This window comes from Oncorhynchus mykiss, chromosome 10 (genome assembly GCF_057628025.1).
Source record: "Oncorhynchus mykiss isolate SJ-2025 chromosome 10, ASM5762802v1, whole genome shotgun sequence".
Lineage (NCBI taxonomy): Eukaryota > Metazoa > Chordata > Actinopteri > Salmoniformes > Salmonidae > Oncorhynchus > Oncorhynchus mykiss.
The window spans coordinates 30,868,593-31,445,308 of NC_143031.1; the positions used below are offsets into that span (position 1 = coordinate 30,868,593).

General features: G+C 43.0%; 11 protein-coding genes, 1 long non-coding RNA gene, 1 other non-coding gene and 1 pseudogene across 34 annotated transcripts in view; 7 read left to right on the forward strand and 7 right to left on the reverse strand.

Moving 5' to 3' along the window:
* The window catches only part of LOC110533635 (active breakpoint cluster region-related protein), a 244,852-nt gene extending 209,901 nt beyond the window's left edge, over positions 1 to 34,951 (reverse strand). For both annotated transcript variants that reach the window (XM_036990050.2, XM_036990049.2), the window contains exon 1: positions 33,867 to 34,951. In XM_036990050.2, the coding sequence (XP_036845945.1) occupies positions 33,867 to 34,803 (937 nt within the window). In that variant the 5' untranslated portion in view covers positions 34,804 to 34,951. The remainder of the gene's footprint in view (positions 1 to 33,866) is intronic.
* Positions 34,952 to 46,589: 11,638 nt separating this feature from the next.
* Positions 46,590 to 58,472, reverse strand: aspa (aspartoacylase). Its single transcript, XM_021618049.3, has 6 exons — positions 57,936 to 58,472; positions 52,373 to 52,568; positions 51,626 to 51,719; positions 51,301 to 51,408; positions 48,525 to 48,634; positions 46,590 to 48,231 (listed from the first exon to the last, which is right to left on the reverse strand). Exons 1-6 carry the CDS (start codon positions 58,175 to 58,177, stop codon positions 48,040 to 48,042), a joined length of 942 nt encoding a protein of 313 aa, XP_021473724.1. The 5' UTR covers positions 58,178 to 58,472; the 3' UTR covers positions 46,590 to 48,039.
* A 239-nt stretch (positions 58,473 to 58,711) lies between these two features.
* LOC110533638 (uncharacterized) lies at positions 58,712 to 63,676 on the reverse strand. 4 transcript variants are annotated; one of them, XM_021618044.3, is made up of 5 exons: positions 62,988 to 63,676; positions 62,429 to 62,762; positions 62,100 to 62,230; positions 61,901 to 61,946; positions 58,712 to 61,795 (listed from the first exon to the last, which is right to left on the reverse strand). In XM_021618044.3, exons 1-5 carry the CDS (start codon positions 63,224 to 63,226, stop codon positions 59,450 to 59,452), a joined length of 3,096 nt encoding a protein of 1,031 aa, XP_021473719.3. In that variant the 5' UTR covers positions 63,227 to 63,676; the 3' UTR covers positions 58,712 to 59,449. The 4 variants fall into 4 exon arrangements, with proteins under 4 accessions (XP_021473719.3, XP_021473722.3, XP_021473721.3 ...); XM_021618047.3 differs by having other exon boundaries at positions 62,122 to 62,230; positions 62,988 to 63,552; XM_021618046.3 differs by having other exon boundaries at positions 62,429 to 62,759; positions 62,988 to 63,335.
* An 8,595-nt stretch (positions 63,677 to 72,271) lies between these two features.
* Positions 72,272 to 95,145, forward strand: LOC110533640 (A-kinase anchor protein 10, mitochondrial). Its single transcript, XM_021618050.3, has 15 exons — positions 72,272 to 72,560; positions 75,447 to 75,494; positions 76,181 to 76,375; positions 79,239 to 79,772; positions 80,217 to 80,315; positions 80,598 to 80,682; positions 80,872 to 80,995; positions 81,246 to 81,382; positions 85,668 to 85,812; positions 87,895 to 88,059; positions 88,322 to 88,434; positions 89,077 to 89,159; positions 92,999 to 93,051; positions 93,158 to 93,250; positions 93,403 to 95,145. Exons 1-15 carry the CDS (start codon positions 72,539 to 72,541, stop codon positions 93,406 to 93,408), a joined length of 1,902 nt encoding a protein of 633 aa, XP_021473725.3. The 5' UTR covers positions 72,272 to 72,538; the 3' UTR covers positions 93,409 to 95,145.
* A 397-nt stretch (positions 95,146 to 95,542) lies between these two features.
* On the forward strand, positions 95,543 to 267,357 carry LOC110533641 (LHFPL tetraspan subfamily member 7 protein-like). Its single transcript, XM_021618051.3, has 3 exons — positions 95,543 to 96,395; positions 129,560 to 129,698; positions 262,338 to 267,357. Exons 1-3 carry the CDS (start codon positions 96,078 to 96,080, stop codon positions 262,562 to 262,564), a joined length of 684 nt encoding a protein of 227 aa, XP_021473726.1. The 5' UTR covers positions 95,543 to 96,077; the 3' UTR covers positions 262,565 to 267,357.
* Positions 225,399 to 225,452, forward strand: LOC118937065 (U7 small nuclear RNA). The gene has a single exon (XR_005034462.2). It is a non-coding gene; the product is annotated as a U7 small nuclear RNA (small nuclear RNA).
* On the reverse strand, positions 267,345 to 272,267 carry LOC110533642 (spermatogenesis-associated protein 22). 3 transcript variants are annotated; one of them, XM_021618052.3, is made up of 8 exons: positions 272,178 to 272,267; positions 271,799 to 271,864; positions 271,576 to 271,729; positions 271,173 to 271,365; positions 270,541 to 270,952; positions 270,157 to 270,283; positions 269,956 to 270,053; positions 267,345 to 269,563 (listed from the first exon to the last, which is right to left on the reverse strand). In XM_021618052.3, exons 2-8 carry the CDS (start codon positions 271,826 to 271,828, stop codon positions 269,372 to 269,374), a joined length of 1,206 nt encoding a protein of 401 aa, XP_021473727.1. In that variant the 5' UTR covers positions 271,829 to 271,864; positions 272,178 to 272,267; the 3' UTR covers positions 267,345 to 269,371. The 3 variants fall into 3 exon arrangements, with proteins under 3 accessions (XP_021473727.1, XP_090042473.1, XP_021473728.1); XM_021618053.3 differs by having other exon boundaries at positions 269,179 to 269,563; positions 271,576 to 271,713; XM_090186347.1 differs by lacking the exons at positions 271,799 to 271,864; positions 272,178 to 272,267 and having other exon boundaries at positions 271,226 to 271,365; positions 271,576 to 271,713.
* Positions 272,268 to 286,621: 14,354 nt separating this feature from the next.
* On the forward strand, positions 286,622 to 334,430 carry LOC110533644 (clathrin heavy chain 1). Of its 4 annotated transcripts, XM_036990060.2 has the most exons (32): positions 286,622 to 287,478; positions 301,628 to 301,835; positions 305,854 to 306,122; positions 307,289 to 307,450; positions 307,703 to 307,816; positions 310,865 to 311,038; positions 314,294 to 314,491; positions 315,139 to 315,339; positions 315,902 to 316,054; positions 316,375 to 316,497; positions 317,331 to 317,468; positions 317,622 to 317,786; positions 318,617 to 318,797; positions 319,303 to 319,466; positions 321,415 to 321,540; positions 321,725 to 321,867; positions 322,065 to 322,299; positions 322,540 to 322,662; positions 322,890 to 323,035; positions 323,364 to 323,547; positions 323,740 to 323,932; positions 324,177 to 324,334; positions 324,518 to 324,790; positions 324,985 to 325,302; positions 325,494 to 325,625; positions 325,796 to 325,906; positions 326,106 to 326,276; positions 326,585 to 326,806; positions 330,166 to 330,186; positions 332,132 to 332,207; positions 332,515 to 332,535; positions 332,998 to 334,430. In XM_036990060.2, exons 1-32 carry the CDS (start codon positions 287,437 to 287,439, stop codon positions 333,132 to 333,134), a joined length of 5,082 nt encoding a protein of 1,693 aa, XP_036845955.1. In that variant the 5' UTR covers positions 286,622 to 287,436; the 3' UTR covers positions 333,135 to 334,430. The 4 variants fall into 4 exon arrangements, with proteins under 4 accessions (XP_036845955.1, XP_090042474.1, XP_036845958.1 ...); XM_090186348.1 differs by lacking the exon at positions 332,515 to 332,535; XM_036990063.2 differs by lacking the exon at positions 330,166 to 330,186.
* Positions 334,431 to 335,848: 1,418 nt separating this feature from the next.
* On the reverse strand, positions 335,849 to 336,587 carry LOC110534882 (peptidyl-tRNA hydrolase 2, mitochondrial-like; annotated as a pseudogene).
* LOC110533645 (vacuole membrane protein 1) lies at positions 336,524 to 443,358 on the forward strand. 8 transcript variants are annotated; one of them, XM_021618056.3, is made up of 12 exons: positions 336,524 to 336,686; positions 343,437 to 343,546; positions 343,787 to 343,922; positions 355,342 to 355,432; positions 356,739 to 356,849; positions 398,306 to 398,539; positions 402,015 to 402,146; positions 409,986 to 410,066; positions 410,526 to 410,642; positions 413,409 to 413,470; positions 438,996 to 439,098; positions 440,443 to 443,358. In XM_021618056.3, the coding sequence occupies exons 2-12, from the start codon at positions 343,468 to 343,470 to the stop codon at positions 440,584 to 440,586; spliced, it is 1,290 nt and encodes a 429-aa protein (XP_021473731.2). In that variant the 5' UTR covers positions 336,524 to 336,686; positions 343,437 to 343,467; the 3' UTR covers positions 440,587 to 443,358. The 8 variants fall into 8 exon arrangements, with proteins under 8 accessions (XP_021473731.2, XP_090042475.1, XP_090042477.1 ...); XM_021618055.3 differs by lacking the exon at positions 336,524 to 336,686 and adding an exon at positions 341,173 to 341,311; XM_021618057.3 differs by lacking the exon at positions 336,524 to 336,686 and adding an exon at positions 341,181 to 341,741.
* LOC149979987 (uncharacterized) lies at positions 404,120 to 408,673 on the reverse strand. Of its 2 annotated transcripts, none has more exons than XR_016483652.1 (2): positions 408,547 to 408,673; positions 404,120 to 404,264 (listed from the first exon to the last, which is right to left on the reverse strand). It is a non-coding gene; the product is annotated as an uncharacterized LOC149979987 (long non-coding RNA). The 2 variants fall into 2 exon arrangements; XR_016483651.1 differs by lacking the exon at positions 404,120 to 404,264 and adding an exon at positions 405,357 to 405,489 and having other exon boundaries at positions 408,547 to 408,672.
* An 8,367-nt stretch (positions 443,359 to 451,725) lies between the features above and the next one.
* LOC110533646 (ribosomal protein S6 kinase beta-1) lies at positions 451,726 to 472,153 on the forward strand. Of its 3 annotated transcripts, none has more exons than XM_021618061.3 (14): positions 451,726 to 452,803; positions 456,359 to 456,402; positions 456,773 to 456,893; positions 457,020 to 457,088; positions 460,993 to 461,140; positions 461,251 to 461,308; positions 465,533 to 465,724; positions 465,885 to 465,975; positions 466,135 to 466,242; positions 467,170 to 467,232; positions 467,355 to 467,432; positions 467,552 to 467,659; positions 467,954 to 468,066; positions 468,295 to 472,153. In XM_021618061.3, the coding sequence occupies exons 1-14, from the start codon at positions 452,663 to 452,665 to the stop codon at positions 468,548 to 468,550; spliced, it is 1,590 nt and encodes a 529-aa protein (XP_021473736.3). In that variant the 5' UTR covers positions 451,726 to 452,662; the 3' UTR covers positions 468,551 to 472,153. The 3 variants fall into 3 exon arrangements, with proteins under 3 accessions (XP_021473736.3, XP_021473738.2, XP_021473737.3); XM_021618062.3 differs by having other exon boundaries at positions 452,669 to 452,803; positions 456,320 to 456,402; XM_021618063.3 differs by lacking the exon at positions 456,359 to 456,402.
* Positions 472,154 to 472,754: 601 nt separating this feature from the next.
* Positions 472,755 to 479,262, reverse strand: LOC110533647 (E3 ubiquitin-protein ligase RNFT1). Of its 2 annotated transcripts, XM_021618064.3 has the most exons (10): positions 479,009 to 479,262; positions 478,766 to 478,858; positions 477,813 to 478,276; positions 477,636 to 477,712; positions 477,446 to 477,546; positions 476,727 to 476,880; positions 474,818 to 474,976; positions 474,601 to 474,666; positions 474,317 to 474,418; positions 472,755 to 474,142 (listed from the first exon to the last, which is right to left on the reverse strand). In XM_021618064.3, exons 2-10 carry the CDS (start codon positions 478,792 to 478,794, stop codon positions 474,008 to 474,010), a joined length of 1,287 nt encoding a protein of 428 aa, XP_021473739.2. In that variant the 5' UTR covers positions 478,795 to 478,858; positions 479,009 to 479,262; the 3' UTR covers positions 472,755 to 474,007. The 2 variants fall into 2 exon arrangements, with proteins under 2 accessions (XP_021473739.2, XP_021473740.2); XM_021618065.3 differs by lacking the exon at positions 478,766 to 478,858 and having other exon boundaries at positions 479,009 to 479,246.
* A 90,170-nt stretch (positions 479,263 to 569,432) lies between these two features.
* Positions 569,433 to 576,716, forward strand: part of LOC110534883 (mediator of RNA polymerase II transcription subunit 13-like) — a 142,421-nt gene continuing 135,137 nt past the window's right edge. For both annotated transcript variants that reach the window (XM_090186353.1, XM_090186354.1), the window contains exons 1-2: positions 569,433 to 570,114; positions 576,242 to 576,476. In XM_090186353.1, coding sequence (XP_090042479.1) covers positions 570,049 to 570,114; positions 576,242 to 576,476 — 301 coding nt within the window. In that variant the 5' untranslated portion in view covers positions 569,433 to 570,048. The remainder of the gene's footprint in view (positions 570,115 to 576,241; positions 576,477 to 576,716) is intronic.

Genomic DNA, 576,716 nt, shown 5'->3' on the forward strand with positions numbered 1-576,716 from the left:
ATGCCCTTCGATCGGGTGAAATGGGACTACTTGCTTATAGTGCTCCAAAAAGGTCTGGTCCAAAATGTATTGAAATTATTAAACTGCTGTACTCTTCTCCAACAGCTAGTGTGTTAAATCTCCATTCCCAATACTTCCCACTGCACCGCGGAACAAGACACGGCTGCCCGGCATCATCTTCGCTCTTTTCCCTGTCAATAGAGCCTCTTGCTATTGCGTTACGGAACAGCCAACAAGTGTCAAGAGCGATGAGAGGGGGTACTGAGCATAAGGTTCCGTTATACGCCAAAAAATAATCTCAGTTTCAAACATGTCCACCTCTCTCCCTGCAGCTCTCTTGTTGCTATCAAGATTCAGACAGTTTCCCGGTTACAAATTAAGTCTGCAAAGAGCGAACACTTTCCAATCAGCAGGCTCCTCGCCTCCAATACACAAATATAACATTCGAAATTGTTAGGGACACATTTGCATACCTTGGAATGTCACGAGAGAGTACTCAACCTTTCTAAGCAAAACTTTTCTAAGCTATTAGACAAGGTGAAACAGGATCTGTCAAGATAGACAGCCCTCCCTCTGTGCCTAATAGGACTTTAACTCTGTTAAGGAAGAATACCTGGTAATTGCGGGTAGGGAGGGTGGTTGGCAGGTAGGAGGAGAGAGGGTGAGCGGTGGGACTGGTGTGACAGCTAGGAGGGATCTCAGTATCAGCCTGGTGGGTGGGACTGGTGTGACAGCTAGGAGGGATCTCAGTATCAGCCTGGTGGGAGGGACTGGTGTGACAGCTAGGAGGGATCTCAGTATCAGCCTGGAGGGTGGGACTGGTGTGACAGCTAGGAGGGATCTCAGTATCAGCCTGGTGGGTGGGAGCAGTGGGACTGGTGTGACAGCTAGGAGGGATCTCAGTATCAGCCTGGTGGGTGGGACTGGTGTGACAGCTAGGAGGGATCTCAGTATCAGCCTGGTGGGTGGGACTGGTGTGACAGCTAGGAGGGATCTCAGTATCAGCCTGGTGGGTGGGACTGGTGTGACAGCTAGGAGGGATCTCAGTATCAGCCTGGTGGGTGGGAGCGGGGGGGTTCGGCTGTATGGGGACCTGGGAAAGTGGGAGGCAGGAGGGAAAGGGGTTCTTATGGTCTTCAACAATCTACCATTTTCCACTCATGCTATGATTACAATTGCAGCATTTGTAAACTTTTAAAAATGTAACAAACTGTGCCATTGTATACTCTGATGTTTCTCATGATTGGCATCAATAAAACATTTTAAACATATTCTAATCGCGGAGTGAATATGTTGTGAGTCAAGGAAGTATGTATTCCTTGTATGGCGTATGTCAAGTGAGAATATATACCTCTTCTATAAACTCCCTTAAAGAGATACAGTGAGGGAAAAAAGTATTTGATCCCCTGCTGATTTTGTACATTTTCCCACTGACAAAGAAATTATCAGTCTATAATTTTAATGGTAGGTTTAATCTCAGTTTGTTACCTGTATAAAAGACACCTGTCCACAGAAGCAATCAATCAATCAGATTCCAAACTCTCCACCATGGCCAAGACCAAAGAGCTCTCGAAGGATGTCAGGGACACAAGGCTGGTATGGGCTACAAGACCATCGCCAAGCAGCTTGGTGAGAAGGTGACAACAGTTGGTGTGATTATTCGCAAATGGAAGAAACACAAAAGAACTGTCAATCTCCCTCGGCCTGGGGCTCCATGCAAGATCTCACCTCGTGGAGTTGCAATGATCATGAGAACGGTGAGGAATCAGCACAGAACTACACGGGAGGATATTGTCAATGATCTCAAGGCAGCTGGTACCATAGTCACCAAGAAAACAATTGGTAACACACTACACCGTGAAGGACTGTAATCCTGCAGCGCCCGCAAGGTCCCCCTGCTGAAGAAAGCACATATACATGCCCGTCTGAAGTAGAGGTCGACCGATTAATTAGGGTCGATTTCAAGTTTTCATAACAATCGGAAATCTGTATTTTTGGGCGTCAATTTCCGATTTTTATACCTTTTATTTAACTAGGCAAGTCAGTTAAGAACACATTCTTATTTTCAATGACTGCCTAGGAACTGTGGGTTAACTGCCTTGTTCAGGGGCAGAACAACAGATTTTCACCTTGTCAGCTCAGGGGTTCCAATCTTGCAACCGCACAGTTAACTGGTCCAACACTAACCATTGCACTCCGTGAGTAGCCTGCCTGTTACACGAATGCAGTAGAAGCCAAGGTAAATTGCTAGCTAGAATTAAACTTATCTTATAAAAAACAATCAATCATAGCTACTAATACAGTTTAGCAGGCAATATTAACCAGGTGAAATTGTGTCATTTCTCTTGTGTTCATTGTACGCAGAGTCAGGGTATATGCAACAGTTTGGGCTGCCTGGCTCATTGCGAACTAATTTGCCAGAATTGTACGTAATTATGACATACATTCAAGGTTGTGCAATGTAACAAGAATATTTAGACTTAGGAATGCCTCCGTATTTCACTGAAATAATAAACGTTTTGTTTTCGAAATGATAGTTTCCGGATTCGATCATATTAATGACCAAAGGCTCACATTTGTGTGTTATTATGTTATAATTAAGTCTGATTTGACAGAGCAGTCTGACTGAGCAGCAGCAGGCCCGTAATCATTCATTCAAACAGCACCTTCGTGCGTTTTGCCAGAAGCTCTTCGCAAGCACAGCGCTGTTTATGACTTCAAGCCTATCAGCCTAATGGCTGGTGTAACCAATGTGAAATGGCTAGCTAGTTAGCTGGGTGTGCGCTAATACTGTTTCAAACGTCACTCGCTTTTAGATTTGGAGTAGTTATTCCCCTTGCGCTGCAAGGGCCGCCCGCGGCTTTTGTGGAGCGATGGGTAACGATGCTTCGAGTGTGGCTGTTGTCGATGTGTTCCTGGTTCGAGCCGAGGTAGGGGTGAGGAGGGGGACGGAAGCTATACTGTTACACTGGCAATACTATAGTGCCTATAAGTACATCCAATAGTCAAAGGTATATGAAATACAAATGGTATAGAGAGAAATAGTCCTATAAATACTATACTAACTACAACCTAAAACCTCTTACCTTGGAATATTGAAGTCTCATGTTAAAAGGCACCACCAACTTTAATATGTTCTCATGTTCTGAGCAAGGAACTTAAACGTTAGCTTTTTTACATGGCAGATTTTACTTTCTTCTCCAACACTTTGTTTTTGCATTATTTAAACCAAATTGAACATGTTTCATTATTTGAGGCTAAATTGATTTTATTGATGTTTTATATTAAGTTAAAATAAGTGTTAATTCAGTATTGTTGTAATTGTCATTATTACAAATAAATACAAAATCGGCCGATTAATCGGCATCGGCTTTTTTGGTCCTCCAATAATCGGTATCGGCGTTGAAAAATCAAAATCGGTCGACCTCTAGTCTGAAGTTAGCCAATGAACATCTGAATGATTCAGAGAACAACTGGGTGATGTTGTGGTCAGATGAGACCAAAATGGAGCTCTTTGGCATCAACTCAACTCGCCGTGTTTGGAGGAGGAGGAATGCTGCCTATGACCCCAAGAACCTCATCCCCACCGTCAAACAGAGGTGGGGGTGCTTTGGGGGTGTTTTTCCTGCTAAGGGGACAGGACAACTTCACCGCATCAAAAGGGACATGTGGAAATTTAAAATGTAAAATAAATTGACTTTGTTGTTTGATTCACTCAGATAGCATAAGAACAAGGCATAATGTCAAAATGTGTATAATTGAATTGAATTGCAGCAAACTAGCTTTGCAATTGCAATTGTTGTCTTAGCTCCATGAGAAATGTGTAGAATTACAGGACATTAGATTCAAATAAGCCAGATTGTCTCTGCGGCAAAGAACGTCTGTAAAACCGTGCCATTGGCAAAGAATCCAAGAGGAAACACTGTATAGTCTGTGCTGAGTATGACTTCTGACTGGTGAGCTGTAGGTTATTACGCAAGACCAAAACCTTTGTTCGTCGCTCTGTTTCCCTCTCACCTGACTAAGGGGGAACTGAGAATAACAAGCAGTGCAAAGAGACAGAGTACTGGACAAAGGAAACAATGTAAGACAACACAGACACAAAGACAAGAGAATAAGGGAACTGAAAGTCTCATGTTCTAAACACAGATGCTGTTTTATAATGACAAACTGAAAATTAGCTAGGTATTTCGTAAGTGCTTCAAAATGGAATGGGATCCTGAGAGAAGCATTATAAAAAGGTGGTAGGCTTAGGTCTAAGTGACTGCCATACTGCTAACCAATGTTTCTTAAAAAATAATTTTAAAAACTTTTTTAAATCACTAAGAAAATGTCATGTCTGCTGACAGCAAACTTGAACTTTGAAATTCTGTGCAACTTTTGCTGTGACTACTGAGGCTCTGTAGACCCTTTAAGTTAGTTTCAGACAGTGGTCAAGTAGCCTACTGTGGCTATTTGATCATAATGTAGGACTACGAGTGATCTACCATTAAAAACCATGGAAATAAAGGCATCCCATAACATTTTAATATAGACATACAGTGGGGAGAACAAGTATTTGATACACTGCCGATTTTGCAGGTTTTCCTACTTAAAAAGCATGTAGAGGTCTGTAATTTTTATCATAAGTACACTTTAACTGTGAGAGACGGAATCCAGAAAATCACATTGTATGATTTTTAAGTAATTAATTAGCATTTTATTGCATGACATAAGTATTTGATCACCTACCAACCAGTAAGAATTCCCGGCTCTCACAGACCTTTCAGTTTCTCTTTAAGAAGCCCTCCTGTTCTCCACTCATTACCTGTATTAACTGCACCTGTTTGAACTCGTTACCTGTATAAAAAGACACCTGTCCACACACTCAATCAAACAGACTCCAACCTCTCCACTATGGCCAAGACCAGAGAGCTGTATAAGGACACCAGGGATAAAATTGTAGACCTGCACAAGGCTGGGATGGGCTACAGAACAATAGGCAAGCAGCTTGGTGAGAAGGCAACAACTGTTGGCTCAATTATTAGAAAATGGAAGAAGTTCAAGATGACGGTCAATCATCATCGGTCTGGGGCTCCATGCAAGATCTCACCTCGTGGGGCATCAATGATCATGAGGAAGGTGAAGGATCAGCCCAGACCTACATGGCAGGGCCTGGTCAATGACCTGAAGAGAGCTGGGACCACAGTCTCAAAGAAAACCATTAGTAACACACTACGCCGTTATGGATTAAAATCCTGCAGCGCACGCAAGGTCCCCCTGCTCAAGCCAGCGCATGTCCAGGCCCATCGGAAGTTTGCCAATGACCATATGGATGATCCAGAGGAGGAATGGGAGAAGGTCATGTGGTCTGATGAGACACAAATAGAGCTTTTTGGTCTAAACTCCACTCGTCATGTTTGGAGGAAGAAGAAGGATGAGTACAACCCCAAAAATACCATCCCAACCGTGAAGCATGGAGGTGGAAACATCATTCTTTGGGGATGCTTTTCTGCAAAGGGGACAGGACCACTGCACCGTATTGAGGGGAGGATGGATGGGGCCATGTATCGCGAGATCTTGGCCAACAACCTCCTTCCCTCAGTAAGAGCATTGAAGATGGGTCGTGGCTGGGTCTTCCAGCATGACAACGACCCGAAACACACAGCCAGGGCAACTAAGGAGTGGCTCCGTAAGAATCTTCTTAAGGTCCTGGAGTGGCATAGCCAGTCTCCAGACCTGAACCCAATAGAAAATCTTTGGAGGGAGCTGAAAGTCCTTATTGCCCAGAGACAGCCCCGAAACCTGGAGAAGGTCTGTATGGAGGAGTGGGCCAAAATCCCTGCTGCAGTGTGTGCAAACCTGGTCAAGAACTACAGGAAACATGATCTCTGTAATTGCAAACAAAGGTTTCTGTACCAAATATTAAGTTCTGCTTTTCTGATTTATCAAATACTCATGTCATGCAATAAAATCCAAATTATTACTTAAATGATTTTCTGGATTTTTGTTTTAGATTCCGTCTCTCACAGTTGAAGTGTACCTATGATAAAAAATTACAGACCTCTACATGCTTTGTAAGTAGGAAAACCTGCAAAATCAGCAGTGTATCATATACTTGTTCTCCCCACTGTAGCTGTTCTATCATTCTGCCTACAGTAGCAGCATATGTGTGGTGTTTAATGTAGGCCTACAGTACGTTACATGAGACGTCAAGCCCTTCATGTTTTTTTGATAATAACCTGAAAATGTTGTGTTTGATGCAAGAAACCACTTCACAAAATAAAATGCATTATTGTTCCCATACCATTATGACAGAGAATCAGACACATTATGCTACCCTCTGCCTATTGGCTACTTAGCTTATTCAAGTTTGTCTCAAAATACAACACTGCCCCTTTAAAAACAAAATAAAGCTCTTTAGCTGATTCGCTTTTCAAAGATGTCTAGAAATGTACATGTTTTGTAATCTTGTAAGAAGCAATTATTCCCCCATTATGGACTACAAATTAGCTAATAACTCTTGATTTGATCTCAAAACAAGCTCATCTACTCACTCCCGCTCACGCTGTAAACAGGGTCAGACTCCAGTTCAAAAAGTGAACAGCACAGATCCATATATGGCAATGATCTACAGTATTTAGTCAATGTGCAGGGTCACCGGTGTCGAGGTAATATGTACATGTAGGTAGAGTTATTACAGTGACGATGCATAGATAATAAGAGAGTAGCAGCAGCATAGAAAAGGGGGGGGGGGGGGCAATGCAAAAAGTTAGCCATTTGATTAGATGTTCAGGAGTTTAGAAGCCTTTGGGGACGTACGCACTACCCTCTGTAGTGCCTTGCGGTCAGAGGCTGAGCAGTTGCCATACCAGGCAGTGATGCAACCAGTCAGGATGCTCTCGATGGTGCAGCTGTAGAACTTTGAGGATCTGAGGACCCATGCCAAATCTTTTCAGTCTCCGAGGGGGAATAGGTATTGGCATGCCCTCTTCACGACTGTCTTGGTGTGCTTGGACCATGTTAGTTTGTTGGTGATGTGGACACAAAGGAACTTGAAGCTCTCAACCTGCTCCACTACAGCCCCGTTGATGAGAAATGGTGCGTGCTTGCTTCTCCTTTTCCTCTAGTCCACAACCATCTCCGATCTCTTTATCACATTGAGGGAGAGGTTGCTGTTCTTGTACCACATGGTCAGATCTCTGACCTCCTCCCTAGGCTGTCTCATCGTTGTCAGTGTCATCGTCAAACTTAAAGATGGTGTGGGAGTCGTGCCTGGCCATGCAGTCATGAGTGAACAGGGAGTACAGGAGGGGACTGAGCACGCACCCGTGAAGGGCCCTCATGTTGAGGATCAGCGTGACGGCTGTGTTGTTAACCTCTCTGCGCACCAAACCAGATAGCAGGATGAAATATCGACAACATACGGTGATCGCTATATAAATAGTCATATTAAACATTCATGAAAATACAGGTGTCTCACATGTTTAGATAGCCTAGAATCTTGCTAATCCAACTGCGTTGTCAGATTTAAAAAAGGATTTACTGCGAAAGAAAACGATGCGATTATCTGAGGATAAAAAAAAACTATTTCAACCAGCACAGGCATAACAAAATCACAAACTGCATTAAAATAAATTGTTTACCTTTGACGATCTTCCTCTGTTTGCAATCCCAATGCTCAAAGTTACACAATGAATGGTCTTTTGTTTGATGAAATCCATTTTTATAGCCTAACACAAAACATTTTGTGAACCGCTTGTGTAGTGAATTGTCTCATTCCATTTGACGACACATTCGAGGTAAATACACACACAAAACGTGACTTTTCCAGTCATCTTTGGTTTCATTGCAATCAACTGGTTTGTTTGTAACACAACCAAACCTGATTGGTCATTTCGCGGGACGTATTGACTGAAAGAAACCGATTTGAAGACAACAAGTAATGACATCATTATGCACCAATGATTTGCCTGCTGTTTCGTTGATTGACTGTATTTTAACCCAATGACCACTGATCATCTTGAAATCTAGTTGGGTAGATAGCCAATGAGCTGAGGTGAACGGCAATATGTAATGTTTGTGTTGGAAGACCAACCCATGTAGTAAACTCCGGCGTAAAGGGGTTCATTCGCCATTGACGATTCATACCGGAAGGAGCCACGCATGTTGCGCACAGCATTGTTTTGGTAAAGCACATATTCAGCTGTTTATATATCAATCAGTATGGCGACTAAGTCAGGGAAAGCTAAATCTAAGTCTAGATATACAGATGTACACACAATTTTAGAAGAAATTGATCGAGGACGATTCATTTAGCGATTCCCAAATGGAGGAATATTTTTTGAATGGAGAGGACATCGTTTTGGACTGGTAAGTTCTTCTCATGCTAATGCCGTTGTTTGAAATTAATAATACAGTATAAAATATTGTTTGAAATGAAAGCCTATTTGAGGCTGTTGAGGGGAGGGCAGGCCCACAACAATGGCCAAAGTGAAATGGAGACAGTAGATACAGCTGGTCTGTTGTAATATAATAGAGACAGTAGATCTAGCTGAAATGTCATAATATAAATGAGACAGATCTAGCAGGTCTATAAAAATATATTCAACCTTATATTCCCTGTCCTCTATACATATCTGTTTATTATACCTGTTGAAACAGGTACATATGTGAAATATTCTAACTGAACATTTTCTTTCACAGTGACACTGACTCTGAATGGGAGCCCCCAGTTCCAAGGTGTCCATCCCCCACTGAAGCTGGTTCATCCAGCTCCTGCCACAAGTGGTGTTCATCTGCCCAAATGTATTTCTGCAGGCATGGATGTGCTATGGCACCTGGCATCAGCAGCACAATATTGTAGAGGACTGAGGGTCTTCCAAATATTGAAAGTGTTATTTTGTAAATGGTATTTTTTCATGTTTTTTCAGGGGGGGGGGGTATGTGTGTTAGAATACCATTTTGGTATTCTGTATATAGTTATTCCATTCAAAATGTATAACTTCACCAATTTGGCCACTTGGGTACATTTGGGCTACTTGTGTGGGACACCTGGGTGACTTCATGATAAATGTCATGTAGCACAATCATTTTGGAAGTTATCATTCTGAAACTTTGCACAAGTACTGTTGCCCTCATTTTTCACTGAAATTGTCCCCATCATCCTATCTGAATGTTTGTTTTATCTTGTTCATTTTAAAGATGATATAAAAAAACATATGTTTTTTTTCCATTGTTTTATCTAAACCAGATCTATTGTGTTATATTATTCTACATTCAATTCACATTTACACAAACTTCAGAGTGTTTTCTTTCAAATGGTACCAGGAATATGCATATCCTTGGTTCTGTGCCTGAGCTACAGGCAGTTAGATTTGGGTATGTCTTCAGGCGGAAATTGAAAAAAGTAGGGGGGTAGTAGCTCTACCCTTACAACCTTGGGGCGGCACGCCTGGAAGTCCAGGATCCAGTTGCAGATGGGGGTGTTTAGTCCCAGGGTCCTTAGCTTAGTGATGCGTTTTGAGGGCACTATGGTGTTGAACACTGAGCTGTAGTCGATTAATAGCATTCTCACGTAGATGTTCCTTTTGTCCAGGTGGGAAAGGGCAGTGTGGAGTGCAATAGAGATTGCGTCATCTGTGGATCTGTTGGGGCAGTATGCAAATTGGAGAGGGTCTAGGGTTTCTGGGATGATGGTGTTGATGTGAGCCATGACCAGCATTTAAAAGCATGTCATGGCTACAGATGTGAGTGCTACGGGTCAGTAGTCATTTAGACAGGTTACCTTAAGTGTTCTTGGGCACAGGCACTATGGTGGTCTGCTTGAAACATGTTGGTATTATAGACTCCGACAGAGAGAGGTTGAAAATGTCAGTGAAGACACTTGCCAGTTGGTCAGCACATGCTCTGAGTACACGTCCTGGTAAGCCGTCTGGCCCTGCGGCCTTGTGAATGTTGACCTGGTTATTAAAAAGCTTACTCACATCGGCTGCGGAGAGAGTGATCACACAGTCGTACGGAACATCTGATGCTCTCATGCATGTTTCAGTATTACTTGCCTCAAAGCGAGCATAGAAGTTATTTTGCTCATCTGGTAGGCTCATGTTACTGGGCGGCTCTCGGCTGTGCTTCCCTTTGTAGTCTGTAATAGTTTGCATGCCCTGCAACCTCTGATGAGCTTCAGATCCGGTGTAGTACGATTTGATCTTAGTCCTGTATTGACACTTTGCCTGTTTGATGGTTCGTCAGAGGGCATAGCAGGATTTCTTAAGTGTCTGGGTTAGAGTCCTGCTCCTTGAAAGCAGCAGCTCTAGCATTTAGCTCAGTGTGAATGTTGCCTGTAATCCAAGGCTTCTGGTATGTACGTACGGTCACTGTGGGGACGATGTCCTCGATGCACTTATTGATAAAGCCAGTGACTGATGTGGTATACTCCTCAATGCCATCGGAAGAATCACGGAACATATTCCAGTCTGTGCTAGCAAAACAGTCCTGTAGTTTAGCATCTGCTTCATCTGACCACTTTTTTTATAGACCGAGTCACTGGTGCTTCCTGCTTTAATTTTTGGTTGTAAGCAGGAACCAGGATAGAATTATGGTCAGATTTGCCAAATGAGGGTCAGGGAGAGCTTTGTACGAGTCTTCGTGTGTGAATAAAGGTGGTCTAGAGATTTTTCCCTTCTGGTTGCACATTTAACATGATGATAGAAATTAGGTCAAATGGATTTAAGTTTCCCTGCATTAGAGTCCCCGGCCACTAGGAGCGCCGCCTCTGGATGAGCGTTTTCCTGTTTGCTTATGGCGGTACACAGCTCATTGAGCCCGGTTTTATTGCCAGCATCGGTCTGTGGTGGTATGTAGACAGCTACGAAAAATACAGCTTATCATGAGATACTCTACCTCAGGCGAGAAAAACTGAGACTTCCTTAGATATTGTGCACCAGCTGTTGTTTACAAATATACATAGGCCGACCGCCCCGTGTCTCACCAGAGGCTGCCATTCTATCCTGCCGATAGTGTATAATCCACCAGCTGTATGTTATTAATGTCGGTGAAACATAAGATAAAGTTTAATATCCCATTGGTAGTATATATGTGCTTTCAGTTCATCCCATTTATTTTCCAGCAATTGAACGTTGGCTAACAGTACGGATGGCAAAGGCAGATTAGTCACTCGTCGCCTGATCCTCACAAGGCATTCCGGTCTCTTTCCGCAAAATCTCAAGTTTCTTTCTCCAGTGAATGACGGGGATGAGGGCCTGTTCGGGTGTTTGGAGTATATCCTTCCCATCCGACTCACAAAATAAAGATTATACGTCCAATTCAAGGTGAGTAATCGTTGTTCTGATGTCCAGAAGCTCTTTTCGGTCATATGAGAAGGTAGCAGCAACATTGTGGGGGGAAAAAAATAGTGTGGTTGGTTAAGAACCAATAAAACAGCAGCCAACCTCTCCGGCGCCATCATGTTAATCCAATGCATAGTTAGTTTTGTTTCGGTATGTTGCATTGAAAGTGGCTAATATTGCATTGATTCAGGCACAATTGCACAGTAGAGGGAAATGTTGATAGTATTAACTAAGCAGGAAAACTCTAGAAAGTTGAGTGATGTTCAATCTCATGCTTCTTTGCGCGGGCTGATATTTCTTCTGTGGCAGTCCCAGGGAGCTGCACGCCATAGCGCAACTTTGAGGGAACATTGCTGGTAACGACTGGGTTTAATAAAGACCTGTGATACACTCAAGAAAACTGTTCCCTCTTGACTATATGGTAAATGGGTGCCAGCTGACATTTAATATGGTGACCATGGTAACCTAAAAACCTAGCTGTGGTTGGTGGGGGAGTTGAGAGAGAGAGAACACTGTATAAATAAATACAAGATGTAGCTCTCTGTCCATATTCATTGCTGCCATGTCATTATACTGGTATTGTAGATCCTTATGAAAAGTATAATTATGGTCATTTCACCAACACTAATATATCAGCAGACATTATCATTGTTACTGTCAGCATCACAGTCATGGTCAGCATGATAATGATGGCAAATGCTCTAAGAACAATCATTTCAAGGGGAAGTGTAGTGTTTAAATGCATTTCAAATCACCTTTGATGTTGTTTAAAACCTCTCTGGGACGGTAGCGTCGCACCTCGCCAACGGCCAGTTATTAAAGTGCAGGGCGCCAAATTCAAAACAACAAAAACCTCATAATTAAAATTCCTCCAGCATACAAGTATTTTACACCATTTTAAAAGATAAAATTCTCGTTAATCCAGCCACAGTGTCTGAGTTCAAAAATGCTTTACAGCAAAAGCACCACAAAGTCACAGAAAAACCCAGCCATTTTTCCAGCCAAAGAGAGGAGTCACAAAAAGCACAAATAGGGGTAAAATGAATCACTAACCTTTGATCTTCATCAGATGACACTCATAGGACTTCATGTTACACAATACATGTATGTTGTTTAATCAAGTTCATATTTATATCAAAAAATCTAATTTTACATTGGCACGTCACATTCAGTAGTTCTAAAACATGCAGTGATTGTGCAGAGCCACATCTATTTACAGAAATACTCATTATAAATGATAAATACAACTGTTATACATGGAATTAGAGATATACTTCTCCTTAAAACTTCTTATGGCTGGGGGGCAGTATTGAGTAGCTTGGATGAATAAGTTGCCCAAAGTAAACAGCCTGCTCCTCTGTCTCAGTTTCTAAGATATGCATATTATTGTTGGTTTTGGATAGAAAACAATCAAGTTTCTAAAACGGTTTGAATGATGTCTGTGAGTATAACAGAACTCATATGGCAGGGAAAATCCTGAGGAGAAATCAAAACAGGAAGTGAGAAATCTGAGCTTCGTATGTATTCACCACAGTTCCCAATGAAATCCCCTTGAGATATTAATGATGTTCCACTAGATGTCAACAATCTATAGAAATTTGAATGAGACTTCTACTGTGTTGTGGGACTGAATGAGAGCAGAATCTATCAGGTGACTGGCAGTCAGCCATTTTCTGATCACGCTCATTCCTCATGGTATCCACTTGCGTTCCATTGCTCATCAAGACACAAAGGAATACTCCGGTTGGAACTTTATTTAAGCTATTTCTTAAAAACATCCTAATGATTGATTCTGTACTTAGTTTGAAATGTTTCTTCGACCTGTAATATAACTTTTTGAAGTTTTTGGCCGACGTAACACTGACCAGAATGAGCGTTTGGATATGTATACCAAACACCCTAACAAACGGAGGTATTTGGACATAAATAACGGACATTATCGAACAAAACAAACATTTATTGTGGACCTATATTGTATTTACTTTGCCACCATGGCCTTTTTACCTTTACCTCCCTTATCTCACCTCATTTGCTCACATCGTATATAGACTTGTTTATACTGTATTATTGACTGTATGTTTGTTTTATTCCATGTGTAACTCTGTGTCATTGTATGTGTCGAACTGCTTTGCTTTATCTTGGCCAGGTCGCAATTGTAAATGAGAACTTGTTCTCAACTTGCCTCCCTGGTTAAATAAAGGTGAAATAAAAAACATTTAAAAAATAAATATACAGAATCTTGTGCATTCTAAATTACCGCCCATCATAATTTCTAAACGGTTCACCTGATATGATTGAAAATACCCTCGAATTAAAGCTGTCTGTCTGCACTTTAACCTCCATAGTCATAATATCATTTAAAATCCAAGGTGCTGGAGTACAGAGCCAAATGTATTACTCTACTCATTTCTTCTTAAAATGACTCAAAGACAATTCTCACTGAGATGGTTATGAACTTGGTTCTGCATAGAGAATTAGTTTTATATTGGAATTGCAGCTATGCAACTAAGATACTATGCAGATCATTCCACCAATTCGGTGCCTTTTGAGATGTGTAACTTGGTTGAAAAATACATTAGATTTTACCTAATTTTAACATTGTCATAAAGAGCAGATGTTCAACTGAATAAAAAAATGTAAACGATTCCCATCTCAAGAGGTTAAATATAAAAAAGGACAATAGTAAGTGGCTGTTAAGTTACACGGTTTTGACCGTTACGGGTGTTGACAATTTTATCAGAGGGACATGTCAAAATGTGGAATTTTGGCACTTTTTAGCAAGTATTGATTCATATAAAAATCAGATGTATTCTCCTTGTGGCCTATATTAAAGACCTCTTCACTGGATATAACAGACTTTTAAAATGCAATATTGGTGCACAAATTCTACTTAAAATATCAGAGACTCAAAAGGCACTCATTTTGTGGAACAAACCATGCAACTATGAGGAAGCACTCAGTCAGAACAGCATTGCATCACTTGTTGTGTATAAAAGTGAAATGCACTTCAATATCATTATGTCAATACATTAGGAAATGTTGAATAAAGGAGCTCCTGCCCCCTGTGCCTGCGAAGTATCACTTGTTTGTTTTGTCAACATTTCAGCCTCTCGAGTCACAACTTTTTATTGTTGGTTGTGGTGTAAAGCAGGTTGCAACAAATACAATGGGTAACCATGCAACACAATGGGTAACCATGTGCATAGACTTCAGGAAGCATACAACACCTGCATCTGCAACATCTATCAGAAGTCAGAACAGAGATTGTAAAGGAATATAAATATATGGGTGTCCTCTAGGACAATAACCTTCAGTGGAATAAATGTACAGACCTGATCTACAAAAAGAGTCAAGACTGTACTTTCTCAGAAAGCTGGGATCTTTAATGTTAATAGTACTATACTGACTGTTTTACATATCTTTCATTGAGATTATTTTAACTTTTTGTATTGTTTGTCAATTCCCCTGTCAGCCAGGAAAACCAGAACTAGGCAATAATTTGTGCCAGGTGTGATATCCCTCCTAAATAGCTCGGGCTAATGTTCCTATCCACCCAGTAAGGCCAGCAGGCTAGTCTCTTTTTATTGGTATGTAACTTATGAAAGTTGTATGTCTATTTGTTTTCATATTTAAATGCCACTTTTTAAACGTGTACATGACACTGCAACAGAATTTCCCCATGGGGACAAAGTCAGTAAAGTAAAGGGTGGTGTAGCAATAGTCAACCACAAATGTCAGTGCCACCTTAGTTCACACGAGGTGTTTAGGCTTCAGATGTGTCTACTGGTTTGAGAAGTTAATGTCATGTCCACAAGTACAATGCAATGCCTTTCTTGCAAGTTCTAAACCCAACAATGCAGTAATCAATATCAGTGTAATACTTAAAAACATAAGGTACAACAAAAATACACGAGAAATAGAAATAAGAACACAAGAAGAATGTTAGTCAGAAAGAACACAAAAAGAAAGTCCGTTCCAATACCATTGTCATGACGCTGGCCTGGGGGTAGGTTTATGACGGTCCTAAATACCTCTCCCCTCTTTTTTCCCTCTCTCTACCCTACTGATGTGACTATTGAAAATCCCTTGGTTAACATAGAGATTCTGGGAACATCAGTAGGTGGGGGGAAATGAACCATATTTTGGTAATCCAACCAGTTGAACATATGCGTTGGTACTTAATGAATATGAAGTCAGTTCGGTTGTCATCTGAGACATTCTCATCAATGATAGGATGACAAACTCTACAGTGGAAAGTCTACACATCAGAGTTATCAGATTCACATGGAATTGTTGTACAATTTAAATGTTTGAATATGAAATTATTTGGGAGGGGATGAAATGTGATTTTAGCTTCTAAAATGTGAGAATTGGGTTTTCATGAGTGAATTAGGCCCGACTACGTGAAGAGACATTGGTTATAAACTATGAAACACGCCCTCCTCTCCCTTCCTATATAAAGCCGACAATATAACTTGACGACAATATAACTTCCTGTTCCGGGTACATTAGGATGACGATCCGATGTCAGAAGGGTTCAGATAATAACTACAGAACGAAGCCAACCTCGGCGTGAGCTTTGGTTGCGAATGGTATGAATGAGTGAGTGAGTGTGTGGGAGGGAGGGAGTGTTTGGAACAGTCTGAATTTGATTGGCTCAGGGACTTGAGCAAATCAGTTGGCTGACTATAAACCACACTTTTTTCCTTTCAAAGAGGAAGTGTCTGACTGCTTCTGCTGTGACACAATATAAGAGTAAAGAAATCAATCTTAATAAAAATATATTAAATCTCATTGAGGCATGGTTATGAAATACAGATATATAATAACTTTTACTATAGGAATTGTCTTTTCTCCATACTCCAAGTCTACAAATATGTAGTCTAAAGGTTTAGACCATAGGCCAGGACTCATGTACGTTCACTCCAACTCTAAATCTAGCACACCTGATCCTAATAATTAGCTGGTTGATACGATGAATCAGGTTAATTACAACTGGGGTTGGAGCAAAAATCTACAGGAAGGTAGTACTCCAGGAACAGAGTTGGAGAGCCCTGGCCTAAACAGTAGCACAGACAGCTTGGATGTTTGTCCTTTAGTAGTTTGTTAATGACTCAAGCAGAGATGGCTGAGGATTCTGACCTTTGAAACCTCTTCACTCAGAGTAGATGAGAAGACAAACAATAGAAGATGTGGTGTTTGGCCGAATTCCTGATCCCCCCAGGAACTCTGCCTTCCCCCACCCCCAATACCACTAATGAGCCTGTGGTTCCCATAGAAATCAGGAACCCCCCCCCCCCCCCACCCCCCCTAACATAACTAAACTGTACCATAACAAAGGTAGTCGTTTTTATTAACTTTATTAACTCACCAGGGGGAAATTCACTTGGTCATGTGCTTAAAAAGACTGTACATAAAACAGGAAAACACCGAATAATTCAAAGTGCTATAGCTACACATTTAAAGTGAAAGTACAATATGCTGTATACTCGAGGGACCAACATAATATTGTTTATAAAAAGAGACCCCATATCTATCAGTTTTTCTTCTGAAGTCTCTTTCCCCTTGTCCACAGCTGCTGCTGTGACTGGATTTTGAGTGAAGGGGATGAGCTGACTCCAGTGTTGCCAACCCGAGTCAATGAAGGAACTGAGAGGACAAGCAGGGGCACAGCATGATCTGAATGACCCACAGACATGATGACATCGTCACATGTCACAAAGAGTAGCCCACTAAACCCTAGGGATCCTAAGAGAGTGATTGAGAGGCAGGTGGATGACTAGTCTAGACCTACATGGTGGAAATAACAAGTGTGGCAGTGACATCATATAGGCCTGGGAACAGACATATAGGCCTATAAAAAGACTACACCTTTAAAAGTGAGTGTAGCCAGCTTCTCTCCACACTGCCTTCACTTGAGCTCAGCTGCTTAGAGAGTAAGCCTGGGCTTAGAGTTCACACCTTCGGCGCAGGCTATGGTGTGTGGTGGGCTACTGCCCATCTTCTGCTCATATTGACAAAGGCAGACGAGGTACTGCAAGAAGCAGCCGAGCTGCCACGATGACACACTGATCACCAAGGTAACGCCACAGACAGGCCATTGAGAACTGGCAGTAACAGCCAGCAGCTTGACATCCATATATAAGCACATTCTCTAAATGCCTATAATAATTGAAAATGTCTCAACTGTCTCCTTACAAAGTAACTAAATAATGACATAAGCCACATCAATTATCATATGATGTGTAGCCTACGTTTGTATGGAAAGAGAAACTCAAACTTGAAAATAGTGATACCAGTATCACAATAGGTCAAAAATGAAAACACGAAGCAGACGTAAATCTTCGGTCCTTTAAAAACCTGCTGTATGTAAAATATGATGTGCTTCAGCTTGGAAAATCACTGACTCTGGATGACAACAAATGTTTTCCTAAAGTAGTCAAATCCGCTTGGTGTTTTGTTTGCTTGCCACGACAGTAACAAGTATGGATACTGGTATCGTCCCAGCACTACCATATAGTTTACTGTACTGTAATAAGCAGTCAGTGTTTGACACACACACACACGGGGTGTGCGGTATACCGGTATGAACGTGAATACCGGTATGGTGTTGTGCCATGATATGGATTTTGCCATATCGTGCATATCATGATAAATTAATCAAATGTATGAAATAAGGTGTTTTTGTTTCGTTCAACATTTCAGTCGAGTGATACAGGCTAGTGGGCTAGTTCAAAATGTTTCTCTTTCACTAAAAACATACAACAAACAAGCATGCGCAACTGCAGAGTAAGCAAACATTTAGTGAAGTAAACTCCTTTAATTAGCAAGTGTCCGAAAATCAAGCATTGAGGACGACTGAAAACAAGTAAAATGACGCTATTGAGGGTGATTTGCGTTGGGCCAGTAACCGAAAAGTTGCTGGATCGAATCCCCAAGCTAACAAGGTAAAAAATAAAATAAAATCTGTTGTTCTGCCCCTGAACAAGGCAGTTAACCCACTGTTCACCGGTAGGTGGTCATTGTAAATAAGAATTTGTTCTTAACTGACTTGCCTAATTAAAAGGTTAAATTTTAAATTTGCAGGATGACAAAGAATTAGTTGGAAACTGGTTTGGCTTTAAGACCTCGACCAACAAACAGCACTGTGTAAGTTGTGTCAACGCATTGTGCTAGCCAAAGGTGGAAACACCAGCAATCTTTGTCACTGCCTGAAAACCCTGCATGTGCGAGAATTTGAAGCATCTACCAGAATCCATGCAACAAATCCCCGGAGCAAGTCCCAAGACATCTTCAAGCCAGACCCGCACTCAGCTATCACTCAACGCATCATTCATTAGTGGTACTCCCTATGACGAGAAGAGTAACAAGTGGAATGAGATAAAGAGTGCAATTATGTATCACATAGCAAAAGACATGGAATCAATTCAAACTGTGGAGAAAGACTGTTTCAGAAAGTTCATTTGAACTCTAGACCCAAGATACGAGATCCCTAGCTGTAAATACTTCAACAAAACATGTCTGCCAAAACTCTACACAGAATGTCTGGACAGAGTTGCCAACGAAATCCATGACGCTGCATTCTTCTCTGTCACTGCAAACGTATGGTCAAGCCAGACCACAGAGCCATACATTAGCCTCACGATTCATTACATTGACGACAACTGGAAGCTGTGAAGCGAATGCCTTCTGACCTCTCATTTCCCAGACGACCACATGGGAGAAATAACTGTAGCTGGGATGAGGGAGGCACTTTCATCCTGGGGCTTGAAAGAGTTGTGTCAAGTATGTATGACTACCGACAGAGGATCGAACATGGTCATTGGCATTGGAGCTGAACAAATGGACAAGACTAGGGTGTTTCGGACACAGGCTACACATTGCTACTGGTAAGTTTCAACGTCCAAAACACAGCTAGGTAGAAAAATAACCTAACTTAAAAACAACTTAGAATGCAGAATAACTATAGCATTCCTTATCTCCGTCTAAGGTTATAGCTGACTACACTGCCTGATCGTTCTTAAACATTAACTTCATATGGCTGCAGGGGCAGTATTGAGTAGCTTGGATGAAAAGGTGCCCATTGTAAATGGCCAGCTCCTCAGTCTCAGTTGCTAATATATGCATATTATTATTAGTATTGGACAGAAAACACTAACGTTTCCAAAACTGTCAAATATTGTCTGAGAGTATAACAAAACTGATATTGCAGGCGAAACCCTGAGGAAAATCAAAGCAGGAAGTAGCTTCTATTTTGAAAACTCCATGTTCCATAGCCTCCCTTTGCTCCATTTAAAGGGATATCAACCAGATTCCTTTTCCTATCGCTTCCTCAAGGTGTCAGTCTTCAGACATAGTTTCAGGCTTTTATTTTGAAAAATGAGCCAGAGCGATAACATCGCGTCAAGTGGTCACATGAGTTTTGCTTGCGCAACAGAATTTGGACAGCCATTGTTTTCCCCTCTCATACTGTGAAAGACATTTGCGGTTGATATATTATCGATTATATATTTTAAAAACAACCTGAGGATTGATTATAAAAAAACGTTTGACATGTTTCTGTGGACATTACAGATACTATTTGGAATTTGTCTGCGTTGTCGTGACCGCTCTTTCCTGTGGATTTCTGAACATAACGCGACAAATGGAGGTATATTCTAATACTTAGCCTAATTTCAGTTTGTGACAAAACAAGAAAGTATAGTGTAGAGAATCATAGTGAAATCTAAATCGCTGTAACATATTTTCCATAACTAAAAATAATATATTTTCAGCTGGTGTACAAAACCCAAAAGTAAAACTTTTAAACTTAAACACAGGAAGCATAGAAATAGCGCACATAGAACAAATCGACCGCTTCATAGACATGATTTCAATGAGATCTATAACTAATACCTACTTGAATTGAGTCAAGTCACCCCAAAAAGTAACATAATGCAGCTTTAGAAGTTGTCCTTGTGCAGAGAGTTGTATGGTTGTAGAAATTGTTTAATTGTTTATCTTCCCAATGTATTGTATGCATTGTTTTGCAATCATTGGTTTTGTTTGGCATACATTTTAAAGTAAAAGATTTGTCTGAGGAAGCACATGATGCCAGACGTGCTGAGCAGACGTTGACAAACCGAGCTCTTCAAAGGCTCTTGCGAGCCCGCCGACATGCTGGCTACTCTCCTCTGGGAAATTCAGGATGGTAACAAAGGTCTTTCTCTGAAAATTGACAAGAAATCGGCTGAACTCCATTCTTCCATTGACGACCTGAAATCCTCCATGAATGATCTCCTTTTGAGAACGACTGAGGCAGAGTTGTGCATTTGCACAGTTGAAGATACCGTCGCTCAACATGACCAGGTTCTGATACAACTGCAGAAGGACAATGCCTACCTCAAAAACAAGGTAGACCAGATGGAGAACCAGAACAGACGTAGTAATATCCGTGTGGTTTGGATTGAAAGAGGACAGCGAGGGCCGTGACCCGGTCCGTTTCTTCACTCAATGGATCCCAGATGTCCTAGGCATAAATCAACTTCACCAAGCCGTTGGAAATCGAACGCGCCCACAGAACTTCAGCACCGAAACGCCGGCCAGATGAGCCCCCACGGGCCATCCTGATCAGGTTCCTCCATTTCTAGGACAGAGAGAAGATACTGCAACTCGCAAGAGCCATAAGGGACATCACCATCGAAGGCAAGAGTCAGCCTTTTCCCGGATCTCGCCAGACGTCGCAAACAGTTCAGATCTGCCGCCAAAGCACTGAAGGAGAAGAACGTCACTGGCTACCTCATCCACCCTGCGTGGATGAATGAAAGTTCAGTACAAAGGCCGAAGCCATCTCTTCAACACAGCGGGAGAAGTGTTCACTTTTCTCAAAGAACTGAACCACGTCTGAACCAGGATGGTCTCTCTGTTTTTTTCTTATTCGTGCTGTCCTGGAACTGAACTGTTGATATGGTTTTGTAATTTGGATCCGTTTACCCCCGCTATTCGGTCGCTGTTATTGATTTGTCCATTTTCAACTAACCGTTTTTTCCCCGGGGTGAGTTCTATTACATTTACAGGAGAGTATATTTTGGTATAGTCAATATCCACTGGGCAAAGCAAATTAGTGGGCTTAGGCCCACTGCTCCCCCCCATTTATGTTTCTCCTCTCCTGAAAAGAGACTCAAGCAGCCCTTAGTGTGGGCAGTAAATATTCAGCCATAAATGTCTATTCACAACATTTGTTTTCAACTTCGAGAGCTCGCTGGTTTTAGTTTACGCCAAGGTTTAGCTAGTAAGAGCAAGATGGAAAGCCAGCATCAACGTATCTCTACAAGTGTATTCATGTTTGATTGTTGGGATTGTTGTTTCAGACCGACAATCGGGGTGGGATTTCAAATTATTTTTTTTCTATGTTTATTGTTGTTTCCTCCCTAAAGAGACACATAGGTCACTTTAGTGTTCAAACTAAAGTTGAAACATTTCCTGACTATTTACATATGAGATTTTTCCATCCGGTTACATATTTGAAACCCAACATATGTTTAATCCACTAAAATACGTCACATTCAACGTAAAAGGTCTTAACAGCCCGATTATGAGGAAGAGAGTATACATTCATACCTTAAGAAATTAAAGGCCGACTTGTGTTTTTACAAGAAATACATCTTACAGCCAGTGAACACAAGAAATTGAAGAGGGAATGGGTAGGACAGGTTTTTGCATCCTCTTTTAACTCCAAAGCAAGAGGAACTGAAATGTTGCTAAGTAGACACATCCCCTTCTGCGTCAACAACACCATCCCTGATCCCTCGGGCAGGTTTGTTTTGGTGCGGGGGCATATGTTTTCAGTCTTGGACCCTATTTATGCACCTAACTTCGATGACCATATGTTTTTTCAGAATGTCTTCCTTCAGGTTGCTCAAGCACCACCAGGATGGCTACTGGTTGGAGGATATTTTAATTTTTGTTTAGATACAGTTCTTGATAGGTCCTCTGATAAACCCTCACTTCTTACCAAACCCGGCAAGCTCACCATGTCATTCATGAAAGATCTTCATTTGTTAGACATCTGGAGACAGTTGCACCCACAGGATAGGGACTACTCTTTTTATTCACACCCACACAACACACACACACACACACAGATAACTTTTTACTATCGACCCAACTGTTTCATAGAGTGTTAGATATCGAGTATCTCCCCAGATTGCTTAGTGACCATTCTCCTCTGGTATTATCAATCTCCATTCCTACCAAGGTAAATGGAGCATATAGATGGAGACTAAATTCTACACTCCTAAAGCAACCTGAATTTTGTGCATTCATCAAAGAGCAGATCTATATTTTTACTTTGACAAACAAACCCTCCGCTCCTGACAGTTTCATTCTTTGGGACACATTGAAAGCCTATCTGGGGGGACAGATCATTTCCTATACTAAAGGGCTGAAGAGAAAACACGGTGCGGAACTGAGTGTCCTTGAATCTGAGATCTCCGAGCTAGAGAAAACCTACCAAAGAGGCCCGACTAAAGATCTATACAGGCTTTTGGTAAATAAAAAACTGAAATATAATATTCTAAACACATAGTAAGCTGAGAAGGCCATCACTAAATCAAAACAGCGTTATTACGAGCTTGGAGAGAAAGCTCACAAAGTATTGGCATGGCAACTGAAAGCAGAGGAAAGTAAGAGGACAATTAATGCTATAGAAACTCTTACTAATGAGATATCTTTCGACCCAACTGAAATTAATGATACTTTTAAGAAATACAACGAAGACCTCTACACTTCCCAATCAAGCGATGATCTATCAGAGATCGACTCCTTTCTCTCCAATCTCAACCTCCAAAGCCTGTCAGAGGAAGACAGAGAGCGCCTGAGTGAACATTTCTCAGTTCCTGAATTGTTGGAGGCCATTAAATCCTTACCTTCTAATAAATCTCCTGGGGAGGATGGCTTCCCTCCAGAGTTCTATAAAGAATTTAGGGAGCTGTTGGTCCCCTACCTTATGGAGGTACTTTAAAAAGCCAGGGAAGACAACTGCTTTCCAGAGTCTTTCTCTCAAGCAGTGATTACTGTAATCCACAAGAAAGGGAAAAACCCACTAAAGTGCGCCTCCTATAGACCAATCTCTCTCCTTAACACATTGTAAACTGGTCACCAAGACTGGAGTCATGTCTTCCCCTGTTGGTCAACCCAGATCAGACTGGCTTCATAATTAATAGATTGTCCTCCAATAATCTCAGAAGGTTCTTTGATATAATTCACCTTGCTAACAAAAACAAAATACCTAGTGTCGCAGTCTCCCTCGATGCTGAAAAGGCCTGGTTTAGGTATCGTGTTTGTAAATTTGATAAAATCACTCTACAAATCTCCTAAAGCTAGGATTGCTACCAATGGGATTACTTCCTCCTCTTTCTCTCTCTATAGGGGGAACAGACAAGGTTGCCCAATTAACCCCCAACTCTTTGCCCTCACCATCAAACCATTGGCTGAGGCTATTAGAACGTGCCCAGACATACATGGCTTTGAGGTGGGCCCCCATACCCATAAGTTATCACTCTTTGCGGACGACCTTACCTTATTTCTAACAAACCCAGAACACCCCCTCTCTCACTTGCAGATCCTACAACAGTGTTATAGTTCTTTCTATAGATATAAGGTCAATTTTGATAAAAGTGAAATCTTACCGTTGTCTGTCTTTGACCACCATAGCATCAAACACAAGTTTCCTTTTAGATGGTTGCCTATGGGCTTCACATATTTGGGCATAATGGTGGATGATAACCTGAACAACCAATATAAACTCAATCTGGCCAGCTTGTTGCAAAAGGTGGAGGGTGACCTTTGTAAATGGATGGATTTTCCTCACTCTACTGGATAGAATCAATGTAATTAAAATGAATGTCCTGCTCAGATTTCTATTTGTTTCTCTCTCTCCCTATCCCTGTGCCCGCAGCATTCTTTTCCTCTCTCGACAAGCTGACCAGACGGTTTATATGGCATGGAAAAACCCCTAGTGTTGGCCTGGAAAAACTGACCCTTGATTACGGTCAAGGGGGCTTAATCTTCCAATTTTAGACTGTACTACTGGGCTGCACAGTCTAGGTTTCTGGCTCAGAGGTTTGACAATGGTCCCTCTCCCTCAAGGTTGAACATTGAAAAGTTTGAGGTAAATGATGACACTAGGGCAGAATTATTTTACTTTATTGACCCTAAACTTTATTAGGGTGACTCTCAAGGGACAATGGAACCTACCTAAGATGTCACCTATTGAACAACTGCCACGCAGACCAACCACTATTCAAGACCATTTCCAGGGTTTACAATGCTCTTATTTCAGGACAAACACCGCCTGAGCTAGATAAACCCCGATTTAGAAAAGATCTGGGTATTTATCTTGATGGGGGTCTATGGAGTGACCTATGCAGGGATGGTGTTACATCCACATTGAACTCCAGATACAGACTGATCCAGTTTAATTTCCTCCATCACCCTGATATCTCCCCCCTATGTTTTAGATGTGGGTCAGATGAAGGAACATTCCTCCATTCCACTTGGCAGTGTTCAAAACTACACGGTTTCTGGCAGGGGGTCTGCGATACCATATCCTCAATTCACAGGGTTGCATTCCCTTTAGACCCGGAGGTCTGTCTACTGGGCAACTTTACTAACACCAATCTTTGGCAAAGCCATACTATAAAGCTAACATAAATATTGCTAGCGATTGCCAATGTATTGCCTTGAAATGGAAATCGGATTCCCCCCTGCCAGTTGCAATATGGCTATCGGAAGTTAATAGTTGAATCCCACTGGAGAAAATCACTTACTGCTTGAGGAATAAGTTAGACACATTTTACAGAACTTGGCAAACTTTTGACTATATAGAGAATCTCCCCCCACATAACATTGATTGAATCTCTATATAACCCTTATATATTGTTTCACAATTAATGTATAATATATGTAGCTTACGGCAGATCCAATGTCTCATTATTATTATTAATTGTACTCTTTATTATGACTTATTGAATGTTTGTATATACAATTATTATTATTTATTTACGCTTGTCTGTTACTGTCACTTTGTCCTATTGCTGTCTAATATATTTTCACTTTTGTTTTGAATGTTCTTAATTGGAAAATGCAAAAAATAATAATAATGATTAAATGTTTAAAAAAATTGTCTTAGCATCACTGTTACCGAGGAATTGCCCCTAAGTATACTAAAATAAGCCATGGGTGGGCAGGCACGCACACAACTGAGTTAGATCTGGCTGTTTTGTGAGCAGACAGGCAGAGCAGGATGGGCCTCGACAGGCCCTGCATTTCTGAGAGGGAGACGTGGAAAAGGAGGGGATAAATACAGTTTGTATTATGAACAAGATATAAAAGGAATCTCCAGCAACGTAACAAACACAGGTTTTTTCACTCTTCCAAAGGAACACTTGTGAAAAGTACAGCAGTCATGTTGTTCAGTTTAACCCAGTTCCAATAGCATTAGGCTAACCAAAACAGAATGCCTTGTCAGTTGTTTGGTGGATAGAGTAGAAATATACACTACCGTTCAAACGTTTGGGGTCACTTAGAAATGTACTTGTTGTTGAAATAAAAGCACATTTGTTGTCCATTAAAATAACATCAAATTGATCAGTAATACAGTGTAGACATTGTTAATGTTGTAAATTACTATTGTAGCTGGAAACTTAGATATTCCATTTTTTTTTAAATTCCATAGACCCATTATTAGCAACCATCACTCCTGTGTTCCAATGGCACATTGTGTTAGCTAATCCAAGTTGATCATTTTAAAAGGCTAATTGATCATTAGAAAACCCTTTTCCAATTATGTTAGCACAACTGAAAACTGTTGTTCTGATTAAAGAAGCAATAAAACTGGCCTTCATCAGCATTTGTGGGTTATTCCGTGCGAGAAATTGCCAAGAAACTGTTGATCTTGTACAACGCTGTGTACTGCTCCCTTCACAGAACAGAGCAAACTGGCTCTAACCAGAATAGAAAGAGGAGTGAGAGGCCCCAGTGCAAAACTAAGCAAGAGGACAAGTACGTACATTAGAGTGTCTAGTTTGAGAAACAGACACCTCACAAGTCTGCAACTGGCAGCATCATTAAATCGAACCTGAAAATCACAAATCTCAACGTCAACAGTGAAGAGGCGACTCCAGGATGCTGGCCTTCTAGGCAGAGTTCCTTTGTCCAGTGTCTGTGTTCCTTTGCCCATCTTAATCTTTTCTTTTTATTGGCCAGTCTGAGATGTCTTTTTTCTTTGCAACTCTGCTTAGAAGGCCAGCGTCCCAGGTTCGTCTGCCTCACCTAATGCCCATTCTGGTGGGAAGCTGCAAAAGACTACCAAGTGCTAAAAGTCAGTATCTGGATAATGTGTGAAATGCATGTGATATCAAAAGAGAAGTATATTTTCTTGGTGATTGAAATATTGACTGGCTCTCATCAAGCTGCCCACTCAAGAAAAAGCTTCAAACTGTAACCAGTGCCTGCAACCTGGTTCAGGACTAGAGGTCGACCGATTAATCGGAATGGCCGAGTTCAGGTTTTCATAACAATCGGAAATCGGTATTTTTGGACACCGATTTTGCCTCTTTTTTTTTTTCAACCTTTATTTACTCTATTTAACTAGGCAAGTCAGTTAAGAACACATTCTTATTTTCAATGATGTCAGTTAACCCACTGTTCCTAGACCTTGTTCAGGGGCAGAACAATAGATTTTTACCTTGTCAGCTTGGGGGATTCAATCTTGCAACCTTACAGTTAACTAGTCCAACGCTCTAACCACCTGCCTCTCATTGCACTCCATGAGGAGACTGCCTGTTACGCCAAGGTAAGTTGCTAGCTAAGATTAAACTTATCTTATAATAAACAATCAATCATAATCACTAGTTAACTACACATGGTTGATGATATTACTAGTTTATCTAGCGTGTCCTGCATTGCATATAATTGATGTGGTGCGTATCGTTGCTCCAATGTGTACCTAACCATGAAGATCAATGCCTTTCTTAAAATCAATACACAGAAGTATATATTTTTAAACCTGCATATTTAGCTAAAAGAAATCCAGGTTAGCAGTCAATATTAACCAGGTGAAATTGTGTCACTTCTCTTGCGTTCATTGCACGCAGAGTCAGTGTATATGCAACAGTTTGGGCCGCCTAATTTGCCAGAATTTTACGTAATTATGACATAACATTGAAGGTTGTGCAATGTATCAGGAATATTTAGACTAATGGATGCCACCCCTTAGATCAAATACGGAACGGTTCCTTCCGTATTTCACTGAAATAATTGTTTGCGAGATGATATTTTCCGGATTTGACCATATTAATGACCTACGGCTCGTATTTGTGTGTTATTATGTTATAACTAAGTCTGATTTGATAGAGCTCGTAAATAGATTTTATTTATGTATTACATTAAGTTAAAATAAGTGTTCAATCAGTATTGTTGTAATTGTCATTATTACAAATAAATAATTGTCCGATTAATCGGTATCAGCTTTTTTCTGGTCCTCCAATAATCGGTATCGGCGTTGAAAAATCAGAATCAGTCGACCTCTATTCAGGACGTCAGTCAACCTACCAGTGAAGTTACAAACAGAACAGGAATGAAATCATCAACATGTATTGATCACATCTTTACTAATGCTGCAGAAATGTGCTTTAAAATGCTATCCAAATCCATAGGATGTAGTGATTACAATATAATAGCCATATCAGTTCCAAAGGCTGGGCCTAATATAGTGTATAAGAGGTCATACAACAAGTTTTGCAGTGATTCATATGTTGATATTTGCTGGTCTATGGTGTGTAAACGAGGAGCAACCAAATGCTACACTTGACATTTATGAAATTGCTTATTCCAGTTACTAATAAGCACACACTCATTTAGAAAATGACTGTAAAAACGTAAATCCCCTTGGATTGATGAGGAATTGAAAAATTTTATGGTTGAGGGATGAGGAAAAAGGTATGGCAAAGTTTGGCAGCCCAACTGATTGGCAAATGTACTGCAAATTAACAAATCATGTGACTAAGCTAAATAAAAATCAGCTATACTATGAAAAAAAGAAATTATATAAAGAATGATAGTAAAAAGCTTTAGAACACCTTAAAATACAGCTCCATTCATTGAATTCATTGAATCAGATGGATTCATTGAATCAGATGGATCAGTTATCACAAAACTGACTGATATAGTCAACTACTTTAATTACTTTTTCCATTGGCAAGATGAACAAATTTAGGGATGACATGCCAGCAACAAACATTGACACTACACATCCAAGTATATCTGACCAAACTTTTGAATTCCGTAAAGTCCGTGTGGAAGAGGTGAAGAAATTATTGTTGTCTATCAACAATGTCAAGACACCGGGGTCTGACATTCTGGATGGAAAATTACTGAGGATAATAGTGGACGATGTTGCCACTCCTATTCGCCAGATCTTCAATTTCAGCTTACTAGAAAGTGTGGGCCCTCAGGCCTGGAGGGAAGCTAAAGTCATTCCACTACCTGGCTCAAATAGCCGACCAAACAGCCTGTTACCAACCCTTAGTAAACTTCTGGGAAAAATTGTGTTTGACCAGATACAATGCTATTTCACAGTAAACAAATTGACAACAGACTTTCAGCACACTTATAGGCAAGGACACTCAACTCAAACAATCCAGGTAGAATCAGGAATTCCCCAGGGTATCTGTTTAGGCTCCTTGATTTTTTCTATCTTTACTAACAACATGCCACTGGCTTTGAGTAAGGCCAGTGTGTCTATGTATGCGGATGACTTAACACTATAAACTTCAGCTACTACAGCGACAAATGACTAAAACACTTAAAGAGCTGCAGTTAGTTTCGGAATTGGAAGCAAGGAATAAGTTAGTCCTAATAATTGCCTTGGCAGCAGCTAATGGGAAGCCATAATAGATACAAATACAAAACAGTATTGCACCACGACATACAGTGCATTCGGAAAGCATTCAGACCCCTCCACTTTTTCCACATTTTGTTATGTTACAGCCTCATTATAAAATTGATTAAATACATATTGTTCCTCAATCCACACAATACCCCATAATAACTAAGCTAAAACAGTTTTTTAGAAATGTTTGCAAATGTATTGTAAATAAGGTATTTCAGTTTATTTTTAAGTATTCAGACCCTTTGCTATTAGACTCGAAACTGAGCTCAGGTGCATCCGGTTTCCATTGATCATCCTTGAGATGTTTCTACAATTTGATTGGAGTCCACCTGTGGTAAATTCAATTGATTGGACATGATTTGGAAAGGCACACACCTGTCTATATAAGGTTCCACAGTTGACAACGCATGTCAGAGCAAAAACCAAGCCATGAGGTCGAAGGAATTGTCTGTAGAGCTCCGGGAGAGGATTGTGGCGAGGCACAGATCTGGGGAAGGGTACCAAAACATTTCTGCAGCATTGAAGGTCCCCAAGAACACAGTGTCCTCCATCATTCTGAACAATCAGGGGAGAAGTGCCTTGGACAGGGAGGTGACCAAGAAAACAATGGTCACTCTGACAGAGCGCCAGAGTTCCACTGTGGAGATGAGAACCTTCCAAAAGGACAACAACCCTAAACACACACAGGCAAGACAAAGCAGGAGAGGCTTCGGGACAAGTCTCTGAATGTCCTTGAGTGGCCCAGCCTGAGCCCAGACTTTAACCCGATCGAACATCTCTGGAGAGACCTGAAAAAAAGCTGTGCAGCGACACTCCCCATCCAACCTGACAGAGCTTGAGAAGGATGGAAGTAACTCCAAATAAAGGTGTGCCGAGCTTGTAGCGTCATACCCAAGAAGACTGTAATCACTGCCAAAGGTGCTTCATCAAATTACCAAGTAAAAAGTCTGAATACTTACAGTAGCAGTCAAAAGTTTGGACACGCCTACTCATTCAAGGGGGTTTCTTTATTTTTACTATTTTCTACATTGTAGAATAATAGTGAAGACATCAAAACTATAAAATATCACATGGAATCATATAGTAACCAAAAAAAATGTTAAACAAATCAAAATACATTTTAGATTCTTCAAAGTAGCCACCCTTTGCCTTGATGACAGCTTTGCACACTCCTGGCATTCTCTCAAGCACCTTCATGAGGTAGTCACCTGGAATGCATTTCAATTAACAGGTGTGCCCTGTTAAGAAAGGATTTTCACAAATGCGTTTCTTCTTAATGCATTTGAGACAATCAGTTGTGACAAGGTAGGGGTGGTATACAGAAGATAACCCTATTTGGTAATAGACCAAGTCCGTATTATGCAAGAACAGCGCAAATAAGCAAAGAGAAACAACAGTCCATCCGGAACATTTCAAGAACTTTGAATGTTTCTTCAAGTGCAGTCGCAAAAACCATCAAGCACTATGATGAAACTGGCTCTCATGAGGACCGCCACAGGAAAGGAAGACCCAGAGTTACCTCTGCCGCAGAGGAGAAGTTCATTCGAGTTATCAGCCTCAGGAATCTGCAATTAACTGCACCTCAGATTGCAGCCCAAACCTTTTTGGTACTACATGATTCTATGTATGTTATTTCATAGTTTTTGATGTCTTATAAAATGTAGAAAATAGTCAAAATAATGAAAAATCCTTGAATAAGTAGGCGTCCAAACTTTTGACTGGTACTGTATGTAAATGTGATTTAAAAAATTATAATTGTGCATGTTTTTATAAAAACCTGTTTTTGCCTTGTCATTATGGGGTAGTGTGTAGATTAATGAGAGGAAAATGTTAATCAATTTTAGAATAATGCTGTAACAAAATGTGGAAAAGGTCCAGGGGTCTGAAAACTTTCCGAATGCACTGTAAGTGCCAGGCACACCAGTTTGAGTGTCAAGAAATGCTGGGTTTTTCACGCTCAACAGATTCCTGTGCGTATCAAGAATGGTCAATCACCCAAAGGTCATCCAGCCAACTTGACAACTGTGGGAAACATTGAAGTCAACATGGGCCAGCATCCCTGTGGAACACTTTCGACATCTTGTAGAGTCCATGCCCCGACGAATTGAGGCTGTTCTGAGGATGTTCTGAAAGTGTTCCTAATGTTTTGTACACTCAAGATGCAGTACAAATTTGCAAACACTCATCTCTAACTGGCTAACATTTATGCCTTCTTTTGGGAGCACACTCGGTCTTTCACTCAGTGTACACAAAGACAGGCCTTGTGAGGTAACCTGCTCTCAGAATGACTCATTTGCAAGTTTCTTTTAGAACTGTTTCCTGCTGAGCACTCTCAACAACACAACTGACTCCAACAGCTCATTGAAGGAAATGGTCTGCATCTGTCACATTCAGAGCCGTTTACCACCAACTGACATAACACAGAGGGGAGGGGGGGGGGGGGGGGGGACCACATTTAAAATACTCAAATGCAGGACATAATGATGACTTACTCTGCGGGACATTCTAGCATACATGAATAAAAACATTTGTCAGAACCCCCCGGTGAGTTTTGGCCACATGAGATAAATGTCCTAAAATCTCTGTTTTTGGTGTAAGAGTAACGTTATACTATAGCATTACATTTTGGTTATGTTATGTAAAATACTAATTAATCATTCTGATCTTCCAAGACATTGATTCAGCTATGATCTAACTTCACTAAATGAGCAACATTGTAAGAAGTGTTGGAGTTAAGCTCTGTGCACTCCGGACTGAACCAAAGAGGACCTACCCATTTCTTCTTGCCTCTGCAAAATGTGACTGTGCACAAACGAGAGACCACGTGCAGCCTTTTTACAAAAATCTGGTCATATTTGGCCAAGGAAATATTTCTGGTTGATCTCAGGGAATGTAAAACAGTTAAGGAAACTGTTAAAAACAGGATTGTGTGAAGTAGAACCAAATATGTTGAGTGAGCAACTAATAAGCATGGAGAGCCTCAAGTTTGACGAAATGACCTTATATATCTTTCAGTCTAACAGGCTGACTACACCGCTCGCGTCGCAAAATACATTTTTACATCTATATTATTCAATAATTGCACCCACACTGCTCCCGCACGTCAGCGAGCGTCTGCGTTGCCACGGGCTAAATAGAAGTCGGTTCTATTTGTGACGCAGATCGCACTGCAAGTCCTGCCTCTCCCATCTCCTCATTGGTTTATAGAAGCAGGTACTCACGTGCCATCTCCTCATTGGTTATACCCACGTGGGTGACTGAAAGACAAACGAGCTCAGTGGCGGTAATGCACCTAATTTATGAAAGTTGCCAATCGCAATATAAAGTCAGAAGAAAAAGCCTGGAAGGAGGAGAAATGACTAGAAATGATTCGGTTGACCATTTTGTGTGCGGATTAATTGATGGAGTAGAGGACCTTGTGCAGTTCAGGTCAAATAACAACTCAATGTTTATATCCCAGGACAAATTAGCAAGCAAGTTAGCTAAATTGCCATAAATATTTAATGCTTTTCGACCTGTCCCCAAATTAATATAATTGGTTCAGAGTTTGTTTTGATATTTTAACCTGCGTGTCATGATCGCGTTTGGTGTGGGGGGACAAAATACAATGCACGATGGCGCACGATGGCGCACAATGGCGCACAATGGCGCACAATGGCGCACAATGGCGCACGCGCACAGTCGGTTTGGGTTCCATGTCATACTGTCATTTACTTACTTTAGTAGACCATCAGACCACCACATTTCACTGCACCTAACATTTCAATTTTTTTTTAACATTATTTTTGTAAGTAGTTAGACCTACTGTCCTCTTCAAGTTTAGCTGGAGCAAAGATTATGGATATACTGACAAGATACACGTCTCTCCTCTCTAACAATGTAGCCCTCGCTACAGATAACACAGGACTAGTAATGGCCCAGTGCACTTCTTTATGAAACAAGTAAATGTTCTAACAAATATGTTTTTGCCCGCGCTAGACCGCTACATTGGTTATAACAATTCCCTCAGCACCCCGACTTCCAGAGGCTAAGTGCTGATGTTGTCTGAGTGCCAGACTGGATTGTGTCACAGGCATTTAGATTGTCATCGCTATGGCACTAGGTCATTAGCGTGAGGAGGAAGCTCTGCTCTCTCCACTGTCCTTAATGAACCACTCATCCATTTCAAGTCCCACTCCTACATATTTCCCCAAATACATGTGCATCACAGAACTATATAGATACTTTTGACACAGATGACAGCAGAGGGATGTGTCACAAAATGAGTGTCAAATGTTTCCAAGACATTTTCCTTCCTCTCACCTAGTCATGTGTGAACTGTCAAGTTATTAACTACTTTAAAACTATTTCGCTGTGGAATATGGTTTTACCTGCCATTGTGGAACCTGATGGAAAGTATTTAACACATTTTTCAACACTACACAGCCACGATCTCTTTCAATGTTGCTGCCATGCAGTGCAATACATCGATAGCATTCTCTCATCATTGTCTTATTGGTGCCCATGCCATTAAACAATTACTTTACAAATAGCTCTTTCCGGTTTACATGCATGATAAAGGGCTGTGTAAACCTCAACTGATGTGGCCAAACAAATAGATATCTTACCTGAAGAGGAGTCTTCATGGTCGGAACTCAAGTTGCCATCACTGCGTCTGTCTGGAGTGCTGCGCCCGGACCCACCTGTACGGGATGCCCTGAAGTGCGCAGGAATGCAGGAAGGAGACAACCTCCCATCATCACTGGAGTCAAAGTCCCTGCTGTGGCGCAACGGGCGCAGGGTGTCCCGGTGGGTGTTCGACCTCTGGCTGTCGCTGACGGTCGTTTTGGGGGTCACCATGTTGCCCTTTACGAAATTCTCATTGAGCTCCGCATCCTCGTATTCGTGATCACTGGCCTCTCTGCTGTTGCTTTCGCTCACGGAATTCAATTTCCCTATGCGGCCGATGCAGTTTCCATCCGCTTGAGAGAGCTCGGATGAGATCGTATTCACTTGTTTCTGGAAGCTGGACTTGCGCGGGGGCGCGGGGGGTATAGGTTTACTTGTCCTGCTACTGATCCTGATCGGCGGCTCTGGTTTGGTACCTCTGCTGCCTGGCGTCTGCAGTTTCATGCTTCCATTACCAAGAACCTTCATACATTCCCTGTCTAGCTTTTCGTTTGTCATCAACGATTTTCTTTCCGTTTCTGTCCTTGATAATAAATGTTCAAGATTCAAGTTTTCGTCTTTACCGTCTTCCCACATCACCTTGTCATAACTTTTCTTCTGTCGAGCGATGGTGGTCTGGAAATATATCACCTTGAATTTCTCCTCCAACAGCGCCTGCTGCAGCGTTTTGAGATTCGATTTACATTTCTCCAGCTCTGACTCGACATCTTCCACCGAGGTTAAATCCAATTTAGGTGCTTCTCCGTCAGGAAATTCATTCTTCCAATGTTTTTCGAATTCATCTTGCTCCCACATTATCTCCCCCGCGAAGATCAGCGATTCGATGTAACCACCCTTGAGGAAATTATACTGTTTATATTGTTGTTTCTGTCGCATGTGGAACCTCTTCCTCTGCAAAAGAATCCTACAAACTCATTCCAAACTTGACACTTCGTCGTACTGGTGCACTACACACACTTGTTACATCTCACACGCAGGCATATGATACAGTGTTCCTTTACCCAGATAAAAAAAAAAAACTTTCGGCTTCCGGTATTCAGATAGGTGGTGACGTAAAACCAATTAAATGCAACAGTCAAAGTGATTTTGTTGGGGCGTTCCTTTTTGGAATGAGGGGATTCGATCTGCCCCGAGTTAACCCGCTGGAAGGAGTTTAACCCGGATAAAATGTGATTGCATTCGTTTTGGAACCGGGCGTGATCCAGGAGCCCGGTTCAAAGCCCACAGCGAAGTCGGATCAAAACAAAAGTGACGCAGCCGAGGCTAGTTTAAGCACGTGGAGTAATGAGTCGGATTCGGTGTTTTTATTTTTGTTATTTAACCTTTATTTAACTAGGGAAGTTTTCCAGCTATGAATGGTGTTGTCACATGCAAAAGTGATTGATTTTGATAAAAACGCGTTAACTGTCTTCCCAATTAAAACATTTTAGAATATTCGAACATTTATTTTATGGAAAATATATGTTATGTTTCTGGATGTTGCACCATGCTGCCTTGTTGACAACATCACCGAGCAGAGCAGAAGATTACTTGTTGTTGTTTTTTTTAGGATGGGCTCCTTCCTTCCCGTTCACGTCAACGGTCATAGAATGATGCACCGCGGCTCAGGTTAATAGAACTCCCTCATGGAATGACATGATTGTTCAAGCGTTGAACATTCAAGCATGAATGACCTATTCTGACAATAGGAAAACCCCTGTTGATGTGAATGTATTATCTTACATAATTATAATATTTTAGAATAGGATCTATGATTTGTTAGATTATATTAATGAATAATGTAATAAGACCACCTCCATTCCTGTCATTATTGAAAGAGATCATGATACCTCACATCTCAAAATAGGGCTACTTAATGTTAGATCCCTTACTTCAAAGGCAATTATAGTCAATGAACTAATCACTGATCATAATCTTGATGTGATTGGCCTGACTGAAACACGGCTTAAGCCTGATGAATTTACTGTGTTAAATGAGGCCTCACCTCCTGGCTACACTAGTGACCATATCCCCCTTGCATCCCGCAAAGGCGGAGGTGTTGCTAACATTTACGATAGCAAATTTCAATTTACAAAAAAAAAAAATGATGACGTTTTCGTCTTTTGAGCTTCTAGTCATGAAATCTATGCAGCCTACTCAGACACTTTTTATAGCTACTGTTTACAGGCCTCCTGGGCCATATACAGCGTTCCTCACTGAGTTCCCTGAATTCCTATCGGACCTTGTAGTCATAGCAGATAATATTCTAATCTTTGGTGACTTTAATATTCACATGGAAAAGTCCACAGACTCACTCCAAAAGGCTTTCGGAGCCATCATCGACTCAGTGGGTTTTGTCCAACATGTCTCTGGACCCACTCACTGTCACAGTCATACGCTGGACCTAGTTTTGTCCCATGGAATAAATGTTGTGGATCTTAATGTTTTTCCTCATAATCCTGGACTATCGGACCACCATTTTATTACGTTTGCAATTGCAACAAATAATCTGCTCAGACCCCAACCAAGGATCATCAAAAGTCGTGCTATAAATTCACAGACACCACAAAGATTCCTTGATGTCCTTCCAGATTCCCTCTGTCTACCCAAGGACGCAAGGACCCAAGGACGTGCTTCTTCACCTGCATTGCTTGCTGTTTGGGGTTTTAGGCTGGGTTTCTGTACAGCACTTTGAGATATCAGCTGATGTACGAAGGGCTATATAAAATAAATTTGATTGATTGATTGATTGACGCCAGAGGACAAAAATCAGTTAACCACTTAACTGAGGAACTCAATTTAACCTTGCGCAATACCCTAGATGCAGTTGCACCCCTAAAAACTAAAAACATTTCTCATAAGAAACTAGCTCCCTGGTACACAGAAAATACCCGAGCTCTGAAGCAAGCTTCCAGAAAATTGGAACGGAAATGGCGCCACACCAAACTGGAAGTCTTCCGACTAGCTTGGAAAGACAGTACTGTGCAGTACCGAAGAGCCCTTACTGCTGCTCGATCATCCTATTTTTCTAACTTAATTGAGGAAAATAAGAACAATCCGAAATTCCTTTTTGATACTGTCGCAAAGCTAACTAAAAAGCAGCATTCCCCAAGAGAGGATGACTTTCACTTTAGCAGTGATACATTCATGAACTTCTTTGAGGAAAAGATTATGATTATTAGAAAGCAAATTACGGACTCCTCCTTAAATCTGCGTATTCCTTCAAAGCTCAGTTGTCCTGAGTCTGCACAACTCTGCCAAGACCTAGGATCAAGAGAGACGCTCAAGTGTTTTAGTACTATATCTCTTGACACAATGATGAAAATAATCATGGCCTCTAAACCTTCAAGCTGCATACTGGACCCTATTCCAACTAAACTACTGAAAGAGCTGCTTCCTGTGCTTGGCCCTCCTATGTTGAACATAATAAACGGCGCTCTATCCACCGGATGTGTACCAAACTCACTAAAAGTGGCAGTAATAAAGCCTCTCTTGAAAAAGCCAAACCTTGACCCAGAAAATATAAAAAACTATCGGCCTATATCGAATCTTCCATTCCTCTCAAAAATTTTAGAAAAGGCTGTTGCGCAACAACTCACTGCCTTCCTGAAGACAAACAATGTATACAAAATGCTTCAGTCTGGTTTTAGACCCCATCATAGCACTGAGACGGCACTTGTGAAGGTGGTAAATGACATTTTAATGGCATCGGACCGAGGCTCTGCATCTGTACTCGTGCTCCTAGACATTAGCGCTGCCTTTGATACCATCGATCACCACATTCTTTTGGAGAGATTGGAAACCCAAATTGGTCTACACGGAAAAGTTCTGGCCTGGTTTAGATCTTATCTGTCAGAAAGATATCAGTTTGTCTCTGTGAATGGTTTGTCCTCTGACAAATCAACTGTAAATTTCGGTGTTCCTCAAGGTTCCGTTTTGGGACCACTATTGTTTTCACTATATATTTTACCTCTTGGGGATGTTATTCGAAAACATAATGTTAACTTTCACTGCTATGCGGATGACACACAGCTGTACATTTCAATGAAACATGGTGAAGCCCCAAAATTGCCCTTGCTAGAAGCATGTGTTTCAGACATAAGGAAGTGGATGGCTGCAAACGTTCTACTTTTAAACTCATACAAAACAGAGATGCTTGTTCTAGGTCCCAAGAAACAAAGAGATCTTCTGTTGAATCTGACAATTAATCTTAATGGTTGTACAGTCGTCTCAAATAAAACTGTGAAGGACCTCGGCGTTACTCTGGACCCTGATCTCTCTTTTGAAGAACATATCAAGACCATTTCAAGGACAGCTTTTTTCCATCTACGTAACATTGCAAAAATCAGAAACTTTCTATCCAAAAATGATGCAGAAAAATTAAACCATGCTTTTGTCACTTCTAGATTAGACTACTGCAATGCTCTACTTTCCGGCTGTTTGCTTAGAAATTCTAGGGACAATTAGGAGGCCCCCCCCCCCTTGGGTTGTGCCGTGGCGGAGGTCTTTGTGGGCTATACTCAGCCTTGTCTCAGGATGGTAAGTTGGTGGTTGAAGATATCCCTCTAGTGGTGTGGGGGCTGTGCTTTGGCAAAGTGGGTGGGGTTATATCCTTCCTCTTTGGCCCTGTCCGGGGGTGTCCTCGGATGGGGCCACAGTGTCTCCTGACCCATCCTGTCTCAGCCTCCAGTATTTATGCTGCAGCAGTTTATGTGTCGGGGGGCTAGGGTCAGTTTGTTAAATCTGGAGTACTTCGCCTAGGTGTCCTGTGTGAATCTAAGTGTGCGTTCTCTAATTCTCTCCTTCTCTCTTTCTCTCTCTCGGAGGACCTGAGCCATAGGACCATGCCCCAGGACTACCTGACATGATGACTCCTTGCTGTCCCCAGTCCACCTGGCCGTGCTGCTGCTCCAGTTTCAACTGTTCTGCCTTATTATTATTCGACCATGCTGGTCATTTATGAACATTTGAACATCTTGGCCATGTTCTGTTATAATCTCCACCCGGCACAGCCAGAAGAGAACTGGCCATCCCACATATGCTCTCTCTAATTCTCTCTTTCTTTCTCTCTCCCGGAGGACCTGAGCCCTAGGACCATGCCCCAGGAATACCTGACATGATGACTCCTTGCTGTCCCCAGTCCACCTGGCCGTGCTGCTGCTCCAGTTTCAACTGTTCTGCCTGTGATTATTATTATTTGACCATGCTGGTCATTTATGAACATTTGAACATCTTGGCCATGTTCTGTTATAATCTCCACCCGGCACAGCCAGAAGAGGACTGGCCACCCCACATAGCCTGGTTCCTCTCTAGGTTTCTTCCTAGGTTTTGGCCTTTCTAGGGAGTTTTTCCTAGCCACCGTGCTTCTACACCTGCATTGCTTGCTGTTTGGGGTTTTAGGCTGGGTTTCTGTACAGCACTTTGAGATATCAGTTGATGTACGAAGGGCTATATAAATACATTTTATTTTATTTGATTTAATGTCCTCATGTGTCTGCTTCAGAGAGTGTTTTATATTATCTTATGTTAACATTTACATTGGTTCTTGTGTTAATCATACATGTCGCCAGTCCATATAATAGAGGCATGTCTTTTTCTGTTTTAAGGCACATTCCATTGCTATCCTGCTGTCAACACCATTAGGAGGCCCAGTACACATTTTACATGTGTATCATGCTGTCCAGGCTGAGCTGTATTGGCTGCAGGGACAGCTATGACAGAATGGTTAAGAACTATGTGTCTACTGTGGCAGAAGAGGGGGTTTGGTCAAGACGTTTACAAGAAACAGACAGACTTGTATTAGTTTAAGGGTGTTGATTTAAATCATAAAAAATAAATAATAGGTCTCCACTCCGGGATACCATCTTGTGGGCTCCGGAGTCTTGCTGTATCCTGTGGGAAGCGCAGGTTACCGTCTGGTTTGGGAACCGACACGATGGAGCTGCACCATGCGCTGTGGGACTCTTCGATGACCCCCATCCTCAGCATAGCCTCCACGTCCTGCTTCACAGCCTTCCTTTGGACCTCGGGGATCCAGTATGGCCTCTTTCGTACCGTTTCCCCGGGCAGGGTGCAGACGTGGTGTTCAATGAGGGTCATGCAGCCCAGCTTCTCGGAGAACACTGCCGTGTTCCGATCGACGAGCTCCCGGAGCGTTTGCTTCTGGGCCGGGTCGAGGTCCTCATGGCTTGGGACCACCACAGGTACCATTGACGTTCCAGATTTTGACCACAACACGGCCAAGGCTGTCCTCTCGTGCCACCTCTTCAATGGATTCACATAGTAAATCTGTTGGGGTTTCCGTCTCCCCGGCTACTGTACGCGGTAATTGACAGGTCCCAGCTTCTCTATCACCTCGTATGGCCCATGCCATGTTGCCAAGAACTTACTTTCTGCCACGGGGATTAAGACCAGCACCTTGTCTCCCACTTGGAATTCTCTGGATTCGGTTCCCCGATTGTAGACCTGAGCTTGGGTGCTTTGGGCATTCCCTTACCACTGGCCATATGGCTGTCATCCACTTCCTCATCGTCTCCATGTGCCCTACCATGCTGCATAAGGGGGTCGGCTGGGCTTCCCCCACCTCCTCTGCAAGGTCCACTAGGCCACAGGGCCTCCTACCGTAGAGGAGTTTGAAAGGGGAAAACCCGGTGGATGACTAGGGCACTTCTCGGACCGAGAACATTAAGTGGGGTAGTAGCTGGCCCAGTTCCTTCAGTCCTGCTCAATGACCTTCCGCAGCATTTGTTTGAGTATTTTATTCCAGGTGCACCCCCAACAGATGGGTGTGAGCCAGCTGAAGAACAGTTCCCACTTACTGTTGGGACAGCAACAGTACCTCTCAAAGTTACCCTGTTGGTGAGACACTTGATACAAAAGGTTATTCTTGACTGGGAAATGGGGGTATCGCCAGTCACTCACCCTCTGAAGTAACTGGCCTTCCACTGCAATAACTTGGGCTGCGGCGGCTTTCAATTTTGGATCCTCCCACTTGGCAGTCCCGAACTGTCCCCTCAGTTAGCCCATGGTGGGTATCTCTGCTGGTCCCTCTGAACTGATAGGGGTAGGATGGGCTCCTCCTCCAGTTGTTCACCAGGGGGTTCGGGTTCTGGCGCCCCCTCGGACTCCCGACTCCGGACCTGTAGAAACGGGTTTGTCAACCACTTGCTTCCGGGTCGCGCAGGCAATGGGTCCCGCCGGCTCGTACTTTTTTCCTCAGCTCGTGCCTCCAAAGTGCTGCGAACAGTGGACAATCTCGTCCCACGAGGAGGTGTACTGGCAACTCCGTCACCTGGCAGCTCCCTTGTGGCGTGTATGGCATGTACGGTCGGATACCGCTTGCTTTCACCGTAGACACAGGAAACGGACATCTCCCCGCCACGTTCAGTCCCCTGGGCCAGCAGGCGTAACCACACTCCCAGAGTCCAATAGAGCTTCAGTGTTGTGTCTGTCGACTTTCACCGGGACCATGGGTGCCAGTAGTTCGTGGTGCGCCCAACAGGAGGTGACGTAGTTCACTGCGTGGTCCACCTCGCCTATGGGGCTCGCTGATGGCATTGGCTCCTCTCGAGCCAGGCAATTCCATGCAAGGTGCCCCGGGGCGCCGCACTCAAAACTCCTCCTTTGGTCTCCATCTACCTGGGTGGTCGGCGGCGGGTTGGCCGACTCTCCGCAGGTCTGCGGCCCTCTGGCCCCGATGACTGTCGGTTCGGGCTATACGGCGTTGGGGGTATCCTTCCGTCCCCTTGGACGAGTCCCCTAGTTGACTGCTGTAGGCTAGTATACAATTTATTATTATCATATGATAGAAATGAGTTTAATGAAAATATAGTTATACTCTACTGTAAAACATGGAGGAATTGGAAGCTGTTTTTTGCTGTATTTTTGTGACAATCCAGGCCTTTTTGTCTGATTGGTGGATGGAGATGTTTGTCATTATACAGAGGAAGAGGCTCTGAGTGCGAGATGTTTATTAGACAAGTCAGTATCAGGACTAGAAGGAAACAGCCAGCACAACAGCAGACATTACTCTCACACATACACATGTGCGCTTGCAAGCACACACACATAGGAACAGGACAGCGCATGCACTGAACACATATCAACCAGTTTTTCTACTATATATGAGTGTTGGTTGCCAACATGCAAATGTTATGCAATTGTGCTTTGTTTATCTTATGACATTTTATGCAAATGAGAAATCCCGGCACATTGCTGAATGTGCAATGTTTTTCCATTGCTTACTGGTTTATTGAATCATATTATTTATGAAAATAAATGTATCACAAAGACATATCACAGACTTACACAGTCCAAGAATGTTAATCTTGCGATATGAAAAATGTCTTCTTTCAAGAAGAGAAACCCAAAACTTGATTAGATTATCTCAAATCTGATACACATGGCTGCATCCACCCAACTAAACACTTGAACACCAGCCAAGATATACATTTCCAGTAAATCTGAGCTGTAATGCTATTCAATAAAAACCAGAACAATTGTATCACTCATGAGAGAGAAGGGGGGATACATAACCAGCTGGATTTGAGTGTCCTTGCCCAGAACTGAAAAAGAATGATCCTAAAAGCTTTATTTTGCCTGTGGGAATCATAGATCACCAATCAATAGTTTGAGAGTTTGGTTGGATTACCATAATAATGAAAAGGGTAGAAGTGACCGTAACTGGCTGATATTCTTTAAATAGGGAGACAATTAGACAAATCAGAGTGCTCCCTGGTGCCGGGTGAGGTAACCTTACAGGAAATATGGGAACTTTCTGCTAATGTGTTACTACTGCTGGTATGTAGAAATACAGCAATCAGATATGCAGGGAAGTTAAAACTCTTATCTATGAACTGGAGAGACTTCCTGCTTGTTGAGCTCAGTTAAAGTGACACATTGAAGGATATAGTTGTAACTTATTAAAATAATTTATTATTAGACTAATCAGTGGTTGAAAAAGGCACAATTAAATTAGATTATCTATTGACCACAAGACCAAGAGGCCTTTATTATTGCAATGATGTCAACGTAACAGTGGTTTGTTAACCTAGGGACAATACCTCTCTCATCGTCACTCAATGCCTAGGTCTACCGCCACTGTATTCACATCCTACCATACCCTTGTCTGTACATTATGCCTTGAATCTATTATTCCGTGCCCAGAAACCCGCTCCTTTTACTCTCTGAATGCACTAGACGACCAGTTCTTATAGCCTTTAGCCATACCCTTATCCTACTCCTCCTCTGTTCCTCTGGAGATGTGGAGGTTAATCCAGGCCCTGCAGTGTCTAGCTCCACTCCCATTCCCCAGGCGCTCTCATTTGTTGACTTCTGTAACCGTAAAAGCCTTGGTTTCATGCATGTTAACATTAGAAGCCTCCTCCCTAAGTTTGTTTTATTCACTGCTTTAGCACACTCTGCCAACCCGGATGTCCTAGCCGTGTCTGAATCCTGGCTTAGGAAGGCCACCAAAAATCCTAACTATAACATTTTCCGACAAGATAGAACTGCCAAAGGGAGCGGAGTTGCAATCTACTGCAGAGATAGTCTGCAGAGTTCTGTCTTACTATCCTAGTCTGTACCCAAACAATTTGAGCTTCTACATTTAAAAATCCAACTTTCCATAAACAGGTCTCTCATCGTTGCCGCTTGCTATAGACCACCTTCTGCTTGATTGCCTTCCATCTATCATCCTAGCTCGTACTGGGACATGCTTAACACCTCGGCCATCCTACAATCTAAGCTAGATGCCCTCAATCTCACACAAATTATCAATGAACCTACCAGGTACAACACCAAATCCGTAAACACGGGCACCCACGGGCACCCTCATAGATATCATCATAATCAATCTTCCCTCCAAATACACCTCTGCTGTCTTCAACCAGGATCTTAGTGATCACTGCCTCATTGACAGCGTCCGTAATGGGTCCGAGGTCAAACGACCACCCCTCATCACTGCCAAACGTTCCCTAAAACACTTCAGCGAACAGGCCTTGCTAATCGACCTGGCCTGGGTATCCTGGAAGGATATTGACCTCATTCCATCAGTCCAGGATGCCTGGTTATTCTTTAAAAGTGCTTTCCTCACCATCTTAAATAAGCATGCCCCATTCAAAAAATGTAGAACCAGGAAAAGATATAGTCCTTGGTTCACTCCAGACCAGACTGCCCTTGACCAGCACAAAAACATCCTGTGGCGTACTGCACTAGCATCGAATAGCCTCCGCGATATGCAACTTTTCAGGGAAGATAGGAACCAATATACACAGACAGTTAGGAAAGCAAAGGCTAGCTTTTTCAAACAGAAATTTGCATCATGTAGCACAAACTTCAAAAAGTTCTGGGACAAAGTCCATGGAGAATAAGAGCACCTCTTCCCAGCTGCCCACTGTACTGAGGCTAAGAAACACTGTCACCACCGATAAATCCACTATAATTGAGAATTTCAACAAGCATTTTTCTACGGCTGGCCATTCTGTCCACCTGGCTACCCCTACCCCAGGCCAACATCCCTGCACCCCCACAGCAACTTGCCCAAGCCTACCCCATTTCTCCTTCACCCAAATCCAGATAGCTGATGTTCTGAAAGAGCTGCAAAATCTGGACCCTTATAAATCAGCCGGGCTAGACAATCTGGACCCTCTCTTTCTAAAAATTATCTGCTGCAATTGTTGCAACCCCTATTACTAGCCTTTTCAACCTCTCTTTCGTATTGTCTGTGATCCCCAAAGAGTGGAAAGCTGCCGTGGTCATCCCCCTCTTCAGAGGGGAAGATACTCTAGACCCAAACTGTTACAGACCTATATCTATCCTGCACTGCTTTTCTAAGGTCTTCGAAAGCCAAGTTAACAAACAGATCACCAACCATTTTCGAATCCCACCGTACCTTCTGATTTCCGAGCTGCTCATGGGTGCACCTAAGCCACGCTCAAGGTCCTACATGATATCATAACCGCCATCGATAAGAGACAATACTGTGCAGCTGTATTCTTCGGCCTGGCCAAGGCTTTTGACTCTGTCAATCACCACATTCTTATCAGCAGACTCAACAGCCTTGGCTTCTCAAATGACTGCCTCACCTGGTTCACCAACTACTTCTCAGACAGAGTTCAGTGTGTCAAATTGGAGGGCCTGTTGTCCGGACCTCTGGCAGTCTCTATGGGGGTGCCACAGAGTTCAATTCTCGGGCCGACTCTTTTCTCTGTATACATCAGTGATGTCGCTCTTGCTGCTGGTGATTCTCTGATCCACCTCTACGCAGACAACACCATTCTGTATACATCTGGCCCTTCTTTGGACACTGTGTTAACTAACCTCCAGACGAGCTTCAATGCCATTACAACTCTCCTTCCGTGGCCTCACACTGCTCTTAAATGCAAGTAAAACTAAATGCATGCTCTTCAAACGATCGCCGACCGCACCTGCCCGCCCATCCAGCATCACTATTCAGGACGGTTCTGACTTACAATATGTGGACAACTACAAATACCTAGGTGTCTGGTTAGATTGTAAACTCTCCTTCCAGACTCACATTAAGCATCTCCAATCCAAAATTAAATCTAGAATCGGCTTCCTATTTCGCAACCAAGCATCCTTCACTCATGCTGCCAAACATACCCTCGTAAAACTGACTATCCTACCGATCCTTGACTTCGGCGATGTCATTTACAAAATAGCCTCCAACACTCTACTCAGCATATTGGATGCAGTCTATCACATTGCCATCCGTTTTGTCAACAAAGCCCCATATACTACCAACCACTGCGACCTGTATGCTCTCGTTGGCTGGCCCTCGCTTCATATTCATCGCCAAATCCACTGGGTCCAGGTCATCTATAAGTCTTTGCTAGGTAAAGTCCCCCCTTATCTCAGCTCACTGGTCACCATAGCAGCACTCACCACGCGCTCCAGCAGGTATAGTTCACTGGTCACCCCCAAAGCCAATTCCCCCTTTGGCCGCCTTTCCTTCCAGTTCTCTGCTGCCAATGACTGGAACAAATTTCAAAAATCACTGAAGCTGGAGACTCATATCTCCCTCTCTAACTTTAAACACCAGCTGTGAGAGCAGCTCACAGATCACTGCACCTGTACATAGCCCATCTGTAAACAGCACCTCATTCCCATAATGTTATTTATTTTTTGCTCCTTTGCACCCCAGTATCTCTACTTGCACATTCATCTTCTGCACATCTATCACTCTTGTGTTTAATTGCTAAATTGTAATTATTTTTCCACTATGGCCTATTTATTGCCTTACCTCCCTTATCTTACCTCATTTGCACACACTGTATTTCAACTTTTCTATTGTGCTATTGACTGTATGTTTGTTTATTCCATGTGTAACTCTGTGTTGTTGTTTGTGTCGCACTGCTTTGCTTTATCTTGGCCAGGTCGCAGTTGTAAATGAGAACTTCTTCTCAACTGGCCTACCTGGTTAAATAAAGGTGAAATAAAATGACATATCAAAAAATAGAGTTGCGCTGCTCTCTTGTGTTCGTATAGCATAATGACATTGCAGAGATGGCACATTCTGAAAACAAATACTGTACATAGATACATACTGTATATCTATTTCTGTTTGTTTTTGATTCCAATTATCAGAAGATATAAGAGTGCATGTACAACTTTCTTCTTAATTTAAAAAAATTGTATGATAAAAGCCACTATGATCAATTTACTGATGGTATAATGCAAATGACATATTTATTGATTATGTCACTTTTACAAAAAAGGCATGGCATATACCACAATTGAACTGTTCTGAGGGATTGGAATGAAATCTTTAAATCAGATCACTATTGCTATAACTATATAACATTTCAACAAAGAACAAATGCGTAGGACATTATTGGAAAGGAAATTATTGCACAATATACATACAGTATATTTTGAACAGATTTCATATGTCCACTCCTATGTTATTTTCGAAATGTACATCACACATTAAAACCCACTTACAGCACATCAAAATGACACCAAACACATGTAAATTTACTTTTGAAACACATCACACCTCGTCACATGAAAATAAATCCCCTTTACATATCCAACTTCGTATCAAAATAGCATCTGTATTTATTCTACATCTGGGATTACAAATGAAACGTTCCCTCACAAATGTCATGCAATTATCATAGAAATCACTTTTTTTAAGGCAATAGTAGGACAATAGTAGCAGCACCATAATAGTGACCATTGTAGAAAGGTTAGGTGGCATTGATTGTATACATATGTAGGATCTTAATTTAATCCTGCAGCAACAAGAAATGTGAATTATTATGTGGATTATAACTAATGGACATTTTTGTAGGAGTTGATACATTTTTCATTAGGGCAAATCAAGTCTGACATTTTTCAGTGGAAATTACAAACTTTATAAGCCTTTTAAAAACTCAAATACACTACAAGTTTGCATTTTCTGCTGTGCAGGAACATTCTCAGCAACAAAAGAGTCCTCAAATTAAGATCCAACATCTGTAGAGAGGTTAGGTAGCATCAAGAGGTTCTGTTATTGTATTTTAAGGCCAAGCTCACTAGCTTATTGATTGTAACAACTTGATTATAAGTATAATAGATACAACATAAATATTCTCAGGTTGTAGGCTATCCTTTTGATATAATATAAAATTGCCCAACTTCCTGAGCGGTTATATAGAATACAGTATTAAGAACAGTGCTTAAGTGTTGTGGTTCTTCTTGGGATTGCGGTACTTTGTATTTGTCATAGATATGCTTACTTTCACTCCACAAAACTTTATAAGTTTGCTTAATAAAATCTTTTTAAAAATAACAGAAAATGTATTCATCACAACAATTCTTAGGATAGAAAAAGTTCAAAGCTTCATTAAAAACCTAGCAGTGCCTCGAGTCACAGTGACTGTACTTTGCATAGTTAGTTGATCTTAGAACAACATATCAATAAGACATCTAAAAAAGTACAGAGTGTATAAAACATTACTCTCTAATTAGCAATGTGAAAGATATGATGTTCTTTTTAAGTGGTGTCATTGGGAAAACTATAAAGAATATTGTATATAGATCTAATATAATAAAGATGAACTGTAAAGAATGTAGAATATTGCTGGGGCTTACAACAAACTGAAGTAAACGATACACTGTAACTTTGTCCTATGTTTTTTTGATAGCACCAGCTGCTAAGGTCTCTCGTCTGGTAGTTACGAACGCCTGCTGCTTCTCATAATAAGCAGCTTCGTTAATAAAAGTGGGATAGACGGTGCCAGCACCTTCGTAGCGGAGGGTTGTCCCGTCAAACGTTTGGAACATAGGGTCACCAGGGTTCAACGGCTCCCAGTCACAGTCCTAAAGGAGGAATGAACAACAACAAGGAAATTCAAAGCTCAAGAGTTAGAGTTCTGCTTTTTTGAAGAAAAGTATCAAACTACTGCATCCCCACAGTTAAAGAAAACAGTCTGGGATTCTGACTGTCATTGGATACACCATCACAGGCTATTGAAATTCACTACTAATTCAATATTTGTTACCCAAGACATTAGGCCAAAAACAGACGTAACTGAAAGGAACAAAAAGTTAGAATAAGCAAATAACAATAGACATTTAAAAGTATCATAGCATTTAATCGCCCGGTTTTGTACCTGTAGATTGGGGTGCACCATGGCAATGATGTTGCCATTGGTGTCTCTGGGATAGTCCATCTTCTCTGAAACTCTGAACACATCCACTGTGCAGGGGGGAAACTCCAAGCCTACACAATATAACCAACACACCACATCGTCCTCACTTGTTACTGTGCATGCAAAATAAAGTAAAGGACAAAACAAATAGCACTGAAGTAGTTTCCTTGCACACAAATAAAATAATCCTCAACAGTTATGAGAAATATCAATAATAATGTAGCCTATGTACAGTATGTATTTGTGTTATTTTGTAAATAAGTTTGACTATGATTGTGTGCATTACTTTTTCTTCCCTCATTGATTAATCGCCAATCATGTACAAAATATCCCGTAGTTCCAACTGTTGTTTTGGAGGACCTCACACACAGTTTAATTTCTCAGAGCAGAAAACACAACTCAGCACCAAGGCACACAGCATTCATCAGGCCCCCACTGTGGACCCTGGAGCCAGGCCCCTGGACACCAGATTACAAAACCCTGCTGGCTCCTAATCACATGGAAACTAACCAACTTCCAACAAGTATGCCATTCAGCAGCCTAGCGGGCCTAGTGAGGGGAATGAACATGCAGACTTCAAACTTCAATTCACTCTTGAGAACTACTGCTTGTTTACAGAACATTTTGAGGAAAACTTGTTGCAGTGGTTGCAGTTTTGAGGTATCATGCAGCTTTTTTCCCCATTCATATTTCCAATAGTTGTCAAGCATACTTGTACATATTTTACAGCTATATACAGATGTATGATCTTAATTTGATCACTGTTGTTGCAGGACATTTGCCCTAACTAAAAATGTATTAACCGCTACAAAAATTTCCATTAATTATAATCCACAAAATAATTCACATTTCCTGTTGCTACAGAATAATTTTTTGCTTTGAAAGATCCTACATCTGTACAAGTTACATGATACCTCAAAGAGGCAAACACTGTCTGTCTGAAGGAACTGGAAGGGGATCTTATGAAATAGTTGAAGTGGAAGGATTACTTAAAAAAGGTTTTCATGTAAGGAGAACACGACTTGCTCACCCATGGGCAATGTCACAAAAACTGAGTCATTACAGTGATGCTGATAATGCCAGATAGGCTGAAGGGGGAGCAGAGAAGGCTTTTATACAAAACTAAAAGAGATACAAAACGACTTAGCCTATTAGACATCTCTCGAAGATAAAAGTTTATGTTGTTGATGTTAGATTTGTATTTCTGTTTTATTATTAAAGTGTTGGTAGAGTAGAAACCACAATATGTTCTGCAAAAAGCTTTCTCTTACAACAATTGTTTTCTTAACAAAACAAGACGGTTGGTGTCACGGATTCCCCTGGTACTGCTGCTCATTCCGTGCCAGAGTTCCGGAGGTCTACGTCACCGGCCTCTAGGCATTATTGAACTGTTTCATTACGCACACCTGGTTCCCATTTCCCCTGATTAGTAATTGTATGTATGTGCCCTTTGTTTACCATTGTCTTGTGGGTTAATGTTCCCATGTCTGTTGGTCTTGTGAGTACCTGTGCTTTGTTATTTCAGCTTTCGTGCATTGTGTACTCATTATTACGGGTCTCATCCCATGTACAGTGAGGGGAAAAAGTATTTGATCCCCTGCTGATTCAATATCCTGGCTGAGGGAAGGAGGTTCTCACCCAAGATTTGACGGTACATGGCCCCGTCCATCATCCCTTTGATGCGGTGAAGTTGTCCTGTCCCCTTAGCAGAAAAACACCCCCAAAGCATAATGTTTCCACCTCCATGTTTGACGGTGGGGATGAGATTCTTGGAGTCATAGGCAGCATTCCTCCCCCTCCAAACACGGCGAGTTGAGTTGATGCCAAAGAGCTCCATTTTGGTCTCATCTGACCACAACATCACCCAGTTGTCCTCTGAATCATTCAGATGTTCATTGGCAAACTTCAGACATGCATGTATATGTGCTTTCTTGAGCAGGGGGACCTTGCGGGCGCTGCAGGATTTCAGTCCTTCACGGCGTAGTGTGTTACCAATTGTTTTCTTGGTGACTATGGTCCCAGCTGCTTGAGATCATTGACAAGATCCTCCCGTGTAGTTCTGTGCTGATTCCTCACCGTTCAGTGTGACAAAATCCCTCCTGAGATGTGTGCAAACCTGGTGGCCAACTACAAGAAACGTCTGACCTCTGTGATTGCCAACAAGGGTTTTGCCACCAAGTACTAAGTCATGTTTTGCAGAGGGGTCAAATATTATTTCCCTTATTAAAATGCAAATCAATTTATAACATTTTTGACATGCGTTTGTCTGGATTTTTGTTGTTATTCTGTCTCTCACTGTTCAAATAAACCTACCATTAAAATTATAGACTGATAATTTCTTTGTCAGTGGGTAAACGTACAAAATCAGCAGGGGATCAAATACTTTTTTCCCTCACTGTATTGCTATTACAGGTCTCGTCCCTTGTATTTATTAGACGTTCAACCTCGCTCTTTTGTTTGGGTTACATCCCTGTGTTTTTGTTTACGTGTTTTGGGCTTCGTCCCCGTGCCTTTCATGGCATGTTGTATTTTTGGGTGGAGTATTAAACCCCCTATTGTGTATTCCTGCACCTGTCTCCAATCCTTTATACAACGTGACAGTGGGACATTCAAACTACCGCGTAGGTATTTTGTTTTTAATACCTTATAACCATATTAATTTACCGTCAGCTGATGTGTGCTGTACAAAATCTATGGAATGCTTATCTTTTATACATTTTACACAAATGTTGCACACCTTCGTTGAAGAGCTCAATGAAGTCCAGGGCATGTTTCAGTACCACCCTCATAGACTCAAAGATGTTGCTCCTCAAAACCCCCTGAGGTTGTGGGCCAACCTCTAGACCTGAAATAAACACATTCAAAACCTTTAAATATATCCTTTAAATATGTTGTCTTCTTTAGGGACAAATTCAATTTCAATCTATTTAAACTTGGCTTATTTTTGACTTGTTTAATAATTACTATTACATTATATAGTTTTTAAAAAGTGAATAAATGCCCCCAACGTACTGCAACATCTCAAATTCTTCATAGGCTGTAAGGCTGGAATTTGCACTCACCGATGGGGTGCTTGGCCACAGAGCGTGAAGTTGAATACTTGAGTAGCGGGTGTTCAGTCAGCAGAACTGGACAACTGTCAGGAGCTATGGCTTTCTGCATGACATAATTAAAGATGTCTCAGCATGTGAACAAACACACAACCTCAACACAGAAAACATTATTTCCATTACAATATGGCTGCTAATAACACATTAGTCAGAAATATAACAATAAAAGGCTAAGTATGACCAATTTTCACTTAAAAGACCATAGTCAAACCAGTGTTTAATAAGTGGTTTTAACCCTCCTCTTTATACAATAGCTAACTTCCTATAGGTTCCCTATAGTTAACTCACATGTACCATTAAAGAGCACTAATAGGTAACCTTGTGATTCAATCAATGAAATTATTCATTATTCATACAACTAACCCATAATGGGTTAGTGAGTGAGAAAGGTTATGCAAAGTGCACTAAGAGGAAACACAGAACGGCGGTTTCCTGGACCAGGGTTGGGCTCAATTCGAATTGACGGCTGTCAATTCAGGAAGTGATTTGAATTTAAACTTCAGACATGTTAAAACTTCTGAAATAAATAGCTTCTACTTTTCAGTTTATTGAGAAGTTAGAGAAAATAAATGCAATTTTTTCAGTTACTGAATTGTAATTTTGTTTATTTCCTGAATTGACTGCCTGAAATTCTAACTGAGCCCAAAAAGCATGTTTTATTTGAGAAAGTGAGAGGGAGAAAACACTTTCTAAGTTCACCTTGATGTAATGCATCATCTGGAGGTTGAAGTGATCCTTGGAGCTCTCCAGTATGAGCGTACAACCCATGTTGGAGGTAGTGTTGTGGAGGTCGAAGATGACATCGTAGGCCTCAGGGCTTCCTTTAGGTCCAAATATCTCATTGATCTGCTGGGCCCTCTGGACCTCGTAGGGCAGGTCATCTCCACTAGGGGCGCTGTGGATACACCACTGACAGGTTAACCACTTGTTTTATTGTCACACACACCGGATAGGTGCAGTGAAATGTGTTGTTTTACAGGGTCAGACATAGTAGTATGGTGCCCCTGGAGAAAATGAGGGTTTAGCGCCTTGTTCAAGGGCACATCGACAGATTGTCACCTTGTCGACTCGGATATTCGAACCAGCGACCTTTCGGTTACTGGCCTAACGCGCTAACCGCTAGGCCTGGTAATCACCAGGTAGTTCAGGAGCACTTTACTTTTAGTAGTTCTAACACCTGTGTAGTAACAGTGTAATTACTATAGGAGCAACATTGTATTAACAATGTGAAATCCATATGTGTAATAACTATAGTGATGAACTATACTGAACAAAAATATAAATGCAACATGCAACAATTTAAAAGATTTTACTGAGTTACAGTTCATATAAGGAAATCAGTCAATTGAAATACATTCATTAGGCCCCTAGGATTTTACATGACTGGGTAGGAGTGCATCACTGGGGAGCCAGCCAATCATAATGAGTTTTCCCCAGAATGGGGCTTTATTACAGACAGAAATTCTCCTCATCCACCTGACAGGTGCTGGGGACAATAAAAGGCCCCCTCAGACAATCCCACAGGTAAAGAAGCCGGAAGTGGAGGTCCTGGGCTGGTGTGGTTACACGTGGTCTGCGGTTGAAAGGCCGGTTGGAGGCAACTTATGGTAGTCATGAACATTCAGTTCTCTGGTATCAGCTCTGGTGGTCATTCCTGCAGTCAGCATGCCAATTGCAAGCTCCCTTAAAATTTGATCAATCTGTGGCATTGTGTTGTGTGACAAAACTGCACATTTTAAAGAGGCCTTTTATTGTCCCAGCACAAGGTGCACCTGTGTAATGATAATTTAATCAGCTTCTTGATATGCCACACCTGTCAGGTGGATGGATTATCTTGGCAAAGGAGAAAAGCTCACTAACAGGGACGTAAACAAATTTGTGCACAAAATTTGAGATAAATAAGCTTTTTGTGCATATGGAAAATGTCTGGGATTTTTTATTTCAGCTCATGAAACATGGGACCAACAGTTTACATCTTGCGTTTATATTTTTGTTTAGTGTACAATACTGTTCACCTCCTGTCTAGTAAACAGTGGTCTTATATACCCCACATACTAGGCCTTTATACTAAACAGCCATTTATAAGCTAGCGATTATCCCTAGTAAATATGTAATTCAGAACACAGCACATGCCTTACAATAAATGAGGCTGTTAATGATTGACAGTGGAGTCCGCTACAATAAACAAATGGTGATATAAGACTTACACTTTAACCCTGATGTAAGAAGACCAACAAAACTTTCACCAGACAGCGGTAAGTTGTAGCCCACAAATATTGAAAATGCCTACTCTGCTACAGGCAGGATGGGAAAGCATTTGTTACATACATACAGTGCCTTGCGAAAGTATTCGGCCCCCTTGAACTTTGCGACCTTTTGCCACATTTCAGGCTTCAAACATAAAGATATAAAACTGTATTTTTTTGTGAAGAATCAACAACAAGTGGGACACAATCATGAAGTGGAACGACATTTATTGGATATTTCAAACTTTTTTAACAAATCAAAAACTGAAAAATTGGGCATGCAAAATTATTCAGAACTCTCTCCAGAAGTTCAGGGAGGATCTCTGAATTATCCAATGTTGACCTAAATGACTAATGATGATAAATACAATCCACCTGTGTGTAATCAAGTCTCTGTATAAATGCACCTGCACTGTGATAGTCTCAGAGGTCCGTCAAAAGCGCAGAGAGGATCATGAAGAACAAGGAACACACCAGGCAGGTCCGAGATACTGTTGTGAAGAAGTTTAAAGCCGGATTTTGATACAAAAAAAAATCCCAAGCTTTAAACATCCCAAGGAGCACTGTGCAAGCGATAATATTGAAATGGAAGGAGTATCAGACCACTGCAAATCTACCAAGACCTGGCCGTCCCTCTAAACTTTCAGCTCATACAAGGAGAAGACTGATCAGAGACGCAGCCAAGAGGCCCATGATCACTCTGGATGAACTGCAGAGATCTACAGCTGAGGTGGGAGACTCTGCCCATAGGACAACAATCAGTTGTATATTGCACAAATCTGGCCTTTATGGAAGAGTGGCAAGAAGAAAGCCATTTCTTAAAGATATCCATAAAAAGTGTAGTTTAAAGTTTGCCACAAGCCACCTGGGAGACACACCAAACATGTGGAAGAAGGTGCTCTGGTCAGATGAAACCAAAATTGAACTTTTTGGCAACAATGCAAAACGTTATGTTTGGCGTAAAAGCAACACAGCTCATCACTCTGAACACACCATCCCCACTGTCAAACATGGTGGTGGCAGCATCATGGTTTGGGCCTGCTTTTCTTCAGCAGGGACAGGGAAGATGGTTAAAATTGATGGGAAGATGGATGGAGCCAAATACAGGACCATTCTGGAAGAAAACCTGATGGAGTCTGCAAAAGACCTGATACTGGGACGGAGATTTGTCTTCCAACAAGACAATGATCCAAAACATAAAGCAAAATCTACAATGGAATGGTTCAAAAATAAACATATCCAGGTGTTAGAATGGCCAAGTCAAAGTCCAGACCTGAATCCAATCGAGAATCTGTGGAAAGAACTGAAAACTGCTGTTCACAAATGCTCTCCATCCAACCTCACTGAGCTCGAGCTGTTTTGCAAGGAGGAATGGGAAAAAATGTCAGTCTCTCGATGTGCAAAACTGATAGAGACATACCCCAAGCGACTTGCAGCTGTAATCGCAGCAAAAGGTGGCGCTACAAAGTATTAACTTAAGGGGGCTGAATAATTTTGCACGCCCAATTTTTCAGTTTTTGATTTGTTAAAAAAGTTTGAAATATCCAATAAATGTCGTTCCACTTCATGATTGTGTCCCACTTGTTGTTGATTCTTCACAAAAAAATACAGTTTTGTATCTTTATGTTTGAAGCCTGAAATGTGGCAAAAGGTCGCAAAGTTCAAGGGGGCCGAATACTTTCGCAAGGCACTGTAAGTGCATTATAATAATTTTCACAATTTCAGAGTGTTATTTCCAACTCATAATGTGGAAATATATTTTTTATTTGACAGAAAAATCACGTTTTTAACTGCGCTATCCCTTTAAGAGTATGATCAGGCTCATGCATATTCATGCTCACATTCAAAGGGTACGTTTCTAAATTTTGGTTAACTAATGTAGCAGGCGTAAAAGAAACGCCTGAAACTAGATCCCCTACATACTGGTCTTGACGAGAAGAAAAAAAAATTGGGGGGGAAGTTCTCTTCTGCACTGTTGAACCAATCCAGTAAATGTGGGGGAAGAGATAAGATGGAGTGTCGCCTTGTTAACGTCCAAAAGCAGTAGTGTCACAGGCTCTCTTTCTATTTCCCCTGAAAACCGGAACATCCTGTTGTTGGGGAGTCAGAAAAAGCTAACATTTTGGAGAACAACAATATCACAAAGCATGTTCTTTTTCTGACCCTCAAAAGCAGCACATTTATTTGGACCATATTCTCACAGCCTTGCAGTTCTGTTGCCTGGCTACCCAAACTCCTTGCTCCAGCCAAACACTACACCACAGCCATGGATGTTAGTTTCTTCTCCGCAGTGAGTCTGGATCTGATTACCCCCCCAATGATGTCTAGAACGCAAACACATTCTAACTGTTCTGATTGGTCCCAGAAACTGATGTGTTGGGTCAGAGCCAGAACACATGTGGGTAAAGTGGCATTTGGAAAATGTATCATTGGCATTGATACTCTGATTGGTTATCGATGATCCAATCGCTGATGACGTTGTTTTGTACAACACACCTCATTTTGTTGTCACCACAAACTCCTTCAATTATGACAGTCTCAGACTGAAGTATGTAGCGAACATAGAGCAGAGGAAGTCTCAACTGGCAAGCATTTCTGAGCAATTATTACAACATTTCTGAACTTCTTATGAACTAATGACTAAGCTAATCTTCAGTGATTCTTATCATGCTGCAACCTATGCTCACAAAATTGATTCACAATACCATTGGATAGCTGAAATGTTTCCTTCCTCTCCTATGCCTTTTTTTTAAAACAATTCTAAAACAACAAATGCTCTAATGCTGAACCAGCATGTTCTCCAAGCTGCCCCAATAGCATAATGGCACCTGTGCTACCCATTTTTTGTCTCTTTCTCTCCCCCCGCCCAACTCCCTTTTCACTGCATATCTAGCAATGTCCGGATAGTTAGGACTATCATGTAGCACAATAGAGACAGGTAGGTCTGTCAAATGCAGTTATTCTCCACCCTCAGTAGGCTATAAAAGAAAAACTATGCCAGATAGATTATGAAAAATGTGTGGTTGATTGGTTAAAAGACAACTATAGGCCTACCAACCAGCTTACACCAAACACCAAAATGCCAGTATGAAACCACAAAAACATTACAGGAATGTATCTTGGAATCAAGAGTGCAGTCCATCGGCCTGATATAAATAGAAATGCTATAATTAGAATGTCTTCAAGGAGGTAATCAGCTTAGCCTGCCTAAATGATGTGTCAACAACATGGTAGTGTGACTAGAGAGGAGTCTGCTGAGTAGATGCAATACTCAAGTGAAAAATGAGTTTATAATCTATTTGACTACATCTACAGACACTGAAGAGAAGCATTATTTCTACATTTAGACTATATGTTGAAGGTTCAAAATGTGGATTCAAGCCTACCTATATCATGATAGCAAGGAGATGGAAGGTGCTTGCTTCCCATGCATACACACTGAAGTTTTCAAACTAGGCCTATTTGGCCATTGGGGCATAATGCCAAGTTAGAAGCTAAATAAATCATTACACATGTAATTTAATGAATAGGCTACTGTATTATAAAACATGAACTTCTGTCAGTCCAATCCTTCTGCTGTCATGCACTTGGACCAACTCCAAGCTCATTTGTAACTCAGTCACATTCTGCTCAGGTTTTGCCCAGAGGCAGGCTGAAAATCAGCTGTGAGTCTGTGTGAGCATGAATACAGTAACTTTGCTGTAATTGGGGCAGTTCAACTTTTTTTTTTCATTTTTTTTTTCTTCAGAAAATCACAAACTTCAGGATTTCCATAATAAGCTGTTCGGCAATTGCTTATAATAAGCCATAATAAACATACATCCTTAGCACCATGGATCCACAATATATATATATATATATATATATATATATATAAAATAAGAACATATATAATATGGCAATTCCAGAGTTGTCTCTAGACAATATAGACTTTAAGTGTATTTGGGTACTGTGAACTAAATAACACTGGACAGACAGATAAACACGACTCAACGTCAAAGGTCCCCACTATTTACCTGAGATTCTCGGTCGTGAACGCTCTGTTAAGATCTGTGTCCACATATCTAGTGCATTTCTCCACGGCTCTTGGGTTCGTTATGAAGGGTTTCGTCTCAACTCCCTTTCTATGTATTTCTTTTCCATTCTGTATCCACAGATTTACAAGCGTTACGCCTGACATTTCATTTCCGTGCGTGCCTCCAAAAATAGCAACTCTTCGAGCCTCGTGAAAACAAGAGACATTGGTACTTGAAGTCATAGCGGTAGTGAAGGCTGGAATATTGAACAGTTGATACAAGCCCTCAGATGAAAGCACGAGCTTGAGGACTCGGATAGCAGCCGCTGAAAGTTGCCAGGCAATAAAAACCACGGTTGACGTTTCTTAACCAATTGTGATATGAATGCTGTTCGGGTAGTACACTTACATAATATCGCCGCTGGACTACTGTGACAACTCACCACCGAACATAACTCCGTCGTGTTGTACATTACTTGAGAAGGTTGGGTTAAGATCCTCCCACAACAGCCTACACATACTAGGCTATCCCCATTATGGATTGGTTGTGATATGGTTTTACAATTTTATAAATATGATTTTCACAGTTAATCTTAAAGTTGCAACCACAATATTAATTATTCTGTTCCAACCAGATTATCAATTCATATTACATAATTATATATGAACGTTACGTTTTATAGGCCTATATATCTCTCTAGACATTATTTGCCTGAACTGATCTAATTCTATGAATACAGTGCTGCTAATCAATAACACATTAGTCTTACAATAAAACATTGATAAACTGTACATTTATTGTATCTTTCAATAGACAGTCATACTTACAACTACACTTGTATGGAGCCAATATAAAAATTATTACTATAGCTATAATGATTGTGGAGACAATGTTTAGACTAGGCCTTCATATGATGCACTGCACACAAAGGATATTGCATCAATGTCCCTTACTGGAGGGAATTACATTAGAAATGTAATCTATTTCAAAACTGAACAAGAAACAAATCTTATCAAATGTACAAAACCACTTTCTCATGCGTCACTGGCATACATTATATGGAGGACTAATGAAACGTCATGACAGTAGAATCCAAGTTATAAACATGTCACTAACACTGCAATAAAACCAGTTTGAGTAAAACCAGTGTGTTTTGTCTTAATTTGTCCACTAGGTGACAGGGTAGGATAAAAAAATATTCTTTACAAAACACCATTCAGTGGTAACTTAACACTGAAAACGTTCAGTTTATCTGACTAGCCTATGCATGCACATTTATCATCTGAATTTGTTAATTGATCATCTGAATTAGCAAACAAGTGTCTCTAAAGAGTGGAAGAACAACCATCATAGAGGTGGTGTACAATGAATCTACTCATTTAAAAATCTGTTCCCTTATAACCAAAGGCCACCCATCAAAAATCCTCTCCAAGCTATGGGTTTATTCAGATGGCATGCTTCATGACATCACCACTGTGTCAATGTGTTCGGTTGCGAGGTAATCCTGATATGCATCATACATACATCATCCTCTTGTCTTTTCCATGCTTATTTTTCTTCTTTTTCTTCTCTGCTGATGAAACAAATTCATGGGAGATTGATACAGGATCAGGATTAATCTGTGGTAAAGGCAGACAGCCTGACGTCGCCTCTGACATCTCCCCGGTCTGTCTTCCATCTGTGCACTTCGGGGCAACTGATTCCTTGTTTGTTTTTCTATTTATTTTCTTCTTCTTCTTCTTCTGTGACTCTGTTTCTGTGTATTGGGTCATAGAACTCCGGGTCGTTTCAATTAGCATTGCAGTGTTATCATTTATTTTATTTTTCTTCTTCTTCTGTGACTCTGTTTCTTTGTATTGGGTCATAGAACTCTGGGTCGTTTCAATTAGTATTGCAGTGTTATCATTATCTTGATGTCCTACCGCTGGTACTTCGTAATCAGTGGATTTCCTCCTCTTTGTCTTTTTCCTCTTTCTCTCTGAGGATATAAAGGCACTTTCAGCTTCAAGTCTTACTTCAGCAGAATTTTTTACAGTTGCGTTCATCCTCTGAGATATTTTAGTTGCATAATTTTTCAGTCTTCCCTCAGGATCATGTTTGGTGAGGGAATTCTTATTTTTCTTAGTTTTTCTCTGAGAAACTGTGTCATCTGGAGTCAAAGCAGAACTCTCACACCCCTCCAAAGATATGCCAATACTGTCTTTTTCCAGTGGAGCTGCTGTATCCTGGTGTATGACAGAACAAGTGTCTTTAGACTCATCTCGCTTTTTCTTCTTCTTTCTTGGGCTAGTGATCTCATCTGTTTCAGGTGGTATGCTGTCCTTTTGACGTCTCTCCTCTGTGCTCAAAGGAGTTACTACATCCCCATCTTTCTTCCGCTTTTTTCTTGGTGGCACAGTGTCAATGGATTCAGACACAGAACTCTTGAGGGTGATTTGGAATTTTTGAATACTATCCTCTTGTTGTTGAACAATGGCGCCATCTTCAGTTGAAGATTTCCTCCTCTTCTTCCGCTTCTTCTCCGTAACCTTGTCTTCAGACCTCTCATGGGTCACAACATTCTCTTTGGGACTGGCCAAAGAATCTTCATGAATGTCAGAATTCTGTTTCTTATCTCGTTTGCGGTTTTTCTTCTCCAGTGTATTGATTTCACCAGATTGAGATGAAGTACTTGTAATCAGAGGAATTTGAGTATAATTTCCCACCATTTCATTGCTGCAGGAATCCCCATTTTTCTTTGCCTTTTTCTTTTTCCTAAAATAGATTGTGCCGTCACTCTGTGCCAAAGAATTGTCTATTGGTGCCATGGTTTTATGCTTCTTTCTCTGGGCTACCAATTTAGTAAGTTGGACTATAGAGCACTCAATTGTTTTCGGTCTTATATCCTTTTTTCTCTTTTTTTTCTGTGGCATAATCATTTCACCAGACACGGACACAGAATGCTCTGCCTTGTTATCCTGGGTTATCTCAGTAGCCTCTCCTCCCTGTATGGTGCTTGTACTCACACAGGTGACTAGTTCCTGATAATCTGGAGCTTCTTGGCATGGAGGCTGCCCAACTCGGTCCTCTATACTTTCATCATCTCCTCCCTCTCTTTTCCTGTTCTTTTTCTTCCTCTTCTTTCCCTTCTGTTCATAGTCTCCCCCAGCATCAACATTTGTACAGTCAATTGTGAGCGCTGGATCTGTTGAAGCGGGGTTGTGACCTTTAATTCCAGGATCAGCCTCTGTTTCTCTTGTCTGTTTCTGATGGTCACGATCAGGGCGCTGCCCAGTCACACTGGGGGTCATGGCTCTGCCTTGGGTCCTCTCCAAACAGCTTCCTTCACTTTCCTGCACTTCACTAATAGGTGAACTCGTTATGTCCACTGCCTGGTCTATTCTACTCCCCTCTACTTCCTCACTGACAAATCCGATATTCAGCATTGTCTTCCATTCTGTCAATGAAATGTCCATGTTGTCGTTCTCTTCCTGTCCGTCTGTATTTTCAGCTAAATGTATACCAGGTTCTTCTGTTTCATTGCGGACTAAACTCCTACCAGATGAACATCTCCTAACGCAACTGACTGACTCTGGGTTAGTCTCTTCTTCTGCCATGTTACATTTCTCAGGTACGATTCGCCGTGACCCAGTAGAACTCCGCTTTGATGGTGTGTCTTTAATCATTTTGGAAACCAAGGAAAGAGTTTCTTTAACATGAGGGAGGTATTGTGTTTTCTTTGTGCTCCGTTTCTTTGTCTTGGCGGTGGAGTCTTTGCTTACAGATGAAAACTTTCTGCATTGCTTTTCAGCTTCAGATGATGGATAACGCCAAGTTCGCCTATTTTTCTTTTTCAGGAATGGCATTAAAAGTGTATTTTCCTGTAACAAAGAAATGTTGATAAAATGAAATAGCAAATCATTTGACTCATGATGCAATGAGAAAAAGAGCCTAGATAAAATGTAAGATTATTTGATCATACTCACCACCACTCTGATGTCATCATCACTACCTTCAGATTCCACCTCCTGTCTGTCGGTCCATAGAAAAAAATACAGCTTTATACACCTCAGAAATATACAATCATTATAAATTTCATAGCTCAAATCTACCTTAAGAGCACTGACCATCTCCAGCAATTACAACCTTTTCTTATTTCAAAATGTAGAGCTGTAGAAACCTTACTCTGACAGTGGAGACAGTTCACCTTCCTTATCCAGATATCTGTTTGGTAAAGCTGAAGCTAAAGTCGCTTTTCCTTTAGAGAACTTCTTCAGTGTTTTGACACATCTAAAAAAGCCTCCAATTGCCTTACTCTATTGGAAACAAAAGGGATTTAATGTCAGTGAGACTGAGAAGACATTTAGAAGCATATGACACATTAGTTACCCACAAATACATTAGGCCTATATATGATCCAAATGATAAGTATCAGAAGCTGCACTTTGTTATATTTTATGAAGGATCTTTTTTTTTACAATACGAATTTGACACAAGAAGTGCTGCCTACTTACCGAGAAGGTCACACTATTTAATAGTGGTAGGTGTGTGTTTCTGTAAGCCCACTCTCGACTAGATAGGGGTTTACTTCTGTAAACGCTCCCCAGAAAGGGAAAGGAGTACTTTTTCAGGCCATGCTTCTCTGCTTTCCTCTTGTGATGTTTCATTGCCTGTGAGACCTGCTGCTTCCTTTGGGGAGTGGCAGGTCCATCTTCGTCCCCACTCTCCTCCTCTGATTCTATGGTACATGTGAACTCTGACCTCTCCTTTGAGTGACATCTTCTCACAGACCTCACCACCTCAGACACTGGCACTTGAGTTATGAACAGGCTGTCCCCTGAATCCCTACTGATATATGTGTGAGAAAAGGGAAAAACAAGCATTGCAATGTTCACACTTTTGGTTGTGTTAATTGTAATGTTAATTCAAATACATTTTTCTTGACATTGTTGTAATAAGCTAGCTATAGGAATCTATTCTGAATGCTTCACACATTTATGTAGAAGCATTGCTGAGGGCACAACACTGACTTTTAACCAATTTATCTGGGTTCATCTTTCCACGTGTGCTTACCTGTCTGCTGAAGACTCAGTGCCATGGTCTGTGACGGGATGGGATAACACATATTTCTGCCCACTGAGAGCAACATCGAAATAATGTGAGATTGTTTTAACGATATCAGGATCGGGGTTCTCCAGAATGATCTGGGATGAATTATCTTCTGCTGCTTCATAAACGCCTTCTGAGTTCAACAGAGTGCGTGTATTATTATTTTCAACTCGTCGAGCTTGCAGGTCACTGACAGAAGCCATGAGGTACAAAAAAAGGTATACCTTTTATCTATTCTACCTGTACACAGCACACGCGGTCATGTTTGGACAAATTCACACAGTCAACCAGGAAGTGAAGCGAGCAGACGTCGTTATATAACGTCAGAGAATATTTGTGGGCCAACCAATGTTTTTCTAGGAGTTCTTCATTGACTCGCGCTGCACGGCTCGTGTACTCTAGCACGCGGCGCCGCGCGGCGAAACACCCCTTCCCATTCATTATCGAGGCTTGTGAAAGCGGTGAGAAAGAGAGTGGGCGGGGGTCCGTTGGGCGCGCGAACTTGGCGTGGTAGGCGGTGAAAAAGACCAGCATTTCCCAATGTTTTATGCAGATCACAAACGCGACCGCTGGGCGATGACCAATCTGTGATCTTCAGTCGCTTGAGGCTTGAAGATGATACATGATACAGAATAGCAGACGTCAGCAAGACTGAACAGTTACTGTTACATGTCCCGAAATTGAAGGAATTGTGTGACGGTAAAAACATATTTAGGAAATTGCGACTTAGTGTATGCATGGATTTGCCGGACACTTGGTTTTAAATGATATTGAACTGTCTGTTTATTTTTTTTTATTTTTTTATTTATTTCACCTTTATTTAACCAGGTAGGCTAGTTGAGAACAAGTTCTCATTTGCAACTGCGACCTGGCCAAGATAAGGCATAGCAGTGTGAACAGACAACACAGAGTTACACATGGAGTAAACAATTAACAAGTCAATAACACAGTAGAAAAAAGGGGAGTCTATATATACATTGTGTGCAAAAGGCATGAGAAGGTAGGCAAATAATTACAATTATGCAGATTAACACTGGAGTGATAAATGATCAGATGGTTATGTAAAGGTAGAGATAGAGATATTGGTGTGCAAAAGAGCTGAAAAATAAATAAATAAAAACAGTATGGGGATGAGGTAGGTGAAAATGGGTGGGCTATTTACCAATAGACTATGTACAGCTGCAGCGATCGGTTAGCTGCTCAGATAGCAGATGTTTGAAGTTGGTGAGGGAGATAAAAGTCTCCAACTTCAGCGATTTTTGCAATTCGTTCCAATCACAGGCAGCAGAGAACTGGAACGAAAGGCGGCCAAATGAGGTGTTGGCTTTAGGGATGATCAGTGAGATACACCTGCTGGAGCGCGTGCTACGGATGGGTGTTGCCATCGTAACCAGTGAACTGAGATAAGGCGGAGCTTTACCTAGCATGGACTTGTAGATGACCTGGAGCCAGTGGGTCTGGCGACGAATATGTAGCGAGGGCCAGCCGACTAGAGCATACAAGTCGCAGTGGTGGGTGGTATAAGGTGCTTTAGTGACAAAACGGATGGCACTGTGATAAACTGCATCCAGTTTGCTGAGTAGAGTGTTGGAAGCAATTTTGTAGATGACATCGCCGAAGTCGAGGATCGGTAGGATAGTCAGTTTTACTAGGGTAAGTTTGGCGGCGTGAGTGAAGGAGGCTTTGTTGCGGAATAGAAAGCCGACTCTTGATTTGATTTTCGATTGGAGATGTTTGATATGGGTCTGGAAGGAGAGTTTAGAGTCTAGCCAGACACCTAGGTACTTATAGCTGTCCACATATTCAAGGTCGGAACCATCCAGGGTGGTGATGCTGGTCAGGCGTGCGGGTGCAGGCAGCGAACGGTTGAAAAGCATGCATTTGGTTTTACTAGCGTTTAAGAGCAGTTGGAGGCCACGGAAGGAGTGCTGTATGGCATTGAAGCTCGTTTGGAGGTTAGATAGCACAGTGTCCAAGGACGGGCCGGAAGTATATAGAATGGTGTCGTCTGCGTAGAGGTGGATCAGGGAATCGCCCGCAGCATGAGAAACATCATTGATATATACAGAGAAAAGAGTCGGCCCGAGAATTGAACCCTGTGGCACCCCCATAGAGACTGCCAGAGGACCGGACAGCATGCCCTCCGATTTGACACACTGAACTCTGTCTGCAAAGTAATTGGTGAACCAGGCAAGGCAGTCATCCGAAAAACCGAGGCTACTGAGTCTGCCGATAAGAATACGGTGATTGACAGAGTCGAAAGCCTTGGCAAGGTCTATGAAGACGGCTGCACAGTACTGTCTTTTATCGATGGCGGTTATGATATAGTTTAGTACCTTGAGCGTGGCTGAGGTACACCCGTGACCGGCTCGGAAACCAGATTGCACAGCGGAGAAGGTACGGTGGGATTCAAGATGGTCAGTGATCTGTTTGTTGACTTGGCTTTCGAAGACCTTAGATAGGCAGGGCAGGATGGATATTGGTCTGTAACAGTTTGGGTCCAGGGTGTCGCCCCCTTTGAAGAGGGGGATGACTGCGGCAGCTTTCCAATCCTTGGGGATCTCAGACGATATGAAAGAGAGGTTGAACAGGCTGGTAATAGGGGTTGCGACAATGGCGGCGGATAGTTTCAGGAATAGAGGGTCCAGATTGTCAAGCCCAGCTGATTTGTACGGGTCCAGGTTTTGCAGCTCTTTCAGAACATCTGCTATCTGGATTTGGGTAAAGGAGAACCTGGAGAGGCTTGGGCGAGTAGCTGCGGGGGGGGGGGAGCTGTTGGACGAGGTTGGAGTAGCCAGGCGGAAGGCATGGCCAGCCGTTGAGAAATGCTTGTTGAAGTTTTCGATAATCATGGATTTATCGGTGGTGACCGTGTTACCTAGCCTCAGTGCAGTGGGCAGCTGGGAGGAGGTGCTCTTGTTCTCCATGGACTTCACAGTGTCCCAGAACTTTTTGGAGTTGGAGCTACAGGATGCAAACTTCTGCCTGAAGAAGTTGGCTTTAGCTTTCCTGACTGACTGACTGACTTTCCTGACTGACTGTGTCTGTCTGAGGAAACGCAACCATTCTAAAATATAGAAATAGACAGGGCTATGGGTGCAAGCCAGGACTGACCATCCAAGATACCAAAATGATATACTGAACAAAAATATAAAAGCAACATTTAAAGTGTTGGTCACATGTTTCATGAGCTGAGGTGCATTTCTGTCTGTAATAAAGCACTTTTGTGGGGAAAAACTAATTCTGATTGGCTGGACCTGGCTACCAAGTGGGTGGGCCTGTGCCCTCCAAGGCCCACCCATGGCTGCAAAAATCAAATCCATTTTTATTTGTCACATACACATTGTTAGCAGATGTTAATGTGAGTGTAGAGAAATGCTTGTGCTTCGAGTTCCTACAATGCAGTAATAACCAACGAGTAATCAAACCTAACAATTCCACAACAACTACCTTATACACACAAGTGCAAAGGGATGAAGAATATGTACATCAAAATATATGAATGAGGGATGGTACAGAACAGCATAGGCAAGATGCAGTAGATGGTATAGGGTACAGTATATACATATGAGATGAGTAATGTAGGGTATGTAAACATTATATAAAGTGGCATTGTTTAAAGTGGCTAGTGATACATTTTTACATCAATTGTTCCATTATTAAAGTGGCTGGAGTTGAGTCAGTGTGTTGGCAGCAGCCACTCAATGTTAGTGGTGGCTGTTTAACAGTCTGCTGGCCTTGAGATAGAAGCTGTTTTTCAGTCTCTCGGTCCCTGCTTTGATGCACCTGTACTGACCTCGCCTTCTGGATGATAGCGGGGTGAACAGGCAGTGGCTCGGGTGGTTGTTGGCCTTGATGATCTTTATGGCCTTCCTGTGACATCGGGTGGTGTAGGTGTCCTGGAGGGCAGATAGTTTGCCCCCGGTGATGCGTTGTGCAGACCTCACTACCCTCTGGAGAGCCTTACGGTTGTGGGCGGAGCAGTTGCCGTACCAGGCGGTGATACAGCCCGACAGGATGCTCTCGATTGTGCATCTGTAAAAGTTTGTGAGTGCTTTTGGTGACAAGCCAAATTTCTTCAGCCTCCTGTGGTTGAAGAGGCGCCCCTGCGCCTTTTTCACCATGCTGTCTGTGTGGGTGGACCAATTCAGTTTGTCCGTGATGTGTACGCTGAGGAACTTAAAACTTACTACCCTCTCCACTACTGTCCCATCGATGTGGATAGGTGGGTGCTCCCTCTGCTGTTTCCTGAAGTCCATGTTCATCTCCTTTATTTTGTTGACGTTGAGTGTGAGGTTATTTTCCTGACACCACACTCCGAGGGCCCTTACCACCTCCCTGTAGGCCGTCTCGTTGTTGGTAATCAAGCCTACCACTGTAGTGTCACAAACTTGATGATTGAGTTGAAGGCGTGCATGGCCACGCAGTCGTGGGTGAACAGGGAGTACAGGAGAGGGCTCAGAACGCACCCTTGTGGGGCCCCAGTGCTGAGGATCAGCGGGGTGGTGTTGTTGTTACCTACCCTCACCACCTGAGGGTGGCCCGTCAGGAAGTCCAGTACCCAGTTGCACAGGGTGGGGTCGAGACCCAGGGTCTCTTGATGATGAGTTTGGAGGGTACTATGGTGTTAAATGCTGAGCTGTAGTCGATGAACAGCATTCTCACATAGGTATTCCTCTTATCCAGATGGGTTAGGGCAGTGTGGTTGCGATTGCGTCGTCTGTGGACCTATTGGGGCGGTAAGCAAATTGGAGTGGGTCTAGGGTGTCAGGTAGGGTGGAGGTGATATGGTCCTTGACTAGTCTCTCAAAGCACTTCATGATGACGGAAGTGAGTGCTACGGGTCGGTAGTCGTTTAGCTCATTTACCTTAGCTTTCTTGGGAACAGGAACAATGGTGGCCCTCTTGAAGCATGTGGGAACAGCAGACTGGGATAAGGATTGATTGAATATGTCTGTAAACACACCAGCCAGCTGGTCTGCCATGTTCTGAGGACGAGGCTGGGGATGCTGTCTGGGCATGCAGCCTTGCGAGGGTTAACACGTTTAATTGTTTTACTCACGTCGGCTGCACTGAAGGTGAGTCCACAGGTTTTGGTAGCGGGCCGTGTCAGTGGCACTGTATTGTCCTCAAAGCGAGCAAAGAAGTTGTTTAGTCTGTCTGGGAGCAAGTCATCCTGGTCCGCGACGGGGCTGGTTTTCCTTTTGCAATCTGTGATTGACTGTAGACCCTGCCACATACCTCTTGTGTCTGATCTGCTGAATTGCGACTCTACTTTGTCTCTATACTGACGCTTAGCTTGTTTGATTGCCTTGCGGAGGGAATAGCTACACAGTTTGTATTTGGTCATGTTTCTGGTCACCTTGCCCTGGTTAAAAGCAGTGGTTCGCACTTTCAGTTTCGCGTGAATGCTGCGAATCCACGGCTTCTGGTTTGGGAATGTTTTAATAGTTGCTGTGGGTACTTCATCGCTGATGCACTTGCTAATAAACTCGCTCATCGAATCAGCGTATTCGTCAATGTTGTTGTTTGACGCAGTGCGGAACATATCCCAATCCACGTGATTGAAGCAATCTTGAAGCGTGGAATCTGATTGGTCGGGACCAGCGTTGAACAGACCTGAGTGCGGGTGCTTCCTGTTTTAGTCTCTGTCTATAGGCTGGGAGCAACAAAAGGTAGTCGTGGTCAGCTTTTCCAAAAGGAGGGCGGGGGAGGGCCTTATATGTGTCGCGGAAGTTAGAATAACAATGATCCAGGGTTTTTACCAGCCCTGGTAGCACAATCAATATGCTGATAGAATTTAGGGAGTCTTGTTTTCAGATTAGCCTTGTTAAAATCCCCAGCCACAATGAATGCAGCCTCAGGGTATGTGGTTTAGAGTTTACATAGAGTCAAATAAAGTTTGTTCAGGGCCATCGATGTGTCTGCTTGGGGGGGAATATATGCGGCTGTGATTATAATCGGAGAATTCTCTTGGTAGATAATGCGGTCGACATTTGATTGTGAGGAATTCTAAGTCAGGTGAACAGAAGGACTTGAGTTCCTGTATGTTGTTATGATCACACCCTGCCCAGACATGTGAAATTCATAGATTAGGGCCTAATTTATTTAAATGTAATGATTTCCTTATATGAACTGTAACTCAGTAAATTCTTTGAAATTGCTGCATGTAGCTTTTATATTTTTGTTCAGTGCATTCAGAAAGTATTCAGACCCCATTGACTTTTTCCATATTTTATTAAGTTACAGCCTTATTCTGTAAGTCTTGGGGATTCCAGTCTTGGGGGTTTTTCTCTGGCAGGCACTTCTTCTTCTTTTATGGTATATTGGCGATCACACAATTGAATGTGCACCCGCCATCTACTATGCGGGATGGAAAGAGGATTCCCCAAAATCTGAACTACCAAAATACTGCCAAAAAATAAATCAAACAACTTCTATTAAAAAAATTAATTAACAGATCTGATCCCTACACAGGCTCAAGGGGAGCCTGGGAGGGCGGGTCTTCCGGCACCAGTACCCCTTGCAAGTCTTTCAATGTCAAATCCTTGAGTCCCAAAAACGTTTCTGCTGCAGCCACAATAATCTAGTCTAGTTTCTTCTACTTTTTTTTAGACTTGTACTGTACAGTTTATAACTTTGGCAATGAACACAACAAAATCCACCTTTTTAACACACAGGGTATCTTTTGTCTGGCAGAAAACATTTACTACAGGCTGTGGTGCGTCCACTTCCATCTCTTCACAAGCTTCACTGTTTTCTCAATTCTTTAAATCACCTCAGCATAGGAGAGTCAATTGACTGCCCTAACTTTTTCCACCTCAATTTCCTTCATGCTTACAGGGCACTCCAGAAACTCAGGATCATGATCCCCACCACAATTGCAACACCGTCGTCTTTCTACACAACTTTCTTCAGTATACTCTGTTTGTCTGCACTCACTTGAAACATGGCCAAATCCTTTACAATTCTTACACTGCAGTGGTTTGGGGACAAAAGCTCTTATGGCGTATCTTACATAACCAAGCTTTACATGCATAGGTATTTGCTCTTTATCAAAAAACAACAGGACTGACAGACTTTCTTCTTTCTCTCCATTCACCCAGCGTGTCAGACACTGGGAACCAACCACACCAGGAATTATCTTCAGTTATTCAACCGGAACATCCGTCGTCACCCCTGAGATGACTCCTTTGAAAGGTGCTCTACCCCGAAGTTCAAAACACAAAACTTCTGTTGTCTGGATTCTTATAAGGCCCACTGCAATCTTCCTCTGCTCTTCAGAAATACAATCAGAAATAAGACCACTCCTGGTCACTTTGATAGACTCCACTTTTCCAAGCGCATACTTCACAATTTTTGACACTTCAAACGGGTTTCCCACATACGCATCCTTACTCAACAAATGCATCCCAACAAGAAGCGATTAATTATCATTTACACACGTATCCTTCACTCCAATTTTAGACAATTTCCTTTTTGTTCCAATTTTTGATATTACTGTTGTCCATTCAGAACATTCGTCTTCACCAAATTTACTCAACGCGCTGCTTAATTCAAACTCAGCATCCACTTCCACCATCTTCCTCGGCTTTCTTCCCAACGCATCTGACAGGCACTGTCAACTGTGGCACCTTATATAGACAGATGTGTGCCTTTCCAATTCATGTCCAATCAATTGAATTTACCACAGGTGGACTCCAATCAAGTTGTAAAAACATCTCAAGGATGATCAATGGAAACAGGATCCACCTGAGCTCAATTTCGAGTCTCATAGCAAAGGGTCTGAATTCTTACGTAAATACAGTATTTCTGTTTTTTTAGTTTTAATACATTTGCAAAGAAATTCTAAAAACCTGTTTTCACTTTGTTATTATGGAGTATTGTGTGTAGATTGATCAGGAACATGTTTTATTTAATCCATTTTAGACTAAGACTGTAATGCAACACAATGTGGAAAAAGTCAAAAGGTCTGAATACTTTCCGAATGCACTGTAGTTTTAACCATGTTTCAGTTTGTTTACAAACATTGCAGTAAAACAAGTTGTAGTGGGCTGTAGTGGAGCGGGTCGATAGCTTTAAGTTCCTCTGTGACCCCATCCCTAAGGAATTATCATGGTCCACACACACCAACACAGCCGTGAAGAAGGCACGACAATACCGCTTCCCCCCCAGGAGGCTGAAAAGATTTGGTATGGGTCCCCAGATCCTCAGAAAGTTCTACAACTGTACCATTGAGAGCATCTTGACCGGCTGCATCCCTGCTTGGTATGGCAACTGCTTGGCATCCGACTGCAAGGCGCCCGACTGCACTAACTCTTGACTCATCACATACGCTGCTGCTACTGTTTATTATCTATACTGTTGCCTAGTCACTTTACCCTTACATACATGTACATAATCTACCTCAATTACCTTGTACCCATGCACATGGACTCTGTACTGGTACCCCGGGTATATAGCCAAGTTATTGCGACTCATTGTGTATTTATTCTTTGTGTTATTGTTTCTATTATTTATATTTTTTCACTCTGCCTTGTTGGGAAGGGCCTGTAAGTATAATTTCACTGTTAGTCTTCACCTGTTGCTTACAAAACATGTGACAAATAAAATGTGATTTGATCTCTTTTTTTGGTTCTGATGGGGTACTACAGTTGAACTAAGCTCATGATGCATTTATAGGTTATATTCTTCAAGAATCAATGGGTAGCCTACATATTATAATTCCAAAAATGAATGTAGCGACTGCTGATTGCCCCTTTAACCAAGCACAATATGTTGTATTCCCATTGCGATTGATTTAGACTTTTAGAAATTTGAAAATGTTTAAAAGTCTACTTTTGTTTTTCTTTCTGTAAGACCCTGAAGTGCCGAATTGCGTTGGTTTTACTATTATTATCAACATCCACTGTTAACCAAGAGTTGCTGAATATCCTCTTCACTTGAGTTCGCACCTCATGCACGTTGGAGAGCTAGGTTGCGCAGTGTTCCTTTCTATTCCCTTTCGCAGAGGGGTGTAATCATTACTCCAAACAGTTGGACCCGTCCTGTTGCTGAACCTGTCCAATTGAAACGCTAGTTTTCGTTAACTGTTTGGAGTAACGATTACACCCATGGGGCGCAAAACGAACGAAACTGGGCGGGACATACCTGAATTTGTCCAATAGAAACTCTCGTTTTGGGACCATGACTAGGGTTTGGACTAATGATTACACCCCTAGTATAGTGTTCTACAGTAAAATAGTCCCACTGTGGATCCTGCCCTCTACTGTCACTAACAAATAATGCAAGTTTCCCACAACGCTGCCGCGTCATCATGTCCGGAAGTGAGACAATATTGACAATATGGCCACTGGTCGCAGAAGGGGGAAGTTTTGGATTTGACAGCCCATTCTCCTCGGTCGCAAATAAACCCATTACCATCGTCAAGAATCGACGTATATGAATGAAGGGACTCGGGAATCCACGGGATGTTGTCATTGAGCTGAGGATACATTCAGAGCGTGAAAATCGTCATGTCGTTTTTCAGAAGGAAAGGTAAGGAAGTATGATAGCCGGCTAGCGCGAGCCAAAGGGCGTAAAGAGGCTCGCGGGAGAGGTTGAGGAATGCGCGATGGCTAGTAATGACAGATGAGAATGCGCTTGACAGGTCTGTGTCAAGTCCACGCCGACAAAATATCCGCTGGATAATGTAGCAAATACCAATTTGTTTCTGTAGTTATGTGTTTCAAATCTGAAGAGCTAAAACTGGCAGCCACACGATCTAGCTAATGCAGCTTTCCTTCTCAATAGTTTTTGCTACTGCTAACGTTAAGTAGCTAACGTTAGCTAGCTGATGCTGTGGTGCTAATACTTAGCTAGCTACTAGTATGCCTGACCATGATCGATAGCAATGAATTCTTGGAGAATGTAGATTATGTTGGTTATTACCTAGATACTAATTAACCTGAAAGCCTTACATTTGGTGATTTCCTAATAATTTCACGGTAATGTTTCTTTAGTTTAGGTCACAGGCTGTCTTCCATGTCAGTCAACTATGCCATGGTGGTTGGATGGATAGCTCCCCATGCAAGTAACGTTATAAGTAGGTTTAGGGCTAGGCATTCTTCATTGGCATGTTGGAAATTTTGGTGGCGTTTAGTTTAATGGCTATTGGTTAGTTGTCACCAACCGGTCGATCTCCAAGACATTCCTAGTCTATCATCAAACATGTATGTAAAAAAACAACGATAAAATCAAGCCTTCGCATTCTTATTTTTATTCGTTTCGCGCTGTTGAGTGTAGGTGCACTTGATTCAGCTGCCCTAGCGCCGGCAAGTCAAAGTGGTTCCTTTTTTTTAACAGTTTCATGTGTCTGGAGGTAGAACTCCGCCTACCCGGCAGGCCTTGAGAGCAAATCAAGTGCAACTGTATTACCACCGCTGGCCAATCAGATAGCTCAGATCACGGTGTCTGCACAGTTTCTTCGCACTCTAGGACTGTAAAAAGAAACCTCAAACGCACACCAAAGTTGATAATGTGACATTTAAAAACTTTTAAAACCAACGAATACAGCAAAGAACTGCAGTTTTATGAGTAAATTCATGTTTAAGTTGTTATGCAGCACTGTCTATAAGCCATACAATGCGCATGTTATGATTATCTATCTTTGTTATTATTTGCGCTTTTATCTTTTTTAACATCGAGGAATAATGCACTTTCTCTGATCATAGGGAGTAAGGAGATCATAGAACCTCTGCTCCCTCCCTCCCCTCAGGCCGCCAGTCCAGTAAAAAAAAGAGAAAATTCAGCTGTGCCTCACAAGTAATCAAATAAATAGTATTTTACCAGTGATCATACAAATACAAATACAACTTCAAAATGGTTTGAGAAGAACAACATTGGCTGGGAAATTCAAGCATAGCCAATATGCAGTGATAATGTATTAGGCCAATAGCCTACGGCACAAACCTCATTGTTACATAACTGTTTTTGATTGGTTAGTGTTGCATAGGTTTGTGCTTTTAAGTCATGATTTTTCAATCTGAGCGGTAGATCTTGTCTTGCATTTTGACCCAGAATGGGATTTTGATTCAGAAAGGGATTTTGACTCAGAAAATGATTTTGACTCAGAAAAGGTTGGTGACCACTGCTCCAGGCTAACTCCGTATTTACCTTGGAATTGTGGTCCGAAGACATAAAAGCAAAAATGATTGCATGTAAATCACTAGCCCAAACTATAGACCTCCATTCCTGGGGCTAGTAAAACACACACAACACACATTTGTCTTGACAGCTACTGTAAAGTATTTGGCCAACAGTGCAAACCATGGATAATATGAAATGATGATGATAACAATCAGTCATATGCAGAGACCTATTTATATACAGATTGAAATTATAAAGCTCTTTGAGGTGGGTAGACATAACCATGTGCTAACCATCTGATGCCTCTAATGAAAAAGAGCCTTCCATCTTTCCCCTACTTCTCTACCGAACACTGAAAGCGCCTCAGGAAAACTATTTATGTCATGCGCAAAAGGTTCACTTTCACCACACAATTGTAACCAGGCATATTCTGTTACTTTATGTAATGGAGGAGGACTGAAATGTGTAGAAAAACAGGACTTTGGTTCCAGACTGTTCTTTATGGTGATGATGAGGGTTCTTTGCAGTAACACCATGACAATGAAGTGACATCGAGCTGATAGACCAACACCACTCTAGTCAATAAACACACCTTGTAAGATAGCAGCCATGCTTCAATGTGAAGAATAACTCTGTTCTATTCCAATTAGGAGTCTCACACAAGTAGTTTGCTCCTCTCTCCTGGTCTTATCTGTGCATGACAGTGAGGGAAATAGTTATAATTATTTGTTTGCTTAACAGTCAAGGTTATCCCACTGTCACAGGCATATCTGTTTCCCGACCAGGCCTAGGCCATTATGTAACTGTATAGTTAAAGGTACTTCGGGATTTTGACTATGAGGCCCTTTATCTACTTCCACAGAGTCAGACGAACTTGTGGATACCATGTTTAGATCTCTGCCCGGTATGAAGGAAGTTAAAGTTAATTTGGCAAGCCAATGCTAACTAGCATTAGCACAATGACTGGAGGTCTATGGGTATCTGCTACAATGACTGGAGGTCTATGGGTATCTGCTACAATGACTGGAGGTCTATGGGTATCTGCTAGTTAGCATCTTCCTTCAAACTGCACGCAGAGACATACAAATGATATCCACGAGTTCAGGACCGTGTTGCCAAAATCCCAAATTATCCCTTTAAGTTTTCAGTGACACTGCATCATCATCATCCAAATGGCTTTACCCTACAATGAAACTCAGGCACAGTATTCCGGTCACTGATCTCACCCTGCATTGTGAATCAAATGTTAGAGCATGCTCTAATTACAATGCTATGTAATTCCTTTTTGACCCATAGCAAAAGGCAAGGAACCCGAGCAACCAGTTGATGCAAAAGTCAATAGAGGTGGGTACCGAACTACTACTACTTTGAAATTATGAATTATAATACTGTGCTGCTGCCGTCTGATGTTTCATTTTTTTAGCAGCCCTGAAAATAGAGAGGAAATAAGGTCCTTGTGTGAAGTTCTTTGAAAGCAGTCAAGTGTCTCTTTAGTTGAAGTGTTATGTTCACTCACTTTTTTGAAGGTAGCGGTATTTCCCTCTGAGCTTTCTCTTTTTGTAGGTGTTTATATTTGTCTTTGTAAATGTACTGAGAGAGAATGTATCGATTTAGGTAATAACACACATATATCAGCTAGTAGGCCTAATTTATGTCCAAAGTTCAGACTTTAAATGATTGGGTTTATGAGTTTTTAGAGAGATGCCAGTGAAGTATTTTATATTCTTAGACAGGCTCAAAGGGCTAAGTTAACATTTACACAGAGCACACTGTCTCGCAATCCCCACACCCCAGCGTTAAAGAAAACAAGTGTCCCAGCACCCACTGAGCTCTAACTGGGCACAGTTATGTACTAGATCACTACACCATTCAGTTAAAGAAGTAGGCCTTTTTCAGAACCCATAACCTCGTACATAACATACTTTGTTGGTGTTTTGGGTTTCTCTCTAGAAAGCGAAGCCTACATTCTGTATTGATCAAAGGAAATAAGATACCTATGTTTCCACCCTCCTCCTCCCCTGTAACCCCAGCCCTGGTAGCCCCAGCAAGCCCCCACTCCCCCTCCCATAGCCTCCGTAACCACCATGCCATCCTGGAGGTGGCGGGGCCCAGCCATGTGGCCATCAACGCCATCTCTGCAAACATGGACTCCTTTGCCCACGGACGCACGGCCATCCTCAAGAAACAGCCCAGCCACATGGAGGCTGCACACTTTGGGGATCTGGGTATGTGCCTCCAGTATTCTTCTGATTTGTCTCATAGTTTTCAGGAAACGTATTCACAAGCGTTTCAGAGAAGAAGTGCTGATCAGGATTAAGTGACCGCTCTTATTTATTATAATTTAAAAGGCTAAACTCTCTAGGGCACTGCACCGCAGTGCTAGCTGTGCCACCAGAGACTCCGGGTTCGAGCTCAGGCTCTGTCACAGCCAGCCGCGAACGGGAGGTCCATGGGGTGACGCACAATTGGCCTAGCGTCGTCTGGGTTAGGGAGGGTTTGGCCGGTAGGGATATGCTTGTCTCATCGCGCACTAGCGACTCCCGTGGCAGGCCGGGCGCAGTGCGCGCTAACCAGGTCGCCAGGTGCACGGTGTTTCCTCCGACACATTGGTGCACCTGGCTTCCGGGTTGGATGCGCGCTGTGTTAAGAAGCAGTGCGGCTTGGTTTGGTTGTGTTTCGGAGGACGCATGGCTTTCGACCTTCGTCTCTCCCGAGCCCATACGGGAGTTGTAGCGATGAGACAAGATAGTAACTACTAACAATTGGATACCACGAAATTGGGGAGAAAAGGGGGTGGAAAAATTAAATTAAAATAAATAAAAGGCTAAACTCATCCTAGATCTAAGAAAGAAAAAAAAAAGTTATTTAGTGATTTTTAACGGATGATCTTTCTCTTTTAAGTTCTCCTTCTGACTGGACCGTGTGTGCCAATGCTTCAGCGAGTTGATACAATGTGATAATAGTAGATGGTGGATATGGTGCTGGTTGAATTGGTTTAAATACCAACAGGCCTGGCCTTTCCACAAGCGATTGGTTCAAGGCCAATCCTGCAACGCACTCCTGCATGAGTTAGCCTTTTGACCAACCAGCACACTACCAGCAAAGATTTTTAGTATGACTCATAACTAGGGCCCAGAGTTTTTCCTGAGGGACCACATGACCTGATCAGGAAAACTCCTTATATCTCATGCATCATACTGCAGGTATTTTTCTGCTGCCGTTGTAATCATTGGGTTGGCCGCCTAAGTATTTTTCTGTGTCACCAAAGTCCAAACAGTGTAAATAATACATTGTAAATACATTTTCAGGCTGGAAAAAACCCTAAGTGTAAACTTAAACAACTATGACCAAATTTTAAGTATGTAGAAAATTGAATGGACCTTTATATATTTTTTTATAATATAATCTTTAAGAACTAACAATAACTCAAATAAAAGCTAGACAGTCAGGGATAACTAATAAAATGAATACTACTAAATTCATTGTTTTGCGTATTTTATTTTTTATTTTAGAGCAAAATAAGCCATGGGAAATGCATAGAATTGCAGGAAACTATTTAAAACTGAAAAATAAATGATCCACTACACATTTTTTAAATTAGTGCAATGACTGGAAGTCTATTCTAGCAGATACCCATAGATTTCCAGTCATTGTGCTAATGCTAGTTACCATTGGCTCGCAAAACTACATCTAACTTTCTTCATACTAGACACAGAGACCTACAAATGGTATCCACTAGTTCATCTGCATTTTGGGAAGTAGATGAAGGGCCTCATTGCCAAAATCCCAAAGTATTCCTTTATAAAAATGCTAATATTTCTCAACACCTCCAAGATGGGGGCCTCAAATATTTTTTCTAAAATGTATCCACCCCGACGGACTGACTGTGCTCATTGCCATGTCCTCTGCCATGCCCACCACCTAAGCCCCTTTTTATCCAGAAAAAACCCTGTACTGAAGTTTTCTGGGTTAATTAAATGGCGACCTGTACATAGTACTTAAATCAATCAACTAACCTAACCAAACCTACATGTACATATTACCTCAATCGATCACCCCAACTACCTCGTATCCCAGTAAACTGACCTTGTTACCGGAATTCCTTGTATATAGCCTTTGTATAGCCTCATCATTGTTATTTTGTGTTATTATATTGTGTTACTATTTTATTTTTATCCATTTGTCAAATTTTCTTAACTTTTAACTGCATTGTTGGGAAAGGGCTTGTAAGTAAGCATTTCATGGTAAAGTTACTACAACACTTGTATTCAGCGCATGTGACAAATACTTTATTTGATTATGATACATAAGAACTCCCTAAATCTTATTTTCTCTGATGTAGGCTATTTAAATGAACCATTTCATAAATAGGTAGATATCAGGCACTAAATGTATATGTATAGTGCCACAGCAGCCAGCTACACCAGTAATGTTTATGATAGTGCTGGGACAGGTCTTTACTTACCGGTGTTGGGGGAGGGGGGGGCCTTGAAATGCAGTAGGGTAGCGTGACTATACTGTGCTACAGTGACTAGACCCCAGACAGTGCTCTGAGGGTGTGAACTCTTGTACAGGAGCGAGAGAGAGAAAGGGAGGGGTGGAGGGAGAGAGGAGTGAAGGGGTGGGAGAGGGGGCTGAGCTGCCGGTTATCAGTCATACGTGGCAGCCTGCCCACTCTCTGGAGCTGATACTAGGAGCACACAACACTCATCACAAAACACCAGATCACTGTTTAGTGCTCCTACTCTAGTCCATTATGTAATGGAGGCCTCCAGCCAGGCTTCAGTCATACATTCACATGGCCTCCCTGATCATATGACCCGGGAACAGTGCCATAGTTGAATAGGTTTTAGATAAGTATTATTTTTTTATTGTGGATGATCGTGTGTGGTTTCATTCAGTATGCTGTGGTCCGCTGTGTCTGTTTAGGCTGGGTTAGACTTTGTAAGAACGGATTGTGTAGAAAGGGCTTTCTAAAGACGTTTGATTGATGTTTTGATTGGTTCATTGTGTGTTTCAGAACGGTCCAGTGTGATCATACTGTATGGTTGTACAGTGGTTTTATTCAGTATTATGGTGTGTTTTCAGGGCACTCTAGTGTGAACTACCTGGCCTCTGAGACGCGTTCACGCCTGTCTAAGACAGTGGACCAGATCCTGCGGGACAATGTGGCTATGCCCTACTACATCCAGTTCCAGGAGGCCCGTGGGTCCGACCACTTGGTCCGCTTTTGGCTGGAGGCAGAGAGCTTCCGCTCAACCAGCTGGTGCCGGGTCCGGGCCAACAGTCTCAACTCCATCAAACACAGCTCCCTTGCCGAGCCTGCCTCCACCCCTGTCTCCCCCGACCCCTCCTCCCCCCCAGACATGGACCTACCCTCTGTCCCCAGGCCCCCCTCATCTCACCCCCTTACCCCCAGCCCCCAGGAGATAAACAGTAACAGTAGTGAAGGCCCCACTGTGCAGCTCGTCCACAGGGACTCCTTTAGCTCCTTAGTGGACCAGAGGCCAGGCACCCCCAGCAGGGAAGATACCCCCCCCAGGCAGAATTCCAGGACAGGGACCCCCTTCAAGCTGCAGTCCACCCACGCCCTCAAGGAGCTCTCAGACAAGCTCATGAAGAGTACGTTTGACTGGTCTTCATAAATAAATATGTAAATCAAAATCTGTTCTTAATTTACCTGTACAAATAATGGTTAAGTAAGTAGCCTGGAGTCTGTCTGAGCCGGCTGGTGGTGAATGTTACAGAGAGACGCTATGGCTGTTCTCACAATCCTTTTTTATGAGTTGGGCTATAATTTGTGTTTTTATGCATGTTTGGGTTGGGCCATAATGTCTGTACCATAATTTCTCTATATTCCTACCTTACTGTTATGACTGCACAACACTCTGACTAGGTAAGGGTAGTGTATTAGCTATATTTGTTCTAATCTCCACCATGTGAAACAACTGGCTGTGAGAATAAGTTTCATTTATTTGAATTGCACGTTGAAGGTAACAATATCTGAGTTGTACACAATTTGACACCTGTGACAGACTGTTAACCATTTTCACCTGTGTGTTGTAGGTATAGAGAGAGATGCAGTGAACATCTTCACCAAGTACATCTCTCCAGACGCTGCTAGGCCCATCCCCATCACAGAACAGATTAGAAACGACATAGTCGGTAAGAAATGAGTACCCCCACCTGTTTGCCATTAGTATTGACTTTAACTGTAAGACAGTGCAGACTCTGTGTGTGTGTGTACTGTACGAGTATTTTATCAGAACTGTATGAGTACTGTATGCATTCCTATGAAGGTTAGACCTAGTTAAAGATCAAATCTGCCCTAATCCTCTCTCGTCTGTGAAGTACATTTAACAAAGTTTCAGGATAACTAACTTGTGGATGAATTGATAATCCGTTGTGTGATTGTGACTGTTTTAGTCCCTTTCTCCACTTTGCCAGCTAAAATCTGTGGCGAGGATGGAATGGTGGACCCAAACTGCTTTGTCATTGCACAGTCAGTCGTCTTCTCCATCATGGAGCAACAGTACGTTTTAGATTCTCCAGTCTTCATGTTCTAGTATCCATTGAAAGATTGACAATTTCTCATATGAATGTTGAATGCCAGTGTTTTCTGTATGGTTCATGATTTGTCTCCTATGATTAAAGTGTAACCACTCGTATATCCACTCTTATATCATAAATGTAAATGTGATCACATATTTATATTTCCCAGGCACTTTAGTGAATTCTTGCGCAGCCATCATTTCTGTAAGTACCAGATGGAAGTGTTGACCAGTGGCTCAGTGTTTCTGGCAGACATCTTGTTCTGTGAGTCGGCCCTATTCTACTTCTCTGAGGTGAGCACAACAACTGGACCCCACAATTGATGTTGTTTAAACACAACCACAGTATGTTATCAAGTTAATTCATATGAATTGCTGTTTTATTCATTGGTGTTATTGCTGTTAGTGCTACTGGTGTTTCTAATCTATTTGTTTCTATTCTATTCTTCTCTATTCTACTTGACATTAGTGCCATATGGTAGGTGTTAATAGAAGAGTCATTGGTAATGAAGCTAACATGGTGTGTGTCTGTGTGTCTCCCCAGTACATGGAGAAGGAGGACGCTGTGAATATCCTGCAGTTCTGGCTGGCAGCAGATAACTTCCAGGACCAGCTGGCTGCAATGGCGGGACAATACGACGGCCAGGAGGCCCAGAATGACGCCATGATCCTCTATGACAAGTAAGCCATCCGTTTCTTTATATACACTGCTCAAAAAACATAAAGGGAACACTTAAACAACACAATGTAACTCCAAGTCAATCACACTTCTGTGAAATCAAACTGTCCACTTAGGAAGCAACACTGATTGACAATAAATGTCACATGCTGTTGTGCAAATGGAATAGACAACAGGTGGAAATTATAGGCAATTAGCAAGACACCCCCAATAAAGGAGTGGTTCTGCAGGTGGTGACCACAGACCACTTCTCAGTTCCTATGCTTCCTGGCTGATGTTTTGGTCACTTTTGAATGCTGGCGGTGCTTTCACTCTAGTGGTAGCATGAGACGGAGTCTACAACCCACACACGTGGCTCAGGTAGTGCAGCTCATCCAGGATGGCACATCAATGCGAGCTGTGGCAAAAAGGTTTGCTGTGTCTGTCAGCGTAGTGTCCAGAGCATGGAGGCGCTACAAGGAGACAGGCCAGTACATCAGGAGACGTGGAGGAGGCCGTAGGAGGGCAACAACCCAGCAGCAGGACCGCTACCTCCGCCTTTGTGCAAGGAGGAGTAGGAGAAGCACTGCCAGAGCCCTGCAAATTGACCTCCAGCAGGCCACAAATGTGCATGTGTCTGCTCAAACGGTCAGAAACAGACTCCATGAGGGTGGTATATGAGGGCCTGACGTCCACAGGTGGGGGTTGTGCTTACAGCCCAACACCGTGCAGGACGTTTGGCATTTGCCAGAGAACACCAAGATTGGCAAATTCGCCACTGGTGCCCTGTGCTCTTCACAGATGAAAGCAGGTTCACACTGAGCACATGTGACAGTCGTGACAGTCTGGAGACGCCGTGGAGAACGTTCTGCTGCCTGCAACATCCTCCAGCATGACCGGTTTCGTGGTGGGTCAGTCATGGTGTGGGGTGGCATTTCTTTGGGGGGCCGCACAGCCCTCCATGTGCTCGCCAGAGGTAGCCTGACTGCCATTGGGTACCGAGATGAGATCCTCAGACCCCTTGTGAGACCATATGCTGGTGCGGTTGGCCCTGGGTTCCTCCTAATGCAAGACAATGCTAAACCTCATGTGGCTGGAGAGTGTCAGCAGTTCCTGCAAGAGGAAGGCCTTGATGCTATGGACCGCCCGTTCCCCAGGCCTGAATCCAATTGAGCACATCTGGGACATCATGTCTCGCTCCATCCACCAACACCACGTTGCACCACAGACTGTCCAGGAGTTGGCGGATGCTTTAGTCCAGGTCTGGGAGGAGATCCCTCAGGAGACCATCCGCCACCTCATCAGGAGCATGCCCAGGCGTTGTAGGGAGGTCATACAGGCACGTGGAGGCCACACACACTACTGAGCCTCATTTTGACTTGTTTTAAAGACATTACATCAAAGTTGGAACAGCCTGTAGTGTGGTTTTCCACTTTAATTTTGAGTGTGACTCCAAATCCAGACCTCCATGGGTTGATAAATTTGATTTCCATTGATCATTTTTGTGTGATTTTGTTGTCAGCACATTCAACTATGTAAAGAAAAAAATATTTAATAAGAATTTTTCATTCATTCAGATCTAGGATGTGTTATTTTAGTGTTCCCTTTATTTTTTGGAGCAGTGTATAAACTGGGGCCAGTTTATTAGGTTATACCAACCCGTTCATGAAAATGGTTTGCTCCTACAGACAGTGAGCCACGTGACCATGGCTTGCTATATAAAGAAGGCAGACCGGCATCGATGCATTCAGTTACTGTTCGATTGAACATTAGAATGGGCAAAACTAAGCGACTTTGAGTGGTATGGTTGTCGGTGCCAGGCGTGCCGGATTCAGTATTTCAGAAACGTCCGTCCTCCTGGGCTTTTCACGCACGACACTGTCTAGGGTTTACTGAGAATGGTGTGATAAGCAAAAACATCCAGTCAGTGGCAGTCTTGTGGGTGAAAACAACTTGTTGATGAGAGAGGTCGCAGAAGAATGGCAAGAATCTTGCAAGCTAACAGGCGGGCCACAAACAGACCAATTACGGCACAGTACAACGGTGTGCAGAACGGAATCTCAGAACGCACAACTCCTTGTCACGGATGGGCTATTGCAGCAGACGATCACATCGTGTTCCACTTCTATCATCTAAAAACAAGAAGAAGCAGCTTCAGTGGTCACGTAATCACCAACACTGAACAATTGAGAAAAACATTCCCTAGTCTGATGAGTCAGTCAGAATTTGGCAGAAGCAGCATGAGTCCATGGCCCCATCCTGCCTGGTGTCAATGGTACAGGCTAGTGGCGGGGATGTAATGGTGTGAGGAATGTTTTCCTGGCACATGTTAGGTCCCTTGAGACCAATTGAGCAATGATTGAACACCACAGCGTATCTGAACATTGTTGCTGACCAAACCCATTGGAGCAGTGGTCTCCAAGGCATTCATAGTCAATCACCAAACATTTTGGTTTAAAAAAACAAAAACAATAAAGCCTTGTGTTCCTATTTTGATATATTTTGCACTTTTGGTGGTAGGTGCATTTATTTAGTAGCCCTATTGCCAGGAAGGCAAAGTGTTCCTATTTTGAATCATTTCATGTGTCTGATGGTAGAACTCTGCCTACCCAGCAGGCTCAGAGAGCAAAGCAAGTGCAATTATAGGACTATCACTGGCCATTGAGAGGTCAGATCACTGTGCCTGCAAAGTTTCCTCGAGCCGTAGACTGTAAAAATAAGCCTCGAACGCATAGCAAATGTGATACTGTGAGATTTCTAAACGTTTAAAACCATGACTGGAGAGACTCAACGAATACAGCAAAGAGCTGCTGTTTTTGAGTAACACTTATAAGCCATAAAATGTGTGTTTTCCCTACTTCCATTCACACTGCAAACAGCACTGCAACAGCTGCAATGAATGAGTATAGCAACGTTTTCCGATAAGCTAACATTGTTATTATTAGCGGCTTGTCTTTTCGAATATCAAAGAATATTTAACTTTCTCTGATCATAGAGTAACAACATGAATTGGTGCATAAGGCAGAAATAATGCAGTGCGACTTAAGTTTTGCCATCAGCTGGAAGACTGTCTGTCCCCTTTTCTCAGCGGAGAAAAAAAGATTGAGCTCACTCAGCTGTGCCTCACAAGTAATACAACAAATGATCTATTACCAGTGTGATCATATACCTAAAATGTTAAAATATAATTTCAAAATGGTCTGAGAAGAACAACATTGGCAGGGCAATTGAAGCAGAGCCAATATACAGTGATAATTTATTGGGCCTATAGCCTACTGCACAAACCTTATTGCTACAGAACTGTTTTCAATTGGTTAATGTTGCATGGGTTTATATATTTTTTTAAGTCCTGTTTGGAGAGAAAAAAATCTGAGTAGTAAATCTTGGCTTGCATTTTGACTCAAAGTGATCTTGACTCAAAAGGTTGGTGACCACTGCAATAGAGCATCTTCGGGATGAGATGGAACAGGCTGTTCACAACATGAATGTACTGCCTTCAAAATCTGCAGCAACTGCATGATGCCATTGTGTCAGCATGGACAAACATCCCTGTGGAAAATTTCCGACACCTTGTAGAATCCATTCCCCAGAGAATTCGGCTGTTTTGGAGGAAAAGTGGGTCCGAGCCGGTACTAGATGGGTGTACCTAATAAACTGGCCACTGAGTGTATTTGCTTAATATTTTTGGTTTCACACCATCATTGTCTTTACACTGTATTTGTCTTTACACTATATTTGTCTTTATTATATATTTGCCTTTACTATATATTTGCCTTTACTATATACAGTGCATTGCGAAAGTATTCGGCCCCCTTGAACTTTGCGAACTTTTGCCACATTTCAGGCTTCAAACATAAAGATATAAAACTGTATTTTTTTGTGAAGAATCAACAACAAGTGGGACACAATCATGAAGTGGAATGACATTTATTGGATATTTCAAACTTTTTTAACAAATCAAAAACTGAAAAATTGGGCGTGCAAAATTATTCAGCCCCTTTACTTTCAGTGCAGCAAACTCTCTCCAGAAGTTCAGTGAGGATCTCTGAATGATCCAATGTTGACCTAAATGACTAATGATGATAAATACAATCCACCTGTGTGTAATCAAGTCTTTATGTTTGAAGCCTGAAATGTGGCAAAAGGTTGCAAAGTTCAAGGGGGCTGAATACTTTCGCAATGCACTGTATTTGCCTTTACTATATATTTGCCTTCACAAAATCTTTGCCTAAACCCCACAGCATTACTCAGTCTGGCTTGTTTATTAGGACACCAGTTTAATAGTGGTGGGATATGTTCCCTCCCCAGGTATTTCTCACTCCAAGCCACCAAACCGCTGGGTTTCGATGACTCTGTGCGGATGGAGATAGAGTCTAATATATGCCGGGAAGGAGGGCCTCTACCAGACTGCTTCACCACTCCTCTCAGACAGGCCTGGACCACCATGGAAAAGGTGAGGGGTTGAAAGTCACACAGTAACATTTTACTTAAAAACAAAAATAAATTGTCATTTAGCAGACACTCATATTCAGAGTGACTTACAGGAGCGATTAGAGGTAAGGGCCTTGCTGAAGGGCACAGACAGATGTTTCACCTAGTCGGCTCGGGGATTCAAACCAGAGACCTTCCGGTTACTGGCCCAACTCTCTTAACCTGGGTCAAATACATTTGTTGATACGGGACACACAGGGGTCACTCTGAAAACTCTCAACTGTAAAATCACTAGGAAATTAGATTAAAAAACAACATTATTAGATTGAACCATAAGGTTTAGATTACCAGGGGTTATGGGGTTATTGTCCTTTGGAGTTATTGAAGGTAGTGGTACCAGAGCAATAAATATACTGTTGAAGTCGGAAGTTTACATACACCTTAGCCAAATACATTTAAACTCAGTTTTTCACTATTCCTGACATTTAATCCTAGTAAAAATTCCCTGTCTTAGGCCAGTTAGGATCACCACTTTATTTTAAGAATGTGAAATGTCAGAATAATAGTAGAGAGTGATTTATTTCAGCTTGTATTTCTTTCATCACATTCCCAGTGGGTCAGAAGTTTACATACACTCAATTAGTATTTGGTAGCATTGCCTTTAAATTGTTTAACTTGGGTCAAACGTTTTGGGTAGCCTTCCACAAGCTTCCCACAATGAGTTGGGTGAATTATGGCCCATTCCTCCTGACAGAGCTGGTGTAAGTGGGTCAGGTTTGTATGCCTTTACTTTGTTGTCTTTAAGCCATTTTGCCACAACTTTGGAAGCATGATTGGGGTCATTGTCCATTTGGAAGACCCATTTGTTACCAAGCTTGACCTTCCTGACTGATGTCTTGAGATGTTGCTTCAATATATCCACACCATTTTCCTACCTCATGATGCCATCTATTTTGTGAAGTACACCAGTCCCTCCTGCAACAAAGCACCCACACGACATGATGCTGCCACCCCCGTGCTTCACGGTTGGGATGGTGTTTTTCAGTTTGCAAGCCTCCCCCAATTGTCATTATAGCCAAACAGTTCAATTTTCGTTTCATCAGACCAGAGGACATTTCTCCAAAAAGTACGATATTTGTCCCCATGTGCAGTTGCAAATCGTAGTCTGGCTTTTTTATGGTGGTTTTGGAGCAGTGGCTTCTTCCTTGCTGAGCGGCCTTTCAGGTTATGTTGATATAGGACTCGTTTTACTGTGGATATAGATACTTTTGTACATGTTTCCTCCAGCATCTTCACAAGGTCCTTTGCTGTTGTTCTGGGATTGACTTGCACTTTTTGCACCAAAGTTCGTTCATCTCTAGGAGACCGAACGCGTCTCCTTCCTGAGCGGTCTGACGGCTGCGTGGTCCTATGGTGTTTATACTTGCGTACTATTGTTTGTACAGATGAACGTGGTACCTTCAGGCGTTTGGAAATTGCTCCCAAGGATGAACCAGACTTGTTGAGGTCTATTTTTTTTTCTGAGGTCTTGGCTGATTTCTTTTGATTTTCCCATGATGTCAAGCAAAGAGGCACTGAGTTTGAAGGTAGGCCTTGAAATATATCCACAGGTCCACCTCCGATAGGCTAATTGACATAATTTGAGTCAATCAGAAGCTTCTAAAAGCATGACATAATTTTCTGGAATTTCCCAAGCTGTTTAAAGGCACAGTCAACTTAGTGTATGTAAACCTCTGACCCACTGGAATTGTGAAACAGTGAATTATAAGTGAAATAATCTGTCTGTAAACAATTGTTGGAAAAATAACTTGTGTCATGCACAAAGTAGATGTTCTAACCAACTTGCCAAAACTACAGTCAACAAGAAATTTGTGGAGGGGTTGAAAAAAACGAGTTTTAATGACTACAAACTACGTGTATGTAAACTTCCGACTTCAACTGGCTTTGAGTTACTATGTTGTTGCCAAAGGCTAGGGATGATGCTGAAACACTTTGCCATTCTCTGAAGAAAACGGAAGACCTTTATGACTGAAAGGCATGTCCCTCTTGCATTTTCAAGTTCAAGTTTGCTAATTTGAAGTTCATGTCATTTTTCTTCCCTCAGGTCTACATGCCAGGCTTCCTGTCGAGTAACCTTTACTACAAGTATCTGAGTGACCTTATCAACTCTGTCCGAGCGGATGAGTTTGTCCTGGCCAGCGCTCCCGGTCAAGGCGTGGCCCCAGATGGTGACCGCAGCACCAATGCTACCGAGGGTTCTCAAACCCAGGTAGATAACCCCACACTTGACCTACTCACACCCTGACATTTTCCTAATTTCATGAGACATTTTGAAAAGTTTGTCTATGTGCACTCGAATGAATGAATGATTGTTCAACAGCAGTAGCACTTGTACCTTTGTCTGTTAGTCATTTTCCCTCCTGAACCGTTTAGGAGATAATGAACTTTGAGTAAATAGCTTCGTATGTGGAATATTATTCCCTCTAGTTCTTCTCTAACTGTGCAAAGTATTATATTTGTTCTCATTACAGCAAGCTACCAAAAAGGTGGCAGCAGTGAAAATCCTGAAAAATTTTGACGAGGCGATAACGGTGGACATAGCCAGTTTGGATCCAGAGTCCCTGTACCAGCGCCCCTACGCTGGGTAAATCTGCATAACCTCCTCTGGCCTTCTCAGATATACATTTTCAGCATTCTCTAAGTATTGTCGTTTGTAAACAACATTTATTATTTCAACTATTTGATCTGGTGTTTTTTTACCCATATGTTTCTCTACTGGATGATATTTTAGAAAATAGTCAAATAATGGTGCTAAATTTCCCCCATTTCTACCCCTGAACTAGCCTGATTTTACTAATGTAATATTCCCAAAAGGGTTCTTTTGATGCAAGCTAAGTAAAGCCAGTGTAATGGCCACTGATGTGTTACCTAAACCACTCCAAATACAAACATGTTATGAATGAATATATGATGTTAAAAAGCATATTTTCAAAGACTCCACCATGCGGTCCTCAGTGTGACCGCAGATTTGTAGGTTATCCCCATTACCTTATAGCAGTCTAATAGGCCAAACACACAGGCTGATATAGTGCAGCCCCAGTAGTGTCCTAGTTGCAGTAAGAGATTAGCCTGGTCCCAGATCTGTTTGTGCTGGGACCAAATGACAACGCCGATAGGAGTTGGCTGTACAGCACAAACTAATGTGGGACCAGTCTAGTAACAGGGTGCTGTCTCCATAGATATCTGGTATCTATGACATCATTGGCTATGTCCCCTCTCTATTCAGAAGAATGACGTTTGGGAAAGTGAACGAGCTGGGCCAGTTCATCAGGGAGGCCGAACCAGAGCCGGATGTGAAGAAATCCAAGGGTAATTTACATTGACAATCTATACCTTTCTTTCTCTACTTCTCTTTTCTCTTATTTTCTCTCTTTGCCCTCTCTCTTCTCTCCTTTTTTTCTCTCTCTACTGTTCATTGTTGCCTGTATAATTTGTGTCATGTCTCTCAAGCATGCATGGTGTGGGTATTGTCTTTTATTCTAATCCTAACCGCAAAAAGAAAGTAGGTTTAAATATGTGGGGCACCCCAAATACAACGCAAGGCGCTTTTAGTTCTTATAAAAGACTATACAGTATAACATGAATATAATATTTAGGACTTCTTAGAAGAGAATGTTCTCTGAGAACAGAAGAAATCCATATAAAAGTCCTGGACTAAACCTGTATATGTTGAATGCATTTTCTTAGTAGATTTCATTGCTCTAATCATAAACCAACTTTTCCAGCCCTCAGTTTCTTCCAAATGCATCGATCGCATTCCAAGAGAATTCTGTGCTGTGATAAATGTACCTCATATGTCTAGTATCTTTCAGAGCAGTGGTTCCCAAACTTTTATAGTCCCGTACCCCTTCAAACATTCAATATCCAGCTGCGTACCCCCTCTAGCACCAGGGTCAGCGCACTCTCAAATGTTGTTTTTTGCAATCGTAAGCCCGCCACACACACACACACACTATACGATACATTTCTTAAACATAAGAATGAGTGGAGCGTCCCGAGTGGCGCAGTGATCTAAGGCATTGCATCGCAGTGCTAGCTGTGCCACTAGAGATTCTGGGTTTGAGTCCAGGCTCTGTCACAGCCGGCCGCGCCCGGGAGACACATGGGGCGGCGCACAATTTTCCCAGCATCATATTGGTTAGGGGAGGGTTTGGCCGGCAGGGATGTCCTTGTCCCATCACGCTCTAGAGGCTCTTGTGGCGGGCCGGGCCCAGTGCACGCTGACACGGTTGCCAGGTGTACGGTGTTTCCTCCGACACATTGGTGCGGCTGGCTTCCGGGTTAAGTGGGCATTGTGTCAAGAAGCAGTGCGGCTTGGTTGGGTTGTGTTTCGGAGGACGCACGGCTCTCGACCTTTGCCTCTCCTGAGTCCGTACGGGAGTTGCAGTGATGGGACAAGACTGTAACTACTAATTGGATACCACGAAATTAGGGAGAAAAAGGGGTAATTTAAAAAATAATAACAAGAATGAGTGTGAGTTTTTGTCCCAACCTGGCTCGTGGGAAGTGACAAAGAGCTCTTATAGGACCAGGGAACAAATAATAAAATTATAATAATCAATCATTTAGCCCTTTTATTTAGCCATCTTACATATAAAACTTTATTTGTTCATTGAAAATTGTGAATAACTCACCACAGGTTGAGAAGGGTGTGCTTGAAAGGATGCACATAACTCTGCAATGTTGGGTTGTATTGGAGAGAGTCTCAGTCAAATAATTTTCCACACACAGTCTGTGCCTGTATTTCATTTTCATGCTAGTGAGGGCTGAGAATCCACTCTCACATAGGTACAGTGGGGCAAAAAAGTATTTAGTCAGCCACCAATTCTCCCACTTGAAAATTACAGGCCTCTCTCATCATTTTAAGTGGGAGAACTTGCACAATTGGTGGCTGACTAAATACTTTTTTTGCCCCACTGTATGTGGATGCAAAGGGCATCAGTGTCTTAACAGTGTGATTTGCCAAGGCAGGATACTCTGAGCGCAGCCCAATCCAGAAATCTGGCAGTGGCTTCCGATTTTAAATAAGATTTTCACAGAACCGCTTGTTGCAATTTTGATGAGGCTCTCTTGTTCAGATATCGGTAAGTGGACTGGAGGCAGGGCATGAAAGGGATAACGAATCCAGTTGTTAGTGTCATCCGTTTCGGGAAAGTACCTGGGTAATTGCTCACCCAACCCACTCAGGTGCTTTGCTATGTCACATTTTACATTGTCCATAAGCCTGAGTTAATTTGTACACAAACAAATTATACAATGATGGAAAGACCTGTGTGTTGTCCTTGTTAATGCAGACAGAGAAGAGCTCCAACTTCTTAATCATAGGCTCAGTTTTGTCCCGCACATTGAATGTAGTTGAGGAGAGTCCCTGTAATCCTAGATTCAGATCATTCAGGTGAGGAAAAAACATCACCCAGATAGGCCAGACGTGTGAGAAATCAGTGGTCAGACAAGTGAAAATGATGGTCAGTAAAGAACTTTAAGCTCGTCTCCCAATAAAAAAAATTAAAAACGTGTTAATACTTTGCCCCTTTGATAATCAACTCATTTCTGTGTGTTGTAAAAGCTGTACATGGTCGCTGCCCACATCATTGCATAGTGCAGAAAATACACAAGTGTATTTCAAACTGTCAGGCATTCCCTTGGCAGCTTAAGTCTCTCGGTGGATGCTGCAGTGTACCCAAGTGGCGTTGGGAGCAACTGCACTCCACTATGTCTCCCTGTCATGGCTTTTGCGCCATCAGTACAGATACCAACACATCTTGACCAACCAAAGTAATTTGATGTCACAAAGCTGTCCAGAACTTTAAAAATGTAATTTCCGGTTGTCCTGGTTTCCAGTGGTTTGCAGAAGAGGATGTCTTCCTTAATTGACCCCTCATAAACGTAACAGACATATACCAGGAGCTGTGCCAGGACCACCACGTCTGTTGACTCATCCAGCTGTAATGCATAGAATTCACTGGCTTGTATGCGAAGCAGTAATTGTTTCAAAATATCTCCTGACATGTCACCAATTTGTCGTGAAACAGTGTTGTTTCCCCCAGCAATGCCGTTTCCCCCAGCATTGCCCCAGCCATATCTGCGGCAGCAGGAAGAATGAAGTCCTCCACAATAGTATGGCTCTAGCCTATCCTAGCCAATCGGAAGCTCACCATATAAGATGCTTCTAGCCCCTTCTTATTAATGGTATCTGTTGCTTTTATACATATATATGTCTTACTACTTGAAAGTAGTCTTAATTCTCGCTCCAAACACTCTTGTGGCTTATTTTTCATATTGGCATGTTTTGTTTCTAAATGTCTGCACAAGAGTGAAGGATTCATCAAGTTGTGAGATAGTACTTTTGCACATATTACACACTGTGGCTGAGGAAAGGCACTACTCCCAATCTAAGTGAACCCCAAGTCAATGTAGATCTCATCCTATTTGAGCCTCTTCGATGGTCCAACGTCCCTCCCTGTCTGTTGAGCGGTGCTTTCCCGGGTAAGGGGGCAGTAGCTCTTCAGCTGCATCAGATTCACAACTGTCATAGTCCATGCTAGCTGGGCTAACAACAAATGTAGAATTACTGATACTAGCATTGGATGTGCTTGTGGAAGCAGAACAACTTGTCGTCGACAGGTGCAGGTGTAGTACTGCTGGTAGTAGCAGTACTACCAGTAGAGCTGGTATGTGTCTTTATGGACGTGGGCCTTACTTTTTTTAACCATTTATACATTTTCGAGCAAATGCAATGAGCAACAGCTACGTTTGGCTACATACGGAACGTTAGTGGAATACCCACGAGAGAGTAACAGTTAATGTGATTAGATGTTCATTATTTGACTAGGCTACCTGTATTTGACATTGTGTTGTTGTTTCGTTAAACACTAGATGGTGTCATTTTATTTTTGGCAGTGAAACGAGGCTACTCAGGTGAGAAAAAAATCTCACCCAAATGTATAGCCCCGTTGGAAAACATAAATGGGCTGTTTGAAAATGTTATTATTATTTAACTTTATGTGAATCACATTTTTATTTGCTGTACCCCCAATGGCATTGCTTACCCCAGTTTGGGAATACCTGTTTCAGAGGAACAATAGATGAGAGGCTTGTCCTCTGAATATTTACATCTTCTTCACTCACTCTTCTCTCTCTCCTCACAGGTTCCATACTTTCTCTAGCCATGAAGAAACTTGTTCAAGGCAACTCAGACGAGGTGTGTACACCAACAAAACAAGCTCCTCTTGTGTTCAATCCGTTTGAACTAATGAATAATAGGAATGATGAACATATTGAATTGTAACTTTTCTATGTGTGTTTAGGCCCAGGAGGAAATGGCCTGGAAGATCGCTAAGATGATCGTCAATGACGTAGTACACCAGGCGCACCACAACAGTCCTGACAAATCCACTAAAGTATGTCAAATTGTTCCGGATATCTGTATGCCCCAAGCCATTGCATTTATCTAATACAGTAGTCAACTATATCAAATAAAATGACTTCAGTCATGACAAGTTTACTGTTGTATGATGATTGTCCATGTTTCATTATCCATCTCTCTCCCTAGTTATGACCCTCCAGTAGAGAACCAAAAGATTGTCACTCCCTTCATCCTATAGAGACAGACCGTGACAGACGGATGTCACCTAGTCCAGTGATGAACTGCACACTGGATTCACCTTATGGTGAAACACATCAATGAAAGTAGAAGAACAAAAGCATTCCATCATCTCCTGCATCAACTTGTACTGGTTTGTGTGTGAATATATGTGCGTGAGCGAAAGACTTGAAGTATATCGTCGTAACACTATGAAGGTATCTATGAAGCCAACAAGGCGGATGCACAAAGAGCACCCGACTTCCTTCCTTCCAGAACAAAAAGGAGGGATGACAAACAAGGACGCAAAATGGTGCTGAACGGGAGCTGTCAGAAAGAGCAGCACTTCAGAAAGCAATGGTGCTGCCGTGGTTACTTCTGTTACCATGCCATCTAAGAGGGAGCCTGCAGGGGCCTGAAGCATCCTTCACTAAGCAATCACTAAGAAGACTAGGTTGTCCTCGCCATCTTCTCTCCGTAACCCAACCACCACTACCGCCTTTGCCCATTCCTCATTCTTTGTTTTTAGATTAAATCAATTTGAAAGTGGTCAGACTAATGCCCCACAAATTCCAGCTGGAAATAGGGGCAGATGCGTATCCTGCTTATATTCCTTGGCAGTCCTGGTGTATTTTGTCAGTGGGGTGGGTTACTATGATGAGATGGTGAGTCAGAGTTTTCCTTTCCTACCCTCCTGGCTGTGCCCAAATGTACTTTCTAGAGCAGGTCAGACATGTTACAGTCAAACTGGAATGGACCTTCTTGATTTCCTGGTCTTACCATCTACCTGTAGCTCTGGCGACCCCTGGCACCTTGTCCATATCATTAGAGAGCATAGGCTAATGAATAGATATGTCGTATTATGGCCTGAAGAAGACATGCTACGGTTGCAATGAAAGAAGAACTCCAGGCTACTCCATGTATTGTTATAAATATGTAGATTTCTGGTTTACCCCCATATATTAATGTTAGTTATTTTTTATGGTGATTGTTGCAGTTTTCTTTTTTGTATGTACTGTCGAAAGCAATGTTTAAGCAAATCTCATTGAAGTGTACTCAGTAATGTTAAGATTATTATGACTTTGCTTGAACCTCATTGAGATGTGTGGAAAAGAACCAGAAAATACTATTTTGGTACTATGTACCGCTAATATTGTTTCTCTGACCTATGTGTTCTTAATCTATAATATATTTAAATTGTGTTTGATTTAAATATATATATATATTATTGAAATGTTTGCCTTGTGTTTGTCTATTTAGTTTTTTATACAGAAGGGACAGAAATGCTACTAATGATGGAAAGTTACAGACTTCTTTCTCTTTGCACTGATTATGTATGAAATCTTGTCTGCTGCCAAACAGGGATGGATTTGGCTCTATTTCAGTCGTCATTAGCTTGTTGGCTGGTCATAGTTTGTGGCCATCACGTTGTTAATTGCACTTGGGTATTTAACCTCTAGTATTGCCAGATGGTAATGCAACCTGTAATTCAGCAAATTAATGCTCATCCCAGTGCAGTTTCAAGTGTGTGGTAAGCTTTTGCATAAGCTCTATTGGTGTTGTTGCTGCAGTTTTGCTCATCCAAATTGTTTTATCCTCATTTTATGTTGTACAGTATGATATACTTTATTGTAAGTATTTTATGGCATTCATGTAATTAAACTTTTCTGCCTATATTGTAGCTAAAGTAGGCAACGTTATCAAATAGCAAAATCTGATTTTTCTTGTTGCAATGCCATTTGCCCCCCACTGGTTAATGTGGACTGTATTGAAACATAAATGAGAAAGATAAATGTCTAACTACAAATGATTAGCAATAAGTATATAATATTCAGTGATTTGGATGTTTGTTTAAACGACAAAAATAGCGTTTTGTCCAATAATAATTAGGACTAGGTTATTTCACTGTAAATATTAGTTCCTCTTGTTTCCCACAGACAATTGTAGTAAAACATGGGCACTTTAGCATATGTTTAGCCAAATGGGCAATCTTTGTGGTTTAGTATCACTTTGCTCTAAACATGTATTTACCTACCGTAAGTAACATGAGGACACAAGTGAAGGTGTTCAACATTTCTCTTGATGGGGATACGCCCACTTGAGTATTCCCTGTGCGCAATGACGCGCGCGCTAACGTGGACACCTTTGTTGTGTTGCCCACTGGTTACCACGCGTAACCAAAACCACTGCTTCTCCTGCTGAACAAAGCGCGGCGACTCAAATACCCGGACCTATACACAGCAACACTAACATATGTTTTATTTTGCATCTCGTGAGTAAAATAAATTCGATTAAGATAATTTGATAGTTCCATATTTCCATGCGGCGACCATCTACGGAATGACAGTTGCGCAACTCTGTTTCGGGTGTGACAAACAGCATTTGTGACTCATATTTCTAGATTCTCAAGTATAGTCGCGGATAGCCTATTTAAAGGAGACATTACTTCTTGTTGAGGTGGCAGCTTGTTTACCTAGAAGTGCTCATGTTTGACTCTTTTATGAAATCACGAGCCGATGTTTGGGTCACTGGAATATCCTTTTAAATCATCACGGATAACAAATTGTTAACTAGTTCTGTTGCTGCTGGTGTAAAATTTGTTGGGGAGAGCTTCAGTTGATCTCTTCTGGGTGTGTGAGCTCCAAATGCATTCATTGCTGGATCGGAAGAAGAAAGAAGCCGGGGTTGGGATCGATCTGTCTCTGAGCTACTCGTTGCCCCAAGCTGCGAGGATGTTCAGCTGTGTGGGCTGCTTTTGGGTCTTCCTGTCCTCCGCTCTGGTCGCTATTTGTAGTTTCAGTTTTATATCATCTGCGTGGATTGTCAAGGACCATCTGAAAAACAAGGACTCGGTGAGCTTCGGCTTACTTTGGCACTGCTCCGAGTCCCTGGACCATATGTACAGATGCTACACCTTCGGAGGACTCGGGAAATTCGCTGAGATTCCATCCAGCTCGTGGCAGGTACATGATCATACATGGATCATACATGCAATACTTGAATGAATGTGTTATGGTAACAAATTAGTAAACAGTGTTGCGTACAATGGCAACAATGTTTATTACATTGTTATTACATCTCAATAACTTAGCAACTACATTATCATGCAGTGGCTTCCAGAATCCACAAAGGATAGTGTTCATTATGTTGTCTGTGATGAGCAAACATACCCCTTTGTCTTATAAGACCAGCTGAGAGAGGACTTTGAGCCATTGCTGCTCCTGCATCACTATCTTGAGTGTATTCAGGACTCCAATATAGTGACTTTAGTGTTGTTGATGATGGACATCGCAGCATGCACAATCAATGAGATTGAACTAAATCCAACCAAAACCATAAACAGAACACTTGCTGAACACTGATCTCCCAAAGGAGTAGGTATAGATTTCCATTAGGTGTTGTTCAAGCTCATAGTCAACAGGTGTTATTGAATTAGTTATGTCACAATGAAAGGTCCTTGCCCTCAGGTGAGACCTGTTGACAAGGCTGGGGTTGTGGATTAACCTTCACAGCAACAGGCTCTCTGGTGGATGGATGGAGAGGGGCCGTGTGCCATCAGTGTCTATTTTGGCTAATCTCTCACCAGCAGAGGGCAAGTGTTTGGCACCTTATCTGGCCGATATATGGGTTTCTATTCTACCACTACTAGGAATTAGGTACCATTAATAGGTAGTAAAGTACACTCAGGGAGGCGTAGCTACAGTAGTAATGAACTGTAAAACTAGCAATAAGGACCTGACATTTCTTATGTTACTATTCATTCTGAGCTAAATTGTTTGTTGAAGCTAAGGAGCTGGGCCATGGTTTGCATGGCAGTTGAGTGAGATGACAGTATTGTAGTGCCATAGGGAATCTCTCACATCACACACTTCCACCTTCAGTCAGTGGTCTTGTTTCTTTAATTCTCAGAGGATAACTGGTTACATAATTACCTCCAGCCACAGACCCAGACACTGGTTACAGTTCCCTAGGATTTCAGGTTTTCCTATTCAGAATACGAATGCTTTGCTTTGACAAAGCATAGCATAGTGCTTAATTTAGTTACGGTCATTAATGGGTCACAAACTATGAGGGAGAGATGCTCTTGCTCCTCTTGTTAAATAGTTTATGGTTTTTAACAATCAATGGTCTTAATGTAGTAGCAGTGATCCAGTTTTGAAAAGCATTAGAATTCAACATTTTGAAGTCCATTCAAAACAGAATGAGGGCATGTGCTAAGAAAAGACTGGGGTAAAGCTATGGGACCTTGTGCTAAGTGACTATGTTGGCTAACTTCAAATGAAATGTGTGATTGTGTAAGTTATCTTATTTGCATCTCTGGGGCAGCCAGAAGCATGGGGCCCCCCGGGAGTCCAGTTGCATTGCACCATGGGTATTCCCGTAGAGCTGTTCAGTGCATTCCAGTCCTTTTCATTCTAGATTATAAAAAGCAGGCCAGTTGGACCCACGACCATGCTGTAAAAAAAAAACTGCAATATCGCACCAGCTTCCTCAGGAGTTATGATTATGTATGAGCAGGATAAATTAACATATATAATTAAGTGGCAGTTCAGATGTTGTAGCTAGGGGCTGTGTGCAGGAAAGAATCAAATGCGTAGCTACTATAGTTTTCCCACACAGGTAGAAGATGGGGTTTATACTGGATCAGGCAAACAGGTCTGAACAGAGTACACAAAGCAGAGCAGAATGGGTGAATAATTCTAGTACTTTTAGCCCTTCATGTTTTCAAATGATGGAGATTCAGGTGTTTGTGGATAGGAGGTACTGTATTGCTGACGGGGAATTCCATGTATTTGTGCTGGCAACTAATGTTCCAGGGACCTTTTGAAGAGTGTTATCACTTTATTTGAAAGGTTTCATCTCTGGGTTTTGACACATTTCGGAGTAGTCTCACCTGTTCAGACAGCCAGGCAATACAGTACCTTTAGTACCCAGAGAGTTGATAACTGAGCGAAGTCCTTCTTGTACAGTGCCTAGTAGAAGTATACACACCCAAAACACAATTACAGAAATTTTAATGCCAACGACACACCAGAATGGCTTTCTAAGAGGGGTTGTTGAGTGGTCTAGTCTCAATTCTGACATAAATTTACTTGAACATCAGCGATAAGGTTTGAATATTGCTGTCTATCAATGATTCCCAACCATATTTACAGAGCATGAGCAATTTTGACAAAAAGTGAGTGTACAAAACACTAGGAACACCTGCTCTTTCCGTGAGATAGCATTCACCTGGATAGTCTATGATCCCTTATTGATGTCACCTATTAAATCCACTTCAATCAGTGTAGGGGAGGAGACGGGTTAAAGAAGGATTTTTAAGCCTTGAGACAATTGAGACATGGATTGAGTATGTGTGCCATTCATAGGGTAAATGGGCAAGACAAAATGTTTAAGTGCATTTGAACGGGGAATGGTACTAGGTGCCAGGCACAACGGTTTAAGTGTGTCAAGAACTGCATTTTCCCACTCAACAGTTTCCCGTGTTTATCAAGATTGGTCCACCACCCAAAGGTCATCCAGTCAACTGGACACAACTGTGGGAAGCATTGGAGTCAACATGGGCCAGCATCACTGTGGAACGCTTTTGACACCTTGTAGAGTCCATGCCCTGATGAGGCTGTTCTGAGGACAAAAGGAGGTGCAACTCAATATTAGGATGATGTTCCTAATGCTTTGTACACACGGTGTATGTTGCCCTAAGAGTTGTGCAAAGTTGGTAGAATCTTATTCAGGTGCTGCCACCAATTATTTACTCTGGGGTATGAAGACGTACAGCTTTTTATTTTTTTATTTTTTCATTTTGAAAGTTTTCCATAATTTTCTTTCACTTTGAAAATATTGACTATGCTTTGTAGATCTGTAGGAAAAACATGAATCCTTTTTAGACTGACATTTAAGGCAGCAAAAATTAAAGACTGAATGGGGTGTGCAGACTTTCACTAGGCACTGTATAATTCTGTGATCAGGTTGGCCCAAGCACAGCATCATAGTATTCCATGCTGCGTCATAATAGCATCCCAGCATCACGCCCCCATGGCCATTAATAAGTTACGGCCCCCGCCTCACCCCCTCCAGGCCAACACCCCTCATTGGTGTACAAATTATTCCGCTGATGCTCTTGTCCTCCTTTTTAAAACAACTCCACCTCTCTCACCCACACACATTTACAAACACACACTCACTTACACAAAAACACACACAATATGCATCCCGAAACACACAAAACACATACACATGCGCACACAAATATGCACACCCACACCTACAAACACACATACAGTGGGGCCAAAAAGTATTTAGTCAGCCACCGAATGTGCAAGTTCTCCCACTTAAAAAGATGAGAGAGGCCTGTAATTTTCATCATAGGTACACTTCAACTATGACAGACAAAATGAGAAAAAAAATCCAGAAAATCACATTGTAGGATTTTTAATGAATTTATTTGCAAATTATGGTGGAAAGTAAAACTTTTGTTATTGACCAAATACTATCTCAATAATTTGTTAGAGAAGGTCAGAGGTCAAACGTTTTCTGTAAGTCTTCAAAAGGTTTTCACACACTGTTTCTGGTATTTTGGCCCATTCCTCCATGCAGATCTCCTGTAGAGCAGTGATGTTTTGGGGCTGTTGCTGGGCAACAGACTTTCAAATCCCTCCAAAGATTTTCTATGGGGTTGAGATCTGGAGACTGGCTAGGCCACTGCAGGACCTTGAAATGCTTCTTACGAAGCCACTCCTTCGTTGCCCGGGCGGTGTGTTTGGGATCATTGTCATGCTGAAAGACCCAGCCACGTTTAATCTTCAATGCCGTTGCTGATGGAAGGAGGTTTTCACTCAAAATCTCACGATACATTGCCCCATTCATTCTTTCCTTAACACGGATCAGTCGTCCTGGTCCCTTTGCAGAAAAACAGCCCCTAAGCATGATGTTTCCACCCCCATGCTTCACAGTAGGTATAGTGTTCTTTGGATGCAACTCAGCATTCTTTGTCCTCCAAACACGACGAGTTGAGTTTTTACCAAAAAGTTCTAATTTGGTTTCATCTGGCCATATGCCATTCTCCCAATCATCTTCTGGATCATCCAAATGCTCTCTAGCAAACTTCAGACGGGCCTGGACATGTACTGGCTTAAGCAGGGGGACACGTCTGGCACTGCAGGATTTGAGTCCCTGGCGGCGTAGTGTGTTACTGATGGTAGGCTTTGTTACTTTGGTCCCAGCTCTGTGCAGGTCATTCACTAGGTCCCCCCGTGTGGTTCTGGGATTTTTGCTCACCGTTCTTGTGATCATTTTGACCCCACGGGGCGAGAGATCTTGCGTGGAGCCCCAGGTCGAGGGAGATTATCAGTGGGCTTGTATGTCTTCCATTTCCTAATAATTGCTCCCACAGTTGATTTCTTCAAACAAAGCTGCTTACCTATTGCAGATTCAGTCTTCCCAGCCTGGTGCAGGTCTACAATTTTGTTTCTAGTGTCCTTTGACAGCTCTTTGGTCTTGGCCATAGTGGAGTTTTTAGTGTGCTTGTTTGAGGTTGTGGACAGGTGTCTTTTATACTGATAACAAGTTCAAACAGGTGCCATTAATACAGGTAACGAGTGGAGGACAGAGGAGCCTCTTAAAGAAGAAGTTACAGGTCTGTGAGAGCCAGAAATCTTGCTTGTTTTTAGGTGACCAAATACTTATTTTCCACCATAATTTGCAAATAAATTCATAAAAAATCCTACAATGTGATTTTCTGGATTTTTTTCTCTAATTTTGTCTGTCATAGTTGAAGTGTACCTATGATGAAAGTTACAGGCCTCTCATCTTTTTAAGTGGGAGAACTTGCAAAATTGGTGGCTGACTAAATACTTTTTTGCCCCACTGTACATATGCATGCATGTACACACCAAGCGCACATACACACTCACACACTAACTGCCCCCCCCCCCTCCAACATTTACATTACCACCCACAACCATCACCTTCTGTTCTCCTTTGTATATGACAGGTTAAAAGGCCCCCTATCTCAGAAAGGATGGGGTCTGTGGAGTCCATCAGTGAGGGGCTGTGTTCAGCTGGCCTACAATGAGAGCTCACACTGATTTGTGTGTGTACAGAGCCCAGTAAAGGGGACAGAACAAGAAGGAGGGCTTTGGCTTTCTCACACTCCCTCTGTGGCTGGCCTAGATGTGCTCTGGTTCTGTGGTCAATTTCTGTCCTCCCTCCATGTTTTAAAGCCCTGGTTGACCTGCACTGCCATCCAGCCTTGGCACTGAGGAGCCAGCCAAGAGATGTGCCAGGCTGCAGCCCTGACTGGCAAGCCTGATAGTGTCTTATACAGTGGCAACTAGCTCTGGGATGGAATGAGTGTGTTAAACAAACAGGTTGAAAACACATGCACAGATGTCAGACCTGATCTCGCAGAATAGAACACAAACGTGATGCAATGGAATTATACAGTAATTATACTCTATTACAAAGTTATATAAGCAGTCAATATAATACATTTTATAAACAGAATTGCATAGTTTAATATAATATTAAGGAATGAACTGAAACAGAGGGGATTATTAGAATCAACCCTGATTATATCAAATAATTTTTCCACCTCTCTCATAAGACTGACTGAGTTGTGTTGATGTTATTGTCCTCAAAGCAGCCTGAGTCCTGCCTGCGTGTTCTGGGGCAGCGGTTGACAGGTTGGTAGATGTCAGTCAGTCCAGGTGTTAGAGGTTGCCAGGTTGGAGGAAGTGTTAGCTAGGGGTTTGTACTCACCTGCCAGAAGAATTTCACTTAAATTGTTAGTAGTTTAGTGTGCTTCCAGCAGCTGAAGGCTGGTATCGTCTGGCTCCACCCACAGCTGTAAACACTGGCACTGTTGGATTAACCTGGCCCTATAGCATGCTGGATTAACCTGGCCCTGTAGCATGCTGGATTAACCTGGCCCTGTAGCATGCTGGATTAACCTGGCCCTGTAGCATGCTGGATTAACCTGGCCCTGTAGCATGCTGGATTAACCTGGCCCTGTAGCATGCTGGATTAACCTGGCCCTGTAGCATGCTGGATTAACCTGGCCCTGTAGCATGCTGGATTAACCTGGCCCCGTAGCATGCTGGATTAACCTGGCCCCGTAGCATGCTGGATTAACCTGGCCCCGTAGCATGCTGGATTAACCTGGCCCCGTAGCATGCTGGATTAACCTGGCCCCGTAGCATGCTGGATTAACCTGGCCCTGTAGCATTCTGGATTAACCTGGCCCTGTAGCATGCTGGATTAACCTGGCCCCGTAGCATGCTGGATTAACCTGGCCCCGTAGCATGCTGGATTAACCTGGCCCCGTAGCATGCTGGATTAACCTGGCCCCGTAGCATGCTGGATTAACCTGGCCTCGTAGCATGCTGGATTAGTGCTCCGTCTTGACACATCCAACTGCTGTGTGAAGGGTGTGTGCGTGTGTCATCTATGTGTGAGTGTATCTGTGTGTGTGCGTGCGTGTGTACTTCTACAAAGATTGTCATGGTTGCAATGTAGATGAGTCATGGCCAGTCTCCAGAAACAGTGATTGGAAAATGTAGAAGTTCATCCTCATCTTTTGTTTTTCTTCAGAAAATGGCAGGTTAATAAGCATGAGATTCCCAGGGTTTAGAGGGGCCAGTTGTCAAGCAATCAACTCAACAATGCAATACACAACACAATCCTCTCCTCAGACTTCCATTCAGAGCTGCCAAAATTATGAGTCACATATTGTCCTTTCAGGCATCTTGTTTTAAATACTTAATTTAAGTCTGTGAAAAACACTTCCTTCCTTATATACAGTTGAAGTCGGAAGTTTACATACACCTTAGCCAAATACATTTAAACTCAGTTTTTCACAATTCCTGACAATTAATCAAAGTAAAAATTCCCTTTCTTAGGTCAGTTAGGATCACCACTTTATTTTAAGAATGTGAAATGTCAGAATAATAGTAGAGAGAGTGATTTATTTCAGCTTTTATTTCTTTCATCACATTCCCAGTGGGTCAGAAGTTTACATACACTCAATTAGTATTTGGTAGCATTGCCTTTAAATTGTTTAACTTGGGTCAAACGTTTTGGGTAGCCTTCCACAAGCTTCCCACAATGAGTTGGGTGAATTTTGGCCCATTCCTCCTGACAGCTGCTGTAACTGAGTCAGGTTGGTAGGCCTCCTTGCTCGCACAAGCTTTTTCAGTTCTGCCCACACATTTTCTATGGGATTGAGGTCAGGGATTTGTGAGGGCCACTCCAATACCTTGACTTTGTTGTCCTTAAGCCATTTTGCCACAACGTTGGAAGTATGCTTGGGGTCATTGTCCATTTGGAAGACCCATTTGCGACCAAGCTTTAACTTCCTGACTGATGTCTTGAGATGTTGCTTCAATATATCCACCTAATTTTCCTGCCTCATGATGCCATCTATTTTGTGAAGTGCACCAGTCCCTCCTGCAGCAAAGCACCCCCACAACATGATGCTGCCACTTCTAGGAGACAGAACGCGTCTCCTTCCTGAGTGGTATGACGGTTGCGTGGTCCCATGGTGTTTATACTTGCGTACTATTGTTTGTACAGATGAACGTGGTACCTTCAGACGTTTGGACATTGCTCCCAATGATGAGCCAGACTTGTGGAGGTCTACAAATGTTTTTTCTGATTTATTTTGATTTTCTCATTATGTCAAGCAAAGAGTTTGAAGGTAGGCCTTGAAATACATCCACAGGTACACCTCCAATTGACTCAAATGATGTCAATTAGCCTATCAGAAGCTTCTAAAGCCATGACATAATTTTCTGGAATTTTCCTAGCTGTTTAAAGGCACAGTCAACTTAGTGTATATAAACTTCTGACCCACTGAAATTGTGATGCAGTGAATTATAAGTGAAATAATCTGTCTGTAAACAATTGTTGGAAAAATTACTTGTGTCATGCACAAAGTAGATGTCCTAACCGACTTGCCAAATCTATAGTTTGTTAACAAGACACTCGTGGAGTGGTTGAAAAACAAGTTTTAATGACTCCAACCTAAGTGTATGTAAACTTCCGACTTCAACTGTAAAAACCCCCCTAAACATTCATAGTCCATAGCGACAGAACAAAGCTGGCTCTGAGTGGAAGTGGAATGCTCTTCAAATGGAATTAACTGAACTTTGGGGTGGGGTTGGACAGTCCAGGCAATTCTTATGTCTTTCTGCACTGTACCTATATGGCATCAGGGGAAGGAAGCAATGATGTCCTCCGCTTGAATCTGTTAGGGCCCTCTGCCTGCCCAACAAAATGGGGAGTCCAGCCCCAGGGTGTTATCAGAGGCTGCTGCTGCTACTGTAGGTAATAAAATGATGGACGAGGCCTGTGTGTGTGTGAGTGTGTGTGTGTGTGTGTTGGTCTCTACTCTCGAGGTCCTGGAACCTATCCTTGTTTTGAAATGAGAAGCATGGCAACTTGCAGGTTGGGCCAAGCCAGGAGCCAAGGTCCCAGAAGGGCCCACATATTACAATGGCACGGGAGTTAATGGATTCCCTGTCACTCCACAAGATATATACCAGTTACGCCCATGCACTTTCACAATGAAGAGTTTCAAAATCTCTCCAAATCGAAAGCACTCTGTCTGTCCTTTTCCTGGTGCAGCCTGGGGCTAAGGTTTTACTCCCTGTAGATTTACTGTTTGCGCTCACCAATGTCTCTGTGTAATGTCTCCTCTCCTCCCCTCCACTCTTTCAGTAGGAGTAGGCCTCCGATTCATGGCTAATGGGATAGCTAGCTAATGGGATAGCTAGCTATGAGCTAATCCCATTAGTGGTGAAAGGTATTTGTCCAGGAATGTGTATCTCTACTATAGATTATGTTTTTTGGCCTAATGATAGTAAGTGTGTCCCCAGCAAACCGGAAACATTCTCAGAACATTAACCATTAAGTTCTGGTTAGGGTTTTATCTAAAATTAGGATGATAACATCCCAAAAACAGTCAGAGAAGGTTTTAGATTAAAACATTTTTATTTTTTTATTAAATATCCTTGGAATGTTCTTTTAACATTCACTAAAATCTGTACATCTGTAACAACTGCCACAAAACATTACCCAAAAGTTCTCATTAGGTTTCCAGGTAATGTAATAACACAATGTACCAGTAATGTTTTCCCAGCAAACCAAAATTGGTTCTGTTGAAGTTTACAGAACATTAGTTAGGTGGCGGCAAATGTTCACATAACACAAAAACTGTCCATTCGTTTTGAAGATTATAATATGTTTGTATAAAACATTCTCCTAATGTTGCAAGAATTGTGGGGACATCATGGCTGTAACTACATATGAGGGCATTAGGAAGCAGAGGAGACCGAGAGAGGGAAGCAAGCAGAGAGAGGTTAGTGCAGTGGTTTCCAAATTTGGGGTCGGGACCCTGAGCTGGTCCCCTGAGAAAATCTGTACTAATCTTATCATCTCCACATGACCTATATCTTCCCTATAGGCCTACAACAAAATACAATCAAAATGCAAACCATTTTTTTTCTCATCATACTGTTTCGTTTTGTCGCTGATACTACGTTTCGGTGTGAATCATTTCTCATATTTCCCTCCTTTCAGGGGTATACCATTACAATTGTTTAGCTAATAGGCTGTGTGTTTGTAGATCGACTGAGGTGAATGAATCTACAGCAGCCAAGGTGATTTTTGCTGTTCTCCAAATAGCATTTTTTAATTATATTTTTTATGTAGAAATGTGGTAAATACATTTTTATTTTATTTAGTGATAAAATAAAACCTCTCTAAAACTCAAACCCTGTTTACGGACCTGGTGACATCACAAAATATATGTTCCCAGAACACGAAAACTGTGCGGATGATTCTACAATGTTTCTTTTAGGGTGAAAAAAACATTCACCTGATGTTACAATAACGTTCCCCGAATGTATTTAGTCTGTTCTTTAAAGGTCCCCAGAATGTTTCAATAGGTTGTGGTAACATTGTGGGGACATGATATGCTCAGTCCTCACAATTGTGATGACATTCATACAGTCGTGGCCAAAAGTTTTGAGAATGACACAATCAAATATTCATTTTCACAAAGACTGCTGCCTTAGTTTGTATGATGGCAATTTGCATGTACTCCAGAATGTTATGAATAGCAATCAGATGAATTGCAATTAATTGCAAAGTCCCTCTTTGCCATGCAAATAAACTGAATCCCAAAAAACATTTCCGCTGCATTTCAGCTCTGCCACAAAAGGACCAGCTGAAATCATGTCAGTGTTTCTCTTGTTAACACAGGTGTGAGTGTTGACGAGGACAAGGCTGGAGATCACTCTGTCATGCTGATTGAGTTCGAATAACAGACTGAAAGCTTCAAAAGGAGGGTGGTGCTTGGAATCATTGTTCTTCCTCTGTCAACCATGGTTACCTGCAAGGAAACAAGTGCCATCATCATTGCTTTGCACAAAAAGGGCTTCACAGGCAAGGATATTGCTGCCAGTAAGATTGCACCTAAATTAACCATTTCTTCACCATTTAAATCAACCATTCATCAAGAACTTCAAAGGAGAGCGGTTCAATTGTTGTGAAGAAGGCTTCAGGGCACCCAAGAATGCCCAGCAAGCACCAGGACTGTCTCCCAAAGTTGATCCAGCTGCGGGATCGGGGCAACATCAGTACAGAGCTTGCTCAGGAATGGCAGCAGGCAGGTGTGAGTTCATCTGCACGTACAGTAAGGCAAAGACTTTTGGAGAATGGCCTGGTGTCAAGAAGGGCAGCAAAGAAGCCACTTCTCTCCAGGAAAAACATCAACTTGCATCAACTTCATGCAATTGTCAATAAAAGCCTTTGACACTTGCTTGTAATAATCCTTCAGTATTCCATAATAACATCTGACAGAAATATTTAAAGACACTGAAGCAGCAAACTTTGTGGAAATTAATATTTGTGTCATTCTCAAAACTTTTGGCCACAACTGTACACTGTTTAAGTTAGGTAACACAGGACATTCCATTAATGTTACTGTATAAGAACGTAATAAGTCAATTGTTATGACGTTCATAGCACATTTATTTTAGGTTTAACATAATATTCCATTGATGTTCACACAATATATATTTGACCTTGTCTTGGAGGACCTCTGGGAACATTTCAAGAACATTTAGAAAATTGTATATTTGAGTTTGACCTAATATTACTACAACATTCTCAGAATGCAAATTTAAAAAACATGCCCATTATCTTTCTCTCCAGGTTTGATGGCAAGTGTCATTAGAGAACTGTACTGTAGGTGATATAGAGATAAATGGCTTTTTAATTTAATTCATAGGACATTTGAACAGCATTTAGTCACACAAACATATTTTTTACACTTCATAAGTTGACAGTCTGCTCATGTGGGGTTTGAACATGCAAGGTTTGGTTCCAACACCAGGTCTTTTATCCTCTGCACCACCAGGGAATCTTGCTTACATCTTATTTTTTCACTATATAGCCATGGCAGTATGGTCAATCAGAAATTAATTGTAATATTGTAAAATCATCCGCACAACTGGACAGTTTTTGTGTTTGGTAACATACAGTGGGGCAAAAAAGTATTTAGTCAGCCACCAATTGTGCAAGTTCTCCCACTTTAAAAAGATGAGAGAGGCCTGTAATTTTCATCATAGGTACACTTCAACTGTGACAGACAAAATGAGAGAAAAAAATCCAGAAAATCACATTGTAGCATTGTTAATGAATTTATTTGCAAATTATGGTGAAAAGTAAGTATTTGGTCAATAACAAAAGTTTATCTCAATACTTTTTATACAGTGCCTTGCGAAAGTATTTGGCCCCCTTGAACTTTGCGACCTTTTGTCACATTTCAGGCTTCAAACATAAAGATATAAAACTGTATTTTTTTGTGAAGAATCAACAACAAGTGGGACACAATCATGAAGTGGAACGACATTTATTGGATATTTCAAACTTTTTTAACAAATCAAAAACTGAAAAATTAGGCGTGCAAAATTATTCAGCCCCTTTACTTTCATTGCAGCAAACTCTCTCCAGAAGTTCAGTGAGGATCTCTGAATGATCCAATGTTGACCTAAATGACTAATGATGATAAATACAATCCACCTGTGTGTAATCAAGTCTCCGTATAAATGCACCTGCACTGTGATAGTCTCAGAGGTCCGTTAAAAGCGCAAAGAGCATCATGAAGAACAAGGAACACACCAGGCAGGTCCGAGATACTGTTGTGAAGAAGTTTAAAGCCGGATTTGGATACAAAAAGATTTCCCAAGCTTTAAACATCCCAAGGAGCACTGTGCAAGCGATAATATTGAAATGGAAGGAGTATCAGACCACTGCAAATCTACCAAGACCTGGCCGTCCCTCTAAACTTTCAGCTCATACAAGGAGAAGACTGATCAGAGATGCAGCCAAGAGGCCCATGATCACTCTGGATGAACTGCAGAGATCTACAGCTGAGGTGGGAGACTCTGTCCATAGGACAACAATCAGTCGTATATTGCACAAATCTGGCCTTTATGGAAGAGTGGCAAGAAGAAAGCCATTTCTTAAAGATATCCATAAAAAGTGTTGTTTAAAGTTTGCCACAAGCCACCTGGGAGACACACCAAACATGTGGAAGAAGGTGCTCTGGTCAGATGAAACCAAAATTGAACTTTTTGGCAACAATGCAAAACGTTATGTTTGGCGTAAAAGCAACACAGCTGAACACACCATCCCCACTGTCAAACATGGTGGTGGCAGCATCATGGTTTGGGCCTGCTTTTCTTCAGCAGGGACAGGGAAGATGGTTAAAATTGATGGGAAGATGGATGGAGCCAAATACAGGACCATTCTGGAAGAAAACCTGATGGAGTCTGCAAAAGACCTGAGATTGGGATGGAGATTTGTCTTCCAACAAGACAATGATCCAAAACATAAAGCAAAATCTACAATGGAATGGTTCAAAAATAAACATATCCAGGTGTTAGAATTGCCAAGTCAAAGTCCAGACCTGAATCCAATCGAGAATCTGTGGAAAGAACTGAAAACTGCTGTTCACAAATGCTCTCCATCCAACCTCACTGAGCTCGAGCTGTTTTGCAAGGAGGAATGGGAAAAAATGTCAGTCTCTCGATGTGCAAAACTGATAGAGACATACCCCAAGCGACTTACAGCTGTAATCGCAGCAAAAGGTGGCACTACAAAGTATTAACTTAAGGGGGCTGAATAATTTTGCACGCCCAATTTTTCAGTTTTTGATTTGTTAAAAAAGTTTGAAATATCCAATAAATGTCGTTCCACTTCATGATTATGTCCCACTTGTTGTTGATTCTTCACAAAAAAATACAGTTTTATATCTTTATGTTTGAAGCCTGAAATGTGGCAAAAGGTCGCAAAGTTCAAGGGGGCCGAATACTTTCACAAGGCACTGTATACCCTTTGTTGGCAATGACAGAGGTCAAACGTTTTCTGTAAGTCTTCACAAGGTTTTCACACACTGTTGCTGGTATTTTGGCCCATTCCTCCATGCAGATCTCCTCTAGAGCAGTGATGTTTTGGGGCTGTTGCTGGGCAACATGGACTTTCAACTCCCGCCAAAGAGTTTCTATGGGGTTGAGATCTGGAGACTGGCTAGGCCACTCCAGGACCTTGAAATTCTTCCTCTGAAGCCACTCCTTCGTTGCCCGGGCGGTGTGTTTGGGATCATTGTCATGCTGAAAGACCCAGCCACGTTTCATCTTCAATGCCCTTGCTGATGGAAGGAGGTTTTCACTCAAAATCTCACGATACATGGCCCCATTCATTCTTTCCTTTACACGGATCAGTCGTCCTGGTCCCTTTGCAGAAAAACAGCCCCAAAGCATGATGTTTCCACCCCCCATGCTTCACAGTAGGTATGGTGTTCATTGGATGCAACTCAGCATTCTTCGTCCTCCAAACACGACGAGTTGAGTTTTTACCAAAAAGTTCTAATTTGGTTTCATCTGACCATATGACATTCTCCAAATCTTCTTCTGGATCATCCAAATGCTCTCTAGCAAACTTCAGACGGGCCTGGACATGTACTGGCTTAAGCAGGGGGACATGTCTGGCACTGCAGGATTTGAGTCCCTGGCGGTGTAGTGTGTTACTGATGGTAGGCTTTGTTACTTTGGTCCCAGCTCTCTGCAGGTCATTCACTAGGTCCCCCCGTGTGGTTCTGTGATTTTTGCTCACCGTTCTTGTGATCATTTTGACCCCACGGGGTGAGATCTTACGTGGAGCCCCAGATCGAGGGAGATTATCAGTGGTCTTCCTAATAATTGATTTCTTCAAACCAAGCTGCTTACCTATTGCAGATTCAGTCTTCCCAGCCTGGTGCAGGTCTACAATTTTGTTTCTGGTGTTCTTTGACAGCTCTTTGGTCTTGGCCAGAGTGGAGTTTGGAGTGTGACTGTTTGAGGTTGTGGATAGGTGTCTTTTATACTGATAACAAGTTCAAACAGGTGCCATTAATACAGGTAACGAGTGGAGGACAGAGGAGCCTCTTAAAGAAGAAGTTACAGGTTACAGAAGTTACAGAGAGCCAGAAATCTTGCTTGTTTGTAGGTGACCAAATACTTATTTTCCACCATAATTTGCAAATAAATTCATAAAAAATCCTACAATGTGATTTTCTGGATTTTTTTTCTCATTTTGTCTGTCATAGTTGAAGTGTAACTATGATGAAAGTTACAGGCCTCTCTCATCTTTTTAAGTGGAAGAACTTGCACAATTGGTGGCTGAGTAAATACTTTTTTGCCCCACTGTATATATTGTGATATCCCCACAGTGTTTTCACCAAACTGTTCCTACAACCTAATGAAATATTCTGTGAACCTTTAAAGAACAAATCAAATTTGTTCTAAGAACATTCTTGCAACATCAAGAAAATGTTTTACACAAACATTCTATAATCATCGCCACGACTGGACAGTTTTTGTGTTGTGAGAACATTTGTCGCGACGTAACGAATGTTCTGGGGACTTTCACAGAATTTTTTGGGGTGTGCTGGGTCGTATCTCTGTGGCCCTGGAGAGAGGACTAGAACGGAACGGAGCTGAGTGTCGTTGAGAGACAAAAGCATATTGCTGCATTACAGAAAACGGCAGAGAGCTTTGTCTGGGTGGATTCTCCTGACCTGATTCTATTTCTTACACAGAGAGACATCACAGAATGGATTGTCATGCATACACACACACACACACACACACACACACACACACACACACACACACACACACACACACACACACACACACACACACACACACACACACACACACACACCAGTGGCGGTCGCTGCCATTTAAGATGAGGGAGGACAATAATGTTTTTAATGAGCATGGCCTTATTTCTATTACATCTTGGAAGACTGTCATTCATATTCCATTCACCCAGCTCAATGTAACATGGATAGGTTTAGGCTACTACATGATACTCTAATTTCCCCTATACCCATCATGAGGTTGATACAACCTAGCCTATGAAGGAAAGTTTAAAACGTTGGTGCACAGGTCGAGAGAATTTTGAGTAATCAAATTGAAAGACAGTGCCACATTCAATACCGTCTTGTACACTCTTGCCTGCATCAAGCTGATCTAGGATGTAATCATTAGTCCAACAGTTGCAAACAAGAGGTTCTATTGGACAAATTCAGGTATATTTATCCCCGTTTTGTTCCGTTTGCGTCCATTTAAGAAACGTTTTTCAACAGAATCAGCTGAATGAATACACCCCTAATTACATGCAAATACAGGTCACTTTCATAGCAGCCACATAAAAACAGCATGATCACTTTGCTCATTAATTCATTCTTGCATCTATGCGCTCTCCTCCTCTCACCTGTTCCCTTCGCTTGTGGTTTTCAGTGCAGCTGTCTATGACCAGGCAAAACAACTTTCCAAGCCAAACGTTCATATCATAACCGCTACACACAGCCAACATTGATGTCACCATATTAGCTAATGTCCTAGTCAACATAGCTTTTTATTTTTTTTATCCCTTTTTCATGATATCCAATTGGTAGTTACAGTTTTGTCCCATCGCTGCAACTTCCATACGTACTCGGGAGAGGCGAATGTCGAGAACCATGCGTCTCGTCTTCCGAAATACGACCCTGCCGAGCCGCACTGCTTCTTGACACACTGCTCGCTTAACCCGGAAGGCAGCCGTGCTAATGTCGGAGGAAACACTGTGCAACTGGCGACTGCATCTGCGTGCACTGCGCCCGGCCCGCCACAGGATTCACTAGTGCGCGATGGGACAAGGACATCCCTGCAGGCCAAATCCTCCCCTTTTTTGTGGTCGGTCACCCTCTCTAAGCACGGATGGAAGTGCACCATCCCAAAATGCACTGGATGTGTAATACAGCGATCTAGGAGGAGATGGAGAAGGGTCTGGAAATGATTTAGACAACAGATGATGAGGTGTCCTTTGACAGCTCACGTTATGAGAAATCAGGTGTGTGTGGTAAGATGCTTATGTAAGCAGGTTGCTGGATCAAGTCCCTGAGCTGACAAGGTAAAAATCTGTCATTCTACCCCTGAACAAGGCATTTAACCCACTGGTGCCAAAACTAATGGCTATAATTGACATCCATCCTGTTGTGGCACTTCTGAATGAATTAAATTCTCTATAGGCTTGACACCATTTCGCTCCACCCTTTCTATGTGTATGTGTGTCTTTTAGTAGGGTTGGGATAAAGCAGAACTCAACCTTCCCTTGTACATTTGTGGACATAGGAGAATAAAATAATCTTATTTTGCTGTCAAGGTCCATTTGATCATAGTAGTGCATGGTGAACAGGTTTACCTGTAAGCAAAGCCCCAGTTCCCCAGAGCCCATTCATTCCCAACTGAAATCTCATCTATTGCCGGTTTGGTCGTCAGTCAGTCAGTGGTCTGGGTCTGGCTGATGTTGAGCCAGTTCAGAGGGCAATCCAATTTCAAACCAATTCAGCTCATGTGATTGGGAGAAGCTCAGGCATTTGTCAGTGGGGTCAAATTGTTATAGGCCTGGGATTTAGGATTCGGGGTCAGGATTTGTGGCTTTGAGTGAGTTTGGTGGTGAAGGAAGACATATGGGGTTGCAGGGGGTCAGTAGGCTTTGGGGGGGTGTGATGATAGAGGCAGACACAGGGGGGTCAGTAGGCTTTGGGTGAGTGTGATGATAGAGGCAGACACAGGGGGGTTAGTAGGCTTTGGGTGGGTGTGAAGATAGAGGCAGACACAGGAGGGTCAGTAGGCTTTGGGTGGGTGTGATGATAGAGGCAGACATATGAGGTTTCAGGGGGTCAGGTGGCTTTGGGTGGGTGTGATGATAGAGGCAGACACATGGGGGGTGCAGGGGGGTCAGGTGGCTTTGGGTGAGTGTGATGATAGAGCTAGACACAGGGGAGTTTAGGGGGGTCAGGTGGCTTTGGGTGAGTGTGATGATAGAGCCAGACAGAGGGGGGTGCAGGGGGGGTCAGGTGACTTTGAGTGAGTGTGATGATAGAGGCAGACACATAGGGGTGCAGGGGGGTCAGGTGGCTTTGGGTGAGTGTGATGATAGAGGCAGACACAGGGGGGGTCAGGTGGCTTTGGGTGAATGTGATGATAGAGGCAGACACAGGGGGATGCAGGGGGGTCAGGAGGAGTAACACAGGGGGACTGAGATTTAACCTGATGCCTATAGTGTGATGGATGAAACAGATGGGCCTGAAGGAGATACAGAAGGATGGAGAGATGGAAAGAGAAAGAGAGAGAGAGAGAGAGAGAGAGACATAGAAACGGATGCAGGTGTTCTCTTATTAGACATACCACCTGTCGCGACTCGACCTGGTTTTCATTTCCCAATCAATCCATATGTATTTATTCCTCTGTTCCCCCTCATGTCTTTGTGTAAGATTGTTTGTGTTACTTGTATTTTGGAATTGTGGATATTGTTATGCGCATTACTTTTTGTGTTTGGGCACATTTATGTTACTTTGTGCTGTCATTTTGGACCAGAAATAAAAAGTGCGCCTGTTCACTACACTCTGCTCTCCTGCACCTGACCTCCCATACACACTCCTAACACCACCAGGGGACCAATCCTTTGTATGTATCCCTATGTGGCTGTTACGTCATATACTGTATAGGCAAATCTCACTCACTTCTTATTTCAAAACTAGAATGAGTATTGTGGCAAAATAAATAGCTTTATGTAACTTGTATTTTGCTTGCTGAATTCAACCCACTGCAGAAATTGCATCAACTCTGTCTCTCGCATCCTCAAATTAGTATCTTCCTCTGCTGAGTTTTTACTCTTTGCTTTTGTTATATTTAAGACCATCTGGTCAGCAATTCCCAGGTAGAAACAGATCTGTGGCTTACTAATCAAGAACAGGGATGGGGGGATGGAGGAGGTAGAGAATAAATGGAGAGAAACAGAGAGATTGCGAGAGAGAGAAAGAGACAGAGAGAGAAATAGGAGAGACCGACAGAGAAGGATGGAGAGGGAGAGAGAGAGAGAGCGATGTAGAGAGTGACTCAGGAAGCTGCTGAGTCAGGCTGTTCTGCGTGTCTGCTGTCCATTTGTCTACCAGCATGTCATCCCACCGCCTGCCTCCATTGTAGACCCAGAGGGTAGTTTATGTATTGATTTAACAGGCAACGCTCAAACATTTCTTTTTCCATAAATGAAAGATAGCTCACTTGACTTGATGCATGGAGCCAGGTTCAGGTTGTAGCCGTGAGCTAGTCTCCGTCAGTAGTCACTGCACAGAGGCCAGGGATAATGGAGGAAAGCAAGAGGGGAAAAGAACACTTCAGCACTAATGCTGTAAATCACCCAACAAATGTTGTACAAGGTTGATGTACTGTAGCCAGCGTCTAAAAGAGGGAGAACAGCATTTCTTTTTTGATTATATCATCTTGAATTATAGATGATTTAGGGAGGCCCATGTGGGCCCTCCATGGCTGTCTCTATAGAAATTGGATCTAGCTCTCTCGCTTTCTCTCTACCCAATGAAAATTATCAAACATGATTTTCGGGGTACTCTTCTAAAGCGCTCAAACACAAAGTGCTTCAAAGCCTTTTTAAACATCTTTAAGAGTCAGACGATTCCTGCAGCTTGAGAATATTTTTTAAAAATTCTTTAGGAGTAGAATTCTGTAGAGTTAAATAAACCCTACATGTAGGTAGAGGGGACACAACCTGTTTAGCTGATATTTGAAATATATACAGCTAAATGTCCAGTATATCTACCTGTTGTTGTCAGAGCAACCTAGGAAGCCTGGCAAATTAAGCTTTTGAAAATATGATTTGCTGGAGGCGTTTCTGTAATCCATCCTTGCTCGTTTGTTATCATGCCACGTTCAGGTAATAACCACAAGTGTAGAGCTGACTCTGGTCGTTTCTGAGGTAATCTACAGCAAGGAGTTTGTTTGTAATCTATTCCATTTTTTATACCAAAACAAAAACTTTGACAACAACTTAAACAAGACAGCCACTAATTATTAACTCTTTAACACAATGGCCTAAAATAAAATGAGTGTTCCCAATTATTTTGATTTCAAACTACAAAAAAGCAAGTAGTTAATCCACTACCAATTCGCTCATATTCTGTGTAGATCACAGTAGGGAATAGTGCAGTGGTTATAGTCTGCTAGTAACGGCTGGATAAGATTAGTTTATTCCCAATTTATCCCAGGCCTCTGAACACAACAAGTTAACTCTGATTAATTAAGCACCCAGCACATAGTGACAAACCCCTCCTTTACGGCTGAGGTTCCACAGCGTATTGTTGTTCAGTTGCATCATTTCCAATCAAAATGATGAGAAGATTCTCTCTCTCTCTCTCTCTCTCTGCATCTTCTCTCTCCTCCTCTCATCTCTCTCTCCTACTCTCATCTCTCTCTCCTAATCTCTCTCTCCTCCTCTCACCGCTCTCTCTGCATCTTCTCTCTCCTCCTCTCATCTCTCTCTCTGCATCTTCTCTCTCCTCCTCTCTCTCTCTCTCCTAATCTCATCTCTCTCTCCTCCTCTCATCTCTCTCTCCTACTCTCACCGCTCTCTCTGCATCTTCTCTCTCCTCCTCTCATCTCTCTCTCCTCCTCTCACCGCTCTCTCCTCATCTCTCTCTCCTCCTCTCACCGCTCTCTCCTCATCTCTCTCTCCTCCTATCACCGCTCTCTCCTCATCTCTCTCTCCTACTCTCACCGCTCTCTCCTCATCTCTCTCTTCCCCTCTCACCGCTCTCTCCTCTCCTCATCTCTCTCTCTCTCTCTCTCTCTCTCTCTCTCTCTCTCTCTCTCTCTCTCTCTCTCTCTCTCTCATAAGGAAATTATGTTACAAGCTGATGCAACTTTGTTTCAAACCCAGCAATTCAGTTAATTTACCTCTGTGTAGAGCATCTAACCTCGAAACGTAATGATTTTTGAAAGTATGACGGACTCCAAGGTTCCTCTTTGTAATGATTTTGAAAGTATGACGGACTTCAAGGTTCCTCTTTGTAATGATTTTGAAAGTATGACGGACTCCAAGGTTCCTCTTTGTAATGATTTTGAAAGTATGACGGACTTCAAGGTTCCTCTTTGTAATGATTTTGAAAGTATGACGGACTCCAAGGTTCCTCTTTGTAATGATTTTGAAAGTATGACGGACTCCAAGGTTCCTCTTTGTAATGATTTTGAAAGTATGACGGACTCCAAGGTTCCTCTTTGTAATGATTTTGAAAGTATGACGGACTCCAAGGTTCCTCTTTGTAATGATTTTTGATTTTTGATTTATTTTGAAAAAAGCAAGCAGGTGTCTGAAACTTTCTTCTTTACTATCCTGGACTTATAGGAAGGATCCTTACATTGATTTGGATTAGAGAGTTGATTGCCGTTGAACATGTTGCTAACTGCCAAAATCAGGGAAACACTTAAGTAAATGAGGCATACAAAGTATATTGAAAGCAGGTGCTTCCACACAGGTGTGGTTCCTGAGTTAATTAAGCAATTAACATCCCATCATGCTTAGGGTCATGTATAAAAAATGGCCAGTTACCCATTATTTTTTCTACCATGGCTAGAATAGGAGATCTCAGTGACTTTGACAGAGGGCTCTCAAAGAAGCATAGGGGGTTTAAAAAGTGTGTGTGTGTGTCTGTCTGTCTGTCTGTCTGTCTCTCTGTCTCAGTCACCAGATCTCAACCCAATTGAACACTTATAAGATGTTCTGGAGCAGCGCCTGAGACAGAGTTTTCCACCACCATCAACACAACACCAAGTGATTGAATTTCTCATGGAAGAATGATGTCGCATCCATCCAATAGAGTTTCAGACACTTGTAGAATCTATGCCAAAGTGGATTGAAGCTGTTCTGGCTCTTGGTGCCCAACGCCCTATTAAGACACTATGTTGGTGTTTCCTTTATTTTGGCAGTTACCTGTAGATGGATGATAGTTTTATCCCAACTAGTCTGTTAGCTGCTTTAATAAGCAGTAGTTAAGCAGTAGTGTTGGGGGCCAAGGCTGATAACGTACCGTTTCCAGTTGCTATGGTATTGTACCATGTACTTGAATTCTGAAATGTGCATTGGGGACCAGTGGTAGGCCAGGTCACACAGCAGCTGCCTGGCAGTGTGAGTCTGGGTGGACAGAACATGAGAGGTACGCTCAGTGACAGCCTCAATCACACACTCTCTAACCATGTCTGCATACTAGGCTGACAAATCTCTGATCCTTTTTGACTGGTTGACAATATTCTCATATAGTTTTCTCTCATAAACTGAACATTTTCTCCAGAGTTTTGTTCCAACTTACTCAAAAGAGCTGTTTGATGTTTGACTCTTGTACCTCAGAACCCAGAACACTCCTGTCAGATGACTTATTTTCCTACATTCTGCCTTTCGAAGGCTTTGTAGTGATTATTATAAAGTTCTGTTAATCAGAGAGAAAATACTACGTTTTAGTGTGTATGGATGGAGAAGGAGCCTTTTATCATGTTTTTGATAATCAATTTAATTCATTTTTAAAGAAAGGGCTGTTTACCATAACTAACAGGGGTGGGTACAGTATGGTGAGATTATGCATATCTAATCATGCTGTTGGTAAATATAACACCCACGGTGAAAACAAATGTTGTTACTATCAGACCTTCCAGAGTAAGGGAACATTGTATTTATAAGTGTGTGGGTTTGTACAGTATTACAGAAACAACTGATGTGGATTGGAAAATAATTAGAATACAGTATCTTCCATTCCTTTCCTAACTCACCGCTCTCGCTGCATCTTCTCTCTCCTCCTCTCATATCTCTCTCTGCATCTTCTCTCTCCTCCTCTCATCTCTCTCTCCTACTCTCATCTCTCTCTCCTAATCTCTCTTTCCTCCTCTCACCGCTCTCTCTGCATCTTCTCTCTCCTCCTCTCATCTCTCTCTCTGCATCTTCTCTCTCCTCCTCTCACCGCTCTGCATCCCTTTCTTCCTGTATCTGTCTCCTACTCTCACCGCTCTCTCTGCATCTTCTCTCTCCTCCTCTCACCGCTCTCTCTGCATCTTCTCTCTCCTACTCTCACTGCTCTCTCTACATCCCTTTCTTCATTTTCCCTTTTTCTCCTCTCTGCTCTCTTTCCTCCCCTCTGCTCTCTTTTCTCCTCTCTGCTTTCTTTCCTCCCCTCTGCTCTCTTTCCTCCTCTCTGCTCTCTCTCCTCCTCTCATATCTCTCTCTCCCCTCTGCTCTCTTATCTCTCTCTCTTCCCCTCTGCTCTCTTTTCTCCTCTCTGCTTTCTTTCCTCCCCTCTGCTCTCTTTCCTCCTCTCTGCTCTCTCTCCTCCTCTTATATCTCTCTCTCCCCTCTGCTATCCTATCTCTCTCTCCTCTCTGCTCTCTTTTCTCCTCTCTGCTCTCTTTCCTCCCCTCTGCTCTCTCTCCTCCTCTCAACTCTATCCTCCTCTCAACTCTCTCTCCTCCTCTCATCTCTCTCTCCTCCTCTCATCTCTCTTTCCTCCCCTCTTCTCTCTTTCCTCCCCTCATCTCTCTCTTTCCCCTCTGCTCTCTTATCTCTCTCTCCTCCTCTCAACTCTCTCTCCTCCTCTCATCTCATGCCCTCCCCTCTGCTCTCTTCTTCGTACAGCTCAGAGTGCTGCTTAGTCAAATAAATAAATCTAACATAATTGTAGGATTCTGCCTCTGTATTCTACCTGCTGTTTGTAAGTGTGCCAGACATACATGCACAGCTACAAAGGGTTTACTATAATTAGCACAATCAGACATAGTTGACTTGGATTTATTTGGCTTGTTTATCAGGCAGATTTCTATAATTTCCACCCTCAACTTCATGCAAACATGCCATTCTGAATGACTACTGTTCATATATCTGCTTGATTTTTCTGGACTTCTATATTCCCATGTGTTTTTCTCCGTTCTCTGTTTAGCATGAGCCTCAAAGCAAAAAGCAAATGCTATGTTTGTTTGTTATCAAGAGAATTAGGGGAGAAAAATAAAGTATCAATGAAATTAGTCCTCTATTGAAAGAGAAGAAGAAAAAGGAAGAAAGTGAGCCTGCGGTTCCTCTTTTCTCTCTCTTTGACAGCCCCCCACTAACCTGTTATTAAAAGAAGCCTTTTCAGAGGCTCTCGCCCAATCCCTTGGCTAGTCTGAGACTGGGACTGGGATGTCCTCATTAACACAGCTCTGTGAAGACAGTTCGCACCATCCATTTTTCTTAGATCGGATCTGACTGCCGTGTGATGTATTATTTGCCACAATCCAATGGAGTGGGTAGGAAGGGAGGAAACGAGTTAGAAGGAATGAGGGAGGGAGTTTGGGAGCCAGTCAGGTGAGGGAAGAGGTGGTTATTTTATCCGTTGTACCTGACCCTGTGCCTGCCTCCCCCTGGGACAATAACATCCATTTAATTGAGAGTGGGGGGAGATGGGTGGGGGAGAAGGGGCTTTGTGTGTGATGAGGTGGCTGTCTGCTAATGGGGTGTAAGCCCTCGGGTGGAGGATCACTCCTCCTTTAGAGAGCAGGCTTCAGAGGTTTGGGAGAGAGGGAGGGAGGAAGGGGGAGATGGAGGGAGGGAGAGAGAGAAGGTCACATTGTCCTTGATTAGCCTTATGTATAATGTGGGGATGCTATTTTATTACTCCTTATGGACCAATGAGAATTGGCCAAAAATGTAGTCCAATTTCTTAGCGTTTTATCTTAGCAGTGTATATGTGACGATGTGTCTAAGGAAATCTAGCTCTTGATCTATTAAAAACGAAATGTAATTGATCGAATAAAGACTGCATGGGCTGCAATGCTTCCTGATTTTAAGGGGATGCTGAGGAGACAAAAGAGCTGTTTTGAAGAATAATATGGCTCTAAAATAGCAGCTGAAGTTAGCTCTGTACTGTGGCCCATAGCCATCCTCTTCACAGCCTTATGCAACAGCCATTCAATAGGTTTCTATAGCTCTGGCATCTGCATAAAGACATCACGTCTCCTGTGGGATGATGGTGCTGTTTGCACACTCAGTTCCTGCTGCTGCTGCTTCTACCACCCACAACAACAGATATTATGGAAATGTTCAGAATTGCAGAGGGAATCGAATACATTATTTCCACATTTGTCTTGATCAGACATTGGCCAAGTTGTGCGGTACCTTCAGCTTCCTGCTGAGGTGGTTTTGTTCCTGACCTTGCATTTAGGCCTGTAGACTCAGAGAAGGTACTGAATAGCAGTCTGGAGTTACATTTCTGTGATTTGCTTAAAGAAGTAAAAAACTGCAATAATGCATCAACATTAGGGGAGACAGTATGGAGAGCAACTAGACCCACTCACCTGCAGTAGGAGGCCATCAAGAGGCCGTGTCGGTCCTTCAGTCATTCCAAAGCACACAGACCGTGGCGTCCATTGGGGTTCCAGGCAGCAGGTGGTAAGTGACCCTGACAAGAAGATAGCTGCCTGTGGCTGAGGCCAGAATGGAGCCAGGCCAGGGAAACTGGGACGACAAGGGGGAAGAGGGGGCTGAGTTGTGGAATGCACTCCTCAGGCTGTGTGGATGCAGTCCTAAAGAGGGCCTCTGTCCATCGGTCAGTGGCTCTGCACTCCTTCTTTTATGTCCTGTATAGCTGTAGAAAGGATTAGGCAGCCTGTAGGGGAGGCTCTGAGAGGCCACTCCACATGTCTGACTGGGGTATACATGCATAGACACACGCACACACACACACACACACGGGGGTCTGGGTTCGAGAGTGGCTCTGCTCTGTGGGTTGAACTTGACTTTTTGCCCCCCCACCAGCACCAACACCCCCACCTGGTTCTGGCTCTTACTGCCTGCTGAAGGGAGGGACTGACCGGGGGCAAACTGCTGGGAAAACAATGAGGAGAGAGAGCGAGTTCACCCCAGTTCATTCAGCCAGTGAGAAAGTTGAATGGCTGACTTTAGATTCCCGCTGTGTGTTTTGATTAAAGCGTGTCACCTTACCAGCAGGGCCTTATTTCAGCGACGAATATAGTGTATTCCTTATGACAATGATAGGCAGTTTAGTATTACCCCCACTGACTTGCCCAGAATGGGATGGTTACTTTCCCCCTTATGGGGGAGATTATGGGAAACTCCACTCCACTTGGCTCTATGGGAACCCAACCCCTACTGCTAAACTAGGCCTGGAAATACATGTCACAGATTGGCATTCCAATCAGCATTCACCTTCAGCATGTTATTGAAGAGGGTAATTACTGTGGAACAGGATCTGAGGGAATAGGAACACCGTAAATCAAATTAATGACCGGTTACATTTCGTAACCGTCGACCATCCTATGTTATAACATGTTAACTTCACCAGTTATTATTCAATGAGGACAATAAACATTTACAGGCGCACCCATTTGCAGAGGTTAATTTGAGGAATTTGCCTGTTGTATCCGTGTCTGGTTTCAAGGGAAACTGAAGAACATTCCCACATTCCCATGTCCTCTTCATAAGTGCCTTCTGAATGTCATGTTCTGTCTGGGGCCTGGCTGTCCTCAACATATAAATGAACACTCCCTCCACTTGTCAGGTCATTAATCTCCTCCGCCCTATCCCTCATTTTCTCTCCATCTTGTATTCTCTCAGCATGGGCCCTTGGTGTTGGCTTTTGTCAGTCATTCAGGGGACAGTCTGACACGACACACACAGATGCACACAAACCTCTCCTCTCTACTAGGCGACTCTCCCCAAGTAAAGATCAATGAGGAGATAGATGTATTATTCAGCACGTTCATTTAGGGGTCTAGCGGCATTTGTGTGACCATTTTGGCAGGGTTATAAGGATTGTCCGGAAAATGATGAAGTTACAAGACAAGTACAGAGTATCAGGGAGGAGGAACAACTGATTAAAAGAGAGAAAAAGAGAGAGAGAAAGTGTGGTAGAGGGAGATGAGGGAGTAGGGGCCCGTCCCAGCTGTGTGTGTACGCGTCAGCTACAGAGCCATAAACAAGCCTCACTCAGCCTCTCTGAGGGTAAAGTGATCTTTGTGTAAGTGTGTGTGGGTTAGTAGGTGTGTGTGTGTGATGTGACAGTGTAAAGTTGTGTTTTTGGAGGTGTGTGATGTAACAGTGTAAAGTTGTGTTTTTGGAGGTGTGTGATGTTACAGTGTAAAGTTGTGTTTTTGGAGGTGTGTGTGTGTGATGTTACAGTGTAAAGTTGTGTTTTTGGAGGTGTGTGTGTGTGATGTTACAGTGTAAAGTTGTGTTTTTGGAGGTGTGTGATGTGACAGTGTAAAGTTGTGTTTTTGGAGATGTGTGATGTGACAGTGTAAAGTTGTGTTTTTGGAGGTGTGTGATGTTACAGTGTAAAGTTGTGTTTTTGGAGGTGTGTGTGTGTGATGTTACAGTGTAAAGTTGTGTTTTTGGAGGTGTGTGTGTGTGATGTTACAGTGTAAAGTTGTGTTTTTGGAGGTGTGTGTGTGTGATGTTACAGTGTAAAGTTGTGTTTTTGGAGGTGTGTGTGTGTGATGTTACAGTGTAAAGTTCTGTTTTTGGAGGTGTGTGTGTGTGATGTTACAGTGTAAAGTTCTGTTTTTGGAGGTGTGACAGAGCGAATGGGCAACAGAACATTATAGCACCGCCGAGGCTCGGCAGACACCGCCGAGGCTCGGCAGACACCGCCGAGGCTCGGCAGACACCGCCGAGGCTCGGCAGACACCGCCGAGGCTCTGCAGACACAGAGAGATGTCAAGGCTGACACTTACTGTGGTCGCCAGCTACGCTGTTTCTTCACCGAATGCTGATGTGCCCCGGGTCGAGCTAGCCAAGTGGAAGGACGGAACTAAAAGGAAGGTGTGGAGAGAGAGACGACAGAGAGAGAGAGAATATCGCCCAGCATAGCTGCTGTGCTTTGGGTCTGTGTCATCCCTTACAGTATGCAAAACAATAACAGTTTACATACAACAGCACCCACACGTCAGTTGAGTACCATAACAAATACATCACGTCTTCATGATTATCAGTTAGGCTGCAGCGGGTATGGACTCACTTTACCCAGAGTCCTTTATACAGGTGATGCTTTAGAATGTCAAGAGGCTGGGTTGTTTATGTCAAGGGTATGTATGTACAGTGCCTTGCGAAAGTATTCGGCCCCCTTAAACTTTGCGACCTTTTGCCACATTTCAGGCTTCAAACATAAAGATATAAAACTGTATTTTTTTGTGAAGAATCAAAAACAAGTGGGACACAATCATGAAGTGGAACGACATTTATTGGATATTTCAAACTTTTTTAACAAATCAAAAACTGAAAAATTGGGCATGCAAAATTATTCAGCCCCCTTTAGTTAATACTTTGTAGCGCCACCTTTTGCTGCGATTATAGCTGTAAGTCGCTTGGGGTATGTCTCTATCAGTTTTGCACATCGAGAGACTGAATTTTTTTCCCATTCCTCCTTGCAAAACAGCTCGAGCTCAGTGAGGTTGGATGGAGAGCATTTGTGAACAGCAGTTTTCAGTTCTTTCCACAGATTCTCGATTGGATTCAGGTCTGGACTTTGACTTGGCCATTCTAACACCTGGATATGTTTATTTTTGAACCATTCCATTGTAGATTTTGCTTTATGTTTTGGATCATTGTCTTGTTGGAAGACAAATCTCCGTCCCAGTCTCAGGTCTTTTGCAGACTCCATCAGGTTTTCTTCCAGAATGGTCCTGTATTTGGCTCCATCCATCTTCCCATCAATTTTAACCATCTTCCCTGTCCCTGCTGAAGAAAAGCAGGCCCAAACCATGATGCTGCCACCACCATGTTTGACAGTGGGGATGGTGTGTTCAGGGTGATGCGCTGTGTTGCTTTTACGCCAAACATAACGTTTTGCATTGTTGCCAAAAAGTTCAATTTTGGTTTCATCTGACCAGAGCACCTTCTTCCACATGTTTGGTGTGTCTCCCAGGTGGCTTGTGGCAAACTTTAAACAACACTTTTTATGGATATCTTTAAGAAATGGCTTTCTTCTTGCCACTCTTCCATAAAGGCCAGATTTGTGCAATATACGACTGATTGTTGTCCTATGGACAGAGTCTCCCACCTCAGCTGTAGATCTCTGCAGTTCATCCAGAGTGATCATGGGCCTCTTGGCTGCATCTTTGATCAGTCTTCTCCTTGTATGAGCTGAAAGTTTAGAGGGACGGCCAGGTCTTGGTAGATTTGCAGTGGTCTGATACTCCTTCATTTCAATATTATCGCTTGCACAGTGCTCCTTGGGATGTTTAAAGCTTGGGAAATCTTTTTGTATCCAAATCCGGCTTTAAACTTCTTCACAACAGTATCTCGGACCTGCCTGGTGTGTTCCTTGTTCTTCATGATGCTCTCTGCGCTTTTAACGGACCTCTGAGACTATCACAGTGCAGGTGCATATATACGGAGACTTGATTACACACAGGTGGATTGTATTTATCATCATTAGTCATTTAGGTCAACATTGGATCATTCAGAGATCCTCACTGAACTTCTGGAGAGAGTTTGCTGCACTGAAAGTAAAGGGGCTGAATAATTTTGCATGCCCAATATTTCAGTTTTTGATTTGTTAAAAAAGTTTGAAATATCCAATAAATGTCGTTCCACTTCATGATTGTGTCCCACTTGTTGTTGATTCTTCACAAAAAAATACAGTTTTATATCTTTATGTTTGAAGCCTGAAATGTGGCAAAAGGTCGCAAAGTTCAAGGGGGCCGAATACTTTCGCAAGGCATTGTATGTATGTATGTATGTGTGTATGTGTGTGTGTGTGTGTGTGTGTGTGTATGTGTGTGTCTGTGTATATATGTATGTATGTATGTATGTATGTATGCATGCATGCATGCAGAGAGCACGAATGGATTGGTCTTTATGCTGCTGTTATAACAGCAATAAGAGGTTAGGATGTGCACTTTCACAAGCTCCATGGAAATACTATTGTGATTCTTTCTTTGGAGAGAGGACAGGTTGTTTTATGGCTGCAACAGCACTTATGCTCAGCTCCTTCCAAACCACCAATTGTATAACTCCCAATTATACAATGAAATGTTATTAGCCTTTAGTGTGTAATCCTTGGCTTCCTTGACTTCATTTGAAAAGGTTACCCATGGAGCCTCCACCTGAATGATACCTTATTACTCAAGTCCCTTGGTTTATTTAGGTCTGCAGCAGTTCTGTAACTAGTATTACTCTCCAGTACAGGCCTTGGATGTGATATTGGATTTGTTAGGAGTAGGAAACCAATAAAACAGTCTTTATGACTGAGCCCCAGCCCTGACCATCGGGATGTGTGGGGCCGTGTGCTTTTGTGTTAGTGTTTTAGGATGTGTGCGAGTGACTGTGTGTGGTTTAACATTTCTGTAGTCTTATGCCACAGGGCTGACCACCCTGGGTCAGTGTTTCCTATATATCTACTTTAGATGCGGAACAGCCACAGTGATAATAATGTCCTCATATAACAGGATAGGGCTGTTCTCCACTGTCTATTCATTCTCCTCATGTTCTCCACTGTCTATTCATTCTCCTCATGTTCTCCACTGTCTATTCATTCTCCTCATGTTCTCCACTGTCTATTCATTCTCCTCATGTTCTCCACTGTCTATTCATTCTCCTCATGTTCTCCACTGTCTATTCATTCTCCTCATGTTCTCCACTGTCTATTCTTTCTCCTCATGTTCTCCACAGTCTATTCATTCTCCTCATGTTCTCCACTGTCTATTCATTCTCCTCATGTTCTCCACTGTCTATTCATTCTCCTCATGTTCTCCACCAAAATCAGAATGGACATTTTTGTTTTTACAATTTCCCTCTTCAGTGTGACTTCAAATTGACTTTCTCCATCTCCATCTTGTTGTGCTGTTTCAGTGCTCTGCGTAGTTATTCACATATAATTACAATCTATTTAGAAAGCATCACTGAAAATGTCAGCGCTATTAGAACCCAATTTTCTACTAAGTAACTGTGCTCTAAGCAGTGTGTAGGCCTCTCATGTCTTTCTGTCTTGTCTGTAAGTAAACGATGTGATGATAATGAGGTCATTATAACGTGTTTGTATCATCAACAGCTGAACACTTCCGACACATGCTCGCAGAGAAACACACATGTGAAGACTTGATTGATGTTGGCCGCGTAGATTGAAATTTAGGTTTTGTTTTATAGACGCCAACGGGGCAACAACTGTGATAGGCTTTATTAGTCTCGGGAGTTCCTTTACATGGCAAGTGTACAATGCCATGTGAATAAATCTATTACTGCTTCCCAGTTAATTTGCTGAATGAAACAAGATAGCCACAGAAACACACCAACAACTCTTCTGGTAGTGGAGAAATATGCTGTAACCTGTAGCTCCATACAGTAAATGACTGCTTCTGCTAAGTGGGTATGTATTTTGGGGACTATAATACTGTGGTGAATAGATGACCTTCCCCACTCCAGCCTTGCCCCCCCCTCCCTCCCCTCTCCTCTGCTCTATGAGGCCCAGCATATTTTTTTATGTGTCACTATGAATGTAAAAGAGCCCGGCAGGGAGGCAACTAGGCTCTACACTAGGAGGCTGTGAGCCAAGCAGGATCCAGCAACGGGGGAAAGAACTAGACATTCCCATGCATACATAAATATCATTTTAGTGAGAGAGGAAAAGAGAATAAAGAACATAATATTGAATGGCTTTTCTATATCCGTTAGCCTAGTCTGCATATCTTCCTCTCACCTCTCATAATATCAGCAATGCAGCACCAGCACCTTTGTCATTACCATCATCGTCATCATCACCATCATCGTAAATCAATATTGTTCACTGTTGATTATTGCTTGGATTATGATCCATTAATAAACGTTGATTTAACCCAGTGTAACAGCACATATCTCCTCCCTCCTCACTCCTTCGTAATGATGGAGCTATTCAGCTGCACAATTCTTTTTCTTGGAAGATAATGACACAATTCTAAAAAGGTTGCATTCTGAATTTCTTTCCACAATCACCAGGCACACTTGTAAAGGACACTCACTATTGTGACTGTGAGTGCTTTGAGTGCAATGTAAGAGCTTTATAAATTACAGTGTTTGAGAGGGAAGGCATTGACTGATACTCTATGTATGATAGATAAAGATAACTCATTTAATCTTAACCAAGTTATTATGTTGTAGTTATTGCATCTCTGCTCTAAATAGAGTATAGAGTAACTTATCTCAGAACAGCAGGGGTTGCTGCTTTTTCATATCTCTCCTTTTTTTTCTTACCTTCATCAAAAAATGAAGGCAACCGTCCCCATTTTCTCCGGGGGTAGGAATAGATGTATGAAGGAGGACGTGCAGCAGCTTTATCAAAGCCAGAGACAGTCAGTGTGAGACAGAGTTAAGGCCTAATGAATGAAGAGACTCCTTGCTCACACACACTTTTTCAGTTCTGCCCACACATTTTCTATGTGATTGAGGTCAGGGCTTTGTGATGGCCATTCTAATACCTTAACATTATTGTCCTTAAGCCATTTTGCCACAATTTTGGAAGCATGCTTGGGGTCATTGTCCATTTGGAAGAACCATTTGCGACCAAGCTTGAACTTCCTGAATGATGTCTTGAGATGTTGCTTCAATATATCCACAGAATTTTCCTGCGTCATGATGCCATCTATTTTGTGAAGTGCGCCAGTCCCTCCTGCAGCAAAGCACCCCCACAACATGATGCTGCCACCCCCATGCTTCACGGTTGGGATGGTGTTCTTCGGCTTGCAAGCCTCCCCCTTTTTCCTCGAAACATAACGATGGTCATTATGGCCAAACAGTTATATTTTTGTTTCATCAGACCAGAGGACATTTCTCCAAAAAGTACAATCTTTGTCCCCATGTGCAGTTGCAAACTGTAGTCCGGCTTTATGGCGGTTTTGGAGCAGTGGCTTCTTCCTTGCTGAGTGGCCTTTCAGGTTATATCGATATATGACTCGTTTTTACTGTGGATATAGATACTTTTGTACCTGTTTCCTCCAGCATCTTCACAAGGTCCTTTGCTGTTGTTCTGGGATTGATTTGCACTTTTCGCATCAAAGTACGTTAATCTCTAGAAGACAGAACACGTCTCCTTCCTGATCGGTATGACGGCTGCCTGGTCCCATGGTGTTTATACTTGCGTACTATTGTTTGTACAGATGAACGTGGTACCTTCAGGCGTTTAGAAATTGCTCCCAAGGATGAACCAAGCTTGTGGAGGTCTACAATTCTTTTGGCGGATTTCTTTAGATTTTCCCATGATGTCAAGCAAGGAGGCACTGAGTTTGAAATAGGCCTTGAAATACATCCACAGGTACACCTCCAATTGACTAAAATGTAATGTAATTTAACCTATCAGCTTTTAAAGCCATGATATAATTTTCTGGAATTTTCCAAGCTGTTTGAAGGTACAGTCAACTTAGTGTATGCAAACCTCTGACCCACTGGAATTGTGATACAGTGAATTATAAGTGAAATAATCTGTCTGTAAACAATTGTTGTAAAAATTACTTGTGTCATGCACAAAGTAGATCTCCTAACCGATTTGCCAAAACTATAGTTTGTTATCAAGAAATTTGTGGAGTGGTTGAAAAACGAGTTTTAATGACTCCAACCTAAGTGTATGTAAACTTCCCGACTTCAACTGTATACCTACTACACGTATATGTGTCACAGTCACTATTGACAATGTCTTTGGATAAAAGCATCTGATTAAATGTTCTGTGTGTTTCAGACGAGTGTAGTGCTCTGTTCTGGAGGATGTGCTGTACTGGCAGTCAGCTCCCTGTTGGCCATCATCACCATCTTCTTGCCCAGCGGAGGCTGTGAGAGGAGGATTTGTACACTGGCTGGATACATGCAGATGACTGCGGGTGAGTACAGATCAAACACTTCACAAACAACACACACACTTTCTATTACCTAGACGATAGATTGATTTGTTTAATCAACGGCTGACATACAAGTTCAAGGTGAATCATAAGAAGGCATTAGTTATGAATGAAGTCCCTTGGTCACATTTCTCTGCTTGGACCTTCTTTAGTGATCTAGATAGGCTACATGTTCATCCTCAGTGTTCTCTATAGGTAAGAGACAGCTCAGTGTACAGATACTTACGAGCGACACACAGATAAAGCTGCCTATCATCTGAAGTGAAGAGGAGCTCACTTTGTTGCCAAGGCACATCACTCACACCAAACCAAACGGAAGCTGCTGCTCTTCAGGCCTCCAGCGGGCCGTTGCTAGGTTACGGGCTGCGGTGCGGTGGTGGAGTGAAGTGTTATGCTGGCGTAGAGCGATATGAGGAGGGCACTGGGGAGATTTAGAGGAGGCAGGAAAAAGACAATTACAGACCCTTAACACGGGTCATTGGTTCAGGAGGACGTGTGTCTTATCAAGGCCCTGCTTTCATTCAAACAGAGAAGTAGCCCCATAAACTAAGCATGGTTACTGGTGATGAGATGTTCAGGGTTTAATGTGATGTACACACGACACCAGCCAAGTAAACTAAGTATGGTTACTGGTGATGAGATGTTCAGGGTTTAATGTGATGTACACACGACACCAGCCAAGTAAACTAAGTATGGTTACTGGTGATGAGAGGGTCAGGGTTTAATGTGATGTACACACGACACCAGCCAAGTAAACTAAGCAGCCCTAGCCGCTGCCCACCACCCTGGTGCATAGGCCTTCCACTCACTGTATAGAGTGTGTGTGCACGTTTGTCCGTTCATGTGTGTTTGTCTGTAGTTACGTGTTTATCACATTGTGTGAGGTTAGGATATCTGAAGGACACACATTACTGTCGTGTCTTTGGCTATGCCGGATTAAGTGATATGACATGCTATTCTATAAAATCTTTTCTCTGTAATTAATATTACCTGATTGAGCTAATCATGTAAATGTAATTAACTAGAAAGTCGGGCACCACAAAATAATATTTATAGAGCTGTTATCTTCCGAATAAACTCTTAAAGACCTAGTAATATTTTACATCAATGGCAGTCAATATCAATCGTCACCTTATTTCAGTCTCATCTGAAAGTTGTAAATTCTTGGTTATCTTCACGAACCCCGACTAACAAGTTGAATCAGCAATACAAAATTGGGTTGAATTATTTATTTACTAAATACCTAACTAATCACACAGAATTACATATACACAGAATGAACCATACATTGATTACAAATTATGTCATAAAGGAAAACGTCCCTAGAGTACGGAGCAGATATGAAAGCTGGTTACCCAAAGAAAAGGGGGATGGGTTTGAGTGAAAGAGCGGGAAGACTGAAGAACAAAGGGAGAAGCGATGTCTCTATCGGGCCGTAGGCAGCTACTCTATTGTAAATACAGAATCTTGTGCATTCTAAATTACCGCCCATTTGGAAAAGGAAAATGCAATAAATATTTACTCTGAGCTGCACTTCGGTAGGTTGGTCGTAGATGCTGGTCGTGTTGGCCAACAGAGATCTTCCTGTCCTCTGAAGAATGTCTCTGGTGGTAAATTGGATACGTTATAGTAATGTCGTTGTGTGGTAGATGGGATATTCTGTCTGTTCTTTCCGAGCCCACGTTTGCAGCTGCTGTTGCTAACTGAACGGCTAGGAGGTATCACCTCTGTAGTGAATAAGAGTTCAAAATTCATACCATTCGCAACCGAAGCTCACACTGAGGTTGGCTTCGTTCTGTAGTTATTATCTGAACCCTTCTGACATCGGATCGTCATCTTAATGTACCCGGAACAGCAAGTTATATTGTCGTCAAGGCTTTATATAGGAAGGGAGAGGAGGGCGTGTTTCATAGTTTAACCAATGTCTCTTCACATGGGCGGGACACTGAGTCGGGCCTAATTCACTCATGAAATTCCAATTCTTACATTTTAGAAGCTAAAATCACATTTCATCCCCTCCCAAATAATTTCATATTCAAACATTTAAATTGCACAACAATTCCATGTGAATCTGATAACTATAATGTGTAGACTTTCCACTGTACAGTTTATGTCATCCTATCATTGATGAGAATGTCTCAGATGACAACCGAACTGACATCATATTCATTAAGTACCAACGCATATGTTCAACTGGTTGGATTACCAAAATATGGTTTATTTCCCCCCACCTTCTGATGTTCCCAGTATCATACAGTAAACTATAACAGAGAGGAGGAGAGTGGAGAAAGGACTGGCTAATAAAGTACTGCTTTATTTCCTAGATTGAAAACTGTACTATCCTGAAATATGTCCAGTCTGAGAAAAAAATCCCCTCGAACACTTTTGCAGACTTGGCTTTTCAGACACTTTCTTTGGAAACATTCCTGGATTTCCTGTCGACAGCCCTTTTGAAAACCTTTGGTATTTTTTGCCGCACCTTGTAGTTTAGAAATTAACAAGTCTCACAACTCTCACAGTTTTAGCACTCAGTCAGTTCCCCCCTGATTCTCTCACTACACAGCAAAATCTTCAGTGTTCATATCCTGGTGTAAGCAGTTTTGGTGTTGATGTGGTATTACTTTGTCATACTTTGAACTGACTGAATGCCAGTTGGTGTTGTTTCTATATTGTGGAGCTCTGCCCCATAGGATAGCTCTGCTCCTAGTGGTTTACCCTGCTGCCTAGGCAGCGAACAGCCTGAGAGAAAATTATGCACACACCTGCAGCCAATAGGAGTACAGGTGTACTTATATAAGGGGATGCTTCCCCACAATCAGCCTCCCATTATCTTCAGTGACAGGACTGGACTGAAGAATCCTAGAAGAGAAGAGAGAAGACTCAGGATGAACACGCTGTCGATATCATGGTCTCGACGTCATCCTTCATGAGCACGCCTTTTCTACCCCCAAAATATATTTTAATTAAGAGCACAGTGTCGCTGCTCCACTATGGCGTCTATGGACCCACACAACTTATGTTTCGTGTGTTTGGATTCGCAGCACGCTAGGGGCGACCTCACAGATCCCCCGGAATGCCCAAGCTGCACCCTCCTTTCTTTAAAGGAGAGGAAACAGCTGTGGGGTTTTTGCAGGGTAGATCTCCCTCTGGAAGACGCCATGTCTGTGCTAGCCTCAGGTTCTGAGGTGTCATATGACGACGGCGCCTCCGGAGATGGCGAAGATGTTGGGAAGTGTCTGGGTTTTTCTCTGGGAAAAATCCAGTCTACCGACCGAGGCTGACATGGCCCCCTCCCTAGGGAGAGTGAGGGGAATTTCACATCCTTGGGTGAGGAAGAGAGCCCCCTCCTACGCAATGGCCTCTTTGCGCTCTGACTTTACAGGGCTCAATGAGCGGGCCGCGAGCCGTCTAAATACACTGCCCCCCGTTCCCCCCAACCCAGAGGTGGATATGATACTCTACACTGAAACGGTCGGCACGCTTTGGGTAGCTAGAGGAGGAGAAGATGCAGCTCGCTAGACACCTGCCATTGACAGGAGGGTCTAGAGCAGGTTCAAAAGAGTCTCCTCACTCCACCTTCTCTAGTAGACCTGGGTCTACAGCCAGACGGAGAGCCCGTCGAGCAGCAGCACCCGGTGCACCAGGAGCGGGCTGCGCCCCTCCGGCAGCATCAGAGATGGCAGAGGCTCCACTGGTGAGAGAGATTTTCATTTCCTCGCCCTGATGGCCTGGGTGCAGCCAGAAGAGACGACGGCCATGACGGGACGAGGGGGAGAGGACGGGAGAGAGCGCAGCACTTTGTGTGACAGCGCCCACTGCTCTTCCCCCACCCCTGCAAAGGGCCAGTGTCAGTTGTTAATAAAGAATGTATTCCATCTACCTTTGTCACAAGAGAACCTCTTTTCCATAACAAACTTCAGGTTCAGACCATTCAGGTTCCTTCTCTCTCTATCTCTCTCTCTCTTCCTCTCACCACTCTGTGTGTAGCACAGCCCATCATGAGTGCATAGCTGAGCACACACGAGGATGTTGTGGAAATGACATGAGGGCAGCAAAGCGGACACTCTTGATGAGCCGCTATGCTATACCTCATAAAAACCCTGTACCCCCAGGAGTAATGTGGTTAAGGTCTTAAAGAGCAGCTTGCGTACACAGCCCCATGTTGGGCCGATGACGCAATCGCTGTTGGGGGACGGCACACTAACTCAGGCAGGCGTCTCAGTTAGTGCAGCTCAGACCCGTGCTGCGTTCACGGAGGGCTGGAACCACAAGGTTACGCATATAACCAAAGTGTCGGCACTCCCGGTTCTCACAGAAAGCGCCACAATTTCCTCCCCCTTTCGAGGGGGCCCACCCTGGGCTGTCCCACCACATCAGTGTCGAGGGACAGCGGCGACTTGGGCCGTAGAGGAATACAGGTCCTTTCTATTGTCTGTACCACAGCTTTGGGCTCTCCCGCTCTCAGAGCATTACTCAGTGTGGCAGCGAAGCTGCACCCTTTCCCCCTGGCTAAGCCGGAAGCTGGAGAAGGGTTATGCCATCCAATTCCACCGAACTCCTCCCGTTTTTCAGGCGTGGTGGAGACTGTGATGAAAACGCCAGAGAAAGTAGCCGCTCTTGTGAAAAAGATTACGAAACTTTTGGTGAAGGAAGCAGTCACAGTTGTTCCCCAAGAGCAAAGGAACAGCAGGCTATATTCACCCTACTTCCTAGTGCCAAAAAAGCAGGGGGAATGAGGCCAATATTGGATTTACGCACTCTCAATGAGAGCGTAGCCAAACTGCCCTTTCGAATGCTTATGACAAAACGTCTTCTGGAATGTATCCACAACAAAGACTTGGCACCTCGCACCTTTTCCAAATGCGTGGAGGCGGCATTGGAACTTTTGCGTTGTCAAGGGATAAGGCTACTAACCTACCTAGATAACCTACTGGTTCTCGCCATGTCAGCAGAGCTGGCGATCGCACACACAACACAGACAGTGATTCATCTCACACGTCTGAGGTTCGCTGTGAATTGGGAAAAGATTGCGCCCTGGCAAAGTCATTGGATTGTCTACCTGGGATTACAGCTAGACACTGTGACTATGAAGGCTCGAATTTCAGATCCTCAACTGGCTGCCTTGTTGCTAGCCCTACGAAGGTTTTATCCGAATCACACGGTGACGGCGCATTCCATCATAACACTCTTGGGTCTGCCCACTCCATGGTTCCGCTGGGACTTCTACACATGCACAGAACACAGCGATGGTTTGCCCAACTATGACTGGACCCAGTGAGGAACCGTCGTCGGTTGTTGGTAGTTCCCCTCTCACTCAGAGCGGACCTGAACTATTGGAGAGACTTGTGTAGTGTCCTCCAACATTCTGGTGCTTACAGACGCTTTTCTGACATGTCAGGCTCGGGCGGTTGGAGGTGTGTGGCCTCCCATGGGACGCCACATGGTTGGAAAACCGAACCACAGTAGCCTACATAAATTGCCAAGGATGAGTCAGGTCTCCTGCACTCCACCGGGTGGTGGAGGAATTGTGGCTGTGGGCTCATGAGCACCTTCGTTCATTGACAGCAGCACACATTCCAGGCTATCAGAACATTGGAGTATACCTCATGTCTCGAGGGGGTCCCCGAGACGATGAGTGGCAGCTGCACCCCGACATTGTTCTCCAAATATGGGAACGGTTCGGGAGAGGCGAGGTGGACCTATTCGCGTCATGTGTGAATGCGCAGTGTCCCCTATGGTTCTCGCTACGAGGTCAGGACGACGCTTCTGCGCACCAACCGTGGCCAGATGTTTTCCTGTACGCATTTCCACCGCTGTACTGCATTCTCCCACTGCTAGCCTGCGTGAGAACAGGAGGACTGTCAATCATATTGATAGCCCCCGATCACCCACTAGGAGCAGAGCTCCCCTATGGGGCGGAGCTCCACGATATAGAACGATTACCGGAGTTGTAACTCCAGTTCTATGAGTGGAGCAGAGCCCCATTAGGACTTAAGGACCTGCCGGAAGGATTAGGGATATCGTTTCTGTAACTATTAGACAAATCTTTAATACTGACGGAGTTTGAGTTCATATATCTGCTTGTACAGATTAGTATGGCTCATATTCTGTTTTATCTGCCCACTAGTCATTGCCTATGCCTCTAGACTGAGTAGGGCGGATTAGACTGAGGACGCAGTACATTGTGACACGGTCTGTTTTCATAGTGTGTTACAGTACTGCGGGATTTGGCTGCAGCCATTGCTGTGCCCGACTTTTTCATTAAGTGGGAAGTGTTAGGCTCGGCATGGTGTACATTTTGGAGCATTGCGCTCCGCCTTAAACCACTAGGAGCAGAGCTCCCCTATGGGGCGGAGCTCCACGATATAGAACAATAGTTACCGGAGTTGTAACTCCAGTTCTATGCGTGGAGCGGAGCCCCATAAAGACTTAAGGCCCTGCCAGTCTCGCTGAAGATAATTTTTCGGGAGGCTGATTGTGGGGAAGCATCCCCTTATATAGGGAGACCTGTACTCCTATTGGCTGCAGGTGTGTGCATAATTTTCTCTCTGGCTGTTCACTGCCTAGGCAGTGAGGTAACTATAGTTACCGCTCCACTCATAGAACTGGAGCTACAACTCCGGTAACTATAGTTTTTTAAGCTGTCGTTAAAAAATACTGTTGTTCAATCAGGGTGTCAAATTGGCCAGTGTTACCTGGTGTTGATTTTTCAGTTTAACTTTCTTGAGTTGATTCAAGTGTTAAATCAACACTCATTGGTGTAAAAGAACCCCAGTGTTTGTGTTAACCTCTCTGGGATATGTGGTACGCTAGCGTCCCACCTGGCCAAAAGCCAGAGAAAATGCATAGCGCCAAATTCAAATAAATTACTATAAAAATCAAACTTTCATGAAATCACACATGCAAGACAGCAAATTAAAGCTACACTTGTTGTGAATCCAGCCAACATGTCAGATTTCAAAAAGCAAACTATGCTATTATCTGAGGATAGCACCATAGTAAACAAAGAGAGAAAAGCATATTTCAATATAATTCACGCCTTACCTTAGACAAGCTTCTTTTGTTGGCACTCCAATATGTCCCATAAACATCACAAATGGTCCTTTTGTTCGATTAATTCCGTCGATATATATCCAAAATGGCCATTTATTTGGCGAGTTTGATCCAGAAAAACACCAGTTCCAACTTACCTGTAAACTTTGCCAAAACATTTCAAACTACTTTTTTAATACAACTTTAGGTATTTTTTTAACGTAAATCTATAAATCTATAATCTATAAAATTGAAGACTGGGTTATCTGTGTTCAATACAGGAGGAAAACAAACTGTTGCATGCTTTCTGGTCAAGCGCCTCTATCTAACAGTACACTTCAAGTTACCCTCGTTCAAGATGGCCGTACTTCTTCATTACACAAAGGAATAACCTCAACCAATTTCTAAAGACTGTTGACATCTAGTGGAAGTGATAGGAATGGCAAGAAGGTCCCTTAGAAATATGGATTCCCAATGAAAACCCATTGGAAAGAGAGTGACCTCAAAAAAGAAATCTGAATGGTTTGTCCTCGGGGTTTCACCTGCTAAATAAGTTCTGTTATACTCACAGACATGATTCAAACAGTTTTAGAAACTTCAGGGTGTTTTCTATCCAAATCTACTAATAATATGCATATTGTATATTCTGAGGATGAGTAGCAGGCAGTTGAATTTGGGCATGCATTTCATCCGGATGTGAAAATACTGCCCCCCTGTCACCAAGAAGTTTTAATAACCAGTGTTAAACCAAAACCACGCCCATCATTATCATATTTCCCAGCATGCTCTATTGCAGTTTGATTTTTAGAATTGTTTCTTTCTATGTCTATGTTTTTGCATTGATTGATTAATTAATCTTGTGCTACTAATTAACATACAATTTTCTTAGCTAATCCAATCTGTTATATGGATTTATTACATCCGTTACTGAAATGGTTGTTCCAGTTTAGATGCTTAAGGTAGTCTCATATCTTAGTTTTCCCAACCCGGCAGACATTCTGAATGCAGGTTGTGGTTGAATAAAAATTCCAAATGTTGGATATTCCCACTCTGGCTGGATTCCAACAGGAATTTACACATCACTTTGCAAACCAGCATAATGTGACTTGCAGGCCTGATTTTTCCTGTAAACTATGAGTTTTAGATCACTGTATTAGGGTAAAGCTAGGCCCTCAAAATAAGGCCCTATGAATTATGTGTTGCATTGTGATAAATAATTGAATAACATATTCACTTAGGATCTCACTTGGTGAGGGCCACAGCACTGAAAATGGATGAATGCAACAAACATGTCTCTGTCACTAACAAATACAGTCATGGGTGATAACTCTACAATTCACTCGAAAGGCAAGGCACATTGGGAAATATGTAAACAAGGCTTTTAACTTAGCAGTGTGTTAATTTAACACTGACAATTGTGGATTTGTATAAGCACTGAATGCGTGTTAAATGTAACACTCTCAGTGTTGAACTAACACTGGAGAATTTGCTGTGAAGTTATCACTGAACACCATACCAGTGTAAATGTAACATTGACCTAGTGTGAAAATTGAATTCCAAAGCGTTCAATACAAGTATCAGTGAACACCATAACAGTGTACATTTAACACTGACCTAGTGTAAACATTGAATTCTAAAGTGTTATATACAAGGTATTAACACTGAGTTAGTATAACATTTGAATGTCACTGGTGTTGGAAAGTATCGGTGTTAAAAGTTCAACATTTTAAAAAGTGTAAATTCAACACTTTCTGGTGGTTCTCATGTAAACACTTCAAAAGTGTGAAATTGAACACCCACAATTTAAAAATATTTTTTATATTTTTATTTCACCTTTATTTAACCAGGTAGACTGGTTGAGAACAAGTTCTCAGTTACAACTGCGACCTGGCCAAGATAAAGCATAGCAGTGTGAACAGACAGCAACACAGAGTTACACATGGAGTAAACAATAAACAAGTCAATAACATAGTAGAAAAAAAATTATCTATATACATTGTGTGCAAAGGGCATGAGGAGGTAGGCAATAAATAGGCCATAGGAGTGAATAATTGCAATTTAGCAGATTAACACTGGAGTGATAAATGATCAGGCGAACATGTGCAAGTAGAGATACTGGTGTGCAAAAGAGCAGAAAAGTAAATAAAATAAAAACAGTATGGGGATGAGGTAGGTAAATTGGGTGGGTTATTTACCGATGGACTATATACAGTTGCAGCGATCGGTTAGCTGCTCAGATAGCAGATGTTTAAAAATGGTGAGGGAGATAAAAGTCTCCAACTTCAACGATTTTTGCAATTCGTTCCAGTCACAGGCAACAGAGAACTGGAAGGAAAGGCGGCCGAATGAGGTGTTGGCTTTAGGGATGATCAGTGAGATACACCTGCTGGAGCGCATGCTACAGGTGGGTGTTGCCATCGTGACCAGTGAACTGAGATAAGGCGGAGCTTTACCTAGCATGGACTTGTAGATGACCTGGAGCCAGTGGGTCTGGCGATGAATATGTAGCGAGGGCCAGCCGACTAGAGCATACAGGTCGCAGTGGTGGGTGGTATAAGGTGCTTTAGTAACAAAGCGGATGGCACTGTGATAAACTGCATCCAGTTTGCTGAGTAGAGTATTGGAAGCCATTTTGTAGATGACATCGCCGAAGTCGAGGATCGGTAGGATAGTCAGTTTTACTAGGGTAAGTTTGGCGGCGTGAGTGAAGGAGGCTTTGTTGCTAAATAGAAAGCCGATTCTAGATTTGATTTTGGATTGGAGATGTTTGATATGAGTCTGGAAGAAGAGTTTACAGTCTAGCCAGACACCTAGGTACTTATAGATGTCCACATATTCTAGGTCGGAACCATCCAGGGTGGTGATGCTAGTCGGGCGTGCGGGTGCAGGCAGCGAATGGTTGAAAAGCATGCATTTGGTTTTACTAGCGTTTAAGAGCAGTTGGAGGCCACGGAAGGAGTGTTGTATGGCATTGAAGCTCGTTTGGAGGTTAGATAGCACAGTGTCCAAGGAAGGGCCAGAAGTATACATAAGTATACAGAACAGTCTGCGTAGAGGTGGATCAGGGAATCGCCCGCAGCAAGAGCAACATCATTGATATATACAGAGAAAAGAGTCAGCCCGAGAATTGAACTCTGTGGCACCCCCATAGAGACTGCCAGAGGACCGGACAACATGCCCTCCGATTTGACACACTGAACTAGTTGTTGGAGAACCAGGCAAGGCAGTCATTAGAAAAACCGAGGCTACTGAGTCTGCCGATAAGAATATATGGTGATTGACAGAGTCGAAAGCCTTGGCCAGGTTGATGAAGACGGCTGCACAGTACTGTCTTTTATCGATGGCGGTTATGATATCGTTTAGTACCTTTAGCGTGGCTGAGGTGCAACCGTGACCGGCTCGGAAACCAGATTGCACAGCGGAGAAGGTACGGTGGGATTCGAGATGGTCAGTGATCTGTTTGTTGACTTGGCTTTCGAAGACCTTAGATAGGCAGGGCAGGATGGATATAGGTCTGTAACAGTTTGGGTCCAAGGTGTCTCCCCCTTTGAAGAGGGGGATGACCGCGGCAGCTTTCCAGTCCTTGGGGATCTCAGACGATATGAAAGAGAGGTTGAACAGGCTGGTAATAGGGGTTGCGACAATGGCGGCAGATAGTTTCAGAAATAGAGGGTCCAGATTGTCAAGCCCAGCTGATTTGTACGGGTCCAGGTTTTGCAGCTCTTTCAGAACATCTGCTATCTGGATTTGGGTAAAGGAGAAGCTGGGGAGGCTTGGGCGAGTAGCTGTGGGGGGAGGGGGGGTGGAGCTGTTGGCCGAGGTTGGAGTAGCCAGGAGGAAGGCATGGCCAGCCGTTGAGAAATGCTTGTTGAAGTTTTCGATTATCATGGATTTATCGGTGGTGACCGTGTTACCTAGCCTCAGTGCAGTGGGCAGCTGGGAGGAGGTGCTCTTGTTCTCCATGGACTTTACAGTGTCCCAGAACTTTTTGGAGTTAGAGCTACAGGGTGCAAATTTCTGCTTGAAAAAGCTGGCATTTGCTTTCCTGACTGACTGCGTGTATTGGTTCCTGACTTCCCTGAACAGTTGCATATCGCGGGGACTATTCAATGCTATTGCAGTCCGCCACAGAATGTTTTTGTGCTGGTCGAGGCCAGTCAGGTCTGGAGTGAACCTGGGAGTGAACCATCTGTTCTTAGTTCTGCATTTTTTGAACGGAGCATGCTTATCTAAGATGGTTAGGAAGTTACTTTTAAAGAATGACCAGGCATCCTCAACTGACGGGATGAGGTCAATATCCTTCCAAGATTTCTGGGCGTGGTAGAATATATTCAGGGCATAATGCACAGACAGGTCGGGTGCGGGTACAGCGGAGGTAAGCCCAGGCACTGGGTTGAGAGGTTGTATCTCTGGACATGCTGGTTGTAATGGGTGAGGTCACCGCATGTGTGGGAGGTGGGACAAAGGAGGTATCAGAGGTATGAAGAGTGGAACTAGGGGGTCCATTGTAAACTACAACAATGATAACTAACCTGAACAACAGTATACAAGGCATATTGACATTTGAGAGAGACATACAGCGAGGTATAAAGTAATCACAGGTGTTGATTGGGAGAGCTAGCTAAAACAACAGGTGAGACAATAACAGCTAATCAGCTAACACAACAACAGCAGGTAAAATGGTGATGACTAGGCAGAGAGGGTCGGATTAACTACACACAGAGCCTGAGTTTGCGGCTGGGGCCGACAGATAAAAAATAAATAAACAGAATGGAGTACCGTGATTAATGGACAGTCCAGTAGGCATCAGCTATGTAGCCAAGTGATCATAGTGTCCAGGGGGCAACAGTAGATGGAACAGGGGAGCCCCACCACGCTAGCGACACGGCGTTTAAAGTTAGTAGCATCTGCTCCGACGGAGGCCGGATGAAGGCACAGCGGATGGAGTATTCGTCGGCAGACCAGTCGTGGTGGTGCGGCGGGGCGCCGTGTTGACAGAGAATCCAAGCCAGATGGCGAAAGAGGTATTGTGGAATTTAGTTTGCTAGCCGGGAGATGTGCCTGGCTCACGGCTAACTGGTGCTAGCTTCGTGTTATATTAACCGATCAAATTTAGCTGTGTAAGATTAGATCTGCTTCTAGTTTGAAATGATGAGAAAATGTTTATTTACTTTTCCCTTCTCATTTATTTAGTGTCAGCTCAACAGCAGTGATTCTCGTTCGTATAGCTTGACGTATAGCTTGACGTATAGCCAGGGAAGTACTATTTACCACAGGCTAATTAGTAGCTATATTCATTAGTTAGGTTGGATTGCAACCTAAACCTATTGACAAAATCGAGAGCTTAGTTCCTGTGCTTTGGCAAATGGCCTTTTAAAAGACCTGCCGCCAACCTCTTTGAACACTTCATACCTCTCCAGCCTCGACATGGGCTGTGTCCACCCAGACTGCAGGTCAGATCGATGCTGATTTGGATTAAGAAGACTCAGCTCTCTGAAGAGCGCTTGACAAAGAGCCCAGGCAGTGCTGATGTGGGATCTTAACTTGAGCCACTTTGCTACAACAGCAACATAATCTTGCAGCAACGGGAAATGTGAATTGGATTATAGTTAATGGACATTTTTGTAGGGTTTGATACATTTTTCATAAGGGAAAATCAAGTATGACATTTCAAAGTGGAAATTACAAACTTCAGATGCCTTATTAAAGCTCAAATACACTACAAGTTAAAAAATGTCTCCATTGCAGGAACGTTCTCTTGTAACAGGGCGATCAATTTAAGATCCCACATCTGTACGCAGCCAGTCTAGGCCAGACAGCATCTGCCTGTGTAATATACACTGTATAGCTCTCACTGTTAGGGTCTAGTCGGCGTATACATACAATACTTTGTAACAATGCAGAAGCTTTGGCTTCTTTGTTCAGTTTCGAGGTTGTGTCTCGTCTTGATAAAACGTTTTTTTTTGGAGAGCGCACAAAGCCCCAGAACAACTGAGATCAGAAGAGTGTGTGTATGTTTGTTTTCCCAGGCCCTACTGTGTGTGTGTGTGTGTGTGTGTGTGTGTGTGTGTGTGTGTGTGTGTGTGTGTGTGTGTGTGTGTGTGTGTGTGTGTGTGTGTGTGTGTGTGTGATATCAAAAGGACTGATAACACTAGAGTGGCAACAATGGCTTCATTATGCTGTGCATATTATCACTATTTTATAAAGGTGTGTTTTCTGTTTTGTTTACCGAGTGTGATAGTGGTGTCGTGTCTGGACTATCATTAAATGTGAAGACTGTTATTTTATCAAATCAATTCTCTTTGTGTAATTATTATTATTACGTGGTTAAACTAATCATGTAAACTTTAATTAACTCGGAAGTCGGGGCACCACAGGAAAATGTTTATTGAGTATTTCGAGAAATCGACTCTTCAGATATTTTTATATCTTATCAAAACAGTCTCTTATAAAAAAATGTATTTTACCTTTATTAAACTAGGCAAGTCAGTTAAGAACAAATTCTTATTTTCAATGACGGCCTAGGAACAGTGGGTTAACTGCCTGTTCAGGGGCAGAACGACATATTTGTACTTTGTCAGCTCGGGGGTTTGAACTTCCGCCCCAAATGAATTATTATGAATTAATGAATTATTATTTGTTACATCATCAGTGCTCATTACTGAATGTCGCAAACCCTCGGATATATGCACACACCCTAGTTTCCATAATGAATCAGCAATATACAAATTGGCTTAATTATTTATTTACTAACTAACTAAATAATCACAGAAATGCATAACAAACAAACAGTATATACAGTGGGGCAAAAAAGTATTTAGTCAGCCACCAATTGTGCAAGTTCTCCCACGTAAAAAGATGAGAGAGGCCAGACAAAATGAGAAGAAAAAAGATCTGGAGACTGGCTAGGCCACTCCAGGACCTTGAAATGCTTCTTACGAAGCCACTCCTTCATTGCCCGGGCGGTGTGTTTGGGATCATTGTCATGCTGAAAGACCCAGCCACGTTTCATCTTCAATGCCCTTGCTGATGGACGGAGGTTTTCACTCAAAATTTCACGATACATGGCCCCATTCCTTCTTTCCTTTACACGGATCAGTCGTCCTAGTCCCTTTGCAGAAAAACAGCCCCAAAGCATGATGTTTCCACCCCCATGCTTCACAGTAGGTATGGTGTTCTTTGGATGCAACTCAGCATTCTTTGTCCTCCAAACACGACGAGTTGAGTTTTTAACAAGAAGTTATATTTTGGTTTCATCTGACCATGTGACATTCTCCCAATCTTCTTCTGGATCATCCAAATGCTCTCTAGCAAACTTCAGACGGGCCTGGACATGTTCTGCCTTAAGCAGGGGGACACGCCTGGCACTGCAGGATTTGAGTCCCTGGTGGCGTAGTGTGTTACTGATGGTAGGCTTTGTTACTTTGGTCCCAGCTCTCTGCAGGTCATTTACTAGGTCCCCCCGTGTGGTTCTGGGATTTTTGCTCACCGTTCTTGTGATCATTTTGACCCCACGAGGTGAGATCTTGCGTGGAGCCCCAGATCGAGGGAGATTATCAGTGGTCTTGTATGTCTTCCATTTCCTAATAATTGCTCCCACAGTTGATTTCTTCAAACCAAGCTGCTTACCTATTGCAGATTCAGTCTTCCCAGCCTGGTGCAGGTCTACAATTTTGTTTCTGGTGTCCTTTGACAGCTCTTTGGTCTTGGCCATAGTGGAGTTTGGAGTGTGACTGTTTGAGGTTGTGGACAGGTGTCTTTTATACTGATAACAAGTTCAAACAGGTGTCATTAATACAGGTAACGAGTGGAGGACAGAGGAGCCTCTTAAAGAAGAAGTTACAGGTCTGTGAGAGCCAGAAATCTTGCTTGTTTGTAGGTGACCAAATACTTATTTTCCACCATAATTTGCAAATAAATTCATAAAAAATCCTACAATGTGATTTTCTGGATTTTTTTTCTCATTTTGTCTGTCATAGTTTGTCTGTCATGATGAAAATTACAGGCCTCTCTCATCTTTTTAAGTGGGAGAACTTGCACAATTGGTGGCTGACTAAATACTTTTTTGCCCCACTGTATTGGTAACTAACAATGATAGAAAAGCCCATAGTGGTCTAAGCCGATATCTCGGCTTGGTAGACAAAAGAAAGAGGTTGGGACTGAGAAAGAGCGGGAAAGATTAAATGGATTCACTACACACAGTCTATAATGATATTAATTGAAATGCTAATCCTTTGCACATTTGCCACTCATTTATATATTTACGCCCGTATGTTGTTGTTGTCGTATCTGTTGGAATGCTCGATCGTCCTGTAGAGTTCATCAGAGTCTCTGGTTAACTTTCCCAGAAGTCACGTCTCTCATGGTTGTAGGTGGTTAGAATGGATACTGCAGAGTATTATTCGTAAATGTTAGAATAGATGCTTCGGAGGTTGTCTGTATTCTCGTTCAAGACTAACGTAATTTCTAGCTGCAGACTAGTAATTATATGTCAAAAATGTACTCTTATTCTGTAGTGATCGATAGTCTCAGAGTTTAACCATTTCCAGCCGTGTAGCCAAACTACAGCTGTATGGTCTCCGTGGCCTATGGAATTGTAGACATTCCAACATGGGGACGACGTCCCGGCATTCTCTGACTTCTTAACCATTCGGGACTTCCGGCTTACCGTGGGTCTCTTGGCATTAAAATATACATTTCGTCATGGGTGGGTTTCATATTCTGGAATAGAAAAGGGCGGTTCCATGACGCCGACGTAATGTTTATGCTCATGTGGGCCATTGATTTGATGAACTTTATATGAAAACTCATACTCTCATTTAGAAGATTAACGCCACATTACATCTTTTCACAAATAGTTTCATGTTTAATCACATACGTTTCACAATATTTAGATATCAACCTGACAGCTGGGAAATGTACACTTTAGGGATTGGTTGGAGAAAATAGTACATTAGGTCTACTTACCACTACTGTATGTTTGACCAACTGTACACAGTTTCTACCGGTAGCTTGCAAAGTAAACATTATCAGCTAACAGTACATCTGCTAATATGCCTTTTTGCTGCTTGACAAGCAGAGTCCATAAAGGATGGAAAATTAACCTAAACCACTCATACTTGTCACGTACAGTTCACTTTTATATCACTCAAATATCCAATTAATGGTAGCTAATATTGAGAGATATTGTGAGGCTTTAGCTCTCCTCACAGCTAAAGCCTAAAGTCCTTCAGGGTGTGAGCTCCCATCCTCACACACACACACACACACACACACACACACACACACACACACACACACACACACACACACACACACACACACACACACACACATACACACACACACACACACACACACACACACACACACACACATACACACACACACACACACAGCAGATCCAGAAAAAGCATTTTAGAGGTAAAAACGTCCCTGCTCTTTCCTTTCCCAGCTATGAATTCCCATGGGTGAAGTCCAGGATTAGACTGTGAACTCGCTCAACCTTCACTGGCTCAAAGCAGCACAACGCTTCCATTTGGTGCTGATGGGGTTCAGGATCCTGGTATATATAGTGTAGCACGTGGTAAGCATTCTCTATGAATGTTTTAACGTAACAGGGAGGGGCCATATTTTATTTGCGAGGGTGGTGAGATTTTTCTTCTCCCTCCATACATATTTTATTGGACTGTTTTTGTTAGTGGGCTAGGTCCACTGGAGGACGGCTCTGTGACTTGTGTGCATGTGTGTGCCGGAACCGTATGATATTCTTCACAGAAAGGCAGTGGAGAGCTGGGAAAACTGAGGATGCCACCCACCCTTAAACATGCACTCACACATTCTCGGGAATGTTTTTTCACAACTGCAATAGAGGCGACTGATCTTTGCCTGTCATGCTCCAGCTTCAAACCTCCTCGTTATTCTAATCAGTCATTTGAATTCAGTTTCATGGGAAAGGCAATCTCATGTCTCATAAAGAGAGGTCTATAAGACAGAGTATTGTGACAGAACAGTGACTCTGTGTGATTCTCATTGTGTGGTTCTTCTGTTCAACACTGAAGACACGTCACACTCTGATGGAGCCTCAGGCAGTCACTGCACATGCTCCGTATTAATCTCAACTGGTTTAGGGGATACAGGCATGATGTAATTCCATTTGCCTCGGTTAGCATGTTTACCACAAAGCTTATACCAAACAACAATACAATATCATATAATTGAATGAAAATCTTCAAGCTTTCAGTTAATTTATCTTGTTTGTTCTTGACTCAGACAAGCACCCAACCAAAAATTGTCATAACAGAATCCAAGAGCATTTTGATTAACCAGTTGGAGCATCATTCTCAACTGTATTACAAATTGCAATCAAGCTAACTTCCACCCAACTACAGCTATTAGATAAATATGTTGAGGCGTTTCTCCTCTTTGAAGACTCCGAGTCCCACCCTGGCCCCAGTGATACAGTATAGCAGTGTGTCCTGCAGTGCTTGTTATCCAAACGGATCAGATGAAATCCCTCGGTGAGTTACTGTACTGTCTTTAACAACTCTCTCTCTCGCTCTTTTCACTGAGGGAATTAGCAGAGGTTTGCACACACTCTCACACACTGTGTTCTTGTCTTCCAGTGTGATAGTGCTGAAGAGGCAGCAGCCTGCTGTGTCAACCCTCCCCTGGGCAGAGCTGCTATGCAGATGTCCTCTCTCCTCCCAAACATGAAAATGAAACTATCACTACTACTCTTACTAAACTCTGCATTACAGCAACACGACTATGGAGTGTGTGTGTGAGTGTTTGAGCGTGTGTGTGTGGGAGTGTGTGCACCCATGCATGCAAGGCCCCTGTGGTTTAAAGTTGAGCTGCACCTGTGCTTGATGATGCTGTCATTACTGACATCTGACATCAGTGCTAATGTGTATAATGTACATGTGCCAGCTGTCAGTCATCATCACAGTGGTGCTTCAGTTAGAATGTTTTACAGAAGGGATGGAATGCGCTGTTCACCACCATAAGGAGGACTTGGAGCAGAAATAACTATAGCACCCATAATATCTGTTGAGGACCTTTCTGTTGAGAATCTGTCAATTTGACCTAATTTTTGGTATCTCTTTGGAGCATACCATACTGTTTTCAGCATGTCTTTGGGGTACTACTGTTTATTAGATGGAAGCCTAGGGGTGGTGACAGAGATCCGAATGCTGTTCTCCTTCTTTTTGAACACTCTCTTTCCCACATCCTCTCATCATAAGGAGAACACAGCATTCACTACATCCTTACTAGAGGAGAGAGGGAGAGAAGCTTCTGTTTCTTGGCTCCTGTTCAGGCGATGACAGATATTTATCTCATTCATCTGCTTGCCAAAAGCCTTAACAACATAGCTGCAATTTTAGAGACTAACAACTTTCTTTACTCTGAAACTCTGAAACCAAGAAGTCCGCAAGCAAGATGTTTAGTTAAGCAGTCTAACTTTTTACATTATATTGATATATAGTAATAACTTCAGAGTGCATATCGAACCAGTTAGCGCACGGTCCAAAGTTCATTCCCACAAGCAAAGCTATTTTCTTTTTTAGCTGTAGCTAGTATTGGGGCTTGGAGTTTTCTGGACCACGTGACCTGACCAGGAAAAACTCAGGGAGCCAAGTTATAGGTTATAATAACTGCCCAAGTTATAGGTTATAATAACTGACCCAAGTTATAGGTTATAATAACAGACCCAAGTTATAGGTTATAATAACTGCCCAAGTTATAGGTTATAATAACTGACCCAAGTTATAGGTTATAATAACTGACCCAAGTTATAGGTTATAATAACTGCCCAAGTTATAGGTTATAATAACTGACCCAAGTTATAGGTTATAATAACTGACCCAACTTATAGGTTATAATAATGTTATAGGTTATAATAACTGACCCAAGTTATAGGTTATAATAGGTTATAATAACTGCCCAAGTTCTAGGTTATAATAACTGACCCAAGTTATAGGTTATAATAACTGCCCAAGTTATAGGTTATAATAACCGACCCAAGTTATAGGTTACAATAACTGACCCAAGTTCTAGGTTATAATAACTGCCCAAGTTATAGGTTATGATAACTGACCCAAGTTATAGGTTATAATAACTGACCCAAGTTATAGGTTATAATAACTGCCCAAGTTATAGGTTATAATAACTGACCCAAGTTATAGGTTATAATAACTGACCCAACTTATAGGTTATAATAACTGCCCAAGTTATAGGTTATAATAACAGACCCAAGTTATATGTTATAATAACTGACCCAAGTTATAGGTTATAATAACTGACCCAAGTTATAGGTTATAATAGCAGACCCAAGTTATAGGTTATAATAACTGCCCAAGTTATAGGTTATAATAACTGACCCAAGTTATAGGTTATAATAACTGCCCAAGTTCTAGGTTATAATAACTGCCCAAGTTATAGGTTATAATAACTGACCCAAGTTATAGGTTATAATAACTGACCCAACTTATAGGTTATAATAACTGCCCAAGTTATAGGTTATAATAACAGACCCAAGTTATATGTTATAATAACTGACCCAAGTTATAGGTTATAATAACTGACCCAAGTTATAGGTTATAATAGCAGACCCAAGTTATAGGTTATAATAACTGCCCAAGTTATAGGTTATAATAACTGACCCAAGTTATAGGTTATAATAACTGCCCAAGTTCTAGGTTATAATAACTGACCCAAGTAATAGGTTATGATAACTGACCCAAGTTATAGGTTATAACAACAGACCCAAGTTATAGGTTATAATAACTGCCCAAGTTATAGGTTATAATAACTGAACCCAAGTTATAGGTTATAAAAACAGACCCAAGCTATAGGTTATAATAACTTCCCAAGTTATAGGTTATAATAACTGACCCAAGTTATAGGTTATAATAACTGACCCAAGTTATAGGTTATAATAACTGCCCAAGTTATAGGTTATAATAACTGACCCAAGTTATAGGTTATAATAACTGACCCAACTTATAGGTTATAATAACTGCCCAAGTTATAGGTTATAATAACTGACCCAAGTTATAGGTTACAATAACTGACCCAAGTTCTAGGTTATAATAACTGACCCAAGTTATAGGTTATAATAACTGACCCAACTTATAGGTTATAATAACTGCCCAAGTTATAGGTTATAATAACTGCCCAAGTTATAGGTTATAATAACTGACCCAAGCTATAGGTTATAATAACTGACCCAACTTATAGGTTATAATAACTGCCCAAGTTATAGGTTATAATAACTGACCCAAGTTATAGGTTATAATAACTGACCCAACTTATAGGTTATAATAACTGCCCAAGTTATAGGTTATAATAACTGACCCAAGTTATAGGTTATAATAATTGCCCAAATTATAGGTTATAATAACTGCTTAAGTTATAGGTTATAATAACTGACTGAAGTTATAGGTTATAATAACTGACCCAAATTATAGGTTATAATAACTAAATAAATCAACTCAACTCCCTCCAATGCTGGGCACACTGCTTTTCAAATCAAACACACTTCTGAAAGTGCAATGTGGAGACACTGCTATCTGAATTGACTGAACTGCAGCCCCAGTCAGATACTGTAGTGATACATCTGTGGTACATCTGTGGTAATCTGCGCTCTGCAGGCTGGCAGAACGTGACCCAGTTTAGCTGCAGTGTGTGATGCTTGACCTTTCACCTGTGACTCACAGCCCACTGTGACAGTGGACATCAATCATGGATGTGTGTCCTCCTGAGTTATGAGGGTGTGTTTGTGTGGGTGTGTGCGTGTGTGTGTGTACAGTATGTGTTTGATCTCCCTGGTGTTTGATGTGGGGAATTGATGGACAATGGTACGTTCCACATACATAGATACATTAACAACACTACTAATTTGTCTTCCAGCCAATTAAAGCTGCACTGTCATTAAGAAGGCACTTTCATGCCTCCTGATTTATCTGTGTTTAATCCACTCGAGAACACTCTACATTGGCATTGTGAAGAGATCAAGGCAAATGGTGGCTACTTTGAAGAAACTCAAATATAAAATATATTTAGATTTGTTTAATACTTTTTTGGTTACTACATGATTCCATGTGTTATTTCATAGTTTTGATGTCTTCACTATTATTCTACAATGTAGAAACTAGTAAAAATAAAGACAAACCCTGGAATGAGTAGGTGTCCAAACTTTTGACTGGTACTGTATATATTTTTTAGATATACAGTACCATCATTTTCTCTTTATTGTTGACTGTTGACTGACCATGTGGAGTCATTCTAGTCACTCTGTTTCTATAAGCAGCTCTATGTGCTCCAAATGAAACACACACTATCAAATTTGAGGTCATGTCATGTCAAAAGTCATGTCAAAAGGGGAGATGGGAGGGAGAGAGAGGAAGAAAGAGGGGAGATGGGAGGGGGAGAGAGGAAGAAGGAGGGGAGATGGGAGGGGGAAAGAGGAAGAAAGAGGGGAGATGGGAGGGGGAGAGAGAGAGAAGAGAGAGAGAGAGAGAGAGAGAGAGACAGAGGGGCGATGGGAGAGAGAGAGAGAAATAGGAAGCCAATTCTAGATTGGAGATTTTTGATGTGGGTCTGGAAGGAGAGTTTACAGTCTAACCAGACACCTAGGTATTTGTAGTTGTCCACGTATTCTAAGTCAGAGCCGTCAGAACATCACAGAGTAGTGATGTTGGACAGGCGGGCAGGTGCAGGCAACGATCGGTTGAAGAGCATGCATTTAGTTTTACTTGTATTTAAGAGCAATTGGAGGCCACGGAAGGAGAGTTGTATGGCATTGAAGCTTGCCTGGAGGGTTGTTAACACAGTGTCCAAAGAAGGGCCAGAAGTATACAGAATGGTGTCGTCTGCGTAGAGGTGGATCAGAGACTCACCAGCAGCAAGAGCGACATCATTGATGTATACAGAGAAGAGAGTCAGTCCAAGAATTGAATCCTGTGGCACCCCCATAGAGACTGCCAGAGGTCCGGACAGCAGACCCTCCGATTTGACACACTGAACTCTATCAGAGAAGTAGTTGGTGAACCAGGCGAGGCAATCATTTGAGAAACCAAGGCTGTCGAGTCTGCCGATGAGGATGTGGTGATTGACAGAGTCGAAAGCCTTGGTCAGATCAATGAATACGGCTGCACAGTTATGTTTCTTATCGATGGCGGTTAAGATATCGTTTAGGACCTTGAGCGTGGCTGAGGTGCACCCATGACCAGCTCTGAAACCAGATTGCATAGCAGAGAGGGTATGGTGAGATTCGAAATGGTCGATAATCTGTTTGTTAACTTGGCTTTCGAAGACCTTAGAAAGCCAGGGTAGGATAGATATAGGTCTGTAGCAGTTTGGGTCAAGAGTGACCCCCCTTTGAAGAGGGGGATGACCGCAGCTGCTTTCCAATCTTTGGAAATCTCAGACGACACGAAAGAGAGGTTGAACAGGCTAGTAATTGGGGTGGCAACAATTTCGGCAGATAATTTTAGAAAGAAAGGGTCCAGATTGTCTAGCCCGGCTGATTTGTAAGTGTCCAGATTTTGCAGCTCTTTCAGAACATCAGCTGACTGGATTTGGGAGAAGGAGAAATGGGGAAGGCTTGGGCAAGTTGCTGTGGGGGGTGCAGTGCTGTTGACCGGGGTAGGCGTAGCCAGGTGGAAAGCATGGCCAGCCGTATAAAAATGCTTATTGAAATTCTCAATTATAGTGGTTTTATCAGTGGTGACAGTGTTTCCTATCTTCAGTGCAGTGGGCAACTGGGAGGAGGTGTTCTTATTCTCCATAGACTTTACAGTGTCCCAGACCTTTTTTGAGTTAGTGTTCCAGGAAGCTAATTTCTGCTTGAAAAAGCTAGCCTTGGCTTTACTAACTGCCTGTGTATAATGGCTTCTAGCTTCCCCGAAAAGCTGCATATATCACGGGGGCTGTTCGATGCTAATGCAGAACGCCATAGAATGTTTTTGTGTTGGTTAAGGGCAGTCAGGTCTGGGGAGAACCAAGGGCTCTACATTTCTTGAATGGGGCATGCTTATTTAAGATGGTTAGGAAGGCATTTAAAAAAAATAACCAGGCATCCTCTACTGACGGGATGAGATCAATATCCTTCCAGGATACCCCGGCCAGGTCGATTAGAAAGGCCTGCTCGCTGAAGTGTTTCAGGGAGCGTTTGACAGTGATGAGTGGAGGTCATTTGACCGCTGACCCATTACGGATGCAGACAATGAGGCAGTGATCGCTGAGATCTTGGTTGAAGACAGCAGAGGTGTATTTAGAGGGCAAGTTGGTTAGGATGATATCTATGAGGGTGCCCGTGTTTGCGGCTTTGGGGAGGTACCTGGTAGGTTCATTGATAATTTGTGTGAGATTGAGGGCATCAAGCTGAGATTGTAGGATGGCTGGGGTGTTAAGCATGTTCCAGTTTAGGTTGCCTAGCAGCACGAGCTCTGAAGATAGATGGGGGGCAATCAGTTCACATATGGTGTCCAGAGCACAGATGGGGGCAGAGGGTGGTCTATAGCAGGCGGCAACGGTGAGAGACTGGTTTTTAGAGAGGTGGATTTTTAAAAGTAGAAGTTCAAATTGTTTGGGTACAGACCTGGATAGTAGGACAGAACTCTGCAGGCTATCTTTGCATTCGATTGCAACACCGCCCCCTTTGGCAGTTCTATCTTGTCTGAAAATGTTGTAGTTTGGGATGAACATTTCAGAATTTTTGGTGGTCTTCCTAAACCAGGATTGAGACACAGCTAGAACATCCGGGTTGGCAGAGTGTGCTAAAGCAGTGAATAAAGCAAACTTAGGGAGGAGGCCTCTAATGTTAACATGCATGAAACCAAGGCTATTACGGTTACAGAAGTAATCAAAATAGAGTGCCTGGGGAATAGGAGTGGAGCTAGACACTGCAGGGCCTGGATTAACCTCTACATCACCAGAGGAAAAGAGGAGGAGTAGGATAAGGGTACGGCTAAAAGCAATGAGAATTGGTCATCTAGAACGTCTGGAACAGAGAGTAAAAGGAGGTTTCTGGGGGCGATAAAATAGCTTCAAGGTATAATGTACAGACAAAGGTATGGTAGGATGTGAATACAGTGGAAGTAAACCTAGGTATTGAGTGATGATGAGAGAGATATTGTCTCTAGAATCATCATTGAAACCAGGAGATGTCATCGCATGTGTGGGTGGTGGAACTAATAGGTTGGATAAGGTATAGTGAGCAGGACTAGAGGCTCTACAGTTAAATAAGCCAATAAACACTAACCAGAACAGCAATGGACAAGGCATATTGACATTAAGGAGAGGCATGCTTAGTCGAGTGATCAAAAGGGTCCAGTGAGTAGTGAGGTTGGTTGGGGTCACGGCGATTCAGACCGCTAGCCGGGCCATCGGTAGCAAGCTAGCATAGGATGGAGGTCTGTTTTTAGCCACCTCGTGCGTTTCCCTCGGTAGGATTAGTGGGGTTCCGTGTGGTAGAGGGGATCAATCGCAAAAAAAAACAAAAAACAGATATAGTTATAGAGGCCCACGAAAAACAAAAAAATAGTCTGATAGGTCTATTCAGATAGCAGCCGATAAGACAGCTAACGATTAGCGGACCGCAGATAGGCGTTCAGGTAACGTCGCGACGGAGGAGCCAGTTGGATAACTTCAGGCAGATAACGTCGGTAGTCCAGTTGTGAAGGCCCGGTGGGGCTCCGCGTTGGCAGTAAAACGGGTCCGGATAGGTGATTGTAGCCCAGGAGTGACTGATGGAACTCTTCAGCTGGCTAGCTCCGGAATAATTGATGTTTCCTCCGGAATCGACGTAAGCCGATAGTCACACGGATAGCAGCTAGCTAGCTGCGAGATCCAGGTATAAATGTCCAGAGCTTGCGGTTGAAATTCGGGGACATGGAGAGAAAAATAGGTCCGGTATGTTCCGGTCCGAGCCGCGCCGTATAAAACTGCCGATAGATTTTTGAGCTAAAGGATAGCTGATGACCACAAACCGTGGTTAGCTGAATACTAACGATTAGCCAGTAAATAAGCTAACTAGCTTCTGATTAGCTTCTGGTTAGCTTCAGGCTAGCTTCTGGTTAGCTTCTGGCTAGCTTCTGGTTAGCTTCTGGCTAGCTTCTGGTTAGCTTCTATGGAGGATTACAGAATTGAGGTAAATAATACTTTCTTTTTTATATGTATAAATTGGTGAAGCGGGTTGCAGGAGAGTGTTTTGAAGATGAGTTTATGGAAAATAAAAAAGATATATATAAAAAGGTATGCGAAGAAAGTTGTAAATATATATATATACGGGACACGACAAGACGAGGACAAAAGACGTCTGACTGCTATGCCATCTTGGTGACAATGCGTCCATAAAAGCCCTCTTACACACATGCACGGACCGACGCACGCACACACAGCCTGTTACCCATACATATTACATGAGTGTTCCAACTCTGAGGGCCTTTCTGCGTTTTCATTTTGCCAAGCTACAATGCTGATTGGCTGGAGTCAGTGTCCACCCACTCAACGGCTGCTCTCAAACATGACATAGACAAACCCTGCCTCCTACAATGTAGTCCCGCCCCATGAGGCCTGTCAGTCATCGTGATTGTCTTCCATCTGCATCATCGTAATATCTGATTTTGTTTGTGTGTGTGTGTGTGTGTGTGTGTGTGTGTGTGTGTGTGTGTGTGTGTGTGTGTGTGTGTGTGTGTGTGTTTGTGTGTGTGTGTGTGTGTGTGTGTGTGAGTGATGAATTGTCCAGGCTCTCTCCATCAGTGCCAATTGGTAGGCTTCCTGAGCATCTCATTAACATGAGCTAATGGATGTGTTCTCTCTGCTAAGCGAATTAAAAACAGTGCTCTAGGAAGACAGCCCAGGGGAAGGCAGTCAGACTGACTGGACTGACTGTCTGACTGACTGATTGACTGGACTGTCTGACTGTACTGTCGGTCTGTCTGACTGAGTCTGTGTAGTCAGTTTATGTCACATACTTAAAGGAGCTTTGGCCCTGCTAACCCCAACACCCCACCTGTTGTCAGTTTAGTGTGTAGCAGAGTGTCAAAGAGGTGTATTATGGGATTCTGGTGGTTCTGACAGCAACTAGACAGACATGTTTTCTGGAGACAATATTAATTACTGCACTGAAAGAGGTCTGGCAGGTCATGGGGGTTATAGATAAAAGCTACAGTATGTGGTGGAGGCTGTGTGTCTGTGTGTGTGTGTGTGTGCGCGCCTGTTACCAACAGAATGGTTAGACTTATGTGTGTTTGTGTCCAAGGTTTTCTAATGGGGTGTTTTTGTGTGCGTATGAATGTGTGTGTGAGAGAGAGCGAGAGAGAGGGTAAGCTCGTGTGTGTCCCTGCGGAGATATTGTTTTGATGCACTGCTCCGCTGTGCTCTGAGACACAGACTCAGAGATACAGCTCTGTCTTTGAAAATATAAAGACTGTACACACACACAGGTGCATGCTACCCCCCCTGCCACTACACATCCCTGTCTCATTCTCCCCTGAGCACAACACATTGTGCACATATCAGTGTGTGTGTTATAATGTGAAGGCAGAGGCCCCATACGGAGTGTATGGGGCCTCTGCCTTCACATTATAACACACACACTGATATGTTCACATTCTGTACTCTCACACACACAAACACGCAAGCACACCAGTGTACACACATGTACCATTATGAACAATAAACACATGCTCTCACACAAGTGCAGCTTCTTTGTTTCAAGCCACAGTGGTATCTCTCCATCTATCTACAGCAGAGACTATGAATGATCTTGAGGTTGCTGGCATCGCTCAAGTACAGCAGCTCTTATGTAAACCCACTCAACTGTGGACGACACCTCAGTTCCACAGCACAACGCGACTAGCATTTTATCCTAGCTACTGTAAGTCATCCAACAACACACGCCTCCTCGCAGTGGGATGATGCCATAGTTTAATCAATCTTCTACTATGGTCTCTTTCATCAACTTGGAAATGGAATCTGTCTTCAGACGATTGATGCCTTTACTGGGGAACCCTTTTCTCCCGTGCCACTTGAACCAACATGGACATAATGTGCAATATGTGTGTTCTGTTGAAGGGTTGGTTTGTTTTGTGAAGGTGAGTGTTAGTGTTGTGTGTGTGTAAACTAAAACATTATAGCTGAGGAGCAGTTTATATGGAACCCAACCAGTTCTGCAATGTCTTATCATGGTCTACGATGTTCTTAATGGTCATACAGTGGACAGATTGTGGACTATGTTTGTACGTCTTAATGTGGCATACTCCCCTATCCACTCTATCTCTTGCTCTCTCACACACACTAACATGCTGGGAGTAATCAGACACCACAGTGTCATCAGATACCACACTGTTACAAGCTGCAGCCACACACACACACACACATGCATGCACGCACGCACACACGCACGCACGCACGCACGCACGCACGCACACACACACACACACACACACACACACACACACACACACACACACACACACACACACACACACACACACACACACACACACACACACACACACACATCCACAGTGTGCTGGTGCTCATGCTGTTCATACTGATAGATCTGCTGATGGGGTGGAGGCTTTCCTGATGCCTGTGATCAGGTGTAATCAGCTGCCAGTAGCCTGTGAGGAGGACCTCACTGAACACACTGAACACACACTGAACACACACTGAACAAACACTGAACACACACTGAACACACACTGAACACACACTGAACAAACACTGAACATACACTGAACATACACTCAACACACTGAACACACACTGAACACATACTGAACACACACTCTCTATTTATGTGTACAACGCGCTCTATGACAGCACCACATACAGTACTGTACCGTTCCTGCTTGGTTCATACCTGTCAGAACCGATCAGGATACTGCCTGAAACGTCTACCACAGGTCAAACATGGTGAGAGAGAGGGGGAGGAGAGAAGGAGGGAGAGTGAGGGGGGTGAGGGGAGAAAGCAGGAGGATATGAGAGAGAGAGAGAGAGAGAGAGAGAGAGAGAGAGAGGTACAGTATAAGAAAATACCTCTGAGATTAAACTGCTCGGTGCGCCTGCTCCCCCTGTACCATCTATCCTGTCCCCTGACCCCTGTTCCCCTGCTTCCCTCACCCAGTCTGCTCCTCCTCCGAGAGAGGTCACACCCAGGTCAAAATGATTCTGGGGGTAGGGAATTTTGGGGAAGACAGGATTCCCAAGACAACCACATTCCTAGACCACAACGTTCAAAATGTATATTATCACAGTTGTGTCTTGTCTTGTAAATGTTGTTAGTTATGTTAGGAGAGTGAAATAGGTCATTTTAGGAGATAGCAAAAGTATTTTAACACAAACACACTGCACTCATTCACACACTTTTGTTATACTCTTGTTTACATTCCTACAGTGAAATCGGGGTTGCTAGTTGGTGACAGAGTGGTGACCGAGCTGGTAAATTACTAATCTGTACTCACTGACTTTAAAAAAAACTTGAACATTAGTCAGTGAAGTACAGATGAGTAATCTTGTGCTGTGAAATACAGATGAGTAATCTTATCATGTGAAATACAGATGAGTAATCTTGTCCTGTGAAGTACAGATGACTGATCTTGTTCTGTGAAGTACAGATGAGTAATCTTATCCTGTGAAGTACAGATTAGTAATCTTGTGCTGTGAAGTATAGATGAGTAATCTTGTCCTGTGAAGTACAGATTAGTAATCTTGTCCTGTGAAGTACAGATGAGTTATTTGTCCTGTGAAATACAGATGAGTAATCTTATCCTGTGAAGTACAGATGAGTAATCTCTTCCTGTGAAGTACAGATGACTGATTTTGTGCTGTGAAGTACAGATGAGTGATCTTGTCCTGTGAAATACAGACGAGTAATCTTGTCCTGTGAAGTACAGATGAGTAATCTCTTCCTGTGAAGTACAGATGACTGATTTTGTGCTGTGAAGTACAGATGAGTGATCTTGTCCTGTGAAATACAGATGAGTAATCCTGTCCTGTGAAGTACAGATGAGTAATCCTGTCCTGTGAAGTACAGATGAATAATCAATGCTTCACCAGGACATGTGTTTGTTATTGTTATGTTGTTATTATGCGTCTCCTGTTGGGTGAGTCACTGACTGCCTTGTGCGATGTACGGGCTTGAGTGAGTGTGTGTGTGTGTGTGTGCACATTTATGTCTATTCCTCTTCTAGAAAACATGACAAGATGTGGTTGAGACGTGAATGAGATGGAGTGTGATATATGGCGGGTTAGTGCTGTGATTGCTGTCACTGGGGACCAATGTGGGACCCAGTCAGTCAGTGTTGTAAAAATGAACCGGTTAAGACAATGATTTATATATACATAATTGGGTGATCACTGCTCATCGTGTAGGAGATGAACAACCTGCCACTGGGAACGTGATGAGACATGGTCACACTTTTGTTGATGGTGGTGGTGATGATGATGAATGTGATGAAGATGGTGATGTATTGGGATGGGTGGGAGGCAGAGTAGGTTTACAGGTTCACAGTCACTACCGTAACATTTCTTATTTCTTATTTTTATTTCTCATGTGTTTTTTTTCTACTTTATGTTATTTTTAGAACTGCATTGATTACTGCATTGTTTGGCTTTGAGCTAGCAAGAAAGGCATTTCACTGTACTTGTGCACGTGGCATTAAACTTGAAATGACCAAATCCAACATGCTTTTCCCCATCCCTCAGAGCTTATGAGACTCTAATGTTCAGGTTAAAATATTAAGTTCACTACCAATTAGGGCTAATGGTGTATCAAGCTTGCTGGAACATCAGTTCTGGTGTGCTTACCTTAGCCAGTGTTGAAGATGCCTTTGATTCCCTGTGCTTTTGACAACCCTTGATACAGTAATGATTTACTTTAGTCTCTTGAGTTTGGTTCATTCCATGTTGTTTACAGAAGTTTAGCTGTGGTTGCTAGCCTCTTTCGTCATGGCTGGAGAAATTGAATGGTGTTAGAATCAGGGGCAGTTGCAGACTATTATGATTGGAATAAAGAGAACAATAATGTCTCGCTAGCTTAGCTAACAGAATTACACATCTCTGGGAGACTTTATGCTTTCTTTAAAGTCTTATTGTCCTTGAGTTCAGTCGTCCCAATAGAGGGATGTGGTTAGTCTGCTGAAATTGGCTTTAAATTACTTTCTCTCTGTCACACTAATTTAAGAGTTGAAGTTTTGCAGACAGAGAATGTCTATTTAATACAAATCCTCTATTGTACCAAGACATGAAAACAAACAGGTAAAACCAGAAAGTGTGTGTTTGATATTGCCTGGAGCTTTGTGTGCAGTGTGTGTTTGTGTATGCTGTCTGATGCTGGTGTGTGTGTGTGTGTGTGTGTGTGTGTGTGTGTGTGTGTGTGTGTGTGTGTGTGTGTGTGTGTGTGTGTGTGTGTGTGTGTGTGTGTGTGTGTGTGTGTGTGTGGTTTAATGCTGGAGTGGGGGGCTCTAATAGCCTAGCTGTTAAAGACAACCTTGATTGGCCATTGCTGGGGTTAAGAGAGCCTTGATGTAATCTGTTAGAGGTTCCTTCAGAAATGATTCATACCCCTTGACTTATTCCACATTTTGTTGTGTTACAGCCTGAATTCAAAATGGATGATTTGTTTGTTTTGTATCACCCATCTACACACAATACCCCATAATGACAAAGTGAAAACATGTTTTTAGAATTTTTGCAAATGTATTGAAAATGAAATACAGAAATATCTAATTTACCTGAATCAACACTTTGTAGAAGCAGCTTTGGTGTCAATTACAGCTGTGAGTCTTTCTGGGTAAGTCTCTAAGAGCTTTCCACACCTGGATTGTGCAACATTTGCCCCTTATTCTTAAAAATGATTCAAGCTCTGTCAAATTTGTTGTTTATCATTGCTAGACAATCATTTTCAGGTCTTGCCATAGGTTTTTAAGTAGATTTAAGTCAAAACTGTCACTCAAGAACATTCACTGTCTTCTTGGTAAGAAACTCCAATGTAGATTTGGCCTTGTGATTTATGTTATTGTCCTGCTGAAAGGTGAATTCATCTTCCAATGTCTGGTAGAAAGCAGACTGAACCTGGTTTTGCCTGTGCTTAGCTCCATTCCGTCTCTTTTTATCCGGAAAAACTCCCCAGTCCTTATCGATTTAAAGCATACCCATAACATACCCACCACTCTTCTTGAAAATATGGAGAGTGGTACTCAGTAATGTGTTGTATGGGATTTGCCCCTAACAAAACACTTTGTATTCAGGACATAAAGGGAATTGCTTGCAGTATTACTTTAGTACCTTGTTGCAAACAGGATGCATGTTTTGGAATATTTTTATTCTGTACAGACTTTCTTCTTTTCACTCTGTTAATTTGGTTAATATTGTGGAGTAACTACAATCTTGTTGATCCATCCTCAGTTTTCTCCTATCACAGCCATTAAACTCTGTTTTAACTGTTTAACTGTAACTGTTTTAAAGTTACCATTGGCCTCATGGTGAAATCCCTGAGCGGTTTCCTTCCTCTCCGGCAACTGAGTTAGGAAGGACGCCTGTATCTTTGTAGTGACTGGGTGTATTGATACACCATCCAAAGTGTAATTAATAACTTCCGTCGCTTCCGAGTTAAGCGATCAGTGTGTCAAGAAGCAGGGTGGCTTTGCAGGACGCATGGCGTGTTTCGGAGGACGCATGGCTTTCGACCTTCGCCTCTCCCAAGTCCTTAGGGGAGTTGCAGCGATGGGACAAGACTGTAACTACCAATTGGATATCACGAAACTGGGGAGAAAAAGTTAAAAGTAAAATCTAATATTTAAAAAAATTAACGTTATTTTTTCACCTCAGAGTGAGTCTATGCAAAAGCGCTTTGCTGTGGCTTCAAAACAGCGCCCCCAGTCAGTCTAGGGTTAATACTTATCATTTGCCCCACATCCCACAGACAAATGATCTGAAAAAAACGTTTGATATATTATACATGTATTATTTTTAGGCATATACTGTACATTACACTGCTTTATTACTACACATTACATTGGTTTTCCAAAGCAAAATCAAAACCAAAAAGATGAGTAGCAAAAGGTTTTGTTTTTGTTTAAATGTTTCTTGTTTGGTGGGCTGGGGGTTGTGGTTGAAAAATAACTGGGTTATGAAATGAGTGAGCCATTTTTATTTCACGTAATTTTAACATTCTGTCATGAAGAGCACATGTTTAACTTAGTAAGAAACATGTTTTCCTATCTCAAGAGTTTAAATAAATTTTTTTACTATAGTAAGTGCCTATTAAGTGTCAAATAAAGTGACAGGGTTGACCGAAACAGGGTTGATGATTTTAAATCAGCCATAAATCCCATTGCGACAGAGGGAATGGAAGCTTGTCGTGTGCAACAGGGAGGGGCAATTGAATGGAATTATTTATTTTTTACATTGTTTCTAGCCTGTCTATGGGTAACAGTGTTGAAGTGTTATGCTCGACTCACACCGTTTCCCACCACAAAACAGCAAAGAATTGCCAAAAAGAGAAGATCCAGCTCACCTGCTTTAACACTAAAACTTGACTATTAGATGTTCAATGTCTCTTTCGAAAAAAAGAAAAGGAACAGTTTCACCATATTAAAACAACAGTTTATTTCACCTTAAAATGAGAGACAGGTCTTTTTTTCTCCCTGAAATGAATCTCTAATCACAATAAATAATAAACTTCAGAAATGACATTGTCAAAGCAACAAAATAACTAGGGCTTTGCAATGATGTTGAATAACGGGATACATTTGTGGGTTAAGTGGGTTAAAATGTTCATAGAAGTCACAGAGGGTGCACAGAGGAATTTTGGCACTTTAGCAAGTCTTTATTTATTGTATAAAGATTTATAGAATTTTCTATGTGGTCTATACTAAATGGCACTTTATTTTATATAACAGGCTTTTGCAGTACTAGGCTGATTACAGGTACAGTTGAAGTCGGAAGTTTACATACACCTTAGCCAAATATATTTAAACTCAGATTTTCACAATATTCCTGACGTTTAATCCTAGTAAAAAAAAAATCTTAGGTCAGATCACCACTTGTGAATTGTCAAAATAATAGTAGAGGGAATGATTTATTTCAGTTTTTATTTCTTTCATCATATTCCCAGTGGGTCAGAAGTTTACATACACTCAATTAGTATTTTGTAGTATTGCCTTTAAATTGTTTAACTTGGGTCAAACATTTCGGGTAGCCTTCCACAATCTTCCCACAATAAGTTGGGTGAATTTTGGCCCATTCCTCCTGACAGAGCTGGTGTAACGGAGTCAGGTTTGTAGGCCTCCTTGCTCGCACATGCTTTTTCAGTTCTGCCCACAAATTTTCTACGGGATTGAGGTCGGGGCTTTGTGATGGCCACTCCAATACCTTGACTTTGTTGTCCTTAAGTCATTTTGCCACAACTTTGGAAGTATGCTTGGGGTCATTGTCAATTTGGAAGACCCATTTGTGACCAAGCTTTAACTTCCTGACTGATGTCTTGAGATGTTGCTTCAATATATCCACCTAATTTTCCTTCCTCATGATGCCATCTATTTTGTGAAGTGCACCAGTGCCTCCTGCAGCAAAGCACCTCCACAACATGATGCTGCCACCCCCGTGCTTCACGGTTGGGATGGTGTTCCTCGGCTTGCAAGCCTCCCACTTTTTCCTCCAAAAATAACGATGGTAATTATGGCCAAACAGTTCTATTTTTGTTTCATCAGACCAGAGGACATTTCTCCAAAAAGTACGATCTTTGTCCCCATGTGCAGTTGCGAACCGTAGTCCGTTTTTTTATATGGCGGTTTTGGAGCAGTGGCTTCTTCCTTGCTGAGCGGCCTTTCAGGTTATGTCGATATAGGACTTGTTTTACTGTGGATATAGATACTTTTGTACATGTTCCCTCCAGCATCTTCACAACGTCCTTTGCTGTTGTTCTGGGATTGATTTGCACTTTTTGCAAGTACATTCATCTCTAGGAGATAGAACGTGTCTCCTTCCTGAGTCGTATGACTGCTGTGTGGTCCCATGGTGTTTATACTTGCATACTATTGTTTGTACAGATGAACGTGGTACTTTCAGGAGTTTGGAAATTGCTCCCAAGGATGAATCAGACTTGTGGAGGTATACATTTTTTTTCTGAGGTCTTGGCTGATTTCGTTTGATTTTCTCATGATGTCAAGTTTGAATGTAGGCCTTGAAATTCATCCACAGGTACACCTCCAATGGACTCAAATTATGTCAATTTGCCTATCAGAAGCTTCTAAAGCCATGACATCATTTCTGGAATTTTGCAAGCTGTTTAAAGGCACAGTCAACTTAGTGTATGTAACTTCTGACCCACTGGAATTGTGATACAGTGAATTATAAGTGAAATAATCTGTCTCTAAACAATATTTGGAAAAATTGCTTCTGTCATGCACAAAGTAGATGTCCTAACCGACTTGCCAATTATTATAGTTTGTTAACAAGTTTCATGACTTCCGCCGAAGTCGGCCCTTCTCCTTGTTCGGGTGGTGTTCGGCGGTCGACATCACCGGCTTTCTAGTCACCATCGATCCATGTTTCAGTTTCGTTTTGTTTTGTCTGTATTACACACACACCTGGTTTCAATTACATATCACGTTCCTTATTTAACCCTCTGGCATACATTCCTGTTCTGTCCGTGATTGTTTATGTTGTTAGTGGTTGTGTTATGTGCTAGTGTTTTTGTATGTTCCTATTTGGAATTTTGCTTGATATTTTGAGTAAACTCCGTTATGTTACTCAATACCTGTGTCCTCCGCCTGACTCCGCTATAACTCTGCACCCAATCGCTGACAACAAGAAATGTGTGTAGTGGTTGAAAAACTAGTTTTAATGACTACAACCTAAGTGTATGTACACTTTTGACTTCAACTGTACATGGAAAAAGCCTGCAGCTCTGGCCGTGGTGGTGGCTTAGCCGTCATACACCAAGCTGAACTGAAACTGTCACCCCTGCCTGAACTATGCTATTATGAATGTCTCGCTGTAAAATCCAAACCCCCCTACACCATGACTGTGCTTCTGGTTTATCAGCCTCCTTAGCCTATCCCATCCTTTCTCCCTCAAATCTCTGATCTGCTCACTCTGCTCCACCTCAACCAACATTGTGATTCTAGGAGATTTCAATATCCACGTTGACTCTCCCTCGTGTCACTCTGCTGCTGAGTTTCTGAGTTTGTTTGACTGTCTTGACCTGAGACAACTTGTTGATGTCCCCACACACACCCGTGAGCACATACTTGACCTGGTCATCACTGACTCCGCCCCCCTCAACAACATGCAGGTCTATGAGGTTGTCGCACTGGAATTCCCCATCTAAGTCCAAGTGTTGCATGTGTTTCTGGAACTGGAAAAACATTGACCCAGCTAGCCTGACATCTTGAATCTGTTTCCACTAGCTTTTTTTGTCATTTGATTAAACTCGAGTTCTACAACCAATCCCTGAGGTGTTCGCTCCATAAAAACATGGGACGTCATATTTTCTCACTCAGCTCCCTGGTTTACTCCAGAACGGAGAAACATAAAATACATTGGACGCATCCTGGAGCAGCGCCTTAGAATCTCAGTCCTCACCCTCCACAAACTGGCCTTTCAAGAGCACCAACGGTCTTAATCCAAGGCCCTGAAAGAGTCACGGTCGACGTTCTACTCAATAAAAATCCTGGAAAATCAATGCCCCTGTTTTCCACCATAAACCATCTTCTGAAACCCTGGTCCCAGTTCCCCATCGAGACAATGGAAGAGACAGTGTAACAGCTTCATTTACTTTTTTATAATAAAGGTCAGATCTCTCATCTACTACTCTGTCTCTTCCCGCCCTCAACCCCCCACCTCAACCACCCACCAACGCCACCTCAGCCTTTTTCCTGCTTCCTTGAAGTCACCAAGGGAGGTATTGAGAAGACAATCTCCAAAATGAAAACCTCTTCTTGTACCTTGGATCCTATTCCAACAGCCCTGCTCAAATTGTGCACCCCTGCACTCATCCCTCTGGTAACCCAGATTGTTAACCACTCCCTCCAATCTGGCAGTCTCCCACCTGCGTTTAAGACTGCTGTCATCAGTCCCCTGCTGAAGAAGCCCACCCTGGATCCGAAGTGCTGGCCAATAACAGGCCAATATCCAACCTCCGCTTCCTCTCCAAGGTGTTGGAAAAGTGGTTGCTGTACAGCTCCAGGACCGTCTCAATCAGAACAACCTATTTGAGAAGTTTCAGTCAGGTTTCCGGCCTGCCCACAGCACTGAAATCACCAACGACCTGCTGATGCAGGCTCCCCCTGTCTCTTGATTCTCCTGGGCTTAAGTACAGCGTTTGACACTGTTAACCACCCCATCCTTCTGGAACGCCTCCGGGACACCATCGGACCGTCTGGACTAGCTCTGAGCTGGTTCCACTACTACCTCTCAGACAGGACTAAGTACAGTGCCTTGCGAAAGTATTCGGCCCCCTTGAACTTTGCGACCTTTTGCCACATTTCAGGCTTCAAACATAAAGATATAAAACTGTATTTTTTTGTGAAGAATCAACAACAAGTGGGACACAATCATGAAGTGGAACGACATTTATTGGATATTTCAAACTTTTTTAACAAATCAAAAACTGAAAAATTGGGCGTAAAAAATTATTCAGCCCCTTTACTTTCAGTGCAGCAAACTCTCTCCAGAAGTTCAGTGAGGATCTCTGAATGATACAATGTTGACCTAAATGACTAATGATGATAAATACAATCCACCTGTGTGTAATCAAGTCTCCGTATAAATGCACCTGCACTGTGATAGTCTCAGAGGTCCGTTAAAAGCGCAGAGAGCATCGTGAAGAACAAGGAACACACCAGGCAGGTCCGAGATACTGTTGTGAAGAAGTTTAAAGCCGGATTTGGATACAAAAAGTATTCCCAAGCTTTAAACATCCCAAGGAGCACTGTGCAAGCGATAATATTGAAATGGAAGTAGTATCAGACCACTGCAAATCTACCAAGACCTGGCCGTCCCTCTAAACTTTCAGCTCATACAAGGAGAAGACTGATCAGAGATGCAGCCAAGAGGCCCATGATCACTCTGGATGAACTGCAGAGATCTACAGCTGAGGTGGGAGACTCTGTCCATAGGACAACAATCAGTCGTATATTGCACAAATCTGGCCTTTATGGAAGAGTGACAAGAAGAAAGCCATTTCTTAAAGATATCCATAAAAAGTGTCGTTTAAAGTTTGCCACAAGCCACCTGGGAGACACACCAAACATGTGGAAGAAGGTGCTCTGGTCAGATGAAACCAAAATTGAACTTTTTGGCAACAATGCAAAACGTTATGTTTGGCGTAAAAGCAACACAGCTGAACACACCATCCCCACTGTCAAACATGGTGGTGGCAGCATCATGGTTTGGGCCTGCTTTTCTTCAGCAGGGACAGGGAAGATGGTTAAAATTGATGGGAAGATGGATGGAGCCAAATACAGGACCATTCTGGAAGAAAACCTGATGGAGTCTGCAAAAGACCTGAGACTGGGACGGAGATTTGTCTTCCAACAAGACAATGATCCAAAACATAAAGCAAAATCTACAATGGAATGGTTCAAAAATAAACATATCCAGGTGTTAGAATGGCCAAGTCAAAGTCCAGACCTGAATCCAATCGAGAATCTGTGGAAAGAACTGAAAACTGCTGTTCACAAATGCTCTCCATCCAACCTCACTGAGCTCGAGCTGTTTTGCAAGGAGGAATGGGAAAAAATGTCAGTCTCTCGATGTGCAAAACTGATAGAGACATACCCCAAGCGACTTACAGCTGTAATCGCAGCAAAAGGTGGCGCTACAAAGTATTAACTTAAGGGGGCTGAATAATTTTGCACGCCCAATTTTTCAGTTTTTGATTTGTTAAAAAAGTTTGAAATATCCAATAAATGTCGTTCCACTTCATGATTGTGTCCCACTTGTTGTTGATTCTTCACAAAAAAATACAGTTTTATATCTTTATGTTTGAAGCCTGAAATGTGGCAAAAGGTCGCAAAGTTCAAGGGGGCCGAATACTTTCGCAAGGCACTGTATGTGTCGCTAGGTTGGTCTGGGTCCCAGGTCCACCACATCACCTGCAGTGTCCCACAAGGAACTATTCTTGGACCCATCCTGTTTGTATTGTACATGCTTGGTTGCGTCATCAGCCGACATGGCATCTCATTCCACTGCAATGCTGATGACTCCCATAAGGGCATGGATGAAGGAAAACTTCCTTCAACCGAACAGCAGCAAAACCGAGGCCCTATATGTGAGCATATGTGAGAGCTACCTCCCATTAATCTTCTGTCCCATAGGGAGGCTGTTTTTGTCTGGTTAATGAGCTCCATATATGAACGCATGCTTTTCTACTTCCTTTGGTGCAGTGTGACTATTGGTAGGATCCACTTTAATTACGCTTTCCTCCACTGTGTGTCTGTGTGTGTGTTCCTATCAACCATGCCATTTGGAAGGGAAACAAGAAGGGGGTGTATGTAGTGAGTGAGGCAGCCAAGACAATACCGCCATCACATACGGTATCTAATTGTACAATGGGCTGCTGATCATGGAGTAAAGACACCCCGCCATAGTAACGTTTAATTGAAAGCAATGTGTTGGTCAGTAGAAACAGAATAATGACTTGTCTTTGTTAATGTCATGGTTTGTAGCTACAGTATAATTGTTATGAAATGTATCACCTAATATGTCATAGTGTATTAATAGTTTGCTGCTTTTTTTAGACCTATGTACATACTTTGAGATGGCCTACCTGTCCTTAACAGAATTTACTACCATACCTGTTTGTGCGTGTGCATCCATGCATACGTGCTTCTCTGTATGTGTTTGTGTGTGTCTGTGTTTTTATGTGCGCATGCATGTGTGTTTATGTATGTATGTATGTATGTATGTATGTATGTATGTATGGTATGTGTCCGTGTGTGGTGAGCTACATTGTTATTCCTGGCTATTGCAGGGCAGTTTGACCTCTACAATCTTTCCAGTAGGAACTCAGGTATGTGAGAGGGGCCTTCAGTGGTTCAGACATAATAATGCTTCATAGCCTCCCACATATTAAATTAAACTTCTTAACCGTAGCTCTTTCTGCCACCCAGGCCCAGGCTATTTGTCTGCTTGTCAATATGCGGGCACCCTGTGAATGGGCCATAGCAGGAGGAGTGTTAAAGTAATGTATTGGCCTCTATTGTGGCTCAAACTCTTGCACTAGTAAACAAGGTCATTGCCAAGATTGGAGAAATGAATAGACCAATAGGATATTTTCAACATTACTGAGCTATATACAGGTGTAGGATCTTAATTTTATCACTTTTTCTGCTTCAAATTTTCCTGCACCTGCAGGAAATGTAGATGAGCTTTGTGATTTACGTAAATTCACTGAAAACCCACACCAAGACTGTTATATTAACAGTTTTGCACTTTTCATGTAGCTTACTTTTGGTCAGCTAATAGCCTGTCACGATCGTCATAAGGAGTGGACTATAATGCAGCGTGGTATGTTTCCATCCTTTTTATTAGGAAGAGAACTCAAATAACAAAAACAATAAACCGGACAAACGAACCGTGCCGCTCAGAGTAGTGCTCACGGACAACTATACCTAGACAAGATCCCACAAAGCACAATGGGAAAATGGCTGCCTAAATATGATCCCGAATCAGAGACAACGATAAGCAGCTGCCTCTGATTGGGAACCATACTAGGCCAACATAGAAATACAATTCACCTAGATAACCCACCCTTAAATCACACCCCGACCTAACCAACATAGAGAATAAAAGCTCTCTATGGTCAGGGCGTGACATAGCCTAACCACTGATCAAGCAGAATTATGGACTAAACATTAAAATCCTTTTGCTGCAGGATTCTTTTTCTGTGACAATATAGGTTAAATTAAGATCCTTCATCTGTACTTATGCTACTACTGTGTGAAAGTTGATTGTAACAATATAATGTGCTGGATATCTGTTGTCTGTCCAAAATGGAATCTAGTTTGAGATTACAGTTTAGAATGTCAGTACAACACTTGACCTTACTTGACCCACTTTCTGGGGGAGTCAAATGACAGGGCTCGGCATGATGTTCAACTGTAGAGAAGAGCCAGAGGAAGATCCGCTCCTTTCCTGTCTTGAAAGTGGACAGGGTCACAGAGAATTATAGCTCTAGTATTTTGGGTGGCAGGTAGCCTAGTGGTTAGAGCATTGGGCCAGTAACTGAAAGGTTGCTGGATCGAATCCCTGACTTGACAAAATAAAAATCTGTTTTTCTGTCCCTGAACAAGGCAGTTAACCCACTGTTCCCCAGTAGGCTGACATTGTAAAATAAGATTTGGTGAACAAATGTGTCCTTGAGCAAGGCACTTAACCCTAAACACTCCTGTAAGTTGCTCTTGATAAGAGCGTCTGCTAAATAACTCAAATGTGAACATTTAAAATGTGTGTTATAGGCTGCCAGCACCTCTCCAGCCTGCATGATAGAGCTGTCAGTGTGAGACTGGCATGGTTGGAGTAGTGTACTGCTTGTTCAGAGACACCTGCTCCAACAAAGGCTCATGCTGTGGTGTGTCTCACACAAACTTATACTCAGCTGTATTAAAGTATCACGCAGAGCTACAGGGTACCCTGTATCATATCTCTCTGTGATGATCATGTGAACAACAAGGCTAGCACAGTTATGCCAATGATGTCACCCCAGAGTGGGTCTTATCATGCCACCAGCCTGGAACTTAAACCTCCCTGCTCTGCCGTACTTTACCCTGGGGGAAGGAAGGAGAGACCGGGAAAGAAAAAGAGAGGCAGGAAGAAAAGTACAGAGGGAGAGAAAGGCAGAGTAAGAAAGAGGGCAAGGAGAGAGGGAGGGAGAAAGACTGTGAGAGGGAAGGAGAGAGGGAGGGAGAAAGACTGTGAGAAGAAGGTAGAGAGGGAGGGAGAAAGACTGTGAGAAGAAGGTAGAGAGGGAGGGAGAAAGACATAGAGGGAAGAATAGAGGGAGTGAGGAGGAGGACAGAGTTATGAACCCTCTCCTAGATGGATGCCACTGGATATCCCACCTGAGGAATGTCTGCCTGCCGTGCCTTTTACAGCAGACGATAAGTCATTCAGATGACTTTTATTTTGTTTTAATGTTATCATCAATTACCCTCATCCAGGGAGACTTAGATTGATCTGTCCCCTTTACTCTCACAATAGAGGATCTAGTTACTTTAAGAAGAGGACTCCTGGCGTTACCTGGGGTTGGAGATGTTATTGACTTACATGCTTAGCTATCATGGCAGCTTAGCAGCTCTGAAGCCTCTGCAGGTTTAAAATATTGATCAAAATGTGGTTTTATTGATGTTTTGGAGTCATCTATTCATCTCAACATATTTTTGCTAGCTATGGATGACCTGTTTGACATAATACACAGCCACCAAAAACATTCAGATTCAGCTGTATGTCTATCTGAGGAAACATACACACACACATCAGCAAATTTCGATGCAGGACAAGATCAGGTCGTACTTGTTGATGTGGGCCTAGTGTTTGCCTGATTGGTGTTTACCTTGCCCTTTTGCTAAGAAATCAAACATAATGTTAATTCATAAGTGTGTACTGTATTTGTCAGGTATTCTATCTCCCACTCTCATCAACCCTGCACCTCCCTCTGTTGAATCAAACCTGAACCTCCCTTTGTTGAATCAACCCTGAACCTCCCTCTGTCCTTTGTTGAATCACCCCTGAACCTCCCTCTGTCAAATCAACCCTGAACCTCCCTCTGTCCTCTGTTGAATCAACCCTGAACCCCCCTCTGTCCTCCCAGCCAAACCCTAAGCCAGACAACACTGGGCCAATTGGGGGGTGCCCAATTACAGTTGGTTGTGATACAGCTTGGAATTGAACCAGGATCTGTATTGACACCTCTAGCACTGAGAGGCAGTGCCTTAGACCACTGCGCCCTTGTTTCTTTCCCTCTTAACTACATTCTACGCTCTGTAAAAGAGACAGGGAGGTCTACTGCCTTTGCACAAACATAATGAGATGCACACACACCAACAAACAGTCTGTCAAGTTAACCCACATTACACACAACACATATACTGTGACAAGCTCACCCACATCCACCAAACACATCAAACAACCAAACTTGTCACCCCTGCCAATATCACACACACACACACACACACAGACCCTGTCACCCTAAATATCCCCTCCTAACACACCCTGTACAGTTTGATCTTCATTTTTACAAACACTTTTAGTGACATACACACCTGTCATGTATTGTCACTAATCAGACCAAGTCATACTTTTTCCTATGATATTTTGCACTGAGGCTATAAACCTATATACAACATCTCCTGTATCTGAGAGATACAGTTGAAGTCAGAAGTTTACATACACTTAGGTTGGAGTCATTAAAACTCATTTTTCAACCACTGCACAAATTTCTTGTTGACAAACTATAGTTTTGGCAAGTCGGTTAGAACATCTACTTTGTGCATGACATAAGTAATTTTTCCAAGAATTGTTTATAAATAAGATTATTTCACTTATAATTCACTGCATCACAATGCCAGTGGGTCAGAGGTTTACATACACTATGTTGACTGTGCCTTTAAACAGCTTGGAACATTCCAGAAAATGATGTCATGGCTTTAGAAGCTTCTGATAGGCTAAGTGACATCATTTGAGTCAGTTGGGGGTGTACCCGTGGATGAATTTCAAGGTCTACCTTCAAACTCAGTGGTTCTTTGCTTGACATGATGGGAAAATCAAAAGAAATCAGAAAATAATTGTAGACCTCCACAAGTCTGGTTCATCCTTGGGAGCAATTTCCAAATGCCTGAAGGTACCACGTTCATCTGTACAAACAATAAATAGTACGCAAGTATAAACACCATGGGACCACGCAGCCGTCATACCGCTCAGGAAGGAGATGCGTTCTGTCTCCTAGAGGTGAACGTACTTTGGTGCAAAAAGTGCAAATAAATCCCAGAACAACAGCAAAGGACGTTGTGAAGATGCTGGAGGGTCAGGTACAAAAATATCTATATCCACAGTAAAACAAGTCCTATATCGACATAACCTGAAAGGCAGCTCAGCAAGGAAGAAGCCACTGCTCCAAAACCGCCATAAAAAAGCCAGACTACTGTTTGCAACTGCACATGGGGACAAAGATCGTACTTTTTGGAGAAATGTCCTCTGGTCTGATGAAACAAACATAGAACTGTCTGGCCATAATGACCATCGTTATGTTTGGAGGAAAAAGGGGGTGGCTTGCAAGCCGAAGAACACCATCCCAACCGTGAAGCACGGGGGTGGCAGCATCATGTTGTGGGTGTGCTTTGCTGCAGGAGGGACTGGTGCACTTCACAAAATAGATGGCATCATGAGGCAGGAAAATTAGGTGGATATATTGAAGCAGCATCTCAAGACATCATTCAGAAAATTAAAGCTTGGTCGCAAATGGGTCTTCCAAATGGACAATGACCCCAAGCATACTTCCAAAGTTGTGGCAAAATGACTAAAGGACAACAAAGTCAAGGTATTGGAGTGGCCATCACAAAGCCCTGACCTCAATCCTATAGAACATTTGTGGGCAGAACTGGAAAAGCGTGTGTGAGCAAGGAGGCCTATAACCTGACTCAGTTACACCAGCTCTGTCTGGAGGAATGGGACAAAATTCACCCAACTTATTGTGGGAAGCTTGTGGAAGGCTACCCGCAATGTTTGACCCAAGTTAAACAATTTAAAGGCAATACTACCAAATACTAATTGAATTTTTGTAAACTTCTGACCCACTGGGAATATGATGAAAGAAATAATAGCTGAAATAAATCATTCTCTCTGCTATTATTCTGACATTTCACATTCTTAAAATAAAGTGGTGATCCTAACTGACCTATGACAGTGGATTTTTATTAGAATTAAATGTCAGGAATTGTGAAAAATGTGGTTGAAATATATTTGGCTAAGGTGTATAGAAGACGGAGTCATCTATGATTCTCCGAATGATATTTTAAAAAAGGAAGCTAATTATTTTAGGCAGATGGTCTCTTTTCCGTCTCATCCTCTCCCACTGAATGAAGATTATGGTAAGGAATTATTTCCAAATAATATAAACAATTTAAAATTAACAAATGGACAGAAAGATCAGTGCGAAGGCCAAATTACAGAGGAATAACTTTTTGAGGCTATTCAATTCTTTCAGTCTGGAAAAACCCCAGGGCTTGATGGCATACCGGTAGAGGTATATCAAGTGTTTTTTGATATTCTAAAAGCTCCATTGTTAGATTGTTTTAACTACTCCTATAGAAATGGTAGTCTGTCAGGTACTCAGCAGTCGGATTTCTCTATTATTAAAACAAGACCCAGATGGCAAATACAAAGATCCAGTCTATCTTAAAAACTGGAGGCCTCTTACACTTCAATGTTGTGATGCAAAAATACTAGCAAAATGCATAGCACTCAGAATTAAAAGGGTTTTACCAGGTGTTGTTCATCCTGATCAGACAGGTTTTTTACATGGACGATACATTGGAGATAATATACGACAACTACTAGAAATAATAGAACATGATGAAACATATAAGAAGCCAGGAATGGTATTTAAAGCAGATTTTGAAAAGGAATTTGATAAAGTAAGACTGGATTTTATTTCTAAATGCCTGGATTTTTTCCATTTCGGTAATTCTCTTATAAAATGGGTAAAAATAATGTATAGCAACCCCAGGTGTAAAATGGTAAATAACGGCTACGTCTCAGAGAGTTTTGAATTGTCAAGAGGAGTTGAACAAGGGTGGCCGCTGTCGCCATATCTTTTTGTTATGGCCATTGAAATGCTAGCTATTAAAATGTGATCCAATAACAACATTAGAGGATTAGAAGTACAAGGCTTAAAAAGAAAGGTGTCCATGTATGCCGATGACTCAAGTTTTATATTAAGTCCACAAGCTAGATCCCTGCAATGTCTCATTAAATATCTAGATAACTTTTCTGAACTCTCTGGACTAAAATCGAATTATGATGTGTACAATATTATGTATTGGATCCTTAAAAAATACAACTTTTACATTACCTTGCAGCTTACCTATAAAATGGGCTGATGGTGAAGTAGGCATACTTGGTATTCATATCACAAAAGATATAAATCGATTTTTATGTAAACTTCTAACCCACTGGGAATGTGATGAAAGAAATAAAAGCTGAAATAAATCATTCTCTCTACTATTATTCTGACATGTCACATTCTTAAAATAAAGTGGTGATCCTAACTGACCTAAGACAGTGAATTTTTATTAGAATTAAATGTCAGGAATTGTGAAAAATATAGTTTAAATGTATTTGGCTAAGGTGTATGTAAACCTACGACTTCAACTGTATATAGACATATACAGTGCCTTCAGAAAGTATTCAGACCCCTTGACTTTTTTTTTCAGACCCCTTACGTTACAGCCTTATTCAAAAAATGATTTAAAAAAAACATTTCCCTCATTTTCTTTCCTACACACAATAAATACCCCATAATGACAAAGCAAAAACAGGTTTTAAAAAAATGAATCTGAAATATCACATTTGCATAAGTATTCAGACCCTTTTCTCAGTACTTTGTTGAAGCACCTTTGGCAGCGATTACAGCCTCGAGTCTTCTTGGGCATGGCACTACAAGCTTGGCACACCTGTATTTGGGGAGTTTCTCCCATTATACTCTGGAAATCCTCTCAAGCTCTGTCAGGTTGGATGGGGAGCATCGCTGCACAGCTATTTTCAGGTCTCACCAGAAATGTTTGATCGGGTTCAAGTCCAGGCTCTGGGTGGGCCACTGAAGGACATTCAGAGACTTGTCCCGAATCCACTCCTGTGTGCTTAGGGTTGTTGTCCTGTTGGAAGGTGAACCTTCACCCCAGTCTGAGGTCCTGAGCACTCTGGAGCAGATTTTCATCAAGGATCTCTCTGTACTTTGCGCCGTTCATCTTTGTCTCGATCCTGACTAGTCTCCCATTCTCTGATGCTGAAAAACATCCCCACAGCATGATGCTGCCACCAACATGCTTCACCATAGGGATGGTGCCATGTTTCCTCCAAACATGACACTTGGCATTCAGGCCAAAGAGTTCAATCTTGGTTTCCTCAGACCAGAGAATCTTGTTTCTCATGGTCTGAGAGTCTTTAGGTGCCTTTTGGCAAACTCCAAGCATGCTGTTATGTGCCTTTTACTGAGGAGGGGCTTCCGTCTGGCCACTCTACCATAAAGGCCTGATTGGTGGAGTGCTGCAGAGATGGCTGTCCTTCTGGAAGGTTCTCCCATCTCCACAGAGGAACTCTTGAGCTCTGTCAGAGTGACCATCGGGTTCTTTGTCACCTCCCTGACCAAGGCCCTTCTCCCATGATTGCTCAGTTTGGCCGGGCGGTTCCAAACTTCTCTCATTTAAGAATGATGGATGCCACTGTGTTCTTATGGATCTTCAATGCTGCAGAAATGTTTTGGTACCCTGGTACCTTTTTTATAGACAGTTGTGTGCCTTTCCAAACCATGTCCAATCAATTAAATTTACCACAAGTGGATTCCATTGAAGTTGTAGAAAAATCACAAGGATGATCAATGAAACAGGATGCACCTGATCTCAGTTTTGAGTCTCATAGTAAAGGGTCTGAATAATTATGTAATTAAGGTATATCTGTTTTCAATTTTTTATAAATGTGCAAAAATGTCTAAAAACCTTTTTTCGTTTTGTCATTACGGGATATTGTGTGTAGATTGCTGAGGATTTTTTTTTTATTCAATACATTTTAGAATGATGCTGCAACGTTAAAAAATATGTAAAAAGTAAAGGAGTCTGAATACTTTCCAAAGGCACTGTATATATACATATACAGTGCCTTGCGAAAGTATTCGCCCCCCTTGAACTTTGCGACCTTTTGCCATATTTCAGGCTTCAAACATAAAGATATAAAACTGTATTTTTTTGTGAAGAATCAACAACAAGTGGGACACAATCAGGAAGTGGAACGACATTTATTGGATATTTCAAACTTTTTTTAACAAGTCAAAAAATGAAATGAAAATTGGGCGTGCAAAATTATTCAGCCCCTTTACTTTCAGTGCAGCAAACTCTCTCCAGACGTTCAGTGAGGATCTCTGAATGATCCAATGTTGACCTAAATGACTAATGATGATAAATACAATCCACCTGTGTGTAATCAAGTCTCCGTATAAATGCACCTGCACTGTGATAGTCTCAGAGGTCTGTTAAAAGCGCAGAGAGCATCATGAAGAACAAGGAACACACCAGGCAGGTCCGAGATACTGTTGTGAAGAAGTTTAAAGCCGGATTTGGATACAAAAAGATTTCCCAAGCTTTAAACATCCCAAGGAGCACTGTGCAAGCGATAATATTGAAATGGAAGGAGTATCAGACCACTGCAAATCTACCAAGACCTGGCCGTCCCTCTAAACTTTCAGCTCATACAAGGAGAAGACTGATCAGAGATGCAGCCAAGAGGCCCATGATCACTCTGGATGAACTGCAGAGATCTACAGCTGAGGTGGGAGACTCTGTCCATAGGACAACAATCAGTCGTATATTGCACAAATCTGGCCTTTATGGAAGAGTGGCAAGAAGAAAGCCATTTCTTAAAGATATCCATAAAAAGTGTTGTTTAAAGTTTGCCACAAGCCACCTGGGAGACACACCAAACATGTGGAAGAAGGTGCTCTGGTCAGATGAAACCAAAATTGAACTTTTTGGCAACAATGCAAAACGTTATGTTGGGCGTAAAAGCAACACAGCTCATCACCCTGAACACACCATCCCCACTGTCAAACATGGTGGTGGCAGCATCATGGTTTGGGCCTGCTTTTCTTCAGCAGGGACAGGGAAGATGGTTAAAATTGATGGGAAGATGGATGGAGCCAAATACAGGACCATTCTGGAAGAAAACCTGATGGAGTCTGCAAAAGACCTGAGACTGGGACGGAGATTTGTCTTCCATCAAGACAATGATCCAAAACATAAAGCAAAATCTACAATGGAATGGTTCAAAAATAAACATATCCAGGTGTTAGAATGGCCAAGTCAAAGTCCAGACCTGAATCCAATCGAGAATCTGTGGAAAGAACTGAAAACTGCTGTTCACAAATGCTCTCCATCCAACCTCACTGAGCTCAAGCTGTTTTGCAAGGAAGAATGGGAAAAAAAATCAGTCTCTCTATGTGCAAAACTGATAGAGACATACCCCAAGCGACTTACAGCTGTAATCGCAGCAAAAGGTGGCGCTACAAAGTATTAACTTAAGGGGGCTGAATAATTTTGCACGCCCAATTTTTCAGTTTTTGATTTGTTAAAAAAGTTTGAAATATCCAATAAATGTCGTTCCACTTCATGATTGTGTCCCACTTGTTGTTGATTCTTCACAAAAAAATACAGTTTTATATCTTTATGTTTGAAGCCTGAAATGTGGCAAAAGGTCGCAAAGTTCAAGGGGGCCGAATACTTTCGCAAGGCACTGTATGTATTGTAACACATACATATGAACCTACATACTGGGCATATTGTTTTGTAAAAACATTGCTAGGTATTATTATTACACTGTTTGAGCTAGAAACACAAGTATTTCGCTGCATCTGCAAATCTGTGTTTACGCGACCAATAAACTTACATTATATTTGATTTAACACAGCAGCATCAGTAATGTTATTCACGGGGGGCTTCACTCTCTTTCTATAAATCTCGCTCAATAATGGGTTTCCTATAGAGCCCTCAAATTTAAATCTGGACCTCAAAGCCAGTTCCACTGCTTTTTTAAATTCTTCCCCTCTTATCAGCGACTGGTTTAAGTGGGTGCAAATGAATCCATTTCCAGTAGAACCTGGTAATATAAGATGCGAATACCCTGCTACAGTATGCTATAGAGCATTTCTTCCATGGTGTCCCTTTGTGTGGCAGAGTGACAATCAATCTGTTAGGGATTAACAGCTCTGCTTTGTTTGGCCGATGTTTCAGCAGCACAACATCCACCCTGTCTCTCTCACACACACACACACACACACACACACACACACACACACACGCACACACGCACACACACACACACACCAGAGGAGGCTGGTGGGAGAAGCTATAGGAAGTGCTTTACAGAAACCCAGCCTAAAACCCCAAACAGCAAGCAATGCAGGTGTAGAAGCACGGTGTGCAGGTGTAGAAGCACGGTGTGCAGGTGTAGAAGCAGATGTGTAAGTCTCCTCATCATCTAGTCAGTATAAATGTGCAGGCCTGATAGGCTGATGACTTGTGATGAATCTATTAACAGAAAATAAGCAGTGGTCCTCAGAGCATGGCCAGCCAGCTATTCCCATCCTAGCTATACAACTACTGGTTGAGCTGCTGTGTAGACAACTTCACTAATTACTGGGTTGGGGGGATATGGTTGTATGTGTGCGGGGAGGTGTGTGTGGCACTTGGCTATTTATCATACAATCTGCATGTAAATCAACACATGCAAATGAAAGGAATGTATCCCGGGGTTTGCAGGATTGTCATTGATTATGTGCCAAATGGGATGTTGTGTCCAGGGGATTGCCAAGCCATCCTATTAGGGAAATATCTCATTGTTGTACAACCACTGTGTATGTCCACACCTGACACTATGAGTAATGCAGTCATCTGTAACAGAAAGTTTTGGTCCAGGATATGTCACGTGTAAGACATCTCTATGACACACTGCTTCTCACTGAGCCCCTCTTCCTTAGTGTGTCCTCCTCTCTGTACTATATAATAGTAGTGACCCTCTTCAGGACCAACAGATAAAAGGGGAAAGCAGGAACTCTACCACTCACACACTTGTGTGTGAGTGTTGAATCATAATCCAGATGGGGTACTGTGAGGTGGACGTGCATTTTAGATAACATGCTGTATAAGTACCAACATGGGGGACACATATGGTCCGGATAGAAAAACAAATAACTGCAGGCTGTAGCATGTGTCTGTCTGTGTGGATTCAGCTGGGTCCCTGTGTGCTAACTCCTCCACCATACACAAAGGGAGAGAGGAGAGAAGAGAACCAACAAGGCCGGGGTGGTGGAGAATCATGTCTCATTATTCAGTCCTCTAGCTTAGCAGCCAGGGACTAACACACTGTGTGTGTGTGTGTGTGTGTGTGTGTGTGTGTGTGTGTGTGTGTGTGTGTGTGTGTGTGTGTGTGTGTGTGTGTGTGTGTGTGTGTGTGTGTGTATGTAGTGGCATACAATGTAATTAGCCAACTTGCTTCCAAGAAACGGCTTGAGATTGTGTTTCTTTGTATAACAAAAATCACATTGATTTACTCACAGAATGTCCAGGTATGTCACACAGTTCCTATGAAGGGGAATGATAAAGCAAGCATGTTTTCCAGGTAAGTATAGACAGACGGCCTACCCCGGCCAAACCCGGACGACGCTTGGCCAGTTGTGTGCCGCCTTATGGGACTCCCAATCACGGCTGAATGTGATGCAGCCTGGATACGAACCAGGTACTGCAGTGATGCCTCTTGCACTGAGATGCAGTGTCTTAGACCACTGCGCCACAAGAAAAGGAGTGACGTTTAGGCATTCATTCTGAACGGTTAAGGTAAGGGTTAAGGTTTGGGATAGGGTAAAAAAAAACACAAAAACTAGTGTCTACCACTGGGATTGAACCACATGACTTTTGGATCCGGAGTCATCAGATTACTACTTGATGGCAGCAGTGCTCACTGTTGCCCCTAGTGGCCAGTTATGAAGGCATTTCCCAACTTCCTCAGGACATGGATAGACGTCCAATTTCGAAATCAGACTTGAGCGGTCTGGCTGCTCTGTGTGCGTGCCTACGTGAGGTGCATTAGGAGTCTACACACGTCTTCCCTTCAGATGGGCAAGAACGTCCATACTGAAAGAATGGGGGGATGGCGGGAGTGGTGTGGAGGTATAAATCAATGGGTCCATGTTAGCAGAGTGATTGCAAGTCAATACCAGTATTGAGGTCTCAGTGAGTGAGACCAGGCACATTATGTTGTCACAGACTGAGGCTCTGCCCCAGAGGACACAAGGTGATATTCCCCTCATGTACACCTCAACCTAGCTCTCTAAAACCCTGCTCAACCTTGGCTTTGGGACGTGGTGGAAACAAGAAACAAGAGCCCAAACTGGAGTCTCCTTCTATAGGCTAAAGGTGTTCTCTCTGTTGTTGGTCCTTATTGGTTTTGACAATTCATTATCATGTTCTAAGTTAAAGTTCAAGCTTGAGTTTAGGAAGTGATGTTTCTCCTAAACTAAATAACAAGAACACTGTTCTGCATGTTGTTGTTTTTTACTGGCCACTGATCAGTGTTTCCTAATCTCAAGTATGCCTAGCTAGAGGGACAGGGGTGGTGTGCAGGACTGCATCGAGTCCTCTCCTCTCTCTCTTCCTGTGATGATATTGGGGCATGGAAGTGGGCAGTGGTAGGCAGGCATGCAGCCATGACCATGCATTCTGTGGCCTGAAGGGACAGTTGAGTCAATAGGACTTCCACTGCTCACCCCGCTAATGAAAGGCTCAGTGATAGGGAGAGAGCGAGAGGGGAGGAGAGGATGTCCAGTCACGCTAACCTGGCTCTCTCCTCTCCTAGCTGTGTGCTTCTTATTAACATGACAAAAGGTCTTAATATCAGAGGCCATAGTACATTAGCACTCTATGCCGCTAACATGCTATCTGAGTAAGACCGTAGTGTTATTCAGCATAGCCAGCTTTGTTCTGTTCTTTAGCCACGTTCTACAAATAGTACAGTACATATCCTTCCTTGGCCTTGCCTTCCCATCCCATGTTAAGGTATATGTATTCTGGCAGCAAGGATTTTCTCTGCAGCATGACTGTTATCGACAAGTTAACAGCTGAAGCGTGGAAGGTTAGGGGATTGCAGAGTGGTTTGTGCAAACTGGAAACCGCAAATCCTGGGGCAACATTTATTGTAGCTGGGGACTTTAACAGAGGAAATCTACAGAGGAAAACGCTACAGAAGTGTTATCAACACATCTCCTGTACTACTTGCTCATCGAGAACTCTTGACCATTACTACTCCCCCTTCCAGGACGGCTAAAAGGCTTTCCCCTGCCCTCCCTTCGGGAAATCAGATCACGCCTCCATTCTCCTATGCCCTTAGTAAGGCAATCAAACAGGCAAAACAACAGTACAGGGAGTCACAATTCAACGGCTCAGAAATGCGACATATGTGGCAGGGACTCCAGACAATCACGGATTATACAGGGAAAACTAGCCACCTCGCGGAAACCTATACCTTGCTCCCGGACAAGCCAAACACCTTCTTCACCTGCTTTGAGGAAAACACAGTGCCACGGAAGTGGGCAACCACCACTCACGAGGACTGTGAGCTCTTGTTCTCAATGGCCGATGTGAGTAAGACACTTAAGCGTGATAACTCTCGCAAGACTGCCGACCCAGAAGGCACCCCAAGCTGCTTCCTCAGAGCATGTGCAGACTAGCTGGCTGGCGTGTTGACGGAAATATTCAATCTCTCCCAATCCCAGTCTGTTGTCCCCACTTCCTTCAAGATGTCCACTTGTACCCAAGAAAGCGAAGGTAACTGAGCTAAATGACTATCGCCCCGTAGCTCTCACTTCTGTCATCATGAAGTGCTTTGAGAGGATAGTTAAGGATCATATCACCTCCACCTTACCCGACACCCTAGACCCACTACAATTTCCATACCGCCCCAACAGATCCACGGATGGCGCAATTGCACTGCACACTGCCCTAGCCCATCTGGACAAGAGGAATACCTATGCAATAATGTTGTTCATCGACTACAGCTCAGCATTCAACACCATAGTGCCCTCCAAGCTCATCACTAAGCTCGGGGCCCTGGGTCTGAACCCCGCCCTGTGCAACTGGTTCCTGGACTTCCTGGCGGGCCGACCCTAAGTGGTGAAGGTAGGCAACAACACCTCCACTACACTTATCCTTAACACTGGGGCCCCACAAAGGTGCGTGCTCATGTACTCCCTGTTCACCCATGACTGCGTGGCAACACAACAACGATGAGATAGCCTACAGAGAGGAGGAGAGAGCCCTTTAGGAGTCGTGGCAGGAAAATAACCTCACCCTCAAGGTCAACAAAATGAAGGAGATGACTGTGGACTTCAGGAGACAGCAGAGAGAGCACTCCCCCATCCACATCGACGGGGTCGCAGTGGAGAATGTGAAAAGCTTCAAGTTCCTCGGCGTGCACAACACCGCCTCTTCAACCTCAAGAGGCTAAAGAAATTTGGCTTGAGAGTATATTGTTGGGCTGTATCACTGCCTGGTACGGCAATTGCACTGTTCGCAACCGCAGGTCTCTCCAGAGGGTGGTGGGGTTAGCCCAACGCATCACCGGGGGCACACTGCCTTCACTCAAGGACATCTACAGCACCCTGTGTCACAGGAAGGCCAAGAAGTTCATCAAGTACCTCAGCCACGCAGCCATGGCCTCTTCACCCCGATACCAATTAGAGGGTGGTGAAAGTACAGGTGCATCAAAGCTGAGACCGATATAAGCTGTTTTTCAATCTCCAGGCCATCAGACTGTTAAATTGTCACCACTAGCCGGCCTCTGCCCAGTACCTTGCCCTGAACTTAGTCACTGTTACTAGCCGGTTTCCATCCCGTAACATACCATGTACCGTAGAGACTGCTGCTGTATTTACATAGTCATTGAATACTGGTCACTTTCACTTTAATAATGTTTACATACTGTCTTACCCATTTCATTAGTATATGCTGTATTCTAGTCCAGGCTCATCCTATAACTACTGCAGTACACAACGCATTTATTCATATACTGTCCATAATGTCCATACACATCATCATATACATATACACTGAGCGTACAAAACATTAGAAACACCTGCTCTTTCGATGACATAGACTGGCCAGGTGAATTGAGGTAAAAGCTATGATACCTTATTGATGTCACTTGTTAAATCCACTTCAATCAGTGTAGATGAAGGGGAGGAGACAGGTTAAAGAAGGATTTTGAGACACGGAATGAATGGGGGAATGGGCAAGACAAAATATTTAAGTCTCTTTGAACGGGGTATGGTAGCAAGTGGCAGGCGCACCGGCTTGAAAGCGTCAAAACCTGGGTTTTTCACACTCAACAGTTAACAGTGTGGATCAAGAATGGTCCACCACCCAAAGGACATGCAGCCAACTTGACACTGTGGGAAGAATTGGAGTCAACATGGGCCAGCACACGCACACACCCTCACACACGCACGCACGCACGCACACACACACACACACACACACACACACACACACACACACACACACACACGCACACACACGCACACACACGCACACACACACACACACACGCACACACACGCACACACACAGATCTATTTCAATCATAACAGTGTCTTCGCTCCTGCCCCTGACTGAGCCAGGCGGGCTTGCTCTCCTCTGGTGCTTCTAGTCAGAGGTCAATGTGGGTTCACCCCCACACACAGTGCAGCAGCCTGGGCTAACTCATCATTCTCAGGCAGCCAGAGCCCTAATCTGTGATAATGTGTCAAACAGGTGGCCATTTATTCCAGATGAATGTATTCATTCTTCCTAATGGCTTCCTGATGTAGGGGATTGATGGTGCAATATATCTGCCGAGGAAAAGAAAGAGAGAGATAGATATCAACCACTGACTTCCATCCTCAGTTCAGAGCAAGGTATGAATCTTAGTGACTTCTTAAGTTATTTTCAGAGGCTTGTAGCCCCTAACTCCTTCAAGACACACAGATACACACACTTGCACACGCATGCATGCATGCACGCACGCACACACACACACACACACACACACACACACACACACACACACACACACACACACACACACACACACACACACACACACACTCTCCCCCCACTGCCCCCAGCAAGGCTATGTTATGACAGACAATTAACTCAGCCAATTAAGTAACAACTGTCATATGATAATTCGACGTCCATTCCCCTATACTATATCTTAATAATCTGTCTACTTGGCCTTAATTCTGCCTGCCAGGACAGGACATGATTCATTTGCTCGTAATTTAATATTTGTTCATATATTGTATTATATATTCTATAGATTGCAACTTCAATACTTTGCCCTGGGGATTCAGCCGGATGAGGAGGTCTCCTATCCAATCCATGTGTCCTCAACTCTCTTCTTCTGCAATCAAGATGATAAGCCATTCACCAGGACTTACTGTTGCCACTCCTCCATATCCACTCAGAGCAAAGAGGAAATCACATCTCCATGGCCATGCTCCCTCACAGTGGTTTAGGGGGCAGTAAGCAGTCAGCCTCTTCTAGTAATGTTCAGAGACGGCTAAGCACAGAGACATTGTTTAAGTGAATACTGGGCTGGGCTGGGCTGTGTTGTTTTGTGTTAGGTGATAACAGTGGTGGAAAAAGTACACAATTGTTATACTTGAGTAAAAGTAAAGATACCTTAATAGAAAATGGGAAAGTCACCCAGTAAAATACTGCTTGAGTAAAAGTTTGAAAGTATTTGGTTTTAAATATACTTTAGTATCAAAAGTAAAAGTACAAATATAAATAATAAAAAATTCATTATATTAAGCGAACTAGACAGAATAGTTTTCTTGTTTTTACATTTTTTTTACGGATAGCCAGGGGCACGCTCCAACACTCAGACATAATTTACAAATAAAGCATGTGTTTAGTGAGTCTGCCAGATCAGAGGCAGTAAGTGATAAGTGTGTGACCATTTTCTTGTCCTACTAAGCATTAAAAATGTACTTTTGGGTGTCAGGGAAAATGTATTGAGTAAAAAGTACATACTTTTCTTTAGGAATGTTGTGAAGTGAAAGTAAAAGACTTCATAGTACTTTGAAGTATTTTTACTTACAGTGCCTTGCAAAAGTATTCACACCCTTGGCGTTTTTCCTATTTGGTTTCATTACAACCTGTAATTTAAATTTATTTTTATTTGGATTTCGTGTAACGGAAATACAGAAAATAGTCCAAATTGGTGAAGTGAAATTGAAAAAATAACTTGTTTAAATTTGTTTTAAAAATAAATAACGAAAAAGTGGTGTGTGCATATGTACTCACCACTTTTGCTATGAAGCCCCTAAATATGGTGGTGCAACCAATTACCTTCAGAAGTCACATAATTTGTGAAATAAAGTCTACCTGTGCGCAATCTAAGTGGCACATGATCTGTCACATGATCTCAGTATATGTACACCTGTTCTGAAAGGCCCCAAAGTCTGCAACACCACTAAGCAAAGGGCAACACCAAGCAAGCGGCACTATGAAGACGAAAGATCTCTCCAAACAGGTCAGGGACGAAGTTGTGGAGAAGTACAGATCAGGGTTGGGTTATAAAAAATATCTCAAACTTTGAACATCCCACGGATCACCATTAAATCCATTATTAAGAAATTGAAAGAATATGGCACCACAACAAACCTGCCAAGAGAGGGCCGCCCACCAAAACTCACGGACCATTCAAGGAGGGCATTAATCAGAGAGGCAACAAATAGACCAAATATAACCCTGAAGGAGCTGCAAAGCTCCACAGCGGAGATTGGATTATCTGTCCATAGGACCACTTTAAGTCGTACACTCCACAGAGCTGGGCTTTACGGAAGAGTGGCCCAAAAAAAGCCATTGCTTAAAGGAAAAAATAAGCAAACACATTTGGTGTTCGCCAAAAGGCATGTGGGAGACTCCTCAAACATATGCAAGAAGATACTCTGGTCAGATGAGACTAAAATTGAGCTTTTTGGCCATCAAGGAGAACGCTATGTTTGGCGCAAACCCAACACATCTCAACACCATCCCCACAGTGAAGCATGGTGGTGGCAGCATCATGCTGTGGGGATGTTTTTCATCGGCAGGGACTGGGAAACTGGTCAGAATTGAAGGAATGATGGATGGCCCCAAATACAGGGAAATTCTTGAGGTAAACCTGTTTCAGTCTTCCAGAGATTTGAGACTGGGACGGAGGTTCACCTTCCAGCAGGACAATGAGCCTAAGCATATTGCTAAAGCAACACTCGAGTGGTTTAAGGGGAAACATTTAAATGTCTTGGAATAACCTAGCCAAAGCCCAGACCTCAATCCAATTGAGAATCTGTGGTATGACTTAAAGATTGCTGTACACCAGCGGAACTCATCCAACTTGAAGGAGCTGGAGCACTTTTGCCTTGAAGAATGGGCAAAAATCCCAGTGGCTAGATGTGCCATGCTCATAGAGACATACCCCAAGAGACTTGCAGCTGTAATTGCTGCAAAAGGTGGCTTTACAATGTATTGACTTTGGGGGGGTGAATAGTTATGCACGTTCAAGTTTTCTGGTTTTTTTTTGTCTTATATCTTGTTTGTTTCCCAATAAAAAATATTTTGCATCTTCAATGTGGTAGGTGAATACTTTCGCAAGCCACTGTAAGTACTTGACTTAATTGTGGTGGTGGGATCCACAAGTCCCCATAACAGACATGCAAGCAGCTATGTCTTTGAACACATCCACCCAGAGCCTTTACACACACACATGGAAAGGGTGTGTGGCCTTGAAGATTGAGAGAAGGGAAGGAAAGGAAAGCTGCCCAAGCTGGTACAGAAGATTTATCAACTTTACTCCTTAAAGAACCGCAATGCTATTACCAAATCTATTACCAATGCTATTTGAAGAACTCTCTCCCTCTCTCTCTCGCTCTCTCACTCACTCCCTCTCTCTGTCTCCCCCCTCTCTCTCTCCCCCTCTCTCTCTCTCTTTCTTTCTCTCTTTTCCCTGTCACACTTTCTCAGGTCTGTCTCCTTTCTCCCAATGTGCCATAATAATTCCACAGCTGCTCTCCTTATTGATGTTCACCGTCACAGCTTGCACACCCTCATCTCTCCTCTCCTCTCCTGTGTGTGTGCACGTGTGTGTTTAAAAGAGCATCTGTACGAGAGCCTATGCACAAGAGTGTGTGTGTGCTCATAGCGTTGGTACGTGTGTATGTGTATGAGTGCATACTTATATCGGTGTGTCTGAGATGGAGAAAATATGGTTGAAATGGTGTCAGGACGAGATATTGCTGAATTACTCAGTCATGGAGGTGTCATCAGTGTCTCCTCTCATGCTTGGCTGTGCCCTCTCCCCCAGCCCACTACCACTCCCCTACTCCCTTTCCAAGTTTAAGCAACCCACCCCGCCTGAGAAGATTTCAATAATCTACTCTCTACAGTGGGGTGGTTTTCCAGCACAGTGCACAGGCAAGCTCCCCCCCCCCCCCTCCCCAATAGGCCCAGGGAGGGTAGAGCCCCTGCCTGCCCAGGCTCACCGAGGCTTTCCTGGGAAGAGGGCGCTCAGTGCTCCCTTATCTCTGGACCAAAGGGGGGTCTCCACCAAACCTACACCACACTGCATCTCCAATATGAATCCAATTTGAAATCTGCATTGATGGAATGGATGTGATTTTCATCTGACATAACGTATACAGATCATACATTATTCATTTGTTTATTTTACAGCTGAGGCTGTTGTATTATAATGATATATTTGTTGTTAATATATACGTGGGGCATAATGTGTATTTATGTTCTGTTCATTACTGTAAGCGCTGTGAATATTAATGCACTGGAATATTAATGCACTAGGTAATGTGATTTACGCCCGTCGTACATCAACCGAGCACAGTTTATCTCTTTCCCTCTCCCCCTCTCTGTCTCTCTCGCTCTTAATGTGTCTGTGATGGAGAGGATGTGAAGGTCATACCTTTGTGTGTTTTTCTGCGTAACTTAATGAAGGCGGAGGAGAGACAATCTGGAGGCAAACAGCCTTGCACGCTCACACACACACACACACACACACACACACACACACACACACACACACACACACACACACACACACACACACACACACACAGCCTCATGTCACACTGGTGGGTGATAACATAATTAGAGCTAGCACACTCTGCCATGCTATTGTGGTTCTGCTTGGCTGTGAGATTTTGGCATTGGAGGCAGGAAGGACATTGCCACCCAATCTTTCTGTGTGTGATGTTATGTAGACTGTATCAGTCATTAGTCCTTTGATTTCATGCATCCTGCCTGTGTTGTCAGACAGACATTGTAAGTCAGACTTACACTACATGTTCTCTTTAGGGGCAAGTCCACAGCTGATTGTGTCCTATTCAGTGTGGGTCCTTTCCTCATGAGAATAAAGCACAGCTTGCACACTTAGATACCTCAAGTACACCTTCATTCATTCTCAATCCAAATGGACCAGTTCTTTCCCCTCAGCAAAAATACCCTTTATCTCTGTACTATATTATACAGTTGGAGCATGTACTCCTATAGAGCAGCCAGTAACAGTACTGCTGAGGCTCCCTAAGGCTAATGGCAGTCACATGTCACACCGCTGCCTACTATTCCATCTGAGGCCTTTCATGCATGCACGCACACACACACACACACACACACACACACACACACACACACACACACACACACACACACACACCGTTGCCATATTACTGTCACTTCTGAGGATTACTGCACTGGAGGGTTTATCCTCAGACTCAGAGAACCACAGACAGACACAAACAAAAACAACCAGAGATGGAGGGTTGGAGATGGAGAGGGGGGACAGTGAAGAAGGCAGCCTGGCAGAAAAAGGCCTCTCTGAGGCTGTGGACAGAGAGAGATGGAGGGGGACTGGGAGAGACGGTCTAAATCTGGAGCCGTGGCCGAGTGCGGCCTGCCTCACCCGATAACAGAATTACTGCAAATGTAAGTTTTGAGATGCTGCTTCCACCATCACTCTGCTCTCTCTGGGATTTATGGCTTCTGGTGAAATTATTCTCTCTGAGAAAGGGAGGAAGAGATGGAGAGAGAGGGACAGTGGAGAGGTGGAGAGAGAAAGAGGGATAGAGAGGGAAGGAAGTGGAAAGGTGGAGAGAGAGCGATGGAGAGAGAGCTGGGTAGAGAGGGAGAGTTGAGACGTAGATGGAGGGAGGGAACCCAGCAACAGTGTGGATACATTATACTACTACAACACAAGCTAGCTAACATAGTTTACCACAGTATGAGTAATATTACCCATAAAAGGTAGCAGTCAAACACAGAAATAATTTTTCATTTTATCCATTGTTGATTTTAGAAACGCTTCAAATAAGGGCTGTGTTTCGTGTAGTCTTACCATAGCATGATGTTTTGATAGCTGTGTAAATCTCTCTTGGACACGGTGACTTTTATCAATATATTAACCTTTCTTTGCGGCTGCTAATGTGGCTATCATACAGAACTACAAATGCCTGTCTCAAGCTTCATGTCACGGACCATAACAATGATGATCTGGACAAAACTGCCGAATCGAGGCAAAGGTAAGAATCTCTGGATTAACTACTTAATGTTAGCCAAATTTAGTAATTAATAAATAGGATAAAGTTGTTGAATTGGACAATTCTGTGAACTGTCTTGGGCACGTTTTGAATTGAATATGCCTGTTATCTAGCTAGCTAGCTCACGGTTAGCTAATTAGCAATTAGCCTGGCTAGATGGCTACATTTGTTTAGCCATTTCAATGCATGACATATTCATTAAAACGAGTTTAGTTTTCTTTGGATTTCATAAACAAACAGTTTAGCTTGCTCGCTAACTTAGATGGTGAAACTAAGGCTAGGCGTTTTTGATCATGTTTGTTTGTGTCTGTGAGTGAGGGGTGGGTAGCCTACTTCAAGTACAACTTGACTTGTAACTACCCTAGCTAGCTGTATTATTTTAGTCTGGCTTTTTGAGAGGTTTCAGAGATGGACCCACTAGCATCCTTTTTTCGGTCAACAGTGTGCTTACTTTACTGCGGGAGAACATTGATATGTGTGCTGTTACCCTCTGGATAGCAGATTATTAGTATAGCTAGTAGGCAAGGTTATGTAACCCAGGCCTACCTGCTATGGTGGGCTTTAAATGAATTGGTATTCACACATTTGTTTTTGAGGTAGAATTACTTTAATGTTAATTGTGCCAAATTGAAAACCTTATTTGCACATTCTCTATTCCAGAACCATTGGGTGTGCTTGAGACTTATCACCTCTCAACTAGGTCAGCTGTTTCAACCTGGAACCTGGTCTGTTTTAGTCATTGCAGGAAGTCCTGAAGAGTAGGAGTGTGTGAAGGGTTTTGTCCCAGCCCAGCTCTAACACCTGACTTAAATAATCAACATACCGAATCATGGGCTGGAACAAAAGCTTATACACAGTCCTGCCATTCAGATCTGGAGCTGTCCACCCGTTTAAGTCAATATTCTGTACTATGAATACAACTGGGGGCGGGGTTATTGATGCTCCACTATCACGTTGAAGTTTGAACTTGTTTACTGATGTCATGGCAGTGGCTGCTAAAAGGAATGGAGTGAGTAGTGTTGGTTGGTATTGTATGTGCCTAGGTTCCACTACATATGTAGGCTATTGTACTGGCCTGTATGGCCTGTACAGTCTTTCATATGCGTAGTAGTTTGTTGTTTCATCGTATTGCTTAGTTTATCATTTGTGTCAACTTTCAATCTAAGCCACAGATTAATTTACTCTATTTTGTACTTGACGTTTATTGACACAGACCTGAAAACATTCAAGCAGCACTTTGATAGCAAGCATCCCAAGTCTCCAATGGTCCCAATGCAGGCCTAAGGGACCACATACACTCAAATGGACCTACAGCTGGGGTAAGATTCTTCCATCATTCACACACAGTAGAAACAGTGGAAACCATGTTGTCAACAAAATGCTGTTCTCAATGCTTAAGTTGTATTGTCTATGGCTCAATTTGTGGAAATACTGTGATCACTCGTTTTTAATGTTGTGTTTAACAGACACACAATGGCCACGATTTGAATGCTACAACTGAGACAGAATGATGTCGAAGGACACGTCGAGGCCCCGAGTATGACTGGACATGGGCCGGATATTTGTGACAACAACCGAAAAGGGCTGCAGAAGTACACCAGCACCACATTTTATATTTATTCCATGGCCAACCACCTCTCTAGCTCCACCTTACTCCACGCTATGCCTTTTATGCCTCATGGTTCCTCAAATTCAGACACTCCATCTTATAAACCCACCCTACCTTCACCCATTATCCTATGCTGCTTCCTTCACTTGTTCTTCTCTTGATTTGATAACATCTAGACTCAGTAACACGTTTAATAGTGTTGTGGTGTTTTTGCTACCTTTTTTTCAGCTGTGTAATGCTGTCCTCCTTATTCTGGGGTTCAGGCTGAATGCAGTGGTAAATGTGCTGCTCAGAATTGACAGCAGCAACATGGACCTGTTAAAGTGACCAGAAGGGTGTTGATATAGCTGGTTTTAGACATGGCTTCCTTGTTTTCAGTCTGTTAAAGTGACCAGAAGGGTGTTGATATAGCTGGTTTTAGACATGGCTTCCTTGTTTTCAGTCTGTTAAAGTGACCAGAAGGGTGTTGATATAGCTGGTTTTAGACATGGCTTCCTTGTTTTCAGTCTGTTAAAGTGACCAGAAGGGTGTTGATATAGCTGGTTTTAGACATGGCTTCCTTGTTTTCAGTCTGTTAAAGTGACCAGAAGGGTGTTGATATAGCTGGTTTTAGACATGGCTTCCTTGTTTTCAGTCTGTTAAAGTGACCAGAAGGGTGTTGATATAGCTGGTTTTAGACATGGCTTCCTTGTTTTCAGTCTGTTAAAGTGACCAGAAGGGTGTTGATATAGCTGGTTTTAGACATGGCTTCCTTGTTTTCAGTCTGTTAAAGTGACCAGAAGGGTTTTGATATAGCTGGTTTTAGACATGGCTTCCTTGTTTTCAGTCTGTTAAAGTGACCAGAAGGGTGTTGATATAGCTGGTTTTAGACATGGCTTCCTTGTTTTCAGTCTGTTAAAGTGACCAGAAGGGTGTTGATATAGCTGGTTTTAGACATGGCTTCCTTGTTTTCAGTCTGTTAAAGTGACCAGAAGGGTGTTGATATAGCTGGTTTTAGACATGGCTTCCTTGTTTTCAGTCTGTTAAAGTGACCAGAAGGGTGTTGATATAGCTGGTTTTAGACACGGCTTCCTTGTTTTCAGTCTGTTAAAGTGACCAGAAGGGTGTTGATATAGCTGGTTTTAGACATGGCTTCCTTGTTTTCAGTCTGTTAAGTGTGTTTCTCATTCTGCTGGAGTTGACCTAGTATTTTATATAAAACCTACCTCACGCATCCAGTTTTTCCATTTGTAACTAGCCCACCAAAATCACAATATGCTGTTGTGTTATTTATGCTGGTCTAATTCCTAAACTGGAAAAGCAGAAGAATATTTGCACTGTTGGATAGTAATAATAGTTTATATGGTGCTCTTCGATGTTCCAGGTTTGTGATATTGATGATTAAATCATTGAAAGTTTACTTAAATTCAGATGTTTATGTGTTATGTATAAAAGGCATTGTTTACTATATTTTATTTCTTTAAAACAATGTAATTGTTGGAGTTCAGGTGTTTGACATGATTGATGGATGCCTAGGTGCCTTTTTGTCAAATAAATATGCTTTTCATTCATGATTATGGATACATTCTGCAATGGGTTAATCTGGCTTTTAATCTGCAAAAGAACACGTCAACAAGTGAGTTCTGAATTGGTTTAGTACAGTAGTGCATTCTGATACCATGAATATAAATAGATTTCACCTTGTTCATATAGTTGGCAGAAAAAATAAGGGATTAAATAAAGACTTCCACCGGATGAAGGAGAAGAGGATCTGGTAAAATAAGGGTATGTTGCAAATATCATCACGGTACAGTTGAAGTCAGAAGTTTACAGACACTTAGGTTGGAGTCATTAAAACTCATTTTTCAACCACTCCACAAATTTCTTGTTGACAAACTATAGTTTTGGCAAGTCAGTTAGGACATCTACTTTGTGAATGACACAAGTAATTTTTCCAACAATTGTTTACAGACAGATTATTTCACTTAATTCACTGTATCACAATTCCAGTGGGTCAGAAGTTTACATACACGAAGTTGACTGTGCCTTAAACAGCTTGGAAAATTCCAGAAAATTCTGTGATGGCTTTAGAAGCTTCTGATATTCTAATTTACATAATTTGAGTCAATTGGAGGTGTACCTGTGGATGAATTTCAAGGCCTACCTTCAAACTCAGTGCCTCTTTGCTTGACATCATGGGAAAATCAAAAGAAATCAGCCAAGACCTCAGAAAATAATTGTAGACCTCAACAAGTCTGGTTCATCCTTGGGAACAATTTCCAAACGCCTGAAGATACCACGTTCATCTGTACAAACAATAGTACACAAGTATAAACACCATGGGACCACGAGGCGTCATACCGCTCAGGAAGGAGACGCGTTCTGTCTCCTAGAGATGAACATACTGTGGTGCGAAAAGTGCAAATCAATCCCAGAACAACAGCAAAGGATCTTGTAAAGATGCTGGAGGAAACAGGTACAAAAGTATCTATATGCACAGTAAAACGAGTCCTATATCGACATAACCTGAAAGGCCGCTAAGCAAGGAAGAAGCCACTAATCCAAAACCGTCATAGAAAAGCCAGACAACGGATTGAAACTGCACATGGGGACAAAGATTGTACTTTTTGGAGAAATGTCCTCTGGTCTGATGAAACAAACATAGAATTGTTTGGCCATAATGACCATCGTTATGTTTGGAGGAAAAAGGGGGAGGCTTGCAAGCCGAAGAACACCATCCCAACCGTGAAGCACGGGGGTGGCAGCATCATGCTGTAGGGGTGCTTTGCTGCAGGAGGGACTGGTGCACTTCACAAAATAGATGGCATCATCAGGAAAGGAAATTATGTGGATATGTTGAAGCAACATCTCAAGACATCAGTCAGAAAGTTAAAGCTTGGTCGCAAATGGTCTTCCAAATGGACAATGACCCCAAGCATACTTCCAAAGTTGTGGCAAAATGGCTTAAGGACAACACAGTCAAGGTATTGGAGTGGCCATCACAAAGACCTGACCTCAATCCTATAGAAAATTTGTGGGCAGAATTGAAAAAGCTTTTGCAAGCAAGGAGGCCAACAAACCTGACTCAGTTACACCAGCTCTGTCAAGAGGAATGGGCCAAAAATCATCCAACTTATTGTGGGAAGCATGTGGAAGGCTACCCGAAATGTTTGACCCAAATTAAACAATTTAAAGGCAATGCTACCTAATACTAATTGAGTGTATGTAAACTTCTGACCCACTGGGAATGTGATGAAAGATATAAAAGCTGAAATAAATCGTTCTCTCTACTATTATTCAGAAATTTCACATTCTTAAAATAAAGTGGTGATCCTAACTGACCTAAGACAGGGAATGTTTATTAGGATTAATTGTCAGGAATTGTGAAAGACTGAGTTTAAATGTATTTGGCTAAGGCTATGTCAACTTCCGACGTCAACTGTAGGTCTGTAACAGTTTTGGTAGCCCAGCTGATTTGTACGAGTCCAGGTTTTCCAGCTCTTTCAGAACATCTGCTATCGGGATTTGGGTGAAGGAGAAGCTGGGAAGCTTGGGCAAGTAGCTGTGGGGGGTGCGGATCTGTTTGCCCGGGTTGGGGTAGCCAGGAGGAAAGCATGACCAGCCATAGAGAAATGCTTCTTGAAATTCTCGATTATTGTGGATTTATCAGTGGTGTCAGTGTTTCCTAGCCTCAGTGCAGTCGGCAGCTGTGAGGAGGAGCTCTTATTCTCTATGGACTTTACAGTGTCCCAAAAGTTTTTGGAGTTAGAGCTACAGGATGCAAATTTCTGTTTGAAAAAGCTAGCCTTTGCTTTCCTAAATGACTGCGTGTCTTGGTTCCTGACTTCCCTGAAAAGTTGCATATCGAGACTCTGGGTTCGAGTCCAGGGTCTGTCGCAGCCGGCCGTGACCGGGAGGTCCATGGGTCGACGCACAATTGGCCTAGCGTCGTCCGGGTTAGGGAGGGTTTGGCCGGTAGGGATATCCTTGTCTCATCGCAAACTAGCGACTCCTGTGGCGGGCCGGGCGCAGTGCATGCCAACCAGGTCGCCAGGTGCACGGTGTTTCCTCTGGCACATTGGTGCGGCTGGCTTCCGGGTTGGATGCGCGCTGTGTTAAGAAGCAGTGTGGCTTGGTTGGGTTGTGTTTCGGAGGACACATGGCTTTCGACCTTCGTCTCTCCCGAGCTTGTACGGGAGTTGTAGCGATGAGACAAGCTAGAGACAAGCTAGTAGACAAGCTAGTAACTACTTTTAACTACTTTTTTTTTTTAAAACACACAAAAAAAAAGTTGCATATCGATGCTGGTGCAGTGGCTAGCAATAGCATCTACACAACTCTGTGTTGTTGTTTTTGTCGCACTGCTTTGCTTTATCTTGGCCAGGTCGCAGTTGTAAATGAGAACTTGTTCTCAACGGCCTGCGTATATATATAATAAGAAGAAGAATTTACCACTGGTTGACTTCAATCAAACTGTAGAAGCATCTTAAGGATGAAACAGGGTGCACCTGAGCTCAATGTTGAGTCTCATAGCAAAGGATATTAATATACAGTGGGGCAAAAAAGTATTTAATCAGCCACCAATTGTGCAAGTTCTCCCACTTAAAAAGATGAGAGAGGCCTGTAATTTTCATCATGGGTACACTTCAACTATGACAGACAAAATGAGAAAAAAAATCCATAAAATCACATTGTAGGATTTTTAATGAATTTATTTGCAAATTATGGTGGAAAATAAGGCTGGGAAGACTGAATCTGCAAAAGGTAAGCAGCTTGGTTTGAAGAAATCAACTGTGGGAGCAATTATTAGGAAATGGAAGACATACAAGACCACTGATAATCTCCCTCGATCTGGGGCTCCACGCAAGATCCCACCCCGTGGGGTCAAAATTATCACAAGAACGGTGAGCAAAAATCCCAGAACCACACGGGGGCACCTAGTGAATGACCTGCAGAGAGCTGGGACCAAAGTAACAAAGCCTACCATCAGTAACACACTATGCCGCCAGGGACTCAAATCCTGCAGTGCCAGACATGTCCCCCTGCTTAAGCCAGCACATGTCCAGGCCCGTCTGAAGTTTGCTAGAGAACATTTGGATGATCCAGAAGAAGATTGGGAGAATGTCACATGGTCAGATGAAACCAAAATGTAACTTTTTGGTAAAAACTCAACTTGTCGTGTTTGGAGGACAAAGAATGCTGAATTGCATCCAAAGAACACCATACCTACTGTGAAGCATGGGGGTGGAAACATCATGCTTTGGGGCTGTTTTTCTGCAAAGGGACCAGGACGACTGATCCGTGTAAAGGAAAGAATGAATGGGACCATGTATTGTGAGATTTTGAGTGAAAACCGCTAGCCAGTCTCCAGATCTCAACCCCATAGAAAATCTTTGGAGGGAGTTGAAAGTCTGTGTTGCCCAGCAACAGCCCCAAAACATCACTGCTCTAGAGGATATCTGCATGGAGGAATGGGCCAAAATACCAACAACAGTGTGTGAAAACCTTGTGAAGACTTACAGAAAACATTTGACCTCTGTCATTGCCAACAAAGGGTATATAACAAAGTATTGAGATAAACTTTTGTTATTGACCAAATACTTATTTTCCACCATAATTTGCAAATAAATTCATTAAAAATCCTACAATGTGATTTTCTGGATTTTTTTTCTTTCTCTGTCATAGTTGAAGTGTACCTATGATGAAAATTACAGGCCTCTCATCTTTTTAAGTGGGAGAACTTGCACAATTGGCTGACTAAATACTTTTTTGCCCCACTGTATATGTAAATAAGGTATTGTTGTTTTTTATGTTTAAATCTTTAAACCTGTATTTTCACTTTGTAATTATGGGGTATTGTGTGTAGATTGATGAGGGATTTTTTTTTAATGAATTTTAGAATAAGGCAGTAATGTAATAAAATGTGGAAAATGTCAAGGGATCTGAATACTTGGGATCCCGAGTGTCGCAGCGGTCTAAGGCACTGCAGTCCCTTCGAATCCAGGCTGCATTATATCTGACCGTGATTGGGAGTCCAATAGAGCGGTGCATAATTGGCGTCGTCCGGGTTTGGCTGGAGCAGGCCGTCATTGTAAATAATAATTTGTTCTTAACTGATTAGCCTTGTTAAAATCCCCAGCAACAATAAATGCAGCCTCAGGATATGTGGTTTCCAAGAACTTAATTTGACTCTATGTAAACTGGAAACCACATATCCTGAGGCTGCATTTATTGTAGCTGGGGATTTTAACAAGGCTAATCTGAAAACAAGGCTCCCTAAATTGTATCAGCATATCAAATGCGCGACCCTGGCTGGCAAAACCCTGGATCATTGTTATTCTAACTTCTGCGATGCATATAAAGCCCTCCCCAGCCCTCCTTTCGGAAAATCTGACCACGACTCCATTTTGTTGCTCCCAGCCTATATACAGAAGCTAAAACAGGAAGCGCCAGTGCTCAGGTCTGTTCAACGCTGGTTCAACCAATCGTATTCCACGCTTCAAGATTGCTTCGATCACGTGGACTGGGATATGTTCCGTACTGCGTCAAAAATAACAAGGATGAATACGGTGATTTGGTGAGCGAGTTTATTAGCAAGTGCATCAGTGATGTTGTACCCACAGCCTCTATTAAAACATTCCCCAACCAGAAACCGTGGATTGATGGCAGCATTCGTGCAAAACTGAAAGAGTGAACCACTGCTTTAAATCAGGGCAAGGTGACCGGAAATATGACCGAATACAAACTGTGTAGCTATTCCCTCCGCAAGGCAATCAAACAAGCTAAGCGTCAGTATAGAGACAAAGTAGAGTCGCAAATCAACGGCTCAGACACGAGAGGTATGTGGCAGGGTCTACAGTCAATCACGGACTACAAAAGGAAAACCAGCCCCGTCTCGGACCACGATGTCTCTACCAGACAAACTAAACAACTTCTTTGCTTGCTTTGAGGACAGTACAGTGCCACTGACATGGCCCGCTACCAAAACCTGCGGGCTCTCCTTCACTGCAGCCAAAGTGAGTAAAACATTTAAACGTGTTAACCCTCGCAAGGCTGCCGGCCCAGACGGCATCCCCAGCCTCGTCCTCAGAGCATGCGCAGACCAGTTAGTTGGTGTGTTTACGGACATATTCAATCAATCCTTATCCCAGTCTGCTGTTCCCACATGCTTCAAGAGGGCCACCATTGTTCCTGTTTCCAAGAAAACCAAGGTAACTAAGCTAAATGACTATCGCCCTGTAGCACTCACTTCCGTCATCATGAAGTGCTTTGAGAGACTAGAGGAATACCTATGGACGTCATAAAAATCTGACTGTGGAACATTGTGCAACATCGTGGGAATGTTCTTTGCAACCTACGTGTATAGCAAAATAATATTATTGCAACATCCCAGACAATTCCCATAACGTAATAAACATTTCTGGGAACCTTTAAAGAACTTAGACCAGGTGTTCTGTCAACATTGTAACAACTTTATAAGAATGTCCAGTGCAACCTAACTTAAACATTGTATGAATCTAATCACAACTGAGCATATTTTGTGTTTTGGGAACCTATCTCTTGTAATGTACCCACACTGTTCCCACAGCCTAATTAACTGTTCCGAGAACCTTTCAAGAACAAACTAAATGTGTTCTGGGAACGTTCTTGTAACATCAGGTGAATGTTTTTTTAACCCCAAAAGACACATAGAATCATCCGCACAACTGGACAGATTTTGTGTTTTGGGAATATATATTTTGTGATGTCCACACAATGTTCCCACAACTTAATGAAATGTTCTAGGAACGTTCTTGCAACATCAGGCAAATGTTTTATACAAACACGTTATAATCATCAGCACGACTGGACAGTTGTTGTGTTCTGCTAACATTTGCCCTGACCGAACAAATGTTCTTGGAACTCTCACACACAGAACCAATTTTGGTTTGCTGGGAAAGAGAGATGGATGTGAGGAGAGGTGGAGATGGAGAGAGGTGGGGAGACAGACATATAGACACAAAGAGAGAAATCGACGGATGGGTTTGGGACTAAGACTGAGAGACAGAGAGATAAAGAGTAGGACAGAGACAAATAGAGAATCCTAAAAGGAAGGGTTAGGGAGAGGGATGTGGTTGAAATGAAACCTAAAGAGGGGTAGAGATTGGGATGGAGACAGAGACATAGAAAGAGTGTGGGGTTAAGAGCGAGGGATGGGGTGGAAGTGGGAAAGAGTGATGGAGTGGGAGAGATATTAAGGTAATAAGACTCCGGAGAACACTGCTCACACCTCTGACTTTCCTAATAAGGAGCACAACATTAACTGTGGTTAGAAGTGGATCACACTGCAGATAATGATTTAACCTACTGACACTGGAATTATAAGATTAATATATTACCAAAGATCTGTCCGTCATTCCTAAGCGGTACCCATAATAAGAAATGCTATCTGGGAAGATGCTTTGTAGTGAATAGATAAAATGTTGATCCTTAGAAAATAAAAGGTTGGAAATCTCGGCTGTATGTATTCAGTTCAGGCACAGTTTACAGAGTCCAATAAGGAATAGCTCTAATAATTATGCCATTGCATTGTTTAAAAAACATTTTTTTCTGCAGTGATTGCTTTCAGTATTTATAGCATTTAGTCTCTTCCTGCAGAGTGCACTCTGTTGAATATCTTAGTGTGACTCTCTGGTGTCTTTCGGGCTGAAGTGCAAAGACAGACCAAGTGACAAATTGTCCAACGTTTTGTGGATTTCTCTGTGGGTGCTGAGAAACAAAGAGGAGAGTAGCCATTTTCCTTGTCTCTGTCAATACCATGTATTTCTAATCGTCACTAGGTTTAACTCACTCATTCCTGTGCTAGTAACTTTACCAACAACTGAGTTATTTGAGGGCTTGTATTTGCATTCCTTTTGTCCGGCATCCACTGGCTCTCACTGTTTTGTGTCTGTTCCATTTCCTTTTGTTTTCATCCTCTCCAAAGAGGGAAGCAGTTGTCATCGTGCCTCTTTCTGTGTGTGTGTCTGGTCTTCAAGGTGATGTGATAAATATTTATTTCCACACCAGTAGAGGGAGTGGAGGTGTTGGAGAGCTCCGAAGGAGCACACTGGGGGAATTGCCCACTGTTGCTACTCTGGTAGAAACACACACACACACACACACACACACACACACACACACACACACACACACACACACACACACACACACACACACACACACATACACACACACACACACACACACACTCGTCAATGGATCAGGATTGATTGTGCAGGGAGTCTCCTGCTTTACTGCCCTTCTCATTCAGTATGTCTGAGTGAAACCTGAGCCTGCCTCCCAAGGGGGCCCTCAATATCTGTTATGGGAGGGTGTGTATGCCGCTTCTATGTGCCAGTCAATTTTAATCATATAAAGCTGTCTCCATCCTCTTTCAAGGCATGCAGGCTCCATTGATATAACCTTCCTCTTTTTACAATTTACTCAAATGTTGAATCATGTAAAAAGCTGTATGTGAGAACAAAGGAAGGCCTGAGAAATGTATCCTGCCAGGGGTGTAAAGTGTCCATCCAGCACGTGTTTTCTTATACAGTTATACAGTATACATAAAAACCTTCTACATTATTCATGCATTACTAAACCTAGTAACATAGCAAATCGTTTCCTTCCTGTAATGACTTATATGTGTAGCTTTCTTACCGTAATATTGACCAGGATTTAAATACAAATCCCACTGCAGCAATGCAAAGCTGTTTGATATGAGAATCTTGACTCTGAATGATTAGTTACTCAGGATATTCTCACTTGAAAATGAAGTCTGGAAGAGTGATCACTTACAGGATAGGAACCATTAAATATTGTTGTGTATTGTTGCTGTGGTTGGTTTTTCCATTTTTCCATTTAAAAAGGTCCACAAAAACTTAAGCCCTCCTATTCCAAGTCTCTCCAATCCTTTTTTCTCACAGTTTGTTTCCCTGTGGGACATTCACAATGACACATCTCCCCAGTGCCATATGGGCCAAATCCTATCGTGGAGGAAGAAAAGGTGATTTTTACAAATGACACGCATTAGTTGCTGTTGGACAAAAATACGGCTAAAGAGGGGGACTTCTTAAAGCTGGAGGGCTGGAGGCTGGTCCTGGATGAGGCTGTGGCTGGGCCAGGCATGGCCAGCCCATGGTCCATGGATAATTGTGTTTGGAGAGAGAATGGCCAGGCCAGCCTGTCCTCATCCATTAAAGGAGGGAGGCACTGTTTAGAATCCATTCAGCCAGAGGCAGATTGACAATGGTCCCTGAATGGAACCTTCCAGAATATGGAAAAAGAAAGTCTGAAAGAAAAAAGGGAAGGAGGAATTTAGTTATTGGATTCCAGCTTTTCCCAGAGAGAGAGTGTGACGAGGATGCCAAACACTTTGTTCATTAATGAGTGGTATTGAGTCCACTGCTACTATTGAGGAACATTGATCCCATAGGGCGGCGCAACATTGGCCCAGCATCGTCCGGGTTATGGTTTGGCCAGGGTAGGCCGTCATTGTTAAATAAATGTTAAATAAAAAAAATACAACGTGACATTAGCTTTTTGGGGTTAGCTTTTTTATTACCACCTATTGATTCCCAATAGACTCCATGTTTACCGCTTGGTCTTTATTGCCCTCTTATCCAATAGGGTTCAGACTCAGTCTAGCAGGGTGTTTCTAATGGCCATGTCCCTACTGCTCATATTAAATTAGCAGGTTTTAATTAACCTACTCTGGTCACTATAACCCTTTCTCCTGACCTCAAATCTAGTTGGTTAAAGGGCAATTCCAGCCATTTTCAACCTCATTTTTATTATCTCCAGCACAATACCCGTGTCTACATGTATGAAAATTTAGCATTTCTATGTTTTGTACAAAAAAATATAAAGTTAAAACATTTTAAAAACAGTTATTCACAAAGACTGTGATTCACGGTGATATGGGGAGCAAGGTTTTGAAAATCATTTTTTAAAACTTTTTAACCTACCCTGTGATGTCACAGAGAAGCATTTTTTAGGACCTTTCTTCTGATCTTTTTAACCACAGATCTTAGAAACGTGCTGTTTTCACATATGTAGACACTGGTTTGGTGCTGGAGATAATGAATATGATCCTGAAAAGTGGGGTAAAAGCCCTTTATTGTCACAGCTACATATGACTCGGGGCTAAATCAATGGCAATTCTTCGAAAACACCTAACCTTTTCTTTTATCTCTCTCTCTCTCTCTCTCTCCCTCCCCTTCTCTCTCTTTCTGGTAATGATTTAAAGTGACAAGAGGACTATTGAAAAATACTAGAATATTTGAAATGCTGTGAAAGTCAAATAAAATGTTATTGGTCACATACACATGGTTAGCAAATGTTAATGCAAGTGTAACAAAATTCTTGTGCTTCTAGCTCTGACAGTGCAGTAATATCTAACAAATTCACAACGACTACCTTATACACACAATGTAAGCAGATGGAATAAGAATATGTACATATAAATATATGTGTAACTACGTACGCTGACACTTGGGTAGTGAATACATTTAATTAATAAATGGACAAAACAAGAAACACGAACAGCGCATCGACATGAGCCAGATACAGGAAACAATGACGACTGGGGAAGAAACCAAATGGAGTGACATATAAAGGGCAGGTAATCAAGGAGGTGATGGAGTCCAGGTGAGTGTCATTATGCGCATAAGGCTGGTGACAGGTGTGCACCATAATGAGCAACCTGGTGACCTAGAGGCCGGAGAGGGAGCACAAGTGACAACATGGATGCGCGTTGACCATGCGGCATAGGCAAGATGCAATAGATGGTTTAAAATACAGTATGGACATACGGAAAGAGTAATGTAGGATATGTAAACATTATTAAAGTGGCATAGTTTAAAGTGACTAGTGATACCTTTATTAAATCAATTTATTAAAGTGGCCAGTGATTTGAGTCTGTATGTTGGCAGCAGCCTCTCAATGTCAGTGATGGCTGTTTAACAGTCTGATGGCCTTGAGATAGAAGTTGTTTTTCAGACTCTCGGTCCCAGCTTTGATGCACCCATACTGACCTCGCCTTCTGGATGATAGCGGGGTGAGCAGGCAGTGGCTCAGGTGGTTGTTGTCCTTGATGATATTTTTGGCCTTCCTGTGACATCGGGTGATGTAGGTGTCCTGGAGGGCAGGTAGTTTGCCCTCGGTGATAGGTTGTGCAGACTGCACCACCCTCTGGAGAGCCTTGCGGTTGAGGGCGTTGCAGTTGCAGTACCAGGCGGGGATACAGCCCGACGGGATGCTCTTGATTGTGCATCTGTAAAAGTTTGTGATGGTTTTAGGTGACAAGCCAAATTTCTTCAGCCTCCTGAGTTTGAAGGGGCGCTGTTGCGCCTTGTTCACCACGCTGTCTGTGTGGGTGGACCATTTCAGTTTGTCCGTGATGTGTACGCCGAGGAACTTACACAGTCTCTCAGTGCCTCAGGGTGATGATGAGGTACAGTACCTTCAGAAAGTATTCACACCCCTGGACATTTTCCACATTTTTGTGTTACAGCCTGAATTTAGACTTTATTAAATTGAGATTTTGTGTCGCTGGCCTACACACAATACCCCATAATGTTAAAGTGGAATTATGTTTTAGAAATGTTTACAAATTCATTTTGAAATGTCTTGAGTCAATAAGTATTCAATCACTTTGTTATAGGAAGCCTAAATAAGTGCAGGTGTAAAAATGTGCTTAACAAGTCACATAACAAGTTGCATGGACTCACTCTGTGTAATAATAGTGTTTAACATTCTTTTTTTTATGACTTCCTCATCTCTGTACCCCACACATATAATTATCTGTAAGGTCCCTCAATCGAGCAGATTCAACCACAAAGACCAAGGAGGTTTTCCAATGCCTTGCAGAGAAGGTCACCTATTGGTAAAAAAAACAGACATTGAATATCCCTTTGAGCATGGTGAAGTTATTATTTACAATTTGGATGGTGTATCAATACATCCAGTCGCTACAAAGATACAGGCATCCTTCCTTAGTCAGTTGCCGGAAAGGAAGGTAACCATTCAGGGATTTCACCATGAGGCCAATGGTGAATTTAAAACAGTTACAGAGTTAAATGGCCATGATAGGAGAAAACTGAGGACAGATCAACAACATTGTAGTTACTCCACAATACTAACCTAAATACTAACCTAAAAATATTCCAAAACATGCATCCTGTTTGCAATATGGCACTAAAGTAAAACTGAAAAAAATGTGGCAAAGAAATTAACTTTATGTCCTGAATACAAAGTGTTATGTTTGGGGAAAATCCAACACAACACATCACTGAGTACCACTCTTCATATTTTCAAGCACTGTGGTGGCTACATAATGTTATGGGTATGCATGTCACAGCAAGGACTAGGGAGTTTTTTAGGATGAAAAGAAACAGAATAGAGCTAAGCACAGGCAAAATCCTAGAGGAAAACCTGGTTCAGTATGCTTTCCAACAGACACTGGGAGACAAGTTCACATTTCAGCAGACTAATAACATAAAACACAAGACCAAATATTCACTACATGACCAAAAGTCTGTAGGTCAGGGCTCTGTGCAGGCCAGTCAAGTTCCTCCACATCAATCTCGACAAACCTTTTCTGTATAGACCTCGCTTTGTGCACTGGGGCATTGTCATGCTGAAACAGGAAAGGGCTTTCCCCAAACTGTTGCCACAAAGTTGGAAGCACAGAATTGCCTAGAATGTCATTGTATGCTGTAGCGTTAAGATTTCCCTTGACTGGAACTAAGGGGCCAAGCTCGAATCATGAAAAACAGTCCCATACTATTATTCCCCTTCCACCAAATTTTACAGTTGGCACTATGCATTCAGGCAGGTACTATTATCCTGGGATCCGGAGTGTGTGTTGCAACCAAGGACAGACAATATTTACGGGCTAAGCTCTTCAGCACTCGGCGGTCCCGTTCTGTGTGCTTGTGTTGCCTTCCACTTCGTGACTTGTTGGAAAGGTGACATCCTATGACGGTGCCACGTTGAAAGTCACTGAGCTCCTCGGTTAAGGCCATTCTACTGCCAATGTTTGTCTATAGACATTGCATGGCTGTGTGCTCAATTCTATACACCTGTCAGCAACGAGTGTGGTTGAAATAGCCGAAACCGCTAATTTGAAGGGGCGTCCACATACTTTTGTATATATAGTGTATACTGGAGTTGCTTACCAAGACGACATTGAATGTTCTTGAGGCAAGACTTGAAAATAGCTTTCTAGCAATGATAAACAACCAACTTGACAGAGCTTGAAGAATTTGTAAGAATAATGCAAATATTGTACAATCCAGGTGTGTGCAAAGCTCTCAGAGACTCTCCCAGAAAGACTCCCAGCTGTAATTGTTGCCAGGGGTGTGAATACTTATGTAAATGAGATATTTCTGTATTTCATTTTCAATACATTAGCAAAAATGTCTACAAACATCTTTTCACTTTGTCATTATGGGGTATTGTGTGTAGATGGTTGAAAAAAAATTTGAATTCAGGCTGTAACACAACATGTGGAATAAGTCAAGGGGTATGAATACTTTCTGAAGGCACTGTATGTCACAGGATAAAGGGCCAATCACCTTGCCCTTCACTCCTCATATCTCTGCCTTGTTTCTGAATCCCATGTCCTTGAGTGTCGTAATATATAACAGTGACTTTTCTCCCTCACAGTTTTCATGTCTTTCCTAACCTTTAAACAATATGTCCGGGCTCGTCCCTAAGTCTATGATCTCCATCTATCTATGTCAAGTCGGCCAACGCATCAAGAAAGAAATGATCGTATTTCAGTGACTTTAAAATGTCTTTGGGCTAGGCACCTTTTTTCTCCTCTTCCTGTCTGAATGACGTGCCCAAAGTAAACTGCCTGTTGCTCAGGCACTGAAGCCAGGATATGCATATATAGTGCCTTGCGAAAGTATTCGCCCCCCTTGAACTTTGCGACCTTTTGCCACATTTCAGGCTTCAAACATAAAGATATAAAACTGTATTTTTTTGTGAAGAATCAACAACAAGTGGGACACAATCATGAAGTGGAATGACATTTATTGGATATTTCAAACTTTTTTAACAAATCAAAAACTGAAAAATTGGGCGTGCAAAATTATTCAGCCCCTTTACTTTCAGTGCAGCAAACTCTCTCCAGAAGTTCAGTGAGGATCTCTGAATGATCCAATGTTGACCTAAATGACTAATGATGATAAATACAATCCACCTGTGTGTAATCAAGTCTCCGTATAAATGCACCTGCACTGTGATAGTCTCAGAGGTCCGTTAAAAGCGCAGAGAGCATCGTGAAGAACAAGGAACACACCAGGCAGGTCCGAGATACTGTTGTGAAGAAGTTTAAAGCCGGATTTGAGATTTCCCAAGCTTTAAACATCCCAAGGAGCACTGTGCAAGTGATAATATTGAAATGGAAGGAGTATCAGACCACTGCAAATCTACCAAGACCTGGCCGTCCCTCTAAACTTTCAGCTCATACAAGGAGAAGACTGTTCAGAGATGCAGCCAAGAGGCCCATGATCACTCTGGATGAACTGCAGAGATCTACAGCTGAGGTGGGAGACTCTGTCCATAGGACAACAATCAGTCGTATATTGCACAAATCTGGCCTTTATGGAAGAGTGGCAAGAAGAAAGCCATTTCTTAAAGATATCCATGAAAAGTGTTGTTTAAAGTTTGCCACAAGCCACCTGAGAGACACACCAAACATGTGGAAGAAGGTGCTCTGGTCAGATGAAACCAAAATTGAACTTTTTGGCAACAATGCAAAACGTTATGTTTGGCGTAAAAGCAACACAGCTGAACACACCATCCCCACTGTCAAACATGGTGGTGGCAGCATCATGGTTTGGGCCTGCTTTTCTTCAGCAGGGACAGGGAAGATTGTTAAAATTGATGGGAAGATGGATGGAGCCAAATACAGGACCATTCTGGAAGAAAACCTGATGGAGTCTGCAAAAGACCTGAGACTGGGACGGAGATTTGTCTTCCAACAAGACAATGATCCAAAACATAAAGCAAAATCTACAATGGAATGGTTCAAAAATAAACATATCCAGGTGTTAGAATGGCCGAGTCAAAGTCCAGACCTGAATCCAATCGAGAATCTGTGGAAAGAACTGAAAACTGCTGTTCACAAATGCTCTCCATCCAACCTCACTGAGCTCGAGCTGTTTTGCAAGGAGGAATGGGAAAAAATGTCAGTCTCTCGATGTGCAAAACTGATAGAGACATACCCCAAGCGACTTACAGCTGTAATCGCAGCAAAAGGTGGCGCTACAAAGTATTAACTTAAGGGGGCTGAATAATTTTGCACGCCCAATTTTTCAGTTTTTGATTTGTTAAAAAAGTTTGAAATATCCAATAAATGTCGTTCCACTTCATGATTGTGTCCCACTTGTTGTTGATTCTTCACAAAAAAATACAGTTTTATATCTTTATGTTTGAAGCCTGAAATGTGGCAAAAGGTCGCAAAGTTCAAGGGGGCCGAATACTTTCGCAAGGCACTGTAATTGGTACCATTGGAAAGACTTTAAAGTTTGTAGAAATGTTAAAATAATGTAGGAGAATATAACACAATAGATATGGTAGGAGAAAATCCAAAGAAAAACCAACCAGAATTGTTTTTTTTGAGAGACCATCCTCTTAGAAATTCAAGAGAAAGGTCATATTGAAAATGAGCTCCACAGGGTGTCAGCAGTCTATGTTCAAGGTTTCAGGCTTGTAACTTCAGAAACGAATTTAGCAGGACACAGTCTTGGAAATTCGTGTTTGCTCACGCTATGAAGACATTACGCACCTGCTAAAATCGGTTTCCTATTGAACATACTTCTTTCCGTAAGAAATATTATAGTTTGATTACTTTTTAGGGTATCTGAGGAGTAGATAGAAACATATTTTGACTTGTTGAAGCAAAGTTTAGGGGTAGATTTTCGGATTCCTTCCTCTGCGTGTTGAACAAGTGGAACTCTTATCTACAAAACGACACTACATGTTATAGCTGAGACCCTTTGGATGACAAATCAGAGGAAGATATTCAAAAACTAAGTGAATATTTAATTGTTATTTGTTAATGTATGAAACCTGTGCAAAAATATTTTGATGTTCGGCGCTGTCCTCAATGGCATGGCATGTTTTCGCTGTAATTGTAAATCGGACAGTGCAGTTAGATTAACAAGAATTTAAGCTTTCAGCTGATATAAGACACTTACTTATATGTACATAAATGTTTCAAATCCATATTATATTACCAGCGGGACCCCTAGCCCTAAGAAGTTCAGCAAATAGCCCCTATCATTGGAAGAACTCGGAATAACCAGGTTAGGAGTGCAGTTGCACATTCATCAACTGTCAGGCCAGACACCAGATATGTACTTCCTGGTCTGACTGCGCTCGTCCTGGCTCTATACAGATATGGTATCCACGATGGCGTAGCAGTGAAGACGTGTTTTTGTTCATCATCTCGTGTCCTTTTGTATTTTTTGTATATATTAAAATTTTATTTTCAATCTCTTTTCGATTTTTAATTTGATTATACCTTCCGGTAACCTGCCTCACCCAATGTGATACGGAATCGCTATTATTTTAAATTTTAGAACACATTCAAGAACCACCAGAAGCTAACCAGCTAATTAGCTACAAGCTATTTAGTCATTGTTAGCCATTGCTAGCGGCTTTTACCTTCTGCACAGATACCAGCCCTGTTTTTAGCCTGGATAATACTCGTCAGTCTACCAGTATCGGACTGTCTCTCCACAACAACGCCGGATTCCTGCCGTAATCCCTGGACCACTACATCTGATCTTCACAGCTAGCTTGCACCCACCGTGGCACCCAGTACCGAAGCTATCCCTGAGGCCCACCTCCCGGCCTACTCTGCTGTTTATCCGAACCCCACTCATACATGGCTAGAGCCCAAAACTCCACCGGATCCTTGCTGTAAGCTCTGGACCTTGGCACCGGATCGCCACTGCTACCGATTGGCTATAGTGGCTAACGCCACTGCCACGAAGCTAGCACCAGTTAGCCGTGAGCCAGGCGCATCTTCTGGCTAGCAAACAAAATTCTACAATACCTCTTTCGCCATCTGGCTTGGATTCTCTGTCTACATGGCGCCCTGCCGTACCACCACGACTGGTCTGCCGACGAATACTCCATCCGCTGTAACTTCAATCGGTCTCCGTCGAATCAGACCATTAATCACGGTACTCCATTCTGTTTATATATATATATATATATTATCTGTCGGCCCCAGCCCCGAACTCAGGTCATCGCCATTTTACCTGCTTTTGTTGTGTTAGCTGATTAGCTGATGTTTTAGCTAGCTCTCCCAATCAACACCTGTGATTACTTTATGCCTCGCTGTATGTCTCTCTCAAATGTCAACATGCCTTGTATACTGTTGTTCAGGTTAGTTATTATTGTTTTAGTTTACAATGGAGCCCCTAGTTCCACTCTTCATACCTCTGATACCTCCTTTGTCCCACCTCCCACACATGCGGTGACCTCACCCATTATAACCAGCATGTCCAGAGATACAATGTCATACTTTCCAGTTCCATACCCAAACAGTTTGAACTTCTAATTTTAAAAATGAATCTCTCCATAAATAAGTCTCTCACTGTTGCCGTCTGCTATCGACCCCCCTCCGCTCCCAGCTGTGCCCTGTGAATTGATCGCCCCCCCATCTAGCTTCAGAATTCGTTCTGTTAGGTGACCTAAACTGGGATATGCTTAACACCCCGGCAGTCCTACAATCTAAGCTAGATGCCCTCAATCTCATACAAATCATCAAGGAACCCACCAGGTACAACCCTAAATCCGTAAACATGGGCACCCTCATAGACATTATCCTGACATACCTGCCCTCCAAATACACCTCCGCTGTCTTCAATCAGGATCTCAGCATTCACTGCCTCATTGCCTGTATCCGCTATGGGTCCGCGGTCAAACGACCACCACTCATCACTAAAACACTTCTGCGAGCAGGCCTTTCTAATCGACCTGGCCCGGGTAGCCTGGAAGGATGTTGACCTCATCCCGTCAGTTGAGGATGCCTGGTCATTCTTTAAAAGTAACTTCCTCACCATCTTAGATAAGCATGCTCTGTTCAAAAAATGCAGAACTAAGAACAGATATAGCCCTTGGTTCACTTCAGAACTGACTGCCCTCGACCAGCACAAAAACATCCTGTGGCGGACTGCAATAGCATCGAATAGTCCCCGTGATATGCAACTGTTCAGGGAAGTCAGGAACCAATACACGCAGTCAGTCAGGAAAGCAAAGGCCAGCTTTTTCAAGCAGAAATTTGCATCCTGCAGCTCTAACTCCAAAAAGTTCTGGGACACTGTAAAGTCCATAGAGAACAAGAGCACCTCCTCCCAGCTGCCCACTGCACTGAGGCTAGGTAACACAGTCACCACCGATAAATCCATGATAATCGAAAACTTCAACAAGCATTTCTCAACAGCTGGCCATGCCTTCCTCCTGGCTACTCCAACCTCGGCCAACAGCTCCGCCCCCACTGCAGCTACTCGCCCAAGCCTCCCCAGCTTCTTCTTTACCCAAATCCAGATAGCAGATGTTCTGAAAGAGCTGCAAAACCTGGACCCATACAAATCAGCTGGGCTTGACAATCTGGACCCTCTATTTCTGAAACTATCCGCCGCCATTGTCGCAACCCCTATTACCAGCCTGTTCAACCTCTCTTTCGTATCGTCTGAGATCCCCAAGGATTGGAAAGCTGCCGCGGTCATCCCCCTCTTCAAAGGGGGAGACACCCTGGACCCAAACTGTTACAAACCTATATCCATCCTATCTAAGGTCTTCGAAAGCCAAGTTAACAAACAGATCACTGACCATCTCGAATCCCACCGTACCTTCTCCGCTGTGCAATCCGGTTTCCGAGCCAGTCACGGGTGCACCTCAGCCACGCTCAAGGTACTAAACGATATCATAACCGCCATCGATAAAAGACAGTATTGTGCAGCCGTCTTCATCGACCTGGCCAAGGCTTTCGACTCTGTCAATCACCATATTCTTATCAGCAGACTCAGTAGCCTCGGTTTTTCTAATGACTGCCTTGCCTGGTTCACCAACTACTTTGCAGACAGAGTTCAGTGTGTCAAATCGGAAGGCATGTTGTCCGGTCCTCTGGCAGTCTCTATGGGGGTACCACAGGGTTTAATTCTCGGGCCGACTCTTTTCTCTGTATATATCAATGATGTTGCTCTTGCTGCAGGCGATTCCCTGAATCACCTCTACGCAGACGACACCATTCTGTATTCTTCTGGCCCAACCTTGGACACTGTGCTATCTAACCTCCAAACGAGCTTCAATGCCATACAACACTCCTTCCATGGCCTCCAACTGCTCTTAAACGCTAGTAAAACCAAATGCATGCTTTTCAACCGTTTGCTGCCTGCACCCGCACGCCCGACTAGCATCACCACCATGGATGGTTCCGACCTAGAATATGTGGACATCTATAAGTACCTAGGTGTCTGGCTAGACTGTAAACTCTCCTTCCAGACTCATATCAAACATCTCCAATCCAAAATCAATCTAGAGTCGGCTTTCTATTTCGCATCAAAGCCTCCTTCATTCACGCCGCCAAACTTACCCTAGTAAAACTAACTATCCTACCGATCCTCGATTTCAGCAATGTCATCTACAAAATAGCTTCCAATACTCTACTCAGCAAACTAGATGCAGTTTATCACAGTGCCATCCATTTTGTTACTAAAGCACCTTATACCACCCACTATTGCGACCTGTATGCTCTAGTCGGCTGGCCCTCGCTACATATTCGTCGCCAGACCCACTGGCTCCAGGTCATCTACGAGTCCATGCTAGGTAAAGCTCCGCCTTATCTCAGTTCACTGGTCACGATGGCAACACCCACCCGTAGCACACGCTCCAGCAGGTGCATCTCACTGATCATCCCTAAGGCCAACACCTCATTTGGCCGCCTTTCCTTCCAGTTCTCTGCTGCCTGTGACTGGAACGAATTGCAAAAATCGCTGAAGTTGGAGACTTTTATTTCCCTCACCAACTTCAAACATCTGCTATCTGAGCAGCTAACTGATCGCTGCAACTGTACATAGTCCATCTGAAAATAGCCCACCCAATTTACCTACCTCATCCCCATACTGTTTTTTTGCACACCAGTATCTCTACCTGCACATGTTCATCTGATCATTTATCACTCCAGTGTTAATCTGCTAAATTGTAATTATTCACTCCTATGGCCTATTTATTGCTTACCTCCTCAAGCCTTTTGCACACAATGTATATAGATGATTTTTTTTATACTATGTTATTGACTTGTTTATTGTTTACTCCATGTGTAACTCTGTGTTGTTCTCTGTTCACACTGCTATGCTTTATCTTGGCCAGGTCGCAGTTGTAAATGAGAACTTGTTCTCAACTAGCCTACCTGGTTAAATAAAGGTGAAATAAAATTTTAAAAAATATGGAATGACAGAAAGGGGGTAGAAGCATGATATGTTTCATTCAACATAGTGACACACTGGACATTTGAGTTAATTTGGTTCTTTAAGCCGAGATGAAGCCTATATGAGGAATGATCTTTGGATAAGGGCCGATAAGGGATGTGTAACCCTTTAAGCCCTTAGAAGTGTATTATGCTAGAATTATGGATTTTTAGTTACCTACCTTCCTCTCCTCCCAGATAGAAATATCTACATTTCCCTCACAGTATCTAAGAATGGTCTAATGAGATTGTGTTATTTCCCTGAGTGTCACCTGGCTGTTTCCTCTGACCATATTCATTTGAGATGTCTGTATTGTTTGTCCTGGAGAAGAGAAACATGTATCAGCTTCAGTCAACGTTTCATCTGTCATTTTCTCTAACTGTCCCAGTGTCTCTGGGTAGAAGACAGATAAATGAGGCTGAGTATTGTCTCTGGCTGGCACTGTTGTTGTCAGACCTGGCTATTATGAATGGGAACTGATGAAGCAGCCTGGGCCTTTCTGAATTTAGGTCTCGTTTCCACCTGAGATGTAAGTATCTGATAATATGAGTCATGAAAATACAGGAGTTATGTGTTTTCCCCCTTTGTAGCTTGTCTACGAACTTGTTTGGACAATTCGGGAGATGGAGATAAGGGGTGTGTGTGTACGTGCATGCGTGCCTGCGTGCATGTATGTAGATAGTGATCGCAAATCATTTGGTACGGGAAATGAGCCTCCTCATCAATCAAGTGGCAGTTCGTTAAAGGCTACATCATCTCCACGGTTACGTCTGTCAGACGGAGGGAATTTATTCTGTGGAAGCGGAGGAATAAATTAAATTGGGTTCACTTAGAAATGTCCTTGTTTTTGAAAGAAAAGCTAATTTTCTGTCCATTAAAATAACATAAAATTAATCAGAAATACAGTGTAGACATTGTTAATGTTGTAAATTACTATTGTAGCTGGAAACGGCAGATTTTGTATGGAATATAGGCGTACAGAGGCCCAATATCAGCAACCATCACTCCTGTGTTCCAATGGCACGTTGTGTTAGCTAATCCAAGTTTATAATTTTAAAAGGCTAATTGAACATTAGAAAACCCTTTTGCAATTATGTTAGCACAGCTGAAAACGGTTGTTCTGATTAAAGAAGCAATAAAACTGGCCTTCTTTAGACTAGTTCAGTATCTGGAGCATAAGCATTTGTGGATTCGATTACAGGCTCAAAATGGCTAGAAACAAAGGACTTTCTTCTGAAACTCGTCAGTCTATTCTTGTTCTGAGAAATGAAGGCTATTCCATGCGAGAAATTGCCAAGACACTGAAGATCTCATACAAAGCTGTGTACAACTCCCTTCACAGAACAGCGCAAACTGGCTCTACAACTGAGCAAGAGGAAAAGTACATTAGAGAGTCTAGTTTGTGAAACAGACGCCTCACAAGTCCTCAACTGGCAGCTTCATTAAATAGTACCCGCAAAACACCTGTCTCAACGTCAACAGTAAAGAGGCGACTCAGGGATGCTGGCCTTCTAGGCAGAGTTGCAAAGAAAAAGCCAAATCTCAGACTACTTTGCTGCAGGAGGGACTGGTGCACTTCACAAAATAGATGGCATCATCAGGAAAGGAAATTATGTGGATATATTGAAGCAACATCTCAAGACATCAGTCAGAAAGTTAAAGCTTGGTCGCAAATGGTCTTCCAAATGGACAATGACCCCAAGCATACTTCCAAATTTGTGGCAAAATGGCTTAAGGACAACATAGTCAAGGTATTGGAGTGGCCATCACAAAGCCCTGACCTCAACCCTATAGAAAATTTGTGGGCAGAATTGAAAAAGCTTGTGCGAGCAAGGAGGCCTACAAACCTGACTCAGTTACACCAACTCTGTCAGGAGGAATGGGCCAAAAATCATCCAACTTATTGTGGGAAGCATGTGGAAGGCTACCCGAAATGTTTGACCCAAGGTAAACAATTTAAAGGCAATGCTACCTAATACTAATTTAGTGTATGTAAACTTCTGACCCACTGGGAATGTGATGAAAGATATAAAAGCTGAAATAAATCATTCTCTCTACTATTATTCAGAAATTTCACATTCTTAAAATAAAGTGGTGATCCTAACTGACCTAAGACAGCGAATGTTTATTAGGATTAATTGTCAGGAATTGTGAAAGACTGAGTTTAAATATATTTGGCTAAGGCTATGTCAACTTCCAACATCAAGTGTAGGTCTGTAACAGTTTTGGTCTAGAGTGTCACCTCCTTCGTAGAGGGGGATGACTGCGGCAGTTTTCCAATCTTTAGGAATCTCGGCCGATACAAAAAAGAGGTTGAACAGACTGGTAATACGGGTTGCAACAATGGCGGCAGATAATTTTAGAGGGTCCAGATTGTGTAGCCCAGCTGATTTGTACGTGTCCAGGTTTTCCAGCTCTTTCAGAACATCTGCTATCGGGATTTGGGTGAAGGAGAAGCTGGGAGGCTTGGGTAAGTAGCTGTGGGGGGTGCGGATTTGTTGGCCGGGGTTGGGGTAGCCAGGAGAAAAGCATGGCCAGCCATAGAGAAATGCTTCTTGAAATTCTCGATTATTGTGGATTTATCAGTGGTGACAGTGTTTCCTAGCCTCAGTGCAGTCGGCAGCTGTGAGGAGGAGCTCTTATTCTCTATGGACTTTACAGTGTCCCAGGAAGACTAGGAGATCCTGCTCTGCCCCACTGTAGCCCCCCAGGAAGACTAGGAGATCCTGCTCTGCCCCACTGTAGCCCCCCAGGAAGACTAGGAGATCCTGCTCTGCCCCACTGTAGCCCCCCAGGAAGACTAGGAGATCCTGCTCTGCCCCACTGTAGCCCCCCAGGAAGACTAAGAGATCCTGCTCTGCCCCACTGTAGCCCCCCAGGAAGACTAGGAGATCCTGCTCTGTCCCACTGTAGCCCCACAGGAAGACTAAGAGATCATGCGCTGGCCCACTGTAGCCCCCCAGGAAGACTAGGAGATCATGCGCTGGCCCATCTTACCATAATCAGACCCTCACTCTTCTCCCAAAGAGAGAGGGGGAGAGAGAGAGTGAGAGAGAGAGGTGGGGGGAGAAGTAGAAATCAATATACATGATTTATACAAGTGCGGCTGCGTGGTGTGTGTGGTCAAGGGACTGGAGTTCTTTTTTATTTATGAAGGCTTCAATAGCGATGCGGCCAGATGTTAAGCTGTGCGGGGATCTCATCTCACCACAGTCACTCTCTACTGGCTATAAAGCCAGGGGGGAGGGGAGGGGGTCTGTGAGATATCTCTAATACAAGGGAGGAGACATGCTTGAGCTCTCTCTACTTAGATAGATAGAGAGAGAGAGGAGAGAGAGAGAGAGAGGAGAGAGAGAGGGGCGAGAGAGAGAGAGAGAGGTCGTGGGTTTGGGGGCGGTTAGCGGCAAGGCTTCTGTTATGTCATAATTTTATGGTTCATCAAAAGAAAATACAGAGCAGGCATAATTTGCTTGGGTCGCGTTTCCGTCTGCCATATCTTGTTCATCATGGAAATGCTCTTTGTTTTCTCTTCAAATCAAAATCTAATCCAATCAAATGTTTTTTGTCGCATGCTTCGTAAACAACAGGTGTGGACCAACAGTGTAATGCTTACTAACGGGCCCGTCCCAACAATGCAGAGTAATTTTTTGTTGTTGAAATAATAGAAAAGTAAAACACGTAAAATGTAAAATAATCAAGGATACACAATGAGTAACGATAACTTGCCATTATACAAGGGGTACCAGTACAGAGTCGATATGCAGTGGTAAGAGGTAATTGAGTTATATATGTACATATAACTAGGAATAAAGTGACAGATAGTAAACAGTAGCAGCAGTGTATGTGATGAGTCAAAAAAGTTTGTGCGAAAAGGGTCAATGCAGATAGTCCTTGTAGCTTTTTGGTTAACGATTTAACTAACTATAACTTATGGCTTGGGGGGAAAAGCTGTTCCGGCTCCTGTTGGTTCCAGACTTGGCGCATTGGTACCACTTGCCGTTCGGTAGCGGAGAGAACAGTCTATGACTGATGGCTGGAGTCTTTGACAATTTTTAGGGCCTTCCTCTGCCCTGGATGGCAGGAAGCTCAGCCCCCCTTGCGGTTGGATGATAAGCAGTTGCCATACCAAGCGGTGATGCAACCAGTCAAGATACTCTCAATGGTGCAGCTGTAGAACCTTTTGAGGATCTGAGGGCCCATGCCAATTTTCAGGCTCCTGAGGGGGAAAAGACAAGTCGACTTTGTATTTGTAGTCAACTTTGTTCTGAAGTTATCGGTGGTCGGAGACAGATAATCCATGTGATTGTATGTTTAGTGGAGTTCTTCTGTGTAAAAGGGCAAAAAAGCATCTAACGACGCACTTAGCTGTTCTACGAGTGGTCTGAAGCAGGTGTTAGATTACAAGTGTTTTCAAGTTCTACGTTAATAAGGATGTATTTGGGAAACAGCTTGAAGATTTAATGATGCTCCTACTGAAGGTTCTAACGAAGAACTTAGCCTTATTTTGGGACTCTGGGCCCTCGTAAATAGTATGGTCTACAGATTATCATGAGGTATTCTAAATCAGGCGAGCAGAACCTCAATTAGAGATTGCGCTCCAGCTGTTGTTAGCAAAGAGACACACACAACCCCCTTTGAGCTTACCCAACGCTGCTGTTCTGTCCTGCCCATGCGTAGAATAAACAGATAGAATATTATGTTTGTTCAGCCAAGATTTCGAGAAACATAGAATATTACCGTTCTTCAGGTCCCGTTGATAGGATAGTCTCGAACGGAGCTAGTCCAGGTTGTTCTCTAGTGATTGTACATTCACCTATAGAACAGAGTGTAAAGGCTCCTTATTTCCAACCGCCACAGTTTCATCAGGGTACCCGCACGTCGGCCTCTATATGGACATCTCTTTAGGGCCTGGTCCGGGGTGAGTAGTATGTTCTGTGCAGCCAAGTTATTGAAATGTACATTAGTGATCGCTGTTCTGATGTCCAGAAGCTCTTTTCGGTCATAGGAAACAATGCCGGAAACATTATGTACAAGAAAAGTTAAGATTAACAGAAAAAAACCAGAAAATAGCAGAATTGGTCAGGAGCCCGTAAAACGGCCGTTATACATTCCAGCGCTGTTCTCGGAACCTCTCATCTAGAGAAGCTCAAGACACATTTTGACAATGAACTATGTCAACCTCTGGTGATCAGAGCCACACATTACCATGATCTCAAATTGACATGGAAGAGATTTGAAACACATATTTTATAATAGCACCAATAAAGATGCTAGTGTAATGATATTGAAAATATGAGTCATCACAGAGGGGAGAAAGTCTCTCAGTTCATGTTACACTGGGGTTTAGTGTGGCTGGTCTGTTATCCCTCACATTCCAATACTCCTCTAACACTGGCTTCATCACAAAATGGCAATCTTGTTGACAAATCTTTTAGCCCTAGGCTAAGGGTGGTGTGTGTGTGTGTGTGTGTGTGTGTGTGTGTGTGTGTGTGTGTGTGTGTGTGTGTGTGTGTGTGTGTGTGTGTGTGTGTGTGTGTGTGTGTGTGTGTGTGTGTGTGTGTGTGTGTGTGTGTGCGTGTGTGCATGTGTGCGTGCATGCTTGTGTGTGTAAGTGTCTGTGTATGCACGTGTGTGTGCATACGTATATGTTTATGTGTGAGAGAGTGTTATGGATAGATGTGTGAACTGTAAAAGGAGGAGAAGGTTATGCCATGACCAGGTCACTGGAGCCCCCAGGCAACGAGAACTTATTTTACAGCCCGGTTTAATCTAGTCTAACCTTTATCAGTGGTGGAAAAAGTACTCATTTGTAAAGATACCTTAATAGAAAATGACTTAAGTAAAAGTGAAAGTCACCCAGCAAAATGCCACTTGAGTAAAAGTCTAAAAGGTAGTTTTAAATATACTTACTTATCAAAGTAAATGTTATTGCTCAAATATAAGTAGAACTATATAAGTATATATAAGTAGAAATATATAAGTATATATAAGTATACATCATTTCAAATTCCTTATATTAAGCAAACCAGACAGCACCATTTTCTTGTTTTTTTAATTTACGGATAGCCAGGGGCACACTCCAACACTCAGACATCTTTACAAACAAAGCATTTGTGTTTAGTGAGTCCTCCAGATCAGAGGCAGTAGGGATGACTAAGGATGTTCTCTTGATAAGTGCGTGAATTTTACAATTTTCCTGTCCTGCTAAGAATTCTAAATGTAACGAGTGTTTTTGGGTGTCAAGGATGGAGTAAAAGGTACATTATTTTAGGAATGTAGTAAAGTAAAAGTAAAAGTTGTCAGAAATATAAATAGTAAACTACAGATACCCCAAAAAAGTATTTTTACTTAAGTACTTTACGCCACTGTCCTTTGTTGCTCAGTTGCTAGAGCATAGCGCTTGTAAAGCCAGCGTAGTGGGTTTGATTCCTGGGACCACGCATATGTAAAATGTATGCACGCGTGACTGTAAAGCATCTGCTAAATGGCATATATAGTGCCTTGCGAAAGTATTCGGCCCCCTTGAACTTTGCGACCTTTTGCCACATTTCAGGCTTCAAACATAAAGATATAAAACTTTATTTTTTGTGAAGAATCAACAACAAGTGGGACACAATCATGAAGTGGAACGACATTTATTGGATATTTCAAACTTTTTTAACAAATCAAAAACTGAAAAATTGGGCGTGCAAAATGATTCAGCCCCTTTAATTTCAGTGCAGCAAACTCTCTCCAGAAGTTCAGTGAGGATCTCTGAATGATCCAATGTTGACCTAAATGACTAATGAGGATAAATACAATCCACCTGTGTGTAATCAAGTCTCCGTATGAATGCACCTGCACTGTGATAGTCTCAGAGGTCCGTTAAAAGCGCAGAGAGCATCATGAAGAACAAGGAACACACCAGGCAGGTCCGAGATACTGTTGTGAAGAAGTTTAAAGCCGGATTTGGATACAAAAAGATTTCCCAAGCTTTAAACATCCCAAGGAGCACTGTGCAAGCGATAATATTGAAATGGAAGGAGTATCAGACCACTGCAAATCTACCAAGACCTGGCCGTCCCTCTAAACTTTCAGCTCATACAAGGAGAAGACTGATCAGAGATGCAGCCAAGAGGCCCATGATCACTCTGGATGAACTGCAGAGATCTACAGCTGAGGTGGGAGACTCTGTCCATAGGACAACAATCAGTCGTATATTGCACAAATCTGGCCTTTATGGAAGAGTGGCAAGAAGAAAGCCATTTCTTAAAGATATCCATAAAAAGTGTTGTTTAAAGTTTGCCACAAGCCACCTGGGAGACACACCAAACATGTGGAAGAAGGTGCTCTGGTCAGATGAAACCAAAATTGAACTTTTTGGCAACAATGCAAAACGTTATGTTTGGCGTAAAAGCAACACAGCTGGACACACCATCCCCACTGTCAAACATGGTGGTGGCAGCATCATGGTTTGGGCCTGCTTTTCTTCAGCAGGGACAGGGAAGATGGTTAAAATTGATGGGAAGATGGATGGAGCCAAATACAGGACCATTCTGGAAGAAAACCTGATGGAGTCTGCAAAAGACCTGAGACTGGGACGGAGATTTGTCTTCCAACAAGACAATGATCCAAAACATAAAGCAAAATCTACAATGGAATGGTTCAAAAATAAACATATCCAGGTGTTAGAATGGCCAAGTCAAAGTCCAGACCTGAATCCAATCGAGAATCTGTGGAAAGAACTGAAAACTGCTGTTCACAAATGCTCTCCATCCAACCTCACTGAGCTCGAGCTGTTTTGCAAGGAGGAATGGGAAAAAATGTCAGTCTCTCGATGTGCAAAACTGATAGAGACATACCCCAAGCGACTTACAGCTGTAATCGCAGCAAAAGGTGGCGCTACAAAGTATTAACTTAAGGGGGCTGAATAATTTTGCACGCCCAATTTTTCAGTTTTTGATTTGTTAAAAAAGTTTGAAATATCCAATAAATGTCGTTCCACTTCATGATTGTGTCCCACTTGTTGTTGATTCTTCACAAAAAAATACAGTTTTATATCTTTATATTTGAAGCCTGAAATGTGGCAAAAGGTCGCAAAGTTCAAGGGGGCCGAATACTTTCGCAAGGCACTGTATTATTAATCTGAACAGTTAACGGAGGCTGGCTGGCATAGCAGCAGAACCACATTTCAAGCGTCATATAACCAGAGCTTGTTCCATCTCAGGCCGTGTGATCATTCCTCTCTAAGCCTACATCCTGCTTCTGCCTCTCTTCCTCGTTCTCTCCCTCTCTCTTGCTCTGTTTATGTGGTACAGATCCTCTGTAATTCTATGTGTCTCAGTTGGTAGCGCATGGTGCTTGCAACACCAAGGTTGTAGGTTTGATTCCCACAGGGGATGAAAATATGGTAATATATGCATTCACTACTGCAAGTTGCTCTGGATAAGAGCTAAATTACTAAAATGTAATCCTTGTAGATGCCTGCTATGTATTGTTTTTAAATCGGTGAGCTCTACAAGGTCAATTAAGATTTAATCAGTGAGCTAGCGATCACACAGGCAGTAAAAAGAGAGAGAAGACAGTGGAAATGAGCTCAGGGAATCATTGAGGCAAAGCAATAAGAAGGCGATGAGAGTATTGCTTAAATGTTTATAAAGGGCTTGAGAAAACAAGTTTGACATTTCTCTGGAACGCAGGCTGATATAACCGACATGACACTCAGCGTTTATTATTCTCCCACGGCAAGCTCATTATCTAAATTGAAGCAATAAGTCAAATGAAGGCTGTATACTTGACATTTGGCTGCAGCAGACACTTAAAGTAGAGAAGGGTATTGACATTTCTACTGGCACAACCTACAGTAAGAAGGGAACGGTGCTGGTAGTTGATTCTCTATCACGACCTACAGTAAGAAGGGAACAGTGCTGGTAGTTTATTCTCTATCACGACCTACAGTAAGAAGGGAACGGTGCTGGTAGTTGATTCTCTATCACGACCTACAGTAAGAAGTGAACGGTGCTGGTAGTTGATTCTCTATCACGACCTACAGTAAGAAGGGAACGGTGCTGGTAGTTGATTCTCTATCACGACCTACAGTAAGAAGGGAACGGTGCTGGTAGTTGATTCTCTATCACGACCTACTTATGTTGCTTTTTTAGCCAAATAAAATAAGAATGAAATGTGATTAGAGTGGTTTAGTTCATAAATGTGGTTCTAACTTGGTGCTTACTAAGAGCCCATATGTGATATTAAGGATCAAGGGAGAAAACATCTCTTCCTCCTGACTATTTATATGCAAATAACTCAAGAAAGACGTCCTGACCCGTTTCGGGCTCTGATAAGGAAAAATCCATATTGTTTTTAGATAAGCCTTGTGATGAAATACTCAATACCTAGTTGTGACATTCTGACAGACAGACAGACAGACAGACAGACAGGCAGGCAGGCAGGCAGGCAGGCAGGCAGGCAGGCAGACAGACAGAGAGGCTGTTATGGTGGTATTTCTCTGTTATGCCATAAATTAGCACACTCACTCACTCAAAGAGAATTCACCACTTTACCTGCTGCTTAACCATACATCCAGCTACTGTTTTGAGGTTGACATGGCAGCACAAGGTTCCTTAACCTCTACCCCTGGGGCAGTGGGGATACAGCAGAGTCTAGTGGGGTTAACCTGGGCTATGTAATGGGGGGAGACAATATACTTTTTTCCTCAGGGTAAGAGTCAGCTTTATGGATCTGAGATATTGGATTTGTGATTCCCCTGCCTGAATTGTCTCTTCTGAGTATTTTACTGTGCATTAAACAGGTGTGAAGGGACTATATAGAGGACCTTATGCTGGCTGTTGTCTTACTATACCACCTCCTGCTACAGTACAGGCCATGTAGGCATTGAGGAGCCCTTGCTCTCCCTGCTCTACAACTGGGCCCATGTTTCTGCTCACCTAATGTATGGATAGAAAGAGGGAGGTTGATACACGGATCAACATACAAGGACAGTTACAGATGAACGTGGATGAACTATAGATCAGCAACAAGACGTAACTAAGTCTAGGCCTGTTTCCTTGTGGTTTCTAACACTGCCATTCAGCTCTGGGCCCGTATCTACAAAACAAAGTGTCCCAGAGTAGGAGTGCTGATCTAGCATCAGCTTTGACTTATGGATCATGATGAAAAATATTGTATGGAAAGATCCTAGATCAACAGTACTACTCAGAGACGTTGTGTGGATATGGGCCCTGATCTCACGTAGCAGCTAATCACTCTGCTTGTCATTTACTCGCCATACCTTTTCCATTATCATAATATCCCTGGCTTACGATCCCATCTAAGAGGCCAATAGCGTCTCCATTTCAGATTACTAATAATGCAAAGTGAGCCCACAGAGAGAGAGAGGGATAGCGGGAAGGAAAGGCTTTAGGTAAAAGCCTGTTTAGTTGGGGACCCATTAGAAAAATTGTGAGGAGGTGGGCGTGACCTGTCTGTCTGTCTGTCTGTCTGTCTGTCTGTCTGTCTGTCTGTCTGTCTTGTCTGTCTGTGTGTCTGTCTGTGTGTGTGCTGCTGCTGCCTGCCTGCCTGCCTGCCTGCCTGCCTGTCTGCCTGCCTGCCTGTCTGCCTGCCTGTCTGCCTGTCTGCCTGCCTGCCCATTTACCACAGCCACCCACAGCAAATTAATTATTAAACAGCCTTGGATTCCTTATTTATGTAATGCTGTGTTACAATGGAACAGGCAAACAAAGACTTGGATTATCAAACAGACAGACGAAGGAAAGGAGGGTCAGAAAGGAGAGAGGAGAGGAAAGGAGGGGCAGAAAGGAGAGAGGAAAGGAGGGCAGAAAGGAGAGAGGAAAGGAAAGGAGGGGCAGAAAGGAGAGAGGAGAGGAAAGGAGGGCAGAAAGGAGAGAGGAAAGGAAAGGAGGGGCAGAAAGGAGAGAGGAAAGGAAAGGAGGGGCAGAAAGGAGAGAGGAGAGGAAAGGAGGGGCAGAAAGGAGAGAGGAAAGGAGGGGAGAAAGGAGAGAGGAGAGGAAAGGAGGGGCAGAAAGGAGAGAGGAGAGGAAAGGAGGGTCAGAAAGGAGAGAGGAGAGGAAAGGAGGGTCAGAAAGGAGAGAGGAAAGGAAAGGAGGGTCAGAAAGGAGAGAGGAGAGGAAAGGAGGGGCAGAAAGGAGAGAGGAAAGGAGGGGCAGAATGGAGAGAGGAGAGGAAAGGAGGGTCAGAAAGGAGATAGGAGAGGAAAGGAGGGTCAGAAAGGAGAGAGGAGAGGAAAGGAGGGCAGAAAGGAGAGAGGAGAGGAAAGGAGGGGAGAAAGGAAAGAGGAGAGGAAAGGAGGGGAGAAAGGAAAGAGGAGAGGAAACGAGGGGCAGAAAGGAGAGAGGAGAGGAAAGGAGGGGCAGAAAGGAGAGAGGAGAGGAAAGGAGGGGAGAAAGGAAAGAGGAGAGGAAAGGAGGGGCAGAAAGGAGAGAGGAGAGGAAAGGAGGGGAGAAAGGAAAGAAGAGTGTTTCCCTATTCACATAGAGCCTCCATTTAATATCCTACTGTTTGCTCTGAGATTAGACAAGGTCATTTGCATTTGCAGTCTGATTATTTTACACACTGTTGCCGAGCCCACAGAGGGAAGGCAGAAGGAGATGCAGACGAGCAATTGATCTTTAAATGAGAAAATGTGTGTGTGTGTGTCTGTGTGTGTGTGTGTGTGTGTGTGTGTGTGTGGGGGGGGGGGGGCATTTGTGTTTGGTAAGTGTCTGTATACATTTCTGTATGTATATGAGTTCCCTTCGCAAGCCAGCCCACATAAACAAAAACTACAGTTTACTATAGAATTTGGTAGTAAACTGTAGCATACTGTAGAATACTAGACTACACATTGTAGTGTCACTCGATCATGTGTAGTACTTAGTTTAGAATATTGTAGTATACTGTAGAATACTATAGTAAATACTATGGTATTATCCACATAAAAACACAGTGGTAAATACTACAGTATTTCATTTGCACAAACCCTGCCAATTCTCTCCCGTATCGCAATTTGTACCACCCGTCAGTGAGAAATTTACATGCCAAGTATAGACCATATATTGTATTCCCTACAGGTTATAGAAAAGACCAGGAGTGTCTGAACTCCGTTCAGAACCCAGTCCTACCTACCTCAGGTTATGTAAATTTGCTATTTTAGTATTTCTCCAGTAGGTTTCTTCAAGGATAAAGCCCCCCACTTTTATGTCAAAGATTATAAAACAAAAACACTTAGGTAGATACTAGGGTTGCACATTTTGGGGAATATTCAGAGGTGGAAACTTTCTGTGGGAATTAAAGGGAATATATGGGAATTAAAGGAAATATATGCAAATTAATATTAATACCATTTAAATGTAGATGTTTTTTGCATTGGCTATATTTACCATATCATATGGAGACATAAACATAAACCTTATCATACGTGGACATAATTGCAAATTATTAAATCCTTCCAATATAAATTTTTAAAACAATTTAGTTACGAATTGAAATGTAATAAAATGAGTTGACTCTTCACATGGGATGATTTCACTGAACCACAAAAGAAAGGGAATATTGAATGTTCCCCAATGATCCATCGCATCTCCCAAAAACGTTTTCAACATAGATCTGTAAAATGATAGTCTGGAAACTAAAGCTTTGGTTGTCTTCCTCTCAGGCTTCCATGTCTTCTCCCTGGAACTCCTGAACATCAGACTCTGAGGCCTCATCTTCACTGTGACTTTCCAACATTATTGAGGATGGCTCGTTGTCAGGCATAAAAAGCCTCAAATTTGCCTGGATGGCCACCAATTTTTCAACCATTGTACTGGTTAGCCTGTTGCGTGCTTTGGTGTGTGTGTTTCCAAACAAGGACCAGTTGCGCTCTGAGGAGGCTGATGTTGGTGGGATTTGGAGCAGGATGGAGGCAACTGGGGAAAGAACCTCGGATATATGTTGGCACGACTGCCATATTGCATCTCCATCCCAAAGCCCTTGCTTGGAAGTGTACTTCACCAGACTGCCAAGAACCTTGCCCTTATCCAGGCCAAGGTGGCGAGACACGGTAGTGATGACACCATAGTCCTCGTTGATCTCTGCACCCAACAGGATGCTCTTGCCAACATACTTGGGGTCCAGCATGTACGCTGCTGTGTGTGGGCTTCAGGCAGAAGTCTTCATGCTTTTTGATGTGTTTCAGAACTGCAGTTTCCTCTGCTTGGAGCAACAGTGAAATAGGCAGGGCAGTATGGATTTCTTCTCTTACATCTGCAAGCAGAGTCTGAACATCAGACAGGATGGCATTGTCTCCCTCAATCCGTGCAATGGCTACTGCTATAGGTTTCAGGCTGCTTACCCCTCTCTCCCAAAATACATCATCCAGGAGGATCCTCTTGATGGGGCTGTCCATGTCGGCAGACTGATATGGCCATTTCTTGGAGAGACTCCTTACCCTCCAGGAGACTGTCAAACATGATGACAACACTACCCAACGGGTGTTGCTGGGCAGCTTCATTGTGGTGCTCTTATTCTTCTCACTTTTCTTGGTGAGGTAGATGGCTGCTATAACTTGATGACCCTTCACATACCTAACCATTTCCTTAGTTCTCTTTTAGAGTACACCCATTGTTTTCATTGCCATGATGTCCTTGAGGAGCAGATTCAATGCATGAGCAGCACAGCCAATGGGTGTGATGTGAGGGTAGGACTCCTCCACTTTAAACCAAGCAGCGTTCGCAGCGTTGTCTGTCACTAGTGCAAATACCTTCTGTGGTCCAAGGTCATTGACTGCCTTCAGCTCATCTGCAATGTAGAGACCAGTGTGTCTGTTGTCACTTGTGTCTGTGCTCTTGTGGAATAGTGGTTGAAGGGTGGAGATGATGTAGTTAATTATTCCTTGCCCACGAACATTCGACCACCCATCAGAGATGATTGCGATACAGTCTGCTTTCTCTATGATTTGCTTGACTTTCACTTGAACTCTGTTGAATTCTGCATCCAGCAAATGAGTAGATTAGCATGTCTGGTTGGAGGGGTGTATGCTGGGCGAAGAACATTCAGAAATCTCTTCCAATACACATTGCTGTGATCATCAGAGGTGAACCAGTTGCAAACACAGCTCGAGCAGGACATTCATCAGCATTTCTCTGACTACGTTCCTCCACTGAGTCAAAAAAACGTCTTATTCCAGGAGGACCATGAGCTGTTGCTGTCGATAAGGTGTCTGATTCATCATTTTCACCTCAAATAGAAGTAGAGGGACTTTTGTCAGAGTTTGCTTGGTGTGAGCGCTGAGAGAACTTTATGCACTCGGCCAGATGATTCTGCATCTTTGTTGCATTCTTCAGATATGATTCAGCACAATATTTGCAAATGTACACAGATTTTCCTTCATCATTAGCTGCAGTGAAATGTCTCCATGGCATTTTCCTGTAAAGATGAGAAAAAAATGAGTAAAAAAAACCAAATACAAATCCATGTACAGATAAATAAGCTTTGTAAGATAAAGGTTTTAAAATTAAACATGTATGAAAACAGGGTAATTAACACTCAGTTAACAGGCTCAAGCAAGCTAAAAACCCACATTGTAGCAAAAACTAACTAACTAACTAACTAGCAGAAATGGTTAACAAGTTATAAATGATTTAAACACACTTTGCTGTTTACTAGTTAACAAAAAATTATGTAAGTCATAGAAAATATATTCACTCCACCCAGTATTGTAATCAAAACTTACCAGAAAGCATGTAGTCCTTTGCTCAGACAGTGTAGTAGTGTGGGCTCAATAGCATCTCATTAGTGTGCAAGATCTTGAGAATCAGCTGTACATGTGATGGAAGAATGTACTGTGCATGCAGAGGGTTGAAATTCCATTGAATTTAGGATAGTTTAACCAAAATATGCCACAAGACCTAGAATTGCATTATTGTATCGCACAAAAAAGGTTCACTGTTATAAGCTAACTTTTTAATGAGTTTAAGGAAAATTCCCAAAATTCCCGGGCTTAACCTCCCATGGAAAATTTCCGGAAGAATTCCAGAAATGTTCCGGAAAGTTTCCGACCCTTTGCAACCCTAGTAGATACTACAGTAATGTTCCCTAAATACTACAGTATACTACAGTCTGCAAAAACAGTTTGCAAAAACACTACAGTGAATACTATAGTATTCCTACCGTAGAATACTGTACACTATAGTATTTTTTCATGTGGCTGTTAAATGTATGTGTGTGACCATATATCGGTCTGTATTTGTGTGTGTTTGCATATATTTCCTTCAGGGGTGTAGGAGTGTAAAAGTGAGCAGGCAATTGCCATTTAAAGAAACTCTCCTGCCAGTCTTCTCAGTGTGATTGGCTGGGTGGGTGGAATCGATGGGCCTTGGCCTGCAGGCCAGGAGCATGCACGTCCGCACGCACACACACCTGTCTGCAGACCAGGTACTAAAATCCATATGGAGCATGGTCAGACAGGACACATATACACACACACTGAGATGGGACGAGAGCAGGGAGCGAGGGGAGGAGAGAGGGGAGCAGGGAGCGGAGCAGGGAGCGGGGAGAGGGGAGTGGAGAAGGGAGCGAGGAGAGGAGAGAGGGGAGGAGGGAGCGGAGAAGGGAGCGAGGAGAGAGGGGAGGAGGGAGCGGAGCAGGGAGCGAGGAGAGGAGAGAGGGGAGGAGGGAGCGGAGCAGGGAGCGGGGAGAGGAGAGAAGGGAGGAGGGAGCGGAGAAGGGAGCAGGGAGTGAGGAGAGGAGAGGAGAGGAGAGGAGAGGAGAGGAGAGGAGAAGAGAGGAGAGGAGAGGAGAGAGAAGTGTAGAGCAGGCAATGGGCTGTCTGTTTGATACTGCCTCTCCTCCATGGGGAACAGAGCGTCTCCCCACTGTTTAAGGCCCCATCAAGCAAGAATTGCTCACTAACAGGGGGAAGGAGGAGTTCATCAGTCCAGTGGTATAGGATAGTACTGCCAGCGGACTGCAGCATCTGGAGCGCCCCCCTTTGGCTCTGAGTTGGAGTGGTGGTCTGGTGGGCATGGTTGGAGGTTGGTGATAACATGATGGGGATGTTCAGTATGCAGTCACAGCAGCATAGTGTGTTTGTTGGTGCATGGTGTTCAGATCTACACACCACCAGAGTACATGTATCTCTTTATTAGATTCGTCAGAGACAAGGGAAGTGTTTCTTTCACCACCAGTACTGGAACACATTTGTCTACTTCTGGTCCTACTAACACACACTCAATACAGACTATTTTATTTTATAGTTGACCTTTATTTAACTAGGCAAGTCAGTTAAGAACAAATTCTTATTTACAATGACGGCCTACCAAAAGGCAAATGGCCTCCTGCAGGGACAGGTTCTGGGATTAAAACAAATTAATAAATACAATATAAAAATAGTACAAAACACACATCACAACAAGAGAGACAACACAACATAAAGAGTCAAGAACATAGCAAGGCAGCAACACAACATTTATTTTATCAGGAAAGTCAGTTAAGAACAAATTCTTATTTTCAATGATGGACTAGAAACAGTGGGTTAAACTCCCTTGTTCATGGGCAGAATACAGTGCCTTGCGAAAGTATTTGGCCCCCTTGAACTTTGCGACCTTTTGCCACATTTCAGGCTTCAAACATAAAGATATAAAACTGTATTTTTTTGTGAAGAATCAACAACAAGTGGGACACAATCATGAAGTGGAACGACATTTATTGGATATTTCAAACTTTTTTAACAAATCAAAAACTGAAAAATTGGGCGTGCAAAATTATTCAGCCCCCTTAAGTTAATACTTTGTAGCACCACCTTTTGCTGCGATTACAGCTGTAAGTCGCTTGGGGTATGTCTCTATCAGTTTTGCACATCGTGAGACTGAAATTTTTTCCCATTCCTCCTTGCAAAACAGCTCGAGCTCAGTGAGGTTGGATGGAGAGCATTTGTGAACAGCAGTTTTCAGTTCTTTCCACAGATTCTCGATTGGATTCAGGTCTGGACTTTGACTTGGCCATTCTAACACCTGGATATGTTTATTTTTGAACCATTCCATTGTAGATTTTGCTTTATGTTTTGGATCATTGTCTTGTTGGAAGACAAATCTCCGTCCCAGTCTCAGGTCTTTTGCAGACTCCATCAGGTTTTCTTCCAGAATGGTCCTGTATTTGGCTCCATCCATCTTCCCATCAATTTTAACCATCTTCCCTGTCCCTGCTGAAGAAAAGCAGGCCCAAACCATGATGCTGCCACCACCATGTTTGACAGTGGGCATGGTGTGTTCAGGGTGATGAGCTGTGTTGCTTTTACGCCAAACATAACGTTTTGCATTGTTGAAAGTTTAGAGGGACGGCCAGGTCTTGGTAGATTTGCAGTGGTCTGATACTCCATCCATTTCAATATTATCGCTTGCCCAGTGCTCCTTGGGATGTTTAAAGCTTGGGAAATCTTTTTGTATCCAAATCCGGCTTTAAACTTCTTCACAACAGTATCTCGGACCTGCCTGGTGTGTTCCTTGTTCTTCATGATGCTCTCTGCGCTTTTAACGGACCTCTGAGACTATCACAGTGCAGGTGCATTTATACGGAGACTTGATTACACACAGGTGGATTGTATTTATCATCATTAGTCATTTAGGTCAACATTGGATCATTCAGAGATCCTCACTGAACGTCTGGAGAGAGTTTGCTGCACTGAAAGTAAAGGGGCTGAATAATTTTGCACGCCCAATTTTTCAGTTTTTGATTTGTTAAAAAAGTTTGAAATATCCAATAAATGTCGTTCCACTTCATGATTGTGTCCCACTTGTTGTTGATTCTTCACAAAAAAATACAGTTTTATATCTTTATGTTTGAAGCCTGAAATGTGGCAAAAGGTCGCAAAGTTCAAGGGGGCCGAATACTTTCGCAAGGCCCTGTAACTGAGTTTTACCTTGTCAGCTCAGAGATTTGATCTTGCAACCTCTCAGTTACTAGTCCAACGCTCTAAACACTGTCCCCCCCAACATAAAAACAATATAGTAGCAAGAAAACATGATAGCAGCACAAAACATGATACTAACATTATTGGGCACAGACAACAGCACAAAGGCCAAGAAGGTAGAGACAACAATACATCACACAAAGCAGCCACAACTGTCAGTAAGAGTGTCCATGATTGAGTCTTTGAATGAAGAGATTGAGATTAAACTGTCCAGTTTGAGTGTTTGTTGCAGCTCGTTCCAGTCGCTAGCTGCAGCAAACTGAAAAGAGGAGCAACCCAGGAATGTGTGTGCTTTGGGGACCTTTAACAGAATGTGACTGGCAGAACCGGTGTTGTATGTAGAGGATGAAGGCTGCAGTAGATTTCTCAGATAGGGGGGAGTGAGGCCTAAGAGGGTTTTATAAATAAGCATCAACTAGTGGTCAACTAGAGTATACAGAGATGACCAGTTTACAGAGGATTATAGAGAATAAACCCTCCTCCTCACAGCTGTCCATGTCCCTTAACTTTTTATTGACGGAGCTTTATTCTGAAATTCGGATGAATGATGTGCCCAAAGTAATTGCCTGTTACTCAAGCCCAGAAGGATATGCATATATTTGGTAGTATTGGATAGAAAACACTCTGAAGTTTCTAAAACTGTCAAAATAATGTCTGTGAGTATAACAGAACTCATATGGCAGGCAAAAACTTGTGGAAAATCCATCCAGGAAGTGGGATGTTTTTGATGTGAGTGGTTTTCCATTGAATGCCTATTGACTATGTAATTGGTTAGGGCCCAGATCGCAGTTCCTATGACTTTCACTAGATGTCAACCATCTTTAGACATGGTTTCAGGCTTGTTTTCTGAAAAACGAAGAAGAAAAATACATTTTGGTTAGGGGACTGGGGAAACATGCAGTACCGGTTTGCGTGCGTGATTTCACACCTTTCGTGATTTTTCCTTTCTATTGCATACGCTATTGTCCGGATGAAATATTATCGATTATTTAGATAATTGACACCCTGAGGATTAGTTATAAACATCGTTTGACATGTTTTGACAAACTTTACCGGTACTATTAGGATGTATTCGTCTGCATCTTTTGACCGCCTTTGAGCCAGTGGATTACTGAACAAAACGCGCCAACAAAACTGAGTTTTTGGGATATAAAAAAGGACTTTATCGAACAAAACAACCATTTATTGTGTTCCTGGGACCCTTGTGATTGCAACCAGATGAAGATCTTCAAAGGTAAGTGATTTATTTTATTGCTATTTCTGACTTTTGTGACTCCTCTACTTGGTTGGAAAATGTTTGTATGCTTTTGTGTGCGGGGAGCTGTCCTCAGATAATCGCATGGTATGCTTTCCCGTAAAGCCCTTTTGAAATATAACAAAGTGGCTGGATTAACAAGAAGTTAATATTTTAACCGATGTATAACACTTGTATTTTCATGAATGTTTATTATTACTATTTCTGTAATTTGAATTTGGCGCTCTGCAATTTCACCGGATGTTGTCGAGGTGGGTTGCTAGCGGTACGCCTGCGCCAAAGAAGTTTTAAAGTTGATGATGTGGTTGTTACTGACAAGAAGCACATGGCTGAGCTCTTTAATCACCACTTCATTAAGTAAGAATTCCTATTTGACTCAGACATGCCTCCTTGCCTGTCCAACATTTCCTCATCTCCCACCCCTTCTAATGCGACTATCCCCAATGCTTCTCCCTCTTTTTCCCCTGCCCACCCTACAAAGTTTCTCCCTCCAGGCAGTCACTGAGTCTGAGGTGCTAAAGGAGCTCCTTAAACTTGACCCCCAAAAAACATCTGGGTCAGATGGTTTAGACCCTTTCTTCTTTAAGGTTGCTGCCCCTATCATCGTCAAGCCTATCTCCAACTTTTTAAAATTATTTTTAACCCTTCTCTGCTTTCTGGGGTGGTTCCCATTGCTTGGAAGGCAGCCACGGTCCGTCCTTTATTTAAAGGGGGACAAATCCATAACCTGAGTGAAAACCAGATTGCATACCCGAGAGAATACTATAGACATGAAGAAAGCCAGTCAGTTGATTATTGACAAGTTTTTCCAACACTTTTGATAAGGGACATGGGCAGCTGTGATGAGAAGGGTTTATTCCTCAGGTCTTTAACCACTTTCCAGAACTTCTTGGGGTTAGACCCACAGAGAGAGAACTGCCTGAGTGCATGTATTTCTCATTTGCCTGATCGATAGTCAGCCTCAGCCTAAACACACACTCAATACAGACAAAACACCCACTCAATACAGACTAAACACACACTCAATACAGACTAAACACACACTCGATACAGACTAAACACACACTCAATACAGACTAAACACCCACTCGATACAGACTAAACACCCACTCAATACAGACTAAACACCCACTCAATACAGACTAAACACCCATTCGATATAAGCCAAACACAGACATCAATACACACCAAATCCTGTCATCAACTTTAAAACCCCCGCTCATACGCAAGCATGCACACCAAACACACACACATAAACATACACACGCACACACACACATACACACCCACCCATCAGTTGAACTGTGTGTGATTGTGAGTGATGAATATGACATAGGCTAATGGGTTTGTTGTGTTGTCCTTATAAATCAGCCCAGCCTGGTTCACACATGCTCAGTCTCAGCGCTTCACCCCTCATCATCAACACCCAAAGATCAAGACCAAATTGAGCTGCTACTTAACCTATAATCATCATGACATGACAGAGAAAATCACAAATGACACATGACACCAATGACCATAATCCACATTCCCTTATAGATGTGTATGAGCAATAGCCTATTAATCAATAGCCTATTATCTGTGGATCCCTTAAAGACAAATCCCCTGTAGAAATGAATGTCTGTTGGATAGCAGAGCAGAGAGAAGATAGTAACAGCCCATGCTAAGGCTAATTAGGCTCCTTATGCTTGGAGTTGAATGGCTAATATCATCATTACATGTTGCACAGTACTCTCTGAGTGTCTGCATTAAGGTGAAGAGAGGAAGCACTTATACAGCACAAAGTGGAAGTCCCTACTCCTCCCTCTCCCCTATAATATGGCGGGGGGGGGGGGGGGGGGGGGGTGTAGATCAGCATTAATATTGCATATAGATTGTGGCTTCATTGTTATCTTAGTCTTTGCTGTGTACACTCACCCAGGGAGTCTTCACCCTTCCAGTCTTCACTGTATTTATGCCCCCCGCTAAAGTGTTGTTTAAGTCTAGGCTTGGCTAGATCTCCTCTCAGACAAGGTTCCAGTGAACCCAGCACTCCATCACCTCAGTGCTGATTTATTCATCTCTCTCATTAGTACTCCTTTAAGTGCCAGTATCTGAGACCACAAGTGTGAGGGAGTGTGCAGGTTTGTAATCAATAACCTCTGTGCACTCTGCATGTATGTGTTTAGATTTTATGCCTAATACCTATGCAGTTATATCAGTTGTTTGTCATTGACAGGCTGTGTGTGTGTGTGTGTGTGTGTGTGTGTGTGTACTGCTGAAACCTGCAACAACTCTCAGGGAGATAACAGCCACATTTAGCCCTGCCTTCTCCTCCACCTCCCTCTCTGCTGATTCTTAGCTCTTAATAGTGAGTCCCCTGGTAGCTAGACACTCCGCTCTGCGCCGCACCACTAGCCAGGCCAGAGTGGGACAGGGGCCAGTGAGAGCACAGCTGTTTGTGCTCCGACCACAAGCAGGGAAAACTAACAATGTATATTCGCCAATTTATGCCAGGTCACGGTCAGAGAGATCCAGCCTGCAAGCACACATAAAATGTTAAAGAGCCATACATGCACATAAGTTAAATCATGGATAACAGACAATAAAGTCTGGGACTTATTTCCATTGTGATCCTCTTGAAACAAGATGGCTAGGCAACATCCAACACGGTTGAACACAGTATGACAGTGAGATAGTAAAACATAAAAACAAAGAAGAAGTACATCTATCTCATCATTGTGTTATCTAGAACCTGAAAGGGTTCTTCGGGTGTCCCCATAGGAGAAACATTTTTGGTTCCAGGTAGAACACTCTAGTCATTTAGCAGATACTGATATCCAGAGTGACTAACAGGAGCAATTAGTCACATCGTGCCTGGGCTTACCTCCGCTGTACCCGCACCCCACCATACCCCTGTTTGCGCATTATGCCCTGAATATATTCTACCATGCCCAGAAACCTGCTCCTCTTATTCTCTGTCCCCAACGCCCTAGGCGACCAGTTTTGATAGCCTTCAGCCGCACCCTCATACTACTCCTTCTCTGTTCCGCGGGTGATGTGGAGGTAAACCCAGGCCCTGCATGTCCCCAGGCACCCTCATTTGTTGACTTCTGTGATCGAAAAAGCCTTGGTTTCATGCATGTCAACATCAGAAGCCTCCTCCCTAAGTGTGTCTTACTCACTGCTCTAGCACACTCTGCTAACCCTGATGTCCTTGCCGTGTCTGAATCCTGGCTCAGGAAGGCCACCAAAAATTCTGAGATTTCCATACCCAACTATAACATCTTCCGTCAAGATAGAACTGCCAAAGGGGGAGGAGTTGCAGTCTACTGCAGAGATAGCCTGCAAAGTAATGTCATACTCTCCAGGTCCATACCCAAACAGTTCGAACTACTAATTTTGAAAATTACTCTCTCCAGAAATAAGTCTCTCACTGTTGCCGCCTGCTACCGACCCCCCTCAGCTCCCAGCTGTGCCCTGGACACCATTTGTGAATTGATCGCCCCCCATCTAGCTTCAGAGTTTGTTCTGTTAGGTGACCTAAACTGGGATATGCTTAACACCCCGGCAGTCCTACAATCTAAGCTAGATGCCCTCAATCTCACTCAAATCATCAAGGAACCCACCAGGTACAACCCTAACTCTGTAAACAAGGGCACCCTCATTGACGTCATCCTGACCAACTGGCCCTCCAAATACACCTCCGCTGTCTACAACCAGGATCTCAGCGATCACTGCCTCATTGCCTGTATCCGCTACGGAGCCGCAGTCAAACGACCACCCCTCATCACTGTCAAACGCTCCCTAAAACACTTCTGTGAGCAGGCCTTTCTAATCGACCTGGCCCGGGTATCCTGGAAGGACATTGACCTCATCCCGTCAGTTGAGGATGCCTGGTCTTTCTTTAAAAGTAACTTCCTCACCATTTTAGATAAGCATGCTCCGTTCAAAAAATGCAGAACTAAGAACAGATATAGCCCCTGGTTCACTCCAGACCTGACTGCCCTCGACCAGCACAAAAACATCCTGTGGCGGACTGCGCTAACATCGAATAGTCCCCGCGATATGCAACTGTTCAGGGAAGTCAGGAACCAATACACACAGTCAGTCAGGAAAGCTAAAGCCAACTTCTTCAGGCAGAAGTTTGCATCCTGTAGCTCCAACTCCAAAAAGTTCTGGGACACTGTGAAGTCCATGGAGAACAAGAGCACCTCCTCCCAGCTGCCCACTGCACTGAGACTAGGTAACATGGTCACCACCGATAAATCCATGATTATCGAAAACTTCAACAAGCATTTCTCAACGGCTGGCCATGCCTTCCGCCTGGCTACTCCAACCTCGGACAACAGCTCCCCCCCCCCCGCAGCTACTCGCCCAAGCCTCTCCAGGTTCTCCTTTACCCAAATCCAGATAGCAGATGTCCTGAAAGAGCTGCAAAACCTGGACCCGTACAAATCAGCTGGGCTGGACAATCTGGACCCTCTATTCCTGAAACTATCCGCCGCCATTGTCGCAACCCCTATTACCAGCCTGTTCAACCTCTCTTTCATATCGTCTGAGATCCCCAAGGATTGGAAAGCTGCCGCAGTCATCCCCCTCTTCAAAGGGGGCGACACCCTGGACCCAAACTGTTACAGACCTATATCCATCCTGCCCTGCCTATCTAAGGTCTTCGAAAGCCAAGTCAACAAACAGGTCACTGACCATCTTGAATCCCACTGTACCTTCTCCGCTGTGCAATCTGGTTTCCGAGCCGGTCACGGGTGTACCTCAGCCACGCTCAAGGTACTAAACGATATCATAACCGCCATCGATAAAAGACAGTACTGTGCAGCCGTCTTCATAGACCTTGCCAAGGCTTTCGACTCTGTCAATCACCGTATTCTTATCGGCAGACTCAGTAGCCTCGGTTTTTCGGATGACTGCCTTGCCTGGTTTACCAATTACTTTGCAGACAGAGTTCAGTGTGTCAAATCGGAGGGCATGCTGTCCGGTCCTCTGGCAGTCTCTATGGGGGTGCCACAGGGTTCAATTCTCGGGCCGACTCTTTTCTCTGTATATATCAATGATGTTTCTCATGCTGCGGGCGATTCCCTGATCCACCTCTACGCAGACGACACCATTCTATATACTTCCGGCCCGTCCTTGGACACTGTGCTATCTAACCTTCAAACGAGCTTCAATGCCATACAGCACTCCTTCCGTGGCCTCCAACTGCTCTTAAACGCTAGTAAAACCAAATGCATGCTTTTCAACCGTTCGCTGCCTGCACCCGCACGCCTGACCAGCATCACCACCCTGGATGGTTCCGACCTTGAATATGTGGACATCTATAAGTACCTAGGTGTCTGGCTAGACTCTAAACTCTCCTTCCAGACCCATATCAAACATCTCCAATCGAAAATCAAATCAAGAGTCGGCTTTCTATTCCGCAACAAAGCCTCCTTCACTCACGCCGCCAAACTTACCCTAGTAAAACTGACTATCCTACCGATCCTCGACTTCGGCGACGTCATCTACAAAATTGCTTCCAACACTCTACTCAGCAAACTGGATGCAGTTTATCACAGTGCCATCCGTTTTGTCACTAAAGCACCTTATACCACCCACCACTGCGACTTGTATGCTCTAGTCGGCTGGCCCTCGCTACATATTCGTCGCCAGACCCACTGGCTCCAGGTCATCTACAAGTCCATGCTAGGTAAAGCTCCGCCTTATCTCAGTTCACTGGTTACGATGGCAACACCCATCCGTAGCACGCGCTCCAGCAGGTGTATCTCACTGATCATCCCTAAAGCCAACACCTCATTTGGCCGCCTTTCGTTCCAGTTCTCTGCTGCCTGTGACTGGAACGAATTGCAAAAATCGCTGAAGTTGGAGACTTTTATCTCCCTCACCAACTTCAAACATCTGCTATCCGAGCAGCTAACCGATCGCTGCAGCTGTACATAGTCTATTGGTAAATAGCCCACCCATTTTCACCTACCTCATCCCCATACTGTTTTTATTTATTTATTTTTATTTTTCTGCTCTTTTGCACACCAATCTCTACCTGTACATAACCATCTGATCATTTATCACTCCAGTGTTAATCTGCATAATTGTAATTATTTGCCTACCTTCTCATGCCTTTTGCACACAATGTATATATAGACTCCCCTTTTTTCTACTGTGTTATTGACTTGTTAATTGTTTACTCCATGTGTAACTCTGTGTTGTCTGTTCACACTGCTATGCCTTATCTTGGCCAGGTCGCAGTTGCAAATGAGAACTTGTTCTCAACTAGCCTACCTGGTTAAATAAAGGTGAAATAAAAAAAAAAAAAAAAAAAAAAAAAAAATCGACAGATTTGCTCAAAGGCACATTGGCAGATTTTTTCACCTAGTTGGCTCAGGGATTCGAACCAGCGACCTTTCGGTTACCTACCACCCTAAAAAAAGAGAACCCTTTTGAAATCCATGTAGAACCCTTTACAGAGAGGGTTCTTCATGGAACCCAAAGAACCCTTTTGGAACCCTTTTTTCTAAGAGTGTGGAACATTGACATTGACTGCTGAGCAAACGCCCCTTTGGGCTCGCCTCGTTCTCCAGGAAATGGAGGGTGTTTTTTCTGTTTGTTCCTCACCATTACCTCCATGTTACCCCCGTATCCCCCCATCCACCCACCTCACCTCTCTGACCTCATCTCCCTGGGCTGGAGGGGTATTTTTCTCTCCTTGTGACAAATCACTCATTTTAGGAGGATCCGCAAGGAGAGAGGGGATGATGGGAAATGATCAAATATAAGCTGTCTCCTACACACACCACACCACCATGGATACAAATGATATAAAGATGATTATATGGCAGCGCTGATCTTCTACATATAGCTTCCACAATCATCCCATCACCAAAACCACTGTTTTAGAATGCCATGGCTGTGAAAAGAGAGCATGCTTTCAGGCCCTCCCAGGTCCTTCCCAGTGTTGTTGTTCTTGAGTGATCTGTCACCACTGCCGTAGAACTGTGATTTCAGTGATTAAGGCAGAATCAATGAGCAGGGAATTCAATCAGGGCCCAACCCAGTCTAACCACTGTGCACAGGCTGTCAGTGTTGCTGTAATGGATGAAGAGATGGAGGGACACATTTAAACACATCACTGTGTTTCATTAAAGGGTCAGTTTCCCACTGTGAATGGACAGAGTTCAACCTAAGCTGTCCTGGGTGTTGATCAGTGTGGGTGGAAGGGGACATAGCTATATTGGGGCCAGTCCCTGGTTATAAAGAGGTCGTTACCAAGGAGGGGTCAGAGGTTAGAGGTCATCATGCCACACAGTGTGTGAGAACCACCTGATTAGACCTGATCAGAGCTGATCTCATGTCAGCAGCTAACAGGTCACAGGTCGTAGCTTTCATCCATGGCGATGTTAACAGGGAACGAGGCTACTCTGATTATTTGATTATTTAATTCCTTTGTGTCTCAATAGACCTCAATAGCTTCCTTTCTTTCTGCGCTCTCTTGATCAGGTCGTTATTGTAAAAGAGAATGTGTTCTCATTCTCAATGTCTTTCCTGGTTAAATAAAGGCAATTTATTTTCCTCTCCTCCCCTTCATTATCACTGATCTGAAAGAACATGGCAGGTGAAAGCCAAATGCTGGTAACCTGTCCAGAAAAAGAAAGGAGCCATTTCATAGTATTGTGACATACTGTAGCCTAGGTGGGGGGGGGTCTCTTTAATGTTCTGTTGTTGCCGCAGATGACCAGGTGCCTGTCGCTATGGCAGGGTTCTCATCGACCTGTTTGTCCAATGACAGGAGAGGGTGAAGGCGGGAGGGTGGAGTCTCTTGAGACTCCATAAGCGCAGGCAGCCCTTAAGAGCTGTCATTAGACCCAGGTGTGTGTCCGTGTCTGTGTGTGTGTCACCATGCTCATCAGAGCACAGGCCACCATATGCAGAGGTGGTGGGCAGGTGATGGAAGGAGGGAGAGTAGGAGGAGGAGGGGAGAATCGCTCATCAAAACCATACCATTTTTCCTGTTCACTTACAGCTGTGGTTAACCAGGGGAGAAGAAGAGAGCCGGAGAGGAGGATGTCTGCAGGGATGATCTCTCTCTGTCTTTAGTATAGTTGAAGCCATTGCACCTGTATTATAATGAGATTTGACTGGAACCAGAGATGTAGTGGTTAAGTAAACACAATCCAGGGTGTGTCCAATTTGTGAGACCAGTGAACAGGAGCAGGGAGGAGAGGGCTTGGATAGGTACTGTATCTGTCTATATATCCTCCTTTATGAACATACTGTAGCTTTTAGAACCTCTTATGCACTGAGTCAAGTCAGAAGTCTCCCTTTGTTCGCTTTCTCCATATAAACTGTGTATAAAGACTTCTGAACAATGGCCTTGTATTCCCTCATAGTCCTTCTGTGTAGAAAATGATACAAAGCAGACCACAGAGAAGGCTGTGTGTACACACACACACACACACACACATACACACACACATACACACACACACCAGAGAAGTGGAGCTTGTTTACTCTGTTGGAAACCTAGAACAAAGGAAGATGCTCCACTCTTGTCCACAGCATGCATAAATGTGGAGAGGAGGCATTATGACACAATGTCTACACACACACACACACACACACACACACACACACACACACACACACACACACACTTTTATGTAAAAAGCCTGTTTGTATCTCAGAGGGGTTTTAAAGTCCTCATCCGAAACGTGACAGAGAGGAAACATCAAATCTCCTCAAAAATTCCCACTCCTCTGGTTTCCATAGCAGTGTGTGTGTCTGTATGTGTGTGCATGTTTAGATTAGTTTAGTTTATTTGGATACCCATTAGCTGTGAATAAGCCACAGATATTCTTCCTGGGGTCCACAAGTGTATTTTGTGCATGCAGTGTCTGCAGTGTGGCTGTCAGTGACCTGTCATTTACATTTTTTATTATTTGCATTTTTTTATCCCTTTTTCTCCCTAATTTTGATCTTGTCCCGTCCACTTAAAATGGAAGCCAGCCGCACCAATGTATCGGAGGAAACATCGTTCAACTGACGACCGCAGTCAGCTTGCAGGCGCGTGGCCCACCAAAAGGAGTCGCTAGAGCGCGATGAGCCAAGTAAAGCCCCCTGGCCAAACCCTCCCCTAACAATGGGCAAATTGTGCGAGGCCCTATGGGACTCCTGATCACGGCCGGTTGTGATACAGCCCTGGATCAAACCCGGGTCTGTAGTGACACCTCTAGCACTGCGGTGCTTTAGACCTCCCATTTGGGAGGCCGGGAGATGTTATTTTTGTTGGGTTTAGCTTAATGTTACCGCTCCAGACCCTGGCCCCCTCCGCAGATGCTTAGCTCTTAATAGTGAGTCCCCTGGTAGCTAGACACTCCGCTCTGCGCCGCACCACTAGCCAGGCCAGAGTGGGACAGGGGCCAGTGAGAGCACAGCTGTTTGTGCTCCGACCACAAGCAGGGAAAACTAACAATGTATATTCGCCAATTTATGCCAGGTCACGGTCAGAGAGATCCAGCCTGCAAGCACACATAAAATGTTAAAGAGCCATACATGCACATAAGTTAAATCATGGATAACAGACAATAAAGTCTGGGACTTATTTCCATTGTGATCCTCTTGAAACAAGATGGCTAGGCAACATCCAACACGGTTGAACACAGTATGACAGTGAGATAGTAAAACATAAAAACAAAGAAGAAGTACATCTATCTCATCATTGTGTTATCTAGAACCTGAAATGGTTCTTCGGGTGTCCCCATAGGAGAAACATTTTTGGTTCCAGGTAGAACACTCTAGTCATTTAGCAGATACTGATATCCAGAGCGACTAACAGGAGCAATTAGTCACATCGACAGATTTGCTCAAAGGCACATTGGCAGATTTTTTCACCTAGTTGGCTCAGGGATTCGAACCAATCAATCAATCAATCAAATTTATTTTATATAGCCCTTCGTACATCAGCTGATATCTCAAAGTGCTGTACAGAAACCCAGCCTAAAACCCCAAACAGCAAGCAATGCAGGTGAAGAAGCAGGTGAAGAACCAGCGACCTTTCGGTTACCTACCACCCTAAAAAAAGAGAACCCTTTTGAAATCCATGTAGAACCCTTTACAGAGAGGGTTCTTCATGGAACCCAAAGAACCCTTTTGGAACCCTTTTTTCTAAGAGTGTGGAACATTGACATTGACTGCTGAGCAAACGCCCCTTTGGGCTCGCCTCGTTCTCCAGGAAATGGAGGGTGTTTTTTCTGTTTGTTCCTCACCATTACCCCCATGTTACCCCCTTATCCCCCCATCCACCCACCTCACCTCTCTGACATCTCCCTGGGCTGGAGGGGTATTTTTCTCTCCTTGTGACAAATCACTCATTTTAAGAGGATCCTCAAGGAGAGAGGGGATGATGGGAAATGATCAAATATAAGCTGTCTCCTACACACACCACACCACCATGGATACTAAAGATATAGAGTTGATTATATGGCAGCGCTGATCTTCTACATACAGTATAGCTTCCACAATCATCCCATCACCAAAACCACTGTTTTAGAATGCCATGGCTGTGAAAAGAGAGCATGCTTTCAGGCCCTCCCAGGTCCTTCCCAGTGCTGTAGTCTTGAGTGATCTGTTTCCACTGTAGGGAAACAATGTTACAGCTCCAACACCCTCAACTCCCCTCCCCCTCCAGCCCCCATCCTTCCCCTTATCAAACCCCCTTCCAGCACCCCCTCCAGCCCCCCTTCCTTCCCCTTATCAAACCCCCTTCCAGCACCCCAGGCCCCACCTCTAGGCGTGGTGGTGAGGTGAAGCCTGAAGGGAATGTTTTTTATTTCACTTTAATGCCAGCAGGTCAGGAGTCACCTCGGGTCCCTGCTTCATTACAGCAGCGCAGTGGGGCCCCGTGTCTTCTGGAGGAATTTATTACGCTGCCCCCGGCTAGGGCTACACCCTGGATGCTACATACTATCACGCACACACATGTAGGCAGAGACACACACACACACACACACACACACACACACACACTTCTTGCAGCAGACTGATTAATGGGAGCTCACAACTAGTTACTGCGCTCAGGTGCCTCTCCTGATCTTTCTCTTTTGTCTCCCTCTGGATGTAATACTGTGACCTTTGTTCTTCACACCTTAATACAGGGTGGGATGTAATACTGGGACCTTTGTTCTTCACACCTTAATACAGGATGGGATGTAATACTGGGACCTTTGTTCTTCACACCTTAATACAGGATGGGATGTAATACTGGGACCTTTGTTCTTCACACCTTAATACAGGATGGGATGTAATACTGGGACCTTTGTTCTTCACACCTTAATACAGGGTGGGATGTAATACTGGGACCTTTGTTCTTCACACCTTAATACAGGATGGGATGTAATACTGGGACCTTTGTTCTTCACACCTTAATACAGGGTGGGATGTAATACTGGGACCTTTGTTCTTCACACCTTAATACAGGATGGGATGTAATACTGGGACCTTTGTTCTTCACACCTTAATACAGGGTGGGATGTAATACTGGGACCTTTGTTCTTCACACCTTAATACAGGATGGGATGTAATACTGGGACCTTTGTTCTTCACACCTTAATACAGGGTGGGATGTAATACTGGGACCCTTGTTCTTCACACCTTAATACAGGATGGGATGTAATACTGGGACCTTTGTTCTTCACACCTTAATACAGGATGGGATGTAATACTGGGACCTTTGTTCTTCACACCTTAATACAGGATGGGATGTAATACTGGGACCTTTGTTCTTCACACCTTAATACAGGATGGGATGTAATACTGGGACCCTTGTTCTTCACACCTTAATACAGGATGGGATGTAATACTGGGACCTTTGTTCTTCACACCTTAATACAGGATGGGATGTAATACTGGGACCTTTGTTCTTCACACCTTAATACAGGGTGGGATGTAATACTGGGACCTTTGTTCTTCACACCTTAATACAGGATGGGATGTAATACTGGGACCTTTGTTCTTCACACCTTAATACAGGGTGGGATGTAATACTGGGACCTTTGTTCTTCACACCTTAATACAGGATGGGATGTAATACTGGGACCCTTGTTCTTCACACCTTAATACAGGATGGGATGTAATACTGGGACCTTTGTTCTTCACACCTTAATACAGGATGGGATGTAATACTGGAACCTTTGTTCTTCACACCTTAATACAGGGTGGGATGTAATACTGGGACCCTTGTTCTTCACACCTTAATACAGGATGGGATGTAATACTGGGACCTTTGTTCTTCACACCTTAATACAGGATGGGATGTAATACTGGGACCCTTGTTCTTCACACCTTAATACAGGATGGGATGTAATACTGGGACCTTTGTTCTTCACACCTTAATACAGGGTGGGATGTAATACTGGCACCTTTGTTCTTCACACCTTAATACAGGATGGGATGTAATACTGGGACCTTTGTTCTTCACACCTTAATACAGGGTGAGATGTAATACTGGGACCTTTGTTCTTCACACCTTAATAAAGACCCCAGCCACCACAGTCATAGACTGTTCTCTCTACTACTGCATGGCAAGCGGTACCGAAGTGCCAAGTCTAGGACAAAAAGGCTTCTCAACAGTTTTTACCCCCAAGCCATAAGACTCCTGAACGGGTAACAAAATGGTTACCCAGACTATTTGCATTGTGTTCCCCCCCCCCAACCCCTCTTTTACGCTGCTGCTACTCTCTGTTTATCTTATATGCATAGTCACTTTAACTATACATTCATGCACTGTCACGCCCTGACCTTAGAGAGCTTTTTATGTCTCTATTTTGGTTTGCTCAGGGTGTGATTTGGGTGGGCATTCTGTTCTGTATTCTATGTTCTTTAGTTCCTTGTTTTGGCCGGGTATGGTTCTCAATCAGGGACAGCTGTCTATCATTGTCTCTGATTGGGAATCATACTTAGGCAGCCTTATTTCCCTGTTATTTTGTGGGTAGTTAACTTTGTTAGAGGCGTCATAGCTCTGTTAAGCTTCACAGTCGTTTCCTTGGCTATATTTTCTATAAATAAAAAGGAATATGTACGCTGCACCTTGGTCCACTTCTTACGACGGCCGTGACAGAACTACCCACCACCAAAGGACCAAGCAGTCAGGAGGAGGGGACACGACGGAAAACTGAGAGGCAGCCACAGATGACTTGGGTGTCGGTGCTGAGGGGTGAGTCTGAGACCGAGGAGGAATTCTTGGACCGTTTGAGCGAGGAGTGGTTGGCAGTGGAGAGGGACGAAAGAGTTTGGAGGGGTTGGAGTCTGGAGCAAGACAGTCGCTTTGAGGAGCGTGTGACCCTTCAGGCACTGTGCTTTGCAGTTACATGTACTGTGTTGCCGGTGCGCATTCACAGCCCAGTGCGTCCTGTGCCAGCGCCCCACAGTTGCCGGGCTAGGGTGAGCATCCAGACAGGATGGGTTGTGCCAGCTCTGCGCTCCAGACCTCCGGTGCATCTCCACAGCCCATTAAGCCCTGTGCCAGCTCTATGCACTAGGCCTCCATTGCATCTCCCCAGCCCGTTAAGCCCTGTGCCAGCTTTATGCACTAGGCCTCCATTGCATCTCCCCAGCCCGTTAAGCCCTGTGCCAGCTCTATGCACTAGGCCTCCATTGCATCTCCCCAGCCCGTTAAGCCCTGTGCTAACTCTACGCACCAGGCCTCCAGTGCGTCTCTTCAGCCCGGTGCGTCCTGTGGCAGCTCTACACACCCGGCCTCCAGTGAGGATCCATGGCCCGAAGCCTCCAGTGGCGATCCATGGCACGAAGCCTCCAGTGATGATCCATGGCGAGAAGCCTCCAGTGATGATGCATGCCGAGAAGCCTCCAGTGATGATGCATGGCACGAAGCCTCCAGTGATGATCCTTGGCACGAAGCCTCCAGTGATGATCCATGGTGAGAAGCCTCCAGTGATGATCCATGGCACGAAGCCTCCAGTGATGATGCATGGCGAGAAGCCTCCAGTGAGGATCCATGGCGAGAAGCCTCCAGTGAGGATCCATGGCACGAAGCCTCCAGTGAGGATCCATGGCACGAAGCCTCCAGTGATGATGCATGGCACGAAGCCTCCAGTGAGGATCCATGGCACGAAGCCTCCAGTGAGGATCCAATGCACGAAGCCTCCAGTGAGGATCCATGGCCCGAAGCCTCCAGTGAGGATCCATGGCACGAAGCCTCCAGTGAGGATCCATGGCACGAAGCCTCCAGTGAGGATCCATGGCACGAAGCCTCCAGTGAGGATCCATGGCACGAAGCCTCCAGTGAGGGTCCATGGCACGAAGCCTCCAGTGAGAGTCCATGGCACGAAGCCTCCAGTGAGGGTCCATGGCACGAAGCCTCCAGTGAGGGTCCATGGCACGAAGCCTCCAGTGACGGCCTCCAGTCCGAAGCCTCCAGCGACGGCCTCCAGTTCGGAGCCTCCAGCGACGGCCTCCAGCGACGGCCTCCAGTACGGAGCCTCCAGCGACGGCCTCCAGTACGGAGCCTCCAGCGACGCCCTCCAGTACGGAGCCTCCAGCAACGGCCTCCAGTACGGGGCCCGCAACGAGGTTGCCCAGTCCGGAGCCCGCAGCAAGGGTGTCCCCAGTCCGGGGTCGGCGACGAGGGTCCCCGCACCAGAGGCGCTACCAAAGTGGGGTGAGCCAGAGGTGGCGCGGGGTCTACATCCCGCACCAGAGCCGCCACCCCAGATAGATGCCCACCCAGACCCTCCCCTATAGGTTCAGGTTTTGGGTCCGGAGTCCGCACCTTTGGGGGGGGTTGTTTTGGCCGGGTATGGTTCTCAATCAGGGACAGCTGTCTATCGTTGTCTCTGATTGGGAATCATTCTTAGGCAGCCTTCTTTCCCTGTTGTTTTGTGGGTAGTTAACTTTGTTAGAGGCGTCATAGCTCTGTTAAGCTTCACGGTCGTTTCCTTGTTTTGTTGGCTAAATTTTCTATAAATAAAAGGAATATGTACGCTTACCACGCTGCACCTTGGTCCACTTCTTACGACGGCCGTGACATGTACATACTACCTCAATTTGCCCGAACAACCAGTGCTCCCGCACATTGGCTATCTGCATTGTGTACCACCACCCGCCATCCCTTCTTTTTACACTACTGCTACTCTCTGTTCATCATAGTCACTTTAACCATACCCACATGTGCATACTACCTCAATATGCCTGACTAACAGGTGTCTGTATATAGCCTTGCTACTCTTATTTTCAAATGTATTTTTACTGTTGTTTTATTTCTTTACTTACCTACCTACACACACACACACACACACACATACTTTTTTTTGGTTAGAGCCTGTAAAGTAATCATTTCACTGTAAGGTTGTATTTTGCGCACGTGACAAATAAACTTTGATTTGAGGATGGGATGTAATACTGGGATTCCTGATGATATTACTGATTTTCAATCCCACATTTTCTATAGAGCTTTGTCATACAGTTTTAAATTGAGCCAGTGAATAATACTGAAAGTCTATTTGAAAATACATTTTTTGCTATCAAGAATGTATACTGTATACCAGTTCCATAGTGCCAACAGGGAATATCACTGAAAGTATTCAAACACAAAAAGGACAAAGTCAACCTTTATATATTTTAGAACAATGTCCTTTTCCCCCCCGCTCTCTATACACCAGGAGGTCCATAGTGCAGATAAACACATTTGATGAAACAAAAGCAGACACCTGTTTTGGCCCTGTGCCATAACAAAATTCTGCTCACAATATGAGCATGTTTCATGTTGAGTGCCTGGCAGTGTGATTTTACCTCACATTGAGTTTACCTGTGAAGAGCCAGGGTATGGCTGAGTGCATATGCAGCTTAGCATGACTGTTTTGTGAATGGGAGGGGAAGCAATGTGATGTCCTGTTCACATCTGACACATTCTTCACACTCACGTCCCCCTGGGACCACAGGAGACCCACTAAGCTCAGGCGACAGCTACCATGATTGTTCAGCCTCAAGACCAACCAGGTCCCCAAAGACACACTGTCACTGTCACATTGGTAGGCTACACACGCACGCACATGCACGCACACACTGTCACTGGGCACAAATCCCTCCTAGTGCAGCCAGCCAAACCCAACACAGACAAAGGCTCAGTTCTGAACATATCATCTGGCCACCTTCTCAGATTATGCTCAGCTGGGGTGAAGTCCAGAGTACACAGTAGAACTCTAAAATTAGGAATGTGAAGTCCACAATGTGAATTTCCAGGGAAAATATGGGTCAGGGGGAAAAAATGTATTCCGTTTTTCATCTCGGTTTCTTCTCATGTACACTGCATTTTGTCATTGATTTGTATACTATGCAAATTCAATCTAGCAAGTAGGCTACATGGGATAGATGGATTTATTGACTCATTCATTTGGGTTTTGGTGAACGTCGCTATCTGTAACATTGAGCTAAACCTTCACGTGTTTTCAAGGACAACCAATTTGTCTGATAAGTAAATCAATTTGTGACATTAAAACATGAACAGAGATATAGAAATGAAAGTAATTAAGATGATAGATTGGTTGCGGCACAGAGATTCACGTGTCTTCGGTAGGACATGACTAAGACAGAGATTTACATGTCTTTGGTAGGACATGACTAAGACAGAGATTCACGTGTCTTCGGTAGGACATGACTAAGACAGGTTCACGTGTCTTCGGTAGGACATGACTAAGACAGAGATTCTCTTATCTTCGGTAGGACATGACTAAGACAGAGATCCACGTGTCTTCGGTAGGTCATGACTAAGACAGAGATTCTCGTGTCTTCCGTAGTACATGACTAGGACAGAGATTCTCGTGTCTTCGGTAGGACATGACTAGGACAGAGATTCTCCTGTCTTCGGTAGGACATGACTAAGACAGATTCACGTGTCTTCGGTTGGACATGACTAAGACAGATTCACGTGTCTTCGGTAGGACATGACTAAGACAGATTCATGTGTCTTCGGTAGGACATGACTAAGACAGATTCACGTGTCTTCGGTAGGACATGACTAAGACAGATTCACATGTCTTCGATAGGACATGACTAAGACAGAGATTCACGTGTCTTCGGTAGGACATGACTAAGACAGATTCACGTGTCTTCGGTAGGACATGACTAAGACAGAGATTCTCGTGTCTTCGGTAGGACATGACTAGGACAGAGATTCTCGTGTCTTCGGTAGGACAAGACTAAGACAGATTCACGTGTCTTCGGTAGGACATGACTAAGACAGAGATTCTCCTGTTTTCGGTAGGACATGACTAAGACAGATTCACGTGTCTTCGGTAGGACAAGACTAAGACAGATTCACGTGTCTTTGGTAGGACATGACTAAGACAGAGATTCACATGTCTTCGGTAGGTCATGACTAAGACAGAGATTCACGTGTCTTCGGTAGGACATGACTAAGACAGAGATTTACGTGTCTTCGGCAGGACATGACTAAGACAGAGATTCACATGTCTTCGGTAGAACATGACTAAGACAGAGATTCCCGTGTCTTCGGTAGGTCATGACTAAGACAGATTCACGTGTCTTCAGTAGGACATGACTAAGACAGATTCACGTGTCTTCAGTAGGACATGACTAAGACAGATTCACGTGTCTTCAGTAGGACATGACTAAGACAGATTCACGTGTCTTCAGTAGGACATGACTAAGACAGATTCACGTGTCTTCAGTAGGACATGACTAAGACAGATTCACGTGTCTTCGGTAGGACATGACTAAGACAGATTCACGTGTCTTCGGTAGGACATGACTAAGACAGATATTCCGTAAACTTCTTCTTTGGAAGTGCAGTACAAGCATGTACATGTTGTACACTGAAAGATTGTAATTGTTTGTCCTTTCTTTGTGTCTTTCATTTATAGGATGTAGGTTAAGTTTTGTTTTCACCTTTCATGTGATATATGATTGTTGTCATACATGTATGAAGAGCTGCTTGAGTAATGAACAAAGTGTTACTTTGTCCTCTTGTCAGTTATTGCTATAGTTATATAGACCAGTGAGTGAGTCTATAAGCAATCATCTATACCATCATCCTTATTGTTCTGGAGCCTTCCTGGAACATATGGTAATAGTATTGTAATCTTCTTTATTTCATTCTTACTTACTTTCTTTCTTCCTTCATATCGCTCTCTTTTTCTTTCTCCCCCTTTCTTTCTCACTCCTTTCTCATTTGTTCATGAGGTAGAAGAGGCACTGGTACAAGTCTGACGTGTGTCACGGTTGTCTTGACCACATACAAGCTGAACTAATCACGGTGCTAACACAGGGCTATTAGTCCATGGTTCTCTGCTCTCTGATTGACCACTGCTGTTGTGCCCCAGATTGCCATGCCCACTCTGTAGATGGGTAGTGATTCTACTGGGCATTTTTATAGCCCTTCTAATCTCTTCCCTCTCAATGTATTTTCAAGTGCTCTCTTTCTCTCTTTTATGCCTTCCCTTTTCTCCTCTATTATTTTCTCTCTCTCTGTTACCCCTCTCTATCTCTCTTACTCTTTTGCCTCCCAAGGTCAACAGGTTTTTCCCATTTCAGAGAGAGAGAGAGAAAGAGAGAGAGAGAGAGAAGCAATCCATAGAATCACCTGTGTGATCACCCTTTTTGCCAACCTATTTCATACAGTCTTAGACATGCAATTTCATCCAGTTAAAAGCATATTTTATCCATTCCGAGCACGCTTCCGTTCTCTGTGTAACCTCTTTGTGCTGCTTAAACAGCAGGACAAATTGATTTTTTTCTGAAATCGTATTTAATCTTTTGGATCTTTTTAGTGAATAGTTGTTTCACTCGGTCTCATTGAATCAGAATTCTAGTACTGTCCTCTCATCTACTTTCTAAGTCACCACTACTGACTCTCCTCTTTCTATCTTTTTCTTTCTTTCCTTGTCTTTCTCTCCATCCATTCTCACTCTCCCTCCCATCTCTCTCAATGTGATGACATTGAATCAACGTGGAAAACTGATTGGGTTTGCAAAAAGTCATCAACATAAGGGAATTTGGTCTCTTTTTCACCCAACTTTTAACCTCAATCCAATGACATTGTCATTTTTTGCTGTTGATTTGACATTGAATTCACGTTAGTTGACAACGCAACCAAATGTAAATCCAAACTAGACCCACTGGCTCCAGGTCATCTATAAGTCTATGTTAGGTAAAGCTCCGCCTTATCTCAATTCAATGGTCACGATAACAACACCCACCCGTAGCACACATTCCAGCAGGTGTATCTCACGGATCATTCCCAAAGCCAACACCTCATTTGGCGGCCTTTCCTTCCAGTTCTCTGCGGCCAGTGACTGGAACGAATTGCAAAAATCACTGAAGTTGGAGACTTTTATTTTCCTCACCAACTTTAAACATCAGCTATCTGAGCAGCTAACCGATTGCTGCAGCTGTACATAGTCCATCTGTAAATGGCCCACCCAATCTACCTACCTCATCCCCATACTGTTTTTATTTTATTTACTTTTCTGCTGTTTTGCACACTAGTATCTCTACTTGCACATCATCATCTGCTCATTTATCACTCCAGTGTTAATCTTCTAAATTGTAATTATTCGCTCCAATGGCCTATTTATTGCCTACCTCCTCATGCCTTTTGCACACACTGTATATAGACTTTCTTTTTTCTACTGTGTCATTGACTTGTTTATTGTGTTATTGGCTTGTTTATTGTTTATTCCATGTGTAACTCTGTGTTGTTGTCTGTGTCACACTGCTTTGCTTTATCTTGGCCAGGTCGCAGTTGTAAATGAGAACTTGTTCTCAACTAGCCTACCTGGTTAAATAAAGGTGAAATAAAAATACAAACAAATTTAACTGACATCTGTGCCCAGTAGGTTCTGTGTGGTACCAGAGATTTCCTGCTATTGTTTTCCCTCTAAAGAGCCTTGGCCTAAAAACATATTTATCTCTCTTCCCTTTTGGTGCGTGCGTGCGTGCGTGCGTGCGTGCGTGTGTGCGTGTGTGTGTGTGTGTGTGTGTGTGTGAGAGTGAGTGTGTGTGTGTGTGTGTGTGTGAGTGTTTGTTCTTGGTTGCATGATCATCTCCAGCCAAATGTTTATAGGTACTAAGGTGATTCAAGAAGAAGCAACCGTTAGCATAATTTCCCAGAGGCACACTGTTCCTAAATTTATCATCATGGCTTGTGCAGACTGCTGCTATTGCACAGCTCATCACATTAAGATGTGATCCCTCCCTGCTGTTTTATTCCCCACTACCCCACTATGTTCCACTCTTTGCTACAGTCCCATTTGAATACCTGAAACACACCATACCACATCCTATAGGTGAATTTTACTGCGCTGCAGGAAATGCAGATAAGCTTTGTGATTTACATAAATTCTTTGAAAACGTTCACTAACACACAGGTAGGTATATTAACAGTATCACACTTTTTATGTAGCCTACTTTTGTCCAGCTAATAGCCTAACCACCGATCAAGCAACATTGTGGACTAAACGTTCGAATATGTCACGCCCTGACCTGAGAGAGCCTTTTTTATTTCTCTATTTGGTTAGGTCAGGGTGTGATTTGGGTGGGCATTCTAGTTTGTCTATTTCTTTGTTGACCGGGTATGGTTCCCAATCAGAGGCAGCTGTCTGTCATTGTCTCTGATTGAGAATCATACTTAGGCAGCTTGTTATACACCCTAGTTTGTGGGATCTTGCCTTTGTATAGTTGCTGTTTAGTGCCACAGAGCTTTACGTTCGTTTGTTGTTTTTTGGTGTCATTTGAAAATAAAGTAAAATGTACGCCTACCACGCTGCACCTTGGTCTTCATCTATCAACGAGTGTAACAGAATACTGTTGCTGCATGATTATTTTGCTCCGACAATACTGGTCAAATTAAGATCCTACATCTGTAGCTGCAAGCAATAAAGTTTAATCTTCATTCCAGAATATTTATCTTCCTGAGCACATTGTGACATGTTTATAGAGGAATATAGATGTGGATAAAAACAGGTGATTCTTTCTTGAATCAGTAGGCATATCTGCAACACATATTCCTTTAAACTTTTCCTCACTCCATGCAATCGAGATTAGTACATTTTGCCATGTTATTTGATATCCACATCACCCTTGCCTCTATCTGTGGCACCCCAGTAGCACATAGACATATTCATGGAAGGCATGGTAGATTGGCATATGAGATGAGAATCCTCCTGTCGTCTCCACAGTCCCTGTTTAATTCCCTGCATGGTCAGACTCAGACAGCATGGTCCGACATGCCTGTAGCTTTAATGTGATGGTGGGCCGTCAGGAACACTCTCCTCTCCTCCATCTCCTTCAGACCAGGGGGAGAGGAGAGGTCGCCTATACCTATCATCTACCTGCCTGGAAAAGAAGACGGAAATGGAAATAGGTTCCGCATGCGAGCGATGAAAAACAATTTCCAAGAGACACCCGTATCCCAACTGCCACCCCTTCTGCTTTCATTATAGAGCTTTATGGTAGGAAATGATAGGAAATGACTTGACTGAAACACACACACAACCACACTCACACATACAACACACAGACACAACCACACTCACAGCACACAAACACAACCACACTCGCACATACAACACACAAACACAACCACACTCACAGCACACAATCACATCCACACTCACACATGCAGCACACACACACACACACATTGATTTAAGAACAAATCTTAAACCGCAAACTTATTTTGTTTATAAAAATAGATACATAGATCTAACAACTGTCAACACTAACCTTTTTGCCACAGAACGCCAGTTGCAGTTCTATTGGTGAAAAAATAGATATGCAAATAGTAGGCAGGATCAAAACACCTGTCCTGTTGTGTATGTGAAGCATCTGTTAATCAAATCCAGGGGAAAGGTAGACAACAGGAAAAATAATCACTAGAAGGAAAGCACGTCAGAAAAACTGGTTTGATGTATGGCTATGAGGCTGCAACTGTAATTAAAGAATATTTCTTGGTATTTCCAGGGCCTACAGCATGTTTCATGTCACAGAGTTTCATCACTGACAAACAGCGCTGGCAACACAAACAAATGAGTGCTGTGCTGGCAAATAGAGATTTATTATACATCATTCTTTTTACACACACTCCCAAATATTTGCAAGGAAACACTGCAAGAACACATCTCTGACAGAGGAGTAAAAATAACAATGTGTTTCTCATTGTAAAGAGGAACAGTCTTTGTTTAGTTACTGTGACACTAGCGCTCAGATACGTGGTTAGGTAAGGTAAGTTCAGGTAACATATGTTTATGTCATGGAGAGAACAACATATTGTTCTGTATGTGGGTGACTGTACTGCCCCTAGTTGTTTCAGTGCACAGTAGCAGGCAGGTAGAATCCCAATTGGGACAGCAGCCAAATGGAAAGTTCCTTTCAGGGCTGAGAGCAGTCACCTGTGGATAGACACTCTGTAGCATCCTGTACCTGGTCTCTGTGGTTGTTATCTGGGCCTGTGGTGGCTGACTTGTTCCAGGGCTGGGAGTGTCACAGATGTGCTTGTGGGTCATAGGAGATAAGCAGCCCACGGGACAACATTAGCCCTCATATTCATCGACCATATTTGCTGCAAGGCTGGAATGCAGATATAGGAGTAGAGGGGACGAGGAGAAGAGGAGCCACTGTCAATCCATTAAATCTCCTCTCTCCCTGTCTAAAGGATTATCATACTTAACTCTGTGGTCTTGTAACTTGTCAAGTCAAGTGTCAAAGCTCCCCCTCTTGAATAAGTGAGAGTTGCTGTCAACGCTCTCTGTTGTTCCCTTGACCTTAGCTTACCCTCAGATTCGAACCAGTGTTTCTAACCATGGGGTAAAACTCTATTGTAGAGATTTGTGTGTTCAGCCATTTGTGGTACTGACACAGTTGAACCCAGATCTGTTACTGAGTGGCAGTAATCAGTGCGGGGCGGTAGTTGTAGTCGTTAACAAACAGAGCCAGTGGGAACAGACAGAACAGACAAATGACTGCCTCCAGCCAGCCATGTCTGGCTACAACCATGGGTTAGACATGGGTTACGTCCCAAATGGCAGGCACTAGTAGTGCACTACATAGAGAATAGGGTGCCATTTGGGATGTATCCATGGACATACAGGCCAGGACCGGGAGGGAGCCATCCCATCAATCTCTAATTCAATCCCACGGGCAACTGTCCTCAGTGCTAACTGAGTTAACACAGTCAGTGTTGGGAGGTAATAAAGTTTGATCCAAAGTAGAAATCTTAGCGTTATAATGAATGGCCCTCAAGGCCCACAGCAGCAGCAGGAGAATGGCTTGTAATTAAGCCCTCTGATGGTACGTGGAGGAAATACAGGATGACCAACAAAGAAATAGAATTACTAGCATGGGTACACTCAACTTGTGTAGGTACAGTCGACATAATGCCCATTCAAGTCATCCATTTCTATGATGACCACATCATCCTCTAAGACTGGGCCACACTCCACTTCACTACTCACTGGTAGAGCGAGATCACTGTATAACCCTCAGCCCCACAGGGCATTGGACTGACTAGACAACTAAAAGGTCATGTGTCACAACCTAACGTTTTCATTTAATGATTCATCAACAGGGAACAATTTCATTTGAATATGCCAAAAGTATTTGTACTAATAGATTAGTACTATAGAGAGTGTAAGGTTCACAGTGTTTAATTTTAATGGGTGATGGATGATCCACATCACTAACCTACAGTATCAGAGTGAATGCACACACCACCCAAAGATATTGGTATGAAGTCTGTACCGTACCCATGAGATAGTGGTATCATATACTCTCAGTAAGACCTCCCAGTCCCTGTGTATAGCCCTCCAGAGCCTGACCCAGAGAGTGAATCAGGACCTCAGTCCATCCTGTGTGATTGGTACTATACAGAGTTACCACGGTGTTACCGTGGTACCCAGCCGAGAGTTAATGCACTGTCACGCATGGACGCTACCTCATCACACACCTCACTCCGGGGACAGGTCAAGAAGCCAAGAAGTTCTCCTCAAATACCTTCATGAAATGTACTCAATATTTTTCTCATTCTCACAGCTGTGCAATTCAGTATCATCTTCAAGGGCGATGTGGCATGTCTCACTAGTTCAGTCAAGGGATGAGAGAGAGAGAGAGAGAGAGAGAGAGAGAGAGAGAGAGAGAGAGAGAGAGAGAGAGAGAGAGAGAGAGAGAGAGTCAAGGCTGAGCTCTCCTATCTTCTCCTCTCCTTCTAACACTGCTTCTTTCCTGTCATATTCTCAATGACGAGTCCAGGGAAAAGATAGAGGAGAGTCAAGGCTGCAGTACACCTCGACTGAGCTTTGCCAGTCTTCTCATCACATCTCCTCTCTTCTTCTCTTGTCCTTTACTCTCTTCTCTTCCTGAATCTGATTGAAGAATAAACACACTGTTACAGAAGTATTGATATTTATTTTAGAGGATTGACTACGCTAAAGGTTCAGTGATAATCACAGACCCTTGGCCTGCTGACTTCCACAGCTACCTGTGGAAATGAACAATGAAACATAGTGCTTCTGCACTTGTCAACAACATCTGGAGAGCATGATGTTACCATCTGCAGAGCATCTCTCTGCATCTCTCTCACAAGTTGTTCTCCACAAGCAATTATCCCCATTGCGAAACATTCCAAAAAATCCAGGATTTCAAACTTCAAGGATAACCCTGCCAGTGGTGTAACCACAGAGGACGGATGAGCCTGAGCAATAACAAGTCAAACCCATATGGATGAACTCATAGAATATTCCCAAGCAGCATATGTTGCTGAACAGAGAGGCAGGCATCTGTTTTGGCTGGTGATTTACTATCATTAGCATCACGTCGGCTCTGCTGTTGTATTCAGCCAGACAGGCTGCAGTAAAGAAGCATTAGCAGTGATGTGGGTGCTGCAATGTCTCTTCACCATTTGTCTGTGTTAGGCCTCCAAGTGATCCCAATTACTTTATCTATGTTTAGGGGCTGCAGGGAAAGCATCATCAGTGATTCTTTACTGTTTCTACATGCTAATTTCTCACTTGCTCTGCTGTACATTTTCATCAGGATCTAGAGTGACACGTGTTGTTATAACAATACAGGTGGAGTTTGGCAGGTGATGGTAGTCATCTCCATAGGTGTCACTGCTCCATAGGAAGTGTCCGTCTGTGTGTGTATCTGCATGTCTGTATGGGAGTGGGGTGTATCTGTAAATGAGACACATTAGCCCCTGTGTGACCTACACTATCCTTTCCCCATTGTTACCTCTGTCTGTCTCTTCCCCATTATTTGTTCTGATGGACTCCGTCGCTCCTTCCTTCCCTCCCTCCCTGCAGTCCCACCTGATTGCCATTGGATAATCTCCCTCTCTCCACATCATGCCATTGCCAGCAACCTTCCCATCTCCCAGAATGTACATGGTTTGTGTGAATGTGTGTGTGTGTTTGTGTGTGTGAGTGCATATGTGCACATGGGTGTGGTGTGTGTGTGTGAATGGTGCAGGAAGCACAGTAAACGGTACCTAATAGGAACAGGAAGGAAGAAGAAGCTGCATGTTTTAGAGTGCTGTGCTAAATGCTTTTTACTGCTCTGCAGCTATTGAGGAGATGGCTCTTTAAACTCCTGTAATTACATTTTAACGGCTCTTCCTCATGGCTAACTGCCTTCATTACTGCTGTACCTGCCGCCCAACTGGCCAAGTGGACCGTTAAGAATCCCCCCCGCCCACTCCCGATGGATACTCATTGTGTGTGTGACCAGTTCCGAGACGCCCATCCAAATGACCACTGTTGTTTTAGGATTTAGATCATGCTTGGTGCTCTATGTGCAGTTTACAGTATATAAGTCAGTTCAACGGTTGCTACATTGTTTACTTTTTATGCTGTGAGGTTACCATGAGCAGTTTCACAGCATCACATCATTTTACACCGCTCCCTTCGTCTCTGTACGTCCCCATAGGATTATACCAGTGGAGGCTGCTGAACGGCTCATAATAATGGCTGGAACAGAGCAAATGGAATGGGATCAAACACCTGACATCCATGTGTTTGATGTATTTGATACCATTCCAATGATTCTTCTACAGTCAATAACACAAGCCCGTTCTCCCCAATTAAGGTGCCACCAACATCCTGTGGATTACACTGCTATGGAAGCTTCTATCGTCATGAGATTGAGTTTCCATTGTGGGCTGCTACCATGTGCTCTCCAATACAGTTTTCACCTTTTACTCAAGATTGAACACGAGTCAAATCAGGAAATGTTATGTATATACATGTATGCATACAGTACATCCTCAACAGCTAATCCATCATATATACAGTATATACGTGTATCATATCATAGACTACACATTTGAATCATTGCCATGCAAGAAGAATCAAAGGCAAACGATTTAGTTGAATATCTCCAGTAGTCCCATACAATAACACAGTTGCTAGTCTCTAAACTGAATCCAGGTGGAGTGTGTGTGCAGCAGCCCTCAGCTCCCGATACTGAGTCCAGGGTCATCAGGCTTGTACGTCTGTTCCATTAACAGAGCTATGCAGCCTGGAGAGACCATATCGACCTGAGGCACAGGGCTTATCTGATGCAGACAAACATTGCTCCCTACCTCCACATACCTACCTTCCAGCTTCTGTCGATGAAATCCAATGATGCTCAAGGCTCTCGTGCCACTTGGTTCAAGTCTGTGGGGTTTGATTTCATTCCTGCATCGATTATTTGGTGGCCTGGCGAGTTTCTTCATTATTTATTTGGATTTTGGTGGCTGGGGTGCAGGCAGGCTGTGTGTGACTGCTGTCATATCTCTGTGTGGGAGGGAACAGCGAGGGAAGGGCCTTGAAAAGGAAACCCTGCCTGTGTCTTTGTTCACTTTCCACAAAGCCAATGAGAGAGAAGGCCCTTAAAGTGTTATTAGCCGGGCTGCTTTGAGGAGCCAGGCACCGACAGATAAACAGGTGGCCATTCTGAGCAGGACAGAGACAGAACTCTGGGTGGGTTGGGGGATATTTAGCAGCCTCAGCTTCCACTCTGGGTTGGGGCTCCAGCAGCCTCATCCTCCACCTCAGAGATAAATGTAATGAGCTGACGACTACCCACTCACACAACCTTCTCCCCATTCCTTTTGTCTTTCTCCCTTTTCCCCCCTCCATCTCTCTCTTTCTCTTCCTTACCAGCATGATCCTCAGCAGTCACTCTCAGGGGGATTTTTTATTTATCTACCTACTCTCTGAGATATGCATGGGAATTTTCTAAATGTACAGCCCCCCTTACCAAAAAATCCATTTACACTACCGTTCAAAAGTTTGGGGTCACTTAGAAATGTCCTTGATTTCCATAAAAAAACATAAATTAAATTAGTTGCAAAATGAATAGGAAATATAGTCAAGGTGTTGACAAGGTTATAAATAATGATTTTGATTTGAAATAATAATTGTGTCCTTCAAACTTTGCTTTTGTCAAATAATCCTCCATTTACAGCAATGATGACTTGATGATTACCTTTGGCATTCTAGTTGTCAATTTGTTGAGGTAATCTGAAGAGATTTCACCCCATACCTCCCAGAAGTAGGATTGGCTTGATGGGCACTTCTTACGTGCCATACGGTCAAGCTGCTCCCACAACAGCTCAATAGGGTTGAGATCCGGTGACTGTGCTGGCCACTCCATTATAGACAGAATACCAGCTGACTGCTTCTTCCCTAAATAGTTCTTGCAGAGTTTGGAGCTGTGGTTTGGGTCATTGTCCTGTTGTAGTAGGAAATTGGCTCCAATTAAGATCCGTCCACAGGGTATGGCATGGCTTTGCAAAATGGAGTGATAGCCTTCCTTCTTCAAGATCCCTTTTACCCTGTACAAATCTCCCACTTTACCACCACCAAAGCACCCCCAGACCATCACATTGCCTCCACCGTGCTTGACAGATGGCATCAAGCACTCCTCCAGCATCTTTTCATTTTTTTCTGCGTCTCACAAATGTTCTTCTTTGTGATCTGAACACCTCAAACTTCGTCTGTCCATAACACTTTTTTTCCAATCTTCCTCTGTTCAGTGTCTGTGTTCTTTTGCCCATCTTAATCTTTTATTTTTATTGGCCAGTCTGAGATATGGCTTTTTCTTTGCAACTCTGCCTAGAAGGCCAGCATCCCGGAGTCGCCTCTTCACTGTTGACGTTGAGACTGGTGTTTTGCAGGTACTATTTAATGAAGCTGCTAGTTGACTTGTGAGGTGTCTGTTTCTCAAACTAGACACTCTAATGTACTTGTCATCTTGCTCAGTTGTGCACCGGGGCCTCCCACGATGCACAACACAGTGTTTTACGAGATCTTCAGTTTCTTGGCAATTTCTCACGTGGAATGGCCTTCATTTCTCAGAACAAGAATAGACTGATGAGTTTCAGAATAAAGTTCTTTGTTTCTGGCCATTTTGAGCCTGTAATCGAAGTCACAAATGCTGATGCTCCAGATACTCAAATAGTCTAAAGAAGGCCAGTTTCATTGCTCTTTAAACAGAACAACAGTTTTCAGCTGTGCTAACATAATTGAAAAAGGGTTTTCTAATGATCAATTAGCTTTTTAAAATTATACAACGTGCCATTGGAACACAGGAGTGATGGTTGCTGGTAATGGGCCTCTGTACGCCTATGTAGATATTCCGTTAAAAAAATCTGCCGTTTCCAGCCACAATAGTCATTTACAACATTAACAATGTCCACACTGTATTTCTGATCAATTTTATGTTATTTCAATGGACAAAAAATGTGCTTTTCTTTCAAAAACAAGGACATTTCTTAGTGACCCCAAACTTTTGAACGGTAGTGTACATTACAGCACAAAACAATTTCATATTTGACATCCCCATTACCTTCTCTCATGAATTCCCTATTACACTCCCATCAACCCTGCTGCATCACTGTCCTTGAAGATCTGAAATCAATACATGAACAAAAGATGATACGTGTTTAATGCGTTCTATAGACAGACAGTTATGGATAACTGCTCATTGTCCAAATCCATACTCTATTTATTATCTCCTTTTATCTTAAAAGACACACAATGACATTCCAATATAATGGAAATCTAACCTTTTATGTTTTTCCTGAAATGAGTAGTAATGATGATACTCAGCAGTCGATAGATGCTTCTTGGCAGCACTGGCTGGCAGACCTGACTCCATTTTTAAACTGAGCCACTCTCTCGCCATCGCTACATTGAGCACTGAGGATGTGATACTGTCTGTGAAAGTTGATCGATGTGTATTAAAGTGCTGGGCTCTTTTCTTGTGGTCGTCAGTTTGGCATGAGAAGTGCTAATGGATTTTGGGAGACATGATTCACTTTTCATTAGCCAGACCTGTCAATCAAAAGCCATCAGGGGTCTTTTTTAATATATAAAAGCCCCATACCCCCTCTCCTCTATCAGTCCTTCCTCCATCACTCCCTGGCTGAGTTTACAGACTCAATCTCAATAGTGATTTATATTCCTACTTGGGCTATTCAGGGTACAATTGGAGATAAGGCAGATGGCGAAGCTCCTACATTACACTGTTGACTGTATCTGTGGGCTATCTTTGCGCTGTCAACTCATAATGCAGAACCTCTAGTTCCACCAAGTGGCCAGGAGTCAGCATTACCAGGATGTTCCAGGAACACTTCCCAATCTCAAAGTAATGAGCCAGGATGGACACTTTTACAGCTGGATTTAGTTCAGTTGGAGAAAGAGGGACATTAGAAATGTTTTTTGGAAGCTGAACAAGAAGGGATGTTCAGTGCTCTCTCAAGATATACTCAACAATGAAATCCATGACCAAACACAACACTATGACATGTCTTACATATTTGAGTGTATCCCTGGTTGTAACCAAAGCCTCTTTCATCTCTCCTTTCTCTTCCAGTGTTCATCATGGGGTCTGGGCTGCTGGTCTATCCCTTTGGGCTGAACTCCACCCTGGTGAGGTCCTTTTGCGGGGACTCAGACATCTACTATGCCGGGGACTGCCAAATCGGCTGGGGATACATGTTGGCCATCGTCGCCGTCATGCTCACACTCTTCCTACCCTTTTTCGCCAAATACGCACCAAAGGAGCATCTGTCCCCAACCCCACTGCCCACTCTCTTATAGGACAACAACTGACCCCACCTTCCCCAACCTCATCCTGTCAGTTTGCTACAGTACTTCCTACTTCCCTGTATGATGGAGATGGGAGAAACCCCTGCATCCACTTCTTCAGTAGGATGCCATTTTAAAAAGCCCTGCCTCTGACATACAACTAGGCTATACCCAACTGTGAACAACATTTATGTACTGTCTTCCTTCATACAAAAGCTATTTCTTTGATCTAATAATTGACCTAATTGAATGGAACTATGTTCTGTTAAAAAAAAATCTCCCAATAATGTCAAACGTTAACTCATATTGTTATGACTATTAATTCACATTTACTGTCAATTTGTGACTGCATTTCTGGTTAGACTTATTTCATATTCAGTATCTTTTCTGGAAAAAAAATACATTTGAAAGAAACACAAGGATTGACAACAACTCCCTCTGTTCAGATGGACAGAAGTATACAGCGCATAAACATTCCTATCATGTTATACATACAACATTGGTTTAATATTACTGTAACCAGACAGAGGGTGATGGTCAGGACTAGAACCATAATATGAATCCATGGTGACATTAAGTGGGCAATAAGAGTGGTCATTAAATATATCATTCCAGAATAATCAGGGAGTTGTTTGCAAAAGAGAAGGTGTGAAAATAAGGAGAATCTTAAAGAGAAGGTAAAGTATGGCCTGAGATTAACAGACAATATGAGACATTTCTACAGTTATCAAAAAACATGGACATGCTTCTATCTCCAATGGATCAATGCGGATTTGGCGAACAGTAAAGACAATGAGAGACCCGTTTGACATCAAGACAAAGCGAGGATTAGAAAGGATATGAACACGGACTCAGGTCTCAACAGTGAGCGCATCAAGGATTCTGTCCAGTGGAGTTTGAGGAGAGTGGATTGTATAAAGGTTTAGATCCAGATGACGTTTTTATCCAGCATTGAACACTGACTGAATGGATGTCATTAGATGGACATGTAGCACAGTGAAAAATGACCCTTGGGGACTCACCATCTGACTTAGCCTACATCTTCAACATGGTTTTAAATGGACTATTGGACAGTAAAAATTCTAAAGAAAGAGTTGAATAAATATGTTTCAGTGAAGGAGCTGTACCAAACAATATAGAAGCGTCTGACCTGCCTTTAAGACAAATTAATATAGATAGGTGTGCATAGTAATAATATAATACTTATACTTACATCTGATAGTTAACTTTTGAAGACATATGAAAAGCATTTGTTATACATTTTATGTTGGGATGACATGACATCCTTCTACCAACCTTTTCCCAGAGTTCCTAGTGTTAATATGGTTGTCTTGTTAACCCAAGTCATTATTGTTTCAGTTTTTACACCACACAATACCAGGGTTGGGGTTAATTCAACAAATTCTAATTAAATTCCCTTTCCCTGTAAATTCTATTTGATTACATTTAAAGTCCAGGTCGTTGATTCCAGTCCTTGAATTTAGAGAATTCAATTCCTTTCAATTCCAATGTTAATGATTCAATTCCCTATCCAATAGGATCCTCAACAATTCCACAAATTCTAATTCAATTCCCTCAGGCTGATCATGTCACAGTTCAGACCGCCCAGCTAAACTGGAAATATAGAAATACAAGTTGAAATGATTTAAAACAAATAATGCAGTCAATGTTTGATACTATGTGCATTCATTCCATTAACTGGGAAATGTACAAATATTGAATTCCAATTTATTTCAATTCCAAAGATTAAATGTTTTTACAATTTGAATTCAATTCCAATTCAAGCAGTCCAACAGTCTAATTCCAATTCCATAACTTGAAGATAGTTGAAATTCAAATTAAATTAAATGTAAATTCTCCACTTCATGAGTGAATTCAAGAACTGAATTCGAATTTCACATTAAATTGGAATTGACCCCAACACTACGCAATATTAGCTATACACTATAATTCAGGACTACATTAAATCAGGCTAAAGGCAATTAGATAAGACAGCATTGTCTAGAAATGATTGACTAGAGTGCAGATGAAGTTGTGGTTAGTTAATAGTAAAACAGTTTATCTAGATTAGATGATCTGCTCTGACCATACCAACGTGTGCCTTTATAACAGAACCAAGACAAGTTACTTCAATACTATTAATATCAGGTTACCATCTACATCTGCTTAAACTGTGGATATTGTAGTGTAAAACAGTTGTAATTTTGTTATTTTCTCTATGTGTGCTGTACTTGTCTTGTATGTGTTTCAAGATGTGCTTCTGAACATTAAAATATTCTCTAGAAGAAAAAAAACGTATGTCTTCTAAAAGCTTGAAGATAATGACAGATAGAACAAACTGTACTTGTGTTGAATTATGCTGCTGACACTTTGCCAGTTTATTCATAAGAGGTAAATAACTGTAATCACTAAATTAAAAGGTTGCGACATATACAGTGGGGCAAAAAGTATTTAGTCAGCCACCAATTGTGCAAGTTCTCCCACTTAAAAAGATGAGAGGCCTGTAATTTCCATCATAGGTACACTTCAACTATGACAGACAAAATGAGAAGAAAAGAAATCCAGAAAATCACATTGTAGGATTTTTAATGAATTTATTTGCAAATTATGATGGAAAATAAGTATTTGGTCACCTACAAACAAGCAAGATTTCTGGCTCTCACAAACCTGTAACTTCTTTAAGAGGCTCCTCTGTCCTCCACTCGTTACCTGTATTAATGGCACCTGTTTGAACTTGTTATCAGTATAAAAGACACCTGTCCACAACCTCCAACAGTCACACTCCAAACTCCACTATGGCCAAGACCAAAGAGCTGTCAAAGGACACCAGAAACAAAATTTAGACCTGCACCAGGCTGGGAAGTCTGAATCTGCAATAGGTAAGCAGCTTGGTTTGAAGAAATAAACTGTGGGAGCAATTATTAGGAAATGGAAGACATACAAGACCACTGATAAATCTCCCTCGATCTGGGGCTCCACGCAAGATCTCACCCCGTGGGGTCAAAATGATCACAAGAACGGTGAGCAAAAATCCCAGAACCACACGGGGGGACCTAGTGAAAGACCTGCAGAGAGCTGGCACCAAAGTAACAAAGCCTACCATCAGTAACACACTACGCCACCAGGGACTCAAATCCTGCAGTGCCAGACGTGTTCCCCTGCTTAAGCCAGTACATGTCCAGGCCCGTCTGAAGTTTGCTAGAGAGCATTTGGATGATCAAGAAGATTGGGAGAATGTCATATGAAACCAAAATATAACTTTTTGGTAAAAACTCAACTCGTCGTGTTAGGAGGACAAAGAATGCTGAGTTGCATCCAAAGAACACCATACCTACTGTGAAGCATGGGGTGGAAACATCATGCTTTGGGGCTGTTTTTCTGCAAAGGGACCAGGACGACTGATCCGTGTAAAGGAAAGAATGAATGGGGCCATGAATCGTGAGATTTTGAGTGAAAACCTCCTTCCATCAGCAAGGGCATTGAAGATGAAACGTGGCTGGGTCTTTCAGCATGACAATGATCCCAAACACACTGCCCGGGCAACGAAGGAGTGGCTTCGTAAGAAGCATTTTAAGATCCTGGAGTGGCCTAGCCAGTCTCCAGATCTCAACCCCATAGAAAATCTTTGGAGGGAGTTGAAAGTCCGTGTTGCCCAGCAACAGCCCCAAAACATCACTGCTCTAGAGGAGATCTGCATGGAGGAATGGGCCAAAATACCAGCAACAGTGTGTGAAAACCTTGTGAAGACTTACAGAAAACATTTGATCTCTGTCATTGCCAACAAAGGGCATATAACAAAGTATTGAGATAAACTTTTGTTTTTGACCAAATACTTATTTTCCACCATAATTTGCAAATCAATTCATTAAAAAAATCCTACAATGTGATTTTCTGGATTTTTTTTCTCATTTTGTCTGTCATAGTTGAAGTGTACCTATGATGAAAATTACAGACCTCTCTCATCTTTTTAAGTGGGAGAACTTGCACAATTGGTGGCTGACTAAATACTTTTTTGCCCCACTGTACCATGTTATTTAGAATTAGAGTGGTAGAGCTTGAGAGCTATACAAATTTAACTTAGCTCAATGTTATCAGTGTTCAATTGACACATTAACCACGTAATGTGTGAAGCACGACTTAAAATAATTACATTCTGAGATAAGGTAATGGACTAGTGTTTTTGCCATCCCATTCCTCCTAATATAATGATTTTATTCTAGTCATGTTTCAAGGACAAATTGTATAATTTCCTCCACTACACAGCCAATGTAACAAATATTTTACATACATACTGTATTCCAAAGTGTGTGTGTGTGTGTGCATAATGCTGGTGTGAACTTTGGAAATTGCCAAATTACTTACAAAGAGGGAAAAGTCTTGATAAAAAAAAATTGTAATTGTGTTGCCATGTTTTGAAAAGAAGACCAGGAAAGAAATGTTGGTATTTGTATAGGACCTCGTACTGTGCTTGATATTGGGAAAGACTGGGATTCACTTGCTGCACAGGATTTGTTACCCGATATGTTGAAACTTGTGTGTCAAGTCTCAGCACTGGTGAAAGTGTTTTTTTTTGTAGAGAGTAGTATTGGGTTTTCCATTGTGATATTGTATGTTGATTGTAAATAAACTAATAACTGTATGTGGGTTCACTTTTCATCCAAAATGGCCCCCCATTTTTGAAATACATATTTTGAGATATTACCTCATCAATGTGTTTGTTTAACCTGAAACTAGTCTCTTGACAAAGTTTGCTGTTCTGTGAATATTCTTTATAATAAAATGTTTCTATAAATGAGGAAGAGAAAGGGGTTTTATTTGTGTCCCAAAACTGAATGATACATACGAAACACTGGAAATATGTGTATAATACTATATAAAAATGGGAAGAAAAATAATTTAATATATAATCTGCTAATATATAGATGCAATTATATAATTTAACATTATGAAATTAATAAACACAATCTTCATTTGTTGCTGGTCATAAACAGATAACATGCAGATTAAATTGTACACTTGAACAACACAGTTCTGACTATTTTTCAAAAATAATGGGGAATCATGTGCTACTCATCCCTGGAAGAATCTTCCAACATGTCAAGTATCAACAGTGCCTTCGGATAGTATTCAGACCTCTTGACTTTTTCCACATTTTGTTCCGTTACAGCCTTATTCTAAAATGGAATAAATTCTTTCTTGTTTTTATAAATCACATAATACCCTATAGTGACGAAGCGAAAACATGTTTTTAGAAATGTTTGCAAATTAAAAACAGAAATACCTTATTTACACAAGTAGTCAGACCCTTTGCTGTGAGATTCAAAATTGAGCTCCAGATGCATCCTGTCTCCATTGATCATCCTTGAGATGTTTCTACAACTTCATTGGAGTCCACCTGTGGTAAATTCAATTGATGGTACATGATTTGGAAACGCACACACCTGTCTATATAAGGTCCCACAGTTGACAGTGCATGTCAGAGCAAAAACCAAACCATGAGGTCGAAGGAACTGTCCATAGAGCTAAGAGACAGGATTGGGTCAAGGCACAAAAAAATTATTCAGCATTGAAGGTCCCCAAGAACACAGTGGCCTCCATCATTCTTACAATGGAAGAAATTTGGAATCACCAAGACTCTTCCTAGAGCTGGCCGCCTGGCCAAACTGAGCAATTGGGGGAGAAGGGTCTTGGTCAGGGAGGTGACCAAGAACCCAATGGAGCTCTAGAGTTCCTCTGTGGCGATGGGAGAACCTTCCAGAAGGACAACCATCTCTGCAGCACTCCACCAATCAGGCCTTTATGGTAGAGTGGCCTCAGTAAAAGGCACATGACAGCCCACTTGGAGTTTGCCAAAAGGCACCTAAAGACTCTCAGACCATGAGAAACAAGATTCTTTGGTCTGAAGAAACCAAGATTGAACTCTTTGGCCTGAATGCCAAGCGTCACATCTGGAGGAAACCAGGCACCATCCCTGCATGGTGGTGGCAGCATCATGCTGTTGGGATGTTTTTCAGCGGCAAGGACTGGGAGACTAGTCAGGATCTAAGCAAAAATGAACAGAGCAAAGTACAGACAGATCCTTGATGAAAACCTTCTCCAGAGCGCTCAGGTCCTAGGACTGAGTGACGGTTCACCTTCCAACAGGACAACAACCCTAAGCACACAGCCAAGACAACGCAGGAGTGGCTTCGGGAACAAGTCTCTGAATGTCCTTGAGTGGCCCAGCCAGAGCCCGGACTTGGAACCCGATCGAACATTTCTGGAGAGACCTGAAACTAGCTGTGCAACAACGCCCCCCCCCCCCCTCATCCAACCTGACAGAGCTTGAGGTTCTGCAGAGAAGAATGGGAGAAACTCTCCAAATACAGGTGTGCCAAGCTTTTAGTGTCAAACCCAAGAAGACTTGATGCTGTAATCGCTGCCAAAGGTGCTTCAACAAATACTGAGTAAAAGGTCTGAATAATATTTCAGTTTTTTATAAATTAGCAAACATTTCTAAAAACCTGTTTTTGCTTAGTCATTATGGGGTATTGTGTGTGTAGATTGACAAGGGGGGAAACTATTTCATCAATTTTAGAATAAGGCGAACGTAACAAAATTTAGAAAAGGTCAAGGGGTCGGAGTACTTTTCGAAGGCACTGTATATACACAGCAGGACATTATATAGAATCCTTCAGTTTCTAATAAAGATGAAAACGCTTGAAATATAGGATCCCGCAGTTTCTAATGAAAAGGAGAACACTTGCCATATAGTGATACTCCCAAGGAACCATGGACAAAAACAATTGTATTGCCCTTTACGTGTTTCTGTGCCTCTGATCAGACTTCACTGAGTGATTTCACCAGGCCCCTCATCTCAGCATCCGATGCTTTGACAGACTCCTGTGCATTCCTCTGCTCGGATTGCAGGGCAGCCCTGACAGACATGCAGGTGAGTGTGTTCCTGGTGCGGTCGTAGTTTCCCACACAGCGGTGCACCTGTCCTCGGATCAGCCTGGGAAGGTCCAGCTCCTGGTGGGGATGGAGCAGAGATGGGTCAGACACAAAGGGTATACATCCTCCACAACACTGTAAACGTAACATAATGGGTATCCACCCTGGAGCTACAGTATGATTTGAGAATCCATATCCTCCAGCCATATCAAAACAAACTACTGCTTTATAATGCTGATGATCAGTAGCAGCTGGTAAGAATCCTGTGGAAAGAAAATTCTAATCTACAAAGTTCTTTATGTTTAAAATAACTGCCTTTTTAAGATTACATTTTTTATCGCCTTAAACACTCCAATTCATTTGGTGAACATGAAGTAATATAATGTTGTCCTCTGACTAACTCGACAGCCCTTGGCCTGCTATTGTATGTCTCCCTTTCCTATTAAAGAGGAAGTGTTTTTCTTACTCACATTTTCATAGAAGACACACTGCACCACCTCTTTCCCATCTCTCATGAGGAAGTTCTTAGCTCCATGAGACCCGGCGGTGACTGCAGAGTCAAGAGTAGCTGTGGGACGAACATAGAATAGAATAAAATACAAACATTTTGTAAATACAGTACAGGTAATGGTAAATACAATGTTAGTGAAGAGACAAAACTGAAAACTAACCGAAAATCTCAAATAGGTACGGAGCACTGTCCTTGAACTGGCTCCAGTGTCTCATGCCATCAATGACAGCAGTCAGGATCCTCAAAGAGTTCTCAGTTGCTGGTTTGATCTGGAACACAGGTGGTGTCTTCCCAACATAGGAAACATGAATGCTTTAATACCTGCTCTAGCATTGAACAACAACATTTACAAGGCTCGCATAATAAAATATATTAAGGATGCAACGTTACTGTATGAGCTGTCATTTTTAACTAGATTAAAGATTTACAATTGGGTTAAATATGAAAGCTATATCAAAGTTATTTTATGGTAAGTAATCAATGAAAACCTGAGTTTTCCTGCAGTATGTTACACTATAAGTTACAATTAGAACAGATTACTTACATGTTGTACCTGAGACTGAGAGGTATTTTGAGTTTGATATATGTCTCTACTGTCCATCAGCTGTTTCTGTAGCCCAGTGTTGGTGGTCATTTTAAACTTCCAGGATGTGTTCTGCTTCTGCTGCTGTGGTCCAGGACTAGGAGTTTGTCTGTTTGGAGGGCCAGGAGTTTGTCTGCTTGTTGTGGTAATGGGTGTAGACTGCTGGGAGCAGAGAGGAGGCTCTGGTGGGTTGGCCTGTCCCTGTCTGTAGCCAGACTGCTGCTGCTGACCCATATGAGAGTAGCTACCTGGGGGTACTGGCTTGCTCTGTGTGTTCCCACTGCTGCAAGGGCCGTTGTAGTTGCTCTGTCTGGGGTTTATAGGGGCTCTGGAGTCCTGCCTCACTGGTGGCTGTTGCTGTCCCATCTGCGGACTAAACATATGCAATATAAGTGATACGACTGGTTTATGTGTTGCATAACCACCAGACAACCCAAAAAAAACATCTCTCTAAAACTGTACTTACTATACAATATATAGACCCTGTTTATCTGCAGGTTAACTTTTAAATGTGCACTGCAAACATTTTTGAATTATGCATCTATAATAACTGCCTCTACAGAGAGCTCCAGAGACCTATCAACTGACCATACCCTGTATTCACAGCTTTATATGGGTGTGGTAGAGGTGCAAAGTTTCTTCTCACGGGTTCAGGTGCAAGTCGACTGTTTGGATACTGAAACTGTGGTTGAGACTGATGCTGGTTTCCTTGTCTGTTCCACTGACTGTTCTGAGCAGCAGGTGCAGGACAGCCTGGGTCTTGACCTTGGAAATATTCTGTGTTACCTGAGCAGAGGTAGAAAGTATTATAAAAAATGTTCTGTTAAAGCATTGATATGGGCAGCAAAATTGCATTTTTCCTCGTGTAGTGCCATCTAGTGACTTGGATATCTCTCTCGCTTTGAACATCCAGAATAAATTGATAACAGCCACATTTATGAATCGCACATGATTATAGCTACTACTGAAAAACACGAAGTAGCCTATTTATCTTACCAGATATGTTGTTGGATGAAACAGCACTGTGTGTGGACATGTATTCATTGTTGGAGCAGAATTCATTCTCAGAGGGATTGGATGTCAAAGGCAGCCTGCTCCTTTTCTTCTGGGTAAACAGAGGCACAGAGAGGCAGCCTGGAAAGGAAACAACCTATACCTGACAATCAGTTTATTTCATGAATGCAGCCATCAGCCCAACTCACATTTGAATTTCACAAACCTGCAGTAGGTCTGGCCTGCTGCATTTCATATCTTCTCATCTTATTGCAGTGTCCACTCAGAGAATCTAATGAATTCATAAAATGTAAAATAGTTAGAACTAGCTTGCCAGCCACCTGTAGCCACAAAACATCAGACCACTTCTTGCTAATGTTAGCTAAGGTTAACAGGGCCTAACTTAGCTAGCTAACGTCACTGACCTTAGCTAAAACAATTGTTATCAATAGCTATTTCAGTTTTAGTAGCTAACTTAGCTAGATAGATAAGCAACAACTAAAGCATCGTCCTCAAACAATTATTAGTTTTAATGAAGTTACATTTAATGAAAGTATGTATTTTCAGTGTACACCTGTGGTTGCTATTCCAATGTAACTAAATACCTGACTAGCTGGTGAGCCAGGTCTCCTCCTAGCCAGTCAGATGGTCACGCGCTAATGCCCGCGATTTCTCTGGTAATGACGTCTTGGCTAGATAGCACCCACCTAGGACAGGGAGGCTGCACATTAGCTATATAAATATGGTAGAAAGAGAATGTGGCCTTTTCTGTAGCTTAAAAGCTGGAGATAAAATGTAATGAGAGGGACACTTTTTACATCATGCCGGATTCTCCAATCAAATAGCCTAACCTAAATGACGCTCAATCAAATAAAAAAAATACCCTGTTATGTTAACAAACAACATATCCTAAAAACAGGACATGTCAAATTAAAATGGACAATATGGAATGGACGATAACGACTGTTGTCCAGGAATTTCACCCCATTGTCATGATCAGTGGTTTGTATCCTTCAATTTTTTGACAAGCCGATTAATTGGGGCGGCAGGTAGCCTAGTGGTTAGAGCGTTGGACTCGAATCTCCGAGCTGACAAGGTAAAAATATGTCGTTCTACCCCTGAACAAGGCAGTTGATCCGCTGTCATTGAAAATAAGGATCTCTTCTTAAATGACTTGCCTAGTTAAAATTCGGAATTTCCCGCTGTGTAAACACATTGCAAATAGGCTCGCGAATACTCCTGATAAAGTTGGGTAGCCTAGTTGATTAGTCACAGGAATCAGGACTGATAATGCCATGCCCTGTTTTACAGACGATGGGCATTCATTCATAAAATTCCATTGTGGTCTACACACCAGTAAGCACAAGCACGTCTTTTTTTGGTCCTTTCCGGGTGTCGTTTTTTGGTGGTAATGTAGGCTTACCACATATAATTCAATTTCAGCCAATACTGTTAGGATACACCTCAATAAGCATGGATCGATGCCTACGCCTTTTGGAGGGTTTTTTTTTGTGTGTGTGAAGTTCCGGACCGGCCTTGATTTCCACGTCCATGGACATTGGTTTTTGGTCCGGACCAAATCTGAACGAATCATAGACGTCTATGTTTGGTTCAGATTTAGTGCAGTCCAGACCGGCCTCTTGCTTCCATTCAGCCACAAGAGCATTATTAGTGAGGTCGGGCATTTATGCCTGGCTCGCAGTCGGCGTTTCAATTATTCTCAAAGGCGTTTGATGGGGTTGAGGTCCGGCTCAATGCGATACGCAACATCCAGGACTATCATTAGCCTGGTAGTGGGAAATGGTGTTTCATAATGAACATATGGATATTTCCCCGTGTTTTTCACCTTCTCTTCATTAAATCGAGTTAAGGGGGACATCAACGCCTTTGCTGCCTGAATTGAGAATGTTTTATGTACGAACCTGCATAAACAATTCATGTTACTCCTCTTGTGTGTATGTGTAGGTAATATGAAACACTTTGATTCATTTGCCCTCCTATGTCAAACAGGGCTTGCCACAGATCTACTAGCTGAGAACTGGCTCATCTCACATTTCATCAGGACCTTTCTGTTAAATTATATTTTATTTTATTAGTCAACACAGCTCCATCCTGTCCATTTCCCAAGCACTGTAGTAGTACCTCTTCTGACACAATGACAAACCAGCTGCTTACTCAGCTAAATCTTGAGATGAGAATGTATTGTTCATTGTAAATAAGTAGGGGGGAAATTACCCATTTTTAAGTGGTTGAACGGTTTCTACCAAGAGTATTTGCACAATTGATCATCCAACTCAATAACAATCCAAATCCTGGATCAATATGTCTGTCTACTGATGTCCTTATCATACCATACTGCTTTGTAAATGGTGGACTAAACATCCAAGTGACCATTTCCTCTTTTACTTGGCCACAATCTGCATAGTAACTGGGTGTAGTAGACTATAATTGCACAATAAAATAACTAGGGTTAGGAAAGATTTCCTTGGAACTTGAGTGTGAAGCGAGTGCTGCAATTTCATCAGGAAGATGCTGCAGGCCAGGCAGCTGAGCCTGCAGGAATTGATCAGTCTGCAGTATAAATTGAGGCAGATGCTAACTAATTAGTGCTCAGGAATAAGATAATGAAAAAATATATAGAAGTTTATTAAAGAAGTTGAATTGGTTATAATTAATTTCACAATATATCCTACCGATCCCTGACTTTGGCGATGTAATTTACAAATTAGCCTCCAACACTCTACTCAGCAAATTGGATGCAGTCTATCACAGTGCCATCTCTTTTGTCACCAAAGCCCCATATACTACCCATCACTGCGACCTGTATGCTCTCGTTGGCTGGTCCACGCTACATATTCGTCGCCAAACCCACTGGCTCCAGGTCATCTATAAGTCTTTGCTAGGTATAGCTCCGCCTTATCTCAGCTCACTGGTCGCCATAGCAGCACTCACCTGTAGCACGCTCCAGAAGGTATAGTTCACTGGTCACCTCCAAAGCCAATTCCCCCTTTGGCCGCCTTTCCTTCCAGTTCTCTGCAGCCAATGACTGGAGCGTGACTGGAACGAGTTAGTGAGGGAGACATTTCTCCCTCACTAACTTTAAGGTCAGCTGTCAGAGGAGCTTATAGCTGCTGTATAGCTGATCGCTGCAGCTATACACAGCCCATCTGTAAATAGCCCATCCAACCAACTACCTACCTCATCCCCATATTTGTTTTTGTTTTTCTGCTCTTTTGCACACCAGTATTTCTACTTGCACATCCTCATCTGCACATATCACTCCAGTGTAAATTGCTAAATTGTAACTACTTCGCCACTATTGGCCTATTTATTGCCTTTACCTCCTTACTGCACACACTGTATAGAGATGTTTTCTTTTTTGTTATTGACTGTATGTTTGTTTATCCCATGTGTGCCCCTGTGTTGTTGTTTTTGTCACACTGCTTTGCTTTATCTTGGCCAGGTTGCAGTTGTAAATGAGAACTTGTTCTCAACTGGCCTACCTAGTTAAATAAAGGTGAAATATATATAAATATAAAATAAATCATAAAAAATGGGTATTTCAGAGTATGAGCTTTTGTGAACCTCACTTCCTAAACATATACAGTGGGGCAAAAAAGTATTTAGTCAGCCACATTGAAGGATTTTTAATTAATTAATTTGCAAATTATGGTGGAAAATAAGTATTTGCTCAATAACAAAAGTTTATCTCAATATTTTGTTATAGACCCTTTGTTGGCAATGACAGAGGTCAAATGTTTTCTGTAAGTCTTCACAAGGTTTTCACACACTGTTGCTGGTATTTTGTCCCTATGATGAAAATTACAGGCCTCTCTCATCTTTTTAAGTGGGAGAACTTGCACAATTGGTGGCTGACTAAATACTTTTTTGCTCCACTGTATATTGTCTGGATCCACCAGTAGGCAGTTAGAGTTTGTACTTTAGAAGAGTTGTTTACAACTGGCCAGTTAACTGCAGATGTCTGGCAGGAAGTGCCTGGTGTCACCTGCTTTGACTCTAAAGAGCATGAGAGGTGTCTCTGAGGCTTAAAAGTTGTGTTCCAGCAGCACTGAAAATACTGATCTCATCTCAGCAAAGTGTTTGCAGCACAACTGGTCCAACACATCTGGAAAACCACTGCCTGACACAGGCCTCTTTCAGCCGTGTTCTCACAGAACAAGCCTTTATCATTTACAGTTCTTTCCCATAAGGCTTAAACCCAATGCAAACCCATGCATGGGCTGTTTCCTGACTGAAGCTGCAAGCACATGTAACACAAAAGAAACTTATTGCAAATCATGGAATTGAAAACCATGTAAAATGTAAGTGAATGACTCATGCGATAATTTGCCCCCAATGCATAAGCCAGTGTCAGTACAGCAGAAAACTCTCTCTCCCTTCATGAGTTTTATTGACTCTTACGATAATGGACGCCATGGAAATGCAAATGAAACTTCACTTTCAACTTTCTTGGTATGAATACACAATGTGACACTCTTGCTCGGAGCCTGATGTGTTGTGATATAGAATTCATGTACGGTCTCCTTTGCACAAAACATTCTGCTAAACTTTACGGAAGAAAATGATCAAAGTCAAGTTGAGGAAATGACAGGAAGTCATGGGTAATAAATGGACGAGAATTCAGTATGTTAATTACCTTACAATGGTCTTATCTCTAAAGCAGCTTACCCTGCACATGGACATCCTCAATAATAGAGCTGTAAAAAAATAAAAATATTAAATGACATGCAGAATAGCGTGATCAAAATCCTAAAGCTAATTGAAGAAGTGTATTTCTATAACTGTATTTACTTGAAGATGTCTCATTGTAATTCGTATTTACTGCATGTTAGGCAATATGGCCCTCATCATCTTCACATACACATTCACAAGACTTTTATAACTGCTCTCTAACAAGCATCGCTAGAACAATGCAACTATTATGAGTGCAAACAATTAAATGTCCTTCATTGTATAGTGCCGTTGCAATGTTGTTATTATTTCAATAATATCTTTCTGTATTTATAGTACCACAGAAAAATGGTATGATTCATTGGGTTGATGATATTTCTTGTCAGAGATAACAATGGTGGTGCATTTCTCATACCAAGTGGTTATGGAGCCAGTCAAGATGCTCTCGATGGTGCAGCTGTAGAACTTTTCGAGGATCCGAGGGCCCATGTCAAATCTTTTCAGCCTCCTGAGGGGGAAGAGGGGTCCTCTTCACGACTGTGGGGAACATTTTAAGTCCATAGGGATGTGGACGCTAAGACAGTAGAAGCTCTCAACCTGCTCCACTACAGCGCTGTCGATGTGGATGGGGGTGTGCTTTCCCCTCTTTCTCCTGTAGTCCACAAACAGATCCTTGGTCTTATTGACATTGAGGCAGAGGTTGTTGTCATGGCACAACAGGGCCAAGTCTCTGACCTCATCCCTGTAGGCTGTCTCATTGCTGTCGGTGATCAGGCCTACCACTCTAGTGTTGTCAGCAAACTTGATGATGGTGTTGGAGTCGTGTGTGGTCATGCAGTCGTGGGTGAACAGGGAGTACAGGATGGGACTAAAAACACACCCTTTGAGGGGCCCCAGTGTTGAGGGTTGGCGTGGCAGAGGTGATGTTGCCTACCCTCACCAGCTGGGGCTGTTGCGTCAGGAAGTCCAAGATCCAGCTACAGAGGGAGGTGTTCAATCCCGGGGTCTCCAGCTTGGTTATGAGTTTGGAGGGGACTATGGTGTTGAACGCTGAGCTATTGTCTATGAAAAGCATTCTCTCATAGTTATTTCCCCTCTTGTCCAGGTGGGAGAGGGCAGTGTGAAGTGCATTTGAGATTGCGCCATCTGTGGATCTGTTGGGGCGGTATGCAAATTGGAGTTGGTGCAGGGTGTCTGGGATGATGTTGATGTGTGTCAGGATGACCAGCCTTTCAAAGCACTTCATCATTACAGACAGTGGCGACCCGTCATTCAAGGTTTTGATTCCCACCTTTCTAGCTAAAAAAATAAATATATACTTTTTAAAATATTTTTTTTGTTTTTGTTTTGGGATTCCTGTTTTGCATGTTATTTTGGCATTAATACATGTCACATATCAATTTGCAAACAATGTAAAAAAATAAAAAATAATCTGTGAGTTAATAAAGCTGCATGCAAACATGGTCTCTTTTTTTGCTTTCTTGAGGAAGGCAGCTCCAAAATGCAGGTGTTACAGCCTAGCTCAGTGCTTTATGTGGTGATGGGCAAGGAAGCAGAAAATACGGAGCGTAGGGGTTGGTAATGTTTTCTAGTTGCGCTGTGATTAGCTCAGTGTTCTGTCACTCATTGGAACACTACGTCACTGCCAAATCTATGTGGAGAGCTTGAAAATTCAAGCTTTTTTGGTGCTGCCATAGAGTTACATTAGAAGTGCCCTTCCAAGAAGGCTCAAGGTCATTGGCCATAGATAAAATTACGTCAATTCACGTTATATCTACAGCAGCTTTCATTGGACTGATCACGTCAACATCATACTTTCAAAATTTTAGTTAGCACGCTAGCAGTCATCATCATAATGAATAAAGTCGCCAATTTACTGGAAAATCCTTTTAATTTCTTGTCATATAAGGAGAAATAATGAAGAGAAATTATAGATATAATGTATAGGTAGGTGCTCATCGGCCATGGACATAAACATTACACAACAAGTTGAAAATCGCAAATTCAACAATGAGTGGTTTGGAAGGAATCAGTGGCTAACTGCAAGCATCGCAAAGCAATCTTTAGCCTGCTATTCAGTGGAGTGGGTATGTGGTCCCAAGTCTGGGTTTAAGGGTCTCTTTTCCAGGCTTAAAATGATAAACATTCAACATTGGCCATGATGTCAATCCAGCATGACTTCTGCTGCGCTCAAAACAACTGGAAACTCAGAACTGGGAAATCTGATTTCAGTGAGTTCAAGACAACTGGGAACTCGTAAAAAAAACGAGATCCAACTGGGAAATACGTTTTGAACGATAATCCAACTCAGAGTTGCAAGTCTGGAACTCGGGCCTCTTTCTAGAGCTCCGACCTGAAGATCACTGACGTCATCATGATTTAACCTTGTTTTTTCCAGTTCCCAGTTGTCTTGAAAACACCATACATCCAGAGAATTCCAGACTTTGATGACAAAGTTTGATGTCAAAATTTGCCCAGCAAAGACCACCGTACCACCTTCCTGTTCAAGTGAGCACAGCACAACAAGGCGAGTCCAAAAATGTCTTGTATGCTGCTGCATCAATGATGTGATATGCCAGGGAGATATGTATACTGTAGTTAAGAAAGTAATACTAAGTGTATGTTGTGTATAGTGTTGCACATTTTGAGGAATATTCAGAGATGGAAAATTTCCGTGGGAGTTAACGGGAATATATGGGAATTAACAGAAATATATGCAAATTAATATTAATATCATTTAAAATGAATGTTTTTTGCATCGGATATATTTACCATATTATATTGAGACAGAAACATAAACCTTTTACCTCAACCTTGTTGAGGATGGCTCGATGTCAGGCTCAAAAAGCCTCAAATTTGCCCGGATGGCCACCAATTATTCAACCCTTGTATTGGTAAGCCTGTTGCGTGCTTTGGTGTGTGTGTTCCCAAACAATGACCAGTTGTGCTCTGAGGCGGCTGTTGGTGGGATTTGGATTTGAAGGATGATGGAGGCAACAGGGGAAAGAGCCTCAGATCCACAAAGTCCCTTCCACCAGGTGGTTGATGAGATATGTTGGCACGACTGCCATATTGCATCTCCATCCCAAAGCCCTTGCTTGGAAGTGTACTTCGCCAGACTGCCATGAACCTTGCCCTCATCCAGGCCAAAGTGGCAAGACATGGTAGTGATGACACCATAGGTGTTGTTGATCTCTGCACCAGACAGGATGCTCTTGCCAACATACTTAGGGTCCAACATGTACGCTGCGGTGTGTATGGGCTTCAGGCAGAAGTCTTCACACTTTTTAATGTATTTCAGAACTGCAGTTTCCTCAGCTTTGAGAAACAGTGAAGTGGGCAGGGCAGTACGGATTTCTTCTCTTACATCTGCTAGCAGAGTCTGAACATCAGACAGGATGGCATCGTCTCCCTCAATCCGTGCAATGGCTACTGCTATAGGTTTCAGGAGTTTCAGGCTGCTTACCACTCTCTCCCAAAATACATCATCCAGGAGGATCCTCTTGATGGGGCTGTCCATATTGGCAGACTGTGATATGGCCATTTCTTGGAGAGACTCCTTCCCCTCCAGGAGATTGTCAAACATGATAACACCACCACCAGGGTGTTGCTGGGCAGCTTCATTGTGGTGCTCTTATTCTTCTTACTTTGCTTGGTGAGGTAGATTGCTGCTATAACTTGATGACTCTTCACATACCTAACCATTTCCTTGGCTCTCTTGTAGAGTGTATCCATTGTTTTCAGTGCCTTGATGTCCTTGAGGAGCAGATTCAATGCATGAGCAACACAGCCAATGGGTGTGATGTGAGGGTAGGACTCCTCCACTTTAGTCTAAGCAGCCTTCAAGTTCGCAGCATTGTCTGTCACTAGTGCAAATACCTTCTGTGGTCAAAGGTCATTGACTGCCTTCAGCTCATCTGCAATGTAGAGACCGGTGTGTCTGTTGTCACTTGTGTCTGTGCTCTTGTGGAATACTGGTTGAGGGGTGGAGATAATTTAGTTAATTATTCTTTGCCCACGAACATTCGACCAATCGAGATGATTGCAATACAGTCTGCTTTCTCTATGATTTGCTTGACCTTCACTTGAACTCTGTTGAATTCTGCATCCAGCAAATGAGTAGATTAAGCATGTCTGGTTGGAGTGGTGTATGCTGGGCGAAGAACATTCAGAAATCTCTTCCAATGCACATTGCCTGTGAGCATCAGAGGTGAACCAGTTGCAAACACAGCTTGAGCAAGACATTCATCAGCATTTCTCTTACTACGTTCCTCCACTGAGTCAAACAAATGTCTTATTCCAGGAGGACCATGAGCTGTTGCTGTCGATAAGGTGTCTGATTCATCATTTTCACCTCAAATAGAAGTAGAGGGACTTTTGTCAGAGTTTGCTTGGTGTGAGCGCTGAGAGAACTTTATGCACTCGGCCAGATGATTCTGCGTCTTTGTTGCCTTTTTCACATATGATTTGGCACAGAATTTTCAAATGTGCACAGCTTTCCCTTCTACATTAGCTGCAGTGAAATGTTTCCACACATCAGATACTGCCGGTGGCATTTTTCTGTAAAGATTATAATTATTTTTTTTATATAAAAACAAATACAATTCCATGTACAGAAAAATAGTTAATCAGTTAGATTAAACAACTCCTTTGTAAGAATGTTTTAAAATGAAACATGTATGGAAACAGGTGAATTAACGCTCGAGCAACATGACCAAGCCCTGAAAGCCCTTTTGGAGCACATCAAGGAGTTTTCACGAAGCCTGTCTGACCTACAGGGCTGAACCTTCGCCCAGAGCCATTTGTCCTGACTCCCAAGAGCTACGATGGAGAACTCGGAGCTTGCAGAGCCTTGTTAGTACAATGTTCACTAGTATTTGAGCAACAGCCCTACTCTTATGTTAGAGAACTGGCCAAGATTTCCTTCCTGATTGGCTGCCTCCGTGGAGCAGTGCTTACCTGGGCCACGGCAGTATGGGAGAGACAGTCCCCCATCTGCTTCTTCTACTCCCGATTCACGGAGGAGATGAGGAATGTCTTTGACCACCCGGTCTGTGGTAAGGATGCCACTAAACGACTCCTGTCCCTCCACCAAGGCCCCCATAGTGTTGTTGAGGTGGCATGTGAGTTTCGCACCCTCGCCGCTGAGAGCATTCCAGAACGCGCTCACTGAGACTATTAAGGACAAGTTGGTGTCCAGGGATGAGTCTGATGGACTCGCTGAGCACATCTCTCTCGCCATCCACATTGACAACCGTCTCCGTGAACGTCAGAGGGTGAGTAGGTAGGGTTGCATGCGCCATAACATCTGCTTCCGCGCCTTGTCCTCCTCCTGCATCCCTTTCCAAGGCTCTTCCTGATCCTGAACCCATGCAGCTCGGCCGGACCCGTCTGTATACAGAGGCGAGGCAGCGGCGAATTGGCGCTAGGAGCTGCCTATACTGTGGCCAGGTTGGTCACTTTGTCTCCAATTGTTCCCTACGTCCAGCAAAAGAGGAGGCTCGGCAGTAGTGGGGGATATACTGTTGAGCCAAATCGCCTGCCCATCTTCCCCAGACCCCTGCTTGAGGCAACCTTGTGTGGCAGAGCCAGGGTTTTCCTGTCTGCTCTCATCGATTCGGACGCCAATGAGAGCTTCCTGGACGGAGGTGTCGTTACCCGGTTGGGCCTGGACACTGTCCAACTCGATTCACCCCTCGATGCCAACGCTCTCAATGGACAGCTCCCGTGTCTGTGGAAAAAAAAACGTCCCTGTCTCTCTGGAAACCCCCAGGAAAAGATCAGTTTCCACATAATCGTCTGTCCTTACTCCCATCGGTTCTTGGCCATCCATGGTTAAAGCTACACAACCCACAGATTGACTGGACCGCCGGAAAGGTAACCACTTGGAGATAATTTTGTCACTCATTGTCTACATTCTGCCTTTTCCCTGCCTTGTCTGAACCGCCGCACCTGTCATCAGTTCCTCCAGAGTATCACAACCTAGCGCCTGTCTTCAGCAAGCACCTGCCGCCTCTCCCTGAGTACCCCCCCCCCCCCTCTCTCTCTGTGATTGTGTGGGCGGAGACAGGTGTGCTGGAGTCAGAGCAGCTGCAACCTGTTTCTTAATCAAGACCTCTACAAATATTCAGCCCTGCCACTTCCACACTGCCAGATCGTAATCTCTGCTCAGACAGTATGGTTCTAGCTGTTTTTACTATTCAGAGCCTTTGTGCCGGTTTTTCTTGCCTAACGCTGTTTTCCCCTCCGCTACAGTTCTGCCTGCTCTGACTCTGGTCCCTGTCTCCAGTGACACGTCTCGTCATCCTGCTACTGTCCTGGATTCCACTCTACTACTCCCTTGGATTCCCCTCCGGACCTGCTTACCCTGTTGTCCCAACCCCTCTCGCTCCAGCCTCAGCCTCCTCACATGGTTTCCTGCAACCCACCTGAGCTTCCCCTGACCTGCACTCCATCTCCCCCTGTGCTGCAATAAATACCTTGGTTACTTCATTCCAGTTTCCTCGTCTGAGTCTGCTCTTGAGTTCCACTCCGCGTAACACACATACCACAATTGATGCAGTCTGAATCAGCTATATGAATAGTAGGCTACACATAATGCATTTCCAATGCCATGACTAGAGCATCACTGATTTTCAAGGGTTTTTGTATGTTTTTGCCAGGCTGATGTTTTCAGGTGATGTTATAGACAGCATACTGATATCCACCTACTGCAGCCTCCCTCAGAGTCAGGGTATTTCAACAACTGTGTCCACTGCCCTTTAATTCTTTAATGGGAGGGACAGGGAGCAAAGAACATCTACATTGACATATCCACACAGTCAATTAGTGACTTCCGCTCAGCTCCAGACCATAGGGTGCATGTTACTGCAGAGCAAACAATGGGACACTTAAAATTGGTATAACGTTAAGAAACGGAGACTGTGCCGAAGTAGATTAGATTGGTGTGTTCTGTAATGTCATTCAGAGGAGAGAATTTTTGGGGGGCCTGTTTCCAATCACTTAGCTGCCAGTGAAGGGTGCTTGACATGCTGGTAATCAGACAAGGGGAAGGATTGTTATGCCAAATACATTCTTTTTGATGGGGCTGTCACTGCATTCTAATTTTATAAATAAAAGGTGGTGATGCTTTTGGATCACAAATGGTCAAATTGATTAAGGTTAGGGTTAAAGAGGTATATTATTGTCCCTTGTTCATCTGGGATAGAACAGCTGTAGTGGGATCTGCACATAGTGGAGCACATGACTGAAGTGAAGGGACACTGACAGTCTCACATGGTCACAATCAAGCGATCAAGGGTGGAGCTCCAGGAGTATGAGATGACTATATTATATTACAAGCTGGGCTATTATCTTAGGAGGGGGTTATTTATTAATGTTCTATATCAAGGTGGGACAAACAGTGTATGAAGGGTGTAGTGCCAGGTCATGGCCAATAGTAGGCGTACACATGAATTATTCACAGTGGATTAAATGCCAGAGTGAAGGAGAGAGAAAGAGGGGAGGGAGAGAGAGAGAGAGAGAGAATGTCAATGAATGTGTGTATGTGCGTGTGTGTGAGCATGCGTGTTCATATTCCTGCATTAATTTGTGTGTGTTTGTGAGAGCATCTGTCCGTACGTGTGTGTGTGTGTGTGCGTGCGAGCGTGTGTGGGCAATCAAATCAAATCAAATGTATTTATATAGCCCTTCGTACATCAGCTGATATCTCAAAGTGCTGTACAGAAACCCAGCCTAAAACCCCAAACAGCAAGCAATGCAGGTGTAGAAGCACGGTGGCTAGGAAAAACTCCCTAGAAAGGAGTAGCAATGAGCCACAGACCATCTATAGGACTTACTGTGCGAGCTCCAGCTCCCTGCACCGGATCCTAGTGTCAGTCCAGTCCATTCTTTATAACTGGGGGAATCCTTCAGCCCATTAATCTAGCCACAGAAGGACACAGAGCTCACATCTGCTGCTAGAGCCCTGCCAAAGAGCCAACGGTTACTCTTACATAATGTCTGTGTAAGACCAGAGAGACAGCTATTTTTCTGTTTACATCTTTTCTTCAGCACATATTCCTTACAATTTTAGGAAGGCTTAGATGTTTAGAGAATCAATGGCAAAAATCTAAGCGGTGGATCTGAGCCTCTTTGGATCCCTTACTCTGCACTGGAATAGGAGGCATTGTCATGTGCATGGTAGTGGTGTAGTGAAAATAAGAAATGACCAGGGTCAGGGCTGTGTGCGTGTGTGTGTGTGTGTGTGTGTGTGTGTGTGCGTGCGTGCGTGCATGCATGCGTTTGCTCTGCAGTATCATGCACCCAGTGTTTCTCTGGATTAGCTCTGGGCCAGAGGGTATATGCTGACTCCTCAGTGTACCTGGGACATACCCACAGTGAGTCCGAAGGCCATGCTTTTATGACACACATGGCTTCTCTATTTGAGCGTCTGTGTCTCGTGTTTCCAGGGTCCCTGCCTCTATGGCAACAGAGATTTGCATTATTTTTCAGTGGCGACCCGTCATTCAGGGCAGGTGGGGCAGAGCCCCAACTGTTTAGCTAAAAAAATATATGGAGACACTTTTATGTATATGTTGTTTTTTTCCGGTTTTGCAGGTTGTTTTGGATTAATACATGTCACATATCAGTTTGCAACTGCATACAGCTGCATACAAACATGGTCTCTTTTTGCTTTCTTGAGTAAGGCAGCTCCAAAATGCAGGTGTTTCAGCCTAGCTCAAAGCTTTCTGTGGTGGTGGGGAAGCCAGCGGAAAATAGTAGGGGTTGGTAATACTCTCTTGTTGCTCCGTGATTGGCTCTGCGTTCTGTCACTCATTGGGACACAACTTCACTGCAAAATCTATGGGGAGAGCTCGAAAATTCAAGGACCTTGGGTGCTACCATAGAGTTACATTAGAAGTGCCCATCCAAGAAAGCTCAAGGTCATTGGCCACAGATCGAATTGCGTCAAATCACCTTATATCTACAGTATCATTGATTGGACTGGTCATGTCAATATCATATTTCCAAAACCTTAGCTAGAAAGCTACATGTAGCAGTCATCATCATGAATCAAGTCGACAATCTACTGGCAAATCCTAGCATCTACAAAACAGAACAGAGAAACAAGCCCGCACAAAAGCAGGTGGGCATAACAGGCTTAAATAGCCCTAAACCAAACCCCAAACGAGAAACAGGTGAAACCAATAAGACATAGCCAACAGAAAAGGAAAAGGGAATCGGTGGCAGCTAGTAGACCGGTGACAATGACCACCGAGCGCCGCCCGAACAGGAAGGGAGCCACCTTTGGTGGAAGTCATGACAAGCTGTTTTTAAACTGGGTGGTTCGAGCACTGAATGCTTATTGGCTGACAGCTGTGGTATATCAGACCATATACCACAGGTATGACAAAACATTTATTTTTACTGCTCTAATTACGTTGGTAACCAGTTTCTAATAGCAATAAGGTACCATGAGGTTTGTGGTAGATCAAATACAATTTGATTAGTCACATGGGCCGAATACAACAGACCTTACAGTGAAATGCTTACTTATGTGCCCCTAACCAACAATGCAGTTAAAAATATATATGAGTAAGAATAAGAAATAAAAGTAACAAGTAATTAAAGAGCTGCAGTAAAATAACAATAGCAAGACTATACACAGGGGGGCACCGTTTAGTTGCGGTAATATATGCATGTAGGCAGAGTTATTAAAGTGACTATGCACGTGCCTAAGAACAGCCCTTAGCTGTGGTATATTGGCCATATGCCACACCTCCTCGTAACTTATTGGTTAAGTATAGCCAGCTGCATAGATTCCCTTTGGACTGTAAGATTAAATAACTCAATATCGCCATCTGCCGACTTTTGGGCTAGCATCAAGTCTAGTTGAGGAATAAAGTCTAGTTATAGAAAGTGAGTGGTTTGAAGATAAAGCAAATACACACAATATCGACCAGATAAACAAGTGAATTCAAGAGGCGTACAAAACTCTAATATCATGCTTTTATTATAAGGGCTACAACCCTTTCAAAGCCTTCAACGGTGGGGAACCGGCAGTGGTGGGAAAAGTACCCAATTGTCATACTTGAGTAAAAGTAAAGATACCTTAATAGAAAATGACATGTAAAAGTGAACGTTATCCAGTAAAACACTACTTGTGTAAAAGTCTAAAAGTATTTGGTTTTAAATATACCTAAGTATCAGAAGTAAATGCAATTGCAAAAGTATAAATAATTTTAAATTCCTAGTATTAAGCAAACCAGACGGCACAATTTTCTAGTTTTTTTTCCCAATTTACGGATAGCCAGGGACACTCTCAAACACTCAGACATAATTTACAAATGAAGCATTTGTGTTTCGTGAATCCTCCAGATCAGAGGCGGGGGATGACCAGGGATGTTCTCTTGATAAGTGCATGAATTGGACCATTTTCCTGTCCTGTTTGAGCATTCAAAATGTAATTAGTTATTTTGGGTGTCAGGAAAAATGTATAGAGTAAAAAGTACATCATTGTGTTTAGGAATGTAGTGAAGTAAAAGTAAAATAAGTCAATATGAATAGTAAAGTACAGATACCACCCAAAACGATTTAAGTAGAACTTGAAAGTATTTTTACTTAAGTACTTTACGCCATTGGGAACCGTAGCACGCAAGTAGGAACTGACGTTCATTCACGAAGACGAATGATGTGGCAAAAATCAAAGGGCGAATCGCAAAGAAATAGTACCAATGCATCCTTAATCGCCGAAATTGTATGCGCCCTTTGCACTACATTTTAGTAATTTTTCTTGGATTGTATGAAAATGAATAGTTTTCAATTGTGAATATTATACATAAAATGCTAATCGTGATTGGAAATTACACTTTTTGAAACATAAATATGTGTATTCCTCCGCCCCACTGAAGTACACTGCCATTTCCGGATTGTTTCTCTCCCGAGCAGCCTCCACCACCGCCATTGAAGGTCCAGTGTGTTCAGTGCAGCGGTATCAGACCGTCATCACTGGGGAAGCAAGTAAACAGCAAAAGGACAATTACAATCACCAGTATATTGACAACACATTGTCATACAAGTCTAACCAATTGGACTTTAAACTAGCCTTTTCCTGGCTGTCCGGCTAGGATCTGAGAAGAAGCCGTAGTGTGTTAGCATTAGGAGAATCGGGAGCAGAGCAAAGGAACCGCCATGGCTCAGATCCTGCCTATTCGCTTTCAGGAGCACCTGCAGGTAACGTTATGTTGAATGAATGGTGATATTTCTGAAAAATTATAATGTATTACTTTCCTCATTCATTGTTCATTAGGATACTAACATAACCGACGAGTTACAAGCATCGCTTATCTCTGAATGAAAATGACCTCAACATAATGTTGGCTGAGTTAGCTAGTTAGCTAATCATGACATCGTCGCCCAGCTCGGTGGGACGCTGACGATGGATGACATTAGTTAACTAGATACAGTAACTATATAGATATCGTTTCTAACTAGCGAGCAAGTTGTCTTACCCATTGGTATGGACGGCGAAGTCGTTAGTAGGCCAATAACTTGTTATAGTTGGCTAACGTTAGCTACAATATAGGTAGTTTGCCAACTAACCAGTATGAGCCCAGCTAACGTTAGCTTAGCCTAAATCTACTAGCCAGCTGCTCACGAATGTGTTCTAGCTCGCTACATGAAGGAAATAAATTAATACCAATTCAGCAATAAACCATCTGTCGTTAATTATGATTCCGGGTGTTTATCCGCACGTTATAGCTATCTAAATGTGATGACCATTCAACCCGGATCAAATATTAGTAAGCTAACATTTCCATTTACACCTGTACTTGCCTTAGTTTTGAATAAGCAGGTCTAGCTCAGCCGGCGGTGTGAGGTCACTAGTTAACACCAAGCCTGATAGTCATTTCCCTCAATGTCAGTACTGAAGAATAGGCAACGTTTCATTCTTTCCTTCCCTAACAGTATCATGAATATCCTTTCATTCATGCAGATTAGGTTTAAGTGGGCTGCCTGCCTCATGATTCTTAATGTACTTTCCTAGTTAAATAAAGCATGTCATCAGCAGGTGTATGACACATCTTCACACATAATTAGATAAGGCTTTTTCATGTACTTTTGTATGAATGCATACTGACTAATGATTTTCCATCACAGATACGTTTTATTACTGTTCTGTTAATGAAATAAGTTTAAACTCTTGGGCAGTTTGGCTGTAGTTTATTTTCAGTGGACAATTTATTTATTTTGAACCTTTATTTAACTAGGAAAGTCAATTAAGAACATTCTTATTTACAACGACGACCAAACCCGGACGACGCTGGGCCAATTGTGTGCTCCTCTATGGGACTCTCAATCACGGCCGGTTGTGATACATCCTGGATTTGAACCAGTGTTTCTGTAGTGATGCCTCAAGCACTGAGATGCAGTACCTTAGACCGCTGCACCTCTCGAGAGCCCAAAACATTTACCTCAAGCACTAAAAAGCTACACAAATGACATCTGACCAATGAAAAAGCCTTCCTCTATTAGGCAATATATGTGACTGGGAGTGTTTGTGGTTTTGAATGACCACACCTTAGCCTGACATAGGCTACATCACGTCATGGTGACTATTATACTCACAGTAGGTCAAGTTGAGGAAGTGGAAAACATTTATGCTCCTTGGAGTGCATGTATTGTGTCAAGACTGCTGGCTTGAAAGATCTCTAAGTGAGCTAGCTAATGAATAAATCAGTCTCAGATCCAGAACGAGACATGCGATCTGCCTACATCTTGGTTTCTGAAAAATAATTGGTTTTACATTGTGTTGCTAGACACAATGCAAAGTTGGTTTGTTTTAAAGCATGACTCATAAACAAAACCGTTAGGAGAGGTGGAAATATGTAGTATTTATTTTTCAGTCAGAGTAATAGCTTTACTACAATACTTATAGACAAAGCGCTGCATGTGACAGACTCACTTTTGCTGTTAAATTGTGCAGTTTTGCCTCTACATCTGGAGTAGTGCTGTTTTTGCTATTACATTGATTCTAGTTTCTCTTCTCTTTTCTCATGGATATTGTATGGTGTCTGAGGGGAATCGCAACTGTACTTTCTCAGTATTTCAATCTGTGGTGTAAAATGATAGGATATTCTCCAGAGGATTATGGCTAACCACAGATGTTGGAGAGGTGAAGGGATGTCACTGTGAGCCAATGTTGTTGGACTGTCCTGTTTTTTTTTTTTTTTTTTCTGCAGACGGGAATGGTGATAACACAAATGAGCCCTGCAGGCGTAGTCCCCAAACACTAGCCCTAGTATCCACTCCAGCCTTTACTGCTGCACAGTGCATTCACAGCAATAGCCCTTAGTGCCAGGATGATACCAGTATCGTTAGATTTTTTTTCCATGGCTAAAATGAAAACACAAAGCAGACCAAACTCTTTGCTCCTTTAATAACCTGCTGTATGTAATATATGATAAAATCAATTGTGACTGGATGACAACATAATGATGTTTGTTTCCAATGTTGGGGCTGTTTTCCTAAAGAAGTTAAATCTGTTTTGTTTTTCTTTGCCACGATACTAACAATTATCAAGATATTGGTAGCGTCCCGGCCCTAATAGCACTCCATATCACTAATGTACCTGTATGAAGAACTAAAGCTATATTTAGATCAATTTGATTAGTCAACTTTATCTTCAGTACATCACGTCTGAGGTTGACAAGCCCTTGTAAAGGCCTTTAGTTTGTGGAATTATAATGTACAGTTTATGGTGAGTTTTATGCCCTTGAAGGGTCTCTAATTGCAGGAGTGGGTGTTTCAAAAGATAGAGGAAGGTGGGACTGTTTAGATAATGTACTGGCTATTCTGTGAATTGAGATTGAGATAAGCTGGCACTGTAGTTTGTAGCTGTAGGGTGTGAGGCAGGGGTGTTGTGCACCACATCCACCATCTTTCTCCTGCATCTTGAGTGAGACTTAATACTAGTACTCCGTCTATGAATTATAGATTTTGACTGAAATTACCAACACTGTGTGTGTAGAATTCACATTGACCTCTGGTGCATTCTCCCGTTTTTTAAGGCTGTGTCAAGTTATTCTAGACATGAAAGCATTTTCAGCGCAAAGCTAGAGAAGGATATTGTGCTCTCACTATGCATTGCATTTATTTACTAGTTTCTGTTGCCTAACAGCGCCCGCAGCGCACAAATTTAGTGTAATAAGTATCCTCTGATTTCTGTGTCATTGGCACGTCAGTCATTGTATGTGACTGATGTATATACCCTGGGGAGTCCAGCTGCCATCACATTCTTTACTTGCATATGCTGTTTCATGCGTGTTTCACGGATGGTGTAGAGCGAGGTATGAGCAGTGGATCATGCAGAATATTTCCCACACATTGTCCTTCAACTGGGCCTTTCATGGTGGGCTGTAATTGGAAATGAGGACCCAAAGGTTCCCTTAGGTGTAGGTCACCCATTTACATGATGAAATGCAAAGCAGAGGCCTATGGGGCAACAGGTAGGCTAGTGGTTAGTGTTGGGCCAGTAACTGAAAGGTTGCTGGATCAAATCCTCGAGCTGACAAGGTAAAAATCTGTTATTCCCCCCTGAGCGAGGCAGTTGACCCACTGTTCTCCGGCCGCCGAAGACGTGGATGTCGATTAAGGCAGCCACCCGCACTTCTCTGATTCAGAGGGGTTGGGTTAAATGTGGAAGACACATTTCAGTTGAAGGTATTCAGTTGTACAACTGACTAGGTATCCCCATTTCCTTTCTATTGTGATCATCTGTCATCCTCCCTGTTGGGTTTATGTCCACACTCCCTCTGGAGTGTCATAAATCTCTGCTGGGCTGTCAGGTATCTGGGCCGGTAGGTATACGGCTCCATACACGCAGGAGAGCTAACTAGCTCCCAGGAAACTACCAGGGCCTCACTTTGAGCCAATTGGTGCAGTATGGTCACATGATGTGAGTCAGTCACTGACTCCTTTAAGGTCAGCCTCTCGTATCTGCTTCTGTGACATCACGGTGCTCCAGTGGGCAGGCGATGGATGTCTTCTCACACACATCCAGCCCAGTACTGCTGTTCTAATACAGTACAGAGATCGAGCCAGCCAAACTCAGTCAGGTCCATTACTTTTTATTTTATATTTAACAAGGCAAGTCGGTTAAGAACAAATTCTTATTTACAATGACGGCCTACACCAGATAAACGCTATTTGTTCAGCCAGCAGCAGCAGTCCGATCTGCTTTAAAGCACACTTCTGTTCACCCAGACTGACCCCAGAGGCTGAGGGAACCTCATGGTGAGCTGCACCACTGGGCCTATACGTTGAAGCCTCCCATCCACTTTATTTGCTCTCCCTCTGACGGTGTCCTCTGTCCTCACTCATCCGAGGCCACTTGCATAGCTTGCATTTTTATAAATCAACCATTTATACAGCTGGCTGTATATAACTGGACTTTTCCTCTCTCTGAGGTACAAGGGCCCTGACTGTTTTTCCAGGCATTGTTTTTTTACTCACCACACACACTTGGTTTTCCTGGGAGTTGGAGCTAGTGTCTTGAACATAATGCATGTTGGACTCCTATTCACTGAGTGAAGACATTGTTCCTGGCCCTGTGTTGACAAAGGTTTCCCTTGCTATTAGTATTCTGTAACAGAGGGTGTGATGAGTCAAGTTTCCTCACCTGTGCCAAATGTTTGTTTATATTGAGAGGAAAAAAACTGGATATGTCAATAAATATCTTAGTGCTTAACAATATCATATCTCGGCAAGGTTTCACTTCAATAAGGCCACTCATTATCTTTATATTCCTTCCCACTTTATTCAAGAGATGGCTAGTTGTCTCTTGATAAAATGTTTTTGATTACATGGCAGAACAAGAAAGAACATCTATCTGCTTGATGTGACCCTACATGTAGTCGTCTAGTATTATCCTACTAGGGCTGCTAGCACAGAACATGCATCTCATTCTCTCTATTTATGCAGCTTGCACAAGTTACAACAATGTAACCAGTTCAGCTGAAAATGAGATGCCCTACTCAAGGTCACATATTGTACATTTCGCCTCCTCCTCCTACATGACTGCTCACTGCTTGAAAGTCTTTATGCATTTTACCACAGCAATAACTGTTGTCGAATGGCATTTAAATGGAAGACACTACATTTTACCCCACCACTAAACTCTGTTTAGTGCGTAATAGGTGTTAAGAAACTTTTTATGCCTGCGTTCTTTAAAACCTCACCTTCAAAGGTTTGTGTGGGGAACTTTGAACTCTCACCTGGTAAGCAGCTGATATCTCGTGACATGCTTGTGAGGATATGGATTTGCTGAACACTTGACATTCCTCAGTGTAGGACACCTGAACATAAAATAAAGCTGCACAGCATTTCACAAAAAGGAAAAGCCACTAAACTATCTGGAAACCAACCCTCAGTCAGCAGAACTGGCTTGACCAGTGGCTGGACTCTACTCTGAATTCATCTTTTTATCTCTCCTTTTCCTCCCCTCTTCCCTTATATCTGTCAGACCAGAGGACCCGTCTTCCTTACCCCTGGGTTGGTGCTGGTCACATGTCCCCCGACCCGTGGTCAATCTGTGAGACAATGGGCTCCTGCTTCCTGTTGTGGAGTAATAGAGCAGTTTGGAGCTGGACCCCCTGCAAGCCTCAGCACATCCTGCCCTTCCTTGAATCCCTGCAGGACGCAGGGGCTTTTGTGCTGAGCAAGGTGCCCTTGTTCCCTTGAAGGAAGAGAGGAAAAGCAAACCTCTTGTTAAATCAGCAGATGGATGCATGGGTCTGCGGCTTGCTCAGGTTGAGAACGCTTCACATGGGGTTCGAGGGAAGTGTCTGATTTGCATTTTAGCCTATTCATCTTAACATAAGCTTTGATTCTAGCCAGGGACAGAGAGTACAGTTGCATCTTTCCTTGGAATGTCATTCGTTCCACACAGTGCATCACTACTGAACCACTTTCTGCCAGTGAGGCTGTAGTGTATTGGGTATCCATTTGATCCAGCCACTCCAGTGCACCTGGAACCAGGAGCTGCTAATCTATTATAGAGCTGCATCTAGATTTCCTGTCTGCTTCCCAGTGTTACGTAACAGAAGTATGCAGAGCATGCTCCACTGTAGTGCCATTTTAAGATCTAGTTAGGGGTTTTCATGTGATTTGTGACAATGATAAGAGTGACATGGTTTGTAAAGGTAGTGGTGATGGTAATGGATGATGAGAGGTCTGATGGCTGAGGAGTGACTCACTGCGGCCTTGTGGCAGTCTGTCTGTTTCTTCCCGCAGCACAGAGTCAATTGCCTGGCTGGTGTCATTACTCCTTTTAGGAGGGGAGACTATCATGCTCCCTTCACTCTGTAAACCTCTTTCGTCCCTCTTTTTGTATCCCCAATCTCGCCTCTTTCTCTCATCGTGCTGCCGTGGCAAAGTGAACTCGGATGAGGACACCCGCCAGATAAATAAGCGCAACACTTTGCGGCAGCCTTGGCGCTGACAATCATTCCCTTTCTTACATCTCTCTTCTGTCAAGTGTTGCTCATGCTCCCCTGCTGTCAGTTTACATGTCATAGTTAATGCAGTGTTTCAATAGCATCTGGAATAAAAGGCCTTGAACTGGAATGTCCCCAAACCCACCAGTCCAGCTATTGCAATGGGGTAGTTAACCCAACACCAGGTCTGTGAGGGCAGAGGACACAACCTCATGACTAAATTAGTGAGTTTCCAGCCTCCATGTTGGTGTGTATGGTGTTAATTTGACTTGGTTTCTCACACATTCCTTCTCAGTGATGTCATGCATGCCTATGTGGGGCGGCTATGTTAGTGCCTGCTTAGTGTGTGCTCATAATGTTAGCCAAGGAAATTCGTTGTGGACAGACAAATCATTTTGCTCTAGTTCAACATCTGTCTGACTCTGAGCTGAATTATTTGGGTTCCGGTCAGTGTAACACATTCATTGTGCAGTGGAGATGGAGGGCGCACTGGGGGCATGCCTGCTGGACTTTAAGTTCCTGTTTTATGGCTGTTTTCATGTTGAATCAAAAGCTTTTCCTCCAGCCACCAGCATAGAGGGACCTCATGGAGGATGAAGAGCATGTAAATATGTCTAGACCATTGTGGAATGACTGTTATAGGACAGAAGAACACTCCCATTGAGGGATTTCTGTCCAGTGTCCACTCTGAGTAATATCGGTCAGATACACGACTTCCTCAAATGCTTTGGCATAGGCATCATGTCTAGAGGTTCAAATGCGAATCCAGTATACATACATTGCCTTTGATTTGTCAGCCTTGAGTTTATTTTTTGTAGAGTGATATGCACTGTTCATTTTGAAGAACATTGGTGAACTTCTCCAGGGCCTTGTCTGACAAGGCATCAGTGTGTCTTCATTTTTACAAATGTCACCACAAATGTCCAAGCCTCCAACCAGGTTTGTTTCAAACACAAATCATCAAAGTCCTGTCATCAGTCAGGTTTTATAACTGGGATCTCTTCAATAATGGCCTTGCATATCTTGAAAAGTAGTGGTAGTATGTGTTCTGTTGTGGGCTTGGATAAGGCCAAGCTTATCTTTAGGGAGATAGTAACATTTGTAGTGTGTTTCTGTGTGAGTCACCCACAGTGGCCAGGCAGCTCTAAATGTAACGGAGTGTCTTTCCTGAGTGATGGATCGTGTTTGTCTGTAGGGCTGCATCTGCAGCAGAGCTCCATTGTTTACTGTTCAATTCAGTTGTGGGTCGTTACTTCTTACGCACTGCCTACAGAGTTCCCTTCCACCGACCAATGGCAGCAAGGTCAGGGCATCCCTCCAGCCAATGAGTGATGGTTATGCTGCAGTGATGTCATCAGTGCTATACTAAATGCCGCCCTAAACTGGAGTGTACAGCTATCTGTGTAATAGAATTGCGACCATATAATTAGATGGGTAGCTAGCTCTTTTTTTTGTCACTTCTGTAATAATGATACAGGAGAGTTCCTGCTTATTAACTCCAATAGCCCTTTAAACTTATCTGGGATATGTGGGACGCTAACCAGCAGCCAGTGAAATTGCAGGGCGCCAAATTCAAAACAACAGAAATCTCATAATTAAAAGTCACAGAAACACACAGCCATTTTCCAAAGAAGGAGAGGTGTCACAACTCAGAAATAGCGTTATAAATATTCACTTACCTTTGATCTTCGTCGGAATGCATTCCCAGGAATCCCAGTTCCAGTAGAAAAGCAATGGAACGCGAGCTACCTCACTTGAATGAGTGTCACAAGCTTGTGGCACTCTGCCATACCACTGACTCAAAGAGCCCTTATGAGCCCCCCCTTTACAGTAGAAGCCTCAAACAAGTTTCTAAAGACTTTTGACATCTAGTGGAAGCCTTAGGAAGTGCAATTTGACCCCATAGATACTGTATTCAATAGGCCAAGCGTTGAAAAACTACAAACCTCAGATTTCCCACTTCCTGGTCTGATTTTTCTCAGGTTTCCGCCTGCCATATGAGTTCTGTTATACTCACAGACATCATTCAAACAAACTTCAGTGTTTTCTATCCAAATCTACTAATAACATGCATAAATTAGCAACTAGTAGCATGCAGTTTACTCTAGGCATGCTTTTCATCCAAACGGGAAAATGCCGCCCCCTATCCCAAATGGGTTGAATGAATAACTGTATGCTATTATATTTCTGTGTGTGCAGTGGTTCTCCTTTTAAAAATTGAGCTGGTTTGTGACAGATTGTGGTAAATTGCATCATTCTGTCATTGCTCCACACTATCACAAGGGGGAGATAGAATGCTGATCTATCGGTAGTATAAACGGTGCACAAGTTGACTATCTTTTCATAAATTAAATGGAGGTGTGAATGTTTCAGTCCGAGAGTCTCTTATCTGGCACTAGAGTCCTGCATCAGGCAAAAACAACAGATTCTGGCGGTGTTCCTGGAATTGTTAGGGAACTTGGGTAAATGCAATGCCGAATTACACTTGACATATGGACTGACGATTTTGTAAAAATAGGCACGGTGGGCTTTTGGTTTCTCTCCCTCTAAAAACCCAAATAAATCATTGTAAATAACAAATGGTCTTTATTTACCACAGTGTGAAAGGGTGATAGCCCCTCTATAGAAAGTGAGTTTCTGAAAAACCGAGTCCAGCGATGATTTGTCAGCATAAAGCTTAGTGACTCACTCATTTGTGGCTTTGGATCAAAAATAAATAAGTACCAACATTCTTTGATTGGCAAAACATTTATTAACGACTAAGTTAATCTGCTCATGTGTGTTCAATTATTTGTGACATTGTGGTTACAATGAAGAATGTAAATTAAATAAATCCTGTTCATAATGAATAATCAGATGTTGCAAGCTTGTCATTGTTCCTTATTTTATTTGATATTTTTAGGCCATACAAAATATACAAACAACAACTACTTCACACCTGCCCAGACCCACCTGCTCACACCCCCATCTGACTCTCCTCTTCAAACTGCACCATTTTGTTTCTCTCCATCGCCCACACTCACTTTCAACATTTGGATAATAAAGCATGTAAAGGCTGACATTGGTTGATTTTTAATACTTCTTACAGCCAAATGTCTAACTCCTCCTGTAACTTTTGGACTTTTTAACATTCCCACAAGGCATTGATTATGATAACATAATGATAATGTACCAGGTAATTTAAATTACTGCAGACCTATGGGTTTAACCTTCTGAATGAATGATTATATTGAAGGACTGAAACATAAGCACCGCCATTAATTTACAAAAGGATAGTCTAATAGCTTGGCTAGGTGTGACAAATTCCCCAATTTGTACCACAGTTTAGACTACTGATTAATGCTGCAGTCAGAGTTGAGTCCTTTTGTAAAGTGTAGCCTAATGGCCAAAAAATGGCAAACTTACAATGTATTCGATGCTTAAATCTAAAGTTTTACATTTCCTCATTCAACCGCAAAATGGATAAAGCATATACTGTACAGTATTTGTTCATCAACATCTTTTATGCTTTTGTTAATAAAATAATGATAAACATCTGCATTTTGAAAGTCTTTTTCAGCCACTGTACATCTCAGTTCAATTTTAGTTGCGCTTCCACCCCCAGCTTCACGACCATGGGTAAAACCTTGCTGAGATGGCCTCCCGAGTGGCGCAGCGGTCTAAGGCACTACAGTGCTTGAGGTGTCGTTACAGACCCGGGCTCGGTCCCGGGCTGTGTTGTAGCCGGCTGCGACCGGGAGACGGGGAGAGGCAACGCACAATTGACCCAGCGTCGTCCGGCCCATGTGTCTTACTAGTGAACCTCTGAGTGTTCATTAATACTGTATCTCAGAGGTTTCTGTCCGTGACCGACGCAACCTGAAAAGCGTTAATTAAAGACAGAGTTAATGTGTACTTGAGGTCACTGAGAAAGTCTGGTCATGTCCTGCTCTCCCTTGTGTGAGGAATTAGGCACTTTACTATGTAGGCTACAGAGAACATTGTCCTGTTGGTTTTTGTCAGACTGCACAGTAGCCTAATAAACATATGTTTACAAAAAAATCTAATTCAATAATACAGTATATTTGCACCACTGCAGATGCTGTGTATTTATTTTTATAATACTGTTGTCGGTTTACAGTAGTGATGGACAGTTGGAGGCATTTTGAAAATAACATTTTAAAACACTTGTTTTTCACAAGTGTAGCAGGTTGTGAACTCTGCAACAATGTTTTCACTTTGAGAATGGCAAATCACTAATGAATACATTCATTCAATACATTGGAATACAAAATAATCCATCCACCCATGATGGACTAGCAGGACAATACTCTTGCCAAGAAGGACATCAAGTAGGAGGACCATTGTATTAAAAGACACTGCACAGTAGCCTAATAAACGTGTTTGATTTCGAAGAAAGAAAATGTAATCATTTCAATTCGTCACATGCGCTGAATACAAGTGTAGATCTTACTGTGAAATGCTTACTTACAAGCCCTTAATCGACAGTGCAGTTCAAGAAAGAGTTAAGAAAATATTTACCAAATAAACTAAAGTAAAAAAAAAAGATTGAAAAAATAACAATAACGAGGCTATATAGGGGTACCGAGTCAATGAGTCAAATGCATTTGAATTTTTCTTGGAATAGAAACACCATAAATCCCATAGTCTTAACAAAAAAAGGTTTTAAAGTCTCCTAGTAAAGCCAATATTATACTGTCAAATGCATTCCTGAATTAAATCGCTTTAGCCGACATGTTGCGGTTTATTCATTGTTTAATTGTTCAAGGCTCCCTTTTGTTGTTTCGTTTTTTATAACAAGTGATTGACTGTATTTAAAGACATGGATGACTTGTATGCTTTGCCAATAGGAAAGTTAAACAGCTACAGCAAGCAGTACTCTTAGGCCTACAGCTCCATGTCATTTCAATAACTTAGCTTCCCAAAGATGCCCCCTGGTGGTCACACTAGCACTAAATAGCATTAATGGCAACAATGGTTGACAGTTAAATAACTTAAGAATTCTGCGGCAAGTCGTTCTGCAGTATGACAACTTTTAAAGGAAGAACCACTCTGTCATTGAAAGGCACCTAGGCTGCTACACATGAGTGAAAGAATGCGGTGCTGGCCGGTTGGGGTTGTGGAGGGTGTGTCTCACCATTGATAAAGATGTAGGCCCTTCTTGGAAATGTGGTTTGTGTTAGCTGATTAGCAGTGGGCCAAAGTGTTTCAAATTGTCTGGCCTAGGCTACATTGTTTGAGTAGGCTACATTAATTCAATCAACAAGTTTTATTTGTTTTAATTTTTTTATCAAATGTTATGCATTTTGGCCAGTAACCTGTAAAGCAGGCCACTGGTTTTGATTTGAATAGATTAGGTCTCCCTGTTTGTGCTTCTTCATGTGCACTTTTATAGAATCAAGGGCATTATCTAGGGGAATTCCAGTATTAAAAAGCCTGGAATGACATGTCCTCCAAGATTTGCTTTGTGAGGAGGAATAAAATACAATCTGCTTACATTCCCAAATTCTATGTTTGGCCTTTGTGTAATACAGATTTATTTAAAGAAACTAAGGAATATGCCATCTGATATTAGTTGAAATGTCTTAGATGTGGTGAGGCATGAGGGGTTGTGCCAAACAGCTGCGTACAGAATAGTTCTGTAGCAGTGTGTTTAAGCTTGGGGCAGCAATTAAAACTCTTCACCCCCTACCCTGTCCCCTGCCCCTCTCTCTGTCAGACTCTATTCCTGTCACTTGCCACCTCTTCTCCTGCAGCTGGAATGGTAGCTCAGCCCTGTGTCTGTCTTAAGGGCAGTCCCTGTTTTTTATCTTCAGTTTAAATTCAACTCCCCTCAGTGTCATGTATGTGATCTGAAAGAACTCAGTTTTGGCTGAGGAGCTAGATAGAGCGATAGATGGATGGAGGATTCTCCCTCAGCCCCTAGTAGCTGTGGAGGGAGAAGGAGCTCCCTGGCCTGCATCATTAATGAGCCTCAGCCTAAACAAATACCTGCAGGTTGTAGTCTAGCCATTACTCTCATAATCACAGACACGTTATGCCTGGCAGCCCTAGTCCAGTAAATACATTTACAGCCCCACATTACACAACTAGAATATGGTGAGAAAGTAAAACGAGGTGAGGAAAAACCTGTCCGACTTATCCTCAGAAACGCAGTGCCACCAAATGTTACCATGACCCTTCTCAGTGATAAATGGGTCCATGGGCACAGTATGCAGACAGCTGGTTGTTGCTGTGTCAGGGTTTAAGAGTCAGTATGAGTTTGAGGCTGGTCTATAGGTACTGTGCCAGCCAGGCCTGGCAAACAGACTGGGTGACAGAGTGGTGCTGTTAATCTAGCGTCCCGCAGGTCTTTATTGGAACACCGGTTAACCCCTTGTGTTCCTCCTCATGCAGGTTGACTATACAGTCTCTGTGTTGTCATTGTGAGTTCAACAACCGGTCAGAACAGGATAGGGAGTCTACTGAATTCCGGTGCTTTTAGGGTGGTATAGTCTGTTCCCCTGCGGGAACTTTCTGGAACATCTATTTAAAGCGTCCCAGAAATGGGGTGTGTTAGCATCACCACAATGCCTTGTCATTGCATAACTTAGTGGAATTAAATTGGCGCGTGTGTATTTTATTTGTTACACACGCACAGTGTGCAGAGCCTAGTTTGAGGAGCGGAATAGACTGCGAGAGCACCTCGAAGCTGGTACTGGAGTGAAACGAGAGCACCTCGAAGCTGGTACTGGAGTGAAACGAGAGCACCTCGAAGCTGGTACTGGAGTGAAACGAGAGCACCTCGAAGCTGGTACTGGAGTGAAACGAGAGCACCTCGAAGCTGGTACTGGAGTGAAACGAGAGCACCTCGAAGCTGGTACTGGAGTGAAACGAGAGCACCTCGAAGCTGGTACTGGAGTGAAACGAGAGCACCTCGAAGCTGGTACTGGAGTGAAACGAGAGCACCTCGAAGCTGGTACTGGAGTGAAACGAAACAATTCTAAATGCAATCGTGTGTTAAACTGTTTTGATGGCCACGATTCAAGAGCTACAACACTGAACAAAAATATTAACGCAACATGTAAAGTGTTGGTCCCATGTTTCATGAGATGAAATAAAAGATCCCAGAAATGTTCCATTCACACAAAGCTTATTTCTCTCAAATTATGTGCACAAATTTGTTTACATCCCTGTTAGTGAGCATTTCTCCTTGACCAAGATAATCCATCCACCTAACAGGTGTGGCATATCAAGAAGCTGATTAAACAGCATTATCATTACACACTTTGCTATGTTTTACTTTGGCCAAAGATCACCTCCCAGCCCCACTCCCTACTCCAGGTCCTGCCCCCCCAGTCCAAGAAACCATGCAGCTCTGCTCTGGTCCATCTCTCTGGAGTGCTACTCGGTGTCAAGCTCAATGACATCACCAGTCAGTCACACAGCAGCACACTCCTGAGCTGATGTTAAACCCCTGACATAACACTAGTTTAGCCATGGCCTTTCATTCATCCCATCTAATGGTGCAGATAGGCCTACTGTAGAACCTGCAGTTTTGTCAACCTTATTACCTTCTTGTAACTGAGTTACAAAATGTAGAAGTTATGACCCATTGACAAATATGTTGCTGTGTTGTATTTTTTGAATTGAATTTGCCCTTTTCCCATGTTATCTTCCCATCTGCCATTCTGTCTGGCACCAGTTGATGGTGAAGTCCAATAAAAATGTTGATCTTCCTATAATAGCAGTTTGAGAGAGAGGCCTACTAAGGGTTTACCTTATTGCTATTTATTGGCTTATTTTAGAGCCCCTCAAAGTGTTTCTGTTTCAGCTGGTTTCTTCTACTTCCCAGGTTATTGAACGCTAAATAGCACCTAACTTTTCTCCTCTCTCCCTTCTCTCAGCTCCAGAACTTGGGCATTAACCCAGCCAACATTGGGTTCAGCACCCTGACGATGGAGTCTGATAAGTTCATCTGTATCCGGGAGAAGGTGGGCGAGCAGGCACAGGTGGTGATCATCGACATGGCCGACCCCAACACTCCCATCCGCAGACCAATCTCTGCTGACAGCGCCATCATGAACCCTGCCTCCAAAGTCATTGCACTTAAAGGTACGCCAATTGGAACTGACAGCCTGAATTTCGTTTAGCCTTCATTAAACCAGGCTAAAATCCCTTTGAGGTTAACCTCTGCAGGGAGTTATTTGTACGTACAAGAGTTATCATACGTAGGCTTACATTCCATCCGCTTAAGGTTGTGTTGATGTTTTTATGGATGGAGTATAGCAGCATTTAACCCTTAATGGGCCTGCCTATCTTCATGATTCAGTTTTTACACGTTTGTGTAATGTAGTCAGCAGATTTCTGTCAACATCCATTCAGTGTAGTCAACATCTGTTTAAGTCCACATACAGCTATTTATATTTAGTTTTGTAAAGTCATTTTGATTGGCCCAGCCGGACTCTTGCCAGACATTCGGTTTACTGACCTGTGACCCAACAGAAGTGTGATTTTTACGGTCTTGTTCAGCAGCCATAATTGCTTTGTCTGTTTGTTTTGTTTTTGTTTCTCTGTTTTGTTTGTTCTTTTTGTTTGTTTACTGCTTTCTTATGTGTACGCAGACGGTGAGTTAAAATTTCAGTACACCTGAGTTGTGCAAGTTTTAAATCCTGTTTTTAAATCCGGATATTAGGGTCAATAGAAAACACCCACACCAGTCTCTTCTTTCATATTAGACCATTAACCAAGCTGTTAGCACCATGTTATCATCCAGCTGGAGACTGATTCCCATTGTGCCAGTCCCATTGTACTCTATTTTCCAAACCCTGTCTGCATATAGGTGAACATCAATTTGGCAAAATACACTGATTTTACATTTTAATATGGAATCAGGACAAATCCATACACATTTTTTAAAATACATATTATATTTTGTACATGTATTTTTCAGCTATTGTCTAACTAGTAGGCCATCTAAACAGGATTTGGCTTTCACAACCATCTAGCTTGAATGTTGGCATTACATCAATTTTCTTAGATGTACCAGTGATTTAGTATCTGTTTTGGGGGTGGAAATATTGTGAGTCAAATTATTAATTTGAGTCAAATTGTGATTTTAGCTGCATTTCTGTTTACACAAATTTGTGTGCCATTCGGATTCCCTGCCCCAGTTCCTCTGTGTTCAAGAGTAATGTTGACCAACCCCATGGGTGCCTACAGGTTTCACTATCGTTGTCATAAGAGCTGTGTAATTTATCATTGCTCTAAGCTTAGGTTATTTAATCCTGAAACAAGGCCACATAAGTTTGAGGTAAAGCAGTAAATAGACGTGAGCTAGGTTACTCGGTGTTGTTTCATCTTTTATTAAAACGTTTAGAATTCCTTCATAGCTAGCCAACTCATGGTAGATCCAAAGTTGTAGGCAGTGAACGTGCCCTGGGTGATGTTGAATCAGTGTTCATACTCTGATGGTTGCTCTGCTCCTATACTATTGATTAGATGATACACAGTGCAATCTGAAAGTATTCAGACCTCTTGACTTATTCCACATTTTGTTACATTACTGCCTTATTCTAAAATTGATTCAATAGTCCCCCCCCCCCCCCTCCCCTCATCTAAAAAAATATCACCTTTACAAAGTACTCAGTAGTTTGTTGAAGCACCTTTGGCAGTGATTACAGCCTCCAGTGTTCTTGGGTATGACACTACAAGCTTGGCACGCATGTATTTGGGGAGTTTCTCCCATTCTTCCCTGAAGTTCTTTTTTAGCTCTGTCGGGTTGGATGGGGAGTGTCGCTGCACAGCTATTTCCAGCAATGTTAGATCGGGTTCAAGTCCAGGCTCTGGCTGGGCCACTCAAGGACATTGAGACTTGTCCCGAAGCCACTCCTGCATTGTCTTGGCTGTGTGCTTAGTGTCATTGTCCAGTTGGAAGGTGAACCGTCGCCCCAGTCTGAGAACCTGCTCCAGAACGCTCAGGGCTTCATCAAGGATCTCTCTGTACTTTGCTCCATTCATCTTTCCCTCGATCCTGACTAGTCTCCCAGTACCTTCCGCTGAAAAACATCCCAACAGCATGATGCTGCCACCATCATGCTTCACCGTAGGGATGGTGCCAGGTTTCCTCCAGACATGACGCTTGACATTCAGGCAGAAGAGTTAGAGAATCTAGAGTTGTTTTTCATGATCTGAGAGTCTCGGTGTCTTTTGGCAAACTCCAAGCAGGCTGTCATGCCTTTTACTGAGGAGTGGCTTTTGTCTGGCCACTCTACAATAAAGGCCTGATTGGTGGAGTGTTGCAGAGATGGTTGTCCTTCTGGATGGTTCTCCCATCTCTAGAGGAGCTCTGTCAGAGGGACCATCGGGTTCTTGGTCACCTCCTTGACCAAGGCTCTTCTCCCCCGATTGCTTAGTTTGGCCGGGCAGCCAGTTCTAGGAAGAGTCTTGGTGGTTCTACACTTCTTCCATTTAAGGTTGATGGAGGCCACTGTGTTATTGGGGACCTTCAATGCTGCAAAAACATTTTGGTGCCCTTCCCCAGATCTGTGCCTTGACGCAATCCTGTCTGAGCTTTACAGACAATTCCTTTGACCTCATGGCATGGTTTTTGCTCTGACATGCACTGTCACCTGTGGGACCTTATATAGACAGGTGTGTGCCTTTCCAAATCATGTCCAATCTATTGAATTTACCACAGGTGGACTCGAATCAAGTTGTAGGAACTTCTCAAGAATGATCAATGGAAACCAGATGCACCTGAGCTCAATTTCGAGTCCCATAGCAAAGGGGTCTGAATAATTTTGTAGATAAGTTTAAAAAAAAATAAAAAAAATATGCATTTGCAAACAATTCTTAACCTGTTTTGTCGTTATGGGGGTATTTGTGTGTAGATTGAGGAAAACCATTTTAGAATAAGGCTGTAATTTAACTAAATGTGGAACGAGTTAAGGGTTCTGAATACTTTCCAAATGCACTGTACGTGTCCAGTAAGACTATCCTATCAGATGGTAGTGGCTGTAGTAAGTGTACATTTCAGGACAGGAGTATAGAGATGTTGAATAGGGCCATCATGACTTTTGTCATTCCCAATCATCTGTGTTGTAGCTACTGTTGGACAGAACTAGTGGGAAACGCAGGGCCGTGGTCACTAGCATAGTAGCATTGCTAGCTACCTTCTTCCTATTCCCTAATATGGATTCAGACAAGGCTTCCCCTCCCTCTCAACCACTTTGCTAAGTCTGTCATGTGATGGTTTAGTCACCCTGTGGGATGGGAACATCAGAATACACACTGTGTGCAGATTCTCACCATGTACACTTTCAATTGCTTAATCTGTTCCAATCAAAATTCACCTTGTTGAATTTAAAATTTGGCTGCTGACGCTATTATTGGTCCACTGCAAACTGGTCTGATGCTGTGATTATGAATCAGCGGCTGTCACTAACACAGCAAAAATAATTCTGCAGCTTTTGGAAGTTAATTGCTTTTTGTGATTTACAATTAGCTTTCGATATGGTAAATGAACAGGAAATACATTAATGCTTCTTAAGGCTTTAGCTTACCTAGTTAATGTTTATTCACCCAAAACTAATCAAACAAAACACAGGTGAGTAACCTTTTTTAACCTATCATTGATATATTAACACTATTAAATAACATGTAGCAACGCGCAGTCTTAATCACTATTGAGAACCCCTCTTCTCCATTAGTTTAAGTGGTTTTATTTGCCAGTCCCCAAACATTCTGCAACACACTCTTTCCTCTCCCTTTAATACTGTCCATAAGTATTAATTAGTCCTCTCCTTTTCTTATATTTGACCTTGATGCACATATGCAAGACTTTAGTGGTTATCTGTAAACATTTTGCTTTTCTTTTCTTAAACTCTGACTGGTGTTTTAGTAAGTCATGGTGATGCTCTCTGAGCCATGACTACCAACATTTCGAGCTTGACTCTCGTTACTCAAGTGGAATTTGGTATTTACTTTACCTTTCCCTCAGTCCGGTGTGTGTGTGTGTGTGGCTCTCTATAACTCTGACCTGTGTGTGTGTGTTGATTTAGCTCTCAGATTAGCCACAACGGGTTGTTCTCCCATGCGATGCCCCTCTCTCTCCTCCCTCTGCCCCTCTCAGCCGCCAAAACCCTTCAGATCTTTAACATTGAGATGAAGAGCAAGATGAAGGCCCACACCATGACTGATGACGTCACCTTCTGGAAGTGGATCTCCCTGAACACAGTGGCACTTGTGACTGACAATGCCGTCTACCATTGGAGCATGGAGGGGGACTCCCAGCCAATCAAAGTCTTTGACCGGCACTCCAGCCTGGCGGGCTGTCAAATCATCAACTACCGCACTGACGCCAAGCAGAGATGGCTGCTGCTCATTGGCATCTCCGCACAGGTTACTGTCTTAAACACACACTCATGCATATTCATGCGAGCGCACTCACTATATTATGGTTGTAAATGTGGGGAAGAGGTCTGTCGGTGGTAGAGATGCTCTGATTTTTTGATACCACACTCCACAAAGCAAGCTAGTTTGCAGGGACTTGTGCTCTTGCATGATGTCTACTTTGATGCTAGTTAGCATTTTTGGATCTGAGAATAGGGCCAAATAAAATGATCACCTTGTCTGAGAGATTTACATGGTTATCAAAACGTCACGCCAGGGTAAACCTTCACGAAACACAGCCCTTATTTCAAGTGTTTCTAAAATCCCTTATGGTGAAAAATGAATGGTGGAATAATGTTTGGAACCATTTCCCTATTTGTCTGCTAGGTTTTATAGGTATTATGACACCTCCACTGTGGGGCTTTATGGTCTGGTGCTGCTTTGAAGGACCTAGTTAAGCTGCAGCAGGCCCAGAACACAACGGCACATCTTGCTCTTCACTGTAATCAGAGGGCTAATATCAAAACTATGCTTTATAGTATCTCTTAGCTAAGAGTTGAGAGACTGAATGCATGACTTCTTATTTTTATAAGAAACAATGTTGAAAATCCCAAATTGTTTTCATAGTCAACTTGCACACAGCTCTGACACACACCCACACCCACCAGACTTGCCACCAGGGATCTTTTCACAGTCCCCAAATCCAGAACAAATTCAAGTTGACGTCCAGTATTATATAGAGCCATTATTGCATTGAACTCCCTTCATCTCATGTTTAAATTAACAACAAACCTGGTTTCAAAAACCGATAAAAGCAACATCACTGCACAACGCCTGTCCCCTTTTTGACCTAGATATTGTGTGTATGTTCTGATATGTAGACTGTGACATTTTAAGTATATGAAGGTCAGGCCTTGAGCTGTTGTCTATTAATGTCCTGTATTATGTCATGTTTTGTGTGGACCCCAGGAAGAGTAGCTGCTGCTTTCGCAACAGCTAATGGGGATCCAAATCAAATACAAAAAAAAAACCTCCTCCATGATAGTGAATATCCCTGATCACACACGTGGCGTGGCCTTAGTATGCATCATCAAACTCCATCGACTGACTGCCAAGCAGAACATTGCATACCCTGTTGCTCTGTAGTTAACGTGTTTCTGTTTTCTCTGCTGCAGCAAAACCGTGTGGTGGGTGCCATGCAGCTGTACTCTGTGGACAGGAAGGTGTCACAGCCCATCGAGGGCCATGCCGCAGGCTTCGCACAGTTTAAGATGGAGGGCAACACAGAGGAGTCCACACTGTTCTGCTTTGCTGTGAGAGGACAGGCTGGGGGAAAGGTAGGACAGGGGAGGAGAAGAGGGAGAAAGGGCTGGCAGGTTAAAGTCTATTGTGGTTGGTAGATATATTGTTTTCACTTGACAATACTCAGCGGACAAATCTGGTTTTAAATAACGTAATTATAACCAGATTACCACTAAGTGGTTGAAATCTTGTTGTATTGACGTCATTGCAACCAGTTTTGCCCGTTGGCTAAGAACTTTGTAGATGACCGTAAATTACATTGTTCTCAATGATCCTCTCTAATGTAGTTGCACATCATTGAGGTGGGCACCCCAGCCACAGGGAACCAGCCTTTTCCAAAGAAAGCAGTGGATGTGTTCTTCCCTCCAGAGGCTCAGAATGACTTCCCAGTGGCCATGCAGGTACATAATAGCTATGTACTGTACGTATAACTGTTATACCCATTTCACACTACTGAGCCATGCCAAGCTGTGCTGCAGTGGCCTGGTTACGGATTCACCATAATTGCATGCTAGAAAGGAGAATGTGAAAAAATATCAGATTCGGCACAATATTGTGAAAAGGACATTCGTGTTGGCCAATGATGGCCTGTTAGGAACCATGGACTGTACTTTTCACTGTTTGCCCCTGTTAGACCAGGGCAGCCTGACATTGTGACTGACTGCACATAGTGAAGAGGGGCCTGTACATCACTGATGACCTGAAATGGTCCATTTACACAGTGTGGTGAAGAAGGTGCAAAAAGTGCCACTTCAACCTCAGGAGGCTGAAGAAATTTGTCTTGACCCCTCTACAGATGCACTATTGAGAGTATCTTGTCAGGCTGTATCACTGTCTGGTGCAGCAATTGCACCGTTTGCAACCGCAGGGCTCTCCAGAGGGTGGTGGGGTCAGCCCAGTGCATCATTGGGGGCACACTTCCTGCCCTCCAGGACATTTACAGCAACTGGTGTCACAGGAAGGCCAAGAGGATCATCATGGACCTCAGCCACTGCATGTACACCCCACTACCATCTAGAAGGCCAAGACTGTATAGGTGCATCAAAGCTGGGACCTAGAGACAAAAAAAAAACAGCTTCCATCTCCAGGCCATGAGACTGTTAGTCACCACTAGCTGGCCTCCGCTCAGCACCCTGCCCTGAACTTTGGTGACTGTTACTAGCCGGCTACCACCCGTTAATCTACCCTGCACCTTAGACACTGCTGCCCTATGTACATAGTCATTGAACACTCGTCATTTTAATAATGTTTACGTACTGTTTTAGCCACTTCATATGTACAGTGCCTTTGGGAAAGTTCAGACCCCTTGACTTTTTCCACATTTTGTTACGTTACAGCCTTATTCTAATATTCATCAATAAAAACAATTCCTCAGCAATCTACACACAATTCCCCATAATGACATAGCAAAAACAACAGGTTTTTAGACATTTAAAAACAAAATAAACTAGCGGATATCACATTAACATAAGTATTCAGACTCTACTCAGTACCTTGTTGTAGCAGCTTTGGCAGCGATTACAGCCTTGAGTCTTCTTGGGTATGACGTTACAAGCTTGCCACACCTGTATTTGGGGAGTTTCTCCCATTCTTCTCTGCACCGCTATTTTCAGGTCTCTCCAGAGATGTTCAATCGGGTTCAAGTCCGGGGTCTGCTTGGGCCACTCAAGAACATTCGGAGACGTGTCCCGAAGCCACTCCTGTGTTGTCTTGGCTGTGTGCTTAGGGTCGTTGTCCTGTTGAAAGGTGAACCTTCACCCCAGTCTGAGGTCCAGTGCTCTGGAGCAGGTTTTCATCTGCTCCGTTCCTCTTTCCCTCAAACCTTACTAGTCTCCCAGTCCCTGCCTTGGAAAAACATCCCGACAGCATGATGTTGCCACCACCATGCAGGGATGGTGCCTGGTTTCCTCCAGACGTGACGCTTGGCATTCAGGCCAAAGAGTTCAATCTTGGTTTCATCAGAGTATCTTGTTTCTCATGGCTCTGAAAGTCCTTTGGGTGCCTTTTGGCAAATTCCAAGCGGGCTGTCATGTGCCTTTTACTGAGAAGTGGCTTTAGTCTGGCCACTCTACCATAAAGGCCTGATTGGTGGAGTGCTGCAGAGATGGTTGCCTTCTGGAAGGTTCTCCCATCTCCACAGAGGAACTCTAGAGCTCTTCCAGAGTGTCTATTGGGTTCTTGGTTACCTCCCTGACCAAGGCCCTTCTCCCCTGATTGCTCAGCTTGGCCAGGTGACCAGATCTAGGAAGAGTCTTGGTGGTTCCAAACTTCTTCCATTTAAGAATGGAGGCCACTGTGTTCTTGGACCTTCAATGCTGCAGAAGTTTTTTTGATACCCTCTACCAGATCTGTGCCTTGACGCAATCCTGTCTTGGAGCTCTACGAACAATTCCTTCGACGTCATGTCTTGGTTTTTGCTCTGACATGCACTGTCAACTGTGGGACCTTTATATAGACAGGTGTGTGCCTTTCCAAATCATGTCCAATCAATTGAATTTACCACAGGTGGACTCCAATCATGTTGGAGAAACATCTCAAAGATCAATGGTAACAGGATGCACCTGAGCTCAATTTCGAGTCTCATAGCAAAGGGTGTGAATACTTATGTAAATAAGGTACTTATGGTTTTTGTTTAATACATTTGCAAAAATGTCTAAACCTGTTTTTACCTTGGTATTGTGTGTAGATTGAGGAGTTTATTTAATCACTTTTAGAATAAGGCTTAAACGTAATAAAATGTGGAATAAGGGAATGGGTCTAAATACTTGAATGCACTGTATATCCACTGAGTACAAAACATCTATCAATGACATACACTGACCAGGTGAATCCAGTTGAACGCTATGATGCCTTACTGATAATCCACTTCAGTCAGTGTAGATGAAGGGGAGGAGACCGGTTAGAGAATGTTTTTTAAGCCTTGTGACATGGAATGTGTATGTGTGCCATTCGGAGGGTGAATGGGCAATGTGAAGATGTAGATGCCAGGCGCACCGGTTTGTGTAAAGAACAATGCTGTTTTTTTCACACTGAACAGTTTCCTGTGTGTATCAAGATTGGTCCACCACCCAATGGACATCCAGCCAACTTGACACAACTGTGGGAAGCATTGGAGTCAACATGGGCCAGCATACCTGTGGAATGCTTTCGACACCTTGTAGAGGCACCTGGTGTATTGTTTTGTATTACTTGACTGTTGAAACTAGAAACACTTTCCTTCACTTGCGATAACGTCTAAAAATGTGTACGCAACCGATTTTGTTTTGAGGTGTCTGTTGATTAGGACAGGGATGTATTGGCACAGGAAGAGGGGAGCTCTATATATCCTTTCTTTCATTCATCAATGAATGATAGAAACCTGTACAGCCCTTGAAGGATTCTTTTTTCAACCTTGGAGAATACTTGGCATTACATTTCTATACATTGGTTTTTCCACCTTTTCCTCTCAGATAAGCTCCAAGCAGGATGTGGTGTTCCTCATCACCAAATATGGCTACATCCACCTGTATGACCTGGAGACTGGCACCTGCATCTACATGAACAGGATCAGCGGAGAGACCATCTTTGTTACGGCCCCTCACGAAGCCACTGCCGGCATCATTGGGGTCAACAGGAAAGGACAGGTACAGATACCACCTCTCCCAACCTCCTCTATTCCAAACCTACCTCCTTTATCCACACCTCTACCCCCAGTGGTCTGGGGTAAAAATAAGTTGGGATAGAAATATGGCCTGATTGACTTCACAATGTTTGAGTTTCGAGTTGAACAATGTAAAGAGAACCTTCACCTCATCCTCCAATAATGATTAGATTATTTTCCACCACCTCTACTGTGTATCATGTAATATACAGCCTAATACATTGAAATCCATTCAGCTAGTTGAAACCCTAGTGGTATTTCTGTTGTTGTGCTCCACTGTAACCCAGCCCAGTGTGTTTCGTCCTCATTACTGTACCACTGCTGGGCTGATACTGCTCTGTATTCCATACATTATACAGCCTATAATGTAGTGTCTCTGGGGATGCCAGAAACATCCACCGCCATGAGCTGATTACTCAAGCGGTACCATGGAACATGCCACCACCGCATTGAAGACCCAATAAGACAATCATCACCACATTCCACCTGCTTTCATATTTAATCATGTTTTAATGAGCAACACAGGGAAGTGGATAAATGCTAGGTGGACAAGTGGCGTTGAGCGAACAGGAAAAATAAACAATTCCCCCGGCCTGCCGTTGTCAGGGGGCTCAATCTAAGCCAGGAGCTGTGCGTTCATTATAAATAATCCAAGGTGTCACTGGTGAACCAGCGAGAGAGCCCCCCCCCCCCCCACACACACACACACCCTCCACTGTGAAGGTATTACAGCAGGATAATGGGATCCATCTAGCTGATGAATAATGTTCCAGCCAGGCCACAGACCCCATGCATTATTGAGTGGAGGAGGGAAAGTTGATCTGAGAGAGACACAACACACAGCACTAGACATTGACTGGGGGTTTCCATAGAGCAGTGAGCACAGACTGGCTGTGGTTTGTGTAGATAATGGCATAGAGACACTGGCAGGGTGTGGCTTCTAAACAGTACAGTGGTTGGGCTACAGCCTCCACTTGACTAGGGCTCAGGTGAATGAATGGCATTGGACATATTTAGGCTTAATCCTCTTCTTGTCAGTGGAATGTTTGATAAGTGAATGAATTTGCTTCCCTTTGGCTGCTGAAGATGTAGCCAAGCTAACTGGAGTTGTAATGGAGCAACATAGTAGTCTTGTGTAGTTTGATTGCTCATTAGTTGGAATGAATTGGAATGTCTTAATTAAGAGCATATTGCTTTGGTAATAGGGATGCCTGCTGGTTAAGCAGGTCCCTACAGTGCTTTTCTTCTCCGTCGAGTCCCACACAGGGAGCTGTAGGGCTCACATCTCCTCTGTGTGTAGCGTGCGCCGTCCGTCCGTGTCCAAGATGCTGCATCTGCAGCCTGGCGCTGGCTGACCTTGATGGAGGAATCCCTGCAAAAAGCTGCACAAAGCTGCCCTTCATAAATTGGAGAGATAAAATAGTAAAGTGAGAGTGAAAGAGGGAGAAAAAAAGCCACTACCCCTCTCAGCAGGACATGATGTTGAGTGGGAGGCACCAATCCTCTTACTGCTGACTGGCTGGGAGGAGAGGCTCTCTGTCAGCCAATAACAGCCCCTAGAGTCACCCCGCATCACAGGACTCTGATGTCAGCTTTGTCGTCAGTCACAACTGTGTGTGTTTGATTCAAGGCCACTGTAACACCGATACTACGGCTCGTCTCATTCATTGGCAGCTCAGTGTCTGAGGTCTATTTTTTAGATGTGGTTGTCCTAATGATATAAAAAGGGTTTTCTTGGTTGAGGGCCAAGATGTGGTGACTTCCACTCTGTCAGAACCAGTTGTGGATGGTAGTGGATGATGTCAGAGCTCTCTGTAGTCTAAGGGTTTGACTCACAGCTCATCCCCTCCTGCCCCTAGGTCGCTTTCTCTGCAACCTCTCCCTCCTCCCCTACACACACACTCTCTCTGTGGTAGAGAGGGCATATCTACACTAAGAGCGCCATTGTATTTTTTCTTTCCCTCCATCCCACCCACCCTTTATTGGCCCACCCATATTATTTGGGGATGTGGTCTCTGACCCCTCCTCTCTGAGTGAAGGGGAGAATGGGGTGCAGTCATGCCTGTTAACAGCTGTGGCCTGCTGGGCTTATCGCAGGGCCCCTCTCCTCTCCCCTAGTCCCCCCTATAGAGCCTATCCCACCAGAGGCACACCATACACTGACACACTAATGATGTATTTATTACCATACCAGCCCCTACCCACAACCTGCCTCAATGCCTCCGCAACAAATTATAGTGTTTAGCCCAATATGCCCTGATTGCCCTCGACGTATTTCAATTCTGTTTTATCTCCATGCTCAAATAAGTAAAACGGTGTGTGCTTCAATGTGCTTGCCGGAATATATGTGACGCAGCTGAGTCTATGGTGCACTATGCAGCGTCTGTCATAGATGGTTGTCACTGAGTGCACTCACGCTGTGACGCTGATGGCGTTTGACAGGCCCTGAATCATCTGCCTGTTAGTGAGACTACTACAGACTGAGGCCATTTCAAAGTGGTCCATTCAGGGCTCTTGTTATATATTTGCCCCCCACCTCCCCCCCTCTGACCTCACTGTCCCTCTCCCCTCTGATTGGTTGCTTGTCATTTAGAGTATTCTTTGAACAATGTGGCCAGCTGGTGCCTAACTTGGTTGGTGCAGGAGAAGTACAAAAAGTGAACAAATGAACGGTTAGCTAGCGCCATCTCTCCAGCAGAAAGCAGACAACCCTCTCTCTCCCTCCCTCGTTCCCCTCCACACATGTCTGTGTCCTTTGTTTACTTGTCAAGTTTTAGCTTGGATTGCCTCTGGCCTGCCATTCACTGTCCTGTCTGTCAGTTACCTGATCTGGAGTATATACTTTCGTCTGTCAATGGGAACAGTGTGTAGGAACAGAGGCCATTGTAGCTAGTTAGTAGATACAGCCCCCTGTCAACAAGTTAGAGCAGTAAACACTAGTGAGATGGTAGAGCGCAATGTTGTTGATTTAATTTCTCCAGTCATGTGACAGTAGTTCTCAAGCTTTTTTGTGACCCTATAAATACTTCAGATTTTTCCTTAATTCAAAGGCCACAATCCACTCTTAATCTGCAACCCACAAGTAGAGACTTGCTATGACCCAAAGATCCAACCTACCATTTGAAAAATGATACTAAGCAATACCTTTGACATCTGTGAAATGTCCCCTCAGGTTCCCCCTGTGCTGTGTCTAGGATAATGTCCAGAGACTCTTCTCTCTGTGTGTCTCTGTCTCCAGGTTCTGTCAGTGTGTGTGGAGGAGGAGAACATCATCCCTTACATCACCAATGTGCTGCAGAACCCAGACCTTGCCCTGCGCATGGCCGTCCGTAACAACCTGGCCGGGGCCGAGGAGCTGTTCGCGCGCAAGTTCAACAACCTGTTTGCCGGCGGAAACTACTCTGAAGCTGCCAAGGTGGCCGCCAACGCACCAAAGGTAACGAACACATCAACGGTACAAGGTCTCCCTCCAGGGGTGAGCTGATCACATCACTGTGATGTAATTTAAGTCAAAGTAACTGTCTAGTTTTTCCTGATTACTATGAATATGACCCTTAATGAATTACATTATGAGTGAAATGGTTTTCCTTCCAATAAATATTAATGACAAGTAAACAGCTGCTCAGCCAATGAGCCAGCGTGACGTCACATGAGGTAGTGGCAAGCCTTTTTGAAACGGTCTGTTTGAGATACAAGTTTGAGGTAGGTTTTTGAAGTGTTTTATAAAAAATAAAATGCTTTGGCCACATGAGTGTATTTTAAAAGTGAGATTTTCACTGGACAGTTTAAAGTTTTGATATCTACATCTTTACAACCAAAGTGCATTTCCTTCCATTTGTTCTTGTCTTGTAATGTCAATACACTACAAAAGTGAATAATGGGTCATTTGATCACTGGAGTCTATAGTGTAGATATGCAAATCAGACTGTTCTAATGAGCGTGTCCCCAGCATGTACAATATGTCGCTATGTGCAGTATGTTTTTTTTTTAGCAAAACCCTCACCAAAACATATCAGCAGTATCTCTGTGTGTGTATAAACTGCAGCTGACCCCTCCACACGTCTTGTTCCCTCTCTCCTCCAGGGCATCCTGCGTACTCCAGACACCATCCGTAAGTTCCAGAGTGTGCCAGCCCAGCCGGGCCAGACCTCTCCCCTGCTGCAGTACTTTGGCATCCTGCTGGACCAGGGCCAGCTCAATAAGTTTGAGTCTCTGGAGCTGTGCAGGCCCGTCCTACAGCAGGGACGCAAGCAGCTGCTGGAGAAGTGGCTCAAAGAGGACAAGGTGTGACTGTGTGTCAGACAAAGGGGGGAGAGATGGGTATCTGACCTTCTATAGGAAGAGGTCTTTCCTAAGCTGTGTGTCTGTCGATGTTGATAACAACCCAGATGACTGGGAAGATAATCCTTTCTAAGATGAGCCAATCTGTTTGTTTTGCTGAGCATTTAAATCCTTTTTTGCCCCTCCTTCAAAGCATGCTTGGCAATATTAGCATCTCCTTTGTCAGTCTCAATGTTTCCCCCCAGAGCTTTCTGCTTCACACTAATTGTGAATATTAAAATGTGTTAACCCAACACCTGATGGTAATTACGCACATTCCAAACATAACGTTTCAGCAGTGTTTTCTCATTCGGGTCGTTTACTTGTCGGGCACAGGAGGTTGGTGGCACCTTAATTGGGGAGGACGAGCTTGTGGTAATGGCTGGAGCAGAATATGTGGAATGGTATTAAACATGGTTTGATGCCATTCCATTGACTCTGTTCCAGCCATTATGAGCCGTCCTCCCCTCAGGAGCCTCCACTGCTCTAGGGTAGTTGTGGTGAAACCTACTTTGTCCCTTATTAGCTGGAGTGTTCTGAGGAGCTGGGGGACCTGGTGAAGTCAGTGGACCCCACCCTGGCTCTCTCCGTCTACCTGAGGGCCAATGTACCCAACAAGGTCATCCAGTGCTTCGCTGAGACCGGACAGTTCCCCAAGATAGTCCTGTACGCCAAGAAGGTACGTTGTCACTCTGAGACAGAGCTTCGTTGCTGTTCTTGTTTCCTTTCCTTGGTTTGGTTTCCTCATGACACAGTTGAGGAAGTGGATGAGCTGTGTCTTAGTATCCAGAGGGGTGCTTTAGAAAGGGGCTGGGGCCAAATGGGGTTTGCAAGGAGGGTTTTTGCTTTTGTTAGCTAGATACTTTTCATTCACACATCAAGCATGTCATATGACAATTTAAAAACATTTGGTGGGGGTATGTAATATTACAAATATGCATGTTGAGGAGCGGGATGGTGTATTGGTGGTTGTAACTGTTGCTCTTCCTGTGTCTGTAGGTGGGCTACACTCCAGACTGGATCTTCCTGCTGAGGAACGTGATGAGGATCAGTCCAGAACAGGGCCTGCAGTTCTCCCAGATGCTGGTCCAGGACGAGGAGCCTCTGGCTGACATCACACAGGTTGGTAGGAGGGATGGATGGAGGGGGAGGAGGAACAGGGGAGGGAGAGATGAGAGGTGGAGGAAGGTTTAGGATAGAGGGGATGAGGCCCCTCGACTAGAGCATACTATCTCATCTATGTCATTTACGCTCCACTATTATGTTCCTCCTGTGTGGACTTGACAGGACTGTCTGCTCTGAACTCTCATTGCTCTGAGAGTTCAGTTTGCCTGGTACAATGGAACCAATCGATTAGTCCCAATATTGCAAGCACAGAGCTCAACCACACGTGTGTCTAAATACCGGGGTCACGTTAATACAGAGTTTAACGCAGAAAAATAAGATGGAAAACATAAGAGATATCTTGCTGCGTTTTGTAAAGCAGATCTAATCTGCCAGGTAATGTAATTTCTGTTTGGCGTCAGACAAATGTTTTGCTTCAGGTGCACTTTTCCACTCAGATGAGAATTGTCTATCAGCATACAGCGCTCTGACTCTATAGCTTTTCTCCAGTACTTTTCCCAGTGTTTCTCCTGTAAAATGCAAGATTAACTTCAAGCAAAACATTAGGTAATGCAGCTGGCTACATTCTTCCTATGATAAACATTAGAAATGTGATGGCCATGCACTGTTTTTGCAAAAAATGCATTGCTTTTTTCATTCTAAGCTCATTAACTTGTGTGGCTGCTAGCCAAATAGCATTGCATAGAAAACACAGGTGAAATGGTTTAAAACGTAGATATTTAACGTTTTGAAAAGGCAGATTTCTGAACTGTAATGCAACCCCTGAACACTGTGTAGTGGCTGTCTTATGTTGACCGTTGTTCCTTTCTCTCTGTCCCCTGTCTGTTCAGATCGTGGATGTCTTTATGGAGTATAACCTGATCCAGCAGTGTACCTCTTTCCTATTGGATGCCCTGAAAAACAACAGGCCTTCTGAGGGGCCGCTGCAGACACGCCTTCTGGAGATGAACCTCATGCACGCCCCACAGGTTCTCTCACACACACACACACACACACACACACACAGAGGGGGTGCTTACATTTTGAGAATATGCCAATTTAATATTTGTTTGCGCTCAAAGCAAACGTGACTAAGTGACATTCACATGTTAACACTGTTCTATTCTTATCCTTCTCTGTAGGTTGCTGATGCCATCCTGGGCAACCAGATGTTCACCAACTACGACCGTGCCCACATAGCCCAGCTGTGTGAGAAGGCTGGTCTGCTGCAGAGAGCTTTAGAGCACTACACTGACTTGTACGACATCAAACGGGCCGTGGTGCACACACACCTTCTCAACCCAGAGGTAGTAACCCTACAAATTCTACAGGCACCCCCCTCAAAGCCCTCTATGACAGTGGTACTCAGGCCACTCCCCTCTTATATGTGCCAGCTTGTGTGTGAAAAAACAACCCGATTACATTAGTTTCAATTCTAAATCATTAATTTGATTTAGACTTTTAGGACCCTTGTATGTATAAATAAACAAATCTGTAAAAATGTATTTGAAGGATTGAATTTGGCCTTACCTGCTAAAAAAATGTATAAAAATGAGGCATGTTTGAAAGTGTCCTATATCTGAAGCTCTGGAAATTATTATTTTTGTTACCCATATTTAACCCCCTTTTTGAGGGGCACTTAAGTATTTCCATATACTGTACTTCCATAAAATCTTTTAACTGGTACTGGCCTACCTTCAGATGAGTCCCGTGCTGCTCGTGTGGGTCGTAGAGCAGAACTGATTAAAAGTGGGGTCATATTAGTGTGTAGGCCAAACCGTACAGACCGTTCTGAACCCTGGCTAGATGAACATGACTGTCATGCATTTCCTCATGACATTATCTAGCTCTGCTGCTGCTTCTACCTCTGTGCCTCCTGTCTTTTTCTCCTGTCTTTTTCTCCTGTCTTAATTCAAAGGGGCTTTGTTTTTGATTAGCCAGTAATCAGACATTACCAGTAAATATTAAATACACTAAAGTTTTAAAAGAATAACATGTTATATTATAAACCTTTTATAAAATGTTATGTAACGATTATAATGTTTTATAATTAGCTGTGTACAAGGTTGTGACAGCGTGCAAATAGTAGAAGGTGTGAATGGCAAAGGGAAAATAAATTATTTCTCTCTCTCCTTAGTGGCTGGTGAACTTCTTTGGCTCCCTCTCAGTGGAGGACTCTCTGGAGTGCCTGAGGGCCATGTTGTCTGCCAACATCCGTCAGAACCTGCAGATCTGTGTCCAGGTGGCTTCCAAGTACCACGAGCAGCTCTCCACCAACTCTCTAACGGAGCTCTTCGAGTCCTTCAAGAGTTTCGAGGGTGAGACACAGCCACACTATTTCACACTTATGCTTCATAGATCACTCTCTCTTCCAGCAATCAGCTAAGTAGGCCTGAGGCAACAGGGTCTGTCCATAGGCTCTGTAGAATGTCCTGGAGTGGAGGGGTGACCACTAGGACAGGCTGCTGGACCTCTTTAAGCCCAGGGTAGACTAGATAGGAGGTAGCCAATCATAATGGAGGTATAGCTCAATAAACTAGATGAGACCCTGTTTTCAATTGTCCAAATAACTTTACAAACATGGAGCCTGAAGTGTGATGTACATTTAATTCAACCAGGGGTGATGAGATGGCAACAGTAGCCATCCGCTCCGGTCTCTTGGGGTACAGTTGCCAGCCACCTTATTGTAATCACTGTTCTATATTTCAGCCAATGGCTCACAATTGAACTTGACTGGATGTCCTGACATGTCAGACTGGCATGGTGTCTGGTACTGTATTTCCTCTTGACTGACATTGTCTCCATGGTGATGCTTTGTCCCAGGTCTGTTCTACTTCCTGGGTTCCATTGTTAACTTCAGCCAGGACCTAGAGGTCCACTTCAAGTACATCCAGGCAGCCTGCAAGACGGGACAGATCAAAGAGGTGGAGAGGATCTGCAGAGAGAGCAACTGCTACGACCCCGAACGAGTCAAGAACTTCCTCAAGGTAAAAGATGGAGGGAGAAGGTATCTAGAGGGAGATGAAATGCAATGGACTAAACATACTCTTGTTTTTTTCCCCCTCCTATCTTTCTTTAGTTGAACTTTATTCTATTATTTCATTCTCACACTCTCGTCTGTCCTTATCATTTATTTTGAAATTGTATTGAATTTAAATGACAATCTGACCTTCTGTCCGTCCTATGAATACGTAGATGTGCCTGCTAACACTAGCATTCGTGAAAAGCTTTCATTTAGCCTTCATTGGTAAGAAGTTCCTGATGGCAGTTCTCTTGTGCTTTTCCCTGTTGTCTGTGGAATGGCAGGACATGTACCAGGTAAATCTATCCCCAAGTACAGGACTCCCTCCCTATTTTAGTTTCACCGCCACCCCTGACTTACTTCTAGAGATACAGGATTAAACCTGGGATTTGTATGACGAGTACAATGACACAACCCGTTAATGTACCCAAAAACCATTCATCCATGATGGGGTGCACCAAACTCTGTCTGTCCAAACAAGTCCAAAACCTGCAGTTTTACAGTTAGCTGAGCTACTAGCAACAGGGTGTTGTGAGTGTACTTCTTTTTGGATTCGTAACTGTGCATATACAGTGGGGCGGCAGGTAGCCTGGTGGTTAGAGCTTTGGACTTGTAACCAGAAGGTTGCAAGATCGAATCCCCGAGCTGACAAGGTAAAAATCTGTCGTTCTGCCCCCGAAGAAGGCACTGTTCCTAGGCCGTCAATGAAAATAAGAATTTGTTCTTGCCTAGTTAAATAAAGGTAAAATACAAATATATATATACCTAGCTGTTATCTGAGCTGTAGTCAAGTTAGGTTTTGGTGTTGCAGTTCTGTTATCCGTATGTAAGGTCTAGCCGGCACAAATTAACTCAAGTAAGCATGGCTATTGTGGTGCATTTACATTTGTTTTCCTATGTGAATGGATTCAGAAACTAAATTAAAGTCTTCCAGATAACCTGGTATGCCCACATACTGTAACAGTCTTCCTGGCTGTGCAAGAGGAGTCAATGGGCCTCATCATATACTGAGTCCCAAATAGCACCTCATGCCCTATATAGTGCATGGGCCCTGGTCAACAGTAGTGCACTCTGTGGGGAATAGCGTGACATTTGGGATGGAACCATATAGTTTCAACAACATGCTAAAGCTAGATGTCTTTTTGGTGGCAGACCCTTGGAGTGCTCTACAGGGCTGTGAGGTACTCAATCCCAGTGTATTAATCCTGTAGGAGTGTTGATGGCAGTCAGCCAGTGATCACACACACACACAACACGCACAGGAAACACAACCGCAAAATACGCACTGTGTTGAGGGTCTACTGTTGTGGGCTCCAGTAGTGGGAGTGTGTGGCAGTACCTCAATAGTACCTGCAGAGGGAGACTTACGTCGGTGTACATGTGTGAGTGAGCTGTACTTGGCTTAGATCATTTTCTTGTTTCTTTCCTTTTTTGCCTCTCTGTCCATACTAGTAAACAATGTTTTCAATACCTAACCATCTTCTAATATCTCAAAACGTGACTCTTTCCATTTGTCGTCGTAGTTGAAACATTTTTGTTTTCCTCGATTGTGGCATTTTTCAAATCACATGAGCAGGATCATTTTAAACTGGAAAATGAAATCCCAATTTCATATTCAGTGATTCTAATATTTATTTTGTCATTGTACATTAGTGGTTGTATGAGCCCAACAAGATTACAGTCAAACCTCTAGCTTTTTTTAACTACTTGCTTAACTTTGAGCTACTTAAACGTCTACACATTCAGGTAGTAACAACAAAAAACACTCAACTTTAACACTTGCCATTACGATCCGTGGTTAAACCCAACCCTTACATGTCAGGTTTGGCTGTGGTCATTGGTGAGCTCTGATCAGATGTTCCGTCTCATAACGATGTCATGCTAACCTTGGCCCCTGCTCTGTGATTGGACAGGAGGCCAAGCTGACCGACCAGCTCCCACTCATCATTGTGTGTGACCGCTTCGACTTTGTCCATGACCTGGTCCTCTACCTGTACCGTAACAACCTGCAGAAATACATTGAGATCTATGTGCAGAAAGTAAGTGAACGTGGTCACACACTTTTGCTCAAACACACACTGTCAAGCATTCTAGTTGTCAAAATGCTGAAACTTTTAAGCAAGATATCACTAAATTTCATGTTCACCTAAACTAGTGCAGACTCAAGATAATTGCCCCACAGTGAAAATGCACAGTGTCCAATAATATTGACGTGTGTGTTAGGTGAACCCCAGCCGTCTACCAGTGGTGATTGGAGGGCTTCTGGACGTGGACTGTTCTGAGGACGTCATTAAGAGTCTGATCCTGGTGGTCAGAGGACAGTTCTCCACTGATGAACTGGTGGCTGAGGTGGAGAAGAGAAACCGGTACAACGCAACCCTTTTTCATCAGATGGCAGAAAGAAACTACTAGTTAGAAGGGTTAATTGTAGCTGTTATAGCACCCCAACCTAATTTAAACACTGTGGGATCATGAAATAAAGTATTACTTACTTAGTCTTTTTTTATACTAGCTGTGATATCAGCATCCGTAGTTGTCAGCAGGCTCATCTCCCTCTCCTCAGACTGAAGCTTCTCCTCCCCTGGCTGGAGGCCCGTATCCATGAGGGCTGTGAGGAGCCCGCTACCCACAATGCCCTGGCCAAGATCTACATCGACAGCAACAACAACCCCGAGCGCTTCCTGCGTGAGAACCCCTACTACGACAGCCGCGTGGTGGGCAAGTACTGCGAGAAGAGGGACCCCCACCTGGCTTGCGTTGCCTACGAGAGAGGACAGTGTGACCAGGAACTCATCAACGTCAGTAGCTTCTCCCTTCCTCTTCTTATAGGAAGTAGTTTCATATAGGTTAGAATGTAGGTCTAACTAAAAACATATGAGTGTACATTTTAATTCTCTGCATTGCTATGCATTAATATTAACTGACATTCTTTGTTTACAACAGCAATACTGGGAATAGCCTACATATGCAAGTACTGTTTCAGAATGTGAGGTGAGAGCCTAGTGGACGAACAGTGTGCGCGCTCTGTTTCCTGTCAGGTGTGCAATGAGAACTCCCTGTTCAAGAGTCTGTCTCGCTACCTGGTCCGTCGCAGAGACCCGGACCTGTGGGCCAGCGTGCTGCTGGAGAGCAACCCCTTCAGAAGACCACTCATTGACCAGGTAGGTAGTTCCCATACACAACAGTCTGGACCAGCTCTGAACCAGTATTGGGATCAATTCCATTCTCAATTCAGTCAATCTTCAATAAAGGTTTTTCAATTTAAGAACAAACTCATTGAGCTACTGGAGAAGATTGTACTGTATAACTCAGCATTCAGTGAACCTTCTGAATTGACCCAAACATCTACTCATGACCATATCGAAATCTATTTTCCCCTCCCTGTCAGGTGGTGCAGACAGCCCTGTCTGAGACCCAGGACCCAGAGGAGGTGTCAGTCACAGTAAAGGCCTTCATGACTGCAGACTTGCCCAACGAACTCATTGAGCTGTTGGAGAAGATCGTACTGGATAACTCTGTCTTCAGTGAACACAGGTAACAGAGCTACTAGAGCTCTGATACCTGTGCTCACTGTAGGCTGGGCTGTCCATTGTGTGTTTTCTCTCTAGTTCACTTCCGCCATCTTTTTTTATACTTTTCCAAATCAATCAAATCAAACTTTATTGAAAATGCATTTAAAATCGCAACACACTCTACAGTAAATGTAAAGTGAACTTTACAAGATCGTAACTTGACACATACAATTGTAAACTTAACAAAGCTTTACATATACAATTGCTCATCTTTACAGCTTGATTTCCGGGATGATTTGTGATTATTTGGTGTTTTAAGTGTTGATTCTGGGGGTTGTTTATTTATTCAGAAACCTGCAGAACCTGCTGATCCTGACGGCCATCAAGGCAGACCGGACCCGTGTGATGGAGTACATCAACCGCCTGGACAACTATGATGCCCCAGACATTGCCAACATTGCCATCAGCAACGAGCTCTTCGAGGAGGCCTTTGCTATCTTCAGGAAGTTTGACGTCAACACTTCTGCCGTGCAGGTTAGATGAACCCTGACCCTCCCCCCAACACCATGTGGTATTCATATCACCCTAACACCATTTCAATCTCTTGAATATGGAGGTCTCAATGCCAGTAGACTTGTAGAGCTTCCATTCCCCTTCTCCTTACCTTCAACATGATTGATAGTGTCTGACTTCCTGTCATGGTATAATGTTGTCTCTTCTCGCCAGGTTCTCATTGAGCACATTGGGAATCTGGATCGAGCCTATGAGTTTGCCGAGCGCTGCAACGAGCCAGCTGTGTGGAGCCAGCTGGCCAAGGCTCAGCTGCAGAAGGGCCTGGTCAAGGAGGCTATCGACTCCTACATCAAGGCTGACGACCCCTCTGCCTACATGGAGGTGGTACAGGCCGCCGACCAGAGTGGTAAAGATGGTGGGGCCGGCTTTAGCTGGGATAGGGGGTGGCAGGATGGGCTGATGGGCATTATAATGTGTAAAATCTCCCAATGTCAGCGAATACATGTCCTCAGTGTGGGATTTGTCCAGCTGTTTTTGGTGACTTTCTGTAATCATCAGCGGCTCACTGACTGACCTTAGGATTTAAAGTAGTGTAACCTCCCAGATGCTCTTAGCTGACTGTAATGGTTGTTCTGGTGTGTGTGTGTCAGGTAACTGGGAGGACCTGGTGAAGTTCCTTCAGATGGCCCGTAAGAAGGCTCGGGAGTCCTACGTGGAGACAGAGCTCATCTTCGCCCTGGCCAAGACCAACCGCCTGGCTGAGCTGGAGGAGTTCATCAATGGACCCAACAACGCCCACATCCAACAGGTACTGTTACTGTAATCCAGACTGATGTATTTAACAGTACAGGTTATTGTATTCCAAGTCAATGAGAAATAAACAGTGATGTTCCGTCCTAGTTCACCAGGAACTGATTTTCTATGTTGTCGCAGACAACTCCCTATGTAAGACATTGATTGACATTCCTACTCTTTCCTGCTCACAACGAAGGTCGGCGACCGCTGTTACGACGAGAAAATGTACGATGCGGCCAAGTTACTGTACAACAACGTGTCCAACTTTGGCCGTCTGGCGTCCACCCTGGTGCACCTCGGGGAGTACCAAGCGGCTGTGGACGGGGCCCGCAAGGCCAACAGCACTAGGACCTGGAAGGAGGTGTGCTTTGCCTGCGTGGATGGAAAGGAGTTCCGGCTGGCACAGATGTGTGGCCTCCACATCGTGGTGCATGCTGATGAACTGGAGGAGCTTATCAACTACTACCAGGTAAGACACCCACACACAGCCCACTTTGTCTCGATGTACCTTATCCTCCTTGCTGCTAGATGCTGGCACAGTTTGTATGAAATTTGTATTTTCTCTAGTCAACATGAAAAGTTCTTATTTAGTCCAACTTTCAAACCTCTCAATGCTTTACCCCCCCCCCCCCCCCCCCCTCTCCTCTCTCTCTCTGTGTTCAGGACCGTGCTTACTTTGAGGAGCTGATCACCATGCTGGAGGCAGCCCTGGGGCTGGAACGGGCTCACATGGGTATGTTCACAGAGCTGGCCATCCTCTACTCCAAATTCAAACCCCAGAAGATGAGGGAGCACCTGGAGCTCTTCTGGTCCAGAGTCAACATTCCAAAGGTTCTGCGGGCGGCGGAGGAGGCCCACCTGTGGGCGGAGCTGGTGTTCCTGTACGATAAGTACGAGGAGTTTGACAATGCCATCATCACCATGATGAACCACCCCACCGACGCCTGGAAGGAGGGCCAGTTCAAAGACATCATCACCAAGGTAACCCAATCAGTAATGTTTGTCTATAATGACATCAAGGTAGCAGTCATTGCTGTATATGATCTATTATGACAAAGCTCGATTTGATGTGATATTGGTAAGTGTATATTTTAAATTACATTGAAACATCTCAATACACTTGTAATACATGACAATATATCTCCTTTTATCCCTTTCCTGTGACTGTGTAGGTGGCCAACGTGGAGCTGTATTACAAAGCAACTCAGTTCTATTTGGAGTTCAAGCCGTTGTTACTGAATGACCTGCTCATAGTGCTGTCCCCCAGACTGGACCACTCCCGTGCTGTCAACTTCTTCAGCAAGGTGAGACGAGCTCTCTGTCCCCTCCGATCTGCCAACACAGGAAATTGAAGCGGTGTGACACCTGTTGTAGTTGTTAATCAAAGACTGTGACGTGTATTTCTATGTACAGTGCACTCTGCTTATAGTGAATGCAGTTCTAGTAATCAACGGTGTGTGTGTGTGTGGCCCAGGTGAAACAGCTGCCCCTGGTCAAGCCCTACCTGCGCTCTGTACAGAACCACAACAACAAGTCTGTCAATGAAGCACTTACCAACCTCTTCATCACAGAGGAGGACTATCAGGTTTGTGGTCACATTGTCAAACAATGAAGACACACATTTGTTTTACCCTGACTAGGTTTAATATGGGTTTGGGAAGCTGGCCCTATGACCGTTCTAGTACCTTGTTTACTTGAAAACAAAGTTGTTTTTTTTACACCTCATTGAACAACAGTTACTCATCCACCCATCCTTTCTTCCTTCCCTCTCTCTGTGGACTCAGGCTCTGAGGACCTCTATAGATGCCTATGACAACTTTGACAACATCTCGCTTGCCCAGCGCTTGGAGAAACACGAGCTGATTGAGTTCAGGAGGATCGCTGCCTACCTCTTCAAGGGAAACAACCGCTGGAAACAGAGTGTGGAGCTCTGCAAGAAGGACAAACTCTACAAGGTACTCATTCATTCTCTTCTCCTTACCCAGGCCTGTTTCTCCTCTGACTGCCATTATATTGTCATTGAACCTATTTGGTTAGTAGAGAGAGGAGGATAATGGGAAATGTAGTAGATTGCCGTTTTGTCTGGTAAGACTAGTGTTTATGGGTAGGGTTAGTGGTCAAAATCCCATTGTGGAGTGAAGGCTTTCTCGCATGACCAGGATACATACCAGACAGTAGCTTGGTGCCAAGTTCCTAACAAACACACAGCATCAAGTCACCGCTCCTGATCTTGAACCTCCATCTTGTTTCCATCTTCCTCCAGGATGCCATGCAGTACGCGTCAGAGTCCAAGGATACAGAGTTGGCTGAGGAGCTACTGGGCTGGTTCCTGACCGAGGACAAAAAGGAGTGCTTTGCCGCCTGCCTCTTCACCTGTTATGACCTGCTGAGGCCAGACGTGGTGCTGGAGACGGCCTGGAAGCACAACATCATGGACTTCTCCATGCCCTACTTCATCCAGGTCATGAGAGAGTATCTCTTCAAGGTGGGTTGGCTGTCTGGACATGGCTATGTCATGTTGAGTGGGCTAAAACAAACCAAGCATGGTGGTTCTATTCTACACGTCCAAGGATGTTGTTCATTAGGGCATCCAACAGAATTTCAGTTGTGGCTAATGAACACAACCCAGGTCTGCTTTCAGTGGGAGTAGAGTGAACTATCCCCTAGACATTGATCTAGGGTCAGTTTGACATTTCTAGCCCCAAATGGTTAGGATTGGGTGAAAGTAAGCTCATCCTAAATGCCACTTTTACACAGCCCTTTCCAAACACGTCGTGCAGTGATCTTCTGTTGCTCAGTCAAATGCTTTTAGCAGTTACCCACTTTTGAAAAGGCATTTAACTATTCAGTAGCACAATGCCTTATTTTTAAATGGCAAGTTGCTACCAGAGATTCATCAATGATCATATTAGAACTCAGTCCAGCAGTCTTGACTTTGCAGCAGAGTGTGTGGCATCATAAATAGATTTACTAGAATCAGTATAATAGAATAATTGTATTTATGTGGAGTGCCAATAGTCCTCATACTCTATACAGAAAGACAGTTATTTATTTTGTTTCTATCAACTTGCCTTTTCTTTTGTGCCTTGTTTCTTCTGAGTTTGATAGAAGCTAAACAAACCTCTCAGCTGCTTTTCCTTATACTCATGTCATGTTTGTTTCCCCTCTTTTGTTCACCATTTTACAGCTTTTTGTTAACCTTTTTCCATATAAGACAGTAATTGCTCTTTTGTTTAATGCTCTGACTAAATGTTACTGTACTCAACAGATTACAGACAATGGGTACAGTACAAGTGTTGTGTTAATGCATTGTTTCAAGGTGGTGGACCCTCTGAATATCAATGACAAGAAAACAAACTATTGGACTCTATAGAGAGGAACTCAAGATGTTTAGTTCCTCTCTCTAGTGTCCAGTAGTTTGTTTTCTTGTCATTGATATTCAGTGCCAAGTAAGTGGAGCTCGTCATTGGATGCTGCGTGACTGCATGTGGGACTGCTGTGACTGAACGAGTCAGCATGTGCCTGTCTGCTCTGCACACCTCACATACATACATACATACATACATACGTATGTAAAGCTCTGTTTACATATGAATCTTAATGTTAATATATTATAACATGAATGAAAATTACATATGGATGTTAACAAAAAAAGATTGGTAAATGTTGAATTAATATGGAAATGACTAAAAGTAACTCCACTACATGTAACTGTTATTCTTACATACATACAGTTGAAGTCGGAGGTTTACATACACCGTAGCCAAATACATTTAAACTCAGTTTTTCACAATTCCTGACATTTTAATCCTAGTAAAAATTCCCTGTCTTAGATCAGTTAGGATCACCTTCATTTTAAGAATGTGAAATGTCAGAAAAATAGCAGAGAATGATTTCTTTGAGCTTTTATTTCTTTCATCACATTCCCAGTGGGTCAGAAGTTTACATACTCTCACTTATTATTTTGGTAGCATTGCCTTTAAATTGTTTAACTTGGGTCAAACGTTTCAGGTAGCCTTCCACAAGCGTCCCACAATAAGTTGGGTGAATTTTGGCCCATTCCTCCTGACAGAGCTGGTGTAACTGAGTCAGGTTTGTAGGCCTCCTTGCTCGTACACGCTTTCTCAGTTCTGCCCACAAATTTTACGGGATTGAGGTCAGGGCTTTGTGATGGCCACTCCAATGCCTTGACTTTATTGTCCTTAAGCCATTTTGCCACAACTTTGGTAGTATGCTTGGGGTCATTGTCCATTTGGAAGACCCATTTGTGACCAAGCTTTAACTTCCTGACTGATGTCTTGATATGTTGCCTCAATATATCCACATCATTTTCCTTTCTAATGATGCTATCTATTTTGTGAAGTGCACCAATCCCTCATGCAGCTAAGCACCCCCACAACATGATGCTGCCACCCCCATGCTTCACGGTTGGAATGGTGTTCTTTGGCTTGCAAGCATCCCCCCTTTTCCTCCAAACATAACGATGGCCATTATGGCCAAACAGTTCAATTTTTATTTTATCAGACCAGATAACATTTCTCAAATGTACGATCTTTGTCCCCATGTGCAGTTGCAAAACCGTAGTCTGGCTTTTTTATGGCGGTTTTGGAGCAGTGTCTTTCTTCCGTGCTGAGCGGCCTTTCAGGTTATGTCGATATAGGACTCGTTTTACTCTGGATATAGATATTTTGTACCCGTTTCCTCCAGCATCTTCACAAGGTCCTTTGTTGTTCTGTGATTGATTTACACTTTTCGCACCAAAGTACGTTCATCTCTAGGAGACAGAACGTGTCTCCTTCCTGAGCGATATGAAGGCTGCGTGGTCCTATGGTGTTTATACTTGTGTACTATTGTTTGTACAGATGAACGTGGTACCTTCAGGCATTTAGTTAATCCTTGGAAGCAATTTCCAGACTTGTGGAGGTCTACAATTTTTTTTCCTGAGGTCTTGGCTGATTTCTTTTGATTTTCCCATGATGTCAAGCAAAGAGGCACTGAGTTTGAAGGTAGGCCTTCAAATACATCCACAGGTACACCTCCGATTGACTCAATGTCAATTAGCCTATCAGAAGCTTCTAAAGCCATGACATCATTTTCTGGAATTTTCCAAGCTGTTTAAAGGCACAGTCAATTTAGTGTATGTAAACTTCTGACCCACTGGAATTGTGATTAAGTGAAATCTGTCTGAACAATTACTTGTCATGCACAATGTAGATGTCCTAACCAGCTTGCCAAAACTGTAGTTTGTTAACAAGAAATGTGTGGAGTGGTTGAAAAATGAGGTTTAATGACTCCAACCTAAGTGTATGTAAACTTCCGACTTCAACTATACATACACACACACACACATATTATATGGCTTTGAACGGAATAGTAGTCCAGCAGCTCTCTAGTCTAGCCAATGACATAGAGAACACAAGTTCTACCATATGTCTATCAATAGATCAGGACTAATGCAGTCTATACTGCTCTGCTCTCAATAGTAGTTTAGTGACTCAGAGTTGAGTTGACCGGAACCTGTAGCCTACTAAATGGAAAACAGTTAAATATTTTACTAGCAGCTGTATTTTTATGCATGCAAATGTGGTAGGTTAATCATTGTAGCGAGGTCTCGCTATCTTCAAAACAATAGTTCAACAATTAAACTAGAGAAATTCAAGGCATTTCAGAGGAATGCCAGACTACCTTTTTGACAGGAGTGTGTTAGTTTTTTATTTTCTTCTACTATGTGGATATTTGGTTGCCCATCTTTGTATTCTGTCTCAGCCTGCTCTCTCTCGGTCTCTGCACTATGGTAAACTGATTTCTTATTTTCTAAGCTGCGCTTCTTGAATTCCCTTCCAGGTTGATGCAATTAAGGAAAAGGTGAAAGTCTATTCCTATATTCCATCTCTCTCTTGCTGTTTCGTTCATTAATTTAGCCTGGAGCACTGCTACCTATAGGAATCTGCATGCGTTTTATTTTAATTCTCCCATATGTCAGTTACACTGCTGCTTTTCCACACACACACACACACACACACACACACACACACAGTAGTGCCTTCTCAACTGAACTCTCTCCGACTGGGCAGCAGAGCACTCTAGTAGATCTGTAGTTACTCACCAATGACAACCCTTAGTCTGAGGAAGTCTGTCAATGATGCCAGTCTGCCATTGGTTCCCAGTCCTGACCCTTGAACCCACAATGACCTTAAAGTGCTTTTGATGCCCCAAGAGTGTTAATTTTGTAGAATAAATAACACCCATTAATGAACTCAATCTTGAAGCTTCTGATTGCTGGCATATAGCTAAGACCCCCTCTCAAAATAGACTGCAAACCAGTTGTAGACTGCATTTAACCATAGTACTAAAACTGTAAGCCAAGAAATGCATTGTATGATCAAAATTTGTGAAGCGAATGCACTTTAAGGTGGAAAAGTAGCACAGTGCTTAGAGCGTTTGGCCAAGCCGACAAGGTGAGAAATGAAATGTCTGCCCTTGAACAAGGCACTTAACGTAATTATTTTCAGGGGCACCGTACTACTTTGGCTGCACCTATCTGGTGGGGGGTTTTCTTCTCCAGAAATGTTTAAGTAGTGATGAAATTATATATTTCTCATGAGTTCATTCTCATATTGAAGTCTTGACAGTGAAATACAACTTGTGCTGCAGCACTAGAAGCAGAGAAAATAAAATATTTGTTAATTCATGTTGCACGGGCAGTAGCTGAAAAGTGCATTCCTTCACAGACCTTTACACTGTATCCGAGAGGGTATGTATGTTTTGTATGAAAAACGGGTAATGGTACCTGCACTTTGGGAAATATTCTCTGGTTTTAATATATGCATGTGATTGAGCACCTGCCAATGAGAATCTAGCGTCACTGAGAGTCTCTAGGAGACATTGATGTTGTCGGCTGTGCCTTGCTGTTGGTTGATGGGCCTTGAGTGGCTGGACTACGAATCATCCCGGGCTTTGACTCCCTCTGCGCTTCAGTACTTTTGCCTCTTTTTCATGCACATTAATTTAACCAATTGTAACACCACTACTGTAGCATGTTCTCCTTTTAATGATGCCTCTGTTGGAAGAGATTTACTCATTATTTTTTATTTTCTTTACAATTAGTATGGAGGGAACTGGACCCACTTTCAGCACTGAGAACAAAATTGTGAAAAGTTGTTTTTTAATAGCGCAAAATGCATCTTGCCTCTTACTGCAACTTTTAAACGCAATTACGTTTTCTTCCTAACAACTTTTGGAAATCTGCTTCTGCTATGCTTAAGGTCACTCATTGGAGTTACAGTAGACTGATATTGCTGAGCTAAAACTAAGCATGTTTGATTTAAGGGAAAGGGTGAAAAAGTCCTAGATAAATCCTAGAAAAAAATACAGCCTGGCAGTTAACATCGCTACATTAAAATAGCTCAGAGATGAAAGGTCAAGTGTTGATCATGAAATGTTGTACTCCTGTTGCATACTTGATATGGGTTTGGTTCTCTGCACACATAGCAATGTTAATCTATACTGAAAACATCACTTCAAGACTGGCTGAATGGAGGGACCAAATTTCATTGAAAGTATTTTTCCTCACATCTTAATGGTCATCTCATATTTCTTCACTAGTTTTAAATGTGTGACGAAGGGGCAGCTCACAGCAGCCTTGTATGTGTTGCAAAGAATAATCACCTAGAACAGTCCTATCCATCAATCACTTAACATATTAAATGACTAAAGGAAAGAACAGTTAATGAATGCTTTTCCAGCATGTCTTCTTCTGGCCTGCCTGCTTGTAGCTGTTTATCATCGTGTTCTTTCTGACCTCTTCCAGGTGGACAAGCTGGAGACCTCGGAGTCCCTAAGGAAAGAGGAGGAGCAGGCGACAGAGACACAACCCATCGTCTATGGTAAGTGCCTCATGCATCATTCACAGCCAAGAATCTGACACGGCCAATGAGAACAGCCATTCACGCCAACTCAAACAGTGAAGATGACTCGTAACCCAGCCTTTTGTGCTCTAAGTAAAGATAGGAAATAAGATGTAAAGAGATTGATAAGCTGTGTAAAGGTTTTTAATAGTGACAAGTTTGTTGATATTGGTGACATGCATGTGGCTGTCCCTGTTTTGATATTCGTATCAGATATCATTTCTAACTAATATTCGTATAGTCTGCTGTACCTGCGCCAAAACTCTGGTATTTCTCATCCTAATAGGTCCTGATAACTTAGTAAATGGTGAGCAAACATGTTTTCAGCACTTATGTCCATAACTGATCAACACTCGCTTTCTCGTGGCTCTCTTTTCCCTCTGCAGCAGACAGGCTGTAGTCTTGTGAACAATGCATCTAGGCTTCCGTGTGGGCCAGTGGCTACTGCCTCTGACCTCGGAACACTTATGGCAGACGGCATGGGTTTGAATCCGGCCCGCTGCCCTTTGACTCAATCTCCTCAACCTGTCTTCACTCTACAGTCTGCTGTTCAAAAGAAAAATCATTCAAATAAAAAATAACAGTTGAGCTTCCTTGGCACTCTGGAATGTTAGAGTTGAGCTGTGGCTTGTGTTCCATGTTAAAAGATCCGTTTAAATATTCAAATCAATCGGCATCAAATGATTTGAATCAGTAAATTAATCGAATCCGAATAGATTCTAATCTTTGGTGTCAGCCCAAAAATGTGAAATGCCTCTCTTTCCTCCAGGCACACCCCAGCTTATGCTGACTGCTGGCCCAAGCGTGCCCGTGCCCCCCCAGCAGGCCTATGGCTACGGTTACCAGGCTCCTGCAGGCTACCCCCAGGCACCTCAGGCCCAACCAGGCTTTGGCTACGGCATGTAAAGGTCTCCTGGCAAGCCCTGGAGCCCATCCATCTCTCTCAGCTCAGTCCTTCACTAGGCTTTTACCATCTTCTCACAACATTTAGTGGATTCAAACAAGCAGTTTTTTTTATGTTTTTGTTTTCCTTTAAAAAAAAACTCATGAAGGACATTTCTGTTGTCAAAGAAAAAGATTGGATCACAATTATTATAATTTTTCACATTCCATTATATTTACTAGATGCCATTTTTTTTTAATGGGGAATGGTTTATGTACAATGAGGGGGCTTGTGGGAAGAGTGAGTCCTCTTCTTAATTAAAAAAGGTATGTTTTGAAGCATCTGATTTGCACTCTGTAGTGAAGAAACTAATGTAGAATCTCTTCATTTTGATATGTGTGAGCAGCTTGTTCTATCAGTCTGTAAAATGCATTTAATTATTGTATATTCAGAAAGGGAAAAAAGCTACAATGTTCTTCTATATTTGAACATGACTGCCGCTTCCATGACCCACAAACTAGTAACACTATGTACAAATACCAGTAATGACCTACACAGGGTTAAAGGGGTTGTGTAGCGCTAGAGATTATTTTAAGATGCATTCAGACATGATTTCCAAAAGTGAGTTTCATCCTTCCCAAGCCTATGCAGGCTCTCCAGTTAGTCATTGAGTCAGACCGTGCTTAGAGAGATGAAATCGATGGTGTCTTTGCGTCTCACTCAGCTGCGTGTAAGACACTTTACTTTCCTCATGCTGTAAAGTGCTCTTGTGGGGCTATTCTATTTGGAGGGATTGATTACGAGAATTAAAGAAGCTCTGTTCTTCAGTTCAGTCAGACATGTGTTACTTTCCCCCCTCCCCTCCCCTTGTGCTGCGGTTGGTATATGCTGGTATCGTGGTGTTCTAGGTCACTGTTCTTGATTGTACAGAAGAGGATATAAAACCTAATAGCCTTGATGTCCTGCCAGGTTTTCTTTGTGTGGCCAAAATGGTACCCTATTCCCTATATAGTGCACTACTTTTGACCAGGGCCCATAAAAATTATACTGCACTATGCAGGAAATAGGGTGCCATTTGGGACTCAGAACCTATATTTGTCTGATCTAATTGAAGAAACTGGTAATTGTGTTTTTATCAAAGGCTTGTGTGTGTGTATACAAAGAATCATTAACTCTCCCTCTACCCTATACTCTCAAAACAAATGCCTAGATTTAAGCGTGCACTCAAATAGTTGATTGTGCAGGATCTGGATCATGATGATGAATGAAACAGCAGTTCTTTTCCACATAAAATAAAGGCTTCTTGTTTGTCAAGAAAAGTCTGGTCGGGTCTCTTGTTCCCTTCTCAACCTTGTTTTATCGTCATGCTTGTAAGGATGATAGACTAACACGTCGGCCATGCACAGGTGTCAATGATTTGTGGCGATTCAACATTTAGAATGGCCAGGGAATTCATTGAAAATGACAGCAGTCTTATTGCGTCGGCCGTGCACGGCCAACATTTTGTTGGTCTACCTTCACTCTTATGAACCTTTTATCAAGGCATCCTTTAGGGAAAATCCATATCACTATGGATTTTTGCCTTTCAAATGAGGGATGTATTAGTGTTTTAATTGCAAGCTCAGGTGGGTTTGGGGGTAGTTTAAGTACAAGTGCACATTCTAAACACAGATGTAGGCCAAAGATTGGGTCTGGGTATCAGTTATGCTAGGATGACATGGTTGGACACTGCTCAAAAAAAAGGGAACACTTAAACAACACAATGTAACTCCAAGTCAATCACACTTCTGTGAAATGAAACTGTCCATTTAGGAAGCAACACTGACACATTTCACATTCTGTTGTGCAAATGGAATAGACAACAGGTGGAAATTATAGGCAATTAGCAAGACACCCCCAATAAAGGAGTGGTTCTGCAGGTGGTGACCACAGACCACTTCACAGTTCCTATGCTTCCTGGCTGTTTTGGTCACTTTTGAATGCTGGCGGTGCTTTCACTCTAGTGGTAGCATGAGACGGAGTCTACAACCCACACAAGTGGCTCAGGTAGTGCAGCTCATCCAGGATGACACATCAATGCGAGCTGTGGCAAGAAGGTTTGCTGTGTCTGTCAGCGTAGTGTCCAGAGCATGGAGGCACTACCAGGAGACAGGCCAGTACATCAAGAGACGTTCTGCTGCCTGCAACATCCTTCGGTTTGGCGGTGGGTCAGTCATGGTGTGGGGTGGCATTTCTTTGGGGGGCCGCACAGCCCTCCATGTGCTCGCCAGAGGTAGCCTGACTGCCATTAGGTACCGAGATGAGATCCTCAGACCCCTTGTGAGACCATATGCTGGTGCGGTTGGCCCTGGGTTCCTCCTAATGATAGACCTCATGTGTCTGGAGTGTGTCAGCAGTTCCTGCAAGAGGAAGGCATTGATGCTATGAACTGGCCCGCCCGTTCCCCAAACCTGAATCCAATTGAGGACATGTCTCGCTCCATCCACCAACACCACGTTGCACCACAAACTGTCAGGAGCATGCCCAGGCGTTCTAGGGAGGTCATACAGGCACGTGGAGGCCACACACACTACTGAGCCTCATTTTGACTTGTTTTAAGGACGTTGGATCAGCCTGTAGTGTGGTTTTCCACTTTAATTTTGAGTGCGACTCCAAATCCAGACCTCCATGGGTTGATAATTTGTGTGATTTTGTTGTCAGCACATTCAACTATGTAAAGAAAAGTATTTCATTCATTCAGATCTAGGATGTTATTTTAGTGTTCCCTTTATTTTTTTGAGCAGTGTATATACATAGTTCCCAGATGACCACTTCTCTGAACCAGGATTATCCTACTTCCAATACAGTCAAGTGTCCACGAGATCAGCTGATTCAGGGCCTACTCCCAGCACAGTAAGGGACCCTGGTGCTATCTGTGTTCTCCCTGCATCTTGGAGCAGAAAGACCTACTTTGGCATGGGTTAGCAGTTCTATCAACTGTCCTCATACGGGGCTTTAACAACGATTTCGGCTGTCCACAGTACTCCCATTGCATCAGTAGCTCGGGGTTTCTACGCTGGACCTGCTTGTAGGCTGACAGCGGCTTGTGAGCACTGGGCTGCCACTTTCCCCATATCCATTTTCAGTTCTGATCGGACCACCAGAATCATTTTGAACTCCTCTCCCATGAAGCTGTCGTCTGCTTCGCCCCCACTGCCGTTCCCCATCGCTGCTCCGATTCCGTAAGTGCATGCCTAGGCGAAGTCCACAGCCCACTCCTTCCAATATTCAAATGACTACCTGGCCGTACAGGGAATATATTTTGATACTAGAAAAACCCGTCGATATTCACTTATAATTAGTGAATATCGACGGAGTATTTGAGTTGTGTCGTTTCGCGCGTATCTACCCTCTCATTGGCTAGAATGGTCCCACCTGATCTGGCTTCCATCTTTAAAGGACACGTCTTTCCCTTGTTAGAGAGGTCACTCGACCATCTTGTCAATATAATAAATAATCTTTGATCAAATAAAATACAGGTCTGTTTCCTGTGCGTCAGGCTGCGGCTTTTGACAGTTCGAGTGAAAAAGGAGAAGGTAAGGGGACTATGTTCGGTTGATGTCTTTTCATTGTCGTGGTGTTTAACAGTAGTAGCATAACATTAGGCCAAATAGTCTATCCACATTTGACATTAGGCTATCCTCTATCAGCATGTATTTGTAAAATGCTAGTTTACTGACGCGTTCCAGGTTTTGTCAAGCATATAAGGTTAATGATATTGCTATAACCTAATAATATTTTATTTTGAGCCGCTGTAATTTTGACCGAGTCCTTGATGAATGAAAATGGTCTAGTGTCTGGTGGAAAAACATGCTTTCGTAACAGTAGGATCTGATTAATTAATGCCATCGTGTATGAATGAAGCTAGGTTAGTGTGAATTAAAGGTGATGTTTTGTTTTCCCCAAACCAGCAAATCCACGAATCTATTCTATTGCATATTTGTATTCTCTATAATCCACCTTGCATCTACTTACTGGTCTGTTTTGTTCAGGGTTAATTTCTTGACTTTTCCTTGAGGATCTTTTGCTGGATATCTGAATAATTTATTCTCTAGAGGTGCTAGCTGCCAAATAAAAAGTGATCTATGGTGCGATTGAGGCTATAAAAATGTACTCTTTAAAAAGGGGTAGCAACTCCTGTCCTGACAGAATGTTGGGTTATAGCTTGAGAGCAAGGTCACATTCTTGGTGCTTTGAAAAAACCTTTATCAAGCTTCAATCATACAACAGGTCATTGATATTGTCACACATTAGTTTTATTTTTGTCCTTCTGTACAGAGCTTGTCTGACAGCTGCTCTCAATTCAGAGTTACATTCAATAGCTTTAGAGCTCAATGGGTGTCATGTTTTTACAGAGTTAACAGTTGTCATTGATTTAGATTATGGATGTAGGCCTATTACAATGGCATGCAATGCATTAGTATTGCATTATAATACAATTGTAGAAACCCCCCTGCCTTATCACTTATTGGGTGCCTCACTCCTACAGGTCTTCCCTTTAGTCATTATATGGTTTGTTTATGTAACGTTTTGTTTAATATAGATTTATTAAGTGAGAAGTAAGCTTTGATCTGAAGCTAAAAAATAAAGTCCACATGAGCATCAAAATGCCTACTTCACCCATGCTCTGCCAAGGTTTTCCAGCACACAGCTTTTACATACTACAGTAGCTGTTTAGGATTAAAATCTTCACAAACAGCCTAATTCATACTTAGAGGTGCTGCTCCCACAATGTGATTTGTACTGCATACAAGGTAAAGTATTGGATTCCTTACAGAATAAACTAAGACATTATCCCTTTCCATGCTCTCTTTAATTATATGAAAGCAAACTTAGTTTTTATACTTACAAGACCACCGGCTTGATTGAGTGAACTGGTTTGTCTTGTAGTAATGTGGTGCCTGCCTGTATTTCCTTAAACCTTTATTTTAGCTATACATGTCATTGTGAAATGATATATTTCGGAATTCCATTTGTCAACATAACAGGTGTTGGACACAGTCACTCAGATCTATAGAGCTGGTCTGTGTTCCCGATTTCTGTAACCGTTAGCTTACCCGTGTAAAATGGAAATAAGCTTAGAACCACTTGTTTTGCAAACAGTCCTGATTTATCAATTGCTGTGCTGATCAATGGACAGTTCATTACATATTCATTTGACAGAGGTTGTCTAAAGTTATGTTTGTATTTATTTTTGCAATAAAGATGGTGACGCTACAATAATATACACGTACAATAGGCTGGGCATGGAAGCGAGCGCACCCAGGACCAGCAGACACACAGCTCACAGCCTGAAACTACCCATAACCACCAGACACACGGCTCACAGCCTGAAACTACCCATAACCACCAGGACCAGCAGACACACTGCTCACAGCCTGAAACTACCCATAACCACCAGGACCAGCAGACACACGGCTCACAGCCTGAAACTACCCATAACCACCAGGACCAGCAGACACACTGCTCACAGCCTGAAACTACCCATAACCACCAGGACCAGCAGACACACGGCTCACAGCCTGAAACTACCCATAACCATCAGGACCAGCAGACACACGGCTCACAGCCTGAAACTACCCATAACCACCAGACACACGGCTCACAGCCTGAAACTACCCATAACCACCAGACACACGGCTCACAGCCTGAAACTACCCATAACCACCAGGACCAGCAGACACACGGCTCACAGCCTGAAACTACCCATAACCATCAGACACACGGCTCACAGCCTGAAACTACCCATAACCACCAGGACCAGCAGACACACGGCTCACAGCCTGAAACTACCCATAACCACCAGACACACGGCTCACAGCCTGAAACTACCCATAACCACCAGGACCAGCAGACACACGGCTCACAGCCTGAAACTACCCATAACCACCAGACACACGGCTCACAGCCTGAAACTACCCATAACCACCAGGACCAGCAGACACACGGCTCACAGCCTGAAACTACCCATAACCACCAGACACACCGCTCACAGCCTGAAACTACCCATAACCACCAGACACACCGCTCACAGCCTGAAACTACCCATAACCACCAGGACCAGCAGACACACCGCTCACAGCCTGAAACTACCCATAACCACCAGACACACCGCTCACAGCCTGAAACTACCCATAACCACCAGACACACCGCTCACAGCCTGAAACTACCCATAACCATCAGGACCAGCAGACACACCGCTCACAGCCTGAAACCAAAACACACACACAACATAACTAAACACAAAACATACAATAATCACATTCCCATCCTCCCCCCTGATTGGATGACCTCAAACGTGTGTGTGTGTGTGTGATATATATATATTTTCCAACCTTCAGACAGCCACAGATCAACCCATTCTACCATTTTATCTTGCAATACATTCCTCCATTCTACCATGGCGTCTCACTAGGGGGCTTGAACCTTCCCATCTGCAACATTGCCCCTGGACCTTCAAATCCCCCAACAATACAGTTTGCAGAGCCAATATAATTAATTTATTTAGCTAGACAAGTCAGTTAAGAACATATTCTTATTTACAAAGACGGCCTAGGAACAGTGGGTTAGAACAGGGATTCGAACTGGTTACTGGCCCAACGCTCTAACCACTAGGCTACCTGCCGGTTACTGGCCCAACGCTCTAACCACTAGGCTACCTGCCGGTTACTGGCCCAACGCTCTAACCACTAGGCTACCTGCCGGTTACTGGCCCAACGCTCTAACCACTAGGCTACCTGCCGCCTCTATTATGACAACCATTCCTGGACCTGACTCCAATGGACAGTACCAAAAGAGATGCCCTAATGAGTCGGTTTCCGCATGGCAGTCTGCACAGGTCTGACTGTCCAATGCCCCACATACTGAGCATTCTTTTTGTAGCAAGAATTTAATATAATAGATTTAATTGAAAGTAACAGACTGTGTCAATTGTGGTTTTGTATAGCAGTTCATGAAAATCTGTTCCTAACTATCTTGAATTGTATGCGGTTGTCAACCCTCTTGACTGCAAGTGAAACTGATACATTTTAACAATTTAGAATTGCTCATTTTAAGCTATTTCTGATTTTTAAATTGGTGGCAGACAAAATAACTAATTTCTTTCATTTAAGTAATTTCCTCGTCCATTTGTGGCAAGAGGTGCAATGGGTTGGTTATAAATTTTTTTTTATAGAGAATACATCAATACAATTTGATTAATTGCTTGTGACAATTTTACCATCGTTGTTTGCAATGTCATTCATAAACATAAAATAAACTTCCTTATGCATTCTCTCCAATAAAAGTGGTGTATCCTCTATCAGTACTATCAGTACATTGGAGTTTAAACATTATTTGTAATAAATGTTCTTCCTCTTCTGGGGGAAGAGTGGGCTACAAATTGGAATTGTAGCCCACTCAGTATGGCTTTATTTAAAAAGACTTGTGCCATTAAACCCCTGAAACTTATCCAGAACGCAGTAGCCCATCTGGTTTTCAACCTTCCCAAGTTCTCTCATGTCATCCCAATCCTCCACTGACTTCCAGTTGAAGCTTACATCCACTACAAGACCATGGTGCTTACCTACAGAACAGCAAGAGGAACTGCCCCTCCCGACTGTCAGGCTATGCTCAAACCCTACACCCCAACCCAAGCACTCCGTTCTGCCACCTCAGGTCTCTTGGTCCTCCCACACCCATGGGAGGGCAGCTCCCGCTCAGCCCAGTCCAAGCTCTTCTGTCCTGGCACCCCAACGGTGGAACCAGCTTCCACCTGAAGCTAGGACAGGAGTCCCTGCCCATCTTCCCGAAAACCCTGCCTCTTCCAACAGTATCTTAAATAATCCTCCTCCCCCGCCCTACTAAAAAAAAAAAAAAAAAAAAAAAGATATATATATAAAAACTAAATTGTACTTGTGTTCAAGGAAAGTGATCTGAATATATTTTTGGAGCTTTAAATTAGTTAACTCTTGGGGTAGTTACTGCAAATGGTGAAATGTCTCATTTACTTGCCACCACCCCCTCCGCGGCCCCCGACTATCCTTCTAGTGCGTTATCCCTTTCTGTGCCCCCACCACACCCCGCACTAGACTATAGTCGTGTAGGTTGTATAATTAATTATATTGCCACTTGAAACGGTGGTTTTTGGCACATTGCTAGCACTCAAGACATCTCAGTATGGTAAGTTGCTCTGCCTGCCTCGAACATTGTGCATTACTTGTTGCGTACCAAGAGATTTATATGACTTTTTGGTACTGTTGATAGGCTACTTTAAAAACCAGTGCGCACTGCGGGGAGAGGGAGTGATGCTAGAACTGCTTGTCAAAAATAAATCACATTTAATTCGACGCGATTGTTTAACATGTAACTTTAATTATAATTTATCCCCTGGTGAAGTTTCACAACCATAGTTTAGCTTTCGAAGCGTAACGGCACAAGTGGGTTCACAATAGGTCTCAAACACGCAGTCTGTTTATTGAAGGAAGTTATTGCGCAATCGAGTCCTTGGCTCTGGCGGGTTTTGTGCGCGCTGCTGGATCTAGGACACGCGCTGTTTTGTTCTTTTCAGGCATTAGCCTTGAATTTGCAGATTGTGAGATCAACATTACAGGTAAATAAAAGATTCCGCTCTTTAAATGATGAAGCGTAGTGGGGGTTCCAACTCCCGTGTACTGACAAGCTGTGATGCTGCTTATTTGTCAAATTTTTGCACCAAGTTACGTCACACAGCCAAACAACAGTCTTGTTGACGTACAAGAGTAGACAAGACACTATATTAAAGGGTCAATCCGGAGTTCAAACAATAACAAAAAGGCACACCCTGCCTCTTGTTTTGGTAAACAGCTGAGGGATGGGGCTTGAGAAATATGAACACTCAAATTCCTAGAGCTGTGGCTGCAAGGACTGACCATCCATGAGATCAAAATTGTAATGTTAACCATGTTTTGAAGCTATACAGTGTTTGTTTACATTGTTTACAAACATTGGAGTAAAACAAGCTTATTTTGTGGGATCTTATGGGGTATGACAGTAACTCATGAAGCATTTATAAAAGTTATTTTCTTCAAGAATCAATGGCTATTAATTTAACTGACAAAATGTATGTAGCAATTCCAGATTGGCCCTTTAAAGGTGCTTGACTAGCTCTGCAATGCAGCTGGCTTTGATGCATGATGCTTATTGCTCTCCTTTTTGGATAGCTGTCAATACACGGTATATCCAAGCTGTTTTGTCTCAGCCAAAGGGACTTCTCTCACAGAAAACATTCATGGTATGATTAGAGGCAGCAGTTGAAGTTGATATGGGGCATCCACTACCTTTACTCCCCCTAAACTTTACATGACTGGCTTAACTGGTAGGTGTAGGAACCAGTCTGTGCATTTTGTGCTTGTGTTGCACCAACACTCTGACACTGCATTATTGAGCATGTAGATGTAGTAGGCTATTATCTCCTACTACACTGAATATTATAGCCTAAACTCAACACTGACTGAGTGATGATTTTAATGCTACAGTATTTTCAGCCCAATAAATAATTTTCCCATGCATCTTTTCTAGCCCAGTATTTGTATTCGAAGGAACAGGTAACTTTTTGTAAAACATCTGTTTGGCTACTTTTTTGTAGTGTTGATTGTAGTAAATAACTTGCTCATTCACTTACTAGGAGGTTTGAATGAGCAGTGATGAACCTCTGCATTTAGACCTATGAGCCACCCTATACCATTCAGTAGTAGGTTGTCACTGTCCATGTGTGTTCCAGAGGCTCGCAGCTAATATTTCTCACAACAAAAACAACCCTACTCGGGCCTCAGTCAGCATGTGTCCATAGAATTCCTATTTGTAATAGAAAAGAGCCATCATGGGCCCCTGTAAAATCCAACGCTGTACTGTGTCTGCAGTCTGTCAGCCCAGTTAATGTGTACATTTGTAAACTGAATACAGGGGCCCTCCTGTAGCAGAGCCAAGGGTGCTGGATAGAGGGATTATCAGGCTGTGTGACACTGAAACTTCCACCAGAGCTGAGCAGCCTGCGTGCCTGTATGTCAGAGTCCCAACTCTCAGCTGTCTCTCACACACTGTTCTGTGTCCTGCAGATTAGTGGTAACCCGATAAAGGTCATGCATAGGGCTAATGATACCATCACCTTCTGCACTCTGATCATCACTCCGCCATGACTAGACCTGCCAACACTACACAGTCTGTCCCATATCTTGCTGCACTTTGCTCACCACTCAGTCTGGACTGACAGTCCCCTAGGTCTGCTCTAACCAGTCTGTCCTCTCTGTTTTTTGTCATTCCTCTTCAGGTGTCCCCCGGTCCAACCACTACTCAATGAGATGGCAAAAAATGGGGCAGACTGCGAGCTACCTCAGAGGCGCCTATCAGCCAGAGAAAAGCACAACGGGCAGTCTGCAGGTAGCGACCGCTGAATGAACCACGAAATGACCATGACCAGTTAATGAAGTTAATGATTGTTATTGTTGACGTAACATACAGTGATGTAGGCCAAAGTATTTGTTCACCCTTACTGAAGAAAATAAAAACCAGCACAGTATAATTTGAGTTGATTTAAGCTACAGCCTAGTAGTTCATTGACTGACATGTCTTTAGAGGTGGTAAAGGTAAAACCCACTGTGTGTGTGTGTGTTTTTGAAGACTCCTTGTCGCTGAGTGAGAGGAAGCAGAGGGACCGCGAGGAGCGTGTGTCTCTGGTGTTATGGAAGAAACCGCTCGTCACGCTACACTACTTCCTGCGGGAGCTGCTCACAACCCTGAAGGACTGGATGTGGAGGTGAGACACACACTTCAGTCCTCATCTCCTCCATCGTGGAAGTGTTGAATATAAAAAGTGTTGACTACAAAGTGTTAAAATATAAAGTATTTCTGTTTCTCAGTGTGGAAACAGAGGTTATGTATTCATGAATCTCCCCAATACTGGGATCCATTGCACTATGACAGACTAAGCAAGTATACAGTTGAGCTGGTGGTGTGGAATAAGACAAAGGTCTGAGCCCACACACACACTCCCTACTGCTGTGGCCATGTTATGGCAGCCCAGCCACAGACCGACGTGGAGGCAGCAGGGTCAGAGTCTACAGTAGAAGATATAGGCTCTTTCTCAATTAGTCTTTCCTCGCTGCCTCTGTCCTGACCTTCTCTAACTGCATTGGGGGAGAAGAGCCAATGTCCCTCCCTTCGGGCCTTCTCCTTCAAAGTGTTTTGAGAAGGATGCGAGGAGAAAGGACGTGCAGACAGGAGACCTTGAAACTACCTGCTGCCCTCCTGGCTCGCTCCCCTGTAATTCATCCTGTGTGCCTGGCTCTACAGTCAGACCAAACAAACACAGGACCATTTATTAAAACAACTATGTAAGCAGGGAGTCGTTTTTGCCATTAATCTTCATTGATGTTGCTATGAAGGAAGCTAATTAGATGCACAGCCCAAATTATATTTTTACCAGCCCAGTTTAAAAAGTGTTTATAAAAATTGTATTATGAGTTCAGTTGAATAATACTCCCACACACTCCGTATCATTGCAGGCTCAATGTTGATGGTAATATAGAACCGGTTTCTGATATGAATACCTTGTCTCAAGGGTGATCCCCATGATGTTTTCACTGTTTTTAGTCACCTAATTGTCTGTTGACATGTACACGATGACATGAAGTCAATGTGCACATTGAGCCTCTTGTGGTTGTGCATGAGGACATAATGTTTATTTTCTAAATGACAAGAGGATGTGGTAAACCATAAGACAAGTAGCTTGCTGCCAGAGTAAGAGGCTGCTTAGTTCAGGATAGCACAAGTTGTTTTCATAGCAAGTGGATTGCATGGGCTCCTGAATGGCGCAGCGGTCTAAGGTACTGCCTCAGTGCTTGAGGCGTCACTACAGACACCCTGGTTTGATTCCAGACTGTATCACACCCGGCCGTGATTGGGAGTCCCATAGGGCAGCGCACAATTGGCCCAGCATCGTTTGGGTTTGGCCGGTGTAGGCCGTCATTGTAAATAAGATTTTGTTCTTATTTGACTTGCCTAGTTAAATAAAATGTAAATGGTGAGCGAGAAGTGAATATATATATATATATATATAAACAGCTAGTGTGATAAGTTATAGCACAGATAATTATTTGTAGTATCAAAAGCTTTATAAGCAGACATGAAGTTAGTGTTAGGGTAATGGTTAGGGTTGAGCTAACATGTGGACATGAAGCTAGGTGTAGGAATATGGTTAGGGTTGAGCTAACATGTGGACATGAAGCTAGGTGTAGGAATATGGTTAGGGTTGAGCTAACATGTGGACATGAAGCTAGGTGTAGGAATATGGTTAGGGTTGAGCTAACATGTGGACATGAAGCTAGGTGTAGGAATATGGTTAGGGTTGAGCTAACATGTGGACATGAAGCTAGGTGTAGGAATATGGTTAGGGTTGAGCTAACATGTGGACATGAAGCTAGGTGTAGGAATATGGTTAGGGTTGAGCTAACATGTGGACATGAAGCTTATATGTAGGAATATGGTTAGGGTTGAGCTAACATGTGGACATGAAGCTTAGATGTAGGAATATGGTTAGGGTTGAGCTAACATGTGGACATGAAGCTAGGTGTAGGAATATGGTTAGGGTTGAGCTAACATGTGGACATGAAGCTAGGTGTAGGAATATGGTTAGGGTTGAGCTAACATGTGGACATGAAGCTAGGTGTGGGAATATGGTTAGGGTTGAGCTAACATGTGGACATGAAGCTAGGTGTAGGAATATGGTTAGGGTTGAGCTAACATGTGGACATGAAGCTAGGTGTAGGAATATGGTTGGGGTTGAGTCCGCATGTTGACATGAACTCAGGGCTACTGTTAGGGTTTGCTTTATAATCTCATATCTGATTGAATTGACTTTCAAATTATTAACAGAAAACCCTCAATAGGGTCAAAAGTAGTGCACTATGTAGAGAATAAGGTGCCATTTGCTTTCCAAATGGCACCTTCCTGCAATGCAGGAAATTTAACTTGTGAATTTCCACTTTGAAATTTCAGACTTTTTATTAATCAACCCCTACAATAAAGCCATTATCCACATTTACTGTTGCTGCAGGATTATTTTCCTGCTGTAGCAAACTGGCTCAAATTAAGATATCTGTAATATCCTGTGACACAGATTAATAAGTGGGTGAAGACAGGAGAGGAAGTGAGTGTAAGTCCTTTAATATGGTTACCAAGGATCAGGGCCTTAAGTCCTCCAACAGCCCTCAGCCTCAGATGCCCACTTAAATACATTGGGATGGGATCAGCCTGTGTGCCTGCGCTACTCCAGCCACCACCTGATCTGAAATATCTTCCTCTCCTCCCTCATCCCTCCTTATCCATCCCCTTCCACTTGTTACAAAACCAATTAGCTAGCTTTCTGATTTGGCTACACTTGCTATGTCTAGGGTTCCCAGGTCTAGGTACATTGTCTGTAACCTGATTTAATATGTGCATCTATATGAGAAATCAGTGTATGCTGTTGTGTGCATGTGCCCAGGAGACGGCAACCTTACCTAGATCCAGGGCCGGCTCCACTCTCACTCGCATGGGTCGGCAGCCAAAGCAGATTATTAGTTCCAAAGTAGATAATATACACACAAAAGGAAACTACAGACAGGAATACCCAAACCAAATAGGTAACACAAAACAAACCAAGGCAGATTTCTTGCCACCTCTCTCACAGATTGACAAGCACCAATAATTGCCCACACCTGTTTGCTTATCAAGGCTTCCTGGCAGAGCACCTGACCCGTTGCTGCTGTGTGGAAGTGGTAGTGTTTACTAATGCTCCTAACACCAAGTGAGAGAGCTGGCCTTTACTCTGACACTTAAAAAGGACAGAATAAAAACGGTTCAGAAGTACTTAATTTAAAACTGCAGTAACAGAGCAAGTTAAAAACATACAAAACTGGCAGCTAAAAGACACGTGACTCACCATAGTTAGACATTCCACTCCAAACTGCTTCTTTGGCGTTATGGCAGACCGCAAACAAGCTATGGAGGTGCATGCCGCCACCTACTGTATGGGTGGCCAACTATAGAAAAAATAAAATTATTGTAGGAAGGGGGGGATCATAAAATAGCACAAACAAAAACAACATTCCAATTCAAGTCACATCGCTACACAGGCTCAAGGGCCTGTGACGGCAGAACATCCTTTGACCGGACTTCTTACAAGGCCTCGGCTATAAACTCAAAATTATTTCAATTTTCTGATTTCTTCTCTGTTTGTGCTGTACTGTTTATGACCATTGCAATAAAAGCTACAAAGTCCACCTTTTTCACATGTAATATATCAGGATCCCTTGATTGCCAGGAAACATTCACTGGTGCAGTCTCAATTACCATTGCGTCTTCAACACTACTCGCTCCTTCCACTTCTCACCGCCTCTCCGGTATCGCTTGTCGTGCAGTAGCAGAGAGGTCTATAACTTGGGTGGCTGGAGTCTTTGACAAATTTGAGTTCCTTTCTCTGACTCCACCTAGTATATAGGTCCTGGATAGCAGGAAACTTGGCCCCAGTGATGTACTGGGCCGTTCACACTACCCTCTGTGCCTTGCGGTCAGTGGCCGAGCAGTTGCCATTCCAGTCAGTGAAGCAGTCCATCAGGATGCTCTCGACGGTGCAGCTGTAGAACCTTTTGAGGATCTGAGGACCCATACCAAATCTTTTCAGTCTCCTGAGGGGGGAATAGGTTTTGTCGTGCCATCTCCCTGTCTTCATACACTTGATACAAGCCCATTTATAACTCTGGGGGGGCTTGTGCCAAGGCTCTAACTGGGTATCTCATAAAGCCTAGCTTTCCATGAAAGGGAAAGACTTATGGAAAGAAAACTATAGTACGAACAAAGTGGGTTTCCTTACTCCATCCAGGTCAGTCGACGTACAAAAGAAAATGTCCTCTCACGATCAACTGTTTATTTTCAGCAAACTTAACATGTGTAAATATTTGTATGAACATAACAAGATTCAACAACTGAGACAAACTGAACAAGTTCCACAGACATGTGACGAACAGAAATTGAATAATGTGTCCCTGAACAAAGAGGGAGTCAAAATCAAAAGTAACAGTCAGTATCTGGTGTGGCCACCAGCTGCATTAAGTACTGTAGTGCATCTCCTCCTCATGGACTGCACCAGATTTGCCAGTTCTTGCTGTGAGATGTTACCCCACTCTTCCACCAAGGCACCTGCAAGTTCCCGGACATTTCTGGGGGGAATGGCCCTAGCCCTCACCTGCCGATCCAATAGGTACCAGATGTGCTCAATGGGATTGAGATCCGGGCTTTTTGCTGGCCATGGCAGAACACTGACATTCCTGTCTTGCAGGAAATCTGGCACAGAACGAGCAGTATGGTACCCTTCCTGCAGGCTCATCCTGACATGACCCTCCAGCATGACAATGCCAGACAATGTCTTCCCTGTAACTCACAGCGTTGAGATTGCCTGCAATGACAACAAGCTCAGTCTGATGATGCTGTGATAACACCGCCCCAGACCATGACGGACCCTCCACCTCGATCCCTCTCCAGATTACAGGCCTCGGTGTAACGCTCATTCCTTTGACGATAAGCGCAAATCCGACCATTACCCCTGGTGAGACAAAACCGCGACTCGTCAGTGAAGAGCACTTTTTGCCAGTCCTGTCTGGTCCAGCGATGGTGGGTTTGTGCCCATAGGCGACATTGTTGCCGGTGATGTCTGGCGAGGACCTGCCTTACAACAGGCCTACAAGCCCTCAGTCCAGCCTCGTTCAGCCTATTGCGGACAGTCTGAGCACTGATGGAGGGATTGTGCGTTTCTGGTGTAACTCGGGCAGTTTTTGTTGCCATCCTGTACCTGTCCCGCAGGTGTGATGTTCGGATGTACCGATCCTGTGCAGGTGTTGTTACATGTGGTCTGCCACTGCGAGGATGATCAGCTGTCCGTCCTGTCTCCCTGTAACGCTGTCTTAGGCATCTCACAGTACGGCCATTACAATTTATTGCCCTGGCCACATCTGCAGTCCTCATGCCTAAGACGCGTTCAAGCAGATGAGCAGGGACCTTGGGCATCTTTCTTTTGGTGTTTTTCCAGAGTCAGTGGAAAGGCCTCTTTAGTTTCCTAAGTTTTCATAACTGTGACCTTAATTCATTGCCGACCGTCTGTCTGTAAGCTGTTAGTGTCTTAACGACCATTCCACAGGTGCATGTTCATTAATTGTTTATGGTTCATGAACAAGCATGGGAAACAGTGTTTAAACCCTTTACAATGAAGATCTGTGAAGTTATTTGGATTTTTACAATTTTAAAAATATTTTGATTATTATCTTTTAAAGACAGGGTCCTGAAAAAGGGACGTTTCTTTTTTTGCTGAGTTTATAATCTGCATCCACTTCATGCTCAACCCCAGAGAGAACTCCATTGACAGGCTTCCTGCTTCGGAAATCCATACACAAAACATTCCATTCAAAAATCTTAAAGGCACAAAGCACACTTTTCTGCAGACACAATTTTATAAAGTAATAATTTCAATAAGACCAGCTCTTTTGACTCTTACCGACGTCACCTCACCCATGATATTCCTTGTGATTTCAAACAGATCCCCCTGGTAACATTGAGCCAAAACCCTCACTCAGACTATAAAATAATCTAGGGATTTCTTAGCTTCCATCACAACTTTACTTCTTTTGTTTCCTTTCTTTTACAGAACTGTAGCCCACTAACTCATATCATCACCCAACATCAGCTTCAAATAGAAAATATGTTTCCTCCATCTTTTCCACACTTGCTTCAAGGAGCTGACTTCCTTCCACTCCAAACATTCTGGCACACCCATTTTAAAATGCCAGGTGACCTAGTTACTGAGCTGAAACACCTGCGTCAATTAACCACTTAATTAGCTGGACCTATGGAAAACAAGAAATACTTGACAATGAACACCAGCCTGCAATTGGTTGAAAATTAGGGGACAGGTCTTGAAACTGAAATGTTTGGTAAACCCACATACTATAGTTAACTGTAGAATACTATAGTACGTACTAGTATCCCTCGATCGTGTAGTGCTTACTATAGACTTTTGTAGTATACTGTAGAATACTATACTACACACTGTACTATCCCTTGATCATGATTCATGTGTAGTACTTACTTTTGAAATTTGTAGTATATTGTAGAATTCTACACGACACACTGTACTATCCCTTGATCATGATTCATGTGTAGTGCTTACTTTATAATTTTGTAATATAATGGAAATACCATACTACACACTGTAGTATCCCTTTATCATGTAGTGCTTACTTTAGAATGTTGTAGAATACTATACTACATACCCATTGTAGCATTCCTTGATCACGTAGTGCTTACTTTAGAATTGTCTGATCGATTGGACTGCTAGCTAACTTTTCGCTAGCTTTGTCGATGCTGTTTTGATTTGAACATGCTGTCCTTGGGGAGCTCATGCAGGGGATCTCCTCTGAGTTTCCCTCTCGATCGTGTAGTGCTTAGTATAGAACGTTGTAGAATACTATACTCCATACTGTAGTATCCCTTGATTGATTTTATATGACTATATGAAAACAATAAAAACACAAATGTGGATACAATGCATTTAGAAATTTGTCGAGAATAACACAAAGAAAGTTACACGTATTTCCTTTGTGGTCCAAGTTCAAACATGTTACACATTGACAGCTAACCCACATGAAAATACTATAGTATACTATGGTCTAAATAAATGACTACACTCACTGTATTGTTTTTTCAGACTTTACTGTAGCATACTGCAGTATTAACTGTAGTGTTTTTGCAGTATGCTGCACCTCTCTGATTCAGAGGGGATGGATTAAATGCAGAAGATGCATTCCGTTGTACAACTGACCAGGTATCCCCCTTTCCCTGGTGCAATGTGATATGCAAGCAATAATGCTTGGTTACAGAGAAATTGTAAATCGTATAGCGTTCTTGTGTAGAGCAATCGATATGGGTCAGAAGAGGAGCAGGACTGCACGAATAATGGAAGTAGTGAAGAATTGCAGCTCAAGAATTACTGAACGTTACTTCAGTACCATTGATGCATCAGATGTTGAGTCATAATCCGGATGATGACCAGAATAAGTTTGATGTGTTATACTTTTTATCATCCTTTAATGGAGTACTAGAAGCCTTATTGCAAATGGTCAAGAGTTTAAGAAATATGTGATTGATTTAGAGATTAGAGAGACGTGGCTTAGACCACATGTTGATTTTCTTATTCCTGTTTATTGTTCAGTCAGATCTGACAGAACAGCTGGTCAGGGTGGAGGATGCGCTACATTCATAAAGGAAGGGCTTGCACATTGTAGTATTTCTGTTCCACCTGAATATAAATGTGATGGTTGAAATCTACGGTAGGGCTAGTAATATTAAGCTGTTCAAGTTGTACAATTCTTGTCATGAACTATCTGTAGTGATGTTTGAAATATCAGGAGAATTGGGCTCTAGAGAGATGGTGCAGCGACTTTATTACACATAATAGTTTATGGGGATGCACACATACTGATGCTAATGGTATGATTGTCAAGGACATGATGGAAGCAAGAGCATTAGTGTATCTTAATGATGGATGTGGTACAAGAGTTGATGATGTTAGAGGAGTTACATCCTGCCTGGACCTCACAATGGCTTCTAATGCTGTTGCAGCCATGTGTGAATGGAAGGTAATGGATGATTCTGCTATTTGGAGTGATCATTTCCCAATTGTTTTTGTACCATGACTGGTGATGTCACTATTCCAGACAGGATAGCATTCAGAAGATGGTGCTTTCCTAAAGCGGACTGGGAAAAGTTTGGAGAACTTTGTTAAAAGTCTGTTGGATAGTTGTGTTTAGAGATTCCTGTTGATGTTTGTGCTGCCTCTTGTCACTTCTCTAATTTTGAGTGCAGGGAAGTGGGTGAGAAAATAAAGGTGGTTCCTTGGTGGACTGAAGATTGTACTTTGTCTATTCAAGAAATAAATAGGACCTATAGAGTATTACGTAGGACTTTAACTTCTGAGAATCTACTTGATTTCCAAAGGATGAGAGCTTTAGTACGTAGGGTCATTAAGTCTGTCAAGAGAAATGCATGGACACAGTTCTGCTCTACAATAGGCAGGGGTACTGAGCTGGGGAATGTTGAAGAAGATGACGACTGGAAGAAGCAAGAACACTCGGATTCCAGTTTTGGTTGATGGTGATAATCTGGCTGTATTAGATAAAGAAAAAGATGACATTTTGGGGAAGTCATTTGCTAATAAACATAGTGGGGTTACTTTGAACAAAGTGTACAAGCAACGCAGGCATGCGATTTTAAATAAGAAGAGGGATATTGTTGACTTGTCATTGGATGCTGATGTTACATTGCATGAGGTTCGATTAGCCCTTATAGACTGTGGATGTGTACAGTGTATTTGGAAAGTATTCAGGCCCCTTTACTCCACTTTTTGTTATGTCACTGCCTTATTCTAAAATGGATTAAATAGTTGTTCCCCCCTCATCAATCTACACACAGTACCCCACATTTACATAAATATTCAGAGCCTTTACTCAGTACTTTTTTGAAGCACCTTTGGCAGCGATTACAGCCTGGAGTCTTCTTGGGTATGACGCTACAAGCTTATATTTGGGGAGTTTCTCCCATTCTTCTCTGGAGATCCACTTAAGTTCTGTCAGGTTGGATGGGGAGCGTTGCTGCTCAGCTATTTTCAAGTATCTCCAGAGATGTTCGATAGGGTTCAAGTCCGGGCTCTGACTGTGCCACTCAAGGACATTCAGAGACTTGTCCCGAAGACACTCCTGCATTGTCTTGCTTAGGGTCGTTGTCCTGTTGGATGGTGAACCTTCAACCCAGTCTAAGGTCCTGTGCGCTCTGGAACGGGTTTTCGTCAAGGATCTCTCTGTACTTTGCTCCGTTCATCTTTCCCTTGATCCTGACTAGTCTCACAATCCCTGCCTCAGAAAAACATCCCCACAGAATGATGCTGGCACCACCATGATTCACCGTAGGGATGGTGCCAGGTTTCCCTCAAACGTGGTGCTTGGCATTCAGGCTAAATAGTTCAGTCTTGGTTATCATCAGACCAGAGAATCTTGTTTCTCATGGTCTGAGTCCTTTAGGTGTCTTTTGGCAAACTCAAAGCGGGCTGTCTTGTGCCTTTTACTTAGGAGTGGCTTCCGCCTGGCCACTCTACCATAAAGGCCTGTTTGGTGGAGTGCTGCAGAGATGGTTATCCTTCTGGAAGGTTATCCCATCTCCACAGAGGAACTCTTGAGCTCTTTCAGAGTGACCAGCAGGTTCTTGGTCACCTCCCTGACCAAAGCCCTTCTCCACCCGATTGCTCAGTGGCCAGCTCTAGGAAAAGTCTTGGTGGTTCCAAACTTCTTCCATTTAAGAATGATGGAGGCCACTGTGTTCTTGGGGAACTTCAATGCTGCAGACATGTTTTGGTCAAATTCTGTCTCTGAGCTCTACGGACAATTCCTTCGACTTCATGGCTTGGTTTTTGCTCTGACATTCACTGTCAACTGTGGGACCTTATATAAACAGTTAGGTGCCTTTCCAAATCATGTCCAATCAATTGAATTTACCACAGGTGGACTAATCAAGTTGTAGAAACATCTCAAGGAGTGGCGTAGTGGTCTATGGCACTGAATCACAGTGCTAGAGGCGTCACTACAGACCCTGCTTCTATCCCAGGCTGTATCACAACCGGCCGTGATCGGGAGTCCCATAGGGCGGCGCACAATTGGCCCAGCATCGCCCGAGAAAGGGGAGGGTTTGGCCGGGGTAGGCCGCCATTGTAAATAATAATTTGTTCTTAACTGTCTTGCCTAGTTAGATAAAGGTTAAATAAAAAATTATAATGGAAACAGGATGCACCTTAGCTCAGCTTCAAGTCTCATAGCAAAGGGTCTGAATACTTAGGTAAGTTCTTTCTGTTTTTTATTTTTAATACATTTGCAAACCTTTCTAAAAACCTCTTTTCGCTTTGTCATTATGGGGTATTATTAGAATATAGAATAGAATGTAACCTAACAAAATGTGGAATAAGTCGAGGGGTCTGAATACTTTCTGAACGTACTGTACAGCCCCAAGTTATGATAAATTGTGTTATGCAATGTTTAAGCATCTCCCTGATGAGGTCATAAATATTATCCAGGGTTTATTTACACTAAACAAAAATATAAATGCAACATGCAACAATTTCAACAATTTTACTGAGTTACAGTTCATATAAGGAAATCAGTCAATTTAAATAAATTCATTAAGCCCTAATCTATGGATGTCACATGACTAGGCAGGGGCGGAGCCATGGCCCACCCACTTTGGAGCCAGGTCAATCCGCTGGGCAGCCAGGCCCAGCCAATCAGAATTTGTTTTTCCCCCGAAAAGATCTTCATTACAGACACAAATACTCCTCAGTTTCGTCAACTGTCCGGGTGGTTGGTCTCAGACGATCCCGCAGGTGAAGAAGCTGGATAGGAAGGTCCTGGGCTGCCGTAGTTACACATGGTCTGCGGTTGTGAGTCCGGTTGGACGTACTGCTAAATTCTCCAAAACAACATTGGAGATAACTTATGGTAGAGAAATTAACATTAAAATGTTTGGCAACAAAGATTTTGGTGGACATTCGTGCAGTCAGCATGCCAATTGCACGCTCCTTCGAAACTTGAGACATCTGTGGCATTGTGTTGTGACAAAACTGCACATTTTAGTGGCCTTTTATTGTCCCCAGCACAAGGTGCACCTTTGTAATGATCATGCTGTTTAATCAGCTTCTTGACATGCCGCATCTTTCAGGTGGATGGATTATCTTGGCAAAGGAGAAATGCTCACTAACAGGGATGTAAACAAATTTGTGCACAAACTTTGAGAGAAATATGTTTTTTTTTGCGTGTAGACAGTTACTGGGATGTTTAGTATAGATAACACAAAACAAACAAAAGCAGGCGTAGAGGCTTTTGCCCACCTCTCTCTCACAGATTGACGATCATCACTTGGCCCCACCTGTGTGCTTATCATGGCTTCACAAGGCTTTTCTGTCAGAGCATTTGGCTTGCTGCTGCCCCCTGGGGATGGAGTGTAGAAGTGGTAGTGTAGTATCTACTAATGCTCCTAAGACCTAAACTACCTAACCTATTCTAAAACACTTCTTTCCCTCCTCCCTCACTCCTCTCTTCTTCCCTCAGGTTATGGCGGCAGAGACATTCAGTCTTGCCTCTGCTGGTGCTGGTCACCCTCTTCTCCATCGCCTACTCTGTTAAAGGAACACATCAGAAGGTGATGTGCGTGTGTGTGTGTGTGTGTGTGTGTGTGAGCAGCCCTGTCCACACATCATCAGGGGTTGCTAATTAACATCCCTAAGACTTTATAAAGCTGTTGTCTCCCAAGACCATAAGCTGAAAAAGAGTATTAAACTTAACACTCACTTACCTTCACCTGACCTATTTACCACATCATGTCCACATGCCCTATTTAATCAGTACATTAGCTGTACCACATGAACAGCTAATATGCTGAGTGCAAACACACACGTGCGCCCTGTACCAAGTTAACAACTAATGTACCACAGCAAAAGTGGCTCAAGAGATCCAAACAGAATTGCTTTAAAGCTGCAGCAATAACCATATTATTTACCATATTAGACTCTTAAGCTCTAGTCCTAAGGTGTTACTTCATTAATTCCTGATAAGCCTAAAAACAATTGGACATGGCTGGCACTTCCCACCCAGGCGTTTTACTAGGTGATGAGAGACACTGCTGCTGCTGCTGTTTTCCCGAGTTCACAGGGGTTTGCTGGGAAATAGAGTTCTTTGCCAAAAAAACTCCAGAGTGTTCCCATAATCTACACCATCACTGGCCCTTCCAGAAAACAACCTGTATGCCCATGCTTGAGGAGGAGGTGTTGGTCCATATATAATGGAGGGAGAGATGAGCAGCAGAAGATGAAGGGAGAAAGGGAGAAAGGGAGAGAGAGACGGAGAAAGGAAGAGAGAGAGGGAGAAAGGGAGAGAGAGAGGGATAAAGGAATAGAGCAAGAGAGAGAGAGCTGATGAAGAGTAGGGGAAATAAACTGGGTAAGAACTGGCTTCCTTGAAGAAGAAGAATGATTCTGTTCTTCTCTGTTTGTGTTGTTCTGAATCTGAACACTCCTACCCTACGGCCCTGTCCTCTAAACTCTCAACAACAGACACCAGCTTATATTCTCTATCTTATATTCCCACTCCCTCTCTCTCTATCACTTGCCCTCTCTCACCCGACACTCTCTGCTCCTTCTCTTTCTCTCTCTCTATAACTTGCCCTCTCTCGCCCCCTCTGCCCCCCCCCCTCTCTCACTTGCTTTCGTTCCCCCTCTCACCACTGCTCCCCCTCCCCTCTCTTTTTGTGGTGCACTTTGACTTTCTGCCTCTCACGCTTGGCACTGCCTCCTATTTCTAGAGTAGGGTGCACACACCCACCCTCCCTCCCTCCTAGTGTCTCTCCTACTTACATTTATTTCACTTTGCCTGGGTCTCTCATGGCTGACAGTCTCTCTGTCTCTCTTTGTCCTGATGTGAAGCTGACACTGTCTGTTCCCTGTGTACAGTATGTGCAACACATGGAGAAGAGGTTCCTGTGGTGTGCCTACTGGGTAGGCTTGGGTATCCTCTCATCTGTGGGACTGGGGACTGGCCTGCACACCTTCCTCCTCTACCTGGTAAGAACTCTCTAATTTACCAGGCAAATACATGCATCTACCATGTGTCCACTATGCTTAGCTTGAGCCCAAGAACGCTTTCATATTCTGTGCAATACATGTTAATGCATAATTTGAGACTCTAAGAACATGTGTATATATACCCTACAAATGCATGTTCATATTTAAATAGCATAAGAGCACCTAAGAATGTTTCACCTACCATGCAAAATCTATTCATACTCGAGTTGAAATATCCCCCATGGCTGTTTTTAAGTATATTTAAATATTTTTTGTTTCTTACTTTTGAACTCTGCATTGTTGGATAAGGGCTTGTAAGTAAGCATTTCCCTGTAAAGTCTACACTTGTTGTATTCGGTGCAAGTGACAAATAAAATGTGATTTGATTTGACGTTACTCAAGTCATTCACACTGTGTATGATGCCCATCTCAAACTCAGTGTTGATGTTTTGTGAGTTGCTGCTAAGAGACGAGAGTCTGTAATAGGCTGTAATAGGAGGTTGGAACATGGCTAAAAGTTCAAGGAGATTCCCTGTGTCTCAGAAGAGAGTGTGTGTGTTTGTGTATGTATGCGTGTGTGAACGTTTGTGTGCGTGCATGCGTAAAGTGTGTTAATGTACGCTAGTGTGTGTAGAACATTGTGGTGTTAAGATCTCCTCAGTGAAAAGGCACACACTGCGGCGGGGCAGGCGGGGCAGGCGGGCGGGTAGCAGTAGTGTTTTGACAGGCAGTCCAAAAAAGAACGAGCGCACTCAGTGACCCCACTGACTGAGTGCATGCAAGGCTAGCCAACCTTTCTCTCCTCCCTCCCTCTTTCTTTTTCTTCTCTCTCTCTCTGCTTCTCTGTCTCTCTCCACCCCTCCCTCTCCCTGTTTTGAGTGGCAGTGTGGAGCAGAGGAACAGGGTCTGTGCTGCAGATCTGGGTTCCCAAACATCTGCTAGTCTTTACCACTCCGAGAACACTATTAACACTGAGCCACCCATCTGTCATTTGGGAGCAGCATAGTCGCGGTCCCATTGCATAGCCAGTGGAGCTGAACTGGAAACTGTTAAGTGTGTCCTCCATTCTGTGTTTTTGAAAGCCAACTCTCTCTGTGCTCCCATATGTAATTTGAGAAGTTTTTATTTTGTTATTGTTTTGGGTGACCTGACTTACTTTCCAAGACGCCAGTCTGTTTTAAAGGAGGATGTCGCCATCTAATGGTATTTTGTGGTAATGGATCAGCAGTTTTTCAGTGCTGTTTGAGGAATCAGTTGAAGTTGCCTGCTTTAGAATGTGAAGCTGATTCACGCTGCTGTATTTATGGTGGCTATAGACGGGTGGGTTGTTCAGCAACACAACCGACCCGTGCGCAACTTTGGGGCAAAACAGAGGGGTTGGCTCAGGCTTACATTCAAAATTCATTATTTGACAACATGTAAACTATATTTAATTTCCAAATGTTTATTGACAACATAAATACAAATGCATCGTTACAGTTGTTGGTTAGCTAGCTAGGGAATTTGAGCCATATTAGGATAAATGTGACCTAAGTCAAAACACCTCAAAACAAAACATGGTATCAAGAACAAAATACAACTAGCTGAATCGAGCCACTAACTATTCCCCACATGGCAGCTTATTGTCATTGTTGCTTGCTATCTGATGTTCAGAATCATAACACACAGCAGTATTTCCCCCCCTGTATTCATTTAACAGCGGCGCACCGTCAGAAATTCCTTTTCGGGGTGGAAAAACGCTGTGTGTGTAAACTTAAATTACTAAAACCAGACAAAGTTTGTAGCAAAGATAATTGTTATATATATTTTTTTATAGTATAATCTTTCATTACTCGAAATCACCAAAATAAAAGCTAAAATGATGAACCAATAAAATTACTATGAATTTAGGAGTACTTTTGGCATGGATTACCGATTGGGGTCCTCATAGATTTCTTTATAATGTTTGACCATAAGAACACAGAATTAGCCATGGCAAAATACGTAGAATTGCAGGAAAATTGCTTTTACACTTCAACATTTTCTGTCAGCTCCATGACAAAATGTGTACAGTCGTGGCCAAAAGTTTTCAATCAGATGAATCAGATGAATTGCAATTAATTGCAAAGTCCCTCTTTGCCATGCAAATGAACTGAATCCCCCAAAAACATTTCCACTGCATTTCAGCCCTGCCACAAAAGGACCAGCTGACATCATGCCAGTGATTCTCTCATTAACACAGGTGTGAATGTTGACGAGGACAAGGCTGGAGATCACTCTGTCATTCTGATTGAGTTCGAATAACAGACTGGAAGCTTCAAAAGGAGGGTGGTGCTTGGAATCATTGTTCTTCCTCTGTCAACCATGGTTACCTGCAAGGAAACACGTGCCGTCATCATTGCTTTGCACAAAAAGGGCTTCACAGGCGAGGATATTGCTGCCAGTAAGATTGCACCTAAATCAACCATTTATCGGATCATCAAGATCTTCAAGGAGAGCGGTTCAATTGTTGTGAAGAAGGCTTCAGGGCACCCAAGAAAGTCCAGCAAGCGCCAGGACCGTCTCCTATAGTTGATTCAGCTGCAGGATCAGAGCACCACCAGTACAGAGCTTGCTCAGGAATGGCAGCAGGCAGGTGTGAGTGCATCTGCATGCACAGTGAGGCAAAGACTTTTGGAGGATGGCCTGGTGTCAAGAAGGGCAGCAAAGAAACCACTTCTCTCCAGGAAAAACATCAGGGACAGACTGATATTCTGCAAAAGGTACAGGGATTGGATTGCTGAGGACTGGGGTAAAGTCATTTTCTCTGATGAATCCCCTTTCTGATTGTTTGGGGCATCTGGAAAAAAGCTTGTCCGGAGAAGACAAGGTGAGCGCTACCATCAGTCCTGTGTCATGCCAACAGTAAAGCATCCTGAGACCATTCATGTGTGGGGTTGCTTCTCAGCCAAGGGAGTGGGCTCACTCAGAATTTTGCATAAGAACACAACCATGAATAAAGAATGGTACCAACACATCCTCCGAGAGCAACTTCTCCCAACCATCCAGGAACAGTTTGGTGACGAACAATTCCTTTTCCAGCATGATGGAGCACCTTGCAAAAGGGGAAAGTGATAACTAAGTGGCTCAGGGGAACAAAACATCGATATTTTGGGTCCATGCCCAGGAAACTCCCCAGACCTTAATCCCATTGAGAACGTGTGGTCAATCCTCAAGAGGTGGGTGGACAAACATAAACCCACAAATTCTGACAAACTCCAAGCGTTGATTATGCGAGAATGGGCTGCCATCAATCAGGATGTGGCCCAGAAGTTAATTGACAGCATGCCAGGGCGGATTGCAGAGGTCTTGAAAAAGAAGGGTCAACACTGCAAATATTGACTCTTTGCATCAACTTCATGTAATTGTCAATAAAAGCCTTTGGCACTTATTAAATTAATATTTGTGTCCTTCTCAAAACTTTTGGCCACGACTGTACAATTGCAAAAAACTGCTTTAAAATGGCAACATTTCCTCTCAGCTCCATGGAAAAATGTATAGAATTGCAGTTAAGTAGCCTCTTTTTGAGGCATAAAAAAGCTTTCTTATTGCTAAAAGCACACCTGCCTGATAATATGGTATGGTGCCACAGGCTATGGTAAAACATTCTTTTACAAATATGTTATTAGGCAAATTTCTTGGGTGGTTTTCTAGATTGATGGCGTCGGCAACATTTGAATTTAACAAATGTTTTAGTTAACCCTTTTACACTTTGAATCAGCCTATATGGATAGGGATAAATTGAAATATTAAATGCATAACCGTGGTAGCAATTGGAAGGGATCAGTTTCGAGATTATGGCAAAGGTGAGGACACAACAGTTCACCAGACACAAGACTGAATCCAAACATTACACTGTTGATTTAATGTGAATTTTATAGCTGCTGTACTTTTCGCCTCATTTGTTTACAACGAAATCTGAAAATTCTCTGATGATAAGAATATTCCTGTACAATGTGGGGTAGTTGGTGCAACATAAGACAATAACAAGGGTTTGAGTGAGAGGACTAACTGGTGTCTCCAAGTGACTACACACCTCTCTAAAGTGTACACTTATTAAGTAATTTCAATGCACTTTTATGACTCAAAGAAGTCTTCAACTATAAGGTGTTTTGTTGAGCTCTCCTAGCTTTGCCAATGAGGAACTGAAGAAGGCACACTTGTAGTTGTTTTATTTGGAAAACAACCGCACATCCCCTCCCCCACACAATTAATGTTGTTGTTTACGCAATCCAAAAAACGGTCCATTATAAATTACAATCTGGGTCAGGTGGGCATCATTTGAAATGCTGTTCTATTGCTAACCTAACTAGCTAAGTTATAAAATACAATATTACAGTGTTAGGCTTTCACCATGCAGTTCAGGGAAACAGATCATCATTTTGGTGCGCATAGAAAGGAGTCATGATTGCATTCAGTTCCTTGTGCCGTGACTAATTTCCTTCAAAGTAGACAAACAGGCTCATTCTGTTCAGAACAACCAAGGGTATGACGCCATGTCATCTGGAAATGTGATATGGAAGTGGGAAGTGCATATTTGGACTCATAGATGTTTTGTTTGCTTGTATGACATCAAAGGGGTATTTATTATAATCCTCAATGTCTTATCTTTCAAAATTCATAGACTCCTCTTAATTTACAGCGTTTCCCTCACTCAGACAACAAAGAAGTTGCCCAATTAGAGGGAGGAATGGAGCAACTGCTTGTCACGTAAGGTGCTCAAGTTCAGGACAGCTGTCAGTCAAAACACATACAGCAGTGTGAAGCGCAGAGGCAGAGCTCTGACGTCATGTATAGCATGTTACTGTACAGACACTGCGTTTCAATGTAGGAATTATGCCAGTCTTATAATTGTTTTGTTTTTAAAGCCCCTGTGACACCCCCTTCCTTGACCTTTGCCACTGCTGCAACAACAATAAATCTATGAGAAACACTGCATAGCCTTTTACCTATTTGCGTGCATAATTTTTGTGATATTGCGTCGGAAGATATGGATCATTGTGGGTTTGTGCTCTCCTACTCACAGATGCCTTGGTAGAACCATATACTTATGGTTAGAACACTGTTCCTTATCTGATCAATCTTGTTCTGACTACTACAGAAAATGTTCACTACTACAGGAAATCATATGTATGTCGGTTATGAGTTTTGCAATGTTCGCAATGTTTGATGGTTGCATTGACTTATTTCCCCTTTCTAGATAGTGTCTTCTACTTCACAATGGTTGATGCATCTTTCCTGCTTGGGTTCACAGGGTTCACTGTAAACCCACGTTTGTGAGCAGTAGTTGACACCATTTGTCTGTGAATGTGAATAAGATGCTGTATGCAGTGCATGTAGAGCAGGGATGGACAACCCTTTCGTAGGCCTGCGGACCAACTAATTAAAAAATATATACAGTGGGGCAAAAAAGTATTTAGTCAGTCACCAATTGTGCAAATTCTCCCACTTAAAAAGATGAGGCCTGTAATTTTCATCATAGGTACACTTCAACTATGACAGACAAAATGAGAATTAAAAAATCCAGAAAATCACATTGTAGGATTTTTAATGAATTTATTTGCAAATGATGGTGGAAAATAAGTATTTCCCCACTATATATATACACTACCGTTCAAACATTTGGGGTCACTTAGAAATGTCATTGTTTTTGAAAGAAAAGCACATATTTTGTCCATTTTGTCCATAACATCAAATTGATCAGAAATACAGTATAGACATTGTTAATGTTTTAAATGACTATTGTAGCTGGAAATGGCAGATCTACATAGGTGTACAGAAGCCCATTATCAACAACCATCACTCCTGTGTTCCAATGGCACATTGTGTTAGCTAATCCAAGTTTATCAATTTAAAAGGTTAATTGATCATTAGAAAACCCTTTTGCAATTATGTTAGCACAGCTGAAAACTGTCATCCTGATTTAAAGAAGCAATAAAACTTGCCTTCTTTAGATTAGTTGTGTATCTGGAGCATCAGCATTTGTGGGTTCGATTACAGACTCAAAATGGCCAGAAACAAATACCTTTCTTTTGAAACTCATCAGTCTATTCTTGTTCTGAGAAAGGAAGGCTATTCCATGCAAGAAATTGCCAAGAAACTGAAGATCTCGTAATACTGTGTACTACTCCCTTCACAGAATAGCGCAAACTGGCCCTAACCAAAATAGAAAGAGAAGTGGGTGGCCCCGGTACACAACTGAGTAAGAGGACAAGTACATTAGAGGATCCTGGTTGTAGAAACAGATGCCTCACAAGTCCTCAACTGGCAGCTTCATTAAATAGTACCCGCAAAACACCAGTCTCAACATCAACAGTGAAGAGGCGACTCCGGGATGCTGGCCTTCTAGGCAGAGTTGCAAAGAAAAAGCCATATCTCAGACTGGCCAATAAAAATATAGGATTAAGATGTGCAAAAGAACACAAATACTGGACAGAAGGCCAGCATCCTGGAGTCGCCTCTTCACTGTTGCTGTTGAGACTGATGTTTTGTGGGTACTATTTAATGAAGTTGAGGACTTGTGAAACTTTTGAACGGTAGTGTATATAATATAAAATACTATTTATATATATATATATATATATATACATATACACAGTACCAGTCAAAAGTTTGGACACACCTACTCATTCCAGGGTTTTTCTTTATACAAATTTCTACATTGTAGAAAGTAGTGAAGACATCAAAAATATGAAATAATACACATGGAATCATGTAGTAACAAAAAAAGTGTTAAATAATTCAAAATATTTTATTTTTGAGATTCTTCTAATTTTTGTATTTTTTTTATTTAACTTTTATTTAACTGGGCAAGTCAGTTAAGAACCAAATTCGTATTTACAATGACGGCCTACTGCAGGGATGGAGGGCTGGCATTCAAAATAAAAAATAAATTAAAGAAGGTAGAGAAAACAATACATCACGCAAAGCAGCCACAACTGTCAGTAAGAGTGTCCATGATTGAGTCTTTGAATGAAGAGAATGAAATAAAATTGTCCAGTTTGAGTGTTTGTTGCTGTTAGTTCCAGTCGCTAGCTGTTATGTCACAGTTATGAAAACTTAGGACACTAAAGAGGCCTTTCTACTGACTCTGAAAAACACCAAAGGAAAGATGCCCATCTGCTTGAACGTGCCTTAGGCATGCTGCAAGGACGCATGAGGACTGCAGATGTGGCCAGAGCAGTAAATTGCAATGTCCGTACTATGAGACGCCTAAGACAGCGCTACAGGGAGACAGGACGGACAGCTGATTGTCCTCCTGTAACAACACCTGCACAGGATCGGTACATCCGAACATCACACTTGCGGGACAGATACAGGATGGCAACAACAACTGCCCTAGTTACACCAGGAACGCACAATCCCGCCATCAGTGCTCAGACTGTCTGCAATAGGCTGAGAGAGGCTGGACTGAGGGCTTGTAGGCCTGTGGTAAGGCAGGTCCTCACCAGCCTTCACCGGCAACAACGTCGCCTATGGGCACAAACCCACCGTCGCTGGACCAGAAAGGACTGGCAAAAAAGTGCTGTTCACTGACTAGTCGCGGTTTTGTCTCACCAGGGGTGATGGTCGGATTCGCGTTTGTCGTCAAAGGAATGAGCGTTACACAGAGGCCTGTTACACCGAGGCCTCTACTCTGGATTGATTTGGAGTTGCAGGGTCCGTCATGGTCTGGGGTGGTGTGTCACAGCATCATCGGACTGAGCTTGTTGTCATTGCTGGCAATCTCAACGCTGTGCGTTACAGGGAAGACATCCTCCTCCCTCATGTGGTACCCTTCCTGCAGACCTATCCTGACATGACCCTCCAGTATGGCAATGCCAACAGCCATACTGCTCGTTCTGTGCGTAGTTTCCTGCAAGACAGGAATGTCAGTGTTCTGCCATGGCCAGCAAGAGCCCGGATCTCAATCCCATTGAGCACGTCTGGGACCTGTTGGATTGGAGGGTGAGGGCTAGGGCCATTCCCCCCAGAAATGTCAGAGAACTTGCAGGTGCCTTGGTGGAAGAGTGGGGTAACATCTCACAGCAAGAACTGGCAAATCTGGTGCAGTCCATGAGTAGGAGATGTACTGCAGTACTTAATGCAGCTGGTGGCCACACCAGATACTGACTGTTACTTTTGATTTTGACCCCGCCTTTGTTTAGGGACACATTATTCCATTTCTGTTAGTCACATGTCTGTGGAACTTGTTCAGTTTATGTCTCAGTTGTTGAATCTTGTTATGTTCATACAAATATTTACACATGTTAAATTTGCTGAAAATGAATGCAGTTTGCTGAGTTTATATATATATATATATATATTTATTTTTTTACTCAGTCGGGGTCGCAACTTACTGTCTACAGTTAGAGTGCAATTTCAAAATTTGGTGGGCATCAGCCGTCACTAAATTAGCGCATGTCGGGCCATGATTGGGAAGTTAGTCTAGTGAGCCACTCATGATGAGTTCTGTTTTTTTTGTGGGCCCCACCACCATCAAAGTTGCCCGTTTCTGATGTAGAGGTACTCTCTCCTTTAGGAGGTAACACCATTGGACTCAGTTATAGCAGTCCTATAGGAAGAGTCACTGAGAGGTCATGATGTCACAGGGATTCCTATCTAAGCCAGAGCTTCCTGTGGACATTGTACAAAACAAGATGCTTCCTAAGGACATAAAGGGCTCTGCTTATGAGGCGTCTTGTGACTTGAGTGTCATCATGTGACTCTCACTTCCTGTGTTTGATATAGTGGCATGAGATGAGACAGAGGCCTCTGTTCTAAAAGGCAATGTCTTTTCTATTCATTTATGTCTGAACTGTACAGGATGTGGCGCTCTCCTGATCACAATGGGGATTCTGTATAATATCCCAATAGTGTGTTGTACCATCAGCACTCAGCAGAGGGAGATAGAGTCCGTTCTGAAGTTGTCCTGATACTGACTCACTCAGACAGTGAAGAGGAGGATCTCCTTCTGCACTTGTCTCGTTTGTGTCCCAGTGAGACTGTGAGCTATTGAGTATATATGGACAAGAATGGCTATTGGATTAACACACACATGCCTCCTGTCCTTGGTTGAAGAGTTTGGGGAGGCAGGTAGTGGTTAGAGCATTGGGCCGGTAACCGAAAGGTTGCTGGATCGAATCCCCGAGTTGACAAGGTAAAAATCTGTTGTTCTGCTCCTAAACAAGGCAGTTAGCCCACTGTTCTCCGGTAGACCGTCATTGTAAATTAGAATTTGTTCTTAACTGACTTGCCTAGTTAAATAAAGGTTAAATAAAAAATATGATTCACCCAGCTGCTTAGAAAGTACTGCTCTTAAAAACAATAGTTGTGAATGCACCTCAAAACCAGAGGGTCGGCAGAGAGACCATGATGACCTTAGTTTTCCTGTTGTGTGTGTGTGTGTGTGTGTGTGTGTTCAGTCTCAGCTCAGACACATGACTCCTGCTTCTGGACCATCTTCTCCAGCAACACAGCCTTTATTTACAGAGTCTATCCCCTCTTTACTTTACCCATCCACCCACACAGCAGGCACAGCTCTCACAGCAGGGGCCTGGGGTGGAGGCATCCCTGTGCCAGGGCACATGAGAGGGGGAGGAAGGAGGGGGGGTGGCGGCGCTGTGACTTGCTGAGGCGAGGTTCCCCACTAACTGGATCTCTGACACAACAGTCTCCACTCCCAGGGGGTTTAGGTCCCAGAACACATCCTACACACACTTCTACGTCTTTGTCCTATACCTGAGCCCATCAGCAACTATGATGAAAGTGGTGATGATGATGAGGATGATGATGAAGACTGAGTGATTACCCTCTTGTCACTGCATCTAGAGTTGTTTTGTTTGTCTGTATCATGTGTTTTCTAATGTCAACCACGACTGATGTGTCAGTATACCATATGAATCCAGTTTTAATGGGCCTGGGTGATGGATGACTGGGACTTGGGGAAATCTAGGCAAAGTTGTAAATAGTTTTGACGAGAGCTCATTTGAGTCATCCACCATTTAGTTGCATTCAATAATGGCTGTTGTCATTAAGTAATTATGGGAAGCTTAGAAAATTGCTGTGATTGACAGTAAATCAACAGCAACAAAGTATTAAAAAAACATTATATTCTAAGTCGAACACATTTGTGTTTGGATAAATGAAACCACGTGCCCCAAGGCCCCGACCTCCAGCCCCCGCCCCCCAGATAGCATATGAACATGTCGTAAGCAAAGGCAATGTGTAGAATAGCTGGAAATTAGCTTTAAAACTGCGAAGGTTTCTCTTATGACGTGTGAAGAATAGCATGAGATGAGCTATAAAATAGCACATTTTTCTCAGCACCAAAGGCAAAATGTGCAGAATTGCAGGAAATGTGCTTTAAAATGGCAAAATGTTCTCTAAGCCTCATGAAAAAAATGCAAAAAATAAAACTGCACATTTTTTCTCTGCGAACAGAGGTATGGTAGGGGCCCCAGGGCCCCAAATGCAGTAGTTTAGCCATGTGTGTGTTTTATGACTATCACTATAATGTCAGTTAAACCTCCAGAAAACGCTAGCTGTTCTTGGGATTATAAAAAGACTATAGTGTTTGTCTAAGCAGTGTGATTTACCATGTCTTGTCTTTCAGAAATATCCCAGAGGATTAGATAAATAAAGGAGACATTCTGTAGTTTTCTATATCCAGACTTGTAGGATTTTCTGAATTACACGTTGTAGAATGGTTTGCATAGCTTAAACACATTTTCCCCAGAAAAGCCCCTGAAATGAAGTTTTACTGTTGACCAACACAGCTCAAATTAATGACAACACTGTCTAAGAGCGTGCCAACCAACATCTGTCGTATCTTTCCACTCAGTCATATCAGTGCTGGACTATTGTCTAGGTAGACATCTAGATGACTATCACATTCAGACACCTGCAGACACCTACACAGTACAAAGCCATTTAAATTCATCCAGAGAAACAAATGAACAAACTCTGTTACACCCACGCTGACACTCACATTTCCTCTGAAACACACGCAAGCATGTACGCATGCACACACACAGACACTTTTCACACTCTCAAACAAGCAGCCTCACACGAGCACACACACACACACACTAGAGGTTGACATGGAAACAGGACTCCCGTGGGTCTTACAGGATTCTGTCAGGAATGGGAGTCAATTTCTAGAGTCAAGTTCGGGACAGGATAGGACTGGATCAACAGTCTACAGGAATGGGCATAACAGGAATAGTTATAAACTGATTTTTTGGGGTGGAAATATGTAATGTGTGGAGCATTTCATGAAAACAACAACTATGTAGGCTAGGCTAAATAATGTTTTACTTAAGAAATCAAATCAAATTGTATTGGTCACATAGACATATTTAGCTGATGTTATGTGGGTGTAGTGAAATGCTTGTGTTCCTAGCTCCAACAGTGCAGTAGTATCTAACACTTCACTACAATCCACACTAATCTAAGCGAATGGAATTAAGAAATGTATAAATATTAGATTGAGCAATGTCGGAGTGGCTTTGACTAAACTACAGTAGGATAGAATACAGTATAACATATGAGATGAGTAAAGCAGTATGTAAACATTATTTAAACATTATTAAAGTGGCCAGTGATTCCAAGTCTATGTATATTGGGCAGCAGCCTCTAAGGTGCAGGGTTATGTAACCGGGTGGAAGCCGGAGAGTGATGGGTATTTAACAGTCTGATGGCCTTGAGATAGAAGCTGTTTTTCAGTCTCTCGGTCCCTGCTTTAATGCACCTGTACTGACCTCGCCTTCTGGATGATAGCGGGGTGAACAGGCCGTGGCTCGGGTGGTTGATGTCCTTGATGATCTTTTTGGGCTTCCTGTGACATCGGGTGCTGTAGGTGTCCTGGAGGGCAAGTCGTTTGCCCCCGGTGATGTGTTGGGCAGACCGCACCACCCTCTGGAGAGCCCTATGGTTGCGGGCGTTGCAGTTGCTGTACCAAGCGATGATACAGCCCGACAGGATGACCTTACCTGTTTCAATACGCAGAGGCAATATACCTGATCTGACCTGTTTCAATACGCAGAGGCAATATACCTGATCTTAACTGTTTCAATACGCAGAGGCAATATCCCTTATCTGACCTGTTTCAATACGCAGAGACAATATCCCTGATCTTAACTGTTTCAATACGCAGAGGCAATATCCCTGATCTGACCTGTTTCAATACGCAGAGACAATATCCCTGATCTTACCTGTTTCAATACGCAGAGGCAATATCCCTGATCTGACCTGTTTCAATACGCAGAGACAATATCCCTGATCTGACCTGTTTCAATACGCAGAGGCAATATCCCTGATCTGACCTGTTTCAATACGCAGAGACAATATCCCTGATCTGACCTGTTTCAATACGCAGAGGCAATATCTCTGATCTGACCTGTTTCAATACGTAGAGACAATATCCCTGATCTTACCTGTTTCAATACGCAGAGGCAATATCCCTGATCTGACCTGTTTCAATACGCAGAGACAATATCCCTGATCTTACCTGTGCAAACAGAAATCTCTTGTTTTTAGATAGGTTATACATAATATATCTCTCACACACAAATTCATCCTTAATCAAACAAAAAGGTTCTCAATTTTGGGTTTATGATTAATCTCCTCCACCCATTTTTTGGGATATTGCATCAACAGTTTTTTTAAAATCATATCTATGTCTCCCTTCATTTTTTTTTCATACAAATGTTCACAGTCAGACTGTTGAAAAAGGTCAGACATTTCAGTTTCCCAGGCTACCTCTATGGATAGATCCCATTGAAAAACTTTACTAGCTATTCTGGCAGTTGGCATATCCAACAACCTATTCTATAGTCTCACCGTGCACACCTTCCATCTCACCTCACAGGGTTTCCACCCCATATCCCCAGTTATTGCAAGTATAGGTGCAAACTTGTGGGCACCTAGAAAGTAAAGTACTGCTCTGTTATGGACATGTACGTTTTTGAGATACCTTTTAGCACCCCACAGTCCTGCTGAGTCGTCCAGAACAGGACACAATCATGTCTGATACAGTTTGGAGTACGTAGCATAACCAGTATCTTGGAGTGTTTTTCCCTAGAACTCCCCCAAGAGCTCTACTTGCTGAGTCGGCCTGGGCAGATGTTGCATAAGGTAATATGTTCATCAACAAAAAGACCCAAATATTTATGAACGCTAGTAAACTCAAGAATGTCTTCACCAAAACAAAACTGAAAAACACTTCTCTTAGTAGCTTGTTTTCTAAATTGTTTTCTAATGCATTATCTGTGTTTTTGTCTGGTTAATCATGAGTCTCCATCTTTTACACCAATTGACTGCACATAATAACATGTTCTGCAGGTCTTGTTCAGTTTCTGCCATCTAAATAATATCATCAGCATGTAAGATGTCAGGGTTAAAAGTCTGGTTGTTGGCTGGCAGAATGGGTGAGTGAATATTGTTTCCTGTCATAATGTGCCCTGTCATTTGCCACAGGCAGCCCTTGGCAGCTATAGAACATAGTGGAATATGGTTGAGTATTCAAGAAAACAAGAGCGACAAATCTATGGCGGTGGATATGTGTTCCATGCTTATCCAATAGAGGAACACACTGGCTCTTTATCCACTAGAGGAACACACTGGCTCTTTATCCAGTAGAGGAACACACTGGCTCTTTATCCAGTAGAGGAACACACTGGCTCTTTATCCAGTAGAGGAACACACTGGCTCTTTATCCACTAGAGGAACGCACTGGCTCTTTATCCAGTAGAGGAACACACTGGCTCTTTATCCAGTAGAGGAACACACTGGCTCTTTATCCAGTAGAGGAACACACTGGCTCTTTATCCAGTAGAGGAACACACTGGCTCTTTATCCAGTAGAGGAACACACAGGCTCTTTATCCAGTAGAGGAACACACTGGCTCTTTATCCAGTAGAGGAACGCACTGGCTCTTTATCCAGTAGAGGAACACACTGGCTCTTTATCCAGTAGAGGAACACACTGGCTCTTTATCCAGTAGAGGAACACACTGGCTCTTTATCCAGTAGAGGAACACACTGGCTCTTTATCCAGTAGAGGAACACACTGGCTCTTTATCCAGTAGAGGAACACACTGGCTCTTTATCCAGTAGAGGAACACACGGGCTCTTTATCCAGTAGAGGAACACACTGGCTCTTTATCCAGTAGAGGAACACACTGGCTCTTTATCCAGTAGAGGAACACACTGGCTCTTTATCCACTAGAGGAACGCACTGGCTCTTTATCCAGTAGAGGAACACACTGGCTCTTTATCCAGTAGAGGAACACACTGGCTCTTTATCCACTAGAGGAACACACTGGCTCTTTATCCAGTAGAGGAACGCACTGGCTCTTTATCCAGTAGAGGAACACACTGGCTCTTTATCCACTAGAGGAACGCACTGGCTCTTTATCCAGTAGAGGAACACACGGGCTCTTTATCCAGTAGAGGAACACACGGGCTCTTTATCCAGTAGAGGAACACACTGGCTCTTTATCCAGTAGAGGAACACACAGGCTCTTTATCCAGTAGAGGAACACACTGGCTCATTATCCAGTAGAGGAACACACGGGCTCTTTATCCAGTAGAGGAACACACTGGCTCTTTATCCAGTAGAGGAACACACTGGCTCATTATCCAGTAGAGGAACACACTGGCTCTTTATCCAGTAGAGGAACACACGGGCTCTTTATCCAGTAGAGGAACACACTGGCTCTTTATCCAGTAGAGGAACACACTGGCTCATTATCCAGTAGAGGAACACACTGGCTCTTTATCCAGTAGAGGAACACACTGGCTCTTTATCCAGTAGAGGAACACACGGGCTCTTTATCCAGTAGAGGAACACACTGGCTCTTTATCCAGTAGAGGAACACACTGGCTCTTTATCCAGTAGAGGAACACACGGGCTCTTTATCCAGTAGAGGAACACACTGGCTCTTTATCCAGTAGAGGAACACACTGGCTCTTTATCCAGTAGAGGAAGCAAGCAGCGAAGCTGGGTGAAACCCTATTGTATTAGTTGCCATTATTAGTCCAGGTCTCCGCAGATTTGGTCAAAAAATGCAAATTCCTGTGAGATGGTAAGGCCTAGTAGAGTGCAACTTGGCATAATGGTAAAGGCTGATGTGCCAAACCCTCTCCTGCAGACGGTGGCGCTATAACATGCAATTGAAAATGCTAACTTTGAAAGGTCACCCCTCGCACCCCATCTCCTCTCAAGGAACAAATTTGCTTCAAAACATAAGAGCCGTAATGATGGGTTGTTGCCATTTAGAATTTTGTGAAAAACACTTCAAACGCTGCTCCTCTGGCTATTGATTGACTATCTGCACGAAACTTGATATATAGCATCTATGGACCACGGTCTCTCAAAGCAATATTTTCCAGGCTAGTATCTCAAACAACATGGCTGTTACTCACCAATAAACATTCCTGTGGGTGTGGTCAGGAACATAAATACAAAGAAATCCAACGTGGTTATTCGAATTGTAATAAAACTTGCTATACACTACCGGTCAAACGTTTTAGAACACTACTCATTCCAGAGTTTTTCTTTTTTTGACTATTTTCTACATTGTAGAATAATGTTGAAGACATAACTCTGAAATAACACATATGGAACCATGTAGTAACCAAAAAGTTTTAAACAAATCAAAATATATTTGAGATGATTCAAATAGCCACCCTTTGCCTTGATGACAGCTTTGCGCACTCTTGGCATTCTCTCAACCAGCTTCATGAGGTAGTCACTTGGAATACATTTCAATTAACAGGGTTGCCTTCTTAAAAGTTCATTTGTAGAATTTCTTTCCTTAATGTGTTTGAGCCAAGGTAGGGTATACAGAAGATATCCCTATTTGCTAAACGACCAAGTCCATATTATGGCAAGAACAGCTCAAATAAGCAAAGAGACAATCCATCATTACTTTAAGACATGGTCAGTCAATACGGAACATTTCAACAACTTAGAAAGTTTCTTCAAGTGCAGTCGCAAAAACCACCAAACGCTATGATGAAACTGGCTCTCATGAGGACCGCCACAGAAATGGAAGACCCAGAGTTACTTCTGCTGCGCAGGATAAGGTCATTAGAGTTACCAGCCTCAGAAATTGCAGCCCAAATAAATGCTTCACAGAGTTCAAGTAACAGACACATCTCAACATCAACTGTTCAGAGGAGACTGTTTGAATCAGACCTTCATGGTCAAATTTCTGCAAAGAAACTACTACTAAAGGACACCGATAATAAGAAGAGACTTGCTTGGGCCAAGAGACAGGAGCAATGGACATTAGACCGGTAGAAATCTGTCCTTCGGTCTGATGAGTCCAAATTGGAGATTTTTGGTCCCAACCGCCATGTCTTTGTGAGATGCGGTGTGGGTGAACGGATAATCTCCGCATGTGTATTTCCCACTGTAAAGCATGGAGGAGGAGGTGTTATGGTGTGGGGGTGCTTTGCTGCTGACACGTGTGATTTATTTAGAATTCAAGGCACATTTAACCAGCATGACTACCACAGCATTCTGCAACGATTGCCATCCCATCTGGTTTGCGCTTAGTGTGACTATAATTTGTTTTTCAGCAGGACAATGACCCAACCCACCTCCAGGCTGTGTAAGGGCTATTTGACCAATAATTAGAGTGATGGAGTGCTGCATCAGATGACCTGGCATCCACAATCCCCTGATCTCAACCAAATTGAGATGGTTTTCGATGAGTCCGACAACAGAGTGAAGGAAAAGCAGCCAACAAGTGCTCAGCATATGTGGGAACTTATTCAAGACTGTTGGAAAAGCATTCTGGGTTAAGCTGGTTGAGATAATGCCAAGAGTGTGCAAAGCTGACATCAAGGCAAAGGGTGGCTAATATAAAATATATTTTGATTTGTTTAACACTTTTTGGTGACTACATGGTTCCAGATGTGTTATTTCCAGGGGTGTAAAGTATTTAAGTGAAAATACTTTAAAGTACTACTTAAGGAGTTTTTGGGGGTATCTGTACTTTACTTTACTATTTATATTTTTGCCAACTTTTACTTTTACTTCACTACATTCCTAAAGAAAATTATGTACTTTTTACTCCATACATTTTCCCTGACACCCAAAAGTACTCGTTACATTTTGACAGGAAAATGGTCCAATTCACACACCTATCAAGAGAACATCCCTGGTCATCCCTATTGCCTCTGATCTGGCAGATTCACTAAACACAAATGCTTCATTTGTAAATGATGTCTGAGTGCTGGAATGTGCCCCTGGCTATCCGTCAATTAAAAAAATTAAATTATAATTGTGCCGTATGGTTTGCTTAACCCTCCTGCTGTGTTCCGGTCGAATTGGACCGATTTACAAGTTTTCTTTCTGAAAAATGTAGTTAATTTAATCTGATTGTCATAAGGCTCCATGACTGTCCACACAGGGCATCTGAACACACAAAATACATTTAGATTATTTTCATGACCTTTTGGGTGTTTTATTTAACTCGTGGTGTTCCCGGTAACAAATGACCGGTCATTAGAAATGAATGGGTGAGACTACAATTAGTGTATAAAATTGAGTTCAGGCACATGCCCATTCATCAGATGGACACACTTCCTCTCTCAGACCCCCACATGCATGTGTGTTTAAATGAAAACACACACACACACACACCTCACTCCCCTTCTTGACTTCCATGTAAACCCCAACGGGAACCTTTCCCCAATAGAATCTTTCCCCCATGGGAACCACACCTGTTGTCATTCTCACAAACAATTGCAACATTGTTTCAATAATATATCTAGAACTTTCCTCTCAGCTCTGGTATATAAAGCTTTACTGAGGCCTTTCTCACAATTCATTCTGTGGCAGCACAATGACCAAACAATATACTGTATGTGAGGCTCTTGATCATATATTTGATCATGACACTATTGAGGAGGAAAGAGTCCTTGTTAAACATTGACACAAAGTAGTCTGTGATACATAGCATGATATGTTTCATCTGAGTATTTGTTATAGTCCAAATAATCCATACATACACTTTTTTTACTCAAAAACAAGTTGTATGAGCTCAGGTCAATGAGGCCTACAGGCCATAAATGGCAAATAAAGTTCAAAGGTTGTAACGTTCACAAGAACTTAAGTTGATAAAAAGATCTAACACAACATTAGGGGATAATATATGTATAATTATGGATTTATAATCAGCTATAATGGGGCAGTCATTTTGGACCGGGAACAGAGGATGAATTAACGTGAAACGAACACAACAGGAGGGTTAATATACAGAATTTGAAATGGTTTATACTTTTACTTTTGATACTTAAGTACATTTTAGAAGTTCCATTTGCTTTTGATACTTAAGTACATTTAAAACCAAATACTTTTAGACTTTTTTCAAGTAGTATTTTGCTAGATGACTTTCACTTTTACTTGAGTCATTTTCTATTAAGATATCTTTACTTTTACTCAAGTATAACAAATGAGTACTTTCCCACCACTGGTTATTTAATATTTTTGAGGTCTTCACTATTATTCTACAATGTAGAAAATAGTCAAAATAAAGAAAACCCCTTGAATGAGTAGGTGTTCAAAAACGTTTGACTGGCAGTGTACATGTTCAAGCGCATTAAGATTGACCACACGGTGGCCCTATAATGGGCACATATTTATACATCTTGTTCTGTTTGACTCAGAGTCATGGAATTTGGAACACATGCTCAGGGAGGTGAGGCTAGCTAATCTGTAGAGTATAGTTCTGTTTGGCTGCATCGGGACACTGTTAGACAAGAAAAACAATTAACGCAATATAATTTGCTTATAGCAGCCGTATTGTTTGAGCTAGTCCTAGGGTATGTGTACAATTTGTCCTGATGGTGGCACTGTGGGACCATAGATTGAACACCTCCATGGCTGCTTGTGGCTATATTTTCTGTTGGGTTTTATGTGTGTTTCCTCATGTAAATTCATTTCAGACTTCATAGGCATTCATTCCATTGGAAGAGTCATGAGTAGAGTGACAGATTTACCTCCTAGTCATGAAGTATTATGTCACTGCCAGCTCAAATCCTAACTGTAGATCTCCCTTTAGTCCTAAGCCTCTTTCTTTGTGTTTGTGTCCTGTTCACGCTTCCAGTATCCTCTCTTACCTAACTGATGTGGAGAAGCTATAGAGGCTGCTATCTGCCTGTTTAGGGTTGGGCTCCGGATTAGCCGTGACTCAGCAGGACATGAGAAGACTTGGCGGTGTGTATTTGTTTCTGTGTGTGATATGAGAAGCAGTGACACAGCGCTCTGTGTGTGTGGGAGACGGGAACAGGCATGCATACAGTACATGCAAGTCTCTCCTGCCACTCTCTGCCGTGTGTGTGTGTGTGTGTGTGTGTGTGTGTGTGTGTGTGCGTGCGTGTGCATCTGTGTGTTTGTTTGTTTAGTAAACACACCTGAGAGCCAGAGAAATTAAGTGTTGGCCAGACATAGAGACAGGCAGTCCACTCTGTTGTAGTGGGAGTCTGTGTGTCAGGGCAGTGTGTTTTAACCAGCTCCTGCCAAGAGGCATGGAGTCTAACTAGAGGATGTGAGGAGTAGGCTAACCTTAGACTAGGTCAGGCATGGGAGTTTCCTGTGTTATGTTTTGGGGTTAGGAAATGTGTTCTTTCCCCCTCTTTCAGGGAAATTGTGTTGATTTGTGAGTCATATTTTCAGGGATGATTGTGAATCCATGTTCTTGAGGAAAATGATAAAGCCACGTCAGAAGTGTTCCCACTCAGTCAACATCTTAGATACAGTGCCTTGCGAAAGTATTTGGCCCCCTTGAACTTTGCGACCTTTTGCCACATTTCAGGCTTCAAACATAAAGATATAAAACTGTATTTTTGTGAAGAATCAACAACAAGTGGGATACAATCATGAAGTGGAACGACATTTATTGGATATTTCAAACTTTTTTAACAAATCAAAAACTGAAAAATTGGGCGTGCAAAATTATTCAGCCCCCTTAAGTTAATACTTTGTAGCGCCACCTTTTGCTGCAATTACAGCTGTAAGTCGCTTGGGGTATGTCTCTATCAGTTTTGCACATCGAGAGACTGACATTTTTTCCCATTCCTCCTTGCAAAACAGCTCGAGCTCAGTGAGGTTGGATGGAGAGCATTTGTGAACAGCAGTTTTCAGTTCTTTCCACAGATTCTCGATTGGATTCAGGTCTGGACTTTGACTTGGCCATTCTAACACCTGGATATGTTTATTTTTGAACCATTCCATTGTAGATTTTGCTTTATGTTTTGGATCATTGTCTTGTTGGAAGACAAATCTCCGTCCCAGTCTCAGGTCTTTTGCAGACTCCATCAGGTTTTCTTCCAGAATGGTCCTGTATTTGGCTCCATCCATCTTCCCATCAATTTTAACCATCTTCCCTGTCCCTGCTGAAGAAAAGCAGGCCCAAACCATGATGCTGCCACCACCATGTTTGACAGTGGGGATGGTGTGTTCAGCTGTGTTGCTTTTACGCCAAACATAACGTTTTGCATTGTTGCCAAAAAGTTCAATTTTGGTTTCATCTGACCAGAGCACCTTCTTCCACGTTTGGTGTGTCTTCCAGGTGGCTTGTGGCAAACTTTAAACAACACTTTTTATGGATATCTTTAAGAAATGGCTTTCTTCTTGCCACTCTTCCATAAAGGCCAGATTTGTGCAAGATACGACTGATTTTTGTCCTATGGACAGAGTCTCCCACCTCAGCTGTAGATCTCTGCAGTTCATCCAGAGTGATCATGGGCCTCTTGGCTGCATCTCTGATCAGTCTTCTCCTTGTATGAGCTGAAAGTTTAGAGGGACGGCCAGGTCTTGGTAGATTTGCAGTGGTCTTATACTCCTTCCATTTCAATATTATCGCTTGCACAGTGCTCCTTGGGATGTTTAAAGCTTGGGAAATCTTTTTGTATCCAAATCCGGCTTTAAACTTCTTCACAACAGTATCTCGGACCTGCCTGGTGTGTTCCTTGTTCTTCATGATGCTCTCTGCGCTTTTAACGGACCTCTGAGACTATCACAGTGCAGGTGCATTTATACGGAGACTTGATTACACACAGGTGGATTGTATTTATCATCATTAGTCATTTAGGTCAACATTGGATCATTCAGAGATCCTCACTGAACATCTGGAGAGAGTTTGCTGCACTGAAAGTAAAGGGGCTGAATAATTTTGCACGCCCAATTTTTCCGTTTTTGATTTGTTAAAAAAGTTTGAAATATCCAATAAATGTCGTTCCACTTCATGATTGTGTCCCACTTGTTGTTGATTCTTCACAAAAAAATACAGTTTTATATCTTTATGTTTGAGGCCTGAAATGTGGCAAAAGGTTGCAAGGTTCAAGGGGGCCGAATACTTTCGCAAGGCACTGTAAGTGATCTAGTATTGAGTCTTGCAGGGAAGTGCACCTGCCCCAGAGAAGACCTTAGTGAGAACATTTCACACACACTCTCTCCTTACAGGCTGTTGATTTACTGCTCTATCCTGGCTGTCCTGGTTCCTGGCCCCACCCTAATGTACTCAGAAAGGGAGGATACCAAAACAAAGACAAAGTCTTCTCATGCTTTGTTTATTTCAAAAAAGCTTTCGACTCAATTTGGCATGAGGGTCTGCTTTACAAATTGATGGAAAGTGGTGTTGGGGGAAAAACATATGACATTATAAAATCCATGTACACAAACAACAAGTGTGCGGTTAAAATTGGCAGAAAACACACATTTCTCTCTACAGGGCCGGGGGCTGAGACAGGATGCAGCTTAAGCCTCACCCTCTTCATCATATATATATCAACGAATTGGAAAGGGCACTAGAACAGTCTGCAGCACCCGGCCTCACCCGACTAGAATTTGAAGTCTACTGTTTGCTGATGATCTGATGATCTGGTGCTTCTGTCACCAACCAAGGAGTGCCTACAGCAGCACCTAGAACTTCTGCACAGATTCTGTCAGACCTGGGCATGACAGTAAATCTCAGTAAGACAAAAATAATGGTGTTCCAAAAAAGGTCCAGTTGGGTCCGCTCACCAACCAGGAATTCACAAAATGAGACAAACACCAAATTGAGACTGCATACAGAATTCTGCAAAAATATCTTTATCAAAATTCAGAAAAGAGCCGTTAAATTCTACAACCACCTAAAAGTAAGAGATTCCCAAACCTTCCATAATATAGCCATCACCTACAGAGAAATTAATTGGAGAGGAGTCCCCTAAGCAAGCTGATCCTGGGGCTCTGTTCACAAACACAAACAGACCGCACAGAGCCCAAGGACAGCAACACGATTAGACCCAACCAAATCATGAGAAAACAAAAAGATAATTACTTGACACATTGGAAAGAATTAACAAAAAAACAGAGCAAACTAGAATGCTATTTGGCCCTAAACAGAGAGTACACAGACCCCTGTGACTGACCCAAAATTAAGGAAATCTTTGGCTATGTACAGACTCATTGAGCATAGCCTTGCTATTGAGAAAGGCCACCAAAGGCAGACCTGGCTCTCAAGAGAAGACAGGCTATGTGCACACTGCCAACAAAATTAGGTGGAAACTGAGCTGCACTTCCTAACCACCTGCCAAATGTATGACCATATTAGAGACACATATTTCCCTCAGAATACACAGACCCACAAAGAATTTGAAAACAAATCCATTTTTGATAAACTCCCATATCTATTGGGTGGAATACCACAGTGTGCCACCACAGCTGCAAGATGTGTTACCTGTTGCCACAAGAGAAGGGCAGCCAGTGAAGAACAAACACCATTGTAAATACAACCTATATTTATGTTTATTTATATTCCCTTTTGCACATCAATACAACACTGTATATATACATAATATGACGTTTGAAATGTCTTTATTCCTTTGTATTTTTGTGAGTAATGTTTACTGTACATTTCTTGTTTATTTCACATTAGTTTATTATCTATTTTACTTGCTTTGGCAATGTAAACATATGTTTCCCATGCCTATAAAGCCCCTTAAATTGAAATAGATTCATTTTTTATTTAACCTTTATTTAACTAGGCAAGTCAGTTAAGAACAAATTCTTATTTGTGATACATCCTGGAATCTAACCAGGGTGTCTGTAGTGACGCCTCTAGCACTGAGATACAGTGCCTTAGACCGATGCGCCACTTGGGAGAGAGCGCGAGACTGTTTTGGCGTAATATTGCATAATAACCGACTGCCCTTTGACTGTGAGTAGAGTAGAACATGTGTCACAAACCGCACCACTCCTACATAGTACCTTTGGAAAGTATTAAGACCCCTTGACTTTTTATATATTTTGTTACGTTACGACCTTATTCTAAGATGGATTAAATAAATGAAAATATTCAGCAATCTGCCTTCAACAGCCCATAATGAAAAAGCAAAAACAGGTTTTTAGAATTTTTTGCAAATGTATTAAAGATTAAAAAAAGAAACACCTTTGCTATGAGACTCGAAATTGAGCCCACGTGCATCCTGTTTCCATTGATCATCCTTGAGATGTTTCTACAACTTGATTGGAGTCCACCTTTGGTAAATTCAGTTGATTGGACATAATTTGGAAAGGCACACACCTGACTAAATGTATATAAGGTCCCACAGTTGACAGTGCATGAGGTCGAAGGAATTGTCCGTAGAGCCCAGAGACAGGATTGTGTCTAGGCACAGATGTGGGGAAGGGTACCAAAAAAATGTCTGCAGCATTGAAGGTCCCAAAGAACACAGTGGCCTCCATCATTCTTAAATGGAAGAAGTTTGGAACCACCAGACTCTTCCTAGAGCTGGCCACCCGGCCAAACTGAACAGTCGGGGGAGAAGGGCCTTGGTCAAGGAGGTGACCAAGAACCAGGTCACTCTGACAGAGCTCTAGTTCCTCTGTGGAGATGGGAGAACCTTCCAGAAGGACAACCATCTCTGCAGCACTCCACCAATCTGGCCTTTATTGGTAGAGTGGCCAGGCTAAATCCACTTCTCAGTAAAATTCACACAAAAAAAACAGGCTCGCCTGTTTTGCATGTTATTTTGGCATTAATACACATTACATATCAGTTTGCAAACAATGTAAAAAAATATATATTTATAATTGAGTTAATAAAGCTGCATACAAACATGGTCTCTTTTTTGTTTTCTTGAGTAAGGCAGCTCCAAAATGCAGGTGTTTTAGCCTAGCTCAGTGCTTTCTGTGGTGGTGGGGCAAGCCAGCAGAAAATGTGGAGTGTTGCGCCGTGATTGGCTCATTGTTCTTTCACTCATGGGGACACTACTTCACCGCCAAGTCTAAGGGTAGACTACGAAAATTCTAGCCCCTTGGGTGCTGCCATAGAGTTACATTAGAAGTGCCTATCCAAGAAGGTTCAAGATCATTGGCCACAGATCAAATTATGTCATATCATGTTATATGTAGAGTAGCTTTGATTCGACTGATCATGTCAACATCATACATTCAAAATCTTAGCTAGCAGTCATCATCATGAATTAAGTCGACATTCTACTGGAAAATCCTTTTCAACCCTTATCATATGAAGAGAAATAATGAAGATGAATTATAGATAAAAACCTATCAGTGCTCATCGGCCATAGGACATAAACATTACACAACAAGTTGGAATTTGCAAACTCAACAATGAGGGATTTGGAAGGAGTCGGTGACGGTGGCTGTGTGGTCACAAATCTAGGATTAAGGGGCTCTTTTCCAAGTTTAAAATTATAAACATTCAACATTGGCCATGCCGTCAATGAAGCATGAATTGTGTCTCGCTCAAAACACCTGTTAACTGGGAACTGCAAAGTCTTGAACTCACTGAAGTCAAGTTAACTGGGAAGTCGGGAATAAACGAGCTCTGACTGGGAAAATATGTTTTGAACGGTCATCCAACTCAGAATTGTAAATCCGGCCTCTTTCCAGAGCTACGACCTGAAGATATAACGACACAAGACGAAACCCAGATGCAGACACAGGAGGCAGATGGTTTGAGCTCTGGTATTTATTATAATCCAAGGGATCGACAAAAGGTAGGTCGGGGACAGACGAGTTCAAAACAGCCAGAGTCCAAAACGGTACAGGATGGCAGGCAGGCTTGAGGTCAGGGGCAGGCAGAGGGGTCAGGCAGGTGGGCTCAGAGTCAGGACAGGCAAGGGTCAAAACCAGGAGGGCAAGAAAAAGAGAGACTGGGAAAAAACAGGAGCTGAGAGAAAAACCATGGTTGACTTGGCAAACAAGATGAACTGGCACAGACAGACAGAAACACAGGTATAAATTCCCAGGGGATAATGGGGAAGATGGGTGACACCTGGAGGGGGGTGGAGACAAGTGCAAGGACAGTTGAAACAGATCAGGGTGTGACAGAAGATCAATGACATCATCATGATTCAACCTTGTTTTTTTTCCGTGTTCACAGTTGTTTCGAAAGCACCATGAATCCAGAGAATGCCAAACTTTGATGACAAAATTTTAATGACAAAAAATTCATGAAGGACCGCCGCGCCACCTTCTTGTTCAAAAATGTATTGTATGCTGCTGCATTTCGCCTACTGTTCAGACTTGGTGGTGGACATGTAGCCTATAACCTATTTTAGAGAAATGTAATCATCAAATATTGTAAGAGCTTGCATTGTCTTCTTATATGCCCCCTTTATTTATCAACGGTTCTGACTTACAGGGAGAACACTGTAAGAACGGCCCATGTTCTGAATTCTGTCGCTGTACATTTCAAAATTGCTGAACAAATAGTTATATTGACTACGTCTGTCCTAGCACCCTCATTAATATCTTTATCGAAATTACGGATTGCCTCTTATCAGCATGTCGTCCCCTTATGCCATAGTTTGTACATCTCAATTGTCATTAGAAACCACATTTGTTTAAGCAAGTCAGCCATATCAGCTATGTCTTTTTAAAAGACAGTAAATGAGGCTGAATTAACTGTTTTGCTGCCAGACATGGCTCAGCTGATAGACAGGTGTAGCAGTGGTAAGGAGTTGGGACTGCTGTTGGGACAGCTTTATGTAGGCCCTAACAGTTTGTCACCGTTATAGTTCAATTAATGTATTGTTTAGTGTTGTGTTGTGTAGTGACTTTGCTGCCATGCATCCCACTTTTTTTTTTGGCCCACTGAGATTTACATGCTAAAATCACCACTGACTTACAGTGGGGCAAAAAAGTATTTAGTCAGCCACCAATTGTGCAAGTTCTCCCACTTAAAAAGATGAGAGAGGCCTGTAATTTTCATCATAGGTACACTTCAACTATGACAGACAAAATGAGAAGAAAAAAATCCAGAAAATCACATTGTAGGATTTTTGATGAATTTATTTGCAAATTATGGTGGAAAATAAGTATTTGGTCACCTACAAACAAGCAACATTTCTGGCTCTCACAGACCTGTAACTTCTTCTTTAAGAGGCTCCTCTGTCCTCCACTCGTTACCTGTATTAATGGCACCTGTTTGAACTTGTTATCAGTATAAAAGACACCTGTCCCACAACCTCAAACAGTCACACTCCAAACTCCACTATGGCCAAGACCAAAGAGCTGTCAAAGGACACCATAAACAAAATTGTTGACCTGCACAAGGCTGGGAAGACTGAATCTGCAATAGGTAAGCAGCTTGGTTTGAAGAAATCAACTGTGGGAGCAATTATTAGGAAATGGAAGACATACAAGCCCACTGATAATCTCCCTTGATCTGGGGTTCCACGCAAGATCTCACCCCGTGGGGTCAAAATGATCACAAGAATGGTGAGCAAAAATCCCAGAACCACACGGGGGGACCTATAGTGAATGACCTGCAGAGAGCTGGGACCAAAGTAACAAAGCCTACCATCAGTAACACACTACGCCGCCAGGGACTCAAATCCTGCAGTGCCAGACGTGTCCCCCTGCTTAAGCCAGTACATGTCCAGGCCCGTCTGAAGTTTGCTAAAGAGCATTTGGATGATCCAGAAGAAGATTGGGAGAATGTCATATGGTCAGATGAAACCCAAATTGAACTTTTTGGTAAAAACTTGTCGTGTTTGGAGGACAAAGAATGCTGAGTTGCATCCAAAGAACACCATACCTACTGTGAAGCATGGGGGTGGAAAAATGCTTTGACGACTGATCCGTGTAAAGGAAAGAATGAATGGGGCCATGTATCGTGAGATTTTGAGTGAAAACCTCCTTCCATCAGCAAGGGCATTGAAGATGAAACGTGGCTGGGTCTTTCAGCATGACAATGATCCCAAACACACCGCCCGGGCAAACAAATGAGTGGCTTCGTAAGAAGCATTTCAAGGTCCTGGAGTGGCCTAGCCAGTCTCCAGATCTCAACCCATAGAAAATCTTTGGAGGGAGTTGAAATTCCGTGTTGCCCAGCAACAGCCCCAAAACATCACTGCTCTAGAGGAGATCTGCATGGAGGAATGGGCCAAAATACCAGCAACAGTGTGTGAAAACCTTGTGAAGACTTACAGAAAAAGTTTGACCTCTGTCATTGCCAACAAAGGGTATATAACAAAGTATTGAGATACACTTTTGTTATTGACCAAATACTTATTTTCCACCATAATTTGCAAATAAATTCATAAAAAAATCCTACAATGTGATTTTCTGGATTTTTTTCTCGTTTAAATGTGAAGGAGAGTCCGCATGTTTTGGTTGCGGGCCGTGTCAGTGGCACTGTATTGTCCTCAAAGCGGGCAAAAAAGTTATTTAGTCTGCCTGGGAGCAAGACATCCTGGTCCGTGAGTGGGCTGGTTTTCTTTTTGTAATCCGTGATTGACTGTAGACCCTGCCACATACCTCTTGTGTCTGAGCCGTTGAATTGCGATTCTACTTTGTCTCTATACTGACGCTTAGCTTGTTTGATTGCCTTGCAGAGGGAATAGCTACACTGTTTGTATTCGGTCATGTTTCCGGTCACCTTGCCCTGATTAAAAGCAGTGGTTCACGCTTTCAGTTTCACGCGAATGCTACCATCAATCCACGGTTTCTGGTTTGGGAATGTTTTAATCGTTGCTATGGGAACGACATCTTCAACGCACATTCTAATGAACTCGCTCACCGAATCAGCGTATTCGTCAATGTTGTTGTTTGACGCAATACGAAACATATCCCAGTCCACGTGATGGAAGCAGTCTTGGAGCGTGGAATCAGATTGGTCGGACCAGCGTTGAACAGATCTCAGCGCGGGAGCTCATATCTCATATGTATATACTGTACTCGATACCATCTACTGCATCTTGCCTATGCCGTTCTGTACCATCACTCATTCACATATCTTTATGTACCTATTCTTTATCCCTTTACACTTGTGTGTATAAGGTAGTAGTTTTGGAATTGTTAGTTAGATTACTCGTTGGTTATTACTGCATTGTCGGAACTAGAAGCACAAGCATTTCGCTACACTCACATTAACATCTGCTAACCATGTGTATGTGACAAATAAAATTTGATTTGATTTGATTTCTTGTTTTAGCTTCTGTCTGTAGGCAGGGAGCAACAACATGGAGTCGTGGTCAGCTTTTCCGAAACGAGGGCGGGGGAGGGCCTTATATGCGTCGCGGAAGTTAGAATAGCAATGATCCAAGGTTTTACCAGCCCTGGTTGCGCAATCGATATGCTGATACAATTTAGGGACTCTTGTTTTCAGATTAGCCTTGTTAAAATCCCCAGCTACAATGAATGCAGCCTCAGGATATGTGGATTCCAGTTTGCAAAGAGTCAAATAAAGTTAGTTCAGAGCCATCGATGTGTCTGCTTGGGGGGGAATATATACGGCTGTGATTATAATCGAAGAGAATTCCCTTGGTAGATAATGCGGCCAACATTTGATTGTGAGGAATTCTAAATCAGGTGAACAGAAGGACTTGAGTTCCTGTATGTTGTTGTGACCACACCACGTCTCGTTAACCCTAAAGCATACGCCCCCGCCCCTCTTCTTACCAGAAAGATGTTTGTTTCTGTCGGCGCGATGCGTGGAGAAACCAGCTGGCTGCACCGACTCCGATAGCGTCTCTCGAGTGAGCCATGTTTCCGTGAAGCAAAGAACGTTACAGTCTCTGATGTCTCTCTGGAGTGCTACCCTTGCTCGGATTTCATCAACCTTGTTGTCAAGAGACTGGACATTGGCGAGAAGTGTGCTAGGGAGTGGTGCGCGATGTGCCCGTCTCCGGAGTCTGACCAGAAGACCGCTTCGTTTCCCTCTTTTACTAAGTTGTTGTTTTGGGTCGCCGGCTGGGATCCATTCCGTTGTCCTGGGTGAAAGGCAGAACACAGGATCCGCTTCGCGAAAGTCATATTCTTGGTCGTACTGATGGTGAGTTGACGCTGCTCTTATATTCAGTAGTTCTTCTCGACTGTATGTAATGAAACCTAAGATTACCTGGGGTACCAATATAAGAAATAACACGTAAAAAAAAACAAAAAAATGCATAGTTTCCTAGGAACGCAAAGTGAGGCGACCATCTCTGTCGGCGCCGGAATTATATGGGGCTTTGGCGACAAAATGGATGGCACTGTGATAGACTGCATCCAATTTGCTGAGTAGAGTGTGGAGGCTATTTTGTAAATGACATCGCCAAAGTCAAGGATCGGTAGGATAGTCAGTTTTACGAGGGTATTTTTGGCAGCATGAGTGAAGGATGCTTTGTTGTGAAATAGGATGCCGATTCTAGATTTAATTTTGGATTGGAGATTAATGTGAGTCTGGAAGGAGAATTTACAGTCTAACCAGACACCTAGGTATTTGTAGTTGTCCACATATTGTAATTCAGAACCGTCCAGAGTAGTGATGCTGGAAGGGCGGGCAGGTGTGGGCAGCTATCGGTTGAAGAGCATGCATTTAGTTTTACTTGCATTTAAGAGCAGTTGGAGGCCACGGAAGGAGAGTTGTATGGCATTGAAGCTCGTCTGGAGGTTAGTTAACACAATGTCCAAAGGGCCAGAAGTTTACAGAATGGTGTCGTCTGCGTAGAGGTGGATCAGAGAATCACCCACAGCAAGAGCGACATCACTGATGTATACAGAGAAAAGAGTGCCAAGCGTCACGTCTGGAGGAAGTCTGGCACCATCCCTATGGTGAAGTATGGTGATGGCAGCATCATGCTGTGGGGATGTTTTTCAGCGGCAGGGACCGGGAGACTAGTCAGGATTGAGGTAAAGATGAATGGAACAAAGTACAGAGAGATCACCTTCCAACAGGACAGAGACCCTAAGCACACAGCCAAGATGACGAAGGAGTGGCTTCGGGAGAAGTCTCTGAATGTCCTTGAGTGGCCCGGACATGAACCCGATCGAACATTCTGGAGAGACCTGAAAGTAGCTGTGCAGCAACGCTCCCCATCCAACCTGACAGAGCTTGACAGGATCTGCGGAGATGAATGGGAGAAACTCCCCAAATACAGGTGCAGCATCATACCTAAGAAGACTCAATGCTGTAATCGCTGCTGAAGGTGCTTCAACAAAGTACTGAATAAAAAATAAAACCGTTTTTGCTTTGTCATTATGGGGCATTTATTGTGTGTAGATTGATGAGGAGGGGAAAAAACTATTTAATCAATTTTAGAATAAGGCTGTACCGTAACAAAATGTGGAAAAAGTCAAGGAGTCTGAATACTTTCCGAAGGCACTGTATGTCCTTGCAAACACATATATGCACGCACACTGGCACACTCTTCAGAACTACCCATGTTTATAAATGTGAACCTCTTAAGGATCCGCACCTTTTTTTCCATTTTCGCCTGAAATTATATACTCAAATCTAACTGCCTGTAGCTCAGGGCCTGAAACAAGGATATGCATGTTCTTGGTACCATTTGAAAGCAAACACTTTGAAGTTTGTGGAAATATGAAAGGAATGTAGGAGAATACAACACAATAGATCTGGTAAAAAAGAACAGTTGTTTTTCTTTGTATTATTTTTTTGCACCATTATCTTTGAAATGCAAGAGAAAGGCCATAATATATGATTCCAGCCCAGGTGCAATATACATTTTTGCCACTAGATGGCAGCAGTGTATGTGCAAAGTTGTATACTGGTCCAATGAACCATTGTATTTCTGTACAAAAATGTCTAAAAAGACTGCCCAAATATGCCTAATTTGCTTGTTAATAACTTTTTCTGTTCAACATTGTGCACTCTCCTCAAACAATAGCATGGTAATCTTTCACTGTAATAGCTACTGTAAATTGGACAGTGTAGTTAGCTTAAATTCTTGTTAATCTTTCGGTCAATACCAGATATGTTTGTGTCCTGGGAAATGTTCTTGTTACTTACAACCTCATGCTAATCACATTAGCCTACGTTAGCTCAACCGTCCCGTGGAAAGGACACTGATCGCGAAGGTCAGTTTTATGGGTACTTTATGAAATACCCTGTTTTCACATTTGCTAGTTTCTCAGTATTATTTTTGGACATGTCTGTTTCTTGTCTAAAAAGTATGTGCTTTCGTTCATGGGTCTCAAAGTGTGTGTGTGTGTGGGTGTGTGTGTGTAATCTTCTACGGTATGTGTTTGTGTAGTCTAGGAGTCTCTTTTTTTTCGCAGTGGTGATATTGAGAGCCATCTTGTCTGATCTTGTCGAGGGAGCATTAGCTCTGTTAGTCTGTTCAACCAAACTTTCACCAGTGCCACCACACATCAAAGAGACACACTACTCTTATCCACCCTCCTCTCCCCTCCTCTCCCTCCATTCTCTGACTGGAAGCATATTTAAAAGAGTAAATAAACAACAAGCAAGAATGTAAACAGGACGACACAATGTCAAAGACACTCCTCAGAGCAGAGGCACGCTGGGCTCATGCACCTGCCTATCAGTAACCAGTCAACTCTGTCTCTCTGATGGACTGCTGCTTTCACAGATACACACACTCACTTCACATATACATGTTTCACAGATACACACTTCACAGACACACACACTTCACAGAACACACACTTAACATATACACATTTCACAGATACACACATTTCACTTACACGCTTCACAGATACACACATTTCACTTACACACTTCTCAGATACACACATTTCACTTACACGCTTCACAGATACACACATTTCACTTACACACTTTACAGATACACACTTTACAGATACACACTTTACAGATACACACTTTACAGATACACATTTTGCAGATACACACTTTACAGATACACATTTTGCAGATACACACTTTACAGATACACATTTTACAGATACACACTTTACAGATACACACTTTACAGATACACACTTTACAGATACACATTTCACAGATACACACTTTACAGATACACTTTTCACAGATACACGCTTAACAGATACACGCTTAACAGATACACAACAGATACACGCTTAACAGATACACATTTCACAGATACACACTTTACAGATACACATTTCACAGATACACACGCTTCTCAGATACACATTTCACAGATACACACTTTACAGATACACACACTTTACAGATACACACGCTTCTCAGATACACACGCTTCTCAGATACACACACTTCACAGATACACACGCTTCACAGATACACACACTTCACAGATACACACGCTTCTCAGATACACGCTTCTCAGATACACATTTCACAGATACACACACTTCACAGATACACACACTTCACAGATACACACACTTCACAGATACACACACTTCACAGATACACACGCTTCACAGATACACACGCTTCACAGATACACACGCTTCTCAGATACACACTTCACAGATACACACGCTTCTCAGATACACACTTCACAGATACACACGCTTCTCAGATATACGCGCTTCTCAGATACACACGCTTCTCAGATACACGCGCTTCTCAGATACACGCGCTTCTCAGATACACGCGCTTCTCAGATACAAGCGCTTCTCAGATATACAGCTTCTCACACGCTTCTCAGATACACACGCTTCTCAGATACACACGCTTCTCAGATACACTCGCTTCTCAGATACATTCGCTTCTCAGATACACACGCTTCTCAGATACACATTTCACAGATACACATTATACACATTTCACAGATACACATTTCACAGATACACATTTCACAGATACACACTTTACAGACACACATTTCACAGATACACATTTCAAAGATACACATTTCACAGATACACGCTTAACAGATACACATTTCACATATACACATTTCACAGATACACATTTCACAGATACACACGCTTAACAGATACACACTTCACAGATACACACGCTTCTCAGATACACACTTCACAGATACACACGCTTCTCAGATACACACTTCACAGATACACACGCTTCTCAGATATACACGCTTCTCAGATACACACGCTTCTCAGATACACACGCTTCTCAGATACACGCGCTTCTCAGATACACGCGCTTCTCAGATACACGCGCTTCTCAGATACACATTTCACAGATACACATTATACACATTTCACAGATACACATTTCACAGATACACATTTCACAGATACACACTTTACAGATACATATTTTACAGACACACATTTCACAGATACACATTTCACAGATACACGCTTAACAGATACACATTTCACAGATACACATTTCACAGATACACGCTTAACAGATACACATTTCACAGATACACATTTCACAGATACACACTTTACAGATACACATTTCACAGATACACACTTTACAGATACACATTTCACAGATACACACTTTACAGATACACATTTCACAGATACACACTTTACAGATACACATTTCACAGATACACACTTTACAGATACACAATTCACAGATACACACTTTACAGATACACATTTCACAGATACACATTTCACAGACACACATTTCACAGATACACATTTCACAGACACACGCTTAACAGATACACTTTTCACAGATACATGCTTAACAGATACACATTTCACAGATACACATTTCACAGATACACATTTCACAGATACACATTTCACAGATACACACTTTACAGATACACATTTCACAGATACACACTTTACAGATACACATTTCACAGATACACACGCTTCTCAGATACACATTTCACAGATACACACGCTTCTCAGATACACATTTCACAGATACACACTTTACAGATACACACGCTTCTCAGATACACACGCTTCTCAGATACACACTTCACAGATACACACGCTTCACAGATACACACGCTTCACAGATACACACACTTCACAGATACACACGCTTCTCAGATATACGCGCTTCTCAGATACACACGCTTCTCAGATACACGCGCTTCTCAGATACACGCGCTTCTCAGATACAAGCGCTTCTCAGATATACAGCTTCTCACACGCTTCTCAGATACACACGCTTCTCAGATACACACGCTTCTCAGATACACTCGCTTCTCAGATACATTCGCTTCTCAGATACACACGCTTCTCAGATACACATTTCACAGATACACATTATACACATTTCACAGATACACATTTCACAGATACACACTTTACAGACACACATTTCACAGATACACATTTCACAGATACACATTTCACAGATACACGCTTAACAGATACACATTTCACATATACACATTTCACAGATACACATTTCACAGATACACACGCTTAACAGATACACACTTCACAGATACACACGCTTCTCAGATACACACTTCACAGATACACACGCTTCTCAGATACACACTTCACAGATACACACGCTTCTCAGATATACACGCTTCTCAGATACACACGCTTCTCAGATACACACGCTTCTCAGATACACACGCTTCTCAGATACACACGCTTCTCAGATACACGCGCTTCTCAGATACACGCGCTTCTCAGATACACGCGCTTCTCAGATACACATTTCACAGATACACATTATACACATTTCACAGATACACATTTCACAGATACACATTTCACAGATACACACTTTACAGATACATATTTTACAGACACACATTTCACAGATACACATTTCACAGATACACGCTTAACAGATACACATTTCACAGATACACATTTCACAGATACACGCTTAACAGATACACATTTCACAGATACACATTTCACAGATACACACTTTACAGATACACATTTCACAGATACACACTTTACAGATACACATTTCACAGATACACACTTTACAGATACACATTTCACAGATACACACTTTACAGATACACATTTCACAGATACACACTTTACAGATACACACTTTACAGATACACATTTCACAGACACACGCTTAACAGATACACTTTTCACAGATACATGCTTAACAGATACACATTTCACAGATACACATTTCACAGATACACATTTCACAGATACACATTTCACAGATACACACTTTACAGATACACATTTCACAGATACACATTTCACAGACACACGCTTAACAGATACACTTTTCACAGATACATGCTTAACAGATACACATTTCACAGATACACATTTCACAGATACACATTTCACAGATACACATTTCACAGATACACACTTTACAGATACACATTTCACAGATACACACTTTACAGATACACATTTCACAGATACACACGCTTCTCAGATACACATTTCACAGATACACACGCTTCTCAGATACACATTTCACAGATACACACTTTACAGATACACACGCTTCTCAGATACACACGCTTCTCAGATACACACTTCACAGATACACACGCTTCACAGATACACACGCTTCACAGATACACACACTTCACAGATACACACGCTTCTCAGATATACGCGCTTCTCAGATACACACGCTTCTCAGATACACGCGCTTCTCAGATACACGCGCTTCTCAGATACAAGCGCTTCTCAGATATACAGCTTCTCACACGCTTCTCAGATACACACGCTTCTCAGATACACACGCTTCTCAGATACACTCGCTTCTCAGATACATTCGCTTCTCAGATACACACGCTTCTCAGATACACATTTCACAGATACACATTATACACATTTCACAGATACACATTTCACAGATACACACTTTACAGACACACATTTCACAGATACACATTTCACAGATACACATTTCACAGATACACGCTTAACAGATACACATTTCACATATACACATTTCACAGATACACATTTCACAGATACACACGCTTAACAGATACACACTTCACAGATACACACGCTTCTCAGATACACACTTCACAGATACACACGCTTCTCAGATACACACTTCACAGATACACACGCTTCTCAGATATACACGCTTCTCAGATACACACGCTTCTCAGATACACACGCTTCTCAGATACACACGCTTCTCAGATACACACGCTTCTCAGATACACGCGCTTCTCAGATACACGCGCTTCTCAGATACACGCGCTTCTCAGATACACATTTCACAGATACACATTATACACATTTCACAGATACACATTTCACAGATACACATTTCACAGATACACACTTTACAGATACATATTTTACAGACACACATTTCACAGATACACATTTCACAGATACACGCTTAACAGATACACATTTCACAGATACACATTTCACAGATACACGCTTAACAGATACACATTTCACAGATACACATTTCACAGATACACACTTTACAGATACACATTTCACAGATTCACACTTTACAGATACACATTTCACAGATACACACTTTACAGATACACATTTCACAGATACACACTTTACAGATACACATTTCACAGATACACACTTTACAGATACACATTTCACAGATACACACTTTACAGATACACATTTCACAGATACACATTTCACAGACACACATTTCACAGATACACATTTCACAGACACACGCTTAACAGATACACTTTTCACAGATACATGCTTAACAGATACACATTTCACAGATACACATTTCACAGATACACATTTCACAGATACACATTTCACAGATACACACTTTACAGATACACATTTCACAGATACACACTTTACAGATACACATTTCACAGATACACACGCTTCTCAGATACACATTTGACAGATACACACGCTTCTCAGATACACATTTCACAGATACACACTTTACAGATACACACGCTTCTCAGATACACACGCTTCTCAGATACACACTTCACAGATACACACGCTTCACAGATACACACGCTTCACAGATACACACACTTCACAGATACACACGCTTCTCAGATACACACGCTTCTCAGATACACATTTCACAGATACACACACTTCACAGATACACACACTTCACAGATACACACGCTTCACAGATACACACGCTTCACAGATACACACGCTTCTCAGATACACGCTTCACAGATACACACGCTTCTCAGATACACACTTCACAGATACACACGCTTCTCAGATACACACGCTTCTCAGATACACGTGCTTCTCAGATACACACGCTTCTCAGATACACATTTCACAGATACACATTATACACATTTCACAGATACACATTTCACAGACACACATTTCACAGATACACATTTCACAGACACACGCTTAACAGATACACTTTTCACAGATACATGCTTAACAGATACACATTTCACAGATACACATTTCACAGATACACATTTCACAGATACACATTTCACAGATACACACTTTACAGATACACATTTCACAGATACACACTTTACAGATACACATTTCACAGATACACACGCTTCTCAGATACACATTTCACAGATACACACGCTTCTCAGATACACATTTCACAGATACACACTTTACAGATACACACGCTTCTCAGATACACACGCTTCTCAGATACACACTTCACAGATACACACGCTTCACAGATACACACGCTTCACAGATACACACACTTCACAGATACACACGCTTCTCAGATATACGCGCTTCTCAGATACACACGCTTCTCAGATACACGCGCTTCTCAGATACACGCGCTTCTCAGATACAAGCGCTTCTCAGATATACAGCTTCTCACACGCTTCTCAGATACACACGCTTCTCAGATACACACGCTTCTCAGATACACTCGCTTCTCAGATACATTCGCTTCTCAGATACACACGCTTCTCAGATACACATTTCACAGATACACATTATACACATTTCACAGATACACATTTCACAGATACACACTTTACAGACACACATTTCACAGATACACATTTCACAGATACACGCTTAACAGATACACATTTCACATATACACATTTCACAGATACACATTTCACAGATACACACGCTTAACAGATACACACTTCACAGATACACACGCTTCTCAGATACACACTTCACAGATACACACGCTTCTCAGATACACACTTCACAGATACACACGCTTCTCAGATATACACGCTTCTCAGATACACACGCTTCTCAGATACACACGCTTCTCAGATACACACGCTTCTCAGATACACACGCTTCTCAGATACACGCGCTTCTCAGATACACGCGCTTCTCAGATACACGCGCTTCTCAGATACACATTTCACAGATACACATTATACACATTTCACAGATACACATTTCACAGATACACACTTTACAGATACATATTTTACAGACACACATTTCACAGATACACATTTCACAGATACACGCTTAACAGATACACATTTCACAGATACACATTTCACAGATACACGCTTAACAGATACACATTTCACAGATACACATTTCACAGATACACACTTTACAGATACACATTTCACAGATTCACACTTTACAGATACACATTTCACAGATACACACTTTACAGATACACATTTCACAGATACACACTTTACAGATACACATTTCACAGATACACACTTTACAGATACACATTTCACAGATACACACTTTACAGATACACATTTCACAGATACACATTTCACAGACACACATTTCACAGATACACATTTCACAGACACACGCTTAACAGATACACTTTTCACAGATACATGCTTAACAGATACACATTTCACAGATACACATTTCACAGATACACATTTCACAGATACACATTTCACAGATACACACTTTACAGATACACATTTCACAGATACACACTTTACAGATACACATTTCACAGATACACACGCTTCTCAGATACACATTTCACAGATACACACGCTTCTCAGATACACATTTCACAGATACACACTTTACAGATACACACGCTTCTCAGATACACACGCTTCTCAGATACACACTTCACAGATACACACGCTTCACAGATACACACGCTTCACAGATACACACACTTCACAGATACACACGCTTCTCAGATACACACGCTTCTCAGATACACATTTCACAGATACACACACTTCACAGATACACACACTTCACAGATACACACACTTCACAGATACACACGCTTCACAGATACACACGCTTCACAGATACACACGCTTCTCAGATACACGCTTCACAGATACACACGCTTCTCAGATACACACTTCACAGATACACACGCTTCTCAGATACACACGCTTCTCAGATACACGTGCTTCTCAGATACACACGCTTCTCAGATACACATTTCACAGATACACATTATACACATTTCACAGATACACATTTCACAGATACACACTTTACAGATACATATTTTACAGACACACATTTCACAGATACACATTTCACAGATACACATTTCACAGATACACGCTTAACAGATACACATTTCACAGATACACATTTCACAGATACACATTTCACAGATACACATTTCACAGATACACGCTTAACAGATACACATTTCACATATACACATTTCACAAATACATATTTCACAGATACACACTTTACAGATACACATTTCACAGATACACACTTTACAGATACACATTTCACAGATACACACTTTACAGATACACATTTCACAGATACACATTTCACAGATACACATTTCACAGATACACATTTTACAGATACACACGCTTCACGGATACACATTTCACAGATACACATTTTACAGATACACATTTTACCGATACACGCGTTACAGATACACATTTTACAGATACACACGCTTAACGGATACACATTTTACAGATACACATTTCACAGATACACATTTTACAGATACACAGTTTACAGATGCACACGCTTAACAGATACACATTTCACAGATACACATTTTACAGATACACACTTTACAGATACAAATTTTACAGATACACACTTTACAGATACACATTTTACAGATACACATTTTACAGATACACACTTTACAGATACACATTTCACAGATACACATTTCACAGATACACATTTTACAGATACACACACTTCACAGATACACACGCTTAACAGATACACACTTCTCAGATGCACACTTAACAGATACACATTTCTCAGATACACACGCTTAACTGATACACACTTCACAGATACACACTTAACAGATACACGCTTCACAGATACACACACTTCACAGAAACACACTTAACAGATACACATTTCTCATATACACATGCTTAACAGATACACACTTCACAGATACACACTTAACAGATACACATTTCTCAGATACACACGCTTAACAGATACACACTTCACAGATACACACTTAACAGATACACATTTCTCAGATACACACGCTTCACAGATACACACGCTTCACAGATACTCGCGCTTCTCAGATACTCACGCTTCTCAGATACACATTTCACAAATACACACTTGACAGATTCACACACTTCACAGATACATATTTCACAGATACACACTTCACAGATACACACGCTAGACAGATACACACTTCAGATATATGTTTTTTACAGTAACACTTACTAGGTCTGTATATTCCGCCCCATATTGGTCAACCGACTGACGCTTCGTTGCTGCTGCCACGTCATTTCAGTATTAGTTCTATGAGTGTAGTGTCACCCAAGGGGCCATGGGGAGGAGATGTTTTCAGACTGCACTGTGAATGGAAAGCACTACCAATGTTTTCTGAAGTCTCCAAGTTCTTTGTTTTTGGCGCACTTTGTCACAGGTGCAGCTCTCAGTGTGTGTGTGTGTGTGTGTGTGTGTGTGTGTGTGTGTGTGTGTGTGTGTGTGTGTGTAACGGTTTCTTGTCCCCAGCTTTCGTTTCGGGTTCTTTGATGTTTCAGTAGGGGAGTTTTGACCCACCTTTTTAGCTCCAGGCCTCAACCCCTTTGTCCCGCGCCTCCCCCTGTTTTACCACAACATGCAGGAGGTTTCTCTGTGGTCTCTCGCCCCTTATCCCTTATAACTCACAATTCATTAGTAAATCCCCCTATCTGAATCATATTGAAGGAATGGCAGGAAGGTAAAGGAGACAGGCAGGCAATGCAAATGACGTTTCAATCTCACAGAGAAAGACAGAGGAGTTGCCATAACCATTCATATAAGTACTTTTAAGCAAAGGCTTATACCATGGTTTTATATATGATCTATTTCCATAAGAGTTCTTCCCTCTTTTAATGCAAATGTTGCCAGGGCTCTCCCTGAAATCTTCCGTTGAGTCATAAATTCCAACAATTGACCTCCCACTCGTCTCTCTCTCTCCGTCTCTCTCTCAGGGTCCACACATAGCATCAGTGACCCTGGCAGCATATGAATGTGGTTCGGTGGATTTCCCGGAACCCCCCTACCCCGAGCAGATCATCTGCCCCCAGGAAGAGGTGTTGTTGGGGGGGACAGAGGCCGTGGCCCAAGTGGGTGTGGAGGGCTTGGCGGGGGTGGCAGCAGCTGTACAGGGAAGCATCTCCCTCTGGACCATTGTCTCCAAGGTCCGCTTAGAGGCCTGCATGTGGGTGAGTCTATTCTACATACAGTCTGTACACAGTCAACACACAGTCAACTGCACAGCCCATGACACATAGTCGAGACATGCAATCTACAAACAGTCAACGCACGCAGACGACATGCACAGTCTCCTACAAAGTAGTTTACACAGTCTTTTACACACAGTGCATATGCCCCTCAACTGGGGTTTAACTATCCATATTGGTACATGTCAGGTTCACTGGCACAAATGCTTTATGATCAGTAAGCCTCAAAGAGTTAGAAGTAAAATAACATTGACTGTAGGTCAAGATTATTTCTAAAACATGTGACTGCTAAGTGAGATATCATTGACAATTCAATACAATAATACCCACTGATGGTTTGGAAAACCCCAGCCTTTTACGGTGAATTTCCCCTTAACACTGCTGGTGGTTTCACACCTCTAACCAAACATAGCCATGTGGTTAGGTACTGGGGACATGATACTGACAGTTTGTAATCCTTCACCGCTGTCACGCACACACACCACTGTCACACCACTATCACACACAGTTCTGTAGCTAGAGCCAGCCCTGGCACAGGTAGACGTTAACCCTTCACCAGATACTTTGGTTGCATTCTGACTCTGGTGGCTATGGTAACCACTACAATGACTCAGCCATGACATAGAGTTGTCATGGTACTACCACCACCATGCTCTGCGTCAAAAGCCTATCAACTCTCACACCTCTATTTATTTTAACCTTTATTTAGGCAAGTCAGTTAAGAACAAATTCTTACTTACAATGACGGCCTACCCCGGCCAAACCCTAACGACGCTGGGCCAATTGTGCGCCGCCCTATGGGACTCCCAATCACGGACGGTTGTGATACAGCCTGGAATCTAACCAGGGTCTGTAGTGACACCACCAGCACTGAGATGCAGTGCCTTGGACCGCTGCGTCACTCGGGAGCCCACCTCTAACTGGTAACTGCCTGTATCAGCTTCCCAATGATGACCAGCACTTCTCTTCCTGGATTCTCAGCATTCACAGCTCTTTTACAGAGAGTCGGGCAGTGTCAGGCCCTTTTCTCAGAGCTTCCCTCTCAGTGTGAAACTGTCTCTACTGAAAAACACAGATGCTTAACAGAGAAGTCTGAGAAGAGAGAACTCATCTCTATGACCTGTGGTGAACTTGGGATTTTTATCTTCCTCTAAACTGACTGAAAATGAGAAGTGGAGGATGTTATCTCACTCTTGTTTATTCACATTTCACATGTTACTGGCTGTGGGGAACAGAGTACCTCTACTTCTACTACTTTAGTACTGCTGCTGCTGGGGCCCTTTCCCTGGAACAGAGTGAGTGAGTGAGTGGGGGAGGAGGGGGGGGGGGGGGGGGGGGGGGGTAGGAGGGAGGGAGGGAGGGGGAGGAGGGAGGGAGGGGGGAGGGAGGGAGGGAGGGAGGGAGTGTAGTGAAGGAGGGAGAGAGGGAGGGAGTGTAGGTCAGGTGTATTCTACCACCATAGTTTTAGTTACACCAGGATAAGTGTGATTTTCCCATTCCTTTTCTATTTTACCAAGGACTCTGATTTCAGTGGAGCAGATTCAAGGTTTCTTTAGCTGGCACGGCGTGCCCATACCAAAGAGTAATTATGTGGTAAGGGCAGAGCTGTGTGTGTGCCAGCTAGGGGTATGCCATACGATCCCCTGGCCTCGCCCCCAGATGCTGGCACAGCCCAAAATGCTGCAACACCTGCTGTGCCCACTTGATGCTCACGGCATTAAAGCCCCAAAAAGATACACCATTCACCCCACCCTTCTCTGGCACCAGTAGCCCTTTTTATGATATTACCCCCTCACTCTGCCCTCTGGCCCTCCCCTCTCCCTCTCCCCTCTGGCCCTCCCCCCTCCCCTCTCTCCTCTGTCCCTCTCCCTCTCCCCTCTGGCCCTCCCCTCTCCTTCTCCCCTCTGGCCCTCCCCTCTCCCCTCTGGCCCTACCCTCTCCTTCTCCCCTCTGGCCCTCCCCTCTCCCTCTCCCCTCTGGCCCTCCCCTCTCCTCTCTCTCCTCTGGCCCTCTCCCTCTCTCCTCTGGCCCTCCCCTCTCCCCTCTCTCCTCTGGCCCTCTCCCTCTCCCCTCTGGCCCTCCCCTCTCCCTATCTGGCCCTCTCCCTCTCCCCTCTGGCCCTCCCCTCTCCCTCTCCCCTCTGGCCCTCCCCTCTGGCCCTCCCCTATCGCCCTCTCCTCTGGCCCTCCCCTCTGGCCCTCCCCTCTCGCCCTCCCCTCTCCCTCTCTCCTCTGGCCCTCCCCTCTGGCCCTCCCCTTTGGCCCTCCCCTCTCGCCCTCCCCTCTGGCCCTCCCCTCTCGCCCTCCCCTCTCGCCCTCCCCTCTGGCCCTCCCCTCTCGCCCTCCCCTCTCCCTCTCTCCTCTGGCCCTCCCCTCTCGCCCTCTCCTCTGGCCCTCCCCTCTCGCCCTCCCCTCTCTGTGCCACCCCGTCCACCGCTGCAGGGTCTAAGTGGTCCACTTCAAAAAACATGGCGCAGGTGGCTGCAGTCTGGCACACACGCAAACACACACATGCAAACACACACACACACGCAAACACACACACAAACACACACACAAATACACACACAAACACACACCCACACAAACACACACACACACACACACAAATACACACACACACAAACACCCACACAAACACACACACACACACACACACACAATAGTGCAGTGAATAGAACAGCTGCCCTGGAGATTAGGGCACGTCTGCATTATGAGCAAACTGGCAGGTTTCATCAAAGACTGCTGTGTTGACATGGAACAGGATGTCCAGCTTAAGTATCCCATCACCCCTCCCTCCCTCCCTCCCTCACCCATCCATCCCCTTTCTCCCTTCCTCCCTCACCCCCCCTCCCTCCCTCACCCTAACCCTCCCTTCTCCCACCTCCCTCACCCACCCCCCTCCCTCCCTCACCCCCCTCCCTCCCTCACCCTAACCATCCCTTCTCCCACCTCCCTCACCCACCCACCCCCCTCCCTCCCTCACCCTAACCCTCCCTTCTCCCACCTCCCTCACCACCTCACTGCATAACCTCCCTCCTTTCCTCACCCCCCTCACCCCACCCCTTCTTACAAGTTTTTCTGTGCCTGAAAACATTACCATAATGAGCTATGAGCAATTCCAAAGCACTCGTTTTCTCTGCAGGTTTTTCATTGTGTTAATTAAGTCTGTTGCTCTGCGCTCCCTCCTCATCCTCGTGTTCCTGGAGGAATGAACCCACTGAACCTGCCTGGGATGAGGATTTGTTTCACTCAAATCTCTTCCGTCTTTCTTCACAATTCGGCGAGTGATACCGTCTTATAATTGAAAGCTATTTAGGATGTTGGATATTCATATAGTTTGATCCAAACTAATAGCACCCTAATTGACCCGACAAATTGAAAATATATGTGTATTGGTATTATACTTGTATTGTGAAAGGTTGTGTGTGTGTGTGTGTGTGTGTGTGTGTGTGTAGGGAGCAGGCACAGCCATCGGGGAGCTGCCCCCCTACTTCATGGCGCGGGCAGCGAGGCTGTCTGGAGAAGAGCCTGATGATGAAGACTATGAAGAGTTTGGAGAGTTGCTGGAGCAGGCAGAGACTCCACAGGTAAGCCTCTATCTCTCTCCTCTCTCTCTATCACTCCTCTCTCTCTATCTCATCCCCCCCTCTCTCTCTTCTCTGACAGAGACAGGTGGCACACAGCCTTTCCATCTCTCCTCCTGACTTCCCTCTCCAACTCTGCTTTCTCTCCTCCCTCTTCTTCTCACTACCCATGCTCTACCTGTCACTACTGTCCTCCAGGTCTCACTCTGTTTTCTTCTGCCTTCTCTCTCTCCTCATCTAGCAACCTTTTGTGCAACTTTGTTGAAACAAAACAGTCACATTGTATACATGTGTCATACCAGCGGAAACCTCTTGGATGTGTACGCGCACGCACAAACACACACACAGAGTGGAGCAATGCGAGTTGAGCCCTGACGGAGAGATGGCTAAAGTTCATCTCAGGAATTCCCCACAAGCCCGTTCCCTTCTCTCTCGCTCTCTCTCACATGCACACACACGCATTAGCTAACCCATTCCCAGTTCCCTACCTCTGAAGCAGACTGAAGCAGTCATGTGTTTCTGCCTTTTACAATGCTCTGCTCGGTCTAAGTGTGTAGCAATGCCATCAAGGGCAAAGCCATTGTTTTCAAGGTGCCTGCATTGGCTTTTGCAATACCATGACAAACAGTATTTTCATTTCTAAATAGGCTCGACAAGTACTTTGACCATGACAACTCATAGTAAATATTATTTTCCTCTGTGAATGAAAGAATAGACAAGATGTCAGTTGCTTCGTCCCTCCATAATCTTAGCCGGTCTTCTCTGAGTGCACTTTAATCCTAAGGATTGTATTTCACAATGTCATTCAATGTCATGAGCATTCCAGCACAATACAGGTCAAACAATGGGGGCAGGCAGGAAAACGGTTTGGAGAAGCCAGTGCCAAAAAATGACCTGATTCTCCTTCATGTTTGAAAATAGACTAGCCAAAGGTTTGTTCTATTCCAATTTAAATCAGACATTTGGGTCAACTAGTGGTTGACATGACTTGAGGGGCTTTAAGGGTTCATTAAGTAGTGATTTAATGAGTCGTTTACTGCGAGCTATTGATAGTACTCTGAGCACTGTCTGCTCTTAATAGATAGACTCACACTATAAGCTCACACTCTGTACAAAACTGTACATTAATTACTTTCTGCCGATATAACCAAAAAAGACATCGGCGTTCAACATCAGGCACATTGACATATGTTTTTTCATCCGGTGGGTCAGCAGGGTGTGACAGGCACTGGTGGTTTGATAGTGGGTGAGTGCTCCCTGGCACCGTAGTGATGGGGCTACCTACTGTCATGTTTAGTTTATCACTCATACCATGGGCATCTGCAGATGGCACAGTCTCCAGCCTCCCTTGGCCCTCAGACCACATGTGTGAGCCTGGAGCTCTGACATCATTCGACACACTGATAAAGTCCCGCTCGACTCTCCACCAAAACGAACAAACGAAGACGAAGAGAGAGTGAGCGGAGGAGAGCAGAGGAAAAGAGAGGGGACGTGTGAGAGAAAGACAGATGCCCCGTTGTGGAGAGTCATATTTTGTCCATCGACCCATTCATCTTGTCCGCTCTTCGTTATTGTTGTTTCTTCTTCTTTTTCTCCGCCGTAACTTTGACGTGTCCGAGGCATCAGGGAAGACTTGTTGGTTGTTTGTTTCGCATCCTCAGAAAGGTTGAACAAGTGTCACCGACCACAGAACTGCTGGGTCTGAATTAGTGCTCTGAGGCTCTTTCACTCTCCCTCTACTGCTCTCTCTCTTTATCTCTGTCACACACTCTCTAGTTCTGTTGATATCCCTCCCTCCCTCCCTTTCTCTCTCTCTCTCTCTCTCTCCCTCCCTCTCTCTCTCTCTCTCTCTTTCTTTCTTTCTCTCTCTCTCTCTCTCTCTCTCTCTCTCTCTCTCTCTCTCTCTCTCTCCCTTTCTCTCTCTCTCTCTCTCTCTCTACTTGTTCTGTCTCTTTCTGCTGACATCTTTACAGTGTGGTCTGGTCACCGGGTGTGTGTGTGGACAGCATCTGGCAGTAGGTTGCTCACACCAGGAGAGTTTGCTGAGCTGCAGGAGTCAGAAGCCTTATTTTCCTTTCTTCTCTCTCCTTCTGTCACCTACAACGAGGGTGGATTGTTTCACTGGCCGAGAGAGAGAGAGAGGGAGACCGCTTATTGCATTGCATGCTTGTTATACTGTACATTCTTAAAGGAAGACATCACAGCGATTATGGACATCTCGTTGCGGTGGATTTATATTGCATCTTTATTCTCTGTTATTTTAACCAAGATTAGAAAAGTGATTCTAGAAAATAGAGATGTGATTGAATAGTAACATGGGAGAGTTTGTGATCGGATGTGTCTTTGGGCTCCACGGCAGGTTAGAGATGCTGACTCTCTTCTCTCTTACTCTGAGATTATAGGGGTGTCAATGTGCCAGGAGCTTGACGTAAACCCAGTGGCATTTCTCAGAACGAGCACGTGCCAACTTCCTGCCGCAAGCAGGCGCACATGAGTGACGGCAGAAGAACACAGCCCCCCCCCCCCCTTTCAAGACCTTATTCAAGAATGATAGTCATGACTTTACTAAGCAGGTCCAGACGCTGATGTCATGAACATTTGCGTTTTTAAAACATTTGTTTGAACATTTGGATGATACTTATGTTCTGAAAATGAATCCTGGAATCCTCTCTAGATGAACAACGTCCAAAAAGTGGCATGGTGATTCAGTGGTTTCCCTCAAGTGCTTTATGTTTTTGGCCGGCATGGAAGTAGTTAACCAGCACTGTGAATTCTTGATTGCCAACTCCCAGGATTGTATCTCCTGTATCCTGGATAAGAGCCGTCTGCGCTGCGCTGGGCTGGGCTGGGCTGGGCGTGTGTCCTCCCCCCTGCCTCCCCCTGGCCTACTACACTCCACTCAAAGGCTTTCTGTGCTGTGGTTTGCCCAGCCCCGTCACATGACTTCTCTGAAAGTGCCCTCTCCCTCCTCCTCCCCTTTATTTCCAGTAAACTGTTTGAAAGGAGGGGGTGAGTCAGAGTAAAACCAGCTTCCCTTCAACCACAGCTTGTTAAAGAATTTGTCAACGTGGACTCGGGGGCACTTTTTTTGTCTCGATAGATTTGAATTTTGTAGAAGGGACTATGGGGCTGGGGTTGGGTTGCGTCAGGAGCCTTAACCACTCTGCTTCCTGTGTGTGTGTGTGTGTGTGTGTGTGTGTGTGTGTGTGTGTGTGTGTGTGTGTGTGTGTGTGTGTGTGTGTGTGAGAAGGGAATGGGCTTGTGGGGAGTTAATGAGATGAACTTTAGCCATCTCTCCGTCAGGGATCAACCCGCGCTGCTCCGCTCTGGAGATGTGTCCTCCTTTCTGTGTGTGTGAACGAGTTTCATTCAGGAAAAAGAGAGAGAGAAAAACAGTGCATGGGTGTTGATTTTTCCTTAACTGACACTTAACTTTTCCAGATGCACATTGCTTTGTCGTCTGCCTATTTTGGATGGTTTTCAACTCCTTACTTCCACCACGTCTATTAAAGTCTGTAGAATAGCACAATTATTAATTATCCAACCACCCACATGTTTAAACCTTTCAGTTCATCATAAAGCATACATTTATGTTCTAGAGTACATATTTGCATCAGCATAATGAGTCATGCATAAATTGCATAAATTGTATAAATTGATATCTGGGTAAGTTGTTATCATAAACATGGAGTGGCCTGGTTTGTTTATATAAACTGTTTTTCAGAGTCCCGCAATTTAGAATAGGGGTTGCTATATCATTACATGTGAGGAGGGAAACGGTGAACTATTTCACTTTTTTCCCCACTGCCTATTTGCGTCAACCTTCGTCATCTCTCTGGCAACAGTAACCATTGGTATTCAAACTATTATGCTAAACATGGTGCTCATTGGTGCCCTTTGTGTGGAAATGTTGTGGAACAGTGAATATAGAATGTGTTCAGATAGGCTCTGATAATGTAATATCCTTGTAAAAAATCTTACAACCTGGATTCCATGTAATCACCGTGGTGATTGACATTGTTTCATTACTAAGAAGTCCCCGACAGTCACTCAACCTTGGGAGACCTATTGTACCTTCAGACATTACCCTAACGAGGTCTAATATTCCATGTTTATTTGCATAACTTTAGTTAGCAAAATAAGAAGCAAACTCCACAGCAGGTGATGGGGCCACTAACTGTAATAGCCTTAACATATAAATGATAGATCAGACGTGTGAGTTTGACTTCACGCTGGAGGCGTCATCTTGATGTGGGGGAATATTGGGTACAGAGTGCTGAGTAAAGAGATGGAGAGCCAAAAGCTGGAGCCATGCCCCCATGGTTTTAATGACACTGCACCCTTGACAAGATCTCCAAAATGTAATTGCTGGTAAGCCCTGCCCTGGGGGATAACGCGCTGCGCGGGGGATGGGGACGGGAGGGAGGCAGCCGTGGGTGGAAGCCTGGCCAAGATGGTGATTTTCCATGAACTGCGTACAACACACATTGTGTGGTGTCTGGATTTCTGAACACTGGTCATGTAAGATGGACAATTTTGTGGTACAGAAGGTACATACAGGAGGAGAAAAGGGGAGAGTCCCGCTCGTGAATGACAATGTCACGTGTAAACACACGATATTCCCCCCACTGGGACCTTCATTTGATTCAGTGGTGAGGTAGCTATTTTCCTTTCACTCATCTATACCAGTCAAGTGAGTGGAAATCCAGAACTCCACTAACTTTGTAAACTATACCAACGCAAATATCATATTTAATCTAATAAATGTGATTCATTGACTAAACTATGCTGATTTCCCTAACAGTTATTAGTTATTGAAGCATAAATCCCCTACTCTAGTCCTGTGGTTGTTAGGTGTTTGTGGTCAACAGACGGTCCAGAGTCGTTCAGCTGTAAACCATACACATTCCTTCCCCCAGACAACCAGCTCCGTCTCCAAGATTTAGAAAGGGGGGGGGAAACGGTGAAAAAAAGAACAAAAAAACAGAATAAAGAATTTGGAACAGAAGGCTAGAATTAGAGAAGCAGGATTATCCTTGTGGAAAGCTCCTGTGATTGGATAGAATCTGAGGGAGAAATTCAAAATGTGAGCCAATCAAAGTGGATGTCAGTTGGGCCCCCCTCTTTTAGTCTACTCCCTATGTCTCCAAAATTTCCTGTGGGCCGGCTCCTGCTCTTGAAGCAATGCCACCATTACTCTACTGCTTTGTTGACCATATTAGGCATGATCTTGTCTTAATACCCTAACCTCAGTCTCCCCCCAGTCAAGTTAAACTCTCAAGTTTCAATTTACCGGTATGTGTGTGAAACAATGGTGAAAGTCCTGTAAATTAAAGGTTCACCCATAAAATATCTACTTTATATATAAATATCTACTTTATATATAAATATCTACTTTTATGGGTGAACATTTTATTTATAGGACTTTCACCATTGTTTCATTGTAAATAAGCAATTTTCATCATGCATTGATGTTTAATCCATTTCTTGTAGAACATAATGATTTGGGTGAGTATATTACTAATTCTGGGGGGCACGTCCTATCTGATTTGAAATTGCAGTTTCATTTTGCAAATAATTATAGCAATTGAACATATTAACTACCATTAACTAGTAATAATATGGTATAGTCATTTGAAAGCCTGCAGTGTGAGGTCTGGCCAGGTAAGAGTTGTTTATGCATCATATCAGATCTAGCCTGAGAGATGACCTAAAGGTCAGTCTACAAGTTAGTGGATGATTCCAGTCATTCCTCTAAAAGGAATGACTTTGTGCTATACAACACATTCTTTGTGCCATGCAACACATTCTTTGTGCCATGCAACACATTCTTTGTGCCATGCAACACATTTTTGTGCCATGCAACACATTGTTTAGAGAAGTAAAACATGCTCCTACAGCTCACAAGTCAAATGTATTTTATATGTTATATCAAAGGAAAGATGTGTTGATGTCATCTAATGTCATTTCCATTGATTAGAACATGAAAGGGATAATGTGTTAGATATGCACTTAAACACACACATATTTAAACACTTCATATCAAAGTTTCAGTCATGGAGCAATCAATATCTACAGAATAGATTTTTGGAGTCCAGTCAATAAAAGTCTGGATATACATTTTGCAATATTAAGTACAAATCTATACATATAAATAGACAATACCCTCAACATGATTTCACAAATTAGCCCCAGTGTGTTTTTAGATTGAATTTACATTTAAAAAAAGTATTCCCCTTAAATGTATATACCAACCTTACAGCATTGCCATAGTTAAATATCTGTAAAACATAATAATTTGCCTAAAATCAAGACAAAATAAACACATCAGCACATGCATACAATTTGTAGTGTTATCTCTAGTGGCATTCTAATACAATCATCAGAAGTAGGACCAATTTACCATAATCATTCCAGGATAATTCCGCCATCCTTCCGTCACAGTTCCCAGAAATATTTTTAACTACATCAACTAGTTTAACCCTCATCTTCCCAGCATAGGTATATTGAGGAAAAATCCATGTCATTGCTTTGAAAAGAGCCTTTTGTTGAGTTGTCAGGAGAGATGGCGGGGAAAAGGCTGCAGAATTACTAAGAATCTGTGAGTCATTGGAATGACCATGAAGTCTAGTCTTGCCCTCACATTCCCAATGATATTGGATTGAAAACAGCCAGTTAGTGGATGTGAATATATAATATCCCAGTATAAAAGGTGTTTGGATGAGTTTGCAGAGGGTGATTGTTCCAATTAGACAACTGACAGGACAATTGACTGTGTGCAGCACTTTTGCAGGGCTTAGAACACTTTTTTGGTTAAAAGAAATATTGATATATGAAGGAAAATAAATATTTAGATAATAGTGACTTGGAAAAATCTGTAAAGCATGTCACAATATTATTTTAAATAAATAGAAAGATGTCATGTTGCCACAATTCAATATGTTAATTGTACACTTACTTCTTAGAGAAATAGGTTTACTTGATATAAACCATATTATTCGTTAATCAATCATCTGCTCTCTGATATATTTGTACATATAAAATGCCAGCATCCTTCTTGTCTTTATATTTCATGGTCAGTGTGTTACAAATACAAAATATAAATGAGAAGAGATGATAAAAAAAGACACCTGTTTGTCCTAAACCTACAGTAAGTATATTTTCTATAGTCTTAAAATCTTGCTCCATAATCTCACATTTTACTAACAGTAATGTTAAGTCTCAAACTTCCACGAGCCTGTTTTAGTCTAATTTATTTATCATTTCAAATACAGAAATGCATTACAACTCACAAATGACTTTCAGCACACACCACAACGATATTTCCTTAGAGAGGATCAATTATAAATAACGACATTTTTTAATAATGGAATTCCTTAGACTGTAACTCAATAGTTTTTATTGGATCACTTTGATTTGTATTGATTTTGCAAGGATCATCTCCGATTTATTTTAAGATTCGCTTCTTGTCGACAAGCCTCAAACAATTTTGAAACATTTTTCCTAATGATACAAGTTCCCAGATAAATTATAGAATGAACAATGTTTTGGAAGTATTTTTAGTAATGTTACTACTATGTGTTCATCTGTGAGATATTTAAAATGGGTCGGAGATCATCCTTCTATCTTTAATCACCATAGATTATTGAAAAGGTTATTGATTGCAAAAATAGCTTTAGGTGTTCACTGCTGCGAAATAATTGAGTCTGCTCAAATGAACATAATATGTTACTCATTTAAAGATTCATACATTACATTGCTATGATGAAATGCGAATAAAAATTACATGGTCTGTATAGAATGATCAGTTAAATATTTGCCATTATTTATGCTCCTTTTCAGGACTTTGCCACCAGAGCAAAACTAGCAGTGCAGAAAATGGTTCAGAGAGTTGGATTCTTTGGAATTCTCGCCTGTGCCTCTGTAAGTGAAATCATATATTAACTGTATTCTGTTGAAACATTTTAATCACCCCCATTAATGATAGAAAATACTAGAAAGTGACTTCAAGTTAAATTCAAGCCTTAAAAGAGCAATTCTATGCATCATGAAACTGTCTGTCTATTTAAAGTGAACTGCTGATTCTCAAACCAGAAGACAGAACAGATTATTAATAAAGATAAATATAAAGCTAAGTATATTCTGTAGATTTCAGTCATTGTATTACTAATCTGTAAGATACCTCCAGTAAGTGCTAAACACCTCAAACATAGGAACATTGAACAAAAGTGTTTGTACTGAAGCATACTGAAGTATATTGAAGCATATTGAAGTATATTGGGTCCCTGCACTTTTCTATAGAATAAAGTTGTTTTCTCTATAATTGTTGTCAGTTGTTCATATTAATTTCTTATATTTAATACATATTCTCTGTTTGTCCAGATCCCAAATCCATTGTTTGACCTGGCAGGTATAACATGTGGCCATTTCCTTGTTCCCTTTTGGACCTTTTTTGGAGCAACACTAATTGGGAAAGCCATAATCAAAATGCACATTCAGGTGAGTTTACTGTATACAAGCACACATTTTTACATCGATGTCTTGCACACAGAGCTCACTTTTCTTATGTATGTTTTTGTTCTGTCAAAGAGGCTACTTATTAAGGTCTGTAGTTCGATATAACATTTTGACAAAGCAACCTTTTTTCTTATAGAATTGATAGATCAAGGCTTCTGTTTATTTTGAATATGAATATGTCAGACATGATAGTAAAACCATGAAGAGGATGAGGAGGGATCCTCCTGTACTGTACTCAACTGAGAGTGTAAGGAGGCCATTTTGGCCAGTGAAAGCAAGAGTCGGTCGTCCATTTTGTGAAAGAAGATGCTGCGCTCAGAGATGCGTACTTTAGTAGGGAGAAGATATTTGAATCACTTGAGTTTTTTCTGTACTGAAAGGGGAATCTGTACTGTAAAGAAGTATACAGTGATGGTTATTGTGTCAAAGTTGAATCAGTTTTCCCATGCATGCAAGGATTAAGGACTTAATCCACTTTGTGCCATGGTAGTGTCTGTATGCTTAATGGATTAGACTTTCTAACTCTTCTAGAAAGTATTTTATAAAAATAAAATTAAACACCAATGGAGTAAGCTGACTTATTAGGATTTATTATCTTACTAGTAATGTTAAGTTCACTTTCTGTAGATGCGCAAGCAGTGAGGGGTGGGTGTGGGGTGGTGTCCATAGATCAAACCCTATTGTAGATAAACACTGCCTGTGATGACACAGAGAGTGGCGTGGGCAGCAGCATCATAGAGCCAATTAGGCCTAGTGCCCCTTGGGCCGATGACTGTGGCTCCACAGCCAGGCAGAATCAGAGGTGTGTCACTGTCCCCTACCTGCCTGACACGGCCAGGGCAAGCTTTACAATGATACACCAAACTGACTGGAAACGAAACCAGGCTCACCATCATAACTGGCTGGGGTCAGCCTGGGATGTATTCAGTGAGATGAAACGTCCTGTGTTGCAGATAGAAATGTAATGAATATAGCTGACACAATGCTCTATACCTGACAGATCATGTCCTCTGTAAACAATACAGTTAAATCTGAACATTCTGAACAAACCCCTGTTCTCTCAGCTTCTCCTGTTCTTTCCCCCCATTGTGTTAAGTCTGGAAAGAATGCAGAAAATTATATTCTATTAGATGGCACTTCTTTGTAGTTTTATGTTGACAGTATACTGTACTGTACTGTGAGTCACAGAGATGTATAGTTGTTTAACTTGTCATGAAAGAGAGGGAATGAAGGGGCAATATGATGGACTGTAATGGGGAACAGGTGAACATTCTCCCTTGTGTGCCAAAGCAGGGGAACAATGCACTAGGGGGGGTTGAGAGCTGTATAACTGGGTTGTACTGTACCTGCAGATCAGGTGGTAAATTCAGGTTCACAATAACAATCTGTTCCTGTTAACAATGGCACATGAGTCCCCGAGGATCCAGACCTTTTCACAACGCTTGACCCTGTCATTCTCTAAACTGGATCTGGTTTTCTGACGGTCCTTTGTGGTGATGTTTACTAGCTAGGTTTTGATTTGATTACTGTTTTTATGCAAACTTGCAGTGTATTCAATGTTTAAAAATGGTTCTAAAGTTTGTAATTTCCACTTTAAAAAGTCAGACTTGATTTGCCCTAACTAAAATGTAACAGCCCCTACAAAAATGTCCATTAATTATAATATATCTGTAACATTTTGAAATGGCTCCGTTAGGTTTAGCTGAGCGGAGACATGAGTAAATGTCCTTCCATTTAAGAAGTGGACAGTAAAAGCTCAGTTTCTGGTATTTTCATTTACCTTCAGTACCCGTGACACACAGTCTGGCCTAAACAATAGGAGAGAAGTCATCTCCTTTATGATAGCCTCCCTGACTTCCACATTCCTACTAGTTTAGTTATGGGCTCTGTGTTTCAAGGGGTTTCAACAGACATGCACATTGCTATTATGAGAACCACTCCAGTGTTGATTCCCTATATGAGTGGCACAATGGGGTAGTATCATCATGTTCAACCTGTGCACTTCCCTACCAGGTTTTCATGAGTCCAAAAAGGACAAAAACATATTTGTTAGACTTGGTCTTTGTTATGGGCAGTGGCATCCATTTTGGCCTCTCCCAGACCCAGTGCTTCCTGGTTTCCTGCTCAGTGGGTGGCTGAACAGTAACTGAACGGTAAACAGAGACGTAATGAGCCCCCTAATAGGGTCTGATTGAGCCGTAATGGCCAACCCCCCACCCCCCTGTCTCCTGTGTCCAGTCTGAGGCAATGAGTAAGCAGGAATTAGACTGGACAGGAACAAAACAAACCCCTTTACTGTTATAAACGTCTGTCTGAGAGGAGTGACACATCTCCTCCTGATCCCCCCCCATCCCCTCAATACTCCTCTCCACCTCCTACTCCTCCTCCCATCCCCCTCTTCAACTGTTATCTGTATCAGCTGTAACCCCACACCCTCCCTCATCCTCACCCCCTGAAGACAGCCTGCCTGTGTAGACTCATTTCTTGACCTGAGTGTCTGTGCGTTGGTTCAAATGTGTCATAGGGCCTCTGACTTTTGTTCCCGGCCTTGAAGGGCCACTTCATGGCTGGTTTTGGGCTGACCGCCTGTCAGGCACCAAATGTGGTGTTGGTTGACTACAGGGGGTCCAGCAGAGGGGGTATTACTGATCAAACCATGAGTGTACTGCCGTGGCTGGGCCTGTCTGTACCCCCCATGACCTCAAGACCCACAGACTGACTGATTGTCTCTCTCTTTCTTCCTCACAGAAACTGTTTGTGATCATAACCTTCAGCAGCCACATAGTGGAGCAGATGGTGTCTCTGATCGGGTGAGTAACCTAGCCACTAAGTAACATTGGACATCCTGAAGAAATGGAAATGTGTGTGTGTGCTTGCTTGCATGAGTGTTTGTGTCACAGGATGGAGGAGGACAATGACAGGGGTAGTATCCCACATTAAAGGGTTCATTTGGAACATGACGGTTGAGAGCGCTTCAAGTGTGACATTTTGAGGTCGTTTGTGCCCTTTTTAGGAAAAATCCATTCTAACTTTGTTCTGAATGTAACTCAGGTCTCTTACCAAAATGTTAGCATGAATTAATCATGGGGAACTGGAACATGCTGTGTTGCATGGAATACATGTTCTTCATTTGACAGACCCTGGAAGGGTGGTGATTATACAGTAGAATATGTATGGTATTGACGCTGCTCTTGTAAGAGATACCCCTCAGTCTGTTACCTAGTCTGGATGCTGATGATGGCCATGCTCTGCCACTTGGTGTGGATGGCTATGAATATGGACATTCTATGTAAGATTGTTTCTCAGGTTAGGATGAACTGTCTCTGGCATGCGGTCTGGTTGAAATCTACATTCAAATCTTGGTCCTGTTATGATGTGGCACTGCTTTGCCATGGTGACCTTAAACAGACTGATTGTGTGCTATTCATTTGGTGTCATATGGCACTCAAGCGGAACGGGGTTTGTTGATATCTACGGGATAAAGACATTTCACACGTGCCTTAAAGAATGGCGCGACAACTGCCATGTCCTTTTTCCATCCTTCGCCCACCACTGATGGCTTGGTGTCACCCTCCCTGACTGATCTGATGTCCAGTCAGACGTCACTGTCACCAGCCCTGGGACCCTGTGGTCTGGCCTCCCAACTAAGCCTACTGCTAATAGAGGCTTCACACCCGCCCACCCTGCCTCACACTACTGATCCATGCTGCACTGACATGGTTATGTATCCACCAGAATTGTTGGAACAGTGCTGAAAGAAACAACATAGGATCTTTCATTTGGCCAGCATAGTAATATCTGAGCCAGCACATTACGGGTTAAGTCGACACAATGGTGTGAAAAATGTATTACCCTGGCCTGTATATGGGGCTGCCTGCTGACCAGGTATAGGGGGAAGCAACCTGTTGCCTTTGTAGAGTTGTCATGGCCAGGATCATTGTGTGTGTGTGTGTAGCAGGTTGGGATGGTGTTAAATTGGCACCTGACACACACACACGCACACACCCCCACACACACACTTGGCCGTGCTGAAATCAGACTGTGAGATTGCATCAGCTCTCATCCTTGCCAGCAGTTTCTTTCATCGCTCTTTTCTTTGTTTCAAGAATGAATACTTTGGTGGCTTTATTTAGAGCTGGTTTTAATAAAAGGCTTCATTTTTTTCTCTAATTTGTTGAAAGATTATTCCCAAATCGAGTTAACAGACAAACGGGCAATTTTAGTTAAAGCTGTTTGGTCATTCACAAGGGTTCAGAGAGTTTTATCATTCATGAACGGTTTTCAGCATTGTTGTTCACATGCTTTTCAAATTAATGTATTTGAATATAGGCTATTCATTTCATCATCATATGAATCATATGAACATTTTATAGCCATTTGTGTGTGTGTGTGTGTGTGTGTGTGTGTGTGTGTGTATGTTTATAATGATGGATAGATAGCATTGTGAGGGTTTGAGTAGTTTTCAGCATTGCTGTTCATATCCTTTTCAAATTCATTTATTTCAATATAAGCTATTCATTTAATTATCGTATGAATCATATAAACATTTTATAGTTGTGTGTTTGTGTGTGTGTAATGATGGATAGATAGCGTTATGATAGTTTCAGTCCATGGGGGACTGATCGTCATTGAGCCACAGAAATACAGAGTGACACATCAGAGGTGAATGGAAAGTTTCACTGCAAGTCACAAACTCACCGTTTCCCCCTTTTTTACAACCTGTTAACCGTCAACTTCCTTCCTGACTGAGGCCCATCCACCTTGAGAGTTGCCTGATAGTGAGGCTTTCACACAGAAACTGCCATCCAGCAATGGCTCTGTCACATTTCCACCTCACACACCTTCACTATTATTAACCCTTTACCGGACTAACCACACCTTTACTTGTAACCCTTTAATATTAACTCTTTAACTACCTACCCATGCCTATTGCCACTTTTACTTAACCCCTTTGCTGCCTGTCCACATTTCCATTCATGAACCTTTTCATTGCTTGTTTTGACCTATTTATTGTCCACCAGAGTTCCTTTTCTCTTTCCATTTAATCTTTTTATTTTTTTTACACTTGCAATCAATGCTAAATCATCTTCTTTTTGAAGTGGATTTTTTCAGTTTTATATGTCTTGAATACCATTCTTTCAGTGACAATGCTCAGATTATGTTGGTTGTTCGCAGTAAGCAGTGGTACAGTTAAGGACGGTAGAATTCTGGTAGTTATAATCTCCTGTAAAAGTGTTGTCTGTGTTGTCGGTAATCATTTTTTTAACATATCAGACCGTTATGGTTTTAGTGATGTCCAGACACAGGAATGGAAGATGATATCTGGTGATATCTCTGTTCTCCCTGTGCGTGTATCACAACCACCGTTTCTCACATATTTATCTATACACAGCTCATAAAAAGAGACCTCTTAGTAAATTATGTTTTAATATTTACTCTAGTTTCTGTTGAAATTATTGAGAAAACTGCTCTTACAGGCCCCAACGGCTTTCCTGTATAGCCAGTTTTATAGTACAAGGTTCATAACTTGACTGTTAACGTTGTTGTGACATGTTTTTTTAACCTTTAGTATTCATATGGTATATTCTTCAGACAGACATGTTTTTTAACCTTTAGTATTCATATGGTATATTCTTCAGACAGACATGTTTTTTAACCTTTAGTATTCATATTGTATATTCTTCAGACAGACATGTTTTTTAACCTTTAGTATTCATATTGTATATTCTTCAGACAGACATGTTTTTTAACCTTTAGTATTCATATTGTATAATCTTCAGACAGATATTCTCTGTGCAGCTCTGTTGATAGCTGTCAATATTTAACTAATTGTTTTTCATTTACTCAAACAAACAAATATTGACTGTATTGCGTCATTGCAAATCATTGCTGTGCTTACAAATCTTATTTGAAATTCTTTAAAAACACTTTTCAAAATGTACAGTATATGTTGGAGTGGGGTGAAATAACAGACGACTTTTCAAGTTTTATTAGATCAAATTTGTTCTAGTTTATTCTTATTGAAAGTTCTGAAATAAATCAAAGCCATTATTTGTTTATTGAAATTGTTTCATTTAACGATCCCACCATATTTACACCATCTTTTCCTCTCTTTTCCTCAGTTTCCTCATTGTTGTTATATTGTTTTGTTTCATCTGCAATCTTTTACAATGTAATTGCAAAAAGATGACTATACCATGTCTGTCTCAAATGGAAAGAGGAGTGAAAGCGTAAAGTCATGGCATTCCTTGAATGAATTGACCGTTGGACTTGCGATGATTTCACTCTCACATGATATGAGAGAGTAGATTCATTTCCCTCTTCTTGTCAGTCAGTCAGGTTAGCCATTTATGATAACTTCACAGATACATTTAAGTCAATGCCCTTTTAACCTCACTTAGAGAAAAATGGCAAACAATTACAGCACTGGGAAAGAGACATTTAAAAGCAAATGTTTAAGCACGTGTTGTTGGACTATTCTCAACTTGTAAAGATCCATTTCTCTGTTGTTCAGTCCGTTCACATGTCAATGTATCAGAAAGCTGTTGTATAAATCTTATTGGCACTAGAATAGCCTAAACTGTGTGGCTCAGAGTCAGACAGACAGTTTTGCCCAGTAGATTTGAGGATGTGCCCTTTTCATTTGAGTCCATCTGAACATCTGCTGAACAATGGGCAGCTATTGAGCACAGAGGAGGAACCTCTGGCACACAACTTTAAAATAACCATAATATGCTGTAAATTCCCCTATCACAAGTCATAGCTTGACCTTTTATGAGACACAGTATCATTTCTCACCAACACAATTTATATTCCCTGGACCTTTAGGTCATTTTGAAAACATATATTTAATCAATATTCGAAATTATAAGAAAATACAAGTTTTTGGTCAAGATGTCAGGTATGAAACCCAGTTGAAAGGAGATGTAAATCAAATCAAACTTTATTTGTCACATGCGCCGAATACAACAGTGACTGTGAAATGCTGACTTACAAGCCCTTAACCAACAATACAGTTCAAGAAAGAGTTAAAAAAATATTTACCAAATAAACTAAAGTGAAAAATGATCGAAAGTAACAAAATAAAATATCAATAACGAGGCTATATACCAGGATTACCGGTACCGAGTCGATGTGCGGGGGTACAGGTTAGTCAAGGTAATTTGTACATGTAGGTAGGGGTAAAGTGACTTGCATAGATAATAAACAGAGAGTAGCAGCAGTGTAAAAACAAATGGTGGGGTGTCAATGTAAATAGTCCGGGTGGCCATTTGATTAGTTGTTCAGCAGTCTTATGGCTTAGGGGTAGAAGCTGTTAAGGAGCCTTTTGGTCCGAGACTTGGTGCTCCGGTACCGCTTGCCGTGCGGGAGCAGAGAGAACAGTCTATGACGGGTGACTGGAGTCTTTAACAATATTTTGGGCCTTCCTCTGACACCGCCTAGTATATAGGTCCTGGATGGCAGGAAGCTTGGCCGCAGTGATGTACTGGGCCGTACGCACTACCCTCTGTAGCTGAGCAGTTGCCATACCAGGCGGTGATACAATCGGTCAGGATGCTCTCGATGGTGCAGCTGTAGAAATTTTGGAGGATCTGCCCATGCCAAATCTTTTCAGTCTCCTGAGGGGGAAAATGTGTTGTCATGCCTTCTTCATGACTGTGTTGGTGTGTTTAGACCATGATAGTTAGTTGGTGATGTGAACACCAAGTAACTTCAAATTCTCAACCCGCTCCACTACCTCCCCGTCGATGTGAATCGGGGCTTGTTTGGCCCACCTTTTCCTGTAGTCCACGATCAGCTCCTTTGTCTTGCTCACATTGAGGTAGAGGTTGTTGTCCTGGCACCACACTGCCAGGTCTCTGACCTCTTCCCAATAGGCTGTCTCATCGTTTTCGGTAATCAGGTAATCAGACACTGTTGTGTCGTCAGCAAACTTAATGATTGTGTTGGAGTCGTGTTTGGCCACGCAGTCGTGGGTGAACAGGGAATACAGGAGGGGAATAAGCGCACACCCCTGAGGGGCCCAAGTGTTGAGGATCAGTGTGGCAGATGTGTTGTTGCCTACCCTTACCACCTGGGGGCGGCCTGTCAGGAAGTCCAGGATCCAGTTGCAGAGGGAGGTGTTTAGTCCCAGGGTCCTTAGTGATGAGCTTTGTGGGCACTATGGCGTTGAACGCTGAGCTGTAGTCAATGAACAGCATTCTCACATAAGTGTTCCTTTTGTCCAGGTGGGAAATGGCTGTGTGAAGTGTGATTGAGATTGAGTCATCTGTGGATGTGTTGGGGCAATATTCAAATTGGAGTGGGTCTAGGGTATCCAGGATGATGCTGGTGAAGTGAGACATGACCAGCCTTTCAAAGCACTTCATGCTACCGACGTGAATGCTACGGGGCGGTAATCATTTAGACAGGTTACCTTCGCTACCTTGGGCACAGGGACCATGATGGTCTGCTTGAAACACGTAGGTAATACAGACTCGGTCAGGGAGAGGTTGAAAATGTCAGTGAAGACACTTGCCAGTTGGTCCGCGTATACTTTGAGTACACGTCCTGGTAATCCGTCTGGGCCCGCGGCTTTGTGAATGTTGGCCATTATCACACAGTCGTTTGGAACAGCTGGTGATCTGATGCATGCTTCAGTGCTGCTTGCCTCGATGCGGGCATAAAAGGCATTTCGCTCGTCTGGTATGCTCGCGTCACCGAGTAGCTCACGGTTGGGTTTCCCTTTGTAGTCCGTAATAGTTTTCAAGCCTTTACACATCTGTCGAGCGTGTAGTAGGATTAAATCTTAATCCTATATTGAAGCTTTGCCTGTTTGATGGTTCGTCTGAGGGCATAGCGGATTAGTGTCCCGCTCCTTGAAAGCAGCAGCTCTAGACTTTAGCTCGATGCAGATGTTGCCTGTAATCCCTGGCTTCTGGTTGGGATATGTATGTACGGTGACTGTGGAGACGACGTCGTCGATGCACTTATTGATGAAGCCAGTGACTGAGGTGGTATACTCCTCAAAGCCATTGGATGAAGCCTGGGAACATATTCAAATCAAATCAAATTTTAGTGGACTCATACACGTGATTAGCCGATGTTATTGCGAGTGCAGCAAAATACTTGTGCTTCCAGCTCCGACAGTGCAGTAATATCTGACAAGCAATATCTAACCAATTACACAACACATACCCAATACACACAAATCTAAGTAGGAATGAATTAAGACTATATACATATGGACGAGCTATGTCAGAGCGGAATGGACTAAAGTACAGTATACAGTTGAAGTCGGAAGTTTACATACACCTTAGCCAATACATTTAAACTCAGTGTTTCACAATTCCTGACATTTATTCCTAGTAAAAATTCCTGTCTTAGGTCAGTTAGGATCACCACTTTATTTTAAGAATGTGAAATGTCAGAATAATAGTAGAGAGTGATTTATTACAGCTTTTATTTCTTTCATCACATTCCCAGTGGGTCAGAAGTTTACATACACTCAATTAGTATTTGGTAGTATTGCCTTTCAATTGTTTAACTTGGGTCAAATGTTTTGGGTAGCCTTCCACAAGCTTCCAACAATGAGTTGGGTGAATTTTGGCCCATTCCTCCTGACAGAGCTGGTGTAACTGAGTCAGGTTTGTAGGCCCCCTTGCTCACTCACGCTTTTTCAGTTCCGCCCACAAATTTTCTAAGGGATTGAGGTCAGGGTTTTATGATGGCCACTCCAATACCTTGACTTTGTTGTCCTTAAGCCATTTTGCCACAACTTTGGAAGTATGCTTGGGGTCATTCTCCATTTGGAAGACACATTTGCGACCAAGCTTGAACTTCCTGACTGATGTCTTGAGATGTTGCTTCAATATATCCACCTAATTTTCCTGCCTCATGATGCCATCGATTTTGTGAAGTGCACCAGTCCCTCCTGCGGCAAAGCACCCCCACAACATGACGCTGCCACCCCTGTGCTTCACGGTTGGGATGGTGTTCTTCGGCTTGCAAGCCTCCCCTTTTTCCTCCAAACATAACAATGGTCATTATGGCAAAACAGTTCTATTTTTGTTTCATCAGACCAGAGGACATTTCTCCAAAAAGTACAATCTTTGTCCCCATGTGCAGTTGCAAACCGTAGTCTGGGTTTTTTAAGGTGGTTTTGGAGCAGTGGTTTCTTCCTTGCTGAGCAGCCTTTCAGGTTATGTCGATATAGGACTCGTTTTACTGTGGATGTAGATACTTTTGTACCTGTCTCCTCCAGCTTCTTCACAAGGTCCTTTGCTGTTGTTCTGGGATTGATTTGCACTTTTCGCACCAAAGTACGTTCTTCTCTAGGAGACAGAATGCGTCTCCTTCCTGAGCGGTATGACGGCTGTGTGGTCCCATGGTGTTTACTATTGTTTGTACAGATGAACGTGGTACCTTCAGGCATTTGGAAATTGCTCCCAAGGATGAACCAGACTTGTGGAGGTCTACAATTTTTGTCTGAGGTCTTTAAAAAAAAAATTCCCATGATGTCAAGCAAAGAGGCACTGAGTTTGAAGGTAGGCCTTGAAATACATCCACAGGTACACCTCCGATTGACTCAAATTTAGTCAATTAGCCTATCAGAAGCTTCTAAAGCCATGACATAATTTTCTGGAATTTTTCAAGCTGTTTAAAGGCACAGTCAACTTAGTGTATGTAAACTTCTGGCCCACTGGAATTGTGATACAGTGAATTACATGTGAAATAATCTGTCTGTAATCCGTTGTTGGAAAAATTACTTGTGTCATGCACAAAGTAGATGTCCTAACCGACTTGCCAAAACTATAGTTTGTTAACAACTAATTTGTGGAGTAGTTGAAAAACAAGTTTTAATGACTCCAACCTAAGTGTGTAAACTTCTGACTTCAACTGTACATGAGTATTGCAAGATATGTAAACATTATTAAGTGAATGAGATACCACAGAATAGTATAGAAAACAGTATATACATATGAGATGAGTAATTCCAGATATGTAAACATTAAGTGACTAAGATACTGTAGAATAGTATATCAAATCAAATCAAATGTATTTATGTAGCCCTTCGTACATCAGCTGATATCTCAAAGTGCTATACAGAAACCCAGCCTAAAACCCATAACAGCAAGCAATGCAGGTGTAGAAGCACGGTGGCTAGGAAAAACTCCCTAGAAAGGCCAAAACCTAGGAAGAAACCTAGAGAGGAACCAGGCTATGTGGGGTGGCCAGTCCTCTTCTGGCTGTGCCGGGTGGAGATTATAACAGAACATGGCCAAGATGTTCAAATGTTCATAAATGACCAGCATGGTCAAATAATAATAATCACAGGCAGAACAGTTGAAACTGGAGCAGCAGCACGGTCAGGTGGACTGGGGACAGCAAGGAGTCATCATGTCAGGTAGTCCTGAGGCATGGTCCGAGGGCTCAGGTCCTCCGAGAGAGAGAGAGAAAGAAAGAGAGAAAGAGAAAATTAGAGAGAGCATACTTAAAATTCACACAGGACACTGGATAGGACAGGAGAAGTACTCCAGATATAACAAACTGACCCTAGCCCCCCGACACATAAACTACTGCAGCATAAATACTGGAGGCTGAGACAGGAGGGGTCAGGAGACACTGTGGCCCCATCCGATGACACCCCCGGACAGGGCCAAACAGGAAGGATATAACCCCACCCACTTTGCCAAAGCACAGCCCCCACACCACTAGAGGAATATCCTCAACCACCAACTTACCGTCCTGAGACGAGGCCGAGTATAGCCCACAAAGATCTCCGCCACGGCACAACCCAAGGGGGGGCGCCAACCCAGACAGGAAGATCACATCAGTGACTCAACCCTCTCAAGTGACGCACCCGTCCTAGGGACGGTATGAAAGAGCCCTAGTAAGCCAGTGACTCAGCCCCTGTAATAGGGTTAGAGGCAGAGAATCCCAATGGAAAGAGGGGAACCGGCCAGGTAGAGACAGCAAGGGCGGTTCGTTGCTCCAGAGCCTTTCCGTTCACCTTCACACTCCTGGGCCAGACTACACTCAATCATATGACCCACTGAAGAGATGAGTCTTCAGTAAAGACTTAAAAGTTGAGACCGAGTTTGCGTCTCTCACATGGGTAGGCAGACCATTCCATAAAAATGGAGCTCTATAGGAGAAAGCCCTGCCTCCAGCTGTTTTCTTAGAAATTCTAGGGACAATTAGGAGGCCTGCGTCTTGTGACCGTAGCGTACGTGTAGGTATGTACGGCAGGACCATATCAGAGAGATACGTAGGAGCAAGCCCATGTAATGCTTTGTAGGTTAGCAGTAAAACCTTGAAATCAGCCCTTGCCTTGACAGGAAGCCAGTGTAGGGAGGCTAGCACTGGAGTAATATGATCAAATTTTTGGTTCTAGTCAGGATTCTAGCAGCCGTACTTAGCACTAACTGACGTTTATTTAGTGCTTTATCCGGGTAGCCGGAAAGTAGAGCATTGCAGTAGTCTAACCTAGAAGTGACAAAAGCATGGATTCATTTTTCTGCATCATTTTTGGACAGAAAGTTTCTGATTTTTGCAATGTTACGTAGATGGAAAAAAGCTGTCATATGTTCTTCAAAAGAGAGATCAGGGTCCAGAGTAACGCCGAGGTCCTTCACAGTTTTATTTGAGACGACTGTACAACCATTAAGATTAATTGTCAGATTCAACAGAAGATCTCTTTGTTTCTTGGGACCTAGAACAAGCATATCTGTTTTGTCCGAGTTTAAAAGTAGAAAGTTTGCAGCCATCCACTTTCTTATGTCTGAAACACATGCTTCTAGCGAGGGAAATTTTGGGGCTTCACCATGTTTCATTGAAATGTACAGCTGTGTGTCATCCGCATAGCAGTGAAAGTTAACATTATGTTTTCGAATGACATCCCCAAGAGGTAAAATATATAGTGAAAACAATAGTGGTCCTAAATCGGAACCTTGAGGAACACCGAAATTTACAGTTGATTTGTCAGAGGACAAACCATTCACAGAGACAAACTGATATCTTTCCGACAGTTAAGATCTAAACCAGGCCAGAACCTTTCCGTGTAGACCAATTTGAGTTTCCAATCTCTCCAAAAGAATATGGTGATCGATGGTATCAAAAGCAGCACTAAGGTCTAGAAGCACGAGGACAGATGCAGAGCCTCGGTCTGATGCCATTTACCACCTTCAAGAGTGCAGTCTCAGTGCTATGATGGGGTCTAAAACCAGACTGAAGCATTTCGTATACATTGTTTCTTTACTTTTATATAGAATACAGTATATACATATGAGATGAGTAATGCAAGATATGTCTTCCAGTCTGTGCTAACAAAACAGTCCTGTAGCGTAGCATCCGTGTCATCTGGCCACTTCTCTATTGAGCAAGTCACTGGTACTTCCTGCCAGTGGTGGAAAAATAACAAATTTGTCATACTTGAGTAAAAGTAAAGATACATTTAATAGGAAATGACTCAAGTAAAAGTGAAAGTCACCCAGTAAAATACTACTTGAGTAAAAAAAGTTTACGTTTTTGGTTTTAAATGTACTTAAGTATCAAAAGCAAATGGAACTTCTAAAATGTACTTAAGTATCAAAAGTAAAAGTATAAACCATTTCAAATTCCGTATATAAGCGCATATATATATTTTTTTGAAGGATAGCCAGGGGCACATTCCAACACAGACATAATTTACAAACAAATAATTTATGTTTAGTGAGTCTGCCAGATCAGAGGCAATAGGGATGACCAGGGATGTTCTCTTGATAAGTGTGTGAATTGGACAATTTTCCTATCAAAATGTAATGAGTACTTTTGGGTGTCAGGGAAAATGTATGGAGTAAAAAGTACATTATTTTCTTTAGGAATGTAGTGAAGTAAAAGTTGGCAAAAATATAAATAGTAAAGTACAGATGTCCCAAAAACTACTTAAGTAGTACTTTAAAGTATTTTTACTTAAGTACTTTACACCATTGCTTCCTGCTTTAGTTTTTCCTTTAAGCAGGATTTCTGAGGATAGAATCATGGTCAGATTTGCCAAATGGTGGGAGAGGTTTGTACATGTCTCTGTGTGTGGAGTAAAGGTGGTCTAGATTTTTTCCCCTCTGGTTGCACATGACATGCTGGCAGAAATGTGGTAAAACTGATTTGAGTTTGCCTGCATTAAAGTCCCCGGCCACTAGGAGCGCCGCTTCTGGATGAGTATTTTCTTGTTTGCTTTTGGATATATAGCTGGTTGAGTGCGGTCTTAGTGCCAGCGACGATTTGTGATGGTAAATAGGCCGCTACGAATAATATAGATGAGAACTCTCTTGGTAGATAGTGCGGTCTACAGCTTATCATAAGCTACTCTGCCTCAGGCGAGCAATACCTCGAGACTTCTTTAATATTAGACATTGCACACCAGCTGTTATTGACAAATAGACACACACCCCCGCCCCTCGTCTTACCAGACGTAGCTTCTCTGTCCTGCCGGTGCATGGAAAATCCCGCCAGCTCTATATTATCCGTGTCGTTGTTCATCCAAAATTCGGTGAAACATAAGATATCGCAGTTTTTAATGCCCTGTTGGTAGGATAGTCTTGATCGTATATCATCCATTTTGCTTTCAGAACTTGCTCTTGGCATACAACACATCTCAATATTTTTTTAATATATTGTTAAATCATAATAGAAAGCTTTTATATGATGTGGTGGTCCTGATAAGACTGAAGCCACCGGTATATTATATTTGATGACTTATGATGATGTCTCCTCATCAAAAGAGAATGCTTTTCCTGTCATGGTTGTCATGGTGGATCAGAATGTGCCCCTCTCTCATCTCATTTAGCTTTTGATTGAAGTCTAGAGCAATCATAAATAAAGACCAACATTTTTGATCTCTTGGTAAGAGTGCCAGCACACCACAACCATAAATAATCTTTCATCACATCCTATCCCTGTTTAGTGTTGCCAAACCATTCATATAAGAATCACAGTGGATAGAGCTTATCATGCTACTTCCTGTATGATATGATGTCCCACAGCTGCTTGGCACACCAGACTCATCATGACACCCCCCAAGTCACAATGACTCTGCTGGTGTAATCAGATCATCAGCACGTTTCTTTGTTACCATCCCCCTTTACTTCCCTCTCTTGTTATCTCTGATAAAAGACTAGTCAGTGTGGTTGGGATTCCAGAGGAAAACACACATCATTGTAAGTTATTTATTGGAACTGGAGAGGTTGTATGGTTTCCTGTGTTAATCATGCTTGATGAGCGTCAGTAATGAGAGCTCAGTGATTAGATACTGTATTAATTCCACCCCAGCCCCAGCCTAAAGGGATGTTTGATGTCTGCAGTAATAATGATAATAACTTTATTTGTATAAAGCTTTTCAATATAAGTAACAAAGTGCTTCAACATCAAAATAAAAGTACTATCAAAGACAGGAGGAAGGGGAAATGGAGAGGAAAGAGAAGAAGCAGCCTGATCTCCAGCCTAGAATGGTCCACAGCGCCCTGCCAGAGGATCTCCGGCTGCGTCCTGGCTCGTAGGGAGATAAAGGATCTGAGATATAGGACGGGGCTAAACCAAGCCTAGGCTTAAACGTCATTCATAAAATGTTTTTTAAAAGTGACTTGTAGCCAGTGTGGAGAAGCTGAAATAGGTGTCATGGTTACATTTTCGGGTGCCTGTTAAAAGCCGAGCTGCAGCATTTTGAACTAACTGTAGGTGGGGTGGTTTCTGATTGAGGCGTGTATACAAAGAATTACAGTAATATAGGCGCTAGGAAATAAAGCATATATAACTTTCTCTAGATCAGTGACTGAAGTAAAATATTTGACTTTTGCTATATTTCTTAGATGATAAAAGCAGGACTGGACAACCTTTTTCACATGCAGCTCGAGGTTTAGGTCAGGGTCAAAGAAAACGCCAAGGCTTATGAACATAAGCTTTACTTTGGTGGACAGATTACCAAGGTTATCTACAATCTGGGTTCTAGCAAGGTGGGGGCCAAATAAAACATGGAAACCTCTGATTTCCTATCATTGAGCTGGAGAAATGTGTTACACATCCAACATTTGATCTCAGCAAGACACGTGTGAAGGGTAGCTTGGTCCCTGGGTCTGATTGGTAAATAGAGCTGTGTGTCATCTGCCTAGCAGTACGGCTGTGCATTTAAGCTGGAGTAGTGGTGAGACTGGTGGGTTATGCCAGCTATTCAACACAACAGCCAGATCACATGAGATGACATGTGGGAATGAAAGGGTTCTTGATGATGATGATTATATTGTATAGTTTCAGACACTGATTCAGTGCAAGACTACGGCATTTCTGGTCTAAGTCTGAGTTGTCCATACGGTTTGAGTCATTGTGGCTATGTCCTTCAGAAAGCTTATGTGGTTCACTTCACAGCAAAAAAAACATTGGTCCATGTTGTGTGGGGGTGTGTGTGTGTGTGTGTGTGTGTGTGTGTGTGTGTGTGTGTGTGTGTGTGTGTGGGTGTGGGTGGGGTGGGTGTTATTTCGTAGCATTTTTACCCACTTACTGTAACTATACTGTACTTACTAATTTTAGATCTTGAAAGCAGCATGGGAATTCCATGGATGATAATCAATCACTTTGATTGAAGCCCATCTACCGCGGTCAATCAGCCACTGTAACATGTAGTGTATTGTAATTCAGTAATCCCTCAGATTGTGTGTCAATGGAGGGGATTATTGGTGAGAGGTCCATTGAGATGCAGGGACTGGGGCTGGTGTGGAGAAAAACCAGGCTGACTGAGGGTCTCCCTATGAATGGCAGGGATAGAGAATGGGGGAAAAGGGATCTTCTCCATGAGAAGGTATTCATTTCCATGTGAGTCCATCTCTTAGTGTGGAGCACATTATCAGCACAATGTCCATGCAGATGGCCTTTCCTGCTCCTTGACTCCCTGCCTCCCAGACCAACTAACACTAAGCTTAACCCTGTGAGCCTTTTTTAAAATTGAACTTTTATTTAATCAGGGGAACCCATTGAGACCAGGGTGCACTGAGCCCTGCTCATAGGGAGGGCTTGGAGGATGCAGAGGGAGAGTGAGAGAGAGAGCGAGAGAGAGTGATGTGTACCTGGGCTAATTGTGTTTGTATCAGTAACTGACCAGTTATAAAGATCTGACAGAGAATTATCCAAATTTCCTCAGAAATTCTATCAGGAATTTACCAGATACTAAGTAAGTGTTCTAATTGAAGGTGAACTTCAGGCCTAGGCGATTAATTAAATGTAGGTCAAGTTTGGATGATTATGGTGACTCCTCACCTCTCACAAGATTTTTTTAGCAATACCAAAATCAAATCAAAGATATGTTGTTAGTTGTTAGTCACTGTCTGCTGAGAACGAAGGCTGGGAGGGACGGATCACCTGAAAAGCCCTCATAAAGATGGCATTTATCAAGCCTATAGTGGCAGGCCGGGCCAGGCCTCTCTAGGGGGAAACACAGTCGGATCTCTCATTTAGGAGGACAGGAGAGAGGGGTCAGAGTGGAGGAGAGAGTGATGGAGGGTCAGATTGGGGTTGACGGTTTTTATAACAGTCGTTAAGTTTAATGCAAGTCACAACGGGGAGCCTCTTTACTCATCTCCTCTTCTTATGATTACAGCCATTGGCGCCCTCAAAAAATAGATTTCTCTCAATCGGAGAGGGTTTGAGAAATACATAAGGACTTGGAGAGCTTGCGCGGTCTGTCCAGAATCCAGGTGGTCTTCACTAAGTACATAAAATATTAGGACTTATTAAATGACAGTTATAAGTGATATTTGTATTTATTTATTTAACTTTTATTTAACCAGTAAAGACACTTGAGGTTAGAAAACCTCTTTTGCAAGGTCGACTTGGGAAGTATGATATAGGTGATATGTATACAGTACCAGTCAAAAGTTTGGACACGCCTACTCATTCCAGTACTTTTGTTTACTTTTACTACTTTTTACATTGTAGAATAATAGTGAAGACATCAAAACTATGAAATGACACATGGAATCATGTAGTAACCAAAAATGTGTTAAACAAATCAAAATATATTTTATATTTTCGATTCTTCAAAGTAGCCATTCTCCAAAGTAGCCTTGTAGAAATTAGTCAAAATAAAGAATAACCCTTGAATTAGTAGGTGTGCCCAAACTTTTGACTGGTACTGTATGTGGTCATTATCACATTGAAGGCCTGTGAAGGGGTTTTGTTCTCTGTGTTTTGTTCTCTGTGTGTGTTTAAGGTACAGATAAGTAAGAGTGGGGGAGATGGGGGTGAAGTAGGTGGTCAGATCAATGCACTGGGTCCGGTGTCATGTGTCCTTAAGTTTGGCGTGATCATCATTGTACGGCATACGGCCTGCTTTATTCATCCCTGATTCATTTGTTTTTGTCTCCTGTTCCCCCAAGTATTTGTCATTTGTACAACATCATTGATTAAATTAGCAACAAACAACAAATCTATTATGACTTGATATAACGACACAATTCCTGTCTGATTTTAGTCAACATGATGTGAGTGTTTTGGATAGGTTAGTATCAGCCTGTGGTCTGTTGTTGTGTACAGTGATGCTCTGTCTGTATGATGCTGATGATGCTATATGAAGTGCTGTATGAGCACCTCTCCCCAGAGATGGAGGACAAGTCATCAAAGAGCCGTCCAGTCCACCTCTGTTCACCCTGTGTCCTGAGTCACAGGCCTGCTTTACAGCGCTGTCTGTCTGTTACCAGAACACACGGCAGGGCAGGATGTTGCTCCAAGGCAACTCATTCAACATGAACACAAACAGAGCAGTGATATCAGAACAATGACAGTCAAGCTAATAAGTCAAAGGGTGTGTTTTAGTAGGGGTTTGTATCTAAATAGGGATTATTTACAGCTAATTTCTCCATACAAAGAGACTGAATAACAACTGTTTACTCTTGTACCTCTAACACCCTGTTATCAATTTGTGTTTGAAGAGATAGGTGATATACTTGATTAGACTTGTTTTAAATGATTGGAAGAATGTTTAACTTGATAGTACTAATAGGTGATTTTGCAATTATCAGAGCTTCACAAACATTTTTATCCATGGTCTTCATCTAATGGTGTTAAATAGTTTTTTTTTAAGGAACATGTGAGGTTATTTATATTGAGAATCAAAATGTAGTTCCTCTTTTTTCATGTTTTGATTGACCACACAGTGCCTTCAAAAAGTATTCATACACCTTGACTTATTCCACATGTTGTTGTGATTACATTTTTTCTCCCCCATCTACACACAATACCCAATAATGGAAAAGTGAAAACATGTTTCTAGAAATGTTTGCAAATTGATTGAAAATTAAATACAGAAGTATTCACACCCCTGAGTCATTCATGTTAGAATCACTTTTGGCAGCAATTACCACTGTGAGTGTTTCTGGGTAAGTCTCTAAGAGCTTTGCATACCTGGATTGTACATTCATTCTTCAAGCTCTGTCAAGTTGGTTGTTGATCATTGCTAGACAGCCATTTCCATGTCTTGTCATAGATTTGAAAGACGATTTAAGTCAAAACTGTAACTACGGCGCTCAGAAACATTCAGTGTCGTGTTGGTAAGCAACTCCAGTGTATATTTGACCTTAATTGTCCTTATAAAAGGTGAATTTGTCTCCCAGTGTCTGTTTGAAAGCAGACTGAACCAGGTTTTCCTCTAGGATTTTGCCTGTGCTCAGGTTTATTACGTTTCTTTTTATCCTAAAATACTCCCTAGTCCTTGCCGATGACAGGTATTCAAGCAGCCACCACCATGCTTGAAAAGATATAGTGGTACTCAGTGATGTGTTGTGTTGGATTTGCCCCAAACATATCTTTATTCAGGACAAAAATTACAGTTAATTTTTGTGCCACATTTTTTGCAGTTGCCTTATTGCAAACAGGATGCATTTGATTCTTTACAGGCTTCCTTCTTTCCACTCTGTTATTTAGGTTAGTATTGTGGAGTAACTACAATGTTGTTGATCCGTCCTCAGTTTTCTCCTATCACAGCCATTAAACTCTAACTGTTTTAAAGTCACCATTGACCTCATGGTGAAATCCTTAAACTGTTTCCTTCCTCTCCGACAACGGAGTTAGGAAGGATGCCTGTATCTCTGTAGTGACTGGCTGTATTGATACGTCATCCAAAGTGTAATTAATAACTTCACCATCCTCTAAGGGATATTCAGTGTCTGCTTTTAATTTTATTTTGGCCCATCTACCAATAGGTGCGCTTCTTTGTGAGGCATTGGAAAACCTCCATGGTCTTTGTGGTAGAATCTGTGTTTGAAATGAACAGCTCGAATGAGGGACCTTACAGATAATTGTATGTGTGGGGCACAGAGATGAGGTAGTCATTCAACAATCATGTTAAACACTATTATTATTAAACACAACTTCTGTGACTTGTTAAGCATATTTTTACTCCTGAACGTATTTACGCTTGCCATAACAAAGGGCTTGAATACTTATTGACTCAAAACATTTCAGCTTTTCACTTCTAATTTGTAAAAATATATATTTTTAACATAATTCCACTTTGACATTATAGGGTAGTGTGTGTAGCCAGTGACACACACTCTCAATGCAATCCATTTTAAATTGAGGCTGTAACACAACAAAATGTGGAAAAAGTCAAGGGTTCTGAATATTTTCTGAAGACACTGTAGATACTTTTTCATCTTTGGCAATAACAGTGGTTGTAAAGCAATAGACAATTGCTATTTTGTATCGTTGTGGTGTTAGGAAGGGGCAAGGTCAATAAAGTAGGTCATGAGCAGTACTTTCACTGGCTGTCTGTACATTAGACAGACAGACAGACGCATCCTGCCCAAAGCGTATGCACAACCTAGCCACAAACCTGAGACTATTACTGTGCTCAAAGGGGAGACCGAAAAACTCCTCATGATTCACCGCTGAACCACGTTCTCTCCCTTCTTCCGAGGTCTGACAATAAAAATATTAGAATTGAGTAAGAATAATATATTTATCTTAAATGGTTGCTATTTGTTAATGTGTTGTTATTTTTTATGCATGTAATGAAAGTAAGAACATATTGTACACCATTTTAGAGCGAAAGACTGTCTTGCAGCCTGTGGGTTTCTCCAGCTCCATAGTAATCTATGTGTTGATCTGTGGAATGTCAAAGGAGATGATCAACAAGGTGAATGTATTATATGAGCTGCACGTACACAGCCACCCATTATTCACTGCATACTCTATAAGCCACACATTCTGCATTGGTCAGTCATAGATTTGTTACTTACATAATTAGTTTGTTAACTGTTTTTTTTTTTGCAACAATAAATATAGCATGGGAGATATTCAACCTAGGTGGAGTCTCTCTGACTCAGTAGTGTGGCCATCGATACCTGGTTAAATAAAGGTGAAATAAAACTTTTATTTTTTTTAAATGGATCAATGGGATCAGATCTGCCCAGGCAGACTCTGGTTCTAGCTTTCTCCCATACCCCCTGCTCCCCTGCCTCCCTCCCCTCCTCTTGGCCTCTCCTGCGTTCCAACTGGGAATCCTGGCCAGGCTAGTCATGGCTGTCTCTATCCCTCTGAGTCAGTCAACCATGCCACTACCCACACCCTACCTCTGGAAAGGCCAGCACAGTCACTGAGTGACACAGACCTCTCACCTCATCACACCTCCTCAGCCACTCATAGGCCCAGACCCGGGTGGTTGTTGGGGGCTGTTTTATGGGACTATGTGAGGTGACAAGAATAAGAGTGCTATATATAATTGGTGCTGTTTGTTTCCTGGCAGTGGGCACCCCTGGGGGCAGACGGTGTGTTTAGCTGGCAGTCCCTCCCTGCAGACCCGTGCTGATAAGTCATTTCCAAAAAAGAAATGATCTCATCCCTTCTTCCCTCCCTCCCTTCATTGTTTAGTGCTCCCTCCTTTCTGTGAATTTGTCTGAGAGTATGTCTGTGAAAGAGATTGTGTGTGTGTGTGTGTGTGTGTGTGTGTGTGTGTGTGTGTGTGTGTGTGTGTGTGTGTGTGTGTGTGTGTGTGTGTGTGTGTGTGTGCCACAGATAGTTGAGAAGGAAGCAGGCAGAGTTGTGATAAACACACTGGCTGGGTAGGACTAGGGGGATCTTCATCCAGGAGTGGGCTCCATGCCTTAGTGATGAAGTCATTGGGAAAGAGCCTGATTCAACGGGACCAGATCAGACTGACACAGTGAGACATGGAGTCACACATACATTTTTTTTCACCGTAACTCAACATTTTTTTTTTACACTCTTCACAAATCATTATCAGGGATCATTGCTTCCCTACATGGGCCATTATTACATGCTGGCATGTGCACCTGTAGAGTCCTAGTTGTGCTGGAGAACCTGCCCTTTTGATTGGTGGTGTTTTTTTAAACAAATTACAAATGTGTTCTCTCTTTTTTCTCTTGTAACTGTAAATGCAACAAATTGTCTATCAAAGGAGATAATCTTGAAAAAAAGTTGCTGCATGAAGTCCCCTGCGAGCACGGTGGTGCGTTGCTGCATGAAGTCCCCTGCGAGCACGGTGGTGCGTTGCTGCATGAAGTCCCCTGCGAGCACGGTGGTGCGTTGCTGCATGAAGTCCCCTGCGAGCACGGTGGTGCGTTGCTGCATGAAGTCCCCTGCGAGCTCGGTGGTGCGTTGCTGCATGAAGACCCCACCGGCGCCAAGCAGAGAAATGAATACCGCCAGTAGAAGGTTACTTTGGAGTTGTTAGCGTTTGTTGTCTCATGGTCAGGCACAGGGGTGAAGGGGCCAACTGCAGAAAAGACTAGCTTGTTTTGACAGCATAGCCTAGCTAACTAGCTGATTCATCTAGTCTAGTAGTGGTTGTAGCAGAGATACTTAACTAACTCCCTTTCATCTCTGGTTCTCCCTGGCTTAGCCTACAATGTGTGATGAGTCCGTGTGTTTTTGTAGAAAATGAAGGCCTGTAATACACAACATGGACAATTTGGCTAGAGGAGCAGTAGAAAAATATGAGCACCTGCCCTGATTACATATGCCATTATTACCAGATAACAACAATTATACAGTTTGTGTTACATATTCAACAAACTGTACATTGAAATATTATAATTGTAAAATTAGACGGAAACCTTTTAGATGAGTGGTTTAATCATAGATTTTCATAGTTGTGACAAAGACTTCCAGGTTTCATTGTCTCAGGTCAGACAGACACAATACAATTAACACCAAGCCTGAGTTTCTGGCTGTATCTGGTTGTACTGGCAGAAGTGTTATGTTTGATGTGAACTTGGGCCCTGACGGTGTTGTGTTGAGTAACACTAACGGTTGCCTAAGCTCTTTGTTGTGATGTTGTAACCAGTTGGACCTGGCCAGGGGTTAGCTAGCTGTGCTCGCTGTCATGTGAGAATTGTTCTCTATCGCTGTCATGTCCTGCCCCTGGGTTGGGTGTGTGTGTGTGGGTATTTATGATTGTGCCACTAGTTTTCATGTGTGTATTGTGGCTGCTTGTGGTCGTGTGTGTGTGAGAGAGAGAGAAAGGTGTGTGTGTGTGTGTGTGTGTGTGTGTGTGTGTCAGGCAGCTTCACAAGGGGCCAGGGGTCATAGGTTACCTCTGAATCATGTTCTGTAGAATTTGGTTTCAAGGAAATGAACGCACCAAAAAAAAATGGGAATATAATATACGCGACAGAAGGAAATGATAGCTCATTAAAAAATGGCCCGTTGTTGACGGTCACAAATGAACTCTTTAATGTTTTGTCCTCTATGTAGGAGGAGGATGTATTGGTGGTGGTTTCGTTAAGGAAGCAAGTCTCCTTGTGAGATGTTAAGAACATGGCTCAGCACCTGAACATTCTACACCTCCCTGGTTATTAATCAATAAGTAGACATTTTCCTCCTTGATGTGACTTGGCTGTGAGTGGGTAGGTAAATAGACCTTCACAGCCAGACAGGGAGCTCAAATCACTGACAGGGGCGAAATGAAACCATGGTTATCTGATTTGGCACGACTCGTTTCTTACATATCATGATGCATTAGGTACTAGTAATTTCCATTCTTCTAAGTATGGCCTAGGCCCTATCTCTTACCTGTCCGTATGTGGATGTCCACAGGTCCCCCCAGTCAATCATGCTGGCAGGGCTTTAGTCACAGCCTCTCGTCTCCCCCATCATTAGACAGAACACTGTCGATTTGACCGTTTGACCGTCAGCGTATGGAGTGTGTGTGTGTATGTCTGTCACTGTGTGTGCATGCATGTTTGCTTCAGTTGTTGTATATTTCAGTGTGTGTGTCAGTGTGTGTGATGATACCTATACCTCCCATAGATCTGTCAGTCCTCAGTTCCCACCACTGACCTGAGATGTGAGCTCACAGGATGAGGAGAAATGAGACTCATCATCTGCTTGATAAGGTCATCCCTGCATGAATCTATGCATCACTTCATTTAAATGGATCAATACAGGCTTCATAAAGTTAACAAGAGAGTTAGTACACCCAAATGTGGCACAGCAGCTGATCTAGTATATCAATGTAAAAAGGAAGGTGATCTGTTAGGTCAGTGATGCATTACAAGTCTTCAAGTCAACCCCTGTGTCCTACCTGGCATCATCAAATAGTTGTTGCTCCCATGTTATGTCCAGAAAGTTTTTTTTAGCGTGGGCTCTGTAGTCCAAACATACCACCTCTTCTGGTCAATGACGCTATATATTTGCCCTCAATGTTGCATATTGATTAAATCTAACCTTAAATCTAACAGCAACAACATTGATTTATTTATCTTAGCTCTGAAGGCTTTTGGTAACTTTTGATCGCATATAATTGGGCTTTATTATGCATTTGTAGATTATTGTAGGACTTTATATGTAGCTTCAGTTTTAATCTTTTTGTCAGATGTATTTATGTAGGCTCTGGTATATTGTGAGTCACTGAATGAAGACCTGTCTGATCTAGTACATGTTTGAGTTTTCTTAATTCAGTAATAGTTAAAATTATCTGAAAGAATTTGGAGACAAAATGTATGCTACGTTTGGTGTTTGATGTTGACATATTTTTTTAACTGCACATTTGAATCGTTTTGTCCCCCCATCGGAAAAATTGCAATGTTTTCTCTCTCGTTGGATTAGATAATATTACTGCAATTTGGACTCCTTTCTTATGGTTTATTGAAAATAGAATTATCTCATTCAATGTGAAAAATTACATTTAGAATTAAATGTAGCATTTGTTCAGCAATAGTTAAATCAGTAGCATCTCTTCACCAACATGCAAAAACAAACTGATTTTAGAAATTGGTGAATATTTCATACACTGATGTGTAAAAATATATTTTATAGGGATTTTATAGAAACAAAATGTTCAGAAAAGTATTATTTTGCAAAAGTTCCAGATACTGTATCACAAAATCACAAAGATAGAGTCCTGAAGTACTAAAATCATGTTTTTGACCATTGGTTTTAGAGTTTTCTAAAGGTAGAAGGCAGTCAAGAAATAGACTACTATTGATTGTAGAATCTGTGGTTGATTTTATACTTTGCTTAGGTTAATTTCCTTAGTTATTTGTATTAGATTCATGCTTTTAATAGATTTAGGATTATAGAGTAAATGCATGACATGATTCAAATCTATCATTTAAATGTGTGATATGTTTTTGTTCCGTTGCTTGACACTTATGTCTGCTTGTTGTTCATTTAGAATCAATATGGATCAATTGTGACTGATTACGGGAACTAGATAAGCCATATTCCTCTTTAATAGGGAAATCCTCTTTTTATATTTGATTGTTAGGCTAATTCTAAAAGTGTCAATTTGGTTTTCTAGGGTTTTCTTGTTTGCATTGAATTATAATTATTCTCCACCCACACTGTTGCTCTAGTAAATATCTTTATGTTATAGTATTGTAAACCACATGATTTCAACAAACATGGTGGTTACAAGGTTTGTTCAGTAGCTGTTAAGCAAATAATAGGAATGTATTTTTTACTGAATAGCACTATTTTATTAGACTTTTACTGAAATACGGCTACTGCCACATTCTCCCGCTTATGATTAAAGAGCCAGCAAACTCAGGGTGTGGTTACAAAAATAACTGAAGAGAAAACATTTCATTTAAAAACTCACAGAGAGTAAATCACATTTTTTCATTTTTTTTAATCACAGATATTTGAATGCATACCTTCAGAAATTCTATATTTTCCAGATTCCACATACTCACATTGTCTGAATGTAACGTTTACAATTCCCCTTGAACAAAAATATATTACAATCACTGTCTGTGCCTCTTACAAAAATATATTACAATCACTGTCTGTGCCTCTTACAAAAATATATTACAATCACTGTCTGTGCCTCTTACAAAAATACAGCACAATATATGGTTTGAAAAATACTTACAGGTATATAGTACAACACAAGTCCAGAAGGTTCACAAAGCATTGGTCTGTAGAATGTTCTAGAAAGTTTGTGATAGTTCCAAAAGCTCAAAACAGGCAGTTTTATGTACGTAAAGACACACAGATACAGCCCTGAGGTATTAAAACATATTTGTGACTGTTAGGTTTGAGTTTGTGTCAACTTGTTAAGTTTTGGTGTCAGGCTCATGACTCAGTGTTGCTCATCGTACAGGACATGAATTGAGCCCGCCATTTCTCAAACCCTGACTTGCTCTCTTTGTTCTTGTCAGTTTATGTTTCAGTCAGTCGGAAATTGAATATCTGATCTGATTTTGAATTTATTTATTTGTCTTATTGTTGTACTATTTGTACTTATTGTTGTAGCATTTAGGAAGCGGTTTGGTTTCTATGTGTGTAAAAGGTGCTGTAGAATGTGTAGGATGAATGGTGGAGGGGATGAATCTTTAATCCACTCATCTTCCTCTGGATCTTCTTTTGTCCATTCTCTATTGGGTCAGGTGAGCATGATCCATCTCTAGGATTTTCTTTGTCACTTACAGTCTTTTTATTCTGTCTATTCATGACAAGGATATCCGTAACTCTGTGTTTGGTTAATTATTAAAATAAACTTAACTGTTGTAAACTCATGCAAATGAAAATGCTTGCTGTGACAACTCTTGTTTTCTCACACAATGAGTGGGAAGATTGTGTGTGTGTGTGTGTGTGTGTGAGAACACGCACACGTGTGTGTTCAGTGTGTGGGAAGTGCGTAAATTAAAGAGTTTGAAAGAGAAACTTATCGGTCCTATGAAGTCAACAGCCTTTGTGAACATACGGTTTGCACTTTGAGTTGTGTCTTGGAACATGGCATCCCCACACCACCGTTACAGATGTAGAATTTTCACCTTTATAATCAGGAGTTGGAATGCTTTTAACAATGTTGGTAATGGGTTATAATTGACAAAGTTGTGCCACTAAATAGTGTAAGGTCTTTAGTATGTATTTGTTTAGTGATTAATCACTAACTCCTGACTAGGGATGGGCCAGCATTCTCTCTCTCTCTCTGCCGCTCTCTCTATCTGTCTCTGTCTGTTCCTCTTCCTTCTTCTTTGTGTGTGTGTGTGTGTGTGTGTGTGTGTGTGTGTGTGTGTGTGTGTGTGTGTGTGTGTGTGTGTGTGTGTATGTGTGTGTGTGTGTGTGTGAGAGAGAGAGAGAGGTGGGGGGTGGTAGTGTGCTTGTAGTTGGTGGCTGAATCTTGTAAAGGGTTTTCCTAATATGGGCTGTCTTACAGCAGCCTCCTCATCCTATGGCTGGTAGAGGGCAGGGCCTTCCCCCTCTCTCAGCCAGTGATGACACAGGCACGACTCACTTCCTCATTAATTGGCTGGAACCAGTTCTTACAGGAACCGCTGGTGATAAATGTGAGAGTTCTGAGAAGTCATTCATTTCTCCTCACTCGCTGCAGCAGAGAGGAGAGGAGCACTGAAGGGGAGTTGAACGGGTTTGCGGATGTGTGCGTGTATGTGTGCCAGAGTGTGTGCGCGGTTTCCAGAGCCGGAGTATGTATGTGTGTGTGTGTGTATGTGTCTGTGGACTTAGAGGACAAGCCAACTTTTTCCCCTTTTTCTTTTTATTCTCTCTTTTTGTTCTTAAACAAGCTGAAGTGTTAGGATATCTAGCTCTCAGTACATCCTGTACTTTTTCACTGTTTCTTTTTTTTTGGTCTGTTCTGAATTCCTGTCTGTGGGGATGAGCTGTTTGAATGCAGTCTCTCTCGCTCTCTGTGTGGAAGAGGGAAGTAGGGAGAGAGGAAGGGAGAAGGAAGGCAGGACAGCATGTCTCCCTTTGTTGCTGCCCTTGGCTTGGTGGTGAGTAACAATGATGTGACGTGTTCTGTGTTCCCCTCCTCCCTCCCCTCTGTCTCTCTCCTTGCCTCCATCCCACCCACCCTCCCTCCTTCCCTCCCCTTCTTTTTCCCTCTATCTGTTGGCTGTGTGGCAGTGCTGTCCCAGTGCTGGGCTCCTCTCTACAGAAGCCCTTTAGGGAGTACTTGCAGGCCCAGAGAGCCAAGATGCACCTCCACGCGGGAGAGGGGACCTCAGCCGTAAGTACCTCATCCAGGGGCCCATCCTCTACTATACTCTACTGCCTTCCTCTATTCACTACCTCCTTCATTGAGAGGCCCTCTCTCTAAAGAATGTTTCCCTCACTTTCTTTCTCTCATTCTCTTAGACTCCCTCCACTTTTCTTTCTTTATATTCTCTCTATCTTGCTCTCCCTTTTTTGTCTCCCTCTCTTTCAGTAATTTACTTTTTTTATTATTCGCTTTCCTTTCAATCTCATTTTCTTCTCTCTTTTTCACTTTTATTTCATATTTAATTTTCTCAGATTTGTAATCCTCCCATCTCTCCCTGACTCTTTCTATTACAGTAGTGGGATGAATATATACAGTGGAGATGATACTGTAGTCCAGCAGTAGCAATGTAATAGTACTGTACCTCTCAGGGCCTCTGGGCAGCGTTTAGAGTGACAGAGAGAGGGTTCATTGGGTGCATGGTGGGCTGGGCAGGCTGAGGACAGGCTAGGAGGGGGCTGGGGCTAAGGGAGAGGGGGCCAGTGTAGGGTCTGGCTATAGCACTATTAGCAGTGTAGCACTATTAGCACTTAACAGTGTTAGCAGTAGGTGTGCTGAGTCATGCTTAGTCTGAGTGGAGGGGAGTGTGTGAGTGTTCAGTCACTCCTCCTTGTCACAGAGTGCCCCGCCTGAACCCACTGCTAGTGATGACTGGGGGGCGGGCGGGGCCCCCCTGCCCTGCATTGACAATCCATTAAAAAAATCTGTCTGGAACAAAAAGAGCCAGTTGTAGCTGGAGCCGTATCTCTTTGAAAGCTTAAAAAAAAATGTCTCTCCCTCTCTTTTTCTCTCTCTTTCTCGCTCTGTATCCCTCTCCCGCTCCTTCTGCCTCTCTCTCTCTTTCTCTCTCCCACTCCCTCACTCTCGAAATGATTAATTGAAAACATTTTTCTTTTTTTCCTCCTCATCCGATGTGCGAGCTAGTGAGAAAGAGAGAGAAAGGGAAAGGAGAGACTTTGAGTTGCACAACGAGAGATTAAGGCTGTTTCTAGAAGAATGTTCCTTTTTTTATTGTAACTTGAACCTCCTGCAGTTACAGGAGAAAAGCGAGGCAATTTAACTTTGGGGAAATGGAGGCTGCCAGTTGGGGTCACCGGGGGCGAGGGAGGAGGTTTGGCGGGTTTGCTTTTTACTACCACTGATCTCTCTGTGTCCTGCACATGGATGGATGTGGGAGCAGATCTCATCCCACTCAGATAGAACATAGGTTCTAGTTTAGCATCAGAGGCTGTAGATGCTAGGGACTACGTGGGGAAGGCTGACTCCATAGTGACCAGGGTCTCGCCTCTTCTGTTTCTGTTCCGTTTCTTGCAGGATGAAAACTGGCTGTCGTGGGTCTTTGAGAAGGTGATCGTGGTCATGGTTTGTTTCTTTGTCTGCTCCATCGTCAACTCCATGGCCCAGAGCTATGCCAAGCGCCAGCAGCAGCAGATGTACTCTGAGGGGAAAACCAAGTGAAGGCAACACTAAGAAGCGAGAAGAGCAGCTAGCCTAGCACACATTCTGGGCTCTCGGTCAAAAAACCCTCAGCACAAACCTGCTGTATCCTCCTCTTTTTTTCTCTGTCTCCAATAATCTCCAATGAGACACAAACTGCCATAATCCGAAGTATGGGCGTCCATGTTATCGATCGATGGATATCCATCTGTATGAAGTAACCGTTTTCTTTGTTTCTGTAGTGATACTGAAGGTTATCCGTTTACATGGAACTTGGACTTAATTTATTTGCTTACCAGGATTTTTTGATAGAGATGATGGCCCATAGTTTTTTGCTTCCTCAGTGGTTGTTCACTATAAGGTAGGTGCATGGTCATGTGGTGTGGTGTTGTATGGATAGGACATCCATTTCATTGAACAGCTCTACAGTGACTGTGTGTGGGTGGGTCAGCAGCTACTGGCACTGATTCTCCTCTGCGAGGCCTTAAGTACTCTTTGGTCCAGCTTCCACGACTAGAACTGATAGTCTTATCATAGAGCCTGTTTATTTAAATGATTATGTTTGGCTTGGATCGGTTTTATTTTTCTTAAATTATTTGGTGTGTGCACTGTAATGCAGGGACTGATGTTATATATTATTTTAGTTGTGCCTAATCTGATTTTTCCCAGTTCATTTATTAGGGTTTGTGTTTTTTGTTGTTGTTGTTTTTTCAACTGAAATGGGATAGACAAGGAATGTACATGGAATGCACATCTTGTAAATATAGCTATGCTAATATAGGATTTTCATAACTTCACTTCTACAAATCTGATGTAGATAGATCTGAATAAATCAAAACAGGGAGTTAAATCACTTGATTTTTATCTGTACCTATACTACTATTGATGTCATTTCTATGCTGTAAAATTCCACAGAGTGAGCACCTTTGGATCAGACTTCATAAATCGTCCATGAATCATTCTGCTGGTCCCTTTGTCTGGAGTTATTTACTACTTCTAATAAGAGAGCATATGAGTCAGACCTGGGGCTGCTCAACCAACCAGATGCACTGATGGATTGAATCAGATCTGTGTTTGTGCCACTTCTGGAACTCTCTTCCTTATAGAGCCTTTCATTCGGATCCCAAGTTGTGTTTGGTGGTATCTGTTTAGTTGATATGATCTTTTAGGGGTTGTGCCTGGTTTGAAGTTTGTGGTAAGTGATTCCTTTGTCTTCAGTGCCTGGCTATGGAGGGAGTTTCAGACAGTGTGTGTGTTAATGCAGCAGACTCCTCTGCACTCTCTGAACTCCCATGTAAAGCTTGAATGCTCCGCAAGCTCATGTTCACAATTCCTCTGGGAGGAAGGGCAGCACTTAAAATGATGTTATGTCATCAATATGTTACTTTTTTATGTCTTATGCTTGTTGGATAACGTCAGCTGGCTTGTGATCCAAGATTCCTATTTTTCGTAATTGCTTGTGAATTATTTTGGTAATTTTTGGACTGTTGCCCTGGTATGTTGGTTTGGGAGATCTGGGCGGACAGGCAGGGGGGGAGCGAGTGGAGAGAAAAAGAGAGCGAGCGCAGTGAAACGGGTCTGTGGCGTTACCTCCAGTGAACCCTCCTATGAACTCGCTGCACTGCCCCAGTGACGGAGCCAGGAGACGAATCACTCGAGTAGATTCAAAACAGAGAGGCACTGTTGAACGCACAGAGCCTCAGCCTCCCTCCAGTCTGCTGCAGCTCTGCTAATCACCCCATTCAAATGCAGCCTCTCTCTCTCAGGGTAAGTAATGGAAGGATTGTTTTCCTCCTCTTTCCTCATGTTACGTGTGTGTTTGTGTCTCAGGCATGTCCGTCACTCTCTCGGCCTGTCAGATAGCTTATCAGACTGGTGTTGGCTGTTACATTGCAAGGCGACAACAGTCTGTAGGCTGTCTGACATTTCGGGCTCTTTCATCTGACCAGCATCCTGTTTTCTCTTTGTCCGTCTGTGGTTGTTGTCATTGTTGAAGCATCGGTTCCCATTTTGAGCTGTGTGGTCTGATGTTATTGTTCCTTTGTTGCAAAATATTTTAGACATAAGTTTGGTTTATTCGCTCTATTATTGATGTATTCTTTGTTGACTTCTTTTAAAGTGGTTATATATGCATATCTGTTTGTAAATTAAAATGTATTGCCGTTAATTTGTCCGATCGGTGTGTATGTATGTGTGCATGTATCATTGCCTATCTGTTAAAAGGGATTGTGTGTGTTTCTGGAGTTTGTCTCAATCCCCTTGAATTTCCAGAGAATCAGGAAGGCACACACCTTATTGCAACACTCCATTGTGACAGCCAGCCAGTATTTGCTATGGTACACACAGTCCTCACCTTAGATAGTTCCTCCTTCCACTTTACACTTCTCTCTTTTCTCTCACATACTTCATTCCATTTTCCACTATTGCTCAATAGCTGATTTTTTTTTTGACTAACGTTGCATTTTATTAGTACAGCTTTTTTCTTGTTTTTGCTTCAGGGTTTGTATTTAGAAGTAGCTGAAATCATGGCTTGACCAGTACATGTTCTTTTTGTGGTCATAAATTTGCTGAGCCAAGATGACTTAGCTTTTGAGAAATGACTTATGTTTTCCTTTGCAGTTTTAGAACATCTTGTTCCATAAGGGAGCCCCATTTTTGCGTGTGTGTGTCTTTCTCTGTGTGTTTACGTTTCTATGTGTAAATGTCTGTGTAATGGTAAGTGTCTGTACTTCGGAATTCTTTTCGATGTATGTATATCCTGTTTTATCTGTAAATAAAGTGGACTGAAATAAAGTCACTGGGTTTTGTTCATTATTTTTGAATCATGTGATATGCCGTGACTGTGGCCACACAACCCATTAGTACTGGCCCTAGAGTTCCTCAGAGACACACATATCAGCCTTGGGGAGGGACAGGGAGTATATTGACTTCTCTCTCACATTTCATCTACTTATGTTTCACATTCAATGGTTATCAGAGCGTCTCTTTTCCTTAAACATTTACATCATATCACTTTCAGATTGCAAATCATGTCAGCGCTGTGAGGTTACAGTAACAAATCTGATTGATTATGGTTAATGAAAAACGACTATTCCAAATCAAATCAATTTTTATTTGTCACGTGCCGAATACAACAGGTGTAGACTTTACCGTGAAGTGCTTACTTACAAGCCCTTATCCAACAATGTCGTTTTAAGAAAATGGTGTTAAGAAAAGATTTACTAAATAAACTAAAGTAAAAAATGTAAGAAAAAGTAACACAATAAAATAACAATAACGAGGCTATATTCCGGGGGTACCGGTACCGAGTCAATGTACAGGTTAGTCGAGGTCATTTGTAGATGTAGGCAGGGGTGAAGTGACTATGCATAGATAATAAACAGTGAGCAGCAGCAGTGTAAAAAGCAGCAGTGTAAAACAAAGGGGGGGGTCAATGTAAATAGTCCGGGTGGCCATTTGATTAGTTGTTCAGCAGTCTTATGGCTTGGGGGTAGAAGCTGTTAACCTCTTAGCGCACGGATCCCGCTAGCGAGAGCCTTTTGGACCTAGACTTGGTGCTCCGGTACCGCTTGCCGTGTGGTAGCAGAGAGAACAGTCTATGACTTGGGTGACTGGAGTCTTTGACAATTTTTTGGGCCTTCCTCTGACACCGCCTAGTTTATAGGTCCTGGATGGCAGGAAGCTTGGCCCTAGTGATGTACTGGGCCGTACGCACTACCCGCTCTTGCGCCTTACGGTCGGATGCCAAGCAGTTGCCATACCAGTCAGGATGCTCTCGATGGTGCAGCTGTAGAACTTTCTGAGGATCTGGGGACCCATGCCAAATCTTTTCAGTCTCCTGAGGGGGAAAAGGTGTTGTCGTGCCTTCTTCACGACTGTGTTGGTGTGTTTGGACCATGATAGTTTGTTGGTGATGTGGATGTGAATGGGGTCGTGTTCGGCCCTCCATTTCCTGTAGTCCACGATCAGCTCCTTTGCCTTGCTCTCTTTAAGGGAGAGGTTGCTGTCCTGGCACCACACTGCCAGGTCTCTGACCTCTTCCCAATAGGCTGTCTCATCGTTGTCGGTGATCAGGCCAACCACTGTTGTGTCGTCAGCAAACTTAATGATGGTGTTGGAGTCGTGCTTGGCCACACAGTCGTGGGTGAACAGATATTACAGGATGGGACTAAGCACGGACCCCTGAGGGGCCCCCGTGTTGAGGATCAGCATGGCAGATGTGTTCTGCCTACCCTTACCACCTGGGGGCAGCCCGTCAGGAAGTCCAGGATCCAGTTGCAGAGGGAGGTGTTTAGTCCCAGGGTCCTTAGCTTAGTGATGAGCTTTGTGGGCACTATGGAGTTGAACGCGGAGCTGTAGTAAATGAACAGCATTCTCACATAGGTATTCCTTTTGTGCAGGTAGGAAATGGCAGTGTGATTGAGATTGCGTCATCTGTGGATCTGTTGGGGAGATATCTGAATTTGAGTGGGTCTTGGGTTTCCAGGATGATGGTGTTGATGTGAGCCATGACCAGCCTTTGAAAGCACTTAATGGCTACAGGGCGGTAGTCTTTTATGCAGGTTACCTTCACTTTCTTGGGCACAGTAACTATGGTGGTCTGCTTGAAACATGTAGTTAATATAGATTCGGTCAGGGAGAGGTTGAAAATGTCACTGAAGACACTTGCCAGTTGGTCCGCGCATGCTCTGAGTACGCGTCCTGGTAATCCGTCTGGCCCCGCGGCCTTGTGAATGTTAACCTGTTTAAAGGTCTTGCTCACATCGGCTATGGAGAACATGATCACACAGTTGTCCTGAACAGCTGGTGCTCTCATGCATGATTCAGTGTTGCTTGCCTCGAAGCGAGCATAAAAGGCATTTAGCTCATCTGGTAGGCGTCACTGGGCAGCTTGCGGCTGGGTCTCCCTTTGTAGTCCGTAATAGTTTGCAAGCCCTGCCACATCCTGACAAGCACCAGAGCCGGTCTAGTAGGATTCAACCTTAGTCCTGTATTGACGGTTTGCCTGTTTGATGGTTCGTCTGAGGGCCACATGAGGTGGAAGCATGAGGACAAAAGAGGGCCACATGACAAAGTTAGACCATGAGGCACAGTGATGAATGTCTACTAGGGGAAGAGGCAGATTGGTCCTGAGTCTGAGGGTGCTTCTCTTACGTCTTGGTTGCCCTGTAGTTTACCCATATGCTCAGTACCTACTTCCTGTGTTAGTTAATCAGACGTCGTATGGGTTTTGAAAGCTGAGTACACAGATTGGGGAAATGAGTTGGCACTGGTTTTGTCGGGCACTCATTGGACTGAAAATTGAACCAGGGTTGACCATCTAAATGTTAGTTTGCAACCACTTGCATGATGAGGCAGTAATATTAACAAGTGTTGCTTATTTGCAAGTCATTATCAGTGATTTGTATGTAATTGTGTGGAAAAAGTGATTGGAAAATCATCTTCTGCTCCATTCTGCACAAACCACATTCATTAATGCAAGTCACCAGTCTCTGTTTGTCTTCTGAATATGCATATGGTTTCATTTCTGAGTAAGAAACCCCTCACCTGTTCCAAACTAACCATAGTAAAGCTATTGGGTTCCTCTGAAAACACACACGCCACCCACTGGGCATAAACATCAGTTCAACATCTAGTTTTGATTTACATTTAGTTGAGTTGTCAACTAACGTGAATTCACCTTAAAATCAACCAAACATTTCACCCTGTCATTCAATTTAGGTGAAAAAAAAGCGAAATGTTTGGCTTTTTGCAAATCCAATCAGTTATCCACATTTATTTAACGTCCTCACTCTTTACATTACATTCTTTGGTTTAAATGAGTTTGAAACAATGTTGATTTAACCAGTTTTCACCCAGTGGGCACTTCCAAACTGTCTATTGTGCCGTTAGTGTCTTTCCACTAAAATCACACATGCACACAGGCTCACACAATAACCACTTCTGAACAAATGAAACTAAAAATGTATTTCACAGCTATGGCATAAATAATTTATTTTATTGTGATGTTATAGCCTACAACAATCTAATTAATCAACTGCTTCAAACAACATGTTCTCATGTTGTTATAACTCAGTTAATCTGAGTGTGTAGTCATAGTGACATTCATGTTAATTGATATGCTGTTTCGGAATGACTGTAGCTGCGTGACTGAAACAGCTTATTGAGAGGTTTTAAAGCCGGTAAAGTTGGTATTACTGATGGTAATTGTAGACCAAAAGTGGTAAATTCTGGCTCCTCTGCACCACACCATTGCCAATATGGCAGAGTGCTTCACCCTTAACCTAACTGGCAATGCCAGCCAGGTGGCAATGCTAGCAGGATACAGAGTGTGTGTGTGTGTTGTGCGTGTGCGAACTGTGAGAATACAGAAGAGAACAGACACACCCTGGTAATCACCAGGCTGGCACAACCTGTTCTGCTCTGTCCCGCTGTACAAATCTCACCAGATTCCATCGACTCCAATTCATAATTTGCATAACTGTAATCATTACATTTTTGGTGGTTGTTGTGTCACTGACTAATACATAACAAAAGAGCACCCTTGAATCCTTGTGGTGCATATCCTTTAGAAAGAGCACCATCATGATTTGGTAATGATTCTTTTAGGGAAGAACCCGACAACATAACCATGTAAGTTAATGTCCAACTTTTCCCCTCTCCATCTTCTTTGAAGCCATTTTGGAAATTCCCTTTCGCAATAATTGTTAAATAAATGTTTTCTCTGTCTTTCAACACGTATCAACACCAGAAAGCCCCCGTTTAAATCTAGAGAGAATGGAGCCGATAGAAGGGTGCCATTTGTTACTGACAGACAAAGCTTGTTTCTATCTGGCATGGCCATCTACAGCAGTGGAAGCTGCTGAGGGGAGGACGACTCTTAATAATGGCTGGAAAGGAGCTAATGGAATGGCATCAAACACATGGGTTGATACCATTTATTCTGCTCCAGCCATTACCACGAGCCTGACCTCTACAATTAAGTTGCCACCAACCTCCTGTGATCTACAGTAATCTCTACAGCATATACACCCACAGTCTCTCTATGGCCATGAAATACAACCAATATTGTCTATTGATTGAACATGTTTGTCTGCCTCTTTCTCTCTCATTTCCTCTCTTCCACTAACCCTTTTTAATATTTTCATTCTCTCTTCCCCTCACCAACAACCTGGCCAAAGGATGCACATCACTCAGTCGTGTCTCAGACAGTTACTCACTGGAACAGACCACTAATGAATCAAACATCCTAACATCCTAATGTGCATGTCAAGACAGAGAATGTTGTATCTGCAGCGTGTACCCACTATACATGCATACAAACACACACACACACACACACACACACACACACGCACACACACACACACACACACACCCTTAATCTGGGAGCACTGAGGCCCATAGACGAAGTCAACCATCTGAAGAACGCATGCAAGTCCTCTTCCCCTCTGACTGAATAAGTGTGTGTGTGTGTGTGTGTGTGTGTGTGTGTGTGTGTGTTGTGAACAAATACTCCCAGGTATGTTGGTCATCATCACAGGCATGAAGTTGATGCTATGTGCAACATAAAAACATTGTATATTTCACACCTCCTCAACCCAAGGTGACTGTGTACATTTATGTGGGTTATTCTACAACAGGAAGACAAGTTGCACCTGAATCAGGCTAAGAGGCAAACTGTAACACTACCGAATACGGTTTAGCTACACAAATCTTTGGTAACATCATATGGGCGCCCCCTGTTGACACTTTAAGATCACTGCAATACTCAATACTCGAGGTCCAAAGAAGGATTCCTTTGTTCTCACTGCCATCTTTTGCTGACAAAGGGAAACCGCACACAAACACTTATTCTGGTTACAGTTTAGCGTGATTACAAAACATTTGTATCATTGTTCTATTGTTCTACTAAAGATATTTATAACTAACCCAAGTTAGTTTATCTGTGTTGTTTTCAATGGGAGCAAATTAAGCATAGTGGGCAGAACAAGCAAGGTGGGCAGAGCCAAGCAACAGTTAGAGAGATCCTATTGGAGCGTTCTAGCATGTATTTGCATATTATAAAACGATGGGGTCTAATCCTGAATGCTGATTGGTTAAAACTGCATTCCAGCTGTGTCTATTCCACAAGTTACCACCTGCTAAATCTGTGACATTAAAATGCCTATTTACTCTGTTCCATCTGACTGCACAATCCACTGTCTCATCAGCCCAGCCAGGCAATTTATAAACTTGATCTCCACTATAAAAAGCATCCTGACATTATCTCACATTTCTTTTAGACTAACATTTAGTTTTCAACAGCAGATATTTGTATAGCCCTTGCTATCTGTCTTGCCGACATTTGCAACATTATTTAAATGTATCCAGCTGACCAATTTTAATGAATGTGTTGGGAGTAAAAAGGTAAAACGAAACGAGGTGCAGCTAGTTTGCAGTCTTTCTAGCTTCAGTTTTAAGTGATTGTGTTAGCTGTGTTGTTTACTAGCTCCTCTGAAGTGTCGTGACGAGTGAGCACATGTTCTATGCCAGCCGAAATCGGACCTCATTAGCTCATTGTTATGGATGTATCCAAATAAATAACACTAGATAACAGCTTAAACAAATGCAGCTACTTTGCTGTTATTCTGGATGCACTTTTTGACATGACTGTAAGTTAGCCGTAGTTGGCTACCTAGCAAGCAAAGGATAAGAACGTTACCAGCCAGTGTGGCAATGGAACATTCAGAACGAATGACTGGGTCACGTCTATATATACAAAACAAAAAGACTGAACGACTGGGTCACGTCTATATATACAAAACAAAAAGACTGAACGACTGGGTCACGTCCTGGGTCACGTCTATATATACAAAACAAAAAGACTGAACGACTGGGTCACGTCTATATATACAAAACAAAAAGACTGAACGACTGGGTCACGTCTATATATACAAAACAAAAAGACTGAACAACTGGGTCACGTCTATATATACAAAACAAAAAGACTGAACGACTCGGTCACGTCTATATATACAAAACAAAAAGACTGAAGACTGGGTCACGTCTATATATACAAAACAAAAAGACTGAACGACTGGGTCACGTCTATATCTACAAAACAAAAAGACTGAACGACTGGGTCACGTCTATATCTACAAAACAAAAAGACTGAACGACTGGGTCACGTCTATATCTACAAAACAAAAAGACTGAACGACTGGGTCACGTCTATATATACAAAACAAAAAGACTGAACGACTCGGTCACGTCCTGGGTCACGTCTATATATACAAAACAAAAAGACTGAACAACTGGGTCACGTCTATATATACAAAACAAAAAGACTGAACGACTGGGTCACGTCTATATATACAAAACAAAAAGACTGAACGACTGGGTCACGTCCTGGGTCACGTCTATATATACAAAACAAAAAGACTGAACGACTGGGTCACGTCTATATATACAAAACAAAAAGACTGAACGACTGGGTCACGTCTATATATACAAAACAAAAAGACTGAACAACTGGGTCACGTCTATATATACAAAACAAAAAGACTGAACGACTGGGTCACATCTATATACACAAAACAAAAAGACTGAACGACTGGGTCACATCTATATATACACAAAACAAAAAGACTGAACGACTGGGTCGCATCTTTGGCAACTGAACTGATAGAAAGAACAACCAGCCGGATTGGGTAGCAGGGTAGCACGCGAGGACGTGCTCTTTGAAAGGAGGGAGTAGTGCAGTGTTGCCAACTCCTCAGTAAGGAAAGTAGCTATTGGTTGTCCTAAAAGTCGCTAAATGACGCCCTCGCCTAATTTGCATAATTGGCCATGTGCATGTTAATTGTGATGGACGCTGTAGGAGAGAAATAACGCCATGGGAGAGACAAAAAGTGATTTAAAAACACCCTAAATATATTTAGAACTACAAATTAACTTTCCTCTGTCGATTCTTGTTTTTTTTATGTCACAATTCCAACTCTCCTCCTTTATCCGGGCTTGGGACCGGCAAAAGTGACCCAAAAGAGACACTTCGAAACCGAAGTTTTTACATTTACATCCCGCGCAGAGGTGAACATCTCCTGCTCTGACTGCAGCGCGAGGACTGGGCACAGTCGCTAGCGCGCTGGACTTCGGGCTAGAAGATCGAGGGTTCGAGGCCTGCTCCCTGCCTGTTTCATTACAGTAGTATAAATAAATGAATCAAAGTAACGTTTTTAATCAGCATATGTCAATCATTATCTGAATATGTTTGTAACCCGTTGTATAAAAGTGATAATGCCCTCGAAGCTGGTGTATGGAGGATATATTGGCAGTTTGCCGGCCCTTCACTTCTTCTCGGTCCTAACAAAACACCGTTTTTTCCAGCATTATCACTTAATTAAAGTTAAGGAATGCCTTCTCTGTGAAGTGCAGGTGTGCAATAACAAAATTCGCACTTGTAAACAACGAAATTTTTAGGAACTTTGGCAAATGGTCAAGTCTAGAAAACTTGGTGCACTCTGTTCGTAACAGATGTTTAGTTTTGGGAACAGGAAACATGATTGAGATCGGGCTTTTCTTAGATTTGAAAATCAGCAGAATTTCGGCCCAGTTCCATCTCGCGCCATACTCTCCCGCTTCCGGCCACTGGGCATCCTCTCCTCACAATATTTGGTGGGGAGTGGAAATTGCTTCGTATTTATACATAAAGTGAAATATCTTACTCCTTGTTATGTGATAATACCAAATATGTTTTATAAATAAACAAAGACAGACCACAGCCTGTCGTTTCCAATGGGGAACAAATTAGCCAAAGTCTGCAGAAGAAGCCGGAGGGGGGCATTCACATTTAAACATCAAATATATCTGTCCCACAGGTATTTGTGATAATACTGTGTCATTTCAGCAGTGCGCATGCTCGCTCACCGTCGTAGGGCACATTACTGCGCAAGTGTATTATTGCACCAGTAGGGAGGGAAAAGTCCCCGACCAGACGAACGAAAGATGCGGAAGCGGATGAAGAAGTGGAATCTGAAAACAATGGCGGTAGAATCAAGGAGAATTTGAGAATTGTCCAAAAGAATGAAAAACAGAGTAAACTAGTGTACAGTGATGAGAATGACCATTCGTATCTAGTAGGAGTACGGTTTGTTAAATGAGGAGCAGTTGAGCATTAGTACCAATCTTGAAGAAACCAGTTGAGTTATCCAAACTGTTGGAGAGAGTGCTGGGTAAAGTGAGGAGGCAGTCTTGTTTCGATTTTGTTGTTGTGATTCTTCGGATCAGAAGGGACGTGCGTTGTGTCCTAACCGATTTAATAAGTTTGAAGTCTCGTGTGTGTCTCTTCGCAACAGGGCATCCCTCAAGTGGTTATATCTGGCGTCTCGTGGGAAGTCGATTTTGAGGAGTTATTTATTGCTTGATAGAAGCACGTCGGATGAATCGTGTGGTGAATGGTGAAACAGTGAAGAGTAACGTTATCTGTTCTTATATCTTTTGATATGGAGTCTCTCCCTACTCAAGTGCAGTTAGGGTATATCAACTACAGGGTGAAAGAGAATGAGGTGGCCAAAGTCAGGGTTGTACAGAGCATTTCATATGCAGCAGCTGTGAAAAGGTTTTGAATGGTAGTGGATAGGCCTAGGCTGCAAGGGTTGCCTTTCATCAGCAGGATCCTGATATGTTAAAGGTTAAGAAGGTGGACTTTGGCATTTATAGCTATGGTAATTAATGGCACTGCCAAGGTGGAGAGAAGGTCCAGGAAGATAGAAATAATAGTGATTGCGGTAGAGCGGGGCTGAAAGATTTATCAGCGAAGGAGTTATATGGAATATTGGCACAAGCCCTCAGGAAGATAAAGATAACTGGGGGAAAAATGAAGTTTTGGCAATGTAGAATTTTATTAGGGTGGATTAAGTTAGTTTCACTATTACGTATGGATTCATTTATTTAATTTTATTTGGTTTCAAACCGTCCAGTTGGTGGCGGCAATACACCTTTTGGGGTGTAGTCCGCCATAAAACCCACAGAAGAAGTGCGCATGCTCAACACTTGAACTTGGTTTTGATTTTGGTCGGCAGCATGGTTTCTACTGTAGCCGGTATGGCGGCGATGTATGTTGTTTCATGAGGCAGTGAAGAAGAGCCTTTCATTCGCACTGAGTGAGAGGGAACAAGCAAAGGCCATGGCAGGAGTATTCGACATTGATTTGGATCAGCAGGACGAACATGTGTCTGAGGACGAACTCGAGGATGGAGTGAGTTACCAAGCAAAACATAAGCTAGCTAGGTTCTATCGTTATGGTAGTTAGAGCTAGTGAAGTAGGGAGGTGCAAACTAACTCGCGCTAGCTAGCCATTAGCTAGCGGAACCCAAGGCGGTCTTGACGTTGGTGGCTAGATGGTTAGCTAACCAACTAAAACAGATAGACCTGCTATGTCTTCTCAAGAAACTATCCATGTTTCGCCTGATGCATTGTCTCTAATAGTTACCTTCTTTCCCGTTGTGCTGTTGTCTTTGCCCAATGTTTGTACCATGTTGTGTTGCTAATATGCTGTGTTGTCATGTTGCTGCTATGTTATTGTCTCAGATCTCAATATAGGGTTATGTGTTTTGTCCTATATTTTTATTTTTAATTCCCGTCCCCGCGTGAGACCTTTTGGTAGGCCGTCATTGTAAATACGAATGTTCTTAACTGACTTGGCAAGTTAAATAAAAATGAGGCACGCATTGATGGATTCGTTTAACAACCAGAATATTTTTTGAAGTGCATCAGCTAATAATTGTCTGGATTTTTTTTTTTAAACACGTGAAACCACCTGACCTCTGTCATGCGCATAATAATCAGATTTCTGCATCAAGTGAAACAAGTGGTTGTACTCTTTCAAACGATTTATTTTAGCGTCATTAGCTTGTTTTTCTTCAGCAGTCTGCCACTAGACTGAGATGCAGTCAGTCCCTTATGAATAAACAGTAGCAAATAGTAGTTTAATTTCTGAGATACAAAAGTATTTTATTTGTGTACATTAACCTGGTAATTGATTGTGATATGATTAAGAGGGGGGGGAATCTGTGCTAGGGTGTGGTGCCTGGCCTTAACAGGACTGATCCTTCTCCATTGCTAAGCAACTTAAATAATACACCTGTTACAGTACCATTAGGTGCTGTAAAATGTATTTCCTTTATCATATCACTATCAACTGAGTACCAGTTGAATCTAGATGCAAAGAAAATATTTTTTTTGTTTACAATTCTGCCTGAAATATTTAATTAAAATATGCAAATGATGCAATCTTATTAAATATGAACATATTTGAAAAGAGAAATTCTGGACACTGGATGAAGTCAGTCTAAATCTTTTGGTTTTATTTTAAGACACTCCAGGCCTGGACTTGTCCAGAGCAGTGTGTATAAATACTCTTCATCTTTCTATCTACAAAATGCTAAAGATATAAAATGCATTTATGGAGAATATAATATTTTTTAAATATGTGATCTAGAATAAAAAGCATAGTCAACAATTCCCTCTGGGCAAGTTGGGAGAATATATCTAAGGATAACCACACAACATTTGGTGAATGCAAATGCTTCTGAAGCAGATAATTTTTTGGGGGCGTGTGAGAAGTCTGACTTTCAGGAAGTTACAGTTAAAGACAAGTACACTGAGTTAAAACTACCAAAAGCCTATTTAGACCCAATCACCATCTCTTCATAGTCAATTACGTAGGGTGCGTTTGTAAATTTAGTCAGGCTATCTACTCTTGTGTGAGTGTGCCAGAGCGCAGAATAACTAGGAATTTACGAACACTCAACACCTGTTGAATATGGCTGGTGTCAGTCAGTAAATGTCTGCAAAAAAAGCGTAATTAAATTCATGCCAGCTGCAGAGTTAGTCACAAATGCTCTGGATAACATAAACAGCCTAAACAGCCTCAGCTGTGCTCAGGTGAGTAAAATGGTCAGTGAGGTGTTCTCTCATTTGTGTCGAAGTAGCTAGCTAGCCAACGCTAGCCAGTTAACTTGGGTGCTTGACTGCTGTTGTGTGGTCAGAATGCTCAGATCAACCCTACTTCTCAGCCAGAGCGTCTAGTGTGCGCTCTGAACGCTCCGAGAGCGAAACGATCTGAATTTATGAACTGACAATCTGACAACGCTCTGAATTTACAAACCGCGCACTTCGGCACTCCAGATTGAATTTACGAACACACGCTAAATGTCATCTCTATGAAATGGGCTTGGAAATTGTGTAATTCAATGTAGTGAGCTTTAAAATGATTGATGTATGTCCATTTTTAAAGTGGTTAAAATTCATACAAATGTTGACGATAGTAGGATAAACTAAAGAAAATATACATTACATTTTAATATATATCTATATATATATCTCTCTTCCTCAATCTACACACAACTCCATAATGACAAAGTAAAACAGGTTTCTAAAATGTTCAGAGACGTGTCCCAAATCCACCCCTGCATTGTCTTGTTGGGAAGTGAACCTTTTCTCCAGTCTGAGATCCTGCTCCAGAGCACTCAGGAGTTCATCAAGGATCTCTCTGTACTTCTTCCGTTCATCTTTCCCTCGATCCTGACTAGACTCCCAGTCCCTGCCGCTGTAAAACATCCCCACAGCATGATGAAGCCACCACCATGCTTCACCATAGGGATGGTGCCAGGTTTCCTCCAGACATGACACTTGACATTCAGGCCAGAGATTTCAATTGTGGTTTCATCAGACCAGAGAATCTTGTTCTTGTGGTCAGAGTCCTTTAGGTGCCTTTTGGCAAGCTCTAAGCGGACTCTCATGTGCCTTTTACTAAAGAGTGGCTATTGTCTGGCCACTCTACCATAAAGGCCTGCTTGGTGGAGTGCTGCAGAGATGGTTGTCCTTCTGGAAGGTTCTCCTTTCTTCACAGAGGAACTCTGGACCTCTGTCAGTGACCATAGTTTTCTTGGTCACCCCCCTGACCAAGGCCCTTCTCCATTGATTGCTCAGTTTGGCCGGGCGGCCAGCTCTAATCAAAATCGCATTTTATTTGTCACGTGCGCCAAATACAGTGGGTTTCTTCACCTTACAGTGAAATGCTTACTTACAAGCCCCTAATCAACAACGCAGTTAAGAAAATTCCTTTAAAAAAAAAAAAAGGAGATAAGAATAACATAATATAAGAGCAGCAGTAAATAACAATATACTACAGGAAGAGTCTTGATGATTCCAAACTTCTTCCATTTAAGAATGATGGAGACCAATGTGTTCATGGGGACCTTCAATGCTGCAGAAACTTTATCATTCACCAGATCTGTGACTCAACACAATCGTGTCTTGTCTACGGACAATTCCTTTTACCTCCTGTCTTGGTTTTTGCTCCGACATGCGCTGTCAGCTGTGGGACCTTTTTATATAGACAGGTGTGTTCCTTTCCTAATCATGTCAAATCAATTAAATAACCACATGTGGACTCCAATCAAGTTGTAGAAACATCTCAAGGAGGATCAATGGAAACAGGATGCACCGGAGTTCAATTTTGAGTCTCATAGCAAAGGGTCTGAATAGTTATGTAAATAATAGATTAAAAAAAATGTTTTATATACATTTGCAAACGTTTCAAAAAAACATTTTTTGCTTTGTTGTAATGGGATGTTGTGTGTAGATTGAGGACATTTAAAAAATATGTGTATGTGAATGAGTAAGGCTGTAACGTAACAAATTGTGGAAACAGGAAGGGGGTCTGAATACTTTCTGAATGCACTGTAGATGCAAAAAAATATAATTTCAGCCTTTGGGGCCTGGCCTTCTTCTTTTTTATTGTTGCTAGATCCAAATGAGCGAATATGGGCGACAATGCAGCGGGTTTGAATTGTGAGTATTTACAAGAGTTTCAGACTGTATTTCGGCACTCAAGCTTATGTGGCACACTTACCACAACATGTTTGACAACACAATTCTTCTTTGTTGTGTTATGCTGTTTTGTCTTAGTTGTCAATATATTTGTCCTACAGGCATCAGTGTAGTCTGATCTTTGTCAATTACAGGAACACCTTTGATCACTTTTATGATGTATGCTTTGATGAACAGATACAGGACAATTGTGATGTTAGTCCAGAGATGATAGAACTCCTTGTGCAGGACATGTCATTCAGGTCCATTCAACATTGACTCACTGCAATGATGATGTGTATTTGACATGTATGATTTGTTTCAACGGTTGTCTTTTTTTAAATTTTTCAAGTAACATGGATGACTGTGAAAAGTTTGAAATCTCTGAAGACACCGTCAACAAAGGAACGGAGCAGATTCGTCCGGAATGCTTTGAGTTGCTCCGAGTTTTAGGAAAAGGAGGCTATGGAAAGGTGAGCTATCCCTAATCGCCCTATTCCTGGATCAAGTATTCTCATGTCTTCCCCTTAAATCAGATGGCATCAATTCAGTGAAATTTTTTTTTTTTCTTTTTCTTCTTTTCCCCCAATCACATTCAGGTTTTTCAAGTTCGTAAGATGTCGGGTGCCACTTCGGGAAAGATCTTCGCTATGAAGGTCTTGAAGAAGGTGGGCTGTTTGGGTTATCAGGCTGAGATACTTGTCTCGTCTGCCCCTAAGGAACTGCACACTTAACTTCTGTGATATTTATTCTAGAGTTATTCTCTAAGTATTCCCATTGACATGACAATGAGCACAGATTGAACACTGACCTTCTTGTTACAGTAGTATAAAGAACGCACCGCTGCAGTCATTCAGACACGCAGTCAGAAGTGAAGCTGCCGAACACACAACTTAAATTTTTTTGACCGAACAACTTACCATGAAACCTCAGGGCTGTTCGTTTTTGGTAATAGGGGTTCTGTTTATAGTTTGTCTTTATTTACTGTTGCTACCATGCAGGAGCTAAGAGCTCAGATTCCTATTCTACCTCTGTTACTGAGGATGAAGGTGTTTAAACAGGCAACCAGCAGCCAACATCACTGCCAAATGAAACCCAAGGGTCCCGCCTCTTTCCCTCACGTCTTGGAAACCCTCTCGCTAATTGGCGGATCTTTGTCCATCACCATCTAGCATAACCTTCAGAACCACCCCTTTGGATTTCATAGTGCAAGCAGCACAAGTGATTTAGGCTAAACAAGGAAGTGAGTGCGAGAAATCGTAAAGTATGCGTCTTAGAAATAGTTTTCACTGACTTTATATACGCTAACTCCGAATCAATTGGATTTTGAATGATATGGTCGCTGTGATGGAACATTTATTTTGATTGCCGATTTGGATTATTTTATTATTTTTATATATATATATATATATATATATATTGAAAAATTCACATATATATTTTCAAAGTCCCATCTAATAGGCCTACAGCTGTAGCAGGCTTTCCTGCCTTGATTTCAAACAACGCTCTCTTCAAGTCCCACTTTGCTGCAGTGTTTCCAGTTTCTACAGTGGGGCAAAAAAGTATTTAGTCAGACACCAATTGTCAAAGTTCCCCCACTTAAAAAGATGAGAGGCCTGTAATTTTCATCATAGGTACACTTCAACTATGACAGACAAAATGAGAAGAAAAAAATCCAGAAAATCACATTGTAGGATTTTTAATGAATTTATTTGCAAATTATGGTGGAAAATAAGTATTTGGTCATAACAAAAGTTTATCTCAATACTTTGTTATATACCCTTTGTTGGCAATTGACAGAGGTCAAATGTTTTCTGTAAGTCTTCACAAGGTTTTCAACACGGACTTTCAACTCCCTCCAAAGATTTTCTATGGGGTTGAGATCTGGAGACTGGCTAGGCCACTCCAAGATGATCAATGGAAACAGGATGCACCGGAGTTCAATTTTGAGTCTCATAGCAAAGGGTCTGAATAGTTATGTAAATAATAGATTTTCACATTTTTTTTATATACATTTGCAAACGTTTCAAAAAAATGAGTGAATGAGTAAGGCTGTAACGTAACAAATTGTGGAAAAAGGAAGGGGGTCTGAATACTTCGTTGCCCGGGCGGTGTGTTTGGAATCATTGTCATGCTGAAAGACCCAGCCACGTTTCATCTTCAATGCCCTTGCTGATGGAAGGAGGTTTTCACTCAAAATCTCACGATACATGGCCCCATTCATTCTTTCCTTTACACGGATCAGTCGTCCTGGTCCCTTTACAGAAAAACAGCCCCAAAGCATGATGTTTCCACCCCCATGCTTCACAGTAGGTATGGTGTTCTTTGGATGCAACTCAGCATTCTTTGTCCTCCAAATACGACGAGTTGAGTTTTTACCAAAAAGTTATATTTTGGTTGTCATATGGTCAGATGAAATCTCCCAATCTTCTTCTGGAGCAAACTTCAGACGGGCCTGGACATGTACTGGCTTAAGCAGGGGGACACGTCTGGCACTGCAGGATTTGTGTCCCTGGCGGCGTAGTGTGTTACTGATGGTAGGCTTTGTTACTTTGGTCCCAGCTCTCTGCAGGTCATTCACTAAGGCCCCCCCGTTGTGATCATTTTGACCCCACGGGGTGAGATCTTGCGTGGAGCCCTAGATCAAGGGAGATTATCAGTGGTCTTGTATGTCTTCCATTTCCTAATAATTGCTCCCACAGTTGATTTCTTCAAACCAAGCTGCTTACCTATTGCAGATTCAGTCTTCCCAGCCTGGTGCAGGTCTACAATTTTGTTTCTGGTGTCCTTTGACAGCTCTTTGGTCTTGGCCATAGTGGAGTTTGGAGTATGACTGTTTGAGGTTGTGGACAGGTGTCTTTTATACTGATAACAAGTTCAAACAGGTGCCATTAATAGAGGTAACGAGTGGAGGACAGAGGAGCCTCTTGAAGAAGTTACAGGTCTGTGAGAGCCAGAAATCTTGCTTGTTTGTAGGTGACCAAAAACTTATTTTCCACCATAATTTGCAAATAAATTAATTCTGGATTTTTTTTCTCTCTCATTTTTCTGTCATAGTTGAAGTGTACCTATGAGGAAAATTACAGGCCTCTCATCTTTTTAAGTGGGAGAACTTGCACAATTGGTGGCTGACTAAATACTTTTTTGCCCCACTGTATATGCGGTAGCAATTGAGCCTGGGATGAGGTTATGGAAACTCCTATGTGTGCAGCAGACATTTTCCAGCATTGGTGTTTAGCATGGTTGACTTAATCTGCCGTGTCAGAACCCAGCACTGTGCATGTAAGTGGCTATGTAGCACAGAACCTCACACAAATGACTGACCATGCTCTGCTCTTGTGCTCTGGCTTCTAGTTCTGCCACAGGGCTCCGGCTTAATCCAACTGAAACGGATCTACTATTGGACCCAACGGCTGAAATACAGTATACTGATATAAATGCAACATGGAGCAATTTCAAAGATTTTACTGAGTTACAGTTCATATAAGGAAATCGGTCAATTTAAATAAATTCATTAGGCCCTTATCTATGGGTTTTTTAGGACTGGGCAGGGTGGGCCTGGGAGGGCATAGGCCCACCCACTTGGGAGGCAGGCCCAGCCAATAAGAAAGGTCTTTATTACAGACAAATACTCCTCAGCACCCCCCCACACCTCCTCAGACTATCCTGCCAGGTGTGGAGGTCCAGGGATGGTGTGGTTACATGTGGTTGTGAAGCCGGATGGATGTACTGCCAAGTTCTCTAAAATGACATTGAAGGCAGCTTATTGTAGAGAAATTATCATTTAATTCTCTGGCAACCACTTTGGTGGACATGCCTGCAGTCATCATGCCAATTGCACGCTGCATCAACTTGAGACATCTGTGGCATTGTTGTGACAAAACTGCACGTTTTAGTGGCCTTTTATTGTCCCCAGTACAAGATGCACCTGTGTAATGATCATGCTGTTTAGGCAGCTTCTTGATATGCCACACCTGTCAGGTGGATGGATTATCTTGGTAAAGTAGAAATGCTCACAAACAGGGATGTAAAACATTTGTGCACAAAATTTGAGCCAAAGGTTTTTGTGCGCCTGGAAAATTTCTGGGATTTTTTATTTCAGCTCATGAAACATGGGACCATCACTTCATATGTTGTTTATATTTTTGTCCAGAGTGGTTTGAATGTTTTGGATTCCTTTGAGCCAACAAGATTTGCACATGATCTGAACCTGAGGGCGAAGATACCTACATTAATGACATGGCTCAGAGCAGAGAGGTTCCCTCCCTTTACTAAGGCTGGGCTGGGGAAAAAGGGAGAGCAGGGAAATAATCATCTAAACCAGATACCAAATGAGAATTTCCTTCATGCTGTTATGTCTTCAGAGCGTCTGGATCCAGTAGTCAGTTACCTACCATCAAATGCATATCATACCTCAGTTTCTATCTGTAAGAAATGTTTCATTTGGGCTGACTAACTTACCATACTATTACCAGGTTATTACCACTTTGTTCTCTGCTGTGAATGTAAAGTGCTACCATTGTTATAATACTGACAATGCTTGACAATCCAAGCCTTGTTTGATCCCTCCAGGCCATGATAGTGCGTAACGCTAAGGACACTGCTCACACCAAGGCAGAGAGGAATATCCTGGAGGAGGTGAAGCACCCATTCATAGTGGACCTCATCTATGCCTTCCAGACAGGGGGCAAGCTGTACCTCATCCTGGAGTACCTTTCTGGTGAGTGGCTGAGGCATGGTGTGTGCGCATACACACAACACAGCGTAGTGTACACTCATTATTCGCGCACACAATGGCAAATAATTAAATGCTGTATTTGTTATTTGTAGGTGGGGAGCTGTTTATGCAATTGGAAAGGGAGGGGATCTTTATGGAGGACACAGCGTGGTAAGTGATCAGTCATGCTGGAGATGTGTATCTGTAGTGTGTAGAATAGATATGAGTTTCTGGACCCTGCAGTCCTCACTCCCATGTGTCAACAGATGGCAGATGAAGGTAGTGATTACGTAGCATAATGTTGAACCATTTCTAGAAGCAGACATGTTTAATGTTCGAATCTAGCGATAGAAAGTTGTTTTTGTTTTAAACCTATCCCAATTCGTAACTCTTACCTTTAAAAATTCGGAGTTAATGCCTGAACTTAACCTTAAACACAATTTTACGTTTGGAACAACTTTGAAATTTTATGTTTGAGAAACATGGATGAATGTCTAATCCTGACAGAGCTTGTTGGACTTATTCCATGTTTTGTTGTTTCAGCCTGAATTCAAAATTTATTAAATGTATATATTTTCTCACTCAATTAACACATTTATTGAAAATTAAATGCATAATTATCTTATTTACATAAGTATTCACACCCCTGGGTCAATAGCACCTTTGGCAGCGATTACAGATCTGAATCTTTCTGGAAAGGTCTTTAATAGCTTACCACACCTGTATTGTCCAACATTTGCCTATTGTTTATTTATTTGTTCAAGTAGATTTAGTCAACTGTAACTTGGCCACTCAGGAACATTCACTGTCTTCTTGTTATGCAGCTCCAGTGTAGATTTGGCCTTGTGTTTTAGGTTATTGTCCTGCTGAAAGGTGAATTCATCTCCCAGTGTCTGGTAGAAAACAAACTGAACCAAGTTTTCCTCTAGGATTTTTGCCTGTGCTTAGCTCCATTCCGTTTCTATTTTATCTTTAAACTCCCCAGTCCTTAACGATACTCATAATATGATGCAACTACCACTCTGCTTGAAAATATGGGGAGTGTTATTCAGTAATGTTTTGTATTGGATTTTCCCCAAACATAATACTTTGTATTCAGGACAAAACGTTAATTGCTTTGCCACATTTTCTGCAGTATTCAGTGCCTTATTACAAACAGGATGCATGTTTTGGATATTTTTATTCTGTGCAGGCTTCCATCTTTTCACTCTGTCAATTATGTTAGTATTGTGGAGTAACTATAATGTTGTTGATCCATCCTCAATTTTCACCTTGTCACAGCCATTACTACTCTGTAACTGTTTTAAATTCACCATTGGCCTCATGGTGAAATCCCTGCTGATTTCCTCCCTCTCCAGCAACTGAGTTAGGAAGGACTCCTGTATCTTTGTAGTGACTGGGTGTATTGATGCACCATCCAAAGTGTAATTAAGAACACCAAGCTCAAAGGGATATTCCATGTCTGTTTTTATAAAAAAATGTAGGATAGCAATAATGAAGTGGTTGAATACTTATTGACTCGAGACATTTCAGCGTTTTACATTTTTTATTTGTCAAATGTCAAACACACTATTCCACTTTGACATCATGGGGTATTGTGTGTAGGCCAGTGACAAAACAATCTAAATGCAATCCATTTAAAATTCAGGCTGTAACACCACAAAATGTGGAAAAAGGTAAGTGGTGTGAATACTTTCTGAAGGCACTGTAGATGCCATAATTGCTGAGGCACACTGTGAATGTACAGTTGAAGTCTGAAGTTTACATACGCTTAGGTTGGAGTCATTAACTCGTTTTTCTACCACTCCACAAATTTCTAACAAACTATAGTTTTGGCAAGTCGGTTAGGACATCTACTTTGTGCATGACACAAGTAATTTTTCCAGCAATTGTTTACAGACAGATTATTTCACTTGTTACTCACTATCATAATTCCCGTGGGTCAGAGGTTTACATACACTAAGTTGACTGTGCCTTTAAACAGCTTGGAAAATTCCAGAAAATGTCATGGCTTTAGAAGATTCTCAGTCTAATTGACATCATTTGAGTCAATTGGAGGTGTACCTGTGGATGTATTTCAAGGCACCTTCAAACTCAGTGTCTCTTTGCTTGACATCATAGGAAAATCAAAAGAAATCAGCCAAGACCTCAGAAAAAAAATTGTAGACCTCCACAGGTCTGGTTCATCCTTGGGAGCAATTACGAAATGCCTGAAGGTACCACGTTCATCGGTACAAACAACAGTACGCAAGTATAAACACCATGGGACCACGCAGCCGTCATACCGCTCAGGAAGGAGACACGTTCTATCTTCTAAAGATTAACGTACTTTGATGCGAAAAGTGCAAATCAATCCCAGAACAACAGCAAAGGACCTTGTGAAGATGCTGGAGGAAACAGGAATAAAAATATCTATATCTACAGTAAAACGAGTCCTATACCGACACAACCTGACAGGCTGCTCAGCAAGGAAGAAGCCACTGCTCCAAAACTGCCATAAAAAAAGCCTGACTACGATTTGCAACTGCAGATGGGGACAAAGATTGTACTTTTTTGGAGAAATGTCCTCTGGTCTGATGAAACAAAAATAGAACTGTTTGGCCATAATGACCATCGTTTGGAGGAAAAAGGGGGGTGTTGGCAACCCGAAGAACACCATCCCAACCGTGAAGCATGGGTGTGGCAGCATCATGTTGTGGGGGTGCTTTGCTGCAGGAGGGACTGGTGAGCTTCACAAAATACATGGCACCATGAGGAAGGAAAATGATGTGGATATATTGAAGCAACATCTCAAGACATCAGTCAGGAAGTTGAAGCCTGGTCGGAAATGGGTCTTCCAAATGGACAATGACTCCAAGCATACTTCCAAAGTTGTCAAAAATGGCTTAAGGACAATAAAGTCAAGGTATTGGAGTGGCCATCACAAAGCCCTGACCTCAATCCCACAGAATATTTGTGGGCAGAACTGAAAAAGTATGTGCGAGCAAGGAGGCCTACGAACCTGACTCAGTTACACCAGCTCTGTCAGGAGGTATGGGCCAAAATTCACCCAACTTATTGTGGGACGCTTGTGGAAGGCTACCCAAAACGTTTGACCCAAGTTAAACAATTTAAAGGCAATGCTACCAAATACTAATTGAGTGTATGTAAACTTCTGACCCACTGGGAATGTGATGAAAGAAATACAAGCTCAAAGAAATCATTCTCTCTGCTGTTATTCTAACATTTCACATTCTTAAAATAAAGGGATCCTAACTGACCTAAAACAGGGCATTTTTACTAGGATTAAATGTCAGGAATTGTGAAACACATAGTTTTTAAATGTATTTGGCTAAGGTGTATGTAAACTAGAGGTCGACCGATTATGATTTTAACGTTTGAAACGCTATTAGGCTTGAAGTCATAAACAGCCTTTCATCGCCCAGTCAGACTGCTCTATCAAATCATAGACTTAATTATAACATAATAACACACAGAAATACGAGCATTAGGTCATTAATATGGTCGAATCCGGAAACTATCATCTCGAAAACAAAAAGTTTATTCATTCAGTGAAATATGGAACCGTTCCGTATTTTATCTAACGGGTGGCATCCCTATGTCTAAATATTCCTGTTACATTGCACAACCTTCAATGTTATGTCATAATTACGTAAAATTCTGGCAAATTAGGCGGCCCAAACTATTGCATATACACTGACTCTGCGTGCAATGAACGCAAGAGAAGTGACACAATTTCACCTGGTTAATATTACCTGCTAACCTGGATTTTTTTTAGCTAAATATGCAGGTTTAAAAATATATACTTCTGTGTATTGATTTTAAGAAAGGCATTGATCTTCATGGTTAGGTACACATTGGAGCAACGATACTCACAGCATCAATTATATGCAACGCAGGACACGCTAGATAAACTAGTAATGTCAGCAACCATGTGTTGACTAGTGATTATGATTGAATGTTTATTATAAGATACGTTTAATGTTAGCTAGCAACTTACCTTGGCTTGCTGCATTCGCGTAACAGTCTCCTCGTAGAGTGCAATGTAATCAGGTGGTTAGAGCATTGGACTAGTTAACTGTAAGGTTGCAAGATTGAATCCCCCAAGCTGACAAGGTAAAATTCTGTTGTTCTGCCCCTGAACGAGGCAGTTAACGCATCGTTCCTAGGCCGTCATTGAAAATAAGAATGTGTTCTTAACTAACTTGCCTAGTTAAATAAAGGTGTAAAAAAAAAAATTGGGCCAAATCGGTGTCCCAAAATACCAATTTCCGATTGTTATAACTTGAAATCGTCCCTAATTAATCGGCCATTCCGATTTAATCGGTCGACCTCTAATGTAAACTTCCGACTTCAACTGTACGTGATGTAAAAGTTATGTTTTTTTTTCTGCAGCTTCTATCTGGCAGAGATTTCCATGGCTTTGGGACACCTGCATCTGAAAGGCATCATCTACAGAGACCTGAAGCCAGAGAACATCATGCTCAGCAACAACGGTCACGTCAAGCTCACAGACTTTGGCCTGTGTAAAGAATCAATCCATGACGGCACTGTTACTCACACCTTCTGTGGCACCATAGAATACATGCAAGTTATGGTCCTAATCATTAAACAACGAAAAGTTAATGTCAGCGTCCTAGTCTGTTGTAAACGTCCCAGCTCCTCAGAGCAATACGTACTCTTTTGGTTGCACATAGGCTTACCTGACTGTCCTCCTCACCCACTCCCCTCCCATCTGTCACTCCAGGGCCCCAGAGATCCTGATGAGGAGTGGACACAACCGGGCTGTAGACTGGTGGAGCCTGGGAGCTCTCATGTACGACATGTTGACAGGAGCAGTGAGTACAAGTCTTCTTTCAAGAGAAACATTGATTTTCTTCAAAACGTATGTACTCTGTACAAGACATCAACATTTAATTGATAAATATTTATTTTTAACCTCAGCTGGACAAAATGTCAGTATTGTAGTTGGATATACCTTTTATTTTACTCCACAGCCACCATTCACTGGGGAAAACAGGAAGAAGACCATTGACAAAATCTTAAAGTGCAAACTGAACCTGCCACCTTACCTCACACAAGAAGCTAGGGACCTTCTAAAAAAGGTACGGGTGTTAGATGTTCTAATAATAGTGTATTGATGGCATTTCAGGTAGGCTTTGCCTTCTGATTGTTTAATGCTGGGCTGTCCAACCCTGTTCCTGAAGAGCTACCGTCCTGTAGTGCTGAGCGATTTGTTTGAGGTCGGTTCGATTATTCAAAGATAATCACGTTTATTTTATTTGTTTCATTAAATGTATTATGTGGGTTGAATGCTGTAACACAGAATTAAAACAATTAAAGTCCCATGATGGTAGTGACTGTCCATTACTGCTCATCACTTATTAACCATAATTTATTGACATTAACTTACTTTAATAAAATATTTCCGTTTTATTTGATAGCTTTATTATTTCATTCCAAGTCATCTCATCTCTATAGAACTGCTGTCTGACAAAGTCACTATTTTGTAGTTCTTCAAAGTAAATAAGGCAACCTTTTTTTATGAAGGTCTCTTTCGTAGCAGGCATAAAAGAAACACAGACCGGACAAGTAGATGCGCAATGGATTATGGTCATTGTAGTTAATTACCACATTTTTATGCACTAAACTATGTAAAATATTGGCCTGTTGGAAACTACAACTCCCTACTACATAGCACAGTTAAGACTGGATCTGATTTATCTCAAGAGAAACTGTTTAATGTGTGCATTGAGCTCACAGAAGGGGGGGGTGTAACGAAATGGAATTCAAATAATTGAACCTACTATAATTTATAGTTTTCACTCCAACCCCAATCTAGCACACCTGATTCTAGTAATTAGCTGGTTGATATGCTGAATCAGGTTAGTTACAACTGGGTTTGGAGCGCACCTACAGGAGGCTAGCTATTCAGGAACCGTGTTGGAGGACCCTGGTCTAATGTAACACAAGTCAGATCAGATGAAAACTGAGGAGCAGACTTGCATTACCCGTCACTCCCTCTGTTCCAGCTGCTGAAACGCAATGCATCGTTACGGCTGGGGGCAGGCCCAGGAGACTCCTCAGAAATCCAGGTAATACAGTTTAAACAGACCTGTTGTAGGATTAATAGAACGTTGGTGGTGGTAAAAAGAGCAACCTTCATGTGTTGTGGCTTTCTCTGGGAAAAGTAAAGTTATTCTGTCCGCTTCTCCAGAGCCACCCGTTCTTCAGGCATATTAATTGGGATGATCTTCTCGCTCACAAAGTGGAGCCTCCATTCAAGCCTTTTCTGGTGAGCCGTTATTCCTTATTCATAGCATTTCCATTGTGAACAGCACCTGTGCCTACCAAGTCCTCCTTGACCCACAGAGACTAGAGTTTAACCGGTTTCCTTCTTTCCTTCCGTTGCAGCAATCAGCTGATGACGTGAGCCAGTTTGACTCCAAGTTCACTAGCCAGACTCCCGTGGACAGCCCTGATGACTCCACGCTCAGTGAAAGTGCCAATCAAGTCTTCCTGGTAGGCTGCCTACTGCTTACTCTGCACATTCCGTTTGGTCTTGTGTATGTGCGCGTGTGTTTTACTGTGTGCACGGCTGCACATAAACGGGTAGGCAGAAGCTACACTCTTTGTTTGTTCTCTTTTTGAGAGAGAAGAAAAAAAATAGTTGGTTAATGCATTGCATCTGTTTTTTTTTAATGAAACCGATATAGTTTAATGAGTGTTTCATTGCACATCTCCTCCGGCCTATGTTTTGGTTGTGATTGACCATGAGGACAATGACTAATCTTCCCTGTGACAACCTCCCCACAGGGTTTTACGTATGTAGCCCCCTCTGTCCTCGAAAACATCAAGGAGAAATTCCCCTTTGAGCCAAAAGTCAGCTCACCAAGAAGGTTTCTGGGAAGCCCAAGAACACCAGTGAGGTAATCTTTTTTTTCTGTCTAATTTTCCTCTAAGATTTGTGTAGAAATGGAATTTTCCCATGAAGTTGTCCTGACCACCAGTGTTTGAATCCAGTGTCATTCTGGTACTCGGTTCTACTGGGATTTATCCTCACTGTTAAAATGTCACCATTCTGTCTGCCCTCCCCCAGTCAGTACTATAGTGTACTATTCTAACCTTCCCTGTATCCTCTTCTCTTGGCCCCCCAGCCCAGTGAGGTTTGCTGTGGGGGACTGCTGGCCCCGGGCCCCCACCCAGGCTGGAACCTCGTCCCTTGGGGGTTTTGGGTCTGGAGACCAGCCCATGGAAGTTGGTGTGGAGCAGATGGCCATTTCCTCTGAGGTGTCTGCCCCCCTGCCTATCAGAAAGCCCTCTGGCAACACCACCACAGGTGGCCCCTTCAAGAAGCAGGCCTACCCCTACCCCATCTCCAAACGGCCCAAGCACCTCCAGATGAATCTATGACACTGCTCCATCTAGAACTTCTTTCCTAAATCCTCCATTCACTTATTTTTTTTATTTTAAGAGACTTACAGAAATTAAATAAATGACTGACGGACCGTCGGCACCATTCACCAGCTCCTTCAGACGCACCTTCCATCCCTGCCTCCCTCCCTCCTTTCCTTCCATCCCTGCCTGTCCCTCTCTCCCTGGTTGGGCAGCTTGGCAGCCACACAGGGCTTTCTACCCTAGCAGATATGACAAACTATAGGAGCCTCCTGTTAGGGAGAGGAGGAACTAGGGAGAGAACTCCCTCCCACCAATTAGAGCTTTAGTCAGACAGCAAGAGGTCTTGACTACTTCCTTCAGCCCTGTAGAGTATATCTGGAGGAAGAGATGAGAGCAGTGCTGCTAGATGCTGCTGTCAAATTCCGGTGTGCTCCACTGGGCTAGCTTCTCATGACACGCTGGTGCTTTGTACTTTAGGTGAGCGGGGACAGAGTGTTACTCCTGATGCAGCAGTGCTTTCCCTCACCAGGAGTGAGACATTATTGATCAATGAAACTGGGTAATAGACTTTTAAAGCCTGAGGGTGGAGATGATTTCCCCTTAAATGCCTCTACTTCATTTTTAGAATTTGCTGACGAGGGGTTACAGGATCCATTGTAGCTGAATACAGTAGATGGAGTCAATCACAGTGACACAATGTACACAGAACACAATATTCACTGTAGACTCAGTTATCCTGCTATATATAGTGTATTACATTGTTCAATTTATAAAAAATATGGAATCAACAATTCCTTTTTCTGCTTTGTCACTTGAACATCCCATCAGGATAAATCTTGTAGAACATGTCTGCGCCGTGTTCTGTATGTAGAAAACGTATTGACACTGAGTGAAACAGGAAGGTACAACCTGAACTTGTCCAATGAGAACATCGATTTCCCTGATTCCTACTTAACATGACCCTGAGCCACGTTCAGTTGCCAAGCGTTGTTGTACATTGCCAATAGAAATGGCATGAATAGAGCTGACATGATTCCTTGTTCTACATGTCTACATATCACATTTATACCTGAACGTTGTGTCCTTCTGAACACGCCCCACTTGTGGTGTCATTGATGGAGGGGCAGCTAAAAACACGACGTGTACTATTTCAGCTGAATGCATCACCTCCTGCCCCACTTATCCTTCAATACCAAATGCTGACACTGCTTTACCAGTCTGACTGGATCTCTAGGTAGATGGAAAACCATTTATGTATGTAGTACGTTTTTGCGTTGAATGTAAACTGACTCGATGCCTTTTTGAGTGTCACTTACTCAGATGACCCACATAAGTTCTCCACGATTATGATGCATGCAGGTTTATTATAATATTATGCACCTATTCTTTTTGGGCGTCTACCAATTTGTGATTGTCAGAGACCAACCGAGAGCTTGTCTTTTTTTAATTGAAAGAAGCAAAGCATTGAGGCCAAATTCTCGTCACCACTGCCTTTTAGTGTTTAGCTAATCGCCAGGTTGCATTTTTCTAATAGTGTACCTGGCTAGGTGCTTCATGGATGCTTCCCTCAGTCTTTATGCAGCCTTGGTGATATCAGTAGGGCTAGTACCTCTGATTCCATTTTATCTAGGGATTGTTTGAAATATGGTGTGACTTGAAGCTTATGTATGCATATATGTGGTCTTTAACTGTCTTAGCCTCTGGAGAAAAGCCATTTGATCCTCCTCTTCCCCAAACAGGAACATTTGTCACATTAATAATAATCCAATCATACGGTTCTGTCTAGAGGAAGGCAGCATGCTTCCTGAGACCTAAACTTGAAATTATTCCTTTCTGTCTAGAGATGTAACAATATTTGCTCCAGTGAGTTTAGATACTGTAGTTCCCCCCCCCCCCCCCCCCACCGTGGAGCTATCAGATTCACATGACCAAGATAACAATCATGTTTAAGTGTCTGTGATTTGATAAACTTGAAAATATGCCTCATTCTTTAAGCAAACAATTGTACTATTCTGTATATTTTTGAACCAGGCAGTTTTATTTGGGTTGTTCTCTGGAATCTGTTAGGCCTACGTCATGACTGATAGGTTTGTAGAGGGACACACACAAGTCATTTTCAATACAATTGAATGTGTATCCTGACAAAGGATTTCCTATTCCAAGACAGGTTTATTCAAGTATACATTTTCACCCCCTTGTCTGCTTGTCAGTGAAGGAATGGACAAATTGCTTTGGCTTCAGGTTCCATTGGAGGATGTTTGGTGTGCTTCAGAGCAACTTTCACCCCCACAGTGACCATGGCTTACCTTTTTTGAATATATTTATAATCCAACTTCTGTTTTATTTTTTACAAGTGCCATTTATATATTGTTTCCACTGCATCAGTCACACTATGCAACCAATGTATTTATGTATTTTGCATTATGTTTAAAAAATGTCTTAAGTATGTTTTTTTCCAATGAATCTGTTTTGAGAAACCTCAATGCAGCAGTTCTTTAGTTTGGAATAAAGAATGTCTTAATATGTAAGGTGCAAAATAGAATCCTATTGAAGTACAGAAAGTAACTTTTTGATCATCTTGTGCCGGCTTCTTTAATTCTGAAAAAGTGATATTTAATACGTTGCCTGCAGCGTTTTGATACATGGGCTGTTTAGGTGTGTGTGATGAAAAAATAGTCACTGATGCAAAAACGAATGGGGGGTTTGGGGGATGTGCCTTTCTTGAAGAAATTGCATGTATTTTCAGATGTGTATGGAATGTTAGTTACTGAGGAAGATGATTAGACCATATGTTTCTGTCTCTAGTGGTATAGGGTCTTTGATGAAGTGGTTTTCTGTGCTGCTCTAACCTGTTGATACTGAAATGATCTGAATGATACTGATCTGAGTGATTTCTCTCAAGTGGTTTCAGAGCTTGATGACCTTTTTTATAGTTCAGTGTTCAACTGAAACAAAATGAGTGAGTGTTTGGGAACATGAATATGATTGATCTTCTCATTAGAAGACTGCTGCAAACAGTTAATCAGAGTCAATATTTCACCCCTATATTTATTCCTAGACATTTCAGGGGGTTTGGATGTTGATAGGTAAGTGGATGGATGTGAACAAAATAAAAAGCATTACTGAGTTGAAGACTGAAAGTGATTATAGTGCAACCTGGATGGAATATGCAACCCCAAAGTTACTGCTCAACTCATAACAGCAGTTGCACAGGAATGGCCAAAAGGAACACTGACTTATGGTAAGTGTGATTGTGGCCATCTAGTTGTGCTAAATATCAAGCTGTGTCTTCTGACATTTTTCTTCAGTGAAAGTTGTAATTGTCATAGGAAATCCTGAATAAATAGCCTGAAATTCTTCATTTACATTGCACTGCAGATGTCGGCTGAATAGGAAATTACCTTCAGATGTCAACCATGCTTCAACATGGATCTTCTGTGGTACAGATTGAATCCTGTCCCTAGGTTGCCTTGACCCAAGACTAGTTATTGGCTGCAGTGCCTCAGAACTAAGCACAGGAAACATGGTTAAGAACCAAACTAAAATGACTGTCACTACCTGAATAGATGTGAACTCACACAACTGTTGAATAAATGCCAAATGCAAAAATATCAAAAATGTTACTGAGTTACTGTTCATATAAGGAAATCGGTCAACTGAAATCAATTAATTAGGCCCTAATCTATGGGTTTATGATTGGGCAGGGGCGCAGCCATGTGTGAGCCTGGGAGGGCATAGAACCTGCCAATCAGAAAGGGCTTTATTACAGACAGAAATACTCATCAGTTTCATCACCTGTATGGGTGGCTGGTCTCAGATGATCCCACATGTGAAGAAACCGGATGTGGAGGTCCTAGGCTGGCGTGGTTACATGTGGTCTGGTTGTGAGGCCGGTTCGAGGTACTGCCAAATTCTAAAAAACAACGTTGGAGGCCGCTTATGGAAGAGAAATGAACACTAAATTCTCTGGCAACAGCTTTGGTAAATATTCCTGCAGTCAGCATGCCCTCAACTTGAGACATCTGTGGCATTGTGTTGTGTGACAAAACAGCACATTTTATTGTCCCCAGAACAGGGTGCATCTGTGTCATGAACATTCTGTTTCATCTGCATGTTGATATGACACACCTGTCAGGTGGATGGATTATTTTGGTAAAGGAGAAATGCTCACTAACAGGGATGTTAACAAATTTGTGCACGTAATTTGAGAGAAATAAGCTTTTTGTGTGTTTGGAACATTTCTGGGATCTTTTATTTCAGCTCATGAAACATGGGACCAACACTTACCAGGTTGTGTTTATATGCCTTCAGTTCACTTCTATGGCAGGCCTAATGGAACATTAGATAATATGGTAAATATGTTTCATGTTACTGTGAATTCCTCCTGAGAACAGTATGTGAACAGGGACAGGCTTGATTGATGCTTTTCTGTGTGTCCCTCAGACCTCTGCACACTTCATTTTAATGATGAATGGATTGTCAATAACTGAAAGACAAAGTTGGTTCATAACAAGCTTAAACATTGTGTGTATTATATCATGATTAAATGTAATACGACCAGAGCCAATTTGCATCTAGGCTATAATTGAAAATAAAAGGAATTTTATATATTTAATTTCATTTGTTGATTGAACAACTTTATGCAAGAAAAAAAATGAAATGATTTCACTACATAGTTAAATATGATAAAATAAATGGATTCTCCCAGTCTTTGGTTTTCAAAAAGGATGTAACCGTCATCACTTTAGAAAAATATTTTAAGGATCGAAGCAAATCTCATTTGTCATCTGGAAAACAAATGTAAAAAATCTGACTTCATTTGAAAAGAATAAATCCCCAAAATTAAGAACTTCTTAAATAGCAACCTTGGTGTTTGTTATTGTTTCCCAATGTGTTGAGTACATTTTGTTCTTTAACCACTACTAGTCTGAGTGCCTGTATCAGACACAGAATGGCATCCCCTTTGCAACACGCTGTCAGTTTGTGCTGTCTTGCCAACTCCTATGGTCAATGGCAAACACAGATGTGGTAACAGGCTATTCCCTGACAGCTGGCCAAATAAAGAGGCTGTCTGGTCAGTTTTTTTAGGCTGGCTGTGAAAACAAAAAACATGAATATTTCCACATCATGAAGAAAAGAAAATGAACTAAAAACAGCACTAGAGGGCATGCAGAGAGAGAACTACCGTCAGTCAGTCGTGTAGAAAAGTGACAGTCGGAGAGGGAGTTACAGTTGCAGCAGTAACAGTAACATGCCAAGGTGCTGAATGCATCCCAATCCTATTGCAAATATTATGCGCCCTTACTGACATTGGCCAGTAGTAGGCACAGCCCTTAATGAATGGAGAAACAGTGTGGTCATCAGCTTCACAAGCCAATGATGAGTGGAGTATTGCTGTTAATACAACTGTTATTCACACATCGCAAACAGTGTCTAAGAGTCTCCACTTCTTTCATCCATTGTCTCCTTCTTTCAGTAGATTTGGAGGTAAGGTGACGTGGCCCCGTCCCTCCACTTGTGGACCTTGTCTGTGATGGCCGTGCAGCAGAGTGGACACATCTTCTCCCGGTTGAACCAGAGAGCAATGCACTCGTCACAAAAAATGTGCTGTTGTTGAGAGAGAATAAACAGGCATTCTTTATCCAACCATGTGCAGAATCAAAAGGAACACAATGAGTATCCCCTTGTGTGGCTGGAATATTGAAATCAAACTAATGAGTAGGAGTAAAGAAAAGTCAGTAATATTAGTGTTTTCCATCTCATGGATGAGTGGTGTCTCACCTGACACAGGAGGGCCCTTGGGTCTCTGTACTCTGCCTGACAGATAGGACAGATGTCCCCAGCCTCACTGCACTGGCTCCTGGTGGCTGCTGCCCCCGTGTGCTGAGGAGGAGGAACAACGCATATTTACAACCCACAGTCATCCAAACTCCTTACAAGTGTCGCCATTATACTCACATGATACACATGATCAAGACTGTTGAAGACATTAGTCACTTGTCAGTCAACCCACATACCACCACTAAGGAAACAGTTAATATGTTGATGTATTTAAAGTACTGTACCTCGCCACTGAGAAATATCCTCACAGTTTTCTGGAAAGACCCCCACTGTCCATACAATCCTAAAAGCTACATTTAAAAAGTAAGAGTTTAGTACATTTAAACAAAAGGTGAAAAAAAATACAAATTTAGCCATTTTCAGAATTTCCACTACTAAGGAGCCACTTCAAAGCATACATCTTTGATAAATGCAGTGTGATGCAGTCATAAGGTCAGTCACCTTGAGTATGAAGTAGACCAAAGCCAGCAGAACTCCCAGGGTGAGGCCAGTATTTCCATCCACTTTCTGGTAGGTGACCAGATAGCGGAACCATAGGGGGGTGGGAGCCACAGCCTGGTACACCTGGCCCACCTCTTCAGTCAGCATGTACCACAGTCCCTGGGAATAGACAGAAAGGCATAAATTAATGCTTTCTCTCCATAACTTTTGGGCCGCCAAAATGCTGGTAGAACCTACAGTTAATTCGGAAAGTATTCAGACCCCTTGACTTTTTCCACATTTTGCTATGTTACAGCCTTATTCTAAAAATGAATGAATCCCCCCCCCTTATCTACACACAATACCCCATAAAGACAAAGGAAAAAGTGTATTTTTTAAAATTCTAGCAAAAAAACAGAAATATCACATTTACATAAGTATTCAGACTCTTTACTCAGTACATCGTTGAAGCACCTTTGGCAGCGATTACAGCCTCGAGTCTTCTTGGGTATGACGCTACAAGCTTAGCACACCGGTATTTTGGGAGTTTCTCCCATTCTTCTCTGCAGATCCTCTCAAACTCGGTCAGGTTGAATGGGAGTGTCGCTGCACAGCTATTTTCAGGTCTCTTCATGTTCAAATCGGGTTCAAGTCCGGGCTATGGCTGGGCCACTCAAGGACATTCAGAGACTTGTCCCGATGCCACTCCTGCGTTGTCTTGGATGTGTGTTTAGGGTTGTTGTCCTGTTGGAAGGTGAAACTTCACCCCAGTCAGAGGTCTGGAGCAGGTTTTCATCAAGGATCTCTCTAGCTCTCTGTATTTTGCTCCAGTCATCGTCTCCCAGTCTCTGCCTCTGAAAAACATCCCTACAGCATGATGCTGCCACCACCATGCTTCATTGTAGGGATGGTGCCAGGTTTCTTCCAGACATGACACTTGGCATTCAGGCCAAAGAGTTCAATCTTGGTTTCATCAGACTAGAGAATCTTGTTTCTCATGGACAGAGCCCTTTAGGTGCCTTTTGGCAAAATCCAAGTGGGCTGTTATGCCTTTTACTGAGAAGTGGCTTCAGTCTGGCCACTACCATAAAGGCCTGATTGGTGGAGTGCTGCAAAGATGGTTGTTCTTCTGGAAGGTTCCCCCATCTCCACAGAGGAACTCTGATCACTCTGACAGAGTTCCATCGGGTTCTTGGTCACCTCCCTGACCAAGGCCCTTCTCCCCTGACTGCTCAGTTTGGCCGGACGGCCAGCTCTAGGATGAGTCTTGGTGGTTCCAAACTTCTTCCATGTAAGAATGATGGAGGCCACTGTGTTCTTGTGGACCTTCAATGCTGCATAATTGTTTTGGTACCCTTCCCCAGATCTGTACCTTGACACAATCCTGTCTCGGAGCTCTATGGACAATTCCTTCGACCTCATGGCTAAGTTTTTGCTCTGACATGCACGGTCAACTGTGGGACCTTATATAGACAGGTGTGTGCCTTCCCAAATCATGTCCAATCAATTGAATTTACCACAGGTGGACTCAAATCAAGTTGTAGAAACATCAAGGATGATCAATGGAACAGGATGCACCCGAGTTCAATTTCGAGCCTCATATTAAAGGGTCTGAATATTTACGTAAATAAGGTATTCCAAAAAAAACGTTTTTGCTTTGTCATTATGAGGTATTGTGTGTAGATTGATGAGGAAAATGTTTCATTTAATTCATTTTAGAATTAAGCTGTAATGTAACAATTTGTGCTGCAATTTCTATTTCAGTTCTTCACAGTGGAGACTAGAGCAATCTTTCACCTGTATCTGGCAAGAGCGAATGAGCATAGCCTACTTTTAGTCACACAACTGGAGAGAGCATCCTTCCATCTGTGACAGAAAAATGAACAATTGTATAGTGGATCAATAAAGCTGTATTGTATTTCTTCGTTACCTGGGCTCTGTAGGTCACCAGGTTAGAGGGCAGCAGTAGGATAAGGCACTTAAACTCCATGATGAGGAACTTGAGTGTGAAGTTGGTGATGCCCACCACCCATAGGACCTCCCAGAAACCTAGGGGCTCAACAGCTGGGTTTAGGAAGATGAGGCTGAGAACGAGGGAAAGATGTGGATTACATATTATGCTCCTGATGATTGTAATGTTGGTTTATTTTGTGTATTATGTCAACCGCAAATGTCCAATGTGTATCCAATAAGGTTTTCCTATTCTATTGTATTCGGTTTTCTGCTCTAGGCCCGGTTTCCTAAAAGCATCTTAAGGCTAAGTTCATCGTTAGAACTTCAGTAGCAGCATTGTTAAATCTCTGAGCTGTTTCCCAAAATAATTGTTACTAAAGTTGTGTGTCTCATATGTATATACTGCACTCAATACCATCTACTGTATCTTGCCTATGCCGCTCTGTACCATCACTCATTCATATATCTTTATGTACATATTATTTATCCCCTTACACTTGTGTCTATAAGGTAGTAGTTTTGGAATTGTTAGCTAGATTACTTGTTGGTTATTACTGCATTGTCGGAACTAGAAGCACAAGCATTTCGCTACACTCGCATTAACATCTGCTAACCATGTGTATGTGACAAATAAAATTTGATTTGATTTGAGGTCTGCTCTGGTAAGGGAAGTAAGGGGAAACGGAAGTGTCTCACCAATAGTAAAGTGTCTCAGTGAGAAAAGTGTAGTAAAGCAGGAGTGTGGAGGACGCCAGGAAGAGGAGCAGCCATACGCACTCTATCTTTGACCGACGATCCTGAGGAGATACATGAAGGATCATATTTAGAGATTTTTAACACTGATGTAGAAATGAATGAAGAAAGAGTGTTACTGTTAGTGACTTACCTGAAGAAAGACTTGGGTTTGAATGTTCTTATTCACATAAAGAAAAGTTGTAAATAAGCCAACTCCAACAGCTAGACCTGCAACAATGTCATGAATGATATTTCTTTCAAACTAACTTGAGATAAATAAAAAGTTGTTCCTGACTGTATAGCTATGTTATTGTTGCCCGACACTTACCTAGGGCATGTTGGATGACCAGTTTAGCACAAAGGATGATTATGAAAGGAAGACTCTTCTGAACCCAGCGGAAGAGGTAGCGCAGCTCCAAGAATGAGGTGCTGGGCTCCCCTGACTCCAGATCAGCATCAGTCGGGTCCACCTCACTGGGCTCACTGTGGGAGTGCTGGTGTCCCCCACCATGTGAATGAGAGTGGCTGTGGGAACTGGTTCTGGAACTGGCTCTAGACCTACGGGATGACGCCCCTCCTCTACATGACTCCCAGGACCCGCTGGAGAGGATAGGTACCCGGACCGCTCCACTAGTCTCCGGGACAGCAGAGCCCCCTGTAGTCCCTGCTGGTGTCCTGGTCAGTAGCGTCAGAGACAAACCATGTCCTGCCTGATGGACACCCAGCTCACTGGAGTTAGGCTGCATCGCAGTTGGGGATACCCTCGATTTCAACGTTCTATTGGAATCACTCCTTCAACAAATAAATCGTTAGAGGTTAAGGAGGAAAGACAAGATACCATGTGGTTATAAATGTGCAGATGCTAGCTAACAATCTAGCGGACTTTTTCAAGCTATGTTCGCTAGCTAGGCATAGCTACAGTAACTTACAGGTTGTTGACAGCATAAACAAATAGTGATGCAGCCTAGTAATGTTACTTTGGCTGGCTAAATTACAGTCAGATTCAGGACGGAGTTTTCATCAATATATATCAATACACACTTTTGTATTTGGTCTATCTAGCAACTGTTTTCTCTTTTGTTTACATTTAGGGAGTGACAGTTAGCTAGCTAACGTACATGAGTAGCTAGCGAAACAGCTAGCTAACATTAACTGTGTCGTTAACTGTGGCAAGCTGTCAGATCAACATTACAATTGACAGCTTTTTGACAAATATAAATATCATGAAGAGGTTGTTGACCGTGTTGGCACTGATTACATGATTTTAAAAAGGACCCTTACTTCACCAAGTAAGTAGACTGAAAACACATATTTACAGCAACGACCTGGGGAATAGGTTCTGCATGGGAGAGGAGGGGGGGATGAATGAGCCACCTGGAACATGATAGAGATGGCAGTTAGCTAACTACTGTACTGTTAGATTTCGGGTGATAGATCTTTTCCAAACGGCTAACGTTAGCAGCTAGCTAGGCTACTGTTGTTATAACGTTTCTTTAGCAATGCAAGCAGAAAGGTTTAAAATACCTGTCATACTGAGTCTAGAGTTTCATGACAAGCCACCCTTCTCCATCGAATAATCTGTCCAAAACCCAAAATTGAACGAAAATAAAAGAAACAACCTAAAAGAAAACTAATTCGCAAGTTAAACCATAATCCTATCGTTTGGGAGCATAGAGCTAGATAGAGAACTCATCTTTATATCTGTGCCATTATTCGCCTTATGTAGCCCCGCCCACTTGACCCAGTTCCATTCTGATTCGATTGTGTTTCCGTTTCACAACTTCCGTCAACGCTAGCTAATAATATAAAACCGCACATCATTAACACGTCTTAACAAATAAACAAAAACATGGCTCACATTTGGGAACATACACACATGGCTATTTGGAGGTCGGACGATAACCATAGACCATCCTTCCATGATTAATTGATAAAATTGCCTGAAATTAAGTATGGGTACATTTTAATTACGTCGTGCTCACCTTGGGAGTGGATGGTTCCACTATGAAAAATTACAAGAATACAGACGCCTATCAGTACCTCCACAGTGGGAATGTGAGCCGAGTTCTTATTCACCAGGATGGGAAAAGGATTGATATTTTTGAAGGCAGATGTTCAGGCCAGCCAATCAAGCAGCTCTTACCACACTGCTTGGGTACCTTTCCAACAACATTTATTTTAATTTTTTTTATTTCACCTTTATTTAACCAGGTAGGCTAGTTGAGAACAAGTTCTCATTTGCAACTGCGACCTAACCAAGATAAAGCATAGCAGTGTGAACAGACAACACACATGGAGTAAACAATTAACAAGTCAATAACACAGTAGAAAAAAAAGAGAGTCGATATACATTGTGTGCAAAAGGCATGAGGAGGTAGGCGAATAGTTACAATTTTGCAGATTAACACTGGAGTGATAAATGACCAGATGGTCATGTACAGGTAGAGATATTGGTGTGCAAAAGAGCAGAAAAGTAAATAAATAAAAACAGTATGGGGATGAGGTAGGTAAAAATTGGGTGGGCTATTTACCGATAGACTATGTACAGCTGCAGCGATCGGTTAGCTGCTCAGATAGCAGATGTTTGAAGTTGGTGAGGGAGATAAAACTCTCCAACTTCAGCGATTTTTGCAATTCGTTCCAGTCACAGGCAGCAGAGAACTGGAACGAAAGGCGGCCAAATGAGGTGTTGGCTTTAGGGATGATCAGTGAGATACATCTGCTGGAGCGCGTGCTACGGGTGGGTGTTGCCATCGTGACCAGTGAACTGAGATAAGGCGGAGCTTTACCTAGCATGGACTTGTAGATGACCTGGAACCAGTGGGTCTGGCGACGAATATGTAGCGAGGGCCAGCCGAATAGAGCATACAGGTCGCAGTGGTGGGTGGTATAAGGTGCTTTTGTAACAAAACGGATGGCACTGTGATAAACTGCATCCAGTTTGCTGAGTAGAGTGTTGGAAGCTATTTTGTAGATGACATCGCCAAAGTCGAGGATCGGTAGGATAGTCCGTTTTATTAGGGTAAGTTTGGCGGCGTGAGTGAAGGAGGCTTTGTTGCGGAATAGAAAGCCGACTCTAGATTTGATTTTAGATTGGAGATGTTTGATATGAGTCTGGAAGGAGAGTTTACAGTCTAGCCAGACACCTAGGTACTTATAGATGTCCACATATTCTAGGTCGGAACCATCCAGGGTGGTGATGCTAGTCGGGCGTGCGGGTGCAGGCAGCAAACGGTTGAAAAGCATGCATTTGGTTTTACGTAGAGACGGCTGGAGACGGCTGGATTTTAATCTATTTAAACTGATGTGTGTCTCTTCTGTTTAATGCTTTCTAACTTCATATAATAACTTATATAGATTCTCTACTCTTTCCCAGTCACATGGAGAGCATGTCAATTACAACTGCCAGAAGTGCCTGTCCTTCTACAATGAAATTGTAAAACTTAACACAACCCATTCGACTGCTTTGGAACAGATCACAAAGGAGCAGAGTGCCTCACACTTGTGGCAGGACTTAAGGAAGCTTTGAGTTACTGCAAGCTCAGCCACGGAGGTCCCTGTCAGGGAATCCACCAACCCTGGTAATTTTCTCCAGGAGCATCTGTATCCCAGGTTCCGAGGGAATGTAGCCACACGGTACAGGAAAGATAATGAGCTGATGGCCTTCCATTGTCTGGAAGACTGTGAATACTCTGTGGACCACAGAGCCACTGTTGTCAGTGTTGAAGAGCCATGGCTATCCGAGTGCTGAAATCCAAGGTGCTGTTGGAGATCTAGTGTCCTGTCATGGGGAAGGGCTGTGATTCTTTGGATGATGTCTTCAATGGGAAAGGCAGTTTAAAGGTGGCGCCGGAGGGGATGGCTGCCATCTTATCGGCTCTTAACAAATCATGTTATTTTGTTTGTTTTTTCACGTTGTTCGTAACTTGTTTTGTACATAATGTTGCTGCTACCGTCTCTTATGACCTAAAAGAGCTTCTGGACATCAGAACTGCGATTACTCACCTCAGATTAGATAAATAGTTTTTCTTCAATGAGTCGGACGGGAGGGCGATACTACAAACACCCGACCAGGGTCAGATACCCGAAACTGAGATTTTGCGAAATAAGACCAGGGTGCCTTGTTGAGGATCTGGCGACGAGTGGCTAATCTGCCTTTGCCTTCTGTCCTGCTAGCTAACGTTCAGTCTCTGGAAAATAAATGGGACGAACTGAAAACACGTATATCCTACCAACGGGACATTAAACGCTGTAATATCTTATGTTTCACAGAGTCGACGACATTAAGAACATACAGCTGGTGAGTTATACACTCTATTGGCAGGATAGAACAGCAGCTTCTGGTAAGACATGGGGCGGGTGTAACGGCTGTCGTCGGTGGAAGAAGGTGAGGACCAAGGTGCAGCGTGGTAAGTGTTCATGATTTTTAAAATAATCAAAATAGAACACTAAACAAAATAACAACTAGGAAAAACAAACAAACGAAACAGTCCTGTCTAGTGAATACACACAAATCAGAAAATAAACACCCACGAAACACAGGTGGAAAAAGGCTACCTAAGTATGATTCTCAATCAGAGACCACTAACGACACCTGTCTCTGATTGAGAACCATACCAGGCCAAACTCAAAAACCAACATAGAAAAACAAACATAGACTGCCCACCCCAACTCACGCCCTGACCATACTAAAACAAAGACAAAACAAAGGTACCCCCCCCAAAGGTGCGGACTCCGGCCGCAAAACCTGAACCTATAGGGGAGGGTCTGGGTTGGGCGTCTGTCCGCGGTGGCGGCTCTGGTGCGGGACGTGGACCCCACTCCACCATAGTCTTTCTCCGCCTCTCTACCCGCCTCTGTGGCCTCTTCAATGCGGCGCCCCTCGCCGCCGACCTCGGACTGGAGACCCAAGCCACGGGTCCCGAATGGACGGGAGATTCCGGCAGCACCGGAGTGAAGGGCGATTCTGGCAGCTCCTGGCTGACTGACGGTTCTGGCAGCTCCTTGCTGACTGACGGCTCTGGCAGCTCCTGGCTGACTGATGGCTCTGGCAGCTCCTGGTTGACTGACGGCTCTGGCAGTTCCTGGCTGACTGGCGGCTCTGGCAGCTCCTGGCTGACTGGCGGCTCTGGCAGCTCAGGACAGACTGGCAGCACAGGACAGACTAGCGGCTCTGGCAGCTCAGGACAGACTGGCGGCTCTGGCAGCTCAGGACAGACGGGAGACTCTGGCAGCTCAGGACAGACGGGAGACTTTGGCAGCTCAGGACAGACGGGAGACTCTGGCAGCTCAGGACAGACGGGAGACTCTGGCAGCTCAGGACAGACGGGAGACTCTGGCAGCGGGAGACGGGAGACTCTGGCAGCGCTGGACAGACGGGAGACTCTGGCAGCGCTGGAGAGGAGGAAGGCTCTGGCAGCGCTGGACAGGCGGGAGCACCTGTAGGGAGAAGACAGAGAGACAGCCTGGTGCGGGGGGCTGCCTTTAAACATCTTGGAAAATTCCAGAAAGAAATGTCATGGTTTTAGAAGCTTCTGATAGGCTAATGGACATCATTTGAGTCAATTGGAGGTGTATCTGTGGATATATTTCAAGGCCTACCTTCAAACTCAGTGCCTCTTTGCTTGACATCATGGGAAAATCCAAAGAAATCAGCCAAGATTTCCGAAAATAAATTATAGACCTCCACAAGTCTGGTTCATCCTTGGGAGCAATTTCCAAATGCCTGAAGGTACCACATACACATATCTGTACAAACAATAGTATGCAAGTATAAACACCATCGGACCACGCAGCTGTCATATCCCGCTCAGGAAGGAGACGCGTTCTGTCTTCTAGAGATGAACGTACTTTGGTGCGAAAAGTGCAAATCAATCCCAGAACAACAGCAAAGGACCTTGTGAAGATGATGGAGGACACAGGTACAAAAGTATCTATATCCACAGTAAAATTAGTCCAATATCGACGTAACCTGAAAGGCCGCCCAGCAAGGAAGAAGCCACTGCTCCAAAACTGCCATAAAAAAGCCAGACTACGGTTTGCAACTGCACATGGGGACAAAGATTGTACTTTTTGGAGAAATGTCCTCTGGTCTGATGAAACAAAAATAGAACTGTTTGGCCATAATGACCATCGTTATGTTTGGAGGAAAAGGGGGACGCTTGCAAGCCGAAGAACACCATCCCAACCGTGAAGCATGGGGGTGGCAGCATCATGTTGTGGGAGTGCTTTGCTGCAGGAGGGACTGGTGCACTTCACAAAATAGATGGCATCATGAGGCTGGAAAATTAGGTGGATATATTGAAGCAACATCTCAAGACATCAGTTAAAGCTTGGTCGCAAATGGGTCTTCCAAATGGACAATGACCCCAAGCATACTTCAAAAGTTGTGGCAAAATGGCTTAAGGACAATAAAGTCAAGGTATTGGAGTGGCCATCACAAAGCGCTGACCTCAATCCCATATAATATTTGTGGGCAGAACTGAAAAAGTGTGTGCGAGCAAGGAGGCCTACGAACCTGACTCAGTTACACCAGCTCTGTCAGGCGGAATGGGCCAAAATTCACCCAACTTATTATGGGAAGCTTGTGGAAGGCTACCTGAAGAGCTTGACCCAAGTTAAACAATTTAAAGGCAATGCTACCAAATACTAATTGAGTGTATTTAAACTTCTGACCCACTGGGAATGTGATGAAATAAATTAAAGCTGAAATAAATCATTCTCTCTAAAAGTTATTCTGACATTTCACATTCTTAAAATAAAGTGGTGATCCTAACTGACCTAAGACAGGGAATTTTTATTAGGATTAAATGTCAGGAATTGTGAAACACTGAGTTTAAATGTATTTCGCAAAGGTGTTTGTAAACCTCCGACTTCAACTGTAAGTAAACAAGAGCTGGTGCACAATATCTAAGGAAGTCTCGGTTTTGCTCGCCTGAGGTAGAGTATCTCATGATAAGCTGTAGACCACAATATCTACCTAGAGAGTTTTCATCTGTATTTTTCGTAGCTGTCTACGTACCACCACAGACCGATGCTGGCACTAAAACCGCACTCAATGAGCTGTATACCGCCATAAGCAAACAGGAAAACGCTCATCCAGTGGATGGCGCTCCTAGTGGCCGCGGACTTTAAAGCAGGGAAACTTAAATCAGTTTTACCTGATTTATAATCAGCATGTTAAATGTGCAACCAGAGGGGGAAAACATTCTAGACCACCTTTTCTCCACACACGGAGGTCTCCCTCGCCCTCCATTTGGGAAGTCTGGCCATAATTCTATCCTCCTGAATCCTGCTTACAAGCAAAAATTAAAGCAGGACGCACCAGTGACTCGGGTCCATAAAAAAGTGGTCAGATGAAGCAGAAGCTAAACTACAGGACTGTTTTGCTAGCACAGACTGGATATGTTCCGGGATTCTTCCGTGAGGAGTACACCACATCAGTCACTGGCTTTATCAATAAGTGCATCGAGGACGTCGTCCCCTCAGTGACGGTACGTACATGCCCCAACCAGAAGCAGTGGTACAGGGAACATTCGCACTGAGCTAAATGCTAGAGCTGCTACTTTCAAGTACCGGGACTCTAACCCGGAAGCTTATAAGCAATCCCGCTTTGACCTCCGACAAACTATCAAACAGGCAAAGCGTCAATACAGGATTACAATCAAATCTTACTACACCTGCTCCGACGCTCATCGGATGTGGAAGGGCTTACAAACTATTACAGACTACAAAGGGAAGCACAACCGAGAGCTGCCCAGTTACTACCAAACGAGCTAAATAACTTACTTGCCTCAAAGCGAGCATATAACACAGAAACATGCATGAGAGCATCAGCTGTTCCAGATGACTGTGTCATCACGCTCTCTGCAGCAGATGTGAGTAAGACCTTTAAACAGGTCAACATTCACAAGGCCGCAGGGCCAGACGGATTATCGAGACGTGTACTCCGAGCATGTGCTGACCAACTGGCTAGTGTCTTCACTGACCTTTTCAACCTCTCCCTGACCGAGTCTGTAATACCAACATGTTTCAAGCTGACCACCATAGTCCCTGTGCCCAAGAATACTAAGGTAACCTGCCTAAATTACTACCGACCCATAGCACTCACGTCTGTAGCCATGAAATGCTTTGAAACGCTGGTCATGGCTCACATAAACACCATTATCACAGAAACCCTAGACCCACTCCAATTTGCATACCGCCCCAACAGATCCACAGATGATGCAATCTCTATTGCACCCCACAATGCCCTTTCATACCTGGACAAAAGGAACACCTATGTGAGAATGCTATTCATTGACTACAGCTCAGCGTTCAACACCATAGCGCCCACAAAGCTCATCACTAAGTTAAGGACCATGGGACTAAACACCCCCCTCTGCAACTGGATCCTGGACTTCTTGACAGGCTGCCCCCAGGTGGTAAGGGTAGGTAACAATACATCTGCCACGGGACAGTAGTGGAGAGGGTAGTAAGTTTTAAGTTCCTCGGCGTACACATCACGGACAAACTGAATTGGTCCACCCACACAAACAGCGTTGTGAAAAAGGCGCAGCAGCGGAGGCTGAAGAAGGAGGCTGAAGAAATTTGGCTTGTCACCAAAAGCACTCACAAACTTCTACAGATGCACAATCGATAGCATCCTGTTGGGCTGTATCACCTCCTGGTACGGCAACTGCTCCGCCCACAACCGTAAGGCTCTCCAGAGGGTAGTGAGGTCTGCACAACACATCACCGGGGCAAACTACCTGCCCTCCAGGACACCTACACCACCCAATGTCACAGGAAGGCCATAAAGATCATCAAGGACAACAACCACCCGAGCCACTGCCTGTTCACCCCGCTATCATCCAGAAGGTGAGGTCAGTACAGGTGCATTAAAGCAGGGACCGAGAGACTTGAAAACAGCTTCTATCTCAAGGCCATCTCAAGGTGACTGTTAAACAGCCACCACTAACATTGAGTGGCTGCTGCCAACATACTGACTCAACTCCAGCCACTTTAATAATGGGAATTGATGGAAATTGATGTAAAAATGTATCCCTAGCCACTTTAAACAATGCCACCTAATATAATGTTTACATACTCTACATTACTCATCTCATATGTATATGTACAGTGGGGCAAAAAAGTATTTAGTCAGCCACCAATTGTGCAAGTTCTCCCACTTAAAAAGATGAGAGAGGCCTGTAATTTTCATCATAGGTACACTTCAACTATGACAGACAAATTTAGACTTTTTTTTCTCTAGAAAATCACATTGTAGGATTTTTTATGAATTTATTTGCAAATTATGGTGGAAAATAAGTATTTGGTCACCTACAAACAAGCAACATTTCTGTCTCTCACAGACCTGTAACTTTTTCTTTAAGAGGCTCCTCTGTCCTCCACTCTACCTGTATTAATGACACCTGTTTGAACTTGTATACTTTGAACTTATAAAAGACACCTGTCCACAACCTCAAACAGTCATACTCCAAACTCCACTATGGCCAAGACCAAAGAGCTGTAAAAGGACACCAGAAACAAAATTGTAGACCTGCACCAGGCTGGGAAGACTGAATCTGCAATAGGTAAGCAGCTTGGTTTGAAGAAATCAACTGTGGGAGCAATTATTAGGAAATGGAAGACATACAAGACCACTGATAATCTCCCTCGATCTGGGGCTCCACGCAAGATCTCACCCCGTGGGGTCAAAATGATCACAAGAACGGTGAGCAAAAATCCCAGAGCAAAGCCTACCATAAGTAACACACTACGCCGCCAGAGACTCAAATCCTGCAGTTGTCAGGTGCGTGAATGAGGACCCAAAAGCGAATTAACAAAACAGAGTTTCTTTAATGACGAAACACACGTAGGCTCAGATGGACAGGCAGATTCCGACAGGACAGGACAAGGTTAGATGAACAGGCAGATTCCGACAGGACAGGACAAGGTTGCAGCAAACACGACGATAGTCTGGTTCAGGCATGAGTAACACAAACAAGAATCCGACAAAGACAGAAGCAGAAACAGAGAGAGATATAGAGACCTAATCAGAGGGAAAAAGGGAACAGGTGGGAAAAGGGGTGAAGAAAAGGTAACCTAATACGACCAGCAGAGGGAGACAGGGTGAAGAGAAAGAACAGGAACAGGACACAACATGACAATACATGACAGTACCCCCCCACTCACCGAGCGCCTCCTGGCGCACTCGAGGAGGAAACCTGGCGGCAACGGAGGAAATCATCGATCAGCGAACGGTCCAGCACGTCCCGAGAGGGAACCCAACTCCTTTCCTCAGGACCGTACCCCTCCCAATCCACTAGGTACTGGTGACCACGGCCCCGAGGACGCATGTCCAAAATCTTACGGACCCTGTAGATAGGTGCGCCCTCGACAAGGATGGGGGGGGGGGGGGGGGAGACGAGCGGGGGCGCGAAGAACGGGCTTAACACAGGAGACATGGAAGACCGGGTGGACGCGACGAAGATATCGCGGAAGAAGAAGTCGCACTGCGACAGGATTAATGATCTGAGAAATACGGAACGGACCAATGAACCGCGGGGTCAACTTGCGAGAAGCTGTCTTAAGGGGAAGGTTCTGAGTGGAGAGCCAAACTCTCTGACCGCGACAATATCTAGGACTCTTAGTTCTACGCTTATTAGCAGCTCTCACAGTCTGCGCCCTATAACGGCAAAGTGCAGACCTGACCCTCTTCCAGGTGCGCTCGCAACGTTGGACAAAAGCCTGAGCGGAGGGGACGCTGGACTCGGCGAACTGAGATGAGAACAGCGGAGGCTGGTACCCGAGGCTACTCTGAAAAGGAGATAGCCCGGTCGCAGACGAAGGAAGCGAGTTGTGGGCGTATTCTGCCCAGGGGAGCTGTTCTGACCAAGACGCAGGGTTGCGAAAAGAAAGACTGCGTAAGATGCGACCAATAGTCTGATTGGCCCGTTCTGCTTGACCGTTAGACTGGGGGTGAAAGCCGGAAGAGAGACTGACGGAAGCCCCAATCAAACGGCAAAACTCCCTCCAAAATTGAGACGTGAATTGCGGACCTCTGTCCGAAACGACGTCTGACGGAAGGCCATGAATTCTGAAAACATTCTCGATGATGATTTGTGCCGTCTCTTTAGCAGAAGGAAGCTTAGCAAGGGGAATAAAATGAGCCGCCTTAGAGAACCTATCGACAACCGTAAGAATAACAGTCTTCCCCGCTGACGAAGGCAGTCCGGTGACAAAATCTAAGGCGATGTGAGACCACGGTCGAGAGGGAATGGGAAGCGGCCTGAGACGGCCGGCAGGAGGAGAGTTACCGGACTTAGTCTGCGCGCAGACCGAACAAGCAGCCACGAAACGACGCGTGTCATGCTCCCGGGTGGGCCACCAAAAACGCTGGCGAATGGAAGCAAGCGTACCCCGAACGCCAGGGTGGCCGGCTAACTTGGCAGAGTGAGCCCACTGAAGAACGGCCAGACGAGTAGGAACGGGAACGAAAAGAAGGTTCCTAGGACAAGCGTGCGGCGACGTAGTGTGCGTGAGTGCTTGCTTTACCTGCCTCTCAATTCCCCAGACAGTCAACCCGACAACACGCCCCTCAGGGAGAATCCCCTCGGGGTCAGTGGAGGCTACTGAAGAACTGAAGAGACGAGATAAAGCATCAGGCTTGGTGTTCTTAGAGCCCGGACGATAAGAAATCACGAACTCGAAACGAGCGAAAAACAGCGCCCAGCGCGCCTGACGCGCATTAAGTAGTTTGGCAGAACGGATGTACTCAAGGTTCCTATGGTCAGTCCAAACGACAAAAGGAACGGTCGCCCCCTCCAACCACTGTCGCCATTCGCCTAGGGCTAAGCGGATGGCGAGCAGTTCGCGGTTTCCCACATCATAGTTACGTTCCGACGGCGACAGGCGATGAGAAAAATACGCGCAAGGGTGGACCTTGTCGTCAGAGAGGGAGCGCTGAGAAAGAATGGCTCCCACGCCCACCTCTGACGCGTCAACCTCGACAACGAACTGTCTAGAGACGTCAGGTGTAACAAGGATAGGAGCGGATGTAAAACGATTCTTGAGGAGATCAAAAGCTCCCTGGGCGGAAACGGACCACTTAAAGCACGTCTTGACAGAAGTAAGGGCTGTGAGAGGAGCTGCCACCTGACCGAAATTACGGATGAAACGACGATAGAAGTTCGCGAAGCCGAGAAAGCGCTGCAGCTCGACGCGTGACTTAGGGACGGGCCAATCAATGACAGCCTGGACCTTAGCGGGATCCATCTTAATGCCTTCAGCGGAAATAACAGAACCGAGAAATGTGACGGAGGAGGCATGAAAAGTGCACTTCTCAGCCTTCACAAAAAGACAATTCTCTAAAAGGCGCTGGAGGACACGTCGAACTGTCATGTACTGTCATGTTGTGTCTTGTCTCTGTCCTTTCCCTTCACCCTGTCTCCCTCTGCTGGTCGTTGTTAGGTTACCTTTCCACCCCCTCTTTCCCCCAGCTGTGCCTTGTCTCCTCCTAACCACCTCGTCACCCCTTTTCCCACCTGTTCCCTTTTTCCCTCTGATTAGTCCCCTATATCTCTCTCTGTTTTTGTTCCTGTCCTTGTCGGATTCTTGTTTGTTGTGTTTCATGCCTGAACCAGACTGTCGTCATGTTTGCTGTAACCTTGTCTTGTCCTGTCGGAATCTGCCGGTCCGTCTGAGCCTACCTATGTTTGGTAATTAAAGAAGCTCTGTTTAAGTTAATTCGCTTTTGGGTCCTCATTCACGCACCGTAACAGAAGAATCCGACCAAGAATGGACCCAGCGACTTCGGATCCTCTCCACTCAGCCGTCGGGATCCAGGGAGCGATGCTAGGCAGACACGAGCAGGAAGTGTCTGCTGCTCGACATGCCGTTGAGACCCTGGCCACCCAAGTCTCCAACCTCACAGAACAGGTTCACCATCTCCGCCTCGATCCACCGACCACTTCCAGGGCTTTCGAATCTCCGGAGCCCAGAATCAATAACCCGCCGTGTTACTCTGGGGAGCCCACTGAATGCCGCTCGTTCCTCACCCAGTGTGATATTGTGTTTTCTCTCCAGCCCAACACTTACTCCAGGAGCACTGCTCGTGTCGCCTACGTCATATCTCTCCTTATTGGACGGGCTCGTGAGTGGGGCACGGCAATCTGGGAGGCAAGGGCTGAGTGTACTAACCAGTATCAGGACTTTAAGGAGGAGATGATACGGGTTTTTGATCGATCTGTTTTTGGGGAGGAGGCTTCCAGGGCCCTGTCTTCCCTATGTCAAGGCAATCGATCCATAACAGACTACTCTATTGAGTTTCGCACTCTTGCTGTCTCCAGTGGCTGGAACGAGCCGGCCTTGCTCGCTCGTCTTCTGGAGGGTCTCCGCGCAGAGGTAAAGGATGAGATTCTCTCCCGGGAGGTTCCTTCCAGCGTGGATTCCTTGATTGAACTCGCTATTCGCATTGAGCGACGGGTTGATCTTCGTCACCGAGCTCGTGGAAAGGAGCTCGCGCTCTCCGTCGCCCCCCTCTCCGCATCACTACCATCTTCCTCTGCCGGCTCGGGTGCTGAGCCCATGCAGCTGGGAGGTATCCGCATCTCGACTAAGGAGAGGGAACGGAGAATCACCAACCGCCTCTGTCTCTATTGCGGTTCCGCTGGTCATTTTGTCACTTCATGTCCAGTAAAAGGCCAGAGCTCATCAGTAAGCGGAGGGCTACTGGTGAGCGCTACTACTCCTGTCTCTCCTTCAAGATCCTGCACTACCTTGTCGGTCCATCTACGCTGGACCGGTTCGTCAGCTTCCTGCAGTGCCTTAATAGACTCTGGGGCGGAGGGCTGTTTTATGGACGAGACCTGGGCTCGGGAACATGACATTCCTCTCAGACAGTTAAAGGAGCCCACGGCCTTGTTCGCCCTGGATGGTAGTCCTCTCCCCAGGATTCAGCGTGAGACGCTACCTTTAACCCTCACTGTTTCTGGTAATCATAGTGAAACCATTTATTTTTTAATTTTTCGTTCACCTTTTACACCTGTTGTTTTGGGCCATCCCTGGCTAGTTTGTCATAATCCTTCCATTAATTGGTCTAGTAATTCTATCCTCTCCTGGAACGTCTCTTGTCATGTGAAATGTTTAATGTCTGCTATCCCTCCTGTTTCCTCTGTCTCTTCTTCACAGGAGGAGCCTGGTGATTTGACAGGGGTGCCGGAGGAATATCACGATCTGCGCACGGTGTTCAGTCGGTCCAGGGCCACCTCTCTTCCTCCACACCGGTCGTATGATTGTAGTATTGATCTCCTTCCGGGAACCACCCCCCCCCGGGGTAGACTATACTCTCTGTCGGCTCCCGAACGTAAGGCTCTCGAAGATTATTTGTCTGTAGCTCTTGACGCCGGTACCATAGTCCCCTCCTCCTCTCCCGCCGGAGCGGGGTTTTTTTTTGTCAAGAAGAAGGACGGGTCTCTGCGCCCCTGCATAGATTATCGAGGGCTGAATGACATAACAGTGAAGAATCGTTATCCGCTTCCTCTTATGTCTTCAGCCTTCGAGATCCTGCAGGGAGCCAGGTTTTTCACTAAGTTGGACCTTCGTAACGCTTACCATCTCGTGCGCATCAGGGAGGGGGACGAGTGGAAGACGGCGTTTAACACTCCGTTAGGGCACTTTGAATACCGGGTTCTTCCTTTCGGCCTCGCTAACGCTCCAGCTGTCTTTCAGGCATTAGTCAATGATGTCCTGAGAGACATGCTGAACATCTTTGTTTTCGTTTACCTTGACGATATCCTGATTTTTTCACCGTCACTCCAGATTCATGTTCAGCACGTTCGACGTGTCCTCCAGCGCCTTTTAGAGAATTGTCTTTTTGTGAAGGCTGAGAAGTGCACTTTTCATGCCTCCTCCGTCACATTTCTCGGTTCTGTTATTTCCGCTGAAGGCATTAAGATGGATCCCGCTAAGGTCCAAGCTGTCATTGATTGGCCCGTCCCTAAGTCACGCGTCGAGCTGCAGCGCTTTCTCGGCTTCGCGAACTTCTATCGTCGTTTCATCCGTAATTTCGGTCAGGTGGCAGCTCCTCTCACAGCCCTTACTTCTGTCAAGACGTGCTTTAAGTGGTCCGTTTCCGCCCAGGGAGCTTTTGATCTCCTCAAGAATCGTTTTACATCCGCTCCTATCCTTGTTACACCTGACGTCTCTAGACAGTTCGTTGTCGAGGTTGACGCGTCAGAGGTGGGCGTGGGAGCCATTCTTTCTCAGCGCTCCCTCTCTGACGACAAGGTCCACCCATGCGCGTATTTTTCTCATCGCCTGTCGCCGTCGGAACGTAACTATGATGTGGGTAACCGCGAACTGCTCGCCATCCGGTTAGCCCTAGGCGAATGGCGACAGTGGTTGGAGGGGGCGACCGTTCCTTTTGTCGTTTGGACTGACCATAGGAACCTTGAGTACATCCGTTCTGCCAAACGACTTAACGCGCGTCAGGCGCGTTGGGCGCTGTTTTTCGCTCGTTTCGAGTTCGTGATTTCTTATCGTCCGGGCTCTAAGAACACCAAGCCTGATGCTTTGTCTCGTCTCTTCAGTTCTTCAGTAGCCTCCACTGACCCCGAGGGGATTCTCCCTGAGGGGCGTGTTGTCGGGTTGACTGTCTGGGGAATTGAGAGGCAGGTAAAACAAGCGCTCACTCACACTCCGTCGCCGCGCGCTTGTCCTAGGAACCTTCTTTTCGTTCCCGTTCCTACTCGTCTGGCCGTTCTTCAGTGGGCTCACTCTGCCAAGTTAGCCGGCCACCCTGGCGTTCGGGGTACGCTTGCTTCCATTCGCCAGCGTTTTTGGTGGCCCACCCGGGAGCATGACACGCGTCGTTTCGTGGCTGCTTGTTCGGTCTGCGCGCAGACTAAGTCCGGTAACTCTCCTCCTGCCGGCCGTCTCAGGCCGCTTCCTATTCCTTCTCGACCGTGGTCTCACATCGCCTTAGATTTTGTCACCGGACTGCCTTCGTCAGCGGGGAAGACTGTTATTCTTACGGTTGTCGATAGGTTCTCTAAGGCGGCTCATTTCATTCCCCTTGCTAAGCTTCCTTCTGCTAAAGAGACGGCACAAATCATCATCGAGAATGTTTTCAGAATTCATGGCCTTCCGTCAGACGTCGTTTCGGACAGAGGTCCGCAATTCACGTCTCAATTTTGGAGGGAGTTTTGCCGTTTGATTGGGGCTTCCGTCAGTCTCTCTTCCGGCTTTCACCCCCAGTCTAACGGTCAAGCAGAACGGGCCAATCAGACTATTGGTCGCATCTTACGCAGTCTTTCTTTTCGTAACCCTGCGTCTTGGTCAGAACAGCTCCCCTGGGCAGAATACGCCCACAACTCGCTTCCTTCGTCTGCGACCGGGCTATCTCCTTTTCAGAGTAGCCTCGGGTACCAGCCTCCGCTGTTCTCATCTCAGTTCGCCGAGTCCAGCGTCCCCTCCGCTCAGGCTTTTGTCCAACGTTGCGAGCGCACCTGGAAGAGGGTCAGGTCTGCACTTTGCCGTTATAGGACGCAGACTGTGAGGGCTGCTAATAAGCGTAGAACTAAGAGTCCTAGATATTGTCGCGGTCAGAGAGTTTGGCTCTCCACTCAGAACCTTCCCCTTAAGACGGCTTCTCGCAAGTTGACCCCGCGGTTCATTGGTCCGTTCCGTATTTCTCGGGTCATTAATCCTGTCGCAGTTCGACTTCTTCTTCCGCGATACCTTCGTCGCGTCCACCCGGTCTTCCATGTCTCCTGCATCAAGCCCATCCTTCGCGCCCCCGCTCGTCTCCCCCCCCCCCCCCCCCCATCCTTGTCGAGGGCGCACCCATCTACAGGGTCCGTAGAATTTTGGACATGCGTCCTCGGGGCCGTGGTCACCAGTACCTCGTAGATTGGGAGGGGTACGGTCCTGAGGAGAGGAGTTGGGTTCCCTCTCGGGACGTGCTGGACCGTGCGCTGATCGAGGATTTCCTCCGTTGCCCCAAGGTTTCCTCCTCGAGTGCGCCAGGAGGCGCTCGGTGAGTGGGGGGGTACTGTCATGTACTGTCATGTTGTGTCTTGTCTCTGTCCTTTCCCTTCACCCTGTCTCCCTCTGCTGGTCGTTGTTAGGTTACCTTTCCACCCCCTCTTTCCCCCAGCTGTGCCTTGTCTCCTCCTAACCACCTCGTCACCCCTTTTCCCACCTGTTCCCTTTTTCCCTCTGATTAGTCCCCTATATCTCTCTCTGTTTTTGTTCCTGTCCTTGTCGGATTCTTGTTTGTTGTGTTTCATGCCTGAACCAGACTGTCGTCATGTTTGCTGTAACCTTGTCTTGTCCTGTCGGAATCTGCCGGTCCGTCTGAGCCTACCTATGTTTGGTAATTAAAGAAGCTCTGTTTAAGTTAATTCGCTTTTGGGTCCTCATTCACGCACCGTAACACGAACGTGCTGAACATGAATCTGGAGTGACGGTGAAAAAATCAGGATATCGTCAAGGTAAACGAAAACAAAGATGTTCAGCATGTCTCTCAGGACATCATTGACTAATGCCTGAAAGACAGCTGGAGCGTTAGCGAGGCCGAAAGGAAGAACCCGGTATTCAAAGTGCCCTAACGGAGTGTTAAACGCCGTCTTCCACTCGTCCCCCTCCCTGATGCGCACGAGATGGTAAGCGTTACGAAGGTCCAACTTAGTGAAAAACCTGGCTCCCTGCAGGATCTCGAAGGCTGAAGACATAAGAGGAAGCGGATAACGATTCTTCACTGTTATGTCATTCAGCCCTCGATAATCTATGCAGGGGCGCAGGGACCCGTCCTTCTTCTTAACAAAAAAAACCCCCGCTCCGGCGGGAGAGGAGGAGGGGACTATGGTACCGGCGGCAAGAGCTACAGACAAATAATCTTCGAGAGCCTTACGTTCGGGAGCCGACAGAGAGTATAGTCTACCCCGGGGGGGAGTGGTTCCCGGAAGGAGATCAATACTACAATCATACGACCGGTGTGGAGGAAGAGAGGTGGCCCTGGACCGACTGAACACCGTGCGCAGATCGTGATATTCCTCCGGCACCCCTGTCAAATCACCAGGCTCCTCCTGTGAAGAAGAGACAGAGGAAACAGGAGGGATAGCAGACATTAAACATTTCACATGACAAGAGACGTTCCAGGAGAGGATAGAATTACTAGACCAATTAATAGAAGGATTATGACAAACTAGCCAGGGATGGCCCAAAACAACAGGTGTAAAAGGTGAACGAAAAATTAAAAAAGAAATGGTTTCGCTATGATTACCAGAGACAGTGAGGGTTAAAGGTAGCGTCTCACGCTGAATCCTGGGGAGAGGACTACCATCCAAGGCGAACAAGGCCGTGGGCTCCCTTAACTGTCTGAGAGGAATGTCATGTTCCCGAGCCCAGGTCTCGTCCATAAAACAGCCCTCCGCCCCAGAGTCTATTAAGGCACTGCAGGAAGCTGACGAACCGGTCCAGCGTAGATGGACCGACAAGGTAGTGCAGGATCTTGAAGGAGAGACAGGAGTAGTAGCGCTCACCAGTAGCCCTCCGCTTACTGATGAGCTCTGGCTTTTACTGGACATGAAGTGACAAAATGACCAGCGGAACCGCAATAGAGACAGAGGCGGTTGGTGATTCTCCGTTCCCAAAAACAGATCGATCAAAAACCCGTATCATCTCCTCCTTAAAGTCCTGATACTGGTTAGTACACTCAGCCCTTGCCTCCCAGATTGCCGTGCCCCACTCACGAGCCCGTCCAGTAAGGAGAGATATGACGTAGGCGATACGAGCAGTGCTCCTAGAGTAAGTGTTGGGCTGGAGAGAAAACACAATATCACACTGGGTGAGGAACGAGCGGCATTCAGTGGGCTCCCCAGAGTAACACGGCGGGTTATTGATTCTGGGCTCCGGAGATTCGAAAGCCCTGGAAGTGGCCGGTGGATCGAGGCGGAGATGGTGAACCTGTTCTGTGAGGTTGGAGACTTGGGTGGCCAGGGTCTCAACGGCATGTCGAGCAGCAGACAATTCCTGCTCGTGTCTGCCTAGCATCGCTCCCTGGATCTCGACGGCTGAGTGGAGAGGATCCGAAGTCGCTGGGTCCATTCTTGGTCGGATTCTTCTGTCAGGTGCGTGAATGAGGACCCAAAAGCGAATTAACAAAACAGAGTTTCTTTAATGACGAAACACACGTAGGCTCAGATGGACAGGCAGATTCCGACAGGACAGGACAAGGTTGCAGCAAACACGACAATAGTCTGGTTCAGGCATGAGTAACACAAACGAGAATCCGACAAAGACAGAAGCAGAAACAGAGAGAGATATAGAGACCTAATCAGAGGGAAAAAGGGAACAGGTGGGAAAAGGGGTGAAGAAAAGGTAACCTAATACGACCAGCAGAGGGAGACAGGGTGAAGAGAAAGAACAGGAACAGGACACAACATGACAATACATGACAGCAGTGCCAGACGTGTCCCCCTGCTTAAGCCAGTACATGTCCAGGCCTGTCTGAAGTTTGCTAGAGAGCATTTGGATGATCCAGAAGAAGATTGGGAGAATGTCATATGGTCAGATGAAACCAAAATATAACTTTTTGGTAAAAACTCAACTCGTCGTGTTTGGAGGACAAAGAATGCTGAGTTGCATCCAAAGAACACCATACCTACTGTGAAGCATGGGGATGGAACATCATTTTTTGGAACATCTGTTTTTCTGCAAAGGGACCAGGACGACTGATCCGTGTAAAGGAAAGAATGAATGGGGCCATGTATCGTGAGATTTTGAGTGAAAACCTCCTTCCATCAGCAAGGGCATTGAAGATGAAACGTGGCTGGGTCTTTCAGCATGACAATGATCCCAAACACACTGCCCGGGCAACGAAGGAGTGGCTTCGTAAGAAGCATTTCAAGGTCCTGGAGTGGTTGTTTATCTACCTTAGTTGAATGCACCGTCAGAGCTTCTGCTGAATGACAAAAATGTTCATGTAAAAACAAACACTTGCAACGCACGCTGGATATTATTTGAATGAGCTCTGTCCCCCAAACAAGTACAAATTTGGTCAGTGCAGACCAGATCCAAATCTGAACATATCATAGATGGATAGGTTTCAAAGTTTGAACATCACATTACAGTACGGCAGTTTAGTGCAGTACCTTATTTATATAGTTTTTCAGACCCTTTTGCTCTGAGACTCGAAATTGAGCTCTGGTGCATCCTGTTTCCATTGATTATCTTTGAGATGTTTTTACAACTTAATTGGAGTCCACTTGTGGTAAATTAAGAGAGCAAAAACCAAGCCATGAGGTCGAAGGAATTGTCCATAGACATCCGAAACAGGAAGCCACTCCTCAGTAAACGGCACATGACAGCAAAAGACACCTAAAGGACTGTCAGACCATGAGCAACAAGATTCTGTGGTCTGATAAACCAAGATTGACTTCTTTGGTCTGAATGCCAAGCTTAACGCCTGGAGGAAGCCTGGCACCATCCCTATGAGGAAGCATGGTAGTGGCAGCATCATGCTGATGGGATGTTTTTCAGCAGCAGTGACTGGGAGACTAGTCAGGATTGAGGCAAAGATGAATGGAGCAAAGTACAAAGAGATCCTTGATGAAAACCTGCTCCAGAACGCTCAGGACCAAAGACTGGGGTGAAGATTCACCTTTCAATAGGACAACGACCCTAAGCACACAGCCAAGACAACGCAGGAATGGCTTCGGGACAAGTCTCTGAATGTCCTTGAGTGGCCCAGCCATAGCCCGGACATGAACCCGATCGAACATCTCTGGAGAAGTCAGTCTTCTGCTGGCTGTTCCAGGTGGAGATTATAAGAGTACATGGCCATTAAGGGCAGATCGTTCATCAAGATGTCCAAACGTTCGTAGATAATAAGCAGGGTATTTTTCTTTATTTCTTTATTTTCGAATGAGGCTGAATATTGTGCTGCTAATTAGTAGGTTGTCATGTCTTCCTGCATTATGAAGGACAGCTTCATTGTGTGTGATCTTTTCAAAAGTACAGGTAGGAAAGAATAGAAATAAAAGACATCAAGGTCCTGTGAGACTTTAATTAAGTGTATTTAGGGGAATATGGGTTGCTTTGAACTGGTATGAAAGCCATTTCGGATTTGTAATATCGGTGCAGGGTTCAAAATTTCACCCGCATAGCTGGGTTGCTATGAATATACTTAATTGGTGATTCAATTAACATGCAAGGAACAAAGAGCATTGGGAAATGTCTCTGTATGAACAGTGTATTGTCTTTTCTTGATTATGCAGTACTGTATGTTTGCTCTATGCTTCTGCAGTGGATCAAACCCCTTCACTGTTTTTTTTATTTACCAGAGGAAACAAGCCCATCCCATCTGAACATGAACAGGCTGTTAGTCTTCCTCTATGGCCCGTCTGTCCTGAGCTGCCAGAGTCGCCCGTCTGTCCTGAGCTGCCAGAGTCGCCCGTCTGTCCTGAGCTGCCAGAGTCGCCCGTCTGTCCTGAGCTGCCAGAGTCGCCCGTCTGTCCTGAGCTGCCAGAGTCGCCCGTCTGTCCTGAGCTGCCAGAGTCGCCCGTCTGTCCTGAGCTGCCAGAGTCGCCCGTCTGTCCTGAGCTGCCAGAGTCGCCCGTCTGTCCTGAGCTGCCAGAGTCGCCCGTCTGTCCTGAGCTGCCAGAGTCGCCCGTCTGTCCTGAGCTGCCAGAGTCGCCCGTCTGTCCTGAGCTGCCAGAGTCGCCCGTCTGTCAGGAGCTGCCAGAGCCGCCGGTCAGTCAGGAGCTGCCAGAGCCGTCCGTTACTCCGGTGCTGCCGGAATTGCCCGTCACTCCGGCGCTGCCGGAATCGCCCGTCCATTCGGGACCCCTTGCTAGGGTCCCCAGTCCGAGGTCGGCGGCGAGGGTCGCCGCGTTAAAGAGGCCACGGAGGCAGGTTAAAAGGCGGACAAAGACTATGGTGGAGTGGGGTCCACATCCCACGCCAGAGCCACCACCGAGGACAGACACCCACCCAGACCCTCCTCTATAGGTCCAGGTTTTGCGGCCGGAGTCCGCACCTTTGGGGGGGGGGGGGGGTACGTTCTGACCACCTTTGGGGGGGGGGGGGGGGGGGTACGTCACGTTCTGACCTTAGTTCTTTTGTTATGTCTTTGTTTTGGTATGGTCAGGGCGTGAGTTGGGTGGGTTGTCTATGTTAGTTTTTCTATGATTTGGGATTTCTGTGTTTGGTCTGGTATGGTTCTCAATCAGAGGCAGCTGTCAATCGTTGTCCCTGATTGAGAACCATACTTAGGTAGCCTGGTTTCACTTTTGAGTTGTGGGTGCTTATTTCCTGTTTTGTGTTTTTTGTCTTTCACCTTACGGGACTGTTCGTTTGTTATTTATTGTTTTGTTCAGTGTTCAGTATTTCTTATTAAAACAAGATGAACACTTACCACGCTGCACCTTGGTCCTCCTGTCTTTCTCCCAACGACGAACGTTACACATATGATCTACACATTCTGGTTGTAGTCATACACATTCTGGTATTAGTCATACACATTCTGGTCATAGTCATACACATTCTGGTCGTAGTCATACACATTCTGGTCGTAGTCATACACATTATGGTCGTAGTCATACACATTCTGTATAATGTATGAAACATGAAAAAACATGAATCTCTACAAATACTGCATGTGAGGGATGATATACTCCTCTGTAACCCCTCTCTAACTTAATTTCTCTGAGAGGTTTTCTTTAATCTATGTCTCTGGGGTTGCCTCTATAGTGCAGCAGGGGCTAATATGAGCTGCAGTGTTTTGTGATCTGGGCAGCAGCGTTGGCTAGTTAGCTGTACCCAGTCATCATCCTGAGAGGAGGTTAATGTTGTGTGTCTGTGAGCTACTTCCAGTTCCCCTGCCTCTCCTCTGCCTGCCTGCCTCCTCACCGCCCTGTAATTGTGTTATTACGTCGTAGGATTGTCAGAGGACTCCTGGGTCCCAGTGAAGACGTCTGAGCACTGAGCAGCAATGCCTATGGAGGTTAACTTGACATATAAATTGCTATCTGACTGCCGGGAAAGAGAGAAATTGAGCTCGCCAGAGAACCGACGCAGGGAGCAGTGACCTGACATCGCTTTTGACAGACTCTCTGTCGATTCTTGCTATCTTCCCTGCTTGTTCTTTCTTTCTCGCTCGCTCACTCACTTTCTCTCTGTTTACTTTGTCAGTTGCTGCTCCTTGCTTTGATATCTTTACTAGTAGAGTTGCTAGAGACAGAACAGCAACACGGGTTCCATTGGCTTGGTGGGCTGGGTAGGCCTACTAGTGCAGGGATTCTCACACTGTTTGGGGCCGGGGACCCCTTTTGTGATAGCAACTTCATCAGGGACCCCTTCATAATCAGAACACAACTCAAGTGAGATAAAAATATATATTTTTTGTTGTTGTAACTTTTAAAGCTAATATCCTGCAATTCTACACATTTTGCCATGAGGCTTTGTTTTAAAACTTAAATTACAGTGCATTTATGTTTTTTTGGGGGGGGGAATACAAGAAGAATTGAGATTAAAAATTGGTGGAGTACTGAGGATATCAATATCCCTGTGAGCCTCCCAGGCCCATGTTGCCCAGGGTTAAGAACAGACATTGTAGATGAATCATCTTAAATTGTATTGCATTACACCCTCTACACTTATTTTACGGATCCCTTTGCCAACATTTGTTTAATCTGTTGTTGTTAATAATACTAATTTAAAAAATGAAATGTAAAAGAATATACAAAATGTGAAATACTTTGAGATCTAGCCGTGGACCCCTGTAGTAACTCCACTTTGAGAATCCGTGTCCTAGTATGTAGTTGTACAGACAGGTTGGGGACAGGTTGGTTATACTGTACATGATGGTGGTCAATGACTCATGGCCCTAGGGTCAGAGGTCAGGTCACTAAGGCAGCATTTTCACAGGCAGCCTAATTCTGATCTTTTGCCCAATTATTAGAAAAAGACCTGATCTGATTGGTCAAAAGACTAGTTGAAAAAGATCAGAATTGGCCTGCCTGTGTAAAAGCAGCCTAAGGTCATTGAAAGAGATGATAATATTTAGGTCAAATTAATGTTGTTTTATTGCCCAGATGATTAGCACTGACCTCACAGTTAGAAAAGGAACCATCATCTTACAATTATGTTTCCCAAGAGGACGTTTTTCAATCTCAATATGTTGTTAAGGAAACATCTGCTACTTTTATCTATCTTCATATAGTGATACAGCTGATCATGCTGCACATTACACTTCTAGTTATTGTGCTCAGTTTGAAGCAGCAAAACAGAGTCTGTGCCCCCATGCTCCAGCTCTTACAGTAGCCGTTACAATCCAGCTTTGTTTGTTTGTGCAGTTGAGGAGACAAAAGGGTTAATGATTGATATCATGTTAGGTTGTGGAGATGTAATGCTGTGTGTGTGTGTGTGTGTGTGTGTGTGTGTGTGTGTGTGTGTGTGTGTGTGTGTGTGTGTGTGTGTGTGTGTGTGTGTCTGTGTGTGTCTGTGTGTGTGTGTGAATGCGGGGGGGCTTTGAGGTCACCCTCTCACCAGTCTGGAGACCCTCCAGTTGGCAGAGCATTGTGTACACGAGCAGCACATCTGTTATTTTGTAGCGTGGTGATGGACTGGGCAAGGGAGGACAAAGAGGGTGAGATACATATGAATTTCGTTCCACACACAATAACATGAGTTATTGACTAAGTGACATCCAGGGGTTAATGGAGGATGAGGGTTGGGGGATTGGAGCCTCGCACAAGTACACCAAGATAATGAAATAATGTATTTTACTGTACATGGATACAGTCTCTGTCTCTCTCTCGCTCTCTCTCTCTCTCACTTTCTGCTAGCACTTTCTTTTAAGGGTTCGTAATAAACTATTGGTAATGCATTATACATTGTGTGTGTGTGTGTATACCATTTATTAATCATTACTCCCACATTTATAAACCATTCACTAATCATTTAATAATCAAGCATTTTTGTAGTCCCTAATCTAAATTGAGTGCTATTTAATACTTAAAAATACTTTATAAATGTTTTCAGTGATGGTGTTATTTCCCACAAAAGATAGGCATGACATTGGTAGACATTCCTGCAGTACCTGGTAAAAGAATAAGCACACAACACAGGATATTTTAGAAAATCCATGTTGCATTTATACTTTTGATCAGTATATATGTGACGTGCCAGGGAATGTTACCACCACACCACGGCTCTGCACACCACCATTGTTATGAACAGAGTGGCTGCGGATCCAACTTCAACACTTCCCTCTGCTATGTTCAAGTGCATATCCCATGAAACTGATTTGAGATCAGTGGTTGGTATGCAGATGCTACATGTGGACGTTTTACCCGTAAAACATGAAGAATTATCATTCAAGATTGACAGTGAGAAATGTAAAGGGAGGGTGACCACAAAAAAGTGAATTCGCAGAACATGGTTCAGGTCTTCAGCTCCGGGGTAAAGAAATCCAGGGGGCAGGAAGGGGCGGTTACCTACGGTTCCGCAGCCTCGGCCTATAGCCCAAATTACAGGATATGAGAGGAGTGGAAATAGCTAGGTTCTCATTACCGGACTGGTTAAGAAATGGAAAACATTTTTCCACTCCAAATCAGTTTTGTGATGTTGAATTGATTTTGGAAATACTGAATTATCACCTGGTCCTCGTGTGAATAGAAAGGGGTACACTCCGTGTGGCTGGCAAGTCCAGAAGCCATGCAGCGCTTCGGTTGTGTAATGTACATCGTGGATCATGTGGATGGGGTGTGGAGGTATACATCCTCAAGGTGAACAAAACCGTTCCACAGTGATTTTTGCTTGCACACCATGTGTGTGTGAGCTCACCAGTCACGGTCCATGCTCTCTTATCATCACTGTGCACAATGTGTGTGCAATGGTTATCTGGGACATTGCATCACTTGGGCTGGTGCAGGGTCAGTGGATTCTACTGTAGCTTCCACTCCTCCCTATTGTTTCTTACTGTTGTGATGGAATGACTGTGTTGTTGCTCTCCACACAGGATAGAGGAGACTGGGGACAACTGTAACACAACTGACCCATGTTACATTTGGCCCTTCTCTCCACTACAAATTCTTAGCAGTATCCCCTTGAATATTCAATGTCCATTATTAATTAACCTTAATTTGCATTCTGTGTTGTTTTTCTCTCTAGTGGTGCAATGCCAATGTGTGTATTGGATCAGCCTAGTCGAGGTGTTCTGAAAAACACTGTAAACAACAAGGCTTTGGAAAGAGCCTTAGGATGTGTTCCAATATTCACACTAGAATGCATGCCCAGTACATTGCTTCATTGTAAGTGGTATGCTAGTATTGGAACAGAGCCTTAATGTAAGCAAATGGTATCACTATCCAGTTTGCCGCCCACTACATTATGTAGTGGTGATGGATTACAGTAGTATATCCCAGCAGAGGTCCTCCTAACTCCACTGCTTTTCTGTGCTCCTCTCCCAGAGGCTCCTCTCTAACCGCCTGGGCCCATATTCAGACATATTCTAAGAGTGCTGATCTAAGATCATGTCCTCACTGTCTATATACACTTAGTGTACAAAAATATTGAGTTGCCCTCAGAACAGACTCAATTTGTCGGGGCATGTACCCTACAAGGTGTCAAAAGCATTCCACAGGGATGTTGGCCGACGTTGACTCCAGTGCTACCCACAGTTGTCAAGTTGGCTATTTGGATGGTGGACCATTCTCGATACACACGGGAAAGTGTTGTGGGAAAGTGTTGCGCAAGAAAACCCCAGCAGCGTTGCAGTTCTTGACACACTCAAACCGATGCACCTACACCCATACCCTGTTCAAAGGCACGTAAATCTTTTGTCTTGCCCATTCACCGTCTGAATGGCACATATACACAATCCGTCTTAATTGTCTTAAAAATCCTTCTTTAACTTGTCTCTGATTGAAGAGGATTTAACAAGTGACATAATTAAGGGATCATAGCTATTTATTATTATTTTTTTTTTTAAAACCTTTATTTAACTAGGCAAGTCAGTTAAGAACAAATTCTTATTTTCTATGACGGCCTAGGAACAGTGGGTTAACTGCCTATACTTAGATTCACCTGGTCAGTTTATGTCATGGACAGAGCAGGTGTTCCTAATGTTCTCTACACTCAGTGTAATTCTTATTCAGTATGATTTAAAAGGCCAAACTGATCCTGTATCAGCAGCTCTGGAACACCATGCCAATCCTAATAAATACTGGTCGGAGTGTCACGACTTTACCACCGCGGTAAAGGAGATGCAGCGATTTTTAGGGTATGCCAATTACTACCGGAGATTTATCTGGGGTTTTGGCCAGGCGGCTGCTCCCATTACCTCACTGTTGAAGGGGGGTCCTGTACGTCTGCAATGGTCGGCTGAGGCGGACGTTTGGGCAGCTGAGAGCTCTGTTTACCTTGGCTCCCGTGCTGGCCCATCCGAATCCCTCTTTGGCATTCATAGTGGAGGTGAGCGCGTCAGAGACTGGGATAGGAGCCGTGCTCTCTCAGCGCTTGGGCACACCACCGAAGCTCCGCCCCTGTGCTTTCTTCTCGAAGAAGCTCAGCCCGGCTGAGCTATGGTTAAGGCATTGAAAGCATGGAGACATTGGCTTGAGGGGGCTAAAAACCCTTTCCTCATCTAGACTGACCACCGCAACCTGGAGTACATCCGGGCAGCGAGGAGACTGAATCCTCGTCAGGCAAGGTGGGCCATGTTCTTTATCCGTTTTGTGTTTACCCTGTCCTACAGACCAGGTTCCCAGAATACGAAGGCAGATGCACTGTCCCGGCTGTGTGACACAGAGGAGCGGCCCATGGATCAGACTCCCATTCTCCCGGCCTCCTGCTTAGTAGCGCCGGTCGTGTGGGAGCTGACGCGGACATTGAGCGGGCGTTGCGTACTGAGCCCGCTCCACTCCAGCGTCCCGTCGGACTTCAGTACGTTCCGTCTGCTGTCCGTGACCAGTTGATCTATTGGGCCCACACATCACCCTCCTCTGGTCATCCGCGGATCGGTCGGACGGTGCGCTGTCTGTCTGGGAAGTACTGGTGGCCCACCTTGGCTCGGGACATGAGGGTTTATGTTTCCTCCTGCTCGGTGTGCGCCCAGTATAAGGCTCCTAGACACCTGCCCAGAGGTAAGCTACATCCCTTACCCGTTCCACAACGGCCTTGGTCACACCTGTCGGTTGATTTTCTAACGGATCTTCCTCCCTCACAGGGGAACACCACGATCTTGGTTGTTGTGGATCGTTTCTCTAAGTCCTGTCGTCTCCTCCCTCTGCCCGGTCTCCCTACGGCCCTACAAACTGCGGAGGCCCTGTTTACACACGTCTTCCAGCACTACGGGGTGCCTGAGTATATAGTGTCTGATCGGGGTCCCCAGTTCACTTCGAGAGTCTGGAGGGCATTCATGGAACGTTTGGGGGTCTTGATCAGCCTTACCTCGGGTTTCCACCCCAAGAGTAATGGGCAGGTGGACCAGGATGTGGGCAGGTTTCTGCGTTCCTATTGCAAGGACCGGCCGGGGGAGTGGCGTTTATGGGCAGGCTCCTGTGGTGGAAGAGTGGTTCAGACGCGCAGAGGATACCTGGGAAGCCGCCCATGGTCACCTCCAGCAGGCCGCGCTGCGCCAAAAGACCAGTGCGGACCTTCACCGCAGTGAGGCCCCGGTGTTCGCACCAGGGGAACGGGTCTGGCTCTCGACCTGAAACCTGCCCCTCCGCCTGCCCTCCCGGAAGCTGGGCCCGCGGTTTGTGGGGCCATTCAATGTCCTGAGGAGAGTGAATGAGGTATGGTACAGGTTACAGCTTCCCCCCGATTACCATATTAACCTCTCGTTCCATGTGTCTCTCCTCAGGCTGGTGGTGGCTGGTCCGCTCCAGGAGTCTGAGGTACGGGAGGTTCCTCCGCCCCCTCTGGACATCGACGGGGCCCCGGCGTACTCCGTCCGTTCCATCCTGGATTCAAGGTGTCGGGCAGGGGCCTTCAGTACCTCGTGGAGTGGGAGGGGTACTGTCCGGAGGAGAGGTGCTGGGTTCCGGTGGCTGATGTATTAGACCCTGAACTACTGTGTGAGTTCCACCATCGCTGGCCGGATCGCCCTCCGGGTTGTCCCCGAGGCTGGGGGGTACTGTCAAGTTGACTCCTTTCCTTGTTCGGGCGGCGTTCGGCGGTCGACGTCACCGGCTTTCTAGCCATCGCCGCTCCATTTTTCATGTATCCATTTGTTTTGTCTTGTTCCCTGCACACCTGGTTTTCATTCCCCAATCAATCCATATGTATTATATATTTGTGTAAGATTGTTTGTGTTACTTGTATTTTGAAATTGTGGATATTGTTACGCGCATTACTTTTTGTGTTTGGGCACATTTTATGTTACTTTGTGCTGTCATTTTGGACCAGAATAAAAAGTGCGCCTGTTCACTACATTCTGCTCTCCTGCACCTGACCTCCAATACACACTCCTAACACGGTGAGCAGCAGTCCCACACACACACACACACACACACACACACACACACACACACACACACACACACACACACACACACACACACACACACACACACACACACACACAGAGAGACACCTCAGCCCTACATTCCAGAACAACAAGATCTTCCCTTAATCTGCCTCAGAGTCAGAGATGGAGCAACAGTTGGTGGGCGGGATGCGGGAGAGGGCTGTTGGGAGACTACCAGAGGAGAGGAGAGCTTCCTGCTGGCAGCAGTGTGATGTTTATGTATAACGCTGGGAATGTTGGAATTGGATTGATTCTCTACTCGTAGCTCTCCAGGCAGCTCTATAACGAACCACTGACTGAGAAGCAGATTTTTGCAGTTGTGCAGCTTTTCTCAAAGATGCAGGGAAAACAGATCCCATTACGTTGTTTTTACCATAATGTCGTGTGTGTGTGTGTGTATTTGGTTTGTGAAAGGGTGCCTGTTGAACTTGGAAATGCTTTGCAGATGTGCAGAATGTCTATAGTTAAGCCCTGTTGCCATTTGTCTGCCAATTGACTGTTGTTGGCAGAGAGAAGGACATAATTCACCTTGTAAGAGGGTTTGATGGGTTGGGTTCCCACCCTTGGGTTCCCACCCTGTACAGATCTGGGTTATTTGTGGGGCAGGTTTTGTGAATGCATTCCTGTTATCATACACATTCTGCCTCTTATGTTGAGTTATTGACTGATAGATTGATAGAGCCATGTTAATAGTAATGGCTCCAGTGGGGTTTTGCGCCGACGTGGCCCACACACAGGTAGCAGACTGAAGTGGTCTGGACTGGAATGTAGGAAGTGGCCTATGGTCATGTTTTTCTCTCTTGCTGCTTGTCGCTAGCCTCAATTGATTGTTTTAATTTTGCCTGTAATGTGCCATGACAATACATTTCTGACTATGTACCTGTCCAGGTTATCCACTTCTGATAGTGATGTTTTTAAAGCTGATAAAATGAAGTGAATTGATGCAACATTGTTGAATTTGTGACTTGGGTAGCACATGTTTTACATTTGTTTTTATACATTTATGAATCTCAACGCACCCTGAGAACACAGCGTCTTGTCTGAACTCAAGTGGTCGCGTGTATCGGCGTGATTTGTAATTACCCAAAGATATCCCGCAAAAAGGAAAGGCCTCCAAAGTGTCCAGCACACCACCAACTGTGTCATGCAGTGAGTATTGAGAGGAACCAACATTTTGGACAGTTAAAAAGTATGTGGACACCCCTACTAATTACTGAGTTCAGGTGTTTCAGCCACACCCATTGCTAACAGGTGCATAAAATCCAGTGACGGGTCATCTTAATGCTACAGGATACAAAGACATTTTAGACAATTGGGTGCTTCCAACTTTGTGGAAACAGTTTGGGGAAGGCCCTTTCCTGTTCCAGCATGACTGTGCCCCACAGACACACTCCAAAATCTTGTGGAAAGCCTTCCCAGAAGAGTGGCAGCTGTTACAGCTGCAAAGGGGGGCCAACTCCATATTGATGCTCATGGTTTTGACCCGTGGTTTTGGGAATGGGATGTCCAACAAGTTCATATAGGTGTGATGTTCAGGTGTCCACATACTTTTGACCATATTGTGTATTTAGAATATCATCAAATTTCATTTAAAATCTGAGGTGGACAAGTACAGATCTAAAATGTCTGTCACTGTCCATTTATCTTTGGTGTTGACTGTAATAGCATATTGAATTCACATACCTGAGTTTTATCTAATCTTCTACAACTTCCTACAGGTCTACCAGCCAAAACAACAATTGGCGGAGTAGCGCTACCTGCAGCATCCAGTAAGAATTGTGCTTATCTGTTACAGTACATAGTCAACCTCGCTTAGTAGTGCCCAACAGCATCAACACATCCCTCTCTATTTTTCCCCTCAACCAAAAGCATTGTGTTTTTCTGAAATGTCACAATGCACTGTTAAGAATGAATGAATTGCTTTATGCTAAACCTCCTATCCATCCTCATAGGTCTCCAACAAAAGGAATCTGCATCCACAAGTCCTGCGCAGTCTCAAGAGATAATTACAATGTCTTGTTAGTACTGTACATGTTCATCTGTGATTTAACAGTGCTTTGGTCAAAATAGCAACTCCCCTTTAATCCTTTCTGCTAAAACAGCTTGTCTAGGACCCAATTATATCTCCGTTCTAATCAACGATGTTGTCATGCTAAGCCTTTCAAATAGCAACTCCCCTTTAATTCTTTCTGCTAAAACAGCTTGTCTAGGACCCAATTATATCTCCGTTCTAATCAACGATGTTGTCATGCTAAGCCTTTCAAATAGCAACTCCCCTTTAATCCTTTCTGCTAAAACAGCTTGTCTAGGACCCAATTATATCTCCGTTCTAATCAACGATGTTGTCATGCTAAGCCTTTCAAATAGCAACTCCCCTTTAATCCTTTCTGCTAAAACAGCTTGTCTAGGACCCAATTATATCTCCGTTCTAATCAACGATGTTGTCATGCTAAGCCTTTCAAATAGCAACTCCCCTTTAATTCTTTCTGCTAAAACAGCTTGTCTAGGACCCAATTATATCTCCATACTAATCAACGATGTTGTCTTGTTAAGCCTTTCAAATAGCAACTCCCCTTTAATCCTTTCTGCTAAAACAGCTTGTCTAGGACCCAATTATATCTCCGTTCTAATCAACGATGTTGTCATGCTAAGCCTTTCAAATAGCAACTCCCCTTTAATTCTTTCTGCTAAAACAGCTTGTCTAGGACCCAATTATATCTCTGTTCTAATCAACGATGTTGTCATGCTAAGCCTTTCAAATAGCAACTCCCCTTTAATCCTTTCTGCTAAAACAGCTTGTCTAGGACCCAATTATATCTCCGTTCTAATCAACGATGTTGTCATGCTAAGCCTTTCAAATAGCAATTCCCCTTTAATCCTTTCTGCTAAAACAGCTTGTCTAGGACCCAATTATATCTCCGTTCTAATCAACGATGTTGTCATGCTAAGCCTTTCAAATAGCAACTCCCCTTTAATCCTTTCTGCTAAAACAGCTTGTCTAGGACCCAAGTATATCTCCGTTCTAATCAACGATGTTGTCTTGCTAAGCCTTTCAAATAGCAACTCCCCTTTAATCCTTTCTGCTAAAACAGCTTGTTTAGGACCCAATTATATCTCCGTTCTAATCAACGATGTTGTCATGCTAAGCCTTTCAAATAGCAACTCCCCTTTAATCCTTTCTGCTAAAACAGCTTGTCTAGGACCCAATTATATCTCCGTTCTAATCAACGATGTTGTCTTGCTAAGCCTTTCAAATAGCAACTCCCCTTTAATCCTTTCTGCTAAAACAGCTTGTTTAGGACCCAATTATATCTCCGTTCTAATCAACGATGTTGTCATGCTAAGCCGTTCAAATAGCAACTCCCCTTTAATCCTTTCTGCTAAAACAGCTTGTCTAGGACCCAATTATATCTCCATTCTAATCAACGATGTTGTCTTGTTAAGCCTTTCAAATAGCAACTCCCCTTTAATCCTTTTTGCTAAAACAGCTTGTCTAGGACCCAATTATATCTCCGTTCTAATCAACGATGTTGTCATGCTAAGCCTTTCAAATAGCAACTCCCCTTTAATCCTTTCTGCTAAAACAGCTTGTCTAGGACCCAATTATATCTCCGTTCTAATCAACGATGTTGTCTAGCTAAGCCTTTCAAACAAAGGTACTGATGAAGCTAGACATTATAATGTAGAACCAGCGAGAGCAACTGAAGCTCCTTAATCCTACACGGCCATCGACCTCGACATTCTGCCATCACCGCTAGACTCTGTGGCTGACCTGAAGCTACTGGGTTAGTGGATCTCAACAGAGGAGAATTTTCACAAACAGTTGGTATGTTCTCACTGCAAGTACTGTCAGACATATCAGTAATCAAATTGTCAATTACTGAACTAGACAGCCTATCTCAGTATGTATGGGTCCAATACATTGGAGAAGACTATGAGGAGGATGATAGGGCGCATTGGGACCAACAGACTGTGGTCCCAGTTCAGTATGAAAGGGAGAAAAAAGTTGGCATTCGAAGACCTACCTCTTTTAAGTCATGACAGGTCGGTGCACATTCATACCAGATACCCTAGTAGAACCTTTATTATTTATAGCTCAGAAGACAACCAGCATCTATTTACCCAGAATCTATTGGCCTCCTTGTCCTAGATCTACAGCATAATCAAATCAAATGTATTTTTATAGCCCCTCTACATCAGCTGATATCTCAAAGTGCTGTACAGAAACCCAGCCTAAAACCCCAAACAGCAAGCAATGCAGGTGTAGAAGCACTGTGGCTAGGAAAAACTCCCTAGAAAGGCCAAAACATAGAGAGGAACCAGGCTATGAGGGGTGGCCTCTTCTGGCTGTGCCAGGTGGAGATTATAACAGAACATGGCCAAGATGTTCAAATGTTCATAAATGACCAGCATGGTCAAATAATAATAATCACAGTAGTTGTCGAGGGTGCAGCAAGTCAGCACCTCAGGAGTAAATGTCAGTTGGCTTTTCATAGCCGATCATTAAGAGTATCTCTACCGCTCCTGCTGTCTCTAGAGAGTTGAAAACAGCAGGTCTGGGACAGATAGCACGTCCGGTGAACAGGTCAGGGTTCCATAGCCGCAGACAGAACAGTTGTAACTGGAGCAGCAGCACAGCCAGGTGGACTGGGGCCAGCTAGGAGTCATCATGCCAGGTAGTCCTGAGGCACGGTCCTAGGGCTCAGGTCCCCCGAGAGAGAGAGAAACGAGGAGAGAATTAGAGAGAGCATACTTCAATTCACACAGGACACCGGATAGGACAGGAGAAGTACTCCAGATATAACAAACTGACCCTAGCCCCCGACACAAACTACTGCAGCATAAATACTGGACGCTGAGACAGGAGGGGTCAGGAGACACTGTGGCCCCATCCGATGATACCCCCAGACAGGGCCAAACAGGAAGGACATAATACCATATTGTGCTGCTTTACTACAAATTAAACTGAATTATGTGTTTCAATCTCATTCAGAGGCATGCAGCAGATGCCACAGAGACCAAAATAACTAAATGTATGAAGCATGCGCCATTTAAGGACGGGGGCAACAAATACAGATCAAAGGTAGGACAGGTGGAGTTCCACATCAGATATTTTGTGTTCATTAACAGTACTTGTCAAAATTGACACGTCTCCAGAGATGAAGAGAGTCGCAGATAAATAGAAAGAGCTCTGTGTGCCCAAATGGTGTGAGCGAGCACGAGCTGACTGGGCCGCTCAGTTAAATGTTATTAGTTCAATGATGAGTTGTAACACTAAGTTACTTTGTTTCAGACCACAGCACCTGAAATGATGGAGAGAGACGGAATGTCACGATCGCTGTCGTCGTGGAAATGACCGGACCAAGGTGCAGCATGGTGAGCGTACATTTAGTTTATTGATAAATGGCGCCAACAAGACAAAGAACAAGGAAACAACAGTGAAGCTTGCTTAGGCTATAATGCCACTAACAAAGACAACTACCCATAAATACAAAAGGAAAAAAGGCTGCCTAAGTATGATTCCCAATCACAGACAACGATAGACAGCTGTCCCTGATTGAGAACCATACCCGGCCAAAACATAGAAACAAAGAACATAGAGTTTCCCACCCGAGTCACACCCCGACCAACCAAACATAGAGAATAAAAAGATCTCTATGGTCAGGGCGTGACACGGAAGCCCAAGAGAGAGAAGGAGCACAAGCATGGTGTCGACCCTAATTATTTTTGACTAAAGAGGACATTTTGTATCTCCAGTGATTTTATGAAATGGGCCCAGTGGTAAAAAGGGAAAATACTAGGGAAATAGTAATATAATTAGTTGCTAATCCAATTATAGTTAATCAATAGTTAGTAATTAACAGTTTTATATTGTATTTTGTATTTCCTTGTTGGTTAAATAATTTAAATGTTATCTATAATAGTTTCCTTTTTAGTAATGTAAATAGTTACCAATCCAAGTATAGTTAATCAAGAGTTAGTAATTAACAGTTTTATATTGTATTTCCTTGTTGGTTAAAAAAATAAATATATATAGTCTTTATTAGTTGAAGCCATCATTGGTGAACGTTGATAGAAGTTTGAAACCCAACCAAACCAACGTTGTAAAATACACCTATTATAAACATATGCCAATGTTTGTTAAATGTTGGTGGATGTTCATTAACATTTAAAAGGAACTACTAGCCAATGTTGTAAATTACACTAATACCAACGTTAACCAAAACGTTGATGACACAGTGCCAACATACTTGTTTTATAGGAAAGGATGCAATGTGTTGTGTTTGATCAATATCTTGCCGAATTAAAAGCATGTCTTGTGAAGGCTTGTAGAGTTGCATTTTGACAGGCTGTTTCAAAGACAGTCACAACCCAGGTCTCATGTGAGTACCGAAAAGACTCCCAGCTGAGTTGCATATGAGTACCCAAGAGAGTCCCATGGTACTCATGTCCAATAGCTGTACCAAAACAGATTGGGCACCAGGTACCATGACAACTGCATCCTTCAGAGACAATAAGTCGTTTGTATTCAATGAGCTACATGTTTATGCATGTTGTGTATGATCACAACAACAAAATCATTATTTACAAAACAGAAACTCTTATCTAAAGTAACCTCAACCACTGTTTTAATTATCAGCTTTTTATTAATGTTGATTTAAAGTTTGGTACGTGCTTCCTAATGATGGTGTTTCTTTGACCACACTGGAGCGTGTGTGTGTCTACCACCAGCAGAATAAATACCAGTTGTTTTTCTCTTTCATTAAGCAGATAATCAATCGCACATTGATTAACAAAGCTCATTTCAATTTCCAATGCAGCACAAGCTGCTGATCTGAGTTCTATAGCGCTATAGGATCTAGCAAACTGCCATGTTGAGGAGTAAACGGCTTGTCTTTTTTCTCTTACAATCTTTTCAGATATCTGAGTCCTTCTACATTATCCTTGACTGATACACCTCTCTGCTGTTTTTCAAGGAGGTTCATGAGCATGCATGTATGGCCCAGTACATCACTGGGGCCAAGCTTCCTGCCATCTAGGACCTCTATACTAGGCGGTGTCAGAGGAAGGGCCAAAAATGGTCAAAGGCTTCAGTAGCCCAAGTCATAGATTGTTCTCTCTGCTTCTGCATGGCAAGCGTCCAAAACTGTCATGCCCTGATCTGTTTCACCTGTCCTTGTGCCTGTCTACACCCCCTCCAGGTGTCTCCCATCTTCCCCACTTATACTCTGGGTATTTATACCTGTGTTTTCTGCCAATTCTTCTTGTTTGTTCAAGCCTACCAGCGTTTTGTATCTCGGCACCTGCCTTTTCCAGTTTCTCTTTTCTCGCCCTCCTGGTTTTGACCCTTGGCTGTCCTGACTCCGAGCCCGCATGCATGACCACTCTGCCTGTCCCTGACCCAGAGCCTGCCGTCCTGTACCTTTGCTCTAGCCCTGGATTACTGAACTCTGCCTGTCCGTGACCCTGAGCCTGCCTGCCATCCTGTACCTTTGCTCTTACTCTGGATTATCGACCCCTGCCTGCCTTGACCTGTTCCCATGGGAGGCGATCCCTTCCAGCCAGGATCTCCTCCCATGTGTAGGATCCCTTCCCATCCAGAATGTCCTCCCATGTCCATTCCTCCTTTTCTCCACGCTGCTTGGTCTGTTTGTGGTGGGTAGTTCTGTAACGGCCGTTGGTGGAAGAAGGTGAGGACCAAAGCGCAGGGTGGTACGTGTTCGTCATTTATTAAATAGAACTGAACACTAAAAACAAAGTAACAAAAAGAACAACTGAAACAGCTCCTTTGAATTTATAGAGGAGGTCCGAGGCGCACTAACAGTAGGTTATAATCACTACTGAACTGTCTGTTCTCTGTGACTTGTGCTGCAACACACTGTTAATATAAACCATCCACTACATTCCATCAAGACCTACGTTTATAACATATTGTGCTGTTGTTGTAGAATTGCTATATAGAATTTCTAGGGTTAGAGTTAGGGTTATGGTTGGGTTTAGGATTGAACCAGGGTGTGGACATGAAGCTGGGGCTAGGGTTAGGGTTAGCGAGAACCACACAATCAGATGCTGACTGTTGTGTTTGTATACTGCACAGTAAGCACAGGCTGAAATAAGTCTGTGTTCTGTGGTTGTATCTTTACAGATCCACCCTTTGCTCACTGTTTACTTACTGTATACAACTCTTTTTTTCCCTAGTGCTCAGAGGACTCTATCTCTTCCTGTGTTTTTCTCCTGAGCTGTAGATGTCCCTACGAGATAACATATGTTTTTTATTTGTGTGTGTGCGTGCGCATGTGTGCGTGCGTGTGTGGAGATTAAGAGGGTAGGAGGCTGCTGTGTGTGTGATTGACTGCCTCCACTGAGCTGTGAGTGTGATCTGGGAGGCTGAGCTCCCGAGGTCTGACCCTCATGCTGTGGGCTTTAACACAGGCCTTAACTCCTCTATATGTGCTGGCCATGGTGGTCCACACACACAAACACACACTCACACAGAGAGGGCTCACAGAGAGGGCTATTTACATACATACCTTACCATAGATAATACATGTTACGGTGGATACAAGGGCGTTTGATAAAACCCTCTCAATCATCACTGATGGAATGTGTTGTGGTAGCTAACTAGAGAAAAGGGGGTGTTGTCTGACCCCCCTGGGCTGGATGAAACTGGTGAAAGTGAGTGTGATGGAGCCTAACACTACAGAAATGAGCTTCTTTGCTAACTGCAGCACATTGACATTGATGTGAACACTGAAATAATTGATGTGAACCCCCTCATCATCCTCTTTTCTCTATTTCTCTCTGCTACCTGCTCATGCTGCTCAATAACACACTAGCACAGAAAGCATGTCTTTCTTTGTGAGAGAGAGAGAGAGAGAGAGAGAGAGAGAGAGAGAGAGAGAGAGAGAGAGAGAGAGAGAGAGAGAGAGAGAGAGAGAGAGAGAGAGAGAGAGAGAGAGAGAGAGAGAGAGAGAGAGAGAGAGAGAGAGAGAGAGAGAGAGAGAGAGAGAGAGAGAGAGAGAGAGAGAGAGAGAGAGAGAGAGAGAGAGAGAGAGAGAGAGAGAGAGAGAGAGAGAGAGAGAGAGACCCCACCTCTCTCTAGTTAATATGCATTTCATTAGCAGGCCTGCTATGAGCCCTGCTCTTTTGGCTTGTCTCCTCAGATTTCAGCGTGACTCCCACAGGGACCGTTTCTAATGATTCTCATGGAAGGCAGCACGTGCAAATACACTTCACATCTAATCACATTGAAATGTATGGAAGCTGCGTCACACCATTCTTCTCCCTATTTCTAAGTGAGAAGGATGCAGCTGAGTGTTTTTAATATATACTCTGTGTGTGTGGGGCAGATGCCCTTAAGTCTGGAAATGGATTGGTCTAGTAGCTGCTTCCTTAGACTGGCTGGAGAGGCAGGCAGGGGCGGGCGGGCGGGCGGGCAGGCGTGGAGGATAATCTTATTTAAAGCATGTCATTACCCCTACCCTCCCGTAATTTTAAAGGCATATTTTATTTAACAAGGGGAGGGAGTGTCTATGGATGAGTGAAAACTGTGTCTGCTTAGGTACAAATCACTCTTTGCACATTGCACACTCTTTCTTTCTCTTACTTCTTGGTGCCCCCCTTCTCCTCTCTCTCTCTCTGGAGACGTACAGCTGTCACAGTGTCACTTTTCCCATCCATAATTGAGGAGTGCACAGTGCATAAAGCCCTGAAACCGTGTCATCCACTTCCAATTGCTCCTGTTGAATAATCAGCCAGAACCAATGGAGACTGTAGGACAGGGAGGAATCTGCCCATGAAGCTGCCTGTCCTGTGTCACTGGGTTGAGTAGTCAGCCCCAGGACCCCTCCATCCTCAGGACAAACATTCCCCTGGTCCAGTTGCTCCAGATATATGTATGTTATGTACGGGCAGAACTGACCTCAGTGGTCAGCTGTGAGAGGCAGTCGTGTGTGTCTGTGTCGTGTGTCTGTCTGGGGGTCATAAGGTCGTGGGGTTGGAGTGTCTGGATGGAACATGAAACTAAACTCCAGTGCTCATCTGGTCCTGATTTTCACTCTGGGGTTATGTTAATGATGGTGGTGGTTGAATGGATCAAGTTCACCTCGAAATGATCAGTGCTTTGACTCAGCCATTCTCAATACCACTGGCAAAATTGTTAATATATTGTCTTACATTTACTGTAATTCTATTATCATATATGGTTATACTACCTACTACTATTACCTCTTTGGTGCTAAGCATTTGCTAAGAGTACGTATGTTTGAGTATTAGAATGTACATTTTAGTGTATGGTGGGTTACCTTAGTAAACAAACACTACCAGCTCCAAGATTAATTAACCACTGTGAGGTACAGTATCAGGAGATGTTTAATTAACCACTGTGAGGTACAGTATCAGGAGATGTTTAATTAACCACTGTGAGGTACAGTATCAGGATATGTTTAATTAACCACTGTGAGGTACAGTATCAGGATATGTTTAATTAACCACTGTGAGGTACAGTATCAGGATATGTTTAATTAACCACTGTGAGGTACAGTATCAGGATATGTTTAATTAACCACTGTGAGGTACAGTATCAGGAGATGTTTAATTAACCACTGTGAGGTACAGTATCAGGAGATGTTTAATTAACCACTGTGAGGTACAGTATCAGGAGATGTTTAATTAACCACTGTGAGGTACAGTATCAGGATATGTTTAATTAACCACTGTGGTACAGTATCAGGAGATGTTTAATTAACCACTGTGAGGTACAGTATCAGGAGATGTTTAATTAACCACTGTGAGGTACAGTATCAGGAGATGTTTAATTAACCACTGAGGTACAGTATCAGGATATGTTTAATTAACCACTATGAGGTACAGTATCAGGATATGTTTAATTAACCACTGTGAGGTACAGTATCAGGAGATGTTTAATTAACCACTGTGAGGTACAGTATCAGGAGATGTTTAATTAACCACTGTGAGGTACAGTATCAGGATATGTTTAATTAACCACTGTGAGGTACAGTATCAGGAGATGTTTAATTAACCACTGTGAGGTACAGTATCAGGAGATGTTTAATTAACAACTGTGAGGTACAGTATCAGGATATGTTTAATTAACCACTGTGAGGTACAGTATCAGGAGATGTTTAATTAACCACTATGAGGTACAGTATCAGGAGATGTTTAATTAACCACTGTGAGGTACAGTATCAGGAGATGTTTAATTAACCACTGTGAGGTACAGTATCAGGAGATGTTTAATTAACCACTGTGAGGTACAGTATCAGGAGATGTTTAATTAACCACTGTGAGGTACAGTATCAGGAGATGTTTAATTAACCACTGTGAGGTACAGTATCAGGATATGTTTAATTAACCACTGTGAGGTACAGTATCAGGATATGTTTAATTAACCACTGTGAGGTACAGTATCAGGAGATGTTTAATTAACCACTGTGAGGTACAGTATCAGGATATGTTTAATTAACCACTGAGGTACAGTATCAGGAGATGTTTAATTAACCACTGTGAGGTACAGTATCAGGAGATGTTTAATTAACCACTGTGAGGTACAGTATCAGGAGATGTTTAATTAACCACTGTGAGGTACAGTATCAGGATATGTTTAATTAACCACTGTGAGGTACAGTATCAGGAGATGTTTAATTAACCACTGTGAGGTACAGTATCAGGATATGTTTAATTAACCACTGAGGTACAGTATCAGGAGATGTTTAATTAACCACTGTGAGGTACAGTATCAGGAGATGTTTAATTAACCACTGTGAGGTACAGTATCAGGATATGTTTAATTAACCACTGTGAGGTACAGTATCAGGATATGTTTAATTAACCACTGTGAGGTACAGTATCAGGAGATGTTTAATTAACCACTGTGAGGTACAGTATCAGGATATGTTTAATTAACCACTGTGAGGTACAGTATCAGGATATGTTTAATTAACCACTGTGAGGTACAGTATCAGGAGATGTTTAATTAACCATTGTGAGGTACAGTATCAGGAGATGTTTAATTAACCACTGTGAGGTACAGTATCAGTATATGTTTAATTAACCACTGTGAGGTACAGTATCAGGATATGTTTAATTAACCACTGTGAGGTACAGTATCAGGAGATGTTTAATTAACCACTGTGAGGTACAGTATCAGGAGATGTTTAATTAACCACTGTGAGGTACAGTATCAGGATATGTTTAATTAACCACTGTGAGGTACAGTATCAGGAGATGTTTAATTAACCACTGTGAGGTACAGTATCAGGAGATGTTTAATTAACCACTGTGAGGTACAGTATCAGGATATGTTTAATTAACCACTGTGAGGTACAGTATCAGGATATGTTTAATTAACCACTGTGAGGTACAGTATCAGGATATGTTTAATTAACCACTGTGAGGTACAGTATCAGGATATGTTTAATTAACCACTGTGAGGTACAGTATCAGGAGATGTTTAATTAACCACTGTGAGGTACAGTATCAGGAGATGTTTAATTAACCACTGTGAGGTACAGTATCAGGAGATGTTTAATTAACCACTGTGAGGTACAGTATCAGGATATGTTTAATTAACCACTGTGGTACAGTATCAGGAGATGTTTAATTAACCACTGTGAGGTACAGTATCAGGAGATGTTTAATTAACCACTGTGAGGTACAGTATCAGGAGATGTTTAATTAACCACTGAGGTACAGTATCAGGATATGTTTAATTAACCACTATGAGGTACAGTATCAGGATATGTTTAATTAACCACTGTGAGGTACAGTATCAGGAGATGTTTAATTAACCACTGTGAGGTACAGTATCAGGAGATGTTTAATTAACCACTGTGAGGTACAGTATCAGGATATGTTTAATTAACCACTGTGAGGTACAGTATCAGGAGATGTTTAATTAACCACTGTGAGGTACAGTATCAGGAGATGTTTAATTAACAACTGTGAGGTACAGTATCAGGATATGTTTAATTAACCACTGTGAGGTACAGTATCAGGAGATGTTTAATTAACCACTATGAGGTACAGTATCAGGAGATGTTTAATTAACCACTGTGAGGTACAGTATCAGGAGATGTTTAATTAACCACTGTGAGGTACAGTATCAGGAGATGTTTAATTAACCACTGTGAGGTACAGTATCAGGAGATGTTTAATTAACCACTGTGAGGTACAGTATCAGGAGATGTTTAATTAACCACTGTGAGGTACAGTATCAGGATATGTTTAATTAACCACTGTGAGGTACAGTATCAGGATATGTTTAATTAACCACTGTGAGGTACAGTATCAGGAGATGTTTAATTAACCACTGTGAGGTACAGTATCAGGATATGTTTAATTAACCACTGAGGTACAGTATCAGGAGATGTTTAATTAACCACTGTGAGGTACAGTATCAGGAGATGTTTAATTAACCACTGTGAGGTACAGTATCAGGAGATGTTTAATTAACCACTGTGAGGTACAGTATCAGGATATGTTTAATTAACCACTGTGAGGTACAGTATCAGGAGATGTTTAATTAACCACTGTGAGGTACAGTATCAGGATATGTTTAATTAACCACTGAGGTACAGTATCAGGAGATGTTTAATTAACCACTGTGAGGTACAGTATCAGGAGATGTTTAATTAACCACTGTGAGGTACAGTATCAGGATATGTTTAATTAACCACTGTGAGGTACAGTATCAGGATATGTTTAATTAACCACTGTGAGGTACAGTATCAGGAGATGTTTAATTAACCACTGTGAGGTACAGTATCAGGATATGTTTAATTAACCACTGTGAGGTACAGTATCAGGATATGTTTAATTAACCACTGTGAGGTACAGTATCAGGAGATGTTTAATTAACCATTGTGAGGTACAGTATCAGGAGATGTTTAATTAACCACTGTGAGGTACAGTATCAGGATATGTTTAATTAACCACTGTGAGGTACAGTATCAGGAGATGTTTAATTAACCACTGTGAGGTACAGTATCAGTATATGTTTAATTAACCACTGTGAGGTACAGTATCAGGATATGTTTAATTAACCACTGTGAGGTACAGTATCAGGAGATGTTTAATTAACCACTGTGAGGTACAGTATCAGGAGATGTTTAATTAACCACTGTGAGGTACAGTATCAGGAGATGTTTAATTAACAACTGTGAGGTACAGTATCAGGAGATGTTTAATTAACCACTGAGGTACAGTATCAGGAGATGTTTAATTAACCACTGTGAGGTACAGTATCAGGAGATGTTTAATTAACCACTGTGAGGTACAGTATCAGGAGATGTTTAATTAACCACTGAGAGGTACAGTATCAGGAGATGTTTAATTAACCACTGAGGTACAGTATCAGGAGATGTTTAATTAACCACTGTGAGGTACAGTATCAGGAGATGTTTAATTAATGTTTAATTAACCACTGTGAGGTACAGTATCAGGAGATGTTTAATTAATCACTGTGAGGTACAGTATCAGGAGATGTTTAATTAATCACTGTGAGGTACAGTATCAGGAGATGTTTAATTAACCACTATGAGGTACAGTATCAGGAGATGTTTAATTAACCACTGAGGTACAGTATCAGGAGATGTTTAATTAACCACTGTGAGGTACAGTATCAGGAGATGTTTAATTAACCACTGAGGTACAGTATCAGGAGATGTTTAATTAATATTTAATTAATCATGTGAGGTACAGTATCAGGAGATGTTTAATTAACCACTGAGGTACAGTATCAGGAGATGTTTAATTAACCACTGTAAGTTACAGTATCAGGAGATGTTTAATTAACCACTGAGGTACAGTATCAGGAGATGTTTAATTAACCACTGTGAGGTACAGTATCAGGAGATGTTTAATTAACCACTGAGAGGTACAGTATCAGGAGATGTTTAATTAACCACTGAGGTACAGTATCAGGAGATGTTTAATTAACCACTGTGAGGTACAGTATCAGGAGATGTTTAATTAACCACTGTGAGGTACAGTATCAGGATATGTTTAATTAACCACTGTGGTACAGTATCAGGAGATGTTTAATTAACCACTGTGAGGTACAGTATCAGGAGATGTTTAATTAACCACTGTGAGGTACAGTATCAGGAGATGTTTAATTAACCACTGAGGTACAGTATCAGGATATGTTTAATTAACCACTATGAGGTACAGTATCAGGATATGTTTAATTAACCACTGTGAGGTACAGTATCAGGAGATGTTTAATTAACCACTGTGAGGTACAGTATCAGGAGATGTTTAATTAACCACTGTGAGGTACAGTATCAGGATATGTTTAATTAACCACTGTGAGGTACAGTATCAGGAGATGTTTAATTAACCACTGTGAGGTACAGTATCAGGAGATGTTTAATTAACAACTGTGAGGTACAGTATCAGGATATGTTTAATTAACCACTGTGAGGTACAGTATCAGGAGATGTTTAATTAACCACTATGAGGTACAGTATCAGGAGATGTTTAATTAACCACTGTGAGGTACAGTATCAGGAGATGTTTAATTAACCACTGTGAGGTACAGTATCAGGAGATGTTTAATTAACCACTGTGAGGTACAGTATCAGGAGATGTTTAATTAACCACTGTGAGGTACAGTATCAGGAGATGTTTAATTAACCACTGTGAGGTACAGTATCAGGATATGTTTAATTAACCACTGTGAGGTACAGTATCAGGATATGTTTAATTAACCACTGTGAGGTACAGTATCAGGAGATGTTTAATTAACCACTGTGAGGTACAGTATCAGGATATGTTTAATTAACCACTGAGGTACAGTATCAGGAGATGTTTAATTAACCACTGTGAGGTACAGTATCAGGAGATGTTTAATTAACCACTGTGAGGTACAGTATCAGGAGATGTTTAATTAACCACTGTGAGGTACAGTATCAGGATATGTTTAATTAACCACTGTGAGGTACAGTATCAGGATATGTTTAATTAACCACTGTGAGGTACAGTATCAGGAGATGTTTAATTAACCACTGTGAGGTACAGTATCAGGAGATGTTTAATTAACCACTGTGAGGTACAGTATCAGGAGATGTTTAATTAACCATTGTGAGGTACAGTATCAGGAGATGTTTAATTAACCACTGTGAGGTACAGTATCAGGAGATGTTTAATTAACCACTGAGAGGTACAGTATCAGGAGATGTTTAATTAACCACTGAGGTACAGTATCAGGAGATGTTTAATTAACCACTGTGAGGTACAGTATCAGGAGATGTTTAATTAATGTTTAATTAACCACTGTGAGGTACAGTATCAGGAGATGTTTAATTAATCACTGTGAGGTACAGTATCAGGAGATGTTTAATTAATCACTGTGAGGTACAGTATCAGGAGATGTTTAATTAACCACTATGAGGTACAGTATCAGGAGATGTTTAATTAACCACTGAGGTACAGTATCAGGAGATGTTTAATTAACCACTGTGAGGTACAGTATCAGGAGATGTTTAATTAACCACTGAGGTACAGTATCAGGAGATGTTTAATTAATATTTAATTAATCATGTGAGGTACAGTATCAGGAGATGTTTAATTAACCACTGAGGTACAGTATCAGGAGATGTTTAATTAACCACTGTGAGTTACAGTATCAGGAGATGTTTAATTAACCACTGAGGTACAGTATCAGGAGATGTTTAATTAACCACTGTGAGGTACAGTATCAGGAGATGTTTAATTAACCACTGAGAGGTACAGTATCAGGAGATGTTTAATTAACCACTGAGGTACAGTATCAGGAGATGTTTAATTAACCACTGTGAGGTACAGTATCAGGAGATGTTTAATTAATGTTTAATTAACCACTGTGAGGTACAGTATCAGGAGATGTTTAATTAATCACTGTGAGGTACAGTATCAGGAGATGTTTAATTAATCACTGTGAGGTACAGTATCAGGAGATGTTTAATTAACCACTATGAGGTACAGTATCAGGAGATGTTTAATTAACCACTGAGGTACAGTATCAGGAGATGTTTAATTAACCACTGTGAGGTACAGTATCAGTTAACCACTGTGAGGTACAGTATCAGGAGATGTTCTCTTTCTCTCCCCCCGCTTTCTCCTCTTCCTTCTGTCTTCACTCTCCCTCGCTCTCCTTTTCTCTCCTCTCTCTATCCCCCTTTCTCTCCTCTCTCTTTCTCTCTCTCTCCTCTTTCTCACTCTCTACCTTTCTCTCCCTCCATCACTCTCCTTTTCCTCCCCCTCCCCCCCTCCTCCTTCCTCCCCTCTCTCTTCTGATAGCAGAACCTCAGCTCCACCTCACAGTGTCAGGAAACAAAGCAGGTGCAGACGTCCCAGGGAGGTGTGTGGTGGCGTGTGTGTCCGCGTGTGTGTCTGTGTGTGGTTTGCGATGGCGACTGAGACATCCATCCCCATCCCCTGTCTTTGCATAATTAACCAACACCCTTCAGGAGCATCATGATTCACACAGTTCTGTCTCAGGTGGAGGACCCTGATAATAATACCAGCCAACCCAAGTCAGAGTGCAAAGACAGGAAAGCTGTTAAAAACTCTCTTTTGGTATTTCCCAATAGTCCACCCTTGATACAGTCCCAAAATGTTTTTCATGCCAGCAGTCAAGTTTTCAAGATATTGGAATTTCAAGAAGCAAAGTGTCACCCCGGCCACATCATCACTCGGTGCCTGGGTTTACCTCCCCTGTACCAGCTCCCCACCATACCCCTGTCTGTACATTATGCCCTGAATTGATTCTACCACGCCCAGAAATCTGCTCCTTTTAATCTCTGTCCCCAACGCACTAGACGACTAGTTTTGATAGCCTTTAGCCGTACCCTCATCCTACTCCTCCTCTGTTCCTCGGGTGATGTGGAGGTTAACCCAGGCCCTGCATGTCCCCAGGCACTCTCATTTGTTGGCTTCTGTAACCGAAAAAGCCTTGGTTTCATGCATGTTAACATCAGAAGCCTCCTTCCTAAGTTTGTTATACTCACTGCTTTAGCACACTCCGCCAACCCCGATGTCCTTGCCGTGTCTGAATCCTGGCTAAGGAAGGTCACCAAAAATTCTGAGATTTCCATCCCCAACTACAACATTTTCCGTCAAGATAGAACTGCCAAAGGCATTGCAATCTACTGCAGAGTTCTGTCATACATTCCAGGTCTATGCCCAAACAGTTCGAGCTTCTAATTAAAAAAATTAATCTCTCCAGAAATAAGTCTCTCACTGTTGCTGCCTGTTATAGAACCCCCTCAGCTCCCAGCTGTGCCCTGGACACCATATGTGAAATGATTGCACCCCATCTATCTTCAGAGTTCATTCTGCTAGGTGACCTAAACTGGGATATGCTTAACACCCCGGCAGTCCTACAATCTAAGTTAGATGCCCTCAATCGCACACAAATTATCAAGGAACCCACCAGCTACAACCCCCTCATCCGTAAACATGGGAACCCTCATAGATATTATCCTGACCAACTTGCCCTCCAAATACACCTCTGCTGTTTTCAATCAGGATCTCAGCGATCACTGCCTCATTTCCGTTATGGGTCCGCAGTCAAACTACCACCCCTCATCACTGTCAAACGCTCCCTAAAACACTTCTGTGAGCAGGATTTTCTAATCGACCTGGCCCGGGTATCCTGGAAGGATATTGACCTCATCCTGTCAGTCCAGGATGCCTGGTCGTTCTTTAAAAGTAATTTCCTCAGTTACATTATTTAATGTATACGCACCCCCAGGGAGTGACATGGTCTTCTATGGGAAGGTGTTTGATTTAATTGCCACAGAAACCCCTGGCACTCTTATCTGTGGAGGGGACTTTAATACAATTCTAAACTCAAAATTGGACAGCACAAACCAAAATAGGAAAATGAGCCTAGTTGCCAAAAAGATCAATAGGAAACTGCGGGATCTAGGACTGCTCGATGTATGGCGTGACACCCACAAGACCGATAAGGAATATACTTTTTACTCAGCCCGCCACACTGAATACTCCAGGTTAGACTACTTTTTTATGTACAGTGCAGATAGACACAGGCTTAAGGATTGTAGGATCGGGCAGAGCGACTTATCAGATCATAATGGAGTTTACCTAACTCTGCACCTTGATAGCAAACCAAGAAATACTATATGGAGACTTAATACAAGCATGCTGAATGATCCAGCATTTAAGGAATCAATAAAGTCAGAATTGAACATCTATCTGGAGAATAATGATAATGGGGAAGTATTTCCTGCTATATTGTGGGATGCAGCTAAGACGGTTATTAGAGGGAAGATCATAGCCACATCATCTCTCAAGAAAAAGATTAAAGCACAGAAACTGCTGAAACTACAGGAAACCCTAAGAAACTTAGAACAATATCATAGTCAACACAAAGACCCTCTTATATTACGAGAGATTCAAAAGGTAAAACAGGAAATTGACCAGATTTATAGAGAAGAAGTAGAGAAAAAGCTTAGGTTCCTGAAACAACGATATTATGAAGCAGGCTCAAAGGCAACCAAATTACTAGCATGGAGACTCAGGAAACAACAAGCACAGAATACCATTTTCAAAATAAAAGACCGCAAAACAAAAAAGATCACATGCAAATGAGATGAAATACAGAATGCATTTGAATCATATTACACAAATCTGTACAAGCAACCAGAGAAGGCAGATGCACAGAAAATAGAGCACTTTTTGAACTCACTTGATCTCCCCTCAATTGGGACAGAGCAAAATGATAGACTAACTTCAGAAATATCCACCGAAGAAATTAATAAAGCAATATCTCAGCAAAAAGCCAACAAGTCTCCAGGCACTGATGGCTTCCCTTCAGAATGGTTCAAGACCTTCAGAGAACAATTAGCACCTCTACTTAAGGCCTGTTTTAACTGGACTCTGAGGGAGGGGGGTATCCCACCGTCATGGAGAGAGGCCATTATATCAGTAATCCCAAAATAGGGTAAAGATAAGAAAGAATGCAGTTCATATAGACCTAACTCAATTCTTAACACAGATTATAAACTATATGCATCAATAATAGCCAAAAGAATGGAGAACATAATCCCAGAATTGATCGACGGAGATCAAACTGGTTTCATGCAAAATAGGCAGACACAGGACAATATAAGGAGAACACTACATGTCATGGACCACATTACTCAGAATAAGACAAGTGCAATATTAATCAGCCTAGATGCAGAAAAAGCATTTGATTCAGTGGGATGGGATTACCTATTCCAAGTCATGGAAAGATTTGGTTTCAACAAAGAAGTGATACAGTGCATCAAAACACTGTATTCATGTCCGGCCTCTAGAATAAAGATAAATGGACATCTGACACGAACGAAAAAATTAGAGCGAGGGGCAAGACAATGCTGTAATCTTTCACCCACGCACTTCTCCTTGTACCTCAAACCATTAGCACAGGCAATAAGACAGGACCCAACCTTAGAGGGAATAACAATAAGAGGCAGTGAACATAAGATATGCATGTATGCTGATGACGTTCTGTTATTCCTTAAAGAACCAGGCTCAAGTGTACCTAGATTGATGGATGTTTTTACAAACATTTGGAACATATTCAGGGTATGTGCTTAACGTACACAAGACCCAAGCCCTAGTATATAATTATACCCCACAGGAAGAGCTGAAGAGTAGGTATAACTTCACCTGGACCTCTTCATCCATTAAATATCTTGGAGTATATCTACCAAAAGATACACTCAAACTTTATTGCATGAATTACGATCACATTAACAAGAAAATATATGATGACCTAGACAGGTGGAATTCACTTCCCTTAGATCTTAGCAGTAGAATTGAAACAATCCAAATTAACATCCTGCCAAGGTTACTATATGTGTTCCAATCACTGCCCATAGAAATCCCGCCTAAACAGTTTAGGGAATGGGATAAACGGATATCAAGGTTCATCTGGAACAGTAAGAGACCAAGAACTAGATATACAACATTACAGTTACCAAAAAACTGTGGCCTTACCAAACCTAAAAGATTATAATTTTTTTTTTAAATTGACCCCGTTTTCTCCCCAATTTCGTGGTATCCAATTGTTTAGTAGCTACTATCTTGTCTCATCGCTACAACTCCCGTACGGGCTCGGGAGAGACGAAGGTTGAAAGTCATGCGTCCTCCTATACACAACCCAACCACTGCTACTTAACACAGCGCGCATCCAACCCGGAAGCTAGCCGCACCAATGTGTTGGAGGAAACACCGTGCACCTGGCAACTTTGGTTAGTGCGCACTGCGCCCGGCCCACCACAGGAGTCACTGGTGCGCGATGAGACAATGATATCCCTACCAGCCAACCCCTCCCTAACCCGGACGACACTAGGCCAATTGTGCGTCTCCCCATGGACCTCCCAGTCGCGGCCGGTTATGACAGAGCCTGGGCGCAAACCCAGAGTTTCTGGTGGCACAGCTGGCGCTGCAGTACAGCGCCCTTAACCACTGCGCCACCCGGAAGCCTCCCTCAAAGATTATTATGTGTCAGCCCAATTGAGACCCCTGTTGTGTTGGTGCAATTCAGAATACGAATCCAAATGGAAAGACATCGAGACTACTCTGACAGAGATACTCATACAGTCAGTACTGGGAAATAAGGAGATGGTAAAATAAATATACAATAGACAAAATCAGTGTATTTCTCTCTGAAGACATGGTTTAGGGTAGTTAAGCAAAATAATTTAGACAGAGAGATCAAACTGCTGAGTTGGCCCGCATACGACCCCAGCTTCATCCCTGCAACTCAGGACAGCAGATTTACACAGTGGACACAGAAAGGCATCACATCTTTCAGTACAATTATAAGGAATGGGAACCTAGATAACTTCCAGGACCTAAGTAAAAAACATGGCTTGGATAAACAAGATTTTTACAGATACCTACATGTTTGACACTATTTCTTAAGTGTCACGACTTCCGCCGAAGTTGGCTCCCCTGCCTGTTCGGGCGGTGCTCAGCGGTCGTCGTCACCGTCCTACTAGCCGCTACCGATCCCTTTTCCGTTTGTCTGTTGGTTTTGTCTTATTAGTTTCACTTGTGTGTATTTTGGTTTAATTAGCTTCCCTATATGTAGTAGTTTGACCCGCCCTTGTTTTGTGCGGGATTGTTTTTTTTTACTCTGTTGGCTGTGGTTTCATGTTTGTATTCTCCAGACTGTTTGGTCCTGTGTTTGGGCTGGTCTGTTTTAATTAATGTATGTTGACGTGACCGTTTTTGCCGGAGAATAAATTACGATTTACCGAACCCTGCTCTCTGCCCTGATTCCAACAATTCATAAAAGTGACTGACCTTCGAGCACCTCCAAAATTAATCCAAGTTTTCACTAACGCATACAACTTGGGAAGTAACAAAAAAACTATTTCAAATCTCTACTTGGGTATTCAATCCTCAAAGAAATATTCTACAAATGTCATGCCCTGGTCTTAGTATTTTGTGTTTTCTTTATTATTTTGGTCAGGCCAGGGTGTGACATGGGTTTTATATGTGGTGTGTTTTGTCTTGGGGTTTTTGTTAGGTATTGGGTTTGTGGCTTAGTAGGGGTATCTAGTATGGCTGTCTGGAGTGGTTCTCAATCAGAGGCAGGTGTTTATCGTTGTCTCTGATTGGGAACCATATTTAGGCAGCCATATTCTTTGAGTGTTTCGTGGGTGATTGTTCCTGTCTTAGTGTTTGTTTTCACCAGATAGGCTGTATAGTTTTTCTCACGTTTATTGTTTTGTTAGTTTGTTCATGTGTAGTCTTTATTAAAGAACCATGAATAACAACCACGCTGCATTTTGGTCCGCCTCTCCTTCACCCGAAGAAAACCGTTACAGAATCACCCACCTCAACAGGACCAAGCGGCGTGGTGACAGGCAGCGTCAGCAGGAGCAGCGCAAGGAGGACTGGACATGGGAGGATGAGTTGGACGGTAAAGGACCCTGGGCACAGCCTGGAGAATATCGCCGCCCCAAAGAAAAACTGGAGGCGGCGAAAGCGGAGAGGCGCTGGCATGAGGAGGCAGCACGGCAACGCGGATGGAAGCCCGAGAGTCAGCCCCAAAAATGTCTTGGGGGGGGCTCACAGGAAGTATGGCTACGCCAGGTAGGAGACCTGCGCAAACTTCCTGTGCTTACCGGGGGGCTAGAGAGACCGGGCAAGCACCGTGTTATGCTGTGGTGCACACGGTGTCTCCAGTGCGGGTGCATAGCCCGGTGCGGTACATTCCAGCTCCGCGTATCGGCCAGGCTAGAGTGAGCATCGAGCCAAATGCCATGAAGCCGGCTCTACGCATCTGGTCTCCAGTGCGTCTCCTTGGGCCGGCTTACATGGCACCAGCCTTGCGCTCAGTGTCTCCGGTTCGCCTGCATAGCCCAGTGCGGGCTATTCCACCTCGCCGCACTGGCAGGGCGACCGGGAGCATTCAACCAGGTAAGGTTGGGCAGGCTCGGTGCTCAAGAGCTCCAGTGCGCCTGCACGGTCCGGTCTATCCAGTACCACCTCCACGCATCAGCCCTCCGGTGGCAGCTCCCCGCACCAGGCTTCCTGTGCATGTTCTCGGTCCAGTACCACCAGTGCCAGCACCACGCATCAGGCCTACAGTGCGCCTCGCCTGTCCAGCGCTGCCAGAGCCTTCCTCCTCTCTAGCGCTGCCGGAGTCTCCCTGCTCCCATGGAGCAGCCAGAGCCGCCAGTCAGCATGGAGCAGCCAGAGCCGCCAGTCAGCATGGAGCAGCCAGAGCCGCCAGTCAGCATGGAGCAGCCAGTCAGCATGGAGCAGCCAGAGCAGCCAGTCAGCATGGAGCAGCCAGAGCTGCCAGTCAGCATGGAGCAGTCAGAGCTGCCAGTCAGCCAGGATCTTCCAGATCCGCCAGTCAGCCAGGATCCGCTATTCAGCCAGGATCCGCCATTCAGCCAGGATCTTCCAGATCCGCCAGTCAGCCAGGATCCGCCAGTCAGCCAGAATCTGCCAGAACTGCCAGCCAGCCAGGATCTGCCAGAGCCAACTACCTGCCTGAGCTTCCTCTCAGTGCTGAGCTACCCCTCAGTCCCGAGCCACCCCTCAGTGCTGAGCTACCCCTCAGTCCCGAGCTACCCCTCAGTCCCGAGCTACCCTTCAGTCCAGTGGGTCCCTTGGAGAGGACTACTAGGCCAAGGTCGGCGGCGAGGGTCACCTATCTAAGGACGCGAGGCAAAGGGACTAAGACTTTGTTAGAGTGGGGTCCACGTCCCGCGCCGGTCCACCCGAAGAAAACCGTTACAACAAACTATATTAAAAAGAAATGGGAGGAGGAACTTAACATTGAAATAACTGATGAAACATGGTTGAACATATTAGAGACTCAACATAGCTCCACCAACTCAAGGTCATGGAGAGAATTCTGTTGGAAGAATGTTATACGTTTCTTCATAACACCTGAACTGAAATCAAACCAGACGGGCTCACTACACCCTTGTTGGAGAGAATGAGGTCAATTGAGGGCGGACCACTCTCATATCTTTTGGACTAAACTTACTGGGGAGAAATAAGATCTAACATTGGAAAAAATAATGGGATTTGACATAGAACAAACATTAATTTCTTTGTACATGGGTGAAATACCTGATAACTTACACAATAGAGAAAAGTACCTCTTGAAGGCCCTACTGGCAGCCAGTATAAAGGCTATCACTAGGAAATGGCTACAAAAAGACCCTCCCACAGTGACATTGTAGAAGAAATACACCACATGGAGTGTATGACCTTTGCTTTAAGAACTCAACAGGAGAGAGGTCAAGAATACTGGGAAAAATGGGTTTCGTACTTGGAAAAGGACTAATACAAAGATGTCAATGTAACTAATATGATATGATGATGAAGGTATGAAGTGCACTGTAACTGCCAGATCTTTTTTGTTTTGTTGTTGTTGTTCTTATATTTGACTTTATTTGTACTTTCTTTGTGTTCCTATAATAAAAACAATGTTTTTTAAAAGTAATTTCCTCACCATCTTAAATAAGCATGCCCCTTTCAAAAAATGTAGAACTAAGAACAGATATAGCCCTTGGTTCACTCCAGACCTGACTGCCCTCGACCAGCACAAAACATCCTGTGGCGGACTGCACTAGCATCGAATATTCCCCGCAATATGCAACTTTTCAGGGAAATCAGGAACCAATACACGCAGTCAGTCAGGAAAACAAAGGCTAGCTTTTTCAAACAGAAATGTGCATCCTGTAGCTCTAATTGGCCATGCTTCCCTCCTGCCTACCCTAACCCTGGCCAACAGCTCCGCACCCCGCAGCTACTTGCCCAAGCCTCCCCAGCTTCTCCTTCACCCAAATCCAGATAGCAGATGTTCTGAAAGAGCTACAAAACCTGGACCAGTACAAATCAGCTGGGCTAGACAATCTAGACCCTCTCTTTCTAAAATTATCCGCCGCCATTGTTGCAACCCCTATTACCAGTCTGTTCAACCTCTCTTTCGTATCATCCGAGATCCCTAAAGATTGGAAAGCTGCCACGGTCATCCCCCTCTTCAAAGGGGGTGACACTCTAGACCCAAACTGTTATAGACCTATATCCATCCTGCCCTGCCTTTCTAAAGTTTTCAAAAGCCAAGTTAATAAACAGATCACTACCATTTCGAATCCCACCGTACCTTCTCCACTGTGCAATCCGGTTTCCTAGCTGGTCACTGGTGCACCTCAGCCACGCTCAAGGTACTAAACGATATCATAACCGCCATCGATAAAAGACAGTACTGTGCAGCCATCTTCACCGACCTGGCCAAGGCTTTTGACTCTGTCAATCACTGTATCCTTATCGGCAGACTCAACAGCTTTGGTTTCTCAGATGACTGCCTCGCCTGGTTCACCAACTACTTCTCAGACAGAGTTCAGTGTGTCAAATTGGAGGGCCTGTTGTCCGGCCCTCTGGCAGTCTCTATGGGAGTACCACACGGTTCAATTCTCAGGCCGACTCTTTTCTCTGTATATATCAACGATGTTGCTCTTGCTGCGGGTGATTCCCTGATCCACCTCTACGCAGACAACACCATTCTGTATACATCTGGCCCTTCTTTGGACACTGTGTTAACTAACCTCCAAACGAGCTTCAATGCCATACAATTCTGCTTCTGTGGCCTCCAACTGCTCTTAAACGCTAGTAAAACCAAATGCATGCTTTTCAACCGTTTGCTGCCCACACCCGTCTGCCCAACTAGCATAACTACTCTGGACGGTTCAGACAACTACAAATACCTAGGTGTCTAGCTAGACTGTAAACTCTCCTTCCAGACTTATATTAAACATCTACAATACAAAATTGAATCTAGAATCGGCTTCCTATTTCGCAACAAAGCCTCCTTCACTCAAGCCGCCAAACATACTCTCGTAAAACTGACTATCCTACCAATAATCAACTTCGGTGATGACATTTACAAAATAGCTTCCAGTACTCTACTCAGCAAACTGGATGCAGTCTATCACAGTGCCATCCGTTTTGTCACTAAAGTCCCTTATACCACCCACCACTGCGACCTGTATGCTCTAGTCGGCTGGCCCTCGCTACATATTTGTCACCAGACCCACTGGCTCCAGGTCATCTATAAGTCTATGCTAGGTAAAGCTCCGCCTTATCTCAGCTCACTGGTAATGATAACAACACGCACCCGTAGCACGCGCTCCAGCAGGTATATCTCACTGGTCGCCCCCAAAGTCAACACCTCCTTTGGCCACCTTTCCTTACAGTTCTCTGCTGCCAATGACTGGAACGAATTGCAAAAATCTCTGAAGCTGGAGACTTATATTTCCCTCACTAACTTTAAACATCAGCTATCTGAGCAGCTAACCGATCGCTGCTGCTGTACATAGCCCATCTGTAAATAGCCCACCCAAACTACCTACCTCATCCCCATATTGTTTTAATGTACTTTTCTGCTCTTTTGCACACCAGTATTTCTACTTGCACATCATAATCTGCTCATCTATCACTCCAGTGTTAATTTGCTAAACTGTAATTACTTCGCTACTATGGCCTATTTATTGCCTTACCTCCTCAAGTCATTTGCACTCACTGTATATTGACATTCTTCTTTGACACGCTTGTACAAATAAATAAAATGCTAAATGCATTACCGACAATGTTCTAACATGTGATGCTATGGTTCCCTGATCAGGGGTCTTGGTGGAACTATCCTACTGTGCACACACTGTTTGAATCAATGTTGTTTCCACTTTGTTTCAATTAAATTATGTTGAACCAACGTGGAATAGACATTGAATTGACATCTGTTCCCAGTGGGATAATACACCCACTGCAATAGGGCCCAATGATGGTGAGTTATCAGTGTGATATGGGGGAGGAGCGGAGAGGGATCTCATGTTAAGATATATCTCCCTCTCCTCTTTGTCATAACTTATGGAACCATAAAGTGGTGTCACACACCAAGATTCTGAGGAGAATGTGACTGATGGTGCTTTTACGACCTGGACTGGAACTCACTGGGAGACAGCCCACTGGTCGTCAATGCCACTTTAATAGTGTTTTTATGTACTTATTATTTTTAAGAGCGTATGTGTTTTCAAATGTTTTTTCACTTTCTCTGTGTGTGCGTGTGTGACATAGAGGTGTGTCAGTGTGTGACTGGAAGTTACAGACGTCAGCTGTTCAGGTTGAGCTCCAGGGAGCATATGAGTCTCTCTGACTCTGCATAGGATGGGGATCACGTTATACATCACGCGCAGTAAAAACAGAGTATTATATGGAAGAGTGGTTTCATATGGTATCTCTTGTATGTTATTCACACAAAGATCTGTCAAATGACATAACTTTATAATGTGAGGGGATATAGTGGTTGTGAATGTGCAATAATTCATTGATACTGTTACTTTAATATTGACTCCACTGTTATACATTGCTCATAAAAGCATCCCCATTATGTCTATAACCCATATTACAGGCACAGTTTGTCCCATGATCCTAGAGCGGGCTTGTTTTCCACCGTCTCTGTCACGTTAATTCGGAATGATTTCTCTTTTTCTGTATTCCTGAATGGCCTGACAGGCTGAGTGTCCTTGGCTGAATCTCACTGAGCTGTCTGGGGAACGAGGGAGAATGTGCTCCTCGGTGTGTGTGTGTTTGTGTGTCCGCATGGATCTGCGTGTGTCTGTGTGAATGCCTGCGTGTGCGTGCGCGTGCGTCCGCCCATGTGTGCGAGTGTGTGTGTGTGTGTGTGTACAGTGAAACCTCCCAGCCCGGTGCTCTGGGCCTCAGCGGCGGTCCTCAGACATCCTGTGTTTTTCTGGTGAGTAATCAGGTAATTGATCATAGAGACAGGTAATTATTCCTGTGCCAAACTCCCTGGCAAACCAACAGACCAGGTAGAAGGATCCATCTAATCCCAGTCTCCAACACAGTAGAGGATGAAAAAGTGAGTAAAAAGCCCCGTTTATACCTGGTTCTAACTTGTGTCCTTTGTCCTGATCTTGTCCACGTTCTGATTGTGCTCACATTTTTAGACAGGTGTAGACAATCAAAAAGACACATTGTGATCTGATCATCCTGCCCACCTCATTAACCATTAACAGGTGGCACCATTGATTGAGTACATCAATATGTGTCTTACACTAAATAAATAAATACATTGGGGCGGGCGTGCATCAGATGGCCACATCACCAGATGCACAATGAATACAACTAAATGGTAGATAAAAATGTATTAGCATTCAAAATCTTCAGGCCATTTGTGAGCTTTGCCGTCCTGTTTCAGTCATAATCAATATCTGTCAGTGCAATACAGGTGAGTTACTAATTTCTGCTATCACATTCACATCTGAATATGCAACTGCAATTGTACAGTACAGGGGATGCAATAGTCTCCTGCCTAATACAATTGATGACTGAGTCTTTAAAATCTGTGTCCTCTATATATTTCCTCTGAGCTATGTGTTTCTGGTCTACATGGTTTGAAAGGTGAGCTGCCTGTAGACTATGACAGAGTGCTTACAACTGGGCTTTTCCTTCCTCCTCCGTCCTTCCCTCTGGCCCTGCCTGACTACATCACATCACAGGCCTCTCAGCCTTTCAGCCTCCCAGCTTCATTTGTGTAATTTAGTTTTTTTCTGGGTTAGTGGGTAAACCAATCTCCTTACATATATCCAGCCCCCTGTCTGCACTCTGCCTTGATTTATGAACATCTGATAACCATGTACTTGTGGGGGGGTGTTTTGTTTTTACAGACAAATGGTTCATTCCAGTCCAAGGTAAATTCAGTCAGTGTTCCCTCTCAGTGTATTGTGGAGGAGAGGAGCGATTCATCCTGTTGGTTTTGATGCTGTGAATAAAGCAGACAAAGGGAAAGGGTTATGGTATTGTTTGTGGTACAGTTTGTCTGTGGTAATAGCGCCGCACGGCCGTCTCTGCACTACAATATATTCTTCCCCTCACCACTATGTTTCTTTGTCATTGTTCATATTCATGAGTGAGAGCATAGTCACGGGAAGTAGGGGTGCTGAAGCACACCCTGAAAAATCTGAATTTAAAAAATATATTAATACCAACTCAAAACAAAAAACAATTTGTACAAAAGTAGTGCACTGGGCCTTTACTAGTCATGTATTAGTGACCGATATAGCCTTCTGTAGCACATGTACAGCGCCGCAAAATGTACAGCGCCACAATATACTGAATCTCAGTGTCACAGCTGGCTAGGTGTGTAGCGAGGAATCAGGCGCAGAGAGGTCCAGGGGAAAAGTGCACTTTAATGCGGCATCAAAATGAAATGCCCGACACGCAGGGCGCAAACACTGACCAACCCAAAACAACGGGTAACAAAGTTCAGAGCACTAACGATACAACGTGAACATCAAACTAATCCCGCACAACAAAGGGGAGGGTTCCATACGCAAATAGGGAAGAAAATCAAGCACACACAAAATAGGAACAGGTGTAACAAAGACAAAACTAACCGAAAAGAAAAAGGGATCGGATTGGTGGCGGCTAGTAGGCCGGTGACGACGACTGCCGAGCACCACCCGAACAGGCGAGAGAGCCAACTTCGGCGGGAGTCGTGACACTCAGTTTATTGCATAAATCATGCATGCATTGTAACGCTGGTGCTGTAAAATAATCCGGCCCAGTTTACTGAATTACAGTGTAGACTAATCCATTTGTAGACTATGACACAATGTAAATGGAGAAGGATAAAACGTGGTCAGATCAAAATAGTGGCACAAAGTCTCCTGTTGAACGGAGGAGCTGTCCATGGTGCTGTCATTCAACATCCTTTATTTACCCTGTTTGTAATGAGCACGGGATGGTTGCTTTTTGGATTCTGCTCAGATGGATGATGCCAGCGGGGAACACATGCAGCATACAGACGTACACCACTGAACAGACCTACCACAGATCTTACTTGCAGTAGTGTAGTGATATTTTTTTAGATGAGGAAGTGCAAAACATGTGTAAATAACATCATCATCTCCTCAAAGTTTGTACCCAAAGATGCAGTCTATTGAACCCTGTTCCTGGAGTGCTACAGTCCTGAGGGTTTCACTCCAACCCCAGTTGTTACTAACCCGATTCATTTTATAAAACAGCTCCTTTTTATAAATCAGGTGCGATACATTAGGATTGGAATGAAAACCTACAGGATGGTAGCTCTCCAGGAACAGGGTTGTAGAGTCATGATCTAAAATATGCATAACATGCATCCTCCAATTGCAACATTTGCCTATGCCCACACATATTGTCTCAAGAAAATGTTAGATTTTTAATACCCACAAACACCAAGTTAGGCATACCTAATTTCAAAATAGGCCATCATCATCACTGTCAATGGTGAATGATAATTATGTGATGCAGGTGAAACTGCATCTGCATGCTAATAATTTGACTGATCTCAGTAAGATTCATGGGAATAGCCTATGCATTACAAAATTCTTGAATTACTGTTTTGTGAGCGAATTAGAGCAGATGATGTTAACAAACTATTAACCTTTCTTGTGTTTTGTTTCAATCAAAGCATATATCTTGCCTAGTGGCTCTGAGTTTGGTGCATTGTAATTTTTTTGGGACTACTCAACTTTAGCTAACCATCCTAAAATCTCATTATAAATGAGCTGTTCTATTAATGTTATAGGCCTGCTATGCTATTCGGTTCTGTTATATATAATACTTATTCATCGTTATGTGATCTTGCAAGACATTGATTCAGCTTTGATCTAACATTACTAAACGAGCACCACTGTGAAAATTATAATCTTCTATTTTAATAATAATAATACTAATAATAAGTGATGAGGACTATTAGGCGTAGGCAACAGATCTTGATGAAGGTTATTGTAAACGATTGGAGCCCTTCGTGATTCTAGAAGGACAGCACTAAATCAATGTTGATTTGATCAGCTTGAAGGGTTTTTCTGTATTTTTACTATTTTCTACTTTGTAGAATAATAGTGAATACATCAAAACTATGAAATAACACATATGGAATCATGTAGTAACCCAAAAAGTGTTAAACAAATCAAAACTTACTTTAGATTTTAGATTCTTCAAAGTAGCCAACCTTGATGACAGCTTTGCACACTCTTGGCATTCTCTCAACAAGCTTCATGAGGAATGCTTATCCAACAGTCTTGAAGGAGTTATCACGTGTGCTGAGCACTGCTTTTCCTTCACTCTGTGGTCCAACTCACCCCAAACCATCTCAATTGGGTTGAGGTCGGGTGATTGTGGAGGCCAGGTCATCTGATGCAGCACTCCATCATTCTCCTTTCTTGGTCAAATAGCCCTTACACAGCCTGGAGATGTGTTTTGGGTCATTGTCTTGTTGAAAAACGAATTATCGTCCCACTAAGCGCAAGCCAGATGGGATGCCGTATCGCTGCAGAATGCTGCGGTAGCCATGCTGGTGAAGTGTGCCTTGAATTCTAAATAAATCACTGACAGTGTCACCAGTAAAGCACCCCCACACACTCACACCTCCTCCTCCATGCTTCATGGTGGGAAGCACACATGCGGAGATCATTCGTTCACCTACTCTGCGTCTTACAAAGACACAGCGGTTGGAACAAAAAATCTCAAATTTGGACTCATCAGACCAAAGGACAGATTTCTACCAGTCTGATGTCCAATGTGCATTTCTTGGCCTAAGCAAGTCTCTTCTTCTTATTGGTGTTCTTTAGTAGTATTTTTTTTTTGCAGCAATTTGACCTTGAAGGCCTGACTCACGCAGTCTCCTCTGAACAGTTGATGTTGAGATGTGTCTGTTACTTGAACTCTGTTAAGCTTTTAATTGGGCTGCAATCTGAGGCTGGTAACTAATGAACATATCCTCTGCAGCAGAGGTAACTCTGGGTCTTCCTTTCCTGTGACGGTCCTCATGAGAGACAGTTTCATCATAGCACTTGATGGTTTTTGTGACTGAACTTAAAGAAACTTTAAAAGGTCTTGAAATGTTCCGCATTGACGGACCTTCGTGTCTTAAAGTAATGATGGACTGTTGTTTCTCTTTGCTTATTTGAGCTGTTCTTGCCATAATATGGACTTGGTATTTTACCGAATAGGTCTATCTTCTGTATACCACACCTACCTTGTCACAACACAACTGATTGGTTCAAACGCATTAAGAAGGAAAGAAATTCCACAAATACATGTTTAACAAGGCATACCTGTTAATTGGTTGAGAGAGTGCATAAAGCTGTCATCAAGGCAAAGGGTGGCTATTTGAATTATCTCAAATATAAAATATATTTTGATTTAAGACTTTTTAAAAACACTTTAAAAAAAAGACTTATGGTTACTATAGGATTCCATACGTGTTATTTCATAGTTTTGATGTCTTCACTATTATTCTACAAGTAGAAAATTGTAAAAATAATGAAAGAGTAGGTGTTTCCAAACTTTTGACTAGTACTGTACCTATTACAGAATAAAAGAAAACAGAGGGCTTAACTATCACTCCATATCATTTATTTGCATAGATTTAATCATCAAATCATTAGGCCAAGTAGTTAACATAAATCATTACCAGTGGTGTGTATTCATGGATGCCAAGAGAAGCCAGGCTTCCCCAACAATTTTACCAATATATATATTTTTTTTAAACATTCAATAATTTATCTTCTGTCTTTCTGTGTTTCATAATTTTCCTTCAATTCAGCAAGCATCTGGCCTCCCTTGACAAAAAAAGTATAAAAAATGTGCCAATCAGCATTGAGAACAAGCCTGAGCGAGCTCTACTGTGAAAGGTCCTTGCACACCAAAAAAAGTGTCAAGGGAAGCCAGCTTGGATTTGGCTTCACTCCTATCAAATCCCATTGAGAGCATACATCATTGACAGAATCACTTGAATTGTTGCATCTCCTTGTGTTGTTGTTGTCCAGTGGTGGCTAGTTAGCCAGCTAGCTAAAATTGTCCCTTTCCTAAATTAGCCATGGATGGAGATAGGGATTTGGACTTGTGGTTTTACTTAATTCTCCGTACTGGTCAATGATTATAAAGGCTATTCTGATCCAGCCATTAATTCATACATTGTTGTGCCCCTGTATTTAGAGGATGGAAGTTCAATATGTAGCTAGATGTAGAAGGCTAATGTTAACTAGCTAACGTTGCCCATGAATGGAAGTCAGGCTAGTGAGCAAGCATTTTAGCCAGGTAGCTAAACAATAAATAAAAGCCTATACTGTATGACAGAGTGATAGACCGTTTTGTTAACATGAAAGCGAGGACGGCATTGGCTTTTCTCTACAAGTAGGGTGAGTCAACATGTTTTTTTTTACTTGCACTAATGCCCACGGACACAAACACGCACACAGAAATCAGAACCTTGGACAGCCACATTATATTTAGCTTACGTTGATTGGACTAAATTGTTTTTGTTATCTTTTAGTTGTCACTGTATTAGACTAAGCAGAGTTGATTTGATGGTGCTGGAATAGTGGAGCCATCTCCTGTTTTCTTTGTGACTTGCGGTTCTAAATCAATAGTTGTTGGAAACATTAACATGCTTGACCATGCTGTAGGTCATGTACGTGTCTGTTACTGTACATACAATATGCTTTGTGGATTTTACTGGACAGAGGTTGATGTCCGGTTTTGTGATAAAACAAAGGTGTGGTTGAATTTATTCTGCCACTGTGTCTTCTCATTGTTTTGGCCTTTAGGCCTATATATATATTAGAGTTGCAAGGCATATTCATTTATTATAGAGCAAACAACACAATTATCACAACACATAGGTTGTAATATGTAGTACTGGCTTCCCCCTACTGATCCTTACAACATAGATTTGCAGGAAATTTGTTTTCAAACAGCCATAAAATCAAGCTTTTGGTGTGGTGCATCTCAATAAACAAGAACCTAAATGCATTATTACTTCAAACTTGGCCCAATTCACATTTCCAATTTACCACTCTGACATAGCCTACCCTAACGGGCCGTGCGTTTCAACCAATAGTAAATATAGGCTAAGATCCCAAGCAGGGCTACAGCAACTTCCAGAGTGGGTCAGGCTCTTGGGTTTACAGTGGCCACTGGTTCGGGTCTCCTCAGCAGAACGGTGTCGTTGTAACCAAGTGGTCACATATCTTTCTGGGTTTCACTGCGAAAGAGCAGGTCGTGGAGTTTTATAAACATCAAGGCAGACAGGAGATTTGTTTTGTGTGTTCTGAAGATGTCAAGCCTCCAATTGTCCTCTGCAGTGTACACATGTAGCCTACAGTTCTTCATAATTCGCCAGAGAGAAGACAAGGGCAGAAGCCACTATTTACCTATTATTTACCCCCCCACCAAAAACGATATACTTCCAGCAGCTATGAGTAAGAGTTTTTTTCCCTCCTCTTTTGCTTCCACTTCCCTCCCCCTCAGAATACTCTCCCTCCCCCTCTCTTCATGCAGTGAAGTTACTTCGTTGCACTCCTGTGGGCAGATATTATTCCCACTAGAGACAGACACTTAACTTGACTAACAGATAGAGCATAGAGCTAGCAGCGTGCTGAATGGAAATGTTAACTCTAGCATGAAACCAACCCAAGTCATGGGAGACTAATCAGTTGCTGAAAAGTAAATAAATAAATGGCGCATTGTAAATGTAATTTTGCCCTGACCTGGATGGACTTATGCTTCTGCATTTCAGAGGGAAGGGAACACATCCTCACTGCTGCTAGGGTCTGAACTGTAAAACACAAGAGAACATTGGAAGCTTTTCCTTTGTCTCTATATGGAAGGAAGGGTGAGGGGGAGCGATGGAGGGAGGGAGGGAAGGAGGGAGGGGGTGGGTGGGGGGGGTATGATCCCCGCAGAGGTGAGAGGGGGAGAGAGGAAGTGAAGGGGTGGGGGGTAGGAAGTTGAAAGCAGCGAGTCTCTGCACGACCAAGAAATTGTAGACTCGCCATTAATTATGTATTTCTTCAATAGAAAACCCTCTAAATATACTCCCAGAACTGGCATTAAATTGGTTTCCTCTGAGCAGTTGGGAGAGAGAGAAATAAAGAGCGAGAGAGAGAAAAAGAGAGAGAGAGAGAGAGAATATAGATGACAAGAAGAAAGAGGAAAGAGAGAGGGGAAGAATACAGTCAGAGAACCTGGAACCGTAGCCCTAATCACATGAAATGATATAAAATATTTAGTGACAGAATGGAGGAATGTCTGAAATATAAATCCAGGCATTGTTAACAGAAACATATGTCTACAACTATTTTAGTTCCGTTATTCATGTCAGTAGAGTGCATATACAGTTGAAGTTGGAAGTTTACATACCATTAGGTTGGAGTCATTAAAATTAGTTTTCAACCACTCCACAAATGTCTTGTTAACAAACTATAGTTTTGGCAAGTCGATTAGGACAACAACAATTGTTTACAGTCAGAAGTTTACATACACTAAGTTGACTATGCCTTTAAACAGCTTGGAAAATTCCAGAAAAGTATGTAATGGCTTTAGATGCTTCTGATAGGCTAATTGACATCATTTGAGTCAATTGGAGGTGTACCTGTGGATGTACAGTGCCTTGCGAAAGTATTCGGCCCCTTGAACTTTGCGACCTTTTGCCACATTTCAGGCTTCAAACATAAAGATATAAAACTGTATTTTTTTGTGAAGAATCAACAACAAGTGGGACACAATCATGAAGTGGAACGACATTTATTGGATATTTCAAACTTTTTTAACAAATCAAAAACTGAAAAATTGGGCTTGCAAAATTATTCAGCCCCCTTAAGTTAATACTTTGTAGCGCCACCTTTTGCTGCGATTACAGCTGTAAGTCGCTTGGGGTATGTCTCTATCAGTTTTTCACATCGAGAGACTGAAATTTTTTCCCATTCCTCCTTGCAAAACAGCTCGAGCTCAGTGAGGTTGGATGGAGAGCATTTGTGAACAGCAGTTTTCAGTTCTTTCCACAGATTCTCGATTGGATTCAGGTCTGGACTTTGACTTGGCCATTCTAACACCTGGATATGTTTATTTTTGAACCATTCCATTGTAGATTTTGCTTTATGTTTTGGATCATTGTCTTGTTGGAAGACAAATCTCCGTCCCAGTCTCAGGTCTTTTGCAGACTCCATCAGGTTTTCTTCCAGAATGGTCCTGTATTTGGCTCCATCTATCTTCCCATTAATTTTAACCATCTTCCCTGTCCCTGCTGAAGAAAAGCAGGCCCAAACCATGATGCTGCCACCACCATGTTTGACAGTGGGGGTGGTGTGTTCAGGGTGATGAGCTGTGTTGCTTTTACGCCAAACATAACGTTTTGCATTGTTGCCAAAAAGTTCCATTTTGGTTTCATCTGACCAGAGCACCTTCTTCCACATGTTTGGTGTGTATCCCAGGTGGCTTGTGGCAAACTTTAAACGACACTTTTTATGGATATCTTTAAGAAATGGCTTTCTTCTTGTCACTCTTCCATAAAGGCCAGATTTGTTCAATATACGACTGATTGTTGTCCTATGGACAGAGTCTCCCACCTCAGCTGTAGATCTCTGCCAGAGTGATCATGGGCCTCTTGGCTGCATCTCTGATCAGTCTTCTCCTTGTATGAGCTGAAAGTTTAGAGGGACGGCCAGGTCTTGGTAGATTTGCAGTGGTCTGATACTCCTTCCATTTCAATATTATCGCTTGCACAGTGCTCCTTGGGATGTTTAAAGCTTGGGAAATCTTTTTGTATCCAAATCCGGCTTTAAACTTCTTCACAACAGTATCTCGGACCTGCCTGGTGTGTTCCTTGTTCTTCATGATGCTCTCTGCGCTTTTAACGGACCTCTGAGACTATCACAGTGCAGGCGCATTTATACGGAGACTTGATTACACACAGGTGGATTGTATTTATCATCATTAGTCATTTAGGTCAACATTGGATCATTCAGAGATCCTCATTGAACTTCTGGAGAGAGTTTGCTGCACTGAAAGTAAAGGGGCTGAATAATTTTGCACGCCCAATTTTTCAGTTTTTGATTTGTTAAAAAAGTTCGAAATATCCAATAAATGTCGTTCCACTTCATGATTGTGTGCCACTTGTTGTTGATTCTTCACAAAAAAAATACAGTTTTATATCTTTATGTTTGAAGCCTGAAATGTGGCAAAAGGTCGCAAAGTTCAAGGGGGCCAAATACTTTCGCAAGGCACTGTATTTCAAGGCCTAACTTCAAACTCAGCGCCTCTTTGCTTGACATCATGGGAAAATCAAAAGAAATCAGCCAAGACCTCAGAAAATAAATTGTAGACCTCCACAAGTCTGGTTCATCATTGGGAGCAATTTCCAAATGCCTGAAGGTACCACGTTCATCTGTACAAACAGTAGTACGCAAGTATAAACACCAGCCGTCATACCACTCAGGAAGGAGACGCATTGAAATCAAATCAAATCAAATCAAATGTATTTGTCACATACACATGGTTAGCAGATGTTAATGTGAGTGTAGCGATATGCTTGTGCTTCTAGTTCCGACAATGCAGTAATAACCATGAGTAATCTAACCTAACAATTCCAAAACCACTACTTTATACACACAAGTGTAAAGGGATAAAGAATATGTACATAAAGATATATGAATGAGTGATGGTACAGAACGGCATAGGCAAGATGCAGTAGATGGTACCGAGTACAGTATATACATATGAGATGAGTAATGTAGGGTATGTAAACATTATATTAAGCAGCATTGTTTAAAGTGGCTAGTGATATATTTTACATCAATTTCCATCAATTCCCATTATTAAAGTGGCTGGAGTTGAGTCAGTGTGTTGGCAGCAGCCACTCAATGTTAGTGGTGGCTGTTTAACAGTCTGATGGCCTTGAGACAGAAGCTGTTTTTCAGTCTCTCGGTCCCTGCTTTGATGCACCTGTACTGACCTCGCCTTCTGGATGATAGCTGGGTGAACAGGCAGTGGCTCGGTGGTTGTTGTACTTGATGATCTTTATGGCCTTCCTGTGACATCGGGTGGTGTAGGTGTCCTGGAGGGCAGGTAGTTTGCCCCCGGTGATGCGTTGTGCAGACCTCACTACCCTCTGTAGAGCCTTACGGTTGTGGGCGGAGCAGTTGCCGTACCAGGCGGTGATACAGCCCGACAGGATGCTCTCGATTGTGCATCTGTAGAAGTTTGTGAGTGCTTTTGGTGACAAGCCGAATTTCTTCAGCCTCCTGAGGTTGAAGAGGCGCTGCTGCGGCTTCTTCAGGACGCTGTCTGTGTGGGTGGACCAATTCAGTTTGTCCGTGATGTGTATGACGAGGAACTTAAAACTTGCTACCCTCTCCTCTACTGTCCCATCGATGTGGATAGGGGGGTGCTCCCTCTGCTGTTTCCTGAAGTTCACAATCATCTCCTTTGTTTTGTGTGTGAGGTTATTTTCCTGACACCACACTCCGAGGGCCCTCACCTCTTCCCTGTAGGCCGTCTCGTCGTTGTTGGTAATCAAGCCTACCACTGTAGTGTCGTCCGCAAACTTGATGATTGAGTTGGAGGCGTGCATGGTCACGCAGTCGTGGGTGAACAGGGAGTACAGGAGAGGGCTGAGAACGCACCCTTGTAGGGCCCCAGTGTTGAGGATCAGCGGGGTGGAGATGTTGCTACCTACCCTCACCACCTGGGGGTGGCCCGTCAGGAAGTCCAGTATCCAGTTGCACAGGGCGGGGTCGAGACCCAGGGTCTCGAGCTTGATAACGAGTTTGGAGGGTACTATGGTGTTAAATGCCGAGCTGTAGTCGATGAACAGCATTCTCACATAGGTATTCCTCTTGTCCAGATGGGTTAGGGCAGTGTGCAGTGTGGTTGAGATTGTGTCGTCTGTGGACCTATTTGGGCGGTTAGCAAATTGGAGTGGGTCTAGGGTGTCAGGTAGGGTGGAGGTGATATGGTCCTTGACTAGTCTCTCAAAGCACTTCATGATGACGGAAGTGAGTGCTACGGGGCGGTAGTCGTTTAGCTCAGTTACCTTAGCTTTCTTGGGAACAGGGACAATGGTGGCTCTCTTGAAGCATGTGGGAACAGCCGTCTGGGATAAGGATTGATTGAATATGTCCGTAAACACACCAGCTAACTGGTCTGTGCATGCTCTGAGGATGCGGCTGGGGATGCTGTCTGGGCCTGCAGGGTTAACACGTTTAAATGTTTTACTCAAGTCGGCTGCAGTGAAGGAGAGTCTGCAGGTTTTGGTTGTGGGCTGTGTCAGTGGAACTGTATTGTCCTCAAAGCGGGCAAAAAAGTTATTTAGTCTGCCTGGGAGCAAGACATCCTGGTCCGTGACTGGGCTGCTTTTCTTTTTGTAATCCGTGATTGACTGTAGACCCTGCCACATACCTCTTGTGTCTGAGCCGTTGAATTGTGACTCAACTTTGTCTCTATACTGACGCTTAGCTTGTTTGATTGCCTTGCGGAGGGAATAGCTACACTGTTTGTATTCGGTCATGTTTCCGGTCACCTTGCCCTGGTTAAAAGCAGTGGTTTGCGCTTTCAGTTTCGCGCGAATGCTGCCATCAATCCACGGTTTCTGGCTTGGGAATGTTTTAATCGTTGCTATGGGAACGATATTGTCAATGCACTTTCTAATGAACTCGCTCACCGAATCAGCGTATTCGTCAATGTTGTTGTTTGAAGCAATGCGGAACATATCCCAGTCCACGTGATCGAAGCAGTCTTGAAGCGTGGAATCAGATTGGTCGGACCAGCGTTGAACAGACCTGAGCGCGGGAGCTTCTTGTTTTAGTTTCTGTCTGTAGGCAGGGAGCAACAAAATGGTGGTCAACTTTTCCAAAAGGAGGGCAGGGGAGGGCCTTATATGCGTCGCGGAAGTTAGAATAGCAATGATCCAAGGTTTTACCAGCCCTGGTTGCGCAATCGATATGCTGATACAATTAAGGGAGTCTTGTTTTCAGATTAGCCTTGTTAAAATACCCAGCTACAATGAAAGCAGCCTCAGGATATGTGGTTTCCAGTTTGCAAAGAGACAAATAAAGTTAGTTCAGGGCCATTGATGTGTCTGCTTGCGGGGGGAATATATACGGCTGTGATTATAAGTAAAGAGAATTCCCTTGGTAGATAATGCGGTCAACATTTGATTGTGAGGAATTCTAAGTCAGGTGAAAAGAAGGACTTGAGTTCCTGAATGCTGTTGTGATCACACCACGTCTCGTTAATCATAAGGCATATGCCCCCGGCCCTCTTCTTACCAGAAAGATGTCTGTTTCTGTCGGCACGATGCGTGAAGAAACCAGCTGGCTGCACCGATTCCGTTAGCGTCTCTCGAGTGAGCCATGTTTCCGTGAAGCAAAGATCATTACAGTCCCTGATGTCTCTCTGGAATGCTACCCTTGCTCGGATTTCATCAACCTTGTTGTCAAGAGACTGGACATTGGCTAGTAGAATGCTAGGGAGTGGTGTGCGATTTGCCCGTCTCCGGAGCCTGACCAGAAGACTGCTTCGTTTGCCTCTTTTACGACGTCGTTGTTTTGGGTCGCAGGCTGGGATCCATTCCGTTGTCCTGGGTGAAAGGCAGAACACAGGATCCGCTTCACAAAATTAATATTCCTGGTCGTACTGATGGTGAGTTGACGTTGCTCTTATATTCAGTAGTTCTTCCCGACTGTATGCAATGAAACCTAAGATTACCTGGGGTACCAATGTAAGAAATAACACGTAAAAAAAACAAAATACTGCATAGTTTCCTAGGAACGCGAAGCGAGGCGGCCATCTCTGTCTCCTAGAGATGAACGTACTTTAATGCGAAAAGTGCAAATCAATCCCAAAACAACAGCAAAGGACCATAAAAAAGCTAGACTACGGTTTGCAGCTGCCCATGGGGACAATGATTGTACTTTTTGGAGAAATGTCCTCTGGTCTGATGAAACAAAAATAGAACTGTTTGGCCATAATGACCATCGTTATGTTTGGAGGAAAAAGGGGGAGGCTTGCAAGCCGAAGAACACCATCCCAACTGTGAAGTATGGGGGTGGCAGCATCATGTTGTCGGGGTGCTCTGCTGTAGGAGGGACTGGTGCACTTCACAAACTAAATGGCATCACGAGGCAGGAAAATTATGTGGATCTATTGAAGCAACATCTCAAGACATCAGTCAGGAAGTTAAAGCCTGGTCACAAATGGGTCTTCCAAATGGACAATGACCCCAAGCATACTTCCAAAGTTGTGGCAAAATGGCTTAAGGACAACAAAGTCAAGGTATTGGAGTGGCCATCACAAAGCCCTGACCTCAATCCTATAGAACATTTGTGGGCGGAACTGAAAAAGTGTGTACAAGCAAGGAGGCCTACAAACCTGACTCAGTTACACCAGCTCTGTCAGGAGGAATGGTCCAAAATGCACCCAACTTATTGTGGGAAGCTTGTGGAAGGCTACCCGAAATGTTTGACCCAAGTTAAACAATTTAAAAGCAATGCTACCAAACACTAATTGAGTGTATGTAAACTTCTGACCCACTGGGAATGTGATGAAAGAATTAAAAGCTGAAATAAATAATTTTCTCTGCTATTATTCTGACATTTCACATTCTTAAAATAAAGTGGTGATCCTAACTGACCTAAAACAGGGAATTTTTACAAAGATTAAATGTCAGTAATTGTGAAAAACTGAGTTTAAATGTATTTGGCAAAGGTGTATGTAAACTTCCGACTTCAACTGTAATAGTAGAGAATGAATTTGACACCAGAAATAAAATAATTGGTCTGGATTTGAAAGCTGTAATGAATTAATTGCATGTCTAATGCTGGCTAATGCTTAAGTATAATTATATAGTAACTTATATGTACAGTGTTATTTATGACCTGGGACTTTTGAGTTGTAATATACTGTATATAATTAAGTATAGGTTCTTTTCAGATTACAGTGTTAATTATACTCTGGATAGATAATGTTGGAAGCTAATGACAGATCCATCTTCGTAGGACTAGAATGACGAATTGCCTTTTAGAAACCCGAGGGAGTGTCTTTCTCATACCTGGGAAACCCTCTGGGACATCTCTGAGTCGGTGTCACACCACCCTGCTCCCTCTGGTCGCTGACTGTCACACTAATGAGCCATCAGGTGTGGTGGCAGTATCTGTGACCTGGGGCTGGTATCAGAATAATTATCTATTTTTGTAGCTGATCATCGTTCCTCAGGAGGACCAAAGAGCAGGCTAGACCACTACATCATCTGCCCAGAGATAGGAGCTCCTTCCCATTGCCCAGGATCTGCCACACAGCAAAGGGCAATGCGGTTATGGCTCAGCCAGACCCAGGCAATGTTTTAATGGCCTAGTATGTGGAAACAACATTAGAGAGGCCAGAAGAGATGGATGTTATGTGTACCACAAAGGCAGCAGAGACAGAGGGGTCTCTGTCTCTCTTTGTGTCTGTGTCTCACTCTCTCTCTCTCTGTCTCCCTCTCTCTCTCCTTGTCCTTGTGGCTTTCACCCTGGAGATCGTTTCCCCTATACCCCCACTCACATACAGTGGGGAGAACAAGTATTTGATACACTGCCGACTTTGCAGGTTTTCCTACTTACAAAGCATGTAGAGGTCTGTAATTTTTATCATAGGTACACTTCAACTGTGAGACGGAATCTACAACAAAAATCCAGAAAATCACATTGTATGAATTTTAAGTAATTAGTTAGCATTTTATTGCATGACATAAGTACTTGATATATCAGAAAAGCAGAACTTAATAGTTGGTACAGAAACCTTTGTTTACAATTACAGAGATCATACGTTTCCCGTAGTTCTTGACCAGGTTTGCACACACTGCAGCAGGGATTTTGGCCCACTCCTCCATACAGACCTTCTCCAGATCCTTCAGGTTTCGGGGCTGTCGCTGGGAAATACGGACTTTCAGCTCCCTCCAAAGATTTTCTATTGGGTTCAGGTCTGGAGACTGGCTAGGCCACTCCAGGACCTTGAGATGATTCTTACGGAGCCACTCCTTAGTTGCATTGGCTGTGTGTTTCGGGTCGTTGTCATGCTGGAAGACCCAGCCACGACCCATCTTCAATGCTCTTACTGAGGGAAGGAGGTTGTTTGCCAAGATCTTGCGATACATGGCCCCATCCATCCTCCCCTCAATATGGTGCAGTCGTCCTGTCCCCTTTGTAGAAAAGCATCCCCAAAGAATGATGTTTCCACCTCCATGCTTCACGGTTGGATGGTGTTCTTGGGGTTGTACTCATCCTTCTTCTTCCTCCAAACACGGCGAGTGGAGTTTAGACCAAAAAGCTCTATTTTTGTCTCATCAGACCACATAAACTTCTCCCAATCCTCCTCTGGATCATCCAGATGGTCATTGGCAAACTTCTGACGGGCCTGGACATGTGCTGGCTTGAGCAGGGGGACCTTGCGTGCGCTGCAGGATTTTAATCCATGACGGCGTAGTGTGTTACTAATGGTTTTCTTTGAGACTGTGGTCCCAGCTCTCTTCAGGTCATTGACCAGGTCCTGCCGTGTAGTTCTGGGCTGATCCCTCACCTGCCTCATGATCGTTGATGCCCCACGAGGTGAGATCTTGCATGGAGCCCCAGACAGAGGGTAATTGACCGTCATCTTGAACTTCTTCCATTTTCTAATAATTGCGCCAACAGTTGTTGCCTTCTCACCAAGCTGCTTGTCTACTGTCCTGTAGCCCATCCCAGCCTTGTGCAGGTCTACAATTTTATCCCTGATGGACTTAGACAGCTCCTGGTCTTGACCATTGTTGAGAGGTTGGAGTCTGTTTGATTGAGTGTGTGGACAGGTGTCTGTTATACAGGTAACGAGTTCAAACAGGTGCAGTTAATACAGGTAATGAGTGGAGAACAGGGGGGCTTCTTAAAGAAAAACTAACAGGTCTGTGAGAGCCGTAAGTCTTACTGGTTGGTAGGTGATCAAATACTTATGTCATGCAATAAAATGCAAATGAATTACTTAAAAATCATACAATGAGATTTTCTGCATTTTTGTTTTAGATTCCTTCTCTCACAGTTGAAGAGTACCTATGATAAAAATTACAGACCTCTTCATGCTTTGTAAGTAGGAAAACCTGCAAAATCGGCAGTGTATCAAATACTTGTTCTCCCCACTGTATCTAGTCCCTCAGAACAAAAATTACGAGACTTTTCATCTCTACCAGAGAATGATGAAGAGCGAGAAGAGACAGGAAGCGATGCTCTTTGTCAGCATTTGCTAAATAATCTGTCTGCCAGTATTTGCTTCAATATCATTAAAACAAGATATATAATTTCAATAAGTCATATGTATTTTATGTATTCTCCAAACAAACAACAGACAAAGGAGTCAATGACAGTGACACATATGGTTCAACAGTAATTTGAGCTCTATAGTGTGACAGGCCAGGCTGGGCTGTGAAGGGTTAACTCGGGGCCACAGACTCTTCTCTTCACTGTGCATATAGAGTTCCCTGGGTGACGGTGGGAATGCACACTGCGTGAATGCAGCCAGTGGACCTCTCACATACGAGCTTCCCGAATGGGAGATAGATGGTTGAAAAACATGGAAATCTCATCACAAGCTCTCTGGGAGTTCTCTTATTCCTCTCTCCCTTTACTTCCCTTAGCAGTCTCTGGAGTGAGGCCTCTGTGTCAGTGAGTACCTCTGTGGGTACTGTGCTGTGTATGTGTCTGCGTGTGTGCATGTTTGCATGTGTGAGTGTGTCTATGGTGTAGTGTGTGGCATGCAGTATAAACTGAGTGAACAAAACATTAGGAACACCTGCTCTTTCTGTGACATAGACTGACCAGGTGAATCCATGTGAAAGCCATGATCCCTTATTGATGTCACCTGTTAAATCCACTTCCATCAGTATAGATGAAGGGGAAGAGACAGGTTAAGGAAGGATTTTTAAGCCTGAGATAATTGAGACGTGTATGTGTGCCTTCCAGATGGTGAATGGACAAGAAAACATTTAAGTGCCTTTGAGCGGTGAATGGTAGTAGGTGCCAGGTGCACCGATTTGAGTGTGTCAAGAACTGCAACACTGCTTGGTTTTTCACTCTCAACAGTTTCCAGTGTATATCAAGGATGGTCCACTCCAGCCAGCCTCTCTGTGGGCTCATATTCCTCTGAGGCCATTGGCTGCCTGGACAGAGTGACTCATCATCAGCACCACAGAGAGATGAATCAGACAGGAGGAGAAAGGGAAGAGTGGACTGAGAGAAAGGAGAGGAGATGAGAGGAGGAGAGGGGGAGAGAAGAGGAGCTGGGAGAGGAGAGGAAACAGAAGGAGCTGGGAGAGGAGAGAATATTATACACTGTCCCCATAGGAGAACCCTTTTTGTTCCAGGTATAAATGTTTTTGGTTTCATATAGAACCCTTTTGAGTTCCATGCAGAACCCTCTGTGGAAAGGGTTCTTTGTGGAACCCAAAAGGGTTCTACGTGGAACCAAAAGGGTTTTTATCTGAAACCAAAAAAAAGTTATTAAAAAAGTTACCCTATGGGGACAGCCGAATAAGCCTTTTAGGTTCTAGATAGCACCTTCTTTTTCTAAGAGTGTAGGAGAGAAGAAAGAGGAGAGGAGAAAGAGGCAGACAGAGAGAAAGAGACAGACAGACAGAGAAAGAGAGACAGAAAGAGAAGAGAGAGACAGACAGACAGAGAAAGAGAGAGAGAGACAGAGAGAGAGAGAGAGACAGAGAAAGAGACCAAGAGAGACACGCGCGCACACATATTCCCATGCTGTGAGCAGAGCAACAGGCCCAACACACACTAATACTAAATGCTCAGCGCACACCTACTGTAATGATCCGAGCCTAAACCACATGAAAAGAACACTAGACACTATGGAACACAATGCTTTTACTATCGTATCCTGGAGTATGCAAGGTCTGAGGTCATCTGCCTTTGGCCTGAAGAGCAGGAACCTAGACTTCATAAAATAAATTGGAAATACAGACTGTCAACCTACAAGAACCATGGTATAGAGGAGACGGACCCATTGGTGGCCATATCTGCTACAGAGAGCTCGTAGTCCCATCCACCTAACTACCATGTGTGAAACAGGGAAGAGACTCAGGGGGTATGCTAATTTGGTATAGAGCAGACCTAACCCACACTATTAAATTAGTCAAAGCAGGAGCATTTTACATCCGGCTAGAAGGAAATGATCTCAACAGAAAAAAAGTCCTCTTATGTGCTCCCTACAGTATATCCCCCCATACTTTAACGATGAACGTTTCTCCATCCTAGATGGGGAGATCAACCACTTCCAGGCTCAGGGACATGTACTAGTCTGTGGCGACCTAAATGCCATGACTGGACACGAACCTGACACTCTCAGCACACAGGGGGGACAAACACCTAATTGAAGGTGACAGCATTCCTTCCCCAATATGCCCCCCTAGACACAACTACGACAAAACAACCACCAGAAATGGGTCACAACTCTTGGCTCTATACATATCCAATGGTAGGCTTTGAGGGGACTCCTATGGTAGGTACACCTACAGCTCATCCCTTGGCAGTAGTACTGTAGATTTCTTTATCACTGACCTCAACCCAGAGTCTCTCAGCACGTTCACAGATGGTCATGCACCATCACAATCTTATCTCTCTCTCCCACTACTCTCTCCTCTTCTATCCTATCACCCGTCTGATAAATCCTTCTCCCTCCTGTCTCCTGATTCTGCCTCTTCAACACTACTCTCCTCCCTTTCCGCATCCACGACTCGCACTGTCCCATTTCCTCCTGGCCGGCTCGACCCTCCCCTCCTGCTCCATGGCTGAATGACTCATTGCGAGCTTACAGAACAGGGCTACAGGCAGCTGAGTGAAAATTGAGAAAAACTCAACTTCAGGAGGACCTATCATTCTTTCAGTCCCTCCTCGCTACCGCCTCTTACTCTGTATCCACTGCTTAAATCACTTTCTATCACTAAAAATGTTGAGCTTCTGCCTCTAACCCTATAAAAAATATTTTCCACCTTCTCCTCCCTCTTTAATAATAATCCCCTTCTTTCCTCCCTCCTCCCTCTCTTCAAAGTGGTTGACAAAGTCGTCCGCAAAGAAGGTTGACGACATCCTCCACTCATTCACCCAGCCTATTGAGTTTGTTGGTCACACTCCTACCCTACGCCTTGACCTCTTTCTCCCCTCTCTCCAGATGAAATCCTGTGACTAGTGAGGTCTGGCCGCCCGACAACCTGTCTGCTCGAACCCATTCCCTCCTCTCTTCTCCGGACCATCTCTGGAGACCTTCTCCCATTCCTCACTTCTCTCATCAACTCATCCCTGACCACTGGCTGCGTGTTGAAACAAGGATGCAGCTTGAGCCCCACCCTCTTCAACATATACAGTATATCAACGAATTGGCGAGGGCACTGGAACAGTTTTCAGCACCTGGCCTCTCCCTACTAAACTGTGAAGTCAAATATCTTCTGTTTGCTGATGAGCTGGTGCTTCTGTCCCCAACCAAGGAGGGTCTACAGCAGCACTTAGGTCTTCTGCACAGATTCTGACAGACCTCAGTGAATCTTCGCAAGACAAAAATAATGGTGTTCCAAAAAAGGTCCAGTTGCCGGGACAACAAATACAAATTCCATGTAGACACTGTTGACCTGGAACACACAAACTATACCTACCTCAGCCTTAACCTCACCACCACAGGTAACTTCCACCAAGCTCTGAACGATCTAAAGGCTTTCTACTCCATCAAAGGGAACATAAAATTTGACATACCAATTAGGATCTGGCAAAAAATACTTGAATCAGTTATACAACCCATTGCTCTTTATAGTTGTGAGGTCTGGGATCCGATCACCAACTAAGAATTTACTAAATGGGACAAACACGGAATTGAGACCGCATTCAGAATTCTGTAAAAACATCCTTGTACAATGTAAAACACCAAGTAATGCATGCAAAGCAGAATTAGGAAAATACCCGCTAATGATCAATATCCAGAAAAGAGCCATTCAATTCTACAACCACCTAAAAGGAAGCGATCCCCAAACCTTCCATAACAAAGCCATAACCTACAGCGGTGTTTCTCAACCATGGTTCTCGAGTACCCCCAACAGTACACATTTTTATTGTAACCCTGGGCAAGCACACCTGATTCAACGTGTCAACTAATCATCAAGCCATCAATGAGTTGAATGAGGTGTGTTTGTCAAGGGTTACCACGAAACTGAACTGTTGGGGGTCCTGGAGGACCAGGGTTGGGAAACACTGGCCTACAGAGAGATGAACCTGGAAAAGAGTCCCCTCCGCAAGCTGGTCCTGGGGCTTTGTTCACAAACGCACCCCACAGAGCCCCAGGACAGCAACACAATTAGACCCAATCAAATCATGAGAAAACAAAAAGGTAATATTCACCAAAAAATTGGAATGCTGTTGAGTCCTTAACAGAGAGTCCACAGTGGCAGAATATCTGACCACCGTGACTGACCCAAAATTAAGGAAAGCATTGATTATGTACAGACTGTATGTACAGAGAGGCCGCCGTTGGCAGACCTGGCTCTCAAGAGAAGACAGGCTGGATATGTGCACACTGCCTACAAAATGTAATGAAAACTGAGCTGCACTTCCTAACCTCCTGCCAAATGTTTGACCATATTAAAGACACATAGATATACAGTGCCTTGCGAAAGTATTCGGCCCCCTTGAACTTTGCGACCTTTTGCCACATTTCAGGCTTCAAACATAAAGATATAAAACTGTATTTTTTTGTGAAGAATCAACAACAAGTGGGACACAATCATGTAGTGGAACGACATTTATTGGATATTTCAAACTTTTTTAACAAATCAAAAACTGAAAAATTGGGCGTGCAAAATTATTCAGCCCCTTTACTTTCAGTGCAGCAAACTCTCTCCAGAAGTTCAGTGAGGATCTCTGAATGATCCAATGTTGACTTAAATGACTAATTATGATAAATACAATCCACCTGTGTGTAATCAAGTCTCCGTATAAATGCACCTGCACTGTGATAGTCTCAGAGGTCCGTCAAAAGTGCAGAGAGCATCATGAAGAACAAGGAACACACCAGGCAGGTCCGAGATACTGTTGTGAAGAAGTTTAAAGCCGGATTTGGATACAAAAAGATTTCCCAAGCTTTAAACATCCCAAGGAGCACTGTGCAAGCGATAATATTGAAATGGAAGGAGTATCAGACCGCTGCAAATCTACCAAGACCTGGCCGTCCCTCTAAACTTTCAGCTCATACAAGGAGAAGACTGATCAGAGATGCAGCCAAGAGGCCCATGATCACTCTGGATGAACTGCAGAGATCTACAGCTGAGGTGGGAGACTCTGTCCATAGGACAACAATCAGTCGTATATTGCACAAATCTGGCCTTTATGGAAGAGTGGCAAGAAGAAAGCCATTTCTTAAAGATATCCATAAAAAGTGTCGTTTAAAGTTTGCCACAAGCCACCTGGGAGACACACCAAACATGTGGAAGAAGGTGCTCTGGTCAGATGAAACCAAAATTGAACTTTTTGGCAACAATGCAAAACGTTATGTTTGGCGTAAAAGCAACACAGCTGAACACACCATCCCCACTGTCAAACATGGTGGTGGCAGCATCATGGTTTGGGCCTGCTTTTCTTCAGCAGGGACAGGGAAGATGGTTAAAAGATGGATGGAGCCAAATACAGGACCATTCTGGAAGAAAACCTGATGGAGTCTGCAAAAGACCTGAGACTGGGACGGAGATTTGTCTTCCAACAAGACAATGATCCAAAACATAAAGCAAAATCTACAATGGAATGGTTCAAAAATAAACATATCCAGGTGTTAGAATGGCCAAGTCAAAGTCCAGACCTGAATCCAATCTAGAATCTGTGGAAAGAACTGAAAACTGCTGTTCACAAATGCTCTCCATCCAACCTCACTGAGCTCGAGCTGTTTTGCAAGGAGGAATGGGAAAAAATGTCAGTCTCTCGATGTGCAAAACTGATAGACATACCCCAAGCGACTTACAGCTGTAATCGCAGCAAAAGGTGGCGCTACAAAGTATTAACTTAAGGGGGCTGAATAATTTTGCACGTCCAATTTTTCAGTTTTTGATTTGTTAAAAAAGTTTGAAATATCCAATAAATGTCGTTCCACTTCATGATTGTGTCCCACTTGTTGTTGATTCTTCACAAAAAAATACAGTTTTATATCTTTATGTTTGAAGCCTGAAATGTGGCAAAAGGTCGCAAAGTTCAAGGGGGCCGAATACTTTCGCAAGGCACTGTACATGCAAATTCAATTTTTATAAACTCCCATAACTGCTATCAGAGCAGCAAGATTTGTAACCTGTTGCCACAAGAAAAGGGCAACCAGTGAAGAACAAACACCAATTTAAATACAACCCATATCAATTTATTTTCCATTTTTGTACTTCAGCTATTTGTACATTGTTACAACACTGTACATAGCCATAATATAGATTATTAGTTTATTAGTTTATTGATTAGTTTATTTCACTTCTGTTTAATGTATTTCACTTGCTTTGGCAATGTAAACATGCATTTCCCATGCCAATTGAGATAGAAAGAGAGAGAACCACTATAAACTACATCATAATCAGGGGCGCAACTTTCACTTTCACATTCTGCAACTGCATTTTTGTCCCCCACAGTTTTTTCATTGGAATGTGATACAAAACGAGGCAACGGTGTGCTTTAGGACCATGCAGATGCCCACGAGAGGTCAGGTAGGCTGTTTGGAGTGTTTATCTGACACACTAAAAAATATATAGTTGAAGTCGGAAGTTTACATACACCTTAGCCAACTACATTTAAACTCAGTTTTTCACAATTCCTGACATTTAATCCTCGTAGAAATGCCCTGTCTTAGATCAGTTAGGATCACCACTTTATTGAAAGAATGTGAAATGTCAGAATAATAGCAGAGAGAATTATTTATTTCAGCTTTTATGTCTTTCATCACATTCCCAATGGGTCAGAAGTTTACATACACTCAATTCGTATTTGGTAGCATTGACTTTAAATTGTTTAACTTGGGTCAAACATTTCAGGTAGCCTTCCACAAGCTTCCCACAATAGGTTGGGTGAATTTTGGCCCATACCTCCTGAGCTGGTGTAACTGAGTCAGGTTTGTAGGCCTCCTTGCTCGTAAATTTTCTATGGGATTGAGGTCAGGGCTTTGTGATGGCCACTCCAATACCTTGACTTTGTTGTCCTTAAGCCATTTTGCCACAACTTTGGTAGTATGCTTGGGGTCATTGTCCATTTGGAAGACCCATTTGTGACCAAGCTTTATCTTCCTGACTGATGTCTTGAGATGTTACTTCAATATATCCACATAATTCTCCTGCCTCATGATGCCATTTATTTTGTGAAGTGCACCAGTCCCTCCTGCAGCAAAGCAACCCCACAACATGATGCTGCCACCCCCGTGCTTCTACACCTGCATTGCTTGCTGTTTGGGGTTTTAGGCTGGGTTTCTGTACAGCACTTTGAGATATCAGCTGATGTACGAAGGGCTATATAAATAAATTTGATTTGATTTGATTCTTCGGCTTGCAAGCATCCCCCTTTTTCCTCCAAACATAACGATGGTCATTATGGCAAAACAGTTATATTTCTCCTTATGGCAAAACAGTTATATTTCTCCTTATGGCAAAACAGGATATTTCTCCAAAAAGTACGATCTTTGTACCCATGTGCAGTTGCAAACCGTAGTCTAGCTTTGTTTATGGTGGTTTTTGAGCAGTGGCTTCTTCCTTGCTGAGCGGCCATTGAGGTTATGTCGATATAGGACTTTTTTTACTTTGAATATAGATACTTTTGTACCTGTTTCTCCAGCATCTTCACAAGGTCCTTTGTTCTGGGATTGATTTACACCTTTCGCACCAAAGTACCAAAGTTCATCTCTCCTTCCTGAGTGTTATGACGGCTGCATGGTCCCATGGTGTTTATACCTTGCATACTTTTGTTTGTACAGATGAACCTGGTACCTTCAGGCGTTTGGAAATTGCTCCCAAGGATGAATCAGACTTGTGGAGGTCAACAATTTTTTTCTGAGGTCTTGGCTGATTTCTTTTGATTTTCCCATGATCTCAAGCAAAAAGGCACTGAGTTTGAAGGTAGGCCTTGAAATACATCCATAGGTCTCCAATGGACTCAAATGATGTCAATTAGCCTATCGGAAGCTTCTAAAGCCATGACATAATTTTCTGGAATGTTCCAAGCTGTTTAAAGGCACATTCAACTTAATGTACAGTGGGGCAAAAAAGTATTTAGTCAGCCACCAATTGTGCAAGTTCTCCCACTTAAAATTATGAGAGAGGCCTGTAGTTTTCATCATAGGTACACTTCAACTATGACAGACAAAATGAGAAAAAAAAGCCAGAAAATCACATTGAAGGATTTTTTAAATTAATTTATTTGCAAATTATGGTGGAAAATAAGCATTTGGTCACCTACAAACAAGCAACATTTCTGGCTCTCACAGACCTGTAACTTCTTCTTTAAGATGCTCCTGTTTGAACTTGTTATCAGTATAAAAGACACCTGTCCACAACCTCAAACAGTCACACTCCAAACTCCAATATGGCCAAGACCAAAGAGCTGTCAAAGGACACCAGAAACAAAATTGTAGACCTGCACCAGGCTAGGAAGACTGAATCTGCAATAGGTAAGCAATAGGTAAGCAGCTTGGTGGGAGCAATTATTAGGAAATGACTCCAATGATTCCCACAGTTTTGTCAAGTTGTCTGGATTTCCTTTGGATGGTGGACCATTCTTGATACACAGAGGAAACTGTTGAGTGTGAAAAACCCAGCAGTGCTGCAGTTCTTGACACAAACCGGTGCACCTTGCATCTACTACCATACCTCGTTCAAAGGCACTTAAATATTTTTTCTTCCACTTTCACCCTCTGAATGGTACATACTCAATTGTCTCTTAAAAATCCTTATTTAACCCACTGATTGAAGTGGATTTAACTTGTGACATCAATAAGGGATCGTAGACTGACCAGGTGAATCCAGGTGAAAGATATGTAATGGAAAGATAATGTTTTGTATACCCAATGTTTATTTCTTGAGCTTTCTTATATCTTCTATATATTTCTCTGGCCTAACTCCAACGACACTGGGCTTATTGTGCACCGTCCTATGGGACTCCCATTCACGGCTGGATATTATACAGCCTGGATTCGAACCAGGTACTATAGTGATGCCTCTTGCACTGAATTGCAGTTCCTTAGACCACTGCACCACTCGGGAGTCCATGTAGGACAGACACTTCAAACCTTATGATTATTATTTATTTTTTGACTGTCTGTCACATTTATGAATGTGATATTGAATGCGTTTCTATGGGCTATAGTAGTAAAGGCCAAATTCAATATTTTATCAAATCATTTTATGATATATTTTTTATACCTACGGGGTCCTAAATTTCAAAATCGAATGCTAAATTGGGCTTAGACTTTTAGGGATTAAAGAGAAGTGACTAAACTATTCAACCATAACATCACCCAGAGGGGTACACGCCTTCGAAAAGTACCCAGAGCGGTACACGCCTTCGAAAAGTATCCAGTGTGGTACACGCCTTCGAAAAGTATCCAGTGTGGTACACGCCTTCAAAAAGTATCCAGAGGAGTACACGCCTTCGAAAAGTATCCAGAGGGGTACACGCCTTCGAAAAGTATCCAGAGGGGTACACGCCTTCGAAAAGTGTCCGGAGGGGTACACGCCTTCGAAAAGTGTCCAGAGGGGTACACGCCTTCGAAAAGTATCCAGAGGGATATACGCCTTCGAAAAGTATCCAGAGGGGTACACGCCTTCGAAAAGTGTCCAGAGGGGTACACGGCTTCGAAAAGTGTCCAGAGGGGTACACGCCTTCGAAAAGTGTCCAGAGGGGTACACGCCTTCGAAAAGTATCCAAAGCGGTACATTTTGTTACGTTTTGTAATGTAACAAAATGTGGAAAAAGTCAAGGGGTTTGAATACTTTCTGAAGTCCATGGACTTCCAGGTCCTCCAAGTCCCCATGGGGATATCCCTGTCTGGATATCCCTGTCCGGGTGAGTCACACTCCCTGGCTGACTGCTGGGTCATATTCATTAAGCACCAAATGGAAGAAAACAGACTGAAACTGGGAGGGACCTCCTTTAACACGTCTTGATACTACCCATCCTGGGTCCGGGAGCGTAATCATCAACTGACACTAATTAGCATAACGCAACAGACATAAATATTACTAGAAAATATTCCTATTCATGAAATCACAAGTGAAATAGCTCCGTTTGTTCTTCACGTTTGGCTGAGAAATCGACTGGAAATTGCGATCACTACAACTCCGAAAAATATTCCAAATTACCTCCATAATATCGACAGAAACAAGGCAAACGTTGTTTATAATCAATCCTCAAGGTGTTTTTCAAATATCTATTCGATAATATATCAACCGGGATTGGTGGCTTCATAGTAGGATAGAGAGAAACAATGGCCGCATTTGTCCTTTATGCACAAAACACTCTGAGAGACTTCAGTTGATCACTGACGCAATGTTGACGTTCAGGCTCATTTTTCAAAATAAGAGCCTGAAACTATGTATTGTGACACTAGACACATTAGCGAAGCCATAGAAAAAGGAATCTGGTTGATATCTCATTCACTGCTCAATAGGGACACAATAGGGACAGAGCTTTCTAAATAAGAGTCCCTTCCTGATTGGATTTTTTCAGGCTTTCGCCTGCAATATCAGTTCTGTTATACTCACAAAAAATATTTGTACAGTTTTGGAAACTTTAGAGTGTTTCCTATCCTAAGCTGTCAATTATATGCATATTCTAGCATCTTGTCCTGACAAAATAGCCGTTTACTTTGGGAACGTTATTTTTCCAAAAATGAAAATAGTGCCCCCTAGATTCAAGAGGTTTTAATCAAAATCACCTTTATTCGCCAAATACATTTGCATGTACAGGAATTTGACTCTGTGAAATGTTGCTGCTGCAATAAAAATAATATACAGACAGATAATAAACAGAATATACGGACAAAATATATTGGCACAGAATTGACACAGTCCACATACAATGTGCACAATAAACACTAAAGCTAAAAACTACAGACTACACTATAAACACTATAAGCTACATTATAACTATGAGTGTAGAGATGTACTGTATGAATAGAATGAAAGCGCAGGGCGCATACTCTGTGAGTGGGAAGATCATCGTGGACTATGTGGTTGGTTAGTAAGGGCCACGGCACGGGTCAAATAAGAAATACTTTTTTTGTGTCCCGTTGCAAAACTTTTTGCTATAGTGTGCCCTAATGAATACCATCCTGGACTCAGTTAGGGGAAGCACCAGCAGGGCCGTCTCATAAGGATCACTTCTGAACCAGAACTGATTATGCTACTCTGCAACTCACCCGCTCTCAACATTCCACATGTTCACTTCCTATTCAAACAACCATTATTTAATCCCGACTGTAATGTTCTGTTTTTCTGAAATATGGTGTTGGATACAGATCAATCATACCATAACACACCAAGTTTAATCCAAGACTTTTCTGCAAGTGTTGCATTTCTTCTACCGTTTTTGATCTTCTAATGTAATGAGCTTCCATGCACGAAGCTCAACAGTATAGAAGTCAATTCTCTGCCAGCATGGGGGTCTAGAGGAGCTGTATGAGCCCTGCTGCCTGGGGAAATGACTGCCTATCAATCAGCTGCATAGACCAGCAGGAGACACATCTGGAACACATTGATGCTCTGGTGCCTTGATGCTTTTCCATCTTAGAGAGAGACAGCTTCCAATTAAGAGATTAAGAGCCTATGATGGGAAACATGGCCGTTGAACTAGGGTCCTTTAGGTCTAGTGCATGGAGCACTGGTGGAGAAGACCTCAAGGCATCATCATGGCAGGCTATACACCACCACCCCACCTTCCTAACCTAACCTTGGGTTTAACCACGGCTCTCCCCTGGTTTGGGTCTAATTGCTGCCTGCATCAGATGCAGGGGAAACTGCAGTGTGTGCAAACCTGATTGTTTCTCAGAGTTGTGTTTGTTTTTCTCATCTAGTGTTAACCATTCACAAGTGCCAAAATGTAGAAAATGACAAAGTGTCTGTCACAGAGAAATGTCAGATATGTTGTCACTCAGTCCTTCACACAGCTGAGGTTCTTCTGACTGTCTAACAGGAGTCTAGTTCATGGTTTTCGCTGACTTGACTTCTGTGCTCCCTTCCTTTCCAGTTGCAGCAAAAGCAGACAGGGAGCCAAGGAGGTGTAGGAGCTCATCGCATTAGTTTACAATTCATATTGAATGTATTAATCCCATGCTGTTTTCTGAAGGCTGCTTAAGGAGAGAGAAACAATCCCAGATATAGACTCCTTTCCTCCATCTGCTCACAACGCGCGTGTGTGTGTGTGTGTGTGTGTGTGTGTGTGTGTGTGTGTGTGTGTGTGTGTGTGTGTGAGAATGATGAGGTGGGTGGGAAAGGGAAATTGAGAGGGATCCTAACAACAAGGTTCTGTGCTAAAAGACTGCAGCGGGAAAAAGTGTGTCAGAACATTTACCAGCAGGGATGCACGAAGTCGTCTTTTTCCTGGGCGGCAGCCTTGCAGAAAAGCTCTTGTCTAGTCAGCAGCACAACAAAGGGATAACCATGGCTTTATTTGTGCCTCTAGAATGTTCCTGCACAGGCACTGCATGTACCAGCGCCCATACAAGTGGTCTCTTGCTTCAGCTGCATGGGGAGTGTCTCCTGACCCCTCCTGTCTCAGCCTCCAGTATTTATGCTGCAGTAGTTTATGTGTCGGGGGGCTAGGGTCAGTTTGTTATATCTGGAGTACTTCTCCTGTCCTATTCGGTGTCCTGTGTGAATCTAAGTGTGCGTTCTCTAATTCTCTCCTTCTCTCTTTCTCTCTCTCGGAGGACCTGAGCCCTAGGACCATGCCCCAGGACTACCTGACATGATGACTCCTTGCTGTCCCCAGTCCACCTGGCTGTGCTGCTGCTCCAGTTTCAACTGTTCTGCCTTATTATTATTCGACCATGCTGATCATTTATGAACATTTGAACATCTTGGCCATGTTCTGTTATAATCTCCACCCGGCACAGCCAGAAGAGGACTGGCCATCCCACATATGCTCTCTCTAATTCTCTCTTTCTTTCTCTCTCTCGGAGGACCTGAGCCCTAGGACCATGCCCCAGGAATACCTGACATGATGACTCCTTGCTGTCCCCAGTCCACCTGACTGTGCTGCTGCTCCAGTTTCAACTATTCTGCCTTATTATTATTCGACCATGCTGGTCATTTATGAACATTTGAACATCTTGACCATGTTTTGTTATAATCTCCACCCGGCACAGCCAGAAGAGGACTGGCCACCCCACATAGCCTGGTTCCTCTCTAGGTATCTTCCTAGGTTTTGGCCTTTCTAGGAAGTTTTTCCTAGCCACCGTGCTTCTTCACCTGCATTGCTTGCTGTTTGGGGTTTTAGGCTGGGTTTCTGTACAGCACTTTGAGATATCAGCTGATGTACGAAGGGCTATATAAAATAAATTTTGATTTTGATTTGATTTGATTTGAGTGGGGTGCTGTTATAACACAGAACCGACTAGAGGCACACCCATATGTGCATGCACGCACTTACACAGAGGCTTCAGAGATCTGCAAACGTGTCTTAAAACAAGTGATGCTGTCAAATCACTTTATTCTCTCAAACTACAAAGACCCTGGCAGCCGTAGTTTTGACTCAACTGAAAGAACAGAGCACTGCTCTCTCTGCCCGACTGCCTTTGTGTGAGTGACACAATCTGACAAAGTTCAAAAGAGGCCCTTTAGCGAGTAGCTGGCTCCGTCTGTGCCTCACAGGCCCTTTACAAAGCACCTCTGTCGTGTTGGACATGGAGGGGTGGAGTAGTGAGTCTGGCCCTGTACAGCTCTACATTGTGTCCAGCCCACTGCCTCCCTGCAAGGACGTACCACATTGAAGACAGACAGACCTGAAATTACTCCCAGAAAGGCTAGCCTTATTGGATCTCTCTCCAGAATTATGATTTTCACTGGTTTCCCTTGTTGACCAGAGTTGTGCCTTTGAAATACTCACCCTGCAGCTCTCTCAGAACATGGCTGTCTACAGGACACACATTGTATTTGGATTGTTGGATTTCTTATTATCTTAATTCCACTGCTGAAATAATGTGAGTTGGTTAAAAAAAGAGCCTGATATACAGTTGACTAAATTCACTACATGAACACAGGCTTGATACTATATTTGCTGGCTACGTTAGAGGCTATAAAATGTGCATGTGGTTTTAGTATACGTATAATTAAGGCAGTTGGGTTCATATGTTAATTAGCAAACCATGTGTGAGTGTGTATGGGTGGGGGTTGTGTACTTTATTTGAACATGGTGGCCCAGTTGACCCTTTTGATTACTAAAGCCATTCCTCCATTGTAGAAACTAAGACAAGGATATTACCACTTAGCCTTTGTAAACAAGAGTCTGTAAACAGCTGTGCTGTTGAACTATAGACCTTCCAATCCTGCCCTGCCTGGGCCTCAATCCACACACACACACACACACACACACACACACACACACAATTTAATTCCAGCTGCTTTGACAACAATGAATGTCAATGAATCCCATTATTATGACGCACTCAAGCTATTCAGACTATTTAAAGACCTCCAGATATCTTGCATTCCGTTCACTCTTCACTGTTTAGCTCACAGTCACTCACTTAATAGTGATTGGTGCAATATCCTGCTCCTCTTGCTGCTGTTCTCCTGTCTTATCTGACCACATGTTTTCATTATATGCAGGTTATGGCCTCACAGGCAAAATATCAGATGTATTATTCAATTTCTTTATACAGGATTTAGTCACAGAACAATAAGACTTTTTGACACGTGCTGCACACCGTTCCTTTTTGCAGACAGATAGGAAGGGCCTGTAGACAGTGTTGAATCAGATGGTACAAGACCAGTGGGCTAACTCCTAAGTGCCAAACCACTTGTTATAAACTGGGTGGTTCGAGCCCTTAATGCTGATTGGCTGAAAGCCATAGTATATCAGACCGTATACCATGGGTATGACAAAACATTTATTTTTACTGCTCTAATTATGTTGGCAACCAGATTATAATAGCAATAAGGCACCTCGGGGGGTTGTGATATATGGTCAATATACCACGTCTAAGAGCTGTGTCCTAGCACTCTGCATTGCGTCGTGCATAAGAACAGCCCTTAGCTGTGGTATGTTGGCTATATACCACACCCCTCTTGCCTTATTGATTAATTATATACAGTACCAGTCAAAAGTTTGGACACACCTACTCATTCAAGGGTTTTTCTTTATTTGTACTATTTTCTGCGTGTAGAATAATAGTGAAGACATCAAAACTATGAAATAACACAAATGGAATCATGTAGTAACTACAAAAAGTGTTTAACAAATCAAAATATAATTCATATTTTATATTCTTCAAACCCTTTGCCTTGATGACAGCTTTGCATTCTCTCAACCAGCTTCATGAGGTAGTCACCTGGAATGTTTTTCCAACAGGAGTTCCCACATCTGCTGAGCACTTTTCCTTCACTCTGCGGTCCAACACATCCCAAACCATCTCAATTGGGTTGAGGTCAGGTGATTGTGGAGGCCAGGTCAACTGATGCAGCACTCCATCACTCTCCATCTTGGTCAAATAGCTCTTACACAGCCTGGAGGTGTGTTCTGGGCCATTGTCCTGTTGAAAAACAAATGATAGTCCCACTAAGCGCAAACCAGATGGGATGGTGTATTGCTGCATAATGCTGTGGTAGCCATGCTGGTTTAGTGTGCCTTGATTTCTATATAAATCACAGACAGTTTCCCCAGCAAAGCACCCCCACACCATCACACCTCCTCCTCCCTGCTTCACGGTGGGAACCACACAGGCGGAGATCATCCATCACAAAGAGACAGTGGTTGGAACCAAACATCTCCAATTTGGACTCATCAGACCAAATGAGAGATTTCCACCAGTCTAATGTCTAATGTATTTTCTTCTTAGTGGTGTCCTTTAGTAGTGGTTTCTTTGCAGCAATTTGACCACAAAGGCCTGATTCACGCAGTCTCCTCTGAACAGTTGATGTTGAGCTGTGTCTGTTACTTGAACTCTGTGAGGTGCAATCTGAGGTGCAGTTAATTGCCGATTTCTGAGGCTGGTAAATCTAATGAACTTATCCTCTGCAGCAGAGGTAACTCTGGGTCTTCCTTTCCTGTGGCGGTCCTCATGAGAGCCAATTTCCTCATAGCGCTTGATGGTTTTTGTAACTGCACTTGAAGGAACTTTCAAAGTTCTTGACATTTTCCGCATTGACTGACCTTCATGTCTTAAAGTTTCGTTTCTCTTTGGTTATTTGAGCTGTTCTTAACATAATATGGACTTTACCATCTTCTGTATACCCCCCTAACTTGTCACAACACAAGTGATTGGCTCAAACTCATGAAGAAGGAAAGAAATTCCACAAATGAATTTTTAACAAGGTACACCTGTTCATTGAAACGCATTCCAAGTGACTACCTCATGAAGCTGGTTAAGAGAATGCCAAGAGTGTGCAAAGCTGTCTTCAAGGTAAAGGGTGGCTATTTTGAAGAATCTCAAATAGAAAATATATTTAGATTTGTTTAACACTTTTTTGGTTACTACATGATTCCATATGTGTTATTTCATAGTTTTGATGTCTTCACTATTATTCTACAATGTAGATAATATTAAAATAAAGAAAAACCCTTGAATGAGTAGGTCTGTCCAAACTTTTAACTGGTACTGTATGCTATACTTTCATTTTCACAGTTGTTCTTGTAGTTTGGCATTGTGTCAGTAGAGATTTAATGAGATAAGTAAGAGAGAGAAATAACCTCAGAAGATTAGATATGCATTTCCTGTTTGTTGCAATGTTATGACAATTGTGCTTATGAGGTCTATCATCAAATGTTTTTCTTTAAAACAATCACACAGACACTTAATCATTCCCCAATAGCTTATCATATCTAGTGGGAGTGATGATAAAGAGAAAAGAGCAGGGAGAGAGAGAGAGAGAGAGAGAGAGAGATTATCAGTGCTGTCTGGTGGGAGATAGATATAACGATGGGAGCTGTTGGACCTGTCAGGATTAGATCAGAATCACTGATGAAGGGAGAGAAACACATGATCTACTATCTGGCCTTGGATAGTATTGCCTGCACAGTATCACAGCAGCAAGCATGAACACATGGCGATGCACTGGATGGGCTATGACTTTGATTGAGAATCTCACAGGCAGTGTGACAAAGAGATGCCATTATCAGCTGGAGCGGCATAGCATTTTTTATTTTGATTATTAGATAAGTTAAAATGGCAAATTGTGCTGAATGCTTTGCTTCATTGTGGCTCCTTAGAATTCTGTGCATTCATTACAACCAATCATCTAAAAGGATTGGCCTAATTGAAATGTTTATACAAATGAAGGAGTAGAGCTCAGTATCTATTGTAAGAAAAAAAAAGTATTTGAAAAAAAGAAGTGTATTTCACTATTGGGTTGCATCAGTAAATTGAAATTGACTGAATACTTCATCATAACCAAATGTATTCAATCATCTTGAAGGATTGGCAGCAAAAAAACAAAATAAAGTCATTTCTTCACACAGAGGTGCAACAATAATTTGATCATGTCACGTTTAGTTCTTTCATGGCATGTGTGGCCTGGGGCAACTCTTGAAATCTATTCATCTGCTTCAACTGTTACAGTGTTACTACAGCTTCACAATGGTGTTACAATAGTGTAACAGTGTATCCCCACCTACATTGACACATTCAAGGTGCACGTGTTGTACTCGAATTAGGGCTTTGATTGGATTGCAAGGGCAGGCAGGGCAGGGCACACACAGTTGAATAATGTAAATATTGATGCAAGGAATGGATACATTTCTTTGTGTATGCACTAGGTGGTGCACTGTGAAAGTCGGCAAGTTAGGTTTGATCATTAGTAACAGAATCTGGTTGCTCAGTAGCGCCTCTTGCTCTCGCCTAGCGGCAATACCCATCAGTTACTGTGTTATTACAGCCCTCATGACCACAATGAGCCAATAGGCTTTGGGAGGCAGAGTTCTCCCTGTGGCCGCCATTAAAGAAAGGAATCCATGAATTCAAATGGAACCAGCAGGAACAGAGACCGAAATAATGGTTAAAATTACCGCAAAAATATAGGCATATGCCAATTTTCGATTGGTTTTTAAGGATGTTATTCGTTTTTACATCGATTTTGATGGTGATGGAGGAGTAGAGGGACGTTTTTAGCAAAGACCGTTTTAAGCTAAGGGGGAGGGGGAGAGTTGCTTATTTACTCTCCTTTTCTTTTTGTTTTAAAGTATTTTTCGCTCCCTTTAATTTGTTTACTTCATGTGTATTTGAGAGGTCGACGGAGAGGTTGCGAAGACGATATTTTAACTGCTTTTATTTTTGGGCGGATAATAGCTTTCGAAGGGTTGTTGAATTACATACTCCAGCCGATTGGTAAAAATAATTTTCGTTGATTAGCTTATACATCTTGCAAAATACTAGTGGAAATCGGTATTTATTTTCCCCGGAACTGAAATGATGGAATGTTCGATCTCGCTGTGAAAGGATGAGTTCTTGTTTTGTACCAAACGGGGCCAGCTTGGAGGATTGCCATTCCAATCTATTTTGTCTGGTAAGAGATTTAAAACTAAAGGAAAAGCAGCCATTTTTAACTAGCTGAAGAGAGCAAAAACGGTAGCCACAGCAGTGAGAAAACAGTCGTAGGGCCCTTCGTGCACTGCAATTCAAACATCATTCACCAAGGCAATGGTTATTTGCATACTGAGAAGTTGTGCACGATTAAGAAATAATAAGGTTATCTATCACTTGCAGCTGCATGCATGTATTTGCCATCATAAATGTTCAGTTTGATCATATTAAATACATTCCAGCCCTGAGAGTTTTAGGAAATAACTGTGCAACTAATGTAATGTGTGTAGATAAACATCTTAGCCAGCTATATATAACTAGCAACACTGAATACCATGCATGATGCATGTTTTGCCTCTTCTAGTTGTTTGCTTGGTTGAAGTAACGTTATGCTTTTTATCGAATGCATTGTGCAGCATGTTTACGTGACCTACAAATAAACCCAATCAGTTTGCTAGCCTGCTAACTAGCTTGCAATGTCGTTCATTTGCACAAATAGCAAGTTAACTAAATGACAAATACATTTACATTCAGTCATGGAATGCAAAGTAAAGGCTTGTGAACATTGGCCTCTAATTTCAACTCCCATGTTCAATGAATTAATCATGTTGTTCTTGTCAGTGGGCCGGTGTAGTTGTTCAGATACATTGCTTGCTACATTGTTTTCTTTAAAGTAGCCAATGAAGAGCTTCGTTACTGAAACAGCGTATCCTATTCGCTGGCTTACATATACAGTACTTTCCCTTTGAAGTTGTCGGGTTTGCTTGCCAATCATTTGTTGTTTACACTCTTGGCTCGCGCATACTTAACGGAGGCACGGGCTGAAATATTAATAAACAAGAATGTATTCTTGGCTATTGTTAGTGCATGATAGACTTTAGGACTCACTTCCTCTCTGGCAAGTTGTCAAGTTGAATACATTGTTCATGACAGATTAATGCATTTCACAGTATTGCTAGAGTTGTTGTGTGTATTTATTTTGCTGTTGTAGTTCTCATAGTGCTGATTGATACCGTTGCCAGTCAGTCGTAAAACAATTGAATTATATAGCTATCATAAACGCATACAACCAACAGTACCTAATAGATTTAGGTTATAGCCTACTATTACGACTGAAGGAAAAAGCTCACATGTCCACTCTTGTCCCTGACACTACTACTACTCTAGAGGCTTCTCAGTAGTGCACTATCTATAGGTTTGTATCAATGCATTGCATTTTTTTTGTACAATATGCACTGCATGACATATGCTAACAATTCCCCACCATGAAGGTTAAATTAATAAATAATGATACACTTTGGACATTGATAGACATGAACTGTCCTTTTCCAAAGCATTTGACAGTAGAGCTGAATGAACAGGAGAAGCTACGAGGCTAGTAGTGAATTACTGGCTGCTGTATTGCAATAGCAGGGAGACATTTTACTGCATACTGAGACTAAGCATGATACCAGTGCTTCTGTTCACAGTCCTGTATGACTTGCACACTAACCAGACTTAGTGGTTTTACACTAAAAGAATGCAGTGGACAGTGGCACTTTTACCATGACTTTAAACAGTTCCCAGGAGTCTTATAACAATGTTTTATATACGATTCCTGTTTGTATTTGAAGTTAAACGGATTTTGGTAAAGTTTGAAGATTAGTTATTTTGCTTTAAAAAAAAGTAACATCACAACTGCCCTCACAACTAGTGTCTCCTGGCAGTCTTAAGTTCTCAACCTTGTGTAGAAGATAGTCATTTTAGCGGGCATCAAACTCCCGGGCTGGGCAGGATTAGAACAAAAACCACAGCAGCGACACATGCTGTGCAGAAGGAAAGGCTGGGCGAGACAAGAGAGTAGACCAAGTGGATTTGCATTTCTCTCCAGTTCTCTAAGATGCAAACAGACACTTGTTAACTAGTTTCATGGGTTGCCACGGGAGGGTGAGGCCTTGACGAAGAGTTTCTTGTAGTGGTGGTGGGGTGTCTATCCGTCTGCTCAGGATTGATTTGAGCAACTTCACCTGTTGCCTGTCTCTGGGAGGGAGAATGTCAGGAAGTGAAAGTTAAAGGAAAGGGGGATACCTAGTCAGTTGTACATACCTAGTCAGTTGTACATACCTAGTCAGTTGTACATACCTAGTCAGTTGTACATGCCTAGTCAGTTGTACATACCTAGTCAGTTGTACATACCTAGTCAGTTGTACATGCCTAGTCAGTTGTACATGCCTAGTCAGTTGTACATGCCTAGTCAGTTGTACATGCCTAGTCAGTTGTACATACCTAGTCAGTTGTACATACCTAGTCAGTTGTACATACCTAGTCAGTTGTACATGCCTAGTCAGTTGTACATGCCTAGTCAGTTGTACATGCGTAGTCAGTTGTACATGCCTAGTCAGTTGTACATACCTAGTCAGTTGTACATACCTAGTCAGTTGTACATGCCTAGTCAGTTGTACATACCTAGTCAGTTGTACATGCCTAGTCAGTTGTACATACCTAGTCAGTTGTACATACCTAGTCAGTTGTACATGCCTAGTCAGTTGAATGCTTTCAACTGAAATGTGTCTTCTGCATTTAACCTCTGAATCAGAGAGGTGTGGGGGGCTGCCTTAATCCACATCCACGTCATCGGCACCCAGGGAACAGTGGGTTAACTGCCTTGCTCAGGGGCAGAACAACAGATTTTTACCTTGTCAGCTCAGAGATTCGATCCAGCAACCTTTCGGTTGCAACCTACCCGCCAGGCTACCTGCCGCCCCAAAGCAAGGGAAGGATAGGCAGCTGGTGGCACTAAGTGTACTCCACAATGGGACCTGGAGCTCTGAGCTGTGAGAGGGAAGGTAAGCAGAGCTGAGCAGCTGATGAAAGGAGGGGTCGTAACCCTCAAATCCCAGGCCGATTTAACGTCAACTTCCTGAGTCTGTCAAATGGCTTTGCCCTCAGATTCCCCTATCGCCGCTATGGGGGTTTGGCTTGCCATCTGAAAAGGGAAACTTAACTTCACCCTGGTTCTTTTAGTGGGGTACACTTTGCATATACAGTTCCCCACATACCTGAGCATAATACTAACAGTCAGTTAGCTGTGCCATTAGTCATTTTGAAGGAAACACACGGGTTTCCCTGACACTCACTCATTCATCCTGCATACAGACTGTAACTCAGATGTACTGAAAAGATGGATTGATTGATTGACAGCAGAAGGCACACAGAACCTTGACGGTGCAATCTACCTCTTGAAGATTGCCACTTAGTGTTTGCAGAGAATAGCCTAGTTTACGTATCGAAAGCTTCAACTTGATCTTTGACAGGGAAAACAACCAAGCCGATAGCCTCACATTGACAAAAAATCAGAGCTGTCATCAGAAGACTGGATTGTGCGATGAAAATACATTTCTGTAGAAGAATAAGTGAGATGTATGCAGGCAAACTGTCCAAGCATGGCCCGTTTCAGAAACAGTCCGTTTCTATAAGTGCGGATGATCTGGTTTCACACTTCTGTTTTTTTCCCATCCCCTTTCTTTCTGTGCAGCACAGATGTTTCTCTGCAAGATGCAGGTGTCAGGTAGTTCCTCACACCACTGTGTCTGCCAGAGAGAGGACTTGATGGAGGGAGTTAGTGAAACATATACTGCAGCAGTAGTACTATACTGTGGAAGGAAAACGCTATAGGCTATAGGCCTATATGATAATTGAACATTGGTGTGTGAATAGGGTCTTGTCTGGAACAGCGTTTGAATGCCCTTGAGCAAGATTCCTGACGTGAGATATTTCCTATGATGTTGCTTGATTAATTGATAATACGTGATAACATGGCAGTTATGTAAGAGGCTGGGAGTTGGTGTGTCTGTCCATCATAATAAATCTTGGTATTGAAAAGCAAATTTAGGGGCACGTGGGATAGAGTAATGTTGAGGAAGGTCATTTTTTGTTTTGGCCATGTGTGGAATATATTTGTAGTCATCTTGTGATTTTTTGTTGTTGTTGAGATTGTGCCACAAACTCAACAGCCTATGAGCTTTCAATAATTGGTATCTCTCAATTTATGTATACTGAACACAAATATAAATGCACCATGCAACAATTTCAAAGATTTTACTGAGTTACAGTTCATAAAGTGTCACGTGCTGACCTTAGTTCCTTTGTTATGTCTTTGTTTTAGGATGGTCAGGGCGTGAGTTGGGTGGGTTGTCTATGTTCCTTTTTCTATAATTTGGGATTTCTGTGTTCGGCCTAGTATGGTTCTCAATCAGAGGCAGCTGTCAATCGTTGTCCCTGATTGAGAATCATACTTAGGCAGCCTGGTTTCACTTTTGAGCTGTGGGCGTTTGTCTTCCGTGTCAGTGCCTGTTGCCACACGGGACTGTTTCATTTATTCATGTTTATTGTTTTGTTCCAGTGTTCTGCTGTGTTTTGATTAAACATTATGGACACTTACCACGCTGCGCATTGGTCCTCTGATCCTTCTCGCTACTCCTCCTCAGAAGAGGAGGACGAGATCCGTTACAATAACTGGGTAGGGGTACAGCCATAGGCCCACCCACTTGGCAGCCAGGCCCACCCACTGGGGAGCCAAGCCCAACCAATCAGAATGCGTTTATTACAGACTTTATTACAGACAGAAATACTCCTGTTCAGTGTAGCTAAAGTTGCTCATCATATTTGGTATATGAGACTAGCAATTTTTTGCTGAGATAATTTTAGCATTAGGATTTCAGTAGCGTTCTGTGGCCAGTGTATGGCCTTCCTTGCTGTCATGTTAGAATGGATAACTAAAACCTGACTCCAGATGACAACACATCTCCCAGCTTATCCTTGACTAGGCTAAAGACTAGCTATAACACAACCAGGCTTTTATTACTCAGTCATACACATAGCTTTTAAATTGATTTCATTTTACCCTCAAAATGTAATAAATCGTCTACTTCTAACAAAGTGACAGTTGGTCGACTGGAACATATTGCCTAGCAGCGCAAAACAACCTGCCTAAAAAAATCAGTAGGTCCAGTTTTAAATAATCTGGTAAACTGTCTGCCGTGCTGCGAGGATAGATAGGAGAGCCAGCTCCATCAAGAGTAGTACTGCAAGGCAACATAGGTTGTGGGGATAGTGTTGGCTTTTGCAGTGTGTAAGTGTATGACATGGGCACAGAGTGTAAGCCTAAAACACTGGAAGGCATGATGTATTCAGCAGTGTAAGTGTTAGTGGTGTGTTAGTGGTGTGGGAGACAGTGTATGGCGTCAGTGTAGGACATGAGCACAGGGATCGCTGGTTGGTTGTATGTACGTAGGGCTGTCTGATGAGTGGCAGCCAGCCGGCACGGCTAAGCAGGCTGCAGTAGCAGTGGAGCGTAATGTTCCTGCTTTAACATAACGCTGTGGTACCCTGTGCTGCTGCTGCCTGTGATTTATGACCTATGAGTTTCTCTGTGTTGTGTTTTCACTCTCTATAAAAGCCAAACAGCATTGGTTATTAGAGAGCAGTGGGCACACTCCCCAAAGCACTCATCATTAAAAAAGATGAAGTTGGTCAGAGAACCCATTTACATGCATTAGGGAGTTTTATCGAGCTTTGAACACGTTGTTCATGTTGTTTTTCTGGAGATTGTGCGCATTTTAGCTTCAGGTGCTTTCAGTCGGAACAAAAACAAACATGCTTTTTTTGTGTGTGCTGCTTCGTTCTCCAGCCGTGTTTCTGTCTGTTTATATTGCAGCCTTTTCTATCACCATCTGTCTGTCTGTTGTCTCAATCCTCCTCTATCTTCCTTTATCTCTCTCTCTTTCCTCCCTCTCTCCTCCCTCTAGATCTCTCTTTCTCCTCCCTCTATCTCTCTCTTCTCCCTGCCCCTATCGTTGTCTCTTTCTCCTGACTTTCTGTTTTCCCTCTCTCTCCTCCCTTTATATCTCTGTCTCTCTCCTCTCTCTTTCTCTCTCTCTCCTCTCTCTGTTTTTCTCTTCCTGTGGCTGTCTTCCTTTGTGTCTCCTTGTCATAAGTGTTCCTGCTGAGGAGGCAGATGCTCCATAAAGGAGAATTAATGCTTGCTCTTTAGTACTCACAAGAACTGGCTTGGTGCTGAGTACTGGTGAATGTAGCAGAAATTGAGACTCTCTCTCCCTCCTTCCCCTCAGGCGGACTTGACGGGGATCAAATGGAAGCGGTACGTGTGGCAAGGCCCCACCTCGGCACCCATCCTCTTCCCGGTGACCGAGGAGGACCCCATCCTGTGCAGCTTCAGCCGCTGCATCAAAGCGGACGTGCTGAGTGTGTGGCGACGGAGCCAGAGGCCCGGACGTAGGGAGCTCTGGCTCTTCTGGTGGGGGGACGACCCCAACTTTGCCAAGCTGATCCATCACGAACTTACAGGTGAGGCTAGAGGGAGTGGGCGCACACACACACACACACACACGCTAGCTTGGCTATAATACTTGCCATGGTCCTGTGTAATGGCTTTGGCCTATTAACAGAAAAATACAGTCCAAGCCAGAGCCCTCTCAGACCAGGAGTTTCACTCCTTTTTCCATGCTGCTTCCACGTTTCAGATTGCCTTAGCTGGTCACGAGATAAATGAGGGATTCATTTGTCTTTCGATGCACCTTTTCACAT

What these genes read in the sequence shown, in the direction of transcription:
- aspa (XM_021618049.3), bottom strand. Translation starts at nt 58,177, where the DNA reads ATGACTTCAAGTACCAATGTCTCTTGTTTTCACGAGGCTCGAAGAGTT. An exon ending in TGTGGCCAAGCACCCCATCG is followed by an intron (nt 51,409 to 51,625) that starts GTGAGTGCAAAT and finishes TGTTTATTTCAG; the next exon opens with GTCTAGAGGTTGGCCCACAA. An exon ending in TGGTGCACCCCAATCTACAG is followed by an intron (nt 48,232 to 48,524) that starts GTACAAAACCGG and finishes TTCCTCCTTTAG; the next exon opens with GACTGTGACTGGGAGCCGTT.
- LOC110533638 (XM_021618044.3), bottom strand. Translation starts at nt 63,226, where the DNA reads ATGGCTTCTGTCAGTGACCTGCAAGCTCGACGAGTTGAAAATAATAAT. An exon ending in TAAATAGTGTGACCTTCTCG is followed by an intron (nt 62,231 to 62,428) that starts GTAAGTAGGCAG and finishes TGTTTCCAATAG; the next exon opens with AGTAAGGCAATTGGAGGCTT. An exon ending in GAACTGTCTCCACTGTCAGA is followed by an intron (nt 61,947 to 62,099) that starts GTAAGGTTTCTA and finishes ATGGACCGACAG; the next exon opens with ACAGGAGGTGGAATCTGAAG.
- LOC110533640 (XM_021618050.3), top strand. Translation starts at nt 72,539, where the DNA reads ATGTCGTTTTTCAGAAGGAAAG. An exon ending in CCCTATTCTACTTCTCTGAG is followed by an intron (nt 80,996 to 81,245) that starts GTGAGCACAACA and finishes GTGTCTCCCCAG; the next exon opens with TACATGGAGAAGGAGGACGC. An exon ending in CCTGGACCACCATGGAAAAG is followed by an intron (nt 85,813 to 87,894) that starts GTGAGGGGTTGA and finishes TTCTTCCCTCAG; the next exon opens with GTCTACATGCCAGGCTTCCT.
- LOC110533641 (XM_021618051.3), top strand. Translation starts at nt 96,078, where the DNA reads ATGCATTCATTGCTGGATCGGAAGAAGAAAGAAGCCGGGGTTGGGATC. An exon ending in TTCCATCCAGCTCGTGGCAG is followed by an intron (nt 96,396 to 129,559) that starts GTACATGATCAT and finishes TGTGTGTTTCAG; the next exon opens with ACGAGTGTAGTGCTCTGTTC. An exon ending in ATACATGCAGATGACTGCGG is followed by an intron (nt 129,699 to 262,337) that starts GTGAGTACAGAT and finishes TTTCTCTTCCAG; the next exon opens with TGTTCATCATGGGGTCTGGG.
- LOC110533642 (XM_021618052.3), bottom strand. Translation starts at nt 271,828, where the DNA reads ATGAAATGCAGCAGGCCAGACCTACTGCAG. An exon ending in TATAAAGCTGTGAATACAGG is followed by an intron (nt 270,953 to 271,172) that starts GTATGGTCAGTT and finishes GCATATGTTTAG; the next exon opens with TCCGCAGATGGGACAGCAAC. An exon ending in CTCAGTCTCAGGTACAACAT is followed by an intron (nt 270,284 to 270,540) that starts GTAAGTAATCTG and finishes TATGTTGGGAAG; the next exon opens with ACACCACCTGTGTTCCAGAT.
- LOC110533644 (XM_036990060.2), top strand. Translation starts at nt 287,437, where the DNA reads ATGGCTCAGATCCTGCCTATTCGCTTTCAGGAGCACCTGCAG. An exon ending in GTGACCAGGAACTCATCAAC is followed by an intron (nt 322,300 to 322,539) that starts GTCAGTAGCTTC and finishes GTTTCCTGTCAG; the next exon opens with GTGTGCAATGAGAACTCCCT. An exon ending in AGCTTATCAACTACTACCAG is followed by an intron (nt 324,791 to 324,984) that starts GTAAGACACCCA and finishes CTCTGTGTTCAG; the next exon opens with GACCGTGCTTACTTTGAGGA.
- LOC110533645 (XM_021618056.3), top strand. Translation starts at nt 343,468, where the DNA reads ATGGCAAAAAATGGGGCAGACTGCGAGCTACCTCAGAGGCGCCTATCA. An exon ending in GAATTCTCGCCTGTGCCTCT is followed by an intron (nt 410,067 to 410,525) that starts GTAAGTGAAATC and finishes CTGTTTGTCCAG; the next exon opens with ATCCCAAATCCATTGTTTGA. An exon ending in CGGGAGAGGGGACCTCAGCC is followed by an intron (nt 439,099 to 440,442) that starts GTAAGTACCTCA and finishes CGTTTCTTGCAG; the next exon opens with GATGAAAACTGGCTGTCGTG.
- LOC110533646 (XM_021618061.3), top strand. Translation starts at nt 452,663, where the DNA reads ATGTTGTTTCATGAGGCAGTGAAGAAGAGCCTTTCATTCGCACTGAGT. An exon ending in CTATGAAGGTCTTGAAGAAG is followed by an intron (nt 457,089 to 460,992) that starts GTGGGCTGTTTG and finishes TGATCCCTCCAG; the next exon opens with GCCATGATAGTGCGTAACGC. An exon ending in CATCCTGGAGTACCTTTCTG is followed by an intron (nt 461,141 to 461,250) that starts GTGAGTGGCTGA and finishes TGTTATTTGTAG; the next exon opens with GTGGGGAGCTGTTTATGCAA.
- LOC110533647 (XM_021618064.3), bottom strand. Translation starts at nt 478,794, where the DNA reads ATGTGTTTTCAGTCTACTTACTTGGTGAA. An exon ending in CAGTCTACTTACTTGGTGAA is followed by an intron (nt 478,277 to 478,765) that starts GTAAGGGTCCTT and finishes TATTTGTTGAAG; the next exon opens with GAGTGATTCCAATAGAACGT. An exon ending in AAACCCAAGTCTTTCTTCAG is followed by an intron (nt 477,547 to 477,635) that starts GTAAGTCACTAA and finishes GTATCTCCTCAG; the next exon opens with GATCGTCGGTCAAAGATAGA.